Below are 571,327 nucleotides of genomic sequence, written 5' to 3'. Positions count from 1 at the left end.
CGATGGCTAGAAAGGATACTGGTAAACTTTCCAGGAGACAAAAGATCTAATTAGGAAACGGCAAACCATGACAATATCCACCCCAGCTGGCAGATTAGAACTAGCGGAGCTTTCGAAGTTAATCAATAAGCGTAAGACAGCTGATATATGGAAGTATAATTTGGAGAGAATCGAATACGCTGTAAAAAACGGATGTAGCCTGAAAACAGTGAAGAGGCGTCTTGGCGTGGGGAAAAATCAGATGTATGCACTCAGAGACAAGCAAGGCAATGTCATCACAAATAGGGATAAAATAGTCACAGTAGCCGAGGAGTTCTATAGGGATCTGAACAGTAGCCGGGACATCCAGGATGTAGCCGAACGCGAAAGTTGTTCAGAAGAGATAGACATCCCACCCGTAACGACAGAAGAAGTAAGGAAGGCTTTGAGAGAAATGAAAGGGGGCAAAGCACCTGGTGAGGATAAGATAACAGCAGACCTCTTGAAGGATGGCGGAGAAATTGTGCTTGAAAAACTGACAAACCTGTATACGCAATGCCTAATGACCGCAAGTGTACCGGAATCTTGGAAGCATGCGAACATCATCCTAATCCATAAGAAAGGTGACATGAAGGACTTGAAAAATTACAGGTCGATTAGCTTACTGTCAGTCGCCTACAAGGTACTTACCGAGGTAATCGGTAACAGAATTTCTGCAACCCTAGATTTCAGTCAACCTAGAGAACAAGCAGGGTTGCGTAAAGGCTATTCAACAATGGACCATATTCACACCACCAATCAAGTGATAGAGAAGTGCGCTTAGTATACTGAACCCCTATATATAGCCTTCATAGATTATAAGAAAGCGTTTGACTCGGTCGAAACCTCAGCCGTCATTCAGGCATTACGGAACCAGGGTGTAGATGAGCAGTATGTAGGAATACTAGAGGACATCTACAATGGGTCCACCCGCTACCATCATCCTCCTAAGGAGAGCAGTAAAATTCCTATAAGGAAGGGCGTCAGACAAGGAGACACAATCCCCCAATGTTATTCACAGCATGTTTACAAGAAGTATTCAGAACATTGGATTGGGAACAGGTGGGGGGTAAGGGTTAATGGAGAATACCTGAGTAACATCAGATTTGCTGATGACGTTGCCTTGCTAAGTAACTCGGGGGACGAATTGCAAAGCATGCTTTCCGCACTGGACAAACAGAGTAGAACTGTGGGCCTGAAAATGAATATGCAGAAAACCAAAGTAATGATCAATAACCTCGGTGACAGCACAGCGGTTTGAGATAGGTGGCGAGGCAGTGGAAGTGGTAAGCGAATATATCTACTTAGGCTAAGTTGTGACCCCGGATACTAACCATAAGGCAGAGATAATTAGAAGGATAAGAATGGGGTGGAGTGCGTACGGCAGACATTCTCAGATAATGAATGGCAGCCTACCATTGCACCTAAAGAAGAAAGTGTATGACAGCTGCATCTTACCGGTACTCACCTACAGTGCAGAAACCTGGGGGGCTCACTAAGAGGGTTCAACGTATATTGAGGGACGACTCAGCGGGCAATGGAACGGAAGATGATAGGTGTAACATTGCGCCGTGTGTGTCAGTCCTCACTCCGTCCGTGTCCCTTTTTTAGCGCAATCATTTTATTCAACAATTAAGGGACAAGAAAAGAGCGGAGTGGGTCAGAGAACAAACGCGTGTTAAGGACGTATTTGTAGAAATTAAGAAGAAATGGACGTGGGCAGGGCATGTCATGCGAAGGCAAGATAACCGTTGGTCATTAAGGGTAACAGAGTGGATCCCTACAGAAGGTAAGCGTTGCAGGGGCGGCAGAAAGTTAGATGGGCAGATTAGATCAAGAATTTTGCGGGGATGAATTGGTCGCAGTTAGCACAGGACCGGGGTAATTGGAGATTAATGGGAGAGGCCTTTGCCATGCAGTGGGCGTAGATAAGGTGGTGATGATGATGATGATGTGTGTCCTGACTTTGTGTGTGTCCGTGTATTAATTAATGAATGTCAAGGAGGTGTGCCAACTCTCTCGTTTAGCCTCGCGGCGCACACGTTTTCCGAACGCCTTGGCCCGTTTGAACAATAGGAGGTTACCCGACGTGGGTTACCGAGAAGGATACACCACGCCTTGTTCTGGGCCTCTCGCGCCTGCCTACAGTCGTCATTCCACCATGGCCTCCTCTGGTTGCGTGGGGCACCAGAGGCGTGTGGAATGGACTTTTCGGCGGCGTCAAGGATGTTCACCATGAGTAGTTGGGAAGTTTCTTCAACGTGTAGGTGTCGTATGGTTGTGTAGTGTAGTTTGGATGTCTCTGTAAATGCATTCCAGTTAGCTCTTGCTTCATTGAACCTGTTCAGGGAAGATGAACTGCATGGACGTTTACCTATGTATGTTAGTAAGGTGGAGAAGTGGTGACTACGATATGGGTCCATGGCCACATCCCACTCAAGACATGGAAAGAATTGCAGAACCAATAGCCAAGTCAAAATTTGAGTATGTATTGTATCCTAAGTTATGGTATGTAGGCTGTTTCTTGTTGAAAAGACATGCTCCCGAGGATGTTAAAAACGTCTCTATCGGGTGACCTCGGGCATCCGTGCGAGAAGAGCCCCAAAGAGAATTGTGTGCATTAAGGTCGCCTGGGATGATGTATGGTTCGGGCAGCTGGTCAACAAGCGCCTCAAAATCGGAGCTTGAAAGGTCAAAATCGGGAGGAATGCATATAGACCATACCGTTATCAACCTATTAAATATTATTGTGTGGATTACTACAGCCTCAACGAAAGCGTTCAAAGTGACGGGGTGGCATGTTAACGATTTCCTGGTGATTATTGCCACACCGCCGGAAGAGTGTGTGCAGGCATCCCTGTCCTTTCTGAATACCATGTAACTATTAAAGAAATTTGTGTGCTTGGAATTCAAATGTATTTCCTGAACACTCATTACACTTCGCTGATTAGCATGCAGTATTTTGTATACATCGTCAAGATTTTTAAGAAGGCCTCTGCAGTTTTATTGGATTATTTTTTCTCTTCCCATTATGAAGTGTTCGGAGCTACTGGAGTGTGTTGTTTATGTGTCGTCTTTCGGGGCTTGGACTCTCGGAGGGGGCTTTTTCGGCCTCTCTACAGGTTTGGATGCAGGGACCCGTTCCTTCCACTGCGACGCAAACAGGAACGGTCGCACGTCCATCTCATCCTCGGATGTCCTAGGGGTGCCTGGTGGACCAGGCCCTTTGGACTTGGCACCCATTCGGGTGCCTTTCGTTTTCTGAGCCGCTACCGCCGAAGGTGTCGGGACCACAGGTGGCACGGGCGGTGCGGCAGAGGTGGGAGCCGATGCGGTACCCCCGGTGTCCATCTCCTTCGCATGCTCCAGTAGAAGCAGGGGCCGGAGGGGCATCGGTCTCGATGGTGACTGTTGGCACCACAGCCGGTGCTGGCTCAGCGAGGGGTGCGGAGGTGGTCTGGACTGCCAGAGGCAACCCAGGGGGTGGTGGGGACGGGACAGAGCCAGAGTCTCTGTACTGCGTCCCCGCCGAAACCAGACGCCGCTCCGCCCCCCGGCGAGCTGCGTCGGCGTACCTCCCCAGGGGGAAAGAGGCGAACCTCTTTCGCGCCTCCGGGGAGGTGATGTTCTCTGTGACCTTAACAGTGATTATTTTCTGTTCCTGCTGGAAATTCTCACAGCGGCGGGACCATGCCTCGTGCGGTCCCTGGCAGTTTGCACCGGTGAAGATGATAGAGTCGCAGTTTTCAGTCGGATGGTTTTGTGCGGCACATTTCGCACAGGTCGTTTTGCCGCGGCAAGAGGCTGTACCGTGCCCGAACCGCTGGCACTTGCAGTAGCAGCGCGGGTTCGGTATAAAGGTCGGACTGGGCATCTGATAAAACCTGCTCCCGACTCAGGGAGCTCCCGACGCTCCCGACTCAGGGAGCGTCGAGTTGTCAAATATTAAGATCAAGTGTTTGGTACGTATTTCAAAGTCATTTCGCCGCATAGTTATCCTTCGCACTGCCGTCACGCCTAGGTCTCGAAGACCATCGAGGAGATCTGTTTCTGTTTTATTGATTAGGTCAGGATCCGAGATCACGCCCTGAGAGCTGTTCAGCGTGCGTTGGGGCGTGATCTTTATGTCTGTATATACCATACGGGTTTGTGAAAGGAGGTTAGTAGATTGCTGCGTGTTGTTAACCTCGTCCAGGATTTCTCCTGTTTTGAGTTTTTTGGCTTTGTAGGACTTTCCGACAATATCCTCAAGGACCTTTAATTGAGAAAAACAGACTGTGCAGTGACGGGATTTGATTGGTCGAGAGATTCTAATATTAGAAAGCGGGAGAAATTGTCGGGTTTTGGGAATGTCAGTTCAGGCAAGGGAAGAAAGGAGACTTCGGTGCGGCCCCTTTTCAGGGACCGATCACGTTTTTTTAGGGGGGGGGGTTGAATTATTCATATGGCATAGGAAAAAGCAGGGAACGGGGGTACTTTCTTCGTCAGCCTTACCCTGATAGCTGAAAAGGTCCTGGAGCTCCCTGCTGGTAAACAGACAGTGAGCCCATCCGCCGGAGCTTGACCTGGGCTCCCACGGCCACCGTTTGAGGTTTCTATCCGTCACCTTAAAACACATCGCCACGGTTGGATCCAGCTTATGTTTTGTGGCTCGGGGTCCGCGGTGTCGCCAATACCGTCACCAAGATTACTCAAGGGGCGCCGTGCGGGGCCATCCATCCATCCATCCATCCATCCATCCATCCATCCATCCATCCATCCATCCATCCATCCATCCATCCATCCATCCATCCATTCATCCATCCATCCATCCATCCATCCATCCATCCATCCATACATCCGTACGCCCATCCACCCATCTATCCATCCGTACGTCCATCCATCCATCCATCCATCCATTCATCCATCCATCTATCCGTACGTCCGTCCATCCATCCATCCGTCCATCCATCCATCCATCCATCCATCCATCCATCCATCCATCCATCCATCCATCCATCCATCCATCCATCCATCCATCCATCCATCCATCCATCCATCCAGGGGGGTAAAGCGAGCTCCGAGACCGTACGAATCGTGGGCGCTGACATGATACAATTCCCATTGTTGCCAGATCAATTGTATTCAGCCTTCTAAAAAGTTCTGCTGTAATATTTTAACTAAAACAAAAAAACTGAAGCAAAATAGTTACAAATAATTGCCTCAGTAATTAAAACTAGCTTCATAAAAAACTTTTAGTGTAATTAAGCTCTAATTAGCGGATAAAGAGTAAGTGCGTAGTTCAGTTTTGGTTTCGATTTTTTTAAGTGTGCTAGGAAGTGGCGAGGCCCTTGCGCCTGACTTGCGCAGTGTGTGTGTGCAGTCTCCGGCTCAGATCTGCGTGCGTGCAGAACGTATACAAGTTATACAACTCGGATGCACGCGCTGAGCACGTGCCTCCCCGGGCGCTTGCGAGGCTGTCATTCTTTCTTCACGTTAAGCACCTTATCTATTGCCCCTGAACTGACGCCGGAACAGCGATTCCGATCTGACCTTGACTACCGCAAGTTCACTACAGGCTACGGAGTGGCAGCCAGCGATCGTTCCCGTTGGAAGAGAAATAAAAGGAGCTTTTATAATCGTTCGGTTCCAGTTGTTTTATTCATGGAACTTCTTACAGCTCTTCGTGCTTCGAACTTTCGCGCAATCGTTCGTGAAGGTAGAACGAAAAAATAGGTAACAAAATGCGGTTTCTTTTTTAATCAGTCACAATAAATCAATAAGTCAGTGTTCACTCCTCGCGCGCTCTGTGCGGTAAATTACTGCCCATTCAATACTGCGCATTCAGTCCCGCACGCTTTCCCTTTGAAGTGGTGGAAAGCAGCTAGAACTTGACGAATACAGACAGAAAGGAAAACGGGACACGCCGCGGACTGTATTTCGCATACTCCCTTGGCATGCATTCTTCCACTCTGTTGGCCGGCGATCGACCGCGCTCTTTCGTTCCTGGACTTCAAAGCGCCGCGACTCACAGGCAATATCAGCGTTGGCCCATGCGATGTTTTTTTGTGTGTGTCAATAAAGGCTTTACATTGAGCTAAAGCCACAGTTCACTTCACTTTGTTTGAAAAGCATTGAGCGACTCGCAATATGTCACAGAATGGGAAATAAAGCGGCACAGCGCAAAAATGCACGGAGATCATACGGAGATTCATTTTTCTGTGCGCCCAGTACGGATCAGCTGACTCCTTGGCGTCCTCGCGCATGCGATCAGTCGCATTCGAGCTTGCGCGCAAGTGTTGTTTGAGCGTTGCCACATCTTGCTCAAATAGTATTAGTACATATAAGTCACACGTACGCTAAACCTAAAACACGTCGGTTACCTACCTACAGGAGATAAACTACGCCATGCTGTCGACGCCGCCTACACAAAATCATGCACAAAATCCGCCTGGCCAGCGGTCCGCCATGTTACAATTCATCCCGGCATACTTTGCTAGCCGGACGCGGAAACGCCACAGTACCACGTTGCCAGATTACAACCCATCGCTTTCGCCGTTTTTAGTAAGCAAAAGCTCAGCTGGCAACCTTCAAATCGTTGTATCATATCTGCCCCTGTGTGTCGTACGGTTCCAATGCATTGGCTCAGCGGCGCGCTTTCCCTCTAGAGTCAGTATATTATCTCTATGCACCCAGCCACCCTCCCGCCTGTCATCCATCCACCCACCCGTCCGTCGGTCCATCCTTCAATTCGTCCGTATTTCCATCCATCCATCCATCCATCCACCCATCCACCCACCCACCCACCCATCCATCCACCCACCCACCCATCCATCCATCCATCCATCCATCCATCCATCCATCCATCCATCCATCCATCCATCCACCCATCCATCCATCCATCCATCCATCCACCCACCCATCCATCCATCCATCCACCCATCCATCCATCCATCCACCCACCCACCCATCCATCCATCCATCCATCCATCCATCCATCCATCCATCCACCCATCCATCCATCCACCCACCCACCCATCCATCCATCCATCCATCCATCCATCCATCCATCCATCCATCCATCCATCCACCCACCCACCCACCCATCCATCCATCCATCCATCCATCCATCTCCATCCATCCATCCATCCACCCATCCATCCATCCATCCATCCATCCATCCACCCATCCACCCATCCACCCACCCATCCGTCCGTCCGTCCGTCCGTCCGTCCGTCCGTCCGTCCGTCCGTCCATCCATCCATCCATCCACCCATCCACCCACCCATTCATCCATCCATCCATCCATCCATCCATCCATCCATCCGTCCGTCCGTCCGTCCGTCCGTCCGTCCGTCCGTCCATCCATCCATCCATCCATCCATCCATCCATCCGTCCGTCCGTCCGTCCGTCCGTCCGTCCGTCCGTCCATCCTTCCATCCTTCTGTCCATCCATCCATCCATCCATCCATCCATCCATCCATCCATCCATCCATCCATCCATCCATCCATCCTCCCGCCTGTCATCCATCCACCCACCCGTCCGCCGGTCCATCCATCCATCCGTCCGCCTTTCCGTCTATCCATCCATCCACCCATCCATATACCCACCCACCCGTGCCTCCGTTCATCCGGCTGTCCATCCATCCATACATCCTTACGACCAAACTTACGCTGCTTATTACATGAAGAGTAGAGAAAAGGGACGATACAGTTGCTCACTAGCGGGCTGCAACATGACAACTAAAAGGGGCGTCCTCAAGTCTTGCCCTATAGACCGTAAACGCAGTGCCTGATTGGCCAAACACGAGGGCTTTTGGGATCACAACACCAACAGCCAAACACACCTCGACAGGAAGTTTAATAGAACAGTCACGTACACACAAGCAAAAGCACCCTGTGAGAAAGCGGCAGCGCAACAGACGGAACGGGACGAAAAGGAGACAAATACTTACGTTTACTTTCACTGAGTACGCACTTCCACCGAGTCAGGCGCAGGGAGGGGGGGACGCATAAGCAACGAGGAACGGCTGTGGAGCGATAACCGGTCACCATTGTAAAGCTTCTGTAGACACGCATTTGGCTATACCCCGTTCATCCCTCCTGATCTAACGGTGATTCATAGAACGCAAGCGGCCGTAACTCGATTTTCTCGTCGGTGGCGCCGACATGGGCACATGTTGATTACTTTTAGGCCGGCTTCACTGCAACACTTAGAACTTTCCGCAAGGCTGATAACTTGGCGCTAGCCATCGTGGCTCGCGCACGCAGGGGAATGGCGAAGCACTTATCGGTGATTTGTAACACTGCGTGAAAAGCGGATCTGCCGCAGTGTTGTACACTTTCGTCTAAAACACGAACGAAAGCTCGTTCCTCGTTCCTTCCCAATTTTGAAACGAGTTCCCATTACAAGTTCCTTTATTGCGAAAGGAACGCGTTCCAGTTCCACTTCGAACATTCGAACGTGTCGTTACGCTAACGTTACATTTCATTAAAAAATTAAAATACGGTGTCGGATAATCCTGAGGCGAATTAAAGTCAGAAAAACAAAACTCACATCGAACTTCGTATATTATACGAATATGAACACCGCCGGCAGCTGATTATCTGGAGATGAAAAGAATGAAACAAAAAACCGCACCAAGACGAAGTTTTCCAGTAAGCACCGAACAAACTCCATACATGTCTAACTGCGCCCCTGATAAACAAAGTTCACATAAAAAACAGAGAAATGCTTAAATTGCTTAAACCAACGAGGGGCTCCTCGTTCACTCTCTTTCGCTCTATGTGTAATAAAACACTTCTGTTTTATTACACAAAAACCACGCCTCGAGGACCTAGGAACTAACACACACTGGGCCGCTGATTTAAAAAAACCCAAAGATTGGTACACAAACAATCACGTGATTCACTCTCTTACCCTCACTGCCAGGTATTCATCAAAGCACAAGTATAACACAGGTTGAAACCGACCAACTAAAGTAACTCTGAACGCTGACCTTCGCGCGGCCTCTCTCAGGTATTTTTCATACGGCGCGCGACGAAATTAGGCCAACAAGGAAGAAATTCCTGTCCTTTGTCGACACGACGAGTGCAATACAAAAGGACCTGGCACTCGTGTCGACCCAATCCCGCCAGATCGGCGATAGACCGCGCTGTGACGAACTGCGCGTGTACTCTACACCTTGGAATAGTACAACATCCCCAGATACTGCGGCGCGCCCATAGCCGGTGATCCTTCGAATGACCTCACAGCGAGCGTATCTGCCCCGACAACAACGCACCCGCGCCTTGCGCGCACTAATGCGCTAATTACCCCCGACAATACACAGATACAATGGTTTTGCAAGGGACCTGCGGCGCTTCTCGGACTTGGACAACCTTTCCTTGACAGGAAACAATTCTAACAGCCAGACGCGCATCCTGGCCTCCCCAGACAAACTATGAAAGGGGAAAAGAATTCTCGTGGCTGCGCTATTCACTCGTCGAACGCCACCGCGTAAGCTAAACCGGTTTGAAAGCTAGCACGAGCTGCGGCCCACTGCGTGGTTATTCTTCTGCCCTTGACATTTGAGGAAGCCCGTTCCGCTGTAGGGGGGACTAATTGTCCAGCTTCTAGAAAGACAAACACAGTAGCGACTTGTGGCTTCTTGTACTCGAGTATTGACATCATTGATTGATTGTAGGGTTTAACGCGCCGACGCAACGCAGGCGATGAGGCGCGCCGTAGTGGAGGGCTCCGGATTAATTTTGACCACCTGGGGATCTTTATCGTGCGCCGAAATTTCGTACACACGGGCGTTTTTGCTTTTCGCCTCCATCAGAAAAGCGGCCGCCACGGCCGGGAATCGAACCCGCGACCTTGTGCTCAGCAGCGCAACGCCTTAGCCACTGAGCCACCGCGGCGGGTTAGCATTGACATCAAAAACAGCCAAATCCTAGCGATGTAACGTTTGCAGAAGGAACGCCGTTCCTGCCGTTCCTTCATAAACCTAACGAGTTACCGTTACAGTTCCACCGACCCTTAATAGAACGGTGGCGTTCCTCCGTTTCTCCAAAAAGGAACTAGTTCCAGGAACGCCGTTCCGTACAACACTGATCTGTCAGAACTCTGCGAGGGGCGCCTTGCGTCGCGCCCTTGCGTGTCGGCGCAGTTCACCCCGAAGGGCGGCTGTCGCTACAGCGTTACCTCTGGAGCTGTTGCTACAGGATCTCTTCCCCCTCACCTACACGATGAAATAAGTCGCAGTGATGGGTGAATTAGGCGGTCAATGTGCCACTGCTGCCGTGCCCACGTTTTTTTTAAATGCAGAGCATTTCAGTAACTCACGATGTCACCCGCGTTGACGTCCGTAGGCCGCACCGCACCCCTCCATACTATATAAAAAAAATACTATCCGGCGCCAGGTTTCGATCCCTCGACCCTGCGGGCGGAACGCAATGTACATGGTGCTCTACCCACTGCGCCACAAAGCCGACACAGAATGGGACGCTACGAACGCGCCTTATATCGTTGACTCATTCAAATAACTGCTGACGAGCGCTCTCTCGTCAGCAGTTGCCACAAGTGCAACAACATTAACGTAACGCAAACTACTTAACGTCGTGCGCCCCCGGAAATGCTCTGCATTTGATTGTGCCCCTCGCGAGGGGGATGTTTCACTGCGTCTTCTCTCGGTCGCGGGACCCGTGGCGCCATCTGGCGGAGGCGCGGCACAACTCGTAGCACTTTCTTTGAAAAAGCGCCTCGAAAGCGCGGCAAATATGAAATAGGGATGACGCGCTTTAGCGTGCAACCGCAGTTTCTTTCCAACTGGCTGCTAACCCGTACCCCTCGGGCCTTTGGGGTTTTTTTCAATAGCAGCGGGTGCGCATTAATGACTCAGGTACTAAATGTCGTAATTGTGTCCGATTCATTAGCTGTTGGATCCGCTTTGATATCCCCCCAAAATTCAGCTCTTCGCACATTTGGTTTTTTAGTTCCTTCTCACTTAAGAGAAATCCACCTGATATGGATGCCTGGGTATAAAGGTTTATGGCTGAATGAAGAAGCAGACTATTTAGCGAGGTCATCACTAGATGGCCCTCCGATCGATGTCTATCCATTTCCCTCCATACTGGCCGGAGCACGGATACGTCGGCATCAAGATCTGGCGAGGTGGCAGGAGGGTGTCATCACCTCCTTCGATGAATACGCCCATTTGGCAAATGCGTGGGACTCCCGGTGTTGAGAATCTCGCCAATGCGAGGTGCACCTCAACTTATATATGCACCGCGCTGGGCTCACCTCCTCTCGTCATTGTGCTCTTTGTGATGAACCATAGAGCATTTTTTCTTACGTTGCCGCGGTTTCTCTTTAACGATGTGGCTGTGCCATCGTACGGTCCACTAACACGCTCGTCTTCGCAATGCACGCGCTCGCGCCTGTCATCGCCCAGTTGCTGGTTCCTGCTCTGCTGGCCGCCTCATCGGATGTTCCAGCGTACCACGAGCGACTCAGCACCGGGAATGGCACCGCCTTTCTCATGCGTGCTGCAAACGCTTCCGGCTGCCCTGCTGCGCCACCGGCACATCATGGGATCACCGCCGTCATCGACCAGTTCAGCGACAACAGCTATATATTGTCAGCAACCACCCGTCAAGCTTTGTGGGGTCTGTGGCTGTGCCATCGCACGGTCCACTAACCCGTTCGTCTTCGCAATGAAGGTTAGTGTACCACATGACCTCTTCACTAAAAAAAATAGCGATTATTTTTTGGTACAGCTACCGAGCCCACATTGCTTTTGTGCCCTTGCCATTCAATGTGTGAATGTCGCTCGTGCTTTCTTACTTTTGTGGGAGGACGTGGAGTCCAACCCCGGCCCCAACGCTCTCCCTGACGATTCCCCGCCTAAAGACCCTTTCCCCGCAAACCTTCTTCTTTCCGAATTGCAAAAGTTATCTGCAGGTCAGTCTACACTGGTCGCGGAAGTGCAGGGACTTAAAGCTGAGCTACTAACAACAAAGTCATGGCTGATCTAACTAAACGTATTACGGATCTTGAAGTTCACTACCAAGGTCTTGTAACTGTTAGGAAGGATGTCGGAACAATTAATGGTAACACCGCAGAAATGGCCCGTAAAATCTGCGACATGGAGGCGCGGGTTGACGACGCCGAAAATCGTTCCAGAAGAAATAACCTCATCTTTTACGGCCTCCCTGACCCGAACCCGTCCGAGAAATTTGCTGATTCCGAATAAATAATTATTAACCACTGTCGCGACCATCAAAACTTAACTCTTGACCCTAAACTAATCGAACGTGCTCACCGCCCTGGTCGGCACCGGCATGATCATCAGCGGCCTATAATAGCTAAATCACTTTCTTTAAAAACAAAGAGGAAATTCTCTCCAATTGACGTAAACTGAAACGTACAATCGACATTATTAGGGAAGATTTTTCCGAATCCGTTCGAAAAGCCCGAAAAGAACTTGTCGAATTTGCCCGTACCAAATCTGAACCCTTCCCTCTGCGGTACAAGAGTTTGTTTCTTGGTTAAAAAAAAAAAAGATATGTTTTCAACGAAACATCCCAAACTGTAAACGAAATTTCATAGCAATCGCCCCGTCGTTCAAAAAAAAAAAAAAAAACGTGTTAATGCCACAATACCTCAAACTAGCCTTTCCTTCTCTGTAATCTTCACTAATATACGTAGCTTCCTTTCAAAACGCGACGCAGTATGAAATCTCGTATCGATATCGGACAGCAACATACTGATTCAGACAGAAACGTGGTTGAGGAATGAAGTCACAGATAGTGAGGTTCTAGCCGAATTTCCAGATTTTGTTGTTTTCCGGAAATACAGGAAAGACAGGAACGTGGCGGGGGCGTACTTATTGCTGTCCATGAGCAGTTATCCTGTTCACTGATAAATTTTCACTGCAAGCTCGAAATTCTGTGGTTAGTCTGCCGCGCTGTACCGGAGACAGTTCTGCTAGGTGTGTGCTATCGGCCACAGGACAATAACCGAGATTTCGCACAAGATCTAAACCATATACTCAACCAGCTAACTACTAAATATTCTACCGCGCATATCCTACTTTTTGGAGGCTTTAATATTCCCAATATCGATTGGAAAGACGCCAACCAATTAATAACAAGCCACTCCAGAACAAAAAAATTCATTAACGTCTGCCTAAATTTTAACTTGACACAGATAATAACAGAACCTACACGTATTTCTGGTGAAACTTCTAATATTCGGGACCTGATACTGACAACTAAACCTGAAAGCTTATCACATATTACACACCTTCCTGAGATTAGCGACCACAAAGTTATTTATGGTGTTTTTGAATTCGTCCCGGAACTGCGCAAATCATGCAGTAAAACTATACGTCTATACGACAAGGAGGATTACAATGCAATAGTCACTGAACCTCATTTTGAAACAACCTTGAGTGAACGATCAGTGAACGATAACTGCTTAAGTTTCGAAGATAGAATCAAGGAGGTAACAAACAAATTTATTCCCAGTGCTGCCTTCCGTGCTAATCTCCAAAAACCATGGTTTTCCAAACTTTTAAAGCGGCTTGAAAATAAGAAAAAACGACTTTTTCATGCAGCTAAACGCGCAGCAACCGCCAGCGCATGGGGTAGGTATAAAGAATCCGAAACCTTTTATTATAACGCCATTCGAACCGCAAAAAGAACCTTTTTTTATACTGATATTCCGAAAATTTTAGTAAATAACCCTAGAAAGTTTTGGGAGGTGATTAATCCTAAGAAAATTCAAGGTATTATTTTGAATAATCTTTCGGGCGGGGAAGTTAGCGATTCTGAATGCGCCAAATTCTTCAACGCAGCATTCGCTGCCATGTTCACAAACTAAACTAACAGTCCCCTTCCGATTTTTCCGTCGATCATCGCCTCTCTAATTCCCAGTATTGATTTCATTGCTACCGGAATAATATCGTTAATCAACAAACTAAAACTCTCTTCTTCATCGGGATCAGACGATGTTAAATCAAAATTTCTGAAAACTACCAAACACATATCTGCCATATATTTGTCACTGTTGTTCTGTCAGTCATTATCCACAGGTAACCCACCAATCAACTGGAAAATAGGAAAGGTCATTCCAGTCTTCAAATCAGGTGATAGATCATGTCCGCTCAATTATCGCCCCATTTCCTTAACAAGCATGCCTTGCAAGCTCATGGAACACGTCATTTACTTCGAAATCATGCATTTCTTGGACTCTAGTAACCTTTCTCATTCCGGACAGCACGTATTTAGAAAAAAATTTCGTGTGAAACCCAACTTGCCCTTTTCGTTCATGACCTGCACACTAATTCGTGGACAATAACATACTGATTGACGCCATCTTTCTTGACTTTGAAAAAAACATTCGACAAAGTACCCCACAACCGCCTGATGTTAAAACTTTCGAAATTAAACTTAGACCCTAAAGTTTTAACTTAGATTCGAGAATTTTTGACTAATCGTTCTCAATTTGTTACTGTTAATGGACATAACTCTTACCCTCTGGCAATAACATCAGGCGTCCCGCAAGGATCTGTTCTCGGCCCCTTATTATCCCTAATAATAATAAATACATACTACTAATAATAATAAATTATAAATATTAATTGTTCCTAACCTTTCCATGTATCCAGCAATATTCGTATGTTTGCAGACGATTGCGTAATATACCGTACCGTTAATAACACATCAGCTCAAGTTGCATTGCAAGATGATATTAACCATGTGCTTAACTGGTGCAATCGTTGGCTCATGACACTAAACCCTAATAAATGCAAGTCCCTCTCTTTTCATCGTCGCCGCAGCCCCCTCACCTATTCTTATGAAATCGGTAACGTTCCTATCGAAAATGTCATAACTTATAAGTACTTGGGAGTCACTTTGAGCAACGATTTATCATGGCGCGCACATATTACCTATATCATATCATCAGCTAACTGATCGTTTCGTCTCTTAAAACGACACCTGCGTCATGCACCCTTTCATGTAAAACTGCTAGCCTACAAATCTTTAATTCGCACCCAACTTAAATACGCGTCGCCTATCTGGAGCTCTCATCAAGCATACTTAAGCGACGCACTAGAATCAGTCTAGAATCGAGCAGCTAGATTAATTCATTCCTCATATTCGTACAACGTGAGTGTTTCATCGCTTAAACAAGAATCTGATCTTTTAAACCTTAACATTCGTCGCCGAGTTGCCAGCCTCTTTTTGTTCCACACGCTCGATCACAGTCCACTCGGTCACCCGCCCTATATCTTGCCTCCTACCCGCATACCTCACCGTACCACCCATTCTTTTCATGTCGCCCGGCCATGTGCCCGTACCACGACATTTGCCGCCTCCTTTGTTCGCGCAGCCTCCGACTAGAATGGCCTTCCCGCTGATCTTGCCCCCATAATGTGCCACTATAAACATTCACACAAAATGCCACTCACTTCTTTTCCATTTGAACACTCAAGAATGTTCCTTTTTGTACCCCTGGTTCTCGCTTTGTCTTTTTTTATGTTTTTTCTTTCGGCAAGGTGTTACGCCTGTTAATATTTATACCGATCCTGCATATGTATTGTTTTCTTTTCTGTAGTGGTTACCCCTGTTTGTACTTGTACCCATCCTGCATATGTATTGCATTTGTTGTATCGGTTTACCACCTCTTATGTAATAGCCCCTATAGAGGGTCTTTAAGGTATTGATTGATTGTAGGGTTTAACGCGCCGACGCAACGCAGGCGATAAGGCGCGCCGTAGTGGAGGGCTCCGGTTTAATTTTGACCACCTGGGGATCTTTATCGTGCGCCGAAATCTCGTACACACGGGCGTTTTTGCTTTTCGCCTCCATCATAAAAGCGACCGCCGCGGCCGGGAATCGAACCCGCGACCTCGTGCTCAGCAGCGCAGGGTCTTTAAAGGGACCCTGCAACACTATTTGAGCAGTGCAAGTAAACCTGCGCGATGTTTAGATTACACTGACAGGAATACCTGAGCCAAATATTACACGTGCACGTGAAGCGGTGAGCGCGCAAATCGATGTGAAAGACGCGAAAAAACCAACCGCTCTCTCTTCAGTTGTCCTCATTATGCAACCCCTGGCATGGCCTAAGGGACGTCACATAGGCCATGGCTGCCCGACCGGCTGTCACTGGTCAACTTCGCGGCTAGATTTTCCCATTTCCGTCGTCGTCATCGCTGTGTACGAACCTCTTTTATGTCTGAACCTGTAGGCACAGTTTTAAAGCAAAGCTTTCTACCTCTACCCCCCAAGGGTTCTTTCGCGACCGTTGGTGTCACCAGAAAACTCCCGCGAACAAATAAAAGAATTTCCTGGCACCGTCAGGAATCGAACCTGGAACTAACAGATTAACCAAGCGAGAGCCCGTTGTCTTACCGATTTAGCTACGAGCCAACGCGGATACGGACAAGAAAGGTGGTGCACTCACCAAGCACATCTACGGGTTTACCCCTTGCATTCTCGCTGAATGCCACGTGATATCGTCACGCGACCTCTCGCGCCGCTGTGAGGTCTGCCCACGGCACGTCTAGCGGCCCTGTGCATGCTTGCACATGTGCTAAGAGTTCCAAAAACTAAAGGGAGCTCACACCAACGCATGGCATCTCACTTGTAGTACACCAATGTGCTAAATTCTGTGGCCTCCAGTGTTCACGTAAAAATCACAGCTCCTTGTCATCCGCCCTCACGCCAAACGACAGATCAAGGAACACATTCAAATACTCCTTGATATCCAGGCCATCCCTGCAAGCCCCAGGATCAAAATCCTTGGCCTAAATCTCCAGGCCAACACCAAGAGTGATGTATCCTTGCAGCGCCTCAAACAGAGCACCAATCAAATCATACACATGATCAGGCGAATTGCCACCAAGAAGCGAGGCCTCAAGGAATCCGATACCTTTCGATTAATTCAAGCTTTTGTCCTCTCTAGAATCACACGGCAAGAGGACATAAAGATGCTTTATATAATGATTAGAAAGGCGGCTGACCAGGCCATTGGTCTTCCCATGAGTGCGTCCACAGAAAGGCTGCTTAGCACGGGGCTCCACAACGCGTTGGAAGATCTGATAGAGGGCCATCGTACTAACCAGAAGGTCCGATTGAGCAGAACTGTGGCGGATCGCCGCATCCTTCAACGGATTGGCTGGGCGGCACAGAATGTCACTCCGCTTGATGTACTCCCGCACACTTGGCGACAAGAACTAAAGATGGTCCCTTTGCTTAGAAATGTGAACCCCTCACGCGACGAGGGTCGCCGACAAGCACGGGCTCAAGCAATCGACATCACCCTCGGTGGGGATTCGGCAGTTATCTACACGGACGCCTCCCAACATCGAGGGCAGCAATACGCCATCCCCGTTGCTACCTCCGGAACCAGCGTCTTTGCGTGTACCTCAATCAAGACCCAAGACATGACGGCAGCAGAAGAGGCAGCCATCGCCTTGGCTCTCACTCAACCAGGGGTTCGGAAGGTAGTCACCGATTCCCAACAAGCCTACCGGAATTACCAGTTGGGTTGGGTGTCCTGAACTGCACTGCGTGTGCTAAAAAACCACTCCCCAAATGGTTCCATTCAGTTCATCTGGACACCCGATCGCGAATACATGGAGGGAAACGAATACGCCCACCAGCAGGCCTGTGCTTTTACCCCCCGTGCCATTGAGCTGCACGAGAGCAGTCACCCGCTTGTCGCGTTCAGGGAGATAACCCAGCATTATCGACTTCAGAGACAGACCCTACCTTCGCGTTACCCTGACCTTTCCACAGTACAACAAACTATCTTACGGCCCATACAATCGGCCTCCTTCCCGCTCCCGACGCGTCTTCACCTAATGCACCGAATCGCTACGATGCTGAATATAAATTTTGCTCAGATGTAGCAGCACTCCGCCACATAATCGGGGTGTGCGACTTTTGCACTGAGTACCCTCCTCTCTTTCCGTCGACTACCGAATAAGAGCAATGGGAGGTGCTGCTGTCCAGCCCTTCTCTGCCTACCCAGCTTCAGCTGGTGGACAGAGCACAGGCGGTGCGGACTGCATATGGGCTCCAGTGAAGAAGGTACCACTCCCCTGGGCCGCACTCTGGGTCGTTCAGAAATCTGAATAGAAGTATTTCCTCCTCCCCCTTCTCCTTCGTCTCTGCCGCCGATCTCGTCGCCTCAGTCGGCGGCGGCAGAGACGGAAAAGTGAGATCGTCTAACAGCGGGTTTGAGATTCCTTTAATTTCATCAAAAATTGTTTCCACTCATGTACTACACCAATACAACTCAACCAACCACCGTTCATGCATCATCCATTAATTTAACTTTACCAAGAATATAACTTTGAAGTAATAAATGGTGTGGTTAAGTGCATTTCACTCGTTTCTGGTTTCACTATTTGTAGAGTGACGTGAGGCAATTTAAGTGACGTCGCATGGGTAATCGTTGTGGGTGCCGTTTTCAGCTAGCTTTGCTTTCCAACCAAATTCACACGGTGGATTGGCGCGATTTTTTTTTTCGTTTCTTTTGTGTTTTGAGTGCGCGCGGAGTTTAAGTTATGAGCTCAATACTTCCCTTTCAACGGGACCACTCGACTACAAACGTTTATTGCTTCAAAAATGCCCTACCAGCCCGAGCGCGCACTTGCGAGCAGGCACCCATGCCTGCTTTTTTGTGGCACCAGACGGGAAATAGGCCCCTCCGCGTTGCGGAGCAAAGGAGAAAACTACTAGGCATGTGATATATCGAAGGCCGCCGAAGAGAACGCCTCGAACCGCCCCCCTCTCCGGGAGAGAGCGCGCAGCTTTCGTCACGTTGTGCGCGGTCGAGTTGAGAGGGAACGATTATGCGCGATTTCTCATCGCGCGTAATTCCGTTAATTGTGAACGGATTTTCATAATTCTTGCGGGAGGAGATTTCTTGGACAATAGACTGTATCCCAAAATACATTACTAGTAGTCAATGGCAAGTGTTGCAGGGTCCCTTTAAGGTAATGAAGTGACGTGATGTGATGTGATGTGGTGTGATGAGAAGCCTCGTGGAGCCAATTCACCGCCTTGGAGTTACCCTTTCAATGCCGGTCTTACTTTCGTCTGGTGCCATTTCGCTTGGGTTTACTCACGGGAATTTAGTTACAGCCGTCCACACCTACGTCTCAGAGGCTAGGGCCTACCCTGTTAGCCGCTCTTCTTGTACACAGACGAAAGAAGCACCTTTTCTTGCAAATTCCCGCATAGCCTTTTCTTGCAAATTCCTGCATAGTGCGCACTTTTCTTCTACAAATTCCTGTATTTCGTGTGCGATTATTCTGATCAACATTTTTTTCTCTCCAAAACTTAGGTCCCTAAATCGGGCACATTAGCCCCAATAGTGCTCCCGATCCTGGCCAATCCCCCAAGTGGGTATGCGCCACAAACAAAGGAACAACAACAACAACAGGTAGACCAGCAGCACGCTGCTGGTTTTCAGTGATGGCAATGAAGTTGAGGACACCACTGATGATGACGGCCGTATAAACAAAGTGGGTTCAAGAATGGTGACTAGCCGTGCACCAAGCGAAAATTGTCCCTTCGGACGTGCGTAGCGATGAATCGTCGCTGTGACCGTCTAGCAGCGGGTGGATCTCATTTTGACGAGCTTAACGATGACAGGAATCAACGTATCTCTACTCGTATATTTAATACGACAAAATGTAGCCTATTTTGTAACAGGGGGAAGTTTTCAAGAGGCCATTACGAAAACTGAAGCCGCTCCAGCCAGAAACGAATTAAAGTAGGGATTTTGAACGGGTATTGTCAATGCCGTGGTACTGCGAAAATACGTAATTTATAAATGCTTACGTAAAATTTCTGCGTGGCGTACGTGCTATGTGACTTCTATCTCAAGCGGACGAAGAGAAAGACGTGCTCCCCTCGCACTCGTGTTTCGAGCACCGAGGTATACCACCACCCCGACAAGAGTACTACTTGGTTCCCGATGTCAGATACCACCCGCACTTCTTCGTAAGAGTGTGAGAACGTTCCTGGCCCTCGGTGTGCACCAAGCCACGGATAATTTTTCATCAGGCTGCCATTCCTGTGTCCCGAAGGTGAAAAAGGTCCCTGCTAGGCCTAGCCACGACTTCCGCGGGGCTCCGGCTGCAAGCGCGAGGCGAGGCGAGGCCGCCTCAGCCACTCGTTGTCACGCATAGCAGAGCACCATGGGCACCTCTGGACCACAAGAATGCCTTCGCTCACCGCCTTCACGCCGACAGTCAGCGCCGACAACCGTTGTAATGAAATTCACGGACTATTCCAATATCGCTAATTTTCCTGTCGGAACCCTCGGCTTTGCCATTCACCGAGCCGCCGGCCTCGCCACCCAAGAACGTGCGGACACGTTCATCAAAGTGCGGAAAAGGCAAAACCTTGTCGTCCTCTCCACGTACTGGGTGTCCGCGGTGCAGAAGCTCCTTTCCTTGACAGAAATTACCCTGCTCGGGATTGTCCACACTGTGACCTGTTACAAAGCCCTCGACCCTGCCAACACCCGCGGAGTTCTCCACGGGGTACCTTTAGGCTTCAGCCGGGAACAGATCCGCGCGTCTCTTGTAATACCAGGTCACAGAATCCTGGACTTTCGGCGTATGGGGGACTCTCACTCCATCATAATCACCATAGAAGGTACCAGGCTACCACGTGAAGCCATCTTCTGCTCCGCCATCAGCCGCCTCTACCCTCCCCACATACACTGCCGGCCGTGCCTTCATTGCCTCAGTCTTCACCATCGCACGGACGTTTGTCCAACTCGAACAGAATTCGTGCGCTGCAGAGACTGCGGGACCAAATTTCCCCCCTACCAGGACCCCACGGATACGCCCCACGACTGCCAACTACGTTGTTTCAATTGTCAAGGAGATCACTGCGCAACCGACCACTCATGCCATGCTTGGAAGGCTGCCACTCGAGCCCTGCGAAACCGAGCTCGAACCATCCGTAACCGTTACCGCTACGGCCTAGCCAGAACACCAATATGCGGAGACGCCAGCGCTTTGCCCGGGGAGTCACCGTCGGACCACCACACGCCTTCCGGCGGCTCTCGCACCAGCAGCCGGGTCCCGCAAGGAACTCCTAACGGCAGTCACGGCGAAGATCTGTTAAGAGGGCAGAGCTGCAACCAGAGCCAGCATAGACGGGACCAATCCCGCTGCGACCGCTCGCAGGTGACCGCGGATCCCTCCGATTTACGGCTGCAGTCGCCTCATAGCCCCCGCGGAGCTTCGACGGCATCGCGACAGGTGGTGAGTGGCGCTACACGCAGTCCAATCGTCAAGTGGCCACCTCGTGCCGTTAAAAAATCACCCACCCGTACACTTTTCGACACATCACACGTCCAAATACAAAACAATGACCATCCATGTCATCTCCTAAACTGTAGTGTAGGCCCCTCGTCCATGGGGTACCCTCCTGCAAGCGTGTGATAATTTTACCGTCCATTTCGCAAAATTCACCGCCCTCGTTCTTGCGCCCTAAATACAGGAGTCGCTTGCCTGAACGCTTCTCAAATCAATACCGGCGAGCCGCACGCCACGACGAACTAGTAACCATCGTTAAGCGCGTATAGTCTACTATTTCTTGTGTAATTCTGTAGTGGCAATGAAATTTCAGAGTACTCGAGAGGAACCGCCAACTCGCCAACTAGTCAGAAAGACCAGGAGTCATTCCAATTTGTCAAGGTAGATGACCAACGAAGCTTTTTAAATGCCACACAGAGGGGACTCAAAATTTAGTTAAAAGATACGAGCAAAGTTTATTGTTCTTGATTATTAATTTTGAACTCCAGTGATCTTGAAAACAGTGCCTATTGATAAGTGATCTGCTCAAATTGCATATCCAAGTAATGAAACGTATAGCTGGAGGTCTTTAAGTCATGCTTGCTCTTGAAAACGGCGCCTTCGATCAATTATGAACTCAAAATGCACATCCATGTAGTGAGACGTATAAGCTTGAGCTCCGAATCTTGTTTTGAACGTCGTGCGACTATTGTGGTGTCCACGTGCTAATAGCACACACATCGGGATATGCATTTTCCAACGCCTCCCACAATAGAAGACCTCGTGTTTCAAAGACACGTGGAGCCTCGGGAGTTTTTGTTTTCAGACGTGAAAAATACATGAAACCCCAGCCATACCAAATTTCAAATTTACCTTCTCCGTTTCAAATTTACCTTCACTAAGCATTACGGACCTATACACCTCGGTAGATTTCCCGGCGTATACGCCAATTTCGATGACATATATATACCTAAAAATCAGACATGCAGACCTGAAGCAAATCTTCGGGCTACGGCGGCGACGAGGGGAGGGGACGGGGGTTCAAGTTGAAAGACGCACCAGCAGTCTTTCCTCCTCTCGATGTGTGTGAGGGTTCCACAGCGCTGGAGAGCACTTGCCTAAACTCTGCTTTGGATATATCGCGCCGTCGAACGTGCCACCACTTTGCATCTACGATGAGTATTTTAAGGTTGCTAAGAAACGCGCCAGTTGGGAAGCTTGCACTTCGAACACAAAAGTTGTTCTGCTGATCTGCTCCGCAGGGACTTTCGATCCCCGCTCACGGCTTTCGGTGAAGTAGCAGAAAGTGTATCAATAAGATCGAAACATTTGAGGGCTTTATGGATGGGAGAGCAGGCACCCTTTATCCGTTTTTCCCGTTGGTCTCTGCCTGCGGGCGGTCGGGGAATTGCGTACTAAGGTTGACCTGCGATGTAATGACCGCATTTTCCATAACCATGCTTCCACGTCGGTCGGCCTCTCGCAGGTAGCATGTTTCATAATTGAGAGGGAAATACCTGGTATATAATTATTAGACTTTTTACTATCTATTGAAGGTATATATACCTAGTACTTGAAAATAGTTTTCGACAGCTTGTAGCAGCTGGCGTCGGCCGACGGTTTTTTTAAGGGGAGGATTAAGGGCGGAGAGAAGGGCCGGCACTTTGAATTGAAATGGCTCATTTTAACTGTGGCCCGTTAATAATAGCTGCATGACAACCGTAGCTCGCTACACTAAAGCGGTCGCACTGCGATAGCCCCGCTCCAAGCAGTGCGCGTTCTAGCCACAGAGATTTTCAGTGACCACTTCAGCAGACGCAAACTCGAATACTCTTTCGAGAAGATCGCTGTTTATCGGGTGTCCGACGCAATAGCTGAATACACTCGTGTACCTCATTCCTTGTCGGACACATCCTTATCCTCCGCTTCACGTGGCGACGCGAGGGGAATAGCACATATTGTGGAAGTCAAAATTCCCTAAGGCGGACAATTCGACCACGTGCTCCTACGCCTATCTAATCGAAGCCACATAAAAAAAAAAACATGACTCAATGAAGCTGCCTTATATTCCTGGATATTGCAAGGAAACACCAGTCTCCGCATCATGAAATCTCGGCTCTGTAAAATTGAAGCCCGCCCTCGAGAAATGCCTCTGCACAGAGCTTAGAATATCGAAATACGGCCTCGCTCTCCCGTCAAAAGGATCGGGCTGCGCAACGCCCCGAGGAAAAGGCCACAGCTACCACAGGAAGAAGCAGCACCACTTCCTAACCAACTCCCGCTAGGGCTGGGCTACCGACACTAGTTCGTACTCCCCTTACACTGACGCAATCCATCACGTATTAAAATCCCCCTGCTAAGGAACGACATGAAGATTAGTAAAATAATGCTACAATATGGGGTCTAAACTCACGACATCATCAGTCCAACCTTTCTCCCAAGCGACGTGCAATTATTGGCCTTCGGAAGCAAGCAACTGCATGAGCTACCATTCAGCGCCGCAACTCATTGTCTCCGTTGAACAGGTCCCCCGACGTATGGGGAAGGAAGGAAAGAAACGTTATCTTTGCGAGCACCTTAAGTCCTGGGTGCCAACCCGCCGCGGTGGCTCAGTGGCTAAAGCGTTGCGCTGCTGAGCACGAGGTCGCGGGTTCGATTCCCGGCCGCGGCGGCCGCTTTTCTGATGGAGGCGAAAAGCAAAAACGCCCGTGTGTACGAGATTTCGGCGCACGATAAAGATCCCCAGGTGGTCAAAATTAATCCGAAGCCCTCCACTACGGCGCGCCTCATCGCCTGCGTTGCATCGGCGCGTTAAACCCTACAATCAATCAATGTACACGTGACGCCTCTACTTACAGTGTGTGTGCCGCGAAAGGCGAAAGGCTTGGCAATGAAGCCGCGACTTCAGACGACAAAAATCAATTGCCCTTCTGGCTTTCTTCGTCCAACCTCTCCGCAACTCACACGCCAGGCAGCTCCCCACCTAGTGTGCGTAACCTGAGGTTCAGGCAGAGTAGTGCCCACGCTGTCGGCTTCGTGGCACTTACGTCGCCATTATTCGCACTGGCCTTGTCCGCGAGTCATGCATCACCGCACCTACCTCTACCCTAACTTTCTCCATACGTCCATGTTCCATTCTCTTTAGAGTGTTTTGTCTTTCAAGTTTGGGCCACTTCCACAGCATAACTGCGGGCCCGTGCTTTCCGTGAAAACCGCTAAACACGAAAAAATTAACCCTCAAAGTTGGTAGTCATTAGGAACTTCGGAATCGGTAAAAGTTCAGAAACCCCATATTCGATCTCGCCCAGAAAGAAAAGTAGCTTTATTAAAGTGTAACCGTTCTTCTTATAAATCGTAAGGCGAAATTTAGGGGCTTAATAAAAGTTTAAACTTCTTTCTGCATAAAGTTCTTGCTATTAGTTAGACAACATGTCGACCGTTCTTCACGGGCGTTAGCACGTAAAATAAGCAAAAAAATAGAATTCGGCGGCGTGACGAAATGCTTTTCTGATGACATACACGAATCACCGTCATTGGTTTCTAATGCATCCAGAAATGAATGTCATTCTGCTGATGCAGCGTGCACTCATTTGCGGTGATCGCGAATGATTCCGAATCACCATTTCCAAGCGCGCGAGAGGTCTTACTTGTTCCTTTGGGTGTAGCACTCGTTGAAAGTTTTATATCAAAGTTTAACATTGTTGCATTTTGTTCCAGACTGCGAAGCCGCAAATGGCGGATACTGGCCCATCTGCTCGATTCCAAGGTGAACTTCAAAGTCGCCTCAACAAGGTTCATGAAGGGCGCGACATTATCGGGAATCTTTTGAAGAAATGGATGGAAAAAGTAAGTTGAACAGTTTTCTCTCGCTCGACTGCACAATTACGTGATCGGTGTGTCTGAATTTGGTGTCCTTAGACGTCCCGTGTCCCGAGCTTTCTCGTGATCATGAACATTCTCGCCAAAATTTTCTCGTCGTAATTGAAGAGCAAGTATAGGCGGTCTTGCTCGTCGGCATAATTCTAGTTGCAATGTCAAGCAAAAAAGGCTTTGCCATTAAACTGTTTCAGATTTGCATGCGTATTTGCATATTTGAAGTTTCGACGAGTGGGCCGGCCAATGTTTGCCCCATTTTTAGGGGTTGATTGGTTCCCAGTTTTCGTGGATAGTAGCGTGGAGACCATTATGTGACGAATGTCGAATACGAACCAGATGAATGGAATGAAACGTAAAACGCTTCCAGACAACTTTAAATTTCAGGTTAAAAGCTGGATTTTCAAGCAGTGATCGCACGTTTACTCGACTCGTGCACTATAGTCGATCAATTATATGGTCACCAACTCTGACACGTGTATTTGGGCTCGTGATTATGTACACGTGAAACCCGCCGCGGTGGCTCAGTGGCTAAGGCATTGCGCTGCTGAGCACGAGGTCGCGGGTTCGATTCCCGGCCGCGGCGAACGCTTTTCTGATGGAGGCGAAAAGCAAAAACGCCCGTGTGTACGAGATTTCGGCGCACGTTAAATGTCCCCAGGTGGTCAAAATTAATCCGGGGCCCTCCTCTACCGCGCGCCTCATCGTCTGCGTTGCGTCGGTGCGTTAAACCCTACAATCAATCAATGTACACGTGACGCCTCTACTTACAGTGTGTGTACCGCGAAAGGCTTGGTCGTCCAAAGACCAGTCGCGTGCTCTCTCTCGCAACCGGCGTGTATTTCCCCACACGCCAGGAATGTATACGTTGAGTGAGTCTTTCCACAGTTCTTCCACCGCGTGGAGGTCTCCTAGTCACGTGATCGCTTTCTTTTCTCACTGATTCCCATTCGGAAAGCAGATATCGCAACGGCGTTCGGTGCCTGAAGTACAGCTAAAGGTGCGTGAGAACTGAGGGCTTAGCGCCCTATTTCGGAACTAATATGCGAGTCTCATGAATGCGCTCACGGCGCTATCGACGCGTGGTAGTTCTCTCGCTTCTGTGCGAGCGGATTGGCGTAAAGTGAGCAAATGCTTTCTGGCGTCGTTGGAAGGCGACTGAAGTGCTTGTTATGGCCAAGCTGCGTCCGGAGAACGTGCATGCGCTCTGGCTGCCGTAAGTATAAACGCAACCCGCTTGCTTCAACAGCTCATCGCCCGCAGTGCAGGTCCTGCGGCGTTGCATGTCGGTGAACGATAGCGCGTGCCTGTACTCCATATTCATGTGCATTCATGTAAGTGCGCACCTTGGTGAGAGCAAACAGTGTCATGGTCAAGGCCTTGGTCGTAGGGTTAAAGATAATTAGGAACAAATGGAACGTGATTCTAAGCAGACGTGCTGGAAGCACCCTTTTCAGCCTAGATACTAGAACAAGTAAATTCAACTGCCTCCTACAGTTTGTCAATGGTGATCCTAACCACGAGAAGGGAATCCGGTGCAGAATAGGTATGGGGGGTGGCGTTCCTCTTGAAAACATTCTCAAACAATGAAAAGTACGCTACCCCTAGCATTGATAGCAATTGTGCACAACCAATTCCTATTACCGGTGATAACATATGGACATAAACTTGGACGGCAAATCGGGTGGGCGGTGGGCGGAGGGGGCTTTGCAGGCAAAGAGAAAAACAATTTCTGGTGTGTAGTTGGTGCAAACGTTTGTGATGCCTCAGAATCTGCTAGCATTGCTCCCAGCTTCCCTTCGTTGCGCAAGTGCGCGTATAATTCAAGCAAAAACAGCGCTCAAGACGGGACGGGAAGAAGGAGGCTACACACACAGCGCTGACTACCAACAAAGTGTTTATTTGCGCCAGCTGTAACCTTCAGGCGTGGGCGCTAACATAAAAAACCCATGCACAGGATCTACGAGAGCAATTTATTGCATCGTCCGCAAGTGCCCATTGTAGAGAGGGGAGGTTCTGCCATCCTGACGATGGGCATGGGAGGAGGAGAGGGCATTGCGGAGTGAAAAATGCGGCAATTTTTCTCATGTAGGCGGATTTCAGACTCGTGCTGCAACCCACAGGGTTTTCGTGTCAGGTCGGACACATTCAAACGCCCTTGGGGGGCTGTGTTGGTGTTGTTGTGCCGGAGCGCCTGGCCCACAAGGCGACGCGCCGACAACGAGGCTGAGTCACGCCTCTCCCTTTCGTCGCTGCGGTTCGGCCGAATGCCGCATCTGAGAACGACCAAATAAGGGCATGTCGCTACGCCTGGAGGCGAGGTCACGGAGACGGCGGGGGCATCGCCCTCCCTTTCCCCATTGGCGGCGCAGCTGACTCACCGCTTCGATACCATTCGTCGGAGTTCAAACTTCAGGCAGCGAGAACCCTGATTGGAGCTATTCGAACTTCTCAGGGCCACAACGAACTTCCCGGGGTATAAAAGAAGCCCGGAGGCTCTCATCGCCGGCATTCCTCGGCGGCTTCTCTGCAGCGGCACTCCTCGGAGGCACCGAGGGAAAGGGTGCTGTCGCCTTCGTGCGAGTCATGTAACGTTTGCTTACACTGTACATACTGTATATAAATGTTACTTCAACTTTTCGTCGGCTCGAGAACTTCATCGCCCTGCTCTGCGCCGCGTCGATAGCGGCAGAGCAAGGCAACGTCGCTACCCCGGTGACGGCATGCGTTCGGATGGCCAGTCGAAACAGCGGAGGCGGCGGTGAGAGGGCCCAGTCCCTACAGCGGAGACAGCGTCGGTTGATTGATTGATTGTAGGGTTTAACGCGCCGACGCAACGCAGGCGATGAGGCGCGCCGTAGTGGAGGGCTCCGGATTAATTTTGACCGCCTGGGGATCTTTAACGTGCGGCGAAATCTCGCACACACGGGCGTTTTTGCTTTTCGCCTCCTTCAGAAAAGCGGGGAGACAGCGTCGGGATGACTGATTCCCAACATCGGTGACGAGCTGGATGCGAGTCACCACCTGGGAGCAGCGCTGGGAAGGTCATTCCCAACAGTGTGCCATACTAAAAAGCCTATGGGAATGTTTGAATGGAAGAAATGGAGTGTTTTTTCGCGTGAAGTGCATTTCGCGTGAAGTACATTATTAGAGCACAAAAACTCACTAAAAAACAAGACAGATTCACATGTCACCAGACACTGTTCCGAGCATGGGTGCTTTCCGCTTTTTCATGACACCACCATCCTTTCGGTTCACACTAATCAGATCACTAGGGAAGTTATCGAAGCATTTCACATTAGAAAAAGAGGCGATATCTGCATAAGTGAGCCGTCGATAGCATTACATGAAAAAGAATTCTTATTTCTAGATAAGTCCGTGACTTAGAGTTTGGTGTTACTTTGTAGTGATAATCTCGATGTGCGTCATGTTGTGAGGGCACGTGGGTTTTGGGGACATAGTATATATATGCGTGTTGTAGTTTAATAAAAAATAGCTGTGAGTACAGCGTCGTCCTGTCGTCTTTCTCTCCTAGTGTCCCCGTTTTTTACGCTGTTTCGTCAAGATGATACATAACCAGTACCAACTCGCCCAAATGTTGATCCTTCTGAAGTGCATTTAGTACTAAATAATCTTGATGTTAATATTGTCAGGATTTAGACGCGCAGAATTAATATTCCCACCTAGTGGGGTGCGTGGCGAGGCAGATACGTGAGAACCATTGCGCAGGTGCGCCTGCTAGTTCACCACTGAGTGGGTAGAGGAGCAATTATAACGCGTTAAATAAGTACCGCACTGTCTAGAGGGCACCGTCTGAGGACATTCGTGTTTTTAACGCTGAACTGTAGCAGCCTGCAGAGCAGTAGCTCAATAAAAAAAAAAAGACTAGCGGTTACGTTTTAGCTTCGTGTTTAAAGGACCGGTGTTCGAGACCTGCGCTTGTTTCTGTTTTTTCTCATTTCTTTGTTGGGCCAATTAAACGCGAAAATTTTGGTCTGTCTGTCTGTCCCTCGTTTCGGCCGGTCGGTCGAGATTTAAAATGAATTCCTGAACGGAAAGTTTATATCGGCAAAACTTTTCTAAGCCACTAAATCTGGAAGCATACTTCATACTTTATTGTTCAAATTGTTGAACAAAATAAAACATTAGCAATACATTAAAAGGACACGGCTGCTTGTTTTTCGCTACAGCAAATAAAAAAATACGCGTTGAAAATTATATTCTGACCGAAAAATACAAAAATGGTTCGCGCGATACCCTACACTCGTGGCTGCATTCCAAGAAGTCCAACAGGGACGAAGGTTCCAGTAGATGGCGAGAAAGAAGTGAAACGCGGTAAAATTGAATTGACTGGAGCGAGCCTCCATTTTTTTTCGTGGGAGGTGCGAGGCCGGGAGACGTGGGCGGTAAAGGGGAGGAAGATACGTGGCAGGGGCGGCAGACGACTGCGGTCTTTCGACGACATTTTCACCGAAGTGAGCGGATACGCGACCAATTTTTGTTGTTTCGGTAATAATACTGTTGATTTAGGTTGGTATTTCGTCTGGGATCGGCTGCAATCGTGGACTTAAACCTTTGCGATGGTCGTGAACGTTGCGTACAGCTTCGCTACCTTTACGTCTTACGCGCTAGTTTGAGCTTCCTTCATTTTTTAAGACTAGACAATCTGAACGCGTTGAAAGTGCGAAGTGGTACCAGACGTGGTGTTGCGCATGATAACTTGTCCGGTCGTTGCTTTTGTGGAGTGCTAAAAGTGGCTTGGGAAGGCACCGCAGACGCAGCGAATAAATACGTGAAATGTAAAGAGAACAGAGAGACCCTCAAGGGCATCGACGAAGTGCAAGAAACAGAGCGATGTACGCGCTGGACCGTTGGGGAAGAAACTGGGAGGTGTTTTGAGACAGAAAGCACGCATACTGTCGACACCGCTTGTGCGATTATTCTCTGCCTCGGGGTGGTGGCTACCACATTGCAAAAGAGAGATTAACTACAATTAGCATCTACCCTGCCCACTTAAAGCTGTTGCGTGGGAACCTATAGCCCATATGTAAAAAATAGAATTCTCTTGACATTTTACACGTTTTGGTGATGAAATCTCTGTTCCACTAGTGATTTCGAAGCGGAGATCGCAACCTCTTGGCTATGATTTTGTGCTGATAAAGAAGGTAAGTAGACCGCCATAGTCGGAAATAATTGTTCGCGCCTTTGAACATGGCCAAAAAAGCGCACCGTTGCTTTCCCAGGAGGCACAGGCGTCCTCAAGGGTAATCTGGTGTACCCGAGCTCCATACCAGCAGGTCCACGCGGCACCTGTCGGGGGATTGTCTTTAATTGGTGGTATCTGCCAGCCGCTCACTGCGGATGTTGACTTGTTTCTTGGCGGACACGTTTTAACGATCTATCTATCTTTATATGTTTCTCTCCTGGCCTCCAAAGGGAAAGATTAACTGCCATCTATATCTTTCCTTGGCCGAAACACGACCACACATATTCTCCTTCCGCTCTTTTTCACGCAGGCGGACGCAGTTGCGAGCCATGCGGCGAGCGTCGGCGGAGATGGCCGTTTCGTTGGGGCCTTCATGGACGGCTGCGCCACCCTCGACGGGATGTTCACCCGACTGTTCCACGTGTACGCGCTGCTGAGCGAGGAGGAGAACTTCGCTGATCCCGAGCTGCCCGGGGTTGCCCACGGGGCTATCCCGCGTCGGTCCGCGCACAGCGTTCTAGAGGCCCCTCAAGACGATAGCGGATCCCGCCTGGTCCTCCCGACTCCACGGGTAAGCGACGTCGTGCGCGTGTTAAATGGGAGTAGGGTGAGCCTGGTGTTTGCACACTGCGGAGAGGTGTTTGATTCTGAGCAGTGCGCTTTTCTTGTGTCTAATTAAGGCAGGAGTTGCGACAATTCATTGCTGGAAGCATTAGTCAGCTGCGCCAGTTTCTGCGCTTACGGCTTCCTTTCTCGCAAGAGACAGAGAGATGAACAAAACTTTATTTTGAGCACAACGAGGGGGAAAGGACGTTATGGGAGAACCTCCGCCTAGGCTCCCCCCGATTGCCTTCTGGATTAAGTACCCCAGGCCACATTGCTCTTCACTGGGAGTGAAGATGGTATGTGGTTCGTTTCCCCGAAGTCCGGTGTCGATCAGGAACCCAATCGCCCGGGCTCCGGTTGATTTGGCAGGAGGCTGGCAGGGCGATGGTGTTGAAGGCTTGGAGATGGCGGTCGAATTGACGAACTCGAGGCATTGAGGTTGATTAAGTGAAACTGAAGTTTATATACAGCTATTTACAGTAGGATAACTGGGTACCTGAGTGGTAAAAGTGAAAACTTCAAACTTCAGCTAGACGCTAGCTCCGAGTGCGCACAAATCACTCGAGCTCCTCAACTTCGTCTAACTCTCCTATTCTCGGAGCGTACACAAACCGCTCGAGAAACGACGGCCGAGACTCTGTCTCGCCGCAAGATCCGTCTAGTTGCCCGGTACGGCGCTGTACCCTAAACCTCCGACGCGATCTTAACCTCTAGCCTAGGGGGCTCACAAATCCCAACCTAGCTTTAACGGTCGAGACTCCTTGTCCCGCCGGGAACTGCCTAGCTCAGCGCTCAGACAAGAACAATTTCTAACGGCCAAGTTCGGCCTTATAACACCTCTCTCGGGAACGCCCCTGTAGCGTTCGTACACGCGTAAGGGAGTGCCCAAATTCACGTACACAGCTATCACTCAGCGTGCTACGGAATATTCAATAAGGCACCTCCATCTTTGGGTCAGCGGCACGCTCGCGGACGAGCAGGTGCGCGCGACCCCGAGGGGTGAGGGCGAAAGGCGCGACTGTGCGTCGTGCTGACCAGGGCGCGTTAACAATGGAGGCTCGCGCGGCGCTCGTCCCGACGTCGGTAACCACACCTCCCCGGCGCTTCTCGCAATCCGGCGGCACCGTCTGCGTTTTCAAAGGGGTATTGACCCCATAGTATTCGGTCGGCCAGACAATCCGTCTCCTGTGCGCGCCGTGACGAATTGGCGACGGCTGCAGCGTAGCGTCCACAGAGCTGAGCCACCAGATAGAGTGGCGGGTTCTCACGCGCCGCCCGGGCGCTTGGCCCCTGACCTCATTAGTGGACCTTACACTGGGCTTCGGGGTGTCCAGCCACTCCATAGTTAGTGTTAATTCGTGCGTGAAGGGGACATGTCCATAAAGTTTGTTATTGATATGCGATGCCATTGCAAAACCGGCATTTGGGGGTGTATTCGTTTTTGTATCTTGCGGGAGGTGTAATCTAGCTGGTGCGTGCAACGTACCAGCTTGTGCTTGTGTGAATGGTCAAGTGTAAGGACGAAAAAAGGGTGAGCCTGTGAACACCCTAGAATTAGGGTGAGAAGATGCTTAGCACCTTAAAATAACGGTGTGGGAAGCGCAGCTACGTACGCGTGGCAGCGGGTATCGGCTGAGCGCGCTTCACCATATACAGACGCAATAAACACGCCCAACAAGTCACACTTTGTCCACAAATGAATTAAGCAAGAAGACCAAGGAGATTCACGGCGAGAGCGTGTATATACGTACGTTACCTTACAGATATGTCTGCTCTCCTTGCTCTTATAGCCAGCAAAGAAAAGTCACTTGGTAAAGTAGGTGGGCTAGACGCAGACATCAAATTTTAGCGATAATTTTAATATTACGCATTTTAATGCCAGCATGTACATACAAGTCAGCATGCATATTTGCAAAAAAATCTTAATCACGATACTCAACGGAAGAAGCGCTGTAGTTAAGTGCAGTAAGTCGAAATTTCATTGCCTACTAAACACCTATTCCACACCATTTCAACACCATCTAAGGAGGGTGTTTATTATTTCGCCACCCTTCTGTACGTTTAAAGGTGTTGGCGCAACAGAAATGGGTGTAACACTTTTCACAGCTTTTGGAGTGGTCTAGAATGCAGTTCAGAATGTCTAGAACTGGTCGCCATTCCGCCCTGCGAAAGTGGATGCCCAGCGAGCGGCCGCGGCCCAGCAAAGCTATTGTAAACCACAACAAATGGTGATGGAGGATGGTATGAAATGTTTCTCGTCGTCCTGGCGGGCTTGTCGCCTGCGCTCGGCTAGTGTCACCATGAGGGTACAGAGCATCGGCACTCTTTCCTCCCATTGTTTTGTGCCGCCGCCATGATCATTGGTCAGTTCACATTCCATGGCATTTGTTTACCCTGCGACGGTTCATGGGCGCTGCCATTTTCTTGTTTATGCGTTTTAGTCGGTCAACACTGGTGTGCTTAGCTTGTACTCCCTGCTCTGCGGCTGCGCGCGACTGACGTCGTTGCGAGTGCGAACCAAAGATATAGTTTCGCTGCATGCATCTTCGGTACAAACGACCCGGTCGAAGTTAACGGCTAGGCCGTAGATGCGCAATCTCGCAACACTGGTAAACGCCAAAATGGCCGCCATTGCTGACTTGCATGTCTCAGTGGCGGTACTCCAACACATTACCTACTGACACTACGCTCGGCTGTTCGGGCGGCAAATGCTGGGTCCTGCCTAGCCTGACGCATGCGCTCGGCGTCTTGGGCAAGAACTGCTCTGTTTGGTGACGCTAGTGCTGAGTAGCCTGCAAAGATAATCTGCAAACATAATCTTTACCAGGAACACACGGTGGGGTGTTGTGGTTTCCTTAAACGAATTCTGAGCTCCATACTGAATGCCTGATTAGCCTGACGCGTGTGCTCGGTGTCTTAGGCCTTGGTGCGTTGGCGTTTTTTGCCTACGGAGATGAAACCGTTGGGGCCGAGGTAGAGGTATGCAGCTTTCCTGTAAAATCCTGCACCCCTCCGTCTAACGACGACGATGGCTGAACGCGAAGCCTTCTCGTGACGGATTCTTTGGTTGTCGTCTGAGTTAGGACTGAGTTTCGACCATGTCAGATGGAGTAATCGGATAGACGCCGGCTTCATAGCGCGAGGGACCCAGATTTGACTCCGGCCACTGAATCGCTTTTGTAGCGAAGGCTACGCTACCCCGGGCGATTCACGCGTGGTGACCAGTTTCCACCTGGAGAGCTAGAGGTCCAACCCCACCTCCTTCCGCAAGCACCCGGCACGGAGCAACGGCCCGATGGCGCAGAGAGATATTCGGCAGGGAGAGCTATGCGAGGAGGGAAGGGAGACGTGCGCGGGACCCGAGGCATACGTATTGGCATGCTGCGGCTTGTGACACGACGACAACTTACGGCCACTCTGTCTCTCATTTAATTGCTTAAATCTGGTTCCCCGCAAGAGACGGCGCCACCGCCTCAGAAAGCGCGCGATTGCTCGTCCCACCGGCGCTTTTCCCGCTCCCAATCATCCTGCGCAACAGAGAGACGTACAATCTTTTAATATACTTATACACTGCATGCTTCGCTCTTCCTCAGCTCCTCAGGTTCCACGTTGGTGGAAATGACCCAAGATTTTTGCCTTTGTCACCCGAATAACGCTGCCTGCGCTGCTTAATCACATTGCCGAGAGATGTGAGAACTTGACACTTCTTTCCGCCTCTTTCCCCCCCCCCCCCCCCATGTGACATCAGTTGCTATCATCGACCGTCAGCTACGAAGTACCCGAACGTCATCCGCCGGATTCGGCTGCGCGGCCTCTTCTGCAGCTGAGCAAGTTTCCCGCAACAGTGTCGTCTTCCGCACCCCCGCCGGTCAAAGGGCCTGGGAACCAGCCGAGCGTGCAACAACGCTCACTGTGACAATGTGCACTAGCATTGAAGGGCTGCCGCCACCCCCCCTCACAGCCGCAGTCTGCCAGACGGCGCGCTCTTCGCCCGCAGGCAGTCCCTCTCCGCTTCGAACGCCAAATCACAAAACCTGGGCGACAGTGTTGCCACCTTTTTTCCCCAGAAACCGACAGTGGGGGAGGGGCAATGTGGAAATAAAAGAAGGGGTGTCGTTCAGATGAAGCGTCTTGAACTTTCGCTTCAGGGCCTCTGTCTTGTCTCTTGACCTGGCGGGAGGGGAGGGTAGCTGTGCACAGCTGTAAACTAGTGCACCACTTATTGAGTCGCAGATACGAACACAGAAAATAAACGTAAAAAATCGAGAAAATCACACAAAAAGCGCAAATATGAAAGCCACTCTGTACGGTTCACAAAAACCGTTACTTGTAATTGTGTTGTAACCACACCTATGCACATCGTTTTTTAATGTTGGGTTGGGTACTGAGAAAAGGTTATTTTTCCGCCAGCTATTTCTGTTACACATGTCACACGGATTCAACAAATGCCAATCGCAATATCACATATACCCGTGATGCCATACAACCTTCTTTTTTTAAAGCGAAAGCTTTCTTAGTGGTACCGATGGCGTCCTGTCAGAAAAAATTCCCCGCATTTCCCCGAGGGGAAGAATGTGAAAGCGCGAATGCACGAGTTGAATTTGCGCGGTTCGGTAATGTTCGCGAAAGAGAGATCACACACACACACACAACTACAAAGAAAGAAAGATGCATTTATTCACAGACACCTATTTGTGTTGTCGTTGTACTTGATTGCTAGAGCGGATCTCAGCTTTGAAATTTCGTGTCAGTACTCCTTTAAGCAGGTGCATTAGCCCTTCTCACGCCCGATTCTTGGCCAATCCCCCACGTGGGTATGTGCCATGTCAGCGGCCAGGCTGCGCGCGCCCATCTCCACGTGCGCGGACATCGCCGGTGGACGCAGGTTCAGGGTCGCTTAAGAAGTGCATTGCACTTAAAACTAATACATTTCTCCATAGACCGGTTGGTGGACCGAAAAGCTCTGATTAGATCTCATGGACAGACGACGCGTGCGTGAAACCGGGCTTCGACTGTGTCAAAACGGTGACTTGAAAATCGCGAAAAAGGAAAGGTTCTAGATAAGACAAAGACGCATCGCTCATTAAGAAGGAGTACAATAGTATTCCTTTATTTCAGAAAGCACGTGTCGGTATACATTTTGATCGTTCACATATGCGCCAACTTAGCGATGATGATGATGATTGCTACCGGTTTCCTCTTTGTAGCGGGGTGATGACATATATATGTTTTATACTCTTGGTTTAGTACTAGCGCCGCTTAGGGCTGGCACAAGAAGCTCATTAGGCACAAAATACTTTTTTTTTCTGTTACAGGTAGTAACTGTCCTAGGCAAATTCCCCTCTCTGCTTTTCGTCCACCAGCATTCTAATCTTCTTTTCGTCGCCTCGACAGCCTGGAAGTTAACTTCCTCTGTGCTACCCTTATATCCTAGGGCTTCCGGAAGCCGAATATTTCCCTCATGTAGATTTGGGTGGATACCCTCACATTCTAACACTATATGCGGCATAGTTTCTGTTTCTTTTCCGCAGACCACGTACACCCCAACATTTTCTGAATACTTCCCCACAAAGCTCTTAGTTCGCAAGCAACCTGCTCTAGCCTCAAAAAGCAAAGCCCTGCCCTGGGAATTATCGTAGAAATTTTCCTTTCTGATATTCAATTTTTCGGCCCTGTACATCGCGAGAATTCGTCTTATGAGTTCGTTCTTCGTTTGCGATTTGGGTCTTTGAATGTTTCACGATAGATTGGACGCAATTTCCTTGGATTGGACGAAGCTATTCTGCTTCTCTAACTTCCTTTAGGAAGCGATGGTAGTTTTTTTTTTTCAATTCAGTTCTATCGAAGCAAATCGTACTGTAGTCGTCCGACATGCAGTGCGTCCTACCTACTGCGTGGTCTACAGTAATACGGCAGATTCCAAAGTGCTGATGGAAGTCTCACAATGACGCTAATAATTTGGAATGTCCCTGAAGAAAAATCAAATCAAATCGAATCTTTCCAAATAGAAAACGAAAAGTCTGAAGGTCGTGAAGAATACAGCCACGGTCGGTTACAAACGTATACGATCCCCGCTGCATCAAAAAGCTATTTCACAAACGCCCATTGGGGCCTTTTTGGGGCCCACGGACTTGCCTGAACTCAAAAGTTGTCTTCAAGCTCTCCCTAACAGCAAGTATAGTGACATAGATAATTTAAAAATTCAACCTTGATATTGTGTCACCATCATGCATCATCATGCATGCCGACCTCATCATGCATGCCGAATTCAAAACAAAAAAACTCCCACCTCCCCTCGCGGGAACCCCTGTGTAGATGCGACGCATAGGCGGAGCGGCGAAGGGACCGCGTTTTATAGCGCGCATAACGTTGAGGGGACTGCGTAAGCCGGTCCCAGTCGATGACGACGTTGGCGTACTTGTAAAGCGGCGTGGACTCTAGGTGTTTGAGCCAAGCGTTCATGTTGCTTCGCCGGAGAACGGCACACCGGTTATATGCGCAGCACGCCCGAAGGAGAGGAAACCGCGGAAGAGAGAGTACTGCACATGCGCCGGCCCCAGTGCGTCTGCCGCGGCTATGACGCAACGTGACGCGGCTATGACGCAACACAATCCAACACAATCCACTTTAATCAAATCCAATCCAAATCCAATCCAAGCCAAGCCAAGCCAATCCAATCCAATCCAATCCAAGCCAAGCCAATCCAATCGAATCCTATCCAATGCCCCTCGCGAGAGAGTGTTCGCTATCGGAGAGGAGAGGGGATGAGCGGCGGAGAGCGCAGCTGGCGCGGCGAGGAGAATGGGGGAGGGGTGGACAACGCCGCCGCCGCCGCCGACGACGACGACGACGCCGGAGGGACAAGGCGAGTGAATCAGATGCTCTGCATCTAATATTTTACAGTTCCCTCGAGATGCCAGATTTGAGATGCCAGAGATGCCAGAGAAAATTCGAGATGCCAGAGTAAGCAATCTTTTCAAAGGGGGAAATAAACAAAACTGACAAAACTGCCGTTCGATATCCATTTTGGCTTATTTTTAAGTGCCTTAAAAATGTACTCCACAAAATGATGTGATTTGTGAGGAACACTCTATGATTACACCAACCCATCGCGCTTTCCAAAAAAAAAACCGCCCTACCAAATTTTCCTGGCTTTAAAAAAGTTATTTCTGGAATCATCTGAGCTAAGAAAGTTCCACCAGAAGTTTTGGTAGACTATTTTAAACCATTTGATTGAGTGCATCCCAAAACTTCGATACAAAATTTACTTCCTTGTGGATTTCGGGTGATATTAGACTGATGGCCAATAATGGTCACGCTTCCCGCAATATACGCATGCCACGCTTTCCGCATGTGTGGTGGTATGCAAGTGGAAAGCGTGGCATGTATACATTGTTTTTTTTTTTTTTTTTCAAATACATTTTGTTGGTAGTTAGCGCTCGTCCTGGTGTCCCCTTTCTTTGTGCGTGTCTAATTTGCGCTTTTCAGCCCCCATTAGGGACAGTCAGGAGGGGAAGGCGACACCCTGAGCCAGGTGGTAGCATGCTGACTTGGAATCGGTGTAGATGTTGGTCGTGCGGACGGGGGTTGTGTTGTCAGCAGCGGCAAAAGCGATGGCAAGAAGTTCGGCTTCTTCTGGGGAAGTGCAGCGTCGAGTGATGGAGTAGTGAGTACCCCCTGAAGTAATGACGGCGACCGCACCGAGGTTACCTTCAAATGCCGCATCCGTGACTACGTGGCGGCTGTCGGTATCACGGTTTATTTCCTTGGTCAAGTACGCGGCACGAATAAGACGGCGTTTAGGATTGCGTTCCTTGTACATGTGGCGGGGAATGGGTACTACGGTAATATGGCGGAGTATTTTGCTGTCTGCACGAGCCGTTTGAGATCGGGGGGGATGGGACGGGTATCTTAACGTGCGTATGATATGACGACCTGTTGCAGTTTCGGAGAGGCGTTGACGTTGGTGGCTGCGATGGATGTCAATTATATCAGAAACCGTCGGGAGAACACCAAGTTGCGCAAGTCGGGTGGTGCTAGTGGTGATCGGAAGACCAAGGATAAGAGCGTCAAGCTTCCCTTCCATCCAAGGTGCGCGTTAGGACGACGCACGGCGCTTGATAACGAATTCGGAAGATAATGAGAGCACCGCGGAGCTGAAGAAGGTCCTGTTCTTTGAGTCCCCTGGAGCGTCGGTAGTGACACCGCGCATCATGTTAACGATGGGTTCGGCCTGACGGAGAATGTATTGCACGGCCGAACCTCCTCCCCCATCATCATGTGAAGGCCGAAAACTTTAGAAGTTTTTTGTGGGTGAATGGTGTTGTCGTGATGACGGACAACTTGAGGTGGGTTCCAATGGCGGGAGGGAACAAGGAGCAATGAAGTTTTCTCAGCCGAGCAAGCTAGTCCGACAGTGTGAACTGCTTGAACAGTAGCTCTGAGCGCGGCTTGAAAGGTGTCTTGAATGAATCCCGGACTGCCGCGATTGAACCAGATAGTAACATCGTCGGCATACAAAGAGTACTGAATTTCGGGGAAAGATTCTAGAGCGCGGTGGATACGGCGCATGGCGAGGTTAAATAATGTGGGAGAGAGGCCCGCTCCCCGAGGAATGCCCCTCTGTGGGTGAGGTACCGGGTCAAGCTTGTGTTCGAGGATTTAGATGGCTAGGGTACGAGATTGAAGAAAGTCTCGGACGTAACTGTACATGTTCGAGCCGCAATTTGTATCTGCTAGTTGTGAAAGCATAGTGTCGTGATCCACATAGTCAAATGCCTTCATGAGGTCTAAAGCGAGGATGGCTTTAAGGTGGGCTGAGCTGGGAGACTGAAGGATATCCTCGTATATGCGAAGCAGTGTGTCTTGGGTAGACAGCTGTGAGGTATATCCAATCATAGAGTGAGGGATTGCTTGGGAATATATCCTCTAACGTTACTGGAGGCGATGGAGGGCCATGGCCGGGTTGGCACAACCACGAGTCCAATGACGTGCGTGCAAAACTTATGCTTTTTGTCTTTATTAATGCGTGGTCGATTTTAAGGCATTTGTTGTGTGCTTTCGGCGTTTTAAGGCCGCGATATGGATGTGCATAGACCTCAGTAGTGTCAGAGCTGTCTGAAAAACTAGCCTGACCTGCCTGGACAATAGTCGTGTCTGTGTGCTGGAGATCAAGCTCTAGCGCGAGAAACGCGCAACGTGCCGCGTTGTATGTTATACCTGGGCGTCAAATTTTGTGGAAAGCACAAAGCTACATAATAGGCTGCCTGGCGACGCCCGCGCAACTGCACAAAGGCAATCGTAGGTAATAACTGTCGGTAGACAATTTTAATATACGCACGTACGTACCGCGGTTTGCTAGTGCTTATGCCCTGTGTTTAGATAGCCTTTTTTATCATCGCTAGGTAGCTACTCCCGGATACGGATTATTAAAACCAAACAAGCAGCGGATCTTACTAGGGGCGAACCACAAAACTATATGGGGCGAACGGATCCGATAGTACAGTGAAGCTAGAAGCGTGTGGTTCGTAGCGTAGCATTCCCCCCCCCTCCCCCCCCACCTCCTCCCCTGGCCTCCTGCCACTGATATTGCTATCTGCAGCTGTGGAAAACCGCGAGACACTGCGGCTGCCCGTCCTTTAATAGTGTTCCGTAGGAATTCCGATAAATAATTTTAAACACCCAATTAAACTACCCAAAAACGCTTGCACGACTTCATTCAGCTTAAATTTGTAGCGACCCCAGTTTGCGAAGCGTTCAGTTTATTTATTTATTTATTTATTTATTTATTTATTTATTTATTTATTTATTTATTTATTTATTTATTTATTTATTTATTTATTTTACCCTCAAGGCCAAGGGCGTTACAGAGGGTAGTGGGGTCTGATGTAGGGGGAGCAATACAACGAAGAAATAAAACAAAATGCAGCAGCAACAGAAACTATGCATGTTAACTTAACGCCTGTTACATCGTTAATAATGGAGAGCGGAAGCGTTCGTTATCATGTACGAGGAATGAATGACTGAAAACAAGTGTTAGTTAAGCATGTCATAATGCCTACTTTGTGAGGATGGTCAGTGCGGGACGAAACATACGAAGTCGGGGAAATGAAAGCTGTGCATAAAAGGGAGTTGTGGTAATAAATTTTATGAAACAAGCAAAGTCTATTGTATTTGCGACGAGTGGCTAGATGAGGTAACTGCAAGGATTTTTTCATGGATGTAACACGCTGTTCTGCTGTAATTGTGAAGAATGAAACGAGCGGCGTTGTTCTGGACTAGTTCTAATGATTTAATGAGAGTTTCAGAGCTAGGGTCCCAAATAGAAGCAGCGTATTCAAGTTTTTACCTAACTAAAGTTTTGTATAACAGTGTTTCTAATGAGACCGGTGCGGAACCAATATTGCGGCGTAAGTAGAGCCTAACATGCGATTAGCGCTGTTAATTCTCAACATGCAAAAACCAGGTTAGATTATCAGAAATATGAGCACCTAAGTACCGATATTATGTAAAGAACGCGTCGACCATGAAACATGCAACACTTTGCGTTTAGTATGGTTAAGTTCCATTTGCCACTTCAACCACCAATCTGATATGGCAGCGATATCATTTTGCAATAGGTTAGTATCGTTAACATCCTTTATCTCGGGAAAAATAACACAGTCATCAGCAAATAAGTGGATGTTAGATGAAACACGGTCTAGCAAATCAAGAGGACCGAGAACGGAACCTTGAGGTACACCTGATAAAACGGGACTAAGTGAAGTTTCATGCTCATTGCACGTTACAAATTGTGAACGGTTAACAAGGAACTGGTCTAACCAGGCGAAAAGATTGCGATCAAGGTTTAGTTTGCTAAGCTTGAAAAGAAGTGCGTTTATGGCTTACCTTATCGAAAGCTTTTACGAAGTCTAGGAATATACAATCGGCCCGTGAACGACGGTCCAAAATGACGTGAAGTGATGGGTGAGCGATAGCAACTGTGTCTCACACGAAAATGTTTTGCGAAAACCGTGTTGTGCGCACGAAGAAAACGAGTTAGAATGAAGAAACCTTGCAAGATGAGAAAACAAAACAAGCTCTAGAATTTCGCATGGGACACTTGTCAATGAGATGGGGCGATAATTGTAAGACTCTTTACTTCCACATTTATGCCGAGCGACAACCTTCCCGACCTTCCAGTCAGCCGGCAATTCGCGAGTATCTGTGACTGTTCATAAAGTTAATATTAATGATGAGTACATAAAGTGCTTCTCAAAAACTTTGTGGGTATTAGATTGCTTCAGGGACTACATGACGGTTTTAATGATTCAATTATTTTACCAATGCCGCCTGAATCAATCATAATAGGATCCATTGGTAAATAGTTATAGGATGCTTCTCTGGGCAATAAAAAATCAAAAGGCGCAAGAAAGTTCCAGTTGAAAACAGCGTTCAACACACTAGGGCACTCTGCATCAGGTAAAGCACAACCATTCCAATCAACTGGGCGAATAGAACTATCTTTGTTAGGTCTGAAGACACGCCAAAATTTCTTTGGGTCAGTTATAAGCATGAAAGGTAAGCTGTGCTGAAGGAAGTCAAATTTAGCGCTTTTTAGTGCATTTACGTAGCGGGAGTAAGCAAGTTTGCATGAAATCAATCGGTTTTCGGACGGAAACCGCTTCATCGCCTGGTAGAGTCGTTTTTTGCGATTGGACAATCTCTTAAGGTTAATGTTATACCATGGCGCCTTAAGGTTCGAAGAAAGCTTGCGTAGAGAGATATATTTGTTTATCAGTTCATGAATTTTCGATTTGAACAAATTCCAATTTACATATCGACCGTGCGATTATCAAATTTATTCAAGAAAAGGCTAAGAAATCTAGATAGCTCGTGATTAATGGCGTGAAAATTGGCTTTATTGTAATCACGAATTAGCTTAGAGGTATTAGCCGATTTTGATACTGTAATGTTACTATCGAACGAAAGTAGCAAATGGACGCTTATGCCAGGTAGGTAAAAAACCTCTGACACAAGTTACGGCTGAGTAGTTAGAAAAAGGTCAAGAGTATTAGCACTATCATTAGTAATTCTTGTGGGTTCCGTTACCATCTGCGACAAAAAAAAAATGAACAAAGATCAAGAACTTCCTTGCCCTCAGAAGAATAAGCGAGAGATAAATGAGGGTCATGAGAACAGCATATACTCGGAAAATTAAAATCGGCTCTCAGAGCAAAATAGGTGCGCAAGGGTGTCGCGTAGGAACATGGTGATGTGCATCATGTAACTCTTGTAGAAAGCTAGAAGGACTTCTTAATGGCAAGCCAGACACCACCCCCTTTGCGATGTGTGCGATCACATCGGTAAATTTTGAAGCAAGAACAGTTATCGAAAATTTCGCTGTTGTGAATGTCGGAATGTAACCAGGTTTCGGTGAGGGCAACATCAGCACTACAGGCGTCGATGGAAGAATTGAATACATATCGACCCGCTACGGTGGCTCAGTGGCTAAGGCGTTGTGCTGCTGAGCACGAGGTCGCGGGTTCGATTCCCGGCCGCGGCAGCCGCCTTTCTGATGGAGGCGAAAAGCAAAAACGCCCGTGTGTACGAGATTTCGAGAAACATCCCCAGGGGGTCAAAATTAATCCGGAACCCTCCACTACGGCGCGCCTCATCGCCTGCGTTGCGTCGACGTGTTAAACCCTACAATAAATGAATGAATGAATCAATGAATCAATCAATCAATCAATCAATCAATCAATCAATCAATCAATCAATCAATCAATCAATCAATCAATCAATCAATCAATCAATCAATCAAGAATTAAGTACTTCATGTTTATTAAGAACACTTCTGGTTTGGCTAGCAAAAAAGATACATTCGACGTTGATAGCAATGGTTGCGCTAAAGAAGATACACCACTACCCCTCGTCGGTTCTTATGTGGTCTCAATTTGATTTGACGTCGGGGTCAGATGCGCTGAAGCCGTGCTCCTAATTTCATTGATCTTATCGTTCACAGCATCATACATGTAACACCTGCCACCAATATCTAGTCTATTGTATTTCAGCTGCTAGCGAGGGGACTGTGGCCGGGTTTTGGCAAATTCTAACACTTAACTAGTGCGGTTGGATCGCCATTCCCTCACACCCCCTTACTTCCAACAAGTTCTTACATCTCCCAGCCTCTCCCCCACACGAGCCTCTAACATTGCCCCAATTCTGGAAACATTTCGAAATGACTCCAAACAGAACAGCGTCATCAAAAGAGCACACGAGCAAGCCCTAGGAATACCCATGTGCACTCCAAACGAGAAATACGACGCGTTAGGTGTGCGCAGCACCTTCGAAGAACTAATTAAGGTGCAACGCGCTGCGCACCTATAGAGCGCCTCACCAAGACGGCCGCGGAGGCAAGATTTCCTTCCACGTGGAACTGAGGAAAGGCATGTGTGTTCCACCTCTTCCCGCGAACATGCACCCACAATGCAGCGGGAAGCGGAGGGAGCTGTGAGACCAGGAACTTGAGAAACAACCTCGAGGAAATCCGCAAGCTGTTTATACCGACATGGCCACAGGAAGCTATGGCCGCGACCGACCTCGGCCGCCACTGTAGTTGGTGGCGGCCGACCCCGACCCCTTGCTCTACCCCACCCAAACCATCGGAAGAGGGCGAAGAACTGGCCATTGCGCAGGCCCTAGCAGCAACGCAAACGTGGAAAGTGATTAGCGATTCCCAGTTAGCGATCCGCAACATTGCATGAGGAAAAAGTTTCAGCGCAAGGCTCAGGGTCTATACACGCCCTGAAACGAACCAAAACACCACAACCACCTTGATATGGACCCCCGCACACGTGACACAACAAGGCAACGAATGGGCCAACATGGCTGCTCGTGATCTCACCCACCGAGAACCCCCGGCGCACGTTCCACAGGCACCTCCACAGGCACGTTCCACAGGCACCTGTACTTACCGCGCGGCGCGTAGAAGAAAAACGCAGGTTAATGCAAATATTGATGTCTTTAAGAGAAGGTGAAGGAAAAGGGCCCGATGTACGAGAAAAAATTGCAGGAGGGCTTGTAGTCTTCACTTTGTTCCGTCTTAGCGCTGTTCAATCCACGCAACGAACCAACTAGCCCGGCCAGAAACCCTCCTTTATTGGGAAAGCGAAGGCTAGTTGGAAGGAGGGAGAATGGGAATGGCAGGGAGGAAGGAAGAAACATTTCTTTAATCCTCAAACGGCATGGAGGCAGCTTCCAGTGGAGGAAATAATAGTCCAGTTTGAGGTACCGAGCTGGTTGTAGACCTCAGCTCACACTGCTCGTGTCAGACCGCTCTCAAGGGGAAAAGTGCCCTGTGCGGCGAGGAATTCGGATCATGATATGGGATTTAGAAGAAGCCAGCTGAATATTGAAAACAAAGGAATAAGTGTTAGCAAGGACGTCACTTCCATGATATGGCGGATTGCCTGGTGAAGAACCGTGGGGATTGCACTTTTAAAAATATAGCGATGTCCTTCCAATGCAGAGCAGGGCCGAATTAAATGGTATAGGTCCGCGATAGAGGTCGCTGAAAAGTGCGGGCAACGTCGGGTGGTAACTTCCCAGAGTGAATCCATTTCGATAAGATGTTAGGGGTGAGAGCAGTATTGGCATGTCCTGGTAATGAAATATACCTCTGGGCGAGATTGAGAAGGAACGCCGTTGAAATAGCCAAGCGGAGTGACTGATGCTGTGCGGCATCGGCGCGCGTGGCAAGCCTGGTCTAGTCTGCAGGCGTAAGGAGGTGGTCGAGACAGGAACAGGGGTCGTCTAGCGGGGTAGTTACGAGAAAGCTCTCTCTAGCCGCGTACTGCGCGTTATGGTTACCCATACCCAGCTTTCTCGCTCAAAATTACGACTTCTCAGGAACCTAGCAAAACGACTTCAGGAAAGCGATATTTGGCATAAAGCCAGAAGTCAACGTGAAGATCAAAACTCTGACAGAAGTTTGGAGTATTCTAAATATTTTCTGTAGAATTCACTGTCAAATATTACTCCCCATGCATTTCTATGGGATACTTTCCATGGCTCAGGAACCTAGCCGCGCAACGTGCGCGACTTGAAACTGTGCACAAAGCACGTTTTCACCCCAAATATTAGCTTCGCAAAAGAACTTTGCATTTAGCTAAAAACTTGCAGAGTAACCACTGTTCAAAGGACTGCCATGAGCGGGAAAGCTGCACATGCGTGTCCCGTCTTCATGTGTCCTGGTATTCATCCCAGGCGAGTGTCTGTATGAAAATATCTGCATGAAAATACCGAATATACGTAGGTGTGCTAATGAATTGGCTTTATTGCATCAAATATGCAGTAAAAAGATTGTCCACCATTCAAAATTATCGACAAGTATTTGTTGCGTGTTCCAATTGAAAAAGGTAGGCCCCATTTATTCGTCTCGTGTTTGGTGCAACGCCATCGCAGTTCAAGCACTACACTACAGGCTTGTGCTTCCCGAGCCTCCCATCTCTTTCTTACGCCAAAACTTTCCGGTCCAATCGCTTGTTCGCTTAGAAGTCTTAGTTCCCCTAAGACGCCTTGTTCGCTTAGAAATCTTGGTTCCCCTAAGATGCCTTAGCTGGGCCCGGTTCTGGCGTTGGGGTTCATCTCCCTTTGTCCGTAACATCCCGGGGTGGGAATCCTTTCCTTCCTCCATGCTGAACCCATTCACCGCAGATGACGAACCCATCGGCTCAGGTGCGGTGGCTGACAGGTTTTTCTCGGCTGTAGTTCTCTGAGGGCTCTTACGGAGATGAGGTGACACGAGCCGGGTGGGCGTAGATGGCCTCCCTGGTTCGTTGACGAGGGAGGCGGGAGCAGCCACGATGCCGGTAGCCACCATAGGCTGTTTCTCGGCACTTAATTTTGCGACCTCATGCGCATGTTCTGCGATAGTCGATATGGCCTTGAGTTTGTGCACGCTGCGAATGGCGGCTTCTGCGATGGGGTCGGTGCTGTTGTCGCCCTCCATGTCCAGTTGCAGACCAGCGCTGCCGTCCTCTTGCCTGGGCCCCTCCGTCTCGAGTAGGGCGCAGACCAGGGCGACGGACACCGCGACCGCCAGCATCCCCATGATGAGCGAGATTTGCACGAGCCACATCACTGGCCTGCGGAACAGAACAAAAGCTGCGTTAACTTTTCCCCCGATGAACTCTGAGCGAGAGCTTTAGACCCCCCACGAAGTAAAATCTCGCCTGTCGGTGTGTCCGCGTGTGAAGTATCTGTACCAAGATAACAGGTCCAAATATGCCGCGCGAGCAAAGGACGGCATTGTTAGGCAAGGCAGAGTCGCCGGACAAGCTTAGTCACATGGGCGCTTTAATCAAGGTCACTGAGTAAGATGCTACCACGCGAATGGCAGACAGCTTTGTTACTTAAAGGTCAACTAAAATTTCGACCTCTTGAAAACATATTTCCGTATAGTCTGCTGAAAAAGAAAGCAACAGGCAAAATACAACAGCTGAAATACGCGCGTGAACGCCGCAACCGGTCAGCAAACATCGGCTATTTTGAAACCGAAATCGAGGAGAGCACGGCCATTAAACTGACGTTGCAGCCGTCCAGCGAGCGGCCGGACGGTCAGCAGCTCGGGAGCAAGCCTGCGCGGAAGCTCTACGTCCGCAGCAGAGCTCAACCGGTTCTCCAACTGCATGGCTGGCCAGAGAAAGAAGCCCCGGACGGCCGGAACGTCACAGGCGTGTCTTGCCTGTTTGCGCGATCCCCCGGCAGGCGCGGCGTTGTCTGCGGCGGAGCTTTTTAAGCGCTTCTGACTGATTAACGAGGCCACGGGGCTACTACTCGTGTTCCAGCTGATTTGGGGGTATTTACTACGCATTAAAAATAATTTTGTTCGAGGTGAAATTTGAGTGCAACCGGCCTTTAAATTACACGGCAAGCTTTGCACAGCGCGGTGAGGCACAACTTTTTCCTGGACCTGGTTACTTCCGCGGCTACGTGCTTTTCCTGCAATACTGGGAGCTAGCAATTACCGGGCTACTTCAAAGGTCGCTTGTGGCTTTCGTAGTGCTTCTTGCATTGCATTTACAGTGAAGCCATGCTTGTTAGAGTTTTTAAAGCAACGCTTTCTACCTCTACCAGCCAGCGGTTCTTTCGCGGCGTGCGGGACAAGGAACTCCCAACGCGGCTGGGGAGCCGGAGGGCGCTTTTCACTCAGGGAGCACAGTGCAGATGGCGTGGCGATAAGGCGCTATTACCCAGCGTTCCCCGTGCTCACCCCGACGGGCGCGTCGGCGGGACCGTTCCGTCAGCTTTGTCGTCTGCTTTTGCGACGGTGTTGGGCCTGTTTTGGCGCAGCTTCGCCTACATTGCGCGCTTACTTCTCACGGCTTGATTAACTTGTTCGACAGCACTTTCTGGGAAACCCAGACCAGACGGAAGTAAGTGGTCATACGGCAAAAATACGAGAAGGATTGGTTTGCAGGGCGAGAAAACAAAATGTAGACACCACTTACCGCTTACCTCTGGCCGCTAGAGAAACGCCACCTTTCGCGCACTGCTTGTCACGAATGGGGCTGTTGTGTTTTAACAGGTATTACAAAAGACGAATGGAGCGACTGGTTCGGATAAATAGCGATTATAAAAGTTCCGTCCGCTTTCTCGCAATTCTCAAACTTACGAAACTAACCAGTTTAAATCGGTATAAGTGGGAATCACTAAGCTCACATGCCGAATAGTCTCGGTGTCTGCGCTTGTGTCGCGCGGTGGTGTAGCACGAAGCTAGCACATCAGGATGGCTAGGCTCCGCTGTCTCACCCTTCGAAGCATGTTCCTCTCCGTTGTCTTTCTCCCACATACAGCCGGGCTACAGCGGCGGCGTCCGCCGCTCGAGCCCGGCCGTGGCCGACGCTGCTGCGTTCGGGACGGCGCCCCCGTGAATCTCAGGTAACGGCTGGCAGAATCTGGTTTCTCTCTTGGTAGAGCCACGTGTGTGAATTCAAGTGACATCGCATGTGGAATTGTTATGGGGGTCGTTCACAGCTTTGCTTTCAAACCATCTTCACAGCGTGGATTGGAGCCAATTTTTTTATCACCAATGTCCCCGACATTAAGATCGACAATCATCGCAAAGGACAGCTTCAGCGATGTTCTGATTCCTATCCCTAACGCATAACCTTCGCGTTACGTACAACAGCCGCCTGAAGATTTATGTTCACCCGTATGAACATGCCGAACATAAAAGCCCTTAAATACGCGTAGCCATAATTATAATACCTTACACTAACTTTCAAACAACAGAACCACTCAAATGCGCGCAGTCATGTGCTGGGAAGAGTTCACGCTTCCTGAAATATGCGTTTATTCAAATTACGTTCAATACATCTTACAGAGTACCGAAACCAATGTTGGTAAAGCGACTTAAATTACCTACCTGGGAGCATAGTACGCGACATGACTAGAATAAAACAGCGCAATGGATGCTTCCGCAAACATGGCGAGACTTGCAGGTCTGCTGTCGCAGTAACATCCAGGCAGCGTGAAATAGTTTCAGGATAGCTACAAAAAAATTACTGACGTGAAAGCCCGCGCAACGATATTGTCAATCGCACGCTTTGCAAAACTTTTGTGAAGGTTCATCGCAAGATACGCATACGTAGCTTTAATACGCAGCTTTACTCAGCTGCGTCTCCCCCATGAGTGGGCATAGGAGAGACGCAGAAATGCAGCCTCTCCAAAATCCGTTTTCTTTCATCCTACTTTTTGCCGGCGCTTGGATCACGCGCGGACAACGTTACCGGAGGATGGCCTATCTCGGACAAGGCGTGTTCGGCTGCAGTGGATTTCCACGAATGCGCTGATGGCTCAATGACCAAGCCTGCCCCTTCCTTCCACGCAGCAAGCATCGACGCACCTAGCGATGCACTGGCACGGTGTCTTCATGACCGCGTGCAGTGCCCTACGTCGCTTCCAACATCTGTGCCCCGCCTGGTTCCTGTTATCGGTAACATGCTCTCGGCTACAGTGCCTCAATTTCCCGACGACCACATAAGAACGTGGCGGACGTGTCGCCCCTTCAGTGGGCATGGGAGAGACGCAGAAATGCAGCCTCTCCAAAATGCGTGTCGTTTCTTCCTAGAGGTTGGTACAGCTCCATCCTGCCATTGTGAACAGCCAAGCCGTCTGTGTCTGCTTCTCTTCCCATATGCGCCAGTGTCGTGCATTAGCATTTGCGATTGTGCTTTTACTGCGAAGCCTGTGTGGGGCCGTAGAGCTCCATCCTGGGCCTAACAAATAAATCAGCTGCAATGTACTCTTAGAAGAGCTGGCGACGGTAGCAAAGGCCATCAATGAGCACGCCGACGCCCTTCATGGCCAGTTAAAACGCATGCTGGAGGGTTTAAAGTCCAGCCAAGCAAAGCTCGTGAAAAGTGTTCAAGACATCCACACGAGGCTAGCTGACGTTGAATCCAGTGTTTTCCTGCTTGAAGAGTCCAACGGTACTGAGCTTGAACAAGCGGTTGTGCAGGCGGTGCAGAGCGAGAGCTCTCCCGATTAGACGACCCAGGGGATCGGTCTCGCAGAGAAAATCTGATATTTTATGGCCTGGCTGACACTTCGGTAGAGTCATGGGCAGAATCTGAAGAAGCAATTAGAAATTTCCTATCCTCTACAGGTCGAAATACCTTCGGACAACATTGCAAGGGCGTATAAACTGGGCAATTATAGTGAAACCAAATACCGGTCCATAATTGTCAAATTTTTGTCTTCAAACGCCTAGAAACGAAGTTTTTTTCTAGCAAAAACAAACTTAAAGGTACAGCTATATCAGTTGCGGAGGATTTTTGCAAATCTACGCGCAATTCACGGAAAAAGCTTCTGGACTACGGTAAAGCGAGTGGTCAGCAATGCACGATTCGGTATAACAAGCTTTGAATTAACAAAAATGTTTCGGCTAGTGTTAAAAAACTGAAAAAGTGTACATTAGACAGGTCAGTGAATGCTGGTAGTACTGCAAGCACAGTGTCATTTCTATTTACCAGCATCCCTAAGCGTTTTGAAAAAAAAATCGCGCCAATCCACCCCGTGAATGTGGTTGGAAAGCAAAGCTGTAAACGGCACCCATAACGATTACCAATGCGAGGTCATTAAAATCACTCACATCGCTCTATAAATAGCAAAACCAGAGAGAAGGGAAATGCACTTAACCACACCATTTATTACTTCAAAGAGATATTCTTGGTGAGGTTAAATCAATGCATGATGCATGAACGGTGTTTGGTTGAGTTGTATTGGTGTAGCACAAGAGTGGAGCGTTTTTTTATAAAATTAAAGTAGTCTCCAACCTGGTGTTAGACGATCTGTCTTCTCCGTCTGCGCCGCGGACGGAGGCGACTGGATTTGCGGCAGAGAAGGAGGAGGAGGAAGAAATACTTCTGTTCAGATTTCTGAACGGCCCAGAGTTCAGCCCTGGGGAGTAATTCCTTCTTGTGTGGGGCCCATATGCAGTCCGCGCGGCCTGTGTTCTGTCCACCCGCTCAAGCGGGGTAGGTAGAGAGGGCCTGGACAGCAGCATCTACCATTGCTCTTGTTGGGTAGTTTACGGAAAGAGAGAAGGGTAATCAGGGCTAAAGTTGCACACCCCGATTACGAGGCGAAGTGTTCCTACTTCTGAGCAAAATTTGCATTCAGCGTCAAAGCGATTCGGATACATTAAGTGAAGACGCGTAGGCTGTGGGAAGGAGCCCGGTTTGTGTGAGCCGTACAGTAGTTTGTTGTTCTCTGGAAAGGTCAGGGTAAGGCGAAGGTACGGTCTGTCTCAGAAGGCGATAATGGTGGGTTATCTCCCTGAACGTGACAAGCTCCCTCGTGCAGCTCCATAGCACGAGAGGTAAAAGCGCAGGCTTGTTGGGTGGGCGTAATCGTTGCCCTCCATTGAAGCGTGAGGGGGTGTCTAGATGAGCTGAATGGAACCGTTTGGGGAGTGGTTTTTTAGCACCCGCAGTGCAAGTCAGGACACCAAACCCTACTGGTAATTCCAGTAGGCTTGCTGGGAATCGATGACTACCGTCCGAACCCCTGGTTGAGCGAGAGCCAAGGTGATTGCTGCCTCTTCTGCTGCCGCCATTTCTTGGGTCCTAAGCGAGGTACACGCAAGGAGGTTGGTCCTGGAGGTAGCCACGATCATGGCTTATTACTGCCCTCGATGTTTGGAGGCGTCTGTGTAGATAACTGCGTGATCCCCACGGGGGGGGGGGGGGTGTTTAGCGCTTGAGCCCGTGCGTTTCGGTGACCCTCGTCATGTGAAGGGCTCATATTTCTAAGCAATGGGAGCATCTTTAGTTTTAGTCGCCAAGAGTCGGGGAGTACGTCAAGCGGAGTGACATTCTGGGCTGCCCAGCCAATCTGGTGAAGCATGCGGTTACCCATCGCAGTTCTGAGTCAGACCTTCTGGTTACAAAGATGGCCTTCTATCAGCTCTTCCACCGTGTTGTGGAGCCCCGTACTAAGCAGCCTCTGTGTGTACGCACTCATGAGAAAACCAATGACCTGCTCGACCCCTTTTCTAATCATTATATAAAGCATCTCTATGTCTTCCTTGTCGAGAAGAAGACAGGGGGTTCACGTAAGTAACTCTCGAGAGGACACTTTAGGACTCGCTTCTTGGTTGCAACTCGCCTGATCATGTGTATGATTTGATTAATGCTGTTTTTGAGGCGCTGCAAGGAGACGTCACTCTTGGTTTTAGCCTCGAGATGTAGGCCCAGGATCTTGATGCTGAGGCTTGGAGTGATGGTCTGGCCATCAAGGAGTATTTGAATGTATGCCTTGGTTTGGCATGAGGGCGGACGAGAAGGAGCTGTGATTGTTTTTACGTGAACACTGGAGGCCACAGGCTTTAGCACATTGGCGTACTAGAAGTGCGATGTCACGCATTGGTGTCATCATCATCATCATCACCAGCCTATCTACGCCCACTGCAGGGCAAAGGCCTCTCCCATTATTCTCCAATTACCTCGGTCCTGTGCCAACTGTGACCAATTTATCCCCGCAAACTTCTTGATCTCATCTGCCCATCTAACTTTCTGCCGCCCCCTGCAACGCTTGCCCTCTCTGGGGATCCACTCTGTTACCCTTAATGACCAGCGGTTATCTTGCCTTCGCATTACATGCCCTGCCCACGTCCATTTCTTCTTCTTAATTTCTACTAATATGTCTTTAACACCAGTTTGCTCCCTGACCCACTCCGCTCTCTTCTTGTCCCTTAATGTTACACCTATCATTTTCCGCTCCATTGCCCGCTGAGTCGTTCTCAATTTAAGTTGAACCCTCTTAGTGAGCCTCCAAGTTTCTGCCCCGTAGGTGAGTACCGGTAAGATGCAGCTATCATACACTTTCTTCTTCAGGGACAATGGTAGGCTGCTATTCATTATCTGAGAATGTCTGCCATATGCACCCCACCCCATTCTTATCCTTCTAATTATCTGTGCCTCATGGTTGGGATCTGGGGTCACAACTTGGGCTAAGTAGACATATTCGCTTACCACTTCCACTGCCTCGCCACCTATCTCAAACCGCATTGGTGTGAGCTTCCTTTAATTTTTGTAACTCTTAGCACATGAGCAAGGTGCGCACAGGGCCGCTGGACGGGCGTGAGCGGTCACGTGACGCTTTCACGTGGCATTCAACGAGAAGGCAGGGGGTAAACCCGTAGATGTGCTTGGTGAGTACACCATTTGTCTTCCCGTGTTCGCGTGGGCTCGTAGCTGAATCGGTAAGACAACGGGCTCTCGCTTTGTTAGTCTATTAGTTCCAGGTTCGATTCCCGGCGGTTCCAGTAAATCCTTTTATTTGTTCGCTGCAGTTTTCTGGTGACACCAACGGTCGCCAAAGAACCCTTGGGGGGTAGAGGTAAAAAGCTTTGCTTTAAAAGCGTGACGATCTTCTTCCGTAATCGATTAATGCGGAGCAGAAATTGTAGTTCTCACGGCAACATGGTTCTCAGGCGTAATAAAAGATAGCAAAATGTTTGAGTCCGCACAAGAGTATAGGTTTTACAGAACCGGACGCGGGACAAGAGTCGCCGAAGGCGCTTTAATCACTGTATCTGCACAATTGCCTTCTGGTGTCTTTCCCATAAGCTTCCCCCTCGAGCTTGTCGCGCATGCGTTCCTTTGGGTCACAAAGAAGTGATTTTATGTGTCTGCTATCGCCCGTCAAACTCCTCATACACGGTTTGCGACACACTGTATGACGCGTAACACAGTTTAATCGTCCGATATCCCGCCTCACCAATCTTCGTCCTGGGTGATTTTAACTTTGCGGGTTAGCAACAACCCAATTAGCAACCAAAGCTACACGCGTTACGTCCAATTCTTCCGACGTGCTTGACCTGATATTCACCGCTACCCCCACATCATTTCACCCGTGAGCTATCTAAGATGTCTTAACGAGTATTAAATTCCACTGTTTAGATGTAGTGTCAAATTTCCTCGGAAAGCGCAAACTACAAAGATAATCAGAGATCATGCAGCTGGTGATTTTGCTGCCATCGATGTTGAACTTGAAGGTTTTACAGATTCTTTCGCCTGCATTTTCGTAAATCGCGCAGTCACCCGCCGCGGTGGCTGAGTGGCTAAGGCGTTGCGCTGCTGAGCACGAGGTCGCGGGTTCGATTCCCGGCCGCGGCGGCCGCTTTTCTGATGGAGGCGAAAAGCAAAAACGCCCGTGTGTACGAGATTTCGGCGCACGATAAAGATCCCCAGGTGGTCAAAATTAATCCGAAGCCCTCCACTACGGCGCGCCTCATCGCCAGCGTTGCGTCGGCGCGTTAAACCCCACAATCAATCAAATCGTAAATCGCGCAGTCAAGGATAACGGCAGGATGCATTCAAAACCAACACATTATCACTGATCAACAAATTCATGCCCGCCTGTACCACACGCTGTGATTTCAGGTCTCCGTGGTTCACGTCTAACCCAAACAGGCTCCACAAGAAGAAAAAAGCGCCTGTACCTACGCGCTGTGTTGAGAGATGAGGCATACGGGTGGTCCGCCTATATTATCGCTGTTTTTTATGATAAACCTGAACTTAAAGAAACCAAATCGAAGTTTTTCGCAATCACTTTACCTTCTTTGCTTCAGAATAACTCACACCAATTCTGGAATTCAATTAATGTCCCTAAACAAAAAACTTGGCTCCAATCCACGCTGTGTAGGTGGTTGGGCTGCGAAGCTGTAAACGACACTCACAAAGAGTGCCCATGCGACGACAGTTGAATTCACACACGTGGCTCTACAAAAAGTGAAACCAGAGAGGACGAAAAGCAGCAACGACGGCAGAAAGAAAATAGAAAACCGTCTGGGGAAGGGTGAGGAGGAGCGCGGAGAGCGCAGCTCTCTCACTGCCTCCCCTTCACTCTTGTTTCTGGCGTCGCACGGTAACATATTCATGTACGGTACGGTAACATACTCATCTATAATGTTGTCTTATATCTCCGCACAGCCTTTCGCAATGCTCTACCCTCCCGAGCGATTCTTTGGCGGGGAAGGTTATGCCAAGGTAACACGTCTGATTCCTTGAACTACAGAGCCATTACATTAATTAGTACCTCCTGCAAATTTCTAGAACACATAACTTATTCTCATCTCAGCATGTTCGTGGAATTAAACAACTTAAAAAAAATTCCAACACGGGTTCGGAAAGCACATACTGATACGAAATGCAGCTACTAATTTCGACTAACAATCTGCACTCTACCTTTGATTAGGCTTGAGTCACTATCTTTCTCGACTGCCGGAAAGCATTTGATTCCACGTCACACCCCCGTCTTCTTCACAAACTGAGCGAGCTTAACTTAGACTACGGCCCACTTAAATGGATCGAAGCTTTTCTAACCGGTCGAACGCGGCATGATACCGCCAGTGACTGCAATTCACAGTCGCGCCATGCAACATCTGGAGTGCGAGGTTTTGGCTCGGGACCCTTCTTTTTTTTTATTTATATAAATGACCTTGCTGACCACGTTTCCTCTTCAGAGGATGACTGCGCAATATGACTGTGTACTTGAATAGCCAACCTCCTCTTCACTGCAGTCGTAGCCTAATAACGCATCCTGCTGGTGTGACCACCGGCTCATAAACCTTAACGCAAATAAGTGCAAATATATGAGGGTTTCTAACGCTATAAATCGCCATAACCTGCCCCAAAACTTTTTTAACGCAACAGAATCAGACTCCGTTCTCTCCTTCAAGTACCTCGGTGTTGACATTTGTAAGGACCTATGATGGCATAATCATACTGATTATATCCGTAACACCGCATGCTTGGCTTCCTCCGTCGAAAATTTTCGCTACCTCCAGTCTCCTTAAAACTGCTTCTATATACAACCCTTGTCTTGAGTATGCTTGCGTATGCTGCAGCGATTTGGGACACTCCCCAGTTATCTCTTTCTTCCTTAATTGAATCGATCCAGAACCTCTAAGCTCGTTTTGTTGTTTCTAACTGCTGCCGCACTGCGAGGGCGTCCACTAATTAATCTAACCTTGGGCTTCCTAACTTATTGATCAGAAGAAAAGTACCTCGCATCTGGCTTTCCCACAAAATCTACTTAACCAATCCTGATATAAAACGCGACCTTCTTTCATCACCTGCTTATAATTGCGCTCGTATTGACCGCAGATTTACAGTTAGCGTGCCGAGGTCTGGAACCAACGTGCGCTTCCACCGACTGGAACCACCTTCCCCCGCCTCCATCGCAAGCAACCCTGACCCACCATCGTTCAAGACCAGCGAGGGCACGTCGCTGGGGCTCCGCTTCAGCGCCAGAAAGTCCGCCACCGTGTCGTGTCACCCAACCGAGGGCGCCGAGGGACCGCCACTGCGTTTACAGGGTGACCCAATCCAGTGGACCACCCGGTATAAATACCTCGGTGTGACACTCTCGAATACACCCCCTTACAGCGCGCCCTACGAGGAGGACCTTCGGGCAAAGGCAGCTGCTCGGCGGGCCTTCCTCGGGTCACGCGCCCTATGGGCCTTCAACCGCTTCGAGGTGTACAGGGACCCGTGGAAGGCGGTGGCGGTCCCCCCGCTCACATGTGGGAACGCCGTCCTCTGCTTGTCGTCGTCCACCCGCCAGGCACTGGAAACAAGGCAGCGAGAGGCTGGGCGGAAAGCGCTGGGTGTGCACGGCTTTGTGCCCAACGAGGCCGTGCAGGGTGACATGGGGTGGTCCTCCTTCGAGGCACGCGAGGCGGTAGCCAAGCTGGCTTTCGAGAAGCGGCTCAGCCAGATGCCCGAGGGGCGATGGGCGCGCGAGGTGTTCAAGTGCATCACCTACCGATGTCTGCGAACCAAGTGGGTGGCGCGCACCAAACGCCTCGGAGAGCGGTGCGTCATTGCGACGGCTCGCCTCACCGAGCCCCCACGACACGACCGGCGACAAAAGGTGCGGCGACCGTCGAACTCGAGAGATGGAGGAAAGCGGCGCAGGAGAAGTCGGCGCTGAGCATCTACAGCGGCAACAAGACGGGCATCGAGAAGGAGCCCATTTACGACAACGCCCGAGGGAGCGGGCTTCTCTGCGAGGCCCGCAGTGGGGTGCTTCGCACTCGCGTACTACGCGCCAAGTTCACGGAGGGCCTCGACACCACCTGCAGCAGCTGCAACCAAGCCGAGGAGACGGTTCGCCACGTCGTTTTGGAGTGCACAGAACTGAAACCTCCAGCCGCGGTGGCAGTGACACAAGGCCCGGATGTGTCCGCCGTTTCCGCACAGAACAGGGAGGATTTTAGAGAAGCAAAGGTCATAGAGAAAGAAATTTTATTTCTCTATGCAAAGGTCTAGCTTAGTCTAGCTTTGCCTGTAGTGCCAGAAAAAGCGTAGTGGCGGTGTCGTGAACTACCGAGAAAGCCCGCTTGATGGCGCTGTAAACAAGGCTTTGTAAACATGGCGGATGCTTTTTGCACAGGCCGATTGAGCTCCTTAATAACATGGCTGCCCTCGCACGGCGGCCGCCGGCTCGCTGCTCCTGCTGGTTCCTGGCATTCCTGGCTGGCACGCTGGCCGCGTGTTTACTTGCGCCGCGCTAAGGAAGTGATGTTACGCCAGGTGACCAGATGGCCTCGACTGGCACAGACCACAGTGAGCAGCAAGTGAGAACAAATCGTTTATTGACATCCGCAAGTTTACAGAGGCCAGGACATCATTTCATTTCGATCGCTGCAATTGTACGTCGCTTTCGTGACAACATTTTTTTTTGCCATAACAACTCGTTTACTTGCGCTAAGATTTCGAAAGAAGGGCACACATTGCGTCCAATATTCTGCTGCCCGTATCTTTTTTTCTTTTTGGACGTCGCCACAAGTTACGAAGGACACAGACGCTTGGAAATTCTCTCGGATTAAAGCGATAGTTATTGCGAACTCCATCGCTTACTGCGAACATATCTACATTTGAACGTAGCAATGGAACTAAAATCCGTGAGCGAGTGTTTGAGGCACGGCGTTTTTTTCTCTATCTATTTCGGGGGGTGCGACAGGCCCCAAGCACGCGCTAAGCAGCATCACAAGTTTAAAGAAAAAGAAAAAAACACCTACGGCGTTAAAAATATTTATCTGACTTTTTTTGCCAACACTGAAAATTTTAAAAGTGCTCCGAGATGCTCTGTTGCGGGAAAATTGCTAAGTAGTTGATTGCTAACTAGTTTAATTAGAGTAATGCTTTTTGCATGCCCCATTATTATACTTGATGCTGGCATAAATAGTAGCTTTACCGTTCAACAATAGGATGTACATAACGGTGGTAACAGCTGTTTATTACGCTCTAGGGTGGTTACGAATCATGTGCGGTAATTAATACTCGTGAATGAGATATTTCACTTGCTGATGACATATAGAATGTAATTAAACATGTTCGGTCTAAATAATTTTATGTTCATATTTACACAGTAAAAATGCGACATGAAATTTAATTTCCATAAGCAAGAGAGGATAAATATGATTTCAGAACCCAGCTGCACAATAACGTATTACGCACCCTGTGTTGACTCGCACTTGCACGTCGAAGAGCCACATTGTTGGTTCCATTACCCTGATTAACACCGTTTGCTGCAAGTTGAATTTCACCTTGTTAATCTTGTATTCTTTTTGTTCTCATCGTCTTATTTTTTAGTATGCGTTGCAACGCTGACCATACTTCGGCCAAGAGCCCCCCCCCCCCTCTCCTTATGTAATGCCCTTTCAGGTGTAAATAAATGAACTGAAATGTTGAATTTTGCCAGTAGTAATGTGGATGGCCTGATACTATATTGACAGTAAAATTTTAAAAGCACTTTTTATGCTTCAGTGATTGATAAATGTGAAAAAACCATGCACATCAGTAAGCAAGACTTACAAATACGATTTGACGCTGCAATGCATGGACTGCACTGCACAGTTCGGTACACGACTTAAAGTTCTTAGTCTCCTTGTAGGTTCAACCAATAGTATCTACTATCTTCCATTCCTTACAATTTAGAACAAGACCTGCCTGCGTGCACTATTTTTAGGAGTTGAATTGTCGGCTTTGTGGTTGCGAATTCAGAAGTGAGGTGGTGAACAAGTCGGCTGTTCGTAAAAACTTGCGTACATTTTTGCTCAACGGATGTTTGATGCGGAACTTGTTAATAATATTTTTAACAAAACATTGTAAGCGAACTTTGTTGTCTTTCTGAGTCACGGAATGAATGTTTTGTATTCTATACCAAAAGTAACCTTTCGGTTGCGCCGTCTGGTGGACTTGATGGTCGAAAACTTCGCTGTAGGTTGGTCATGCGGGGCGTCGATTTTTACGCCGCCTATAGGGAAGGCAGGGAACCATAGAGATAATATACTGACTCTAGAGGGAAAGCGCGCCGCTGAGCCAATGCATTGGAACCGTACGACACACGGTGGCAGATATGATACAACGATTTGAAGGTTGCCAGCTGAGCTTTTGCTTACTAAAAACGGCGAAAGCGATGGGTTGTAATCTGGCAACGTGCTACTGTGGCGTTTCTGCGTCCGGCTAGCGAAGCATGCCGGGAAAAATTGTAACATGGCGGACCGCTGGCCAGGCGGATTTTGTGTAGGCGGCGTCGACAGCATTGCGTAGTTTATCTCCTGTGGGTAGGCAACCGACGTCTTTTCGGTTTAGCGTACGTGCGACTTGTATGTACTGAGACTATTTGAGCAAGATGTGGCAACGCTCACAACACTTGCGCGCAAGCTCGAATGCGACTGATCGCATGCGCGAGGACGCCAAGGAGTCAGCTGATTCGTACTGGGTGCCCAGAATAATGAATCTCCATATGATCTCCGTGCATTTTTGCGCTGTGCCACTTTATTTGCCATTATGTGACATTTTGCGAGTCGCTCAATGCTTTTCAAACCAAGTGTAGTAAGCGGTGGCTTTAGCTCAATGTAAAGCCTTTATTGACACACACAAAAAAAAACATCGCATGGGCCAATGCTGATATTGCCGGTGAGTGGCGGCGCTTTGAGAGAGCGCGGTCGATGGCAGGCCAACGGAGTGGAAGAATGCATGCCAAGGGAGTATGCGAAATACAGTCCGCGGCGTGTCCCGTTTTCCTTTCTGTCTGTATTCGTCAAGTTCTAGCTGCTTTCCACCACTTCAAAGGGAAAGCTTGCGGGACTGAATGGGCAGTATTGAATGGGCAGTAATTTGCCGCACAGAGCGCGCGAGGAGAGAACATTGACCTATTGTGACTGATTAAAAAAGAAACCGCATTTCGTTACCTATTTTTTCGTTCTACCTTCACGAACGTTTGCGCGAAAGTTCGAAGCACAGAGTTCCATGAATAAAACAACTGAAACGGAATGATTATAAAAGCTGCTTTTATTTCTTTTCCAACGGGAACGATCACTGGCTGCCACTCCGTAGCCTGTAGTGAACTAGAGGCAGTCAAGGTCAGATCGGAATCGCTGTTCCGGCGTCAGTTCAGGGGCAATAGATAAGGTGCTTAACGTGAAGAAACGAATGACAGCTTCGCAAGCGCCCGGGGAGGCACTTGCTCAGCGCGTGCATCCCAGTTGTACCAGTTGTACACGTTTTTCCCGCACGCAGATCTGAGCTGGAGACTGCACACACACACTGCGCAAGTCAGGCGCAAGGGCCTCGCCACTTCCTAGCACACTTAAAGAAAATCGAAACCAAAACTGAACTACACACTTGCTCTTTGTTCGCTAATTAGAGCTTAATTACACTAAATTTTTTTATAGAGCTAGTTTTAATTACTGAGGCAATTATTTGTAACTATTTTTTTTCAGTTCTTTGTTTTAGTTAAATAATTACAGAACAACCTTTTAGAGGGCTGAATACAACTGCTCTGGCAACCATGGGAATTGTATCATGTCAGCGCGCACGATTTGTACGGTCTCGGTAGAGTGTACTGTAGTTTTAGAGTGGCCCGACCCGGCCGGAGAGGTGCTCGTTTCGCGCAGAAAATAGCGGCGGCGCTGTAGTCAACGACCATTGAAAGCGAAAGCGGCGGCTGGCCGCGCGCACAGCCGCGTGGCCGGCCGGGCCAGGAAACGCTTTACGCGCGGAGCGCTGGAAATTTGTTCTGCGGGTCGTCCAATTGCTGAAATGTACTGTAGGTACAGTGGACTGTGGGTAAAGAAATGAAAAATAAACGCTGCAGCTCATTTTGCGTTAGTTTTGCCTTTCCCGCTCGACAAAGAAAATTACCTATTTTGCTTCGGTGCAGCATTCGTAACGGATTGTAAATAAAGTAATTGCGGCGACATTTTCGCTATTCCAATTTCCAATAAAAAAGTATTTTGCGTTAAATTGCGTAATATGAACCAGTTCATGATTGCTTTATGATTGTGTCGTTATTGTGCTGCTTGATGGACATGACACGAAAAAATATGAGGACTGGGATGATAGCTTCTCAGAAGAATTTCTAAGTTATTGTCTTGCAATTTACGCTCGGACTGCAGTTATGTGGGTTAATATAATAAGTTGCATTTGTTTTTTATTGCGTGAGTTGTTCTTATAGCAGTATTTAAGCAGTGGCCCGCTTAGGATTTTTACGGGTCACCGTGGTGGCCGAACAGAAAATGACACGCGCAAGCGAGATATCTTTTTAACTAAAAAAGGGTTAGCCCAGCGGTTAGCTCAGTTGTCCCAATGACCGTCTTTCATAGAACTATTCCCGCAAAGTTCTATTAATCGCACCACCTTTCACCTGATTCGATCAAGAAAGCAGTTGAATCAAATTAACACAAATTTAATTCACAAGTATGCTGAGGGTACAATTACACGCACATAAAACAAATGCAAAACATAGATCAGAAAATATATTGCCCGCGACAAAAATGAAATATAACACGTCTACTATAGAGGTAAAGGTTCAAGAACGCGAACATGGAGGTTCAAATAAACGGAACTGGAACAAATACACATTTTGTTTTCATTTTCAATAGCCCAGCAAATGAAATGTAACGCGGGAAATCATGCACAAAGTCTACACATGTAAAGGTTTATGAATAACGCTAACATGGAGATTTAAATTGACATTTTTGGCCATCGCATTTTCATAACTCGCCCTCGATCATTAGCTACGGCTAAGTTTAAGGTGTTGCTCCCACCTTAGCATGTAATCATGGAACTTTTAAACATTTGATGTAGAAATGAATCCGTGTCACAATGTATACAGAACCAAACCAAATTTGCTGTCAAGGTGTCACGTGCTGGTCGCAACCAACGGTTAAGGTGTTTGTTGTTAATAAGGGCTGCAGCACATCCATATAACGCTGTCATGGTGGAGCTAATTGTCGCTGAAGCAACTGGTAAAAACGTCCTAGAGATCGCTAATAAACTTTAAAAAATGCGCGGAAGGATTCAGAAGTACCCCCAAATTAGAAGAGGTAGTAAACGCAGCGGCATCGTCCCCTGGCGTGTAGGATTGGTCCTGCAGTCTTGGCACTTCGTTTTAAGTGCACACTTCCTTACCAAGTGCCTGCAGGCGACATAGCAGGTTAATAAAATAAGAAAGCCCACTAACAACAGTACAAGCATCAACGGTAGGGCTATCCCAGAAGAAGGCTTTTGGTATTTTCGTTCCAAATAGGAACGTAAAAAAACAGTAAACTTTTTGCAGCATAGAATGTGCGCCCCGCCGCTTTTGCTTCATGTGCAGAGTCAAGACGGGGAAGGGAAGAACCTTCCTGGTGCCTTTCCGTCAAATTAATCCCTCTTTAACTCGAACTCTGCTATATCTCAAAACATCTTCTCGTTAACGTTAACCTTCTCGTTAACGTTAACGTTAACTGTTAACGTTAACGCCCTGTTAATGTTAATCTTCTCGAAACTTTTTCTCGCCGAGTGTTTACCTCCCATAGGCGCTACGCATTTGCCCGCTTTATCTCCAAACGTTTTTTCGGAGGACCACGGATGTCTCGAAATACTGGCAGAGAGGACACAAGGCAAAGTCCACTGCTGGCAGCTGATAAGGTCCCCGTTCGAATGATTACTACCACTACTCACCGAACGCGATCGTGAAGTGCAAGTTTACGCGGACTACGCGTCCCCGTTACCGGAATTAATGCTGTCTGGCGCGTACATCATTAAGATAGCTGTGGACGACGCAGCTAATCATGCGGACGAGGTTGAGCCTCCAGAAGTGCCTACAACGGCAGAAACAACATACATGCTGCGTCTGCTTTGTAACAAGGTAGAATGTAGCGGTGGCGACCACCAATTCATGCGATGCGTTGATAATTCTCGGGTACGCTTTTCTGGGATGCAGATGCGAACGCGAAACAGCCGAGCGCAACGCAGTTCTTTCTTCTGCAATAAAATTGCTTTTTCCTGCGAATTATTTTGCCTTTATTACGAAATCTCCCGTGTGCAATAGTGATTTTGCTAGCAGCACTAGCTGTTGTTTCAGGGACCTGCACTACAAATTTTCTGCATTTGACTTAACTCGAAACTTCGCGCTTATCTGGAAATTTTCAACTAATTTTACGACTTTGAGTTAACGAGATATTACTATATATCAACAATTAACGTTTTCAGAAAACGCATAAAAATGAGAAATTATCGTTGGAGGGGGGGAGGGGGGAGGTCGGTAATTTTATGGCGGGTCGTACTCGTTTAAAGTTTGCTCAAGCGGAGCCATAACGTTTCTGCGTCTACTTTCTAAATCAGCTGACCAAAAGTGCAGGTTCGATTCCCGGCCACGGCAGCTGCTTTTGTGATGGAGGATAAAAGCGAAAAACGCCCGTGTCTTCGTTATTTCGGCGCGCGTTAAAAATCCCCAGGTGGTCAAAATTAATCCGGACCTCTCCAGCACCGCTTGCCTCATCGCCTGTGTACCGCCGGTGCGTTAAACCTCATAATCCAAAATAAATCAGCTTCGCAAGCGCAAAACACCGCAGCGAGCAACGCAAATATTTCCGCGCGCAGGCTGGGAGCTAGTGCCGGGAGCGCCGGCTGTTCAGTTGTTGATGACAGCAGCGCCGCCGCTATACCGGTTTTATTTTCTGCGCGAAAGTCGACCCGGCGGAGCAATGAGAGAGGCCGCCGCTCGGGCCACTCTAAGACTTCTAGTACACTCTAGTCTCGGAGCTCGCTTTACCCCCCTGCAGGGAACATCCGAGCTTGAGAGGCCTGGTTTCCGCCTCCCTTAGTGCCTGTGCGGATGTACAGGTGGCGCTACCGGACCCGCTCGTGATGGCGCTGGGCTTCCACGGACCGAAACAACAGCCTCACTGGGAAGCCGTCGAAGTCACAAAAAGAAGACTGGAGCACTGGTGGCGAAAGAACATAACGGAGGGCTTCAGAGGAAGTGGAGGACAGTAATAGATGTGTTTTAAGAAAGCTAACGCCAGATGGATTTCCCGTCGATCGCCCGTTTAAAAGGGAACGGCACCGGTATATCTATCTATCTAGACGGCGATATTGACCAATGTTTGAACTGTATAACGCCTGTCGAGACATGAAGAGTATGGTAATAAATAAATAAATAAATAAATAAATAAATAAATAAATAAATAAATAAAAATTCTTAAATAAATAAATAAAATATACTGTCTATGCTCAGAAAGGGGTTGCCCTAAGTGAAAGTTCCCCTCAATGGGGAGTTTCGGGTTAACGAAGACGGACAAAGCACGATGTGCGTGCAATCCAGTGCCTCCAGTGTTGTGCCAGCAAACAAGAAATGCAGGCTCTCTGAGATGTGTCATAGAAGCTTGGTGCATAAATACGGAGGAAAAATCATGGCGGCGACGGACTACCGGATACGGACGGTCTCGCCGGTTACCGTGGGCCGTTAACATCGCCCCGTGCTTTTTTTTGGACCGGACCTGCTTTAGACGGAGGCGAACAACGCAGAAAAGACGGCAGGCGCCTTCGATTAACGCAGTGTGGGCAGCTACCTGGCTGCCAGGCAAAAGAAGGCCAGTAAATGACCCCCCCCCCTCCCCCCCCCAAGAACATAAAAGGCTGACATCGCTGCGGAAGTGACGTTAAGCGACCCTAGAAAAACTAACAACTGGCCCTTGGTTCTGGCAGCCGTCAGGGAGCGAGAAGTTACAAACTGAAGAAACCCGTGTTCTATGTGCAATGGCGCTTGCTTCCACGCTGCTGCGTTTCGCACATAAGCACGTTCAGTATACATGCACTCACAACCTCAAGGTAGTAACGTTGGTCTGGGAGGGAAATTTAGGGGTCGCAAATACATGTAGCCATTTTTCCAACTGCCAGGATTAACAACAACTTCGCTTGTCGATCACTTCCCTTTTTCATCCAAGTTCACATGACGTGTGTCCCTTCAGTAAGGTAAAAAATCGGGCCAGTTGGTTTTGCATGTTCGTAAACGGCGCTTGAGGTTACTAGGGACACACTTTTTTTAAGGAAAGCAAACGAACAATATGGACAGCACGAGTGCAAACTAACAGCTGATTTATAGAAGGGAAAGACATTTCTGCTTGTACAGCAAAACATTTGCAGTTTACAAAATTTACATTTACAAAACAAAACAGTTACAAAGTACAACTGGAAAGGTAGGGGGGGGGGGAATGAAAGCACATTTTTTCGTAAAAACGTCGCTATACATGGTAATCTGTTCGATGGCTCAATTCTTATTCTTATTATACATCAATGACATTGTGAATATACAAAGGAATGCTAAATTATTCCTATACTCAGACGACACCAACGTATTTTTTTCAGGTGTGGACACTGATGAACTTTTCACATGTACTAACAATTGGTTGTCCGGCTTGAATACGTGGCTTACGGCTAACAAATTGCAGCTTAACACCGCGAAGACAAAATACCTACTTTTCAGATCTAGAGGACAGACTGCACCCGGCAACTTGACCCTAAAATTCAAGAATACCTATGTCGGCCAATCACAAACAATTCGATTTTTAGGTGTTCCGTTTAACGAAACCTTGTCCTGGACGCAACATGTAGACGCCTTGCGGAAAGACCTCTCTCGAGCAGTAGGGGCACTCAATAGACTGCGACATTATCTTCCGAATAAAATTAAACGGCAGATTTATTATGCAGTTGTTCATTCGCGACTAAGTTACTGTAGCCTTGTGTGGTCCACCACAACACCGACAAACTTAAACTACCTTTTTTCGTTACAAAAACGGGCGGTGCGGGCTATAGATAACATATTGCTCCCGGAGAGTTGTATGCCCTACTTCGAGGTAAATGGGATACTAAATATCAGGAAACTATATAAGTATCGGCTGTCTTTAGAAATATATCGTAAGTACCAATGTGACAAACATATATTTAACACGAAGTTTCATAGAACCCAAAGCCCGTATGAATTAAGAACAAACTTAATCGCAAAACCGTATTCAAGGACAGGTTATGGGGAGCAGCGATTGGCTTCCCAAATACCCGGGTTACTGAATCAGTACCCTGAGATCTTAGATCTCTTACATACCGATGTTTCAAAACACAGTTTTAAAAAAACTATGAAAGCTCTCTTCGTTGCGGAAAACTGATTTAGCAGTGTACTGTTTTGTCTGGCTTTATATAGAATGAAAACCTCCGAACTGTGTGGTCAACTTATGGTCTTGCGTGATTTCTGTTCTGGTTTGAATTTTGACTTCTTGGTGTAAGCTACTTTGCTTTTGCTGTAAAACAATCACTATTATGGTATATTATCTCCACTGTCCGAAAAATGAACTCTTTATTGCGTGTATCTTTTTAAAGGGATTTCTCGGTGTGTTACTGTTGTAGTGTATCGACATGTTTTGTGCGTAGTTGAGCAATTTGCTTTCGTTTGCCTATATTTTTTATGCTCACAGTTAGTGCACGGCATGATGGGTTGTCTCCAGTTGTTGAATGGGCGTCGTGGCCCCGTCAGGCGTTAATTCTGCCTATAGCCACGCCACCCAAGACAAACTTGTAATGATGATTGTCTTGAATAAATGAAATGAAATGAAATGAATTATCTTTGCTTATATGACTGAGCTAGAGCGTAACCTGCGCTTGACGCTTTTGTTCATCTAGCCCTGTTGTTACGAACTGCTCTTCCTTCTTTCGTCACTTCAGCGTAATTTTGCACGCGGAAAGAACAAGCATCGTTGACGGGCTTTGGTGGATTTTTGGACCGGCAACAGCGTGTTCTCCGCCTTACCTATTGGCCGTGGGAAGTGAACGCCTGCCGCGAGGCCGCATTGCGTCTCCCTTGGGCCGCTCTGGATGCCGTCGTTCTCCGAGAACGAAGGTGACGCGGGAAGTCAACGGCGAGAAACGATGCGTGGGTGATCCGGCATGTCCTGTGGCGCCCCCCTCCTTGTCCTTGCTTTTCGGGATCAGCTTGGCCCCCGAGGACAGGCAAAGCTCGTTCAGCTCCACGTTGCTCTGCATCACGGTGAGCGAACCGCCGACCGAGCTTTCTGCTTCGCCCTTTCACTGCAACTTCTGACACAAATTCGGCCTTTCGGTGAAAATTGACTGCTGCGTACAAAACATCACAAGTTTTCTGGCAGGGCTCCATTTTTTTTACTAATCACCTCACCGTTATCTATGCTCGCCAACGGATAAACTGTGGAGCGCAAACTATACTCACGTTATGCCTCTGCTGTTGGCAACGTTGAAGACAGCTGCTTTTCGCACGCCAACGCCCCGCAGTTCCAAAAAATTTGAGCAAAAAGAAAATAACTGATACAAATAGATGAAATCGGAAACCGGGCATAAAAACAAAGCAAAAGGCACGAAGGATGGGAATTTAAAAGGGAGGAAGGTCAAGGTACCATCAAGCTCGTACATATTTTTTTTCCTGAAGCTACTTTCCACGAGCAAATTTAGCCGTTCAGAAATTCGGTGCCCAATCTCTAAACAAACAGCGTTTGGGGCACAGCAGTCGCCGATATAGTTCTGGGGCCTTCGTCGATAAGGCACACCTTAGAAGCTGTCCCACCTCTTTGAGGGGGAGTCAAACAAGTCCTCAATGCAACCCATGAATTTATTCAGCGTCCCTATATTCGTTTAAGGAGCCAGCGGTTGCTCCGTGCAACCGGAGGAGCGCTTGCTGGGTAGGCTTTTTTCCGGACAGGTTGGAGGCCTCGTTACCCAGGCCTCGTTACCCCAGTGCTTTTAGCGCTGCCTAACCAACGTTCGCGCAAAATGGTTCTGACTGAATTGTCTGTATCTCCCATTATCTGACTTTCGTTGGGCGATCGTGCAAATGAAGATGAGCTACTCCGCCCTATTCAATTTCTCTACCTCGGCCAATTAAGTTTTTTTTTGTTCACCTCGATTCAGGCGAATACAGTTTATTCATCATCACCGTCATCCGCGGGTGTTGATGACAATATAACCAGAGGAGAATTCTTTTGCGCTGACTCTGAGGTTTATCAGTTACTTTGGCAGAACGAAGGGGATTTTAAAGCAGCCAAGGTTTTTGCATCCCAGGAACCCACATGTCGAAATTGTAATCTACGGAGCGCTTTTGTTCAACCCCCTCAAGCTAAGCACGAGCCGAAGGCTGCACCTGATAAGGGCTGCTGGTCACGTGGCATGCCTGCAGAGAAGCACTGTACAACTGCGCAACGAGACTCAAAACACTCTTGTAACGCAATTCGTAGATACTACGAGCACAAAAAGAAATGAGTGCCCACAGCATTGTCAGTAAAAGAAACAGAGCTGTTCCTCGCCCCCCCCCCCCAGTTGCTGCCCATCATTTAAATACATTTACAAACAATAGGTCATGGAAAACTTGACACAGATCACTTTTCCCTTTCTTTCCGGAAATATCAGAAGTAATCAGAATTTAGGGAGCAAAATAAGCGAACCCGGCTCTTTCTTACGCTGGACAGTTATTGGCGACCAATTTCTTTATATGTTAAGCCCAAGGGCACGTGTTTGATCTCGGCTGGAGCGCCAGTTTTAAGGCAAAGCTTTATTACTTTCGTCCAGCGTTTTCGCCACGGATGCGCAAATTGACCTTTCGACCTTAGACAAACCTCCAGCGACACACCCCTTGAAGCGCATCACGTGATTCGCGGGGCCCGCTTTCGCGCTTTCGGCGCTGCGCACAAGGCCCCGTTTTCAGGCGTTCTGCTCAACTGATTGGCTGAGCGGCACGATCTTGCGTGCGCTCAGCTGATCGGCAGCCGACCCACGCATGCACCGCTGAGTCGTCTCGGGCGATGTCACGCATCTTGCGACCGGCGAAGAGGCGTTCGCCGCGAATGAGAGCGAGGCGGGCCTCCTCCTGTGAGCGTTGCACGGGACCGAACGGCGTTGAGCCGTGGTCGGCAACACAGCTATACGAAAGGTTAACCAGGCGAAACCAAGACTCAGACACAGACAAAGCCAAGCTTTTTCTTTGCGGAGCTAAGCCATAGCCATTTTATGATGGAGGCGAAATGAAACTTCCTGTGTATCGTGATTTCAGCGCACTTTAAAGCTGCCCGGGTGATAGAAACGTAGACTGGGGACCTTCACTACGGCGCCCTTCGGAGATAAGGTCTAGTTTCGGCACCGAAAAGCCCTCGAAGTAGAATTCTACTTGCTACATAACAACGCCTCCTCGGATATACGCTGCCATTGCACCCTAATGATTAGGCGATCGTCTTACCATTCCGGCAGTTCCTTTACTTGCGGTAGTCGGAGCTTGAACAAGGGGCTTGAACAAGGAACAACGCGACACTCACTCCACAGCGTCTTTCTCTTCCGTCTGACCCGTAACGCTGTTCTCAGGCGGTTATCGGCAATGCAGTGTTCCTCGACTCCAGTGCTTGTTATTTCTGTTCAATAAGTAATAACATCTAAGCGATTTCTACGAACTAGGTCTCATGATCGGCCGCTTTTCAAGCACTGGCCCATTCCGAAGATGATGGCTACGATTTATGCATATGAGGGTACGTGGCAAACTCATCGAGGGCCACATCATCGTCATCGTTACCACCACGACCCCAATCACCATCACCGCCAGGAAGTAACCACGACTCGCCGAGTGGGGAATAATTGTGCGACGGAAAACTGACGTTCAGCACCAAGGACCGCAGTAGACACCGCAAGACCAACAATTAGTCAACTGGAATCACGGAAACTAGGCAGGCTATAGCAGGCTATAGCAGCCAGACCGATTCCCCACTCTATACGTACGTTATTGACCTCAAAATACCTGTCTCAGCTCACCGGACTAGATCTGAACGATTCGCAGGGGGTACTTCCTGATGTAGAACCTTTGCACGAAAGTCAGCAATGCTTCGAAGAAGGATTTCACCTTTAAGGTGTGGCTGCAGTCAAACGAATGCCAATCATGCTAAAGCAGAGAAAAAACAATACGAAGCAGTGCCAACTTTTGACAAAGGCACTCTTCCTCGGTCCATCAACAACCTACTTAAACGCTTCAAGTTTCGGCACTACTCACAAGGATCTAATTAAGGCAAAGGGGAAATAAAGGTACACGTGAAAAGTAGTATAAACCTGATCTACCTATAGAAAAACCGTCAGAACATATATTCAAATGCTCAAACTGCGAAAGCAGCCATACAGCCTAATTATGGTCCTGTGACGTTTAAGAAAAACGAAAGGGCAATATTTTAATTCAAAGCAGCCGAAGTCATCTTTCCTTGAAAGCACGTAAAGGCGGGTTGGGCTATCTTCATGGAGATGTGCCACCCAGGTCAGAGGGACCCCTGAAATACCTTGCCATCTGATTTTGTAGAGTACTGTGACGTAAGTCCCTTTGAACCCTTGTTATCAACATCTCTCCAGCAACCGTTCCGGCATGGGCAGCAACGCTGTCCGCAGTATCAATAAATAAATAAGTAAATAAATAAATAAAAATAAATTTCCTCACACCACTACCTGATCATACTACTGTAATACCTTTGCTGTACTAGAACTACTGCTATTTGCTCTAAAGTAATGTCGAATTTCAGCCTTTCACCTTCTGTCGTGGTGGTAAAGGGTCCATGCATCACAGGAAATGCTTCTCTGTGAATATTCGCTGAATTATTCGTGGGTAGCAATTTGAGCTAGAAGGGACCCGAACAGTCTGGGGGTAATTTTTTTTTTCTGAGATGGCAGCCAAAAAATACCTATCATTTGCTCGAAATCTCGCTTTACTGGCGAAGGAGTTTCAGACGTGTGTGCTTTTATACGCCCGTGGAGGGGGGTCGGGGTGGAGGTCAGAGCTGTGGTCGACCCCATACCCCTCGTAAGTCGTCACCTACTGCTTTGTACCAACCCCCCTTTTAAGAGTTGTCGTTTACGCCGCCAGCCTAAGCTCATTTTCCCTATGTGAAATACATTTATAAGTATAAAATATGTAATATTCCTATTGTGCTGAGACAAAACGCCGGCTGGGCCAGTAGGTGGAGAGTTAGATCTCACGCCTCCCCAAGTTTGTCAGTGACGGAAGAGAGACACAGAACGTCCAAGATGAACTAAATCAGGGACCTAGAATTTCCCGTGCCACTGCGTGCCTGATTCTACATAGATTCTTGTAGGATCTCGAGTATTTTTATGTTCTTGCGTCTTGGTTAAGCAGGTAATACAAAACGAATGACAGTTTCTATGGCCTGAGATCGTAACCGAAGTTGTGGGCTAACAACGAATGCAACGTTGTGCTCTGAACTGCCACACAGTTTTTCTCCTCCGACAGTGTCGTTAGCCTGCACGGCTTGAAAGTTGGCTGCTGACCGCTTGGCATTTGAACTTGGCGCGTTTTACAATTTACAAGACATTGTTACAAATTTATTGTATTTTATGGTGGAGAATTTTCAGAACTAAAGGAAGTGTGCGAAATAATGAAATCTTTATAAAGTGTTGTCAACTGGAAGACAAGTTACATGTTTAAAAGAAATCACGCCATATCCACGGAATGAATGATGATAAGTGGGGCGAAGCTCGAGAGGGGGAGATCATCGGTAACCGTAACTCTCCCGTGAAAGTTCGCCCATTACATCATTAAGAAAGACGTAAGACTGTGTTCGTACATTGTACAAATCAACTTTTATTTTCGGAGTCAATGCTTCCAGGCCCAGACCTGGTGAAAGAACCCGCGCCATCGAGGACTACCCCGCACCTCACCACAATTTGTCACGTAGGATGGGACACAACGGTAAAGAAAGAACTTTTATTTAGGGCGAACTTGTGCCCGAACAAGACGAGAGGAAACGAGCAAAGGTCCTTGCGTCTCGTTCGATCTCCGAGAACGACTGCCTGCATTCGTGGCGTGATCTCTTGCGTGATCTCCCCCTCGCAGTGCACGTGCGCTCGCGCCTCCGTTGGCGAACACAGACAAGCTCGCGCTCCCGGTTCTTGCGCGTGCAACTCGGCCCACTTTGCGACATATCCGAAAGCATGCGGTGGTCACGTACCACGAGACACAAGGGATGGACAGACCCATGGCTTTAGGAGCTTCGCCCCTAAAAATATCGTTTGGTACTGGTTCGCTGGGCTGCGCTACGTGCAAAGAACCGGTGGCTCGAAGAGAAGGATCGGATTGGATTACAAGAAACTCTATTTGTGCCTGCAGTTGGGCGCTCGAGCGCCCTGACGAATGGCTACGTTATCTTCGTGGTTGCCGTTACTCGGCACGGGACGTTGCCGGCTCGCCTTTCGAGCGCCCCGAGGACGTGCTGGACGGCCCAAAGCTGTTGATCTTGGTCGCGGCTCTTCGCAGCGGCCTGGAGCCGCGGCGGGATCGTCCTTGGTCTTGCTTCCTCTGGGAATTTGATGCAGCTTCACAAGATGTGCGTGTGGTCCGCCGTCTCCCTCTAGCAGTCCTTGCACCGGTCGGTCGGGTATGTCTCGGGGTACATGCGATGCATGAGTCCCGGGCTCGGTAGCGGTCTGTTCTGGAGCTTTCTCAGTCGCACCGCCTCCGCTCGAGTTAGCCTTGGGTGCGCTGGCGGGAGAGTCCTGTGAGCCAGGCGGTACGCCTTCGTGACGTCATTGTAGTCCGTCATGTGGTCCTTGTCTCCGAACCACGTCGGACGGTCGGTCACCCGGTCGCAACTCGTTAGCGTTCGGGCCGCTGCATGTGCCTACTCGTTGTTGTTGTCGTTGCGTTCAAACGCGTCGCCCGCCTGCTCCCGTCACCACTTTATTCACACTTTTCTTCCGTGCAGTTTGGGGGCTCGCAATACGCGCTCGGTCTCCCTGCAGATTTGGCCTTTGACGAAGTTTCGCCCCACTCAGCAGTCTGCGTCGGTGATGGCCGCCTGCTCCGCTTGTTCCGCTCCGGCGCTTCTCACGCTCACCGTTCGCATTCGGCCGCGTCCAGGTGCCTATCGTTGGCGTGCAAGTAGACCAGAGCCCTGGCTGCTCTCCGCGCCTTTCGCGTTCTGGTGTCAGACCTTTTCGGGGAGCTTCGTCTCTGCCTCTTCGTCCGGGCGTCCTATTCCCAGATCGTCCACTATTTTCCTCCCGGCTTTTGTCGTGGACAGACGCTACAGTTGAGTCCCCCGTTGCACTTCGTGTTGTGTATCGCGAGTTGTAAAAAGCCAACTGTGCTCGTGGACTCGAACAGGCCCAGCGCCGTCTTGTAGGTTCTTCGAATGATGGCGTTGATTTTGTTGCGTTCATGTTGCAGCCATCTGTGGTAGGCTGCAACGTACGTGATGTGGCTAATGATGGAGGATTGTACGAGCCTGACTAGGCTTTCCTCTCGCATGCCTGCCTTCCGGGACCTGACTCGTTTGAGGAGTCGCGTCACGTTGGTCGATTTTGCCGTAAGACGGCAATGGCTTCAACGTGTCTTCCGTGCTTTTCGATTACCATGCCTAAGATACTGATTTTGTTCAACTCTGGGATCACGCTGCCGGATTTGGTGACGGTACGGATCTTTTCCAATTGCGTTGTCTGGTCTTGCCTGTGCCGTTGGTGGGTGGGAGTATAAGGAGCTCTTATTTGCTCGGCGAAGATCTCAGTCCGGTGCCTTCCAGCTGGTGTTCTATAGCGTCGACGGAGGCTTGCGGCGCGCCCTCGATGTGGGCGTCTCTGCCACCGGTCACCCACAGCGTGATATCGTTCGCGTAGATGGTGTGCCTCACGTCATTGATGTCTGCGAGCTTCTCGGCCACTCCGATCATTACAAGGTTGAACAGCATCGGCGAGATGACCGACCCCAGCGGTGCGCCGGTGCTCCCGAGCTTCTTCTCTTGCGTCTGTAGGTCGCCTGCATGTAGTTCGGCGGTTCTGTCCGTGAGGAAGTCCTTGATGTAGTTTCATGATCTTTCGCCTATGTTGAGCCAAATTGGGACAGGATCGCCGAGTGTTTCACCTTGTCGAATGCGCTCTGCTGGTCGAGCCCCAGAATTGCCTTGTCGTCACGGGCACTGCCACCGTCGTCGATGATTTGATGTTTGAGCTGCAGCATCGCATCCTGCTTGCTCAGGTGCTGTCTGAAGCCGATCACCGTGGCCGCGCACAGCCCTTCTCGTTCCAGGTAGTCTTGCTACCTGTTGAGCTGGACGTGCTTTAGAAGGTTGCCCACGGAGGATGTGAACGAGATGGGCCGGAGGTTGTCGATGTCCGGTGGCTTCCCCGCCTTAGGGATCAGGATGGTCTTGGCTGTCTTCCACTGCTTCGGCAGTGCGCCCACTCTCCAGCACTTGTTGAAGTATTTTGCAAGGTTCTCAATCGAGCCGTCGTCAAGGTTCTTAGGCGTTCTGTTCGTGACGAGGTGTGGGCTGTCCGCCGACCGGCCTTTGAGGTCGTGCAGGGCCGCGCGGACCTCCTCGACGTCGATGTCCCGATCGAACTTCGCGTTGGGTAGGCCGCCGTACGGTGCGTATTGTTCGGTGGGTGTAGTTGGCAGGTATTTGTCGTTGATTCGCCTGTTGACTTCGTCGGCGCCGTGTTCCGAGACCACCCGATATATGAGCTTGGCGAGTCTGTCCGTTTTATGCTACTTGGTGTTGGCTTCGTCGAGCAGGTGCCACAGGAGGTCCCAGTCTTCCCGCTGTGCATCTTCCCGCCGGCTGTGTTCCAAGTCTCGTGCCAGTGTTTCGCGTATAGCGCGCGGCAGTGATCCTCGATCGCTCGGTTGAGCTCTGCCACCTTCTTTCTTAGTCTACGGGTGAGCCGTTGGTTTTTCCATCTATTGAGTATCGACTGTTTGCATTCGATGAGTTGCGCTAGACGGTGTGTCTACTTTGTAGGTCTCCACGCCCGTTTCGATTTCCTTTGTGGCATTGCGTACGCTGTTGGTGATTCCGACCGTCCACGAGTCGATGTCTTCGATTTCGTCATCGCCGTCTTTCTGGTTTCTGGCGTGTCGGAAGCCAGAGTTCCGGAATTATATGTTCTGTTGCTGGTGTCGTTGTGTTCCGGTATGCCGATTTCCACGACGGTGTGGTCGCTGCAGAGGGCAGCCCCCGTATTTCTTCAGGTGATCGCGCCCCGGACGTCAATCTTGACGAACGCGAGGTCTGGAGTGGTGTCCCGGGACACGGAGTTGCCGAATCTCGTCAAATGCATCGGGTCCGTGATGAGGGTGAAGTCAAGTTCAATGGCGTCTTGGTACAGGTCGCGGTCCTTCCCTGCGTACTTGTTGTAGCCCCACGCTGGGTTCATCGCGACCCACTGCAGTGCTGGCTCCGTGCAGTAATATTCTGAACATCTGTTTTCTATGCGATGGGTTGCTGTCAACGTTGAGAAGAAATATTCTCCCTTTTTTCTTCCTTCCCGTGATGATTTCGGTGATTGCGTGCTCGAACGTGATGTTGTGCAGCTCGTGTTCGACGAATGTGAGTCCCACCCTGACCAGGGTGCGCAGACCTCTGCCATCGGGCGGGTCCTTGTGCACTCTAACCGGGGAGTGTCTCTTGGAGTACTATCACGTGGGGCTTGCGCACGGCGTGTGCGATATGCTGTTGAATGACTGCCTTCTTCCTTCCGAGGCCGCGACAGTTCCACTGCCGCGCTGTTACGCTTGCTGCTGCTGTTGTTGCGTAGGCGGCCGTGACTGCTTAAGCGGGATGGTGTTCCTTGGTTGAGTGGGAATTTTGCTTCAAGGTTGTCAATGCGATCGCGTGGCCTCGACGGCTCGCTTCTTCGGTACGGCTGTCTCCTGGTTGTTCGTGGTTGTTTACTTCGCGTGGGTCTCTGCGGAGGCTGGTTGTTGTATAGCAGCAGCTTACGGCTCTCGTGAGGTTGTTGATGGTCGTTCGCAACGCTTCGTTATCCTGCCTTAGGATTTAGCTGGCCTCTAGCCCCTTGTTCGTGTCATCGTTCTTCGCTTCGGTGACTTTCTGCATGCTTTTTATATTTCTCCCTTTCGCTGCGTCAGCCCAGCTCAGCTCGCTCACGTGACGGTGACCTTCTGCTGAGGCTTCTCATGCAGTAGCTGCTGTCTCTGTAGTTTTGCACACGGTTCTTGGATGGGGTCCTTGACTTTCGCCCAGCTGTCGGCTTGTCGAGTGGCGAGAAATCGCTCTCCCGTGGCAGCTGGCGTTAGGCGTGTCGGCGCTCCCAGTGTCGCTTCCGCACTACGTATGGTATCTTGTATTTCGCCTTGTACGTTCGCTCTCCACTCAGGTGTCCGCCCCCGCACGGCTTACATTTTGACGTACAGGAATGGTCTTCCTTGGGTTCGCGAACCCGCAGGCCAAGCATGTTTTGATTGTGGGGGTCGGTCACACGTCCTTACGGCGTCCCACTCGGCCGCACTGCTGGCAAAGTTGACCTATTTCCTGTAGAGGTGGCATGGTATCATGGTGTCTCCGTATCGCACGGCGCTCGGTACCTTGGGTCTCTGGAACGCCATGGTCATGGTGGTCGTGCTGCCGATCCTCTTTGCGTCCCCCGCTAGCAGGTTCCTTTCGTCGACGATGTTCCTATCTAGCTCCTCGGCGCTCGCGTCGACGGGATGCCTCTGATGACGCCCTTACGGTGTCGTGAGGTGCCGTGCGATATGCGCTGACTTCGTAGGGTTTGCCCTGAATTGAGATTTCCTGGATTTCAGCGTACCTTGCGGCGTTGTCTTAATTAAGTGTACTGACGACCATGATGTTCTGCCGCGTCTTCTGGCAGATGGTGATCCGCGGCGCAATTCCCTCGCTGGTGATCCTGGCCGCGGCGACGGTGGTGGTTCCGATGTTGACGATGTCCAGTCCCCCTCGGGGTCTGACGACTATCCTGCTCTCTTCCAGCGGCATGGCTGGCATGCGGGCTCCCTTGATGACCGAGGCTCCGGCGTTTAAATTTCCATTTTTGCTTGACCCCCGCCGGGTCCGCCGAACTTGCCGCTGTCGGGAGTCCGCCGGCGCAGCCTCGACATGCGTTCCTCCGCGAGCGTCCATCCGGCTTCGTTGTGGTCTGCCCTTATCTCTTCTCCTTGAACTTGAACGCCCACTTGGTTGTCCACGATCGCTTTTGTCAAAGCGGAGCGGCGAGTGCCTCTTTTGCACCGACGCCAATGTCGTTCCTTCTTTGTCATTTTCAAATAACCACGTTTTGACAGAATGGAAGCCCGGTTTCCCGCACGCGCAGTAGTGTGCCCACAAATCTGGTCAGTGCTTTTGGGTCGATGAACCGGACTACGGGGAAATGCATTAGTTTTCTGACAGGAAATCATCGTTCCCAATAAAAAGGTTTTTCTTTAAAAAAGCAAGTGGAGAAGAGAATGAATGCGACACAGCCGGTCACGGGCCGCTCAAAGTAAAACAGGACTGGCCTGCCCGGAAGAAGGTCACGTAAACACCTGAAACACGAAAGCTTCAAGGCCACGCCACGAACACGTGCACAACATGCAAGTGATGTCAGCTGTGACACCTTATCTGCCCACTAACGGCCTACCTGCCCACTGAAAAGGGCTGTAAATGGCGGCCGTTGCTCGAAAAAGAGGAAGTTATCTGCGCAGCAACAGACACCTGGGAGATGATTGAACTCTATGAAAAGTTGGGCGAAAGCTTGTCGTCTTGTGCATTTTCTACTCTGTATCGCCATCTTTTCCCGTGCCTTTTGTATGTATCAAAACCAACTAAAAGCGCTTCGTCCTGTGTATTTTCTACACTAAAGTAGCTCTTGTAGTGTCTCGCTTCGCGAAGCATTGTACCCGGATGTTTTGAAAGGAGATTGCGCTTATTGCGTGACCCCGTCTGTCTTTTCTCACGTAGTTATTTTCCCGTCGCTGCAGTAGTTTATTAGCAGATTCAGTTCGATAAATACCGGAAATGACTCATGTGACCGTCAAAATACTCGCAGCACAGCACTCTTTGTGCCGCGAGGTGGAACCTCCTTGGGGGAACAGCCGGCTGCGGTGATGAGGCGCAGGGGCAACTTCCATTGTTGTTCGTAAGTTTTAACCCAGTATACTCCATGTCCCCGTCTTTCTCTGCGTCTTTTTTCCTAAAGATTGTTGAAGACGCGGAGATTCAATGGGAGCATGGCAGTTGTGCATTTGTACTTATTGACGAATGGGACTGAGTATCTTGGCTGTCCTGGCGCACGTTCAACAGTGGTTACGTCTGAGTGCACAATTTCGCGCTCCCGGGTGCTTTTAAAGCGGAAGCCTTTTAAAGCGAAAGTTCTCTTATTGGGAACGATGGCGTCCTGTCAAAAAATTAACGTATTTCCCCATAGACTGGTTGGTCGACCGAAAAGCTCCGATAACATCAACGGCGCGTGCGTGAAACCGGGCTTCCGTTGTGTCAAAACGGTTGCAGTTAAACCTGGATGTAACGAACCTGTATGTAATGAATTCCTGGATTTAACGAAGTTTTCAAATTCCCCATTGCCAGCACCATTGAAACCTACGTGTTTGCGACCTCTATGCAACGAAGGCGTTGCGATGGTTAACCTTGATGTAACGAATTCGCTACCGTATTTTTTGCACTTTTCCAAAAAATGGGCCACCCGCCGCGGTGGCTCAGTGGCTGAGCCGTTCTGCTGCTGAGCACGAGGTCGCGGGTTGGATTCCGGGCCGCGACGGCCGCTTTTATGGTGGAGGCGAAATGCAAAATGCCCGTGGGTACGAGATTTCGGCGCACGTTAAAGATCCCCAGGTGGTCAAAACTAATCTGGAGCCCTCCACTACGGCGCAAATCATCACCTGCGTTGCGTCGGCGCGCTAAACACTACAATCAATGAATGAAAAAATCGGCTAGAGCAATGAAGTAATTCAGCGAACTTTGCCCGCACCGCAAACTACCGCACGTTTCCGCTATGAGTGCGATGTCGATTAGGTGCTAGGCCTGTTTTGTCGGCGCGCAGCCAGGCGTCTCCACAGCTATCTGTGATTTACGCTTGTCGGTGATGAGTTCAACAGATACAGCTATCACCTAGCTATCACCCTCAACAATTTTGAGTGCTGCTGCAAACAGCATCAAGTTCGTGAAAAGGCGCCCTTTCAACATAAATTTGGTCCTTTAAACGGGTTAAGGCACCAAAATGTCAAGAAGCAAAAGTGATGCTTAGGTGATGCTTAGGACACGGGGTAAGCGACCGTGCTTCTTTTGAGTTCCGTGTAGTGACTACGTTCGTGGGCAAGCAGCGGGCGAAACTCATGCAGTATTTCGCTGTGAAATAAATTCCTGAAGGGTGAGTTTATCATCACTGATGTTTAGCATTTCGGTTTATTTTCTGCTCTATTCACGCGAGCCTTAACTAGACACCTGCATGTAACGAAAAATTTCGAATTTTTGTCAACTTTGTTATATCCGGGTTTAACTGTACTTGAAAATCTAGAAAAAAGAACGGTTCTAGATAAGACAATGTACGCATCAATCACTGAGAAGGAGTACAAAAGTATACATTCATCTCATAATCACGTGTGGGTATACATTTAGGTCGCTCGTAGGTGCATTTACTTTGTGCGGGAAAAATCGTGGCACGGGTTCGTTCTTCATTGGCGATTTGGGTCTTTGAAGGTATGAAGATTGATTGGACGCACTGGCAGCACAGGTTGGACGCGCTTTTGGCGAAGGTGTTGAAGCACTTTTGACGCTGTTTCGATGTTTTCGCGCTTCTCTCGACTTGCTTTACGGAGGGATGGTAAAGTTGTTGTTTTTCTGCCTCACGTACGTACTATTTCTACGTACGTAGTTCTAAAGCTAGGCGCAGTGATAGATTCATCTACAACTGACTTTCGGCCAAGGTTTACGCGATAAAAGAACAGTAGAAGCATGCGTATCTATATATTAGCGCAAGTGTCGCCAAACCCACGCCAGCCCTCACTATGGTACCAGTCAAAGCTGCAGCGCTGCTCGGAATTGCCCTGTTAGCATCGGCTGCGGTTCCTCTAGATGTGCAACTGAAGCACTTAAGAGCCGCCAACGCCTTTGGAGTTTCATTACTAAAAGAGCTGAGGTCTACAAACGAAGACGCCAACATCTTCTCCCCGGTGAGCATCAGCCTTGCTTTGGGCCTTTTTTATGCTGGAGCAAGGGGAACTTCGCAGTCGGAACTCTCTTCTGTCCTAGGATTCACCGACGCAAAACTTGTCGACAGAGATGCCGTTTTGTCAGCCTACAAGTCCCTGGCCGAGACGAAGACACCGAACGTAACTTTTGACATTGCCAACACTATCCTGATAACGAAGGGTTCTCGAATCTTGGATCACTACAAGCAGGACCTAGCCGACTACTTTTATGCGGTTGCGCGATCGATGGATTTTGCGCGCGATGGCGCCAGAGTGGCGGAAGAAGTCAACGAATGGTTGCGGGACAAGACGAAAGGGAAGATTTCTAGCCTACTAGGCGGAATCTTGCCTGTGGACACTGTGGCATCTCTCCTAAACGCGGTCTACTTCAAAGGAACATGGCTGACGAAGTTTGAAGCCGGAAAAACAAAGATGCTTCCCTTTTAGAATTATGGCCGCGAGGAGATCAAAGTTCGAACAATGTCACTGAATTCTGTTCTTAGGTGCGCTATTTTGGATGAACTGAGAGCGAAGGTTCAGGTTCAGCATGGTCGTCGTGCTTCCACACATCAAGACACAGCTGCCAGCCCTGGAGTCCGCTCGAGGGGTAAGGCGCGGTCGTTAGCACTGCCTTTGATCTTGACCTTTCGTGTGGAGCACCCATTTGCCATCATCATATGGGACAACGTAAACAAGCACGCAGTGTTCATTGGAGCAGTGAAAAAGCTATGAGGATTCGTGAGGCAAAGCACTGCATTCTGAGAGATTCTAGTTTGAAACCCAAGGCCGGGCACAATTTTTAAGTAACACTAAGTTTTACTAAATGTCTTCACGCTGTCATTATAACCGTAAACCTGCATGTTAGTTGAGTGTACTGTATCTGTTATTCGCGCTAATCAAGCTTAGAGTTTGAATAAAAGTATATTTATAGATTGTGCGGGTGTTGCGTGTTACAAGTTGATTTGCAACATTCTTTGTCGCGCGGTTATTTTACTCTGCCGCTGTTACGTCATGAGTCCAAAGACTCAGTATTAACTCAGCCACAGAGGTGGAATTGACCAACCTTTGTTACCTATACACCAGTGGCGTAGCCAGGATTTTATTTAGAAGGGGGGTTCGCCTTAGCCTGAGCCGTTAAGGCATTTCACCGGAGGGACATAACTTTCGTATTGAATTCCCCACCTGACCCATGTTTTTGCCAGCTACCCAGTTAGACCAGGGCTCGACAAGCAGAGGACACAACAGGGGCGACGTTGCTTGGACGGCGACGCCTGCATGCGAGAGGTCCACGTGTTCTTGCTCAGAATCGACACGTTTGCGCATTAGCCTTCCTTCTTGTTCCTTGCGAAATCCTCCACTCTTCATTTTGTTTATAACTCGGTGCTGCACTTGTTCAAAAAAAGGTTTTCCCATTATGTTACACCACAATACCCACGACGCGACCGAAAAAGGGGCGAGGTGCCAGAGTTGACGGGACCGCCGCGTCAACAAGGCAAGCGAAGTCAAATTTAGCGTGGCAAATTGCTTTCTACGCTCGACGGTGGCACGTTACCTATCATGAACAACCTGCCGGAGAGAATGTGCATCAACAATGGCGCGAACGTGTCTTTTTTTTTGTTGCGGAAGTTTGCAAATCAGCATAAAAACTATACACATATTAACTCGCGATTCCCGAAGAAACCGGAGGAGTGGGCCGTGATGCGGGCCCTGTGTCCATGAGCCGAAGTCCGGGGGACGACCGGGGTGCGGGCCGCAGGAGGAGAGGTGCACCCCGGAGGAGAGAGGTCTTTGTAGGGCAGGGCAACTCCGCACCGAATGCTTTGCTGTAGCCTGCTTAACAGGAGCGGCACAGAAGGGGCACGTCGAATCAAACGGGGCATGATACTGGGGAGGCCAGATCCTCGTCACAGCTGGCGTGAGGGCCACCCCCAAGCGAACTCGTCGGAGCAGGACCTCACCTAAGTGGGACAACCCGCTTGGAAGACCCGTATCGCACGGAGGTATGAGTGCGCGCGAGGGGCGCCGAATACATTTTTTTCCACCGGCGAGGCGAATCGCCGCTCAAGAAGGTGCCAGCGGAGCGGGATATTGCACACGTTCGGGATACGTACCAGCATCAGCCTGCATTCTAGGCTGGCTGTTACGTCGACGCCATGACACACGAATACGCTAAGTGCAAATGTCTGCTATGTCCTGGATTTGTAGCACAAGTTTGTTTGACGTAAATGTTTTCCCGAGCTCTCGGACAGCAGCGGATTAATCAGTGTAGACGGAAAATTCTGTTGAAGCCGGGGTGGGAAGTAAAGTTGTGTGCAGCAGAGCATCCCGCACTGCGAGGAGCTCGGTTTGGGTGGATGGCCACTTTCCCGTCATGATGTGGGTGCACGTAATAGAGTCGGAGCCATGTTCGGGCAAACTGCAGCAGTATGGATCAGAGCATCTGATGCGCTGGCGTCGACAAACATCACCGCAGAGGAAGTGGCAGCACTGTCCATAAAAACCGGAACCGTAGCACCAACAGTTCTGGGATGGAGGCGGAAAACAGGTCGCGTATCTGTTAATTGGTGAAACTACTTTCCCAGTGGTCTTATGCTGCGGTTAGAAAACTGTGGGGCTGGTGAGTTCGTCATGTATGCTGCAAGAGCAGTGGCATCTGGGATGAGGGAGGAACGCTTTGGAGGAACGCTTGCCGATGCTGATGAACTAATTCATCAAATGTGTTCAGCTGTGCTTCCTGTTAGAGAATTGGGATGGGGCTGAGGGCTGATAAGCCAGTTATTACGTGTCGGTCATGAACAAGAGCACGTTGAGCGCTCGCGTGCAGACGTCGACGTGACGAAGTAAACAACCCTGTTCCTGTTGTCTCGTTTGCTTTTCCAACGGTCATTAACCCTGGTCTATGTGGGCTGCTGGGTGAACGACGCGGACGAACATGCGTAACACAACTTAAAATGGAAGTTTGGGGCATGGCAGGACGCAAGAACAACGCCATGCTCAAGTCTCGCGCCGCCGACCTCAGTTTTGGCTGTGGCAATTTTTAAAGCAAAGCTTTTTACCTCTACCCCCCAAGGGTTCTTTCGCGACCGTTGGTGTCACAAGAAAACTCCAGCGAGCAAATAAAAGAATTTACCGTCACCGGCGGGCATCGAACCCGGAACGAATAGACTAACAAAGCACAGCCTGTTGTCCTACCGATTTAGCTACGGGCCCACGCGAAGACGGAGACGACAGGTGGTGTACTCAAAAAGCACATGTACGGTTTTACCCCTTACGTTCTCGCTGAATACCACGTGAAAGCGTCACGCGACCACTCACGCCCGTCTAGCGGCCCTGTGCGCCCCTTGCTTATATGCTAAGAGTTACAAAAATTAAAGGCAGCTCACACCAATGCATGGCATCTCACTTCTAGTCCGCCAATGTGCTATCAAGCCTGTGGCCTCCAGTGTTCACGTAAAAAATCACAGCTCCTTGTCGTCCGCCCTCACGCCAAATCAAGGAATACATTCAAATACTCCTTGATTGTCAGGCCATCTCTCCAAGCTCCAGCATCAAGATCCTGGGCCTACGTCTCCAGACTAACACCAAGAGTGACGTCTCCTTGCAGCGCCTCAAAAACAGCATTAATCAAATCATACACATGATCAGGCGAGTTGCCACCAAGAAGAGAGGCCCTAAGGAATCCGGTCCCTTTCGATTAATTGAAGCTTTTGTCCTTTCGAGAGTCACTCACGTCAACCCCCTCTCTCATTCTCGACAAGGAGGACACAGAGATGCTTTATATAATGATTATAAAGGCGGTCGAGCAGTCCATTGGTCTTCTCATGAGTGCGTCCACACAGAGGCTGCTTAGCACGGGGCTCCACAACACGGAGGAAGAGCTGATAGAAGGCCATCTTTCTAACCAGAGGGTCCGACTCAGAAGTGCGGTGGGTAATCGCATGCTTCACCAGATTGGCTGGGCAGCGCAGAATGTCACTCCGCTTGACGTACTCCCAGACTCTTGGCGACTAAAACTAAAGATGCTCCCTTTGCTCAGAAATATGAACCCCTCACATGACGAGGGTCACCGAAAAGCACGGGCTCAAACGCTAAACACCACCTTCGGTGGGGATCATGCAGTTATCTACACAGACGCCTCCAACCATCGAGGGCAGCAATACGCAATCATCTTGGCTACCTCCAAAACAAACCTCCTTGCGTGTACATCGCTTAGGACCCAAGAAATGACGGCAGCAGAAGAGGCAGCCATCACTTTAGTTCTCACTCAACCAGGGGTTCGGAGGGCAGTCACCGATTCCCAGCAAGCCTACTGGAATTACCAGTCGCGTTGGGTCTCCTGACCTGCACAGCGCGTGCGAAAAAACCACTCCCCAAACGGTTCCATTCAGTGTTGTACACGTTCCTCCAAAATAGGAACGAAAGCTCGTTCCACGTTCCTTGCCAATTTTGAAACGAGTTCCCGTTACAAGTTCCTTTATTGCGAAAGGAACGCGTTCCAGTTCCACTTCGAAAATTGGAACGTGTCGTTACATTAACGTTACAATTAGGTTTTTAAATTAAAATATAGTGTCGGATAATCCTGGGTCGAAATTAAGTGAGACATTTAAAACTCACATCGAACTACGTATATTATACGAATATTAACACCACTGGCAGCAGATTATCTGGAGATAAAGATAATCAAAAGAAACGCTCCTAGGCGAATTTTTTCAGGGAGCACGCGGACAAACTCCAGACGGCTCGAGGACATTTCGGTGCAGGATATTTCGGTGCGGAAATTTCGGTGTACAGACATATCGGTGTACGGGCGTTTCGGTGCACGCACATTTCGGTGTACGGAGATTTCGGTGTACGGACATTTCGGCGACCAAATTATCCGGTGCTTGCCTGTTTGCGACAGCCGTTATATTTTTATTTCCGCCTAACGTGGGTTATGGACAACAATCTGGAGCAGTGAATTTAATTTCTTGATTGATGCCGTGTTCGATCTTTGCCAGGTATTTTTAGAAATTCTACATCTATATATTTTTGTTTAATACCTCTTCCTGGGGACACCGGTTATATGCAGCCGACTGAATTCTTTAGCGCACGTTTTTTTTTCATTTATGACAGGTTGTTAATTTATATTCGCTCTTTTTTAGCTAAGACAATTACCCGTGTTTACGATGGTCTACCGCCTCTTTTATAATTTTTTTAAATTACACACCCTCAAATTACATAAATTACATGCCCACTCTCAATATCCAAAAAGTAACAAACATTAGCTAGCCCCCCAGAATGTAGAGAACCTTGTGAAGAGTATTACGTAGGCTGGGCTGCCTTGCTAAAATGAATTCGCGAACACTGGTCTAGGATATTGCCGCGGAGGAAAAACGGGCCTTTTGGAAAACAGCCGCAGGTTCTAATGTCCTAAATGCTGATTAAGCGCGTACTGGTTGTGCATACAAATTCCACCCATTGTGTTCGGGACAACCAACCTTCGTTTAATGTTTACAGCCACCATTTACCACATTTTAATTGTTTGTTCTGCGCCCCCCCCCCTCCCACCTCCCGTCTCACTCTTAATCTGGTTCCACGTAAGATCCACTTAGTAACTGGAACTTTTTTGCAAAAAATTTCCAGTTATATAATTGGAACCGTGTTCCACATATCCTGAAAATTAAGTGGAACAGTGCACCACATAATTTTGCAACTAAATTATGTGGATCGGTGTTCCAAATAAAAGTATGCGGATCACTGTTCCAAATAAAAGGGTAGTTTAAGTTACTGGAACATTGATCCATGTAAAATGATTATGGAATTTATCCGGTGCGCCGTTCCAGGTACCTTCAGACCAGCTGTTTATATAAAACGGTGTTCCTATAGACATTGGGAAGCTGTCTATGGGACTCCACTTTTCCAATATTTCTGCTTTCCTGTCGGTATACACCGAGGTCATATGCCAGGCTGGCGGATGCATTCGTATCAGCAGGAAACCGCAAGCACCATTTTAACACAGCCTTGATATATGACCCGCAGTGATACCAACAATTGGAAAGCAGAAACCACCGCAGCAGTGTGGTCCCTGACAGTTCCCAACAGTTGCCTATCGGAGCACAGTTCTATATAAAAGTTGGTCTGAGGCACCTAGAGCGGCACACAGTCTTTGGCTTCACCCGCAGAATCCTGTTCTGGGTTTCAGCTGCATGTAAAAGAAACAATATACTTGCATTAAAATACGCACGAAACAAACTATTATGACTCATACACTGCTTTTCAACATACTATACAACTTTATTGGGTGTTAGTATTCATACATTTCAGATTTGAATAGCTGTCTATTTTAAATTGCACAGAAAAAGACCAACGTACAAGGAATAAATAGCATAACGATAACACTAGGCTCCAAGTGGCATTTTCACATATTCACTTTTACTCAAAAACATGGTTAATAACGACGGTATTAGACGTGTGCGTCTACCGCGGCACTGACACAGACATTATACAACAGTGAGCATCAAATATGCTGTCTTATCAGATAAACCAAAGGTAATTCAAAGGCGGAATTACTCATTGCGCTTGCCATACTATGTTTACGCATAACTGTTTGGGAAAATGCAGTTTGCTATTAAATTGTAGGGAAAGGCCTAAAAACAAGCCATACACGGTTGTATTATCCCAAACCTACAACAGTGCAGTGCAAGAGTTTAGGAAAACAACGCTCGAGCCAAGATTAACGATAAAACATTTTGACACGAGAGGTCACATGCGGCAGTATGCCACAATTAAAACATGATTATTAAAGATAGTAGTTTCCTGACACCAGACGTAAGTGTAACATCAAGCTATTTGTAGGCAAAATAGACTTTATGAGCGTCCTGAAAAGGCCTTTGACTTAAGGCACGCTACTTGACCAAACAATTTGTAGTTGTTTAAAATAATTCATCCCAGGAAATCTCGCAAAAGCCAGCGTGAAGCTTATATAATTTTGCAAATCAGGTAGCTGGAAGCATATTACACATATTAAAATTTAAGAAGCAGACTAATTATATACGTCGTCAATTCAAGCGGGAACAAGTCAGACATCCTTAAGAAGCAAACAAGCCAGCGTTGAATCGCACAGGGGACCAGTTTTACAAAGCAGACTTGAAAGCATTTTTTCCAGCCTCAACGCTTTACCTTAGGTAAAATTCACAGTTGCGTGCTATAAAAACCTTCCCGTCTTGCTGTCAGTGTAATTGTGACCAAAGCCTTGCTTCTGCCAAGCAAGATATGCAACTTTGTTCAAAGGAGAAGACTTGTTCAAGCCAAATACGCACATTTTAAATTCTTCTACGGCATGGGTGTCAGCTCACTTACAGTACTAAAATTTATCAATGAAGGCGGAAGCCATCTGCGTAAATAAGCACTGTCACTTTTGCATCAGCAGCAGCACTGCCACGAAAAAAAAAATCTATGAGCTACACTTGAATAATAGGACGTTACAATGCGGTGCCATGAACTACATTAACACCCACTATAGATTCAAAGACAGCCTGCGCATTGTGCCAATGATGAAAAAAAGGCACGACTTCAGTGTTCAGTTGACATGAAACTTGCATGTGCCAGTAACTTAAACCTCTTCATCTGATTTCACCCCCTTCATGCCTTTTATCTGACCTCCTTCATGCCTTTCAAGAGATACTTTAACCTCTACCAATAATTTAAAATCCCAAGTAGAGCTGAACACTTCAAGTATTTCAAAAGAGACTCCAACTTAAATGACACCAGGCCACTGTCAAATTTCTCATGCTTTCCAAGAACTCCCTGCAAAAGTCCCAAGAACTCTTCAAAGGCACACAACCATAAGAACATGATGACACGATGAAAAAGATGACATATGCGGCGAAGAGGATGACCATATCCTGAAGTGACAATGCAGGCGGCGAATCCGTGACGTGTTTCTTGCGGGCAATATTGATGCCGCCAGTCCCGTCTCTGAGAATAACCGGGCCTCGAGAAGACTTACTGCTCACCTCATGTACCTTCAAGGAAACAAGAAAATTGTGTTACATGGTTGCTTTAAATGAGTGAGTTGCTTAGGCCCTTTCATAACACAGTGATCGATTTAAAATCAGTGATTTCTTGGGTTTTTTCTGGGAGTGCTGCTAAAGGTGAAAGTGCGCTAAACAATATCACCACAGACAATCAATGAAATTGCCCTGATTCTGGAAAGTATCCCACCTTGCTGCCTCGGTATCCTGAATATAAGTTTTTTTTATCATTGAGAGGTTTTGTTTATTAATCAAATAATAATTACTATAATCACCTTTCGGCATTATATTTCACACACCTTCTCTCTGCAAAAAATGTTCTCTGTACTGTATAATGTGCTCCCTAGAATGCTGTAGTGAGGCTGGCCTAATATATTTTACAGCTAAACGATGTTTCTACCGCAAAGAAATAAATGGCCAGTCATAGGAAATCATAAATATCGCACTGTGGCAGAACTTTTGGGGGGAATTAGTTCCACCTAAAATATTTCCCTCTCGATATGTATTACCTGCATGGTTCGTAGTGGTATGAGGCAGAAGTTGGGCTGACTAATGCTGAACTAGGCTGTTGGACAATTTTCTTATAAATCACAACTAGCACATTTTCTTGCAGACGTCACTTTCTGTGCTCTAAACAATTCCCTTAAAAAAAGTACCCCTTATTTAACCACCTGTCAAAATACAATGCAAGCATTACTCATGCTACGGCTGTATTTGGGAGTATTATTGGTGCTACGGGCATAGTAAAAGCGGGAAATTTAAATCGTCAGTTGCCCCCGTATTGTTGTAGCAGCAACCACGTTGGGCGTGTCCGTGGTGCTGGCAAATCACAGAAACAACTCTCAAGGTGTAAAAGCTAAATATTTACAAAACTTAAATACAAAATAGTGGTTTTTTTTGGCCACTGTTGGAGCATCCGTAATAGGCGGAATGTAAACACAATTGCCAATATTGGCGTTCACGATAACTTCTTAACAGTGAGATTTTATTAGGATGAACAGCCCCAGAAATTGAGACCCGCAAAAACAAAATGCCAGCTTACCCAACCAAAATTAAGACCCGGGTGTTTCTGCCAGGGACGTCTCAAAGTGCACTTCCAGGAAAGTTTCGCTAACGTGTTCCAAAAAGCTCCTAGTGTCACCTTGAGCCACAGGCCAAGCTGTCACTGAAAAGAAGTGAGTTTCAAACCATTAGTTACAAAGAAACTACCTAAAAACGCGCCATGAAAGACCTAAAAATGGCAGTGAGTACTTACTTCTAGAATGCAATCATTTCATCCCGTGCAAGAGCTTTAATGTGCTTCCTTCTGATGATACACTTCCAAGAAGGCGTCCAAATACAATTAAAATGGCCATATGCATTCCTTGTACAGCTGGTTTAGGTCTATCTTCGCCCTATTGCCTAGAAAATAAACAGTACAAAAATATCAGAGAATAAATTTATGCCTTGCTTTACCCAGGGAGCACGAGAAAATATTGAACAATGTCTGATTCGTTCCACGAAAGTCGAATGTCTTTTTTACAGCGGAAGCCCTGGTAATCTTTTCTTGCTAAACAATTTGAAATATAAAAATATTTGAACATACTTTAAGCTCACCTGTCCTTGGTCTATGCGAACTGGTGAATATCTGCACAATATGCACGACTCAAAAGGTACTCTTTTGTGGCTTATGAGCTCCACAGGGCATTCATAATCCGCCACACTCTCCCCGACGACCTTTCAGCATGCCGAAGATGTCTTCAGTCAGTAAATGCCACAGCCATGACTTCGCAGGAGCATGTAAAGAATGGAAATAGTTTGTTTTCATTTTTTTGCAGAGGAACAAAAACGTTTGTCACAACCTATCAGTGGAGGGCCAAATGTCTCCACAGTCAGTCACAGACTCTTTCTGAACAGGTCATAGAGTATAAATACAGAATGTAGGAATCTGCTTTTGCAGTATAATTTCTACGTTCAAAGGAGAACAGAAATGGATTAATGTTTGGTGCACATCATGATGCAACAACTTTGCACCTGAGCGTTTTGAAAATTATTCCAACTCTCTAGCTGCCACTGACACTGATAGCATAAAATGGCAGGAATGAATTATTTTTAAACTTACTTTGTGACGTTAAAACTTCTAATAGTCCACACGTGAGCTTTATGGGTAATTATTCTGAGGTCTCAGGTTACCACTGACATTGACAGCATAGAAACGGCTCCACACTTTCTGCGTGTTTCCACCTGACTTCTTCTCCACAAAAGCAACGTTTTGTTACTACGCTGCTGCTCAGACAACCACTTTCCCTTGCATTTCACTACAGGTCAGGGAGCCAACTAAGTAAATAGACCATCTGAATTCATCGAAGGCATTGGAAGAAACAGGGAACAACTACACACACAGCACAGGTAAACGTAAGCAGTGCTGCCGCCAACGTCTTGAACGTACATCAACATTAGGCGGAATAGCGTGATTAGCACAGTAAATTTATGGCTCTCAGAAGACCAACACAACGCAATTAACACGGAAGTTTGAAAATACCGATAAGTCTAAAGACAGACGCTCCGACAAACAAGCTGTGCAGTGTGTGCGGGCGAGACAATAGCGTGCGACTAACCCGAGAAGATTCAGTACCGCTGACAGGTTACAGCAACCGTCAATATACAACTAAGCAACACCACACCATAAGGGGATATGCAGACTCGAGAAATGCGCCCACCAGCGACTTTCTAAATAGCACTAGCTAACGTATGCAGTCAGAAATTTCAAGCCGACTCCAACCCACAAACACACAAGCTTAAGTGAATAACGGCCGCAAACGTTTCTCGCATCGAACAGGCAGCGGAGCGGCACGTTTATCGGACGCAGTGATGAACAAGTCAATGAAAAACAACCGCTACCAGAACATAAATAAGCAGCACTAACCTTTTTTTCGCCTCCCGCCGAAACTTCACTTCGTCGAACAGTAAATACAGTAGAGATGCGTCGCTCAGGAGCGAGCCGGATCTTTTGAGCCGCTCTTTTTGAAGAGCGGGTGAACCGTGGCTAAGTAAAAGTGAGCGGCGGTTCTTTTGGAGAGAGGGAGCCCCTTCTCGCCCGCTCAGTGATCCGTGTCGAACGGGGTGAGCCACAGCACAGCAAACCATGGAGGAAGAGCCAACGGAGCCGAAGAGCCGGGTCAAATGAGCCGGCTCTTTGCGTCAGCTATTGCCGGCGCGAGAAAGCAACTGCACTGCCGGGAAAGCTGGGGATAATTTGATCGCTATTGGTTTCCTCGTTGTAGCGGGGTGATGGCATGTCATATTACCAAAAAGGACTAATATACCTGTTTTATACTCTTGGTTGAATACTTCCAAATTCCTCCAGACCCCCCTGTCGTAGGAGCAGACAATTGGAATCAGGAGAACCGGATGTACTTTTGAGCCACTCTTCGGTTCTTCCGGCTCTTCCGCTCAGTTACCGAGCCGAAGAGCCGTGTCAAATAAGCCGTCTCTCTGCGCCATCTATTATCGGCGCGAGAAAGCAACTGCACTGCCGGGCCATCTGGGGCTAATTTTCCAAATTCCTCTAGCGCCCCCTGTCGTGGGACCAGACAATTCGAGTCAGGAGAACCAGATGTACTTTTGAGCCGCTCTTCGGCTCTTCCGGCTCTTCCGCTCAGTTACTGAGCCGAAGAGCCGAAGAACGGCTCCCAGATCCGGCTCTTCGGGTCGAGTTTCGCGCCATCTATTATCGGAGCAAGAAAGCAACTGCCCTGCCTGGTCAGGTGGGGCTAATTTTCCGAATTCCTCCAGCGCCTCCTGTCGTGTGAGCAGACAGTCCGAGTCAGGAGAGCCGGTTCTTTTGAGCCGTTCGTCGGCTCTTCTGACCTGCTCTTTTCGAGAGCCGCTCTTGGCGAAGCGGATCTTCGGAGACGTCATTTGGGAACAGCGGTTGAGAGACCGTGGCGGCGGTGACGGTGAATGACAGATCTGGAGGCCGCAATAGCAGCAGGGAATGAAGTGCGTCTATATTTTCAAAGTAATAGGAAAATAAACTCCTGTGACCGTGTGATTCACTACAGTTACATCTGTGCGTTCAGCTGTTGTCCGAATCAGGAACGAGCCGGATCTTCTGAGCCGCTCAGTTCAGCGGCGATTCTCGGCTCCCGGTGGTTATTTGGCAGAGCGGCTCTCCTAAGAACCGCCGCTCAGCGGCTGCTCGCTAGATCAGAGAATCGTGCTGAGCATGGCTCTGGACGAGTCGTGTCGGCACGTTCCGGTAGATTTTAGAGCGGAGAGCAAGTGGGCTGGTTGGTGCGTGTTAAAAATGTGAGAGACAGTGCGAAAGGACAGGACATAGAGTAGAAGGAAAAAAATGTGAGAAACAGCGCGAAAGGACAGAAGGTAGAGTGAAAAAAAAATATGATTCTTGATCTTCACAAAGACGTAAAAGGCCTTGTAATGACGATGAAGTCAACTCGTTTCTGTACGCATGGTAGCTGTCTGTTATGGTATCATGTTAGGTTTGTGGAGTGTTCATCGTGACCACAATATGAAGAGCGCCAAATGCGGCTGCTTCGCGAGGAGCCGAAAGAAACGACTAGTAGAGCGTGTTTGTGGGCTAATAAAGTTGACAGAAAATTTACATTTCGGCCATGGCTGATCTTGAAATACCGCAGACACATTTTTTTTTATAATGGCGGTGGAGCCAATTCTTTTCTGAACAAATACACCGGATGTTGTTACAAAATAAATGCCTCAATAATAATTAAGTAATAATTTAGATTATGCATGCTTAACACAGGTTACAGACCTAAATGAACCGCTGAACCGTTCAAATGAACCGGTTCACTTCAGTAAACTGAGCCGTTCTGAGCCTCTCACTGAGGTGAGCCGTTTTGCCCATCTCTAAAATACAGCCCGAGGACATGAAGAAATCCGCAGTTTCACGCCACAACCAAACTCGTAACCGTTCCCGCCAGTCTGACCGACAGTTCATTTAGTACATCAGGCGCATAACGCGAGCAATCAAGAAAACCGCTACAGAAGGCCACTGGTGGCGCTGCATGCGGACAAACAAAAACTAGCTTGCGTAAGGGTTGAGACGTAGGGGCGCTGCTGTCATTAAAAGTGTTCACGCAGTCCCATTTTTCCCTCATCGTCGTTGTACCCGTTGCCGTCCCACTATACCATGCATCAACGCAAGCGGCGCTGCCTTGCGGCTGTCAACGCATGCGCACGGCATGCCGCACTGAAGTGGCGGTCGTTTCGTAATGGTTTCGGCCAACTTTTTCTTCCTCCGTGCCTTTGGCGATGCACGCCGTGGCCAGTGACCAGTCCGCGGAAGAGATCAGAAGTTCGGCACCCTTGATCGCTTATATTTGCTTCGGAAAATGGGAGTAGGCCTCTAAGCGGACGTCTACGTGGCTCTGAGGCTGGAACAAAGAGCTCAGATATTAGCCAATTTAGCACGTTAGTTGGGCTAAAGTTGTTTCTCTCCGCGGGCCCTGAGCGCGTGCGGTATGTGTGCATAAACTTTGATGACAGCTTTATTTCGTTCTTTGCAGTGAAAACAAAACGACGCTTCTTTATTGACTGCGTTCTCTTGACAACAAGTCTTTCCAATACCAATAATATATACTGCGACGCTCTGATATCCACGTTATAGAAAACTACTTTGGTATAGTGAATCCAGTGTTATTACTCGCTAATTAGCGAGTAATAATACATCTGCCCGTTTTCCAGCAGTTTTTCTTCATGAACACCAATAGTGCAGGAAAAGAGCAACGGGGGGACCAGCAGGAGAAGGCACGTCATTCGGTGAACTTAAATTACTATGGCAAGTAACAACATTAGGGTAACACTGCGAATTTTCGCGATACTGCAATGCATAATTTGAAATAAGAATGACTTTTCAGTATAAATATATAGAATGTAAGACAGATGCCGCGGGGTAGATTTAGTTCTCCGGGTTCTGTGTCGTTCTCCTCCTGCACAGAGGCTTTCGTTTTTGCTTGTGAAAATTAATAGCCGGGACGAGACAAAATACAAAAACGAACTTCTAAGCATATAACTGCATGCGTAGCATGATGTGTGCGGTGTAAAATGTGACGCAGTCGGTTACCATTATGTATGCACCCCATCACAACATAAGTAACGTGGACTAAGTACCATTGAGCGCGTACTACACCACAGCGAGATGATGACGGAGTGTTGAACAAAAACTGCCGTTTCTGCGAAACTTTGTAAACCAAATGCATAAAATGTAATGGCCTCAACATGTATTTCGTAATGAAGATGTTCACAAAAGCACCACGAATTCTTCAGGCTTTGCCCGAACGGCAGACGGGGAAAGGGAAGACGTTTAGTCCTTCTCAAATTGAAGTCACTGGTGATTTTGTACTTGACGCCTCAAATTAGAAAAATACGATGTTCACGAAAGCGGTTTGGGTGCCGCAGAACACCTGGAAATGGGTTCCTGCAATTTCTTCTTTTGCTTAAGATATCCTCCTCGCCATTTTTAATGCTTTGTACGGCGTTGACAAAAAAGTGGGATTTCATTTTCTGTCAAAGGACATCACTAAAACTACAGCTTAGCCGTATTATGAAAGTTAACTGCTACAAGGCAGTTTCATAGATGTCGGCGAAGTTCAATAAATTTTATGTGCGGTGTGCGCGTGTATATTAAACGCGCACGTGCATCTTGGGTCAAGAAGCACCTAATATATATGCGGTTCATTGTTCCAGTTGATGCATGAAAGAGTGCATACTTCACTGCCGTGCACGAGTTATGTGGAACAAGACACGAGCAAAAAATATACAAACGCACTCTCCCCAACCGTTTACTGGGACATAAGTGGAACAGTAACCGGAACCGCCGACATCGCATGACCCAATTTCTTCGGTTCCAGATAAAAACCACGAACATAAAGAAAACAAGCTGACGGTTCCAGATAAGATCCACCTATATGCTTCGTTCCAGTTATTCTTTCGTTCGGATCCACATAAAATATATGGATCACCCTTTTTAACTGGAACTTATATGGAACCAGATTAAGAGTGTACGCTCGAATCTCGACCAGATTTTTTTCAGCCATATTATTTTCGGTTTCCCCTGAAAATCCTACTGGCGTGGTGGAGTTCACGGTCTCCGAAGCGTCACCGCAGTGATTTTTTTATTTTTTATTTAGAACATACTGCTAGCCTCTTAGTGGAGGCTTTTGCAGGAATTGGGTGATACATTCAGAACAATGACATAGCACACTTCGCGTTTAAAACAGAGAAAAAGCTTTGCATTCACCATGGGCGCACGAAACGTCTATAATGTGACACAAAAAAGCCACCCAAAAAGCAGCTGAGAACACAGAATGGCCACTATGGTTTGCTGGCTACGCCCTTCCGCGCGTCGCGGTCATCTCGACGGTGCCCCCACTCCAGGATTCGCTCTTTCTGCGCCTTCAGTCGCTCCCTTGGGAATTAACTCATCAAGTCGCGCATATCATGGACACCCCAGGTATGTATCGCTTCCTCCCATTATAAAGAGCAAAAAAAATGAATAGGCTAGTGTGACGAGAGCAGCAACAGTCGTCTTCAAGTTTTCGAAGTCCAGTCGACGCAATGGTGAAGCACAAGTGACACCCCTCTCTCTCTACTTAGGGGGATATGATTGCCGACGGGGCTCAAGTTTCCCCTGCCTTAAGTAACTCCACCGTAAGTGCGATCGTTGGTTTGTTAGTTTTAAGTAGAACTGACACTGAATGCAACGAAGGCGAGATTGATTGAGAGAATAATTAAAACGAAATGCACAGGCGCCTAATCGGCCTCGTTTTTCTGTTCTTGTTTTTTCGCGGAAGTTTTGCTGGGGGGGGGGGAGGAATAGACTAAAAAAAGCAGCGTCTTGCACCGTTGGGTGAAGTGAAAGGAAAGCGCTTTGGTAACACTTAAAGTATTAGGGTTGTTCACATCAATGTTAAAAGAACAAAAAATGGTTGAATGGATCAAAATTAACAACGTTAATTTTTACCATCTGCTACAGAAATTGGGTTTCACGTGGCAATGCTCCGCCAGGGTTTAGCATGCGTTTCTACGAACGGCGGCGCAAGCACAAGTCTCGAACGTAAAATCATATCAAGTCACGAAATTACAATATTAAAACTAAAATGTTCAAAGAATGCCTCGGACATCCCCTCACTCAAAATGCCTGGTCCAAGACGTCGTAAACCAAAATATCCGTGCACAGAAATGTCCACACCGAAACGTCCTGCACCCAAATGTCCGACACCGAAATGTCCGGATCTGGTTTAGCAGTCTGTCCGTTTCGTTGGCTACGTTGTTACCGGGTTGCCGGGACCGGTCTGCTCCTGAGCGCGAGGAAGGGCGAGTAGGAAGGGTGTGGAGGCACGGACATGGCGAAGGCAGGCCCGTGGTACTAATCCCGCTACCGCGACGAATGCCCAATCGCCCAGCCGAGTCCCGGTCAACCCAGTAACAACGCATACGACAGAACGGACGGACTGCGGAAACTCTCTATTCTTTCCTCGCCAGGGAACAATTCTATCAGCCAAACGCGCATTCTGGCCTCCCCAGACAAACGATGAAGGATAAAAGCATTCTCGTGGCTACGCTATTCACCCGTCGAACGCCGCGTAAGCAACCAGCATGAAAGCAAGCACAAGCTGCTGCCTGCTGCGTGGTTATTCTTCTGCCTTTGACCTTCGAGGAAGCACGTACGGCGGAAGGGCGGGTAAACTGACCACCTTATAGGAAGAGAAACGCAGTAGCGCTTTGTGGATTTTTGTACTCAAGCCTTGACAGCAAAAACAGCCAAATCCTAGCGATGTAACGGCAGGAACGCCGTTCCTGCCGTTCCTTCGAAAACGTAACGAGTTACCGTTACAGTTCCCCCGACCCTTATTGGAACGGTGGCGTTCCTCCGTTCCTCCAAAAAGGAACTAGTTCCAGGAACGCCGTTCCTTGTAACGCCGTTCCGTACAACACTGCATTCAGCTCATCTGGACACCCCCTCACGCTTCAATGGAGGGCAACGAATACGACCACCCAACAAGCCTGAGCTTTTACCTCCCGTGCTATGGGGCTGCACGAGGACAGTCACACTCTTGTCACGTTCAGGCAGATAACCCAGCATTATCGCCTTCTGAGACAGACCGTACCTTCACCTTACCCTGACTTTTCCAGAGAACAACAAACTACCCTACGGCTCATTCAATCCAGGCTCCTTCCCAAAGGCTACGCGTCTTCCCCTAATACATCCGAATCGCTGCGACGCTGAATGTAAATTTTGCTCAGAAGTAGGAACACTCCGCTCTGTAATCTGGGTGTGCGACTTTAGCCCTGAGCACCCTCCTCTCTTTCCGTCAACTACGCGACAAGAGCAATGGGAGATGCTGCTGTCCAGGCCCTCTCTACCTGCCCAGCTTCTGAGGGTGGACAGAACACAGGCCGCGCGGACTGCATATGGGCCCCACAAAAGAAGGAATCACTCCCTTGGGCTGCACTCAGGGCCGTTCAGAAATATGATCAGAAGTATTTCTTCTTCTTCCCCCTCCTCCTTCTCCTTCTCCTCCTCCTCCGCCTCTGCCGCAAATCTCGTCGCCTCCGTCCGCGGCGCAGAGACGGTGAAGTCAGATCGTCTAACACCGGGCTGGAGCTTACTTTATTTTATAAAAAAAAGTTTCCACTCTTGTGCTACACCAATACAACTCAACCAAGCACCGTTCATGCATCATGCATTGATTTAACGGCAGGGTCCAATCACCTCACCAAGAATATCTCTTTGAAGTAATAAATGGTGTGGTTAAGTGCATTTCACTTCTCTCTGGTTTTACTATTTGTAGAGCGATGTGAGTGAATTTAAGTGACGTCGCATGGGTAATCGTTGTGGGTGCCGGTTAGAGCTTTGCTTTCCAACCACATTTACGGGGTGGATTGGCGTGATTTTTTTTCGGCCCCATAATTCGTCCAGCTCCCTCCGTTGATAGCATGGGTTATCTGTCCTGAGTGCTGGCCGGGGAACTAGGTGAGATAAGAAATTGGGGATTTTTTTTTGAAAACCACCCTTCATAAGCGGAATTCCACCTTGTGAACAACTGATTGATTGATTGTATAAGGTTTAACGTGCCGACGCAACGCAGGCGATGAGGCACGCCGTAGTGGAGGGCTCCGGATTAATTTTGGCGCCTGGTTGTGAACAGCTGCCAGCACACCTGACACCTGAAGCACGACCCACACATAACGCTTCAGACAGACCTATAGAATGACTCCCGGCCCACGACAACAGCTTAATGAATATCAGCGTCAGGGACCCAATTAATCATGACCAGCATTTTCGGTCCGAGTACAGGACGTTGTAGCGGGAAGGACTGGAGACGAAAGTTGTAATTAACGGACTAACGAAACTAACTGTATTCCGTCTTACTCCGTCATCAACCATTTGCCTCCATTAAAAAAACACAACACTCACGGAAATACATACTTGGTTGTAATCGACCAGATTTAGGGGAAATCACCAAGGTGGAACTTACAGAAACTTTGCAGAAACTTACTCCACCTTGGTGATTTCCCCTACATCTGGTCGATTAACACCTGTCCTTCACTTCGAGTTGTTGATCAATTCGCTCTCGCGCTATAAACGACTAACCTCTTGGTTAGCTCAGTTGGTAGAGCGACTGCTCCGGTTAAGCGGTGGTCTCGGGTTCGAATCCTGGACCAGGACGAATTTTTCTTCAACTGCGGTGTTTCTGAGAAAGCTGTATTCCTTTGTAGCCGTACGGCTGCATTCAGGTGGATGCCAAACTTTCTTTGCATACTTGGTTGTACTGCGTCATGGATAGGAGCGGCACATCTCAAAAGAGATATCGTAAATTTTAATTTTTATTCATGCGAGCGACCGGAATATACGGCCGTTTTGAATATTCTACAGCCCGCTGCGAAGGTGGGTGCGCGATCAAGTAGAGAGGAGACGGCCTTACCCTTGAGCCGGTGGTATCGCCTCTCCACTTCTCGCGATCGCGCCCCTTGGTAGCGCATGGTACAATCAGAAATACAATACGAAACAAAATTATAAATAGCCGCGAATATCGGTTTTGAGCTTAACGCTCAAAATGTGTTTTTCGGCTCAAATACTGTTATTTTCAATTATATATCACTTTGAGACCTACCTGTCTCATCCAAGCTCTCTGCGTGTCCAAACACACACGCACAAACGCACGCACGCGCACACATGGGGGCGTACGTCTAGCTTCCTTTGCGGTCAACGCAGTTCAATTTCCGCAATGAGGGAAGCAGGGCCAACGGAAGCAGGAGCCTTGGGCTCGTCGCCGTTGCCCGAAAAATGCCAAGTTGCGCTATGCTTGTAAAAATTCTGTTATGGCTTGCTACTGGCAGGTAAACCTTAACATTTTCACTATAAATGCGCTGGCTATAGGGAACACATCCGTAGACAAACTTCGTTTTTTTTCGTAAAAACGTGGGAGAATTGTAAGAAGCTTTATGTTATTTAGACAGTTTTCGCCTTACGTCTCCCCAATTAACCGATAACTTGAAGTTTCTTTCTTTCATTGTCTATAACGCACCTGTTCCCGGTTTTCCGGCAAGTACCATAAGGCCAGATACCAAGGCAAGTACCATAAGGCCATAAGGCCAGATAAGACTGAACCTGGCACTCGTTGTGTTGCGTTCACGTATAAAAACAAGTCTCGAGGATTATACAGTATCCGCACTGATGTGATCTGCCTCAGCTTTTATTTGCGAAGCATGTTTGATGAACCACGGCACGTTTCTACGCCATTTTTTTGGCGTCATCTTTATGGTGTCGCCTTTCTCTGAAGGAGTCAAGGTTTGGGCCAGTTGATGCATAAATGGGAATAAAAGCGCTCAACGAAAGACAAGTACCAAGACCACACAAGACACCACGAGGGCTAAGAAAGGGGGCAAGGGAGTGGGAAGAAAGTGTACGGGTAGTAGGGGGGGGGGAGAGAATGGCGAGGTGGTGATGGATGAGTGGGAGTGCGTAAACGGAAAATAAGACAGGAGGGGATGGAATAGGAAGCAGAGTGGTTGAGGGTGAATAGAATTGAAGGATGCAGTGATTAAAGGGCGGGAGAAATAGGAGAGAGGAGGTTGAAAATTGGCGGGATGGTGTGGAAAGGGGGAAAGAGAAATGAGAACCAGAACGAAAAGGGGGATAGCAGGGAAGGTGGAAATAGTAGTTTAGTACATGGGGGAGCGAAGAGAAGGAGAAAGGAGTGGAGGAAAGGCCGGAGATATAAATGATATAAATACAAATATAAATGGAGATATAATTGAAAAAAAAAAAAAACAGAAGTCCTGTTCAGGCACCCTCAGAAACGTACACGCAAGGTGGAGGAGGCTTAATTTATCTTTTTGTACAATAGGAATGGAACTTGTGTCAGCGCGCCATCCGTGTCCCTCCTTAATGAGGCATTCGCCTATCTGGAAGATAGCCTTCAGTAAAAAGGCGGTAAATCTCTTGGCTTCACAAGGTTAGGTCATGATGTTATCGATCTGCCAATATTCGCGCGGAACGTCGGCCAATTGTTGCGGCGCATGTGTGATTGCTGATTCCTTCCCGATTGTTGTTGAATTACGTGAGTTTTTTGTGTGTATTATGCGCGACAAGGGTGCGCTGTGTCGAGATTTTCCACTTTTGATTTCATTAAACTTACTTCTTAGCAAGCGCTTGTCCTGTGTAGTTCTTCTCTTTGTCCTGCGTTTTTCTGCGCTTTTAGTTAGCGTGTCTCCATACCAACTTGGCCACTTGTCGGTGCTTCTAATATAAATGATGAGAGGGGAGTTGAAATGGAGGATATAGCTGATCGGAGTTTCCCGCTGTTATCACCGTGGATGCACACGAACTAGTTCAGATCGCCACAGTTCTGCAATGAAAGAGGGGACACACGTCTACGTGTAGGGAGAAAGAGAGAGAGACGAGTAAAGCGGGAAGGGGAGGGGGATTGGAGAGGACAGGGAAAGTGGAGGAAGAGGGGGAAGAGCAGAGGACCGGGAGGTAGGACTGATTAAGGGAGCAAAGGCGGGAGGGAGAGAAAAGGGACCGAGGATGGATAGATTGGAGGAGGAAGAGCGGTGGGGAGGCCTTACGAGTGACGTGTAGGAGTGTCAGAGAGGGAGATGCATTAAGTTGAAGCCGTGGCTGAACCACGTCTTTTGACGCCATTGTCAGGGGAAAAGTAGGTACGCAACCAATTTTTGTCCATGTATATCGCAGGCAACAAAGTTCGACTGAAGGGTCCTCAGACGGCTTCTCTATAACGGGTTATAGAATTGGCGTACGCTCTCCACTCCCAAACTGATGGGCCGCTGTGATAAGCTAATACATGTCTACGAACGGTATGCAACGCGCAACTTGATACGTGCAACTTTAACCAAATTAAACCGCCGTGGTTCGGGCTCTACAACCGCACCGAGTTTAAGTTGTAATGGTAACTGCAGTTTGATAATGAATTACATGTCACCGTGGCTTCCACACCCGTTCCCGATACTGCAGAGTATTCGCTAAAACGACCTTAAACCGAGTTCAAACTCCGAATTCTTAAAGCAGCGTAACATGTTTTGCAGCTAGAATAAAACTACAACTTTAGAAATGTTCATTCCATACACGCGAAAGGCACCATGGGCACACCGCTACCGCATCGTTGTGAGGATCCTGCAAGAAAACAGCCACAAATTAGTCGGTGCCTAAAGAGTGGAGAGCAAACGACGAAGCGCACACAATAATGAGTGCACGCGCGCCGAATCTGCAAGCAACGGGGAAGTGGCCCGGCTTGCCCGCGCGACCCGCGCGCGTGTGTAGTTTACTCTCGCGACTTCCTTCAAAACACAGGTGTCGCAACAGTGATAATGGGACAATGGGAGCCGCGCCAGTTATATACAGAACCTGCCTCCTGAGGCACCACAACTTCTGCCCAGACATGGCCGTGCGGGTGCTCGCTTTCCTGCTGTGTGCGCTCCTAGCCCCCGCCTGGGCCCTGAATAAGGACATCAGGCTTTCAAAAGCCGTCAACGGGTTTGGCATTGCCTTGCTCAAGGAGCTTCGCTCTACGCAGGAAAATGTCATTTTTTCACCTGCAAGCATCAGCATCGTTCTGGGCATGCTCTACGCTGGAGCCAATGGTACGTCACTGTCGCAGCTCTCCTCTGTTCTTGGATTCACGAATGCTGAACTTGTCGAACGGCAAGACGTACTGGCGGCGTACAAGTTGCTGCTCGACAATTTCGACAACGGCTTCGACACCGTCAACACAATTTTGATAAGAAAAGGTGCGGAAATCCTGGATCAGTACAAGGAGGACCTCAAGGAATGCTTCGCGGCTGAGGCACGATCAGTGGACTTCGCTCGTGACGGCACTAAAGTCGCGGAGGAAGTCAACGAATGGGCGCATGCGAAGACGAGAGGAACCATTTCTCAGCTTCTTGACGGCGAGCTCCAAGCGAATACAGCGGTGCTTCTCCTTAGCGCAGCGTACTTCAAAGGAGTGTGGCTGACAAAGTTTAAAGCTGACCAAACTAAAGAGCTTCCTTTTTACAACTACGGCCGAGACGAGGTGCATGTGCCGACCATGTGGCTGCAGCGAGGACTCAGGTACGCGGCACTGGAAGGGCTCAAGGCAGCGGCCGTCGAAGTCCCGTACGCAGAACGCCAGTTCAGCATGATCATCCTGCTGCCGGACGACAAGGAGGGACTGCCAGCTCTCGAAGCTGAGTTGAGCGTCGACGTCATCGATAAGATATTCGACGGATTCGCGTATCTCAACGTCGAGCTGTGGTTCCCGAAGTTTAGCTTTAGTAGCAACCATGATCTTCTGCCTGCTCTGCGCGAAATGGGCCTGCAAAATGTGTTCACCGATGATGCGGACCTTTCAGGAATAACCAGTGGAAACGACCTTCGGGTGTCTGACGTCAAGCACAAGGCAGTAATTGAGGTTAATGAAGACGGCACCGTGGCGGCCGCCGTTACGTGGCTTTCCCTGATTCTTAGGTCTTCATTCCGAGCACGGCCTGTAACGCCGGTGACCATTCGTGTGGACCACCCTTTTTGTTTCGTTATCTGGGACAAGTTCAACCAGCGCGCAGTGTTCATGGGAACAGTACAAAAGTTGTAGAAGTTGATCCCGCGCAAAAAAAGAACTGTTCTAAACATAACAAAATATTTCACAAAAAGGGTAAAACATAGTGGCTTCGTGGCCCCTTGGTGCATCTAATCTCGTCCACTTGAAAATATTTATCGACAACAGAATAACACCAAATGTTTTTTTCTGATATCGCCAAGCCCTCTACTTTGTATTCCATCTTGCCCAACTGTTGGTTCTACGCAGTAGGCAAACTTTGTTTTATTGTCTTCTGTTAGGTGAGTATAACAGATGTCGAACTTTTGCTCATTGCGGCTACTGCTTTCACTTGCTTGTTGCTTGTGTACAGGTTCCTGTACATACATTCAATATAAGAGTGCCGACGTATTTGCTAAGACGAAATTTCCATTCATAACTACGCGTTTAAACCTTTCGGTGCCTTTATTTGCTATTGCGAGAATCGACGGGGCACTGACTCCCTAACCAAATTAAATTTTAGTTTTGACTGAAAGATGTGGCCTTTCTTGTCTCTTTAAGTGTTTTTGCAAAAAAATATTGTAAGCGATCACCTTGCTTGTGTTGCTCCCTCTATTACTCACATTTGTGCTCTATATTTTACCACAAATCAACCGAGCGCATACGAATATGTGCTGAACATTATCTTCTTGAAAGCTTGGGATGTTGTTCTGATGTTCTCTACCCTAAACGTTTTCACAAGCTCATGGAATCGATTTGTACAATTTGTGGTTCCCCTAATCATTGTGTTGTTTTGGCGGTTCTTGTATTTACGCAGTGGTGATTTTCTAGTTCACCGAACAGGTGTGGCTGCAGAGTAGGTGTGTGGTTCATCTGTCACCAAAGCGTGTAAACCGTAGAGTATATTTTTGCCTAAAGGCCCAGTGACAATGTTTCATTGAGTCCCGTTGTGTATTACAGCATCGCCTGTTGGGAACATTGACGGTCCCTTCTTTTTTGTTGTCTTCTTGATGTCTAGCTATAATCAAATTCCTCGTTTGCATGTCGCTCCCAACATTGCCACATCGATGGCACGGAAAGTGATGTTCATATTTAGGTCATGATTACGGCATGTATTTTGTGATGGCTTTCACAGAACTAAAAACCATTTTACTTGGGCGTACTCTCATTCAGGCCTCCACACTAGCTTTTTCCCTCTAGCTCTCCTGTTTTTTTTTGTGTGTGTGTGTGTGTGTGTGTCTCTTAAAATCTTGGTGTCAAATGCATGGTATTAAGCCTAAAGTGCATTGAAGCGAAGTACTGTTTTGGCGTTGTTGTTTAGAGTGCGAACTGGGCAAGTTGATTTTAGCATAGGTTACGGAAGTTCTCTCGAGAACTAGGCAACTTTGTTTCTGTTTATTGTTTAACGGATCGAACCAATGGAAAAGAAGCAGCGACAAGACAAATTACCTTACTCAATGAAAACGAAAAAAAAAATGCACCGCGGCATGTACCGAAACAGGGAAAAGCACCGAACTGCGCATTCAAGTACAAAAAATTGTATACCTATGTAGAAATTAAGCAAGTGTTTACCACGTACAGAGACCGATGGCCTTTTCAAATCAGCGCAAGGATGATTTATATTTGCCTTCGCTTAAAAAAAAGTTTACTGTAAGTCATAGGTACCCGAAATAAAGAGTGCATAGCCAATTTTGACACAAATAGAAGCTACCGCAGCTATGTACCCTTTTTGTGTTCACCTGCGGCTCCACATCGCTCGAGGCGCGCCAGGATCGCCTCAGCATTCCACAATATTCACCCGAATGGTTTTTACATCGCATAGGCTGATTTTATTATTGTTTCTCTTCCCTTTTTTATGTGTGTTCGAGATTTCGGTGCACGCTAAAGACCGGCCCCCAGGTGGCCAGAATTAATCCGGAGCCCTCCACTACGGCGCGCCTCATCGCCCGTGTAGCGTCGGCGCGTTCAGCCTAATAATCACTAATTTCCTTTTTTTATTTTTCAACAGGGTGTGGTGTCGTGTTTTTTGCTTGTGCTCTCTGCTAGTCGCTGCCCCCACCCCCCGTAACCAGCACTCATTCGTGGGTTGGTCGTGACGACTCGTGCCAACGATTGTAAGCACTCTTAAGAAATCACTGTAGGTGAGCTTTACCGCAGTGATTGAAAACGACAAAAAAAAAAAGAATTTGAGCAGGGCAACAGTGCAAGGCGTGCAATCGCGCTCTCTTTCCAACGAAGATCCCATTTTTTTACTCAAATCGCAAGCTGAGCCTCGTCAGAAGCCAAATTCGCACGTTTGGTGACGCTGACTTTTTATCGGCAAGCGTTGTGGCGCAGCCCACCTGCAGCGATCTCTTGGAGAGAACGTTGTTGGCGAAAGGTGGCATCGCCTCCCAGCTCCTTAGCACAACCGCCGCCATGGACTTCATTGTCGTGGCGATGAGGACGTAGCTGAAGGAATAAACGGTGCGAGTGGTTAGAGTGCACCATGAGTAAATGTGTGTTTGACATGTCGCAAGCAATGCAGAATTTATAAGCTTCCATTGTGTTGAGCTGTGGAACATGAAATACGTTATAGTTTGCTAAATCGCTGTTATAACGCATTCGTCCTCTTCTCGCTTGTTTTATGATTCGTAAAAAAAGACTAAACTTTACTTGCTGAACCTTTGTGCTTATATTTGTACAAGCTGCACATATTGTTATTGTTTTCATGGTTAATGTATTACGGCGGTTGTTATGACTTCACTGTAAAACATTTCTTGCCGCAGGCACTACTTATAATAATTTGCTAATATTGGTCTGATGTTCTGCGAGCTGTGTTGCGGCCGAAGGTGGGGTCCATGGCTTTGTCAAGACTCAACATGACAGTTTCTGCTCCAAGCATCATGTCTTTTTTATGGAAGTAAACAAAATTCCATTGATCGAAATCGAAGTCTAACTACACCTGTAAGAGCAGCGTAATGTTGTGTCCTTCAAAGTAAGAAAAGGGGGGGGGGGGGTAGTTGAAGATCCGATGGAGATACATTCGAGAGCTGCCACTTACGAGTGGGTGAGTACGACTACGTCTTCCAAAAAACGGCCCCTGGCACCTTAATGGCCAACTGCACTCAAATTTCCCCTCAGCCAAATTCACTTTGAACGTACAGTACGTACAGTTAAACCTGGATGTAACGAACCTCTATGTAACGAAGTCCTGGATTGAGCGAAGTTTTTGAATTCCCCATTTTCCGCCCCATTGAAACCCATGTGTTTGCGACCTCTATATAACGAAGGCGTTCCGACGGTTAACCTTGACGTAACGAATTCACTACCCTGCTGAGCCATTGTTTTTTGAACTTTTTCTGAAAAGCCGCCGAGAGAAATGCACTAATTTGGCGAACTTCGCCCGCAGCGCAAACTGCCGTGCGTTTCCAGTGCGAGTGCGGTGTCGGTTAAGTGCTAGGCCTGCCTGTCGGCGTGTAGTCGTGCGTCTCTACAGCTGTCTGTGGTGTCGGTTTCGTCGGTGATGAGTTCTGCTGCCAGGAAGCGATAGTTTAGTCGTTTAAAGACAAGCTCGCAATTTGAAATGCCGTCTCCACCGGCGAGATACAACAATGTAGCCACCCGGTAGGACATCCTATCTAGGATATCCTAGAATTCTGAGTGTGGCAAAGTGCATCAAGTTGGCGAAAATGCGCCCTTTCAGCATAAGTTTGGTTCTTGAAACGGGTCAAGGCGTCGAAAAGTGTTAACACGCAAAAGTGATAACCCGCCCAAGCAGAGAATATCATAGACCCTGTGCTCGTGTAAGCAGCAAACAAATCTCAAATATGCTGGTGAAAGACGCCCAGACGGAGCTTTACGAGAGCCATAAACAACTGGTTCTGTATGCTGACTTTTTGTGGTCGGCTCCTACAACCTTCGTTCTGTGTGGTGCTGGTGTTGTGGTGCCGTACTATGATTTCGCCGTGGTCGCCAGGGTCCAGGAACGGCAGCAAGTCTACAAAAGTCTCGTAGTCAGGCAACCAGTGCAAAATTGGATGATCGCCATCACTCTTCTGGAATTTTTGAATTCCCTATGGGTCAAATTCCTCTACCAAATTTTGCAAGCACTGCTGGGCAGTGCAGGGGTTTCCCCAGGCATCGAATCAAGGGGGTGTGTCTCAATGGCTCTAGGGGGGGGGGGGGGGGGGTTCATAAACTAGAAAAGCTGTTTTTTTATCCCGCTAGTTAAATAATAGCCGTTTGTTAACCAACCGCTCATCCCCGTGACTTACGTTTTTCATTTTCTATATACGTATATATATACACCTGAGAGGCTGTGCTTTCTATTCAATCTAAGAAAAAAAAAACAAATTTACAGAAATTCATTTTTTACCATCAAAGGTCCGTATTCAGTTTTTTTTTATTTCTCGCCATTTTTCAACGCATAAGGACATTCGAACTTGTTACCAGGGCCAGTGACAAAATTTGAGTTCTTGAAACAATGTTTAGGTAGTACACGAATTATGCAGCACTTATAAATCAGGCACCGATTGTACGCTCCCGATTTATTAAAACGCCAGGATTAGCTTCCGTAGGGCTTTTCGCTACTCCCTGGCTGGTAGCAATGTGCTCGCAGCGTGGTCAGCCTCAAACCACTTTGCCCCTTTCCTTTGAAAGCCTTTTTTGTGTGCACATACGAACTTGCCACGAGCTGTCGAAAAAAAGGAAATAAATACGTGCAACGCTAACAGCAAGCTCGGGGGGCGCACTTTTGTTTATTTTGCCCGAGGCTACTGCCAAGAATAGCAGACGGGCAGCCCGCGCATGCGCAGATCGATACTAAAAAAGGTCCATACAAGGACTGACAAGAGTGAAATTTGGGGATTCAAGGGGGGGCGTCCAGAAAAACTAGGGGGGGTCTACACACCCCCTAGGGGGGGTGTAGGGAAATTACTGGGGCAGTGACTAGCTCATCTTGAAGCATCTTGAGCTGTAGGCTCTTTGTTTGAGCTTCTCTCTTAGGTCTGCCAGCTCTGACTGGGTACTAGTGAGTTCAGCCTAGCTTAGCTGGTAGGGCTGCGTTGCCAGTGCCTGTTTAGTGCTCACTACGTCCGCCCTAAGCTTTGCCTCCCTGTCTTTGGTTGCGGCGAGCTGAGCCTCAAGCGCAGCAATTATTTTTTTGCACTCGCAGTGGCTGGCAGAAGTGTGCGGCTGAGACAGGTTCTCTTTGTCTTCTAAAACAACTTTCTGTAGTGGAAGCTGGTTCTCATCAGGAGTGCCTGTTTCGCGGATTTCAAAGTCGATGGGACGCTGGCCGTCAGACTGTGCACGAACTTGTTTCTTCAACTTGGGGGCAGGAATAGTTCGCTGACGGGGCATTCTTATAGGAGGCTCGGTCGTGCGTAATGGGAAAATGGACGGCACGGCTGACTCCAGAAGCAGGCGATGGCCACTTGCCACATTTGTGTAGAATTCTGTCGCAAAGAAATGCAAGGAACCCGCTTTGGTTGCCTTGGAGACACGAAATAGTGGCCCCTAATCCCCCTTGATGGCTGCAATGCATTTTTTCTTGAGGCCCACATCACTCGAAACCTGTGGTATGGCACCTGAAAAAAGTTGCAGGGACATCTACGTTTGGATCCCAAGATGTAAGGCGCGACAGCGATACTTCGACTGCCACGGAGCCTTTTCGTGCGCATTTGCTGCTTCAGCAGCACTAAAGGTCATCGAAAAGAGATAGACTAGCAATGACGGTTTTTAATCGCCGTGGCCCAGGAGAGACAAAGGCTTACGATGTGAGCCTGAAAGATTGCGGATGCGAGGTGATAGTAAGTTTTAGCGAGGGGTAGTCAGTGTAAGTGTATAAAAATGTTTATTCTGTGTTGCCTAGGCTGGGCTGAACAATTTTACTTTTTCGAAGAGAGAGAGAAAAGAGAGATCTTTGTTCAGGAAGAAATAGTTGTGGTGGGAAAATGGGGTAAAGAGATGGCAGGGAACTCAAAGGCTAAAACCTGATTCTACGGCACCGGATGCAGCAGCTCCTTCACTTGGCCTTTCAATCAGCTCGTGCTGACCTAGAGGTAACGAGCTGGTCAAAGCTGCCTCCCATGTCTAGAAGTGGAATAGGTTATTTTGAGTTGTTGTCCCCTCACCGTACCCTTGGAAATGGCTAGGTTTCGTGCAAGAGGGTGGATGTTTCCCCTGTTTTAGCACAATTTTAAGTTAATGTCTAATGTTCCCACAGAACACCTTAACGCACATATATTTTTTCAGATCCGTCTGTGGATTTTTCATCCACAGAATTCGTAGCTCTTCGGCATAGGGACCTCGTTGTAGGAGATCATGTTCCTAGGAATAGCATGAGAATTCGCTCTTAACGTTTTTCGAGGGCAGTGTGGTAGTCGGGGTGACAAAAAGCCCGGTATGTGAGTTCATGTGCCTTTTAATCGGTGCGTCGTCCTCTCGAAGACCATTGTGTCTAGGTGTACAGGTTACGTTGACATTTTCTATTGTGGATGGGAATATGTTACCGAAGCGCTTAGATATTCTGCCTGCAGAAAACAGTATAACGTCCTTTGAGAGTTTGTAATGATGCTACGCTTCTGTTTGATACTTCTGCTATGCGGATTTCTAAGAGGATGGTTCCAACTTGCACTTGTTTGTTCCTGTATGTTGGAGGGTCATGCAGTCACAAAGGTTGCCATAGTAGTCAACTATGGCAGTTGGGACCTCGTGCTTTTGTACATCCCGGAGTCAGTGTATACTGTGGTCTCATGATATTGGAACTTCCTTCGAATGAACTTGAGCCTGGCATATCACCTCTTCTTGTGCAGGAATCGATCCATATTATCGGTAGAGGAGAGTTTTTATGCGGGTTGCTGGATCAGTGCCATGTCTATCATGCCGTGCAGTGGTTTCTTTTCAAAAGTGCCGGTCGGGGAGTAGCAAGGCCCCTCCCGATTTTGTTTTTCCATCCGCTTTCCTGGTGCTAGAACAGTGGTTTTTTTCGCTTTCTTGAAATGCGTTAGGAAGACGCAAATTGAGCACATAATCATCGTCATTATAACCAACACTCTATTTAGGACGACTGCAGGTGAAGGACTCCTAAACTGACCTTTACCTGCTCTTGTCCTGTGCTTCCCGAGTGTATACTTTGCTCCGGACATTGTTATTTTATCTCTGCACCGAGAGCGTGGCCCTCCCCTTCTTCTAGACCCATCTACGCATGTCCATTCTGTTACCCTGGTGGTCCACCCTTTGCTAGTTCGTCTCATGGTCGAAATTGCGAGGTTGAGGGCTGCCTTATACTGCCCCGATGATGGTGTTCCTTGCACTTTTTCATGAATCGTTCGCCGCTGCTGTGGCGAAATCAGACGGAACGCCTTCAACGCCGGAGCAGCTGACCCCAGCACCGGCAACCTCTGCTGTGTCCCCCGAGGAACATTTGGACGACTCGGCCCTGACAAACAAAGAAACGGGCGTGCGGCGTGTGTGGGTGCGTCTGATTCGTGTCGTATCTCTGTGGTTCAGCGTTCGAAACGCCCTCGGCACATCTTTGTGTCAAAACTGTCCCCTTGTACCACCTCAGCACAACTGACCTGTCGACAGTGGACGTCGTACCCCTGGCTTGCCAGCGGCTGAAAAGTAATAGCTGAAAACTAATTTTTGGTTGCCCCATCGCGCACCGTGAGAGACGACGGTGCGCCGGGGTGCAATCCCGAGATGCATCGCGGACGACGCCGGCGAAGCGGCGTCCTCCGCCGTCTGCTGCAGCGACGGAGCATCGGTACGGTGAACTCCAGCATGGCGCACTCGTGTGAAGGCGGAACTGGCTGTAGATTGTTGCTGACAAGGGTGGATTGCTTTCGAATTCATCGGGCAACGATGCGACTGGCTCATAACAGGCGCTAATAAACGGGTAGAGATTGGAAATGAGTGCTCGAACTTATAGCAAGAAGGCTGATTGCATGGCTAGCCGTTTGGAGCTTTGCATTCGTTTATTTCGAATAAATTACACGAACAGTTACTGGAGTGCCTAGGCCACGAAGACTTGCATGCTTTGCTGTAGCGGAAGGGCAGAACATAACAGGCACTCGCGTTATTGCTCTTAGAACGAAGATGTGAAGCAGCGTGTAGGTAGTAGAAGCAGTGGAATGAATGAATTTGGATTTTATTGGCGCAGCAGCCAAATTTGGCTATAATGCGCCAGACACAAGGTAAATATTTTGAACTTACTACGGTAAAAGGCTCATGTAAAAATCATGTAAAGTGGTAAAATCAAAGTTTCTGTAAAAGCTTGAGTGCACTCAAAAATTTAAAAACCGCTCAAGAAAAAATGATGTAACATGGTAATATCAAAGTTTGTCTAAAAGCTTGACGGCACTCAAAAATTTAAAAACCTTTTCCAAGGGAACCAGGGGTTCATCGCCAAGCAGTAAAGCAGGGTGCAATGGAAAGCAGTGGAAGCGTTGTCGCGCATGGTCGCGCTAGGATTCGTACTTGGTTTTCAGTCGTTTGCACGCTAACGGTGCGATCGCCACGCTGGAAACATACGCCGACACCTGGGAAGACGATGTTTCAGGAGCCAGCTTTGTCACGAACAGCGCCTTCGATCGCCGATGTTGACTGGCGACCGACAACGTTGTACTTGTTGCCAGTCCAAAGCACGCAGGTGATCGTTCCTTCGTTGGACGGCGACAGCCTGTTGCCTGTAGAAGTGGTGGGCTCTCACCAGTGGTGGACGATTGCGAAGGCGTGTCCGAGGCAGCCGTTCCTGGCGCTTTCGGCTGCACTGGCCCCATGGGCCCGCATACAGACGGCGAGAGCGCCGGAAGCGGCGACGATTTGTTGCCGGGCGGGAAGCACAGGCGGACGACTTCGGCGACGCTACCGCAGTCGCACCAGCAGAGCCCGGCTGCGCAGGCCACACAGGCCTACTGGTAGTGGCCGCCAGAGTAGGAAACGACGTCGATTCAGAGCGTTGACGTCTCAGCTCGTTGCGAAGCGTATGCACTTCCTGCCGCAGCGATTTAACAGCAGCTGCGTGTGCATCTGCCTTCGTCGCCGCCTCCCTGCGCATCCGTTCATTCTCCTCCTTCAGTTGGGAAACCTGATCTGTCAGAAAGGAGATTCCCTCGAACAAGCAGGCTGCGCAGGGAAACCTGCTCAAGGTCGGCCGGTTCCTGAGGAGGGGCGGCCGCTGCCGTCGTCGCCGCCGGCAGGGTAGGGGAATGCGACGAGGCTGCTTCGGCTCCGTCGGTCAAGCCGATGTCTCGGGTAGGCCTAGGCGAAGCGGCGGCACACTCACACTTATTGCAGGTAGTTTCCGACAGTCAGCACAGCGAAGAAACTTTTGTTTGCCGTAGAAATACTGCGAGCAGAGGGAACACGCTTCCGTATTCGGCGCCATCTTAATAATAATAATAATAATAATGATAATAATAATCAATCAATCAATCAATCAATAAATGTCTTTTCAGTGCCCAGGAACGACGGTAATGTCTTAGTGCTGGTACACTAACAAACATAAAAATAAACAAAACTACATAATACATGCAACACGTGTGACTAAAAGTAGGCTACACTAAAGAAGCACAAAGAACGGTAATAACAATGATATCACACCTTATGGACGGAAGAGTTAGCCACAAATAATGTGCTAGTTAAGTGAACATACAGCTAATTAGAAGATAGTGAGGTAAGGATAAAAGCTATACAAACGAGAAGTGGAATAAAATGCAGTAACGAGCAAACAAAGGAAGGTGGCATAGCAAGATTATGTGAACGGAGTAAGACATATCCTGTTAGCTACAAACAGCACTACTCAGCCCTGCACGAAACTGGGCCAGGGAGCCATTAAAAACATCCAATTTGTCCCCAAGAAAGTTGTACAGGCTTTGCAGTCGGTGGATAGGCGAGTGACGACTACTTGTTGCACCAACTTGGAATGTATAGCGCGATCGCGCACACTTCTGGGGAACACGGAGCATAAGCTGGGGCAGAAGTTCTGGGCAGGAAATTACTCCGTGTAGTAGCTTGTGCAGAAAAAGAAGATCAGCTAGATCACGCCTAGAACTCAAGGGAATAAGCTTAGGTAGCTGATGCTGACTAGAGGACGAAACAGAACTGCGTTCTAGCAGGTGTTTATATATTGACAGGAATTTTTTCTTCACTCGTTCAAGATACTGGTTCAAGAGATTGGAGGCTCTATTCCAAACGACAGATGAGTATTCTAATTGGGGGAGGCAAACTGAGGAGTAAAGCTTTAAAAAAGGAACAGGAAAAGTGAAATCTCTTGTAAACCTGCACACCGCACCCAGAGAGTGGAGGGCCCGCCCAGGCCTCTCAAGCTTGGACGTTCCCTGGTTTCTCTATAGGCGGCGTAAAAATCGACGCCCCACGTGACCAACCTACACCGGAGTTTTCGACCATCAAGTCCACCAGACGGCGCAAGCGAAAGGTTACTTTTGATATAGAATACAAAACATTCATTCCGTGACTCAAAGAGCCCACACAGTTCGCGTACAATGTGTTATTTAAAAATATTATTAACAAGTTCCGCATCAAACATCCGTTGAGAAAAAATGTACGCAACTTTTTCCGAACAGCTGACTGATGCACCACCTCGTTTCTGAATTCGCAACCACAAAGCCGCCAATTCAAATTGAAACCGGTGCAACGGCCCACCGTTTCTATGTGCGCGGAGCACTGGTTTCGTGACTGTTATTGCTGTTATGTGCTTTTGCGTCCATTAGTTGTTGAGAGGACTGGCAAAACACGGGAATTGAGTGCTTGTGGAGTGACAAATGTGTGAAATTCCGCATCGGAAGACAGCTGTCGAGGCCAGAATATTTGATTCTTCCAACAGAAGGTGAGTGTTATGCACTCCACTAGAAAGACGGTGCAAACGAAACCGTTGTCGCCGTCAATACCTCATTTGTGCCCTTCGTTCGAAATCTTAGCGCGAGTGAACGAGTTGTTATGGCAAAAAAATGTTTTCACGAAAGCGACGTACAATTGCAGCGATCGAAATGAAATGATGTCCTGGCCTCTGTAAACTTGCGGATGTCAATAAACGATTTGTTCTCACTTGCTGCTCACTGTGGTCTGTGCCAGTCGAGGCCATCTGGTCACCTGGCGTAACATCACTTCACTAGCGCGGCGCAAGTAAACACGCGGCCAGCGTGCCAGCCAGGAACCAGCAGGAGCAGCCGCGGCCGGACTCGACGCTCCTTTCGCGCGCGGGAGGAGAGTCGAGCCGGCCGTGGAGCAGCGAGCCGGCAGCCGCCGTGCGAGGGCAGCCATGTTATTAAGGAGCTCGAACGGCCTGTGCAAAAAGCATCCGCCATGTTTACAAAGCCGTGTTTACAGTGCCATCAAGCGGGCGTTCTCGGTAGTTCGCTACGCCGCCACTACGCTTTTTCTGGCACTACAGTCAAAGCTAGACCTTTGCTTCTCTAAAATCCTCCCTGTTCAGTGGCCCGCCCGACCATCTGACGTATATGGGGAGTGAAATTGAGGGAACTGTCGAACAGCACTCCAAGGTCTCTAACCTCGGAAACTTTTGACAGACGTGCATTATTAAGCGTGTAAGAGAATTGGAAGGGATGTGTTTTCCGACTGTATGTGATAAGTTTGGTTTTATTAGAGTTAAGAATTAATCAATGCTCAGCACAACAGCGCGCGGAAGATGAGATGTCACGTTGAAGGGCGAAGCAGTCCTCTGGGCAATTAATTATTTTGTAAACCTTTATATCGTCAGCATACAAAAGGAAAAACGAGCTCCTAATAGAGGTAAATACGTCGTTAATGAAAAGAGAGAACAAAAGAGAGCCCAAAACGGACCCCTGAGGTACGCCGCTGGTAGGAATGTAGTCGACAGATCTTTGGCCATTTACACTGACATAACAGCGTCTGTTAAGAAGATAGCTGCCTAGTAAGGCAGCTAGTGGAGCATCAACAGTTTTTTGAGCAACAGTGGATGAGTAACAAGATCAAAAGCCTTACTTAGATCACAGTAGACTGCGCCAATCTGGCCTCGGTCTGTGACTGCTTTGGATGCATGCGTCATAAAGCAGGTAAGGTTAGTTGTCGTTGACCGCCCAGTTATAAAGCCATGCTGATCGGGTAACAACGCATTTTTTACGCACGAAGACAAAACTGTGTGTAACGAGGAATGAAAAAAGTTTTGACGCGGCACAGAGAATTGAAACCGGGCGGTGGTTCGTTGGATCTGTGCGGTTGCCGGACTAAAAGATAGGATATATTCTACAAATTTTCCATGCAGCTGGAAATGTGTTAGTAGTTAAGCAGTTATTAAATATAGATGTTAGAACAGGAGCTAGAATATCTTTAAAAGCTTTAAGTATGCCCGCAGGAATGCCATCTGGGCCAGACGACAAAGAAGGTTTCATGTGCTTGAGGCTTCCAAATACAAGCTTCTCATCAAGAACTGAACTTGCCCCACGCACGCTTCTGATAAATCGAGATGTCTCATTGTCTCTGGGAGGTGCGAAAGTGCTACCAAAGTGACGCGCGAAGGAATTGGCTACATCAGTTACCTCAGCCCTGGAAGAATCAACTAAACGAATGCGATCATCTGCGTTATTTGAGCGGGAACGAATAAGCTGCCAGAATTTTGAAGGATCACGCGTTGCACTAAACTCCACGGACTCAAGGTAGGAACTATAGTCTTTTTTATAGAGCTTTTTACACGTTGAACGGTGAATTCGAAACTCTTCCTTCCATTTATCGAGGCCGGAGTCACGTACCTTTCTATGTGCGCGATCTTTCAGCTTAAGGGCAGCTCGGAGTTCATTGGAGAACCAAAAGGGAAATTTCTGCGAGTTTTTGCTCTTTGGGATAAACCGGTCCATACCATTCTTTACCATTTCAGTGCAGCAGTCGACTTGCGCGTCAACATCAGAGTGGATCAAGACAGTGGACCAATCGGCAGAGGAGAGATATTGGTATAAACCTACATAGTCACCCCGCCAAAAGCAATAACGGCGAGCGGTAGAGTATGAGGATGGAGCTATGTCACGCTGTACGGATAAAGATGCGGAAATGAGAAGTGGAGAGTGAAATTTATCAGGACGGACAACACTAATGTCTTTGACTGGTACAAAAAAGTAAATGCTGAGAAATTAAGAATAATGCTGCACTTTTGTTCATTGTTATAATTGTAGTGAGAAAAGGTATGGTTATCCCATTCAACGCCTGGTGTGTTGAAGTGAAGTCGCCCAACACAAGCAGCTTGTGATTGCTGTTAAGTGTAGATGCTTGCTTGATAGAAGAAAGGACACTATTGAACACCGAAGGGGTGGTATCAGGGGAAACATAGCACGCCCCAATAAGGAGCTTCTTGCCTTAGAGGAGGCGCACATCAAGCCAGACACATTCCCCTTGCGTTTCAAGCTCCGGACGTCGAACGCATTGCAGCGACCTCTCTACCGCTACAGGAACACTTCCGCCTTTTTTCTTAGAACCTGCCGAATTTCTGTCAGCACGATAAACTTGATAATTAGGAGGAAAATACTGAGCGGAGGAAATGTCGCTTGAAAGCCAAGTTTCTGTGATAACAATGATTGGGTATGTAGAGGACAGAACATTCGCGAAAAACTCAGAAGATTTAGTACGAAGCCCGCGGGCATTTTGATACAATATTTCAAAGCTAGCGTTACTTTTTGTCATGGAGTGGAACGGAGTTGGTGTTGGGGGAAAGAATCATGTCCGAATGAAGTCTACCTCGAAAGGGCTTGAACAAACAGACCGAGGGCCAGGTCACATAAACGCTGAAAGTACATGTCGTCGACACCGACACAGAGCGATGCATACGTTTCATACTTGGTCTTAAGTCGGTGTCAGAATAGCGGTTCAACGTTCACTGAAGACAGGTGGGTTTGGAGCTGCCCCGTCGTCGTACTTGGACTTAGTTTCGACACGAAAACAAGCCTGGCGCGCTTCAGTGGATTCACAACAACTCAGCCCGTCGAGTCAGATGATCCAAGTAAGGCTGGTTCCTTGCTCCGTCGTCCGGAGCCCGCTACTGTGTTTACTGAAGCGGTGGGCAGCAAGGCAGGCAGTGGAGGCATCGCAGATGTCATCGCCTCTGGCGCGCTTGGCGGCAGGTGTGTGGGAGGTTGGAGAGTTGTTGTTGCAGCGACTGAGTGTGTCGTCTTCGATGCACCGACATCTGAACACAAGCCGCCGCAGCCAAGTTGGGGTTGGGAGGTGTCGTACCGGGAGGCCGTATGGATGCGCGCGCGCGCTCAGCGGCAGCTCGTCGCGCAGGCGTCTAACCTCCGATCGGAGAGAGACGATGGTGTCCGTCTGTTGGGATAGCTATACCCGGATACAACTCAAGAAAAATGCGGCTTTTCCTCATCAAAGGACCCCCCTCCAGCCAATGGCGTCACCTTATCAACGTGACGTTATGGTAGACCGCCTCTACGCCGCGTTCACGGAAGAAATCACAGAGCATGTTCTTCCGCGCTTACGGCCTTCTACCAAAATGGCCACCTCCGCTGTTCGCGTCAATCCACCGGCGGCGTCCGGCTCTGAGAATGATTTTTAGTGCCGTTCAGTCGTATTCCTTGTTTGCGTGTTGTGTGCAGTGTTCTTAACATGCTCGGTAACGACAATCGCTATGGTGTTTTTTCTTCTGTTTTGTGAGCGACCGGCGTTTCCGGGAAATAGCCGCCGCTGCAGGTACTGACTTCTGTGTACGCTGTGTGATACAAAGCGGTCGTCGTCATCCTGTGCGGGCGTTTCGTCTTGAGCGTGAAGTGCTTCTCGTTCTACCGTTTAGTCCCTCCTGTGTCTGTGCTACCCACGTTATCGCACCAGTGACTGCGACAGGGGGCGATAGCTCCTTGTTAATTTCTCGTAGATTACGCCAGTCGTAAATATTACTGTTGTGCATAGCGCACGACGTTAACGCCATGGAGAGCTATGCACGGGGCGAAACGCAAACAGTGCGACGTCGGCGCTGCATTTTGTTAGAGCATATGTCGAGCCGTGTGTCCCAAGTCCATGCCAGGCGCAAGCGTATTCGCCCAAATTGTGATCTAGTCGTGAAATACAACAAGCTGAATTATCGCGTTTTTTGAACGTGAATGCGTACGAGCTGTAGCTTAGCTGCGTGATGTGATTTAATCTGCCACCTTTTCTATTTTGATTCTCGTTTACGCTGAGATTCCATTGTTAAATATGTTATTTCAAGCTGGTATGTTTTCTTGGCCTGTGTTATGTTGGAGCGCTTTCAATTGTTGTTTTGGACAAAAACCTTTGTGAATGAAATACGAATAGGGATCTGCGTTGAGTTTGCATTGTCTCTGATAATAAATATTATACATGAGTATTACCACTGTAAGTTCAATTTCATTGTCTTGCTTAGGCTTCGCAAATGAGCTGTGCTTCGCGATAGTGAAATTTCATGAGCTAGATTTCACCGGTATGATTAGCTGCAACAATGCATGTGCAGACGTGAAACACAGCACTGAAATCAAATAACCCACCTTTCAGCTTTTCCTACACAAGCGCATGCATATTCTTCACCAACTCAAATTCTTGCATCAGAGATGTGCATTATTGAAGCTATATAGGCACTCCTCGCCTTGTGTTTATGTCACTTAAGTAAGAAGCTGCTGCTGTAATGGTCATCTGCATGCATGTGCTGTAAATTTGAGATAGAGCATTCAGGGTGGAAAAAGTGAGCATTTCACCCATTCTCTCTGTTGCATCACAAGTGGCTGCTCGAGCGAGAAGCTCGCTGCTCCAGCAGTGCTCAACATCGTGGATGCCAAGTCGGACAGTAAGCTGCTGCTTGCTGCAGCACTGTTCACAACAATATGTGCAATGTCTACGCATATATTAGGAGCATAAATCACAATGACAGCACATCAATTGATGCCAAATTCATAACACGGGCAATGAAGTATGCTTGAAGGGTTACTTAGTGATCTGTACCATAAAAAGCTATCTGCACTGGTTGATGTATGACATGTCGGTTGAGTGGACGCATGGAAACACACATATGGTACATACCGCTCCGCTGAAACTCATCAATGGATATCATACTTTTCTTGTTACGCAAGAGCCAGAATCGGATCATATGCTCAGGATGAAATTTATTATCTTGCCAAAAATGCACTACATGAAATTATTCCCACACATGGGAGGATCGATTGTAGCCAACGTAGATTCCTCTTCCCAAAGCTTTGGGAATTGTCTTCATTAACATTGTGCTTCTGCATTTTATCCAGTGGCTTAGACCCCAGATAAAGCCCATTTATCCTAATTCCTGCGCAAGACAGCAGATAGCAGCTCAACAGAATCAAAGTAAAAATAAAACACCGAAGCAACTTTTCTGGTCCTCACTGCTGTTATCATGTCAGATTTGGCTCAGACAGCTAAACAGACACTGCTGAATTATGCAGAGCAAATGAAATGAGCAATAAGAGACCGAAGCAGATTTATTAGTTCTTAACGCTCAATCAAAAGACAACTTGGCTCAGCCAGCTACACAAGCAGACAATGTTCAGTTACATGCTTTCATGTAGGCATTTTATTTGCAAATGTTTCTGCATCCCATACGTGCGTAAGTGTCCAAACAATGTAAAAAACTTGCAGTGAAAACTCAAACTAGTGTCTTGTCCCGTAGGTGAAACTTGCCTTTATCACCATTTACAGTGTCGCACAAGGAGCCCCAACGCCACACACCGCAAAAGTGATTCTGCTTGAAGTGAATTTGCGAACTAGCTGGACTCGGCTTGCACACACCTCATGCTATAAATGCGAATAGTCACCCTCGTCGTGCAGCGAAAACTATCACGCAGTGTAAGCGTGGCTTTACTTCCAGAAAATAGTTTGGAACAGTGCAGGTTTTCTCTAGCTCGAGATGTACGGTTTCCTTTTATGAATACATCTACCACGCAGAATCCTGTCATGACTGAACTTATTCGGCTTAATTCCTTCACCACACTTATAACAAATGAGATCAGAAAACAAACACTGCAACAGCCTTTTCTTATTCTCATAGCTACATATCAAGGCAATCAACCATGAGCCAGCACCACACAAAACACCGCTCCATTCACTACAGCAAATGAGATCATAACCCGATTGTTGAAATAGCTTCTGCCGCCCTCACTGTTATACTGGAAGATCACTGTTGAGTCTACGACACAGCAGACAACACTGAGTAATGGCAAATGAGATTACAAACCAAACATTGCAATGGTATCTTCTGATTCTCATAGCTACATGCCAAGCAATTAACCCTGAGCAAGTTACGCACCACACACAGGCTGCTCAGTCAACTCCAGAAATAAATAAAGCACACAAACAGCATATCTGGTCTTCTCTGCTGTCTGAAGGAGTTTCTTGCTTCTGCAGCTATGGAAACACACCTACTTAAGCTAAACGCCGCACTCCACACTAACTGAACGAGGCAAAGGCGGCACTGGCGAATAGGTCGCAGCCTTACACATCTTGAAAGGACTCGATAGCAGACAGGTCACTGCCGGAGTCCATGTCTTCACCCAGATGTATTATAATAGGTTGAACATGCGCACTTGCTCCACCGTCTCCTCTGAACTTTGTTTCAATGCTGATCACATGCTGAACAGTGTTTGCCCAGTGCTGAGCTGTTATCTTGGCAACATCTTCCCTCAGGAGCACCTCTACATGTGGCAGCTTAAATGTGGCGTTTCTTGCTGCGACGCCTCGCTTCATTTGTGCCCATATGCGCTCAGTAGGACTGAGCTCGCAATGGCAGTGCTCCCGAATACATCCTGTCCTTTCAGCTGCACCGTCAATACGTTACCTGATTTACCGTGTCTTAACAGAGGCCACAAGACTGAGGAGTTCCTTTTTAAGCGTTTTTTCATCCCAAGCAAATCCTTCGGACGTCACCCAGTCCTGAACAACATTTTTGCGCGAAGTCGTCGTAGGCACTGCTTCTTCCAGCCACGAGTGGTACGGGGAATTGTCCATGGCAATTACACTACCGAGTGGCAGTTGTAGCAAAACGGCCCCAAACCACCTTTCAAAGCGGATGTCGTCCGTCTCCTCGTGGTAGTCCCCTGCCTTCGTACTCCGAAAGATGTCCAGGCACCCACCGACGAAGCCGCCCTCGCTGTGCGTTACAATCAGGCGCTATCCTTTCCGTAACAGCTGCTTCAAATCTGTCGTCAGACCACGCATGGAGGCGTCGTGGTGGGACGCAACCATCGTGTCCGTCAAACAGTCGATATCGTGTGTCCCGCGTTCACTCAGGTTTCATCAAAGTAGAATATTTTTTATCTTCAATCCTGTACCTGGCGATGTCGTACAGGTACTTCTGCTGCCACGCGACAGTGTCGTGCCTCTCGATCAGCAGCGAGTTCCGGCCCCTCTTCTCATACCTGAACCCGATGTCATTGTCATTCAGCAGCCGGCGCACAGTCCATGGCTTGAGAGGAGTAACATCGCCGCTAGCGTTGACATCCGCAGCAGTTGCCTTCACTGTCGGGATCCTATTGCGGCGAAAAAGGCGATGCACAGACGACCGCAATGCGCACTTCGTGAAGTCGTCGTACACTTGAGCATCGTCTCTTTCCACCGCTTCGCGGGCACTTTTGGGAGGGCGTCGCAAGATTGCCATCGTTATTTTTCATCTCCTTCTTCACGTCCATCACCAAACTCACGCTGATTCCAAGAAGATCGCTCAGTGTCGCGACAGTTTCTTCAACGCTGCGCTCCGGGTGTAGATACGCCGCAAGCGAACGTACGCGTTCCGGATCATCTCCCGCCCGCAGCTGCAGATGACACGGAGCTTTTGTTTTTCTTGTACCATCGGCGTGGCGTGGATGGGAACGCACCACAATCCTACCGTTGTCAGACGGTGGAGGGTTTGACACCAAAGTGCCGCAACCCAGAGCAGCAAAACTCAACCAACCATCATCATTCAACTCCGAATTCTCAGTCGAAAATGATAACGCAGACTCACACGCGGCTTCTTCGGGCTCCAAACCGGAAAAGGGAACGCGCAATGCATAAAACCAGAAGCAAGTGGTTGAGGGAAAACCCGGAAGAGCAGAAATTTACCATCAGCAATAAAATTGAAACTCACTACTCCGGCGGACGAATAAGTTTTTTAACGTGTTGCATTATATTGGCCAATAAAGAATTTTTAGCTAAGGTTCTTATCTCGGCTCAAGATATAGGCGTCCTGAAGAACTACGTTTCGGTGCGGACTCACTCAGAAAAGCTTGGCTCCGAGCGCTGCCTGCAGGTGCAAGGCGGTCGGCCGCGACGTCACGTTGATAGAGCGGCACCATTGGCTGGAAGGGGGGTACTGGAAGTGGGGGATTCGGCTACGCCCCTTTTTTCTTGACTTGTATTCGAGTATAGCGCGCGTGCGTTCACCCTGCGGAGCCAGTCATTGCACTCCCGAAGCTTTGAGTAGGAGCTCGCGCAAACCTGTTTCTCCTTCCCCGGGAACAACCAGGGGAGAGACTGCGGGAGCGGCGAGACGCTCCGAGGCAGGAATGCGGGGGCTGACCATCGAGTCGTCCGGTGCGTCGCTAGGCCTACCTTCGCCATCCACAGTCGCACATCGGTTGCATAAGAACGGCTGAGCACCAGACTGTAGAAGCTGCAGTTCTGAGTCCGGCAGCACCACACACTTGTCATGACTCATGAGCACGTCGCTTGCACGAAACATAGCGTTGATATTTCTGTCTACCATAGAAGACCGCGGAGCATACACATGTGTCTGTACTCGGTGCCACCACGCGGCGAGTAATAATAATAATAATAATAATAATAATAATAATAATAATAATAATAATAATAATAATAATAATAATATTCTTTATTACAGGAAAAGTACACACTATACATTCCAGCCCACTTAAGCAATGATGCTTGTGAGCGGGCTGGGCAGCCCAACTTCGTGCACGGGGCACATGCCTATGCCCTTTACAAAATATACAAAGATAAATAAGAGGAGGGAATTTCTTCTGGCCAGACAACAATTACTGTTCAAAACCACAGACGAAACAAAAGAACTTTCAACTAACGCAATGTAACGGAAGAACATATACAATGGAAAATTAAATACACAACTTTTCTGAAACCTATACGATCCGAGCATGAGCATGCCAAGCGTGCGGGTGTATAGCTAAATGATCAAGAAGTTTCCTTTACCCATAAGCGCAAGAACAATTTGAGTTTTTTAATACCATGAAGGGCAGCATCTACTTCAAGTTTATTAAAAAGAGAAGGTACAGCCGTGAGCCGAAGTAACGGGACCACGGGAGCGGTGGCCAAAACTAATCGCTGCGCCGTCTGGTTGCGCGGCGCCTGCTGTCGAGACCGCGCACAGCGCAGGCGCGGCCTAGCAGTACAGCACACATGCCGCTATCGCTCGCTTCTTCGCGATTGTCTCACGCTCCGATAAATTGATGCCAGGGGTACCGCGCTGCCCTTTTTCTGTCTTCTGGTCAACACGCCTTTGTGGAAACGGCGCACTGGCGCAATCGGCGTCAACGCGGCTCCGCTGGCAGAGTTGGCGCGCTGGTGATTATTTTGTGCTTGAAGCTTTTTTTCACCCCCCCCCCCTACAACCCACGCGTCATATATTGAAGCAGAACATGAAGCAGAAAAAAATCACTGCGCAGTCGAAGAAAATAAAACACCATCTTTTCGGTTTTGAGGATAGATGCGAAATTATAGCCTCCCGAGAATATCAGCGAACTCGAAAAATTATTGATGCTAACCTTACGTGCTAAGGTTTTGACGAATACTGCTCTGTTTAGGTATGCACTGCATTGCTTTATAAAACTTCGTTTGCCGTATGCGGCATATGTGCCATTTCGCAATTGCTCGGCAAAATCGAGCTTCGCAATTTTTCAAGTTTAAGGCCCCGACACATACATTTAAGGTTCGAAAACTATATTCCGATATGAGATACCATTAAACCCCGCCTTGAATGTCCAGGGTCTATCGAAACGCATGGAAACTACATTTATCGATTAGATTTGTTTCCACTTGAAAATATTATTGACAGTTCTTGCGCACTTCTGTGACACGAGTTGAAATTGAAGGATTGAAGATAAAAAGATTAATAGCTTACGGCCGACGGCATGCAGCAAACAAACAACGGTATACTTCAAAATAGCCAAGTTTATTTACACGTATTATTTTGCAAGGCATTGCACAGGGCCGTCGTTCTCAGATGGAAGTCCGCAGACAAAAAGAGAAGCGTGAAGACACTTCGGACTTCGTGGGTCCCTCCGCGATACTCCCAAATTCCCTTTTTTTCCAAACCCTGCCGCGTACTAAATAAGTGAATTTACAGCATGACTTGTTAGAATAATGCCTCCGCGCAGCACAAATTTTAAAGCTGGCTTTTCGCACAACGTTGCAATTATGCAGAAAAGCCACACTCAAAAGACGGGCATAGACATGAGCGACTATTGCTGCACGGGTTAATTCTGCGACAATAGGACACGTATCACCATATTTCATCGTGGGGTCCCCACCACTTTTGCAAGCCCAGAAGGAGTCTTCGGCACGCTACCAGCCGAGTATCACTGGCATAAAAAATCAGAGGTCATGCAAATCCCAAGTCCAGCTGGCAGCCCTATTTCCTTCACAACGCAATACACTTAGTTTAATTACAAAAGTCCCGCCTCCCAAAGAGACGTCACAACAGAGAGTGAGGAGGACCTACAATTAACCAATACTAGCCTGCGGAGTGGCCACAAAGACAGTCAATTGTTGTGTACACAAATAGCCATGGGACCCAACTCTGTCACTCTCATGCGGAAACTCGAAGGTGTTTATCAAAAACGCGCTACCGAACAAACAACAAGACCACAGATCTTAACTGAAAAACTTCATCACTTAACAAAAAAACCTCGGGTGCTCCGTATAAATCCCCAGCCATGCAATGCACGCCTAAAATAAAGCTCCGCGCAGAAGATTCCCTTCCTTGATTACCGGCGCCGGTATTGTAAGAAGACGGGCTTCGCACGCATTAAGAAAGAGCCATCACTCACTCCTTCGTCAAAATATCTCTCAGGTAGTGGCTGCAGCCGTAGACCCGCGAGGAATCGGAACGCGGCTGCGTAGTTTTAACAACATGATTCCCATGGACAACATTTTCGCGTTCATCCCGTTTAAACCTCCTAACCCATCGTCTGAACTTACAGTTCTCATATCTTTACTGGGAGATTCTATCTACCAACACCCTTATAACACCCTCAAAAACAATTACCGTCGCCTCCCTAACACCGGACAGAAATGGTGCCGCTCAGGCGACAACAAAAACACTGGTAAAAACTTTATACACTTTGCCAGCTCACCTCCGCGCGTTTAGGGCATATACGCGACATCCAGACTTTCCTAGAAGCGGCGGAAGGCAGAAAACGTTCCCACAACTGTGTTCCGCACCCCCCAACGCACATCAGCCCAGCCGGCACGAAAGAAATTAAACAAAAACCCAAGCAGCTAAACGACACAAATAAATGAGCTACTGGCAGTTTTCATGATTTAAGCGAGGCACTCGCACATAACAGAAGGTTCGTAAAACATTTCATTTGTTTCTGCAAAAATAAAAACGTAGAGGTAATGATTTTCCTTACAGCATGAAGATGGAAAAATACTGCAGGTAACTTCCGCATTTAACAAAAAGTAATAGACATAGCTTCCTACTTAGAAGAAATGAAAGATTAATGGCCGGTGTAGTTCCCGTCAACGGCAATTACATCGTGAATGCGACCTGGCATGGACTCGTAGAGGGCAGCCACCACATCGGTGCGTCCGTGGAGGCGCTCCCACTCCTCCTTAACGGCATCCCACAAAGCGTCTGCCGTTGCGTTGGCAATGTTGTTGCGGGCTAGGTGGGATTTCATGAGACCCCAAATATTTTCTATGGGGTTCAGGTCAGCGCTGTTCGGTGGCCATTCCAGCTTAGGCACTTGTCTATCATCCAAAAGCTGGATCACACAGCGCGCCTTGTGGATGGGGCTGCGGTCGTGCTGCAGCAGGAAGCAGCCATTCTTGAATGGGCCGTCGTACACATACGGTAGGACTAAGGTCCCGGTAGGAGCACGTCGTCTATAATGCCGCAGTAGCCGGACGCATTGAAGCGCCTGTCTATCCGGACAAGGGGACCCAGACCATCTTTGCTTATGGCTCCCCAGATGCTCACTTCACTGTACAGAGACCACTGGAGAGCACCTTTTTGGTGTATTCGGGCAAGTATCTGCGCAGAAAAAAAAAACACAACGCATCTAATAGGTAAAAAAAGACATTAAATGGCACGTGTTAATCACAGCCCCAGAGTAATTACTATTTAATGCGACTTCTAGAGTATTAAAAAAGGTGCCATTGTGTGGCGCGTAGCAATATGTTCACACCCAAACAACGAAATATAGCGCTGTGACACAAGAAGTCACAATAAATCATTCCCATTATATTATTGCAAGAAACGGCTATGATAACAATAAGTTACTCAACCCAATGGTTAGTTAACAAGCGCAATTGTATCTCTATATGGCGTGTTGTAAAATGTTTCAAGCAAAGTAAAATTTTTAGACGCTAATGTATTGGAGTGAATTGCTAGGTGTGTTCCTACCTCGAATCAGGAGGACGCCAGACGCGCTGCTTCTGCTCCATTCGTGTAGAAAACGTGGATTGGTCGGTGAAAATGACTTCTTTCCAGTAAAGTTAGGTTCGTTGGTGAAAGGTGGTTGGTGTCGTCGTGGAGGGTGGTGAAGGACCCGAGGACGATACGAGGCCAGTAAGTGATGAAGAAAAAGAAGTCTATTTACACGTATTTACAAGAGACGACAAAGCATAACATAAGACAAGGAAAACTGGATTAAAATTAAAAGGCGCCGCAGCGCGCAAGGGGGTATCGCGGCACGATCCCTCGTGGGGGCCCGGAGGCCAAAAAGGTGCCAAACCGCCGCACGGTTGGCTGGAAAGTGGCGTGGGGTTCCGGCGCCCAGAAACCGCCACGGGAGCGAGTCTTCGTGCGACCGCTTGCAGTCGCAGCTCTCGACAAACTCGTCGAAGCGTGTGCGAGCAGGGCGCGAGCAATGCCGCCTCCCCCACAGCAGCGCATATGCCAAAAAGGGTTTTGACCTCCGCTCCCCCCCCCCCCGGCCGTCCCCGAAGGTCAAGATGAAAGGAAAGCCTCCCCCGCGCCGCACAAAAGCCGCCGGCGAGGCCCAACAAAGGGTTGCGACTCGCCGGCGTCGGCGGAGGCCGCCCCAACATTCCGCCACGGGATGGGGAGACCCAGCAAGGGCACGAGAAGGGAGGGGGGTCATCGTCAAGACGGGGGTCATCGGCGCTGTCATCATTACAGCTCCCCCATCAGAAGCCTGTGTCAGGACTGCTTGGACTACTACAGGCTCCAAAACAAAGTGATTACAGCGCGGATAACCCAAACAAAAACAAACAAAACGCGAAGAATATCCCTTGAGGGCTCCATGCATGCAAGCGCGATTTCCGCATGCCAGCAAAGCACAAAGTGAAAGGCTACACGAAGAGAAAAACAAATGCTGCATAACACGCCCGGGGCACATCAAGCAAACCAGAAGAATACCCGCGTACGGGATACAACGACAAAGACAAAATTAAGACTGACTCGCGACAACAAGGGAAAGAACAAGAGAAAACGGCAGCAAAATGAGCAGCGCAATCGTAAACCGAAGCAACAAAACATAGGGTGGACCGATATTTTCCGCCCCAAGCACAGAGAAAAAGAAAAAAAAGAAACAGCAGCGTAATGAACCGCACACGAGCGTTCAATCAGTTCACCACAGTTCCTCCTCCCTTTCGCCCGTAACACTCATTTAATCGGGCGCTGCTTCGAGGTGAGAGTCCACACCTTGGTTGTTGCGCCAACAGCGATATTTAGCGTTTGACGAGGCGCCAGGTGATCCGCCTCTGCAACCCGTGCGGGAAGTCCACAGTGCCAGAGCCACGTACATGACCAGTATCCGAGGCTTTAAGCCGGTTCCCTTTTCCTGTCCGCGGTTGACCATGTTCCCTCCAGCGCAAGCCAAAGTGTTCTCCGCCGCATTTGCACCAGCCCCTCTTCTTCCCTGTGACCCCTGCTGATTCGCGGCGCCCGCAAGCAGCGGGTTCTCCCCGTTCGGCGCTTCAGAGCTGCACTCAAACTTGGAAGGCCCCAACAGCCCGTCGAGCGCAACGTTCGAGCCGTTGTCCGAGCCCTTTGGCGAATTGTCAACGCAAGTGAGCCCTGGCGGACACTGCTGTGGGCGCGTATCGGCCTGTGCGGACAGCGGCTCAGTTCTGTACGAGTCCATGTCGCCCGTCAAGGCAACACCCCTTTGCGTCAGACCTCTGCCTCCCACCACTGTGCCTGCCGTATTTCCGCCCCCGCAAATGTCCGCGGGAGCGTCTTCCACCAGCAAAAGGTTTTGGCCGGCCTGGTCACGGTACGGCAGATCTTTTGTTGAAACCAAGTAAACATTGGCAATCTGACCGCCCGCCTCAGCGCTCAGCGGAGACGCCTTCCATTTGCCCGGCTCATCTGCTTTTCCTAGAAAGTAGACCACCCCTTCCACGGTGCGTGCCGTCGGGACGAGTGTACCTGTCGTACCTCTCACCTGAAGGGCAGACTCCGCTGCCCCTAGCTGTATAGCCTCGGTGCCAACGGCCATAGGCTTTGGCGCCGGAAGAATAGCGGGGACCGCAGTCACCCCTTCATGGGAAGCTTCTGCCAGCGAGTCAGGTTTAGCTGACCTGTTCAGCTGATCCGGGGTGATGATCTTTCTTAACACCGCAAATGCCTTGACGGTGTCGAGACTCAGTTTGAACGGCATAGCGGTGACTCTCGGCCCCACTAGCCCGCCGCCCACCTTGCGTGGTCGTTTTTTGGAGATGCCGGACACCGCCGCAGTGACCACACGAGGTCTTTCTCCCGGCTCCGGAACCACCACCTCAACCCACTGTTCCCTCTGCGGGGATGGATCACGTTCACGATCGAGGTAACGATAACGGCGGCAGTCGGCGGACGAATGCGTGATTTGCCCGCAACTACAGCACGGCAGTACTACGTCATTATTTCCCAAACGCGCCCGGTATTTGGTTTCGGCCAACCTTACCAGCCGCTCGAGCTCTCGCGTTTTTGCGCGTTCCGCTTCGAGCACTCTGTCCCTAGCCATGCTGGGCTCTGGCAATGAGGATATCCCACCAAAAAAGAAAAGGTGCAGAGACGGACCCCTCACCGTCGATGATTCGGCCGTCCCGTTGCACCACGCATGTCAGTCCCACACATCTCCCGCGGGGATCGGAAGGTCCTGAAGTGTAGTCTTCCCGGCAGGAAAACTAATCCATCCGTACGTTGTCTTCTAGGCGGCTCGCAGCCGCCCTGCTTCGTCTTTGTCTTTGCGTGTTGTCGACTTCCCTTCTCTCCTACTCTCGAAGACGCCTCTCGGCCCGCACCAAGTCACCACTTCGTTAACTGAACCACAGGTAACGTCCACGACGCTGTCGGGCTGCGCCAGTAAAGTTAGGTTCGTTGGTGAAAGGTGGTTGGTGTCGTCGTGGAGGGTGGTGAAGGACCCGAGGACGATACGAGGCCAGTAAGTGATGAAGAAAAAGAAGTCTATTTACACGTATTTACAAGAGACGACAAAGCATAACATAAGACAAGGAAAACTGGATTAAAATTAAAAGGCGCCGCAGCGCGCAAGGGGGTATCGCGGCACGATCCCTCGTGGGGGCCCGGAGGCCAAAAAGGTGCCAAACCGCCGCACGGTTGGCTGGAAAGATGCGTGGGGTTCCGGCGCCCAGAAACCGCCACGGGAGCGAGTCTTCGTGCGACCGCTTGCAGTCGCAGCTCTCGACAAACTCGTCGAAGCGTGTGCGAGCAGGGCGCGAGCAATGCCGCCTCCCCCACAGCAGCGCACATGCCAAAAAGGGTTTTGACCTCCGCTCCCCCCCCCCCCCCCCCCCGGCCGTCCCCGAAGGTCAAGATGAAAGGAAAGCCTCCCCCGCGCCGCACAAAAGCCGCCGGCGAGGCCCAACAAAGGGTTGCGACTCGCCGGCGTCGGCGGAGGCCGCCCCAACATTCCGCCACGGGATGGGGAGACCCAGCAAGGGCACGAGAAGGGAGGGGGGTCATCGTCAAGACGGGGGTCATCGGCGCTGTCATCATTACATTTCCACTCCGCGACAGTCCAGTTTTCGACACTTTTGGCAAACTCAAGTCTCTGTTGCCTCTGGGACTCTGTGAGGTGGGGCTTTTGTGCGGCCACGCAGCCTTTTAGTCCAGCCTCCCGCAATCTCCTTCTAACGGTGGTTCTTGGAATATTTAAGTCTAGCTCGGCCCTTAATACCGGCGCGGTCATGAACGGTTCGTCAACGGAAGCAGCAACGATTAACCTGTCTTCCTCTTCTCCCGTAGCCCTTGGCCGTCCACTACGATGCGCATCCTCCACCCGTCCGCCTTCTGCGCGGAAAGCCTGAATTATTCGGCTCACCGCAATTCTCGAGCTCCGGGTGCGGTGGCAGATTTCGCGTTGCATCCACGCATTGCATCCAAGCCACATTTAACTCTTTCGTTACCGCGGGAAATTGACCAATTTTGAAGGGTCTAACAAAACATTTTTTTGTGCTATACATATTGGTTAGGCACACATTGCAGTGACATACAATGCAGATTATTCCACGCGCTTTCCAACGACACCAGTTTTATTAATGTTTTCCTAAATAATGATTCCGAAAAAAATTATCGAATTCGAAATTTTTGTCCGCGCGTCGAAGAAAAAAGAAAAAAGTAAGTTGTGTATAATAAACCACGTGTAGTAGAAAAAATTTAGAATATACATTTTGTAGGTACACATTTCAAAAACCCGTCCTAAAAAAAAAATTTAGTTGCGCAGTACAATTTGTCAGATATAAAAGAAAATGTTAGCCCACGTGGTGCCCATGACATGTGGTGAAGCCCAACCTCTATTTCAAGTTTTGCTATTTTGGATAGTTCTCTAGAAGAAATCTGGTGGTTTGACATTATTAAAGGCCCGAATTAGCCTCCACGTGATGTAAAAACACCTTGTCAATAATTATGACCGGCAGAATATTGAAGGCAAGCAAGCGATGTGAAAAACTCCGCTTGGAGTTGTGAACCAAACTCTTTGGTGGATGCTTGTTGACGTTCTGATGATCGCTCATCAGTCAGAACTTTCATTTGCGTTTTATTATCATGTTCTGACTCACTATGGTAGCCCTGTTTGCAGGAATAAGGTACGATGCGCTAGAATCATGCCCAGCAAGCTTTCACCAAGCCGCCGTCGGGCTGTGAAGCGAGTTCAGCACTACGAGCCTACTACATTGCAGCGCCACGTAACAATTTTAAAAAGAAAGAAATACAAGGCTGTTGGAGACTTTGTCAGAATAAACAGTACTACTAAGAAGCGACACTAGACTTCCGGAAATACCCTCGTATGAAACCGAAACTGGCCGGTGAACAGCTGGCGGTGTTCAAGGCCAATTGGAAGTGTTCCCCTCGTCTGAACTGATACCCGACGACTTGGTGTTATCGTTTGACTTTCAGCGGAAGCTCTTATCGCAGAAGCAAGGCATGGATAAAGTGGAAGCGCGAGCGGCATGCTTGTTTTGAGGAGCAGTAGCGGGCAACGGAGGCGCCATGGCAAATGAGCTTGTAGTAGGGTAACTGCGTAGTAGCGCCAAATATGAATTTCGCAATGCGAAAACGAAACCGAAACTGCTGGAAACTGGTTGAAAATGTCAGGCACACTTGCTAGACATGCGGGGGACCATCAGAAATAAGCTTTGGGAGAATAAAGCTGCCCTTTGTCTGAACCAAAGATCATTAGTGAATAGCTGGGGCCATTTTCAAGTAATTATCACCTCTCAACGCTGTCGGATTACAAAGGTGACCCCATTATTTGGTATTTGACTTGCCAGGAGCCTTTTGACAAAAAAAATATTATGGTAATGCAGCCTAACTACGACCTGCATCCTTTTTTCTCAAGTGCAGCAGCCACGCCCCCTTCGTCAAAAACACGCGCACCTCAGCTCGCAAAAAACGCCGCCAAAAATCTCAATGTCGCCGGAGCGGGAAAATTTAAACTGATTCTAAAAGGGCAATGCCTAGACTATTCACTGGCTGCATTAGATGTACGAGAAACGACTACAACATGTCGAAATAGGCAATATAAATCATCGATCACCGGTGATCGATTTGAATAGGCGTGGTAACGTTAAAGGGGCCCGATAACTAGCGTTTTAATGCGGATATCTGGGAAAAGAATGCCCTATATTTGACCTCAAAGACCACTGCGAGGAGTGTCACCTACTCCTTCTAGTTAGTTCACGCTGGACTTACAAACGTTTAGAAATGTCTGAGGCTGTCAATACATCGTTCCAGTGAACAGTTCTAGCTCGTGAAGTGCATTATTCAAAAACTATTACAAAGAAAATGATACTATGCTTGACTGCTTGAACGGCTACTCAATCGCGAGGAGATTTACCTCAGTCGGCCTCATAGATAATTAGCAGTCGCAGTTTGAATACGATAAAATGAAGGTACTGCTTCCGAACCCTTTCGAACATCCTCACCAGGTTCTTCGAAACCACTGTGAAAATCGCCTTACAGCCTCCACATTTCTGCCTGCTAGGATAATTCTAAGTTCCATCAATCACACAAAAGTAGGTTAATGGCCGACTAGAAATGATTCTGTTTAGTTTCTTGAGCTACTTTAGTTAGTACCTTCGTAAAAATTGGAAAAAATAGTAAGCCGTTTTTGTATATATCCTACACCTTATTAACTTCAGTTTATTAAACTGGGAAACAAAGCAACGTGGAAACCTCAGCTTCGCTGGATGCATGCATGTTATCAATGAATCAGTGGGTTGCTATTTTTGCCTTTTGGTTTTGGTAATTTCGAAGCAGTTAATAAATTCTCCGAAGGAAGATATACTGTGTTTCACGTAACCAATCACCCGTGTGGTATTCCTTTTTGAGCCGCTGAATTACTGGGGAACAGACGAACTACCCCAAGCACGCTAACACGCCGACGCAAAAAAGCTGCTATGATTGATTCGGTGGGTGTTCTTGGCGAAAACCTAAGTGCTATAACGAGGTGTGATGTGAACAATTGCGGGATTTGGTGACGGGGCGTAAGGGGTTGTGGCAGCTAAATAGGATAGGATTTACTGTAATGTGATCGGAAGCCTGTTTCAGTAGGGGACATGTTTTCCCTGCATCAGGCGCAAATATATCAAAACAAGCAAAATAGCCCGTACACCATCTTGAGCTAAGAGAAAGCACCGACGTTGGTTTGCCATTTTTTATGATGTATTTACTGCAATGCTTTCCGCTGGACCTTGTCATACCGAAGAATAAAAAAAGGCTACGAAACCAACGCAGCCACAGCACGCTATGTGTGGCAGCGTAGCACCATTGCCGCATATCAGGAAAGGGAGGAGGCAGGAAGTGGTTGTTGGGGGTGGGGGGAAGGGGAATGTCACCCGTTTCCTTAAATTTAGGGTGCACTGTCAGAAGATATAGGGAGTCGACTCAAGAGAGCCAACAAACCCCACCGAATCTACAGGGCACAGGTGACAAAGGGGGTGGCCGTCTGATGTGCGGCTTTCGCCGACTAGAGCGGCAAGAATGAGCAAGAGCCTTGAACGAAAAACAGCACAAAGACTTATATTTAAACAGGCAAGTTACAAACACAAGCACGAGGTAACGGATCGATAATTACAGGCAACTTAGATGGAATTCAAATACAAGAAACAGTCCAATTCGACAAAAATGATACAAACAGGAGCGTTAACAAATGAAGATTACGAATCGGAACAGTTAACTAAAAGAAAATGAACAGTTCGATGCATATGAGAGACAGAGTCCCAGCATATTCACCGACCGGGCCGGACGATGCACCGCTGTCGGAGGCGAGTCGGCTACCTGGGAAGCGTGGCTTCGCTGTAGGCCAGACCGTCCGAGACGATCACGGTGATTCGAGGCCCGGGAGTACGTTGGAGTCCTCCAGGGCGCGGGTCGCCGATGGTGTGATGTACAAACTGGCAGGTGCCGTTGTCAATCACGACGTCCAAACGTAGCTGGCTTGCTTAGGCGCGGCTCCTCCTTTTATAACCGTGCCGGCGCGGAGGGGGAGAGCACAACACACAACGCGCCTGCCGCCGTCAGCGAATAACTTCACTCTTCTCCCTTCTAGAATCATCGCCGCTCTTTAGCACTGGCAAGGCCACGCGCACCTCCTCGAAAGTTTCGACGAAACCGGAGCGGCGGGGGTTTTATTTTTGTTGTTTTCTTGCCGGCGAGCCGGCGGGTGATCGCGTTACCGTCTCTTCGTTCGAGAAAGTTCCAGCCCTTTCTCGGGCCGAATAGAACCGAACTGAATGAATCGGACGACTGAAGAAGAGTTAGGCGCTGTACAAAAAAAATGAAAAATCTATACGATACTTTTAGACGTCGTACGCTCGAGTTTGTGACAGGGAAATAGGGGCCGATAACTGTCTGGCGTTACGCCGACACCTCAACCGGCCGAACGGAAGCGAGAAGGGGGACAGTACAAAAGTAGAGAAGGCGGAATGGTAGGAGAAGAGGAGAGTATTTCTGGTGAATTACAGAAGAGCGGGGTGAAGGATTAGAGATTGAGGGGGAGTTGGAGCACGCGACAAACTGCTCACCATGCAGATCGAGAACGAAACAGGCCACCAACCCCACCAAAAAACACGCCCTCCCGCGCAAGACCGACGCACCCGGCGCGAACCACAGCCGGGCCCCAAGGCAGGCCGGTGGCGGCAGGAGATCGTCTGCGCTGGGAGTGCACTGAACTTGGTTACTAAGCATGAGGCTGACGGAGGAGAGTTAAGAGAGGTAGTAATGGTTATAAAGTAATATTAATAATAATGATAATAATAACAATTGTGATGGTAGGAATCTGTTAGCAGGAAGCCTTCAGCCACGAACCCCAACGCCACGCGCCACCCGCCCCCGCCCGCCCGCAAACGCCAAGGTATTAAAGTAATAATAAAAAAGGAATAAAATAACACTAGTAAAAAAAGGTTAAAAATAAGAAAAAGAGAATCACCCCCCCCCCAAAAAAAGTAATAATAAAGATTGCAGTTTAACAAGGAATGCACTGGAATCTAAACAGTAACAATAATCAACACCGCCAACATAGCAGTCGGCTAACGGACTGGCATACAGAGTAGCCGTTAAGGTGGCAGCTAAATGGGGGAACACTGGACACTAAATAGTAACAGTAATACGCACCACCAACAGAGGAGCCAGCTTACCGACAGGTGTACAGAGTAACGATAGTAAGCACAAACAGAACGACAACAAGAAAAAAAAGGAAAAAGTAATGATAATAATCAATCAATCAATCAATCAATCAATCAATCAATCAATCAATCAATCAATCATTTATTTAACGTGCCCAGGAACAACCCAGCGGTCTTGATGCTGGCGCACAAAAAAAGAAAAAAAAAACGAAGAATAACACAATAGAACAAGATGACTGTTCAGAAGAAAAATATCAGAGACACAATGCGCACAGAAATATTAGGACGACAGGACAAAAGTAGATTAATACAGTATGAGAAATAGCCAATGATAATGACGAAAAGTCAGATAATATACATACATACATACATACATACATACATACATACATACATACATACATACATACATACATACATACATACATACATACATACATACATACATACAATGCGCCAGATAAAGTAAAAGAGAAGCATAGAAACAAATTGCACATGTGATGTTATCTTATAACGGTAGAAACCTTGGAGGAAAACCATAACTGTGACCCATCAAAAACATCGAGGTCAAGAAAATAAAAATTATAAAGACTGTATCCTGTTGAGGGTTGAGTGCTGAGAGAGGCGGGTAGTTACAAGAAACGGCCTGCTCTCTCTTGTTTGCTTCCGCGGAATCCGAAAATTAATACTATTGAGCAGTATAGGACAGGATATAGTACCGTGAACGAGCTTGAAAAGAAAGAAGAGATCGGCGCGATTTCGCCGGCAGCGAAGTGAAGGCAGTGACAATAGTTCAACGGTGTTAGAAATCGAGCCAGAGGCATTTTTAGCGAAGCGATGGTTGTAAACGCTTCGAAATTTTTTTTGGACACGCTCAACTACGTTACTAAAGGAATTAGAGATGCCATTCCAGATCACAGATGCATACTCAAGTTGAGGAAGGCATATTGCGGTGTACAATTTGCGGAGTGGCATAGGAGAATTGAATTCTCTCGATATTCTACAAACACAGCCGAGAGAACGAAGACCCCGCGTAGCAACACGCTTAGTATGAGCTGAAAAATGCAGGGTGCTATCAAAGAGAACGCCGAGATCATTGACCTCACAAACCCTGCATAAAGACACAGAATTGACAGAGTATAAAAAAGATACGCTAGATGATTTGCGAGTGAAACTCATGACTTTTGTCCTTGAAATATTGAGATAAAGGTTATTGTTTTTACACCATTCTGAAAAAGAACACAAATCAGACTGCAACAAGCGACAGTCGTTAAATGAATGAATTTCCCTAAATATCTTTATATCATCTGCATACAAAAGGAAAGAAGAATTGCGAATGGCAGAAGAAACGTCGTTAACATACATTAAAAAGAGGAGTGGGCCTAATACCGAACCCTGAGGTTTACCACTGGTCACTTTGTAAAAGGAGGACGTTTGGCCATTGACGGCAACATAACATGATCTGTCACGAAGGTAGCTATGCAATAGATTCACAACAGCGGTGTCAACATCAAAATGAGCAAGTTTAACCATAAGCATTGAGTGATTGACTACATCGAACGCTTTGCTGAGGTCATAGTAAATGGTGTCGACCTGTCCTCTCTGGAATACAGGTGTAGATATTTTCGTCATGAAACTGGCAAGATTAGTGACGGTTGAGCGGCCAGGGACAAATCCATGTTGATTATTATTCAATGAGTTTTTCACATTAAAAGACAGTATGTGGTGAAGGGCCAGCTCAAAAATCTTTGACATGGCACAGAGAAGAGAAATCGGTCGATAATTCGAGACATCAGTTTTAGAGCCAGACTTAAATACTGGAAAAACACGAGCAATTTTCCACATGCTAGGAAATGTGGAAGTAATCAGACAGTTACTAAATATTCTAGTCGGTACTGGGACCAATATACTGCTATAAGCTTTTAGTATGGCTGAGGGGATACCATCTGGACCACATGATAAGGATGGTTTCAAGCGCTTAATGCATTCGCTGATGAGATTTTCATCTGAGACAGAGCATTGGGTGTGTTGATTTCCAAATGTTGTTCGATAGTAGTGCTAGAGTCAGAGGCTTTATAAACGGAAGAGAACTGCGTGGCAAAACAGTCAGCGACGGCTTGTAATTCTGTTCCATCGGAGTCCAGTAGTATTAAAGGCTCCTCACTTTTGTTAGACCGCTTGCGTACATACTTCCAGAACTCAGCCGGCCTGTCAGAGGCGTTTTTTTCTAAGTGTGCAATATATGAACTGTGATCCCGTTTATATAGGCGTTTACAGAGAGTTCGAAAGCATCGGAAATCTTCCTTGCGCTCGAGAGATGGAGTGCTTTTAAGCTTTCTGTGTGCGCGATCTTTATGCTTTAGAGCACTTATAAGTTCAGACGAGAACCAGGGGGGATATTTATGGAGTTTAGGAGTAAATTGTGGAATATACTTGCGCATACTGCTTAAGTTCCGTAAGCTGATCTACTTGGTCATCAACAGTGGTTTTTTCAGTTACCATAGACCAGTCAATGGAGGATAAGTCTCGGTGTAAGCCAACATAATCACCATTTTTGAAAGCAAATCTGGGCGATTTGTCGATGTTATTTTGAAAGCTCTGTTTTTCCCCTGACAGAGAGAGTGTTAGTTTAAGTGGTGGGTGAAAGTTATCGGGACGAACAAGAAAAAACGTCAGAGAGTGACACTTCACTAGGCTGATTGTTCGAAATACACAGATCTAATATGTTACCGCAAGGATTGGCAATGGAATTATGTTGTTGAAGGGAATAAAAAGCAAGAAAATCTAATAGCAGGCCGCACCTATTCTCTATGTATTGATGGTAATGAGAGTATTTAAGTGTTCTCCAGTCGATACCAGGGGTATTAAAATCACCAATAACAACAATCCTGTGCTTCCTATGTGAAGCTATGACATTTTCAATGGAAGAGATGATGTCATTAAAACAGATTGGGGTAATGCTAGGCGGCACATAGAAGGACCCAATCAACAATTTTTCGCAGCGATCAAGGCTAATTTCGACCCATATTGATTCAGGAACAGTTTCAATGTCACTTCGGCGAACAGATCTCAGAGAATTATCTACAGCCATAAGTACGCCACCACCTTTTTGTTTGGTTGCACTGAAGTCACGATCACTGCGGAAGGTGTTGTAACTTGATGGAAAATAGTCTGATGAGGGAATCTCATTGCACAGCCAAGTTTCGGTAATCACAATGACAGGAAACGAAGACGAAATAACATTAGCGAAGAATTCAGTTGGCTTAGTTCGTAGACCGCGAGCGTTTTGGTAAAAGATGTCTAAATTACACACCTTCACTGTCAATTACAGACTCTGAAGGATGGAGCATATCATCATGTAGAATCCCACGGAATGGCATGAAAATGCAGCCACGCGGCCACATTGAGGGGTCGTTCAGACGCTTCATGTTTTCTTCGTCAACCATGACGTAGAAGGAGGAGTACGACAAAAATTTTGTTTTCAGCCGCCGGCAGGAAATGGGACAAATATTTTGAGATTCGATGTGCTTTTTGAGGTCAGCAGTGGCAGTGTCAGGGCTCAACTTTGAAACAAATAGTGCCCTTTGACGCTGCGGCCGCTCAACCACCGACAATGCACACGACTCCATGGCTCCAACGAATGCAGGCCTGTTTCCCTTCTTTGTATTCTTTTCACCCTTTGTGGCAATTGTTGTCAAAGGGGGTCGGGCAGGATCGTCAACGCGTTGCTCCGAAGGGGATTGACGAGCTGTCGGCGTGGGGCAAACAGGACTGGTCTCGGTGTCTCGAGGCGTGTCGGAGGGCGAGCGGTTGTCGGAGGTTGAGGGGATCACGGAAGCTTCAAATGGAACAACCGTCGGGGACTTCGCAGGCGCGGGGGTCACACGGCGGGCCGCTCCTCACGTAAAAAACGAACCTCGGAGCAGAGGGAGGCGACGATTCGAGCCTGCTGTTCGGCTACGCGGGAATGGTCCTTTCGGAGGCGCTCATTTTCTTCTCGCATTAGCGACACTTCGTCGCTCAAAAAAGAAATTCCCTCCAGCGCGTCGAGGAGACGACGGCGGAGACCGGCAATCTCACCACAAACGTCACCCGGACGGGAGAGAGAGGAACTGGTCGGGGGAGCGCTGGGCTGCGGAGAACACGTTTCCTTCGGGGATGCCTCCATCTCGTCTCTAGGCTTAGCGCCCGACTTGGTAGAATTGCACAAGTTGCAGCAAAATGGGCGTGATCCAGCCCTCAAAAGTTCCAGTTGGTCGTCCGGCCAGGTCACACACTTTGCGTGCACACGTTTTACACAGCTTTCGCAGCGATAGAACTGTTGTTTTCCGAAAAAAGGGCAGGAGCAGAGCAAGCATGCATCCCGGCTGGGCGCCATGCCGCGGGACCATGCTAATAATAATAAAGTAATGATAACAATATTAATATAATAATAATAATAATAATAATAATAATAATAATAATAAAAGGGGGGGGGGGGGCTTGCCATCTGACATGCGTGGAGTGAGCCTCTAAGATGGCAGCCCAACGGGGAGTGCACTGGACACTAAATAGTAACAGTAATAAGCGCCACCAACAGAGAAGTCGGCTAACAAACATGATTACAGAGTAAACACAAACAAAAAGACAACAACAAGAAAAAAAGAAAATAAGTAGTAATAGTAATAATAATAATAAAAACAAGAAAAAAAAAGCAGGGTGACCAACAGCTGTCGTGGGTACCCATGTGAATAACAGATATAGTGCAGGTAAAAGGATAAATGAGGGTGCACAGGGCAGCTGGACTGAGTACACGGTTAATTGTTGTGGAGGCTGTGCCTGTGGGCAGAGATGTAAAAGGCAGTACTGTATGTACGAGCAGCTAGATGCACAGGCGTTCGGCTGAGAGCACACAGTCACACACACATACACACCGCTGGCTGGTTCATAGCCGTGGCGGGATGGGGGCACAGGGTGAGGTTAGGTCACATGGTCACAAACACGCACACCCGCACTCACACACGCGACGCGCTGCAATAGTTTCCCTGGCTGGGCCAGCAGGGAGGGCCGCCGACACGCCGAGTGTAGTTCAGGAGTCGCATCGTCTTCGATGATGGAGCGGTGCCCGGCAGTGTTCCTCTAACTGCGCGGCGTGATTCCCCTGGCGCTGATTTATCGAAGCAAGAAGCAATCGCGAAGAAGCGAGCGAAAGCGGCATGTGTGCTATACTGCTAGGGCGCGCCTGCGCTGTGCGCGGTCTCGACAGCAGGCGCCGCGCAACCAGACGGCGCACGGATTTAGTTTTGTCCACCGCTCCCGTGGTCCGTTTACTTCAGCTCACGGCTGTACATAGTAGGATCGTGTTCTTTTCCCGTAATTGGCATAAACGCGAGGAATTACATACGTTTCAAAACGGCGCAAAGTTTTTGTGTTTTGTTGTCCACTTTAAAGGTATTTGAAAAATAATGTTTGCAAAGTGCATCAAAGGCAAACTGTTTGTCAAAAGACAGCGTTTCTAGTTGATGCATTATTAAATATTTGTCCTCTCCTTGACGGAGTGTTCCATATGAAATCCTGCGAGATATTCGTTTTATTATACGGTTTAGTATGTTTAGCCGGTATTGTGAGGCATGACCATAGATAGTTAACCCGTATGGTACTATTGATTCTCCAATGATTTGTACACCATTTTTCTGATTGAGCTATCTGATGTAAATTGTAGGGAATAAAGGTAACTGCACACTACCCGCAAGCGCTTCGCCACTTCTTGAATGTGCGTGTCCCAAGCTAGTGTCTCATCGAATGTTAAACCTAAGTACTTAACATACTTGATCGTGGCACAGTTGGGCAGAAGCACTGACGGCAGCCGCTATCGTGTAGATAAATAGGCCTAGATAGTGTGAGCCGCTTACGTGGGCTATGAAAGCAAAGTAGGGTCGTTTTTGATTTATTAATGAAAATACGATTAGAAACAAACCAATCGAGCAAATGGCGTATATCAGTCTGAAAAATTCTTCCAGCTTCATCATACGAGTTACTCGGAAAGGCTAAGACCGTGTCGTCAGCGTACATATAAAGTTTGGATTTTAGTGGTACATTCGCAAGGTCATTAACATAAATATTAAACAAAAGAGGCCTTAGCACAGAACCCTGTGGAATACCAAAACTCACGGCCCTGTTTTTACTTAAAGAAACATCTGCTTTTACACATTGGGCCTCGTCGATTATCAGCCCCGGACCGTCCGCGGATTGCCGGGAACACCGATCCAGCGTTCGATTTTTTGTGACGCTCCGCCCACTAGTCCGGAAGTTGCCCAAACGCGCTCCTTTTTCTCGGACTGACGGCTTTGGACGATCCCCGGACGCCCCGGCCAGCCCGGAGGATTTCGGTCCGGCAACTAGCAGACGACACTGTCGCGAGCGGTGAATTTGAAAAAGGAGGTGCGCAACGAAAATCGTCTGCTCTTGCTTTGCTGAACCGGCAAGCCCTCCGCTCGCCAGCACTGCATTCGCAATGGAGCAGAGCGAAGTTTTGACCATTTTTCAAGTTGTAGACAGCAACCAGAGGCCGGTGCTAGACGGTGGCGAGCCTGTATACGTTAATTCAGGTACGTGCTAGACTCAAATTTCGCACGTAGCGGGCGCTGTGCGAGCTTATACGCAGCACATCTGTGTGTTTTAATGGTGTGCAGACGGCGTTCGAGTTTTCCTGACTCCGCGTGCTGCGGGCTCCTCGGTCAGCCAGCCAGCCCGTGACACTCTGAACGGCGAAGATACCCCGGTCGAAGTGCCTAGCCGCGACGAGTCGGCCGCGGCCGAGCTTTGGCCTCGACATAATTCGTTGTTTTTAATTGAAAAATTCAAAGAGTTCAAAGAAGATCCGCGAAAAAAGACTAAAACGAAGCGCCAGATGTGGGCGGAGCTGGCCGACAGCCTAAACAATGAATTCCCTGGCACTACACTTTCGTGGAGTCAAGTGGAAAACCGTTGGAGGACGCTGGAACCACAGTACAAAAAACATTCGAGGCATCAGAACACCTCAGGCAACAATCGCGCGAAGCCCTGTCCATTTCGCAGGTAAGCATTAACTACATGTGCACAGACCAAAAAATGACCCAGCACTGCGCTTGATTTTCTTCAAAGTGACTTGAATAAAATTCATTATTTTTTAAACTGACGAAGTGTGGGAGCAGGAACTCCAAAATGGATAACTACATAAATGTTTGGCCCAGCGTTTTTTTTTTTTTTTTTTGCAGCAAATCGTAAGAATATATAAGAACTGTTCCCTCCTCGCCAATACTGCTGTGCTTGTTTTCAAGCTTCCATGATGGTGTGTGCGTCATTCATAATGTAAATGCACTCACAGTGTGAGCAATTGCGTGTGCAGGGAACTTGAGGATGTATTTGAAGAAAACCACGCGATGAACCCCACGTATCTGCGCGGTCCAGGGATCCTGCGGACCAGCACGGAGTAAGTGCATGTTTCTTGCTACTTATCGAAAGTAAAGGGAGTGCACTGGTAGGTATATATATTCGCTCGCAGAAAGCATGGAAGAGAGGACAGCCCCCCAAACGGAGTGAATTACAGTTTTAGCTCCAAACAGTCAAGAGAGCTAGAGTCCAAGCATATATGCTCTAGCCACGTATGGAACTGACGGAAAAGAGCTAACCAAATAAGCGCCCTGACAACGTAATTCACAAGTCGACATGCCACTTCCTATTGCGGTACGTTTTCCCGCTTCAGCAAAAAAGAAAAAGAAAGGAAAGGGGTCGCTGTACTGCTTCGGTTGCTAGGTGCCAAACAGTGCTTTTAAAGTGGCTATCTCGTTGGTTTTTTTTCGCCTTGTTTTTGAATTCGCAACTTTTCATATATTCTAATATGTGAATAATTCTCGGGCCACTCACGCGACTTACAAATTAATATTTTGCAAGTGACAATGTCATGTTGAGCGAAATGCATTAATTTACGATGTGTGCACGTCAAAAGCATTTTGCGCGAATAATTTTTTCGCGTACTTTGAAGCGAAATACGCTCATCTAGGAGCATTTCTCCAAATTTTTGACGGTATCCTGAGTGATTCTCTGATCGCAGCACCCGCACGTGCGCAAGCCCCAGCTTGGAAGAGCCACTGAACGAGGAGGAGGAAGAGGTGCCTGATGGTGTCCACATCGAGGAAGCCGGGCCGTTGCCCCAGCCCCTGGCAGGACCCGCCGCCAAAAAACCCCGCCAAGAGACCACCCGCGCGCTGATTGCGGGCTGTGTCCGCGCATTCCAGCAGGCCGCTGAGGAGCGACACAGACAAGCGCCTTGCAGCCCGGGCAGAGGCTGAGGCTTCCCGTGAGAGGCGTCACCGGGAACGCATTGCCGTGCTTGAGAAGATAGGCGACAAGATTGCGGCCGCTTCAGGCCGCCAAAATGTGCAAAATTGCTAGAGTGTTACTGCTTCTTTCATTCAACAAAGTGTTTTCGCACTGCTAACTGATGCTCAACTTTTTGTTGGTTAACACAACTTATGTTTTTAATATTTTAGATTATATCTGTTTTGTGTTGATGTTTTGGTGTTCTGTTATTTTTTCTGCACCTGTAAAGTAAAACACCTGAAGCTGATGATAATGATTAGTGGCTTGGATCCCTTTGAATCGGGGCGTCGGTTGTCAGCAACCGACTTGCCTGTTTTATTACGTTTACATGCCCTACTCCAAGCTAACCTAATAGATTTGCATCCTCCCTCCCATCTCCCTCTCTTCCTTGCTTAAAAACTCATCGCCCCCACCCCCCTTTTTTCTCCCCTCGCTGGTCTAAATTCTCATCCGTATGATTACTCCGCCTGCGTACTCATCCCTTCCCTACTTTTCCTCCACCACCACTCCAGTCGCCTCTTCGTCACCTCTATGGCCTTGAAGTTGAGGTTCACCCTCGCCCCAAATCCCAAAGCCTCCACCAGCGTCGTTTCCCCCTCACCCCGCGGTGGTCGTGCCCCTTTTGCAGCCCCCTGACGACGCCCATGCTCACTGGTTTAATGCCCCAGAAACCCGTCAACTTACCTTGCTAAGCAGTTCTGTATCGCTGTTGTCAAATGAACAACGCAGTCACGAATTGCCAGTCAAAAAGACGTACAGTGCACACAGTCAAATGAACATTTACCAAAACAAAGTAAAATAAAACGCTTCTGTCATAAAAAGTTGCCAGGTAATATATTACTGTTGTCAGACATACAGATAATGCACTCAAACAAACACGTGCATTTGCAGAAACACAGTAAAATAAAACTATTGTGTCATGAAAAGTTGCTACTTAATATATTACTGTTGTCAGACATACAGATAATGCACTCAAACAAACCTTCACGCAGACACAGTAAAATAAAATAATTATAAAAGTTTCTAGTGCGAAAAAGCGCCATCCATATTCCTTGCTACATGCACAACGCACACACACAGAAAGAACTCGTTGATAGAACTAATGGGACTCTAAAGAGCGAGCAATGTTGTCTCGCAGCGCAGCTGCTTGACCAGTCGTGTCCTGTTCTTGTGGTGAATCTGGAGACAAGGTATCAGCCGCACTGTCCAGGTCCACATCTTCCTCATCCATCGCGTCAGCAGCCCTTCCTGCAATGTTGTGAAGCACGCAGGCTGCCAGCACAATGTCCACAGTGAACCAAATACTGGCCACGTCCACGTAGAGGAGGCGTTGAAAGCGGGCCTTCAGTAAGCCGAAGGCGCGCTCAATGGCGACCCGCTGCCGGCTGTGTGCGGTGTTGAAGGTAGACATGTGTGGTTGCCAGTTCCCCGTTGTTTGCTTGTATGGGGGCAGCAGCCATGGCAACAGCGGGTATGCTGCACCACCGATGAGGTATCCGCCTGCAAAAGTTGAAAGCAGTCAGGCTTAGGATAAGAATGTGCTGAATGTTCCGCCTACGAGTTCGCATTAAAATAATCTAGGTTGTCTTCTGCGCATCTAAACAGCTTTTCCATCACCAACATACGTACAACAACGGCGGCACGAAACGGTTTGCCGAGAATCTGAAACAAAGCAAGCGATGGCCTTCCCCAAAATCTCCAAGAATCCTTAATTTGGCAAACAATCTGGATGCACGGGGCCGTAGGGAAATTAAAACATTAGCTTCATCGTGCCCAAGCTTTTGGACATACCTAAGCGGACAAACCAAACGTAACAATGGTGTTTTTTTATTTATTTCCATAATAGCAACGGCACGCTAAAACCTCACCTTCACACTTGGACGCCGCATCTTGAAAAAAGAAACTCTCCCGGAGCACTCTGGCGTCATGTGCGCTTCCAGGGAACCCAACGAACACGTCTGTGAACATTAAGTCTCCATCACACACACCCTGGATGACGATCGAGTAGAACTTCTTGCGGTTGAAGTAGCTGTCCGCAGACTCCGGGGGACGGGAAATGTGAATGTGGCAACCGTCGATTGCCCCGACCACGTCTGGCAGTCCTCCTCCGGGTCCGCGACGCAGAGAAAGAAACGAGCTCTTGATCCTTTCACGCTCGTCGACGTTGGGCCACCGGATTTCTCGAGCGCTGATTTCTAGCAGGAATCCCACAACACGGGTGATGGCAACGTGTACAGTCGACTCGCTGACGTCGAACTTGTCGGCGATTCTGTAGAGAGTCGACTGCGTACCAATGTACGTAAGTGCCAGCAGCACAGTCTTCTCGGCGGTTATCTTGGGCCTGCCTCAATTACCTTGCGGGTAAAACGATGACGTTGAAAATTCTCCAACGAGGGCTTCTGTTGTAGCTCTCGACAGTCGAAACAGCTTCTTGAACTCGAAGTCCGTGTAGCGAGGCACAACGCTTTCCACGTAGAGTGGGACTCGGTGCCGCTCGTCCCTCGCTAACTTGCTTAAAAGCGACACCGTCGACACAAACTCTCCCACCTCATCATCTTCGTCGCTGTCAGTGAAGTCTCCCGACTCCGAACTGTTGAAATCTGCGACATCCATGAGCGCGCGCAAGTCCGCCGCCGACATTTCGCGTAGCAGACGATTTTCGAAACGACGGAAGTAGTCCGGTCCTCGATTTTGTGACGCAAAGCACGTCGGGACTGCCCGGGACTACCCGGCTACGTAAGCATGACGCAATATCCGGTCCGAAGACAATCCTCGGACTGTCCGTGGACGATCCGGGACTAGAAAATCGAGGAGGCCCATTGCACCCGATTGAAAAAATAATTTTTAAAGAACGACAAATATGGGCCTCTGAATCCAATACCATAAAATTTGTGCAATGATGATTGATGGTGAACGGTATCGAACGCCTTTTGTAAATCAACGAACAACGAAAAAACAACATTAATTATCCAGTTCATGGCAGATAATGTCGTTAAGGTCCTCTAATAGTGTGATCGTGCTTATTCCACTGCGGAAACCGAACTGGCCAGGATTTAGTAAGTTATATTTTGTACAGAAAGAATTGATGTTTTTATACACAATTTTTTTCATTATGCATGTTATACATGAAAATATTGCAATTGGCCGGTAGTTACAGTAATCCTTCTTGGTTTCTTTTTTGTGGAGCTGTGCACCACGCGGCAACACGCGAGGCCAGAGCCAGAGTCATTTCGAGGCTATACGGAAGCGAATCTGACACTGCCTACACGGATTGTGCCACACATTCCGAGATTCAGGCCACGAACGCTGTTGTAGTCAAAAAGAAACACTACCACACCACAACCCACTGCAAGTGGAGGAAGCGGCCATCGCCCTCGCCGTGAGTCAAACCACAGCCACTGTCATCATCACCAACTCGCAGCAGGCGTGCTGAAATTTAACCAATGGTAGAATTCACAGCACAACCCTCAAGATTCTTGCACAACGCCCCCCAAACCGTTCCATCAAGATCATCTGGGCACCCGGTCATCTCGACGTTCCGGGCAACGAGCCCGCCCACCTCCTGGCTCGAGAGCTATCCCGCCGAGCCGCTGTTGACGGAAGTGAGCCTGAGCGGTTGCACCTGTTGGTCACGTACCAAGAAATCACGCAACACTACCGACTAGAGCGACAGCCTTACCCCCCAGCGCAAAAACAACTCACCAGAGAGCTGGAGCGGCACCTCCGTGCCCTTCAAACGAATACTTTACCCCAACCCACCAGAAGTCGCATTGTGGCTCCTACCTGTTTCCCCTCGCAGGGCCGCTTCTGCGAGGCCCCCGGGACACTCTATCACATTGTAGGAGGGTGCAACCAAGGCCCGCTTCTCCGCCCCAATCCCTATCCCCCCAGGAGCTTTGGGAGAGAGCCTTGGCCAATTCCACCCTCGAGGATCCGCGTCAGCTGGTCGAGAGGGCTGTGGACGCGGCCCGAGCTCAAGGCGTCCTGGACTAGGGAAGCCACCTGAAGACTCCAAAAGGGTACCATGTTGCGCTAGTTGGTGTTTTAAATGCAGAGCATTTCTTTAACTCACGATGTCACCCGTTCTAGTTGTCCATCGTCGTCCGCACCCCTCCCCCTACACTATATAAAAAAAAATAATACTTACTGGCGCCTGGTTTCGATCCCACGACCCTGCGGGCGAAACGCGAGGTACATGGTGCTCTACCCACGGCGCCACAAAGCCGACACAGAATGGAGGGCTACGAACGCGCCTTATATCCTTGACTCATTCAAACTACGTCAAGAAGCTGCTGATACAACGCATTCACTACCTGTGGGCGGAACGCGAGGTACATGGTGCTCTTCCCACTGCGCCACAAAATCATACCCACCTGCTAATAAATGATGTCATACCCACCTGCTAATAAATGATGTCACGTGACCACGTAATTACGTCTCCTCATTTAATTACAATACAACAACCAACAGCAACAAGTGCAACAACATTAACGTAACGCAAACTACTTAACGCCGTGCGCCCCCGGAAATGCTCTGCATTTGATCGTGCCCCTCGCGAGGGGGATGTTTAGTTTCCTGCCGCAGCAAGAACCAGGCGGCCTCCTGCGCAGTTTGTGGCGCATACCCACTTGGGGGATCGGCCAGGATCGTTTCACTTACTACGTGCCGGTTACGGCAGGGTTTGACTCGAATTTAGCTGGCCACATCTCGAACGAAAGACACTCTAAGAGCATTCGGTTGAAGGACTGGAGCTTGATTTTTTCAGATACAAAGGAAGGAACAGCGCACATTCTAACCAAGGACGGACAGAGTTACACACCACAAGCACTGACTATCAACTGATGGCTTCATTGCAAGCTGCGGAAAATAAATATCCCACATACAGGGGAAAAAAATGCAACAAGCGCGCTCAAAGAGAGAAGACGAGAAGGATGCCCAGCCTGTCAAACTATTATTGCGTCACCGAATTTATCGCCACATCCATATTTCTCTGGCCTCCAAGAATGCAATTTCCTTTTGCGTGATAGCTAACGAGGGCACACTAACACAGTTATCACCAGCTCTTTCAATCATTGCAGCTTCAATAAGTTCCCTCGTGGTCTGGTTCCTGCTCTTAAAGATTACTGTTTATTTATTTATGATACCTTACAAGCTCAATGAGAGCATTGAGTAAGGGGGTTACAAACTTCAAAGAGTACTATAGGGCGGTCATCAATAACATGGAATACACAGAAAGTAACACAACATCGTGACAAAGCATGTATAGTCACTGACACTCAAACAAATGTAATAACGCGAAGGTTTGCCGATATGCAGAAAGCTTGGATAACAAGAAATTCAGGGTACAAGAAAGAAACACAGTAAAAACATTCGGAAGGCCAAGGTATAGAATTCAAGTGAGCAGCAACGGCAGTGCGACTGAGCGACAAAAACTGGAAGAACAATAACTTAGATACATCAGAGATAAGCACAGTAAAAAAAAAAGTAAGGCCCAGGTGTACAACATACACACGCATTTTCCAAACACACATACCGCCAGCCGTACGAAGGCCTTTACCAACATAAATTGCTAGACAACGGTGAGTACAGCAAAGGCTAAAGAGAACCAAAGAGAAGTGTGAAACTAGGCAAGTGGCACAGCTACAGCTGCAAACATCAGTGAAGTTGAAGCGATATTAGTGCGATGAAAAATGGTTACACACATGTTCGCGAAATGAATCTGGATCGGTGATAGAGGCGATGCAGTCGGGAAGATCGTTCCACAATGATATGGCCTTAGCAAGCGCTGATAAGTTGAATGCCTTAGTTTTGCCGTAGATGCGAGTGAAGCTAAAGTGATTGTGCAGGCGTCTCGACATGCGCAATGGTGTAGTTAGGGGTAGCGTAGAACGTCTTGTGCTGTGAATATATTTGTGCAGCAAACATAACAGTGCAACAGAGCGACGAACGTGCAATGGCGAAATAGAATGTTCTTGTTTTAATGTTGTTACGCTGCAATGAGTGCTATAATTGCGAGATATAAACCGGGCTGCTCTGTTTTGTATGGACTCTATCATTGTGATTAGGTAATCCTGGAAAGGGGACCAGACTGAAGATGCAAATTCAAGCTGGGGGCGTACATAAGTGAAATAGGTCAGTTTACGGATGCTTGTTGGAGAATTTCGCAGATTACGACGGAGATAACCTAATATTTTTGAGGCTTTCGCGCAAATAACACTAATGTGTGCCGACCATGAAAGATTGGGTGTTAGATTGACGCCTAAGTATGATGATGATGGTTGCATTTTAATGGCGCAAGGCCAACTGGGGCAAAGAGCGCCAAAAAAAAGATGGTTAGCTACCACATATTAAAGTCAATACTAGAAGTGAACAGCACCAGGAGTAAAAACAAATAAAGACAATGAGGATGGCTGGTGTAGAGGGCCAGGTTGCGATTATGCATGATACGATATGAGATTCAGAAATTTAACTTGTGATAGATAATTAAAAACACGTTTGATAGTAAACATTGGTTCATCGCCTAAGAAGTGCGATGAGTGGAGTGGGATTTGTTGTCTGTAGATTTCTGGAAAGTGTTTGCGTCGTGTGGTGTGAAGTGCCTTGCATGTTATTAGTATGTGCACTACGGATAGAGCCTCTCCGCACCTGCCGCACTGGGGTCTAGGAGATCCCGTCAGCAGATACGAGTGAGTTGCATGCGTGTGCCCCATCCGTAGCCTAGCCAAAGCGACTTCTGTGTTTCTGTTGTGTGCGTCAGCTGTGTACCGTCCCAAGTGTGGCTTTATTACATGTAGTTTGTTGTCTGTCTGTTCGTTCCAGTGTGTTTGCCATGTTCTGCGCAGGTGTTGTCTTATGTGTGGCTTGAGGTCTGTATACGGTACGCTTGTTATATCTACAGTGTTCCTGAGTGCAGCAGCACCGGCCCTCTCGTCTGCCAACTCGTTCCCAGCGATCCCAGCGTGTCCTGGGACCCAGCAGAGGAGCAGCCGATGCTTCTCCGCATACACCGACATGATAGTGTTGAATACAAGATTAACTATATGGTTTTTGGGGGGTGTATGCGATGACAATGCGCGAACAACACTCAAAGAATCTGTGTAGATGATAGAATTGGGAATTTGATTTTCAAGGATATGTCGTACAATCAGTAAAATTCCGTACGCTTCTGCTGAAAAAATTGTTGTGTGCACGCTCATGGTTCTGGCTGCATTGAAATTCGGACCATGAGCAGCGCACGACACCATAGTGGAGGTTTTAGAAGCGTCACTGTAGAATTCAGCACGTGGGTATTTGAACTGCAAAGAAAGAAAGTGCTGCCGTATTGCAGCTCGCGGTACCCGATTTTTCTCAAGCTTTATAAAAGAAAGGTCACAGGACACAGGGCGAACTTGCCAAGGCGGTAAAAATTTTAAAGAGGATGACCTGTACACGTCTAAAAACGAAGCACTCAGATCCGAGGCTCGCTCTCTCGCTCGAAGTGAAAAAGGCGGAGTAACGGACGGGCGATTTACAAACAGCACAGATGTGGATGTATCGTTAAGGACAGCATAAAAAGGGTGGTTATTCTGAGATGAAATTTTAAAAGCATAAAGAAAGTCCATGTACGTTCGCTGGTTCTCAAGGCTCCACTTATTACATTCAACATATAGACTCTCGACAGGGCTAGTGCGAAAAGCACCCGACGCAAGCCGTAGCCCCAAGTGTAGTACTGGGTCAAGCATTCGCAATGCTGTTTTACTCGCCGACCAATATACCACACTGCCATAGTCCAAACGAGACCCAACCAAAGCAGTATAGAGCCGTAGTAGGAGTTCTTTGTCGGAACCATACGAATTGTGGGAGGGAACCTTCAGGATATTCATTGTTTTAAGACATTTATGTTTAAGTTTCTTGATGCGTGGAATGAATGTAAGTTTCTGGTCAAACACAACACCTAAAAACTTGTGCTCCTTGTTCACAGGAAGCGACACGCCATTAAGTGTAATGTCTGGGTCTGCAAGGATCCCGCGCTTCCTAGAGAACACAACGCAGGAGCTTTTTGCAGGATTCAATTTAAAACCATTCTTGTCTGCCCAGCTGGCAAGTTTCTTGACGCCGAGCTGGACTTGACGTTCGCATATTGACATATTACAAGATTTAAACGATATATGCACGTCATCTACATACATACACGCTAAACTTTTTTTCCTCCCATATACTCCATAGAGGTTCTTTTTCGCCTGTCCTCTAGTGGTCCTCCTTGTAGGAGTTTTTTTACTACATGGAACAGGGAGGTTTTGTTTACCTCCTCAAAACAGGGAGTTTTTAGGTTATAGAAAGGAGGTATTTAGGGAGTGTTAAGAAATGTTCGGGAGAATTTAAGGAGGTCAAAATGGAGTATTCTTTACTTCCTGAAGGGCATTTTTAAGTGATGTTTATGGAATTTTTAGGCGGTTGAATAGGAGCCTATTATGGCTCCCTTTGGAAGTACTTATGTTAGTTTAGGGGCGTTTTTAGGAGGTTCAAGGGAAGCATTTACTTCTTTTGAATGGAGTTTGACGAAAGCTTGGGGAGTTTTGTAGGCGTTCCGAAAGGAGGTTTTCAAGGCCACAAGGGAGAATTTCTAGTTCCCTGCGGGAGTAGTGATTTCACACAGTTTTTCTCGATTTCAGGTTTATTTCAAACGAACTATCGCAGACATGTTTACATGGTACATGGTGTACACAAGGAGGTTCCGAAATAAATACTTATGGCGACCTCATATTAAAAATCACAAATGGTACATTGCTAAATAACACGCCAGTTAGGAATTGAAGACAGCAATACGATGCTAGTTGAACAAAACGTAGAAACAATATTACTACAAGAACTGGAAATACGCGAAAAACAAAGATAGGCACAAACACAACCGCATGGTAAGTGAAATCATTATAGAATACTAGAGGATCGAGAACGCGTCAGTACTTATCAGAACTTATCAGTACGCATCAGCGCTCAGTACACAGTGGAAAAAAAATGGCTGCAGTAGTTTACAACAACAACAAAAAAATTCAGTAGGTGGTGAAATGAGCGAGAGCTGTCTGCTAGTTGAACAAATTGTAGAAACAATAATAATACAAGAACTGGAAATACTTGAAAAACAGATAGGCACAAACACAACCGCATGGTAAATGAAACCATTATATAATACTAGAGGATCGAGAACCCGTCAGTATTTATCAGAACTTATCAGTACACATCAGTACTAAGTACACAAAGTGAAGAAAAAATGGTTGCAGTGGTTTACAACAACAAAACAATTTTTCAATTTGTCGTGAAATAAGCGAGAGCTGTGCAACGATTTGATATTGAAAGGTAACAAGCATTTTGTAGGTGGTAAAGGCACAAGAGATAAATGATGTAGGAGAGAGACTGTAGTGAGATGGCTATGGATAAATGAGTAATATAAAGAACGAAAAATATGCTGCGGAAAATACCAGTGTGTTTTGGATAAAGACACAAATGCGCCAAGAAAATTGACCGAGTCTGGCGGGTTAATTACAATGATATAGAACAGAATGGGTGGTATCGCGACAGCTTCTTTAGAGTGAGAACAAAAAGCCATGAAATTCGCGTTTTTCGGATAATTTTTAGTTGATTCATTTCGCACCAGTTGCCAATATTATTTAGATAATTGTTTCACGTTAAATTAGTTTGTTAATATTATTGCTTCACTGAAAGATAGCTGTATTATGAGCATACAGAACGGCCCATCAAATATCCCCTTTTCAGTAAGAAAAGAAAAAAGAAAAAGTCAGAAATGTAATACGGAATTCTTTTTGACTACTATGCAATGATTACAGGATTGAAAACAAATATTAGTGAGCGATATTGATGCGATAAAAGTTAATTATTTCTAAATCCTTCACACGTGGTTTGGTGCAGGCAAGGTCCAAAAAGCCATGTTCCACAAACGTTAGAGCTCTGTGTGCCTTCTTGGGATATTGAATGTTGAAAACCTAGAACGATGCAAACAGACTACACAGTCCTCCCAGTAAAGATGATGTAGTCAAGACACGCTGGCCATCGATGTGGAGGCTAACTTCCCCGTTCACGGAATGCAGGCAGGGAGTCAGAGGAACATCTGCCTGAAAAAGCAAAAAAGAAAAAAATGCCCCACACGTAAAATTCAAAGCAGACACTATGGTTAAATGAACTTAGCGAAGATAAAATGCAAGTCTCTGTAGGTTGATAGATTAGTTTTTGTTTTTGACTGAAAAACACTTTGGTATTGCATGATTTTGTTAACTGCTGTTTCTTGCTTTAAACGGACACTGAAGTGAATTTGTCAAGCTCCCGTTTTTGCTTGAACTGCGCAGACTGGCTCAAATTAGCACACTCTTCATCGTTTATCCGGTTGACAAATCGGTAATTATTTTACAAAGCGCGAAAGAAGAAAAACTACCATGCGCAGTTTGCGGCGGCCGCACCAACTAAGGCTGTGACGTTGGGAGGAGGGGCGCCGTGATTGGACGATGCCCAAGGTTAGCAATCACACAAGTTTCGGTTTCGGTTTCGGTTCTGTAAAACATAACCAATGACGTTGTTGGATGGGCATTCTCAATATCTCAGTAATCATCGTACCGCGCTTCTGCCATGTTGTCGGCTGTAAAATGCACAAGATAAGCCTCCCAGGACGGCTTGTAGTCGTAGCATTCACTAGCCGAGACCTACGCAGTGCATGAACGCCCTCCGCGTACCCGCAGACGCCCAAATGTCATGCGCTTTTCCCCCATATTTGGAGCTTGCCTCCCTCATGCCTGTATCGTAAAAAGCGTGTTCGCACCAGGCCAAGGGTCTGTTCATTCTGGCCTGTGCCCACAGCCTGCAAGCAGTCGGTGCTTATGGCAACAGCACGCCAACGAGAACTCGCTAGCGCGCCAGTGCCAGCCTGCGCGCGTTTTGGGAACTAGTTCGTGTAGCCATGAACGTTGCGGCCCAAAAAAAGGTGAACTCAATATAGAAAACATCGGCGGAAAACAAAAGAGTTAACTTACAAAAAAAAAAAAAGCACGTAACCGCGGGGATTCGAACTCGTGACTTGCAAAACATTTGCGGTGACATACCTAGCGCCCCAGACCACTGAGCCACGGAGCGGGACGCGGAGGCCTTGCTAATATAAGGTATATATTGTACAACCGGTTTACACTTTTATTTAGTTTTGGCATTTCAAGCAGCTTAGGTGACTATTTGTTGTACTGCGATCGTGCAGTAAGCGTCGCCCGAGTTTCCACAGTAGCTCACGTCTAGCAATTGCATTTCGTAGACGGAAAAGCGTTCGCAGATGCGTAGTCGTGCTGCTGACCGCTGTGCTTTTTCGCCCAGCGCAAAAAAGTGCTTCCCGCGCCCTAGTTTTACGCTGTACGGTAAAAATATCAGTTGATTTTATTTCCTTAGTGCCTATATTGACTTCGCTGACTCTTCTCCCGCCTTCAAGAGGCCTTATATTTTCCTACTGGCGTACCAGTCAGCGAAGCGTCGCATGTGCGCTTGTGCAGCGCTTGTGTGAAGCGACCTTGACTTGGAGCTAGATACAGTGTACAAACAAACCAAGTAAAGAAAGGCACATTCTTCCATTCACAAACGTGTCCTGGCTTCGTTTCAACTAAGCGAACGAATTGCGACCAAGCAATTTTTTTTAACCTCCTTGATTGCGACGACCCGCCGGCGGCCGGCGGACGAAACGCTGGGCCGACTGACTGTGTCGGCCGGGGAGCCGTGCAGTAGCGCAGCCGTGGCGCAGCCAATTGCCAGCTCATCCCCTCCTGACGTCACACGAAAACGCCACAGAAAATGGGCGAGCGTAAAGAGAGGAGGACAGCATTTTCGAATTAGTTTTTCTACTAAATAAAATCGCGTAAACGCGCCTAGAGTGGTCGAAACATGGCCTGGGGACTGCGGACTACAATTTGCGCTAGTAATCCCGCAATGTTTACATATCACTTCAGTGTCCCTTTAAGATGCCAGCTTGCATCTATTCAAGTGAGTGGGCACACAGTTAAAGATGCAAACCCTTACACTGCCTCTCCCCTACCATGGTGGCTCACTTTCATAGAAAAAGTGCAGCTTTTGCGAGCTGGACGGCTGTTGCAAGCCGTGGCAATACTCACTTTTGCTGGAGGGGCCAACTTGGTTTCCGAATGCAGCCTTGCTTTGTACAGCACAGCCTATCCTGCCTTAAGATCTATGAAGTTATTCAACTCGATCATGTATCAGGATCTGCAGGAGAAAATCGTGTCAGCAAATAATGAATTCATGCCGGACAGGCATCCACTGTTTCAGTTATACTTGCAGATACCTCCACCTATTTCCCTCTGGTGTTACATCCAAAGCTAATTTGTTACGTCTTGTCTCATCAAGTATGGTCATCTGTCATAATACAGCTAGTCATACAGGAAAGTCCTTCACTGGGTCAGAAAACACTTTCTTTTTTTACGGTAGTAATAAACTAGGCGACTCAGTCATCCGTCTTCTGACACCTTAATATTCTGTGTCACCGAGCTGACAAGCGTGATTGGTGCATGAGGTCATTTGTAGCCGCAACCGTTACTACAGCCTTGTTAGCTAACGTAAACCTCGTTCATGGCACCAAATTACTTGTGATTGCATGGCAGGAAAAAAAAAAAAACAGCTGAAATGGAAACGCTATTCTCGCAAACTTACCAACGCTGCATGCCACACACACCTGCCTTAGTTAATTTACCGTGATTGTAGAAGTTTCCGTCACGCAAAACCACAGTGCACTTTTTGGAGCTGCAAGCTCCGTGTCAAAATCGAGTGTCAGATGAATCGAGTAATTTTTGTGTATGGTCTTACTATTGATTATGACAAATTTATTACCAACAAAAGAAGAGTGTGTGCATTGTTCTTGTAAAAAAATGATATCCTTTTTTATGCCCGGCAGACTTGTGTCATGCTACGGCAAACTCTGTTCTCTTCCATAAGGGCATGAATTTGTGTTTTTAATTACGCGGCCTTAGCTGGGGACTGACGGGCCCCGATTGTATACAGACCCCTCATTATCATCCGAAAGGGAATAAAAACATTTCGGTTTCGAACCACGTCGCCGTCGTGGTCCACACTATATGCATTTAATCGTTCGATAGGCTCATAGCATCTTTTACGCATGTCACCGTTTCCTTAACAGGGTACGCTGTTAGATGTGAAGAGTCGACTCAAGCGAGCAAACAACCCCACGGAAACTACAGGGCACAGTTTTCGAAGGGGGTGGCCGTCTGATCGGCGGCTTTCGCCGACCAGAGCGCTAAGAATGAGTCAGAGCCTTGAACGAAAACAACACAAAGACTTATATTTGGACAGGCAAGCCATCAGGAGCGTTAACAAATAGATATTACAAAGTAGAGCAGTTAACTAAAAAGAACACGAGCAGTTCGATGCATATGAGAGACAGAGTCCCACAATATTCACCGACCGGGCCCGACGATGCACCGCTGTCGGAGGCGATTCGGCTACCTGAGTAACCGTCACGTTGCTTTGAAACAACGCCGCGCGCGACAAACGATTTCATCTCGAATGCCCTGTTACAAACCGGCCTACAAAAGAATGCGAATGCATACCCCAAAAGCCCCAAACAAGTACAATAAAACGAGTGTGCGCTTTTTTCTTTGCAAGTCCCACAATATTCACCGACCGGGCCCGACAATGCACCGCTGTCGGAGGCGATTCGGCTACCTGAGTAACCGTCACGTTGCTTCGAAACGACGCCGCGCGCGACAAACGATTTCATATCGAATGCCCTGTTACAAACCGGCCTACAAAATAATGCGAATGCATACCCCAAAAGCCACAAACAAGTACAATAAAACGAGTGTGCGCTTTTTTCTTTGCCCGTGCGTGTACGTGCTGTGTGCGGCACGGGTACTTCGCAGTTAACCCTATCCAAACGTTTGACAAACGCATCGACTGATGAAAGAGCAATTACCAGCGAGCGGTCCACAGCTGTCGCAGTATCCAAATGTTGTTAGCGGCCGTTCGTCGTGCGACAGGGGCACATAAAAATCTTTCCACCAAATGGCACTACTAGTCCTTCTCAAATAAGAAAAAATGATCTCCCAAGGCGAGGCGCTTGAAGCTCCGGCCGCACCAAGTCACCCGCCGCGCTGCATTGATAGCACGGAGGTTGTTTACATCCGGGCAGCAAGTCGTGCCGCCAGGCAATGAGTCGCTGCAGTCGGGTGCGTTGGCGCGCTGGCACGAGAATTTAAATTGTCTATAGATGCGCAAGCAAGCGAAGCAGATGAACATTGCAATTGTTTGCAACGGCGAGAACTGTCTCTTTGTTAGCAGCAGAGTTTGACAACACCTACCGCCAAAATAAACAGATCGAAACAACATGGCCGCGCTGTCTGCTTGTGATCGCGCTGGCTGAAGCATCTATACGGGTATACGTACGGTATCGGTTTTGTAGCTGCATGCAACCGTCGCATCCTGCTTTCTCGTTCTAATTAGCATTAGTCCACGGTTGAAGTGCTGACACACGGAAACAACACAAGACTAACATGGCGACCGCCCGCTTGAGATGATTACCCCAGATGGGGAGTTTATTGTGGACGTGGTTGTTTACAAGGGACCGAACGCCATCTCACAAATGGTGTTATGTCGTTCTAAATCCTCCCTTTTGCTACACGGATGGGCAACGGTACTACCATGGAGGTTCGTCCACTTGTTTAGACCATGCCTAGGGAGTACATTTTTTGCTATAAGTACTTTTCAGGGCACATTACTTGATTAAAACTCCATTTCCGGCTAGTTTGCGTTTACAGTGTAGAGTAAGAAATTGTAGGCGGCAGTGCCTTCCCAAGGGAGTTCATCTTTAATATGAAGAGAGTGCAGCTTAGGACTCCACCTTGCGGCACGCCATTTTCCTGCACGTGTACCTTTGACAGTGCAGAACCAACTCTGACGCGAAAGGTTCTCTCTGACAAATAACTAATAACGGTATTTAACATGTTACCAGAGACACCGAACGACTTAAGGTCAGTAAGTATGCCATAACGCCATGCGGTGTCATAGGCCTTCTCTATGTCAAAAAACACCGTAAGACAGAATTGTTTGTGAATGAAGGCATCCTTAATGTATGACTCTAGTGCCACAAGTTGATCGTTTGTGGATCTCCCTGCCCTGAAGCCTGCCTGGCAGCTCTCAAGAAGACCGTTGTACTCCAAAAAGTACACAAGCCCCCGGTTTATCATCTTCTCGAGAAGGTTGCACAGGCAGCTGGTCAGGGCAATGGGTCGATAGCTAGCGGGAGAAGAAGGGTCCTTCCCTTCTTTCAAAAATGCTACAACTATGGCATCCCTCCAAGACTTTGGAATGTGCCCCGAAAGCCATATCTTGTTGAAAAGGTGAAGAAGTGTTACAAGAGTGTCTGTGTGTAAGTTCTGTATCATTGTATATGTAATGTTGTCTGGGCCTGGAGCTGAGGGTTTACACGTGCTCAGAGCACCCCTCAGCTCATGAAGTGTGAACTCAGAGTTATAAGAAGCGGCTGACCTGTCATTGTCATGTAAAGGCTTCTTTTCGGCCATTTGTTTGTGTTTCATGAAAGTGTTTGTATAGTGTGTTGAACTGGAAACGCGTTGGAAGTGTTGTGCGAGTGTGTCAGCCTGGTCTTCGAGTGTGTCCCCTGTTGTGCTGACTAGAGGCAGGCTGTGTGTTTGTTGTCCTTTGAGTTTGCGTATTCTTGTCCATACTTTCCGTGTGTCTGTGTAGGAGTTTATTGATGTTATGAAGGAACGCCAACTCTCTCGTTTTGCCTCACGACGCACACGTTTTCCTAACGCCTTGGCCCGTTTGAAAAAAATGAGGTTACCCGACATGGGGTACCGACGAAGGACACCCCACGCCTTGTTCTGGGCCTCTCGCGCCCGCCTGCAGTCCTCATTCCACCACGGCCTCCGCTGGTTGCGCGGGGAACCAGAGGCGTGGGGAATGGACTTTTCGGCGGCGTCGAGGATGTGCGCCGTGAGCAGTTGGGTAGCTTCTTCAACGTGTAGGTGTCCTATGAATGTGTGGTGCAGTTTGGATGTCTCTGTAAATGTATTCCAGTTAGCTCTTGCTTCATTAAACCTTTTATGGGAAGATGGACTGCTCGGGCCTGTACCTATATACGTTAATGAAGTGGGGAAATGGTCACTACCATATGGGTCCGTGCCCACACCCCACTCAAGACGTGGAAAGAGAATTGCAGAGCCAATAGCCAGGTCAAAATGTGAGTATGTGGTGTGACCTATGTTATGGTAGGTAGGCTGTTTATTGTTGAAAAGGCATGCTCCAGAGGATGTAAGAAACCTCTATATCAGGCGACCTCGGGCATCCGTACGAGAAGAGCCCCAAAGAGGATTGTGAGCATTAAGGTCGCGTGTTAGAATGTATGGTTCGGGCAGCTGGCCAACCAGCGCCTCGAAGTCAGAGCTCAAAAGTGTAACATCAGGAGGAATGTATATGGAGCATACCGTTATCAACCTATTAAATATTATTAAGCGTATTGCTACAGCCTCAAGGATAGTGTTTAAAGTGACAGGGTGGCATGCTAAGGATTTCCGGACGATTATGGCCACACCGCCAGAAGAGTGTGTGCAGCCATCCCTGTCTCTCCTGTATACCAGGTAACTATTCAGGAAATTTGTGTGTTTAGAATTCAAATGTGTTTCCTGAACACACATTACACTTGGCTGATCAATTGCTATGCAGAATCTCATACACGTCGCCAAGATTATTCAGAAGGCCTCTGCAGTTCCATTGTACTATGTTCTCTCTTCCCATTATGAAGTGTTCGGAGCTACTGGACTGTGTTGTTTACGTGTCGTCTTTCGGGGCTGTGACTCTCGTCTTTTTTGGCTTGTCCGGAGGCTTTGGCGTCGGGACGCGTTCCTTGCGGTGCACCGCAGACAAGAACGGACCGACGTCCATTTCATCCTCGGATATCCTCGGAGCGCCTGAGGGATCAGGCTCCTTGGACCGCGAACCCTTTGGGGCGCGCTTTTCCTTGCCCGCAACCACCGAGGGATTCAGGAACGCCTCGGATGGCGCAGGCGGTGCGGTGGGGGTGGGAGCTGCCGCTGGCTCCCCCATGTCCATCTCCTCTGCGCCCTCGCCTGTGGTTTGGGACGCTGGAGTGGAAGTGGAGGATGCAGCATCGCTTCCACCAGACGTGGTTGCCCCCACAGCCGCTGCTGGCTCAGCGAGCGGTGCGGAGGCGGGTTGGGCTGCCTGAGGCAACCCAGGGGGGGGGGGGGGCGGGACCAAGTCCGAATCGCGGTACTGGGTCCCCGCAGAAACCAGACGCCGCTCCGCCCCCCGGCGAGCTGCGTCGGCGTACCTCCCCAGATGGAAAGAGGCGAACCTCTTCCGCGCCTCTGGGAAGGTGATGTTTTCGTTGACTTTCAAGGCAATTATCTGTTTTTCCTGTTTAAACTTTTCACAGCTCCTAGAATAGGCAGCGTGTGGTCCCTGACAGTTTGCACAGGTGAAGTTCTCGGATTTACAATTGTCGGTTAGATGATCATGTGCTGCACATTTTGCGCACGTCAATTTACCACGACAAGAGGTTGTGCCGTGCCCAAACCGCTGACACTTGAAACAGCGGCGTGGGTTTGGCACGTAGGGTCGGACCGGACATCTAATGAAGCCTGCGTTGGCCGACTCAGGAAGTGTTGAGCGGTCAAATGTCAAGATTATGTGTTTAGTAGCTATTATTTGGTCGTTTCGGCGTATCGTGATTCGGCGCACTGCTGTCCCGCCCTGATCGCGAAGGCCGTCGAGCAGATCTGCTTCAGTCTCATTTATTAGATCTCTATCAGAGATGACGCCCTGGCAGCTATTCAGACTGCGATGGGGCGTGATCTTGATGTCAACATCGACCATGCGCGTTTGCTTCAGGAGGTTACAGGATTGTTGTTTGTTTTGGACTTCAATTAGGACTTCTCCGGTTGTGAGCTTTTTAGCCTTGTACGATTTGCCTACAAGGCTTTCAAGAAACTTGGAAATGAGAAAGACAGACTGGGAAGTGATGGGTTTTGATTTATCTAGGGATTCCATTACCAGGAAGCGCGAGAAATTATCCGGCTTTGAAATGGAGATCGAAGACAAAGGAGGAAAAGATATTTCGGTGCGGCCCCTTTTCAGGGACCGATCACGTTTGGAGGGGGGGTTTGAAAATGCCATATGATACATTGGAAAGCAGGGAGACGGAGACTGGGGTACTTTCTCCTTTGACCTTACCCTGGTAGTCAAAGAGGTCCCGGAGCTCCCTGCCTGGTAGACAGGCAGGGCGCCCATCGGCCGGAGCTTGACCAAGGCTCCGACGGCCACCGTTCGTGGTTTCTAACCCTCCACCTATAAACACATTGCCACGGTTGGATCCAGCGTATGTTTGGGGGCTCGAGGTCCGCGGTATCGCCAGTACCGTCACCAAGATTTGCTCAAGGTGCCCCGTGCGGGGTGACGCCTAAGTATTTGTAAGAAGAGCACTGCACTATTGTATCATTTTTAATAGAGTAGGAATAATTGGAGTTATTGTGTTTACGACTGAAGGTCATAGCACGGCACTTGGAAGAGTTAAGAGACATCTGCCACACGTCACACCAGTCACTAATTAGGTTAAGGTCTGTTTGAAGGATAAGATTGTCGCCATCATTGTTAATAGCTCGATATATCATGCAATCGTCAGCGAATAGTCTTATAATAGAAGATATATTATTTGGCAAATCATTTATGTAGATGAGAAATAATAGAGGTCCGAGAACGCTACCCTGTGGAACACCTGAGATCACATCAGAGGGAGTATAGGCGTAGTTATTAACCGTAGTGAATTGTTTTCGAAAGGAAAGAAAATTGCGGATCCACGAAAGGGTTAAGGAATCGAGTCTAAGTGCAGATAATTTGGATATTAAGCGGCTATGGGCAACGCGGTCAAAGGCCTTTGAAAAATCGATGAATACGCAATCAGTTTGTTTATTTTCATTCATATTGAAATGGAGATCGGTTGTTAATTCAAACAATTGGGTGTCACACGAGAAGCCCTTCCGAAAACCATGCTGGTGAGGAAAAAAGAAATTATTTGACTCGAGGTGACGGCGAACATGGGAAGCGACAAAATGCTCCAGCAATTTGCAGCAGATTGACGTGAGCGAGATGGGTCTATAATTATCAGGTGAGTGTTTACCTCCACTTTTATAAACGGGAACCACTTTACCCACGTGCCAATCATCTGGAAGTTGACCAGACATCAAGGACTGTTGAAAGATATGAAGTAAGAATTTGCTCGATATGGTTTTTGTGTTCTTTAGTATTTTTGTGTTAATGTTGTCGGTCCCCGATGAAGTAGATAGTTTAAGTTGGTCAATCAGGGAAGCAATACCTTCGACTGTAAGAGCTATTGGTTCCATAAACGCCCAATCGTAATCTGCGATGAATGGTATGTTGGAATGGTCTTCTCTTGTGTATACTGAAGAAAAGAACCTGTTAAAGGCGAATGGACATTCACTATCTGAGAGGGGTTTGTCGTCATCACCATGTAACGAAATATGCTGGCGGTCAGTTCCTGGGGCTAACGACTGCCAAAACGTCCGGGGGTTAGATTTCAAAAGAGAAAGGAGATCATGGGAAAAATATTCGTCTTTCGCATCCTTAATTGCAGAGCAGTAGCTCGCCGCGCACTCGTCGTACTTTTTCCATGCAACTTCAGTTTGCCCATTTTTGGCGTTTTTGTACAACCGCTTTTTTTTGTTTCTGAGCCGACGGAGTGACTTTGTGAACCACGGGTTCGACCTGTCATTCGTTATTGTAACTATGGGAACAAACTTATCGACTAGCCCGCAAACCCTGTCCCGGAAGAGACACCAGTTTTCGTTGACGGTGCGAGTATTGAACAAAGGCATCATCCCTTCAACAAGGAATACTTCAAGGTCTGTGTTTATTGCTGCGTAATCGGCCTTGTTATAATCTCGTATAATTTTGCTATCTTTACCTGTGTGGCTAAATGGCACTTGTATAGGAAAATGGAGTAACTTGTGGTCACTTCGACCGTCCCGATAAGTGATTGGCCCGATAGTTTCAGGCGCATTACTTAAAATTAGATCCACGTGTTGGTGCGTCAAATGTTTGAAAGAGGTTAAAATCCAGAGTTAAGTTTATAAATTCTACAGAAGCGCGACTAGGTGAAGGAAAGAGACGGCCAATCAACATCGGGAAAGTTAAAGTCGCCGAGGAGGTAAACGTTTTCACACTGATAGCTTTGCACAGCGGCCGCTATACTATTTCTAAGTTCATCGCTAAAGGAAGGACCTGCATCGGGTGGCCGGTAGCAAGCGCCTATCAGTATTTTTGAGGAAGCGGAAAAGCAGGCAGCCCAAACTCTTTCGAGTGGTGAGTGAGTATCAATCAGAAACGATGACAGTGTATTCTTTATCGCGATCAAAACACCGCCCCCCTTTCGTTCAGAACGGTCACACCGATAAATACTGAAACTATTCACGCCCGAAAAGAGTTCTGCATCGTGAATATTTGGGTGAAGCCACGTCTCAGTTAAGACAGCAATGTCCGTATTGCTATCGTCCAAGATCGAAGAGATATTTTCACGTTTCGGCAGCAGGCTACGGATGTTAGTCAACGTCATTGTTAGTGGTCGTACCAAGGGCGAGGAACGTGGCCATTGTTGCTTAGGAAGTTTATTTTTGCCTGCTTTCTTATTTAGCTACCTCTGAGCAAGAACAACCGATTTTGTAGAACTGTCATAAACGAATGTCTTGCCATTCATTTCTAACCGGTCAACTCGCAGTTTAAATGCCTGCTTGCTTGGTTTCGCAAACTCGATCAACTTTTTCCGGGCTTCGCGGGTTGCAACAGAAAAATCCTGACTAATAGAATAGTCTGTATCTTTAAGTTTTTTTGTTGATGCTTGTAAGATTTTTTTGTCTTTAAACAGAGTGAATTTAGCAATTATTGGCCGGCACTTATCTGAAGAAAACCGGCCAAGGCGGTGGAGGCGTTGAAACTGCTGGCTTGTGAGGGTGATTTGAAGATTTTCTTTGCAAAATTCAATTAGTTTTTTCTCTGAAGCTTCCCAATTTTCATTAACGTCATCTTCAATACCGAAAAACAGAAGATTCGAGCGGCGCATCCTATTTTCTGCACTATCACATCGGGATGTAATGTGCTGCAGTTGTTCATTTATACCCTGTAAGCTATTCTCGGGCAGGCTGATTTCACCCGGACTGCGGGATGCAATAGACGCTTCTAAGGATGCAACTCTGCCATTCAGTTGTTTGATTTGAGCGTCAGTTTCGGCCTGCTTTTCTTTAACTCCTTTGAGCTCAGTCAATATTGTCGCCTTTCCCGCCTCCAGCCCCCGCATGCTTTCCAGAATGTCCGCTAGAATCTTGTCATTGGGTCCCGGGTTTAGCTCAACGTCCCCCGAACAGAGTAGCAGCATGTTAATGACAGTGTCACAAATTCGCGACGGCACAGACAGGTATCGCTTCACTGTTTCACATAAATCTGGTGGGCACGACACCGCTAGCAGACAGTAATTACTGGTTTTAACACCAGCGCTACTATTCAGGTAACTGACCTGTAACAAGAGCATCAGTGAACGCCCCATTTTTGATGCGATGTCGTGCCCAAGTGAAGAGCGGTCCGGTGGGCGTTTATATGGGCTTGCCGGTGCGCAGATGGCAGTTGAAGACGTTGCTTGTTGCCAGATTATGTGCTCTTTTCCTTCCAAACCTGGCGGGCCGAAGCATGTCTGATGAAGGCAAAGCTGGCGTTCCGTGGAAACGGCCGGCCAGGAAACGAAAGGACAGGAACTGAAGGCAAGCTGTAGCGTCACCTGTAACAAGAGCATCGGTGAACGCCCCATTCTTGATGCGATGTCGTGCCCAAGTGAAGAGCGGTCCGGTGGGCGTTTATACGGGCTCGCCGGTGCGCAGATGGCAGTTGAAGACGTCGCTTGTTGCCAGATTATGTGCTCTTTTCCTTCCAAACCTGGCGGGCCGAAGCATGTCTGATGAAGGCAAAGCTGGCGTTCCGTGGAAACGGCCGGCCAGGAAACGAAAGGACAGGAACTGAAGGCAATCTGTAGCGTCACCTGTAACAAGAGCATCGGTGAACGCCCCATTCTTGATGCGATGCCGTGCCCTTCGAACGCAGGGATTCTACCAGCCCACAGCAGGCAGTCACGTACGTGCTGCCACACGTGGCCTTGTGAAGCCCGACGGACATTGTAGACATGTTCTTTCAGCCGTTCATTCAAGCATCGGCCTGTCTGGCCTATATATTCCTTACCACAGGCCATAGGAATCCAGTACACAACGCCGCTTGTGCATTCAGTGAATTTTTTCTTATGATTAGTACTACACTTGGTTTTTTCTTTGCGGACAGGGTTGCTTCTTTTACTTAGCTGAGATAATTTGTTTGGTGCCGAAAGTACAACGTTGACGCCAACGCGTTGACCAATCTTCGTAAGATTGCGGGAGAGCTTATGGTTGTAAGGGATGACCGCTATCTTTTTCCTTTGTTTCGTTGTGCCTTCAAGGTCATCGTGGCAGTTCTGCAGCGTTTCTTAATTTTACTAATCAGGCCTTCAGACACTGACGCAACTAATGCCTGGTGGCATCCAGCATTGCTGAGCCGGTCAATTTGCGAACGGAAACTTTCCTGGGTCATGTGATCACATGATTTCGTAAGTGCATTTGTGAGGCATGAGTGTGCTATGCTTCTTTTTACAAGTTTTGAATGGGCTGAGTTAAATGGTAGCAATGGTTTTTGTGCACGAGGCTCATACAGCCAGCACACATGATCATTGTGGAAATGGAGGCGCAAGTCTAAAAAACGAATCTGGTTCTCTGGTTCTCCATGGGTTAAAATCAAAGGCTTAAAACATTCATTAAAACTCGCTAAAATAGGTTCAATGCATGCATCCTTTTCTCCAGTACCTTCAAAAATAATTAAAAAGTCATCGACAAATATGAAAATCTTAAGAACACTTGAGCATTCTAAAAGATCTACCAGCACTTTGTCACGAGCTCCAAGAAATAAATCACTTATAATAGGAGCAATGCACGAACCAATGGATACTCCTTGCTTTTGCATTTAGGTACCGCGTCCATCGTAACATACGTCGACTTAAGGTAAACTTCTAGCAGTTCCAGAAACGCTGCTACGTTAACGCCCACTTCATTTTGGAATGGAATGACACCGCGCCTGTCAATGGCATCCTCAACTGCAGACAAAATCCCACTGTGTGGCAATGAATAAAACAAGTCTTTGATGTCGACAGAGTAGGCTTTTAGACACTTGTTCTCTTTACTGCGCAAAAATTCAATTACTTCGTCAGAGCTTCGAATATGACAGGGATCCCCATTTCATAGCAGGTTCAGTTTTCCTTGCAGGAACAACGCTAGAGACTTCTGCCAAGTACCTTTTTCCGAAACTATAACCCGAAGCGGCTGCTGTACTTTGGGAGTCTTAACAGAAAAGAACATGTCCAGGCTCAATTTCTTGTTATTTTCAATGGATTTCACTAAACTATTTAGTCCTAATTCTCTGCAGCGATTCCTAGCTTCAACTATGACCTTCTTCAACGACACACTGTCCCGGCAGTGTTATGCCGGCAAGACAGAATGGCATAAGAGGCTTTCTCCCTAAGCACGTCGTGAGGTAGCACTGCAAATCTACCCCCCTTATCTGCCGGTAGAACGCAGAACTTTTCCTCTGCCAGAAAATTGACAATGCGCTTGATAGGCACCGCTTTCCCGGACGCTGTCGAACGCTCGAGTATGTCCACTCCATGGGACACGCAACTGGCACACTCATCTTCAGGAGCTAATCTCGCCACCTTTCTAACGAGTCACAGAAGCTCAAGCGCCTTCCTGGCAGGCTCCACTGCACACTTGGGCCCGAGCTCCAGAACACGTTGCACGTCCACCGGAAGGACGAAGTCTCCAATGGTATGCACCCGGTTGGTGGCTCTTACTTGCTTAGGAGGTAGACTGGCTCGAAGGTTGGCCAGGGTCAGCTGCCAGATGCCCTCCGTCGTCCGGCCGAGGAGTCGGCACAATTTACGCCACTTTTTCCAAGCAGTAGACGGTCGGTCACTAAGGTGCACATGGACGAACAGGCAGTCCTTGTAGCGACGGGCAAGTTTTTGCCAATGGCCTCTCAACATCTTGAGCCGTCTTGCAATGAACCCAGCTGGAGGCAGGCTCACACCATGCAGAACCTTCAGTTCTTGGGGTAGGAACCTCTCACGATTACAAAAGGTGAGCAGGCGTGATTGACAGAACGCGTTGACGGCTAAGGCAACCAGCTGAGAAGAGTTGGGGGAGAAACACGTAAAAGGGCCCATTTTACTAGAAACATAATCCAAAAGGGTACCATGTTGAGCTAGTTGGTGATTGTCAGATACAAAGGAAGGTACTGTTACAAAGGAAGGTACTATTATTTTTGAAGGTACTGGACAAAAGGATGCATGCATTGAACCTATTTTAGCGAGTTTTAATGAATGTTTTAGGCCTTTGATTTTAACCCATGAAGAACCAGAGAACAATAGCATTCGTTTTTTAGACTTGCACCTCCATTTCCACAATGATCATGTGTGCTGGCTGTATGAGCCTCGTGCACAAAAACCATTGCTACCATTTAACTCAGCCCATTCAAAACTTGTAAAAAGAAGCATAGCACACTCATGCCTTACAAATGCACTTACGAAATCATGTGATCACATGACCCAGGAAAGTTTCCGTTCGCAAATTGACCGGCTCAGCCATGCTGGATGCCAACAGCCATTACTTTTGTCGGTGTCTGAAGGCCTGATTAGTAAAATTAAGAAACGCTGCAGAACTGCCACGATGACCTTGAAGGGACAACGGAACAAAGGAAAAAGATAGCGGTCATCCCTTACTACCATAAGCTCTCCCGCAATCTTACGAAGATTGGTCAACGCGTTGGCGTCAACGTTGTACTTTCGGCACCAAACAAATTATCTCAGCTAAGTAAAAGAAGCAACCCTGTCTGCAAAGAAAAAAACAAGAGTAGTACTAATCATAAGAAAAAATCACTGAATGCGTAAGCGGCGTTCTGTACCGGATTCCTATGGCCTGTGGCAAGGAATATATAGGCTAGACAGGCCGATGCTTGAATGAACGGCTGACTTGAAGAACGGATGCTTGAAGAACATGACTACAATGTCCGTCGGGCTTCACAAGGCCACGTGTGGCAGCACGTACGTGACTGCCTGCTGTGTGCTGGTCGAATCCCTGCGTTCGATAACACAACAGTAATCTTTAAGAGCAGGAACTAGACCATGAGGGAACTTGTTGAAGCTGCAATGATTGAAAGAGCTGGTGATAACTGTGTTAGTGTGCCCTCGTTAGCTATCAGGCAAAAGGAAATCGCATTCTTGAAGGCCAGAGAAAAGTGGATGTGGCGATAAATAATCCGGTGCAGCGTCACCAATCGCCCCAGAGCTAAGCTGGTTCCGCAGGAACACGCCGGTGCTGCTGCGACGCACGAGCCATCGGTTCCCCACCCGGCCACCCCTCGCATGATCAAGTGGACCGGGCCGCCACGTGCGGAACAGAGATTGGCGAAGATGCTCGGCGCGTGGGGTGTGTGAGAGACGCCGGAAAGTGAGCAACGTTCTGTGCGCCGTGTGACGTCACTGCTCCTCCCCCATGCGCCGCACGCCTCTCCAGGAGCCACGTGAAACTGCTAATCCTTGGCTAGTGTAGCTCACGCGACAAAAAATTACGCGTTCGAAGTTGCGGGAGACAGTTCCAGCATACGAAATTAAAGCAAGCACAAAAAGAACAGCACTCCCACAGGCGCAGTTTGAGGCAGGGGGTGCGCGAGCACTGCGAAAGTGGGAAATTTGAATTGCGTTTCATCAAGAGAGGAGTGAGATAGGGTGGATAAGAGCGTAATGGGTGGTTGCAGTGAGCGGATAACGGTGCCACCACACATTATGGCGAATCACTCTCTGCACTTCCGACAGCTAGCTTTTAATTTTTTTAATGTAGCCGCTTCTCAGAGAGAAAGGTAAGAAAATTACCAAACTGTCCCTTCGAATATTCAGATTGGAATATTCAAGGCGTTCGAATACTCAGATTCGAACTCCCTGGCCTTGAATTAAAAACTTCCGTACTGCCTTCATTTGTCACTAGCAGGCTTGGCAAAGCAAGTAAAGAAATTTACTCCCTCCTCCATGAATTTTTCATGGCCACCAGAAGACTCATGTCCTGCTCCGTACTATTATTTTTTCTGCCTCCGCCCCGACGGAGTTTATGTGTCTTGTTTCTACTAATCCTCTTTTTAAAAATAAAAAGCACGCACTTGATCTAACTATACAAATCTCAACACCTGGCCAATCCCCCTCAATAGGCATGCGCCATTACCATAAGGGAGACGAAAAAAAAGAACGTGCTATCACGAGCACCAGGCCCGTTTGAATGCCTTAGGCTGCGTCACCATAAGCTTGAAGCTACGTGGCCCAGAAAGCACCGACCACCACTCACCGAGAGCGGTCTGAACCAGCGCGGACGTCCTCGGAGGAGCAAGGATTACGGAGCGGCCATCCACTGTGTTCCAGCTCCGGTTACTGCCAGTCCTAGCGACGCGCCATCACGTTCTGAGATCCGAACACTAGCTTCTCCCGTGGTCAAGGTCAGTAAGAATTGCTTACCTCATTCTTCCTGTAGGGGTTTGTTCCCATCATGTCTCTGTATTACATACGCCTAATATTTTCACGGTCGTTCGTCTTGAAGCGTTGTGTCTCTTCCCGATATTTTATTGGAAAGTGTTTCATAGTGGAAGCGTTTATTAAAGGCAGTGTCTATTCTCGCGGCAGCCGTGAGGACAACCACAGGGATTTTTCCATAATTAACCCAACCAGACATAAACTTATACAGCACAACGTAATCCAGCCCAGCTACACCTAAAACAATCTTTTTCAAACTCAACGCAGCCCAGCATAATTGCTGTGCGTCGATCGCGGGTTAAGCGTAGCAAGTAACTCAGCGCAAAAAATTCGCTAACAAAAACCCAATGAAGGAAAACTTGCTAAATTTTGAAAACCGCAAAATTGTTACCCTCTTCCGGATTCGAACAGAAGTCGCTCCCTCTCAAAGCAGGCACTATGGTAAAATGCCACGGAAGCAGCGCGCACAACAGGTGTTCGCGGAATATTTGACCCAACGATGCTCCAGGTGGGGTGCGTAGCCAGCAAGAGGCGACTGCCGGGAGAATAATACTACTTTTTGTTAAACTTGTTTTGAGTGTCAGTACAAGCCTGACAACTTGCAGTTCAGGCAGGTTTTCAGTGCAGGTTTGTATTTTGTCAAACTCGGTGCTGTCATTTGCAAGCATTGTAAAAAAGGAAGCAATCACGTGTGCTACCAGACCCGCCGCAGTGGCTCAGTGCCTAAGGCGTTGTGCTGCTGGGCGCGAGGACGCGTGTTGGATTCCCGGCCACGGCGCTTTTCTGGTGGAGGCAAAAAGAAAAAAAAAACGCGCGTGTGTACGAGATTTCGGCGCACGTTAAAAATGCTCAGGGAGAGAAAGAGAGAGAATAAAATTTTTATTGAATCCCAGTCCGACTCCGTGTGTGGAGGCAGACCAGTGGGGAGACTCCTTAGTCCAGGAGTCCCTGGCTCTGGCTGGCAGTACGGGCCCGTCTCACCAGCTTAAAGGGGCACTGACACAAAATTTTGAAGGCGAGATAACTTCGGAGATAGATTGGTGGGAACACATATACATCATCTGCAAAATAACAGCGGCGAATACAGCCTAGAACATATTTAAAATCAATTTTAAAGTGTGCGAAACGCAACCGAGCAGCCAGCAGAGGACCACGCGCAATCGACATCCCGAGGATATTGTGTAAATAAACAACATCAAAACACGTCACGAGTTTGTGTTTGCCGCTTCCGCACTGCCGGCGTTTTTCGCCGGCTCGCCGCTCCAATCGGAGGGCCGGAGGGCGGAGCTTCTGCTCTCGAGAACGAACGACCCGATCGTTGGCGGCGGAGGCGCCGTGATTTCGTCAGCTCATCGGGTAGCTGACCGCGACCAAAGTTCTACAGCGATTCCAGGCACTGTGTTTCTATTACTGTTTGTTACCATTGGATGCGAAAACGCGCCGGAGGCACGAAAAGCCCACTGAGCTAGCCGCACGGTCGCTGTGCAGGCGGCGGCCACGGCCGCGAAGTGGCCCAGGCCGGCGCAGGTAGCTCGAGTGATAGCTTGTTACCGCTGCACAAAATTGTCCCCAAGTCCCGACCATGGTGGCTTACATGACAAAGGAGTTAATGATGCGATGGCGGGTTGCATTAAAAATTGTCATCTGCACCGCTTACGAGAGCGGCACCCGAATATCCGCCGCAGTGCTAAGCCGAACACATCTGTAGGCGGACCTGTAGGCAGACCGGCCGGCTGCTCCCAGCGCGCGTCTTACCACCCACCATCTCGAGCGTCGCGCGTCGTTCTTAGCCGCGGTAGCATTTGCACTCGCAGCGCCTGCGTCACATCCACGGTCGCTTTTTAATTAAGCGCCTCACGAGATCAGTACGTGGGGGCATTCGCAGAAACTGCCGTCGATGCGGATTCGACAGTGCTACGGCGGCTCTGCTCTGTGATATCCCTCCGACGGTCACGTGGTCAGCTTTGCTCACACAAAATCCAGAAAATTCGTCGTTTCGCGGCACTCGCTGAAACCGAAACTGTGACTGGCCGCATTGAAAATTCCTCTAATTAAACAACCGTCGCACGCTGAAGCAAATGAGGTGTCTACAGGTTATAAGTAGGTCACTAGCTACTTATCGCAACAAAAAAAAAAAAAAAAACAAGATGCAAAATTTTTGTGTCAGTGCCCCTTTAAGCTGGGAGCCGGGTTCAGAGCTGTAAAGCTGCGGCACCCACTGTGAAGGGGAGGGGTAGGGATTGGGAGAGAGGTCGGGTGCGTGGGAGCATTCCCAGATTATGTGATAAAGAGTACCCCTTTCGGGGCAAAACTTGCACTGTGGTGAGTGAGAGGTGGGGAAGATCAAATGCCAAAGTGTATTGTGAGAGAAGGTCCGGGTTTGAAGTTGACGGAGAGTGATTTCATCAGCTTTTGTTAGAGTCGGGTGAGGTGGAGGGAAGGTGCGACGATAGAGCTTGTAGTGTGTGAGAATGTCATTGTAGGTGAGTAGGGGGTGGGCATCCAGGATGGGAGGAGGTGGTTCGGGGGCAATGGCCCGGTGTACCACTTCTCGGGCCGCGTCGTGCTCCGCTTCATTGCCGGCCAACCCACAATGGCCAGGGGTCCATAAAATGTGGCACCCCTCAGGGAGGTAAGTGGAGTGTTCAATGATGCGTAGGGCAGTGCGAGGAAGTAGACCTTTTTGAAGATGTCGACAGGTTTCCTGCGAGTCTGTGATTACTGTCACGTATTCGCGACGAGTGGAGGTAAGGCAAGGGGCAATGGCTATCTCTTCAGCTTCAGTTTGTGTTGAGGCTCGCGTGGAGGCAGTGGCGACGGTACGTTTTTGGCTATCTACAGTCGCGACGGCGTAAGTCCATCGGTTAGGGTATGGGGATGCATCGACGTAAAGCGTGTCCCGACAATGCTGGTAGTGGGTGCGGATGTAGTTAGTTCGCGCGGTGCGACGACCGTCATGGAGACCTGGGTGCATGTTTCGGGGTAGCGGGGCGACTTTAATGCGAGCGCGCAGTAGCGGAAGGAGGCGTGCCAGGTGGTGAGGCTGAGTCGGGGTCGGATAGCCCAGGCGAGCTAAAGTACTACAGCCAGTGGTCGTAAGCTTCAGGCGTTGAAATTGCGAAGTTCGTTGAGCATCACACAGCTCTGTCCAAATGTTGTGCATTCCCAAGCGCAAGAACAACTCAGTAGAGGTGTGAGTGGGGAGGCCGAGTGCAGTTTTGTACGCTTGTTTAATTAAAGTGTCCAGTTTCTTATGTTCTGCTGGTTTGAGGGACAGGTAAGGAGCTCCGTGTGTGAGGCGACTGATGAGGAAAGCTTGAACCAGACAGGCAGTTTCAGCTTCTTTGAGACCAGTACGTTGGTGGGTAATGCGCTTAACTAGTTGTGCCAATTGAGTAACTGTGCGTTTAAGTGCCAGGATGGTGTGCGAGCCTGAGCCGTCTCGAGGGATTGTTAGTCCAAGTACCCTGAGATGGGTTACTACAGAAACTGGGCGAGTCTGTATAGTAAGAACCGGGTCCGGCGTCAGCGCCGTGTGCCGTCCCCGAGTTCTCTGCTGAAGGGTTAGCAGTGCGGATTTTTCCGGGGAGCAGGTCAGACCACATTAGAGAGATATATGCTAGTTATGTCGATGGCTTGTTGGAGTGATTCTTGCCGTTCGCCCATAGAACCTGAGTTTGTCCATATGGTGAGATCGTCTGCATATAGGGCATGGTGGAGGGATGGGACGGTGTCCAATAGCGGAGGCAGATCTTTGAGAGCTATGTTAAATAGTAAAGGAGAAAAGACGGAACCTTGAGGTGTTCCTCGGGGGAGCGCTGGGAAGGAGGGTGTGCGTAAGTGGGCGATCCCCGCTGTAGCGGTACGGTCGCTAAGGAAGGCTCTCACATAGTTGTATAGTCGTGTCCCAACATGGAGAGTGGCCAGGCTGTTTAGTAAAGCGTCGTGGGAAACGTTATCGCGCTCTTGATGTCGACAGCGAGGATACATTGCTTGTGATGCTTCGGAAGGTTAGCGAGAAGGTCTTCTTTGAGCTGCAGAAGGATGTCTTGGGTCGACAGTTGAGGTCGGAAGCCGTACATCGTCGTTGGGAAGAGGTTGTTATCTTCTATGTATGCCGTAAGGCGATTGTGAACCATGTGTTCAAGCAGCTTCCCGAGGCACGAAGTCAATGAGATGGGACGCAGGTTGGGTATCTCGACTGGTTTGCAAGGTTTGGGGATCAGTGAGATGTCGGCGTGTTTCCACGCGGGCGGAAGCGTCCCTTGTGTCCAATTATCATTGATGAGATTAAGTAGTTTGTCGAGGCTGGCAGGAGAAAGGTTGCGGATTAGACGATTCGTGATTTTGTCATGTCCTGGTTCTGTGTTGCGCGTGAGGTTGCGAATCGCTGCCTCGAGTTCTCCGTAGGTAAAAGGCGTGCACAGCGTCGCGTTTGGGTTACAAGTATAGTTTGAATAAGAAGGCAGAGCAGTCTGGGGAGAAAGTTCGTACTTTTGTCGTAAGGTGTTGAGGAGATTTAGTTCATCTCCTGCGAAGGCATGCATGACTCTGCGTAAGTGATGTTGAGTGGGGGTCTTCTCTCAGGTACCCATTAGTGATCGAAGTAGGTGCCAGGTTTTGCGCGTACTAAGCGTTCCTTGTAACTGGGTGCAAAATTGCTGCCAATTCTGCTCAATGTGTTGTTGGGCGTAATCTTCCACTTGCTTTGTGAGGCGAGCTATGCGTAATTTGAGGCGCCGGTTCGTTGTTACGTTTCCAACGTGTTACCAGGCTGTGCCTGGCTATCCAGAGGTGGTCGAGGTGGGGATCTACAGCGGGGTACTCGGTCGTGAGCGGGATTCGTTTGGTGTGTTTTTGAAGAGCACGTTCAATTGTGGCCACCCATTCATTGAGGTCCAAATTTGTGGGTGCAGTAGCTTCTAGAGTATCCCGGAAGGCTTTCCAGTCTATGAGGCGGGCGGCGCCTAGTTGGGTCTTGCTAATGCCTCAAATGGTGTGGTGAACGATGCTGTGATCACTTCCAAGAGTATGGGGAGGCATTGCCATTTGTATTGGGAGACGTTGCGAACAAATGTGAGGTCCGGAGTTGTATCCTCGGTGGCACTGGAGCCGAGGCGGGTCGGGATGAGGGGAATGTTGCAAAGAGTAAAGCCGTGCCGGTGTGCAGCATCCCAGAGGGTAGTTCCTAATTTCGCATTGCGCGCGTAAGCCCATGCAGTGTGTGGCGCATTGAAATCGCCGAGGACTACTAATCGGTGGTGCTTAGCTATTTTAATTACATTCCGGAGGAGTAAAGGAAGTTCCTTGAGGCTGTCAGAGGGAGGGGACTAGGCGTTGAGGATAAAAAAAAGTTCCCCCGTCGCATGCCCCCGCGCGAGGGACACGAGTAAATGCAGAGCATTGGGGGTGGTCACGTGGCGTAGGTTGTGGTATTTGGTGGTGGTAGTTGTAGTTGTTGTTGTCGTACGGGTGCGTCGACGGCGCTTGAAGGCCAAGTACGACGAAATGCACGAGGCGTTGGAGCACGGGGAGTTTGCGAGCTTGGACGAGTTCCTGCGCGCCTTCGACGTGCGGTCCGGGGAGGAGTACTCGGAGATTCTGTGGGCTGGCGCGTCGCGTCCGTGCGTGCTTCACGCGAGGACCCCCGCCGAGAAGCGTGTGAACGCGTTCAACCCGTGGATCGGAAGGGTTCTCGACTCCAACATGGACCTGCAGATCATCCTCGACCACTACGCGTGCGCGGCGTACGTCGTGGACTACGTCAACAAGGCCGACTGCGGCATCTCGTTCTCGTAACGCGGGGTCCGCTGCTCGCCGCTGACGTTTCGAAGCCGTGTCTCGCTCTCGATTCGATGGATCCGCAGCTCGACGCTGACGACTGGCGGCGGCCTCTCGTTCTCGACGCTCGGGATCGGCCGCTCGACGCTGACGCTTCGCCGCTGCCTTAGCGCGCGCAGTAGAGGGAGAGGAGGTAGCACCTGCTGCTGCAACGCCTCTTTCAGCGCCGGAGCACGCGCATGCGCGCCCGCACCTGTTGTTGAGAGCGGACAACGCCGAGGGACGACGGGTGACAGTACGAGTTAAAGAAATGCTCTGCATTTAAAACACTTGGTTCCTTCTTGCTTGTGGGCAAGAGTTCTACTAGTGTGCAGTCAATTGCCGTGGTCAGCGGATGATGTTGCGCTGGGTAAGTTTGGTGCGCGAAGGTGGCGGTCGGCGGTGAGTTCGGATTTTGAAATGTGATGTAGTCTCGGAGGGAGGGATTGTTAAATTCTGCTTATTGTAGGGCGAGTACTGCTGGGGGATTACGGGCGATAAGCTGGTGGAGGGACGACTTTTTGCGTTTTACTTTTTCGGCGTTGCGGTCTTCTATAACCTTGACGCGGCCCGAGAGCGAGGTAACTTCCACGTGTAAAGCCGTGAATTTGGTTTGAAAAAGTTGTTTCACGTCCTCCAGGGCAGAGAAAATGGGTGCCAGTGCGCAATTGTCGGGTAGTGGTTGATTTTCTGGTGGCCGGGGTGATGGAGTGGGTGATTGTGAGAGAACTGCCTTGAGTTCCGAGAGCTGTTGCTGGAGCATAGCGATTTGGTCGGCGTTTTCAGCTAATTGTGTCTTTAGTTGTGCATTGTCTTGGGTAAGAGCCGCTAAGGTGGACGATTGAGGAGGTAACTGCGGGTTTTATTGGGTCATTGTGAGGGATGTGGGTGGCTACAGCTGACCAGCTCACCTGGGAGGGCGTTGAGGGTAACCGGATGACTTTCGGAGTGTGGAGAGGGCTGGTTGCCGGGTCTCTTGAACTTGTCGTTGGAGGCGGGTGCGCGCGGGAAGTGTGGGGCTTGAGCTTGCGGCGACATTGTCGACTTGCCGTCAGGTGGGGGAGTCCGCACAGCTGGCATTGGGGTTGGCAGGGGTGATCAGGAGCTGCGTTGGGGTCCTCGACCACTCGGCTGGGGTCCTCGGCACCGGGAGCACACACACTAAACTTTTTTGCACCCTTTTAGCCAAAAAGGGTGTAGCATAAGTGGAAAAAGGGTGCTGGCAGGCCTTTACACCCTTTTTCTTGAATCTCAACACCCTTTTCCTCGCTCTACACCCTTTTTGTGTAAAAAAAGGGGTGTTGATGAACTTCAACACCCTTGGTTTTTCTTAGGGTGTTGAAAGGGTGTGGAAAAGGTGTTCAGCTGTTGATTGAATGAGGCCATGTTTGGATGCATAATAGCACTATAAAGAAGGAGACATCGCCTCATATACTCCTCCACTCACAAGAAATTTTCGAACGCGACAAAAATAATTGCTGGTATGAAATGATCGCTCGTTTACATATGCGGTGCACCTCATGCCCCAAGTTTAGCTTTGGAACGTGAAACACCAATTTGAACCTTCAAAATTAAAAAGACTATAGTCGTGTGGCGAAAAGGGTGTTTAGCGACTGCCACACGCTTGGATATCTGTAGGTTGTTGAAACGGTGTGAAATAGGTGCACAGTTGCAAGAAAAGAACAGCGGAGCTGGGGGTCGACCTAGTTTTTTCCGGTGTTGCTAAGTTTTGTTATGTTTGCTAAGCTTTGCAATGTTCTGGCTAAGCAAGGATGACCGCTGAGGGGTGAGGCCAAGTTTAACCAGATTTTGCAAGGCTTTTCCAGTGTCCCCCCCCCCCATTGCCAGGCGATCCAAGCGGGAAACAAAGTAGGTCGACACACGGCTATGCTGTTTCTCCAGCCTTGCACCACTACTGCAAGCTGCGCCAATTTTTTTGCCTTTTAGAATCCAAAAAAAGACTAGTACCTTTGAAATGGTACAGTAAGAGGTGCGCATACGCATACGCCCCTTGTGTTCACACTCTAACAAGCTCGAAAGCCGACTTCACTGTTATAATACCCTGTCTGCGGTGGTGCATCCTTTACAGGTGCCGCAGTTCTTTTTCTTTGTATTTTTTGCTAACGTCACCGAAACTATCTCAAGGTTAAAGAGCTTCACTGGTAATAAATTTTACCCATTCCTATTGCTTTAAACATCGTGAGGTACAAAACACCCCCCGCTTTTAGAAAATGTTCAGTCCACCCGTGCAAACAGGTACAAAATGCCTCCGAAGTTGAAGGTCTCTTCACCTTTTTTCTTAGTTGGCGGTCTTGTCTTACACCCTTTTTCATACACCCTTTTTCTTTACGCCCTTTTTCTTTGTTTCCAACACCCTAATTTGTAGCTTTACACCCTTCTGGAAAAAAGGGTGTTGAAGGGTGTTGAGGTGGCGGGGAAGATTTGTTTGGCATTTAATAAAATTCTATGAGTTATAGAACACAAAAATTGCCTCTCGATTAAAAATATTTTGCAAATCCGCGTGTTGATTTGTACATTCTGATAGTAAAATCCACACTTCCAAAATTAGCGCTAAAATATCTGTTTTTTGCGACAAGCCCACCGCCTCGATCGGGGGGCTTTCCTCTGCTGGGTATAAAAGCAAGAACAGCCCATGTATTACCAAGTAAGTATGCACTTCATGTACCGCTTGAATCCCGTTGGTTTTCTTCGTCAATTCATTTCTGTTGCAACTGTAATTTGTGCGTATCGAGTGTTTCTGTTGAATGCTGCGCGCTCCGCCTGTTCACATTTCCACTGCGCATGCCATCACCTTTAAAAGAGGGTGTGAGGCTCAAGCATCCTCAACACCTTTTTTTATCTGTACACCCTTTTTTGCCAAAACACCTTTTAAGGGTCTTAGCCATGGGACAAGATTTTTACACCCTTTTGGCCAAAAAGGGTGTAAAAAAGTTTAGTGTGCATGTTAGGCTGAGGGTTGGAACAGACATCAGGTCGGTGTCCGAGGCCGCCGCACTTTGCACAATATTGGTAGGTGTTGCGTAGGGGCTACAGCGTACCAGTGTGCCGTACGCTTTTAGGTAAAATGGCACGTGAGGGCGTCAAACGTGAGTGCTGCTGTGTCCGAGGTGCCGAGCATGCGGGCTTCGATGATTGGTGTTCCGATGGATGGAATAATGGCGAGGAGTTGCCCAGGAGGTGTGCCGGGGTCGATGCCTTGGATGACTCCGCGAGAAGTTCCCGGGGGACTTTTGAGGTACGCTGTGACGTCATATGTCGTGTCGCCAAGGTGGAGGGTGGTGATCTTGCGCAGAGCGTCGGGTCATACTTCACTAGGGGTGCTTGTCGTGACAAGATTCACGGTGATAACTTGCCCGTAGAACGTACTCAGAGGGAGGGCAATGGCTTGTTGCAGGCTGTGTGAAAGTGGTCGCGCGGGCCAGGCTCCGATGCGTAGGCCGGATCTTGGGCGGATGATCACCTTGTAGTCGTTCATTGAGAGTTTCGGCTGGATTTCCCTGCGAGGAGCAGAGACGGAAGCAGGGCACGTGGGTAGTGGAAGGGGTAATGCGCTGGTTGTGGCGTGATCGTAAGATCTGACGCCAGGGTTCATAGGTTGGGAGCGCACGGCCGCTGTCCGGGTCGTTTGTCGGTGGAGCTTGGGACGAATCTTGCATGTTGACGTTCGCACTCAGCGCAGGTGGTGAGGCAGGCCGTGCGCCCGCAGGCGTGCACGATTGCTGCTGAGCCGTGTTGTTTGAAACGTTGTGTGGAACGTTAGGGTTAGCAGAGACGCTCACCGCTTGAAACTTCAGGTGGGTCCGGCGAGTTGAGAAATGGTCCAAGGCTTTTACGGCGGGTATCAGGGTGAAGCTGATGACTTAGCGAACACGATGATACTAATTACGGAGCGGTGCTGCAGGTAGGTCCAATGCCAGGGCGGTGCGAAACAGGAGCCCATGTGAAGCGGGTGAGGGCTGAGCAGCCCCCTGTTGGCGTTTTTCAAGATGCCCAGGTGGTCAAAATTATTCCGGAGCCCTCCACTACGGCGCGCCTCATCGCCTGCGTTGCGCCGGCGCGTTAAACCCTATACAATCAATCAAGTGGGCTACCAGTAGTTCACAAAGAAAAGCTTCGTTTGAACGGCCGGTATCCCACATGGCACTTACACCGTCAACGCCGCGCCGCCCATCCTCGCTTGCCCTTAAGAAAAAGCGACATAAAATGACGTCGCCATGACGTACATTTAGTGACGTCACCAGAAGTAGCGTAATTTTTTAAACCTAACGTCACTTCTGCGGGACAGGAGTCACTGCGGGGCATCGGTCTCGTGCCCCGCTCGGTGCACGAGGCGCTTTCTTTGTTTTACTGTTAGTCACAATTTTTCGCAATCGTAGTGGCCAATCTCCTTCAGCCGATCCAATATGAGCCATGGCGTTGCAAATGGCCGAGCTTGTTGTGGTTGCGACGTGGTGAAGCTTCCAAGTTCACGATCCATCGGTTGTACTAACTGTAGCAAAGTAGCACCAGTGTCGCAAGTTAACAAATTCTTCAGCGACCGTGTCGACATGAAGCGTTTTTGCGGCAGCGCGCTCGCCTGCAGGGCGTAAACGTTGTGGCTGGGGGCAGCCACCTTGCCTCTCCGCCGACAGAACGGACGGAAATCGCGGCGGAACACAGACTGGCGACCTCCGTTGGCGCTGACCGCCATTGCGTTTCCAACGGTGCTCGGGCTGCTGTGAAAGTCCGCCTAATGGTCATTAAGGCCAACTGCCGTTGTACGTAACGGCCGTTGAAGTGCCTGTGCAACAGAGGTATCAGGTGGCTTCTAAGGTTGCAGGCTGCAAGTGTGTGCCGGCTGTTCCGCTCGTTTTTTTTTTAATTTGTTACTTCATTTGTATGCTATGAAGCCTTTACCTTTCGTCGAGGTGTACCCGGCGTGATCAAAATGCCAAAAGTTGCAATTTGAATGGCGTACATTCATTCGTGTGCGCAGCGAGTCGTCGGGGGCTTGTGAAGTGACATATGAATACCGGTCGAGCCAGTGGTGAAGGCAGCGCGGCCACGGGCGATGGAGCCAGGGGCTCCGGCGGGAGCTTAGACATACCTCCGCTGCCCGGCCTGCCACCGCTCGGCGAGGGCCACGTAGTTGTGGAGACGGCCGTGCGCCTGCTGCAGATGCGCATCGAATCGACGGCCCGTAGCATGGCCGACGTCCGCAGGGACACTGAGGTGGGTCACTCGTCTGAAAACGCCTCGCGACACAGAAAGCACTTAGCCGGGATCCGAAGTTGGAAAACAACCAGACTCGGTTCCATACACCGGAAGTCATTGCTTTTCTGAGCACGAGGCCCACTAGCTAAGTACGTGTTTTTCACCTCCGTGAAAACGAAAAAGTAAAAAAAAAATATAACAGAAGATTTCGCTTTTCCTAGCAATTAAAATGCAGAAAGTAGGAAATGAAACTGGGTTTTTCCAGCTCCACTCACTTCAACAACGGGGGTACTTAAGTAAGAATACAAGGAAGGGGTCTTGTTTGTTTAACTGGTTTAATTGGATAATTTATTTGTTGAATTGGTTTAATTGTTTTCAATTTGAGACGTCATTTAATCAGTCTTTGCTACGCGGGGTTCTGCAGTGACCTTGTTGGTTATTCAAGACAATGCCAACCAACATGACATTGTCGACCTTTAAAACCGGGTCACCACGAACCCCACCAACAATTATCATCACGGCGAGTTCCCGGCGGCCTCCGTGGCGGTGGCGGCTCATTGTCGACCTGTCTGCAGGGAAGTAACAATCGTACCGATGATTTAGCAAGACTAGTGTTGTGCTGTAATCAGACGTGTGTAGTTCTTGGTTCGAGAATTCGAATTTAAAATATAGTCCTAGCTTTCAAGGAATAAAGATGTCCTAAGAAAGCTCCTAGAGAATTGCATCGATGCTCCCCAAATATGACAACGTCATCTGTGGAGCGGTAGGAAACTTATGGCATAATAGCGAGCCAGGTCAGATTTGGACAGTAACAATTTTCTCCTATGTCTGAGCTCTTTCGGGGCACTTTCTCTCGTCCTGGATGAGCACATATGAGCGAACTAACAAATATGAATCAGTGTGTGTAGTTAAGATGCTGATGCTGCATGTTGGTGTGGATTCAGGGCTAATTATATTTGTTAGGGGTTTCCTCTGTATTGCGCTTAGATAAACTACTTGCTACATCAAATAGTACGCCTTACTTCAACCATTAACTACAAGCTGAGCTATAGACCTCCGCTACGTATGTGTACACCTTGTCGAGAGTTTCTTTGAACAAATTCGGAAAAGAACGGGATACCTGAGAGCTAATTGTTGAGAATTTCCGACGAGCGTAAGTATGCGCATTATTATTCCATCACCAATGACAAAGTTCTAATGACAAAGTTCTCACAGATAATTGCAATAACAGGGGCATTGAAAAATTGCATTGAATTTATTTATGTTATTTCAACAATACTGCGTGACAAAACTATATTCTGCAAAAAGACTGCCCGAGTTCGCTTAGAATAATCGCCTTGAAAAGACTTGCGGGGGCGTACCAATTGTGATCGAGAGGAAAAAACGTGGCCGCGTTTCTGCACTTTTCGTTGCCAAGTGAATGCCTCCCTTCGCTTTCCCGCCCACCTCTCATGTTGCTCTTGCGTTGCGCTCCTCCCAAGGTAAATAAAGGTTTGCTAAAGTCAGTTTAAATTTACCGCGTTCCACTGCTCCAGGCCGGGTGCCTCGATGCCAGCGCTGCCGCACGGCGGAGACGCGCATGAATCGAGGCACCGTACTTCAACGTTTATAAAACCGCGTTCCCTAGTCCACTTGCATTCCAAGGAGAGTGTGGAACCTAGCTAGTGCAACCTTTGGTAACTGTTTCCGTTTGAATTCTTAAAATGCCGCCAGAAGCTATAGGAGTGCGGGCGACAGCAGGCGACAAGGTTAATTATTTGTTTTGCAGCGGATGTCCTATGTCATTTCGCGAAAATCAAGCATCCATGAATTTTTTTATAAAGAAGCGCTGTAGATATCTCTTGTGTATTAATTTTCTGTGTTATATTTGTGTAATGTCTTGCGCGTGTTCAACAATGTTGACAAGTACGAACATGTAAACCGGACTTAGACGTTTAGATTTGGCTATGGGTATATAAGACTATCGCGCAGACTTTGTTTAACTTTGGCCGGATGGCTGAATCGAGTCACAGACAGACAGACAGACAGACATACAGACAGACCAAATCTTCTGGGTTTAAGTAGCCCAAGAAAGACTATAGTCATTAAAAGGGAATACAAAAGAAATCACTGTGCATGCTGGTCTTTCTCGCCGAGAAGCCGGTCACAACTTCTTGGCGATCACGATGCATGACCGAAAAGCACATGCAGTCAGACTGCATGATGGCCAGCATGGGGACCATTAGACCAACCCACGTTGCTCATGCGCTCTATGAAACACCGTAGGTGCGTTATAATGCTGATTGGGACAAAAACTCTGGGTTCGGGCAATACCACTCAGCATACATGTGACCAAGCACCTAGCGGTACCCTTTATCACGTGTCATGACAGCCGCGGACGTTTCAACAAACCAAGCCCAAATTTTGACCAACTTCAACTATATTATAGCAATTGTGTTTAGATCAGAATGAATTCACAGGGTATGGTTAGCTCCAAATAAATTGACATTAAAGTATGCAACAGCCATTGACCCTGTAGATTTGGAGATACGACCCCTTCGTCATACGGCCCTTTGTCAGAAACTGGTTGGTACATGTTAGGTTCCGATGTGCCAATACTTCTAAGAAGCTTTAGACCGCGATTTCTTCATCAGCCGACGCCTTGACCTTTGCTTTAGTCTGTGGAAGGAAAGTAAAGAAAGGCTGAACCTAGCGCTACAGTGATAAAATAAACGCGGGAATTTACGCCAGCGTAACCCTACTCGCGGATTACTCGCACATAACTCCGTGCGCCTTCCGACTGGTTTGTTTGCCTTTGGTGCATTTTCCCGGTTAGGCAAGGGCTCACAGGCTGCTGAGGTTATGAGACTGTCGAAGAACAACTGGAGCAAATATGGAGTGCCAGCAGTGGCTATGTGTTCCTGAATTTTTTCTGAATGTGTTCCTGAAAACTGTTCCACAGTTTTTGTCCAAGCTTTGTGTCCTTTATCTTTCCTTACTGACAACGGGTCAGAGATTGCCAACGTTTCTTTCCAAGAAGCATCGAGAGACGCCTACAAAATTCGAGTAAAATATTGCATTATACTTTCGAGATATTCACAAAAATTGGCTGACACTTGTTAGCTCGTAAACATGCTGCCGTCGTATCTATCAAAAGACTAAGAACCTTTTACATCCATAAATTTATATCTACTTTTACGCACGCGTAAAGTTGACACTGTTCAAATTGGACTCGGCGCTCTCGGCATCGACGCCTTCGCGTCATTAACACGTCATTAACGCGTCATTAACTACGAGCCAACAGAGTGGACAACTTGGAGAGTTGGTATTACTTCATGGCTATTCAACAGCGCGCAGAGACGAACGACGAAGAAAGAAATAAACTATAGGACGAGCGCTGACTCAGAACTAAAGTTTGGTTGAAGAATACTTTTAATATATACTAACACCAACCGAGCTGCGCGTAGCATGGGATTGTTCACCGATTGCCTCTTTTCGTTTCTCGAATCGCGATCTACCGACATAAATAGCTCGCTCCTATCCTGCGCGGCTACGGCTTCAGCCCACTGCGTCTACTGCCTGTTGTATGAGCGGGTGTTTTAATCGCGCGGACTTCGTCTGCTGGGAGAGTAAATACTTCTTAGAGCTTCGCCTGAAAAAGACTGGCCTCTTCCTCTGAGAAGTTCATCGGGTTTATATAAAAGTGGAACAAAAGCTGCTCCTGGCACGCTGTAATGCAAATGCTTAGTCGCATTACTCGCAGTTTTCTTGCTGTTAAAAACCTCGTCGCTGGATAAAGCACACGCGGTCTTCATTTCGACCTTCTCTTTAAGCTGACAGGTTTCTGCATCCGAACGAATTATTCGCATTAGAGTTCTGGGCGCTTTTGTTCGAGAATTTGCAGCTCTTCGAAGGCCCAGCTCCTCACAAATTTCGCGGAGGTCCTGCTCTGTGAACTTGTCCAGCGTGAAACTGCACCCTAAATCATTTGCCCTCTTCTACTCGCTACAAAGACGTAAAAGGTAAGGTAAGAAACGAACGAACGAACGAACGAACGAACGGACGAACGAACGAGCGAACGAACGAGCGAACGAACGAGCGAACGAACGAACGAACGAACGAACGAACGAACGTGCGCTCACTTGTAGTCCAAGGGCACCGATACGAATAAGTCAAAGGAAATAAATAATATTATAATTCTTTATTCGAAAGGGAGCATTCGAAGTCTAGTTAGTGATTGGCAAGGCGGTAAAAGAGGTGAGGACGTCTACACCCCCCCCCCCCCCCCCCCCGTGGAACTTGCGAATATCCACATGAACATAAGGCTCTTTTGGGTGAGTCCGGTCCAGAGGAGGCGATGCCGACTCCTGGAGGGTCTTGATATTCGGCGGAAGATGGGCTCTTCTTTCCGCCGCGAGCACCGAGCACTCCCACAGCATGTGCTGCATTGTGGGCATCGTTGGCGCGTGACACGAGGAGCAGGTCACGATGGTCGTCTCAATGGAGTTCGCGGGGGGTTCTCTCAAGTGTCGCGGTGGTTAAGGAAAGTATTCCCGCCACTTTGCGGGCACTTCCTCCGTAAGAGCAGTCCCGGCTCTTATTTTGTGTACCAGGACTTCAGCACCCCTGGTAACTCCTCTTGTCAGTTGTCGTGGGTCATGGGGTGTAGCGGCACATAGCTTCGCCCTGCTCTCTTGCTTGCTTGGCAGCGGCTCTGTCGTCCGGGGGATCTGATTCATGCGGTGCTGGGGGACAGGGCGTGACAGATGGCAGCGGATACTTGCTTCATCGCTCGCCCACGCGAGGGCGGCCTCGCTTCTGACGCCACCCGCGTGTCCCTGCACTCAGTAAACCCGCGCGGTAATGCATTTCGTTGTGCGGTCTCTTCGCAACCGTCTTGATGAGGTGGCTTGTGGATCCGATGACTGGGGTGCCACCGAGTCTTGCCACCGCCTAGTTGCTGTCAGTATCTATGGTAAACGTCCGGGCCCGGTGCTCCTCCGCCTAATAGTGCTCTTAGATGCGTTTCGACGCGAGCAGTATCGCCTCCAGCTCGCATCGCACTACGCAGGGCGTGGTGTCAAACTGAAACGTCCGCCTCGCCCGCGCTGGCCCATGTGCACAAGCAACGGTAACCCCTTTAGTGTTCGCATCGACGGCGGCGTCCATGAATATTGCACCTTCTTGCAGGTCGGCTCGGGCCGTGGCTGCGGCACGCTCCTCTCTGTGATGGTCGTTCCTGCAGACCCTCGACATGGGTTTGGGGGTGCGGATAAGCTCGTCCTCCCAAGGAGGGATTGTATTTGGTAGGGGTAAAATCGGTGGCTCGTCGCTCGTCGTATCGTTGATGAGACCCTGGATGTGCGCCCCTGTATTTTTGGTAGCTCATCTCGTTGCGTGCCATTTATGACGATCCTCTATGATGTGTCGTAGCGGAGGTAGCCTCGCAAATCGATAGAGCTCCTCGATTCTGGTGTGCCTGAGCAGACCCGTGATTGATCGCAGGCACTCGCGGTGCAGCGTTTCTAGTTGCGCGTGTTGGGCTTGGGTGAGCCCAAGCAGACCGCCCCGTAGCATGCCTTCGATGTAAGCACTACCTGGGTAAGCGTATGAATCGCCTGTCACCGTACCGCAATGTATCGCCCGGAATGCGATGATAGCTCAATCGGATAGACGCCGTTTTCAGAACGCTAGGGATCAGGTTTCATTCACACGAAGGCACGCGTTTTTTTTTTCCAATTGGGGGTTTTCTGTTTTTGTTTGACAACTTACGGCCGGGTTAAACAACTCCCCTGTTGAAAAACACTTAAACTGATGAAATGGTATGTTGTCCACTTTACGTAGTAACAGCTACATCTGCTAACCATCGCGCATGGCTGAAACTAGAATATACGGGGAATGAATACAACGAATCTGTAGACGACAGCTTACTTAGACCTTCTGTTGATCTGCCATTGAAGTTTCTGTTGAACGTTTCCGCGGAGCCCGTCACCACTCATCAAGCCCCCTGGACAGCCCCTTCTCTTTTACTCGCTATCGCCAGGAGCCTCTTATTAATCTGCTGTTGAACTTTCTTTTAAATATTGTGATTGCACCTCTGACAACTCAAGGAGTCTTCTGTACAGCACCAACAAAAGCTGGTTCCGTTTACTCGCCATCGCCAGGAGGAATCCTCCTTTGGTGTTGCTGTTTTCTTTTCCCGGCTCGCGCTGCATCACTTTCTAACAAAGCCTGGTGTCTACGCTCCCCCGCGCTGCTGATTCGTGCCTCGCACTCGCACCGACTCCGATTTCGACTATATTAGATGCGACTGCATCTCATTCACTCGCCTTGCCCCTGCATCCGGCGTCGGCGTTGTTGTCGGCGACCGCCCCTCCACCATTCTCCTCGCCGCGTGAGCTGCGCTCTGCGCCGCTCACCCCCTCTCCTCTCCGATAGCGAACACTCTCTCGCGAGGGGCATTGGATTGGATTCGAATGGATTGGCTTGGCTTGGCTTGGCTTGGCTTGGATTGGATTCGATGGGATTTGGATTGGATTGGATTAAAGTGGATTGTGTTGAATTGTGTTGCGTCATAGCCGCGGCAGACGCACTGGCGCCGGCGCGTCCCCTCACCGTTATGCGCGCTATAAAACGCGGTGCCTGCGCCGCTCCGCTCCATCGTTCCAGCGCCGTTCCTCCGCTGTCCAACGCTGCAACGTGAACCCCCTATGCGTCGCATCTACACAGGGGTTCCCGCGATGGGAGGTGGGATTTTAAAGACGATAGTCTTTCGTGGGCTACTTAAACGCAGAAATTTTGGTCTGTCTATATGTCTGTCTGTCCGTCTGTCTATCTGTGACTCGATTCATCCACCCGGCCAAAGTAAAACAATGCCTGCGTAATAGTCTTATGTAGTCACAGCTCAATGTGCCCGTCTAAGTCCGGTGTAATGTTCATACTTGTCAATATTGTTGAAGAACAACAAGGCATTACGCATATATGAGACAACAAATTAATAAAGAAGTGATATTTGCAGCGTTCCTTTATAAACAATCGTAAATGTTTGATTTTGGCGAGAATAAATACTTCATCAACAGAAGAAAAAAATATCACTCCGCCGTCGCCTGCCGTCGCCCGCGCCATATAGCTTCTGGCGGCATTTGAAGAAATCAAGTGGCAAGAGTTACGAAAGGTTCCACTAGGTAGGTTCCACGTTCTGCTTGGAACGCACGTGGACTAGGGAAACGCGGTTCTATAAACGTTGAAGTAGGTCGCCTCGATTCACACGCGTCTGCGCCGTACGGCAGCGTTGGCATCGACACACCCGGTTTAGAGCAGTGGAACGCGGGAAATTTAAAATGATTTAAGCAAACCTTTGGCGTCTTTACCTTGGGAGGAGTGCGACGCAAAAGGAACAACATGAGAGGTGAGCGGGAAAGCGAAGGGACTCATTTACTTGGCAAATGTCGATAAAGACTATCGTCTTTTGACGACATTTGCAACAAAAGCAGCAGATACGCGGCCAATTTTTTCTTTAAAAAGCACGATAGTCCTTCATGGGCTTCTTAAACGCCAAAATATTTGTCTGTCTGTCTGTCTGTCTGTCTGTCTGTCTGTCTGTCTGTCTGTCTGTCTGTCCCTCGATTGGGCCACCCAACCAAAAGTTCATAAAATTCTTAAACAAGACGTTTATAAAGTCCTAGCAGTTCTAAACTACAAAGTCTGGTGGCAATGCTCATAATTCTGAATATTGGGAAGGAAAAAGAAAACAGACATATTTGAGACAAAACATCACTACGCGGGCAATAATTTCAGGGTTATTTTAATTAAAAATGCATGGCTGCTTGATTTCTGCAAAATCAAATAAAAGTACGCCTTGAAAAAAAAATTCCCCCGCATTTCCCCGAGGGGGAGAATGTGAAAGTGCGAATGCACGGTTGTCGGCCCGCATGCGGCGCTTGCGCTCGGCCCCCGCAGCCCACCGCCTCGCCGCCTTCTCTTCCATCTCTTCCATCGGGTTTGTAGTATCACGTGTACACCACGCAGTTATCAAGCCGCTATAACGCCGCTGAGTCGCCAACGCACGCCGCTGACGACGTAGTTTGAGTGCGTTAAAGATATAAGGCGCGTTCTGACACCGATATCAGCGTCGCGTCCGTAGCTTATTCGGTAGAGCGTCGGGCTGCGGCCCGCAAAGTCCTCGGATCGAAACCTGGCGCTGGATGCTGTTTCTTTCTTAAATATAGAGGAGCACTGCGGACGCCGCCGACGCCGCGGCCGCCGGCGGTGGATGGTTTGGGGTCGCTTATAAAGAGCATTCGCTCTTAAGAATGTTTTGCCCCAAAAATACGAAAAGCAGTCGCGGCGCTTCTCGGGGCGGCATCTCAAGAAGCGTGGCCTCCGCGATTTGCTGCCGGCGGCGCGCCGTTGCTCCGGCCGTCCCATTCGGCGCGGAATCAAGGGGAGCGGTGTAATTGTGCTAACTCCGACACGCGCCGCGAGGCGGCGCCGTTAGCCTAAGGTTGAAGCGAGGCTCGCCTGGCCGACGCTGCCTGCGCTAAGAGTTGTAAATCAGGCTTCGTTGTCGCGTCTTCGGGATAGAAAACTTGAATATATGGTCAATGTATTTTGACTCGATCCTACCAGTACAAGGTTGTTTAACGTACGTTAATTGTTTAACACCCACGATTGCCTTTGCCCGCAGCTTTAGTGGTCATTTGCTTGAAAGGCGAATGCCGAGAAGGGTTCTGTCATCTCGGGCAGAGTGAATGCCAGCGTGCTGAATTCTTTTTTCGCTGTTACATCATTTTCGCGCGATACCGCTGCGCGAAAATATGCTTTTTTTGCCTTTTAATTTGTTTCCAACGCTCTGGGTATCCGTTGTGTGTGTGTGTGTGTGTGGGTGTGTGTGTGTGTGTGTGTGTGTGTGTGTGTGTGTGCGTGCGTGCGTGCGTGCGTGCGGCGTGCGTGCGTGCGTGCCTGCGCGAAAACAGCGTAATACGGATAAGCTCTCGTATATTGTTTATAGGCAGGCGGCTACGATAGTCAAATAATCTGTTAGGCTTCCACGGGTACGAATCAATCATATTTTTGCGTTTTATTTTATATGCTTAGGGGTTTCAAGTACCTACTGCAATCACGCTACCAAATTATTTGCATTGAGTGAAAAAGTCACGATATTCCGCGATGCCCTTCATATCGCTATCGACTCTACATATGTATTTTTTCGAAAGAGTGTTTCTGAATTTCTAGATTTGCTAATTTGTTGTCATGACATATTAAGGGATTATTTTCTTCGGTGAGCAGTTCAGCTGATCACTAATATCTGTATGCACAACATCGGCTGTAAGCAAGTCGTTCGGGATATTAGTGAATAAACACATCAAGTGGAGAACTATACCAATCGTAACTCGGGTAAAGATTTTTATTACATTACTTAGACCACGTCCATTTATGGTAGACTGGAAGTCTCTCTGTACGTTTCTATATGCAAGCATGCATGCCAATAAACGGCACCAGCACGTTTACCCTGCCTATTGCGCAAGAAATACCGATAGCTATTTGGACAGTATATACTTCAGATGCTGAAGTATACGACGTCTCTGTTAATAGTATCGCGGTAAAAGTTCCGCCAAATGTTTCAAGTAGTGTTGCCATGTCATCTACCTTATCTGTCAAAGACAGCACGTTTAAAGGAGAAAAAAGGAAACGACATAGTGGGTATTTTCGTGTTTACTAATGGTTGGACTTCGGTCGGTTGAATTCCCATAATTTGGTTCTTGCTTGGAACGCACGGAATATGCGTTCCGTGTGTTCCAAACAACATGTACGAGATTTTAGAAACAAAACCGGAAAACGTGTTGTGTTTTGGAAGCATGCGTGACTACAAAAAAGAATACTGCTGTGCAATGAATTCACTTATGCATCACCCCGGGCATATAGTCTACGTCAAAAATTCAAAGCACCAGTAACTACCCTAATGGCACCAGTAACTACTTCTACCTTTCACCTGCATTGGTGTACGGTAACTTTTTTATTAAACGTCACACACAGGCTGCAAAGGCCGAGTTTTCGTCCTCTGCACCCGCCCGCGCCAGGGAAAACGACCTTAGGCTACGGTGGAAAACGGCGAAACAGCCTCTTCGGAATTACGCTCTCTCCGGGCGATTAGAACGGCCGGAGCAACGGCGCGCCGCCGGTAGCCGATCGCGGAGGCCACGCAAGAAGTCCAACAGTTACAAAAGTTTCGAGCAGGTGGCGCGCGAGCAGTGGAAGGTGGCAGAATCGAGTCCACTGCGTTCATTGTGGGAGGAGCCAGACGGGAGTGAAGAGCGCGAGCGCTGGTTGGATACGAGAGAAGAGAGGCATTCACTTGGCAGGGCTGGTAGGAGAATCTAGTCTTACGACGACGTTTACAATGAGGTTTGCAGATGCGGGGCCAGTACCACCGATGATTTTGTACCACCGATGATATGCAGCTGCAACGCGCGGGCTTGAAACACATGTCCAAGGCTTTTACGTTGAAAACTCCGACAAAAAGATGTGAGAATGGGGTAGCCTAATCAAAAGGTCTATTGAGGCACGCGCATACAGTACAAAACAGAAACGTAATGAAGTAACAAATTTACGAAGGTATATCTAATGTTACTTGCCGATGAACTAAAGACACAACAAACAAAAATGTATACAAAATGATGACAAACTGTAAATGAGGGGGCGATATCACCGATGCATATATCCAATCCGAGGGCATCATCTGATTAACTAATAAAAGAAGAAACAAAGGAAAATATGCCGTTTTAGTTGGAGGGAGGAAACGTAATCAAGATTTACGGAAGCGAGGAGTGCAGTGATCGCGCATACGCATTAGTTGAAGTCTTTCAGAATTTCTCCATCGTTTTATAACTTATAAGTTACAACCGCCGTTGAAAAAACTGGCCCCTTATCTGCTTGCGGCTGCAGATGTCGTCGAAATCTTCTGCCGCCCCTGCCACCTAAGTGGGTCTCCTGTATCATCCGTCCGCCTTTCACGCTGTTCCTCTCCTGTCTTGGTCCACCCGTTGGCGGTGGGCTGAATTGTAATTGTCATTTTGCTGGGTTCGCACTGCCTGCGCCTCATCTGTTGGGAATGTTGGAAATCAATCAATCAATCAATCAATCAATCAATCAATCAATCAATCAATCAATCAATCAATCAATCAATCAATCAATCAATCAATCAATCAATCAATCAATCAATCAATCAATCAATTTTGGAAATTTGTATGGGCAGCATTTCTCCACGAAAACCAATCGGATATATCAAAGGGTGGAAAAGTTATTGATCAGCGTATAAAAGCCCTAACGTGCCCCAAAACCTTAATTCACCCCGCTAGGAGGCTGTCAGATTAAACGTCGTAAAATTGGTTTATACATAAGTATGAGTTACCTATGTCAACAAAAACCCTTTCGATATCTCTATGTGCTTGCAATAAATGGAGGAATTCCTGAAAATAAACTTTTTAACACTATTTTAACAGTAGATGCAGGCCCGTGCATTTCGGGTAGGCACTAAAAAAGTGAGCAATGTTCATCTCACAAGGCATAATAGGGGTGTACTTCCTATATTTCAAGCCTCTAGATCCATACGCTTGGCTGTGCGTTGACATCGCCTGCCGGGCTGCTTTCACTCTGTTAGGTCTGTAATTTCGAAAATTCCTCTAATCTTTTATGGCGTTTCAGGTGATGTGTGTTTTGTTTTTATGCATTTGTGTAGTGCGCATTTGTCAGCAAAACCGATTCCATATGTCAATCGGTGGAACACGGATCTGTAACAATATGCAACGTATGTATTCCGAAATCCAGACTCGCCCCGTAAGGGTTCGTTAGTGAGGAACCCTGAAACTACTTTGTAAACATTTTTACCGGCTATTCACATATCCGCAAGAACACCCACCCACACAGACTTGGATATCTCGACAGGCGAGCGAGATAATCATGAATGTGTGAAAAGACAATTTCCCGCTTTGCTTTATTCGGTGTGGAATTTCCCAAAACCCAGTCTTCATTCCATTCTTCGCCATGATATAAATGATCATGATATAAATCATCATAGCGCCACCTGTTTCGCCTGGGCTATGATGATACGGTCGGTCGGCCGGTAACTGCGATTAATTACGATTGTCTCCCCAACTCGCCACAAAAAAACAACGTTACCCTCTCTCGTGTCTCGCAACACCAGGAGATGCGGGCGCGCACTTCCTTCCTGAGGAGGGAGAACGCCCGCCTGCATGACGCCATCGCCGAGGAGCGGGCCAGTTTCCGGCAGGCCGAGAACGCTCTCCGGGCGCGGGATGCCCCAGATTGGGCCGCCGCTGGCGGTACCGGTGGGCGTCCTGGAGCCGCCTCCACCAGTGGCCACGGTGCTGGTGGGGCCTCGGCCTCGCCTTCTGCCGCTGGGCCGCCTGTGGAAAGGGCTTGCCCTGCTGGAGCCTCCGCTCCCCCGCCAGCTGAAGAGGTTAGCCGTAGAAGTGCTCCTGGGAGAACCGACTCCGAAGGAGCCACTCGCAATTGCAACAATTTCGATAAAACATTGCCGGGAATTTTTGTCAATCCAAAGTATGTTTCGTCTTTTGTGCCCTTGACGTCGACCTCATCAAGTTCAGTGGTGGCCCGTCCACCTGGTTTTCCTTTCAAGAACAGTTTGAGCACCTCGGACGTAACGAGGGCCTCGCGTACCCCGACAAATTCAGTTGCCTTAAAACAACTACCGCGATCAATTTTCGTGACTCTACGATACTAATAGGCTGGAGAAGGTGTGCACAAGCTTTCCGTAGATACGTGGCTTTTGTACCGACTAGAAAAGAACGTCCTCTGCCGCTTTGTGATGGAGCTTTCTAAACTATCTGATTCATTTTTATTCAACGAGTACTCAAGTATAGAGGAAAGAAGGGGTCATATCGCCTCACCTCACCGTAATGGCACAATGACGTAGCCGTCTCCTTCTGCAGGGTTCCTCATTGTGGAGGCTGTGTTACCACTAGAGCATTATAACATCGCCCGGAAAATATGTCGTTATGTTTGCTTCAAACATATCCAGGTTCCCAAAACACATCAATGGGGCAAGGGGTGCATAAGCTAGGTCGTAAGCTATCGTAAATAAATTTTCGAGCGGCACAGCTAATACGAACTTGAGCTATAGTCGTTATGCAGCAACATTTTCGGGGGAATAAAATTAAACGTTTATTGGAATCGATTAAATTGAAATCTATTGCTGCTGTCGGGCTGATGCGGTGTTTTTTTTTCTGACCAGCGCACATAAAGTTTCCCTGAACCTACTAGAGTGCAACCCCGCTGGTGAGCGCCCCGGACGTACGACGGATCACCGCGGTCTCGGCAAACTCCCCGTAGAAACAATGCATTAGAAACCCCGATGATATTGCCGCGAACCATACATTGGGTTTGTTTATTTGTGTTTTGCTTTTACCGCCCGGCTGCGCCGGTCTGTGTTATCTCTGCGCCAAGGGAAGCGCGTGTTCCATTCTTTCTTTGTGTGCCGCATGTGTTATCTGTTGTGATAGGGAGAGCATTCCGATCTAACGTGAACAGCCCAGAATAATCTTCTTGGATCTACTATGTTCTCGATGCGAATCGACGTTTCGAGAACCACGCGCGCCAAAAGATAAAAAGCCTGCAGTGCGGACGCCGGGGCATTCGATTCGACGACACTCGCCTGTGCAAGTCACTTTGTTGACCGCTGCTTCGCCGCCTCTGTATTCTTTTAAGTTGTTAGGGGAGCACAAGTTCGCTCCAATAAACGTGTTTCTCATTCAACACCACTGCATCGTCCTTGTCTTCGTGACATCTGGTGGAGGTGCGGGGTACGCACCCTTCATGCCCACTACAACCTCGAAAAGCCGCCAAGCCAGTCCAACAAGAGCCAGCCCCCGCCTGCAAGATTTACCGCCCGAGTTCGGTTTGATGCCAGAAGGGCCCAAGAAAAGGAACGCTGCAACCAACACCATGGTGCAAGAAACAACGTCGCCAATCGTCCTGCAGCAGCCCCGGGAACCGCCATCGTTCCGAGGAGCCCCCGCAGAAGACCCAGAAGAATGGTTGGAGAAACTGGAGCGCGTCCGGAAATTCAACAGGTGGGACGACGCAGAAACGTTCCGGCACGTTTTCTTTTACTTGGAAGATTCGGCTCGCACGTGGTTCGAGAACCACGAGAGCTCCTTGACAAACTGGGCTCAGTTCAAAAGCGAGTTTACTAAGACCTTCACTACCGTCGTGCGGAAAGAAAGAGCCGCCCTTTTGTTGGAAACGCGCACGAAACACCCCAACGAAGGTGTCGTGATCTTCGTTGAGGAGATGAAGCAGCTATTTCGCAGCGCGGACCCCGAAATGACGGAAGAAAAGAAGTTGCGCTTCTTAATGCGCGGAGTGAAGGAGGAACTGTTTGCTGGACTTGTCCGAAATCCGCCCAAAACCGTCACCGAATTCGTGACCGAAGCCAGCACCATTGAGAAAGCCCTCGAAATGCGTGCTAAGCAGTATGACCGCAACTTTGTTGGCGCGGCCAATGCGAACGACTTTGGCAGCACGCGGATCCCGGCCGACAGCCTACGCGAGACTATCCGCGCAATAGTGAGAGAGGAGCTGCGGAAACTTCTCCAAACGCCGCCGCAGCTCCTAGTCGCTTCCCTCACCGACGTGATTAGAGAAGAAGTGCAACAAGCGTTGGGAACTTCTACGCCATCCGAGGTAACCCGAGAGCCACAAGCTATGACATACTCCGCGGCTGTTCGTCGACCCCGCCCTGCTCCAACACGCCGTCAAGAGGCCCCGCCGTACCGCCGCCCACTGTCACCCGCCCGACCCCCGGTAGCCCGAAACCAGACGCCGAGGAAGACGGACGTATGGCGAACTCCCGATAACCGTCCTCTGTGCTACCACTGCGGAGACGCCGACCACATTTGCCGTCGCTGCCCATACAAAAGACTCGGACTGCGTGCTTTCTCCGTCGACGCACCTCGCCCTCTCCCTGGCCAACGACCACGTGAGATCGACGAGTATCTATCTGAAACCAGCCGTGGCCCAGCGCGTTTCAACCGTTCGCCGTCGCCCTACCCCTACCAATCGCCGAACCGCCGTAGCAACGCTGACTTCGCCCGTGGAAGGTCCCCCAGCCCACGCGGGGGAAACTAAAGGCGGCAACTTCTGGAGGGGAAGTTGCTCTACGGCGAAAAACTAGAAACCGTCCAACGACGCAAGGACGCGCTGAAGACAGTGATTCACGACAGGCCCTCATCCCGCCGACCCGACCTAACCCTGACGAGACTCCCGAACACGACGACAGCTACACGGCGCGACGCGTACCCGACCTGACCGGGACGTCCGTTGAGAAGACGACGACAACGACGATGCACAGTGCCCGACCATCAACACGTACAAGCAGAGATACGACGCCCCGACGAACCCGGAACTCGAGGACGACTGCATCTGACGTCAAGGTGTCCATCGACGGCTTTGACGTAGTCGCCCTCGTAGACACGGGAGCTGACTATTCGGTAATGAGCGGACCATTTGCGTCTAAACTGAAGAAAGTTATGACCAGATGGGACGGTCCGCACATACGCACAGCAGGAGGCCACCTCGTGACGCCAAGTGGAACGTGCACATCGCGCGTCACCATAGACGGCACAACGTACCCTGCGGCGTTCGTCGTTCTGCCTAACTGCTCCCGCGACGTGATTCTCGGAATGGACTTTTTGACCGACAACGGCGCAATAATTGATCTGCAGACCAAGTCGATAACATTTTCCTCCAATCACTCCACGACGCCGCAGCCGAACCCCGATCACCGTGCTGCTGTCAGGATCGCCGACGATCACATCACCCTGCCACCCCGCGCAAGCTTGATGATCGCCGTCTACACTCTAATCCGGGTAACCCATAATGTAACTTCTAAACGGAAGTAACCTATAAAATAAAGGTTACAATGGATTCATTTTGATGTTTTCTTTATCCCAGTCCGTTCTAACGGTTACAAGCGTGAGGTTAAAAGCGATTTATAGGTTACAATAATGATTTATAGGTTACATCAACAAAATCTGACATGTAACCTCTACGTTGTAACCTATAAAACGCCCTGTAACCTCTAAGAGATGCTCGTCGCGCCTTCTCTCCCGGCGGCCGTTGATTTCTCCGTTGCATGACGGGATATAGAGAAATGGCGGCGCCGGCAGGCCCGGTGGCCGCGTTTTCGCGCCACTCGAGCCTTTTAACCGCTGTGATACCCCTACGATGAAGCGAGGATTGCTGTAACAAGACTTATTTGTCGGCGTGAGTCGCGGAGGCTGCGGCGAGCCCATTTGTGACTGGCAGCGCTTCACGGACCGTTCTTCTACGACCAGCATCAAGTTCGCATGTTGGACCAATGCCCCGGCGCCAGTGAAAGCGAACTCGGTGAGTATATTCCCGTGACGGTTTCGGTGTTTTCATTGGATGTATCTTTTCGCTGGGGGCTTTTCAATTTGAAATTGCAGCATTCGAGAGGGATCTTCGTTACCTGACTGGTTGCTTCGCTGGACGTTTTCTGTTGTCCGCGACGGCAATTGAATGAAATCACGGGCTTGGGTTCGTTGCGTCAGACTAGAGCGGACGATCGGGAAAGCACAGATAACGGCGCCCGTGACCTGCTTTCTGCTCTGTTTGCGCGCCTTCGTCATGTGTTGAGCGTTTTGTTTACGCTGTTCGCTGCATCGGGCGCACTTGACGAGTTATTGGACCATGTAATAGCCAGGTAGCTCTGTTTGAATAATTGAATTTTTTCCCATTAAAGTCTTATATTATCGCGCTATTCTCTGGGTATTATCATTTTGTTTCAGTCGTCGGAAAATGTTCATTTTTCTCGCTGCATATATTCGGAATGGTGTTCATTTTATTGGTCTTGTAGTAATATATGCGGATAAACACAAGGTGTGTGCTGCAGAAAAGTAGTCCACTAAATGCTGCCCGAAATTTCTAAACTCACTTTTGTCCAGCACGAAAGTTTGCCTTACGGCAGAACAAAAAGTTTTCGCATGTACAACACTCATTTTTTTCATTCTTTTCCTTGAGTGGGTAAATTTGGTGTTAGTCATTTTGAGACAGCGGGCCATTTCCATCATGTTAAGTGGTTTATTATTCTCATTCGCGCAAATCAGTCATTTATTTATTCGCGTGGTATTGCAGGGCAAATGATTGTCTCGCGTGATCCTAGTGTAGTGCAGTAAAGCGACTTTACAGAATGGAGGTATGTATGAGCCAGCATGCAGGCTGCTTGATTGTTTTTTGATGATACAGAAATTGTGACGAATTACACAGAGACAGGTGCAGGTGTAAAAATGAGTTCTGCACCCTCATCGGATCCTGGCTGTTCAAAAAGTGTGGTTGCATCTGGCTACCTATGCTATGACTTATCAGCACTACTGTTTTTTCTTAAAGGCAGTGTTCCTTGAGCTGACAACCAGGACTCCCCTGCGTATGACACAAGTTGAAATGAAGTCTGATTTCAGCGGAAACAACGGTATGAAAATGCAATAACTAAAACACATTCATTCAAATATTCTTTGTAAAGATGGCACCCAGGCCTGCACAGACAAAAGTATGATTCACTTGTAAAAATGCGAGGCCTTTTTTCAAGTGTTATGATGTTATATTTCGTATTTTATTTTGCCTCATGTTTAGTGACTCTGTCTTTCAGTTCGTTACTACATGAATGTTATGAATTCACATAACGATTTCCTCAGTATGGAGCTTTGTAGTTTTTCAGCAACTCTAGCTATTCTATAGGATGCGTGGTTTTGCAGAGCCAACAAGAAGAACTCTTTTTCTAAAATAGCTCTGTAAGAAATCTCCAGTTGTTAGTGTGTGCTTGTGCTGTGTTCTTTTCTTCGTCTTGTCGAGTTTGAGGTGTTCTTTCGTTATGAATGTATACCAACTGCCCAGCTCTAAAGCCTATTACATTTTAACCCAAATAACCCTTCGAGTCATTACAGGTACAGACCTCCTGGGAATGCCACTTGAAGATTGGTGCAAGTTCTAGATGTATCCTCTCCCACAACACATCTGGACGAAGAAAAAATGTAAGTTGGCGATTCCTTTTTACTGATAGCCGAGGAAGAAACCACCGATAAGAACACTTTACTTAAATGAAAAACGTTTCGGCTTCCACGTGGTATCCTTGTTCAAAATGAAACTGCCAGTACAAGGGGGGGGGGGGGGGAGGCGGAGGAGGATGTTTAAGTACAGCCAAAAATGTGACGCAGGTGGCGTCAGCATCGTGAAAGCACGTTTCCTGGGTTTAGTGCGACGTTCGCTCTGTTGCGTGTACGAGTGATTCCACATGAAGGGCGCGGAAACGTTTTTGTTTTCTCTTTTGCAAATGTATGTCAGTTTATCTCGTAGCCCAAAGTTTCTGCCTGTTCTGGGTGAGCATGCAGAACCATTTCGCGAGATAAACTGGAACACGGCACGATTAAAATTCGGGGAGGTTGGCCGGTATGACTATAGTGGCTTCGCGTTGTTCTGAACAATGCGGCCAAATTACTCTGTGTAACGATTATATTAGGAAAGGCCGTAAATCACTCCTCTGGTGTTGCCTTTTATTTCATTCTCTGGTCTCCGTCTTCATTTCCGTGCAATATATTTTTCGTACTTCACATGCCTGTGGTTTGGTGTGAGGGGCTTATGGTTGCACTGGATTTTGTTCTTTTTCTGAAATTTTCTGTAGATGGCTCTTCAAGGTGGGGAAATCCAAGTGACGGCCCCTCACACCCTCACATATATACCTCCATCTGCGGCAGCAGGGAACAAGCAGGGAAATCTTCAACGTGCCCTGATTTTGTGCCTGCTTGTGTGCTACGTAAATTGTGAAGCTTATCTCTGAATTTTTCCAAGCGCCTTTTTTCATGCAGGAAACTATAGATACCATTTAAAGTTTGTCCAAAAGACAGATTGCAATCGGCCTAGAAACTTGTTAGTGCTGCATAAAAAACGATAACTTGGCGTGGGAATCACAACTCAGGTGGAACTGCAAACAGGAACCTAAGAGGGAAGTGTAAAGGTGGATTCGTAAAGACGAGTGAATTCCAAGTGTAATATTAGACTGAGTGAAACGGAGAATGTAGGGAACATAGCCATAAACACTGCTTTGTATGAAAAAGTGAATTTGTAATAAATGTTCTTTCTACTTTCCCACATTCTGCGTTTTTTCTGTGGGGAACCACGACAACAACGCTGTACTGGAAAAGTGCACCCCTGAGAACCATCTTATCAATGTACCTCAAACTCGAATTCGTCTGAAATTGTTCAATGGCAGTATCCAAACAATTCGGAATGCTTTGCATACATCCGTGCAAATATTGAGGTAAAGAATTTGTATATTTGGCCATGTTTGTGAACCTGTTCACGCAACATTTATTAAATAGGTTTAATAAGGATATATGAACAAACCGATTTTTACCTGGAAGTCTAAAGCAATATAGGAAACACCAATTCGCCCAGGAATCCGCACTCGTCTAATACTCATTAAGGAACGATAATAACGTTGGGGTGGTTCGCAGCGTTGCTTTTAATTAAATAGCCCACAGGTGTTTCATAATAATAAATGTGAATGTTCAAAACTACCGATGCCAAACTTCCGGAAATGTGCTCCTGTTAAATGCGCAAATATGTGTGCATGTACTGCAATTCTCTTTTGATAATCATGGCCTTGGTTGTCAGACAATAAATTTTGGCTTAAGGCTATGTTATCATAACTTTGGCGTCCTTTTGAAGTATGCTATCAAGTGCATGTTTCCACTCAAGCTTGGTTTCACTAAAGCCTAATGTTGTTTAACTAAAGCTCAATTTAGCAAAAGACCTATCATGCATGTTTGATACTGGTTTCTTAAACGCCACAAAGCTGATGCAAACATCAAATTTAGTTATGCCTGTTTATAAGACTTAAGCGTCGCCAATACTCACGAAGATTTTTGGGTGACAACCTGGGTAACAATTATCGAACAGGTACTGCAATGCATATATATTAAGAGAACATTTTCAAGCTTTTTGGCACTGCTGTTTTAGGAATTATAAAAGTAACTTCTCTTTTAGCCCCAGCCGTGTGGCCGGCAGTTTATTCAAGGGACGAAGAATAGACACCCGACGCAAAAGTTTAGACGGCGCAATGGACAGCATGGTCGCACATATCTTCCACTAACGCAATGTTTGTTCACCACGCGGGAAAGGCGCCTTCGGAGTGTCGCCACAGCGGCGCCGGCGAAAGCGCCCCTGGCGCGCAACATCACACCTTCCAATTTGTGTGGCCTTGGACGGCGGTAGATGTAACTTATATAAAGGTATACATGCTGAAAGCTGCAAAGTAACCCATAACTGCGTAACCCTTACGTGTATACGTATATAAAGGTTACGAAGATATAGGTTACATTTGTACCTTATAAATTATAGGTTACAAAAATTCGAAAATGTATACCTCTATTAAGGGTTACCCAGCTTAGAGTGTACTGTGAGGATGCTGCTTCTGACATCGACGCTATCTTAGAGAGTGATCGAAGGTTGCTTCTCGACCGCGGTGTCTCCGTCGCAAGAGGCATTGCGCACTTTAAGCAACGCCAATCTCACGTTTTGGTCACTAATTTCACCGAAGAGTACCAGCATTTAAACAAGGGAGCTGCAATTGCGTTCCTCGAAGAAACGCAAGAAGCAAGTGATGTGATCGCAGTCGCCGACTTTGAACGCACACCCGTAGAAACATTCAAGCTCCCGCAGCCATTCGACGTGAATCCGGCGCTACCGCAAGAACAACGGAAAAAATTATTGGCTTTGCTGCGTCGCTATAGCGAATGTTTTTCGTCGAGCGCAAAACTACGTCAGACCCCTCTAGCGAAGCACCGAATAATAACCGAAGATGGAGCCCGACCTACCCGACAGTCACCGTACCGCGTCTCTTCACACGAACGGGAAGCCATCCGGACTCAAGTCGACGACATGCTGAGCGATGACATTATACAGCCATCGAAAAGCCCCTGGGCTGCGCCCGTCGTACTCGTAAAGAAAAAAGACGGCACATTAAGGTTTTGCGTTGACTACCGGCGACTGAACAAAATCACGAAAAAGGACGTGTACCCCCTCCCCCGAATCGACGACGCCCTCGACCACCTCTGCCACGCGAAGTACTTCTCATCGATGGACCTGAAGACCGGCTACTGGCAAATTGAAGTGGACGAGAGAGACCGAGAGAAGACTGCATTTATAACCCCAGACGGCCTATACGAGTTCAAGGTGATGCCGTTTGGGCTGTGCACAGCACCAGCGACGTTTCAAAGAGTCATGGACACTGTGCTAGCTGGCCTTAAGTGGCACACCTGCCTCGTATACCTCGACGACGTAGTGGTATTCGCCCGGACTTTCGACGAACACCTTGCAAGGTTGGAGTCTGTACTCGAGGCCATTCGTACGTCGGGGTTGACGCTGAAGCCTGAAAAGTGCCGTTTCGCATACGGGGAACTCAAGTTCTTGGGCCACGTCGTCAACGCCGCGGGAGTCCTACCTGACCCGGCAAAAACTTCAGCCATTGCGAACTTCCCAAGGCCGAAAGACAAGAAGGGCGTGCGGAGATTTCTCGGGCTGTGCGCATACTACCGGCGCTTCGTCGCAAACTTCGCACGCATTGCAGAGCCACTCACGCGCTTGACGAAAGATAGCACCCCTTTCAGCTGGGAAAACGACCAAGAAAAAGCATTCGGCGAGCTGCAAAAACGCCTGCAAAGCCCGCCCGTGCTCGCTCATTTCGACGGAAATGCCGAAACGGAAATGCATACGGACGCCAGTGATATAGGCTTGGGTGCCGTCCTTGTCCAAAAGCAAAGCGGCTGCGAAAGGGTAATCGCCTATGCTAGCCGTGGTCTGTCGAAGGAGGAGAAAAACTATTCTGCCTCTGAGAAAGAGTGCCTGGCTATTATATGGGCGATTTCAAAATTTCGCCCATACGTGTATGGAAGGCCATTCAAGGTTGTAACAGACCACCATGCGCTGTGTTGGCTCGCCAATTTGAAGGACCCCTCTGGCCGTCTTGGGCGGTGGAGCAATTGCGCCTGCAGGAGTTCGACGTTACAGTCGTTTATAAATCCGGCAGGAAACACTCCGACGCCGACTGCCTGTCCCGCGCCCCCGTCGACCCACCACCACAAGACTCTGATGAAGACAGCGCGTTCTTCGGGATCTTGACGGAAAGCGACCTAGCCGCCCAGCAGCGTGCCGACCCCGACTTACGCGTCATAATCGAGTACCTCGAGGGATGCAACGTTGCCGTTCCTAGGACCTTCAAACGCAGCTTACCAGCATTCAGCCTGAGAAACTCCGTCCTCGTGAAGAAGAATTTCAGCCCCGGAACAAGAGCGAATTACCTTCTCGTCATCCCCGCGGACCTTCGTGACGAAATTTTGGAAGCGTGCCACGACGACCCGTCTTCCGGACATCTCGGCACAGCCCGCACTATTGGAAAAATCAAGGCGAGGTACTACTGGCCCGGCCTTACCTCTGACGTCACACACTACGTCCGGAGCTGCCGTGACTGCCAGCGACGAAAAATGCCGCCGACAAGACCCGCCGGACTTCTGCAACCGATCGCCGTCCCATCGAGACCATTTCAACAGATTGGAATGGACCTTTTAGGCCCGTTCCCTACGTCACGATCACAGAACAAGTGGATTGTCGTAGCGACAGACTACATGACACGCTACGCAGAGACCGCCGCTCTTCCGAGGGGGACTGCACAAGAAGTGGCGAAGTTCTTTATAAGCCAAGTTGTGCTGCGACATGGAGCCCCGGAAGTCCTAATCACAGACCGCGGAACGGCATTTACTGCGGAGCTGATGCAAGGAGTATTACGCTACAGCAACACGGATCACCGAAGAACGACGGCGTACCACCCCCAAACGAACGGACTAACAGAACGTCTGAACAAGACAATCGCAGATATGCTGTCAATGTACGTTGACGTTGAACATAAGACTTGGGACGAAGTGCTCCCGTATGTCACGTTTGCGTACAACACGGCTATCCAGGAGACGACACAGCTGACGCCGTTCGAGCTTGTCTACGGTAGAAGGCCGACTACGATGCTCGACGCCATGCTTCCGCACGTAGAAGACGACGACCTCAACGCCGACGTCCACGGATATCTTCAACGTGCGGAGGAGGCCCGCCAGCTCGCTCGAGTTCGTATAACGGACCAGCAGCTGGTGGATGCGGGCCGCTACAACCTCCGACGCCGAGACGCCGAGTACCAACCAGGGGATCGTGTGTGGGTTAGGACTCCCATCCGACGACGAGGACTGAGTGAGAAGCTCCTGCGACGGTATTTCGGACCCTACCAGATTTTACGACGTGTTGGCCATGTTGGCCAACTTACCTACGAAGTGATCCCCGATGGTGACTCCGGCACATCACGACGACGCACGCGGCCTGAAGTCGTCCACGTGGTTCGCTTAAAACCTTTCTACGGACGATGACGAACTTTTATTTCCATTTGTTCGGACTGTCGCTTATATTAGCATCGGGTCGATGCACTCTTAGAGGGGGGGGTAATGCCGCGAACCATACATTGGGTTTGTTTATTTGTGTTTTGCTTTTACCGCCCGGCTGCGCCGGTCTGTGTTATCTCTGCGCCAAGGGAAGCGCGTGTTTCATTCTTTCTTTGTGTGCCGCATGTGTTATCTGTTGTGATAGGGAGAGCATTCCGATCTAACGTGAACAGCCCAGAATAATCTTCTTGGATCTACTATGTTCTCGATGCGAATCGACGTTTCGAGAACCACGCGCGCCAAAAGATAAAAAGCCTGCAGTGCGGACGCCGGGGCATTCGATTCGACGACACTCGCCTGTGCAAGTCACTTTGTTGACTGCTGCTTCGCCGCCTCTGTATTCTTTTGAGTTGTTAGGGGAGCACAAGTTCGCTCCAATAAACGTGTTTCTCATTCAACACCACTGCATCGTCCTTGTCTTCGTGACAATATGATGGTGGGGTGCAGGCGGTCCGCTTCATACGACGGACTTTGGCCTGGATAAACGGCGTTTCCCCCATATTTTACGCTGCTTCACCGCCTTCTCCCGACGTTTATTCTTAACCCCCATTTGACGCTGCTTGATCTGAAAAGGTCCGCATGTAGGCGGCACGACTTGCTGAACAGACGGAAGAGCAGGCGGTGTTGGATAGGGGAAGGCCGACCCGAGCGGAGCTTCGTCGCCTCCGACATACGTTTGGTAGCGTGGTGAAGCGAACGGACAGCCACTGTTGCAACCGTGAAGAAGTCCAGAAGGCGCAGGCAAAACGTAACTGTTTACTCCATAGCGAGAGATTGCCGAAGACAGACAAGAACAATGCCCCGACGGGCGAGGTTACGGTAGGAGTACTCGAGCAGAGTGACAGCATTGATTCACGGCTCAAACAGGAATGAACTACAGCTCTTGGGGGGCCTTATTTATACCCACAGCGCCAACGGTCGAAACAAGCGTTCCCTCTAGATTGTGCACCCGACACTAACGGCACAGACATACACAACACTCTTTCCAGAGTTCGTGAGCAGTCGGTAGCAGCGGCGCACGCTGAGTCCGAGAGAGGGGAGAGAGGAGGTCTCCGCAGCAGGCGCGGGGCTTCCGTGTCCTTGGGCTAGTCTCAGCGTGTTGCGTCGGCACGCTACCGAAGTTTGATCACGCCGATAACGAGGCGCACCGATCTAGGCATGTAGAGACGCTTTCGAATTGTAGGCTGCAAGCGTGAGTCACCCACGGGGGGGGGGGGGCTGCTTGTAAGGCGCACCTAGTGCAGGCTTCGCCGCACAGCCGAGGAGTGTTGAAACAAAGCCCAGCGGCGGGCTCATACGTAACAGTGGGTACTCGTGAGCAGAGTTAACCTTTCGAAGGCCCCACGTGGCAGCAGTACGCCAACGCGCCAACCGCGAGGAGTCTTATGGCGTATTCGGTTGGCCGCTCCGCTCCTCTGGCTCGGAGTCGCCGGATGCCAAGGCGGCTAGCAATCAGAGCGCCAGAGGCAGCGTACCAACCGAATGCATCGGCGATCTCGGAGCAGCGCGCCTGTAGCGCCGCCGTGCAGCCAGCGCGGGAAGCCGCCGGGCAAACCCACGGCCGGGCTGGAGGAGCGGCAGGTGCGCATGCGCGCTCGCCGCTCCTCCAGTCCGGCCGTGGCAAACCGTGGCATTTTCTGTCACGTGACCCGTCCTCCCGGCCAGATCGCGCCAAGCTCTCACTTCGAAGTCAGAGCGGTCGGGAGCGCTCCGAGTCGGAGGCTGACGCTCCGAAATAACCAACCGAAGGCAGTTCGAGCGCTCGAATTCTACCAACCGAAGGCGCGGCCGCTTTTCAGAGCACTCCAGAGCGCTCGTAAACGCCCAACCGAATACGCCATTAGTTAAGGGTTCAGGTGGCTGGAAGACCGTGAATTTGAAGCTTCCATCGAGCCGCCGACGAATACGAAAACACTACGACGCAACCCAAAGGCGATGACTGAACGCCCCTTTCCGCGCCCGCTAGATCTAAGTTTCTTCCTTTCACGACGCTCTCTTCCCTCTCTCTGCTCTCTGCTTATCAGTGTCTTTCAAAGCGGCGTTGTCACTCCGCTTCTTTCTTTGCATGGGTGCCCACAATCATGCATATCCGCCGCAATGGTGGAGACACGTATAGCACTTTGACCCAGTAGCGATGGCACGGGCCCGTTCAAAAGGTGTCCCCACCCATGTACGCGAATTCAGTTTTTTTTCCATCTGTGCCTCGTACTATCGTCCGTTTCGCTTAGCCTTGGGAGTTTTACACTCGCCTTTCCTCTCTCAGTTTGTCCGACCACGTCGGCCTTATGTCGCTCGCACAAGGCATAGGGCTGGTGGGCCGCAATGCACGGGTGTCGCGTTTCGCACTGCGCTTGGCTGGCGGACGAGCTCGGACGCCGTGGAGGAGAGGAGAGGGAAACATAGGTGTTTCTTTTTCTAACTAGGGATTTCAAATAAGGTTCGCCAATCACATGACAACGCCCTAAACGTAGTTTTTTAAAAAGGTTCTTAGCCAACCTATCGCGTCAGACCGACTACTGGGCCGGCATTTACCGGCACCCCGGTAGTACGACACCCTGGTCATACGACGCTTTCTCGCGGTCCCTTGAAAGTCGTATTATCGGGGTTCCACTGTATTCCTAAATTGCCTACCGCTAATTTTCCCACACAACTTATAGGAAGTCAATTAATAAAAGCGCAGCTTGACATGACTAAGTGAAAGAAAAATCCGGCAGTCCAGTGTACGCAGAAAGCTCCTTAGGCTCAGCCACATGCGCATGCTCGGAAAAACCAATTCGGAGAGCAGCTAGAAGTACGAGTAGAGAGATTGTCTCGGTTTATAGATGACGTAGCGACATTCTCGCATATACGGTCACCGGTAAGAGAAAACTGCGCGTCGGACGAAGCAAGAAATTATGGCTGTGGCTTAGCTCAGATAAGCTTGGATATGCAAAGCAAAGCTTGGCTTAGTCTGGTTTCGCTTGGTTAATGTTCGATATAGCGGTGTTGCCGAGAGAGAGAGAGAGAGAGAGACAAACCGTTTTTATTGAGCTAAGTTTAGGTGGGGTGGTTCCTCATTTGAGGTAACCATGTGTCGTCCCTGCTCGACTGGCCCTCTCGACCAGCAGTAGTTCATCTTGAGGCACGGAGCTCCCACTGCTCTGGGGTAGGGGAAGGAAAATGGGCTGGCAGGTCTGGGTTCTTGACATATTCCCATATTATGTGCCGTAGAGTGCCTGGTCTAGTACAGAATTGACGTTGTGCGTCGAATTGTGTAGGAAATAATAGATGCATCCTTGCTGGATGTGGAAACGTATTTGTCTGTATTAGTCTGAGTGTGGTTTCTCGGTTCCTTTGGAGCTCTGGGTGTGGTGCCGGGAATGTTGTTCTACTGAGCCTGTAGTGTTGGGTAATTTCGGGGAAGGTTCTGAGTGGCGCGGGTTCCGGTGTCTCCTCCGCGGCCTGGTGGGCGAGATCTCGGGCCATGAGATAGGCGTGTTCAAGGCCTCTCATGAAGGAGTGGGCCGGTGTTTACACAATTGCGACCTTCCTGTCCGGCGTCTCGCTTTTCAGGATGCGTAGCATCACGGGTGACACCCATCCCGTCATGAAGCTGCGGCATGCCTCTTGTGAGTCTGTGACAACGTTCGTGGTGTTGGTTTGCGTGATCCAACCATGCTTCAGAGCTGTTCGGTGCCGTGAAACGCTCACAGAAGGAGGGCCGGCCTCGCTTTCATCCACAGCGAACACGGCGTTCCTCTTTGCCTGGTGCAAGACGAGTCACTTAGCTCGAGGCGACCCAGCGCCGCAAGCGTTAGAGGCGGCGGGGTTGGTCGGCTGCCGATCAACTGAGCGCCCGCAACCGCGGCGACCGCCGCGTGTACTTGAGCAGAACAACTGAAAACGAGGCCTTGTGCGCAGAACCGAAAGAGGGCCCGGCGAATCACAGGATGCGCTTCGATAGGTGTGTCGCCGGGGGTGCGTCTGCGGTGAAAAGGTGAACTTCAGCATTCGCGGCGAAAGCGCTGAACGAAAGTAGTGAAACTTTGGTTTAAAAGAGTCTCTCAAAGCAGAGCGCACGCAGAGCGAGCTACTGCGTGAAGCGCGGCTCAAGCGACAAGGCGGGCGGCGCGGTGTGGTGCGGGCGTAGCAGCGTCAACGTGGACGCGTTAATCACTGCCGCCCATTAAAGCTTCACTAGTTAAGCGCTTGTACGGAGTTCATGGACGCATTTGTTGAATTGGATTTCATGAGTGCTTGCTGGATAATGATCACAGCCGGCAAGAGAAGTCGCGCGCGGTCTTGTTCAGGACATTTCATCCAAGCTGCGCGCGTGTGTGATTTTGCGAGAGATGGAACAGGCACGCACACTCGCATTTTTGCTTTCTTCTCCTTTTTAAACAGTTCGCACACCGGTTCATAGGTCCAAAGTGAGCTCCGTGTTCGCCTAGCGTCCCTACTTTGCGCAAAAAGGAATTGTGAATGTTTCGCGAATGACGCGCTATATGCAGCGGTGGCAGTTTTTTTTTCCCACGTAATGCATTACGCCCAGCACGGTGCCGTAGTTCTGCCTACAATTGGTTCGAAACCGGAAACTAAATCACAACGGTAGTAAGCATAAAGCAAACCTAGCATCCCACAATGAGCACAGAATTTGAAGGAATTGTGCCAGCGGATTAGACGCTGGATTTATGTGCACTCTGACGCCCCTCTTCGTGTCTGAAACATTCACCAACTTGTAAGCGATACGGAATGTCGGCCAGGTATCATTGCACATTGGTGGAAGATGTCTGGTCGGACGGATAAATTGAACGCGAAAAACAATACGTGTTATTCTCTTGTGCGGACGATGTCAATGTTCATAACTGAGGTAAATATGACTCCCCAAGGAAGACAAAAACACTACGGCACACATGTAGTCCCTTGATCTTCCTGAATTTTGTAGCGGCTGAACATCTCCGTCGCGTGACGCGTGTCCATGCACGACCTACGTTTCTGTCGCCGCTTTTCTGACTCTCCTGGTAATAAAAGAGCGCATGCTCCCGTTCTGCAGCAGTAGCGGGGAACGTGAAACATTTTACGGCCATTTAAACAGGAAAGTCCCCTTTTAAATTCCAATGACCATATTCTGAGCCTGTCCTTCACTCGATGTCTTTCATTGACACGGATGAACGGAGGATACCGTAGAGCCTTTACATGGGAAAACCGCTTTAAAGGATCGGCTCCACTGGAGGCTCGAGTGGAGCAGGAATTCGGAACACGGGTCTTCGTGTTTTCATGCTGACTAAACGAGAGAGCGCGCCTGTCCGTGTGTAAAGCTAAATCTGTTGTACTTTCCCCGCACAAAAAAAAATGTTGTACTAATAAAGAGAACCCTTAAATAGAGAAAGAAATAGGTTGCTTAGGAGTACTGAGAGGGGAATACGGGACTGCCCGATTGAATCAGGCTTGTGATCTACCGTTTGGTTCTCTCGGGCGGGATAAAAGAGGCTTGTTTCTGTCGCGTTGGCGGGCATCATATGTGGCTCCCTGTGGCTGTGGCTCCCGGCGGCCGCCGCCCCCAGGCGCGAGTCCAACGTTGTACTATACTGAACCACATGCTCAACGTACGCACTCATACCAGACGAGCCTGGACCATGCCACGTGGGCTGTTCCGAAACGTTAGCTTGATTGCGCGTTGAGGAGGGAATTCTTAGTCCTGCTATGCGGCCCCTTACTGGCCGACTGCAACCGCCCCACCCTACACCATCTGCAGAGAAGTTGCACAGGCTCGGAAAGCGACGTGGTCACACTGACCCACCTTTGCGGCGGCACGGATAATGTAAGAGTTAGGCCAATCTCGGGTAGGGTCTTAAACAGAAGAAGTTCACCAAATTTCTGAACCCCTCGGCGATGCCATGCGCTTGCTCTGCGAGTACACGTCGCCTCACAGTGAATGCGTGTCATTTGGAGAAGCGCGTTGGAGGAAAGTCTTCAAATATCTCGCGTTGCGTCTAGCACTGGCAAATCCCACAACCTAGTAGTTATGCAATGCAGTTGAAGGTTCACCGAGTCAAATACGAGAATTTCTTGATAACGATGGCGATATATTTCCGTAACTGCCTTCATCTCTGTCAATATTAAATATTGACTGGATTAGCCCTTCCTCACTGTTTGCCATGTGGCCATCATCAAAAGTGGACCCACTACCACTACCGCTTGCTTATGTCCACAAACCTTGTTAGTCGGCGCAAGTTTTCCAAGATTTCTGCCCTGTCATCTGTTCAAGTGTATCCCCGATTTGAAGCACGCGGCATCTCACGCCTCTCTGACTTCGCATACTGCGGTGGCAGGTCCGGAAATGAACTTATGCACGTCTCATTTTCACAGGCTGAACACGAGGGGCCCCTAAACATCATGGACTTCCTGGAGGCGGGCCCTTCGGACTGAGCAGCGTCGGAACAAGCAAAAACAACGCGGTCGTGTGTGAACCTCTGTGTTTGTCTCTACTTGATTTGTCCAAGAAAAAAAAAACATGGCCATGTGCAAACCTCTGTGTTTGTGTCTTTACTTGTTCTGAGTTTCCGTTTTTTCCCTTAATATGCGGAAGCCGCTTATCTGCCTAGTATTACATACCGATATTTCTCAGCAGCATTCAAAACGAGCCCTTTTTCAAACTACAACGTAACCTGGTTCGCTTTAGGAAGAAGTGACATCGGGGCTACGTAAATACATGTGGTTGTGGTTTCAAAGCACGGTAAGCCTGCAGCGTTAGCTTCAAAAATGACATATCGATAAATGAATGTCGTATCTCATTGCTATCACCTCCTCTTTGGGTAAAATTTGCTTGAAGCGATGTCGCCGCAGAGTAGGGCGACGGCCCGATTCTTTTTTCTTTGGCCTGTTCTAGAGGTGCCTTGAAACTGTGACGCACTCGGCGGCATGTCGCAGCCAATGAGTGGGGCACTTTGATGCAGTGGAGTGGGTGCTCAGTGGACACTTGCAGTTTCGCATATTCGCAGCGACATGCGCGTGTTTTCCTCCCCCTAAGGCGTGGCACGGGTTTCACACGCTCCCCGCATGTTAAAAAATGACAGCAGCTTTTTCCATCGGAAGCACGGAAAATTTACGATGGATTGGCGTTGTGTTGGGAGGGAGAGGATACCAGTGGGTAATCGTACGTCTGTTTTAGCCCTGCCCGTCACAAACGGCAGCACCGGCTAGATTGCATGGAAGTAATCGCGCTTCCTGCGGCACATGGGCCGTGCTCTAACGAAACTAAACGTCAAACACAGAGAAGGCGCCGTGTCTGAGTTTGCCCTTTCTATGTATTCGTCTTCTTTTGCGCTATTTTCGTCATGAACGTACACCAACTTGGCCAGTTTGCCGCACTCGTAGAGTATATTGAGGCCGTAGAGAAGTGAGAAGAGAAATTTGAATCTGGAAGCGCCGATGAAAGCGTGAGCGCCCTTCACAACCCTCGATCTCAGTGCTCGCGTTATTGTCCACGCCATATATTGCAGTAAATTGAAATACTTGTTCCAGGTAACTGTACTCCATTATCTTGCGCTATGAGAGAGCCCTAAAAGCCCGATTGTGCGAAAAAGCACCATTCTTGAAATTGTTTTTGTCGTCCGGTAGAGAAAATGGCCGAAGCAGTAAGTAGTAAACACAAAATCATGTGAGAACCGATGGAATTTGAACCTAGGTCTGTACAAAAGCAGCCAAGTGCTCCACCAACTGCCCTATTTCAAGTTTTCTTTCAGGCGGGACTTCGACAGTTACAACAGCAGCATCACAACGCAGGATAACATAAAATAAGTGCATTGCCACCATCCAGACTACCGGCGTGTTTCGGTGCGTTCTCTGGCTCCACTGCTGCACTGGTGGCTACTGGGGGCACGCAAATCGAACTGCTTTATTTTATCGCGCTTTTATTTTATTAATCAGTGTTTCACTACAAAGACATTTCTTTTATATTTCAGGCGTTCATATGAGCTTTTTGTTTGACATGTTTCGTCCTAAGAAGCAGTTTCTGCCCATTTTTGCCGTCGGTGCAATCACGTGACTGAGACCGACTGGTAAAAAATGAAAGCGGGTGATTGAAACGCGCCACATTCCAAATAATTGCTGCTCGGGGTTACGTTATCGAAACCGTACGTCTGCTTTTCGCTAAAAAAATTCGTTCGGACACTAAAGGCTGCTTACGTGCTTTGAAGGCGAAAGCATGGCGATACTAATTAAATCAAATCAAATTAAAAGTTTATTTCAACATCAACATCAGGCGATACAGATGCTGAGGGCAATGAACAAAAAGCCACTAGAATGGGCTTGAAGGCGTCCACTGGCCTGCCCACTTGGCAGGAGGCAAGACAACAATATTTGAAAAGCAATAAAGCAGTATGCAATTTGAAAGTAAACTTAGCATGCAGAACACATCTTTGAAAAATTGCACGTGTCACAAATATACACGTAAAAGCACGGAAAAGGAAAACCGTAATTAAAAACATCTTGAACAAGTGCGCTCGTCACAATACACGTCAAAACACGAAGGAAAAACAGTAATTTGGAGCATAGGCATAAATAAACAAAAAATACGCGCACTAAAGTTTCCGGTAGGCGTGTCAAAAATACAGGTAAAACACAAAGAAATTATGTATAACATGTGCAGGAGGCACTAGAAAATATGAAAACAAGAAAACATCGAACGGAAACGTCCGAAATAGCCTATGGGGTGATTTGCCGAGCGAAAAAACACAATCCTTGGAAAAAAAATACGCGCACTGCAAACGTCCAGATAAAAGGTGCAAAGAATAGAATGGTTATTCATTTAGTACGTGTGGCAGTTGAAAGCGTAACATCTGGTCCCCGTAGTTTGTTCGGCTGCGTGGTACGTTCCAGTTTTCACGAAAGCGTGTGTCACGTATACTATTCTTTAGGGTCAACTTGGATGTAGTTGTAAGAAAATCGTTTTTTCTTTTAACTCCGATTTCAAAACGTTTCGTTAGTGTGTTTTTGTAAATGTCAGGGAGCGGATATAAATTCAGTTTTTTAAAAAGTGGTTCAGTATGACTGTCATTGGGCGCGTTCATGATAGCTCGGACAGCCTTTTTTTGTATTTTGTGTAGTTGACTTATATTGGAACCAGTAGTCGTCCCCCACACCAGATAGCAGTAGTTCAAGACCGACATAAATAGGGAATTGTAAATCAGAAGTTTCACACTCCTTGGCAAATAAAATTGTACTTTGAAAAGTATACCCGAGACCCTAGAAATTTTAGCAGCTGTAGGTTACACCCAGACACTTAACCACAGGAGCATTTCACAATCTGAATTTTCAAGTTGTAAGGCAGGCAGCGAGTCTATTTTCCGATTTTTAGGCTTGAAAAGAACTGCCTTTGTTTTAGTACCATTTATCACAAGTGAATTTTCCCCGCTCCAGGATGCTAACTTGATTAGCACCTGGTTTGCCTTAATAACCAAATCACTGGGGTTTCGTCCGGTTAGCAGTATAGTCGAATCGTCAGCGCAGATAACAAAATTAACTGAAGCTTCAATGTTCACGAGATCATTAATATATATACAAAACAATAGAGGTCCGAGAATACTTCCTTGCGGCACTCCTACAATTATCTCTTTTAGATCAGACGCATGGTTGTTAATAATTACTTTCTGCTGGCGACAATTTAGATACGACTCAAGTAATTCTAGAAATAAACCACGAAAACCATAATGACAGAGCTTTTTTAACAACGTGACGTGGTTGATCCGGTCAAATGCCTTGGAATAATCGATAAAAATACCCAATGTACATAGCTCGCGCTCAAATGAATCCAAAATCATTTCTTTTTGTGCCAAAAGAGCACGTTCAGTTGAGAGACCTTTCGTGAAACCAAACTGAGAATTTGTAATTATGTTATGTTTCTTGAGAAAAGATGTCATACGGACGTGGATTAGTTTTTCTAAGCCCTTTGAAAATACAGGTAATATTGATATAGGTCTGTAATTTGAGAAAATGTTTTTGCCCCGCCCTTGTGCAGGACTATAACCTTAGCAACCTGTAGCTTCTTTGGGAACTTTCCCTAATAAAATACGCAGTTAAATAGGTGCTCCAACACAGGGGCGAGTATATCTACGACGTGCTTAATTGGCCGTATTTGAAATCCATCCACGTCACAGCAGCTACTGTTTTTAATGGATGTAAAAATGTTAACTATTTCATATGCGGTTGTAAAAGCCAAAAACGCGCTTTCTTTCTGCTGAAGACCTAAATACTGCATGCAGTCAGAATTATGTGCACTGTTTGTTAAAGAAACAAAATATTCGTTATAGAAATTTGCTAGGCCCCTGTTTGAAATTAATTTGCCGTCTACATTGATTTCCGTTAGCCTGTAGGCTTCACTGCCGCCGCGACCGAGAAATTCATTTAGTCGCCTCCAGACTATGTCAGTTTTTTTCATTACATCCTTGCTAAACCGACAATACATGTAGCGTCTCCTTTCACTCCGCAAAAGGCTATTTACCCGGTTTCTTTGAGCCTTAAAATGTTTTAATGCCTCTTGGTTTTTGCTGCGTATAAAGAGCTTGTATATATTTGTTTCTAGTGCGTATTTCTTTTAGACACCTTTCCGTTACCCAAGGCTTTTAGCTTTTACTATAAATTTTCAGAGTTTTGTACACAAAACATTTATCATAAATTGCTTTAAATATTTCATGAAAGCGTTCATAAGTGGTATCCGGCTCACTATCACAATAAACATCGGACCAATCCACTAACAATAATTCATTGCGAAAGGCGGCTGAGGTGATCTCACATATATCTCGAATTTTAATGGGGCTGTTTTCTATGGCTCGTCTTTCCCACATGCTATAGCTGGTGATAAGAAATATAGGGAGGTGATCACTTATATGGGCACTGACAACACCAGACAAGAGATCTGCGTCGTTAATATTAGCAATGAATAGATCAATTAATGTCGACGTACAATTTTGAATACGTGTTTGTACAGTTATTACGTTATAAAAACCATTAACTTCTAGGGTTCGACACAGCTCGGCTTTAGGTGAAGAAGATTTCAGAAGGTCTATATTCAGGTCTCCTGCTAGGAATAACTTAAAACCATTTTCATTGTTCCACGCTAAATATCTGTCAAAAAAAGAAACAAAATTTGGGACATTTCCTCCTGGGGGCCGATATAAGACATAAAAAACAATATCATTACATTGGACAGTCAATATTTCATAATCGTACGTAAGACACGTGTACGCTTCTACGAGACAGCAAGTTATACTTTTTTTCACCATCAGCATTACGCCTCCTCCTAATCATGAAAGACGATTCATAAAATACGTTGTGTAGCCTGGCGGCCTAAGAACATCAGAGTCATTTCGGTACCACGTTTCAGTCATAAAAAAGACATCAGGTTCGAAACCAAGCGTAGCGACCAGTGCAAATATTTGCTCCTGTTTATTTCTTGCAGATTGAGCGTTAAGGTGAATAAAATACATGTTTTTTTCATGTATAGCGTGTAGAAGGCCTACTTCACCTGGTGTGAGATAAGAGTTATTCATTCTGCTGTCAAAAGGGGACGTCTTTTCTACAAGTTCTAGATATTTAGTTTATCTTCTGTAGATCACTGACGCACCCCACGCGCAGCGTTCGTGTAGATTTTGACTTCCTTGCAAAAATTTTTCCACCCTTGGTCCACACAAAGCACCAGTTTTTTTCTTTCTTTTTTGCCACAGTCATGCCCAACAGTCGTTTTAGTTCCGGGCACAAGTGTTCGTTGATGTACACTGCGGACAACTGCGCATAGCCGATGTCTTTCGTCGAAAAGCGCGTTTCTTTCGGTTTCTCGAGAACTGCATCTCGCTTTGATCGGCTCAGGAATTGAACCACAACGTTCGTCTGCGATGCATTTTTTGTCGGAGCTCGGTGACAGACGTCAATATCGCTATCTGAGATTGGCTCCCCTATGGCTTCGCCAATCTTGACGAGAACATGGGACAAGTTTTCATCGTCAGAGGCCGGAATACCCTTAGTTTCCAAATTCCTATTTCGCGAGTACTGCTCTAGATCTAAAATCCTGTACTCATGTTCTAGCACTTGTTTCCTCAGTTCGGAACATTCCGAAACGAGAGAGGCGTTTTCAGCTCGAATCTTGGCGTTTTCTTTTTGAACTTCTTTCAGTTCACTGGCCATGTTGACAAGGTTCTTGCTTAAAGTGTCTAAACTACTTTTCACATCTCTATTGTCCTTTCTAAATTCCCTCTCGAGCGAAGCCCGCATTTCTTTGAAATCATCGCGTATTTCTTTGAGCGCCTTCGCTAAGTCAGGACTCATAGCAACAATTCCAGCAACAACAAAAAGACACTCATTGGCAGCAGCGGCAGCAGCAATGATCCATGCAAGAGAGAAGAACGCCAATGTTCAAAAAACAATACCCAACCTGCAAGACGAGTGAAGGCAGGGGTTGAGATGCAATGCTCAGTTGCTGAAGCGGGTGTAGCCCGAAAGAACCCATTCCCGTTTGACCCCTTCCCGTTTGAACCCATTCCCGAAACGCCCTTCCCGCTTGACCCGTCCCGTGTGCGCCCGTTCCCGAAACCGCCTTCCCGTTTAGGCGCTTCCTGTTTCAGCCCGTTCCCAAAACGCCCTTCCCGTTACAACCCGCTCCCAAAGCGCCCGTCTCATTTGAACCCGCATCGTTGCAACCCATTTGAATTTCTGAAAATATGCGTTACCGTCTTCGAAACTGTTCCCCAAAATGTGCTTACAAGCAACGGGTCATGCATTAAAACCTTGTATGCACCAAATTTTCCGGTGTCGACCGATATTTCCGGCCGATAAAAGTTTACGAATGCCTTAGGACGGTCCTGCCCTCTTGACACAAAATTTGTAGCGGCGAAAGTGTACTATAAAAATACCCAATATCTTGAGGAATGCACGCATTGGATTTTTCTGCAGTTGGTGTTCGTACGTGCAGCTGAAATTTATCAGCCGCTCCTGTGCTCATTGTTTGGAGCGTAGCTTTGTCTGCGGGTTCGAGAGATGTATAGATGAAAGAGGAGAGACTTTAAAAAAGGCAAAAACATGTGCAGAAATCTGAGAATTGGCTACAAATGCCTTTCCTACGTGAGTAATGGGCAGATATTTTTATTTATTTATTGATACCGTACGGCCTGGTCGGGCTCATGCAGGAGTGAACATAAAAACACATCAGTATTCGTTGGCGTAGTTTAAAAACGCCCCACACAAATAAGTAAAACACATAAATACGTAATAGACGCAAAGGGGTCCGAGCAAGGATATGCATTCGTAATGTATTCCAATTTTAAAATACGACGATTCAACCAGAACACATATTTACAATACGTGGGGAAAATTCTAACGATACCGAGTTCACTGTTCGTTCAGTTAACTTATTCCAGTAAGAAATTGCGCGAGGAAACAAAGAGAACTTTGGAATAGTAATTCAGCTGATTGGCTGCCTAATAGTCTTACTATGATGTCTTCTCGCTGAAAGTCTGAAAGGCCCTTGAAGGTAGTATTCCCGCGACAATTTTAAGTTTCTGTAGTAAATAAAATTTAGGCTAGAGACGACCCTGCGCTGCTTCAATTTTTGAAGGTTTGCCCCATTATGCAAATTGAGTACGCTAGAGTGACGGGAATAAACAGAATCAATAAAACGCAAAGCTAAGTTTATAATTTTCGCCGCTTCTCATGACTGCGATTTTTATAGCCAGATGTGGCATATGTATCCAGATACATAGGGTTACTTTATTTTTATACATCTTTTTATCTGTTATAGTTTTCATCTGTTTCTTTTCGGCATTGATGTACACTCGCGCTATTATAACGATTAAATGTGTTAGTCCACCAAATACGATTTCTTTCAAAGTGAGGGTGTTTTTGCGATTTTTTATTTTTGCTTCCGCGGCGCTTTTCTGGGCTTTTTGATTTTATCATTTTTTGGTTTGTTAATTTAAAAGACTTGTTCTTTAATATAAAAGATTTGTTTATTAATTTGTTAATTGTTAATTTGTTTGTTAGGCTTTGTTCATTTAAAAGATTTGTTAATTGGTATGGCGAATTGTAACCAAATGTCGTCGTCTCTAGATTCAAAAAGTGAAGCCCAGGTTTGAAAAGCAGTCAAGGACTCTGGATGTACTGAGCATGCTATCCTAGCGGCTGTGAACCAACGGAAATAAATGAAAAACAATATGAAAATGTTTTTTATAACGTTTCATAACCTGGGTATGTTATTCCGGCACTCCGGGCTAAATAGGAAAATACGAAACGGGAAGGTTCTTTCGCCCCGGGTTGAAATGGGAAGGAACAAACGGGAAGGTTGAAATGGGAACGCGTTTATACGGGAACGGGCCAAGTGGGAAAGGGCGAAACGGGAAGGTCGTTTTGTGCCGGGTTGAAACGGGACGGAACAAGCGGGAAGGGTGAAATGGGAATGGGTTCAAACGGGAACCTCCCGCTGAAGCCGCTGCCAAATGAGGCCTCCCAGGCCCCGCTGGCTTCTCATGTCGAGCCACCCCTGGTGGCCATCGGTTGTCGAACAGTGACTTAGGCTGTGTCGTCCGTGGCCAGCACAGCAGTAGATAGTCCGTCGGTGATAGTCGGTGATTTGGGGCCCTATTCTCGACTGCACAAATTGCCGGCAATTCTGGCAATTTTCTGGAAGTCTTTTCTGATTGGCTTTCAATTTTGGTCACGTGCTTCCGGTTGATAAGGCGGTTGTGTGTGCTGTCGTCATTTTGACGTTTCATGTCGTTTACGGAAACCAGTTCTAAAGTTTGCCTTATTTCTCGTTACTAAAGGGACATAATTCTTGGCCGGCAATGAAAAACCAGACTAAATGCAGCGGACATGACAACGTAAGCCTGTCTTTGCTATTCAACAACAATACAGCTTGTAATACACACCCCTTCTGTGATTGGCTGAGAAGGCGTGACGTAATTTAAAGGGACACTGAAGTGAATTTGTCAAGCTCCCGTTTTTGCTTGCACTGCGTAGACTGGCTCAAATTAGCACACTTTTCATCGTTTATCCGGTTGACAAATCGGTAATTATTTTACAAAGCGCGAAAGAAGAAAAACTACCATGCGCGGTTTGCGGCGGCCGCACCAACTAAGGCTGTGACGTTGGGAGGAGGGGCGCCGTGATTGGACGATGCCAAAGGTTAGCAATCACACACGTTTCGGTTTCGGTTTCGGTTCTGTAAAACATAACCAATGGCTTTGTTGGATGGGCATTCTCAATATCTCAGTAATCATCGTACCGCGCTTCTGCCATGTTGTCGGCTGTAAAATGCACAAGATAAGCCTCCCAGGACGGCTTGTAGTCGTAGCATTCACTAGCCGAGACCTACGCAGTGCATGAACGCCCTCCGCGTACCCGCAGACGCCCAAATGTCATGCGCTTTTCCCCCATATTTGGAGCTTGCCTCCCTCATGCCTGTATCGTAAAAAGCGTGTTCGCACCAGGCCAAGGGTCTGTTCATTCTGGCCTGTGCCCACTGCCTGCAAGCAGTCGGTGCTTATGGCAACAGCACGCCAACGAGAACTCGCTAGCGCGCCAGTGCCAGCCTGCGCGCGTTTTGTGAACTAGTTCGTGTAGCCATGAACGTTGCGGCCCAAAAAAAGGTGAACTCAGTATAGAAAACATCGGCGGAAAACAAAAAAGTAACTTACAAAAAGAAAAGTACGTACCAGCGGGGATTCGAACTCGTGACTAGCAAAGCATTCGCGGAGAACTCCTAGCGCCCCAGACCGCTAGGCCACGGAGCGTGACGCGAATGCTATGCTAATATAGGGTATATATTGTACAACCGGTTTACACTTTTATTTAGTTTTGGCATTTCAAGCCGCTTAGGTGACTATTTGTTGTACTGCGATCGTGCAGTAAGCGTCGCCCGAGTTTCCACAGTAGCTCACGTCTAGCAATTGCATTTCGTAGACGGAAAAGCGTTCGCAGATGCGTAGTCGTGCTGCTGACCGCTGTGCTTGTTCGCCCAGCGCAAAAAAGTGCTTCCCGCGCCCTAGTTTTACGCTGTACGGTAAAAATATCAGTTGATTTTATTTGCTTAGTACCTATATTGACTTCGCTGACTTTTCTCCCGCCTTCAAGAGGCCTTATATTTTCCTACTGGTCAGCGAAGCGTCGCATGTGCAGCGCTTGTGTGAAGCGACGTTGACTTGGAGCTAGATACAGTGTACAAACAAACCAAGTAAAGAAAGGCACATTCTTCCATTCACAAACGTGTCCTGGCTTCGTTTCAACTAAGCGAACGAATTGCGACCAAGCAATTTTTTTTTTAACCTCCTTGATTGCGACGACCCGCCGGCGGCCGGCGGACGAAACGCTGAGCCGACTGACTCTGTCGGCCGGGGAGCCGTGCAGTAGCGCAGCCGTGGCGCAGCCAATTGCCAGCTCATCCCCTCCTGACGTCACACGAAAACGCCACAGAAAATGGGCGAGCGTAAAGAGAGGAGGACAGCGTTTTCGAATTAGTTTTTCTACTACATAAAATCGCGTAAACGCGCCTAGAGTGGTCGAAACATGGCCTGGGGACTCCGGACTACAATTTGCGCTAGTAATCCCGCAATGTTTACATATCACTTCAGTGTCCCTTTAAACAGTTGGCGGGAACAATTACGTCATGCATTGGCAAGTTCAGCCTGCGTAAAAGTGACGTAATGCCACGTAACAGCATGAAAATGGAGGTTGTTTTTGTCGCAAAATACAAGCAAAATAGGGCAAAAAATTGCCCCGGCTTACGGCGCCGCGAAATGCGCGGCAATTTGCAGCAGGCGCAGTTTCGCATGCGCGCTGTGTTAAAGCATGTTTCCTACCGAAACAAATTATAGTTTCAACTGCTTCCAAGTCAGCGATCATGGAGCATACAAATAACGTGCATTATTTTGCTTTTATGTTTGGCAATAAAATAAAAATTATTTGTTTGGCGAAACCGCAGTATAAGAGGGCAGTACAAGCCTCTCCATGACAAAGAGAACCCAATGCATGGCATTTGTCTATACTCGTCCTTGTAAGCTGTTGGGTGACATGTTCGAACTGAAGAGAAAAATAACAAAGAAAAGTGACTATTTGGTTCATTACAGCGCTGATTGAAGTCTAGCTTGACGAATGAGTGAATCGGCGACATCGATGCGCTCCGCGGTTATCAGGCGTAGCGCTTCGCTGCTCCTATGTGTCACAGAAGCGATAGTTGCGGCCGTCTTTTTCTATGATCACGCCATAAACTTGTAACATAGCAGCAGACGATGGCGTGGCGGCGGTGGCGGCAGGGAAGGTGATAACGCAACAAAGCTTGCATTGAAGCAGAGAGCCCAGCTATGTTACTAAAAGCGATTGAAAGAAATAAATAGATGCGGTAAAAAAAATCGCGCCAATCCACCCCGTGAATGTGGTTGGAAAGCAAAGCTGTAAACGGCACCCATAAGGATTACTCATGCGACGTTACTTAAAATCACTCACATCGCTCTACAAATAGTAAAACCAGAGAGAAGTGAAATGCACTTAAGCACACCATTTATTACTTCAAAGAGATATTCTTGGTAAGGTTACATCAATGCATGATGCATGAACGGTATTTGGTTGAGTTGTATTGGTGTAGAAAGAGTGGAAACTTTTTTTATAAAATAAAAGTAAGCGCCAACCCGGTGTTAGACGATCTGACTTCTCCGTCTCTGCGCCGCGGACGGAGGCGACGAGACTTGCGGCTGAGAAGGAGGAGGAAGAAATACTTCTGTTTAGATTTTGAACGGCCCAGAGTGCAGCCTTGGGGAGTGATTCCTTCTTCTGTGGGGCCCATATGCAGTCCGCGCGGCCTGTGTTCTGTCCACCCGCTGAAGCTGGGTAGGTAGAGAGGGCCTGGACAGCAGCATCTCCCATTGGTCTTGTTGGGTAGTTGACGGAAAGAGAGGAGGGTGCTCAGGGCGGATTACGGGGCGGAGTATTCCTACTTCTGAGAAAAGTTTACATTCAGCGTCGTAGCGATTCGGATGCATTACGTGTAGACGCGTAGGCTGTGGGAAGGAGCCCGGATTGTATTGATTGATTGTAGGGTTTAACGCGCCGACGCAACGCAGGCGATGAGGCGCGCCGTAGTGGAGGGCTCCGGTTTAATTTTGACCACCTGGGGATCTTTAACGTGCGCCGAAATCTCGTACAGACGGGCGTTTTTGCTTTTCGCCTCCATCAAAAATGCCGCCGCCGCGGCCGGGAATCGAACCCGCGACCTCGTGCTCAGCAGCGCAACGCCCTAGCCACTGAGCCACCGCGGCGGGTAGCCCGTATTGTATGAGCCGTAGGGTTCTCTCTGGAAAGGTCAGGGTAAGGCGAAGGTACGGTCTGTCTCAGAAGGCGATAATGCTGGATTATCTCCCTGGACGTGACAAGCGGGTGACTGTCCTCGTGCAGCTCCATAGCACGGGAGGTAAAAGCGCAGGCTTGTTGGGTGGGCTTATTTGTTGCCCTCCATTGAAGCGTGAGGCGGTGTCCAGATGAGCTGAATGGAACCGTTTGGGGAGTGGTTTTTTAGCACGCACAGTACAGGCCAGGACACCCAACCCGACTGGTAATTCCAGTAGGCTTGCTGGGAATCGGTGACTACCCTCCGAACCCCTGGTTGAGTGAGAGCCAAGGTGATGGCTGCCTCTTCTGCTGCCGTCATTTGTTGGATCCTAAGCGAGGTAAACGCAAGGAGGTTGGTTCTGGAGGTATCCACGATGATGGCGTGTTGCTTTGATTGATTGATTGATTGATTGATTGATTGTAGGGTTTAACGCGCCGACGCAACGCAGGCGATGAGGCGCACCGTAGTGGAGGGCTCCGGATTAATTTTGACCACTTGGGGATCTTTAACGTGCGCCGAAATCTCGTACACATGGCGTTTTTGCCTTTCGCCTCCATCAGAAAAGCGGCCGCCGCGGCCGGGAATCGAACCCGCGACCTCGTGCTCAGCAGCGCAACGCCTTAGCCACTGAGCCACCGCGGCGGGTGATGGCGTGTTGCTGCCCTCGATGTTAGGAGAAGTCTGTGTAGATAACTGCATGAGCCCCACCGAGGGTGGTGTTTAGCGCTTGAGACCGTGCTTTTCGTTGACGCTCGTCATGTGAGGGGTTCATATTTCTAAGCAAAGGGAGCATCTTTAGTTTTAGTCGCCAAGAGTCTGGCAGTACGTCAAGCAGAGTGACATTCTGGGCTGCCCAGCCAATCTGGCGAAGCATGCGGTTACTCACCGCAGTTCAAAGTCGGACCTTCTGGTTAGAAAGATAGCCTTCTATCAGCTCTTCCACGGTGTTGTGGAGCCCGTGCTAAGCAGCCTCAGTGTGGACGCACTCATGAGAAGACCAATGGCCTACTCAACCGCCTTTCTAATCATTATATAAAGCATCTCTATGTCTTCCTCGTCGAGAAGAAGATAGGGGTTTGTCGTAAGGAACTCTCGAGAGGACAAAAGCTTCAATTAACCGAAAGGTACGGGATTCTTTTAGGCCTCGCTTCTCGGTGGCAACTCGCCTGATCATGTGTATGATTACATTAATGCTGTTTTTGAGGCGCTGCAAGGAGACGTCACTCTTGGTGTTGGCCTGGAAATGTAGGCCCAGGATCTTGATGCTGGGGTTTGGAGTGATGGCCTGGTCATGAAGGAGTATTTGAATGTATTCCTTGATTTGGCGTGAGGGCGGACGACAAGGAGCTGCGATTTTTTACGTGAACACTGGAGGCCACAGGCTTTAGCACATTGGCGTACTAAAAGTGAGATTCCTTGGATTGGTGTGAGCTTCCTTTAATTTTTTTAACTCTTAGCACATGAGCAAGGTGCGCACAGGGCCGCTAGACGGGCGTGAGTGGTCGTGTGACGCTTTCACGTGGCATTCAGCGAGAAGGCAGGGGGTAAACCCGTAGATGTGCTTGGTGAGTACACCATTTGTCTTCCCGTGTTCGCGTGGGCTCGTAGCTGAATCGGTAAGTCAACAGGCTCTCGCTTTGTTCGGCTATTAGTTCCAGGTTCGATTCCCGGCGGTGCCAGTAAATTCTTTTATTTGTTCGCTGGAGTTTTCTGGTGACACCAACGGTCGCGAAAGAACCCTTGGGGGGTAGAGGTAGAAAGCTTTGCTTTAAAAATTGTGTGATGTTCTGTAGCTCGACATTTGCCTTTCGCTCGCTTTTGGATGAACGTTACTCGATCGCCTCGTGATGTTGACGCCAAATTTGACCTCCAGAAATGTGTTTTTCTTGTCAGCCTCAGCTACCGTCTTATTTTTTATAGTACATGCCAAATGTTTTTATATCTTTCTTGCACAATATTTGACACCTTCGTAGCGATCTTTATGAGTGACTCGTCAAATTACACTGCATGTCGTCATAGCTATAGGTGCAGCACGTCACCGATTGCTTACGTCGTTCTTACGCAAAAAAAATTGGCGAATTGCCGGCTATTTGTGAAGTGGAGAATAGGGCCCTTGGACGATGTCGCCTGCGAGCGGCGAGTAATCTGCAAGACGAGTGAAGGCAGGGGTTGAGATGCAATGCTCAGTTGCTGCAGCCGCTGCCAAGGTTTTTACTGATACATTGCACTTGTGCGTTTTTCCTCGCTTTCGTTTCTTTGTATTTTGGCACGAATTACTTCGACTGGCTTCTTTTCTGCTGTACAGTGTTTGCGTCAGTTTCTTCTGTTTTATTCTTAATGAACTATGTCAGCAAACAGACTGACATACGCCACATCCTCTTCAGAATCAAGGTCCTGCGAGGGTGTTATCAGCTGTCCTACTCCCGTGACATGACGTTAAGGTGTGTCGGAGCACGCACTAATCTGTTACTTTTACTTTTCAGATTCACAGTGTGGTGAATTTTGCAAACCAGGCACATTAGCTCCTCAAAGCTCCAAATTCCGGGATAATCCCCCAAGTGGGAATGCGTTACGAAGCAAGGGGTAGCCACAACGACAACAACTTTCCATATTTCATCAGAGTGGTTTCTTGGGCGAGTTGGTCATTCATCGTGTAAGTAAGCGCAAAATGGACAAGGACGAACGAAGTGAACGGGACACGACGCCATATTTGTCGGCTTTATTTCCTTTTGCTCTTCACTGCTCTTCGACAAAACTTTCTACAATGGACTTTTTTTCATTGAGTCCAATACCTTCACTACTCTCTGTATATTCGCCCCCGACCTAATGCTGCTTGCCCTCTCTCTGGCGTTACGCGGTTGCATTAATTCTCAACTCTTTCCTGTAGTTGCTTTCCGAGCTCTGCTTCCTGCCATACGACGGTAACGCTAAAGAAAACACGTTGAAATCTGTAGAGATCACCTCTGATTATAGATAGGCGTCGTTGATTGTAAAAGTATAACCTATCCTGCCAGTTACGTTTTCACAAAAAATGCGCGACACTCAATGCCTCTGTCGCGGTGACGATAAATGAAACGAGTGGTCGTGCAACTCCTCGTTCAAAACTGTTTTGCGAGCTGACGTAGAGATCAAAACTGAAGCGCACACTCCGGCTGCCGACAGATAGACGCGCGGTAGACCCTGCGGATGTAATGGCCGGCGAACCACCTAAAAGAAAGATGAGGTAGGGGAAACACGTCTTCAGCGATTATATTGTGTTGTATTGAACAGTTGTGTTTATGTAATCTAGGTGGCACTAGGCAAGCGCCTTATGACGTCAGCTGACACAAGCATTGTATATACTCATCACGGACTAATAAAAAATCAGTGTTGTTAGGGGCACGGCGGATGAGGGTTACTTCGAGGTGCCTCCGGCGTAGTCGGGCACCCTTTTTATGTGTCACCCTTGAATATGTGCCGATTCTGTCAACCGCCACATATTCAAGGGTGAAATTCCCTCCTATGCAGCCGACATCATCGTCTCTTTACGATTTTCCTCGCCACAGAATAAGCACCGAGGGGTGTTTCACGGCGCCAGTCACCTTCGAGGGTCGGCATGCCGGGATACTATTCTACGTCGTCAAGGGAGGTACCGACATCCTCGGCATCGAAGCTATCGAAGTACTGCGGCTGAGCATCGACGGTATGTCATTGCAATGCACTCACATTGCGCAAGCGCCACAAGGCCTTGATCGTGAACTGTTTTCCCAATTATCGCATTTGTTCGATGGAAAGTTGGGACTGGCAACAAATTTTGTTCACAACGTCAAGATAAGAGAAGGGATCACGCCTGTCGCTGCTAAGTCACGACGATAGCCATTTTCGGTGCGAGATCCGGTGCGCGAAGAGCTACAGCGCCTTGAGCAAGATGATGTCATAGAAAAGGTTGATGCGTCTGAATGGGTGTCGCCAATCGTAGCAGTTGAAACGAAAAACGTCAAGATAAGGATTTGTGTCGATCTGCGCGAACCGAACAAAGCGGTTGTTGTTGACAAATTTCCACTGACGCACACGGAAGAACTAGTGCACAAACTTCACGGCAGTTCTGCAAATGCGTCGGGTTGGCGAAAGTTTCTCACCACTGCTGATATTCGGCAGACTCTGCTCTTCTTTTGTAGGCATGTAGGATAGCTAACGCGTAGTTTTAAAGTCTTCTGTGAAAATATTGGATCATGTGCTCCCTTATGATTATGCTCGTGTTCATGAAAAGGTATGTATAGATGCTTGTTTGGTTTTATTGTTTATTTCCGAGTATCAACATGGCAGGAGAGTCTGAACTGCGCTTAGAGGCTTTGCCAGGCACCAACCTTTCTTGTATTACACGTGCGACTGTCAAGTTTGTAGCTTTTATATTTAGATGGGTGGCAGTCTTTGGTAACTCGTTTTCTTAACAGTTTCTTCGTGTTGTATAGAGTGTTTGAACGACCATGTGGATTTATCTTGGGTGCATTTTGTCATAGTTGACGAGTTGGGCTGTTGTAGCACGAGTAGGGTTGAATTTTGAAATGTTGTTTCGAATGAAGTGCCCAACAATGACGGATGTACGCAGATTTACACTTGTGCGTGAGATGAAACTTAAATAGAGTGAGCGTTGCGTATATATTTTTTCTGCCTTAGCGTGCCTCCTTATAAACCGTTTGTAATCTTAGTACGTATGCGTAGGGCAGTGCGTACTTACTTGCGTGAAGATTGCCGAGACGGCGCTTCTGTTGTTTCTTATTTGACAATTACTTTTTAGTTACCTTGCCAGAATTGTTTCAGTGTTATGTTTTATGCGATCTGTTTCGAAGGATAGACTATTTCTTTCGCGTCTTGCTCCTCAGAACTTTCTGTATGTCCTCTAAAAAGGAGCTGTTTTACGATTTCTAGAAGATGTGTTTTAGAGTGTGCATTATTTTTATGATTATTCACGGTGGATGGGTTGTTATTTTCTTAGTGTTGTACGGAAATGGAATGTTTTCGCCTGTGCTGGACAAGAGACTGTGCTCGCGTGGAGTGAAAACGGAACTCCACTGGGTGACCGCGTGTGCGTTGACTGATTTAGCGCAGCAGTTTGTCGACTCCTGTGTTGGAGCCTGTGCTTGTCTTCTCGAGTCCGTATGCCATGTCATTTCAGTATCGCGGTCAGTTGGCGAAAATGTGTTATTATGTTTTAGACTTTGTGCAAGAGTGGGGGCACTCTTTTTTCCGTCGGGGAAGGTGTCGCGAAGCGGAGGTCTGTTGATGTTTTCTGGTTGTTTTGAGCTCTGTTCCCGCCGCCAGGGCTCTTCCTCCCAAGTGTTTTGTGTGAAAACGCTTCGGACGCGGCTAGGCCCTGGCCCCCTTTTTTCTGAGAAACGGCTCCGGCGCGTGTGTTTGCACTCGGACCGACCGAAGTACGCGACTGTTGAGGGGAGCGAGCCATCTGCCCGTCTCAGGTTATCGCGGCGCCGCAGTGGCGTCTCCGACCCCCGTTGCGTCTACGCGGCCCGCTCTGTGCTCCGAACCCCCGGTGTCGTTCAAACGACCGCTGTCTTTTTCCCTTTCGAGTTTGTATACCTTTACTTTATTCTCAACAGTAATTCTTTTGCCAGAAACGGGCGCCTTCGAGTTTGAACTTTGTGTCTTCTGTGTTTGATTTCCCCTTCTCACTTTGGCGGGAACATGGCTGATTGGAGCTAAGAAGCGTCTCGCCGATTGGCTGCAAAAAGCCTTGTTCCATTAGGGCCGCTCGCTCCAGGACGCACTTTTTCCCCCAATACGTCCCCACCGGACCACTTGAAGCGAATATAACGCGGCTCCGCTGGCTATTGAGGGGCGGGCGACCTGCACCAAGACTCACTTCAGAAACTCTGCCGCCCGTCGTCGTGCCCTCCCGCCGGGAGACCGAGATCCAGTCAGCCATGTCCCGCTAAGTACAGCCTGTAAAAGGCTTGTCTATAACACAGCTTTCGTACTCTCAGCATTATCCTGCCCCGCCGGTGCGGGATTTGAATAAAGCTACTGCGGAATTCTGAAGTCTTAGCCCTTCGCTTTTGCCTCCGACATGTTTGGAACCAGTATGTTTCGGCAGTTTTCGGATGTGGCTGGTTGAAGTTGAAATCGCTGTTATAGACAAGCGTTTTACCGACTGTACTCTTGATCTATTGACTGTCTTTCTCATTTATGTAACAAGTGTATTCGTTCTGATTCTTATGTGCTAAATGTCATCAATGTTACCGATAAATTAAATCAGTTAACTTTAAAACTTCTTCAACGCCTTGACTGCTTCACTCCGATCGGCATGCTACCGTAGCGGCAGATATGTGACCAAATTACGCCGTTACACTGCAGCGGCCTGTAGATTGGTTCTTTCGCTTTGCCGCCTGCCGCCACTGAACGCTGCGAGCAATCGCTATACGAATTCATATTCTTGCACGTTTAGAATGCGCGGCAGAAGTAACCGGGCGCTTTTTACACAAATGTTTTATTTTATATATTCGTATGCAAATAAAACATCGCTAATGAGTTGGTGTGCGAAGATGGTAGGGGTGCATCTCCATGCTTACTCCAGCACTGGACAAGAATGAAATTGCAATTTTACTCTTCGTACTGGAAATGGAAGAAGATGCGCAGGTTTACTCTTCACTGGTGTGGGAGCAGAACTGGGGCTGCACTCCGCCGCGCACGAGGAGAGTACGAGTTCAGTTTTGCTCTCCTCCTCATGTAGAGCGAACATTGCATCCAACTCCCCGCTGCTTTCGAGGGGTTCCGCCAACGCTTACAAGAGTACAATGACTGCTGGACTCTTCAACTACTCGCCCGATTTCTTAGAGTGTGCAGTTACCTACAACTACGCCTCCCAACATCGTGGGAGGCGTACGCCATCATCGTGGCTACCACCAGAAGCAACCTCCTTGCGTGTGCCTCACTCAAGACCCAAGAGATGACGGCAATAGAAGAGGCAGCCATCGCCTTGGCTCTTACTCGAACATGGGTCCGCAAGGTAGTAACTGATTCCTAACAAGCCTAGCAGAAATACCAATCAGAGTGGGTGTCCCGAGCTGCACTGTGTGTGCTAAACAAACACTACCCAACCGGTTCCATTCAGCTAATCTAGACGCCTGCTCACGCTTCCATGGACGGCAACAAATACGTCCACCAACAGCCTGTGATTTTACTCCTCCCCCCGTGATATGGAGCTGTACAAGGGCAGTCACCCGCTTGTCACGTTCAGGGACATAACCCAGCATTATCGCCTTCAGAGCAGACCCTACTCTCACCGCACCCTGAACTTTCCACAGAACAACTACCCTACGGCTCATACGATCCAACGCGTCTTCACTCAATGCACCCGAATCGCAAGGACGCTGAATGTAAGTTTTACTCGGAAGTAGAAACACTCTACCACATAATCGAAGTGTGCAACTTCATCCCTGAGCGCCCACCTCTTTTCCCGTCAACTACGCAAAAACAGCAATGGGAGATGCTGCTGTCTAGCCCCTCTCTGCCTACCTAGCTTCAGTTGGTGGAGAGAGCACAGGCGGCGCGGACTGCATATGGGCTCCACTGAAGAAGGAACCACTCCCCTGGCCTGCCCTCTGCGCCGTTCAAAAATTTAAATAAAATTATTTCCTCCTCCTCTTTTTCCATCTCTCGCCGGTTTCGTCGCCTTTGTGGGCGGCGGCAGAGACGGAGACGCGAGATCGTCTAACATTGGGTCTGAGCTTACTTTAGTTTTATAAAAAAAAGAGTTTACACTCATGTGCGACACCAATAGAACTCAACCAACCACCGTTCATGCATCATGCATTGATTTAACCTTAGCAAAGAATATCTATCTGGAGTAATAGAGGGTGTGGTTAAGTGCATTTCACTTGCCTCTGGTTTCACTATTTGTAGAGCCACGTGAGAAAATTTAAGTGATGTCGCATGGGTAACGTTGTGGGTGCCGCTTACAGCTTTGCTTTTAAAGCACATTCACAGGGTGGATCGGCGCTCATTTTTAAAGAAAAGCTTTATACCTCTACCCCCCAAGGGTTCTTTCACGACCGTTAGTGTCAATAGAAAACTCCCGCGAACAAACAAAAAAATTTACTACCACCGCCAGGAATCGAACCTCAAACTAATATTGCAACAAAGCGAGAGCCCGTTGTCTTACCGATTTAGCTACGAGCCCACGCGGAGGCGAGGAAGACCGGTGGTGCACTCACCCACCACATCTACGTGTTTACCCCCTACGTTCTCGCTGAAAGCCACGTGATGGCGTCCCGCGACCTCACGCGCCGCTGTGCGCTTCTTCCATGGAATCCGATACCGTTCAATTAGTTCAAGCTTTTGTCCTCTCGAGAACCACTTACGTCCACCCCCTGTCTTCTTCTCGGCAAGGAGGACATAAAGATGCTTTATATAATAATTAGAAAGGCGGTTGAGGAAGCCATTGGTCTTCCCACAGAGAGGCTGCTTAGCACGGGGCTACGAAACACGGTGGAATATCGGATAGAGGACCATCTTTCTAACCAGAAGCTCCGAATGAGCATAACTCGGTGGGTCGCCGCATCCTTCACCAGATTTGCTGGGCAGCACAGAATGTCACTCCGCTTGATGTACTCCCGCGCTCTTGTTGACGAGAACTAAATATACTCCCTTTGCTTAGAAATATGAACCCCTCACAGGACGAGTGTCGCCGACAAGCACGGGCTCAAGTGCTCAACACCACCCTCTGTGGGGATGATGCAGTTATCTACACTGACGCCTCCCAACATCGAGGGCAGTAGTACGCCATCATGGTGGCTACCTCCAGAACCAACCTCCTTGCGTGTGCTTACTCAAGACCCAAGACATGAGAGCAGCAAAAGAGGCAGCCATCACCTAGACTCTCACTCAACCAGGAGTTCGGTGGTAGTAACCGATAGCCAACAAGCCTACCGAAATTACCAGTCGGTCTGGGTGTCCCGACGTGCACTGCGTGTGCTAAATACCAACTCCCCAAACGGTTCCATTCAGCTCATCTGGACACCCGCTCACGCTTCCCTGGAGAGCAACGAGTACGCCCACCAACAAGCCTGCGCTTTTACCCCCCGTTCTATAGAGAAAAGAAAATTCATGCACAAGAAAATTCACCCGCTTGTCTCATTCTGGGACATAACCCAGCATTATCGCCTACAGAGACAGACCCTACCTTTGCCTTACCCTGACCTTTCCATCGAAAAACAAACTACCCTACGGCATATACAATCTGGCTCCTTCTCTCACCTGACGCGTTTTCACCTAATGCACCCGAATCGCTACACGCTGAATGTAAATTTTGCTAGGAAGTAGGAACACTCCGCCACATAATCGGGGTGTGCGGCTTTAGCCCTGAGCACTCTCCGCTCTTTCCGTCAACTACCCCACAAGAGAAATGGGAGATGCTGCTGTCCAGCCCCTGTCTGCATACCCAGATTCAGTTGGTGGACAGAGCACAGGCGGCGCGGAATGCATTTGGGCTCCAGTAGAGAAAGAACCACTCCCCTGGGCGGCATTCTGGGCCGTTCAGAAATCTGAATAGAAGTCCTTCCTCCTGCTGCTCCTTTTCCTGATTCTCCTCTTTCCTCTTCTTCTTCGTCTCGTCCTCCTCCACCGTCTTGGCCGCTGATGTCGTCGCCTCCATCCGCGGCGGCAGAGATGGAGTAGTGGGAAAGTCCAGCACCGGGTTTGAGCTTCGTTTAATTTTATAAAACAGTTTCCACTCATGTGCTACACCTATAGAACTCAACCAACCGCCGTTCATGCATCATCCATGATTTAACCTCACCAAGAATATCTCTATGAAGTAATAAAGGGTGTGGTTAAGTACATTTCACTGCTCTCTGGTTCCACGATTTGTAGAGCCACGTGTCTCAATTTAAGGAACGTCGCATGGGTAATCGTTATAGGTGCCGTTTACAGCTTTGCTTTCCACCCACATTAATAGGGTGGATTGGCGCGCATTTTTTTGCTTTTCGTCTCCATCAGAAAAGCGACCACCGCGGCCGGGAATCGAACCCGCGGCCTCGTGCTCAGCAGCGCAACGCCTTAGCCACTGAGCCACCGCGGCGGGTGCCACGAAGGAATCGTTGGCTGGCAGAGATAGAAAGCTTGGCTTTAAAGGAGCCATGAAGAGAAAACACAAGTTTGGTTCATTCGAAAGATTGGCTCGTTAGAACCATAACGACACCACTTATAACGCAAACTTCGCTCAAACAAGCTACATAATTAGGAAAAAAGGAAATGACCATGCAACCCACCAGCTCATTTTCCGCAACAGAACCTATGATGTCACTTGGGAATGCTCTGTGATTGGCGGAGGCCGGCAAAAGCAAACGCATGTTAGGCAGGGCTTACAGTTTGCATAGCGAGCTAAATGCCCGTGAAACATACTGCACATTCTTTTTATGACAAAGAACGGTGGAGTAAACGGTTGAAGTTCTGAACGAACACGCAAGCGTGTATGCCAATGCGTACGAAACTACCGTTGGCCGAGCTCGACATCTCGCCGTTGCCACCGTCGCGCAGACGAATTTTCGGGTTCAAGGCTCTTCGGGGCCAACGAACCGTCCCAGCACGCACAGCCGCGACCTTGCTTGGTATCGTAATCCCTTCACAGGAGGTTGGCCGTCATATCGCCAACCAGCAAAGGTAAAAATAGAAACAAGGGGAGTAAGGAACACAGAGCAGCAACGAGATAGTGCCACTCGTCGCACAGGTTTCGGTATGGAGGTCGTGTTGGCTTGCTGCTATCGTTACGAGCTCGTTTACAGTTTACAACCACTGAAAACTTCAGTTTGTTCGAGTACTTTACAATGAAATTTCGTTGCTGTGTTTTGAAATACCCATGTAGTACGGGCCAATCGCCGAGGGAGTGCGACATCCCCGCCGGTGAGATCTCCTTTCATGTGCTGCCCAACGACGAACCTCGGCGAAGCAAGTGGCTACGTTTTGTGAACTTTGCAAACGGAGGAGAAAGAGAGCTAAAGGAAGTACGAGTGTGCTCGCTTCATTTCCGAGGAAGTGATTACGGCAGGGACCCGGACATGCTGGCGCTCGTCGCCGACTTCGTCAAAGCGCTCTGACCTTGGGGAAAAAAAATTGCCGTACACACCGCGCATTGATGCTCGAATCTTTCTGGTCGGAGCAGAGAGCTCGAGCGAACGGCTTTCCATACACGACACCGGCCAACTGGCATAAGCGATGCTGCTACTGAAATTGAAAATACGGCACATACGTACCAATCTGGGTTCGTCCGTCGCGACGGGGCTGACGAGGCAGCGGTGCCGACGGCTGGGCGTTCGTCTGTTGTGGCTATCGCGGAATGGTCGCTTTCCCGTCCACCGCGTATCCCACAACTCTTGCCGCTCGTGCACTTGGAAGCATTGAGCGTTCAAGTGGTGTGAGGTTGTTAAATGCAAGCCCGAGCTCCTCGGCGAGAGTTTTGTTCTCCGGATCAGGCGATTCCATGACTAGGGATGCGGGTGCACTAGGTTTTACTAGTATTTTTAAAATGGCCGCCGTCTCGGTCGACTCCCGCGTGTGGGTGCTATATGGAGTCGACATACTAAGTATCTGTTTCATGGACCGGCTCATGTGACGCCATTGTTCACGTGACAAAATGTGCAATTTTAGCGGGAGATTTAAAATTTTGGCTTAGATTGCCTCATTTCTCAGTGAATAAAGCATCATTTGCTTCCGGGAAAGCGCTTAAGGTACTATGAAACACCTAATCTTTCGAATAAAACAAACTTTTGTTTTCTCTTCATGGCTCCTTTAAAACTGCCAGCACAGGGAGTTCCAAGCATAACAAAAGAGAAAACAAAACGACACGCAATGTTTCAAGAGGTAGTGCGAATGCAGGAAATTTGAGTTGAACAAACCGCCATGGCATTCACTATGGAAGGTGTAGAGGGGTCGGAGGTTGGAGGGGAGAGGCAATTTCACGTCAGGAGCATCAGAAAACCATCTTTCTACGGCATTGATATTTGCTTAATGCTGATATGTGCTGATGCGCTGATTTATATATGCATATTTGGCCATATATGCTGATATTTGATATATGCTGCCCTCCCCCTGTTTTTCACCAAAGGAGTCTTCCTATGTACTTGTAGGTTGTCTATAATCACTGCCTTCTGTGTGTGAAAGCCCGTGAAGGACAGGCATGCCTGCGGGAGAACTGCTGGTGCATTGTAATGGTGTCGAATGCAGCCCTTCGAAATCCATTAAAAACCTTCGAAAGTGAGTCTCATTACAAGTGCCAGTGCGTCACTTTGTTTCGTCCAAACTATGGCAGCTGCGTTACACAGACAGTCACACAAAATGTACTCTACCTTGGTTCTTCAAATGAATTTATTTGCAAGTTCCACAGTTCTTGAGGTTGCAGTATCACTTGAAAAGCAGTCTCCACAACCTTTCTTGGGCAGGATCTCATTTTCGCATAGCTTGCGACTACCCAAGTGATCTGCGTACCTCAGATACTATATATGTGATGTTACCAACACCAGTAAACGGTTTCAGCAAACTGCAGAAACAAGCAAAGCACGGTAGTGGAAATTGAAACTGAGTACAGGGTGGATGCAGATGTTTCAGCGCAGTAATGTATACAGTCGGCAAAAGGCTTGTCTATAACGCGCGAGCGGCGTGCTCCAGACTGCGCGGAAGACATCTAGTGATAACGCCTGGTTTGAGACCGGTAGAATATGAGCATGCGCGACCAGCATCAGCGCGATGGCTGTTTCCCTTGTTTCTGTGCCCGTCGCCTTGGCTTCCGTACCTTCTTTAGCCGTGAGAACCGCTGCCTGCGGTGCGGGCCGGGAAACAATAAAGGAGATTAGCGATTGTTAGTACTGCGTTGGGTGCGTTTAACTACGTGCAGCGCTTAATTTTTGCGACGCCCTACGCAATTTAGACAGGAGGTTTCTTTCTGTTTGCGAAAAAACGAACAAAAATCGCCGAAAACGCATCGGGGCTGGTGTTCAGGGTGACTAGATATCGGTCCGTGTTCGCTTGCACAGTGCATTAAGTATTGTGGCATTAGCCGGTCAGCAGTGACGTGCAAAGCCGACCGCAAAAACCGGATAGTGGAGCACGCGGCACTGATGCGGCGTACTGACAGCACGATGACGCAATGAAAAGCTGTGCGCCAAAGCCAATGCAGACGAAAAACTCGCACAGCGCGCTCTAAGGCGAGTAATCTCCGCTTTTTTTCCAGGCCCGGCAGCGCAGGCATGCAGCGCTTAGTACGGTCAAAGAAGGTACAGAAGCCAAAGCGACAAGCACAGCCAGGAGGGACACAGCCACAGCGCTGATACGGGCCGCGCATGCTCACATTCTACCGGTCTCAAACCAGGCGTTATCACTAGGTGTCTCCCGCGCATTCTGGAGCACGCCGCTCGGGCGTTATAGACAAGCCTTTTTAGATGCAAAGCATCTCTTAGTCGACCCTCCGTCGTCCGGCGTCCGCACCTCTCCCCCTAAATTATAAAAAAAAGAAATAGTTAGCGGCGCCCGGTTTCGATCTCACGACTCTCTGGCAGCAACGGGAGGTACGTAGCGCTCTTCCCACTACGCTACAAAACCGGGACAGGAGCAAGTGCTACAAACGCGCCTTATATCCTTGACTCATTCAAACTACGTGAAGAAGCTACTGATACAACGAAGGCACGCGAAGCTGAACATAAACGGAAACGATGAACTGAAAACTTTCGAGGATCCCGTGGGAAAGCTGGGGAGGGAAGCGCCACGCGCCTTGCAGCTCAACCAGAGAAGAGGACGGAGAGGGCGGGCAGCGGGGTAGGTGCGTGAGCACGCAATAAAGAAAGACGAGAACTAGGAGGTGTTTGATCAGGTAACGCCGGTGTCGGTCTCTTCGCTGTCTCTACATTTCTCTGACTCTACATGGGGGTTAACACTACGTTCCCATTCGTGCTTCGATAAATGAAACAACATAACGGCAGCACAATAGAACCTACAGGGAACCCCTGTGATGCTTCGCATCCTCCTCATGGTTCCCCACGGGGAGATGGTGTAATTTTTTTCGACTGCACGTGTGTTGACAACTTTTGTTGAGTCAATACGGAAGCTGTTGTAGGGCAATGCAGTCTACACATACGTAAGCAGGGCAGTTATTTTAACAATGTGTCACCCTATCAGGGTGTTTCTGCTGAAATGCTTAGGGAAATGGAAACGGGCGACCACTGCGCATGCATTTCAGACAGCTCTTTCAAATGTGCTACATATGTGAAGCACAGGGCTGGGGCTGACAGGCAGAAGCAGTGTTATTCTCAAACACTGAACTGTATCACTCTGCTTAGGCCTGTGAACATATTACCATAGGGGTTAAATTGCTAAATTATGGTAAAGAAAATGTTGAATCGGAGTGCGTGGTAGGCCATGCCCTGTTTGGGCACACAGGGTGTTAAGCTTGAAGCTGGTAAGTGGAGGGTTGTGTACTGGTTGTGACAGGACACTGCCACAGCCTCCGGGCGGCTATTACTATGCCGGTCTTGTAGTCTCTCCCGTTAGCCTGACCTTTTCCTGGTGGCGATGACGACAGTCTGGGCACCTCAATATGTAGCAGTTTCAAAACTCCGCTTCCGAATCCGGCCGGCATTTATTTATTTATTTATTTATTTATTTTTTTATTTATTTATTTATTTATTTATTTATTTATTTATTTATTTATTTATTTATTTATTTATTTATTTATTTATTTATTTGTTTATTTATTTATTTATTTATTTCTTTATTTATTACACGTTCCTACAGCGCCCGTAGGGCATTATTGTATGGGGGTTATTTTGAACAGTATACAGCACATAAATTTGTCTGTGTGAAACAAATGACAATGAAACACCTATTTGAACAACAATATATGAGGAAAATACCATTCTGGAAATAACATTATTCAGCATGCTCTGTAGCCTCAGCAAAATTCGCTGCAAGAAACACTTCGTTCGGGAATTTTTTTAGATTTTTCCAGTCACTAATAGTGTTAGGAAAAAAATTAATGTTTGAATACATTAATGCGGCATTGGAATTCTCTAATCTTTCGTGCATTATCTCTGCGTGCGGATACATAGTGTGGCTGTTTTAAATATAAATCTTTATCTATTCTGGTTTGCTTATTGTAAATGTTGTGCAGAAATTTCCACCTTAGCTGTTTTCTTTTCTGATGCAACGATTTCAATCCAAGACTGTTTATAATTTCTGAGCTCCTGACGTTAAAATTATAATTACTGGTTACAAACCGAGAAGCTCGTTTTTGAACTCTCTCTAGTTTTTCTTGTAATATTGCAGTCGAGGGGTGCGATGTTGTGCATGCATATCCAAGTACTGGTCTTATATTTGGGACATAAAGAGTTTCTTTTAGTGCTTGGGGGGCACCCTTAAAATTTCTCTGGAAGAAATAAAGAAGACGATATGCCTTGCTGATTATTGTATCGATGTGGGTGCTCCAGTCTAATGTTTCTGTGGGGGTCACACCAAGATATTTTACCGTGTCTACAGTCTGTATTTTACTATTATGCAACGATAATGAAGAGTGTACTTTGTTTTAAAGCAAAGCTTTCTACCTCTACCCCCCAAGGGTTCTTTCGCGACCGTTGGTGTCACCAGAAAACTCCAGCGAACAAATAAAAGAATTTACTGGCACCGCCGGGAATCGAACCTGGAACTAATAGCCGAACAAAGCGAGAGCCTGTTGACTTACCGATTCAGCTACGAGCCCACGCGAACACGGGAAGACAAATGGTGTACTCACCAAGCACATCTACGGGTTTACCCCCTGCCTTCTCGCTGAATGCCACGTGAAAGCGTCACACGACCACTCACGCCCGTCTAGCGGCCCTGTGCGCACCTTGCTCATGTGCTAAGAGTTAAAAAAATTAAAGGAAGCTCACACCAATCCAAGGAATCTCACTTTTAGTACGCCAATGTGCTAAAGCCTGTGGCCTCCAGTGTTCACGTAAAAAATCGCAGCTCCTTGTCGTCCGCCCTCACGCCAAATCAAGGAATACATTCAAATACTCCTTCATGACCAGGCCATCACTCCAAACCCCAGCATCAAGATCCTGGGCCTACATTTCCAGGCCAACACCAAGAGTGACGTCTCCTTGCAGCGCCTCAAAAACAGCATTAATGTAATCATACACATGATCAGGCGAGTTGCCACCGAGAAGCGAGGCCTAAAAGAATCCCGTACCTTTCGGTTAATTGAAGCTTTTGTCCTCTCGAGAGTTCCTTACGACAAACCCCTATCTTCTTCTCGACGAGGAAGACATAGAGATGCTTTATATAATGATTAGAAAGGCGGTTGAGTAGGCCATTGGTCTTCTCATGAGTGCGTCCACACTGAGGCTGCTTAGCACGGGCTCCACAACACCGTGGAAGAGCTGATAGAAGGCTATCTTTCTAACCAGAAGGTCCGACTTTGAACTGCGGTGAGTAACCGCATGCTTCGCCAGATTGGCTGGGCAGCCCAGAATGTCACTCTGCTTGACGTACTGCCAGACTCTTGGCGACTAAAACTAAAGATGCTCCCTTTGCTTAGAAATATGAACCCCTCACATGACGAGCGTCAACGAAAAGCACGGTCTCAAGCGCTAAACACCACCCTCGGTGGGGCTCATGCAGTTATCTACACAGACTTCTCCTAACATCGAGGGCAGCAACACGCCATCACCCGCCGCGGTGGCTCAGTGGCTAAGGCGTTGCGCTGCTGAGCACGAGGTCGCGGGTTCGATTCCCGGCCGCGGCGGCCGCTTTTCTGATGGAGGCGAAAGGCAAAAACGCCATGTGTACGAGATTTCGGCGCACGTTAAAGATCCCCAAGTGGTCAAAATTAATCCGGAGCCCTCCACTACGGTGCGCCTCATCGCCTGCGTTGCGTCGGCGCGTTAAACCCTACAATCAATCAATCAATCAATCAATCAATCAAAGCAACACGCCATCATCGTGGATACCTCCAGAACCAACCTCCTTGCGTTTACCTCGCTTAGGATCCAACAAATGACGGCAGCAGAAGAGGCAGCCATCACCTTGGCTCTCACTCAACCAGGGGTTCGGAGGGTAGTCACCGATTCCCAGCAAGCCTACTGGAATTACCAGTCGGGTTGGGTGTCCTGGCCTGTACTGTGCGTGCTAAAAAACCACTCCCCAAACGGTTCCATTCAGCTCATCTGGACACCGCCTCACGCTTCAATGGAGGGCAACAAATAAGCCCACCCAACAAGCCTGCGCTTTTACCTCCCGTGCTATGGAGCTGCACGAGGACAGTCACCCGCTTGTCACGTCCAGGGAGATAATCCAGCATTATCGCCTTCTGAGACAGACCGTACCTTCGCCTTACCCTGACCTTTCCAGAGAGAACCCTACGGCTCATACAATACGGGCTACCCGCCGCGGTGGCTCAGTGGCTAGGGCGTTGCGCTGCTGAGCACGAGGTCGCGGGTTCGATTCCCGGCCGCGGCGGCGGCATTTTTGATGGAGGCGAAAAGCAAAAACGCCCGTCTGTACGAGATTTCGGCGCACGTTAAAGATCCCCAGGTGGTCAAAATTAAACCGGAGCCCTCCACTACGGCGCGCCTCATCGCCTGCGTTGCGTCGGCGCGTTAAACCCTACAATCAATCAATACAATCCGGGCTCCTTCCCACAGCCTACGCGTCTACACGTAATGCATCCGAATCGCTACGACGCTGAATGTAAACTTTTCTCAGAAGTAGGAATACTCCGCCCCGTAATCCGCCCTGAGCACCCTCCTCTCTTTCCGTCAACTACCCAACAAGACCAATGGGAGATGCTGCTGTCCAGGCCCTCTCTACCTACCCAGCTTCAGCGGGTGGACAGAACACAGGCCGCGCGGACTGCATATGGGCCCCACAGAAGAAGGAATCACTCCCCAAGGCTGCACTCTGGGCCGTTCAAAATCTAAACAGAAGTATTTCTTCCTCCTCCTTCTCAGCCGCAAGTCTCGTCGCCTCCGTCCGCGGCGCAGAGACGGAGAAGTCAGATCGTCTAACACCGGGTTGGCGCTTACTTTTATTTTATAAAAAAAGTTTCCACTCTTTCTACACCAATACAACTCAACCAAATACCGTTCATGCATCATGCATTGATGTAACCTTACCAAGAATATCTCTTTGAAGTAATAAATGGTGTGCTTAAGTGCATTTCACTTCTCTCTGGTTTTACTATTTGTAGAGCGATGTGAGTGATTTTAAGTAACGTCGCATGAGTAATCCTTATGGGTGCCGTTTACAGCTTTGCTTTCCAACCACATTCACGGGGTGGATTGGCGCGATTTTTTTTCTTGTTCGTAAATTGGACGGGATAGCATCTGGAGATGTTTAACTTCATCTGCCATTCTGTACACCAAGTGATCGTTCTGTCAAGGTCCGTTTGCATCACATCTACGTCTTCGGCACATTTCACAGGATGATATATGATGCAATCGTCCGCATATAACCGTACAGTGCATTTAAGTCCGATGGGAAGATCATTGATGAAAATAAGAAAAAGTAGTGGTGCAAGGATGGCGCCCTGTGGGACTCGATAAAACACTAACAGGAGATGATGAAACACCATTAACAAGCACCTGCTGCTGGGGATCACTCAAGTAGTCTTTCACCCAGCTTAGGAGATATTTGGGACGGCCTAAAAACGACATCTTGTAAAGCAGAAGATTGTGCGGAACAACATCGAAAGCTTTTTGTAAATCTAAGAAAATAGCATCTACCTGCACACCTTTGTCGAAACCTACAGCGAAATCGTGAATAAGCTCAGTAAGTTGCGTTACACAAGATAAACCTGACCGAAACCCATGTTGCCACGGCGTGAAAAATTTATTATCTTGAAGGTGCTTGATTAGACATGAGTATATAATATGTTAGAGGGTTTTACAGCAAACGCAGGTTAGTGAAACTGGTCTGTAGTTGCGAGGTTTATCTTTATCACCGGTTTTATGTAGGAGTGTGACGTTCGCTATTTTCCAATCTGTGGGCAACATCGCGCAGTTTAAAGATAGCGTGAACAGTACGACCAGAAAAGGAGCAATATGGCCTGCACAGCGTTTAAGAGCTTGATTTGATATGCCATCAGGGCCATGCGCAGAGTGTGCATTCAGATTAGCGAGCAATGATTTGACCCCTGCCTCAGTTATCTTAATATCATTCATATTTGTAAGTTGCGGAAAGGGAGTGGAAATCGTGAGTGGGTTTTCTTCTGAAAAGACCGAATGAAAGTATGAATTAAAGCATTCAGCTCTAACTTTATCGTCTGTTATTATTACACCGCTGGGGGAAAGAGGTGGAATGCTAACAGAGTATTTTTATTGCTTTTTATGTAGTGCCATACTTCTTTTGGGTTTGTTTTGATTCTATCAGCGAGAGACGTTAAGTACTTGTGTTTTACCCGTTTCATTTCTTGCTTAAGTTGGGCTCCTAGAACCTTTACTTTGGCCAGCAATGATGCCTGGTTTGTTCTGCGGAAGTTTTTATGCAACCGAGCTTTCCTATTTATCGATGTACGTAGTTCTCGTGTAACCCATGGTTTTCCACTCCGTTCCTTTTATTTAATCATTTTTGAGGGGATAAATCGGTTTACTAACGTTAAAACGTTCTCTTTGAACAACGTACATAACTGTTCTATGTTTAAATCGTTGCTGCGGTCTAAGGAATATGGCAAAAACGAGCTTAACTCGTTGTTAATGAAGTCATAGTTACCTTTATCGTACGAGAACACCTTTCTTTCTCGTGCTTTGCTTAATACTATGCTCTGACATACTACCGCACCTACCACCACATCGTAGTCGCTAATACCTAGTGTTGCTATAACCGACGTCAATAAGTCCTTGTGGTTGCTGAATAACAAATCTAGTATACTACCGCCTGAGCGGCTAGACCGCGTAGGAAAATCTACAAATTGAAAAAGTTCGAATGTTCTAACTATTTCACAAAGAACACCATTAATCCCGTAACGGTAATTTTCAACCGGTCGGTGGTCTCGTCATGTGATTTCGGGTAGGTTAAAATCACCGCCCAGCAGAAACGTCTCTGCTGATACAGCAGTCAGTGATCGTGACAACGCCAGCAAGGACTCAATACTATTTGATCCTGGCGGTCGATAAAAAGCACCCACAACCAGGCTGTTGCCATTGGATAATAATATTCTGCACCAAATTCCGATGCTTTGTCAGCACAATGAAGGGGCATGCTCTGGAGGGTATCACGAACTAAAATAAATACACCGCCACCACGCGTGTTGCGGTCTTTCCGATAAGAAACAACTTGGAAAAACGTCAGTGTCTGAAACCTCGGCATCCAACCAAGACTCGGTTCCAACTATTATGTCTGGGTGAACAATGCTGACCAAAGTATCAAACTCGACGATGTTGTTCTTTAGGCTTTTGCAGTTTACATTTATGACGGTCAATTGATGAAGAGAGCGGTTACTAGATTTTGTTTCGCTACTGGTTAACTGCTATCGGGTGACTTCGCTAACGACACCAGTGGTAGCATCATATGCATAGGTTTTTTCGCCAATCGTCAACTTGTTGTAGCTAAGCGTGTATTTTCTGTTGGTTTCTTTCGCATATGCTAAAAGTTTTGCTCTTTCTTGCCGAACATTCTTCGAGTAGTCTTCACTAATTGAGATTTTTGTGCCCTTAAGTTTCAGCGCAGCAGAAATGACCCTTTGTTTGTCTTTAAAAAGGCCGAATTTGCCTATTAATGGGCGTGGTTTCTCGGCCGTGTGTTTACCTATTCTATGTGCTCTTTCCATTGATGAAGAATTTACAGTGACGCTGAGTTTTTCAGCGCATTACTGATTAACTTTTGCTTCCGATTCATCCCAAGTTTCTTTTCCGCTATCAGGTATCCTAAAGAACAAGAGGTTATTTCTACGAGAGCGATTTTCTATGTCATCCTGTTTTTCCATAACATTTCGCACGGCGTCTACAAATTGGTTGTTTTGGGCACGAAGCTCCGAGGTTACATCATTGGTTGCTATTGGTCCTTCCTTCAGTTCCTCAAGTTTTGTCTTGATGCTACTAATTGTTTGGTTTATCTGATCCTGTCCTGTTTTTAACGCCTCGATTTCGGCTAGAATTTTTCGTTGTCCCTCCAGTATTTCAGGTAAGCAGCGGATTGTGTTCATTAGTTCCTGTTCCCCTTCCCTGGACAGAGGTCCCGGGTTTTCTTCTACATCACCCGCTAACAGTATCTTTTCTCCAAAAACAGCCAGAGCTGTATATGCCCACAAAGTGGTTATTCTGAAACAAATAACTCTCCAAAGACACAATGAGCAGCCTCGCTCTGTTGGAGCGCATGGCAAGTGTGTTGGCACAGGGCATCCTGGGGACATAAAGTGATCTTTGCTAAGCACTTAGTTGTCAAAACAACTTTATAAAATGAAGCTTGTTTTTCAAACGAGGAAACACTGAATTTGACAATGATGTTCACTCGTATTTTGCTGGTTTTTCTTTAATGAGTTACAGCAGCAGCCGCAAGCACTTGAACTTTCTGTCGACACGTGGCGGGCACGCCAACTTACAAAGGGGATGCCACTAGCAATCAATCAATCAATTAATTAATCAATCAATCAATCAATCAATCAATTAATCAATTAATCAAAACCCGTGTTAACCCCTGTTTGCCTCCATAGCAGGGGTGCCAGCTGCAAACTGGTTTCGGACACATGTGGGGGCTGATGGCGGGCTTTGAAAGGGGTGTACAGGTGCCGTCATAAGTAACTGGATCAAGGACTTGTGAATATCACACAATAATCGCCTCATTCGTTTATGACAGCTATTGCAAGTTACCAGGAAGCTTTTTCTATTAGGGAGGACTCATTTAAACGCACACCAATGCAGCCAGGCAGCTCACGGAAGAAGAAATTCCTGCAGATTTACAAGACCATGTTCTAAATACGTTTTAACGGCGTTTTTACATTGAGTCACTTTGGATGCAGTGTCGAAATACTATGGTCGGAGGATGGGGTTCCCCCGTTGTGTTACGGTGTCATGCCCTCCACTCCCTTGATGTGCAGACTTGCACCAGATCAGCGTGGTGGAGAACGTGGTCGACGCGGGAGGTGGCAGGGGTGGCACGGGGGGAAGGAGGGCGAGGGTGAGAAAAGGGAAGACCCGAACCAGTCCTGGTACTTAGAGGAGGCCCAGAAGCAGTAACAGGCCACTCTGCTTGAGGTGGCTGCAGCGGGAGCCGCAGTACTGGACTTCCCCCTGGACGACCCCGAGACGGACACCGAGGATTATGACGAGACGTATACCCGCAAGAAGAAGAAGAATCCCAAGGTAGAAAAAAAAACCCGTCAATCCACCCTGTGAATGTGCTTGGAAAGCAAAGCTGTAAGCGGACCCCGGAACCATTACCCATGCGACATAGCTTAAATTCACTTACGTAGCTCTACAAATAGTGAAAGTAGAGACAAGTGAAATGCACTTAACCACACCTTTGATTACTTCAAAGAGATATTCTTTGCTCAGGTTAAACCAATGCATAATTCATGAACGGTGTGTGGTTGAGTTGTATTGGGGAAGCACGTAAGTGGAAACTTGTTTTTTTTTAAATAAAATTAAAGGAAGCTCAAACCCTCTGTTAGACGATCTCTCTTCTCTGTCTCCGACGCCGCCGACAGAGACGAAAAAATCGGCGAGAGATGGAGGAGGACTCGAAGGAGGAAATACTGTTATTCACACTTCTGAAAGGCCCAGAGCGCGTGCGATGGGAGTGGTTCCTTCTTCACTTGAGCCCATATGCATTCCGCGCCGCCTGTACTCTGTCCACCAGCTGAGAGAGCTGGACAGCTGCATCTCCAATTGCGGTTGTTGAGTAGTTGACGGAAAAAGGGGAGGGTGCTCAGGGGTAACGTCGCACACCCCGATTATGTGGAGGAGTGTTTCTACTTCTGAGAAAAATTTACATTCAGCATCCTACCGATTAGGATGCTTTGAGTGAAGACGCGATTGATGGTATGGGCCGTAGGGTAGTTCCGTGGAAAGTTAAGGGTGCGGCGGCGGTAGGGTTTGTCTCTGAAGTCGATAATGCTGGGTTATGTCCCTGAACGTGACAGGCCGGTAACTGTCCTCGCGGAGCTCCATAGCATTGGGGGGGGGGGGAGGGGGGTAAAAGTGCAGGCCTGTTTGTGGGTGCATTCTTTGCCCTCCATGGAAGCGTGAGCAGGCGTCCAGATGAGGTGAATGCAGTCGGTAGGGCAGTGTTTTTTTAGAACACGCAGTGCAGCTCGGGACACCCACGCCGGCTAGTAATTCTGCTGGGCTTGTTTCGAATCGTTGACTACATTTCGGACCAAGGCGATGGCTGCCTCTTCTGCTGCCAACATGTCTTGGGTCTTTAGTGAGGCACACGCAAGGAGGTTGGTTGTAATGGTAGCCGTCATGATGGCGCACGGCTGCCCTCGATATTGGGAGACGCAAGTGTAGATATCTGCATGATCCCCGCCCAGGGTGGTGCTGATCGCTTGAGTCGGTGCTTGTCGGCGATCCTCGTGGTGTGAGGGGTTCATATTTCTAGGTAAAGGGGGAAGCATCTTAGTTGTCGCCAAGAGTCCGGGAGCACATCACGCGGAGTGACATTCCGTGCTGCCCAGCCAATCTGGTGAAAGATTGGGGGACCCAGTGCAGTTCTGCTCAATAGGAGCTTCTAGCTCTTCCAGCGTGTTGTGGAGCTCCATCCTAAGCATCCTCTCCGTGAACGCACTCTAGCGAGGACCAATGGCCCGCTTAACCGCATTTATAATTATTATATCAAGCATCTTTACGTTATCCTTGCCGAGAAGAATATAGGGGGTGACGTAAGTGATTCTCTAGAGGACAAAAGCTTGAATTATACGAAGGGTATTGGCTTCAGTAAGGCCTCGCCTCTTGGTGGCAATTCGCCTGATCATGTGTATGATTTGATTGATGCAGTGTTTGAGGCGCCCCAAGGATCGTCATTCTTGGTTTTGTACAGGAGATTTGGGCACAGGATCTTTGTGATGAGGCTTGGAGTGATGGCCTGGCCATGAAGGAGTATTTGACTGTCTCCCTTGATGTCGTTTGGCGTAAGGGCGGACGACAAGAAGGTCTGATTTTCGATGTTAACACTGGAGGCCACAGGATTTAGCATATTCGCGTACTATAAGTGAGATTGCGTGCGTTTGTGTGAGCTTCCTTTAATTTTTCTAAGTGTTAGCGCATTCTAAGTGTTAGCGCATGCCGCTACACGTGCCGTGGGCGGAGCGCACAGCGGCGCGAGAGGTCGCGTGACGCTATCACATGGAATTCGGCGAGAACGCAGGGGGTAAACTCGCAGATTTGCTTGGTCCGTGCACCGTCTGCCTTGCCCGTTCCCACGTGGGCTCATAGCTCAATCGGTAAGACAACGGGATTGCGTTCTGTTACTATATTAGTTCCAGGTTCGATTCCTGGCGGTGCCAGCAGCTTCTTTTATTTGTTCGCAGGAGTTTTCTGGTGACACCAACGGTCGCGAAAGAACCCTTGGGGGGTAGAGGTAAAAAGCTTTGGTTTAAAATTTACATTCAGCGTCGTAGCGATTCGGATGCATTACGTGAAGACGCGTAGGCTGTGGGAAGGAGCCCAGATTGTATGAGCCGTAGGGTAGTTTGTTGTTCTCTAGAAAGGTCAGGGTAAAGCGAAGGTACGGTCTGTCTCAGAAGGCGATAATGCTGGATTGTCTCCCTGCACGTGACAAGCGGGTGACTGTCCTCGTGCAGCTCCATAGCACGGGAGGTAAAAGCGCAGGCTTGTTGGGTGGGCGTATTTGTAGCCTTCCATTGAAGCGTGAGGCGGTGTCCAGATTAGCTGAATGGAACCGGTTTGGGGAGTGGTTTTTTACCACGCGCAGTGCAGGTCAGGACACCCAACCCGACTGGTAATTCCAGTAGGCTTGCTGGAAATCGGTGACTACCCTCCGAACCCCTGGTTGAGTGAGAGCCATGGTGATGGCTGCCTCTTCTGCTGCCGTCATTTGTTGGGTCCTAAGCGAGGTACACGCAAGGAGGTTGGTTCTGGAGGTAGCCACGATGATGGCGTGTTGCTGCCCTCGATGTTAGGATAAGTCTGTGTAGATAACTGCATGAGCCCCACCGAGGGTGGTGTTTAGCGCTTGAGCCCGTGCTTTTCGTTGACCCTCGTCATGTGAGGGGTTCATATTTCTAAGCAAATGGAGCATCTTTAGTTTTAGTCGCCAAGAGTGTGGGAGTACGTCAAGCGGATTGACATTCTGGGCTGCCCAGCCAATCTGGTGAAGCATGCGGTTACCCACCGCAGTTCTGAGTCGGACCTTCTGGTTAGAAAGATGTCCTTCTATCAGCTCTTCCACCGTGTTGTGGAGCCCGTGCTAAGCAGCCTCACTGTGGACGCACTCATGAGAAGACCAATGGCCTGCTCAACCGCCTTTCTAATCATTGTATAAAGCATCTCTATGTCTTCCTCGTCGAGAAGAAGATAGGGGTTTGTCGTAAGTAACTCTCGAGAGGATAAAAGCTTCAATTAATCGAAAGGTACCGGATTCTTTTAGGCCTCGCTTCTTGGTGGCAACTCGCCTGATCATGTGTATGATTAGATTAATGCTGTTTTTGGGGCGCTGCAAGGAGACGTCACTCTTGGTGTTGGCCTGGAAATGTAGGCCCAGGATCTTGATGCTGGGGTTTGGAGTGATGGCCTGGTCATCAAGGAGTATTTGAATGTATTCCTTGATTTGCCGTGAGGGCGGACGACAAGGAGCTGGGATTTTTTACGTAAACACTGGAGGCCACAGGCTTTAGCACATTGGCGTACTAAAAGTGAGAATTCCATGGATTGGTGAGAGCTTCCTTTAATTTTTGTAACTCTTAGCACATGAGCAAGGTGCGCACAGGGCTGCTAGACGGGCGTGATTGGTCATGTGACGCTTTCACGTGGCATTCAGCGAGAAGGCAGGGGGTAAACCCGTAGATGTGCTTGGTGAGTACACCATTTGTCTTCCCGTGTTAGCGTGGGCTCGTAGCTGAATCGGTAAGGCAACGGGCTCTCGCTTTGTTCGTCTATTAGTTCCGGGTTCGATTCCCGGAGGTGCCGGTAAATTTTTTATTTGCTCGCTGGAGTTTTCTGGTGACACCAACGGTCGCGAAAGTACCCTTGGGGGGTAGAGGTAGAAAGCTTTTCTTTAAAAGGGGAAAGGAAGCAAAGCGGGGAGGTGTCCTTCCTTCCTTTGCTGTGTATGGGGTGTAGACTCCTTAGGCTCAAGCAATACCGCAAGTTGGGCTAGTTGATGCATGATATCGAAAAAACTTTAAAGCGCACAAATAGACGGGGACAAAGAGGAGGGACACACACACGCGCTTCTCGCAACTGCTGGTTTTATTGAAAAACACAAATTTATACATGAACACAAAACAGATTAAACAAACATTGTGCCGATTAGAGCGTGCTCCTTCCCGTGAAGAATAATGGATGATTTGCTTATACACTTGTCATTAGGTTCCTTGATAAAGTATGCCTCTACCAATTCTCTGACAGTTTGATCATTATGCCGGTAGAGCACCTCTGTGTCACCAAACAACGGGTGACACTTACACTTTTTGCAATGAGCAGGCAAATTAGCGCTTGTTGAATTTCTCACAGTTGACGCATTCAAACGAATGTTTAAACAGCGTCCAGTTTGGCCCACATACACAGACTTGCATGATAACGGGATTCTTCGCTCCCTTAGGCTCCCCAAAACAGTGATGTACCCAGTGTCCATTCATGGTTTGGTTGGCTACTGCCATGAATTAGTTGCTGCAGTACTACACTCTGGTGGAGACTCCAGGTGCTGCACGTGTACTTTTTGGGTTTCCGTGCCTTTTATTGCAAACCTTTGATTCTGAGTTGTCCCGTGACTTGTATTTTATTTTTTTTACCATCTGCTTAGAATTGAGGAACCAACCGACGAACCGCCGGCGATGGTCGGTTGACCAACTGGCGGCGATGGTCGAGGGGTGAAACACTCGTATCGTAAGCGGGAGGTACCAGGTTCGAATCCTGCGCTTCCGGACACCCACGGTTTCTTTTAAGGGTATACAAGCGTCCCCGGAGCCTCTGGACGCCTTGCACGTGGGAATGAACGCTTGGAGCTTCACCACTAGCAGCCATGGGCGACCATGTGGGAGATCCGTCGAACCCCTTCGGGCGGGGAGAGGGACCGCTGGGCACCCACCAGTCGAAAGGATACAAGCGCTCCCTGTACTGCTTTGGCATGGGCTTGGACATGCTCAACCACTGCGGCATACGGCTCCTGCTTCCCGACTTGAGCTGCTGTCCACCCACCAGAATAAAAATAGGTGCAGGCGCTTACCATGCTGGGGATCCTGGAAACCGTAACACCACGCCGGACCATATCATTGGTTACAAGAAAGTGGTAGGTACTTTGGTACCGCTGGGCACCAACCAGTAAAAAAAATTGGTACAAGAACCCCCTACATAGGGGATCTCATGCTTGCAAAGTTACCCGACCCCTTCGGGAAATGCCCCAGTGGAACGGGTCGTAACGTTTGATCGCAGCGATGGCTCAGAAGCACAGCACTCGCCTCGTAAGCGGGAGGTACCGGGTTCGAATCCGCGTACCTATGGGCACCCACCGGTTTCTTTAATGGGTACAGGCGCCGCTGGTCGAGTGCGGACCCTTGAAAGAGGAACTCATGTCTGGAAAGCTGCCTTTGCCCTTGCGAGGGGCCCCTGACCCTTGTCCTTCTGGCCGCACCCCCGGGCATCATGCCGCGTGGCGCCCTTTCCGGGGGCGGCACGTCCTGCCACAGGCGTTTGAGCGATGGCCGTCCGCCGTGGCTGTGGAAGGCACCGTGTGCATTCGCGTGCATTGGTGGCGCCGGGCACCTACCGGTAAAATAGGCACAAGCTACTCCCCGGCCTGGCGCTCGGCCCTTGTGTGGGTCTAGAACGCCGGCGAAGTTCGCCCGGCTTGCACGGGAAATCGCCCCTATGGAAAGGGGGGCTGCAAAAACGTAAGAACTTGTATCTTTATTAATTTATTTATTTGTTTATTAAGTAATGAAATATAAATTATAATCACTCCTTTATTTATTTTTTATTTAATATACTTTATTTCACAACATTTATTTTTTTAGCGATCGCTTTTGCACCAAAGACACTTAACAACTAACGTGCGTCCCCCTTTTTGCACAACATCTTGACATACAGTAAGCAAGTAATTACTTTCAGGTGGCAATTCAGTGTTCGGACAAAGCGCGCAGAGCACATTTCTAATCGCTGGCTCGGCTCCCCGGCTCCCCGGGTGACCCTAGCATCTCATCGTTTGTTTTCGACCGAGAATCGTAGGCCCCCACTTCGGAAACATTCGTACCAGCCGGAAGGCTGAATCCAGGCACTATGCAGTACGGTTCTGGAGCTTGGGCCCGCGGTGGCTGTGGACGACCGCCACAGAAAAAGATTTTAGCCAAAAAAGCTGAGGCACGGCCACCTCAACCAAGCGTAAACACAGATAAACACCATAGACCAGACGTTTGCTGGCATGTCTTCGGGGGGCTGAAGCCTGTGGCGCCACCGGCAGGCATTTTTACTTAGAAGGGTTTATATTGGAAGCACCACGGCTGCAGTAGTAGTAGTACGTAGTAGTAGAAACTTTTATTGTGCCCGTGATGGGGTCAAGAAGGTAAGGGACGAAGAAGAAGGCGGTGTCTTCTACTCGACTTTATTCCCTCTTCCTCATCGTCGGCCAGAAGCCCTTGGATTCTCACGGCGGCCTCAGCCATCCGGACGACCCGAAGTTGCACTTCCGGGTCGGAAGGCTGTTTTTTAAATTAAATTTCTTTATAAAATTTGCTTTAGATTGCATCACTTGTTTCCAATATTAATTAGCGCTGCTTGTATTAAAAATATTCTCCATTTATAGTTTCGTGCCTAGAACCACGTCCGTTCTTTTTTCTTTTCACCTGGCGCCTCCTGCAGCTAAAGCTTCCTACTAGGCGTCATATGTTGATGGAAATTTGGTCCCTGTTTGGAAGTAAAGCCCCTTAGATTAAAGTATATATTCTCTTTCTGTCTCTCTTTAGATGGTAAAGTGGTATTTTACTCTTTTTATTGCGGCTTGACCGAACTGCCCAGACGTTTAGTACAAGAATTGATACGAATAAAATATCATGATTCAAGATGGGGTATCCAAAAAAGCTAGGAGGATCTACACACCCTCTAGGGGATATGTAGGGAAATCACTAGAGTAAATAACCCCTACGAGGAGTACCTTGCCTCTCATTTTGGCGGCCACGCGCCACTCTTGGGAAGAGTAGCCCAATGGTTCAAAAAGGAGTGAAATACGGGACAAACGTTTTAACTCCTAGACAGAGTGCTCAGCACTCCCCGACTTCTTAGTGTCTACAGTAAAGTGAAATGCGGGCTTACAAAACAGTCTAGTCAAGGGAACGAGTGCCATGTAGTGACTTACAAACTGCAACGGGTAACCGAATATACAGAAGGTATTTCTGTTTCACTCACTAACACACCCACACCTATCGGAAGAAGTAGGGAACATGTCTTCTATCATTTCTTCTCCTTGTTCGGTGGTAAGTCCATTTTAGAGAAGTCAATCTGTTATGCGGGAATACATTGTGTGCTTGCATTGGTTGTTATCTTGATTGGGTATTTGGGTGTCGTCCACACGTGTTATTTGGTGTTCTCTACGTATTCTGCACTTCCTTTTAGGGAAAGAACTATGTAGTATCGCGGTTTTTGGATCTCAGCCCTTCGATGGTCTACCAGCAGGGGGCTGTGGCGAGGTTATGAAATGCGACGCAATCTTGAATAAACTCTCTTCGGTATTACCCCTCTCAACGAGTGCACGTCTCACTGCATCGCCCTTCATGGCCGTTGCCGACGCGACACTACAGTTACTTTCCTGCTTATGGATCATTACTTTATAGTACCCACTTCGTAAAAAAAATCATATTTGGATTTTCCAACGGGAATATTTGTCGTGCCCTGTACTTTTTTATTTCCGAAACAGGCAATGTACCCTGTTGGTAAAAAGCATGTGCGTGAACATTTATTTCAAAAACGTTTATTAACAATTTATGTTTAACAAATGCACGTTATCTATTTCCACATAAGTATTTTTTTTCTTTATTAGTTTCGTAAAAATTCGCATTCTTTTCGCCAAAAATTTCTCACTTGGATTTCCGCCTAGTCCTATCCCTTAACTACCTTCCAGCACGAGATGCTAGTCCGTCTAGGACAAAACCCCCCGGGTGGCTACGCGCCTCTCATATCTTGACTCTCGTCTACCCAACCGACAACCAACCAACCGGGTCTCGTGAGGGCGCGAGCGGCGACATTGATACCTTGCGTGCACACGACGTACACTTGAGGGCAGCAGTGGGGGACCAGTTCCAACGAATTCCGAACTGTGCCGGCTGAGGGCCCGCTGGGAGATCGAGAAAACCGGTGGTTGCCGCCACGGAGGGAAGAAGACGAGGAGCGATGCATGCGCCTGCTGGGAAACGTGCGTCCACACTCGTCGTCCCCATCCTTTCCCAGGCTCGTGGAGCGGCCGGTCTGGCTTGCGCTTCTTCCTCCTGACGCTGTTCGTGCTGTTCGCGGCCGCAGGCTGCCGTGCGCATCTATGGCGCCCGGCATGATGTTCGTTGGCTGGAGCGCCACGACTCCTCGTTCCTTGCCGCCACGCTGGCCATCCGCGTCAAGTCAGCACATCGGGCACCCTGGAGGCTGCCTCATCATTACCTCCAATCGTGGTTCGTCTCAGAAGGCCGACCCGCAGCGCATCGCATACACGACGTCTCCCAGGTAAACTCGTCTTACTCCCGGGCATTTACCTGGTGATTTAGTAGCTCTTACAACTCCCGTGGCTTGTTTATTTTTAACGCAGTCTGCTTTTTTTTGGCCTAAGTGAATTTAATTCTTACGCGGAACGGAAGCCTGATATTTTTGAAAATAGGGCAGCTAGAGTTGGAACACGGGAAGTTGTAGATTATTTCATTTCATTTCATTTCATTTGAAGTTTTCATTAATTTCACGTTTTTTTCTACACGAGGAGGCGGGAGAAAAATCCACCCTACGGCAGCTTGACGAGGCCCCTGCCTCCTGTAACATGGACAACATTACGCACAGTATATACAAGAGCATTTTGTTGTCAAGCATAGGCAAAATAATATGTTGTCAATTTTCCAACATTGTATAAATACATAGTTACGCGCAAATATATCAACTACACACGTATGCAAATGTAAAATCAACTTGGCATGCATGCTAAAATTCCTACGTATCCCTACACTCTTAGGCAAAAAGGACTAAAAGTTCGTCCTTTCGGGGACTAACAGCCTCTGCCACAATCATTAGTCCCTTTGGGGACTAACTGCGAGGGGACGAACGGTTAGTCCCCCACCCGGATGGTCCGTTCCGATACTCCCCAAGGACGAACCGCGTAGAGTGCACAAAAAAGAAAAAAACTCCGCCACCGGCAGGGGTCGAACCCCTGACGCCCAGAAATACACACAAGGAAGTCGACGCGCTATCAGCTAGACCACGCCGCCGGGTGGTAGCTGTGTTAGATAATATTCCAGTGTATAGCGTGTAGTTCTGTGCATAATGCAACAGATCCATTGCAACTGGTGCCCGAATTTCTATCTGTGCAAGCGAACGTGACCGCGTTTTGCGCCTTGCACTTAGCGCTTTGCTACGTTTAGGGACTATTGCTCAGTTCGATTCGAAGTAGAGCCTCACAACCATAGTTTTTCTCGTAAATAACAATCAACTTGTCCTCGCCTCGTTGAGATAGGTAGCTGGGTGATCGGACGACTCATTTGTTTCCGCACAAATTAGCGCAGGCGAAGTGCTTTCTTAGTGTTCGATACATATGTTAAGTGCACTATGTAACGTATGTGAAAGGTGTCGTCTGTGTGAGTGTCATAATAAGGAAACATGCCATATTTCCTGCATCGGCGAAAGCGAATTCGGTGTTGCTTAGCCTGAATTCTTCAAATTCGCGTCGCTAGACGATTGCGACTGGGAAATGCAAGCGGGTTTTACAGCAGTTGTAGCATTGTCATAGCTTTGGTGCCCAAGGCAATTATGTACCGAGTGTAAAAGATAACTTCGAGACGCTTACCTGTAGCGGGCATTTTTGTTTTGCAGTTGTCATCAGCAACATGCGTTTTTTCTTGTCTGTTAAACATATACATATTCATTACGCTCAGGAATCCACTTTTGCTATTGTCACTAATTTTTGCGTTACTGTTAAGGCGCTTGAAAGCCGTTATTACCTCGCACGAATCGTATGCAACACAGCGTATCAACATAACCTCGCCGAGAAGCGTGTGGCAATCGCGCTTCGCCGCTCCTTGCCGTTACCCGCCGCTCTACTAACCCTAGGCGATTTTCTTATAACTAACATCAATATTTTCTCCCGTGGCACCATCTAAAGCACCCAGTGACTGCAATGTCTTGTGTTTTGGAAATATAAAACTGTTCGCAGACATATGCGCGAAAGGGCAACGACGACGCCATTAGGGGATTAACGACGCAGCAAAGAGACTAACTGCATGCGTTTCGTCTTCCCGTTACTCCTTATAGATCGGCGGGGACGAACAGTTAGTCCGCATTTATGCACACGGCACGTACTCTGCCGCAGATACTCCCCTTGAAGATGAACGGTCGCCCGCGAAGACTAACGGTTGTATTTAGTCCCTATTTTAGTCCTTTTTGCCTAAGAGGAGTCACCTACATACAAACACAAGACAGACCAATACAATTCTTCGTGCTTTTACATCGGCATCAACCTTCCAGTAAACACAAAATTTGTTTAATCAAATCAAGTATGACACAAGAAAATAAAAGAAAGTTCAAAATAATTGAGCATTAAGGAATAGCTGAAACGCGTGTTTAACTGATAAGGTGTGTATTGAAGGTTGAAGGCTGTTTGAAGGCTGTTTAGCAATAGCGGTATTTTGCTACGTAGCATATTATCCCCGTAAATGGTTCTGTTAAGAGAGACCGACCAGAACTCCGAATGTCTCGGAACACGTGCATGGACATTTTTACTTTAGACGTAATAACCAGGCTATTCGTACCTTTATTTCTTTCTGTAATCACCTTCTTGCAGAAACGGTAATCATAGAAGTTTGGGATGCTAATCAGGTTACTTTTTTCCATCAGAGGACGCACGGGGAGGTAAGAGACGAAGTTTGAGATATTTCGTATTATTCTATTCTGTAATCTAGTAAGTTTATGTATATTTGTAGAAGTAATGGTACCCCACACAAGAAAAAAGTATTCAATGTATGGTAAGAACAGTGATTTATACAGTAAGAGTCTAGTTTTCATTGCAAGCAAGTCTCGGGGACGGTAAAGTGCACCTGTGACACGTGATTGTAGCTACTTGATCTGTATGTAAATCCCAAAGCATATTTTCAGAAAATGTTGCTCCTAGCGTCTTAAAACTACTGACTGGTTGAATGGGAGAGCCGTTTAAGAAAAGAGCTTGGTTTTGGTGCAGCTGTTTGTTTTTTGCTCGGAATACAGCAACTTTGGTCTTGTCAGTACTTATAGCTAGTCCATTACACGATGCCCATTCACCAAGTTTAAGCAAAATTTCACTTCCTCGTTTAAACAAAACTTCACAGTTAGTATCTGAAATGAATTGACTTGTATCATCTGCTTAAATTACAAATATAACTAAAGGATCAATTTGAAGTCGTAATATACTCCCCTGGTGGGCTGCGAACATAGTCTCTTTTTGGAGGAACGGTGAATATTTAATGAAACATATTGGGTACGATTACCTAGATATGACTCGACGATATTGTGCGCTGGCCACATATACCGTAGGATTCCAATTGTCGCAACACTTTCCTATCAAGGGAATCAAATGCCTTGGAGAAATCTACAAAAATTTCAAGAACTAATTTTTTGTCTTTAATAGCTTCAACAGTGAATTCTTTTTGGTCCAGAAGTGCAAGTTCGGTAGAACAGCTTTTTCGAAATCCATACTGGAATTTTGTTAGTGAATGCTGTCTATCCGTAAAAGAGGTAAGTCTAGAATGCGGAAGTTTTTCTAACACCATAGAAAAATGGTCAAAACAGAAATACGTCTGTAATTTACAAGATTGTTCTTGTCACCTTTTTCATAAATAACGACAACCTTCGCTATCTGCGAGAAGAGGGGAAAGTTCCGATAGAAAAACAAATATTAAATATAGGCATTAATGGAGTAGTAGGCAGGTCCGCAACAAGTTTTGATGGGATGTGTTTGCATATCGAATGGATCCGAAGTATTACTATTATTGAGTGTCATAATTGTTAAGAAAACTTCTTGCTCTGTTACAGGAGTAATATATATTGTATCTAAGCAAGGAAGATTCACGTTCTTAGAACTGTCGCATGTAATTGTTGTAAAAATCATATTCACAAGATGGTCATTGAAAGCATTCGCAAAAGCGCTTCCTTTACCCCGATTGCCATCCACTGTAACTTCGGTTACTACTGCGGGTGATTTTGAAACGTTGAAGATTGAATTTAGGTTGCTCCAAGTAGCAGCAGAATCACCGCTGGATTTCTCAAAAAGGTTATTGTAGTAATTGTTCCTAGCCTTGGCTATTTCTTTCATAAGTTTGTTGCGATATTTTTTAAACTTCTTTTGTAGATCAGTGTCACGATCGGTGCGAAATTTATTATACATATAGCATGTTACTTTATTTTATCTAAGAGATTAGGCGTCATCCAAGGTTTGAGAATTTTGCGAGGCGTCTTTAACCGCTTATATGGGAAGTTTTCGTGATAAAGAGATTTTAATTTGCTTAAGAAGGAATCAAAAGCTAACAATGCATCTTCTTTTGAAAGAACGTCTGTCCAGTCGGCTGTGGCCAATTGCTCTCGAAATCTATTCAAATTTTCAGAAGAAATGTTTCTTACGAAAGACGCCGATTTATGAAACTTTCTAGATTGTTTGACAGCCTTAAAAATAGGAAGGTGATCACTCAAATCACAGGCTATGACTCCAGCTTCAATATTTGTAATACGAGAACCCACAAGAAAAAAAAATCAAGTAGAGTAGAAGAATTAGTGCTTACTCTGGTTGGGTGGTCAATGAAACTAGTTAAACCGAAGGTTTGGTACAACCAGGTTGCCTCATTTTTCATAGGACTATTACATATCAAGTATATGTTAAAGTCACTGCCACAGATTGTCCCAAGCTTATTCCGAGCGGAAAACCGGAATAGATTTTCTAAATACGAAAGAAAAGCTGTGTGTGATCCAGACGGAGGGCAATATACAAAAGAAACGACGTACTTGTTCATGTTCAGTGACGAACTTCATAGTCGTTATGTCTGCAAGTAAAGGTTTTGACAAGTTCACATCGGTATTCGTTTTTCATTAATTTTGCTACGCCACCGCCGTGCCGAGTTGGGCGGTTTAGAAAAAATGCGTTATATCCTGGCATTGTGAAAAAACCCTCACTATCAGCGAACCATGTTTCTGACAGCATAACTATGTCAATTTCAAAAGCGATTTGATTGAAAAGGACTAGTGTTTATTTATAGCAGATTGAGCATTTAAGTGAAAAATTTTTAAACCTGATAAGTAATCATTACCAAGGTGCGCGCATAGCTCGTTGGGAGTGACGTACATCGGTTGCATATAAACACCTTATGTTATTCATGTCGTGGTCGGGGACTTATACTATTGGTTCAAGAGACCTTTGGGAATTGACAACAATCGATTTGTCGCCCTTCATTCATCTCACAAGAACCTTTCCATAGCTGTGCCACTCAAAATTCATTCAGAATGTCATTCACGACATCCAGAATTCAAAAAATTATATTTGTGAAGAACCTACTATCCGGTGAAATATGATCGTGCAGTGCCTCAATAAATGCAAATGCTAAAGTTGACTCATTTGTGTTGAGGCAGCTGCTCCTGAACGCGAAGAGGCGTGGAGGCAGCTTGTGAGTTCTGTAGGCTGTAATAAAGCGGCAGCTGATACTTGGAAAGCCTCTAAAAATTGCAAAGGCAGGTTAGTAGAAAAGCGCTGTGTTTGCACTCAAACAAGAAATAAATAAAAATAAACCACGGTAGCCATCACCAGTAACAAAAAGGAACGGGGTTTTCTGAACACTACCTTCGTGAGGTGAACCTGCCGCCAGCTTCTTCAATCATGCGAGCTGCCGTCACGGGCTTGTACGAAAGCCCTAGCACACGCACCTTAGTTGTACACTGCCATGGTATCCCTCATGTGCTGCAGGGGTCACATGTGTATCGGCGTTATAGGAACAACGAGCGAGCTGTGAAGAGCTCCAAAACGAACTGCTTGACCGATTTGATTTAATTGCACGGTGTAACGCGCCCACGCAACGCAGGTATTCAGCCGCAGTGGAGGGCTACGGATTAATGTTGATCCCCTAGATATCTTTAACATGCGCCGAAATCTCGAACACAGGTGCGTTTTGATTTTTCGTCTTCATCAGAAAAGCGGCGGCCGCGGCTGGGAATCGAACCCGCGACCTCGTGTTCAGCAGCGCAACACCTTAGGCGCTGAGCCGCGGCGGCGGGTGAACTACTTGGCTAGGCAAACGGGAGATTCACCGTCTGCGTACGCGTGCGTTGCGTTGCCACAACGCGAGTGAATGTGCGATTGGCATTGGCCACATCCTTTCATGGACGGAAGCATCTACGCCGAGTGATTTAGACATCGATAGAGCGGACCTTTCCACAATAGTGCACAAAACATTAAACAATTTGTTTTTTTTTACAGCGGAGCTGCCTATGGCTAAATCGCGGAACGTTATGGGCAAGAAAAACGAATACTGGGAAAGCCACCTGACAAAGATAAAGCTTAGACATATAAAGTTCAACTGCATGATTAGTTTAACATGAGACGGCTTATATTGCGCTTGATAAAATGCTTTCCTAGCATTGCATTAGTGTTTAGAAGCTGAGCCGAGTTTGACAAATTTGGTGTAAGCTTGGGTTTTGCAAGCTGGCTTTCCCCCAGTGAGTGCTGCACAGTGAAGCGTACGCGCAAAAAATAATCGATGCGAATGGGCAGGGATGAGAGTGACGCGAGTGTAATCACCGCCGGGTGCCGACACTAATCCGGCGTCGACCGTTCTCGGGATATTGCAAATAAGCGACGAGCGAGAACCAGCGATTCATATCGTGAGTCAGAGAATGCCGCCAAGGGCCGTCGGCGCGAAGCTGCCGACATGAAAGGGTTCAGGGACAGCCGGATGCAAAGAGTCTTTCTGGATTGCCACTTCTGCGCCACGGTGCAGTGTGTACGGCTGGCTGGGGTTGGATAACGACTTGACTGAGGACACGAAAGTGTGACGAACGCCGGCTGCGGTAGCACCCTGCGCACACCTTCTGCATCGCGCAGCTTTGCCGGACCACCTTCACCGATGTAAATGGCCGGCGATCTTTTTCAACGTACCCTCGCGAAGCTGTATATTCTTTTTCTCGTTTCATTTGTATGCAGACGTGCCGCAACAACGTGTCGAGAGTCTTCGTCCCCGTATTCCGGCACTGCTACACGGACCAGTCGCCGGCAATGCGTACCTTCCTGGACATCGTGCTGGTGTTGACTCATGCAGCTGGACTTCTGCCCTCTGCTTTTGAACAACACCAGAACCAAGTCAACGGTGGCCACGGAGCTGTACACGTTCCTCCAGATCTCCGAAAGGAATGTCTCTGCAAGCATTTCCAGCAGCCGGAGCCACCGCAACGCCATTGGCTCGCACTTGACAGCACTCAACGAGCTGCTGGCGAGCCACTTGGGGTAAGGAACTGCAAGGGATGAGGCATTTGCCTGGCAATTGCAATTCTTCCGGCCTCCACCCTTTCCGGAATTGTAATTGTAATCGGGAAATTTCATAAGTACTTCAGTATTTTTCCAGAGCGTCCGACATCTTTGTGTATAGCCTGAGGGTGCCGTTTTTATCAACGGATGGTGTAATTCTACTGCGTGCTTTATTAATAAATGTGATATTTCGGGGTGAAATTGGGGCACTTCTATTTTGATTGCCTACCATCCTTAATAATTTCGGATGGATGTTGTATGCTAACGGGGTTACTGTTGTATCGTAGTAGCAGATTTTTCATATTCTGATCCACAATTTGCAAACTGGGGTACCATAGGGCCCGATCAAGGTAGTATGTTATGTGATTTTGTATTAAAGGCACCGATTTTTGTTGAGTATATTTTCTCTAACCCAACTGAAAGGGCCTAACGTAAAACACCTGAACCAGGAACGTTTTTGCTGACAGTGCCCTAGACCTTTTAAAATCGGTATTTTTAGATCGACCAGCTATACCCGGCCCCCTTAAAAGGAACGCCGGCGACCATGACAGTGAGCGTAGTATCACTATTAGACGCTACATGGCGCCACCTTTCAAACTCCAGGAAATGTAGTCCAAAATAAAAACATTTCCGCCTCTTGATTTCGAAATTCCTTGGGTTACCTAGTAAACAACGCTGCCTTTCATATGATATAGAGGACATGCACCTCACAAAAATCGGTTGTCGTGCCCCTTAAAAGGGCCACGCAGACAAAATACAAGTTTCTTTTATTCAAGAGTTTTGGTGTTTTACGGTACCCGCAGCCATTGTCCGGCAGACCGCGATGCTTTATTTACTCAGAACTTGTCAGTTTCAGTGGAAATTTTAATTATCCCGCTAAAACGTGTTTCATGACGTCGACAATGACGTAAGTAGAGTAGGTCCTTAAAACTAAAAATAGCCCGCTGACCAGGGCTGCTACCATCTCTCAGACGGCCATTTGGTTATCTTGTTTATCGGACGCTTGATAGATCGCGCTGCAATACCGCGGAATGCCAGCGTTCGCACTTCTCTTCTGGCCGGACTCATATACCTGCCATATTTCTATTAGGGTTGATACTACTCGTTTCCTAAACCTTAGACAATATGACTCGAACAACATGGTCACGTAAGTGGCCGTGCTAAAATATGGTAGTTAGTCCGGTAGTTAGTCCAGGGTAACAGAGTGGATCCCTAGAGAAGGCAAGCGTTGCAGGGGGCGGCAGAAAGTTAGATGGGCAGATGAGATCAAGAAGTTTGCGGGGATAAATTGGTCACAGTTGGCACAGGACCGAGGTAATTGGAGATTAATGGGAGAGGCCTTTGCCCTGCAGTGGGCGTAGATAGGCTGGTGATGGTGATGATGAGTCCGTGGTGTGCCAGACAGGTCCGACACGTTCATCGGCTGTGTTAGGAAATGTCACAGTAACAATGAGTGGACTGTAAACCCCAAAAAACAATGAGTGCACTGTGAAACCCATATGAACAGCGAGCCTTTGCATGAACACGTGAATAACTTTCTGTGAACAGCAAAAACACCTGCCGAACTTCTCTTTCCCCTACCTGGGAAAGAGAGTGACGCCCCTTCGGTAAATGAGCGATGCACATTTATTACGACGAGAAATTCCCTACGGCCGTAATTGACATCCCGAACAAGAACGACGGCATAGAAATAGAAATGACATTTATACTTACGGGAGGTCGTCGGTCACAGACGTCCATATTACGTCACGCTTGGAAGAGGGACTTGAAAATTTTAAAAGAATAAACAGTGTAAAACAACGCACCACAATACAGAGAGTACGAAAAGACACACAGCTACCAGTTCGTTGCCTCGTTGTTTCGTTGTTTTCAACTCTGTTTATTCTTTTTAAAAATGTACCAACTCGCCATTTCAACCTGAAAATTGCTGGCCCTGAGCCCGTGAAGGCCAAGACTTCCGGGTAAAATTTGTCATTCAATAACGTGTATTGAGCTTACTCACAACAGCACGCACATATTGTAGTTTGCCAGCCTACACAGGCTACATTGTGTCGAAAGCGTCTGTATAGTCCTTGCACAAAATCAGCGGTAGCAGTCTGTGCGCTTGCTTGCTGACGCGACGTTCATTTACACTCAACAACACAGACACCGACGTGCCTGTGCACGTTGGACACACATTACACAAGAAGTCACTCCGAGAGGCGCGGTTGCTTTCTCTTCGTCGTCTGTCCACACTTTACATACATGCGGCTGTTCGTTCGGCTACGGCCGTCCGAGGACAGTGGCCGATGATCGCGCTCATGGAATGTCTAAAGTGAGATCCTAGTTCCAGAGTGCGATGACTGTCAAGCGTCGTACCAAGTCCTCTCCGAGTGATCACATCCGCAGTCGCAGGTCGGTTTGCGTTTTCAGCCGCACTGCGATTCCCTCCTGCAACGACGCTGTGATTGTGCCGGCGGTGCTGCGCGGGCATGTCCGGGGGGGGGGCAAGCAACAGAGGAGTACGAGCAGCCCGAATGTGTACACTTTGTGACGGATGTAGCTGCAACGTATGCTTCAAACCGCTCACTAGTTGAAACTGACGTAGCTTCCCTAACACTGTCTTCAGCAAATCTAACGGCGCCATCCTTTCCTTCGTAAACACCACGAAGCCGCGGAGGCCAGTACTGAGGTAAAAAAAGTTTGGACAAGAGTGACTTCTGAGTTTAACGGGTGTACTAAAAATGTCGGCTCCTCTCAGGCAAGAAATTTAGGCGGCCGCGAGTGGGGCCACTTGATTCAATCCAGGCGACTTTGGTTCACGCCCATGGTAAAAGCCCTGGATTGATTATGGTCGTCTGCGGTTAGAACTGAGGAATATTTTCGCAAACACGTGATGAATATTTTCGCAAATTTCCATGGTGTAACATTCGTTACACCATGGAAATTTCGCCAATCTTGATTAGAAACTATCTTATTAAATACATGAAAGCAACGGAAGAATAGAACGTTCCTGTGTTTGTCTTTGTAATTCCCAACTACGTTCGTAGAGGATAGGCAAGTCGCGTGGCACGCTGTACTGCGGTCCCCTCAAACCACGTGGAGGTCACAAGGCGCAGCTTGAGTCTAGTGCGAGGGGCCTCGACTTGCGCTGCAAATTTACAGGTGCACGGACGCGACGCCGAGCTTCTCCAGGATCAAGTCACCATTCCGGACGGGCATGTCTAGCCCACTGTTCACCGTCGGACTTCGACATTTCTTTTTGACGCTGCTACCACTGCTGCTGTTAGAAGACGTCGTCGTGTCAGCGGGCTGCCCGGATCTCAGGCTGCAGCCCAGCAGCTTCTCGATGAAATCTTTGCACAGCTTTCGGAACGGGGCCTCAAAGCCCAGGTAGAAGATAACAGCCACACCCATGCTGACAGCAAGGTTGCCAGAGAACACGTACAGCTGCACAAAAAAGGAATGATGTCGACGGTTAAAGAGATCGAACGGTGCAAACATGTAGGCGGCACCAACTGTGTGGTGACGCTACATGTAGAGAAACCTGCCCTATAGCCGCGGCTTTTCTCTTCTCTATGCCTCACTTCCAAATCTACTGCGTCCGTTGCCTGCATGCCACGCATGCCGGAATACAACACGACATGAACGCCAGCACGTATTATAGTCGTTAAACAGCACTTGAAGACAAGGACGATAGAAGAGCGGACACAAGACGGGGCTTTCTGCTTTATCCATAGACCTCGGTCAGAAGCGCTTAACGACCGTAGAAGAACTGACTAGCCTAACTGCTAATACTGCGGATTAAAGCAAAATGCCGTCGGAAAGACGCCTTCGCTATAATGTATGCTATCATCCGTAAATGTTTACGCTGTGCAGAAACGAGCCACCGATTGCACCTGCCGCGCCTCTTGGTGGCAGGAACGTGCTACATACACACACATAGAAAGAAGCAGCATTAATTTAAAATTGGTTTCGAATTCAAACTGTCACAGATATAAGCGTACCTAGCCATACGAAAAAGGCATCGTATGAGCGACGAACAAAACTATCTTTTACCGTGTTTGTAACTTCTGACTTCGTCCAAGACCTTTATTTCTGACTTTTTTTTCTGTGGTTTTTTCTTCCAGATTGCCTGATACGCGCGGTTTGATAAATTGCCAATCTCACCATGGACATGTGACTCCCGAAAATCCTTTCGCGAATGGTCCACATCTGAAAGTCGAGGACCACCGGGTGGGCAAGGTACACGCCGTATGTCAACCGACTCAACGGAAGCCAAGCCTTCCATGCCAGCACCTGGTTCACCAGCGCTGCGTACAAGAGTACAAACAAAAATGATGTCACTTTTTAGGCATAACACGTACTACACAGTGAAAAACCGTAGTGAACCTTGCCACATGTTCGAGAAAGCTTGACTTGATAAAACCTTCTAGTCATATTCGCAATCATTACCTCTGGCCTGGTTTGACCACTATTGGGACCGGGTACGTGAGTTCCTTTCGTTAAGGACAGCATGGCTGACTTTCAATATCGCCTCCTTCCGAATCGCTCAAAACTGGTCTTTCTCTTACGCCATTTTGGTGCGTATGCGGGCGTATTTACTGACAGTTACATGCACGACGCTTACCCACCGCAGTTTTTTTTAAACATTTGTACGATATGTGGTGTGACGTCCCCGAAATATCACTGCCTGCTCTTCTGATGTGGTTGTTCACCTGACGGGTTGCCGCTCCACGCGCACTTGGAATAAATCATAATGTTCGCGGCTTCGGCTCAAACAAATGTCAAGCCGTTACAGTGGGAACATCTCCAGCGCACTTCAGCGCCGCTGCCGAAGCTGTTGCTTTTATGGTATCATTGCGCGTTGGATTACCTGGCACCACCAACAACTGCCGCACCTCCTTTCCAGGATCCTTGAAGAACTGCTGCGGGTTTTGAGTATGTAGTTCGAACAACACGTTACGAAATGAAGATAGCTGGGAGGTGAAACCATATCGCATTAACGAAACCCCAAAGTAGCATGTGCGCTGCAAAACCATGTCGCATTAACGAAACCCCAAAGTACCATGTGCGCTGCAGTGCACTGTATTTTTTTTTGTCATCTGTGAGCTATTAAGATGAATTTGAAGTGTTGAAAAGGCTGGGAATTACATATATATTTAAAGTCAGGGTTACTCTCCAAGACCGCTCCGAGTAATCACATCTGCAGTCACATGTTTTTCCTGTTTCAAGCCGCACTACGATTCCCTCCTCCAACAAAACTGTGATTGTGCCAGTGATGCTGCGCGGGCATTTCCGGAGCGGCCTCTTGCAAGCAACAGAGGAGTACGAGCAGCCCGAATGTGAACACTTTGTGAGGGATGTAGCTGCAACGTGTGCTCTAAAAACGATCGTCTGCTTCAAACCGCTCATTAGTTGAATCTGTCGTAGCTTCCATAACACTGCCTTCAGCAAATCTAACGGCGTCATCCTTTCCTTCATAAACACCACGAAGACGCGGAGGACTGTACTGAGGTAAAAAAAAGTTTGGACAAGAGTCACTTCTGAGTTTAACGCGTGCACTAAAAATTTCGGCCCCTCCTTTCTAGGATCCTTGAAAAACTGCTGCGGGTTTTGAGTATCTGGTTAGAACTACACGTTACGAAATGAACATAGCTGGGAGGTGAAACCCTATCGCATTAACGAAACCCCAAAGTAGCATGTGCGCTGCAGTGCAGTGTTTTTTTTTTCTTTCTGGTCATCTGGGAGCTATTAGGAGGAATTTGAAGTATTCAAAAGGCTGGGGATTACATGAAGATATAAAGTCAGGGTTACTCAAGTAATCGCTTCTCCTAGGGTCACACTTCCTTACGGCAATCTCAGGCTACCTAAAATTCTATCAGACGCTGTTCTGAAAGCCAATATTTTGCCAGAGATATGTCCTGATATTACGAAAGAGCCAGTATTATGTTGCTTATTCATATTTTCTAATTTAAGTAGATGAGGAAGGCGGATTAATAATGGGCGACCTATGCTCACCGCATCGGTTGGTGAGGCAGGCGTACACGGTCCAGCCGAGACCCAGCGCCCAGGCGGTGCGGTGCAGGGACGAGTAGAGCAACGTCTCGAGGTCGGAAGCCTCCACGTTCCGGTTCCATTTCCACGTTCCGAACAGCGACAGCGACATGCACAGAGCTGACGCCAGCCAGAGGGCTGCTTGGGACACCTGCACGGTTGGGAGAACAAAACAGGGTAGGCCTAGTGCAGCACTGCCAGATGAATGGCAAGATCACAGTAACAGTGAAAAATAATTTTCCAGTCTCTATATGGGTGATACATTTAGACGTTTTGCAGTAGAAGCCACCGCTGGGGTTCAGTGGCTATGGCGTTGTGCTGCTGAGTCCAAGGATCCCGAACGCGGCGGCCGTTTTGCTTATGGAGGCAAGGACGCAAGGGAGGAACTTTGAAAGTAAGCGTCAGATGCATGCAAACGCGCTACACGGACTCAGTAGACTAGGGCATGAACATATATAGGTTCTTTAGATAATAATGTTTGTGTCCTCTTACCCACCACCTCGGCGAGCAGGGACTCGCCGAGGTGGGGGGTGGTGGGCGGGATTTTCCGCTGGAGAAAGCGCTTTCACGTGGTGGTTTTCATATTTCGCGGGGTTGCTTTATCAGGCAGAATAAATGAGTACGTAATTCGTTCGTCGCTGACAATACCGCATTTGAATGCCTCTCGTGGGTACCTACAAGTGCTTCTTTGACACTTTAATAATTAGGAGAGTACTTCTCGAGTTACATAATTACAATAATTTCTCACTAACAAAAAATACTGTCAGCCTCTCCACAGTACTGCAAACAATATACACCAGGTTTTCTTCGAGTAACGCCGTTGTTTTTTTTTAATCTTGGTGGATGATAGCTGCGACACCCTGTAAAAACAAAGTTTAACGCATATCGTTATTGCGCGAGCGAATCCAGTCATCCCAGGCATGAGCACACCAACCGAAGGACAACGCGTGTCAGGGAATGTCCTGATCGGGCCGTGCAGACCATTGCAGAGCTGACCTTTGTGAGTCTTGTCAACGGGTACTTGAGGACCAGGAAGGCTGTGCACATGCCGACAGTGAAGGGGCCTGCGTGGGTGTAGGGCCGCATCACCACGTCTTGGACCATGGCCATGACCCGGCTGCAGGACGGAGCAAAGTCGTACCTCGTATGAGGGGCATCGCACAAAGGCCTTCTATTAACACTAATTCGTGGTTTGCCTGCCTTACATGTTGACGTCAAAGATCAACACGTCAACACATTTGAGATGGCCCCAGCCAGGCAAAAAAGACAATATAAATAAGCTCTTGCACTGAATCGCAAATTAACGTGCAACGTCGAAATAGAGGTGCAAATATATCTCACTTCCAGATTTGAAATATCAAATTTGACGCGCTTGAGGCACACCTGCATTGGAAGTATACATCCTAATTATCGACTGAAGGGCGATGTTACCCAATATTTCACTACAACCACCTGAACGACGTTGATAAAGTAGGGTTATATCCGATTTCGCCCACAAATGTTAGCCATTTAAGAAATTCCCTGTGGCCAGAAAAATGGCTCCAGTTCTAACAAAAGTCCTTTGGTGAAGGAAAAATGTGCTCAAAACGGGAACATTCGTTGCCACTCCTAATCAAGAGCCGATAAGTCACGGCAACTACAGCGAATAAATTGAACACATAAAATTGAGTTTCCTTTCTGCGCTCACCTGCAAAAAACTCGATAGGCAGCGGGTTTCTCCTCCATCCACATACTTGAAGACAATTGCCGAAGCATGACTACGTACGTCGAAATAAATGTGCCCTCGTTCTCGCCATAGTCTGCAGCAAATGCTACGCTGACGCTATTCCTATTTACAGGTTGAAGAGGCCCTCGTTAAACAAAATGGCCCGTCCAAAAAAACCCAAATTATGCATGTTCACCAGCCCGTTTCTACAACGTTTTCAATTGTTTCGAGTACATTGCCCATGTAAAAATAATTTCGTGAGAGAAGATACCCAGACAGCCGAATGCTTTTAAAGAGGATAGTCTTTCTTGTGCAGCCTAAATGCAAAAAGTTTAGTCCATCTCTCGGTGGCTCGATTTAACATCCTGGAAAAAAAGTTAAAAGAACGACTGAGCACGTATGTATACATAGGCAAGGCCACTCCAAACTGCTGAAACTGGAGCCATGCCGCATACATGTGCACGTCATTCGAAAAAAAGAAGAATATTTGATTGATTGATTGTGGGGGTTTAACGCGCCGACGCAACGCAGGCGATGAGGCGCGCCGTAGTGGAGGGCTCCGGATTAATTTTGACCACCTGGGGATCTTTAACGTGCGCCGAAATCTCGTACACACGGGCGTTTTTGCTTTTCGCCTCCATCAGAAAAGCGGCCGCCGCGGCCGGGAATCGAACCCGCGACCTCGTGAAGAATATTTGAGACACAACATAAGTACATAACGGGCAGAAGATAGCGTTCTTTAACGTACAAAAAGCATGCGATTGGTTTTAGCGCTAGAAAATTGAAAAAAAAAAACGCGATAAAAACGGTTGCAACTGAGGTAAAATAAAACCAAAACCCTAGAAGAAAAATCGCCGGCCCTTTTTTAAGATGAAGACGGTGTAAACGCGAAGCTTTCTCCCCTGCAACCCGAGTCAAAGTCAAAGCCAAAAATCCAAACCGCTTTGACCGGAATAGTGCAGCAGTCGGATCGACGTCCGCTTCATAATGCGAAGGATCCAGGTTCTGTTCTGACAGCAGGAAGCGTTTTCTTCTTGAGGCGCTTAATATGCCTTCGATTATCATCATCATCGTTTTGCGAAACATCAGTGAGGTACGGAGAGCTTCGCTTTAAATAGGGCTCGTGCTCCCGATGCTCCAATCCCAACAGCAACAAAAGGTCCTAGCCGTGCGAACCCGGGAGAAATTAATTAAATTGGGTTAACCTCAATTGCATTTATCACAGGGTGCGTTCCCATGTGCCGTTTATACGCCTCGAGCTTCGCGATCACTGCGCCGCCTGCCGCCGCCTCTCCGCGACGTTGACGGGATGTGCGCTGCGTGGCTGATAGGGGCTCGTGCAGAGTTTTGGTTCTGTTTCGCTTATTTTCGCCTTTCCGTGCCATAAAAAAACTCGTTATGGTGACGTCTATCAGCAAAGATTACGTTTAGGTCACTTAAAAAGCAGCTGCGTCTTCGTAGAGCACGCGATCGCCACCAAGAGCTACCCGGGGACGCGGTTCTGCGCGCATCCTCGCCGCTCTTCCGGGCGTCGGCGACGGTAGCAGCGTATCACCCCTGTCTAGAGATGCAAGTTTTCATGAAAATTTGAGGTGCTTGAAAAAAAACAGGTTTTTTTCTAGTTTTTTTCAGAAAATTACGAAAACTTGGAAAAAAAGACTTGTGCGCACACTGTTTTAAAAACCCGACACATTTATTTAGTAGCACTTTCCAGAATATAATTGTTTCATTACTGCACACAAAAATTCCAGCAGAGCTTTCAGTTTCAAAATCAATGGAGTGATTTCACGTCAATTCCTAAAGTTCCGATCAAAAAGTGCGAACAGTCGTCAATCCGTGTCTGATTCGGTTCCGCTTGCCACGTCGATTCTTTGCTATGAAGCCGACGAAGCCTTCCGGACATTCAGGTTCGAGTGCACGTACGCGAGCTTCTGCACGCGATCGCCTGAAAGCCGGTTGCGTAGCTTGGTGTGCACGTTTCCGAATTCCGACCAGTTCCTTTCGCAAGCCGCAGAAGAAGGGGGAATTTGCAGTATTTGACCGGCGGTGGGATTTAAGGGTTCATTAAAGCAAAGTCCTTCCCACCACGTGGATGGGTCTAGATGTTTCGCAGACTCCCAAACTCTTTCACTGGACCAAATTCCTTTGCAAGTCCGGTATTGTGCGACGTTAGATAAAATTTTCCCGACGTCTAGCGAGAGCTTCTTTGCATGTTGGGTAATCCAGTCAAACGTGACCACAATTTGCGCGTCAGCTAGGTTCTTGCCGCGATACCTTGGATCCAGGAAATTAGCAGCAATGTGAATGGGTCGCAAACAAAACTCTTCATGCCCCCTGAGCACACGCAATATGTGAGACTTTTCGTCTTCAGTGAAGGAGCTATTTTCTAGCCTCGCTGTGATGTCACTTTTGATGGAGTGAAAAACTTCGACGACGTCTGATAACAAGGCCTGGTCAGACTCAAGCTTTGTAATGGCCGAGGAGACTGGTGTCACCAAGTCTAGGCAGCTGCGAAGGTCTTTCCAAAACACTTCCTCAAAAAAGGTGCTCAAACGCCCATCCGTTCACTTCACTAGCGCAGCACTACTGTGCTGTATTTAATTTGGCGCAGGCGCGATATTGGGCGTTGCCGCCGCGCTAAGCACGCGCGCGCGCTATCTGGTACGGCTGCCGTTGTATCGGCGCTAGCCGCTGACGCCGTGGTGCCCTAGCAGAGACTACGCAACTGAAGCCGCAGTGGTGTAATGTTCGGTTGTTCGGGAACAGCAAGGCTTGCACCCCCGTTTCCTGGCGATCACTCACGCGAAATAAATGGAGCGGTAAGAAAGAAGCACAAAAATAGTACAATTACTAAAAGTTAAACAAGAAACTTTCAAGCACGTCAAAAGGAGCTGCATAACAACACAATTCCGCGGAGGAGGGGGGGGGGGGGGGTACTGTGTTTTTTTTCAATTTTACCTTAGTTGAAAAAAAAACGAAAAAAATGTTTTTTTCCTAATTCGTTTTTGTTTTTTTCAACTGCTCACATCTCTACCCCTGTCACCTCCAAATACGTCAGGCACAAATGAATTCTACTTCGCCTCGTTTAGACTTGATACTGGCACAGTGAGAGGTTGGCTTCATTTTGCAGCCCGAAAAACGAATGCGGCTTCGTTTCGAATATATACCTCACAGAAAAATATGTTTCGGGGATGTGATTAGCCAATCCCGGACAACAACTTATGCCTTTTATAAGAATATAAACCATGCCAAAATGTTAAGTATATTTCAAGCCTGTACGTCGTTGAATATGTGCCCACACACGCCTTATAGCAAGAACCAAGGCAATCTAATATGGAACCACGGAAAAATACATGCTGTGCAAGTGCGGAAGAAACAATAGCTGTAACGGAAATTAAAAAAATACAGTGCAGCTTCTGACATGCTAAAGACGTTTGTCGAAGCTCGCCAGACCAACTATACGCGAAATGCACTGCTATTTCGCGAGATATAGGTGGGGGGTAGGGGTGGGGGACGCTGTGTACAAATGCGGAGTGGAATCAAGCAATGAGCGTTTTAGTAATCACACACACAAATATCGCGGTCACTGTCGTTTTGTTTTTCGACTTCAACGAACAGCTGATCGCTCGGAGGACGCATTTTTGGAAGTATGCAGGGTAGGCAGTTCACAACCGATGAAGGGTGTCGTTGGAAGAGTGTGGTATGTGATTAAGGCCCTATGATTTCAGTTTCTCCTTTATTCTGCAGGCTCCCTGTGCCATGTGACGATATTTCGAAGAAGCGTTTAATCGCGGACGCCGATTATATATTAAGCCCGTGGGCGCGCTCCTCGCAGAGGATATACGTAGCAGACGAATGTTTGCGGGCGCTCCCCTCACGACAAGACGACTCTTTGTCGTGTGCTGATCCCTGAGTATAATTCTGGATTATCCATCGTACTTACGTTGAATATTCCCGAAATTAACACACACTGGCTTGTAAATGGTGGTGATCAATATCTGAGGTATATTATTGGCAAAAGTAACTGGCGTGGTGTCAGGTATGAGTGTTCCACTGAATATGTAAGCGCACAAAACTGATTTACATCGTAGTGTATACCCGTAGCATGAGCATCTGAGGAACCGGTGGTTACAGAGACACTGCTAGTAAATTCAGCGCAGTGTAACAACAATCAGGTCCATGACGCCGGTTCCGCGACCCTGGCCTGTGACACACACCTGGGGCTTATACAGACCGAATATACCACACTAAGATCCCGTAAGAAGCATTTACACTCTCGTAAACCCACCCCATTTGCGAACAGAGTGACTGCTCCACATAAACATGGATTTCCAACGCCCGCAAACGCTAAATCTCACTCGTGAACGTGCAGCAAAAGCTACGGTGACAGTGGGGAGCGTTAAGGAGACTCCCGCGCCTGTTTTCGAAACGGGCCGCTAGGGGGATTTCAGTGGCGCCCCTACAGGCCGCGCTCGAGGCGTATACAGCTTCTTTCCCGTCTTCGCGGACAGTCCGCCATGTAAGCCCCGTTCCAATTTGAACGAAGCAGTCAACAAAGACTGCTTCCACGAGACAGCATCGAAGTCAGCAACGATGCAGGCTACCTGCCTGTCTAAACTAATAAGTGACGCCAGCGCCACCTTTTTGCGTAATAATGTTGAAATAAAAGCACTGGTTCTTTTATTGAAACATTAAGTGGAATTTACTAGTGATGAAGATGACTGTGTTTAATTTTAAATCGCGTAACGTTTGTAATAACAACGGTAATATTGGTTTGCTTAGCACGAGGTCGCGGGTTCGATTCCCGGCAGCGGCGGCCGCTTTTCTGATGGAGGAAAAGCAAAAACGCCCGTGTGTACGAGATTTCGGCGCATGTTAAAGATCCCCAGGTGGTCAAAATTAATCCGGAGCCCTCCACTACTGCGCACCTCATCGCCTGAGCAGCGTCGGCGCGTTAAACCCTACAATCAATCAAATCAATCAATATTGGTTACGAAACTTGCGGCTTGCGCAACTCAACGTGTCTGCTACGAAGCTATAGTGAAAGTATTCTAGTTCACTATAACGAAGCTGTCGTCTGCGCCACAGTGTACTAGAAGGGAAAGGTGTGTCGTTCGGGGCCGAGTAGGGGGGTCCGTTTTGCGATGAAAATTCCTGCTGAGGAACTCCTGTTGTAAGCAGCGCCCCTGGCGGCAGCGGCGGCCGCAGCGGTTGCTGCTTCCCGGGTGTTGCTCGCTGCTCGCTGTACGAGCTCTCATCGAGCGTTCTGGTGGGTGCCGTTAAAACGCAGTGCCGTGCTTTCTGAACCATTTTCTTTGCTTTTCACGAACTATGCACTTATCTTGAGCGACTTGCCCGGAAGACTGCTTTGACCGAGTTTCAATGTAGGAATAAGCGATTCCCGGCCCGAGTACGAGCGTTGTGAGTACGCGAGCCCGGCAACGAAGTGAGGCGCCGTGAAATTGCCGTACTCGATCGCCAACGCGCGCCGATAGCGTACGCGTCGACCGGGTGCTGGCGGAGTGCTTGATTAGCGCGGGTTGTGCTGTAAGAAAAGTAGGCAAGAGATGAGGACGCAGGAGGAGTAGTTAAAAGGGAAACGGGGAGAGAAAATAATATGCAAAGGCAGGAAGCGGTGGCAGGATGAAACTTAGAACCGCGAGGGAGGGAGTGAGAGTTCGGGCTGCGAGACGGGGCGGGCACCGGAGAGCGAGTACGGCAATTTCTGCATGCCTTATTTTTGTTGTCGCGTTTCAAGAGTATGACAAGGATATCACGACGGCGGCAGTCGGATTCACATGTGCGGTAGCTGTGGCGCATTGCACGGTTGGTTGCTAGTTTTGGGTAGGGGTGAAGGGGGGGGGGGGGGGGGGATTTCACGACACCTGAGAGGCGCCAGCCAAGGCTCGAAAAATCACATATTTCTGGGCCACAATTCACGGCGAGCGGGCTCCACGGGCACCCGAAAAAGCGACCTTTTCTCGTTGCATGATCGCAGTCCGCTATTGCAGAGCGGCACAAAGCAAAAGTTGTACCTTTTATCCCGACGCCTCTCCATCATTGCATGCACAAATCACATTCCTGAGACTTTTTTCACTCGCTATGTGGAATGTCCAACGATAAAACGATGCGCGAAACGGCTGTAAGTTTCTTGCATCAGAACGACGACGGAGGTACGCAGCCGCAGACGACAATATGCAGAGGTGACAGGTCAGCTCGACAAGTATCGTCTGTTATATCGCCTGTGACCATTTTTATTATTTTATAACAGTAAATAGTCTTATTTCTCCATTTTACTGCATCACGTTTCGTAAAACATGTCAAACAACGGGAAAGAGCGGAACAATCAAAGTGAAAAGGAGTCCGCGTGTCGTCTGCTCCCAACCCGCGGAGCAAGCAGGCACACCAAGCGCCACCTGCGCCGGCGGGCCATCGCCTGGGAACTCCTGTTGCAGCCAGCGCCACCTACAATGTTTCATCGCAAAAAGGACCCTCGCGTTCCATTGGTTTTTCTCCCCGGACGACACACCTCTACATTCTAGTATTTGCGCTGGTGTTGCGTTTACGACCGCGGCGCCGTTCCAATTTTATTCCTTTAGACGTCTAGTTAGACTGCTTCATAGGCTGTCTACCAAGCTGTCCGCGAAGCTGTCAGCCACAGAGATGAGAGGGTGTTACTTCGCACGGGTGGCAGAAGACTATCGTCTTTCTAAGGCATTTTCCGATAGGCGAACAGATTTGGCGCGATAGTTTTTCCTGGTAAAAATATAACCCCGAACTTTTGAAATACATTTCAAGCCCCCCGTTCACAACATGGCCAGTGGCACACAAGTTTTCCGCTAGCATAAGAAATGATGAAACCTGGAAACAAAATACTGATGACAAGTAATGCCATAGTGGCATGCACCGGAAGGTTCTCTCAGTTTGTTATTCGGCATAAAGGCGCAAAACCACACGATCGGGCGCTTAAGAGCTACGCTCTAAAACAACGTCGTAGAGACGTGTAGCGGGGCGCAGAAGCGGTCTCGGCACGGCGCCCGGTAAGCAGTGGGCGCACCTGCGCGTCTGTGCATCTGCTCAACCGCCTCCATCCCATCTACGCACGCGCGGGCGCACGCACCGGTTGACTACAGGGCACCGTAGCGGAGCCTGGTGTCCGCCCTGCTGTAACTCTCTAACAGCTTAAAAAGGACTTCGCGGCGTCTCATACAAAGCATACTCATAATGTAAGAAACAAAAAAAAGAATAGACATTGAAATTTCAGTTTGCGTAGCATAAGTTGAAGACCGGTAAAATGTCCATACACACCTGCGTTCCGCGTACAAAGGAAGCATTGTCGGAGGGTAGCCGGATAACGTCGTCTGCACTCCGATGATGACACCAAATATCACCACCGAGGCAAATGCGGCCATACCTCCAAACGCTGGTCTTCTGCAAAAAGACAGTTCAACACGCACGGCGTGAAAGAATGATAATGAAAGAGGAAAAATGACACGAATGAAATTTGACCGGAGAGCCAGCTGTCCAAAGGAAATTATTCTTCCTAGAAAATTATGCAAGAGTAACATATGGATGCAATGATGAAATATAAAATTATGGCGATAAAAATGATGGAATGAAGCAGCATTGCTTCAACTGCACCTCGTGCTATTACCCGCACCGGCAGCGGAACAAACAGGATTTCAATTTGCGAACGAAGTTTGAAACACCGTCCGTGGGCAGCACGATTTTTGAATAAGAGTAGAGCGTGACGGGACACCTCTTTCAGCAACCAGTGTAGACCATTTGTCGTGTTCTGCATGTCAACCTGGTTAGGACTATTTAGAAATGCTCAAACATAACGGCAAAACTTTGATTCGACTAGATGATGATGATAGGTTTCTTGGCGCGAGGGCATCAAGGCCAAAGAGCGCCAGTACTATGGTGAGGATTTTTCAAGTGGGAATATAAAGTACAGAATATAGAATAAAAGGTATCTAAAATTTCTGTTACAAAAAAGAATTGGTGTAGAGGGCCAAGTAAAAACATTTGTCACTATGACAGGAACGGGAATGGTCATGCGACCCACCAGCTCATTTCCCGCAACAGAACCTATGATGTCACATGAGCTAAGCTCTGCGATTGGCGGAGGCTGGCAGAAGCAGACGCCAATTAGGTAGAGCTTAGAAACTAGACGAACGAGCGATTTGCGCTTAAATTAAGGGCACATTCTTTACAAAGCAATAAGAATGATGGGACAAACAGTGGAAGTTACGAAAGCACATGTAAACATAAAAGTACTGATGCGTTCTACTGTTCGTACTGCGCACAGCATGCTTGGTTTAGCTGCACAGCACTACGGTGCTTGGGGTTGTCTCATACGACACTGGCCGATTGACGCAAGCAACGGTGTCTTACGTGACCCCATTTGTCGAGCGAGCACTGTTTCAGGGAACGAATATTTTCTCCCAGAACAAAAACAAGCCAGGTTTAAATGCGGGCAAAAACAAACCAAATGCTTTCCACGGTATGGTGGCGCCATCTAGGTTACGGAACGTAAAGAAACGCGGGAACAAACCAACACTGCTGTACAGGGTGGAGACAACCTTTGAACGGTCCCGTGCCGCCGCAATTGGGCCAACGGGCTCAACGCGTTATTCTTTTCGTTTCCCACGAGACCTAGCAACGCGAAACAGACAATATGATTCAAACTTCTTCAGTAAACCGCGTTGCGGCGATAATTTTAGCGCGGTTTTGACACAATGACTTGCTTCGGCGGCGAGCGAGCAACCGAAAATGGCGGTGCCAGCGTATACGTGTCTCTACCCTGTACGGCGGATGCGTGAATGAAGGTATTCTAGGCTGCAGAGCGGTCGGTTCCTGTGATGTCATTTGGGACCACGAAAACACACGATTGAGCGGGAAAATCAAAATTTTAACCTAAAGTGTTTAATTTCTCAGTGAATAAAGCACCATTTGTATCCGGACAAGCGCTGGGGGCACTATAAAACACGAAATCTTTCAAATAAAACCAACTTGCATTTTCTCTTCATGGCTCCTTTAAAAATCTACGTCTGAGAGGTACTTAAGAACACGGTTAACAGAGAAAAGTGGCTCGTCTGATAAAAACAGCAATGGGTGTTGAGGGATCATGCGTGTGTACAATTCGGAAAATGAAGCTTTCTTTGCGGTTCAAGTAGTTTGCATTCTACCAGTACGTGAATGACTGATAGCGACCCTCCACACCTCAAGCAGCGTGGCTGTTCTGTTCTTTTCAATAGGTACGCATGTGTAGCATGGGTATGGCCTATGCGCAGTCTACAGAGAGTAACCTCTGTGATCCTGTCCCGTTTCTCACGGATCGATCTACCTAACTTGGGTTTTACCATGTGCAATTTGTTTGCTGTTTGCCCATTCCAATCTTCCTGCCATTGGTCGCGCAGCCTCTTACGTACGTACGCTTTAAGATCCTCGTACGGGACGCTTTGAATATCTAGGTCACTCCGAAGAGCTGCAGTTACAGCATTCCTGTCTGCTTGCTCATTTCCGGCTATGCCGCAGTGACCTGGGACCCAACAGACTGTGATTTCAAGTTTTTGTTTGTGGGCTGAGCACAGTAGTTTTAGCAATTGATTAAAGACTGGATTTTTTTGTAACTTTCGTGACGCTAAAGCCTGCACAGCACTTTTAGAATCAGTGAATATCAATGACTTTTGGACATTGTTCTCAATAATATATTCTACAGCCAATACAAGGCCGTGTGCTTCAGCAGTGAATATAGATGTGGCTTCAGGCATAGTCTTTGACGTGGAAAAGTTTGGACCATGTGCAGCACATGATACTGCACCAGCTGACTAGGAAGCATCTGTGTAGAACTCAGATGCTCTGTACTTGTTCTGCAAAAACAAAAAAATGCTGCAAAATTAATTCGTTTGGAGCGGTTCTTTTGTCAATCTTCATAAAAGAGAGATCATAAGAGATAGGGCAGAGTTCCCATGGAGGGAAAAAGTCAGCAAAGCTGGTTTTCTGAGCGTCAGTGGAGGATATTCCCAGGCCTGTGGCCAGTGCCCTCACTTACAGAAGAAATGGCTCAGCCATGGCAGGTCGCTTTTCAAAAAGCTTGATTGCCTGGTTACCTAGAGTGCTGTTCGGGTGTCCGGTCAAGGATGTCACTTTTAGAGCATAATTCAACCCAGTGTACTTCCGCTGTGTTTCAAGAGACCACTGATTGGCTTCCACATACAGGCTTAAAACAGGGCTTGTTCGGAAGCGCCTGTAGCCAGACAAAGGTCAAGATGGTACACAGGGTCTAACATCTTTAGTGCTGTTCTCGCGGCAGATTGATAAACAAGACACCCGTAGTCGATGCGGGACCTCACAAGGCTATTGAATAAGGCCAATAGGAACTTTGTGTCAGTACCCCAAGACTGGTGTGAGAGGAGTTTCAGGATCCTGACTGTATCCAAACATTTAACTTTAAGGCGTTTGAGTTGTGCAATGAATGAAAGTTTGTCATCAAGCACAACCCCAAGGAACTTGTGCTCATTTTTTACTGCTATGGGTGTTTCATTGAGTTTAATAACAGGATCTGGGCGGATACCACGCTGCCTCGAGAAGACCACACACGTGCTTTTTTCTGGGTTAAAACAGAAGCCATTCTCATATGCCCATTTTGTACGTTTGCAGCTAGTTGGATTTGCTTCTCACAAATGGACGTATTACATGATTTAAAGGCAATGTGCACATCATGAACATATAGCGAGTAGGATATGGAGCGAGACAGTGCAGTTCCTAACGAATTCATTTTAACAATAAAAAGGGTGCAGCTGAGCACACCACCCTGCGGCACTCCATTTTCTTGGACGAACATCTTCGAGAGGACATTTCCAACCCTAACCTGAAAGGTGCGCTCCGAAAGGTAATCTTTCAAACTGTTCAGCATGTTTCCACAAACTCCAAGGGGGCGCAGATCACAAAGAATACCGTAATGCCAGGCTGTGTCGTAAGCTCTCTGGAACTTTGATTCGACTAGACCAGCGCTACATACCACGACTGTGTGGAGGGGATGAACCAGGCAGAATTATTGCACAGACTGACGTAGCAAACATTGAGCAGCGCCGACGAAACGCAAAGGCCATAAAAATTCATTCATTCAGTCATTCATTCATTCATTTTTATTTCCTTAAGGACCGCACTAGGGGGTATTACATAAGGGGTGGATATACAGAAAAATACACATTTGAACGCATTAGTTCTATGAACACAGGTGACTACTGACATTTGCTATGAAGTTTAATGGGCAGGTGGTTGAAACAATGGAGCAGGGAAGGTCGTTCCAATCTTTGGCTGCACGGGGAAAAAAAGAAGCGGAAAAGGTGACAGTTCTGGTACGATAACGGGACACTTGAAGTGGATGGCCGGTGCGGTGTGAAATGTATGTCGGGGGAAGGATGTAGGGGGCTACATTTAGTGAAGAGTGAAAAATTTTGTGAAAGAGGGAAAGGGTGGCGATACGGCGGCGGACAGAAAGTGGTGATAAGCCAGATTGTGCTTTCAAGGATGAAACGCTAATGTTGTACGAGTACAGGGAATGAATAAATCGGGCGGCACGATTTTGGACAGATTCAAGATCATTTATGAGATATGTTTGGGGCGGGTTCCATATGGCGGAGGCATATTCAAGTTTTGATCTGATGAGGGACTGGTAAGCGAGCAACTTTACGTGAGGGGGCGCATGGCGTAGGTGACGTTTTAGGAAGCGAAGTGTTTTGTTTGGGGATGAAATGACGTTAGTAATATGCGCATTCCACGTAAGATCGCAAGACAATGTGACACCTAGATATTTGTAGGATGATTGTGACTGTACAGTGACGTTCGCGATGTGATATGAAAAAAGAAAGGGATTTTTACGGCGGGAAAAGGAAACAAGTTTACATTTGTTCGGGTTAAGAGATAGAAGCCATTTATCGCACCATTCTTGAATGTGGTTAAGGTCTTGCTGGAGGACCACTTGGTCGTCAGCGTTAGTTACTGTTTGATAGATTACGCAGTCATCCGCAAACATGCGGATTTTGCAAGATACGCTGAGGGGTAAGTCGTTAATGTATATTAGGAATAAAAGGGGGGCAAGAACCGAACCTTGAGGTGCACCTGATGTTACTTTGAGACACTCTGAAGATTTGTTATTGACATGCACGAATTGAGAACGGTTAGTTAGAAACGCTTCGATCCACTTTAGTACATCTGTGTTTAAGTTTAACTGGGATAATTTTAGCATAAGTCTTTGGTGGGGAACTGTGTCGAATGCCTTTGCGTAATCTAGAAAGATAGCGTCAGTTTGTAAGTTGTTGTCAAGATTAGCATGCAGGTCGTGAAGAAATATTGCTAGTTGTGTTTCGCAAGAGAATCCTTTCCGAAAACCATGTTGGCTAGGATGAAAGAAGTTGTTAGAGTCTAGAAAGTTTACAATCTGAGAGTAGATGACATGTTCTATGATTTTTCAGGGGACGCTTGTTAGAGAAATTCACTGTCCGTTTCCCTCTCGGAAGGTGTGTTCGTTGGGTGTGTTAACGCGGTGGCTTCCCTGCGAGAGTGTCGGACTTTCGTGCTGAGGTCAGGTCGTCGTCAAAGCAGTCTGTCCCACACGTTGCAGCTTTCGCCGAAGTGGCCACCGAGAAAGTGGCTTTGGAACGAGGCCTACGCGCTCCTCAACCCTTCCAAGTTGGCATCTTGGCGCCGACGTCTTTTTGCGGCATTCCTTGACTCCCGGTATGCCTCGTCCGTTCTCGCTCGTCGCTTACGGTCGCTCGCCTTACGGTGTAACGCCGTCGACAATTACACTCGCGTCGTTGTTATCGGTCTCCATTCACATCGAATTTTTTTATTAAAGGGGTACTGACACCAATTTTGGGCGTTTTGTGAGCGGCCTGCGACGCATGCACCATACTTTAATTCGATCCATTTATCGCGTCGAGGGAACAGAACGTGGAGCGGCGCCCAGCAAACGGACATCAGCATGGCATCACTCCGTCATATAGATGGTTAGGTAGCCGTGTGCCTCCAACGTTCGGCAGAAGCTCGTGACATCACTTCACGCACGCCGCCCAGCAAGCGGCGACTAAGCGTTGGCGTGTTCAAACTGATGCACGTAGCCAGAGCTACAGGCATAAACGCTCCCTAGGGAGGCTCTCTTGCCAAAAAACAGTTCCACACGCGGGAAAGGAGCCGAAAATATAGACTAGAATCGCAACAAAAGTCGCCATGAGGACTTTTATTGAAGGCGGTCATCAAACAACCACCGTGATGGTAGGCCTAAACGCCTACAGGCAGCTCAGCCGCTGAGCTACGGTAGCGGGGTGGTCAAAACAACGCCCTCACCGGCCTCCACAATGTTTTGACGTCCGCACAGAACGGTGAGGTCACAGTGTGGTTCTGTCATACGCGCCCTGGAAGCGCGGGAAGCCGAAACGGGCGTTTTTTAGCCCGTTGTATGTAGTTCATTACTTATCGTGCGCTCTAGTATTACAAGTGCTGTTTCGGGTTTGCCAGGCCGTTAGGCATCAATGAAAGCAATAAAAAAGAAGCATAAAAATTTGACGTCAGAACTGAATGCTGCACGGGCAGCACACAGTGCGCGGAAAAATAAGCTTACAAACTCCCAGCTCGAACCAATCACTTAAGGTCGGCCTCACTTCCGAACACAAATGCACTGCCGGGAAGACATTTTTTTCGCGATCAATATAAGCCATTTGATATCAAAATATCAAGGCCCTAAGGCGTTATCAGTGTAAGTTTGGCCTTTGTAAGCTCCCTTTCCGACATTGAGTTTTTCCGCGCGGATGCTATACAATTCCGCCTCCAAGCCATAGAGAGTTTCGCTGGAAAATAGGGCGGAATGGGATCCAGCACACGGTGCTTCCAATTGCGGTGGCGCATCCGGACCTGCAGACACTATGACGGCCTACCATTCCGTCTCCGTCCGGTTTTGTACAAAACATGCAGTATAAAATAAAGGGTTGTTAGTTTTCGGGTTCTATATTTTTTGAAAATCGGGGGATGGAAATCAGGTTCTATTTTTCGAACTGATATACGGGGAGAAATAGGGTGTTTTTTTGAAACCCAACTATATTCAGGTTTTTCGGGTGAAGTCGATAGATGAACTTAGTTCATTTTAATGCACTCGGTTTGTTTTAGAAAGTATCACGAGCTTTTTAACTCTAACGCGTTAAAATTGTTGTTTATTTCAAGCTGGCAATCGGGGGGACTTCAGGGTGCTCTTTAAAATGCTCTCCGAAATTTGGGATTTGTTTGGAAATGAATAAATAATGACAGTAAAGAGCATTGATAACCTCCTGAAACATTTCATTCACAAAAAGCTGGTCATCGATTGTTCCCTTATCCTTATTTACATACATTACTGTGATTTGCTTGCGCAACTTGCCGGTCTTCATTCGAGGCATGTCTGATCGCTCAACGTACCTCAGCTGGCAGAAGGTTCTATCGACAACCCAGCTTCAATTAGCTAGGCACAACAATGCCAAGGTAGCATTTGCCAGCCTGGGCTAGCGAGTGGTAGGGTCGAGCCAACACTCAATGAATTCGGAGGCTGTGTTTGTGGGGCTTGCTTCCCGCAAAAACTGGTTGAGAACGGGGGAACGTCACACCACAATTGTGCACATCGCTCCTTTGAAGAGGTGCGTTCGCGGAGAAATCGGGTTTAACCCGAATCTACTGAAACATGATCGGGGTGTAAGAATCACTTGAAATCGGGTTTTACCTGAAAACGAACAACCCAACGTATAAATGACGTCATCGCTCACCTAATGAGGAGGAAGACGATGAGAAAGAGGGAGCAGTGGAGCTGCCAATCTGCGCTGATGTACCACAGGCTTGGGAGGCACTGCCAATGAGAAGGACAACAAAAGCCAATAATTAAAATCACAATTAAAAAAGACCCACCACGAGTGCGTTGCGAAGGAACTACGAGGACGTTTGCGTGCCACAGGCGCATTGAGCGCGACCGGTGCCGTTTTTACGGCGACCATGCAGGTATACCAGGTAGCACACCAAACACTTCGCTGAACTAGCTGGGCTACTTTTACTACATCATGATGATTCGGGTGCGCAAAATAAGAGACGTAAGCGAGGCTTACTTTTGACTTGTATTTGTCGGCCAACCTGAACGGCCAACAACAGCGGTGAAGTTTGCGTAAAGCGCTGGACACATGTACGACTAGTGCACGCGATTCGCATGCGACTGATCGTTACGATTGATTGTTAGGACCCGTTTTGGTGTCGATCGCTGGTCGGAGGAGGCTCGCGACGTGCGACTGACAAGCCAGATGCAGTCGTGCCATCGTTGAGATCGTCGTGAGGCCACAGCCAATGAGAGCCCGCTGAGCCCGCAACCGGTTTGCGTTGCTCGGGTCGGCTCGGGCAGCTCGGGTGATGGGAACTTTAGGCTTAGCTTCCTGGCGGATATCTGATCGCCGCTATCTGTGCAGCAGCGAATGACATCCGTAACACAACATTTCACCACACCATCATCCCCTTTCTCGCATGTGGAACTTTATTTAACCTATAACTGCCGTTTGAGCGATCGGTGACCAAGACATCTGCGTAGCATGTTTCGATGCTTCCGCGCAGGTATTGCCATCTCGACCCGTCGGCGCACCACGCGCCGCGCGCCGCTGCGACCGGTCAGCGTAGGCTTGCATTGCGGCAGATATCTGATCGCCGCTTTTAAAATAAGCCCTGGTAACAATCCCTCGCACAATTTTTCACCACACTAACACCTACTTTCTCGCATGTGGAACTTCATTTTAACGATAAGTTTGATTCAGAAGAGCAGCGACAAGCGGTTGCTACCGTGGTCTGCGCCGGTTCGAGCCGCTGAGTGTGCCGAGCTGGCAGGCACGGCCGGCGTGTGCGCGGACTGTTTCCGAAGGCAGAAAACGTTTCACGATTGTCTGCTTTATCCATTTCTTGTGAACAAACGCGCGGAATCTACAAATTCAGCTCAGCGATCGTCGTAGTTGACCATAGAGCAAAACAGTGGGCGGAGCGACGCCGACGACGCATCGTACACGCGCATCGGGTCATGTGTCTCAAATTCACGCGTACAACAAGTTGTGGCGGCAGTCGTAACGATCAGTCGCATGCGAATCGCGTGCACCAGTCGTACATGTGTCCAGCGCTTAATACATCGCCTAGCTGTGCCCCTACTCGGTACAGGGTACAGCAAAACGCGCGTGCCTTACATCTTAGAGGAAGTTATTGTGTAGCACAGGTGTTCAGAAACTATCGCCTGTAGAGGTCCTCTTTGTTGCGCATAGTGATAAATCAATTTAAACAGCCCCCGTTATTCTTTCTCAGACATACTCGTCTACTTGCAGGTATACAAGGAACCATGTGCACCCTTTAACCATGCCAAATTTCTTCTGGCTTGCTTATGCTTGAATATTTTGAGAACTTTGTTTTCAAGTACGAAACATCAATCAGCTGAATTTGTGGCTAGAAAAAAAAAACTGCTTACAAGCTGCTTAAATTACACAACACTAGAACAAAAAATATCTACTTTAGTTGTGGTGTGCAAAGCGCACGCTGATAACTTCTAATAATGTACTTGAAGGACTAGGCGCAAATGCGAAAGTGTACAGCTCTCGTCATCGGCCCATAACGACTGTGACCGCAGTGGAATACCTACAAGATATGAGAAAGCGCAGTACGCTCTATCATAGTAGCTCAGTGCGCTCCATGCAGTAAAACGAATTTAAGTATAGTTTTTCGTACGCTGTAGTATTTTTGCCGTATAACACGGTGCCCTTCTGCCCTATTTCCGAATCACATTCCCCTTTTACTTTCATTTCCACTAGAATGTTGAAATTTAAATATACCTTACAGAAGTTCCGACAAACGCTTTCACTCTTTCCGTCGAGACTGGAAGCATTTCGAAAACCATAGTTATTGCCAGTTCCGAACGGCATTACATGATTCCCAAGCTTGCACCACCCACATCGTAGTGAAAGCGCTATATGGCCCATTCCAAGAAAATGTGTAGGCGGAGTGACTGTGACCCATGGTAACAGAAAGTACATTGTCTGCGAATGGGGTTATGTACCGGCTGACTACACCATTGGCTGCGACGCCTCATGTGGCTGTGAATGCATGCAGGAATGCGGCGGCTTCACGTCCCAACTTGGTATGGCCGGGTCTACGTTAGGGCTATCGTTAAAGGGGCACTGACACAAAACATTTTGCCTCTTGCTTTTTTTTTGGTTGCGACAAGTAGCTAGTGACCTACTTATAACCTGTAGAAACCTCATTTGCTTCAGCGTGCCACAGTTGTTTAATTAAAGGAATTTTCAATGCGGGCAGTCGCAGTTTCGGTTTCAGCGGGTGCCGCGAAACGATGTATTTTTTGTGAACAAAGCTGACCACGTGACCGTCGGAGGGATATCACAGAGCAGAGCTGCCGTAGCACTGTCGAATCCGCGTCGCCGGCCGTTTCTGCGAATGCTCCCACGAACTGATCTCCTGAACCGCTTAATTAAAAAGCGACCGAGTGCAGTAAAGGCGCTGCGAGTGCAAATGCTGCCGCGGCTAGAGAACGACGCGCGGCGGTCGAGACAGTGGGTGGCACGACGCGCGCTGGGAGCAGCCGGCCGGTCTGCCTACAGGTCCGCCTACAGATGTGTTCGGCTTAGCACTGCGGCGGATATTCGATTGCCGCTCTCGTAAGCGGTGCAGATGACAATTTTTAATGCAACCCGCCATCGCATCATTAACTCCTTTCTGATATAAACGGCCATGGTTGGGACCTGAGGCTAATTTCGTGCAGCGGTCACAAGCTATCACTCGAGCTACCTGTGCCGGCTTGCGGCACTTCGCGGCCGTGGCCGCCGTCCGCACAACGACCGTGCGGCTCGCTCAGTGGGCTTTCCGTGTCTCCGGCGCGTTTTCCCGTCAAATGTAAATAAAAAAGTAAAAAAAAATGGAGTGCCTGGAATCGCTGTACAAGTTTGGTCGCGGCCAGCTGCCCGATGAGCCGACGAAATCACGGCGCCTACGCCGCCAACGATCGGGTCGTTCGTTCCCGAGAGCAGAAGCTCCGCCCTCACAGCCCTCAGATTGGAACGGCGAGCCGGCGGAAAACGCCGGCAGTGCGGAAGCGGCAAACACAAACTCATGACGGGTTTGGATGTTGTTTATTTACAAAATATCCACGGGACGTCGATTGCGCGAGGTCCTCTGCTGGCTGCTCGGTTACGTTTCGCACACTTTAAAATTGATTTTAAATATGTTCTAGGCTATATTGGCCGCTAATATTTCGCAGATCATGTGTGTTTGTTCACACCGAAATTATCTCGCCTTAAAAATTTTGTATCAGTACCCCTATAAGACTTCAGTCAGCAAACGGGGCGCACAGCTCGACGTAAAATGTGTGTGACGTTGCTTTGCTTGTCGTTCGACCGCGCGTTAAGCTTGCGTAACGTCAAGAGTAAATCAAAGCTACTCAGGTGGATTGGCCTGTGGAAATGAAAGCTGCCGTCGGAAGTTCATGCCGCGTCATTCCGCTTTCAAATAAGGCACTGCAGGGCGAGCACTTTCAGTTCGATGCAGAACTTTAACGTGGTGAGAGGCTTTTTTCCGTCCTTAAACCGGCCTGGAAGATACTAAACAATTATTATTCGCGCAAAGAATGCGTAAAATTGATCCAAGGGAGCATTTTAACAGCGGTGCTGTTTAAGCCGGTGGTTGGGCCACCAAACATGCTCAGAAAAACGTCGCCTATACTAGGTGACAACTTAAGAACGGCACCGATGATGATGATGATGATGATTTCTATTGGTTTCCCCTTTGTATCGGGGTGATGACATGTCATCTTACCAAAAAGGACTAATATACATATGTTTTACACTTTTGGTTTAATACTAGCGCTGCTTAGGGCAGGCACAAAAAGCTTATTAGGCACAAAATACTTTTTTTTTCCTGTTACAGGTGGTAACTGTCCTAGGCAATATTCCCCTCTCTGCTTTTCGTCCACCAGCATTCTAATCTTCTTTTCGTCCTCTCGACAGCCTTGAAGGTAACTTCCTCTGTGATACCCTTAAATCCTAGGGCTTCTGAAAGCCCAATATTCCCTTCATGTAGATTTGGATGGATACCCTCACATTCTAACACGATGTGCCGCATAGTTTCTGTTTCTTTTCCGCAGACCACGCATACCCCATCATTTTGTGAATACTTCCCCACAAAACTCTTAGTTCGCAGGCAACCTGCTCTAGCCTCAAAGTTGCCGCTGCGCTACCGGAAGTTGCCGCTGCGCCTTATCACTGTGGCCGGATGTTTCTCCGCGCGGCGCAAGTAGGGCGTTATTGGGAATATTTTGAACATGGCGTGAGCCGTTTCCATGATTTTTTGGACTTAATGTGCTTATAAACGACTCCAGTGACGACAAATAAACTGCGTGAGACAAGGCACACGATATCACGCATTCATAGCAAACCTCTTTCAAAACGCGCGCGCACTGACGTCACGGGTCCGGCGCTTTGGCGGAGTGGTACACTACATGAGGTGGTGCCGTTCTTGAGTTGTAACCGAGTATAGCGATCACGTCATCACACACGTGGCACCACCGCACCTTTGCCTCCCCGGGAACGGGTGGGATTCGTGCGGCCACTTGTTGGAGGCTTCATGCAACTCGTACAAGCACGGCTTTGAAAACGCGTCGCGGGGCGACTCATGTCACGATTCAGCACGCCGCTACCCGGTGCGGGCATGGTGCAAGTTTGGGGTAGTGCTGTAAATCTTTGGGTGCTGCGGCAAAGCCGCCTTCCTCCAACAGGTTTCGCCAAGCCGGAGTGCGTCCGCTGCGCGGGCCAACGCTGATGGTGAATTACGACCGCGGCAATTGCAAAACACACTGTTCTACCGAGGGATCGGGTTGAGACTTGAATGTGCGAGTGGACACCGCATCAGAGATCTCTCCTTTCCCACTCTCTGAGACTCGACGCGCGCCGGCTCTCAAGAGACCGGGAAAGAGTGTTCTCGTGTGTCTGTACCTTGTTCTTGCCGCGTGGAAAGGCATGGGAAGCGGCGGAACCGTTACTGCTTCTTTGTATAAATCCCACCCTCTCGGTTGTTCGTATCAGTCGACATTTGGGGTTAACTAAGAGCGCCACTCTGCCCGTCGTCTCTTGCTGTATCGTCGCTATCTCTCACCATGCAGTAAAAGCAGTTTAGTTTTGCTCTCGGCTTTTTGTCGCCAACACCAAGGCAGCTCATCTGGTCGCCGCTTTTGAACCGCACTACCAGTACATTGCGGAGGCGACGGAGCTCGGTAAGGGGACGCGTTCGCCAATGTAACACTCGCTTTATCGCTTGTTGCATCTGGTGGTGCAGTTTTGCTTGATTATGAGGTTTAACGCGCCTACGCTACACAGGTGATGAGGCACGCCTAGTGGAGGGGTCCAGTAAAGATGGTAGTGGTTCGTTTCCCCGAAGTCCGGTGTCGATCAGGAACCCAATCGCCCGGGCTCCGGTTGATTTGGCAGGAGGCTGGCAGGGCGATGGAGTTGAAGTTCTCGGAGACGGCGGTCGAATTGACGAACTCGAGGCATTGGGGTTGATTAAATGAAACGAAGGGTTTATATACAGCTATTTACAGTAGGAAAACTGAGTACCTGAGTAATAAAAGAAAAACTTCAAACTTCAGCTAGACGCTAGCTCTGAGTGCGCACAAATCACTCGAGCTCCTCAACTTCGTCTAACTCTACTATTCTCGGAGCGTACACAAACCGCTCGAGAAACGACGGCCGAGACTCTGCCCCGCCGCAAAATCCGTCTAGTTGCCCGGTACGGCGCTGTACGCTAAACCTGCGACGCGATCTTAACCTCTTGCCTAGGGGGCTCACAAATCCCAACCTAGCTTTAACGGTCGAGACTCCTTGTCCAGCCGGGAACTGCCCAGCTCGGCGCTCAGACGAGAACGATTTCCAACGGCCAAGTTCGGCCTCATAACACCTCGAGATCACCCTCTCTCGGGAACGCCCCTGTAGCGTTCGTACACGCGTACGGGAGTGCCCAAATTCACGTAGACAGCTGTCACTGCAGCGCGCTACGGAATATTCAATGAGGCGCCGCCATCTTTGGGTCAACGGCACGCTCGCGGACGAGCAAGGGCGCGCGACCCCGCGGGGTGAGAGCGAAAGGCGGCGACAGTGCACTGTGCCGCCCGGGGCGCGTTAACAATGGTGTCTCGCGCGGCGCGCGCTTCGATTCAGGTGATTCCACCTCCTCCGCGCGTCACGTCGACGATTCTCGGAACCCGGCGGCGCCGTCTCCTTTCTCAATGGGGGATTATCCCCGTGGTATTCGGTGGGCCAGACAATCCGCCTCCCGTGCGCGCCGTGACGAATTGGCGACGGCTGCGGCGTAGAGTCCACAGTGCTGAGCCCCCAGACAGAGTGGCGGGTTCTCACGCGCAGCCCGGGTGCCTGGCCGCTGATCTCATAAGTGGACCTTACATCCGGAATAATTTTGACCGCCTGGATTCTTTAATGTGCGTCGAAATATCGAACACACGGGAGTATTCGCTTTTCGCCTCCATGAGAAAAGAGGCTGCCGCAGTCGGGAATCTAACTCGCGCCCTTGGGCTTAGCAGCACAACGTCTTAGCCACTGAGCCACCGCGGCGGTAGAATTGTGAAGTTTTGACGGTGCAAAAAGAAGAATTAATGTCAACATGAAAGAAGCTAAAATGCCGAGAAGCGATAATGTTAATCAACTTCTTAATTCGCATCGCACACCCCAGACCACCCAGGCCGAACGGTTGCCACCGAACGAGTTCAAAATTTTTGAGCAAACGCTCGTCCCGCGGCGCTGCGCCCTCCGCTACTATTGGAGCTTCACCGCCAAGCCGGTGGGCACGCGCACATTCTACGCACTTCAATAGCCGAGTGTTCATTGTTCTTTCGAGGCCTAACGACGACACCCCGATGAAAACTTGGCCTAGTCTCTAAGCATGAACACGCATACGCTTAGCCTAACGAAGAATAAGCTAGGTGGGGCAGCCAGCTTCGCTGTTGATGAACATGCGGCAGTGTTCAAAGCTAGCCAGTGGACAGTAAGTTAAGTGCCTGTCCTGCACTGATTTCGACATGGAATGCCGTGTTGACACCGAGAATTCCCATTTGGCTGCGACGTCAACGTACCCACCCACAATACTCTCTCATGCTCACTGGACTGGCCTGTGACAATGATAGCGGCCGTCGAAAGTTAACGTCACCAATAGTCATGGGTGGTGGTGATTTATTAACAAAGGAGGGAAGAGAAAAGGCCTGGGGATATTGTTGAACTCAACGGGGAGTTCACCCTCATACAACCCAGTCCAGGGAGTCATTTGACTGCGACGTCACCACACTCACCCACACTTCTCCCATACACACTCAAGGGTTTGGTTAGTGGCAACTAGAGCTGTAGTTGGCGGCGCACAGCTGATTCACCAATTCCCATGTGGCTGCGACGTCAGCATAATCACACGCAGTTCTCTCATACCCACTCAGGGGAAGTCGAAAGCGACGATGACAGCGGCCGTCAGAGGATAACAGCTGCTTCACCGTTTGCTGCGACGCCAACGTAATATGCTTTCGCATATAAACACATACGGCGTCTGAAATGTCTCTGCTTTGCCTTGGTTATGACATTGCTATCAAAAGTTTTAGTTCTTGCAACCGAAACGTACCCGGCTAATTGTGGTAAAAATAATGCTCCTGTGACGTCACACTGGTACGCAAGGTATGTGTGGGCTCTAAAGAGGCCATGCAGACAAAATACAGGTATGTTTTATTCTAAAGATTTCGTGTTTTATAGCGCTTGTCCGGAAGCAAATGACGCCGCGTTCACTCAGACATTTATCAATTCAGGTTACAATTTTGATTCTCCCGCCAAATCATGTGTTTTCGTGACGTCTGCCATAAAGTCACAAGGGCGGGCATTCAAACTAACTTCCAGTGCGTTATCAGGTTCTGCAGCCTTGCTTACCGTCAGTGCTCCCATATGGCGCTGCCATACTGAGCTGCGGACCATTGTCCGTCCGCCGTTGCGTTGTTTTTCACCAAATTCGCACCTGGCTTATTTTTGTTACGGTAGAAAGAAATCGTTTCGTGAATCATGTGGTATGCTCGACATAGAGGGTCACGTAAGTCAACATGGCTTACGCCAATCGGCCAGTCTCGTGTAAGACAACTCAAGAGCGGCTGACTGCTGTGCAGCTAAAACAAGCATAGTGCCCCAGTCCCAATAGCACTGCTCATCGGTACTTCTGTGTTTACGTAAATTTTCGTAACTTTTATTGCTTACCCTTCCATTCCTGCTGCTGTAAAATGAATATGCAATAGATTTAAGCGCAAATAGCTCGTTCCGCAAGCTTATAAGCCATGCCTAATTAGCGTTTGTTTTTGCCGGCCTCAGGCAATCGCACAGCTGGCCATATGGCATCATAGGTTCTGTTGCGGTAAATGAGCTAGTGGTTCGGATGGCCATCCTCTTTTTTCCTATTGATATCGTTTATTTTAGCGAAATGTGCGTTAAAAGTGGTTGTCAGTATTATTCTAGCGAGGCAATCTTTCGAATGAACCAAACTTGTGTTTTGTCTGCATGGCCGCTTTAAGGAACGCCGGCAAAGTAAGAGAAATATTTTGTGAGCATTGCTAAGTTATCTGATTGGGTTAAGGTCGGTAATATTTGGCACGTGGTCGCTTAATCTGATTGCTGTAGAAGCTTGCTGACCATGTTCTAACGGTATTTCATGAAGAGTAAAAGAAGTTTCAGGGGCCCTTTAAGAGCTCGCTTTGCGGTGGAATGAAATGCGTCCCTGTATCATCAAGTGATTTTGAAAATTTCGTTCCAGTCCGTGCGCCTATTTGATACAAAAAGATATCTTACTAAATTGCGTCTGGAGTGGGCCCAGCTGGTTCATTCTGAACATATTAAACAGCGCAAAAATGCGAGGAATAAGAGTAACGGAGGACAAGACAAGCGCTCAGAGACGATCAGCGCTTGTCGGTGCTTTCTTTGTTTCGTATGTTCAGATCTCTTACGCAGCTCACCACAAATCCCGGGACGTTTATTCATGAAGACAACGTAACCTAATAGCACAATCGCACCAATGAAAAAACGAGCTGAGAGTCCTTGAAACACTTTCGCTGTTTCTTGTTTGACTGTAAATAAAATATGACTAATTGTCCTTTTTGTGTGGCTGCCACCGTGGTTCCGTTAATCGGAATTTGTCTGCTCAGGATAGAGGAAGCTCGGGTGGCATACTATGCGCGCCACAATTTTTGTAGACATGATTCCAGTTAAATTTGTTTAAACGCAACGAAGTAATTGTAAAAGACGGCCAATAATTTTGGCGCGCGCACACCGTACTCAACGCAGTCCTTTCGCTCATGCGGGCAGACGCCTCAAGTCATGTGCGAGCGTCCACTGGCGCCGATCCGTGGACTTGTATGGCTAGGATGTCGAGCACAATTAACGTACCTAAAGTGTCTGATAGTAGAAACGTTTTGCTCTTACACTTTGCTCAAGTCACTCGCGACAACGGAGGGTGTGTAAACACTGTAGTCTTCATCAATTAAATTCCATAGACCTCTTTGAACAATGTGTCCGAGAGAGAATGTCGCGCGTCCATCCTTCATCTTAATTTTCCCAGCAATTCAACCATTTTGGACTGAAGGGTAAAATCTAACCTCGAACAGAGCGCGGGGCGAGCCGTAATCTTCTGATTTTTTTGCTCATAGACAATAAATTTGGAGAAAGCTGTCCAAAAACGCGCACTTCTCTCATGCACATTCTCGTACTAATGAGGAAGAATGAGTTGACTCGGCAGGTCGAGAATCCGGCGTCCTGCGTCAGCAAAATTTGCCCACAAAATGGCACACATTGCCAATAGAATAAAAGCAAAGTAATAGAGTTGAAATAAAAATGGTGTACAATGGTGCACGGGAATCAACCGAGGGAGTCCGGAATGCGAGACTAGCCCGCATCCAAAACAACACCACAGCTGCATGACACTACTAGCCAATGAAGTGTGTGGTCTAATCAATGCGTTGCGGGCGTTGGAGATGTGCCTGCATGAGTCATTTAAACACGCTAATTACAGAAGTATCATTGTCGCGGGTAGCGCTCCCGCTAAATGTCATCTTTGCTTGGCGACACGAAAGCGGTTATGTCTCCAGACGTATAGTAACGGAGAGAAAAAGAAAAAGATGCACAGGAGAAATCGTGGTGATGTCATGAGACGACGCGTTCAGCAGTTGTACACAGTCATGCTTTCGTGTTCACCAGATAAGTGGGCTCTTTAGGGGTCTTGAGTTTTTGTTTTCACAGTCTGCTGCATTTTTTCTTTCTGTGATGCCAAATGAGTGCTTTAATGCAGAGCATAAAAACACAGAGATTCTTTATCCGCATGACATTAGCAGGTAGGAACTCGCCCTATTTACGCGCAGTCTTCACGATCGCAAGTAAACTCACAGAGTGCTAGCGCGGCCGCGGCCGCGGCGGCCGCTTTTCTTATGGAGGCGAAAAGCAAAAACGCCCGTGTGTACGAGATTTCGGCGCACATTAAAGATCCCCAGGTAGTCAAAATTAATCCGGAGCCCTCCACTACGGCGCGCCTCATCGCCTACGTTGCGTCGGCGCGTTAAACCCTACAATCAAGTATACTAACAAACCCCAGTGACAGTGAAATGTCAAAACGTGGGCACAGAGTATAAAAGTGGCAATGACGACAAAATGCAACTTCGCTCCATTTGAAAGAGTTCGGCTTTGGCCACTCACTCAGCTCCGCCCCCCACCCCACAAACTGCGTTTTTAAACGGGAAATGGGAAGAGATATTAAAAAAAAATCCAATTTGGCGCTAGAGTGACGTAATATGGGCCAGCTCCAGAAAACGTAGTCATCGGTGTGTTACTGGCACGTTTGTGTTCAAGTGATACAACCAAACCGAACTTGTTGGCCCACAACAATCACCCAGCCATGTTTCTTCGAGGTGGCCTAGGCCAGCGGCCGTCAATCGCACGAACAAGATTCGGCGACATCAAAGAGAAATATCCGGAAAGTGTCTGTTGAGTGCCCATTGCTTCATACGTTTTCTTTAATACGTAGTTTATTTTTTTAACTTGGTATAAAATTGGTCTAATGGAGCCAAAGCAATCTTTTGAATGAAGCGAACTTGCATTTTGTCTTCACCGAGGGCGTGCGAGATGCCTACCATGCGCTCGGAGTGAACGAAGTTGTTGACGTTGAGCATGACGGCCCACCAGTTCCGGCGGCAGGCGGCCACCTCGGGCAGGATCTTCTCCTTCCAAATGGGGCCCGAACCCAGCAGGGGCACCAGGGTGAAGAAGCACAGCAGCACCAGGCAGCCCGGGGTCAGCCTGTGGGCGCACGCAGGGCACCGGGAAACAGAGACAGGCCTTGCGAATTGCTGCAGTGTTCATTGAGCCATCGAGACGCCTCTTTCGGCCGTCCAGGCAGTGCATATAGTCACGTCAAACCCCGATCCCCAACGAAGCGCTGCCTAGAACAGCTGGGGGTAAGGAGGAGGATGAAACCACACGCAGCAAGCAGCCCGAACCGGTCCCTTCTCTAACGGAAAAAGGACACTTGGCGGCGACAGCAAAACGTCAGCGACGTTACCTATTATTGTGGCAATACATTGCCAGCTGCCGTGGCATGGCCAGGAAATTTTTTCGCGGCGGGTAAAGGGATTTGGGAAAGAAAGAGCGTGCGCAAACAAATCCCCAATAATTATTATATCTTATAATACAATTCTTCGTCATTTCCATGCGCTGCAAACATTGACGGGCATCGAACGCGAAAAATAAGAAAATCTTGGCCACGAAACTTTCACACACTGGAAATTCCATACCACTTCCGTCCGTTACATCGGGGGTAACGGACATTCCTGCGCATTAATCCACGCATTTCCTTCTGGTAACGTAACGTATTATGCGTTTGGTACGGTTTCAAGGTGAATAACAGCGCGAAGGGCTAATGCGTTATAATGCCAGACGGGACGGGACGGGACTGTAAGTTTGTGGAGGCTGAAACACATGAATCCTTCATGCGTGTATCTACACCGGCCCTGTGCGGTGTTACTCACCACAAATATATGCCACGAAATGGGTGATTAACATTCAGGCTTCCATCGTATTGCGTGATTACTTTTTACACGTGGAAGCCGACCGCCTCATCAGTGGAAAGCACTAGGAGGGTGCTCTGGAAGTAGCCTTCGGGCGAATAATTTCGTAAGCTTTCCCATCGATTCATTTTATACGTTAATTGCTAATTGCGTACCGGCTCGCACTTAACGGCTGTCTTGAATAACAATGGCGAAACCATAATTTATAACACAAGCACGGAATACAAACAAGAATCCGGCTGCTTTGCAAGCGATGTGAGCACCCGTGACAGCTTGTGTACAGTTAAGGCATGATGACGCAGTACCACAATCACGCATCCCTCGTGCTTTCATACTTTGTTGCTCTAATTTTGTTTTTGCTTACGAAACATCTGAATACTACTTGATTACAGGCTCGACACCACTTACAGGCTCGACACCACTTGCAGAGTTGGACGTCAAGCTGTAGGTCCCCGTACAAACTCCGGGAGTGCGAGGAAATGACATCACTTTACGAGTGATTTTTTATGTGGTTTTAAAGCTGCGCGCAAGTGAACAAAACGTTTTACGTTTTCGTGAACCACATCGTTAAACACATCACAAACAGCCTCCAGTCGCTGCGAAGCCTAGCTTACCTTAGGTACCTGTAGAGAAAGATGCCGAACGTCTGTTTCTTCATGTTTTTCTTGTCGATATTTTTCAGCACGTTCATTGACAAAAGAAGGCCGCTGAAAATTGCAATAAGAAAACAGAAATGTCAGTAGCGACCAATGGGAAGACGTTATAGCCTAGTGGGTGAACCACGAGTTGGTTACCTGAGAAAGAAAAATGTGTCCACAGCGAGCAAGCCATTCACGATGAATTGGAATGAAAAAGATTCCACAGCAGGTATCAGGAACTTGAGCCCACCTGTTTGAAAGGTATTTGAAAATGAGTGTAGTTGAGCAAACATTTTCCCACGCGAACAGTAAAAGCGTGCTTAAGCTATTGTTTGAAGTAGCATTGACTTATATACAGGTTTTTTGTTCGTGTTACTATACAGGTTACAAATACAAAAAACTAGCAAAGCGGCTCGAATGCTTTTTTGGCAAGTCAGTTGCATGGCTAGGTGAACACCATTGATGGCTATTTAATTACGAGCTCATTAATTTAATTAATCCATTCTTCCACCCCTTTTACTAAACGTTTAGTAGACAAGCTTATCTGAACGATTTTTGCCAGTCCGTAATTGAATACCCCACCAATTTTTTAAAATTTGTGCCACGGAAGTGAACTTTGAACTAGCCACTCCAAAATTTTCCCACATTCCCATGAATCCAGAGAAGAAACTGCCACCCTCGCAACGTTTCATAGAAGCTCATGTTTCCATCGCAAACTTCTCCCTGATATATTCCCCACCAAAAAAATACCTGACCAGCTGTAATTTCGACTTCTTGCCCGGAACCCTGCACCGTAAGGTAATGGAGTGCTAAAAATGCCGATACCTACTAACCCCTTCCCCTCTTACTAGCAGTGAGCGGCCTGCCTGACGAGCGAGCCCGTATCCGGGGGCCCAGTGCACGCTAGTGAAGAGGGCCTGAAACGCCATTCAAGGCCTAGGACATCCCAGACAAGGCAAGACCCGAACCGGGCGTTTGACGAAACAACGGCATTACAGCGCTTTAAACGAAAATTTATTGCTCTTTCTCCTGGCCGCTGAATTTATGTGACAACAAAATCAAGGATGTGCGAAGCGCTGCACTGACCACCGCATTTCGCGCCGGAAGATGATGTACACTATGACGGAACTGACATTGGCATTAGGGTTTGATACCAGACATGACGTAGGTGAACGGACGGTAGACGCTGAGCTGGTGGCCAGAATTGCCACCCCAAGGTAACAGGAATGCATTATCTTGATACCAGTGTTGTGTTACGTAAAGATGAACGTCGCTTTAGTTGGGCAATACTTCAATAAAGTTGCTCGACTGCGTGCTCTCGCTGACCCGGGGCCGCCTTCTGCCGAGGCTAAAAATATTGATGCTAATTTTGTTACCGTAACACCTGCTCCGACGAAAATTGGGGCGTGTTCTTCCAGCACTGAACGCACGCTTGGATTTCGTATCGAGGCAGTTTTAATCCAAAATTCGGTGGCAGATACACGAAATCCCTGTAGACAACTTTGCGCAAACAATAGACACGCACAATGACAAAGGTCTGTACTTGTACCGGAGAAAGGTTTGTCTGCGCTTCCTCGCCGGCACCTAGTTTATGCTTTCGCCTCAAAACCCTGTAAGCAGAGTCGAAGTGCCCCCGAGGAAGTTTTTTGCGCGTCATTATAACTGCGAGTATACTAAGCAAATTTCAACTGGCCGGAATACGATCCTCTTGTGTACATACGGTTTACGTGTCTCTAAAGAAAAAAAAAAAAGGATAGCTTTAAACGGTGCGGGTTGCGATTTGAAAATGCAAGCCTGGCCCTTAAAGCTTATCATTAAAAAATTTGTCCATAAATTTTAGGTACCTCATTATGTGTGGTAGTCTCACGATGTTTTTAGCAATAATGTCCGTCTGGTCATATAACCTGCTTCCAGAAAAAAACCTCGACATTGATATTGATCTGATAGTTCTGATAAAAAAGTATCGAACAAAATAAAACATTCTGTTAATAGCAAAATACGATTTTACCGCGCAAAGAGTCTCTTCCGTTCATTTGGTCAGTCTCCAAGTGACCAGACAATAGTAAGCTGAATGCACGCTGACATGTACAGTGAGTGAGCTGCGTAGATATAGAAGTTACCGCGCCATTTTGTATTGTTACTTCGGGGGCAGCGTGCACTAACCTTCCTAGCTGTGGCTAAGCTAGCGTGTGACCTAAGGTGGCGACTGCTTGCCACTACTTTTCTTGTGCCTCGACTACCCACTGCAGATAGTACGCACCCATATTTTTAAGCAGGATTACGGCATCCCTGTGCATTTGTGACCCAGCATTAATTGCTACTGCTTCCAGGCATAGGTTTCTATTTAAACTATGGCTCCTAGAGACAGCGGGGCGCACATTGACATGAGGTTCTGCAGTGGCACGTATACTGGACAGAAAGCTGCACGAATGCATGATCCGGAAGTTTCACTACCGAGTTAATTATAAGATTACTATAGAAGACAGAGAGCTGTCGGATACGACTACCGATAATTATCTAGAAGAACTGGAGCGTTCATTCGCCTATTTTCGCACAATGAGCCGCAGTCACCGTACGGGAAGCGCAATCAGCACAGCTTCTGGAAAAAGAAATCATTCGAAGTTGCCAGACACTGAAGCTAATGGAAAGAAATAAGACAACAGGGGCTCAGTGATCGTTTTTCTTAGTGCATTAAAACTTGGACATTGAAGACTAACGTTTCCCATCATTAGCACTGGCAGATGATTAGAACTGACGGATGAAAAGCAAGCGTCAGTAAGTCAGTAAGTCAGCGAGGGGCGTCGGCAGAAACAGAGACAATGGCACGAATGACAGTTCATAGACGTTCCGGGTCTAGGCGCAAGTAAGGTGCGCATTTTTGTTAGGTGGACGGTGAAAGTTGCGATTCTTTATATTCTAATATTTATTTCACTATAAATTGCAGATGTAAGGTTGCAGACTCCACCCCAAACCTACGAAGAAAATCCCGCGGATGCCCACGCACTCGGGCACACCGTATGCCGCCTTCGAGCGAAGTCAGCACAGAGCCGCCCAGTGAACTGCATCTAAGGTTAGGTTGTACCTACGCACTGCTTGGAATTCCACGTTGAGGTACGTCTGCGACAGCACCACCCAAAACATGGTGATGACCCGGATGCCATGCAGACAGTTCATCGCCGACGGCACGTCGTCGGTCGTCAGCAACTGCCTCAGGTTCCGAAAGATGCCGAACGTGGCCAGCACGCTCTTGTTCGCTTCTGAAGGGAGGAAAAATGTGCGTTACATCGGATGCCGACAGAACTGCGAGATACAGTCGAACCTCGTTGTAACGAACACTGATATAGCGAAATATCGGCTATAACGAACTAATTAGAAGCTTCGGTAGGCCACGCTTTATTTCAGTGACACTCATTCTTTTTATAACGAAACCGAAACCCCCAGAACCGCGCGTGATATCGGCTACAACAGAGAATTATTTGGCTTGTGAGAGGCTCGGAACTCAAAAGCTAGATTTAGAACTCCAAAAAATAATTTGAAGATGAGAGTTTGTAAAACTGGAAAAGTATAAAAGGCTGTTTTGTGTGGGGACACTGGAAATTTTCAACCTGCAGTGCTGTGAAAAGTCGCCAGTCGAAGATCACATCATTCTTCAAATAGGAATGCAGGCCTGTTTTTTTCAAAGGAACTTTGTTCTGGTTATTTCACGTTGTTATGTTCCGGTCCATTTAGTTTGAAATTACACGAGGAGACAGGTAAGGATGACCTCGTTTACAGGGAGTGCGAAGCCTAGAATAATGTTGTTTTGTATATAGGATTCTTGCGCGACCCAGATTGGCGATTTGTAAGAGCCCGTTTATATCTGTACTGTTACAACGAATACCGGATGTAACAAACTAATTTACTGCCCCGATATTACTTCGCTATAACGAGGTTCGACTGTATTGGCGCTTTGTACAAGTGTGATCATTCGGATGTCATACTGGAGGACGATGTTTAATTTATGCCAGAAAAGAACGAGGCAACCTTCTTATAGGCAGGGTGGATCCAGTGAAGCTTCTCCGGACACTCAGGGAAGGCACACAAAAAGAAAAGGGAGAGGGGCGAGGAAAGGCCCTCCCTTTCGATTCAAAATACGCGGGCAAAGAGAACACGTATGGAGTGCATACAGATTGCGTACTTCTCCTGAACGCTTCAGAGATGGTGGGCCTCTTGACTACGCTGAGGACGATCTCGAGCAGCGTCCCGAGAAGTAAGACAGTCCCCAGGAGGCCGAACATGCATCTGCGGAGAGAATGCCACGATGAAGGTGCAGGATGTAGTAGCAGCGTTCCAATTCAAAGTCGAGGTTGGAAATGTTCTTTTGATGTTTACTGCGGTCAAAATATCTCACTCTCGTGGCAGAGTTCAGCAAGTATTTAACGGAAATAGTGTCTCTACAAAACTTTCACGGGACCAGTGTGGCAGACATGGAACGATACCTTTTTCAGAGACAGTTATATTTTATCACACGCGTATGTCTTGATATCTTCGCCTTGGTCACCTCACTAGCCGTTTTTTTCTGCTCTGAGATACCAGAAGTGATCACTACTCCCAATGAAAACTGCCCCTTTCTGGAACTAGTGGTACAGGCATTTCTTCTTACTACATCCAATCGGAACCTGGTTAAGCAACCTTCACAAAAAACGAATTTTGAAGGTTGCGAAGTGTGTCAGGTGGGGAGGGGGCAATGATAAGTCTCACGGGGCCACATATGGTCTTATCATCTATGTATCCCATGACAAAAGTCATCATTATCATCAACCACAACTCATCCGTGTTCCGTTCAGGACGGGGGCCTTCCCCAGAGATTCACAAGCACTCCTGTCACGGACTTTCTCCAGATCATTATATGCCCCAAATTTTCTGTCCCCCCAAGATGAAGTGACCTTATGAAGGATGCCGCGAAAGCAATTCTGTCATGGGGCACTGGCGATCTGATGCCTGTATAAAGGCTAAGGAATGGTCCTTCTCAAATATTCTGAAGGGATGCGAAGCCGCGATGAGGGATCAGCTATACGACTTGTTTGAAATATAGCGAGACTCCATGGCTTGAAAAAACCTAGATTAAAATCGCGCGCTTCCACTGCTCTACTGCATTTTCTATGTGAGCATATTCCGGCGGAGAATATTTTCGTGAAGCAAGAAACGAGCATCATTTCAAACTTCAATTAAAGGCATGTCTTCCGTACGAGGACTAATGACATTTTTAACGCTTATAGATTGCTCTTAGGGGCCAACAAGACCGCATTCGTTTTAAAGCCGTGGCGTTAAAATTGGAGTTATGGATCATTTCCTCAACCAAGGAGAAACCACTCCGTTCAGTAACAAAAACTGAAAAAAATGCCGCTTTGAAACTGTGAATAAAGGTAACCAGCGTTCAAAAAAACATTGCTACTTTTGTTATCCCAATTGGCCCACATGAGCTAAAGCTTCCCTATAAACTAAATTTGACTTGAAAAAATCCCGCAGATATATCAGATATATAGGAATTATTACGTGACAAAAACATAAAACAAAAGAAAACACGACTTTACGCTACCAGTCTGCCCAATATACTTATGCTTAGCCTCAAATGTACCTAAGTGGACTGCTTTAAAGCAGTCCACATGTATGAAGTATCCCCTGGCGCTTTTGAATTGGAAAATTCAGCAGGGCTGTTTCACTTATCCTGCACATTACGGACTGGGGTTTCGGTGGTGTTTAACAATCATACGAAATCATGGGATGAAAGCGGCTTCAAATATCGACGCCAGAAAAGCGAAGGCAACCGAAACCTACTCTATACTGGTACACGCTCAGACAACTTGCCCATGCCAAAAGTGCTGCACAGCCCATACGGGCTTAGCAAAGAAATAAGAAAGGAAACGAAGACAAGGGCAATGAGATTTTCTTTCAAATAAAGAACATGGGCAGTTTGCTTACATGGCGACTAGTTGCTCTTCTGTGAGAGTGACGATGCTTTTAGTCTCGCATTCAGCGACGCTGACGCCGAGCTTCAGGTTTGCGACCGCTGCACGTTTTTAACAGGGAGAAACAAACAAACAAACAATATGGCATTTGTTATCATAATGAACTCATGGCCAGCTATCAATTTTAACACTGCAAAATATTAGTAATCTTCATCCCCAAAATAATCGTGTTCAGTACTGGGATCCTTGATTTCAGGCTTGCCGTGGTAAACAACTACGGGCTAAAGTTTCAACCATCTGGGGTTGAAACTACGTTTTTTGTCTTCTTCAGCGGAAGTTAACTCAGGTGGTCTAAATTAAGCGCGTGCACTTCGGCACGGCTCACCTCGCAGCCAAGCTATGCGCGTCGCTTGGGCGTGCGGAGACAAACTTCGAAATATTTGGAAAATTTTAGTTTTCCCCTGCACCCAGTAAGAGGCATAAAATGTTGGCGGATTCTGCCACAGAATACATTTATGTCGAGCCCATGTATGGGATGATAGTGGTCCCTGTTGTGGAGTCGGCCGCGACCGCCGGAACGACCAGTGAAGCTTGAACCTCCTGGTCTGCCATGGGCAGCGTAACGCTTTGCCACAGTGCTCGGACGGGGTTTGTTTTGCGTAGGTATATCTCAGGCATCCCCATATCTGAAGGGTGCAGAAGGGTTCCGAGATACTGGCAGGCAGTACAGTTAGGTGAAGGGTGTACGGCTGGGTGAATAGGGTGTTATTTAGCGCGATTGGGAGATGTGTTCGTTCGCTAAAGGTGCCATGCCTGTTCGTGTTTGGTGGTGAGCGGTGTGTGTGCCAAGGGGGGGGGGGGGGGTGGTAGGCACGGCGAGAGAGGCGATAATGCGTGGTAATGTCATTGTACGTTGTCATACCGTCTCCAGCGGATCTGGCGCCATGGTACGGGAACGAACTGGTCAGGGCTCGGATGGTGAGTTCTCGAGCCATACTGTGGGCAACTTCATTCCCCTCCAGGCCAGCGTGCGCCGGAGCCCAGATGATTTCTACGGGGGACGTTGGGGGTGCTTACTGGAGAATTGTGAGTGCCTGAGGCTAAAATCTCGTGCACACGGACACGTCTCATAATTTACGGGAAAAATTTTACGTCTCTCATAAAACTGCGTGACGATCTGAAATCGAACTTAGAGCCGAGGAATACATCACCTTGGCCACTCAGACACCTACACCAGCAGTTTTAAAAAACGCCTATTAAAATCTTCAAGATATTACCACATGCATAGTTATTTTGCTTGGAAAATGTAAAATCTAAGTGATTATTTTTTACACAAAGTTAATGTCATGCTATAACCGATCTGTGGTCAGGAAAATACAGAAGTGTCTGTGCGGTACATCACTAATCGGCTGAGAAAATAGAACTGCTAAAACTTTTTAGAAGTTCTGACGAACAATATTTCTAGGCAGGGGCCTGTTTTTTCACATTAAATTAATGGCACCGCTCAATAAATGATTGGCAAGGCAAGAACGTATACAGGAAAGGCATGATAGCGTATATCAACGTTTACTATTAACAAAGATGTGGTCGTAAAGGCATACTAGCCATGCTGAAGAAAAAGGTGTTTTAGAGAGAAAGCTATGTTATTCCAGGTGCAAGCCCAGAAAAGACTTTGTTCCGTGATTTCTTCGTAGCGTCAATTTGACCTTCAAGCTCAGCCAAGGTAAATCCAGCGCCTCGTGTGGTAGCGAAGCGAAAGCGTCTAATCGCTTGTTCGTTCCAAGGCTGTTTGCGTGCGCAGAGGGAGACAGGGAGAAAGAGTAAGGGTGAGTGCTGTCAGAAAATAATACAAGGAGGCGCTGACTGCATTCAAGTTCACTGCGCGTTCGCGCCTACAATGCCGAGTGCGCCGGCAGCATTTAGGTTTGTCCTGGCCTGCCAGCATCTCTGCATTCACTACACGCTCTCGGCGTGGAAACCAAGTTATGGCTTGACAAACTTGGTTTAATGGCGTTCAACCGCGGCAAATTTATGTTGGCCTTACTTTCGTTCGACAGTTATTTTACTTTGTAGCAACGGCGCCAATGGATTGCTTATGCAAGCAGGTCACAAGAAGCTTCTGGTTTTTGTTACAACTTAGTGAAGACGCGGTCACATCAAGCTTCAGATTTTTTGCCTGGAACAGCGCTCCTGTTACCTGGACGGTCGCCCATGCTTGTCATCCTGTACAAGAAGTCGCCAGGTGCGGCTTTCCCCCCGCCTCAAGCCTTTACGCAACTCGGAACCGATCTTATGCCTCTAGCTCCACCGCTGTGGAGCTAGGCCTAACGGCGGCTACCGCGTCGGCCGCCGTGTTCGGAACCACCTGGACGCTTCAGCAGAAACTGGTGGCCCTCATAACGTGCCATGATGAGTGCACCTCCTGAACACGACGGTGAACAACCATGGATAGAGATCCACCGCTCCCGACGGCCACGCCTGAACCTAAAGACGATAACCTTCCGCCCCACGGGAATAAATCTATCCAAATGTGACACTTAAGCCATCGCCGAACTCATTACCTCTTCCGCACAACTGACCGCAAGTGAGATATCGCGCACCGTGGTAGAGCTGCTCCCTGCCAAAAACCTCATCAGTGTACGAACCCTTCGGGAATCTGCAGCCCCAAGGCTACCGAAGCTCACCAGCCTGGCCCTCAATGATACCGTTGTCCACCTTCGGTCTTACGAGGCTTCTCCAGAAAATTTATGCCGGGGTGTCATTAAAGGTGTGGCACAAAATACCGCCGCGGTATCGTTGATGCGAGACCTTGTCCAAACCACGCCTACCCGCATCCTGGCCGCTCGCATGATGGGTGCTACGAAGTCTCCTCTCATCACGTTTGAAGGTATTTCTGTGCCCCGTTACATGATTTACCGCTGCGGCCGATACCGACGTTACCCGCACCGGCCAAAGGCACAGTTTTGTACCCGCTGCCACACACTCAGCCACCGGGAGGACGTTTGCCCCTTGCCACACACCACCCGGCTACGTCCTATGTGCGCCTTGGACATAACCTGCTTGACCCAAATGTCGAGCCATGACTGCGTAGCGAAGTGTCGCCTTTGTAAGGGGTTGCACGTCAGCACCTCCACCGACTGCCCCATCCGCCAGCAAGCAGACGCTTTCCTGGCCCAACAAGCCAAGAAACGCATCCAGGCCCTCCGAACAAAGCACACTTCAGGCCACCGATCCCGTTCGCGTTCCAAAGTACGTCAACGCTCCTCATCCAAAGGAAGGAAGAACCTGGCGCCGGCGCCACCACCCCCTTCCAAACACAATGGTCATGTCCAATGGCCGAAGCTCCCGCCGCCAGGTCAGCCAGGGACACAAGCGACGTCCCAACACACCTATGTGAGCAAGTCGACTCCTCCCGGTTGCCATCAAGGTGCACCGACCAAACTTTCGTCATCCCCGATCACTGAATCACCCGTCTACCGCGCAGCTCTGGCAGCACCACAGTCCACCGCCACTTGCCGCATCACTGTCCCTGCGAAAGCCCCTGAAACGGTGGCCGATTTATTTCCATTGCTCATCCAGGCTGTTAACGCCCTAGGAGAGCGCCTGCAACGAGTGGAAGACGCCCAGTGTCGCAAGTCTGGAAAACGACTCGCACCTCATCATAGCTCCAGCCTTGACCTACAGCCCCCTAACTTGGACGCCGACTCCGGCAGCGCTGGAAAACACCCCGCTCATCTGCAAAGCCCCACCGCCGAAACTGAGGATGTCGACATCAGCTCCGACGAATTCGACTAATAGGCAAGCATCCATCTCTCCCCCCTCATCCTTTGTTATATCAGTGCGTCAATGGAACTGTCGGGGTCTCAAACGGAAACTCTCTTCTCTTTGAACATTTATTCAAACTCGCCCTACCCCCCCCCCCCCCCCCCCGCTCCCCGGACGTAATTCTCTTACAAGAAGCTTTCTGCCTGCCGCGAATCCCTGGCTATGCGGTCTACCACACAGGGAACTCCACGGATTTTAGCTCACTCTACCTTATCACTCTTATAGCCTCTCACCTTCCATTTACTCCACTTGTCGACTCCCTCCGATCCTCCCCAGATTTTATGGCCCACGGGGAGTCGTCTCATTTACTACACTGATCGCACCCATACAACTCGTTAATGTGTACCACCGCCCAGGCAAGAGGGTTCCGCCCCTAGATTCACTGTTCCCCACAAGCGCTCGTCAGACCCCACCTCGTCTAGTCCTGGGAGACTTCAATTGCCCCCACCCTATTTGGGGTTACCCTCGAATCGGGATTGGTGGCCGTGCTCTAGCGGAAATAGTACAGCGCAAATCATACTCCCGCCTCACAGATCCTGATGTTCCTACACGCACTGGCCACAGTGATGCCCGAGACACAAACTCCGGACTTAGCTTTCTACATAGCCCCAGGCTGCCCAACATGGTCACACACGCATGAGTTCCTTGGCAGTGACCGTGCCATCTCGGAAATCACGTTATCATCCACTCGTCTGCGCCGGCGAGCGCATAAGCATACAAAATTGACAGATTGGCATGCAGTCAGACAGGCCTCTTTTCCCCTTTTAGACCCCGCGGACCCAAATTCCTGGCCTCAATAGATACAGGATCTTTGTCAGCGGCACACTAAACGCGTCTACCCGAACACGGAGGCGCCCTACATCGACACCCACCTCCTGCACCTATGGGATGCCCGTCGTTCTCTTCTTAGGCGTTGGAGCCGCCAGAAACGAAATCGGAAACTGCGCCTCCGTATAAATATCTTGACCCAAGAGGCCCAAACGTATGCTGGTGAACTTGTTCGCTCCAACTGGTGGAATCTCTGTGATGAACTTAACCGACGAATGCACACTAAACGTACTTGGTGCCTCCTCCGTGTCCTTATTAACCCCTCCTGCCCTTCTCAACCCATCTCTCGTATCCTGCTCCACACTGGGGCTTCTCCTACAGAACTCGCTAATGATCGGCAAATCCTCCACTTCCCTGCCAGTTCAGATAACCCACCGCCCGCTCTTCCAATTCACACATTTTCACCATCTCCTCCGGATATTCCCTTTACGTTGACCGAACTACTCAACGCTCTCGACTGTCTACGACGACACACCGCACCGGGTGAGGATGGTATGCAATATAAGCTCATCCGAAACTTCCCAGATGAGGGTATTCGAAATCTTCTCCGCCTTTTCAATAGCATATAGGGAACTGGCAAAGTTCCACAAACTTGGAAACATTCAAAAATTGTTCTTCCTAAAACTGGTAAGCCCCATACGCCCACCAACTTACGGCACATTTCGCTTACCTCGTGTGTCGGGAAGCTGCTCGAGCGTATGGCTCTCACTCGTCTTGAGTGGCATCTCACACATCACGCTCCCTTGCCTGCCACCCAGACTGGCTTCCGAGCCCACCTCTCTACCCAAGACACCCTAATCCGCCTGATGATATGTAGAAACTACTCGGGAAATCATTGAAGCGCACGAAATTTTAAGGCATGGCAGCAAATGTGTAAGCCGAGCGTCTATTCCGTTGTCAAAAACAAAGATAGACTTCCTTTCGAACACGTGCTGCACTTTGCGCATGACGTGAATTGTTGTTTGTATAGATTGTGCCAAGTGCATTGAACGCGTGCTGATATGGTGGTGTAATACTAGAGATAAGAATATTTTTGTAGGTATGTTAACATGAAGAATGTGTATAAAAGGTGCAAGGTTCATCGTATTAAATTTAGTTGGAAGTCAGCGCTCGCCCCGTCGTCTTTCTGCGTCCGTGTTTTATTTCGCGCTGTAGCATCTTTTACTATGAACTAGCAACTCGCCCAAGAGTACACATCATAAAACAGGGGTACGCAATCTTTTGAGGTTGAGGGCCGAGTGGTATAAAGCCGACACAGCGGAGGGCCGGACGGCACATCCACTAAGGGAGAAGAGGGGCAGGGGGGGGGGGGGGGGCGGGCTTTGCAGGCCAACAAAAACATCAACGAAGTGACAATAATTGGCTAAGGGTGCACATGGGCAACAATTCCAACTAGAAGCGATCAATACTCTGTTCTTGTCTTCCATCTTACCCCATTTGAGGCCAAAACTGGCGTGTCGGCCTTCAGATAGGAAGTGGCATGGGGAGGGGTGGGGGTTATGACGACGTGCTGGGGGCCGCATAATACTGCCCCGCGGCCTGCAGGTTGATGACCCCTGGCGCACAGTATTGATAAATAATAATGGTGACAATTGGAGTATGGGTGTGCGAACACTGAAATTAAAATAAAGTTCGGCCTCGAGCAGTGAATGACCTGCTGAATTTTTTTCGGGAATCGCAAAAACAGGCATCGCCGCATAAAACTGTTGCTCCAGAGCTACAAGAAATGCGAATGGCAAAGAATGAACTAAAGCGCGCATTTGTGTTTCCAGGTTGACCAGTCGCCAATCTGCGGCGCTTGGAGTGTGACATTTGATCTCAGCTGCTGAACAAAGGGGCTGCAGCACGTTTAAGAGTAAACTCAGGCATAACTATTTATAACAAGCCAGAATATTTGGCCAAAACTTTATATTTTAAGACAGCGAAAACCAACGGAACAATACGAACTAGGCGACTCATATTGAAAATGCAGATTATTCGGATGCCCCTAATTAAATGACGAAACAAAATCAATTTACTGAAAAAAGAAACGTGCAGGTTAACGCTCGCCTTGATTGATTGTGGGGTTTGAATCACCGACGCTACACAGGCGACGAGGCGCGCCGCAGTGGCGGGCTCCAGATTAATTTCGGCCACCTGGGGATCTTTAACGTGCGCCGAAATAACCAACGCAAGGGCGTTTTCGCTTGTCGCCTCCATCAGAAAAGCGGCCGCCGCGGCCGGGAATCGAACCAGGGTCCTTGGGAGCAGAGGCACAATGCCTTAGCCACTGAGCCACCGCGACGGTTAACGCTCCCCTAGTTGAGAAAAAATAGGTGCAGCCATGAAACGGTTTTTAATACAACATATAAAAGCCCATTTAAACATTCTTATAGAAACGCGAAGAAGCGAAATTAAAATGTAAAATTGTAACTCTATATAGCACATTTCTTGGCTGGTGCATTCATGCATCAGTCTCGGACAGACGCCATTATTGCGATGACGTCCCATATGTAAATACAACTGTAATATTCGCTTTGCCGCTCTTCATTTAACGACGAAATATACTCGAAGTAATTTTAATTCAAGTGGAAATATAGTTTCACTGTCCTCTTACTGGAGCTCGGAGCCAACGCGATCTTTCCACGTCTGCGAGTTTTCCTGGATACAGAGAAAATAACTCGGCTGCACATGTGGTTTCAAAAAGGTGCCCCTATTTTACGAGAATTGATCAGTGTACGGAGCAAGACAATCCATTTTTGAATGCACAACGTTTTTCATATATCTCGGTTGATTTCTTCATTTTTGGGGCATGTTGCCCTACAGCTTTTTGGAGAAAGCACAAGTTTTAAAAAGGGAAGAACCAGCCAATGTAAAAAAAAATCGCGCCAATCCACCCTGTGAATGTGGTTGGAAAGCAAAGCTGTAAACGGCACCCATAACGATTACCCATGCGACGTCACTTAAATTCACTCACGTCGCTCTACTTATAGCAAAACCAGAGAGAAGTCAAATGCACTTAACCACACAATTTATTACTTCAAAGAAATATTCTTGTTAAGGTTAAATCAATGCTTGAAGCATGAACGGTGTTTGGTTGAGTTGTACTGGTGTAGCGCGAGAGTGGAAACTTTTTTTTATAAAATTAAAGTAAGCTACAAACCGGTGTTAGACGATCTGTCTTCTCCGTCTCTGCGCCGCGGACGGAGGCGACGAGATTTGCGGAAGAGAAGCAGGAGGAGGAAGAAGAAGAAATACTTCTGTTATTTCTGAGCGGCCCAGAGTGCAGCCCTGGGGAGTGATTCCTCCTTCTGTGGGGCCCATATGCAGTCCGCGCAGCCTGTGTTCTGTCCACCCGCTGAAGCTGGGTAGGTAGACAGGGCCTGGACAGCAGCATCTCCCATTGCTCTTGTTGGGTAGTTGATGGAAAGAGAGGAGGGCGGTCAGGGCTCAAGTCGCACACGCCGATTACGGGGCGGAGTGTTCCTACTTCTGAGCAAAATTTACATTCAGCGTCGTAGCGATTCGGATACATTAAGTGAAGACGCGTAGGCTGTGGGAAGGAGCCCGGATTGTATGAGCCGTGGGGTAGTTTGTTGTTCTCTCGAAAGGTCAGGGTAAGGCGAAGGTACGGTCTGTCTCAGAAGGTGATAATGCTGGGTTATCTCCCTGAACGTGACACGCGGGTGACTGTCCTCGTGCAGCTCCATAGAACGGGAGGTAAAAGCGCAGGCTTGTTGGGTGGGCGTATTTGTTGCCCTCCATTGAAGCGTGAGGGGGTGTCCAGATGAGCTGAATGGAACCGTTTGGGGAGTGTTTTTTTAGCACGCGCAGTGCAGGTCAGCACACCCAACCCTACTGGTAATTCCAGTAGGCTTTCTCGGAATCGTTGACTATCCTCCGAACCCCTGGTTGAGCGAGAGCCAAGGTGATGGCTGCCTTTTCTGCTGCCGTCATTTCTTGGGTCCTAAGCGAGGTACACGCAAGGAGGTTGATTCTGGAAGAAGCCACGATGATGGCGTATTGGTGCCCCCGATGTTTGGAGGCATGTGTGTAGATAACTGCATGATCCCCACCGAGGGTGGTGTTTAGCACTTGAGCCCGTGCTTTTCGGTGACGCTCGTCATGTGAGGGGTTCATATTTGTAAGCAAAGGGAGCATCTTTAGTTTCAGTCGCCAAAAGTCTGGGAGTACGTCAAGCTGAGTGACATTTTGGGCTGCAGAGCCAATCTGGTGAAGCATGCGGTTAACCATCGCTGTTCTGAGTCGGACCTTCTGGTTAGAAAGATGGCCTTCGATCAGCTCTTCCACCGTGTTGTGGAGCCCTGTGCTAAGCAGCCTCTGTGTGGACGCACTAATGATAAGACCAATGGCCTGCTCGACCGCCTTTCTAATCATTATATAAAGCATCTCTATGTCTTCCTTGTCGAGAAGAAGATAGGGGTTTGTCGTAAGTAACTCTCGAGAGGACAAAAGCTTCAATTAATCGAAAGGTACCGGATTCTTTTAGGCCTCGCTTCTTGGTGGCAACTCGCCTGATCATGTGTATGATTAGATTAATGTTGTTTTTGAGGCGCTGCAAGGAGACGTCACTCTTGGTGTTGGCCTGGAAATGTAGGCCCAGGATCTTGACGCTGGGGTTTGGAGTGATGGCCTGACCATCAAGGAGTATTTGAATGTATTCCTTGGTTTGGCGTGAGGGCGGACGACAAGGAGCTGTGATTGTTTACGTGAACACTGGAGGCCACAGGCTTGATAGCACATTGGCGGACTAGAAGTGAGATGCCATGCATTGGTGTGAGCTCCCTTTAATTTTTGTAACTCTTAGCACATGAGCAAGGTGCGCACAGGGCCGCTAGATGGGCGTGAGTGGTCGCGTGACGCTTTCACGTGGCATTCAGCGAGAACAATGGGGGTAAACCGTAGATGTGCTTGGTGAGTACACCACCTGTCTTCCCTGTCTTCGCGTGGGCTCGTAGCTAAATCGGTAAGACAACGGGCTTCCGCTTTGTTAGTCTATTAGTTCCAGGTTCGACTACCGGCGGTGCCAGTGAATTCTTTTATTTGTTCGCTGGAGTTTTCTGGTGACACCAACGGTCGCGAAAGAACTCTTGGGGGGTAGAGGTAAAAAGCTTTGCTTTAAAATTGGAGAAGGGTGTCAAGCGGTCCGTATATGCGTGCCGCCCACTCGGCTATGGCGCACTCGTTCCTGTTCCATTCACTTGAAAAGGTGCAGTGGAATATAAGGTATTGAAACTAAACGAGTATAACAGATAGGAACCGGAATTGGACATGAGACTCCTGACGGCGATCGTATATGTTTTAAAGACTTGGCCACATACTAACCAAGAACAACCGATCATTTCTGAAAAAGCAGGCATTAGAGTAACAACAGTATCAAACTGGGAGGGATGGTCACCACAAAAGACCAATTATAGCCACCACTGATCTGGGGTTGGAACCGGACAGAGTTGCTTTCGACGGTGTTTTGCGTTTCTTTACTAGTTACAGCTTTCATGCAGAGACTGATGACTGGGAAGAAATTCTCAGTTGTGTCCATTTCATCTCCGTGTCAAAGTGTCCATTTCGAGCGAGCCCTAATTGGCTGAAAGCAGACGACGAGATGCGACGCAGCACATCCATTGGTCAAACGCCTCACAATGGCAACTACGTCACGAATGAAACTGACGCGAAATGGACATTTTTGAAACGAACCCAACTCAGAATGCAGCTCCTGGGGCATAATAGACCATGCCTGGCGTTCTAGGACACCGCACTACAGTCGTGACGTCCGACGTTTTTTAATCTTCTACGAACCTGTAGGGAATGAAAACTGGAGGTGACGGCTTGTTTCGTTTGCAGTGCGGTTCCCTATGCTTCCGCAACCCTTGGAGGTGGAGGACACAAGTAATAGCTTTAAATTTGACAGCAAACTGCTTATACGGAAAAAATGCTCCGTATTTAAGTTAGTATTCAAGGTAAAAAGTTGCCGTGTTGCAAATATTTTTATAAAATTATGCCAACATTTTTTAAGGGACCATCCTTAATCGAGAAGTTTTGATTACCTGTGAGCTTTGTCTACGTAGCGCGGAAGCGTCACTGCAGTATAGTGCCATTTTTAAAGCGTTAGAGCTGTAGAAAGAACGCAAGGAATTTACAACAAAGTAGAATCCAAATACTGCCCATTTTAGTATGGTAATAAACGTTCAGGAGAGTATTGGTTTGGGCGAGTTGGTACATAGCAGCGTATTGATGCGCAGCAAAGACGAGGACAGGAACACAGACGACGACACACAGGGCGCTAACTTCCAACTTTAATGACACAAATAACCCAACCGCCACGTATATAGTGCTCATTATCAGCCAACATCCCTCATTTGAACGAACCAGGATGTAGTCAATATCACAACATCACAAATAAAACTGCGGAGAAGTTTAACATGGTCAAAAGACGATAAAAGTATACAAAGCAAGTACACCGATAAAAACCGATAAAAAAGAACGAAAGAACTTTACAAATGGGAAGTTGCGAAATTCACGCAAGGGCAACCAAAAGACGCATGCGCGAAAGAGAAACGCTCTGCACAAGAATTCACGGGTTTGACCTTAAAAAAATCTAACTCTTTTGCCCCAGAGCTACCGACGGCTTTCAAATGCAATGATCCCCCAAATCAGCAATGATTTCCGCCTCCAAAATTTCGCGTGTAAGGGGGTGTCGGTGCTTGGCCAAAACAACACACTTCTCAAAGAGGGGAGGGGAACAGCCACACGTTTTGCAGTGCATATCGAGAAAGCCTCCGTTCTTAGTACGAACATTGTAGCTGTGCTCCTTTAAACGTTCGTTCAGGCACCTGCCCGATCGGCCCACGTACGCCTTGCCGGGCCCGTTCTTCAGTGTTCTTCGTGATCCCTCCGCCACTGTCGCTCTTATCGCCACGGCAGTCTGCAGAGCCCGGTCACTCTCGTACTGCATGCGAAAGAACCGCCTGCCGGGAGTTGTTCGCGTCCTCTTCGGCGGTTGCACTCCTTCCAAGGGACATGGGACTAGGATCTGCCAGATTCTCAGAGCCGGGGTACTGAGACAAGCACGGCTGTACCGGCAAGTTTTGGTGGCCTAACTCAGGAACAGCAGCGGTTCATCCAGAGGAGGCCACCTTCGGGAATTCCTGACCTTAACAGATCAGACCACTGAATTCTTGTGGCAGCTGCAACTGAAGGTGCTCCGCTCCCAATCACCGGACAGACAGCGTACTCAGCGGAACACTGTCCACTTTCCTGAACAGGTATACATACCAGGTTATGTTCATGATGTGCTTAGCTTGGGGCCAAAGTTTGCGTTGGAGCCAAGGATTTCCGTTTCTGAATTATTGTCCATGGTTCGCCAGGTGTCTCGTAAAGCTCCTGATGAGGAGGCGGCTCGATACGTCTCTGAAGGCGTGGATGTTTTGAAGCATTATAAGCCACACCCTCCTAAGATACCCGTTAAACGGGTTCTGTCCTTCCTTAGGAATAACTCGCTGTGCGTCTTTCCAGCAGACAAAGAGGGTGGGTTTGCCGTACTTTCGCATGGGCTCTTCAACGCGAAAGCTGCTGATGCTGTCTCCAAAGTGTTCGAGTGTAAATCAGGTGTGCCCCTGTCTCGCCTAAAGTCTGAGGCGAAAAAGCTTTGTTCAAAACTTGACTTAAGCCAGGTTTTAAAAAGTGTGAACACAGCCAAGAGCGAGTGCTTGAATGTATTTTTCAGTGCAAGGCCCCACAAGATAGACATGCCGTTGAAGGTTATTGTCTCCGAGAATGGCACGCGGGAAAATGCACTTGCTTTGTACCTACAATCAAAGCTCAACCTATTGGCCATAGATGACCCCTTTCTTGTAAGAAGTTCGGAGGAAGTTCTGGACTATGTCAGCTCCCAGTCTGACCAGTGCCTGAAGGCTTTCACTGTAGACATTACTGACTTGTTTTATTCGCTACCTCACGCTGGACTGCTGACCTGTGTCGAGGAAGCCGGTATCTCATGTGGTGGCTTCTTGGAACTTTTGAGTTTTTACCTTAGGTCCACCTTCATTGCTTGGGAAGGCAGGCCCCACTTACAAAGAAACGGGATCTGCATTGGCTCGTGCATAGAACTTATCCTCAGTGATTTGTACTTAGCTAAAATGGATACCAGCATAGCAAACTCTCTCGCAGTCCCAAAAATCAGAAAAGTATTCGGTTACGTCGATGATTACCTGTTCCTCCTAGAGTCCTCCGCTGGTGACTTCCAACCTGATGCCAACGAAATTCTAGCTATGATGAAGACAATACTAGCACCCTTCGAAATAACGTTTGAGCTACCTGTCCAGAATCGAATCCGCTTCCTTCACCTATGTTTTTCCTTTGACGACAATCACATTTGCTGGAGGTGCGAGCCTAGAACCAATAAGCCGTTGCTCTCCTATCACTCTGCCAACTCGAAACTTGTTAAAAGAGGTATCGTCAACCTATGCTTTACCAATGCCTTGAAGAAGTCTTGCGAGCACGAAATGGGCCTAAGCTTCACAAAGCAGTCGGTCCGCCTGGCAGAGGCAGGGTACCCAACTCATGTTATGGTATCGGTGGCTGAGTGCATACTCAGGAAGTCTCGCATGAACGAACGTGATGATGCGCAAACGCCAACGGAGAGAAGCAAGGTGGCGGTGATCCCGTACCTGCATCGCTTGTCCCGTAATCTCAAGAAGATAGTCGCTCGCTCCAACATAAAAGTAGTTTTTTTCTGTTCCCGAGAAGCTAGGTAAGCTCAGCCGGTTGACAAAGCCTAATAGCTCGGCAAAGCCCTCATGCAAGGCAAAGCACAGGAATAAATTCTTTAAGTGCACTGAGCGTGTCGTGATTCCGCTACGTTGCGGCAAGGTGTACGTGGGCCAATCGGGCAGGTGCCTGAACGAACGTTTAAAGGAGCACAGCTACAATGTTCGTACTAAGAACGGAGGCTTTCTCGATATGCACTGCAAAACGTGTGGCTGTTCCCCTCCCCTCCCCTGTTTGAGAAGTGTGTTGTTTTGGCCAAGCACCGACACCCTCTTACACGCGAAATTTTGGAGGCGAAAACCATCGCTGATTTGGGGGATCATTGCATTTCGAAGCCGTCGGTAACTCTCGGGGCAAAAGAGTTAGATTTTTTAAGGTCAAACCCGTGAATTCTTGTGCAGAGCGTTTCTCTCTCGCGCATGCGTCTTCTGGCTGCCCTTGCGTGAATTTCGCAACTTCCCATTTGTAAAGTTCTTTCGTCCTTTTTTATTGGTTTTTATCGGTGTACTTGCTTTGCATACTTTTATCGTCTTTTGACAATGTTAAACGTCTCCGCAGTTTTATTTGTGTTGTTGTGATATTGACTACATCCTGGTTGGTTCAAATGAGGCATGTTGGCTGTTGGCATAATGTGGTGGTTGGGTTATTTGTGTCATTAAAGTTGGAAGTTAGCGCCCTGTGTGTCGTCGTCTGTGTTCCTGTCCTCGTCTTTGCTGCGCTTCAATACGCCGGTAATAAACGATCACAGCAACGTAAAATTACTAACTATATCAAGAAATTGCCGTGAAAAGTAACTTTCATAGCGAAGTAGCTCCGTACCATCGTGGTCATAACATGACTGATTATTCTATGTATGTCCGAAACACTCCACAAGACTACCACCCGTAACTCATCGGTAAAAATTCGTCACTGCAGCAAGAAATTGTGTTCATTGATCGCCTTTGTGCATTGTGGGTTGTTCGAGTAACACACCTTAAAACAGCGGAATACATCGCCCCGTTGGTTCGCAAGATTATCAAAGAAGAACTCCAGCACTTCAGGAATGGGAGCTACGGGCAAGTACACCAAGCAAGGCTGTGGATGCCGCACGGCGGAGACCGTGAGCTACCAGTGCGCACTGCAAAAGTTCTTCCACGATACCCCCCGTCGGTACGGCAGGGCTATGCCAACAATTCCTGCGAGGATCGCTTTTGCGTTGTACCTTCCGGTCTACGAGTAGCGCCGCGTCCATCTATCTCGAAGAAATGCAGCGCCCTATAGGCATCCCACGCACAGCGGAAACAATCTCGCCAGCCATTCTTCTTCGACGAGACATGGCTTCAACAGCCCAGCTGTTACTTCCGACAGCAGAGCCGTGCCACCGCCGACTCCGACAGATTTTCATGATTTGTTTCAATTGTGGTCTCCGCGGCCACATATGTCGATTTTGTCACAGGCACAGCAGTGGTTTCCACGGTTTCGCCCGCGTGCTGCAATTGGGTGGCAAAGCAACACGGTTCGTACTGATAATGATCTACTGCAGCCATAATCAGCCACTACTGCACCACGCAACCACTCGCCCATGCCTGACCAAAGCCCCATCCCCTCCGCTGGCCGTGAAGAATGTTCTCCCATGGAATTTTCTGGCCCCCGATCGCAGACCGATGGAATAGACACGCCATTTTCCCTCACACTTCTCTCTCTCTTACTGTATCGGTAGTGTGTAACAGTGTGTAGCCAAACGCATTCTACTACGGTGAAAGCAAGTGCGATTGCGGAAACGTAAGTTGTAAACTTCGCTGTTATTGTTCTTCACGTGTGTGCGACTTCTCACTCACCATGTATGTATGCATATATTGAGAGGTCAAGGTTCACTCGAGAGACCGATGTACGAAGCTACTTTTAGTTTGACGCTCGAGCGAAGAACGAACAAGCAGACACCATGATGATGAGTATTTACACAGATGAAGACGAAGTGCTGGCACGTCACCTAATGACGATGATAATGTACAGCTGAAGCGGAAGCAGTGCAGGCAGTCCAGAATTCCTACACCGAGAGTGGAACGCCAGCCGGCAGCGGTAGAGACCAAGGATGCTCACAATTTAGTAAGGCCGATGGCTGGAGACGGCAGACGGTTGCGCTCAAACCGCTTTATTCGAAGGAGGAGTCGGCAGGCGGACAGACGGCGACCGAGCCAGTCACTGATAATCCTTCGAAGATGAAATACAGTCGGTGACGATGACCATTTACAGAGATGAAGAATCCGCGGCCGCAAACCAGTGGTGACGACGGTTGCACTGCACGCTGACAAACACTTTGAACTACCAAACGAGGCTCCCACTCAGCTCACAGTATATATACACTATAGGGGTGGGCATTTGATAGATTAACCTTCCGATTAATTGATTAATGCTTTAGTGGCGATTAATTTTTTACTCGGTTAATCGCTCGAAGTCACGTGAGCGAAATCAAACAAGGGTGCCATGTTTAAATTGTGCACACGTGTGTTGTGGATCATATTCATGCTCAAATAACCCGCCTGACTTTACAACAACAGCAACAAAAAGCAATACGGGCATGCTCGGAGATGATGGTCATTAAAACCGTAATCTTATAGCCAAGGCAGACGGGAAAATGGCTGCTCTAAATACAAATATACATGGTACAAAAAAAGGCGAGTGGGCACTCCAACGTTTTATCGTTATCTAAACCGACTACAATGTAAGTAAACCACGATTAATCGACGCCCCCTGCAATAGCGGCACGGGCCAATGTTTCTAAATCTAGAAATAGTGCGAGTGATGAATGTGGTGATAAGCGTCCCGCCAGAATGGGCGCTATTATGATGATCTGCTCAGCTCATGTGGGATGCGTATAATGTGCCAGCCTGAATTAGCCCTATATTTTATTCTTTCTTCTCTCTATCTCTATCTCTTTAACACTCTGCTCTATCATTTCAATCCCATTCTACTCTCCCTCCCCGCACTGGGTCGTACGCAGGTGAGTTCCCTGCCGAGCTCAATTATATCCCAGGGCACTTATTTTCCTTTGCCTGTAACCACTGCAAAAAGCTGTGACCAGGCTGAAGAACAGAGCATATTGGTATTGCTTGTATGCAGTGTTAAAGCGAATATTTTGTGTTCTCAGTGATGGCATTGTACCCCGATACGCCGTGCAATAGAGCCAAGTTTCTCTGACGATGATGATGGATGATTATGGGTGAAGTGAAAGGAAAATTGCTTCCCGTGGCCGGAATCAAACCTGGGTGACTCGTGTTATGAATCCCGCGTCTATCCGATTGCTCCATTTTGACATGGTCGAAGAGGTTTGGAAAATTCGGACGACAATCAAGGAACTAGTCACGAGAAGAACGGCGATACTCTGCGTGCCGTAAGGCTGTTGGCCACAGGACCGTAGGCCTAACTTCCCATATTGAGTTTTAGGACGTTAGGCCTAACATCACATCTTGGGGCTTAACACCTCAGACCGGCGCCCTTTCAAAACGTGCTCACTGAACGCCAAGCAGCAGGTACCGATTTGCGTAGTACACCCCAAACCTAAATGTTAGGCATACGGAGGGCACACCTGAGAGTGACTGTAGGTGCTCTAGAAAGGCGGTGCCTACCTCCAGAGCAGCGCATGTTCCCAGTGTGGGATTGGCCAACCAAAGAATCCATCACGAGAAAGCTTCGCGTGCAACCATCGTTGTCGTTCAACGGAGGGGTGCACGACTTTATTATTATTACTATTGTTAAAATATTATTTTGATAATTTCTCTTAAACCAACGCAACCGAATAATCGATGAATTAACTTATTAGAGCCTTCCGATAAATCAAATTATAATTTTTCAACCGGCGCCCCGCCCTAATATGCACGAAAAAAATCAGGGAAGCTTGCACTCACGCGCAAGACTTGAATGGCGAAGCTGTTGCAGTTGATCATTTGTGGACGTGAAGTTGAGTTTTAGTACCGTTGTGGTGCTGTGGATGACATCGGCGGTATGGAATTTCAATGACGTTACGTTGAGCAAGGCCAGAGTGAGCTCGTCGTTTCGGTCGACGTTTTCGTACGCCACTATGCAACCGCGCGCGACTTATCGTCTCTACCGGATGCTTTGCAGGCCGAGCCTCTCGAAGCGCAGCCTTTTCCTCGACCGGGCCGTGTGGAGTCAGTGATCGCCTACAGCAGCCTCGACATACAAGTCGCGGCTCTTCTACGGTGCAGAGCGCATGCACACGACGACACGAGGATGAACGAACGAGGGGCGTAGGCTATGACGTGTCTTTCTCGTTCCGAGCAAGTGTCGCCACGATACGGCGAACGCTAGAGTGTTTTTGTGGCCAGTCCTGGCCAGTCACTCTAAATGGATATGCTTAGCTTGACGAAGGTGCGCTCAAGGCACGCGTGGACGACCACTCGGCATTTTCTTGGTATTTTTAACGGCGAACACCGTAAACAGAAGGTTTGCTATACAGCTTCGCTGTCAATGATATATTGTTACGTGGCGGCAGGACGAATGACAGGAACAATGGCTGAATGCGAAGCCATTATTTCCACAATGACGTCCATCACAGCACTAACTAAGCATAGCCACGCACCACGCACACAACTTCGTCCTCTTCGACATCTCTTCGTGACATGGCCCCCTCGTCGACGCGGGAGTCTTCGCTTATCTGCTCCATTCCTGGAGACGACCGGCCTTACGCAGCGGCTGTAGCCCGGAGTGCAGTGATTGACTGACGTGCCCGGACTGACAGCCTTCTAGGACTGACAGCTCTCTTTATACCTTTCTCTCTCTCTCTCTTCTCTCTCTCTCTCTCTCTACACTTTATCCTATCACTCCCCCTCTCCTTCCCTTCCCCTGCACTGGGTTGTATGCAGGTGAGCTCCCTGCCGAGCTCAAAATATCCCCACTGAATTTCCTTTCCTTTTCCCGTCGCAACACCCCCCCTCCCCGCCCCCCGTCGACTGTCCCGGTCTAGGGCGCAGTGGATGAGCGAGCACGTGGAATGAAAAATGAGATGATTATAAACAGTGATGAAGTCCATGCCGCCACGGATGAAAGGGATGAGCTCGACGAACCACGACCCACAAACAGTGATGCCCGTCAATGCAGCTGAAACGCCGAAGGACCTTGGAGGTGCGCCGGTGTACTTGGGGGGGGGGGGGGGTGGGGGGGCAGGGGGAGCGGCATCGTCGTCAGTTTCGCGGCTGGTTACTTCTCGGCTGGTCGCGGCGGATCGCCGGCTGGGGACACGGGGCTGGGGACGTGGACGTGTCCATGAAGCTCCGGGGCTGGGGCAAGCCGACGCAATCCAGGAACCCTCAGGAAAACGCATCAGGAGCAGAGGCGGGCAATGCTTCAGTGCCGGTATGGGGATGTACCCCGCACCTTCACCAAAATGTTACGTGGCGGCAGGACGAATGACAGGAACAATGGCTGAATGCGAAGCGATGTATTTACATGATGACGTCCATCACAGCACTAACTAAGCAAAGCCACGCACCGAGCACACAACTTCGTCCTCTTCGACTTATCTTCGTCACAAGATATATATATATATATATATATATATATATATATATATATATATATATATATATATATATATATATATATATATATATATATATACGGCGGATTTTTTCTTGACTTATATTTTCGCTTATTTATCAATGAATCAAAGAAACGTGACAAGCACACGTCATATGAATCCCGAAAGGAATAAGGACAGAAGACGGCAAAGAGTTAAATTCTTTAAATAAACTGGTGAAACGTTCTCCAGCAAGCCAAGCAATATACTATGCTAATATTAGTTCCAGCAGGAGGCCAGCACCGCATCGTAGTGCTGAACAGAGACCTTCATCCGTCAGTATCTAGTATTCGCAAAAGTAGCGCCAACATCAGCACAGCCGGCATTGAACTCCACGCCATAGCCAGAGGCATTAGATACCACGACACCTTCACACCGCATAGCCCCATGCGACAGAACTCTCGGTGATCATTTTCGCAGATTCGCAAGAAGCATGCAGGCAAATTATACTGAACGACATGAATAAAGATACAGCAGATTTATTTAATAGTGTAGCATAGTGGTGAGCTGGGCCAGTTGGTATGGCGTCATTCTGAGCAACAGCGCGAAAAGGACGTGGACGAAGGGAACGGACAGGACGAGCGCTGACCTCGTCACTATCATCATCACGGCGATATTATTTGGGCACCTGGCCACGCGGCAACGTTCGGGCAGACACGCTCGCCCGTGAGTTAAGAATCCGGGCACCGAGCATCTCCCTGGCGAGGTCCAATTGTCGTGACATCACAAACAATACATAAAGAGACCTTAAGCTGAACAGAAGGGAATTACCTCCGTCCTCCGCATAACCTCGACAGGCAGCAATCAGTATTACTGAGACAAGCGCAGACTAACACAACATGAACCCCAGCCGGACGACATCTTTTCTCTAAAGGAAGGGCAGAACCCCAGCGTGCAAACACTGTGGTGGATATCCCAGTCAGTAACATGTCCCATGGGAAGGTCCTGACAGTAGTCCCAGTATTCCTGACTTACGCACACCGACGCAGCTGCCATACCCCATTGACCCAACCTGGCTGACTCGCACCTCCTGTCTCGAGGAACAGCTAGCTCTAGTGCGGTACAACAAAAACGCACTACACCATAGTTTAGCATTCAATGAAGACGACCTGTGGTCGGGTAGCCTGAACCGCCGTTGGTTCTAAATGAAGGTTCTCTCTCTTAATCTCTCTTGGAAAAAAAAAAAAAACCTGTAATCTAAAGGGTTACAGCTTTTCAAAAATGTGTCACTGTGCAAGGGGGTGAACCAATAAGTGGTCAATTTTCGGAATTTCTGCTGTTTCGTTTTTTCGGGGGAAGGTTGCGAGAGAAGCGGGAAGAAGGGTGGGGAGCGAGGTCAGAGGGTGCTCCTCATCAAACGCAGACTTACGTGTACAAATAATAAGTTTGAAAGCGTAACACCGAAATGTAAAAGAGGAACTTGGAAACAACATCAGGTATGATAAAATGTAAAAATGGATAAAAGAATCCAAAATCGGGGAGAAGCAAAGGAAGCAAAAAGAAAAAAAGGAAGCGATGCAACTCAAAAAATGGGCAAGGTACACGGCGATTTGGATCACCCGGCTCCCGCTATAAATACAGTGCCACGGACATGATTAGGTAGATTGCACTGTTTTAATCGTTGAAAGCAGGCCTGAGTGCTAATTTGTACATTTTTTATTGGTGCTTATTTAGTATATGAGGTACGATTCACGCTGTTCCCGCTCTCGGTTAGACCAAAACCTAAGAGTGTGACGCTTAGTTCATCAAAAGAATGGTTAGGTAGGCTGATATGTGTGGAATACCAGTACACCGTGTTCAGCCACGAGCACACCAGGTGTACTAGAATGAGCACCGATGAAACACTGAATGCAGAATAAAAATAAACTAACCTGGATTCAGCATTTTAAAGACGTCTTCTTTGCTGCACGTGGACGGAACGCAGATGCCGACGCGGACTGCAATGGATGTCTGCAGCCTTGTGTATGTGAGGAGGACATCCTTGTAGACCTGCGTGATTATGTGTGAGCGTGCGGTTGGGGGTCGGGAGGGTGGGATTCAGCTTGTTATTGATCACGAAAGGGACGAGCACTGGCGCGGAGAACAAAAGCATGCGTACATATCTCATGCTCAGTCGCATTCCCACGCCTCGCAAGCAGAGTTTCACGGAACTGCAAACGGAGTAAAATGCGTTTCCTCATGCTTCTGGCACGCCCCTTTTTCGTGCATGCTTTTTTACTCGTGCTATATGGTCCATTCTGAGTTCACGGTTAAACCACCCTATACTAAAGCACACTTATGACTCAGCGGAAGCTTCATCTCCCGTTCAAGTAGGGGAAAGCTATAGCTCTCAATAACCACTGGACCGATTGAAATATATTTCTGTACATTAGGAGCAAAAACAAATTTTCCATAAACGTATGTAGACGACTTTTACTTGTGGCTTATTGCTTTTATCAAGTAGAAAAAAATCGAAGAGTACTAAAACTTGCAACACATTGCAAACAACGTTACGACTTATAAAGCAAAACAGGTTAGGTTGCCTTCAGGGTGCCGTGAAAAAGTTCTCACCGAAGTCATATATGATCATCGTTCCTGAAATTGTAATGCGTTCAGCATCCACGGAGTTACCAATGACACAAAACTGCATCGTGTGCTTCTCTGTCAACGTATTATAAAATCAGTACCATACACGCTCCCTTCGAAAGGTGGAGGGCTTTGGGCCGCGTATCGAAGCCCCACACACGAACATTTCCCCCCCGCCAAGTTAGTTTGGTTTCTATTATCGTTAGGAGGGCCGTCTACGTTTCGCGTTAAGCAGGTTTTCAGCTGCACTCAATTCGCAACTCCGAGTTCGCGCTCGCCACCCGGCGGCTAGAGCTAGAAACTCAACTAAAACTCAGCCAGTGCCGTAAGCGCTGGCGCAGGGCTTTCGGCGCTTGTTTCGGATCGCGGCCTTCCAACTACAAAGTTATAATGCGTCCAAACACGGGCTACAGGACGCAATATTCGTAGCGGCTGAGCTTAGCGCTCTGTGGAGCGAAGGCCTGCGTCATTATCGTAACATCGCTGCATGCCGCACCACTAGCAATTTGCGTACCTTTAAATGTGAGCGGCGAGCACCGTTCTGCACTATATGCAGTGTGCTGACTACTTCGGCTTCGCCGAGCATTAAATAAAGTGCGACATATGATTTATTCCGTCGTTCTCGTGTTTTGTACAAGGATTTTACGTCATCTGCCAGCTTGTTGGAGCCAAGTAGTAATAGCCCCAAGCCATGCTAATGCTGCAGGGTTGCAGCAAGTAGCACACAGTAACAAATTGTGTTATGCAATATAGGCTCCTCAACTGAACAAGTCATTTAATGACGTATTACAACAACGCAAAAAACAGTCCGCGTAATCGTTCTCGTAGTCTTCTTCGAACAGGCGATATGTCTAGGAGTTAAATGTAAACCCCCAAATTTGCCTTTTCCGCCGAGTTAAACAGTCAGGGTTATTGTGCAGCATTGCGTCGCCGAGACATGTGACGTTTTCTTCTCTTTTTGTGCGAAAATGACATAAAATCCTTGTCAATAATTTATTTTTTTCATATTACCGCTAAACGCAAGAAAATAAACTGCATGGCGTATTAATGATTTATTAATGCATCAGTGTTTCCGGGTTCTATTGCAAGAGCGAGGCGTCCGAACGTGTGACTTGAAAACCCGCATGACATCCCCAGACCCAATTTGGTCACCATATACCGCCTCCATTGTAGACAATCAAAATTACAGCTGACGACATTATCACCTTTTTAAACAGACACACCTTATCGGAGTGTCAACATGGTGTCAGGAAAGGATCCTCCACGATCAGGCAACTCACTTCTATTGTGCATGACTTGCTAGCGTTCTTGAAAAAACTGGTCAAGTTGACGTTATTTCTCTAGACTTCCAGAAAGCTTTTGATTTAGTTTCTCATGTTCAGTTATTGGACCAGTTAAAAGTGATTGGTCTTCCTGCATTTGTCTACCTGCGACTAATTGGATCTCTTGGTACGTGTCGAACCACTTTCAATATGTTTGTATCGATGAACATTCTTCGGCTGAGCTTCCGGTTCTTCCGGGTGTTGCTCAAGGCAGCGTATTAGGCCCTTTATTGTTTTTAATTTGTGTTAACATCCTTGTAACCGCTAACAGTGAAAGTGTAAAAGTTATTTTTGGTGGCTGTATATTATACAATAAGATAACATGCCCTGAAGATCAGCAAATACTGAATACAAAGCTTGATTATGTTCAGGCGTAATGTCACAAATGGGAAAGGAAGCTAGATGCCAAGAAGTCCGTTTTAATGAAAATAACTAACAAAAAGAATAACCTGTCCTTCCATACAATCTACCGTCACAACCTTTAGCTGAGGTTCCAGAGTATAAATACCTTGGCGTCACTCTAAGAAATAATTTCAGCTGGAAAAAACACGTATCAAACACATGTGCAACTTATTTTAGAAAACTTCGCTTACTCAGGCACAAGCCTAAAAAGGCCACAGCAAACGTTAAGCTACTCGCTTACACCTCCAGCTGTAGGCGTATTCCAGTCGGGGTCTAATTAGACCGCGACCGCAATACGCCTACAGCTGTCTGGGATCCTCACACAAAAAGTAATATTGATGCTATGGAATGATCCAGCGTACATCCGTCCGATTAATTTTTCCTGTATATCGTCCCACTGACTCGCCGACAAGAATAATGGATCAGCATGGCATTGCAACACTCCAAGCACGCCGCCAAAGGCAAAGGTTAAAGTTTCTATTCCTGCTTAAAAATAACAAACGTACGCTTAAACTGATGAATTCCTTGAGTCACTAAATCCTCGACAAACACGGCATAGATAACCTGAATCGCGGACTCCATACAGCGTTCGAAGTGCAATTTTAAAGTAATTCTTTTTTTCCCGCGTGCAATTAAGTACTGGAGTAAACTAACTGAACCGACTGTAACCAATCTTCACTCTCTTGAATAATTAGAATTCTCAACAGTGTTTTTTTTTTTTTGCGATTTCGATGCACTCCTGCGTAGGTGTTCAATCTCTTTCCAGCTGAGGCTGAAACAACGCCATAAGGCGAAAGAGAGGAAAAATTACGCCCACCTCCCCTCGCGGGAACCCTGGTGTGATGCGACGCTTAAGGGGGTTCCATTGGCGTCGAATCACGCAATCGTCGGGTACGGCAAGAGAGAAAGCGCAACCGCAAGCTCGGACGACCGTCGACTGAGAGACCGGCCGGAGCGCGGCACTCCGCTTCTATGCGCAGCGCGCCCGAAGGAGAGGAGACCGCGGAGAGAGAGAGTACTGCACACGCGCACAGTGCGCAGCCGCGCGCGGCGCCGCGCGCAGCGCGACCGCAGATGTTGGGAGAGAGTGTTCGCTATCGGAGAGAGGAGAGGAGGCGAGCGGAGGAGAGACGCAGCTGTGCGGATGCGGACAACGACGACGCAGGAAGGACAGGGCCGCCGGCGAGAGATGCTCCTCTCAGCGTCGCATCTAAAATGCTACTGTTGCGTACAGCTTCGCGACCTTCAAGTTTTAGCATTAGTGAGAGCTTCCTTCATTTTTTGTGTGTGCGACGGCCCTCCTGCTTGGACCCTTCAATGGACTTGCAGTATTTGTAAATAAAAAATAAAGATAAAACTACATCGTCGCCACTGTCTCTACGTTAGCTTCAACACAAACTGAAGCAGGAGGAATAGTCATCACATTTCCCTTGCTTCCACTCGTAACGACTACCTCGCAGGAAGCCAGTCGGGGCAGGAAGCATGTCGACATCTCCAACAAGCTATACTTCCTCTCACTGCCCTATGCATCATCGAACGTCCGACTCATCTACCGGAGGAGTGCTAGAACCTACGAACCTATGAGTCATTGTCAGGTACCCGTCAATGAAGCGGCGCGCGACGCGGCCCGAAAGGAGACATACTACCTTTTCCCCTGACCCCCCTCCTACCACCTTAAATGCCCATCCGCTACTCAGTAACACCAACAGTCTCACACATTACAAGCTCTCTCGCAGCAATCCTCCTCGCATTTTGAAAAAGGCCCGGTGAAACCAACCTCCGTCAACTTCAAGCCCGCACCTTACCTTACAACACACCCTGGCATTTGATTTTTCCGGCATTTCACTCGCCACAAGGCAAGTTTTACCCATTTTTTACCACATAGTGCGAGAAGGCTGCCATAAACCTTCCAATTCCCACCCCTCTGCTTCAGGGTTGGCCACCTAGCTGTACAGCTCTGAACCCCGCTCCCACAGTTTGACCTGGTGAGACGGGTCCGGACGGCCAGCCAAGCCCGGGACTCCTGCACTACGGACTCGCCCCACTAGTTTTCCAACGAATACAGAGTAGGATGGGGCATCAATGAAAGATTCTTTCAATCAAGGCCAAAATTCATCATTTATGTTCAACGTTTACCATATTAGAGATGTATATTTTTCCGCCTAGTAACGTCCATTAACAGCGACACTTTGCGTCGCGATTTGATTAGGAAAAAAGTCAATCTGCCCAACCGAAACGCAGTTGCCGGCCATGCCAACGCCAGACTACGCGCTACAAATGGCACTTATGAAGGAACAGAGCTCATTCGCAGAATCGCGTCGACACTAAGGACAGATTCCACACTATGTAAGATTTTTAGAAAGTACAGTCGACTATCGATTATTCGAAGTGGCCTAATTGGAATTTTCGGTTAATTGGCAGTGATGTTCAGGTCGCGCCAATTTTACAATCAATTTAATAGAAGAAATCGCCCGATAATTCGAATCTAAAACACATTATGTCGGTTAATTAGAAGTTATTTTTTTTAAAAAAGCATCGAGGTGACAGTCATGTATCGATGAAATTCAAAATTTTTAAGCTCAAAACGCCGCAGTGCTCTCTACTATGTCGGTGCTATTGCAACTGAGTCAGCCGGCGCACAGTCGATAATGCGGCTGTCAAGTGGAGACTCGCGCCAGCGTACGCATCTCTCCTTTCAGATCCTCAACCTTCTTTGTTGCGCACAGCTCCGTGCGCGAAGTTTGCGTAATGGGTGTTTGAGGCTTCAAAGTTAGCGATAAGTCTTAACTACCACGGCAACCCGTGTCGTACGGTCGACTTCGCGAGGAAAGTCGATATTCTGCACAATACCAAGAAGGGAGACGTATTGCGTACTAATGACAATGCTGCTGTTGTGCTCTCCGTTTTTTTGGAATTTCGGTTAATTCCGAGTTTTTTTCCAATCCTCGTGGACTTCGTATTAGCAGGAGTCGACTGTATATGATTGACCAGAGAACCTAGAGGTTGCGGATTCGCATTGATCATTTTCGAATCTTGTGTCACACACCATGTAAATAAAGTTCACCCATTGCGCCATTTACAGCGGAGAAATTTGGTATCGTGCGTGATCTTCCAAAAACGTCCTTGTATACATACAGTAATTATTCAAGACAGCCAAATGCGATAGCCCAGTTAAATTCTGCATTTAAAATGCCGCAGTTGGAAAGATGCAATGTTGTGAAGTCAAGGGTATAAGGGAAGCCCATCTGGTCGGGGTGCATTTTTGAAAAATTAAGGACGTCTACCAAAATGTTGGTAGGTTTAATATATTGAAGTTTTGGCTGCCACGCGGTAACTTTGGTCACAATAAAGGCGGGAGCGCAAATGTTCGCCTTATATGCGATTCACGACCATGGCCAGGCATCTGGAGTAGACTGGAGGCAGAGATTTCAGACTTTCCAGTTAAGCGTGTGTTGCGTCGTTTGTATGCGCATCAACTCTATAGATACGGGCGTTTCCTTTCCTTGGCGATCTGATGGCCCTTTGGCTGACAAGCTACGATATTGCAAAATTCGAACTTTTGGTCATTACTCTAATCAGGGTGGTGCAGTAGAGTTGGAATCATGGCGTCCACCTAGAACAAGCAGCTTCCGGATCCTTCGAGAAGCTGCCTGGAACTTTCAAATTTAACTGTTATGATGCTTTTCGTATCGGATGATGGTGTTGAAGCGGAAGCTCTAGCGGTTGTCTCTTAAAGCGTGGCCATAAGAGGACAATTTGCGGCATATTTTGGAACGCTTTCATAACTCGGCGGTGGACATTTCTGCAAAATAGGAGGTGATGCCACGCCGTGATTACGTGCGCGGCCTCAATGCCTTCGATGCGCCCTCAACGCACCCCCAATGCTTGCGTTTCGTGAAATTTTTGGATCCTCCCGAGAGGGCTACGTGGTGCATAGGGGTCTTAAGATTTAAAGCTTTGCGCGTGGAAAAGAATGCGACAGCTTCCACTCAGAGCGATATAGGCTCTACGCAGCAGGTGTTGCTGCAGTGTAATCTGCTCCTAGCAGGTTTTTTTCTCCTGTGGTTATAAAACGCTTTCACTGCAACAGCTGAAAACAAGCCGGCTAAAGCCCATAGCCCTGCGTGTTTTCTCTGCGCGAATTTGGGGAAGGTAATATGAGCAGTTGCGAAATTCGCAAGGCACTTCACATTACCTGCAAACTTTCCAGTTTTGGCATAAGAAGGACGCGTTAAACCTAATTATATCTGTCTCAAGCGAAGCTTTCTGTTCTCTTAAAAACGCAAAATGATGCCTTTCACACAAGAGGCCTGAATGTCACGGTGAAATCCTGACGTTGACTTATCTACAGTATACACTCCTATCTGCCGCTGGTATGGTGTATCATTGTTCCGCTAACGTTATCAATTAAAAGGGAGTAGTGATACGTGCAAGGGTTTCACCAAATTATAACATCGAAAGCAGCGAAAACAATTTTTGGCATTCTAAATTCCCTTCGACCAGTCTGCAACAATGATGCAGGGAAAGAATTCCCCTTACCTCAACTAATAAACTCTTTCACAGCTTTCTAGTTCCCTTTTCGATTACGTGCACCTTCGCCAGGTTGAGAACCTAATAGACGCCCAAAATCGCTACCTTAATTGCTGCGGTATCCTGAAAATGTGCGTGAGAGAAACGTCGTTGAGTTCGCAGAATTCTGTCACAACCGGCAATAAAAAATGGAAGCAAGACCACGCTAACTACACGTGAGGGAATGTTTCGTACTTTTCCCTCGTGTAGGGCGTCGTGACGCACGCCTGTTTCTGCGAAACAAAACGGAGTCAATTACGCATCTTTTTTTCCTGGTGAGGTCATCAAGAGAGCGTCTGTTCTGGATACTTCGAAGGGGCCCTTTAAAGGAAGAGGCTCGTTTGCGTCGCAACTACCGACGCTACAGGTTTGGGCAGCGATTAAAGGGCAACGCGTTGCATTTCACACGAAGGCTTGATAACTTCGTGGGAAACACGTCTGACAGCAATTCACTGCGAACACGAGTTGCGCTCCACTCGTGTTACGGCTCGATCTGAAAGCTGCGTGCAAGGCACCAGCGGCCCTGCGAAGAAATAAGGCTTTCAACACAGTGTGTGTTTTCTCTAAGCAAGGGGTGATTTGGAATCGTGGACGCAAAGGAAGTGGGTGCAATCTTAATCTTAGATGGGGTGAAACATGGCACCTGCCACGGTGGCTCAGTGGCTACGGCGGTGTTGATTGATTGTGGGGTTTAACGCGCCGACGCAGCGCAGGCGATGAGGCGCGCCGTAGTGGAGGCCCCGGAATAATTTTGACCATCTGGGGATCTCTAACGTGCGCCGAAATCTCGAACGCACGGGCGTTTTTGCTTTTCGCCTCCACCAGAATCGAACCCGCGACCTCGTGCTCAGCAGCGCGACGTGAGCCACCGCGGCGGGTCTAAGGCGCTGTGCTGCTCAGCCCAACCACGGGGTTTCGATCCCGCCCGCGGTGGCTGAAACAAAGAAGGACCGTGTGTCGAGATTTCTGTGCACGGTAAATATCGCCCGGTCGTCAAAATTAAACCAGGGCCATGCGGCGCGCCTCGTAGCCAAGGGATAGCTTCGGCGAGTTAGACCCCGTAATCAACCGAAAAGAAACCTGGCAGTTTTGTGAAGCTATTAATCTAGCCAATTACTTAAAGCTGAGCAAGTAAATCATGCGGGTGCAAATAGCGGAGGAATATTTCAGAAAGAAATTTACCCTAAAGAAAGTTGTCGAGAGAAGCGCGAGAGCTAAAAGTGCGTCCAACCTCCGCTGAAAAGTGGATCGTCAAACATTCGAAGACCCCAATCGCAAACGAAGAACGAACCCGCGAGATGACTCTTCGCGCATTAAGTGAATGCACGGTTGGGCGATCAAAATGTGTAGCGATATAAAGGTATACAATTGAACTCCTTTTCATGATCGATGCGTGTAATGCGTAACCTAAAACCGTTGGCAATTTTCGAGTAACCGTTATGACACAATAGAAGCGGCCGGTTTCACGCACCCGCAGTAGTGTGCCCAGAGATCTTATCAGAGCTTTTCGGTTGACCAGCCGATCTATGGCTATGACAAGACGCCGTCGGTCTCACTAAGAAAGCAGTCGCTTTAAAAAAAGGAAAAGTGCATAACTTCCCGACTTTTCTTTCGACCCGCCTAGAAGCTGTCGCGCGGTTTGTAGTTTCCGTAGAAGTAAACTGGGCTATCTACCCTCAATCATTCAATAATTGTTGACTGCGTTGTCTATTTATTGAAGTGAAAAACAATAATTGAAGAGTATGCAGGGGCGCTGAAAATAGGGACACTCGGCACGCTGCATAGACGAAAGCATTGAAAAACCACGCATGGGAAGCTGAACAACGCTGATGTTGTCCGGGTTATATTGTTGCGATTTTTCGCAGCTTCTGCCTTTGCTTTGAATTTTAGGAGCATGGGCTTCCTACAAGACACTGAGGTGTCATCACGGTTGCTGATGTCGTAACTTGAGGATGCTTACCATGATATGTTGTAAACAAAATTAGGTGTTCTTGGGCCGCTGGACACACGGATTGCAGCGGAGTAGCGGCTATCTGCCGGCTTTCCTTCAGTTGGAGCAATGAACGTATCCGATAGCTACTTTAAAAGGAAAGTCACGAAAGCAAGCAGAATCGGAAGGCGTATCTGCTGCGACGAGCAAATCACGCAGTGCCGCTCCGTGCTGGCGGTAGCTATATCTTTCGCAGTGGTCCCAGACGTGAAGGAAAGAGTGAAAGCGTTCATCCGAAGTGTTGCACAGTACCTTGGATATGGCAAACATATCCAGGTAGCGCATCTCATGCGATAATGCTTCCTTAAAGCATACTTTAAAGCAGTCGAATGTTATTAATCGATACGGACCAAGACAAAAAAAAAGTTGTTTATTGACAGATTAGCTCACTTTGAAAACGCTACGCAACTCTTGAATGCGGCATTTCTAAACGAAGATAGAAAAAGGCCACAACGCAAAACCAAGTATCGGCGCTACATGCCATTTGGCACAATCTGGCTCCGCATGTGGCAAACATCCCGACGCCATTACCGCATCCATATCACCCATTAAGGTGATAAAAATGCACGTGGAAGCTTTCGGAGTGGTGATATTTCAGCGTTGACAAACAAAAGAAGGCCTGGGGTCATTATAATGTGAGCCAAACCAATGGGCTATGCAGCATCACAGAATGTCAGCATGGTGGTTTCGGTTTCGGGGCGATGCTTGGTTTTTAGGACAGATAGTCGTGTCATCGCTGTACGGCACCGTGTATACGGCCATCTTTGCGGGCTACCCGTACTGGGGGTACTGTTGCAATGAAAACATTTTGCACGCTACTTTCTGCTATTAAGTCACTTCAAGTTGACCAATTGAAGCTGATGATGATGATGTTTGGAGTTTAATGGCGCAAGGCCGACTAAGGGCAAAGAGCGCCAAACAATAGTGATTACATGAAAGTGGCATGGAAGTAAAAGTAGAACATTTCAGTAAAAATAAACAAAGTAAAACACAACGTAATGAAGATGACTGGTGTAAAGGGCCAGGTTGTCAACATGCATGATAAGAAATGAGATGTAAAAATTTTACGTCGGTAAGAAACTCGAAAACGCGTTTGATTGAAAACATGGCTTCATCACCTAAGAAGTATGACGGGTATGGTGGAATATGTCGCGTGTGTAGTTGTGGGAAGTATTTGTGTCGTGTTGTGTCAAGTGCCTTACATTGTATAAGGATGTGGATCACGGATAGGGCCTCTCCGCACCTGCTGCACAGAGGTCTTGGAGACCCCGTGAGAAGGTGCGAGTGCGTTGCATGAGTGTTCCCTATCCGTAATCTGGCCAAGGCGACTTCAGTGTATCTATTACGTGTGTCGGTGGTGTATGGTCCCAAGTGTGGTTTTATTACGTGTAACTTGTTGTCTGTTTGTTCACTCCAGTGTGTTTGCCATGTTTTGCGAAGTTGTCTGATGTGTGGTTTCACGTCGGTGTAGGGTAATGTGGTTATGTCTACTGTTCTCGAGAGTGTAGCAGCAGCAGCCATTCGGTCCGCTGCTTCGTTCCCGGCTATACCACAGTGGCCAGAGACCCAGCAAAGAACCAGTTCAAATTTGCGTACATACACAGACATAATACCCTCGACGATCAGATTGACAAGGTGGTTTTTCGAAGGCATTGTTGACGACAGTGCCCGCACAACACTAAGGGAATCTGTATAGATAATGGATTGTGGAATGTGGCTTTGAAGTATATGATTGACAACAAGAAGTACACCGTAAGCCTCTGCCGTAAAGATACTAGTATGACTATTCAGAGTTTTGGTGACACTAAGGCCGGGCCCATGCGCCGCGCAGGACACAGAGGTTGAAGTCTTAAAGGCATCCGTATAAAATTCAGAGCGCTCATACTTCTGCTGCAAATACAAGAAATGCTCCAGAATTGCACATGTGGGAGCTCGGTTTTTATCTAATTGTGTGAAAGATGTGTCGCATGATACAGGGCGGAGATGCCATGGTGCTATAAAATCCGTTAGAGAACTTTGGATTGTATCTAAAAAGGAGACAGCAAGCTCTGACGCTTCCTCTCTAACTCTGTAAGAGAAAGGCGCAGAGAACGATGGTCGATTTAAAAGGAGTTCAGTCATGGACATATCATGAAAAACTGATTTAAAAGGATGGTGAGGCATGGATGAAATTTTAAAAGCATAAAGGAGATCTGTGTATGCTCGCTAACGTTGTAGGTTCCATTTGTTGCACTCCACATATAGACTTTCGACCGGGCTAGTGCGGAAGGCGCCACACGCCCGAGATGGAGCACTGGGTCCAGCATTTTGAGGGATGTTTTACTTGCTGACCCATAAACAATGCTACCATAGTCCAATCCTGAACCTATCAAGCTGGTAAAAACACGTAAGAGAAGTTGTTTGTCAGCACCAAAAGAGATGTGCGACAGAACCTTCAGGATATTCATTGTTTTTAAGCATTTATGTTTTAGTTGTTTTATATGTGGAATGAACGAGAGCTTTTCGTCAAGGACTACACCTAAAAACTTGTGTTCATTTCTGACTGGAATTGAGACACCATTGAGTTTGATGTCTGGATCCGGCCGAATGCCACGCCTTTTCGAAAACAAAACACAAGTACACTTCACTGGATTAAATTTAAAACCGTTGCTATCTGCCCAGCCAGCTAGCTTGTTAACACCAAGCTGGACTTGGCGCTCGCAGATAGACAGGTTACAAGACTTAAAGGATAATTGCACGTCGTCTACATAGATTGAGCAGGAAATGGTTGGTGGCAGAGCCTTCCGAAGAGAGTTCATTTTTACAATAAACAAAGTGCAACTCAAAACTCCACCTTGCGGAACACCGTTTTCCTGCACATGAACTCTAGAGAGTGCAGTTCCAACTCGCACGCGAAACGTTCTTTCAGAGAGGTAACTGGCAAGCGTGTTCCACATGTTACCCGACATACCAAAGGACTTCAAATCGCTGAGGATGCCGTACCGCCAAGCAGTGTCGTACGCCTTTTCAAGATCAAAGAATACTGTCATACAGTACTGCTTATGGAGGAAAGCATCTTTAATATATGACTCTAACGCAACCAGTTGATCGTTCGTAGATCGCCCCGCCCTAAAGCCCGCCTGGCAGCTCTCGAGAAGACCGTTGTGCTCTAAGAAGTACACGAGTCTCCTGTTTATCATCTTCTCGAAGAGCTTACACAGGCAGCTTGTCAGGGCAATGGGGCGATAACTGGCGGGAGAGGAAGGGTCCTTCCCTTCCTTTAGGAAAGCCACTACTATGGCCTCCCTCCAAGAGCGTGGGAAGTGCCCCGAAAGAAATATTTTATTGTAGAGGTGAAGAAGTGTTTCAAGCGTGTCTGCATGTAAGTGTTGTATCATTGTGTATGAAATCCTGTCTGCACCTGGAGCTGAAGGTTTACAAGTACCGAGTGCGACCTTCAGCTCATGAAGTGAAAAGGGGGTGTTATAGGATGAGTTCGACTTATTAGTGTCTCGCAAGGACTTCTTCTCCCATGATGCTTTGTGTTTAATGAAAGTGTTGGTGTAGTGTGCTGAGCTGGACACGTGTTCGAAGTGTTGTGTTGGCCTGGTCTTCGAGTGTGTCCCCTGTTGTGCTAACCAGGGGCAGGCTGTGTGTCTGTTGTCCTTTTAGCCTGCGTATTCGTGTCCAGACTTTGTGAGTGTCGGTGTATGAGTTGATGGAAGTGAGGAAGGCGCGCCAACTCTCCCTTTTCGCCTCACGACGCACACGCTTCCCAAGAGCCTTTGCCCGTTTAAAGGAAATGAGATTATCTGGCGTGGGGTACCGGCGAAGGATACCCCACGCCTTGTTCTGGGCCTCCCGCGCCCGCCTACAGTCCTCGTTCCACCAGGGCCTCCTTGGGGTGCGGGAAGCACTGGAGGCCTGGGGCATGGACGTTTCGGCGGCGTCGAGTATGTGTGCCGCGACAAGTTGGGCTGCTTCCTCCACGTGTAGGTGTTTTATGGTTGTGTGGTGTAGTTTAGATGTTTCTGTGAATGTACTCCAGTTTGCTTTTGATTCATTAAACCTGTTATGGGAAGATGGACTGCTCGGGCCTATACCTATATACGTTAGGGAAGTGGGGAAATGGTCACTACCATATAGGTCTGTGCCCACACCCCACTCAAGACATGGAAAGAGAACTGCGGAACCAATCGCCAAGTCAAGATGAGAGTATGTATTGTGTCCTAAGTTATGGTATGTAGGCTGTTTTTTGTTGAAGAGGCATGCTCCGGAGGATGTAAGAAACTTCTCTATCAGGCGACCTCGGGCATCCGTTCTGGAGGAGCCCCAAAGAGAGTTGTGCGCATTAAGGTCGCCTGTTAGTATGTATGGTTAGTATGTATGTATGTATGTATGTTAGTATGTATGTACCAGCGCCTGGAAATCAGAGCTCGAAAGTGCATGATCAGGATGAATGTAGATGGAGCATACCGTTATCAACCTATTAAATATTATCGTACGGATCGCTACAGCCTCGAGGACAGTGTTTAAAGAGAGAGGGTGACATGCTAATGATTTCCGGGCGATAATGGCAACACCTCCTGAAGAGTGGGTGCAGCCAACCCTGTACTTTCTGAATACCATGTACCTATTTAAGAAATTGGTTTGTTTAGAATTGAGGTGGGTTTCCTGCAGACACATGATACTTGGTTGACTGGCATGCAGAATCTCATACACATCGTCAAGATTTTTAAGGAGGCCTCTGCAGTTCCATTGAATGATGTTTTCTGTTCCCATTATTTAAATTTAAGAATGACTGGAGTGTGTGTGTTCGTGTGTGTTCATGTGTTGTCTTTCGGGGCTGTTACTCTTGGATTAGGCTTTTTAGGCCTTTCTACTGGCTTGGCCGTCGGAGGCCGCTCCTTGCGCTGCGTTGCAGGCAGGAACGGCCCGACATCCATCTCGTCGTCGGATGTCCGAGAAGTGCCCGACGGACCGGGCCCCCCGGACTTGGCCCCCCTTCGGGAGCCCTTTGTTTGAGCCGCCACCGCCGCGGGCGTCGCGGACGCCAAAAGTGGCACGGGCGGTGCGGTGGCGGTGGGAGCCGATGCGGGGCCCGTGGTGTCCATCTCCTCGGTAACCTCCAACGCACTGGAGGACGGGGAGGCGGAGGCGGGAGCGGCACCGGTCCCGACAGAAGTGGTTTGCGCCACAACCGCTGCTGCCTCAGCAAGCGGCGTGGTGCCGGGTTGGGCTGCGTAAGGCAACCCAGCGGGGGGCGGGGGTGGGACCAGGTCAGACTCACTGAACTGGGTCCCTGTGGACACCACACGCCGCTCCGCCCCCCGGCGAGCCGCGTCGGCGTACCTCCCTAGGGGGAAACAGGCGAACCTCTTTCGCGCCTCTGGGAAGGTGATGTTCTCAGTTACCTTCACATTAATGATCGCCTTCTCCTGCTTAAACTTCTCGCACGTTCGAGAGTAGGCGGCATGGGGTCCCTGGCAGTTGGCGCAGGTGAGGGTTGACGATGGACAATTATCAGATGGATGATCATGCTGAGCGCATTTTGCGCAGGTCAGACGACCACGGCAGGAGTTGGTTCCGTGCCCGAACCTCTGGCACTTAAAGCAGCGGCGCGGGTTCGGAATGTAAGGACGAATGGAGCATCGGATGAACCCTGCGTTGATATGGTCAGGAAGCGAGGAGCAGTTGAAGGTCAGGATAATATGTTTCGTGGGGATTACCTTATCATCTCTACGCATCGTGATGCGGCGCACGGCTGTGACACCCTGATCCTTTAGACCTTCAAGAATATCGGCATCTGTCTCGTTAAGAAGATCTGCCTCAGAGATCACACCCTGCGAGCTATTCAGGCTGCGGTGAGGTGTGACCCTGATGTCCAGATCGACCAGTTTCGTCTGACCAAGAAGTGTGGTTGCCTGCTGCTGGTTTTTTACTTCAACAAGGATTTCACCTGTGCGTTGTTTTTTGGCATTATAGGTTTTCCCAAATATTCCATCAAGGTATTTTGTAATCAAAAATACTGATTGTGAAGCAAGAGGGCGGGCTGTGTCAAGAGATTCGATAACAAGGAAATGAGAGTATTTGTCTGGCTTTGGGAAGCTCATGCTTGGAAGTGGAGGGAAAGATACTTCGGTGCGGCACCTTTTCAGGGACCGATCACGTTTGGAGGGGGGTTTTGAATTTTCCATACAGCATAGAAAAAAAGCAGGGGACAGGGGTACTTTCTTACACCTTACCCTGATAGCCTGAGAGGTCCCGGAGCTCCCTGCCTGGTAAACAGACAGGGAGCCCATCCGCCGGAGCTTGACCTGGGCTCCGACGGCCACCGTTTGAGGCTTCTACCTTTCACCTTTAAACACATCACCACGGTAGGTTACAGTTTATGTTGGGGGCTCGGGGTCCGCGGTGTCGCCAACACCGTCACCATGAATACTCAAGGTGCCCCGTGCGGGGACCAATTGAAGCGCTTTTTTGTAACAAAGTGCATGAGGGGCAGGCCGGCGTCAGTCCCGTACAGAACTTTGGGACGACCATAGGGTTTCTTACGGAAGTATATTCTTTGTTGCAAATTTTGAGTGAAGAACGTACGTTGGCGATATTCGTTGGATCTATGGCTCGGTTTTAGCTAGGGGCATCCGGTAGAGGGAGTAACCGGAGCTACCGTCATGGAGTGAGGTGATGAATGAACAAGAGGACCACCACGGAAACACTTCAACACGATGTGTACGTTGCGAGCCCCCATTAAACTTGCGCAATAATAAACTCCTTCCTTAAGCGAGCGCTTCTTTCCCTCAGCCGTAGGAAGCACGTGCTGTGTGCGATCTCGTCGGATGTGATACCGGCGCGTGGAGAAGTATGGGAGAGTGCAGTTTCTCCAAAGACCAACCCCCAACATACACCCATAAGTAATCCCCCTACTATCCTCACCCTTGACGAGCGATGGGAGATCTTGCTACGTAGCCCCCCCCCCCCCCCCCCCCCCCCCCCCCCCCCCCCAGGAAGACCAGCTCCGACTGATACACAGGCGCCAGGCGGCCCTGGAAGCATATGGAACCCGTGAATAGGGAGCCACCCCGTCGGGCGCGTAACGCACTCCATGTGACAATAAAAGTTGTTTCCTCTACCTGCTTCTGTGCTCGACCGGTCGGATCTTCAAGCGCGGCAGCTGTAATATAGGGGCAAACATTATAACAAGCCCCAATAAAAACGCTGTTTCTTTATGGTTAGGAGCACCCAAAAACGTTGGAGTTCGACAGTGCGTGTCTGACTCGACCGAAAACACAGAGTAAGAGGCCTAAGAGTAGGGAAAGCTTTGCTTCTTGGAAGGGCTAAATAACATCCCAAGCACTTGGAGCAGGTTGCGCTGGCGTCATCTCATGGCCGCAGAAAAAAAAACTGCGCGGACGTCGCTATCGGCACTCCACCGGGCCGCCGGCACGCGGCGTGGACACGGGTGGATGTGGCTGCTATCATCTCATCCACCAGGTGCCGCTATCGTCTCACTCGCCGCCGAAACTGCGGAGTTTTCTCCTCCTAACTAATGTCCTTGCTTTTTGGCCCAAATAGACGAAACCGCTTGTCACGTGGTAGTTTTGTATTCGATTGGTACTCTACCGCATATCACACCGGTGCCTCGCTCGCTTATGATTTGTGGTAGAGGGAAACGAAATCAATTGTTTGCGTCACCAAATCACTGCGACGGAAATAAGGAATTCGAATGGCTTGTTTAATATGCGATTCCTGAGCAGTGCGGGCCCCTCTCGCATAGGAATAAGCGCATAGTGTCGACCTATACTAGAGGGTGGGCATTTCGTGCGATACAAGCTTCTCAGTTGCAATCACCATCCCCTCAAGCTAAAGCAGATATCACTGAGAAATATAATTTTCCGAGAAATATAATTTTCAGGAGATTTTTTGGAAGCCCGAGCTGATCTGTGAGGAAACAGGCGAGTAATTGGCGCTTCGCTGCTAATGAACTAAGCAACATGCTTTGCGAGGTGCACTAATTTCTTGCTGAGGATTTCCTGGTGAGCTCCAGGATCGTTGGATGTGTGGCGTGATTGCATTGGGCGGGTGACTGGGGATCTACTAACACCCAATGTTAGTAACTGTACACTGACTGTGGCTTGGCGATGTACGCGCTAACTTCAGGGCTCCCTTGCACGCAGGTGGCGAATATTTTACACTTATAGCAACGCGACCTAAGAATGCGCACCTTTGAGTACATTCCACAACTGTTAAATATGACAATTTTTTGTCTTTTCATTATAGTGAATTTTCTCAAGAATCGGCATAAACCCTACCATTACGATGCGCCTCGTTTGAAGATACTGCGCCGCCATTGAAATTTTTCACTGTTGAGCTGCTTCCACTACATCGCTACAGCTCCATTACAATGATAGATCGCCATGTTGTCGCAGAACGCCCGCCCCGTAAAGGTTGCGCAGCCAGAGAACAATGTAGCGAGGCCCTCGACCGAACCAATTTAATGGCGAACGATGACCCATAACCTTGTGTAGCGCAAAAACGGGAAAGCACAGGAAAACGTGACGGACACAAGCTCTTGTGCCCTTCACGTGTTCCTCTGATTGTCTGTTTTTGTTTGCGTTGCACGAAGTCATGCGTCACCGATAGCAACTAGCCCAAACCCAAACTCTTCGGAGCGATGAGATGAATGTGCAGTGATTATGATAATGGCCAGGAGCTACTTCTTCCTCTTCTCCAATTCCCAACACATGTTACCTATGGTATCATGTTACCGCCTTTAGAACTCCTGTTTGGGCTTTTCAAGGTACTAATGAGTGAATATGCCTCAAATCTTCAAATAACTATATGCTGGGTACCAGGGCACGGTGAAATCCCTGGCAATGAAGCCGCCGATCAAATGGCTGGTGCTGCTGCTCTCATGAGTACAGTTGACATTACAACAGTACCTTACACCGACCTAAAGACACACATCAGAATACAGCTTCGGAACACATGGCAATTACACTGGAGTCAACAAACAGACAACAAACTACATGTAATAAAACTACAATTGGGACTCTACACAACTGACTCGCACAACAGATACACTGAAGTCGCCCTGGATAGGCTGCGGATAGGCCACACACATGTAACGCACTCCCACCTGCTCAATGGAAGTTCGGGACCCATGTGTAGCAGGTGTGAAAAGGGCCTATCCGTGGTCCACATACTAATCCCATGCAAGGCACTTGACACAACACGACGCAAACATTTCTCTGAATTATACAGACGACACATTACACTGCACCCATCACACTTTTTAGCCGACGAACCAATGTTTTCTAGTCAACGTGTTTTTAAGTTTTATTCTGCAGCTCTTGCCATATCACGTGTAATAATCCTGGCCCAATAAATACACCAGCCATCTCCATTGTCTTTTGTTTTTCGTCACTTTTACTTCTAGTCACATGTTTCAGTATTTACGGTCTCATCAAATATTCAGTAACTTCTTCTCTGGCGCTGTTTGCCCTTGTTGGCCTTGCGCCATCAAGCACCAACCATCATCAACTCCTGTTTGGGCAAATGGCTGGTTTGAGTCCAACACTGGCTCTTACTTTCAGGAATCCTTGAGTTTTAATGCGTCGCTGCTCCGTCACCATCACAAATGTAAGGCTTGTATGACTACGTTTCTGATCGTGCTCCCCGTGGAGGCACCGAAGGACGGGGAACAAGTGGCCTTTCAGCTCAGCACATGAACATTTAAGTTTCGCTGCAATGTTCTATTGCAAAGTACGGCAAATGTCTGGCGTCACCAAAAATGTGTACCTACTTACTTTCATCACGAAGTGCCTCCTTTCCTGCTCGATAACGAGCAAAGCTAAAGATATCTCTGAAAACAAGTTTGTTATTAATTTCGCCTGCGGCATTGGCGCGTGCGCGTGCATTCTTGATGAGGAGGTAATTTACGTTCGAGCATGGGGTATTCGTGGCTAAAAATATCTCTGTGACTGCATACGTGACGCCGCATGTCAGGGCCATCATCATGACATCTCCATGACCAGCTCGTGTTGACCCTCTCCCCACTAACGTGGAGGTGTGGAATGACGAGCAGGGTTTCGATCACTTTCATGAAATAACTGTGATCATGGGCTGTCTCTTGTTCGTCGTTTTAAAAGTGTTTAGCAGTTTCTTTGTATCGGTGTCTCCGTTTTATTGACTCGTCCTACTGCGTGCTAAAGTGGTGGAACCAGCGAGTGGTCGAAGCGCTATCCCGCTGCTCGTGGGAGACAGCTAGAAACGAGTAACTAACGGAGCGCCATCATCAGTATTGATCGGGTGAATGACCAGCCTTATCACGAGAGGGGGGAACCACACGTCTAGTAATACGGCGACCATTCCTTTATTCAACGAGGACCACAGTACGTGTGGCTTTGCAGTTTATCAGCGCATCTGTAACCACACTATGTTTTAGAACACAGTGCAACTCCATAGCCCCGACGATGGTGTTAGCGTTCCCAACCGGGACGAGCGAACCCTGGGCACAGCGGTGAGTGAAAGAACGGCGACAGACGAAGAAAAGCTTAAGAGACCGGCGATAGCTGTAGGAGAGCGGGCGAGAAGCAAGGCGAAAGAAGAGGATATTGTGGAAGGAGTTAGGGTAAGGGGCGAGGGTTATGATTACACTCCTTCCCGATCATGCGGTCGCGGAGCCGATCGCTTCACAAACGCTGTGATTATATAAGGCTTTGAGCGTAGCGCGTGCTGCTAGAGCCAGGCTATGAGAGCTTCGCTGTTATGATACCGCGAAGTGACTGATCCATGAAAGCTACCTACCTGCAGGTGCGCGCACCGCCAAGGAAGCGCAGATCTTATGTCAGCGCGTGAACTCCGTTGAATGGCGGATTACACGTCGATTCAGCAAAGCGTTACAGAAGCGGTCACTTGACAAGTTTCAATTTTCATGGCGCTTGCCGATTTCCGTGTCTGCGTCGTCGTGTATCAATCGCCGGCACCACAGTCCAACCGCTGCCTTGCACAGATATGAACACAAAAAAACTCTTGGCGCATACACAGGGCCAAATCGCAGAAAACTAACGAAGTCCACAATCGCACCCCTTCACGCGTAAGACCAGATTATGAAAGCACGTAAGACATTGGGAAAAGTTGAAAAATGTTTGCAGTGGACGTTTACAGGAATGAACGCTCCACAATTTTTTTCTGACGCTTTTTATGATATTAATCGACCAGCTTTAGGGGAAATCTCCAGGGTGGAGTAAGTTTCTGCCGGCCAAATGAATAGCAATATAGATGGCAGATATCACGGTCAAGAATTATCACCAGAATAATTCTCAACACCTCGTTTTTGTTGTCGTGAATTTACTGGTCTGACGGGCAACCACTGCTTTTAGCTGTGCCATAAACTTTCCTTAAAAGCCAACTACTCAGCTCGTAATTTTGCACCAGCAGGGAAGTTCTTACGTTTCGCACTGCTATTTGAAAGTATACTGTGCTGGGTTTCCCAGTTTTAAGTTCTTGCGCTGAAGGTCAGAATTAAAATCCCCGTTTTTGCGGTAAAGTGAGTGCGTTTGTTTCGTGCGTGGGTTCTCATCACGGTGAATTCAACAGCCAGCAGATGGTTCCGATCTTCAGTGGATGGTCATTCAATAGTACTTTGGTTAGGGCATTGCTACATGTCCAAGACGAAGTTCACGACAGATTGCACCTTGAGTTATCCAACGCCCGAGATAAACTTGCATGAAGATGCGGCGGCGTTCATAAGTGAGCCAGCAGATGGAGATACAGTGTTCAGTGCTTCTGGAACCATCCGTACGCGCACGCACGCAAGCATGCACACAAGCCGTCTCACACGCACAGACACACACACGCACGCACGTACACGCATACACGCGTACATGCACACGCACTAACACACAAGTACGAACACATGCATGCTGTTCCGACGTTGTCATCCCACCGCTGAGAACCCGTTGCTGCATACGGGTAGGCGTACCCGAGCCGAGCTCCGTCGCCTCCGACATGCGTGTGGTAGCGTGGTGAAGCGAGCGGCCAGCCGATGTTGCTGCCTCAAAGAAGACCAGAAGCTGAAGGCGAACTTAACTTGTTTACTTCATGGCTAGAGGTGGGCCGAAGAGAGACCAAAACAATGCCCGATGGGCGAGGTTGCAGTACAGGACTCGAGCAGAGTGACAGCATTGATTCACTGCTCAAACAGGAATAAACTACAGAGCTTGGGGAGGGTCTTATTTATACCCAAAGCGCTAACGGTCAAACAAGCGTTCCCTCTAGATTGTGCAGACGACACGAACGACAAAGACACCCACAACAATCTTTCCAGAGTTCCTGAGTGGTCGGTAGTAGCGGCGCACGCTGAGTCCGAGAGAGGGGAGAGAGGAGGTCTCCGCAACAGCTTCCGCATCCTTCGGAGAAGTCTCCGTGTTGATCACGCCAATAGCGAACCGCCAGTGATCCACACATGTAGCAGCTTGTTTCAATCTGTCGGCTGCAAGCGTGAGTCACCGACAGGGAGGCCTGCTTGAAAGGTGCACGTAGCGTAGGCTTCGCCACACTTTCGAGGAGTGTTGCACAAAGCCCAAAGCATTGCGACCCGCCGATTCGTAACAGCTTCTCCGGCGGGGGTCCGAGATCCCGATGGATAAGGGTCTTCAACCGTTGTCCGGAAGGATGCTTTCGAAGAGGAGTGCTCAGCAGACGCTCGATTCCAGGCTTAGGCCTTGCTGGAGCTTCTCCGGGCCGGCCACAGGACAAATAGTGGCTCGCCGAGAACGTCTCTGGCTTGCCCATGCAAGCAACAGAACAACACAAGACACAACCGCATCGCCGGCGAGTGCGAAGACAAATCCCACTGAACCTCTACCAGGCTTTTAGTTGCGATAAAATACGCTAATAACTGACTGCACTAGTTTTTTTAGCCCAGCAGTACTTTAGCCAGGTACACAAACTTGAAAGGTGACATTTCGCGTGATTGAAAATGTCCCACACAAAAAGAAACGCAATCGTAAAGGGCGAAACCTGCTTCGGGAGAAACAATGAAATTGAGAAATTCAGGCGTCTACAAGCCATTTCTCACGCTGAGAGCTGCAGTTTGAGCTCTCGTCATTGCCCTGAGCTTTCCCCCTTTTGAATCGCACCTTAGGTGCCCCCGTTCTCTGAAAGCTGCAGCGACCGGTCGAGAGGGCATCGGCTTTCTTCCAAAACGTATCTCGAGCGCGCGGAGAAAACTGCTTAAATTTTGATCCCTCGAGCAAGGCGTGCGCTTTCATTTTCGGCCGCTCCTAGGTCCGCTGAGACGCGGCGCAAAGTGTGCGTACGCCGCTGCCACACGGCAGGCGCGCACTGGAACTTTTGCGGCACATTTTTGTGACACCATCGGTAAGTACTAAGTGAACACTGAAGGGTGTTCTTGTTCTCTTTGCCGGCTGCCAAGGCCAACCAGGTACGGGCGGCCCGGTCTCAGAAGACGGCTCAACCCCAGGCAACGCCGGAATCTCTACTAGCTCGGCTGGCCGTTTCTCGACATTGAGTATCTGAGTTGGACGTGGAACGCTCAGTTGGGGCGCCGTCGTTAACCTTAGCTGCACCGTGAAAACCGTTCAGTGTCTCGACTGCCGGCTCTGCAACAGCGTTGCTAGGTTATGAACTCTTGCCCGGAGAAACACCTTTCGACTCCTGTTGCGTCTCTTCGCTAACGTCACGGTTTAGGCTTTCCCGCAGAACGTCTTTATCCTGCAAACTGTGCGCGTTCGTGTCGGTAGCCGTTTTCAAGGCCTCCCGTGAACTTGAGCACTCCGAATACAACGCTCACACATCTCCGCTCACAGTAGGGGCCTTACACAAAGTTGACTTACGCTGCCCTCTGTCGTGAGCCTCCGGAAATGTCCCATCTTTGATATCTGTCTGAGTATCACCATCCTTCTCAGAGGCGGCGACACTATGCTTACTTGAGCCCTTCGCAGCGAGCTCAGCTGATTCTTTCCTCGGCAGTTTCTCGCAATTGTACCCTCTGTCGCGTAACAGCTGATCCGACCTGTTCGAGAATAGGTACCTGTATTCCGGAAGAAGTTGTGGGGATACTGCCGCCTGCGTGACAACTTCACTAAACGGACCTCCGATGCTGAATTTAGCAATCGGCAGGCGCACGTTTCGTGATGCTATGGCGTGCTTCACCCAAACACACTGTCCCGTCAGCTGATCTGGTTCAACGTACGAAGGGTGGACCATGTCTACCGTCACCGCGGAGTCGCGAAGAACTCCGCACGGTTTACCGTTGACCCCGAGCTCACGTACGTACGGCTCCAGAAACTGCCTACTGTCCTCAGTCTGATCTAGAACGTGAAAGACGAGCTTGCCCTTTTTGCAACTCGCAGCAAAATGCCCCGTCTCGCCGCAGTTGTAACACGCAGCCTGTTTGCGCTCTTCAAAACCTCTTTTCGGCGCTGCGCTCTTTTCGTTTTCGCGGTCAGTTTCACTATCCGAGAAAACGACTTTGTTAGCTCCACCGTCTTACTGGGGAGCTCTGCCTTTTGCCCCTGACTTATCAGGCCTTGGCATGTAGTCTTTTTGGCCGTCTTTCGGCTCCTGCGCACCTCGACGTCCGACGAACTCGTACGCCATCTGAACTGCATGAACCGCAGTATTTACCCCTGGCCTGTCTTGCACCCAATATCTCAGATTTTGTGGTAGACGGCGGTAAAACTGGTCGAGACCGTAGCACTCAACTACCTTGTCGTGCTCTCCGAAAGCCTTTACCTCTTTGAGCCACTCTTCCATGTTAGACCTCAGCTTATAGGCGAACTCCGAGTACGACTCGCCCTTAGGTTTCTCGCATTCACGGAATTTCTGGCGCAACGCTTTTGCCGACAGCCTGCACTTACGCAGCAGGCTTGATTTGACTTTCTCGTAGTCCTCCGCCTCCTCCTTTGGCAAGCGGGCCATCACGTCGGATGCCTCACCTGGCAAAAGCGTAAGCTGCTTTTGCGGCCATGAGTCTCGGCTAAACTGGGCCCTCTCGCGCGTACGCTCGAAATTCACCAAAAAAAGACCGATGTCTTCTCCTACCTTGTAGGGTCGCATTAGGTCACTCATTCGCAACGTAGGTCGCTCAGTCGCCGCAGACTGCACGCTTGGCGGGCTTCTGTCGCTCTCACGCCTACATCCAGATGCCTCGATCTCTACACGCTTCATTTCCAGCACATGCTGTCGCTCGAGTTGACGTTCCTGTTTCTGCCTCTCGAGCTCCTGTTCTCGCTTTCTTCCCTCGCGTTCTTGTTTCTGCCTCTCGAACTCCTGTTCTCGCTTTCTTTCCTCGCGTTCCTGTCTCTGCTTCTCTAGCTCCTGTTCTCGCTTTCTTACCTCGCGTTCTGCCTCTGCAGCCTGACGTTTAGCGGTCTTCCTGCCATTGATCAGCTCAATGCACTCAGACAGCTCGTCATCGTCAGCCCCAACAGCGAGTATAGCCTGTATCAGCTCTGGCTTTCTCAGCGCGTCCGAATCATCCAAGCGCAACTATTTTGCAAGCTCCAACAACTGCGGTTCTTTCAACGCTTTCAAATTCACGGCCGGTCTAGAGTACTGCTTTCCCACCGCTCCAAAAATGTTTTGCGCGAATAACCCACGCGACAAAAACACACGCCCTACAAGCTATCCTCAGAAGCCTGGTAAAACTCAGTAACGAAAAGTCCCGCAATCACCACTGATCGCCGTGAATTCTGCGAAGTCCGAAGCCGCCTTGACGCCCGTGGTGTTGGATCTCGCACCGCTGGCTCCAGGTGTTACGAAGTTGCCATCCGACCGCTGCCAACCAGTCGTTCCAACGTTGTCATCCCACCGCTGACAACCCGTTGCTGCATACGGGAAGGCGTACCCGAGCCGAGCTCCGTCACCTCCGACATGCGTGTGGTAGTGTGGTGAAGCGAGCAGCCAGCCGATGTTGCTGCCTCGAATAAGACCAGAAGCTGAAGGCAAACTTAACTTTACTTGATGGTGAGAGATGGGCCGAAGCCAGACAAAAGCAATGTCGGACGGGCGAGGTTACAGTACAGGACTCGAGGAGAGTGACAGAATTTATTCACTGCTTAAACAGTTATGAACTACAGCGCTTCAGGGGGTCTTATTTTTACCCAAAGCGCTAACGGTCAAACAAGCGTTCCAGCTAGATTGTGCACACGACACGAACGGCGCAGACACACACAACACTCTTTCCAGAGTTCCTGAGCGGTCGGTATAGCGACGCACGCTGAGTCCGAGAGAGGTGAGAGAGGAGGTCTCTGTAACAGCTTCCGCGTCCTTCGGACAAGTCTCTGCGTGTTGCGTCGGCCGCCACCGAAGTTTGATCACGCCGATAGCGAGGCGCCAGTGATCCAGACATGGAGCAACTTGTTTGAATCTGTCGTCTGCAAACGTAAGTCACCGAGAGGGAGGCCTGCTCGAAAGGCGCACGTAGTGGATGCTTCGCCACGCAGCCGAGGAGTGTTGCACAAAGCCCACATCACTGCGGCCCGCTGATTTGTAACAACGCGCACGCAACTTACGCACACAGGCATCGACTCACCCGCTCGTGCACACAACGCATGCACACACGGACATAGCCGGATTGCATATTCCGAAACAACTGCTCTTGCCCGTTCTTCATAAAACAAGGAACCTTGAAGCCATCCCAGGGACAGCAGTGAGTTATGAATATCTTGAACGTACTTAAATCGCTCACCTGGGCATCACCTCGAGTGCGAGCTGACCAATCCTGTCCTATTGTCTTACTTTTTTACGAGTGGCACCATTTACCGGGCGGCCAAGGCCGAACAAATTATAGCCAGAACGCCATTGGAGCTACCCACGAACTTGCTGTCGGACGTTGTTGATAGATTGATTATGAGGTTTAACGCGCGACGCACAGGCAATAAGGCGCGTTGCAGCTCCAAGTTAATTTGGACCACCTGGGGATCTTTAACGTGCGAACAAATCTTGAACAGGCAGCTGTCGTACGTTGTTTTGTTTCTCAGTAGGACAAGATATCGTGGAGGATGGCCGTGTAATGACATAGAACACGAATACGCTGCGTGATTCGCGGTAGTGTGTCAATGTAGTCTATAAGCAAAACCGGAGCTCCGGCGGAAACGTGCAGTCGCGGTTATTGTTCATTGCTTGAGATGTTTCTGCAGTTTCCTATCATATACCGACCATAAAAATCCGCTCCTATCCTTTCTCGGTAAGCAGCGCAGCCGTAACAGTTCCAGCTACCCCGTTGACACACGCAAAGGAAATACGTTGTTTGCAATAACAACGCTTTATTTGGTCTCTTATTTCGCGCGAAGTGAGGTAACAAGTAAAACCGAGCTTCACCCTTCCCTCCTCCTGCGGTGAACTGGCAGATCCCCGACCTCTCATGAGACTTGGCCGCTGCCAACGTATTGCTCTGCACTGAATGGACGAGAAGTTTGAATTTGTTGGCCTATTTGTTACTACGGAGAGCGAATTCATGCAGAAAAAAAGGCATTGTAGCCACGTACGTACAAACACGGCAGTGCTAACGATGCCAGTGACTGATAGGCGGCACTTTATTGCTCGCAATAATAACGTTGAAAAATAAAAATGGGGCTTCAGGACGACACGCAAAGAACAGAAGGCCGTCTACAGGTCAACACTCTACATAAACAGACCCTGCCGCAATGCGCCCGAACACTTCCTTGCGGCGGGTCCTTATCTATAATCATACCGTAAAATGACTTAAAAGGACACTGAAGTGAATTTCTCAGCCTTTCTCAGCCTCTCTCTTTTTGCTTGCACTGTGTAGACTGGCTTAAATTAACACACTTTTGATCGTTTATCCGGGCGATAAGGAGGTATTTATTTTATAAAGCCTGAAAGAAGAAAACTACCATCCGCGGTCTGCAGCGGCCGCACCAACTAAAGGCTGTGATGTCGGAGGAGGTGCACAGTGATTGGGCGATGTCCAAGATTAGAATTCAAACACGTTTCGGTTCTGTTTCTGTAAAACAACATGCTCGGCAAGCGACGTTATCGTTGGATGGGCATTCTCGATATCTCAATAATCGCCATACCGCGCTTCTGCCATGTTGTCGGCTGTAAAATGCCTAAGATAAGCCTCCCAGGACGGCTCGGAATCGTAGCAATCACTAGTCCAGGCGTACGCAGTGGATGAACGCCCTCCACGTCACCGAAAATGCTCAAATGCCATGCGCTTTTCCCCCATATTTGGAGCTTGCCTCACTCATGCCTCTATCGTAAAATGCGTGTTCGCAGCAGGCCAAGGTACTGCTGGTTCTGGCCAGTGCCCACTGCCCGCAAGCAGTCGGTGCTTATGGCAACAGCACGTCAACGAGAACTCGCTAACGTTTCAGTGTGTCTGCTCGCGTTCTGCGAACTCCTTCGTGGAGCAGTGAACGTTACGGTCCAAAAATGGTGAACTTCGTATAGAACACATCGGCCGAAACCGATACAATCAACTTACAAAATAAATAGTGCGTACCGTCAGGGAATTCGAGCTTGCCAAATAACATACTCAACGCCCCAGACCACTCGGCGACGGGCCAGCGGTGCCTGCGTTGGCAATATGAGGTATATAATGTATAACCAGTTTACACTTTGATTTAGCTTGAGAATTTCAAGCAGTTTAGGTGACTATTTGTTGTATAGGGCTCGTGCAGTAACCGTCCCGCAAATTTCCACAATATCTCACGTCTAGCAATTGCATTTCTTAGATGGAAAAGCGTTCTCAGATGTGTGGTTGTTCTGCTGACCGCTGTTCTCTTTCACCCAGCGCAAAAAGTGCTTCCTGCTGTCTAGTTTTACGCTGCACGGTAAAAGTTTCAGTTGATTTTATTTCCGTAGTACCTATGTTGACTTGGCTCACTCTTCTCCCGCCTTCAAGTGGCCTTAAAGTTTCCTGCTAGCGTACCAGTCAACGAAGCGTCGCTTGTGTGGAGCCACCTGAACTTGGAGCTTGATACAGTGTACAAATTAAAAAAAAAACTAAAGAAAGGCACATTCTTTCATTCACAAACGTGTCGTGCTTAGTTTCAGCGGAGCGAACGAATTGCGACGACCCGTCGGCGGCCGGCGGCCGAAACGCTGGGGCGACTGACTCTGTCGGAAGGTCGGCTAACTGTACAGTAGCGCAGTCAAGCCAAGTCATTTCCTCTCCTGACGTCTCACGAAAACGCCACAGAAAATGGGCGAGGGTGCAGAGAGGAGGACATAATTTTCGAATTGATTTTTATACAAAATAAATTCGCGTAAACGTACTCAGAGTGGTCGAAACGTGGCATATGGACTTCGGACTACAATTTCCGGTAGTAATTCCGCAATCTTTAAAAATCACTTCAGTGTCGCTTTAAGCGATGAAGTGAGGTATGAAAGTGAGGAAACACTGTGTGTGCGGCGTTTGCATGTGGCGTCCGCGATAGGAAGAGCAGGCGGACCGAATTTATAATATAACATACGTCAATAATATACATGCCTTAAAATGTGCGAAAGACTGTAATTTTAGGTGAGCCGATGCTTGATGACTGCAACAGGGCAGCGCTGCTTGCTCGCAAGGCACGTCTTGTCAAACTACAAAAACTTGCAGAAAAGATCCAGATAAATAACGTCCAGGCTAACTTCCGCTATTGTTTTTTAATGCGCTGAAGCTCCACCGATGAGCGCACCTGATGAGGTACCTCCGAATAGTTAGGGCCACGTGAGGCTGTTCAGCATGCAATCTTTGCTGTATACACAACTATGTTTTTGTGCTTTAGCAGCCCCACTAAAACAGGCGTCAACTTCCGGTTTCGAACCTGTCTCTTCGTGACGACCCACAAAAACATTTCAGCCAATTGCCAACTATACCTATAAAATTATCTCGCTATTTTTGCTGTGACACCGTAGTCTGCTATAAAAAAAAACTGCTCAGCCTTAACCGCCTCGCCACCGCAGAGGCAATACGTCCACCGTACAAAGCTGGTATGGAGGGGTTGCAGGCGCACGCAGGGGCAGATCTTTCGCTGCAGTCAGGCATACATCACGCTCCGTTATTGAAGCCGCATATCGGGGAGCTGTCAGATAATAACGGTCATATCATTAAAAGTGTTATTTTCTTTGACTACCGTACCCATTGCATGTTTAAACCTATGAACTTAACAAGCTTGTTTAAGCCCCTTCTAACTTGATGCGTTCAAAATAGATTTTGAATAACCCGCTGCCTCGCTTTCATGACCTCGTATAATATAAAAAACGAGTTAGTGTAATGGGAAGTGACAACTACAGTTTGTAAGCATATCAGGATACACGGTCTGAATTTTACTCTCTGTGGTGGCTCAGGGGCCACAGCGTCCTCGGGGTACGACCAGAGCCACGGCGGATGTTTTTATCACGGAGGCCGAAAACGACCACGCCGGTGGTTTGAGATTTCGGCGGATGTTAAAAGATCCCGAGGTGGTTTTGATCCAGAATGATAGTGATTGCATTTTGTAGCGCAAGGCCAGCTAGGGCAAAGAGCCTCAAAAAAACAATTTCTAACAAAGAGATGAGGAGATGGATAATAAGATAAAAATTGAAATAGCTGAACACAAAGATGGTTTACGTCATTGGGTAGCTCTCCACCACTGCGCGATTCACACATAGCCTACGTGTAGCGTCGTTTAGTAAAACCAAAAAATTCAATTTTTTTTTCTACTTGTTACGAAAAACTACCTTTATATGTTAATGAATAGTATAAGCAACTCCGTTGAATAAAAGGAACTGCAAGAGAAGGCGGAGAGAACGTATGACCTGGTACGCGACTGCGCGACTAAGTTAAGCCGTTTCACTGATCGCTCGGCAGGAGCGAAAAAAAAGCCCCCAGAAATGGCCACAAGTTCACTCCTCGCCGAAAACCACCAAGACACATGGGAAATGTTTTAGTGGTTTTTTTTGCTGAGGATTTTTATTTAATTTTATTTTATTTACTAAGTGCAATGGATTAAGTGCTTGCGCACGTGTCATTATTTCCTGGCCGCGTACAGAATGCTTCAATGATCTCCCTTGTTCGCGTATTGATAGATGTCATCAGAAGTTATTCTTCCGACTCCAAGTTCGCAGGGGCGTCTTGATACACTGATGATTAGTTGCATCCAACACGCGCTGATGAGCTTACGTAGTTTCCCAATAACACACCCACCCGATTGCCGAATTTCTGCAATTGAAAAAGAAAGGGGTCTTTTGTACAGGACATCGCTGGCGGAGGCAGCACATTTTTTTCTGTGGTTAATTCGCATATTTGCTTAATGAATCCTAAAACAGTTTTTCTGTTAAATTCATTGAGATTCAAAATCACTGAATGTTTTGTTTTTTTGGCCCATTACAAGCGATCCGAACAGCAGCTGTTAGTTCCGCAAGTGGTGTCATGATATTTTTTAGTGTTCTTCTTGTCTTGACGCTTTCGACTATTTCCGCAGTTATCTACACTGAAATAACAACTCGCCTGCATTCAAACTTCCTTAGTTGTTATCACCCATACTTAAATGATTGCATGATGAATATAATTGGAGAAAAATACTTTTTATCATTTGGTTCTCTTTTTGTCAAATCTATAATTGGCTAACTTATTTTTGGAGCCCTACTTAACCCGTCTAAATTGCTGCGTGACACCATTTCTCGACGACCTGAAAGAGGTGTTACTCTTGTTCCACTGTAATATTAATTTTGGGGAAGCTTCGAGTCTCTCGTACTTATCAGAGTTTCGGTTTATTTAGAGTTCTGTTGGGTGACGGCCCATATGTACAGAGCCAAGGAATTCCGAGTTCGATCGGGTAACAGCCAATTTAATGAGAAACTGCAATAGAATGCATTTTCCTGAAATGACATTTCAATTTCGCTTCAAAGAGCATGGAATGGTTCCAAGGACGCTAATTCGATCCCGACTGCGGTGGCCGCTTTTCTTATGGAAGCGAAAAGTGACAACGCCCGTGTGTCGACATTTCGGCGCCAGTTAAAGATCCCCAGCTGGCGGAAATTAGAGAGTTTTAACATAGCGGGTCGCTAACGCTACGGCGCAGGTACCCGGACTCGACTTGGCGCTTGCGGATTTGTTCTGGTCGGGTGGATTAATTCCGTGGGTCGGCCCCCACTATGCCCACGCATTCGCTCCGCTGAGGGGCAACGTCTTCGCACTCCCCGCGCGCGCATGCGCAGTCGGGTCCCAGTACCCGCCACAGTAGCGTGAGCCTCCGCCAGCCGCTTATCTAAGACTCTCTAATAATACGGAGGCGCCTTCTACAACTGCGCGCCTCATAGCCCAGGCGTAGCTTGGGCGCGTTAAAGCCCACAATCAAATCAAATAAAAAATATGAAAAATTCTATGGTTTCGTGACAATTTCACAGCGTTGTTTGTAATTGACGAAAAACGTGTTGGCGCTCAGGAAACTGCCGGCGCAGAGGACCATGTCATCTACAGCGCACAGTTATTACAGTCGCCACATGAAAGGCAAATGGAGTTACCAACGACTCCCAGCGGCGCTGTTATATTCCTGATGCTTTTGCGCTAGTTTTCCTGCATATTTTGTGGCTTCAAATGTTTGGGTGGAAAACGTTTGCACGTATAGTGTGGTTCTGAGGGCGAAAGCGAACAGTTTACAAATCCCGCTCACGTCCCTTTGAGAGCTCCTCATAGCCTGTTTTTCTCCGTTCACTGTCATTGTTAAAGGAGAAATCGCCGGCATGTAAATGAAAGTTTCCCTCTGTCAATGAACTCAACAACGTTCACATAAGCTGCGAGCCCTTCTTGTGGGTAATTACGCGTCCATGACTGCTATATGATTACACTTACAGTTTCTAGAGGCCAGCCTTATATTAGCGTCAATAAAACGTTCAAGCATACTCTGCACGTGGTTCGCGACTGGTTAGTGTGAATGTATGTTGGTTAGTGTACACTGTATGTTGAAGACATTCGTTGATGTGCGTTTCCCCGTGGTAGACAGTCGTTCTTGCATACAGTGCAATGCCTCATACTCCGAGTCAGCCGAGCGCATTCGAACGCAAACTCCAACTTTGGGATTTGTTGCTTCGCGCAGCGATGGTTCTGTCCGCCCCCGAACGTTCTGCTACGTTTGCGAGTGGTCCTGTTTCTGGTGGGGAAGCAGAACACCTAGGCTGAATGCAACCGCCCATAGCTGCACGTTTCTTACGATTCTTCGTAAGCTTTGTGCTCTTCTTCCGCGTAGCCCGCGCGAGAAGCCTGGCGAGAAGGACGCGCGAAAACCTTTCCGTGACGAGGAATGAAAAGTGCATCCGGGTCTGCCGCGCGTTACGCAAGCTTATTGTCCTGGAGAAGAAACAAGATGCAAGCACAAAAAGAACAGGGCAGTTACCAACGCGGAGAAATGAGGAGGAGTCCGCATAATTGCATCGCGCCGCCGCGGCCAGAGAGGACATACACAAAACCCGAGGGTGATATTGGACGTTCATTTACATAATCGTTTATAGCCTCTTCTAACAGCGCACGATTTGTTTGCGACCTCGAATTGCGCATGGCACAACGAGTCACCACGAGCCATTTAGCCCACGCCCCCAATCTAAGGATTAAACCTGCAGAATGCTCCTGCAAACCGTAGAAACTTGGAACGCCCCATTGTGTTCTGCTGCTCTTTTTATGTGCGCGCTGTCTCTGGCTGCCAGAACATGGATTATTTCATGTTATGCAACGCTCAGATCCAATTGCCAGGGCTGCGCGCCGCTTTCTAGGTGTGCGCGCACAACAGCGGCCTAAAAAACAAAAATACCATTTACGTAACACGCCTCAACGCGGTCTTTGTCGCGTATTTTCGCGGAATGTTTCTGTTCTATGATGGCGGCGGGTAATTAATGAAAAGCAGCAGAACAGGTAATAAGGAGGCACTGTTTTCCTTTGTGATTTCCGCGCTCCCACGTCATGCCGATAATATCGGCTTCATTTTTTACAAAAAAAAAACTGCTCTTAAGTGCTAACGCGTCCGTCGAAACAATACTCATTTTCCACGAACTGGAGGAATACATTTGGATAAACGTCAAGCAAGCGTCGGACGTCATTGTTTCTGAAAAAAAGCAACCATAGCAAAAAGTTACGGGGCACTTAAGTTTCCTCCTATGATGTCGGAATGACCGGGCATCACTATTAGTCGAGTTTTGAACGCAGATCTGCGAATGGGTATCTTTACGGCGCTGCCAGCGGAAACTGATCTATGGGCCATTGTCACTGGCAAATCACCTTGAGTGATAAGCGAGAATCGCGGGTGGCTACGTTGCCGCACAGACAAATAGGAATTGGAGGGGGTGGGTGGGGGTAAAAGGCGTTTATTTTAGGGTGAGAGACTGTGTCGCGCACTTTCACCCTTTGGTGAAGCGGCCATGTCCGTTTGACGACTGCTGTCGTCGGCATTGGCGCATCATTAGGGTGAATATGTTTTGAGGCACATATTCATCCCTAAAGTTAGGTGTCCCTAACTTTGAGCCTAACGACAAGTAAAGGACGTCGAACAACGTCGCGGGTTTCGGTTGACGGTGCTAATCTTGGAAACGTAGCATTTGGAATAACGTTACTGAATTGGCGATAGGTTTCTCAAGGCTGGTGTCATCGTCACGGGGTAGTCCACCAGAGTATGTTGCTAGGCGTAAATACAGCCCTAATTTTAGGTCACCTTAACGCAGCGCCGAACGACGTGCCAAGCAACATAAGACTCGTCGTACGTCAAGCTGCGGTTCCGGTTGACGACGTTATACCTCAAAACGGAAAGTTGCGGCTAGCGTTATTGAATCGGGCGCGAGCTGCTGACGGCTTCGGTCATCGTGACTGGGCAGTTCACCACCTTGCTAAGCTGTCGCAGTTAATAGTATTTTCGATTAGGGGTTTCGTGCCACATGAACCCAATGGTAATTTCGTTCATTGTACCCGTTCATTGTACGCCCATCTGGGGACGGCGCTGTTTTTTTTTTTTTTTTTATTACCGAACGAGCCAAGCGATGCTCACGTATCACTAATTCCCAGGACTCACGAAATCATCCGGAAGGTGGGGAAGCCTTATGTGGGTATCGCTCGGTGATGACAGTCGCTTGAACAGGTAAGGGGAGGGGGGAGTAATTTTCATGTTTAACGCACAGGATTGCACAAGTACGCTGCGTTTTTTTTTGTTGGTCTTCTGTGGCTACACTGCTCAAAAGGCTGCTGAGTATAGCTGCTACTTAATAGTGTCGGTGTTACACAATGTACCCCATCATGCGAAAGTGAAGCTGTGTTGCCCTACCAAAACGGTACTTCTGGAGCCAATAAAACCATTGAGCTTTCCGTTGAAAACTTCGTCACGTCCTGTACTTATTCAGTTACTCAGAACACGCACATTAAAACCCGTTCATTGTACGCTTTTATACCTAACTGACGTTATCTACCTTCTTTAAGATCTGTTGTTCAATACCTTCGTTAGATTGTTCGGGTAGGGTTTTGTTTGCTCTCGCATTACACGATTTCATTACGAATTGTTTGCTATGCACGTAACTCAGATAAGTTCATGTTCCGCGCTCTTTAGTTGCAAACTCTAATTGTGCACTTGCGTTAACTGTCGGTTAAGCACGTTCATTGTGAAGTTGGACTGCTGTCTCCTGTACCGCAGGATAAACTTAAGAGCATATATACGGCATCTGAGGAACACATCAGGTTTTAAGAAGCTAGAAAGATAGGACCCAAGAAAAACAATGATGCTGCCGTAACTGACAGGCACCATCCTCCAATATGCGCAATTTCCGGCTGCGCCAGTGCAGGTACTTCCACTATCAAAGTGACCAAAAAAACACTAAATATCTGCCCCGTCGGAAAAGAATGCTGCAGGCACTTCGCACTTTTCTTGCTCCTGCTTCATCTGCAGTGGCCAAAGGTATTTAGATTATCATCGTCTTTCACACGACGGCACCGGGAGGGTTACCTCGCTAGCGCTGGTGGTTACCCTAGCAACCACGGCGCTCTTTCTGACCTAGATGAAAGCTATGCAGTATAAACGTAGCTCAAATATCAAGCGACGTGAGTTCATTGGCCCGCAACGGCTGACTCAATTAATTGTTTAAATAATCAGCATTTTGTCACTGTGTAAATATCCCCGCACGGGGCACCTTGAGTAATCTTGGTGGCGGTATTGGCGACACCGCGGACCCCGAGCCCCCATACTCATGCTGTAACTGACCGTCGTAGTGAGGTTTAAGATGAAGGGTAGAAACCTCAAATCGTGGCCGTCGCAGCCCAGGTCCAGCTGTGGTGGATGGGCTCCCTACCAGGTAGGGAGCTCCGGGACCTCTTTCGGTATCACGGTAACCCGGCCGAGCGAAGAAAGTACCCCCGTCCCCTGCTTTTATACATGCTGTATGGTTTTTTTTTCTAAATTTCCCAAACCCAATGATCGGCCCCCTAAAAGGGGCCACACCGAAGTATCGTTCCCACCCCTTCCGACCATGACAATTCCAAAACCTGATAACTACCCGCCTTCTTGGTAATTGAATCTCTTGAACAAGCCCGGCCTATTGCTTCACAGTCCGTGTTCTTGATTTCAAAGTTTTTAGAAACCCTTATAGGGGAATCCTATAAAGCTAAGAAGCAAAGAACCGGTGAGACCTCAGTCGAGGTACACAGTCAACTGCAGGCCACAAAAACACCTGAAGCAGACTCGAATTGCCGATCTTGACATCAAGGTCACACCCCACCGTAGCCTGAACAGCTCTCAGGGCGTGATCTCGGAGCCAGATCTAGCAAACGAGACAGAGGCCGATCTTCTTGAAGGCCTGAAAAGTCAAGGTGTGACGGCTGTCAGGCGTATAACCATAAGAAGAGACGATACGATAGTACCCGCTAGACATATATATCATCCTGACATTTCACTGTTCTGTCCTTCCAGACCACATCAATGCTGGTTTCATCCCGTGCTCCCTCCGAGCGTACATCCCGAACCCGCGGCGCTGTTTCAAGTGCCAGCGGTTCGGGAATGGTACAAACTCCTGTCGGGGCCATCTAAGCTGTGCCAAGTGCGCCCAACATGACCATCCCACAGATAATTGTAGTTCACAACACCTCCTTTGCATTAATTGTCAGGGCCCACACGCGGCCTACTCCAGGAAATGTGAAAAGTTCCAGCTTGGAAAGAAAATAACAAACATCAAAGTCACAGAAAACATCACCTTCCCGGAGGCGCGAAAGAGGTTCGCCTCTTTCCCCCTGGGGAGGTACGCTGGCACGGCTCGCCGGGGGGCAGAGCGGCGTCTAGTTTTTGCGGGGACCCAGTAGCGGGAGGCGGACCTGGTCCCGCCCGCCCCCCCCCCCTCCATCGGGTTGCATCCGGCGGCCCGTCCCGCCCCCACACCACTCGCTGAGCCAGCAGAAGCTGTGGTGGCAACCACGTCGGTTGGGGATGCCGCTGCATCCATTCCTTCCTCTCCACCGGCCCAAAGCAGACGCAAGGGCACGTGGGAGATGGAGACGGAGGCAGCCGCAGCGACCCCCTCTCCCGCCTCACTGCCTGTGCCACCTGTGGTGCTCCTCACACCCTAGGCACTGGCAGCGCAGGCAAAGAACACCCGAAAGGGGACCAAGGCAAGGGGGCCCAGTCCGCTGGGCACCCCCTTGCCTTCAGATGACGACATGGACTTCGAGTATCTATTGCATCCATTCCTTCCTCTCCACCGGCCCAAAGCAGACGCAAGGGCACGTGGGAGATGGAGACGGAGGCAGCCGCAGCGACCCCCTCTCCCGCCTCACTGCCTGTGCCACCTGTGGTGCTCCTCACACCCTAGGCACTGGCAGCGCAGGCAAAGAACACCCGAAAGGGGACCAAGGCAAGGGGGCCCAGTCCGCTGGGCACCCCCTTGCCTTCAGATGACGACATGGACTTCGAGCCCTTCCGGCTTTCATCGCAACGAAAGGAACGGTTGGTTGGTTGGGTTTTTTATGGCGCAAGGCCGCCTAAGGGCAAAGAGCGCCTGAGGGAAGTTTATTTAATGAAGTGGTTACAAAAAAAAAAAAATGTCAACCGAACATAATAAAATCAGTTACAGATAATGGTGATGGCTGGTGTATAGGGCCAGATTTCATTATGCGTGATAGGAAATGAGGTTTAAAAACTTAACGTCTGACAAATACTCAAACACAAGTTTAACAGAAACAATGGCTTCGTCACCTAGAAACTGCGATGGATGTAGTGGGATATGTTGTCTGTAGAGTTCTCTGAAGTGTTTGTATCGTGTTGTGTGAAGTGCCTTGCATGTGAGTAGTATGTGCACTACGGATAGGGCCTCTCCGCACCTGCTGCACTGGGGTCTAGAAGATCCTGTCAGCAGATAGGAGTGCGTTGCATGGGTGTGCCCTATCTGTAATCTGGCCAAGGCGACTTCAGAGTATCTATTGCGTGTGTCGGTGGTGTATGGTCCCAATTGAGGTTTTATTACGTGTAACTTGTTGTCTGTTTGTTCACTCCAGTGTGTTTGCCATGTTTTGCGAAGTTGTTGTCTGATGTGTGGTTTCACGTCGGTGTAGGGTACTGTGGTTATGTCTACTGTATTCGAGAGTGTAGCAGCAGCAGCCATTCGGTCCGCTGCTTCGTTCCCGGCAATACCACAGTGGCCAGGGACCCAGCAAAGAACCAGCTCAAATTTGCGTACATACACAGACATAATACCCTTGACAATCAGATTGACAACGTGGTTTTTCGAAGGCACTGTTGACGACAGTGCCCGCACAACACTGAGGGAATCTGTATAGATAATGGATTGTGGGATGTGGTTTTGAAGTATATGATTGACAACAAGAAGTACACCGTAAGCCTCTGCCGTAAAGATACTAGTATGACCATTCAGAGTTCGAGTGACACTAAGGCCGGGCCCATGCGCCGCGCAGGACACAGAGGTGGCAGTTCTAGAAGCGTCCGTATAAAATTCAGAGCACTCATACTTCTGCTGCAAATACAAGAAATGCTGCAGAATTGCACATGTGGGAGCTCGCTTTTTATCTAGATGTGTAAAAGATGTGTCGCATGATACAGGGCGGAGATGCCATGGTGCTATAAAATCCGTCAGAGAACTTTGGATTGTATCTAAAAAGGAGACAGCAAGCTCTGACGCCTCCTCTCTAACTCTGTAAGAGAAGGGCGCAGAGATCGATGGTCGATTTAAAAGGAGTTCAGTCATGGACGTATCATGAAAAACTGATTTAAAAGGATGGTGAGGCATGGATGAAATTTTAAAAGCATAAAGGAGATCTGTGTAAGCTCGCTGACGCTGTAGGTTCCATTTGTTGCACTCCACATAGAGGCTTTCGACCGGGCTAGTGCGGAAGGCGCCACACGCCAGGCGGAGCCCGAGATGGAGCACTGGGTCCAGCATTTTGAGAGATGTTTTACTTGCTGACCCATAAACAACGCTACCATAGTCCAATCGTGAACCTATCAAGCTGGTAAAAACACGTAAGAGAAGTTGTTTGTCAGCACCAAAAGAGATGTGCGACAGAACCTTCAGGATATTCATTGTTTTTAAGCATTTATGTTTTAGTTGTTTTATGTGTGGGATGAATGTCAGCTTTTCGTCAAAGATAATACCCAAGAACTTGTGTTCCTTTTTTACAGGAATAGAGACACCGTGGAGTTGAATGTCGGGATCCGGCCGGATACCACGTCTCTTGGAAAACAAAATACAAGTGCACTTCCCGGGATTAAATTTAAAACCATTGCCATCTGCCCAGCCAGCTAGCTTGTTAACACCAAGCTGGACCTGGCGCTCACAGACAGACAGGTTACAGGATTTAAAGGAGAGTTGAATGTCGTCTACATAGACTGAACAGGAAATCGACGGTGGCAGCGCCTTCCTAAGGGAATTCATTTTCACAATAAAAAGGGTGCAACTTAAAACTCCACCTTGTGGCACTCCATTTTCCTGCACATGAACCCTAGACAGTGCAGTTCCAACTCGCACACGAAAGGTTCTTTGAGACAAGTAGCTGGCAAGTGTGTTTATCATGTTACCTGACATGCCGAAGGACTTGAGGTCGCTTAGGATGCCATACCGCCACGCGGTATCGTACGCTTTTTCCAGATCAAAGAATACCGTCATACAATATTGTTTGTGGAGGAAAGCATCCTTTATATAGGACTCGAGCGCGGCGAGTTGGTCGTTCGTGGACCGCCCCGCCCTGAAGCCTGCCTGGCAGCCCTCTAGAAGACCATTGTACTCAAGAAAGTACACGAGTCTCCTATTTATCATCTTCTCGAGGAGCTTGCACAGGCAGCTTGTGAGGGCGATGGCCCGATAGCTAGCAGGAGAGGAAGGGTCCTTTCCTTCCTTCAGGAAAGCCACTACTATGGCCTCCCTCCAAAAGCGAGGAATGTGCCCCGAAAGCCATATGTTGTTGTATAGATGTAGGAGTGTTTCAAGAGTGTCTGGGTGTAGGTGTTGTATCATGGTGTATGTGATTTTGTCTGCACCTGGAGCTGAAGGCTTACATGTGCTCAGAGCAACCTTCAGCTCATGAATAGAAAAAGGAGAATTGTAAGAAGTGTGCGACTTGTTGTTATCACGCAGGGACTTCTTTTCTACAGATGTCTTGTGTTTCATGAAAGTGTTTGTGTATTGTGCTGAACTGGACACGTGTTCGAAGTGTTGTGCAAGTGTGTTAGCCTGGTCTTCCAGTGTGTCCCCTGTTGTACTAAGCAGGGGCAGGCTGTGTGTCTGTTGTCCTTTTAGTTTTCGTATTCGTGTCCAGACTTTGTGTGTGTCAGTGTATGAGTTGATGGAAGTGAGGAAGTTGCGCCAACTCTCCCTTTTTGCCTCACGACGCACTCGCTTCCCCAAAGCCTTTGCCCGTTTAAAAGAAATTAGGTTATCTGACGTGGGGTACCGGTGAAGGACACCCCACGCCTTGTTCTGGGCCTCTCGCGCCCGCCTGCAGTCCTCGTTCCACCAGGGCCTCCTTGGGTTGCGGGACGCACTGGAGGCCTGGGGCATGGACTTTTCGGCGGCGTCGACTATGTGCGCCGTGACGAGTTGGGCTGCTTCCTCCACGTGTAGGTGTTTTATGGTTGTGTGGTGTAGTTTAGATGTTTCTGTGAATGTACTCCAGTTTGCTTTTGATTCATTAAACCTGTTATGGGCAGATGGACTGCATGGGCCTTTACCTCTGTATGTTAGGGATGTGGGGAAGTGGTCACTACCATATGGGTCCGTGCCCACGCCCCACTCAAGACATGGAAAGAGAATTGCAGAACCAATAGCCAAGTCGAGATGTGAGTACGTATTATGTCCTAAGTTATGGTAGGTAGGCTGTTTTTTGTTGAAAAGGCATGCTCCTGAAGATGTAAGAAATTTCTCTATCAGGCGACCTCGGGCATCCGTTCTGGAGGAGCCCCAAAGAGAGTTGTGCGCATTAAGGTCGCCTGTTAGTATGTATGGTTCGGGCAGCTGGTCGACCAGCGCCTCGAAATCAGAGCTCAGAAGTGCATGATCAGGAGGAATGTAAATGGAGCACACCGTTACCAACCTATTAAATATTATTGTTCGAATTGCTACAGCCTCGAGGACAGTGTTCAGAGTGACAGGGTGGCAGGCTAAGGATTTCCGGGCGACAATTGCCACACCTCCTGAAGAGTGTGTGCAGCCAACCCTATCCTTTCTGAATACCATGTACCTATTTAAGAAATTTGTCTGTTTGGAATTGAGGTGAGTCTCTTGGAGACACATGAGACTTGGCTGATTGGCATGCAGGATATCATACACATCATCAAGATTTTTAAGGAGGCCTCTGCAGTTCCATTGAATGATGTTTTCTGTTCCCATTATTTAGGTTTAAGAATGAATGGAGTGTGTGTATGTGTTCATGTGTCGTCTTTCGGGGCTGTTACTCTGGGGTTAGGCTTTTTAGGCCTGTCTGTAGGCTTGGAAGTCGGTGGCCGCTCCTTGCGCTGCGTTGCAGGCAGGAACGGCCCGACATCCATCTCGTCGTCGGATGTCCGAGGGGTGCCCGACGGACCGGGCCCCCCGGACTTGGCCCCCCCTCGGGAGCCCTTCGTTTGAGCCGCCACCGCCGAGGGCGTCCGGGGCACCAGAGGTGGCACGGGCGGTGCGGTGACGGTGGGAGCCGGTGCGGGGCCCGTGGTGTCCATCACCTCGGTACCCTCCAACGGACTGGACGACGGGGAGACAGAGGCGGGAGCGGCACCGGTCCCGACAGAAGTGGTTTGCACCACAACCGCTGCTGCCTCAGCAAGCGGCGTGGTGCCGGGTTGGGCTGCGTGAGGCAACCCAGCGGGGGGCGGGGGCGGGACCAGGTCAGACTCGCTGAACTGGGTCCCTGTGGAAACCAGACGCCGCTCCGCCCCCCGGCGAGCCGCGTCTGCGTACCTCCCCAGAGGGAAAGAGGCGAACCTCTTTCGCGCCTCTGGGAAGGTGATGTTCTCCGTGACCTTGATGTTAATTATCTTTTTTCCATTTGGAATTTTTCACACTTGCGGGAGTACGCTGCATGCGGACCGCCGCAGTTCACACAAGTGAGGGTTTCGGATGGACAGTTGTCAGTCGGATGATCGTGCGCCGCGCATTTCGCACACGTCGTTCGGCCACGGCAAGAGGTTGTACCGTGCCCGAACCGCTGGCACTTAAAACAGCGCCGCGGATTCGGGATGTACGGACGGATGGAGCAACGGATGAAACCTGCATTGAAGTGTTGTGGAAGAACTGCGCGGTCGAAAGTCAAGATAATGTGCTTGGTGGGAATCTCCTTGTCGTCTCTGCGGATAGTGATGCGTCTCACGGCAGTGACGCCCTGATCCTTCAAGCCGGCAAGGAGATCCGCTTCCGTTTCGTTCAAAAGATCCGTCTCGGATATCACACCCTGGGAGCTGTTGAGGCTCCGATGGGGTGTGACCCTGATGTCTAGATCAGCCAGTCTAGTCTGAGCTAGAAGCTTCGTGGACTGCTGCTTGTCATTTGTTTCGATGAGGAGTTCACCAGACCTTTGTTTTTTGCACTTATATGATTTTCCTACTATGGCTTCAAGATACTTGGCGATCAAGAAGACTGACTGAGATGCTAGAGGGTGGGTTGGATTGAGCGATTCCATCACAAGAAATCGAGAGAAATTATCCGGTTCAGGAAATGTTAAAGATGGCAATTGGGGAAAAGATACTTCGGTGCGGCCCCTTTTCAGGGACCGATCACGTTTGGGGGGGGGTTTGAAAATGCCATAGAGCATAGTATAAAAGCAGGGAGACTGGGGTACTTTCTTCTTTGACCTTACCCTGGTAGCCAAAGAGGTCCCGGAGCTCCCTGCCTGGTAGACAGACAGGGAGCCCATCCGCCGGAGCTTGACCTGGGCTCCGACGGCCACCGTTAGAGGTTTCTACCCTTCACCTTAAAAACACATCACCACGGTTGGATCCAGCTTATGTTTGGGGGCTCGGGGTCCGCGGTATCGCCAGTACCGTCACCAAGATTGCTCAAGGTGCCCCGTGCGGGGAACGAAAGGAACGGGTTGAGGCGTCCAGGTCAGTAGAGAAGTTGAAACACCCCTTCGAAGAGTTCAAGCCCCTAAAGTCGACACGTACCGTAATTACCCGATTCTAACGCGCCCCCGATTCTAACGCGCACCCGATTTTCCTGGCAAAAAAAAACGAAAAAATTTGCACCTCCTATTGTAACGCGCACGGAACTTTGTGAGCAAGAAAAACGAATGCGAGAGAAACGGGCGATTTATTTCTCGAAATAATCTCACTAATCTCACTCCTCGTCGCTCTTCGCTGACCACAACATCTCGTTCTTGGTGCCATCAAGCGCGTTCGCGATGCCACACTTCATAACGAACGTTCAACCATGATCGATGGGATCGTGGCCCATGCTTCGCACGCCCATCCTGCGAGCTCCTCCAGAGGCGCGCGCTTCAGCCGACCGCTCGTTTTGAACGCGTGACAGCCGCACCGCCATTGCTGTTATCAAGCGCGCAAGTGGAACGATTTGACGATTTGTGTGAACGCCGATAGAAAAGCCTAGGCGCCTATGCTATAGTGCCTAGAATATTCTAGGCACTATACCTATGCTTCCTGCGTCTGAAAAATCGTTGCTAAAAGCTTTGGCGCCTGCTTGAGATGGCGATGGTGATGGGCGGGAAGAAATTTCGGTTGTTTCGGCAGTTTCGGTTTCGTATCCGATTCTAACGCGCATGCGATTTTTCGACCTATTTTTCCGGAAAAAAAGTGCGCGTTAGAATCGGGTAATTACGGTAACCACGCACATTTCCTAGTCGCTCTAAACTTAAATAATGGGAAGGGAAAACATCATCCAGTGGAACTGAAGAGGCCTCCTTAAACATCTTGATGATATCTATTAAATTTTTCCTTCTAAACAGCCAAGTGTGCCTCCAAGAAACGCATTTAAACTCCAGACACACAAATTTCCTAAACAATTGCATAGTATTTAGGAAGGACAGAGGTGGTGGTGGTACATCCGCAGGTGGTGTGGCCATAACTGCCTGAAAATGCTTGGCGAGCCAAACTGTCCAAGTACAGACCATTCTTGAAGCTGTTGCCAATAGGCTTATAACACTATCTTATCTGTACATCCCTCCTGACTTCCAGCTCTCCAGCTCAGTTTTCGAGGGCCTGGTAGATCAGCTACCCGAACCTTTCATTCTGATAGGTGACCTGAATCCACATAACTCTCTTTGGGGCTCTGCTCGCACGGATGCGAGAGGTCGCCTCATTGAGAAATTCTGAACATCGTCGGGAGCATGTCTTTTCAACCAGAAACAGCCTACATACTATAATAAAGGACACATCACGTATTCACACCTTGACTTGGCTATTGGATCTGCAGTTCTCTTTCCATGTCTTGAGTGGGGTGTCGGCACTGACCCATATATTCCCCACCTCACTAACATATATAGGTAAGGGCCCGAGCAATCCAACTTCCAAGAACAGGATTAATGAAGCAAGAGCAAACTGGAATACATTTACAGATTCGTCTAAACTTCACTACACGTCCATAACACACCTACACGTTGAGCAGGCAACCCAACTACACATGGCGCACATCCTCGACACCGACGATGAGTCCATTCCCCACGCCTCTGGTGCCCTGCGCAACCAGGGACCCCTTTTCCGAGCGTAGCGATGGCCAGGGCAAAAGCTTGTTCATAACAGTGGCTCAACTGGATATTTGCGGGAGCTTCTACGCAATAAATGATAGCGATACGTTGCCGCAGAGATTCACATATTGGCAGCATATGTGGTTTGCCCACTGGTTGGGGTCCATCTACTGCTGAACCGTGCCTGTGACTGCATAATTCATCGGGCCACAAATTCAGGCACTCGCTGCCCGTGTTTACTCACTTCCGTAAAACCAAATATAAGTTTTTGGCAAAGCCCAAGCTAGAAGCAAGCGGCAGCAATTAAGGCTGTCGTTTGCAGCAATAGCGTTAATGGTAATACAAGTATTTTATAATGGTCGTACAATCACTAAAACAAAATTCAACAGTCCACGGCCGTTATAAAAGTAATTATACCCGTGTCGGCCCACTGAAACTTTGTGGGTGCTGAAAACAAGGGGTGCCCGCTTGCATCCTTCCAAACACGCGGTTTCTTCGTCCCTTAAGCAGCTTAACTAAACAGTTATCTGCGCAGCGAGAAATAAGCGACGCGATCTTACGTTTCACTTTTGAATGACGCAAAAGTGTACAGGTAAGCCGCAAAGTCGCTTCCGGCGGTGCCAATGCCATCTCCACACGGGGACCTCCTTCTCGGCACAGAGCTGCCTTGCAGGCCACTATCTAAAAAACCAGATTCCCCTCTAGGCCAAATAATAAAACTCAGTTCCGCAGCGCCTTATCACGACACAGCGCTCGCGAGGCGGCCCTACGAGGAAAGCACCGGAAAGCTGCAATGGCTCATTGCCACTTGCGGAGGAAAAGAGGGGGATTGAGAGAGCGACGTTGTAGGAAACGGCGCACACGGAAATGCGCGCTCGCGCACGCTCACGGCGGAAAGCGGGATTAGGCCACTGCCGAGCAGCTCTTACGCGCGGCACTGTCGGCCCTACTTGCACACAAAGCCTTTTCTCGTACATAGCCTTTTTATTATGCGAACACAAAGGGCTATTCGGACGCTGACAGAATTCCGACACTGCAGTTTTGCAACGTGGTACAAGACGAGACGCATTTTTAGCTTTCACAATACTAGTTCATTCAATTGTAATTTGTACCCCAGTATTCTGATAGTAGGATGGATAGATGAGTAATCAAACTGAAAACTGAGCGAACTATTTCACTCTCTCGCTCTCCCTCTCTCTCTCCGGGAACGCCGCTCACGGCAACAAGCAGACCAGTATCATTTCTCGCCCCCTTCAGCTGGCCAACTGCAACGAGGACAAGCTGCTCTATGGCGTCACCATTGCTCAGGGAGGCGTCCTGCCCAACAGCCAGGCCGTCCTGCTGCCCAAGAAGACGGAGAAAGAGGCCTAAGCCGCCCCCTTCTCTTCTCGGCGGCCAACCAAGACGAGTATCCTCAAAAAACGACCATCCTCGAAAAAGAGCCACTTCTCTCTCACACACACACACTTCGTCACGCCCTTATGACGGAGGCAAGGTCTGACAGAACAGTTCACACGGCCGCCCAAAACAAAAACGGAAAACAGGACCCGAAAATGATGCCGTAGATTTTAGGTCAATTTATGATTTGTTGAAGATCTAGCTCGACTTAATATATTGAATAATGGAAACTGTTGATTTGATTTGGTCCCCGCACGGGGCACCTTGAGTAATCTTGGTGACGGTACTGGCGATACCGCGGACCCCGAGCCCCCCAACATAAGCTGTACCCTACCGTGGTGATGTGTTTTTAAGGTGAAGGGTAGAAACCTTTAACGGTGGCCGTCGGAGCCTTGGTCAAGCTCCGGCCGATGGGCTCCCTGCCTGTCTACCAGGCAGGGAGCTCCGGGACCTCTTTGACTACCAGGGTAAGGTCAAAGGGGAAAGTACCCCCGTCTCCCTGCTTTTATACTATGCTTTATGGTATTGTCTAAAACCCCCCCCAACCGTGATCGGCCCCCTAAAAGGGGCCGCACCGAAGTATCGTTTCCCCCATTGCCATCTTTGACATTTCCAGAACCAGATAATTTTTCTCGATTTCTTGTGATGGAAGCGCTCAATCCAACCCACCCTCTTGCATCTCAGTCAGTCTTCTTGATCGCCAAGTATCTTGAAGCCATAATAGGAAAATCGTATGAGTGCAAAAAACAAAGGTCAGGTGAACTCTTAATTGAAATAAATGACAAGCAGCAGTCTGCAAAGCTTCTAGCTCAGACTAGACTGGCTGATCTTGACATCCGGGTCACACCCCATCGGAGCCTCAACAGCTCGCAGGGTGTGATATCCGAGACAGACCTCCTGAACGAAACCGATGCGGATCTCCTTGCCGGCTTGAAGGATCAGGGCGTCACTGCCGTGAGACGCATCACCATCCGCAGAGACGACAAGGAGATTCCCACCAAACACATTATCTTGACTTTCGACCGCGCAATTCTTCCACAATACATAAATGCAGGTTTTATCCGTTGCTCCATCCGTCCGTACATCCCGAACCCGCGGCGCTGTTTTAAGTGCCAGCGGTTCGGGCATGGTACGAACTCTTGCCGTGGCCGAACGACGTGTGCAAAGTGCGCGGCGCACGATCATCCGAGCGAGAACTGCTCAGCCGAAACTCTCACTTGTGTAAACTGCGGGGGGCCGCATGCGGCATACTCCGGCAAGTGCGAAAAATTTCAACTAGAAAAGAAAATCATCAACATCAAAGTCACTGAAAACATCACCTTCCCAGAGGCGCGAAAGAGGTTCGCCTCTTTCCCCCTGGGGAGGTACGCCGACGCGGCTCGCCGGGGGGCGGAGCGGCGTCTCGTTTCCACAGGGACCCAGTTCAGCGAGTCTGACCTGGTCCCTCGCCCGCCCCCCCCTGGGTTGCCTCTGGCAGCCCAACCCGCCACCACGCCGCTTGCTGAGGCAGAAGCGGTTGTGGTGGCAACCTCTTCCGTCGGGACCGGTGCCGCTCCCGCCTCTGTCTCCCCGCCCTCCAGTGCGTTGGAGGGTACAGAGGTGATGGACACCACGGGCCCCACACCGGTTCCCACCGCCACCGCACCGCCTGTGCCACATCTGGCGCCCCGGACGCCCTCGGCGGTGGCGGCTCAAACGAAGGGCTCCCGAGGGGGGGCCAAGTCCAGGGGGCCCGGTCCGTCGGGCACCCCTCGGACATCCGACGACGAGATGGATGTCGGGCCGTTCCTGCCTGCAACGCAGCGCAAGGAACGCGTCCCGACGCCAAAGCCTCCCGACAAGCCAAAAAAGGCGAGAGTCACAGCCCCGAAAGACGACACATAAACAAACACACACACTCCAGTAGCTCTCACACTAAATAATGGGAAGAGAAAACATAATTCAATGGAACTGTAGAGGCCTTCTTAAAAATCTTGACGATGTATACGAAATACTGCATGCTAATCAGCCAAGTGTGATGTGTCTTCAGGAGACGCATTTGAATTCCAAGCACACAAATTTCTTAAATAGGTACATGGTCTTCAGAAAGGACAGGGATGGCTGCACACACTCTTCGGGCGGTGTAGCCATAATAGCCCGGAAATCCCTAGCATGCCACCCTGTCGCTCTCAACACCGTCCTTGAGGCTGTAGCAATACGCACAATAATTTTTAATAGGTTGATAACGGTATGCTCCATATACATTCCTCCTGATGTCACACTTTTGAGCTCTGACTTCGAGGCGCTGGTCGACCAGCTGCCCGAACCGTACATCCTAACAGGCGACCTTAATGCACACAACTCTCTTTGGGGCTCCTCCAGAACGGATGCCCGAGGTCGCCTGATAGAGAAATTTCTTACATCTTCAGGAGCATGCCTTTTCAACCAAAAACAGCCTACATACCATAACTTAGGACATAATACGTACTCACATCTCGACTTGGCTATTGGTTCTGCAATTCTCTTTCCATGTCTTGAGTGGGGCGTGGGCACGGACCCATATGGTAGTGACCACTTCCCCACATCCCTAACATACATAGGTAAAGGCCCATGCAGTCCATCTTCCCATAACAGGTTTAATGAATCAAAAGCAAACTGGAGTACATTCACAGAAACATCTAAACTACACCACACAACCATAAAACACCTACACGTTGAGGAAGCAGCCCAACTCGTCACGGCGCACATAGTCGACGCCGCCGAAAAGTCCATGCCCCAGGCCTCCAGTGCGTCCCGCAACCCAAGGAGGCCCTGGTGGAACGAGGACTGCAGGCGGGCGCGAGAGGCCCAGAACAAGGCGTGGGGTGTCCTTCGCCGGTACCCCACGTCAGATAACCTCATTTCGTTTAAACGGGCAAAGGCTCTTGGGAAGCGAGTGCGTCGTGAGGCGAAAAGGGAGAGTTGGCGCACCTTCCTCACTTCCATCAACTCATACACCGACACACACAAAGTCTGGACACGAATACGAAAACTAAAAGGACAACAGACACACAGCCTGCCCCTTGTTAGTACAACAGGGGACACACTGGAAGACCAGGCTAACACACTTGCACAACACTTCGAACACGTGTCCAGTTCAGCACACTACACAAAAACGTTCATGAAACACAAGACATCTGTAGAAAAGAAGTCCCTGCGTGATAACAACAAGTCGCACACTTCTTACAATTCTCCTTTTTCAATTCATGAGCTGAAGGTTGCTCTGAACGCATGTAAGCCTTCAGCTCCAGGTGCAGACAAAATCACATACACCATGATACAACACCTACACCCAGACACTCTTGAAACACTCCTACATCTATACAACAACATATGGCTTTCGGGGCACATTCCTCGCTCTTGGAGAGAGGCCATAGTAGTGGCTTTCCTGAAGGAAGGAAAGGACCCTTCCTCTCCCGCTAGCTATCGGCCCATCGCCCTCACAAGCTGCCTGTGCAAGCTCCTCGAGAAGATGATAAACAGGAGACTCATGTACTTTCTTGAGTACAATGGTCTTCTCGAGAGCTGCCAGGCAGGCTTCAGGGCGGGGCGGTCCACCAACGACCAACTCGTCGCGCTCGAGTCCTATATAAAGGACGCCTTCATTCACAAGCAGTTTTGCACAACGGTATTTTTAGACCTTGAGAAGGCCTATGACACCGCTTGGCGTTACGGGATCCTCTGTGACCTAAAGTCTTTCGGTGTTTCGGGCCATATGCTCAACACCCTTGCTAGTTATTTGTCCGAAAGAACGTTTCGCGTGAGAGTAGGTAGCGCACTCTCAAGAGTTCATGTGCAAGAAAACGGCGTTCCGCAAGGTGGAGTGCTAAGCTGCACTCTGTTCATAGTTAAGATGAACTCCCTTGGGAAGGCACTGCCACCTACAATTTCTTATTCAATGTATGTAGACGACATCCAGGTATCTTTTAAATCATGTAATATGTCCATCTGTGAGCGTCAAGTCCAGCTCGGTGTCAAAAAACTTGCCAGCTGGGCAGACAAGAACGGTTTTAAACTTAACCCAGAAAAAAGCACCTGTGTTGTCTTCTCCAGGAGGCGTGGGATCCATCCGGACCCAGACATTATCCTTAATGGCGTATCGATTCCTGTGAGGAAGGAACACAAGTTTTTAGGTGTGGTGTTGGATGAAAGGCTTACGTTCATCCCTCACATTAAACAATTGAAACATAAATGTCTAAAGGTTCTCAACATTCTTAAAATCTTGTCCCACCAGTCGTATGGAACGGATAAGCAACTCCTGTTACGTATTTTCAGAAGCCTAGTGGGGTCTAGATTGGACTATGGGAGTGTTGTGTATGGGTCAGCCACTAAAACAGCACTTAAAATGCTCGACCCAGTGCTTCACTTGGGGCTTCGCCTCTCTTGTGGCGCATTCCGTACGAGCCCTGTACAGAGTCTTTACGCAGAGTGTGACAAATGGTGCTTATCACACCAGCGAACCTATGTTGACTTGTTATATGCCTCTAAAATTTCATCAATGGACAACCATCCTTTTAAACCGGTTTTTAATGATACATCCACATCAAAGCTCTTTTTAAATCGCCCATCCATTCCTGTTCCCTTCTCGCTCAGAGTAAGGGACGAGGTCACTATTCATGAGGTCTCCTTTGTAGACACATTCAAGTCATCTATCACCGATCTTGTAGCACCATGGCATCTTCGTCCTGTTGCATGTGACTTGTCTTTCTTAAAATACAATAAGAACAGGACACCAAAAAGTGGGATTTTGCAGCATTTTATGTATATACAGGATAAATACAAGGCTGCAGAGTTTTTTAGCGATGCATCTAAAACGTCCACTGCGGTGTCTTGTGCTGCGCATGGGCCCAATTTTGAAGCATGTAGAACAATGAATGTTAATACAAGTATTTTTACGGCAGAAGGATATGGCATATTTCTGGCTGTAAGTCACATAGTTGAACATCGTATTCCTACATCCGTCATTTATACAGATTCGTTGAGCGTCGTCCGTGCATTATCATCCGGAAAGTCATCAAAAAACCATGTCATTAATCTTGTCTTCAAAACAATTATGGTAGCTTATTCCTCAAACCTTGGGGTGACGGTGTGTTGGGTGCCAGGCCATTCTGGCATTGGCGGTAATGAAGTGGCGGATGAAATGGCCGCCAATGCTGCACTCCGAAACACAGTAGACATGGCAACACTACCGTACACAGACCTCAAGCCACACATTAGACAACAACTCCGTAAAACTTGGCAAGCAGACTGGAGCGAACAGACAGACAACAAACTACACGTAATAAAACCACACTTGGGACAATACACAACTGACTCACACAACAGGCACATTGAAGTTACCTTAGCTAGATTACGGATAGGCCATACACATGTGACGCACTCGCACCTGCTCACGGGATCTCCAAGACCCCTGTGTAGCAGGTGTGGGGAGGGCCTATCCGTAGTCCACATACTCATACAATGCAAGGCACTTGACACAACACGACACAAACACTTCAGACAACTGTACAGACAACATATTCCCCTACACCCATCCCTGTTTCTAGGTGACGATGCCATGGTTTCTGTGAAACGCGTTTTTAAATATTTGTCAGACGTCAAGTTTTTAAACCTCATTTCCTATCACGCATCATGAAATCTGGCCCTATACACCAGCCATCACCATCATCTTTATTGATCTTACTATGTCCAGTTTACACGTTTTATACCTACCTTTTGTGGTAATCACTTCTTTTCATTAAATAACTTCTCTGGCGCTCTTTGCCCTCGTCGGCCTTGCGCCATTAAACAAAAAACCATCATCATCATGATTTGATTTGGTACTTCAGGCTTTCGCCATAGTTTATGACGATGCGGATATGTGGCAACTTATACATACTGGTACGTATACTGAGTGATACACAACAACGCAATACATCCGCTTAATGGACGTGAGTAACGCACGATCTCGGTCACTAGAGCGAGTGAACCTCAGAGCTAACGCTTGGACACGCGGCGCACACGGTGACATGTGCACACACCAACGCGTGCACGGGAAGGAGCCCCAACAGTTTATCGAGAGGAAACCGGAACTTTCTATTATTCGTCGCACAAAACTGCTAAATAATTTGGTTCACTCAACATCATTACGTCGAGTCAGTGCAAAAAATATTTGGGTGCAAACAAAAATAGGTGTTCTAGGGGTTGGCGATCAGTTTTCTGTGTCTTTTTTTGTTGTTGGTTTTTCATTTTTATTATCATTTCAGGAAGCTAAGTGCGCAGGTTTCATGAGCGAACGTAAGCTCTCCAGTGGTGTGGACAGGTTTTTAACTTCTACCCTAGGGCTGTGGAACGGCAGCCGAGTGCCCATGACTTGATCCTAGGCAAGTGTTGTGCTTCTTTACTACCTGAAAATTTCAAGTAAGACTTTGAAAGAAGACAGCCCAGGATTGGAGGTGAACGGTCAATTAACATAGCAGCCACGGCAAGCATTCATCTTCACGAAAGAAGACAATAAAGCGTAAAAACAATACAAATATGTGTTTTGCAGGACCATCTCTACGCGTTCACAACAGAAGTGTGGCGTTCTTTCTGTACGGCTTTTCACGCAGGCCAGAACTGTGAGGCAATCCCGTGGTTCAACTTCACCGCAATGCACTGGATTGCAAAGCCAATTCGGTGAATGCTAGCAATGCGCACACCGACCGGTTTTTGTGACTCCGAAAATTCGGAGTCGCTGGATGTCCCGGACTTTCCCGAGGAACCGCCAATTGTCCCATAGGAGTAATGTATATGAACAACGGATATTTCGGACAAAATAAAACCAAACGTTTCATTTCCCGGACAAACATTTCTGCAACAAAGACATGGTGCGACTCCAGGACGGCGCCGGTTTGAATCTTAAGCCACTTGGCTACCTTCGAATTGGGTGTGGATTGGCTTGACCCCCTCGGGGGTAACCGTGACTTTCATCTTGCAGGCCATAATGTTGCATGTAGTCAGCGGCGGAAGCAGTCTCGAAAGCTGGAAACCGGTCATACATGGCCAGTTTCTTTTTTTCACCACTCTTGTGAGGCACCAGTTGACGCTGACTTATAAGCAACTACGTGAGCACGTTTTTCCTGAACCATTTGCGACTTCTTCAGTCCTATTTAAATTAAATATAGTTCTTTTTCGCGACTCGCGGATTTTTTAGACTGCTGTTTTATTCGGACTATTTTTCGCTTCCCTCTATGTCCGTACAAGTGGCCGGCTACTGTATTTGACTGAAAAATTCGATCTGCGCTGCGGAAGGAAGTGCTCGGCGAAGGACGTCGTGACTGCAGCGCCCACTGGCGTCGAACTTGCCGTGCCGCCCCGCCGTCGGCCGCGCTGCGGGTGAAGCGCGTCACACTTGACGATAGTGGGCACGCAGACCGACCGTTTGACTGAAATCGATGCACGACATCGTCGTTCGCAAAATGTAATTCTTTGCCGCATCGATTGATGAATGGGGCGTGTTGCGATGAAGCTGAGAGACAGGATCGTCTTAGAGTGAGTGAGCTGTGTGTGACTTATACAAGCTGCAACAAAATTTTACGGATTCGCTTATATAGGGCCGGCTCTTGTCTACGCTCAGGCGTCGTGAAATTCACAATTACATTGGCGGCGGAAAGTGTTTAGATTCAGGCATAGCGCTGCGGTTCCCACAACAATGGTGGACTACTGCGGGCTCCACGGGGAGGTTTCATCCTTTCGCGATGCCATGATACATTGCTCGACCATGAGATCCAATCTCTGGATCGGTTTGCTTGGGCTGTTAATTTCACATAAACGTATTTTCCTTATTCCGTTTGCGAAGCCGGCGGAACTTAACGATCACAAAATATCGTTGCCTAGACAAAGTTTTAAGCGAATAATGAGCTAACTGGATGATTTCGGTATTTTTATTATGACATTTAGGCAGCCGACGACATTCATTGAGAAGAATATTCACATCTGGCTCTAAACCGTTCTAAGCGAATAATCATGAGCCTCTGTTGTTTTAATTCCCGCCTTACAGATACAGCCAAATGATTTTTTCGGGTACATGTTCTCGGTCCACAATCAAAGTGAAGCACATAGAACACCTTGAATCGAAGCGGCTTTGCTGATGACGACAAAGAATGCTCGAAAGCGGAATTTCCGGATCCACAAGCCTCGCCAGAGTTAAGTAGGCTACCCAAAAAGATTCCGGCAAACATGACACTCCATCGCTATGCGACTTGGGTTAATTTATTGTCAAAAATAAAAAATGCTGTCTTAAACACGAAACAAACTAACTGAGAGGTTACCTATTTCTGAATTATTTGTATGCAACCTAACCCATCTCCAACCCAAACTTCACTCGGTTCTCCTCTCGCAACAACGTTCTACTTCCCAAAGTAAAAACTAACTTCGGCAAACAAACTATCCAGTTCTCGTGCTTGCCCTTGTGGAATACCTTAAGGCCGTGTCTAGAGTGCCCTCCGACGGTATTATAAGCACTCCACTTTATCGACGTCCACCGCCTTTTTGTGATAAAATTACCGCATCTGACACTGCATCGCTCTAGATAGCGTAAAGCCAGGCAACCTAAACCTAAACATAACATAAGATAACCTAACACACACAAAGAAATTATTTAAAACACCAAAACTAACCTAGGGCATAAAAAATACAGTTAAATTAAAAATTAAAAAAAAATGTCCCGCGCCTTCCCGCGAGGGGAACACCAGTAAATGCAGAGCATTGGGGGTCGTTAACGCCGCGTAAAGTCGCGTTAGGGTGGGTAGTTGGGTCGTAGTTGTGTTGGTGTGGGTTTGGGGTAGAGAGAGGAGAGTAAAGTCGCGTTAGGGTGGAGCGAGCGTCAACCAAGGAAGGAAGGAGCAACGCAGGGACTGAAGCACGAGCGACCGCTAGCCGCTTTATATTTGCAGCGCGCGCAGTAGAGGGAGAGCAGTACGGGGGGAGAGCGCGCATGCGCAAGCAGCGCGCGCCCTTCCACGCCCCACCACGCTGCTATCACGCACCTGTTACGCCGAGACCGCGACGGAGCGAACGGGCTGACTACGACGCATGCGCGCGCCAGCTGCTGTTGAGAGAGAGGAGAGAAGGAGGAGAGGCGCACCTGCTGCGGACGCGGAGCTGTGGACGCCGTCCGACGCAGGAAGAGGCGAGGCTAAGAAATGCTCTGCATTTAAAAAACCGAGGCAAGACCACCGTCCCTGGGATCAAGAAGCTAAGGCGGATCCTCTACACTACAACGACAGAGTGCTGGCGGGCGCTAGCCTAGTATTAAATATTCGAATGTCGTCGGGCGGCACTTCACACACTGCGATATCTTAAACAAGGACATTAAAACTTCTAATTCTGTCATACCCTTAAAAAATAATGAAAATCTACCTATTGTCTTTATTACAGTGATGTGACGCGTCTAATTGTAGTTTTCTTCCTATTCTTACAGATTATTTTTTTAATGTTCGTACAATACAGTTTTCTATTCTGTTTACCAGTGTTCTCATTGTAATTGTATTCTATAGCCATTTTGTTAATTTGTATAGAAGGTCCCGATTGCGGTTTTCGTGACCTTGGGACCTCCTCCTGTATATACTATGTACCCATGTCATGTTGGTTGTAATAAAACTTATTTTCGATTACTTTCAATTCAACCTTTTAGAATTGAGCCTGTCCACGTAACGTGTTTCGACATTATTTCGATGGAGGGTACTGCCGGTGACTGGAGAAAACCAGGGCAAAATCCTACCGGGTGCCGGGAAACTTCCTGCGTGATTGATTTCTCGTGGGGTCCCGCGTAATTGGCTGCCCTGCCCGCTTTTCATGACGTCTTCCCGCGCGCAGCCAATCACATGAGACCCCACGAGGAATCAGCCTCACCGGAAGTTTTCCTGCACCCGGTAGGATTTTTGCCCCCGGACCGGTCGAAGTTTTCTTATGCCTCACTGATGGCGTTCGATATCGCGCCACCACTACGCGCTGCAAAAAAGCCAATTTTACGCAATGGGCTTTACCAAAGGATGACGATGTTAAGCGAAGGCACATCATGCCGTGGTGGGAATCGAACCCTCCCGTCAAGAGGCAGTCGCGTGCACGATTGCGCCATTCAGGCGCGGTCCGAGCGATTAGGATTTTGGACTGGCTTTGACTCAGGTTGCATGAGAGAAAGTTTCGCGTTTTAACCATCTTTTTCTTAAAAAAAAAGAGGCTTCTTTATGGCTAGACAACCTCGTTAATCCAGTCGCTTATAGCAGTGTTAAATTTATAAACCTTGCAATTTGATATTCGAGAAATATTGGGCGTGGGAGAAAACGTGGTTATGTAAATAATTGGGACACATTTAGGGTGCTAAATTGTAGCTCTTGTGATTAAATGCCAAGCCAGGGGCGCTTAATGTTCTTCAGCTTAACACACTTCAAGTGACAAAATTACCCACACCAATCCCCCCGAATATTCATGCATACATGTCTTGGCGCGCTTTATTCGAATCGGAGCTGGCAAAGACGTTTTAGCTGACGTAGTGCCCTTAAGATTGATGGAAAGTCTACCGAGTGACCGTCGCCATCTTTAAAGTAAAGCGAAGCCTTCTATGCCTGCCTGATGGCGTCCGGCACACGACAAAACGTCCTACAGGAAGGCCAACTTTACACAAGCGCCTCAGGAAAAAAACGCTGTCCGTGGTCGGAATCTAACCTGGGCGACTCGCGCCGTTCCGACACGGTTGACACGGCAGGAGTAGTCTTCTTCTCAGAAACGTGAACTGCTGCCCGCAGAGTTGAACTGGAGGGTTGCAAGGCGATGACCGCAACGATTGATACCGATCGCCTTTGAGGCCGTGACCATGAGGAGGGACACTGCCAAATCCTGGTCGACCGCACGCGTGTGCGAATCACCAAAGGGTGCGGGAGACGCTTGTGCGGTCGCAGCGCCTCATGGTTTCGTGATCGTCAGAGTGCACATGACACCGAACACGTCTCTATGCGACGTGGAATACTTCCTAAGAGAAACGATGAGGACCGTTAACCCGGACAAGACGCCTATCCTCAACTGTGATGACTTTAATATCGACATTTCGAATCCGAGCGAAAGTGGATCGAGATCTTGGCGCAAGAGAACTACACGCTCAAGATAAAGACGCTACCGACACCAACGGCGCAGAACCATTCGTTCATAGATCTGACGTTTGCAAATAAGCTGCGTCGTGACTCGTGTCACGATGGCACAACCTCTAACCGTTTACCACAGTGATCCCAAGGTGAAACTGGGCAAGTGTAAAGCCGTCGGTGAAAGTGGGAGCCTGTCAATGACGAAAACGTATCCATTAAACAAACGTAGTCTATTTCATACATGACTTGATTCAAGTTAACGATTAAGCACTACCCTCAGCGATCGTTCCACTACATTCAATCTTGTTTTGACTTTGCAACTTCGCCATTTGAACCGCACGCAAGAAGGCTTCGCGTTTCAACCATCCTCGTCGTGTGACGGAGGCGTGTTCGAATTTCTTTCGCCACTATCGGCGCCAGATCCAAATGATCTCCTGCAGTTCAATTGAACATCCCTTCCGCTAGATTTTTCCCCCTCCTCCTTTACGGGCTCTTGGCTATATAAAATGCAGACTCTCACACGGACTGTAGCGAACGTATGCTTGAGAAACATCGATTGGCGGTCACTTTAAAGCAACTTTATGGAAAGATGTAGAGCAAAGAAAAGAAAACTGTCTCCTTTTAAAAGCACGTGTTATCGAGATGTTTGCCATTGCCCGGTGTGAGTGATATGCTCGCCGCACAAAACATGTGAAAACTTTTCCATACCTTATAAGCTGCTCTCCAAACGCCATTCCTTTTTATTGTTTTTTTAATAATCACGTAGCAGCTGCTAAAATTCGTCACTGTAGCCTTATTTGCAAATGTAATTTTTGTTGTTATTTCCATGTTGTTCCCATCAAGAAATCGCTGAGGATTAGGCTACAGATCGTGCTTGTAAGCACCCTGGTTGCTTAAAACCTTGTAGGTTTTCAGTAAACTCTGAACGCAGCCACGATTACCTTAATCTGTATTAGTAACGTCAGCGCATGACATCATCATGAAACGTATTGAAAGTGTATCGCTGGGGAAACGTAAACGCCTTTGTGGAGGAAACAAGTCTTAGGTCGTAGAGTTACTGGTCACCGTGGGCGAGGCAAAATCGTGGCTCCGTGCAATTTAAATTCATCCTATTCATCGTAAATATTGGGGATGTACAAACGTAGGGGTGCATCAAAATTTCGGCATCGCATCCCAAGGTTAGCGATTCACGTGCGACTGACAAGCATTCAAAACAGGTGTTCATGCGATAAACTAGCATCCAGCGTTTTAAATGGCTGTTAATAGTGTCTAGCATTCTAAATGAGTTTCATACTTCACTCGGCATGGCCGCAGATCTTTCTTCCTGTAAAGAAAATAGATGAATATATAAGAGTTTTCTAGCTTTGTTTACAGACAGACTGTCGGTGACCGGCTGGAACAGGAATAAAGCTGACCACCAATGTAGTACAAAAAGTTTGAACTTGAATAAATCATTTGTCACAAAAGAAAGTATAAAAAAAACGGGATTCAGAGCAACGGTCTCCATATCCCTTATTTCTGCCTACATGCGCGGCTACATATGAAATAGCGAAATAAACAAATTGAAAAATATCCCAACTATAAGATGTCCATGTTTATGAGGCGCCTTTACAATAATGTCTGATAACAAATATAACGTTATGTTTATTTTTACACATTCTTAGTCTGAAACCTAATTCGTCTGCCCCGATCTACAACAAAAGACTGACAATGGTCTTTACTTGCAAGTGTAATAAACGTCATTTTGGTGGGTAAGTTCATCTATACACAGTCCACTGTCATGGCTTCTTTCCCCGTTAAGGCTTGTGGGTAAGGTTAATAGCCGCGTTTGAGTGTAATGGTGAAATGCCGTGCCGGTGATACCTCAACAGGCACTCATAAAACGCATTTCTCGCATATATTCCCCCTCGCCCCCCTCCCCCCCAAAACAAAAAACTTCAGTCGTGCAAAGCTCATCGTGATGCGAATATAAATAATGAAAAGCGTAGAATTTGCGAACATAACCTACACAATCGTCCGAGGAACATTTTCAGTTCAGTCTAAGTTCCCGATATACAGGGTTGCCCAGGGCAACCAGTTTTAACCGCGAGAGATTTTAATGCGGGAGTATCTTCTGAGTCACTACTACTACCATTAGTGATCCCGGATCCCAACCATGAGGCAGAGATAATTAGAAGGATAAGAATGGGGTCGAGTGCATTCGGCAGGCATTCTCAGATAATGAATGACAGCCAACCATTGTCCCTGAATAAGAACGTGTATGACACCTGCATCTTACCGGTGCTCACCTACGGGGTAGAAAGTTGGAATCTCAGTAAAAGCATTCAACTTAAATTGAGGACGAGTCAGCGAGAAATGGGACGGAAGATGATAGGTGTAACGTTAACAGACAAGAAGAGAGCTGAGTGGGTCAGGGAACAAACGCGTGTTAAGAACATATTAGTAGAAATTAAGAAGAAGAAATGGACGTGGACAGGGCATGTAATGCGAAGGCAAGATAACCGTTGGTCATTAAGGGTAACAGAGTGGATTTCTAGAGAAGGCAAGCGGGGCAGGGGGCGGCAGAAAGTTAGACGGGCAGATGAGATTAAGAAGTTTGCGGGCATAGCTTGGCCGCAGTTAGCACAAGACCGGGATAACTGGGGATCTATGGGAAAGGCCTTTGCTCAGCAGTGGGCGTAGACAGGCTGATGATGTTGCTGATTATGATGTTCTTATAAGTATGCGTTTCTGCCACATGAATTGTAAGTGCGATCTGTGCAGCGTGGCGTGAACATCGAAATAGCGAGTGGCGGACAGGTTGTTCATTCCAACTATGAGGCTAGGGAAGAGAGGATGAGGGCGCGTGGAGCCACGTAGCCTTGGTTGCCGTGCTATGGGCGGCAGCATCACGCCACGTATAAGCTATGAAAGCAGGCACGCATTTTTGAAAAGCTTGTTGCTCGGTTGGTTGTTAATAGCTTACTGACATGACGGGAGGCCCGGAAAGGCGGGCGCAATGTGGATGGGCGGGTTTGAAGTTGGACGAATTCAACGGACCAGCCATCAAGAGTGTAGAAAAAAGCGCTGGATCTTCACGGGGACGTGGGACAGCTGAGCTGGCGACTTCAGCCGCGGGCAACAGCACTTTGAGCACTTTGAGCTTAAACGCCAAGACTTCACATGCTGGGTGTCTTTTCCGGGCAACTGAGTCTGAGCGGGAGAGCCTGGTAGCGTTGCCTAGGCCGCTTTCTCCATAGTACAGTATCCGTGTTGGCCGTAGGCGACTGCAACATCTGTCAAACGTCTTGAGGAATCAAACCACAAACGACGTTGGCGTTTATTCAGTATATATCAGCTACTTATACCATTAACGGCCCTAAAAAACCATTTTTCTGGTAATTCGACGCGACGTCTATTTGTATAATGGGACCAGGTTCCCAAAATTATGCGGTGTGAGCATCGGGGGATTTTTAGAAACACTGGCGTTTCAGACACCTTCGGTCCATCTTCGTGCGTTTCAGAGAAGCAGTGTACGTTCAGAAAGTAAGGTTTGAACTCCTCGCTTCGGCCCTCGGAGACTTCCCGCTTGCCGGAAAGCTGTTCGAAGCACTCCAGGTGTCTGCCGTCTAAGGGTGTTCTGTTTCTTTGCCGATTTCAGCGCCCGCCAGCAACCTTTGCAAGCAAGTTAAAATATATCTGCCGCATTTTTCAGAAGTGTTTTGAGACTCAGGCCTCCTGACCAAGCAGAGGACAAAAATCACGAGCTATAATCTGTTGACCTGTTTAAGCCATCTTAAGCCACTCAAGCCATCAATAGTTCGCTGGACGTCCCCCTCCCCCGCCCGCCCTTTGGGAAGAACCTGCTTTCGTAGCCGTCCACTCATTGGAAGTTGGGAAAGCAGTTGTGTCTTTTCAAAGAAGTATGTGCTTAAGAAACCGTCCGATATTGCCTAATATTTCGGTTCTACGTCCTTGTGTCGCGGTTTCACCCAGACAAAAAGAGGCTTAAACAAGCCCTGCCACTCGCATTTACCCGTTCCCATGCTACGACGTGAACAATCGTAGTGTGTTCACATTAAGCAATTACTGCTAAAGCAATTGGAATATTATTATCGGCATTGTAACCTGCCTGTCAGGCCAACCTGTTTTCACATTCCAATGTCCGGTGAAGGACCTCCGAGTATTCTCGATAAATTCTTATCCTGGCTTCGTCACAATAGACTGGCGAAATACCTCGTAGTTGCGATTGAAATGAACGCTTAGCAAGCAGACGAAACTTATCAGGAAGGCTCTAGTGAAAACCTTTATGCTAGTTTGGGGTGACTGATATACCTTCACGGTCAGGAAATGGCGTAAGTCAGACCTTTCCCGGATTCCACTTCTGCCAGAAATACAGCACCCGACTTTCCGAACGCCTCTTGCAGAAGTGCCTCCACCCTTGCCCCCTATACCACTTAGCACGGGAGAGTCAACAAGCCCCATCGCTTACTCCTAATCCGCAAACCACACACCAGCAGTGGGCAGCACTGCTGACCAGCCAGCACGCTTTCTTCCAGCGTAGCCTGCAGGTAGAGGGGGACCGGGTGTTCAGCGCAGGCCAGGCTATCCAGGACCAGAGATCCCATCCTCAAGCGGGACATAGCAGTATTACATGCGGCTCACTATGACTACTTTCTGCTTAACAAAATATATTCCTCCTCATCTCTATTCATTAATGACAACTTTCTCATTTCAAATTCTGACTGAACCCTCAGTAAAGAGTCTCTGAGCATTGCCGGCGGACAAATTTCTTACAGGTCGCGACGGAAGGCACCGTGGCTTGTAGACGTTATACGAGGAATACGCTCATTTTTTGACGCTCGCTCTACAGACACACGAAGCTAAAATAACGTATGACCGCAGAATTGAAAGATGGTATTTATTGCCTATTTCTCTCTCACACACACACACCAAACTGGTTAGTTGTATGCGGGTTACAAGTAAAAAGATCAGAAAAAAAAAAGGCAGAACCGAATGCGGAGGAAAACGCGACCTAATATCAGAACCGAGTTTTTTTCAAGTGAATTAAGTTGAGTCAGCGGTTTTGTCCTGCCTTGTTTACAATATTGCCTTTGAATATTACCGCAGCCCGGTCCTAAAATGTGCCCGCGTTGCGCAAGTGCGGGTTTCCGCATTTATGAAGAACTTGCCATTCACCGTCTGCGCCATTATAGACGGATGAAAATGACGCTTTAAGAAAAATCTGAGCCAGAACTTCCTACAATCCTCGACATGTTGACGCACACGTTGCATTGCGCCTTGACATGTGGACGGCCTCTTCCATTTTTAAGCATTACGCGCAATTGTTCTGGGGAGAAAGAGGGGGTGGGTCAAAAACCGGCGGCCTGTTTCTAGCGAATTACGCCACTGTATGCAACTTTAACGGGTCAAGTTTACATCGGAGTTTCCTGGTTACGGAATTGGGGAAGCGCATGCAGCGCGATGTATGAAAGCGATCCACATACGCATGGGTAACAGTGGAAGGGGTCACAGAAAAAGAAGGCAATCAGGAATGGATCTAGATTTTCAGAGGGGATGGGACTGCGTATAAATTGTTTTTTAAACTTTCAGCCAGTACTGGCTTCGAACGAAAACACCAGGTCAACTTAAACAGGCTAACACCAGGCATATAGCGCAGGACAAACTGTGAGTTAATGTATCACTACCCTTCGATTATTTTGCGCAGTAACGTTCGGCCAATGGATGCAATTAACGATTTGCAGCTAATTTCATTTTTCTGTTTTTTTCTGTAGGGGGGGTGCATTCTCGTTAAGAAAAATACACCCCGGCGGCGAGCGTCGTGTTGTTGCTTGCTGGTCTTGATTCCGTAAATGTTTTCTCCCTAAAACTTCGTAGCGTATAAGCGTGCTGTGGCTGTGACAGACATGGCAAGTTAGTTGAACATGTCAGGAGAGGCACCCACCGTAAGTTGGCGGGGCCGGTGTGGCGATAAAATGACTCTGCAGAATAAGGAAATAGTGGATAAGGCGTATAAGGAAATAGTGGATAAGGACACGGATGTCACTGGAAAAGTCACACTACAAGAAAGAGGGGGGGGGGGGGGTGGAGAGTCGACAATGGGACAACGATTACCTGGTCTGGTTGTAATGTCACTTCGATTCTCAGATTTGCAGGGTACTCGGTGCGAGCAGTTTGTTGGAGTAAAAGACAGTTGGGACAAAAAAGTCGCGTTAGCCCTAAAGCTTGACGTTGGCCTAGTTGGGCTCACTCATTTTGCTTGAATAACATTGCAAAAAATTTGGACGAAATAGAGGACAACGACAACGCTTGTGATTATCCTCTACTTCGAGTTTCCCGCACTTTTTTTAAAGCAATCGCGTTAGCCAGCGTGAAAAGACGCCCGTGCACGTTGCGATGACTTCTCACAAAAAAAGCAATGAAAGACGACGTGGCAAAGCAATTGACAACCACTCGCACACCCGGCTTCTTTTGTCCCTGCTTGTATATGTTATCAGCTGCTACTGTTGCTCCAGTTTCCGGTCATCTTAGATTGTCACCCATGCATGACGGCTGACATTCCTACATCTCTCGCCGCATACCCTACTGAAACGAGCAACAAGCCAGCAATTGCAAATCTCACGGTTGCACACCCAGACTATGTGGCTCGCAGCCAAGAGTGCAAAGTTCGCATATATGCATGCAATGAGCACAGGAGTAATAAATGATATTCAATTTTTTTATAGTGCTAAAAATTGGCGCTAATATTAACGGGTTTAGGCACGATGTGCATCAAGGCACAGGCCGACAATGCAAGAAATAAGCAAAAGCGCACACAGAAAAAATGCTCACAGCTCCTGCCAACTCACCGAGTCTTCCTTGAGAAGCTGGGGCAGGCGCGCTATAGCCTGCTTGGTGAGCGCCGGAATGTGCGGGTGCTCGACCTGGATGTTACAGTGCTGGCCGCGGAAGTCCTCGTCCCCAGAACGTGTCAACGACACCACCTCCAGGCACTGGTCGTAGTCGCCGTAGTCCGACATGGTCACGTCCAGGATGCCCGATGGAGGGCGCCCGATCGAGTCCAGCACTGCGTCGAGCACGCGGCGAACGTGAATTCAGAAGGGAAGCACGCTGCAGCTATAAACAAGGCAAAAATGGAAGAAGAATGATGTGGACGGACAAGCACCGAAAGTGCAAGAATATTTTATTTTTCGTACTCGGAATGCCGGGACTGCCCGGATGACATTCGAGTCATTCAGCACTATCGTCAGCTTTGTGCCAAGCCAAACTGGCACTTTTATTTCGCTAGCAGGCTACAACCGTTGTGTGCTGTTCTAAACGATATGCGTGGCCATGTGCACATCTCCGGCAGTGGAACGGTCCTGAGAAGACGTCTTGCAGCGCTGGAACAAGTGGCGAGGCGAGGTACTGCAGAGTTCAGCTGTGGTGCATCTCGGGCGAAACCCTTGGCGGCGTGCTCCAGCTCCAGCAACACTGCCCAAAAACCAACCATAGCACCCGCACTCCCTCTCTTCGGGCAGTGGAGGTGGAGAGAACAGTGTTGCGGAAAGGGCCTCCCCGTTCCATTCCAGCAGCATGCCGAGGAAATAGAATTCCATTCCTTTCAATTGCGCGGAATTCCTACTCCTGGAATGGATGGAGTGAAGATCGTTTCCCCGAAGTCCGGTGTCGATCAGGAACCCAATCGCCCGGGCTCCGGTTGATTTGGCAGGAGGCTGGCTGGGTGATGGTGTTGAAGTTCTTGGAGATGGCGGTCGAATTGACGAACTCGAGGCGTTGAAGTTGATTAAGTGAAACGGGAGTTTATGTACAGCTATTTACAGTATGAAAACTGGGTACATGAGTAATAAAAAGAAAAACTGCAAACTTCAGCTAGACGCTAGCTCCGAGTGCGCACAAATCACTCGAGCTCCTCAGCTTCGTCTAACTCTCCTACTCTCGGAGCGTACACAAACCGCTCGAGAAACAACGGCCGAGACCCTGTCTCGCCGCAAGATCCGTCTAGTTGCCCGGTGCGGCGCTGCACCCTTAACCTCCGACGCGATCTTAACCTCGACTAGGGGGCTCACAAATCCCAACCTAGCGCTAACGGTCGAGACTCCTTGTCTCGCCGGGAACTGCCAGCTCAGCGCTCAGACAAGAACGATTTCCAACGGCCAAGTTGGGTCTTATATAACCTCGAGATCACACTCTCTCGGGAACGCCCCTGTAGCGTTCGTACACGCGTATGGGCGTGCCCAAATACACGTAGACAGCTGTCACTCAGCACGCGTATGGGCGTGCCCAAATACACGTAGACAGCTGTCACTCAGCACGCCACGGAATATTCATTGAGGCTCCGCCACCTTCGGGTCAACGGCACGCTCGTAGACGAGCAAGTTCGAGCGACCCCGCGGGGCGAAAACGAAAGACGGCGACAGTGCGTCATGCTGACCAGGACGCGACAACAATAGAGACACGCCGGTAATCCCAGCGGGTCCGGCAGGCGTTCCTGGAATCCGGCGCCGCCGTCTGCCCTCTCAATGGGGGATTATCCTTGAGGAATGCGAAGGGCCAGACAATCCGTCTCCCGCGCACGCCGCGACGAATTAGCGGTGGCTGCAGCGCAGTGTCGGCAGTGCTACGTCGCCAGACAGAGCGGCGCGTTCTCACGCGCAGCCCGGGCACCTGGCCGCTAACTCATAAGTGGACCTTACAACTCCCCCCTTTAAGAGGGTTACTGGGCCTCTTGGTTCAGTCAATCCGAAAAGAATTTAAAAGGGCCACTCGTTTCAACTCTCCTTCCGCAATAACAGCGGGATAAACAAACAAACAAAAAACACGTGGAAGGAGCTAGGTATAACCACAAATGAGCCCCCTTCTATTTCTCCAGCTGATCCAACTCCCTCTAGCCTAAACTACAGACACAACCTATTCACTAGCCGTTCAACAGGGACGGAATACTCTAGCAAACCGGAAACACACACGAAAAAAAAAAAGCTAAAAACACTAAGTGCGAGTAAACGGAAATTGGGTCGTGTCTCCGGGGCGCGTAAACGGCCCGAACAACGAGACAACTCAACCTAAAACACTGATGCGCGCTATAACCGCAAACACGCACAATCATTCCGGCACTCGACAACAAGAACAGAAGGAATCAGAACTGGTAAAAAAACACGGGCAACTTTGCAGTCAACAACAATAAAACGTTAAGAAAGTTTGCATTGCCACTATGCGCACGCGCGCAAATGTTCTCCGTGACGGCGTAGCATGATAACGTTCCTTCAAGCATGTCCAGCTGTGCTTCCGCTCACTTGCGGTGCACAGAAAGTTCAGTTCGGTGCGCGGATCGATCAATTCGGTGCACGGATCGAGCACTCAAGGCATCTCGTCGCGCACAACCGCGGCACACACACACACACACACCACCAACGAAAAAGGACGGGTGAACGGGAACGTTCACGTCCGTCGTGGCGGTGTTAAGGCTCGGAGGCAATTCAATACTAGCCTCCCCAAGCAACAATCTGAAAGCAGGGCAGTGCATTCGCGTACTTCCCGCCCCCTCTGCAGATGATCCAGACCGCGTAGCGTTGCAATGTCAACGCAAGTCTCGACAATTTAGCCCCATGAGGCGAACACAACTTCGGGGAAGACGGAGTGGTATCACAAAATGCGGCTTCGCTTCCTGTCCCATAGGCCAAGTGGCCATGCCTCTCCAATGCCCCAACGTAAGGCAACGCTACGCGCTGGCCGCGTGAGCGGAGGGTTGATGCTGGAGCGTAATGGCGGCCCGCGAACGCGGCGACCTTCTCGGGATCATTCTTTCCCTTACGCACAGACTGCCCCACAACAACCACCTCACCAGCACCTGTCGCTACCAAAAACCGCTCGTGCACGCTAGGTGCATTCTGAGCAGCGGCCTGACAAAGACAGTTTTTCGGCTGTCCCAGCACGCACTCATCCTGGCACAACTCAGAACTAGGGCCTGCGACACACTGCCAGGTCGCAGAACCTAGTGCGTCGACCCATCGAGCGCGGCTCCCGACTAAATCTCGGTAATGGCCGCAACCAACACTAAAGCTACGAAGCTCCATCTCAGCCACCGGTTTCGCGAGATCGCCGATTGCGTCTCGTTCCTCGCTTTCAACTGTAGCTGTCTCCTCACACGGCTTTTCCCTCTCCTTCATAACCTCCTCGGGAGCTCTCATTCTTGGTTTCGCAGTCTCCACGCCTGCGTTTTCGTGTTCTCCATCGGCCTCCTTGGTTACACTCTCCCCATCAAGACTACCAAACCCACGCGACATCTCCGTATCGTTCCTACCCTCTTCAAACGTTCTGGGCTCCTCATCCTCCGTCTTCTCGCGTTCTCTCTCCCTTCCTCTTCCATTTGCTACATGTTCGACCCAGTCTACCTTCTCAGCTCCCTTATCCGCCTGTAGCTCCTGCTTTTCCTCAGCCCGATCGTCAGCTCCGTCTCTTTTTCGCTCCGTCTCATCACATGCTTTCTCGTCTTCTCTCTCCCTTCTCCTCTGGGCGAGCGCCTGAACGCCCGACACGGCGTTCACTTTCTCGTGCAACTTTCGAGCGGAACTTAGAGCGCGGCGGGCCCCGAGACTTTCCTGCGCGACTCCGGTCTCCTCCGGTCCACCGATTAGAGTTTGGGTACTGGCCGTGCCAGCAAATTCCGCATGCATTAGCGCAGTGTCCGGCGCAAAAGCAGCAGGCGGCTCTACTCTCGCAACAACGGGGCTGCCCCTTGACTCTTCTCCTATACCGGACGCGCTCGCTTGAACACTCCGCGTGCTCGCCTCCTTTTCCATGCAGCTGTTCACGGCGAAGCCGCTCGCTTCCCGTGCGCAGCCACGGCCGCTTATCTCGTCGTCGCGCGGCTTCAAATTGAAAAACGGGCTGCCCCCATTCAACTTTGCTGTCAGCGCGTAACTGGGCCCGCTCGACGGGTTCTGCCCTATGCGCTGCAGCTCCATCCCCAAACTTTGCCTGCGAGGCTGCTCGTCATGTTCGAGCATCGCTTCATTACACCGCTCTGCGGTATCACCGGCCGCGCCTACTTCGTCGCTCCTCATCCGAATGTCCGTCTCCACGCGTTCGACACCGGCGGAAATGCTAGCTTCGTGTAGGGAGTCACGGCTGTTTACTTTCTCATCGCAACGTTCAACTTCCGAACCCTGGCCGGAACCATTCAACTTCGCGGTCGCAATACGACTTGCTGGGTCTGTGCCCCATTGTTTCTGCTCGCGGGTGTCTGAGCGCAAGGGCGTCTGCCTTCTCCGCTCCAGCTCCAACTCGTACCTTCGCAACCGCTCTTCAGATTCGAGCTTCAGCTTTTGCATGCGCTCTTTAAATTCTCGCGCTCTTTCCTCCCTTCGCTCTTGAAACTCCAACTCCATTCGTCTGAGAATTAGTGCCTCGGATTCCACTTGGAGAGATCCTCCTGCTGCCGAGCCTCCTTGAGGTGGCACTTCGTCTGCCTGATCATTTCCGTCTCCTTCCGCCATGTTCGTCTGCATGCTCCGCGTGACTACCATGCAACCCCAGACTCAGCCTATACCGCCACAACGAAGCGCAAGAAATCCCACTCACCCGCACCTCCGGTGGTCGGCTGCCGCGTCGTTGGCCCCGTGCGCTGGCTTGGCTCTGCCGCTCCACACCGCGCGGAGCTCGGCTGGTGCCGATGAAGACGGGCTCGCGTCCGCTTGCTGCCCTTGGCTGTGGCCTGGTGTTCTCTTCTGCCAAATCCTGTCGACTGCGCCAGTGAAGATCGTTTCCCCGAAGTCCGGTGTCGATCAGGAACCCAATCGCCCGGGCTCCGGTTGATTTGGCAGGAGGCTGGCTGGGTGATGGTGTTGAAGTTCTTGGAGATGGCGGTCGAATTGACGAACTCGAGGCGTTGAAGTTGATTAAGTGAAACGGGAGTTTATGTACAGCTATTTACAGTATGAAAACTGGGTACATGAGTAATAAAAAGAAAAACTGCAAACTTCAGCTAGACGCTAGCTCCGAGTGCGCACAAATCACTCGAGCTCCTCAGCTTCGTCTAACTCTCCTACTCTCGGAGCGTACACAAACCGCTCGAGAAACAACGGCCGAGACCCTGTCTCGCCGCAAGATCCGTCTAGTTGCCCGGTGCGGCGCTGCACCCTTAACCTCCGACGCGATCTTAACCTCGACTAGGGGGCTCACAAATCCCAACCTAGCGCTAACGGTCGAGACTCCTTGTCTCGCCGGGAACTGCCAGCTCAGCGCTCAGACAAGAACGATTTCCAACGGCCAAGTTGGGTCTTATATAACCTCGAGATCACACTCTCTCGGGAACGCCCCTGTAGCGTTCGTACACGCGTATGGGCGTGCCCAAATACACGTAGACAGCTGTCACTCAGCACGCGTATGGGCGTGCCCAAATACACGTAGACAGCTGTCACTCAGCACGCCACGGAATATTCATTGAGGCTCCGCCACCTTCGGGTCAACGGCACGCTCGTAGACGAGCAAGTTCGAGCGACCCCGCGGGGCGAAAACGAAAGACGGCGACAGTGCGTCATGCTGACCAGGACGCGACAACAATAGAGACACGCCGGTAATCCCAGCGGGTCCGGCAGGCGTTCCTGGAATCCGGCGCCGCCGTCTGCCCTCTCAATGGGGGATTATCCTTGAGGAATGCGAAGGGCCAGACAATCCGTCTCCCGCGCACGCCGCGACGAATTAGCGGTGGCTGCAGCGCAGTGTCGGCAGTGCTACGTCGCCAGACAGAGCGGCGCGTTCTCACGCGCAGCCCGGGCACCTGGCCGCTAACTCATAAGTGGACCTTACAGATGGGTAATTCAATTCTATTCCTTTAACTCCTCAGCGTAAGAACTGCCTCAGGTGATTCATCGAGTTACCTAGGAAAGCCACATGAACCTGACGTTATCATACGCGTTCAAAACTGCAAAAGTGTGCAAAATGTGTCACTAGTCACTGAAGTCTGCAGGTGGTAGCACCTAGGTTACAGCACGACCGCCCTTGTAACGCACAAATTTACCATCCCTTCCCAACAAAACTAGAGAGAACTGTGAAATGTCAAAGCGCGCCCAACTTTCCCTGAAAGTGCATCCAGCTGTTCATCAAAGCTGCAAACACCCAAATCGCAAGCGAAGAATGAGCCTATGTGACGATTTTTCACGCACGAAGTAACCACGTCTGCGAGCGATCTAAATTAGGCAACACACCCATCGATCATGAACCGCTACACGGTTGATGATCGATGGGTGTGTTGCCTAATTAAAACCATTTATTTTTTGCGATTTGCCAGTAACCGTTTGACAAAACAGAAGCCGGATTTCAGAGAGAGAGAGAGAGAGAGAGAGAGAGAGAGAGAGAGAGTTTATTTGCGGTCCCCGGTTTCACGCACGCGCAGTGTGTCCAAAGATCTTATCAGAGCTTTTCGGTCGAGGAACTGGTGTATGGGGAAATGTATTAGTTGTTTGACAAAACGCCACCGGTCCCATTGAGAAGGCTTTCTCTTCAAAAGGGGGCAGTGTCACGCTGCCCCCTTTTGCATAATAAGTAGCGGGATAGCACTACTTATAGTAGTATGTGTATGTTAGCATAGTTTAATGGTTTATTTTTGCGCCACGGAAGATGAAGAACCTATTACGTTGATGCCTGTTTTTTTTTCGTTTCGTTGGAGAGTCTCTCGCGTGCTATCTTGCTAACTGCTTTGCGTAGCTTGATACCAGCGCCATTATTTTGCTGTGTATAGCCCACAGGCATGTCACGCGGAGCACTTTAAATGCTTACTTGAATGATTATAAGTGACTTTACAGCATTGACAACTAATGCTACTGTTTCAACGCGCGAGTCAGGAGGGCAGCCTCACGGAACAGCGTAAGCAGTTATGCATTCGCCGTAGGAAAGTCGTCACCGCTTCCACAATGCCCTCCATTTTGCTTGTTTATTGCCCTGGAACTACCTCAGCACAGTCCGTTCAATACAGGGCACTATTTGTGACCCCTTCACTTAAGGTGGCAGAACCATATCGTGACGGGAACCGTAGTAAAATGAAGAAGTACGGTCAGGCAGTTTATTTCCATGAACGAGCAACCTATATGCATGAGGTCTTGATCAAAATTTGGAAATGAGGCCTTCCTACTTCAATAGTGGCGATGCTCTAACTTTCAAGCAGTAATTATGTACGTTTGTACCCACGCGCATATAGCCCGTGCACAAAACCACTGCAACCAAACCACGAACAAGTTTGGCACGACTGGAGCAGGGGGCCGCACATTCGGATTCTGTAATCGGTAGCACCGCACTGCTCAGAGCTGTCAAACCACTTGAAAACAAGGGCACTGCTGTTAGCAACAAACGCCCTTTGGCAGCTGTGTCTTCTGCATTGTCGTGTATAATATGTAATGTAATTGGTAGCAGAGCTGGAGGTAGTAAGCTCAGTACCACATCGGAAGCTCGCTTTTTGCTTCCTTGGTTTTGATTTGATAGAGCCCCGGGGCCCCGGTGCAACAGATGGAGAGATGGTCGACAGGTTGGCACCGTATTCCATGGAGATACCTACCAGGTTGGCTTGCGAGATGCATTGCGCGTTGGGTACGGAGGGTGGAAGGGTGTGCACCGCTCATCTTCCCCACCACATGCTTCTCGATGCTATTCCCCGTCTTCTGGCCTGGGCATAAGCCGCCTGCCACTGAGACATCCGTCCACCATCGGCGGGAAGGACAGTTGTACAGAGAAAGCTGTTCCTCAAAAAGCCTGCCAAAGCACCAAGAGCCGACGTGATGATTCCTGCCGAAGCGACAAAATCCCATGTTCATTTGTCGAGGCATTTCGTCGTGGGCAGCCAGCGATACACGGCATGGACGGACTTCGCACCAGCGACTCAGAACTCCATGTTGCATCAGCAATCGCTACTGCAACCTAAAAAGCTAGAATAAATCGCTTTGAAACCACATGTGGAGCAAACGTCTCTCAGAAGGTGTTAAAATATTTTTTAAGGGCCAATTAGTGAAAGTTCAGTAACTTCACGCTGTTTTTTTCCGTTACCGAAACGGAATAATAAAAAGGGGCTGTTGCACAATGTCGGCAGACAGAAAATGGGGGTGATTGAGAATTCAGTGCATCTGACGCAACTAATCAGTTTCCTGCAGTATGTGTAGGGATCAAGGCTCTGAGATGGTTGTACTAAAATTCCGTGGGCAGCCAGAAACAACAATATGAAAGAACTGGTTCCCCAGAAACCACTAAATTCGAAAATCGTTTTCTCGTTTAGCTTTAACGCGTCTTTCAAAACACCTGTTTATTTTTGCGCCCACTCAACTGCATGTATGGGAGCCACTGTGAGCAATAAAACCCATTTTTGTACAATACCATGCTATCAAAGATGGAAAAAAGGGTGTAGTGGGGACAAAGGAAAACCCTGATAATACTGCTTAAAATATAAAGTTTCTAAAATGCACCTTTAGAATTCTGGATGAGCATGGGCTTAGTGCTCCAGTCGAAGCGACTTAGAGCAACTACCCCTTGCGGGGTCGGTAGTAGAGCACTGCACGGGCCTGATTTTAAAGCCCGAGCCCGGCCCGAGCCCGCTTCGCAAAGCCCGAGCCCGACCCGGGCCCGTAACACCTAGCCCGAGCCCGGTCCGGGCCCGGGCCTTCATAAGTGAGCCTGGCCCGAGCCCGGCCCGGGCCCGCCATCTCAAGCCCAGGCCCGGCCCGGCCCGGTGATTTATTTTTTGGCCTAGGGAGGGCCCACGCGTGTGTGACAAGGCCCGGTCTTTGACGCTAAAGAAAGTTTGTTTATTATATTCCGGGCGATCAGACGGAGCATCTAGTCTGTACAAGCACGTCATGAACTTTCACCGTCTGCAGTTCACGCCACATCGGCGTAATAATAGCTCGTATTCTTAGACGAGAGACACCATCACCTTTGATTACCAGACTCTTGGCAACTTCACGTGGTTGTCTCGGCCAGAAGTTGGTATTCCTGAAATTTTTTTTATCCGCATTTGAATCAACGAGTATGTAAGCGCGTTGAAATACTTCATCTGCAGTGGTCGTTAAAGGAGCCATAAAGAGAAAATACAACTTCGTTTAACTTGAAAGAACGAGGATTCAGTATCTCACTCAGCTCCATTAGAGCCACAAAAGATGTTTTTTTTAACGAAAAAAAGCAAGAAGTATATAAAAACTTTCAGATTTTGCGCCACAGTGACGTGTTATGAGCCAGAATGACGTCATACGGGCCAACAATAAAACATAATTTTCAGTGCGTTAACTGCACGTTAGCATTCAAGTGATGCGGTCAAATGAAACTAGAGGCCCCATTACAGACGTCCAGTCATGTGTCGTCACGACAGGTCTCTTAGGCGGCCGCCAATCGCACAAACAAGGTTCCGTGACGTCATAGAAAAGTTGCGGGAAATTTGCTAGGGGGTCGCGACTGCTTAAAACGTTTTCTTTAATATCTGCGTTATTTGTTCGAAGATTGCGATGATATTGGTATCATTGTTATCGGGACTGAGCAGTCTTTCTAAAAAAACCCAACTTGTATTTTGTCTTCATGGCTCCTTTAAGCGTTGGCGTTTCTCTGGAACGAGTGTTTCATTCCCGGCCACGGCAGCCGCATTTTGATTGGTGCGACATATAAAACACACGTGTACCTACATAGACGTAGGTGCACAGCTCCAGGATATCTGCATTAATTCCTTCCCCTCTTGGGCATTCCTTGTAATCGTATCTTTGATATGTTATACACCAAAATATAAAATCTTGATGCAGTACAAGAAATGTCATTAAAATTGCAGTATAGTGGCCATCAGTCCTAGCAAAACATGTTTTTTAAAACAATGCGTACAACTAACAGCAAGAAGCGCGCAAAAATAAACCAAGAATACTCATTTTTAAGCTCTTTTCTACACTTCACGTTGTACCTATTAACGGCCGTGCCTATGAATTAAAGCCCGAGCCCGGCCCGGGCCCACGGCGTCGAACCCGAGCCTGGCCCGGGCCCGCCGAAAATCGACTTCGGGCGGGCCGGGTCGGGCCCGGACTTTTGGGCCGGCTCGGGCCCGTGTAGTGCTCTATTCTGTACACAGTCGTATCGGGTAGAGGAATGCGCGCATGGCGCGCTTGCGCCGCTCGGCGTGCACTGTACACGCGCTGCCGCAGGCTGCACGGATTCGGTCACCCGAGATGCCAAGTATGCGTTCTCATTTTCGCCACCCTTTGAAATATACAGACGCAGTCGTCGCCGCACAGTAAACTAGCATCTGGAAGGCAACAGCGATGGCCGCCGTCATCTAAAAACCTCTCTTCCATTTCCATTTCATTTCGGGCAAAAGGCGCTTGATTCAATTCCCATTCCATTCCGTCATCTCGGAAAAGTGGAATGAATGAGGAGTCATTCCGATTCCGGAGTGGTAACTCCGCAACACTGGCAGAGAATGGACCTGCAAACCGACGTTTTTATATGGTTTAACGCCCATTTGTTTGAAGCGGATGCGGTAGTCCTTATTTATTTGATAAAGGATGTGATCTTCTGGTGGCTACTCACAGCACTAAGCAGGATGAAGCTTTATACAGTGTCCACGAAAAAAAGGGCCTATATAGTTCTGCAGTTTCCGATGACTGGTCAGATATTTCTTCGTTATACCCGATATCACGCGTGGTTAACACGGTTTCAGTTTCGTTATAAAAGAAAAGTGTAATTGAAATAAAGCGTGACCAACCAAACATTGTATTTAGTTCGCTATAGCCGATAATTCGATACATTAGTGTTCCTTATAACGAGGTTCAGCTGTACTTATTTACTGCCTCAGCGCGTGTGCGCCTGTAGCCCGTTCTACATGGTGCGAATTTCGCGTGCGAGTTCGCAGTTGCGGCACCGCTCGTTCGGCAAAGCGACCTATTCTCGTTGCTGTGGCAAACTTGGAAATGTTTTGAACAGTCGAACACCTGTGAACGCCGCTTGGCATTTGGCAATTTGTCGCAGCAGGGAAAATAGGAAAATAAATCGTTTTACCGCACAAGCGGCGTCGCAGCTGCGAATTCGTAGGCGAAATTCGCCACATATATACAACGGGCTTGTCTCTCTGTCTTCTTCGTCTTCATATTACCAGACCGTAGAGACACTCGTAATTTCGTACGGAGGGGCTACAAATCTGTATTATGGTAGCTTCATGGAACCGCTGTGACACACACTAGGAAGCCAAAAGCGCACAAACCGCGGGGGAGAGAGAGAAATGACACAAAGAAGCGCTACAGTCCGTCTCCCTTTCAGCGTTGCTGACTTCATAGTGCCGCGAACCATGTATGGGTTTGTTTATTTATTGTTTGTTTACTGGCCAGCCACACCCGGGTCTATTATCTGTGTCCAAAGCGAGCGCGTCTTCAATTCTTTATTTTTTATGCCGCACGAGCTATCTCATTCAGATAAGCAGACTGTTTCGCCCTAACGTCACTATGCCAGAATAATCTTATTTGATCTACAATCTTCTGGATGTAAATCGAAGGTTCCAGACACTCGCGCCGAAAGATAAAAGCCTGCAGAGCAGACGCCGCGCCATTCGAATCGCCGACGCTCGCTTGAGCACGTTACCTTGTTGACGGCTGTTTCGTCGCATGTGTATTCTTTGAGTTGTTAGGGGAGCACAAGTTCGATCCAATGAACGTGTTTTAAGTGCGAATGCACTTTATAAGCGACCCCAAACCATCCACCGCCGGCGGCGGCGGCGGCGTCCGCAGTGCTCCTCTATATTTAAAAAAGAAACAGCATCCGGCGCCAGGTTTCGATCCGAGGACTTTGCGGCCGCAGCGCGACGCTCTACCGACCAAGCCACGGACGCGACGCTGATATCAGTGTTAGTGACGCGCCTTATATCTTTAACGCATTCAAACTACGTCGTCAGCGGCGTGCGTTGGCGACTCAGCGGCGTTATAGCGGCTTGATAACTGCGTGGTGTACACGTGATACTACAAACCCGATGGAAGAGATGGAAGCGAAGGCGGCGAGGCGGTGGGCTGCGGGGGCCGAGCGCAAGCGCCGCAAGCGGGCCGACAACCGTGCATTCGCACTTTCACATTCTCCCCCTCGGGGAAATGCGGGAGAATTTTTTCCTTCAAGGCACCTGCGTCGTCTTTGGCTACGTGATATCTGGTTGAGGTGCGGGGTACATAAACCCTAAACCCTATTCAAGCCGACAAGCAAGCCCAAGTCGTGTTAGCCGCCGATACGAAGGTCTTCAGCCAGAGTTTGGACTGCTTCCGGATAAAGTAAAGAAAGAAGACGTCGTGAAAAAAATTCCCCGCATTTCCCCGAGGGGAAGAATGTGAAAGTGCGAATGCACGAGTTGAATTTGCGCGGTTCGGTAATGTTCGCGAAAGAGAGATCACACACACACACACACAACTACAAAGAAAGAAAGATGCATTTATTCACAGACACCTATTTGTGTTGTCGTTGTACTTGATTGCTAGAGCGGATCTCAGCTTTGAAATTTCGTGTCAGTACTCCTTTAAGCAGGTGCATTAGCCCTTCTCACGCCCGATTCTTGGCCAATCCCCCACGTGGGTATGTGCCATGTCAGCGGCCAGGCAGCGCGCGCCCATCTCCCCCCGTTGCCAAGGAAGACGAGGAGATTCCTGACCAATCCCCCACGTGGGTATGTGCCATGTCAGCGGCCAGGCTGCGCGCGCCCATCTCCACGTGCGCGGACATCGCCGGTGGACGCAGGTTCAGGGTCGCTTAAGAAGTGCATTGCACTTAAAACCAACATGATCAACGCGGGCACCATGAACAGCGCTTGCAATCCTGCCCTCGTTCTTCAGCAACCCAGGGAGCCCCCATCATTCCACGGGTCGCCTGTGGAGGACCCCGAAGACTGGTCTTAGCAGGTCGAACGGGTCAGGTTGTTTAACCGATGGGACGACGCGGAGACACTGACTCAAGTGTTCTTCTACCTTGAGGACTCAGCATGAATCTAGTTCGAAAACCATGACCGCTCCCTAGAGTCTTGGATCGATTTCAGAACACACTTTTTAACGACGTTCACCACAGTTGTGCGGAAAGAGCGGGCCGAATTATTGCTGCAGGCGCGGACAGAACAACCTAATGAAAGCATTGTTGTGTTCGTCGAGGAGATGAAGAGGGCTTTCAGGCGTGCTGACCCTTGCATGGCGGGAGAAAAGAAGTTGCGCTTCTTGATGCGCGGTGTGAAGGAGGAACTGTTTGCTGGACTTGTACGCAATCCACCCAAAACCGTCACCGAATTTGTGACCGAAGCCAGCACAATTGAGAAGGCCGTCGAAATGCGTGTTAAGCAGTATGATCGCAACTTTGTTAGCGCGGCCAATGCAAACTATTTCGGCAGCACGCGTATTCCGGCCGACAGCCTACGCGAGAATATCGGCGCAATAGTGAGAGAGGAGCTGCGGAAACTTCTCCCAACACAACCGCAAATCCAAATCGCTTCCCTTACCGACGTGATTAGGGAAGAAGTGCAGCTAGCGCTGTGAACTTAACGACGCCAGAAGCACCCCGCGAGCCGCAAACCATGGCCTACGCGGCTGCTGTCCGTCGACCTCACCCGCCTGCCCCCTATCGTTCCCAGGCTCCATACCGTCGTACCCTATCGCCGGCCCGATCACCTGCGGTGCAAACCCCCGCCCGAAGGAAGACCGACGTGTGGCGAACGCCAGATAATCGTCCGCTGTGCTACCACTGCGGAGAGGCCGACCCCATCTACCGTCCCTGCCACTACAAGAGGCTCGGTTTGCGAGGGTTCTCCATCGACGCACCACGTCCCCGGCCCGGCCTGCGCCCTACTGAAATCGAAGATTACCTGTCCAACGCCAACCGAGCTCCAGCGAGCTTCAGCCGTTCGTTGTCACCCTACCCATACCGATCGCCAAACCATCGAAGCAATGCAGACTTCACGCGTGGGAGTTCCCCAAGCCCACGTAGGGGAAACTAAAAGCTGCAACTTCTGGAGGTGAAGTTCTACAACGGCGGAAAAATGGAAACCCTCGAACGACGCAAGGATGCACCGAACAACGCGATCCGAGCCCCAGCCCGACGAGCCGATCGAACCCTGACATCACTCCCGAACACGACTACAGCCACACGGCGCGACGCGTACCCGACATGACCAAGCCTGTCGCTGAGAAGACGACGATAACGACGACGCATAGTGCTCAACCGCCAAGACGCACAAGCCTAGATACGACACCCCGACGCACCCGGAACTCAAGGAAAGCGGCGTCCGACGTCAAGGTGTCCATCTATGGCTTTGATGTAGTCGCCCTCATTGACACGGGAGCCGACTACTCAGTAATGAGCGTACCATTTGGGTCTAAGCCGAATAAAGTTATGACCAGAAGGGACGGTCCGCACATACGTATACAGCAGGAGGCCCTGCGGCGCACCCTGCGGCGTTCGTCGTTTTGCCTAACTGCTCCCGCGACGTAATTCTCGAAATGGACTTTTTGACGGATAATGGTGCAATAATTGATCTACAGGCCACGTCTATAACATTTTCCTCCGGTCACTGCATGACGCCGGAACCGAACCCCGAATAGCGTGCTGCTGTAAAGATCGCCGACGATCATGTCACCCTGCCATCCCGCGCAAACTTGATGATCAGCGTCTACTGTGAAGACGCGGTTCCTGACGTCGACGCTGTTGTAGAGAGGGACCAAAGGCTGCTTTTCGGCCACGGTGTCTCTGTCCAAGAGGCATTGCGCGCTTTAAGCAACGCCAATCCACCGTTTTGGTCCCTAATTTCACCGACGAGTACCAGCATTTAAATAAGGGCGCTGCAATTGCATTTCACGAAGAAACGCAAGAAGCAAGTGACGTGATCACGGTTGCCGAATTTGAACGCGCACCCGACGATACATTCAAGCTTCTGAATCCTTTCGACGTGAATCCATCGTTACCGCAAGCAGAACGGAACAAATTGTTGGCTTCGCTGCGTCGCTACAGGGAGTGTTTTTCGTCGAACTCAAAACTACGTCAGACACCTCTAACGAAGCACCGAATAATAGCCGAAGATGGAGCCCTACCTACCAGACAGTCACCATACCGCGTCTCTTCACACGAGCGGGAAGCCATCCGGACTCAAGTCGACGACATGCTCAGCGACGACATTATACAGCCATCGAAAAGCCCGTGGGCTACGCCGTACTCGTGAAGAAAAAAGACGGCACATTAAGGTTTTGCGTTGACTACCGGCTACTGAACAAAACCACCAAAAAGGACGTGTACCCCCTCCCCCGAATCGACGACGCCCTCGACCACCTCTGCCACGCGAAGAACTTCTCATCGATAGATCTGAAGACCGGCTACTGGAAAATTGAAGTGGACGAGAGATACCGAGAGAAGACTGCATTTATAACCCCGGACGGCCTACACGAGTTCTAGATGATGCCGTTTGGGCTGTGCACGGCGCCAGCAACGTTTAAGAGTCATAGACACTGTGCTAGCTGGTATGAAGTGGCACACTTGCCTGGAATACCTCGACGACGTTGTGGTATTTGCCCGAACTTCCGACGAACACCTCGCAAAGTGGGAGCCTGTACTCGAGGGCATTCGTTTGTCGGGGTTAATGCTGAAGCCTGAAAAGTGCCGTTTCGCATACGACGAGCTCAAATTTTTGGGCAGAGTCGTCAACGCCGCGGGAGTACTCCCTGACCCGGGAAAAACATCAGCCATTGCGAACTCCCCAAGACCGAAAGACAAGAAGGGCGTGCGAAGATTTCTCGGACTGTGCGCATACTACAGGCGCGTCGTCGCAAACTTCGCCCGCATTGAAGGGCCACTCACAGGGAGGTTCCCGTTTGAAGCCATTCCCATTTCACCCTTCCCGCTTGTTCCGTCCCGTTTCAACCCGGCGCAAAACGACCTTCCCGTTTCGCCCTTTCCCACTTGGCCCGTTCCCGTTTGAACCCATTCCCATTTCAACCTTCCAGTTTGTTCCTTCCCATTTCAACCGGGGGCGAAAGAACCTTCCCGTTTCGTATTTTTCTTTTTAGTCCGTTCCCGGAATAACGTACCCAGTTTATGAAACGTTATAAAAACATTTTCATATTGTTTTACAGTTGGTTACAATTCAAGTCATACCAATTGACAAATATTTTAATCTTTTAATTTAACAAAGCCTAACAAACAAATTAACAATAACAAATTAACAAACAAATCTTTTAAATAATAACCCCATTAACAAATTAACAACAAATTAACAAACACGTCGCTTATGAAAACGAAAACAGCAAAATACCTACGTGCACTTAACTAAATGCATTTAGGTCGCGAGGGTCGCCCTGCGTCTGCCCTCGTTTGCACTTGTTCGGTCAACTGACTCTCGTCTCTTGCTTCTTTAGATCCACCCTCAAAACACCAGGCCCTTAAGTTTTATTACAATAAAACGACGCCACCATGGCCGTGTCCCGAAAGAGTGTGAGGAGGAACTACTAACACACACGATCAACCAAATGTTTATACACAAACATATATTTTATGCACACTCTAGAGCTAACTTTAACTCAAGCTTCAAGATATTCCTCAAAGGACGAGTAAATAACCAATAAGAACCTATATTTGAAATCCCCCCCCCCAGAAAAGACAGCAAATGTTAAAAGTGAACTAAATAAATCAAAACTATCCGATACTCCGTTACCAAAAATGATAAAATCAAAAAGCCCAGAAAAGCGCCGTGGAAGCACAAATAAAAAATCGCCAAAACACCCTCACTTTGAAAGAAATCGTATTTGGCGGACTAACACATTTAATCGTTATAATAGCGCAAGTGCACATCAATGTCGAAAATAAACAGATGAAAACTATAAAATATTAAAAAAAACATGCATAAAAATAAAGTAACGCTATGTATTTGGATAATATGTCATATCTGGCTATAAAAAAATCGCAGTCATAAGAAGCGGCGAAAATTATAAACTTAGCTTTGCGTTTTATTGATTTTGTTTATTCCCGTCACTCTAGCGTACTCAATTTGCATAATAGAGCAAACCTTCAGAAACTTAAGCAGCGTAGGGTCATCGCTAGCCTCAATTTTTTATACTACAGAAACTTAAAATTGCCGCGGGAATACTACCTCCAAGGGCCTTTCCCACATTTAGCGAGAAGACATCATAGTAAGAATATTAGGCAGCCAATCAGCTGAATTACTATTCGAAAGTTCTCTTTGTTTCCTCGTGCAATTTCTTACTTGAATAAGTTAACTGAATGAAGAGTGAACTCGGTATCGTTAGAAGAATTTTCCCCACGTATTGGAAATGTGGGTTCTGGTTGAATCGTGGTGTTTTAAAATTGGAATACATTACGAATGCATATCTTTGTTCGGACCACTTTGCGTTCGGACCTCTTTGCGTTTATTACATATTTTTTTTTTACTTATTTGTGTTGGGCGTTTTTAAACTACGCCAACCAATACTGATGTGTTTTTATGTTCACTCGTGCATGAGCCGGACCAGGTCGTAAAGTATCGGTAAATAAATAAAAAATCTGCCCATTACTCCCGTAGTAAAGGCATTAGTAGCCAATTCTCAGATTTCTGCACATGTTTTTTGCATTTTATAAAGTCTCTCCTACAGACATCTTTGATCTATAGATCTCTCGAACCAGAAGACAAAGCTACGCTTCAAACAATCAGCATACGAGTGGCTGATATAAATTTCTGCCGCACCTACGAACACCAACTGCAGAAAAATCCAATGCGTGCATTACTCAAGATATGGGGTATCCTTCTAGTACACTTTCGCCGCTACATATTTTGTGTCAAAAGGGCAGTATTGGCCTAAGGCATTCATAAACTTTTATCGGCCGGAAATATCGGTCGGTTCCGGAAAATTTGCTGCATACAAGTTTTCAGTGCATGACCCGTTGCTTTTGTAAGCACATTTTGGAGAACAGTTTCGAAGACGGTAACGCATATTTTCAGAAATACAAATGGGTTGGAACGATGCGGGTTCAAATGAGAAGGGCGCTTTGGGAGCGGGTTGTAACGGCGAGGGCGTTTTGGGAACGGGATGAAACAGGAAGCGCCCAAGCGGGAAGGTCGTTTCGGGAACGGGCGCACACGGTACGGGTCAAGCGGGAAGGCCGTTTCGGGAATGGGTTCAAACGGGAAGGGATCAAACGGGAATAGGTTCTTTCGGGCTACACCCCACTCACACGCTTGACGAAAGATAGTACCCCTTTTAGCTGGGAAAACGAGCAGGAAGCAGCATTCTGCGAGCTTCAAAAACGCCTGCAAAGCCAGCCCGTGCTCGCTCATATCGACGAAGACGCCGAAACAGAAATGCACACGGACGCCAGTGATATACGCTTGGGGGTAGCATTTCGGCTGGCGTACCCGCAAATTTTCCCGCCATTTTTTTCGGGGGTCTACCATGGTTGCCAGATCAGGACTGTCCTCCCCTTTACGGACTGCCTTACGGGCCCCATACGTTTGGAGTACCTCTCCGAGGGGTGAAGCGAAAAAAAAAAAAAAGAACGAACCTGGGCCCGAGCCCGAGCCGCGAGCGCGCAGGGGTTTGAAACCAGAGTGGGATGACAGATCCCTCATTGTGGGATCTGGGGAAGCGCATGACCGAACTAGAACGCCATTACCAGAATATTGTGCCCATATGAGCTGACATCGCCGCAATTCAAGTCGACACTACCGCAACCGCACACTTAGTTTCCGATATTGAAAAACGGCTGGATGACGCAGAAAACCGGTCACTCCGCAATAACTTAATCTTCTATAACCTTCCAGATACTAACGCCAAAGGAACAAATATTGAAACACAAGAACTTATTATTAACCACTGTCTTGAACACTTGGAAATAAAAATTGACCCGAAAGAAATAGACCGAGCGCATCGCCTCGGCCGCCACACCAATGATCGTTACCGCCCGATAATTGTCCTGTGTTCCCTTTCGTATTGCTCATAATAGTACTATGTTGAACCTATGTTGAACCTATGTTCCCTATCCCTAATGTAGTTACATCGTGAGGAATCAACTGCCTAGTCGGTACACATGAAAACAGGAAACACGGAGGCTGCGCCACCGTTAATTTTTTGCTGCAGCTTCGCGTTCCCCACATGCCCTTCCGTCGTCGGCATTGCAACCGTTTCTAAGCAATCCGCACGAAATTCAAGATGATCGAGGTGAGTGGCGTAAAAGTCATCCCATGAGTGATGATGGCTCTTTGAGGCAAAATTTTAAATTTAAATTCAATGAATGCGGAATCCCATCAGTCAGTAAAATCAATGCGACCATCTGTTGCGCTCACCAGCCAGAAGGTCTGGTGGTGACGCGAGTTCATTCAAGCGACGTCAGAACGCGCTTTGCGTGCGATGCGTGCTAAGCCACATTGAAATGAACCGATGCAGGAAACGCGCCGAATATATCTCGAGCGTGCGCTGCCATCATTTGGCAACAAAGCAGTTGCGGGGAGCCTCTGCCTGCTCATTCCGTATTCGTTTTTCTGGAATTTTGCAGCAGTTTTTGTGTCTCCTTCTTTTCCCGCTTCGCCCTCTCGCGCACAGTCCCTTCCTCGTATACGCCGCGACCGCCCAAGGTCCCCCGCTTGTTCGCTTATTTCCACCAAAACTAGAGATTAGGCAGCTTCGCGGCCATCCCTGATTCACACGCGCTGCGACGAGTACTAAATTGGCGGTGCATTGTTACCACGTGGGCAGATATCTCGCGCCCATTTCATTTTAAATAACTTTTAAATATAGAAATTCTAAACGAGAATCAAATTTGGGGATTTGTTACGCGCCAAAGCTTCACCTGGGCGATGAGGCGCGCCGTAGCGGAGGTCCCCATATTAATTTCGGCCCTCTAGAAACCTTTAACGCACGCCGAAATCTCGACACACGGCTGTTTTTGCTTTTCGCCTCCATCTCAAAAGCGGCCGCCGCGGCTAGGAATCGAAACCGCGTCCTCGGGCTCAGCAGCAGAACGCTTTAGGCACTGAGCCACCGCGGCGGAAAATACAGAAACTCTGGGTTTTCTAATAGTTGCGGTCGTACCGGCTACCTCGCACACATGACTGTGTATGAGAGTTGACTTGCGATGGTAACGACGCTGCATGCGACGGATGGCGCAGGCACTGAAGGCGACGTAGACATATCACACTAGCCATCGTAACCAGCCAGGGCAGCAATACGTAACATACATACTGACTCGCCCTGAAAAAAAAAATCAACCAGAAAATGCTTGCATTGTGAATGAGAATCGCTGTCACGGGTTGTGTGTGTGTGTGTGCGGGGGGGGGGGGGGGGGGGTTTGGTGGAGGGAATTTTGCTCTTGGAGTCACTAGCTGTACCGTCCATTTCGCGGCAGGATAACTTGGCATGTGTCATTGATGGAGTGTGTGATGTGAAAAAAGGCTTTCCGATGCGGACATACGTACTTGAAGAATAATATTGGCTGTTGAGCTACGGAGATCTCCAGTGGCCAGTTATGCCCATGAGTGGTAGAAGGAATTACAATTATTTGTCTCCATTAGGCTGCGGAGTGCCAATAAAATCCAAGGAACGAAACATGACAGAGCAAACAAACAACAAAATTGTTTGGATCGTCGCCATATTTCGCTGAGGAATCAGCGCGCAACTTATCAATTGCCCTCATGCGCAAAAGAAAAAAGAGTACTACAAAAACCTTGTCCTTAAAGCAAATGGCAATTCCAAAGAAATCTGGCGCATAATCAACTCTGTAACAAAATCGCCCCAAAAATGCCACACTCTGCCAGGTTTCAGGATATTAAACTGCAGTCAGGATGGGGTCGCGGAAATTTCTAGCGATTTCTTTATTAACCTAGTAAAGTACCCCCCCCCCCCCTACCAGTAGGTGTGACGAAACCGAGCCTATCTTACCTCTCCCGCAACCCAACTCATTCGTCTTTAGTGAGATAACAATAATGGAAGTTATAAGCACGGCAAGACAGATGAAATCAAGTAAGGCTATGGTACCTGACGCAATTCCTGTTAAAATTATCAAAGACAACATTGAAATCCTTGCGCCAACGTTAGCAGCAATGTTTAATGGTCCAGCAATTCCAGCAAGGTCCAGCAATTAACTTTTTCCGCAGTTATCTCTCCGACCGGAAACAATTTGTCCAAATAGCATTTAGTAAATCGTCACTCAAAGATGTCAAAATGGGCGTGCCTCAAGGCTCTGTTAATGAGCTTGCGCGCACGCTAAACCACTCCAATGCTGTTTTGTACGCGGACGATACGGCCCTTATGATATCTAGTCAATCCTATCAAGAAGCACAGTAGCTCGCTAATCAGGAACTCCGAACCACCTTAAGCTGGTTTAAAGCTAATAAGCTCGAATTAAACACTAAAAAACCAAGTTCATAGTACTATTAGCATCGACCCGAAAACTACAGCCCGGCGTATGCAGCTTAAACCTCGGAGAAACAACAATAGAACAGGTTACCACCCATAAATACTTAGGTATAACTGTAGACTCGTCTTTGCACTGGGCGCCTCATATAGAACAACTAACAAAGAAATTAGCATTTGGCTGCTTCACACTGGTTAAGGCACGCAAACATTTTTCCCCGCACGTTTCACGCCTCATTTAATTTGCCGCGTTTCACAGCCATATGACGTATTGCAGAGTCATGGGGGTTCACGTGCGCGTCGTACTGCAAATCACTGTTTGTAATTCAAAAAAGAGCCATTAGAATATTGGCCGGAGCACCGAGGAATCAGCGATCAGCTATGTTCTTCGCCGAATTTAACATATTACCGTTTGATAGAGTCTGGGACTATAATACTGCTTTTATTATCCACAAAATACTTACCACAAACAATCCGTACCACTCGTCAACGCTAATTACACCCAAGCGAGATACAAGGCACGCTGATCACAAAAATCTTAACCTACCAATAGTACATAATGTATATGGCCAGCGCCTCTTGTCCTTCATGGGAGCAAAAATATGGAATAGCATACCAAACTCCATCATAACAATACAAAATATGTTGCCGTCCCTAAAACATTACTTCAGAATTCAAGTACAATAACCGAGAATCATTAACTTGAATGTAAGGAACACTACTGTAAAAACACTAAGCAATGTAACTTGCTGCCAATTATTTTTACTTGTGTGCGACAATCAACCATTTTTGCCTAGGATTGTATTTTTGAAAATATTTCTGTAATGGATCCAAAACAAGCCGCACAGGCTATGGATCCAGGTGCCTCATCAACATGTTTTTGTGATGTTTTTCGATGAAATTTTTCTTTTGTTGTTGTTCTTGTTCTAAAAGAGTTGAATAACTCAATACGCCATGTAAAATGAAAATAAAGCCTGAAGTTATGCGACTTCATGTACTACGTCACGAAGTCGTATACTTGGGCGGCCAATCCTTACATATTGTGGAAAGCATATATACTTAACTCATAGCTGGAAATCACACGCAAGTCGATATATTGAGTCAACAGTTTACTCGGAGCACAGTTGCAATGATAGTTCCCGCAGCATCATCCCCGGCGTTCACATCGCATGTTCCGGAACAAGTGGTTGACGGATAAGTCCAATAAGAGCCGCCACCACGTCTGGCCTGGGTAGACAGTGAATATGCGAGAAAAGCAGCCGCGGCAAACGAAACCGAATGAATGATTTCTGTGGCACCCTTTTTCAGGGTGTCCGTATCTTCGATCACTGGCTGTCGTATCTGGCATCCATTTCAAGTGCAGCCGTTCAGTCGGTTCGCAGGCTGTAAGGCTAACCTGGAATGGAACCGCCAGCTTGATTCGTAGAGTGGCGCGACTTCAGTGTCTGGCTTGGGCCACGGTATTGAGGCAAAATCGGAGAAACGACGTCCTGTACTCTATGTCCTTCCTCGCCGAATAATTCGTTACGTTTCCTCCCCTTTCCCATAGCATCCAATTGCCCCTTTATTAAATTTATTGCCCCTTTGTCGCACCTCTGCTCACGATGCCCTGTTTTGAGGGCATCGCAAGCAGAGGTGGGCAAGTGACCTCGCAGCTTAAACGTCATTTTATCAACCGTCGACCTCACCATTCAGGCTGAGTACCCCATAGGAAAGCTTACCTTAGGGTCGGTTAAAAGACTCCACAACAGCCCCATCCCACAATGGACCACAGCACAATCAGCACAATGGACCACACCTCAAAGCCACCTAATTCCTAACGTCCCTCTACGCCAAACTCCCCCGAATCTTATTAATCAATTGTATATCACAATTCAGATTAAAGCCTTTTTTCAAAAACCTACTGAATAGGCACTTGAGACTGACCTAATAGTTGTTCGCTATTGGGCAACCGTGGCCTTCGTGTTAATTTTCATATTATAGTTTGCAAGCGAGCATTTTATGCGGTTTGTCTGGCAGTAATTAATTCGGCCAACATGGGCCGTAGTTCAAAACAATCGTGTTGTTTTGCACCATCCGATACAAAGCTGTGCGCTCCGTACTTCTTTAGTTTTGTTCCTTTTGTTCAATGTTCTATACGTCCAGATAGGCTACTTGATTGCGCCGGCTTGCGGCGGGCTGAGTAGGAAAAACACAATATGTTGTGGCGCAGTATTTTGAGGTACACTGTTTCGGACTTTGCCGTAACTCTGCTTCTCAAAACAGCCTACCCTCTCCCTTTCTATGCTCATTCGAAGTACCGTAGCGACAGCGGCCAGAACACCACTGTGAAAGCTTGAAGTAAAAGGGCAACGACCTTTCGGGAGCCCCCACGTGTAATTCATGCGTGTAAGCGGGCGCCGACTCGATCGAAGGCCATCTTTAGAGAACGAAGCCGAGAGGTTAGAACAGCCAGCGCACCACTACTTCCCTACGTAACAATACTGAAGGGGTTGCATAAAGTCCGAAAGCTAATGACACATTCGTGTTGCCACGCGCATTCATACCACGCAGCGGTTACCGACACAAAAGACGGCACTATTACCCCAAGATTCCGCGAGGCATGATCAACGCATCGTGAAAAGGAAAAGAAGTGCAAAGGCTCCGGACGTGGCCTGATGCATGTGCAAATCCTTTACAACGAAGTTGCCAGCCGGAGACAAATTTCGATGGTTTTTCAAGTTCGACAAATTAAAGTGCAAATGCTCCCAGTCTGCGTGAAGGTACAGAAAAGGACCGTAACGTTAGTTATCAGGAAATGCGCCCGTATCCAGGTAAATATATCGTAGGTCGAGCCCCTTTAGGCAAACAACCACACTGTTCAAGTTACCTCAGAGATGAACAGCATTTTAACACTTCCTCTGAACCACGATAGATATACAGTCGCGCTAAGCATAAACGTTTTGGCGAATTAGACCAGGCGCTGCGAGCACCCTTAAAGGGACACTGAAGTGATTTGCAAACATTGCGGGATTACTGTAGTCTCTAGGCCCTGTCTCTAGACCCCTCTCGCTGCGTTTATCCGGCTTTATTCAGTGGAAACCTCCTCTCTGCATCCTGCTAGCCGATTTTCCATGACGTTCCGTATGACGCCCAAACAAGATGGCTTGGGTTGCCTGATCCGCTGCACATCTGGCCAATCCCCCTCTCCCCGACAGCAGCGGTCGGCCGGCCGGAGTCAGGTCGTCGAAATTCATTCGCTGAGTTAAAACTAAGCCACGGCACGTTTGTGCGTGGGAGAATGTGCCTTTAGTTTGTTATTTTGTAGAGTGTATCAATCTCTAAGTTCAAGTCGCTCCACACAAGCGCACATGCGACGCTTCACTGACTGGTACGTATTGTAAAAACATCGAAAGCCATTTGAAGGCGGGAGAAGAGTCAGCGAAGTTAATATCGGCACGAAGGAGTTATAATCAACCTGAACTTTTATCGTGCAGCGTGAAACCAGGGTGCGGGAAGCATCTTTTGCACTGGGTAAACTAGCACATCGGTCAGCAGCACGACTACACATCTGTGAACGCTTTTTCGCCTAAGGAATGCAGTCACTGGACACGATATTTTTATTTATTTATTTGTTTCTTTTCAAGGGATGAAAGCCCATTCACACATCAGGAGGAGGGCAAGAGGCTACAGCCTGACAAGGCCCTTCCTCCCAAAGTAGCTTGCACGGAAGTCGGGACCAGCACACATCACAAATTCGAATGAAAAAAAAATAGATACAATATTTCCTTATATTATGCAGAAAAGGAACAACATAGCTAGCACAATTTTTTTCGAAGCCCGAAAAGAAAGAAAACGTTATCGTGAGAGAAATAAAAACTTACACACACACATACCATCCACTAACAATTTAACCGCATTAATTTACAAATCAGCATAAAAAATGAAAAAAGCGTGACATGCACACGGTTACGAGTCCCAAACAGCTCAATTAAAAGTGAAAACACGACAACAAAGACAAGTTTAATACAGAACGTTACTAAACTTAAACATAAAAAAACAAGCATTATTAAAGTAAGAAATACAAACGTAACACTCTTTCCACGAAAATTATGCTGCCTGCTAACGCGTTGTAAACTGGACATAGCATTGTAACAATACCCGAAGCAAAGGTTTTATGAACAGTTTTATGGATTTAAACTATTTAATGAGCTCTTCAATCTTCTCGTTATTATTTAAAAAGTCTATCACCTGATATTGCTTCAACTGAATGCCATAATTCCTTCTAATTCTCGGTTTTCTATAATGTTTATTTCTTATGGGGTACGCTGTCTGAGGTGAATATTCTAGATTCGGAAATAGGTAGCGGTGTTCATAAAATATGTGGTGGATATCCTGCGCCCGGCTTAAATATTGTGGGAATTTGGGAGACGCTTGCTGCATGAGGGCTATTGAAGAAATAGTCATGAAAGCTGCTTGAAGTACTAAAATTAAATAAAAAGGTAAACTGGGTATACATTATACACTGTATATTTCCGCCCCTGGCAGTATTTGCTTATGGCCGAGTTGTGTGGAGCACTAGGCATATTGTTTTGCGATTCCCAAGTTCGAATCACCGATTGTGTATGTTTCTTTAAGTTGAATTATTTGTTTTGGGGCAATGTTTTCTATTCTGAATTCCCCATGTTTGCGCTGTACCGTTCGTGGCCCTGCAAGCGAGTTCCCAGAACGCGTGCAGCCTGAAACTGACCCCATTCTGATATATGGGTCTATGCAATGTAAAAAACCGTGATGATACCGCGGCAACGACCATAAACGGGTCCTTTCCGCATAAGATAGTGCCTTTGTCATTGTAGCGGCATCATGATTCGTGGAGAAAATCTTCTTTCTGTCTCCTATTTGTAAGCCCCTGCGGGCAACGTCGTCCGTTTCCTCGTTCGTCCTTCATTTCAAGAAAATTTTAACTTAATTCCCTGAAGAAGGACCGTATTTAATTTTTTTTATTTTTTCTTCTACTACTATTCTCCTCTCCTTCACTACACCTACTACCTTTTTCCCTCTCCTTCCTTCCACGCAGAGTAGCATGCCGGCGAACTGATGTCGGCAACCCTCTCGGCATTTTCCTCTTTAAGGAAGAGTTTCTCACTCCCTCTGACAGTGAAGCGCTGGCGAGTTCTCGTTTGCGTGGTGTTGCCAGAAGGACGGACTACGTGTGGGCACAGCCCCGAATCGGCCAACCCTTGGCCTGGGGCGATGCAGGGATGAGCCAGGCAACCTCCAAAGGTGGGGGAGAAGCGCATCGCATATGAGCGTCTCCAGAAACGCCGAGGGCGTTCATTCACTGCGTGCGCCTCGGCTAGTGACTGTTCCGATTCCAAGCCGTGATGGTAGAGTTACTCGACGCATTTCACAGCTGACACCACGGCCGAAGCCAGGTATGCCGATTAGTGAGAAATCGACAATGCCCAGTCAACGATAACGTCGGATGACAAGCATGTTGTTTCAAAGAACCGAAACCGAAACTTGTTTGAATTCTAATCTCGGACATCGTCCAATCACGTAGCACCTTGTGTTGCCGTCACTGCTTTAGTTGGTGCGGCCGCCGCAAACCACGCATTGTAGTTTTTCTTCTTTAGGGCTTCATAAAGCAAATACCGTCCTATCGACCGGATAAACGACAAAAAGTGTGGTTACTTGAGCCAGTCTCCGCAGTGCAAGCAAAAACAGGAGCTTGAAAAAATCACTTCAGTGTCCCTTTGAGGACCATGCTGACGCTAAATCCGCGAGATGAAGTGGTTATTTAAGCTGCTTGATTCCGTTCCTATCCACTTCACCATGTGTGATATCCCAAACGTAGCTTCGGAGCGTAACCAAAAATTTTGACTTCCTTTCGATGTTCTGCCTCTGAGTGGGCATTGATTTTGTTAAGGTTAACCGCAGGGATACCAACATTTGCATTTTATTGAAGGTAATAGAACAAGGATACAATTACGACGCGTGCTTACGGTGTTCACAGGCTTAGAAAAGCTTCTGTTGAATCGAAAATAAATATTTTACCCTTAAAAATAGCGACAAAATACAATTGCTAACGTGCCTATCGTATTGCAGTGTCCCAGAAACTAGCATAAAGCAAGATCACTTACTAAACCCTTCATTACTCGCAGCGCTCAATTTTTGCTTGTAAAGTCTGCCCCAACGACAGCTGCTGCCCCATTTCCCCTCCCTCAGAACATCTCAAAACCTTTAACGGCCTACTAAAAATTGTTTCGCTGTAAGTGAGAACATTTGTTTGCCTTAATTCTTCTACAACCCCTAAATGAACAAAAGTGAAAGACTGGCTCTTCCCTTCACAAACTGCAAATGTTGAGGAAACTCCTCCTCTTATAACCTAACAACGACTTTTTTGTCCCAATTTGTACAACGTTTAAATTAGTTCGCACGTAAGAAAAATGTTATAAGAAAACAAGCGCATATGGAATATGTGCCAAGTGTTGACAGCACTCAGCGAACAGCCGTAGAGAGGTGAATTTATTTTCTTTTCCTTACGCGTCATGTTAGCCTTGTGCGCTGACGTACGGTTTCGACTCGATGTAAAAATTCGAGCCTCAATGCGCAGCGAAGGTTAAGCAGTTGGGACGAGATTTACAAAGCTGTTCTCCCGTAAACCACAGCATTAACAGTGTGTGATTGTCCGGCGCCCGAGCGCGATTATGGTTCCCCGCCAACTGTGAGATCACAGACAGGGCGCCGGCTAATCAAAGCGGCTCTTACGATATCTCACTAGCAAGCATATTTGTAAGTGGGGGCACTTAAAATGGATTACCCGGCAGGTACTGTGGTACAAATACACGGCTCCTCGCCGCATCTCCTGTATTGCGCTTCGGTTGTATACAGTGCACGGAAATTCATCAGCCGCTGCAAAATGTTGTGGCAGGTCTTGTGTGGAAACCACAAACCGAAACGCGCCACTCACGGCGCACGTTTGAATGATGAGGGGGGGAGGGGGGGGGGGGGGGGTGGCCGCCGGTGCCGGCACACCCGCTGTTGGTTTGAAGGAGGAGGGAGCGCGGTTTCATTAAACATTTACAGTTCGCGTAGACGACGGCCGGACCTCGCTCACGTGTCTTTATGATCGTCAGCAAGCGTTTGTTTTGTTCATTGAGAGAAGATGAATTCGCACAAATGTTAATGTCTGCACGTGAATGGGTTTAAATTTAGTAGGCCACGCCCGCCCCCGCAACGGCCGCCTTTATTTCAGTGTCGGTTCCGAAAACGCCAATTTTCGGGAGCGATTTGCTTCTCGCGGGCAACGTTTTTGCAGTTACAGCCCTTTACACGTGTACTAGTATACGAGGGCATTCTTACGTAGTCGGAAACTTGAGCGTAGTTGGCCTTGAGGATTTATTGTCTACAAAAATAAAGTGCCAGCAAGACCCCAAATACCTGCGTTATTACGCAGGCATTACGATTTGTTTGCATACCGTTCGTTTTAGTAAGGGAGGTAACCTACTGTCCATTATTTCAGATAGCCCTAAGTTCCATCAAATGAAATTCCTCCACCCTCTCCAGTATGCCCTTACTTATGCTGAAGGGCTGACACGCCACCTCGCTTTTGAACACACCTGCTGAAGAACTATGCGTTCACTACTGCAATAAGCGATATTCGGCCCCCACGTATGTACAAGCCCAGGGGTGCTATTCCAGAAGGCCCGAGTTTGAGCGAAACTCGGGCAAGGTGGAGCGGTGGTGATAATAACAAGCTCATGATAATATTTCGGGGCAGGGTTAAAGCGCTTTAAAAATGCGATTCGTGCTATTTGCTGATTATTGAGGTAATGTCATCGGTTCAGTGCAGCCCTATCCAAGGATGCGCGACTAGGGCGTCGTATATCTTTCAGTGCGTTCTCTCGTTCTACTGCTGCACTTCTACTTTTACTTTATTAATCTGTATTTCACTACACCGTTCATTTTATTTCTTATTCCAGGCGTTTTGAGCTTTTTGTTTGAAATTTTTCGTCCTAAGAAGTAGTTTCTGCCGTCGCTGGCAGAGAGGGCAATCACGTGACTATGGCCGACTGGCAAATAAAGAAAGCGGCCGGTGATAGAAGCGCGCCACATTCAAAACAGATGCTGCCCGTATTACGCTATCGAAACACTCCGATTTTCGACACAAAATTTCTTCTGCGTGGTCCAGTCTGCCTACGTGATTTTAAGGCGAAAACCTGGCGATAAGCATTAGCAACTTCTTTTCTAATACATTGTACCTGCGCCTTCCTAGCTTTTGTTTCTTTGTCTTTTGGCACGGATTAATTTAAACGGCTTCTGTTCTGCTATTACGTGTGTGCGTCAGTTTGTTCTATTTCATTTCTTTCATCTTGGTGTGCAAGCAGACTCGAACACGCCAGTCTCCCTAAAATCGGGGTTCTCCGAGGGTGGCGTGCACGTGTCCTACTCCAGTGACATCACGTGCAGGCTTCACTCTGGCCGCACTATTCTACAACTGTTGCTTTTCAAATTCACAGCGTCATGAATTTTGCGAACCGGGCACGTTAGTTCCTCAAAGCTCTCAATCGAGGGCCAATCCCCCAAGTGGCCATGTGTTACGAAGGAAGGAATATCAACAAGGACAACAACTTTTCAGATTTGTTTGCATTATTTTATTTTGCTATCCATACCTTTTGTTCGAAGAAGCTCTCCTCAGTCGTTTTTTTTAATAGAGTTCAATCCTCTCACAACCCTCTCTTCCTTTGTGCCCTTCCCACTCCCGCTTACCCTCCCTCTGGCGTCAGGCGGTTACTTTTATTTTTAGCTCTCCCCTTTACTCGCTTTGCACTCTGTGATTCCTGCGATACGACGATGACGCTGAACGAAACCAATCGAAATGTATAAACATCGCCTATAACAATAGCCACGCGCCGTTGATTTTTTTGTAGCGAGGATAATGAACTTATGCAACAGGTCACCAAGCTATCGTGGTATGCGCCGTACCAGCATCTGCCATGTGGAAGAGGAAGGTAGGAATATGTCTTATCCAGACAAAGAGATCCAGACGTGTCAGGGGAAGAAAACTAACCCCATAGGGTGCATGCGTTAGAAACGAGCTCAGTTATCTCAACGCTCGGACCTGCGTTCCTATGGGCTTCACCAATGCGAGTAAACCGCCTCAATCGGCTCTTGGTGTGTCGACTGTCTTCTTGACAGTATATGTAATACGTATAGGCTGTCCTGCAGTAACCTTTTTCACAAGAAATACGCGTCACGCAACCCCTCGAGGGAGTCCGTCTGCCGCGCTAATGATAAGCAAAGTGCAGTCACGCAACGCTTCGTTCGAAACTGTTTTTCCAGCAGACGATAACTGAAGCGCACGCTCCGGCTGCAGACGGACAGACGCGCGGTAGGAACCTACGGAAGCCAGGTCTACCAAATCACCTAAAAGAAAGGCGAGGTCTTGGAAAGACGTCTCCACTTCGTATTGGGCACACACCGGTTGACGGTCGGCTAATGGCGGTCGATGGTGCGGTGGCCACCAACGCTTATGTAGAATCTGCCCGTCGCGTAAAACCGCAGCGCACACAACACTTGCCCCTCGATGGTCATGGAGCGAAAGCCACCTCCAAGTCGCCGCAAAAGGGGGTCTGTCGCCAGACGACTGCACAACCAATGCACAGCACTTTTCGAGAGACAAGAACGAGCTGAAAATTTCTCCTTTGTTTAAAAGACTTGTCGGGGTAGAAATATGCCTGCTACGTCGACCATCAAAATACGCCACGCCGCAGCAGCGGCCACCAAAGGCGTCCGGAGTTCAACTCATTCATGCAAAAGCATGCCCGTGTTTCCTCCGAGTTCTAATGTCAGCCAAACACACCCGGCCCATTCGTTGGCGCGGCGTAATAACCGAAGCCACACTCACCCACTGCGTCCACTTTGTGTGCGCGTAGCGTCGTAGCCCCGAAGTCGTCATTTGATGCCCGACAGGAGTGACAAGAACTTTCCACAAAGCAAAAACGAAGTACCCAGGCCACCGTCAGCCAATGGTGCCACAGTCGCGGGGGTGTTCGGTCCGAACTGGAGTTCACCATTGTACGATCCGATAGTAGAGGCCAAGACGACACGATTCTACCGCGGGAGCCTTCTTCATACAGCGTGAAAACACGCTCTATGGCAAACGACACAACTTCAACGTCAAAAACGCACTCGCCAATGCTCAAACACGCTCTTGTCAAGGGAATATTTCTGATAAGCTTCCGCCGTGCACACTCAAGCAAGCCGTAAACTAAAAAGCTATATGTGATGGTCGGGAGCAGGGCGCGTTCCGTTCGCTACGGTGGACCCCTTTGAGTACTTGGTTTGTACTTGCGCCGAGCTGCACTGGGACTACCCTCAAGCCAAGTAGCAAACTTAATTCAGTGGAAGAACAGAACAGCGAGAAAAACGGACCGCCCCGTGCCGGGCGTGGCCAACAGCCTGCTGGGGATTTCAAAGTAGCAGTGGGGTTATCTAGTTTATGCTAGGGCATGAGTATTGCAGATAGATTTCAAGTGGTGCTGCATGAGGAAGATAGCCCAAGCCGTACTTCATCAACGTAAGCGGCCCCAATACAGCGCGCTGAATATGCCACGCGTGCTGCGCGCGATTACGGCGGTTGCGGTCGAGGTGTATCGAACGCTCCACTATCTCTACTTTCGTAACACAAGCAGCTGGAAACTCGGGAGTAGGCGGAACTCGAGCCTTCTGGAATGGCACCCCAGAACTTGCGGCCCTGATGCAGAATGGTAAATGGGGTCATAAGCTGCGTCCTGCATCTAAACCGACCTAAAGCATACAAAATCACATTTGTTATCGAAAACAACGTGTAGAATTCATCTTGGAAAAAATTCTGCAATAAAAATTGCAAAGAAACATTTCAATGCCCCGTGGATCGAACGCAGACCACAGCGTAAAAACTCACTCTACTTCGAGGCCACATAGGACGAACGGCGGGCTCGTTTTACGGGTTCCTCAAAAGAATGGTGATAGTACTCAAGGTAAACCAGTAGGCGGATCCAGGTTGCACAGGATATTTCTGGATTGTGCCCACAGGGCAACAAACAGCGCCTGAAAATGTTACCGTAAGCAGGTTTTGCTGCGGTGTCCTGCTTGCCCAGAAGCAATGTCGCAGAGATTGGACGGCTTGCAGGAAGGAATTCTTGCTGCGGATGATTATTGCGAACCTTATTGCGAACCTTACTTGTATCCGACAATCTGATCCCTTGAACATTGTGCCATTCGGGTGGAATCTTGATTGTTTTAAATTTTCCTTTTTTCCATCTTCTGTTGATTTATGGAATGAACTTTATGGATGTCTGCGCAGACTCGGTGCTGAGTTCTTTTTGAGAAGGAATCACGTAATAATGTGTTTTGTTAAATTGTGCCGTTTTTTTTAGCTGAACATCTGTACTCAGTCCTGCTGCGTCTCAGAAACTGAGACAGCAGTATCTGTAAATAAATAATAAAAATATTGTTACGTGGTGGCAGATGTGATGGGGCGATCCATGGTTGATGGGGAGGGGTCATTTACAAAGAGATGCGATGGACGTACTTGCAGAATATACATGACGGCCATTAGATAGCGCGCGCACGGATACAGCCGCTTTTTCTTCGTTCTAGTCGTCTTGTTTCTAGAGACACGGCAGTATGGCACGCCTGTGTGCCCCTGACATCACCCCCCGGTCGAAGCCGCGGTGAGGTGAAGATTGTGATGCGGGTGGGCAATGCGACGGAAATGTACAGTGAGGAATCGCTGGCCGCCACGGACGTGTCCGGTGATGCCTGTCCCCGCATCATCGATGTCTTCAGCGGCGACGAAGCGTCGAAGGTTTTCGGAACCACGTCGGACGACAGGGCCAGGGACACATGTGTGGTTCGTCTCGTCCAGGCTGGACTCGGCAGGTCTTGATCGGCGTCTCACAGACTTGGGGACCGGGGCGGGGGACGTGGTCGAGCTGTGGTCACGGCTGGGCTGGGACTGCCCGATATGGCCCAGTTACCATCGACGATGGCGTCCAGGTCGAGACGTTGCGAAGCTGTGGACAGGATGGGGATGATCGACCCGCACCTTCACCAAAATGTTACATGGCGGCAGAAGTGATGAGGCGATCCATGGCTGATGGAGAGTGGTCTATTTACAAAGAGATGCGATTAACGTATTTACAGAATTATACATGGCGGCGATAATATAGCGCCCGCAAGGACACAACCACTTTTTCGTCGTGCTTGTCGCCTTGTGTCTTGAGCCATGACAGTATGGTATTTTTGCCCGCGTATGTGTCCAGTGACAATGTTTAACGACATTTACTTGAAAATGTACTTTGGTTTCGAAATTCCTTATACAAATCCCGAGAGGATAGAACATTCAAGAGGGTGGCTTGGTGGGCTAGTTGGTGTAGCATCATAAAGGGGTTAACAGCGCACAAAGACGACAACACACAAAGAAGAGATGACAGGACAAGCGCTGAACTACAACTTATTTTTTATTTCGCCATGAAAGACATATAAACCATTAGAATGAGAGACAGCTCGGCGAGTTGGAAGGGGTTCATATTCAAAATTTAACTGCGCGAAAGACGGATACAAGAAAGATACGGATACACGGATACAACGGATACACGAATACAACGGATACACGGACTGCGCTCGTCCGTGTCCTTTCACGCAGTTAAATTTTGAATATGAACATATAAACCAGGACACATCCTATGACAAGGCTCAACAAATATGACGTAAACACTTATCTCGCGCCCCGCCTTCAACGCTCGTTGCTCGAGATTCTGTTGGTCTTTTTCTGAGAGTGCAGCAGATGGCCTGCTGACGCTATTTTCATCAAGACGGACAATCTCGAGTGCCTCGATAACCTCTCGCGTATGGCTGTCCTTTCTTCTAGCAATCACTGAGCACTCCCAGAACAGCGGAATGCAGCCACAGTCTTTACAGTGCGGATGTGTCTTGATTTACATGTCTTTCATAGCGAAAATCAGTTGCAGTCCAGCGCTTGTCCTGTCATCACTTCCTTGTGTGTCGTCTTTGTGCGCTGTTAAACCCTTTAGGGTAGCAAAGTTTATGAAGTTTATAAAGTTTATAAAGTTTAAAACAAGCATGTAGATCTTGGAGCTGAATTGAACCGTCGCTCCAACCTGATCGTCTAAATCGTCGGCTGAGTTTCAGACCAAAATCTCGAACTTCACTCAATAAGTCGCAGCCTCTGCCTCTACCTCATATCATACGGCGACATTAAGGTCCATTTGAGTTTGACTTCTAGGACCTTGCGCCCAAACTTCATAGAATTCTTAACCTGCGACCTTGACAATGACATAAAGGCGTGTCTTATGGTTTATGTGCGTGACACTCTGCAACAAGTTCATTTCAGTCTATAAAAAGCATACAGTCTCTGTCGTAACGGTAATGATAGTTTCCACAATGGGTGAGACCAGTTTTCGTAGCTGTCAAAAGGCTGCCACTTGAATAGGACAAGTGTTTGCGTGTCTTCCGCCGGGACAACGCCCATTCTTATACGTGGAGATACGACAGGTGCATGAACAGTCGCGACAAAGCATCCGTCATGATGGATAGGATAAACGAAGGAGGTAATTTTTGTTTAGAAAGTTGAGTTAAGGCTGCTATTCTCTTTGTCATTCCCTGCGTTCGGGTTCTAGTTCCAAACACTGACGCAGTCATACTCTTGGAGATACTGCATGCGCACCCGCGCGGTAGCTAGTGCACAAGCGTGCGCTATTAGGTGAAAACCACGCTATAGAAGTGTAATGCAAGAGCTACATCTGTTTCGTGCCTCTATTTTTTCAGTGTGGTATACGTTCCTACATTGTGTTGTTGCTCCGGCTACCTTTGCACCGGTCACTTGCGATACGTGTGAGGATCCTAGTTTGCTGCCGGTGCGTGCCAGTCAACGCAGAGGCAACTTATTCCCGCCGCTTTCACCTATGGAGATTGACCTGCGGCTAGAAGTCCCTTCTTGCTTCGTAGATCAACTCTCCGCGACTGGAAGTGCCAGGTTATTTTCATTTCACCTCTATTGGCAGGAAGCAACGAAGGCCGGACGCGAATCTGCGAGCCAGTAACCCACAACAGCCGGCTACTGCCTTGAAAGCCATGCACTTTTCGAGCCTGAGTTTGCTATCGCGGTCTTCCTCAATCGAAGCAGTCAAGAATTCTCCTTTATTAAAACGAGATATTAGGGTACCATCAACCACGGTTTCTGTGATCCACAAGAAAATATTTGCTTTAATTCACAAAAATTTCTTTCCTTTGTCTTCTTACACTGAGAGCACAGCAATTTTACTTCCTTTTGCCTTTTGCGCTCCCCGTTCTCACATAACCGCGGCTGCTACTCGATTCTTATTCTTGTAGCATTGCATGTACATCAATTTTAGAGAGCTTGTTTCCCGGCTTAGTATATGCAGTTCATGTTTTTTAAACTCAAGAATATTTAAGCGGGTACTTCTTGCACGTTCGCTCATATTTTCGTGTTATTTAAGGTGTGTATTAGTCAATCAAGTACCCGTATTGTGCGTAGGAAACATTACAGAATACATCGAGATATACATTACTCGCGATGCCTTGGACACACTACTAGGACTTCTTAATAATCGCAGTAACGAGAAAGGCTCGACTACCAAATGTTGCCCCAATACCCTGAAGCAAACGTTTATGAAAAATTTGAAGAGTGTTCAACTTACATTTCTTCGCCATCGTAGAAGCGGACCGGTCACTCTTCTCTATAAACAAGAAAAAATAAATGACAGACGATATATCAGACTGGCGTTTCGAAATTATTTTTAGGTTAGTGGTGATATTTGAAGACTTTCGACGCGGGTGGCCAACGATGAAATACGTTGCCGGATGCAAGAAAGTCAGTGGTGCTCCTTGGGAAGATCGGTCGAGAGTGGGTATTAATGCGTTAGTGTACCTGGCCAGCTTAGATTAAAGTCGGGCATATGTGGGCAACGTTCAATGCAGCGATCGCCATGCACGAGTCATGCTGAATTACACCAAGTTTTAATACGGAAGGATATGTCTAGTGGGGAGCCTGATTACCTGTGGGTAAGTGCTTGTAGGGTTGTTGTAACGTGCGAAAGCTTGCAATCTTTCAAATGTATACATAGCCGGCACGTGACGTCATCTCTACTGTATCTTGTGACCCACTCCCACGTTTTTCCAGCGCTCGGAAAGATAAGAGCATCAGATAACGGTGCAGCTTTTCCCCGTGGTCATGGGTCCCAAACATGGCAGCTATGCTGACGTCAGTGCAAGCCATCTATTGCGTAGTCGCTGTTTGCGGGAGTGCACGGTGGTGTAATAAAACTGCGAAGTGATAATTGGGTTGCCTCCAATATTCCCCGCAGTAATGTCAGTCCCGTGAGACCTGGTGCTACCAGAAACGAAAATCTTTTGAACACGGAATAAAAGTACTTTACATTACTTGTTTCATTTTTGTACCTTGTTAAAAGAACTCCTAGGGGTTCAAGATCCAAGGCAAAATTGCCGTTAGTTATATATGCAAGCAGCCACCACCAGGCGATTCGCAGCGCATTTAATAACAATAAATGAATAGATAAACGCATTTATTCCAGCTGCCCACCTCCCCACACGCGAAAGAGAACTGAAGAAGCATGTTAGACTCTGGAACACTTCCGAAAAACGCTTCCACTTTTTCCTTCGCGTCTGGAATCATCGCAAAAGCTATAGTTATCGCCAGCACGGAAGCGGCGCTGCGTGATTTGCTCGTTGCAGCAGACCCGCCTTTATTTCTGCTTTGCTTTTGTGACTTTTTCATAAAGTGGCTATCCAATGCGGTTATTGCTGCATCTTGAAGAAAGCCGGTAAAAAGCCGGTAAAAAGCCGCTATACCGCTGTAATGGCGTAATCGAGCGGTCCAAGAACGCTAAGTCAGGGAAAGAGAAAATTTTATTGACCAAGTTTATAAGTTATCTGGTGGGCATAGAGCAGTAATTTTGGCTGAGCTAGTCTGTCACTAGCTATTCCAAGTACTGGATGTGTCTGTTGGCTACGTTCTGAAAGCATTTAGGATTTACGAAAAAAGTTAAAAAAGTGTTTGTTGCCGGGTCCCTTTAACGCGGTCTTGTTGATACATTATGAACTCCATAAACACCGCTGGGCGACACGAACGGTGAAAGGAAACGGCGTGCTGACTGGCACCAGGCAGCGCTTTGTTTCGCCTTACCTTTCGTCCCGTCGTAACGCTTGTTTTTGAAGTGCGTGATAGAGGACAATATAATAACGGAACTGTTTACAAAAAAAGTAAATCTGCAAAAAAAACGCCCTTCGTGAAAAGAAAGCGGCCTTAGCAGCGCCCAAATCAGGTTGTAAGGCCAAATCCTGGGAGGTTTTTTTTACTTTCTTAATCCAAAACTGCCATACTGGAACACTTATTGGTGATTTTACGCCTGCTTGTACGTTTTTGAGAGACAGCTCTATTACTCCAGGCACAAACCCAAAAACGCCTCGTACTGTCGATTCCACGCAGCGTAAATCTGACCTCCAAGCTCAGGCAAGGTTAAGCCAGCGCCTCGTGCGGTTGCGGGGCGGGAAAGCGTAATCCTTCGTTCCTTCGTTCCGAGAAAAGGGGTGCGGAGATGGTGATAGAGGAAAAAGTAAAGGCTTGTGCCGCCAGATAAGGGTACAAGGAGACGCTGGCTCGACGGGCCACAGCGCTGAGCAGCGTTTGTGTTATGTCTTGCGGAGCAAATGGCGTGCGCGGTCACTGCCAAGTCTTTGCGTGAAAACCTGCAGTTATCGCTCGGGAAACTTAGTTTAACCGCGTTCAGCCAAGGCAAAGGGTTTGGTAAGGCTCCCATCTGATTCTTTTTCCATCGAAGCGTTGCACGCAGTATATATACTCGCATCAATTGCTGCATGTCTTGGCTGTTGAGCATGAAAAGGGCCGCCCATTTCCATTTTGTGCGTGTCGAATATTCCCATGTAGTCCATACAAGCGCTCAAAACAGAGTCCGAGCTCACTTTTAATGTTCTAGTAGTAGTAGGGTCGTTCCGCAAGAACATGGCACCGTTGTCCGTTGTCCGTTGTTGGCGGTTCCAAGCCTCGAGGAAGGTGCACAGGAGGACAGTGGCGAGGAGGGTGGATGAAGTGGCGGAGTGGTGAGTTGGAGAGAGGAGGAAGAGGGCTGAGAGAGAAGTTGAGGGTGAAGCGACTTCAGTACATCTTATATTTGTCACACCACCCGAATCGCGTGCACGGCATGAATTTGGATGGTCACACGTATTTTTTTATTACCTGGAAATTGTTTGTACCACGGTGATCACTTTACTTGTAATGTAGATTTTTTCTACCCAACTTACCTTTTTTTCTGAAAATTAGTCCTTAACTACAGAGGTGTTTATGATTACGTGTAAGAGTAACATTCCAAAAAAAAACCAAGCTCCTTTTAGTGGGAACCCCATCTGCCCGCCCGACAATGTTACGCATTTAGGGCGAAACTTTGCGTCGGTTGGAAACATCTTGTAGCTATACACCCCTATACACCAAGAGACTGTGCACATTAGCTACCGCCCATGACGCCGCGACGATCTATAGCTTGTTCTAAGGGCAAACAATAAAATAACGGCGATAAACTGACAGCATCCAGCTCACTGCTGCCAGGAAACACCGTTATGACGTAACAGCATGGGGAAACAGCGAAAAAACTCGGTGGGCAGCAGACATCACCTCGCCGACCGCGTAGTGCATGCAGCTTAATGAGCACTCAACTTCAAAATCCGCTGTGTTCCTCATGCTATTGCTAGAGAGAGTGGACCAATATGCCATACATTAGGAGCTGCTGACTGGTATCGTTTTTCAGTCATATCGACATATGAATGAACAGCTTGGGAACTATTTTGTGTATGCGGTATGAAGATGCTTTTAGAGAAACCGTTACGAGTAACGCCAATCCACGCGGCGAGTGCAGTTGCAACGCCCAACCATGCGCGCAACCAGCGGCACGGACAGCCTCGCCTCGCGTTCTTCTATGCTAATTTAAATGCGACGACACATTGCTACGCGAACACCTTTCAAGGAGGGCACGTGGGGCTGGTGAATCAACAGCATGACGCCTCTGTGTGTCGTGGCAGCCACTCATCGTGAAAGTTGCACGGCTGAGGCGCCGTTGTGGTACGTGTCTCTTATCCGCAGCAGCCATTTTAATGGATTTCCCATCGCGGCGGCGCCGACGGGTTTCAACTGTCAAAGCCACCTATGATATACCAAGGATGCGCGCAAACTAAGGAGCACGATTATTCTCCTCCTCTACTGTCATGCGAGCGAAGTTGTAGCTCCGTTTTGGGAATCCGCAGCCTAGTGCCCTCCTCCTTTAGCGCGACAAATACACGAATATCGGCTGTCACGGTCGCGATCCGCCCCCAAGAATGCCGTTCGCCGTCGAAAAAATTCCCACCAGCATCATTTTGGTGAGCTGGGCAATGTCACAATGAAACACTTATTCAGTTTTCCTCCGTAATAACTGAAGCTGCCCTTTAAGAATAGCCTGTATTCAGTAGCGAGGCATGCATGCAGGCAACCATGTGAGTGCGCCGTCACTGGTTACGTCGGGCTCCGCGGGATGGCGGTACTTGTCCGTGCTAAGCGCATGATACGGGTTGGACATTCCAAGCTCTAGCCCGACGAACGCAAAGTAATGCCTGGACCCCAATGTGAGTGCGATTAACAACAACTGTGTTGACACCACCGCTGAGAATCGGGTTGAAACAGAGCAGACGACGCACGCCGGTGTTATTTTTTACTTCAGCGTGCGGCCGCAGTGGCACAAGCCGCGCCATGTCCGTGGCGCTTCGGCCATGCCCGTGGCCATTTCAGTGTTGCCAAGCGGAGAAATTGACAGCTAAACTTTTCAATGAATACCACCTATAGAATGGATATATTTGAACAAATGTTTGACTGGAGACAACAAATGTTTTCGCGGAAAAAATCACACGACGGTTACGATACTCCGTAATTCGAAATTGCAGTCTTCTCGGTCACGGCGCATATCTGCTGCGTCTCAGGAAGTGATCACGTGATCAGCGAATGCTCGGCGGCGCGCGCTTCTGTGCCGTCACCTCTCAGCACTTCGCTGACGCCGAGCATGTTGTTGAAAATGGTGTTTGAACCTCCCGCGCAAATTTCACGTGGTTCGCTACTGAACTGCGACGCGAAGCGAAACTGTGAGGGGGAGGCAGCAGGAGGGTAAAGCGAGCTCCGAGACTGACATGATACAATTCCCATGGTTGCCAGAGCAGTTGTATTCAGCCCTCTAAAAGGTTGTTCTGTAATTATTTAACTAAAACAAAGAACTAAAAAAATAGTTACAAATAATTGCCTCAGTAATTAAAACTAGCTCTATAAAAAATTTAGTGTAATTAAGCTCTAATTAGCGAACAAAGAACAAGTGTGTAGTTCAGTTTTGGTTTCGATTTTCTTTAAGTGTGCTAGGAAGTGGCGAGGCCCTTGCGCCTGACTTGCGCAGTGTGTGTGTGTGCAGTCTCCAGCTCAGATCTGCGTGCGGGCAAAACGTGTACAACTGGTACAACTCGGATGCACGCGCTGAGCAAGTGCCTCCCCGGGCGCTTGCGAAGCTGTCATTCGTTTCTTCACGTTAAGCAGCTTATCTATTGCCCCTGAACTGACGCCGGAACAGCGATTCCGATCTGACCTTGACTACCTCAAGTTCACTACAGGCTACGGAGTGGCAGCCAGTGATCGTTCCCGTTGGAAAAGAAATAAAAGCAGCTTTTATAATCATTCCGTTTCAGTTGTTTTATTCATGGAACTCTGTGCTTCGAACTTTCGCGCAAACGTTCGTGAAGGTAGAACGAAAAAATAGGTAACGAAATGCGGTTTCTTTTTTAATCAGTCACAATAGGTCAATGTTCTCTCCTCGCGCGCTCTGTGCGGCAAATTACTGCCCATTCAATACTGCCCATTCAGTCCCGCAAGCTTTCCCTTTGAAGTGGTGGAAAGCAGCTAGAACTTGACGAATACAGACAGAAAGGAAAACGGGACACGCCACGGACTGTATTTCGCATACTCCCTTGGCATGCATTCTTCCACTCCGTTGGCCTGCGATCGACCGCGCTCTCTCAAAGCGCCGCGACTCACCGGCAATATCAGCATTGGCCCATGCGATGTTTTTTTTTTGTGTGTGTCAATAAAGGCTTTACATTGAGCTAAAGCCACCGCTTTCTACTTCGTTTGAAAAGCATTGAGCGACTCGCAAAATGTCACAGAATGGCAAATAAAGTGGCACAGTGCAAAAATGCACGGAGATCATATGGAGATTCATTATTCTGGGCACCCAGTACGAATCAGCTGACTCCTTGGCGTCCTCGCGCATGCGATCAGTCGCATTCGAGCTTGCGCGCAAGTGTTGTGAGCGTTGCCACATCTTGCTCAAATAGTCTCAGTACATACAAGTCGCACGTACGCTAAACCGAAAACACGTCGGTTGCCTACCCACAGGAGATAAACTACGCAATGCTGTCGACGCCGCCTACACAAAATCCGCCTGGCCAGCGGTCCGCCATGTTACAATTTCTCCCGGCATGCTTCGCTTGCCGGACGCGGAAACGCCACAGTAGCACGTTGCCAGATTACAACCCATCGCTTTCGCCGTTTTTAGTAAGCAAAAGCTCAGCTGGCAACCTTCAAATCGTTGTATCATGTCTGCCACCGTGTGTCGTACGGTTCCAATGCATTGGCTCAGCGGCGCGCTTTCCCTCTAGAGTCAGTATATTATCTCTATGGGAGGCAGTGAGACATACTGAGCCGTGGCGATGAGCTGGGAGATGAAGCCATAGCACCACGTTCCGCTCTCCCCCTCATTAGACGCTGCTCCTCCGTTTTTTTGTTTTTCTGCCTGGGGTGTCCCGTTCGCTCGCTCGGTTACGCCGACACCGCGGCCGCTGCCGTCCCCTTCGCCTCAGCGAAACCCCTGTACCGGGCGACGAGGCGTTGCGCGCTAAAATGCGGATAAGAGACCCCGATATCGATCGACAGTTTCCGGTGCCCGATTCAGCTTCTGCATTATACAGTTTTAGGGAGAAACGTAACGTCATGGTTTAAGCAACAAAAGAAATTTGAATCCATTCCTTTCAACGCCACCCCCCCTTCCTAAATCCGTGGTTTCTAACCATTCCACCAAACCTTGCTCTCCTGTAATGGTGCGTGCAGCAGCTTAACTAATTCACAGCAGTTGACACTTATCCGGCATTCAAAGTTTGTGTTCAAAAACCGGAGAGTATCGTGAGCATCTTAATAGGACATTAAAGCTAAAAAATAGGCTGGCCTATATTGCTAGAGTATAGTGTGGTCTCAAATATAACACTCGCAGCACGAGCCGTTGCTTATTAAAGGACACTAAAGGTTGAGTGAAATTTTGTTTTAACTGAGAGGTCGTACGTTTCGTAGCTCTCTCGGCTTTTGTTCGACGAGCAACGATGCGTTGTTTGCTGGAAAATAAGCAAACAAAGCCGCAATTTCTCTCACCCGCTTCCCTTTCATTTTTTCGTGACGTAGCCGTTGCGTCACAAACTACGAGGGAAGCACCGGCAGCACCGGTGTGGTCTATCGCATAAACGCTGGCAACGGTAGCTTTTTGCCTGCAAGCCATGGCCGTCTACAACATTTCTCTGGCCGAGGAAACGGGCTTTCACTTTTATTGTTTGTAACCGAGCGAACGAGAAATGGTTTTCAACGCTCCAACGCGCGCCCGCTTACACCGGACACCCAGGCTGCATCACACCGGCCGTAAACAACGAAGTGACAAGCGCCGTTTGAAATATCGCGCAAGAGCGGCTGCCCGGCTAGGCGTCGCTCAAGCAGAATCCTTCGTCTCAGGTCGTACGGCGATCACCGAAATTCTCTGCTCTCACGCGACGCGCCAACGTGGCGTGAAGTGCACACTCGCTTCCCGCAGGCGTCCCCACAGTCCTCGTGGCCGACGCTACTCCCAGCCAAAACACAACAAGGGTACAGCTAGGCGCGCACGACTTACGGGTCATGGCGACAGTGGCTCGCAGCGAACGGTACAGCACAAGTTCGGATCGTTGGGATACCCCCTGCAGTAAGTACCCCAACGGTCCACCCTTTCACGGGCGATAAGGTTCGAACCGGGCGCGGGCATGCTTTATACCGATACCAACATCGGTGCGCGGAGAACGGATTAGAAGCTCAAGCGGGTCGCTTAAAACACCTGCAGTGCACCTTGTTGTCCCTTTTGCCGCTTCCTCCTGGAGGTGTTGCTTGCAGAAGCTCGGCCGTTCACCGTGGTAGGTTACAATATACTTCGCTAATTGGGCACCAATGCGTTTCAAAAGCGAAACGGAAGGCACGATGGCTGACGAGCGTCAGAGCCTGTATCGCAGTATATAAAATCTGTAGCCTGCGTTTTCTCAGTTACGTCGTCTCACGGAAACCTTTAGTTTACAATTAATAAGTGCAGATCACTGTAGGGGATCGCCTTCTCCTCCTAGCTCATTCGCTGTCACGAACTACGACCCAAGAAGAGCCCGTGACAGAGGCTTCGAAAAACAGGCGGTTTATATAGTCATGACCGTTCGAAGCTCCTGAACCACTGGCGCTTGTCATACATCTCCACGTTGCTTAGCGCAAAGAAAACTGCAGGTGCAGGTGCCTTGAAAAGTAAACGGAGCACGGGTTGAAGATTTTGAGGGAATTTCTTCGCCATATACCTAGCCAGAGACCTCTAAATGACTTTTCGAAAAAGTCATTCTAGAATGAAATCGGACCGCATATATTCTATTTATACTGACACGAGCATAAAAGAGAAGATATTATTTCACGAAGCCGTGCTCCGTTTACTTTTTGGGGCACCTTTGGATTTCAGGAAAAATCTGTGTATACAACCGGGAGCCCCCGCATGCATTTAGTTAGGAACCCCCGTTGGGTTCGTTTTTGAGATAGTAAGCGAAAAAAGTAGCAGCCAAAAACAACGGGTTCCAAAGTGCGCAGTAAGGCGCCGGCACGTGCAACATGAGAGCAAGCAAAAAAAGAACAGAACTGAGCACTGCGTAGGCGGGAAATTTGAATTGCATTGGACAAACCTCCGTTCAGTGAATCAAGAGAGGATTGAGACGTAGAGGTGAAGTGCGTGATGGGTGGTAGCGGTGAACAGATATTGGTGAACAGAAAATTTATACATGCATCTCCTATGAGCTCTCGCCGTGCACAAATATTGTGACGTTACAAACCGCAGTACCCGAAAGCGTGCGGGGAGTCGGCACCTGTTTTCACGTTTCTGGTGTTTCCTGCCTTACTGAACAACAGCGAGTTGCGAGAATGGTGGATTTGAATTCTCAGCCCCCTAATCTACCTATGCAGGCCAACTTGTTACCATCCTTTTGCGTCCCTTTAATAAAAATTTCCAAATCGTGAGAACAGGTACTGTCACCAGATATACATTTCCACCCTACGATTTGCAACATCACGAATGGCGAATGCGTGGTTAAATCATAATGGTGGAGCTTTTCGAAGCGCTTTTCTGTAACCAGCACCGAGGCCTAGACACGTAAACGCAAAAGAAATGTATGCACGAAATCTCAGCTAGAAAACATAAAGATGCCTCCCGACAGGAAGAAGGCATTGTTTTAGCCTCGATTTCGTTGAGATCCTTGCAGTACAAGTGCAGGCAAAAGGTGCACGAGGATGAAAGCGGAGGGCAACCGTAGCGCCGTACTCACAACCGCCGCATAAACATGCAACAACCACCGGCAAAAGCCAGGGATTCTTTGTGCTATTGCCTATGCTGCCCGTGCGGATGGCCGTTAACTTCTTTTTTTTTTTTTTTGCGTCCCCTTTGCACAGTTGTCAAAATGGAAATCCAGGAGTATGAATATGCGTCCTCACACGCATCGGCGAATACAAAACTGCAGGTCTCGGTAAGGAATATGTATTAGACACTTAAGGATAGGAAATAAGTGCCGGTGTGCTAGGTAGTTTGCTGTAACATTTCACTCTTGATGGCGAACACATTGAAATATGCGCGATTTTCCTGACAATTAAAGGATGTTCTTGTCAAGCATGCGGGGCGCAAATTTGTTGAGCTAGCGTTATCAGTTCTGTAGTGTATATAGAATATGCGCCTCACAGCATGCCTGGAGTTTATCTCTTCTCCCCGCATAAAACAAACGAAGCTGCATGTATGATACAAAGCGCGGATTGATAATAATTGATTTGTACCACGAGCTGAAATCTGGTGCACAAAGGTGTTTTTTATGTTACGCATTCACCAGAAGAAAAAAAGAACAGCGTTTGTTTAAAAAGATGGGAAATGTTAGCTATGAAGTAATCTTGCGCAATCAATCGCGAGCTGCTTGAAGGAGCCATGAAGACAAAATACAAGTTTGGTTCATTCAAAAGGTGGCCTCGTTAGAATCATACTGACACCAGTCTTAACGTAAACTTCGCTCAAATAAGCTATATAATTAGGAAAAAAGGGAATGGCCATGCGACCCACTCGCTCATTTCCCCCAACAGAACCTATGATGTATTACCAGCCTGCTCTGAGATTGGCGGAGGCCGGCAAAAGCAAACGCAAATTAAGCTGAGCTTATAAGCTTGCAGAACGAGCTATGTGTGCTAAATTTAGGGCCCATTCTTTTTCAAGCATTCAGAATGGTGGGACAAACGGACGAACAGTGGATGTTACGAATGCACATTTAAACCTAGAAGTATTGATGCGAACTGCTGTTCGTACAGCGCGCACTATGCTTGATTTAGCTGCACAGCACTGCGGGCTTTTGGTGTTGTCTCAAACGACACTGGCCGATTGACGCAAGCAACAGTGTCTTACGTGACAGTATTTGTCGAGCGAGCACTATGTTTCAGGAAACATGCCAGGTTTAAATACGGTCAAAAAAAACTAAACACAGAAAATAGCTTGCCACGGTATGGTGGCGCAATCTAGGTTCAGTAACGTAAACACACGCGCGAGTACCGTGATGCCAGAGCCCCCGTACAGGGTCGAGACACCCTTTGAACGGCCCCGTGCCGCTGCGATTGGGTCAACGTGCTCAACGCGTTGTTGTTTTCGTTTCCCACAAGACCTAGCAACGCAAAACAGATAAGATGATTTAAACTTCGCCAGTACACCGCGTTGCGGCGATAATTTTAGAGCGGTTTTGATACAATGGCTTGCTTCGGCAGCGACCGAGCGAACCAAAATGGCGGTGCCAGCGTATGCGTGCCTCCACCCTGTACGGCGTTCGCGTGAATCAAGGGACCCTAGGATGCAGAGCGGTCGCTTCCTGTGATGTCATTGCAACACGATTTATCGGGAAAAATCAAAATTTTAACTTAAATTGATTAATTTCTCAGTGAATAAAGCATCGTTTCTATCCGGAGAAGTGCTGGGGGCACTATAAAACATGAAATCTTGCGAATAAAACAAACTTGTGTTTTGGCTTCATGGCTCCTTTAACGGATCACCGCCTCATGCGTGCATTTCAGTCCCCAAATATATGTCTCTCGAACGCAATCAGCTCAATTTCCTCTTGCTGCATCGTATTGCACCTCTGGCGTCGTGGCTCAACTTGATTTGATTGATTGATTGTAGTGTTTAACGCGCCGACGCAACGCAGGCGATGAGGCGCGCCGTAGTGGAAGGCTCCGGATTAATTTTGGCCAGCTGGGGATCTTTAACGTGCGCCGAAATGTCGTAAACACGGGCGTTTTCGCTTTTCGCCTCCATCAGAATCGTGACTCAAATTGATCCACGTGTAGACAAAGAGATAAAGCGAGGGAGAAAGCGAAGCAGCCGGCGCAGCGGCGACCTTGTCCGCACGTGCCTTTGGAGAAACGTCGCCTGAGGAACAAACCCTCCTCACGGTGACGCGCTCCCCGTTTAAACGGAACTGGAAAGGAAAGACGGAAGAAGGAAGTTCGCGAAGCTTGCCGCTGCAATTATGTTTCCAAGTTCTAAGTTGCAATGCGAGCGCTCAGCCTCAAATGAGCTTTCACCCGACTGAAGGATTTCTTATCACGTTTCGAGGCAACTTGTTATTACATACAAACAAACGTAAGATCCCGTGTCACTACGACGCATCAGCACCCTGCGCATCGGTTTCCCGACGCTCGATCATTGTCAACTGCAGATGGCCATGACTAACCTATGAACCCAGGATCATCTAATCTAAAAGTCCGAACAGGTAGTAGTAGTGAAAAGCTGTATCGTCGTTGCCTCACAGACGCATGTTGACGGGAATCGCATAGAGCGTCTCATGATTGTAAATGACTGAAGAGGATAACCTTTGTGTACCCTGTTAACCTATTAATTTGCTGTACTGATGATGATGATTTCAGTTTTAATTGCGCAAGGCCGACAAAGGCAAAGAGCGCCATGACAATCGTGAATGGGATGAGAAAGATTTGTAATAAAGGCACTGGATTAAAAATTTTCTAAGAGAATTGGTGTATAGGGATCATTAAAACATAATGAGTATACTAAGAAAAAGGGTGCCTATATAGGGTCATATTAAAACATAGTGAGTGCAGGCACCTAAGGTGTAAAGCCTCAGGTTCCGCCATTGTTTTGCAACACGTCATGAGCGCAGGTGAGGTTATGGATAGTAAGATATGTGTTTTAAAAAATCTACATCTGCAAGGTAGCTAAAAGCATTTTTGTAAGAGAACATGGGATGGTCTGCAAGAAATAATGAAGGCTGCATGAGGATATAATATGTGCAAACTTCATTAAAGTGACGTTTCCTTTCAATGTTGCACATCTTGCATTCAATAAGCACATGAAGGACAGACAGCTGCCCCACCCCCCCTCGATGACACCGTGGCTTGTTTGTGTCAGTCAACAGGTATGAATGTGTGATGTGTGTGGGGTCGATTCTAAGTCTCTCAGGCCACTTCTATTGATCTAGCACGTTTCTCAGAAGGAGGCTTTTCAATTTTAGGTTTAATAACATGTAAGTTATTGCTTATTTCTTCATCACACTGTTGTTGCCAGTGCTCTCGCAGCTTCCCCCTCACATAAGGTGTGAGGTCTTGATATGGAACCAGCTTAATATCTCTGCTGTAACGTAGGGCAGCAGCTGCAGCACTTTGGTCAGCGGCTTCATTTCCAGCAATGCCACAGTGGCCCGAAACTCAGCACACTGTGACAGCAAGCTTGAGACTATAAGCCGAGTACGGAGCTCTTACAACAGCATTAACAGTTGGGTTTTTACTAGCCTTCAGACATGAAAGCGTTGTAACAACACTCCGCGAGTCTGTGTATATAACTGAGCTTTTAATTTTGTTTTGGAGAATGTGGTTCACAGCTAGTAGGATACCTTATGCCTCTGCAGTAAATATACTAGTGTTCCTGTTCATTGTTTTGGACAGAGTGAATAGTGGGCCATTTGCACCACACGACACCGCTGCAGATGTCTTCAAGGCATCTCTATATAATTCAGCTGCCTTGTATCTATCCCTGAGTGACCGAAAGTGCTGAGTAATAACAAAGTTTGGCACATTTTTCTTTTGCATTTCTCTGAAAGACATGGGACACTGAATTGGGCAAATGTCCCACGGAGCAACCAACTCATAAATGGAGGTGCAGTAAAGTTCAGCAAGAGGAACTTGTAGGTCCTTTGAGAGGCGTGACACTGCCAAAGGGAAGGGCGGTGCTAAGTATGGACGATTTTCAACAAGTTTATTATTAGTGTTATTTTTCATAATGGCATTCAAAGGGTGTTCCGTGATAGAAGTAACCTTTGCAGCATACATCAGAGCGGTGTAAGTGCGCTGGTACTCCAAGGACCCCTGATTGGATTCAACGTGAAGGGATGGAATGGGGCTTACCTGTGGCAAAGCGAAGCCCCAAGTTGTATACTGGGTCCAACATTTTGAGTGCTGTTTTGGTTGCAGACTGGTGTAAAATACATCCATAGTCAATCCTTGACCTTACTAGGCTATTTAGAAGCTAAATCAGACATTTTGTATCCGTTCCCCATGAATGATGGGATAGTACCTTTAAAATGTTCATCGTTTTCAGGCATTTTGTTTTTAGTAACTTTATATGCGGTATAAATGTGTTAGTGGTCAAGTAAAATGCCCAGAAATTTGCGTTAATTTTTCACGGGTATGGGCTGACCTTGTAATGTAATACAAGGAAGAAGATGGACACCACGGCGCCTGGAAAATACAACAGCACTTTTATCAGCATTAAACATAAACCCGTTCTTGTCCGCCCATGTAACCAGTCTGTTGACACTTAATTGGATTTGTCGTTGACATATCGATAAATCGTAGGAATTAAAACTAACCTGGATGTCATCAACGTAACTGGAGTATGAGACAGTTCGTGGGAGAACATGTTTAGTGAACTCATTTTAACAAGAAAAGTGCGCAGCGCAGCGCTCCCCCCTGGGGTATGCCATTTTCTTGAACAAAACTTCTGACAGCACGTTACCCACACGAACACGAAATGTGCGATCAGAGAGATAGTCCTCAATACGTTGAGCATATTTCCAGTAAGGCCAAAGGACCGCAAATCTAGCAATATACCGTATCGCCATGTTCCATAATACGCCTTCTCCATGTCAAAGAACACTGAGAAGCAGTTGCGCTTATGGATGAAAGCGTCTTTCACATATGATTCAAATGCAACCAGGCTATCTGTAGTTGACCTTCCAGACCGGAAGCCTGTGTGATTTTTTGTCTAACAGACAATGAAACTCGCGAAAGTACAAAAGTCGCCGATATATCACTTTTTCGAACACCTTACATAAACAGCTAGTGAAGGCGATGGGTTTGTAACTCGCAGCAAGACAGGATTCTTCTCGTTCGTTTAGAAGCCGTACAACGATAGCCTCTTTCCATGCTCTTGGAAAGTGACCTGTTTGCTATATTTTGTTAACGAGAGACAGTATTGCATGCAGGGTTTCACTGTGTAGTTGTCTGATCATGTAATAGCTGATTCGGTTAGCTCCAGGGGCTGACTTACCACATGTCGAGAGTGCACTCATCAATTCAGGAATGGTAAATGGAGCATTGTATTCATCATTGGAGCGTTGGTTTACACGAAGGGGCTGACGCTCTGCTGTTTTCTTGTGCTGTAAAAATGTATGTGTATAATGTAAAGAACTGAATACTTCATGGTGGGAAAAACGCTACAGTAACAAGGACAAGTGAGTACGCGGGACAAAGCGCTACTAGCAACTGAAGATTTCATTACTGGAAAAACATACGTATATACAAGGGAAAATGCCACAGTCATCACTTCAAATTTTACAATCTACCATCTGAAAAGATCAAGGCGCACCAACAACCAAACATTTTATGCATATTCACACCGCACGTGTGCTGACAAGAAAGGCGCCACACACTTTATCAACCCTGATTTAAAAAGGCATACTCATACGTGCATACGTGCGGTGAGAATATGTATAAAATGTTTGGTTGTTGGTGCGCCTTGATCTTTTCAGATGGTAGATTGTAAAATTTGAAGTGATGACTGTGGCGTTTTCCCTTGTATATATGTATGTTTTTCCAGTAATAAAATCTTCAGTTGCTAGTAGCGCTTTGTCCCGGGTACTCACTTGTCCTTGTTACTGTAGCGCTTTTCCCACCATGAACATATACCAACACGCCCAGCTCGCAGTTCTTCTGAACTGAATACTTGTTCAAAGTGTTTCCAAAGAACATCTGCTTGATATTTTACAGAGTTACCCACACTACTTACTAGGGGAATAGGATGACACTTGTATTCTTTTAGTTTCTTTATTCTAGTCCAGACTTTCCTAGAATCTGTATAAGAGTTTATACATGATGTAAACGTGGTCTAACTTTAGTTTTTTTCATACGCCGCGTACGCTTTCATTTGAATTCTGCCTGCTTAAACTTGAGCAGGTTGTCGGCCACGGGATAGCGGCGTAAAAGGGCCCACGCCTTGTTCTGTTCAGACCGTGCACGTGCGCAGTCCTCATTCCACCATGGTCTGGGTTGTGGGAGAGTTTTAATAGTAGTCTCTGGAATGCTTTTCTGAGCACAGTCAAGAATGTGGGCTGTATTCAGGCAACTTGCTGCTTCAACATCTAAATGGCTTATTGTTGTAGGGGGTAGCCTGGAAAGTTCTTTGTATGTTTTCCAGTCGGCTGCTTGTAATTTAAATGTTCGAAGCGGTTCTGTGCCTTGAGAGTCATTGTTTACAGCTATTAGTTTTGCAGGAAAATGATCACTGCCATACGGGTTGTTAAATACATTCCATTCGAGCATAGGCAGTAAGACTGCAGAGCCAATTGCAAGATCTATTGCTGAATAAGTGTGGTGTGTGGAGTTGTAAGGTGTGGGGTGTTTCTTATTAAGGAAGCAACATCCGGAAGTCGTGAAAAACCTTTCAATCAGTCGCCCTCGAGCATCGGCTCGCACAGATCCCCAGATGGGGTTGTGAGCATTAAAATAACCGATTATGATGTACGGTTCAGGTAGTTCACTTATGAGGTTTTCAAATTCGTCGTTGGACAGGCGATAGTCGGGCGGAATGTAGAGAGAACAAACTGTCACTACTTTGCTAAAAACTATGACTCTGACAGCTACAGCTTCGAGTGACGTCTGTAGATGAAGGTACTGACAAGCCACAGATTTTTGGAGTACTACTGTCACACCACCAGACGGCTGGATGCAATTCTGTCGGTCCTTACGGTAAACAATGTACGGTGTTAGGAAGTTTGTCTGTGATGGGCGCAGGTGTTTTTCTTGGAGGCACAATATTTGTGGTTTTTGATTGGTGAGGATGTCATAAATATCGCCAAGATTTTTTAACAACCCCCTACAATTCCAGTGCATAAAAGCTTCAGCAGCCATGAAAATCAGCAAAAGAAAAAAAAAGGATCATGTTTTCTTCCCTCTTTTTAGTAGGCTGTGTTTAGGGGCCCTTCTGAAAAGGTTCACTTAGGTTGCGGGGTCAGTTCCAGGGGCAACGACTTTACGGGCCTTTGGTTTGGTTGGTTTGCCACGACCTGTGGCACCGGGACGCTCCTGTGATGACTCAGGAGCATAAGAACTTGGAGAGACATCCATGGCCTCAACCGCGGTTTCTGAGCATGAAAAAGTGTCAGGACCAGAGTTTGTGCTAGAGGCCGTAGCCACAGCACTGGGAACAGCAGGAACAGCAGTAGCCACAGGAGCAGCCTTCTGCTGTTCCACAGGTGCCTGAGAGGAAGCCAGGTCAACATCGCTGACCTGGACAGAAGTCGTGCTGGCGGCCTTTGGCCCAGCACTAGGTCGGAGTGCAGCAGCAGAAACGGTAGCGACTTTCTGCTGCTGAGTGGGGGGCTTCGATTGGACCAGGTCAGCCTTGCTGTACTGGGTACCCGCATCTACCAGACGACGCCCCACCCGTTGGCGAGCTGCGTTTGCGTAACGTTTGCCCGATAGCAAAGCACGCTTCAGGCGTGCTTGTGACAACGTTAGGTTCTCAGTGACTTTCAGTTGGATGATTTCTTTTTCTTTTTTGAATGATGGACATGCACGTGAGAAGGCAGAGTGTGGTCCACTGCAGTTTGGGCATTTCACTTATTGCTTGGTACAATCGTCACTGGTGTAGTCAGTGCTTGCGCAGTGAGCACAGATGGAACGGCCGCGGCACGACAGAGTTCCATGGCCATACTTCTGCCACTTCAAACACCTTCGCGAATTAGGTGAGTATGGACGCACTGGACAGGAAATAAATGTAGCATGGACCGATTCGGGAAGTGTTGGACGGTTGAAAGTCAAAACAATGTGCTTAGTTCCGATTTCCTCGCATGCGCGACGCATGGTTACCCTCGGCACAGCTGTTACGCCTTGGTTTTTCAGCCCTTCGAGGGGATCATCTTCACTCTCAAGAAGTAGTTCTCGTTCAGAGATGACGCCTTGGGGTGTGTTTACTCTACGATGTGGCGTGACCGTCACTTTTATTTGAGCCAGGGTTTCCTGTTTCAGGAGGCTTTCACTGTGTTTTTTTCTTTGTACTTCTACCAGCACGTCGCGTGAGGATAGTTGTTTTGCATGGTAGTCTTCAATGTTCTCGAGGCATTTTGCAATGAGGAACACAGATTATTTGCTAGAGGTGCACTTTCTTCTTCGGTGTGTACCACAAGGTATTTGTGAAAGGGTCGGACAGGTGTAGGTGCTCTGATGCTAATTACTTCGGTGCGGCCTCTTTTCAGGGACCGATCTTCTTGCGGTGGAAAAAAAGCCATAAATGCATGGCGTAAATTCAGTAGCAAGGCCGGCCGCCCACCGAGCCCAACAAGGGAACGTGACTTGTCACGTTTGTTTGTTTGTTTAGGCAGAGTACAAGTACACCGCGCAAAGTAGAATAATTTTCAATCTTCTGCCGAGGCAAACGGTGCAAAATGCGTTTAAGCCCCATCGGGCCGCCTGACGAGGCCCCGTCCCTGATGTAGCACAACGGCAGCCGCACCAGCGAAATACATTCAACATCCAGTCAATCGAATTATAAACATGCAACAAACCAAATGACATCTGAGGCAAACTATATCAACGCGGTTGTTGGTTATATAAAACGATGACAAAGCACAAAAAAACGTATAATGAAAACAGATATATACTACGCAAAAAGTGAAGACCGTGACACGAGTAGAAAAATTTTAGCAAGAGGAAGTTTTACCCGAACAATACCAAAGCAAACAGTTTTCTTTTTCTTTTGTCTTTTTTTCTTTTTTTTTTTTTTTTGCAGGCACAGCGGGTACGCAACAGAATTTTAACAATACTCAAGGAAACCTTCTCATGACGGCACCGAACACGGCATATGAACCGCTCAAGCGCGACATTCATTTTTGTCTAATTTTTTTTTCTTTTTTTCTAAGTAAATGTACCGAAAGAGAACTTTTTCACAATTGTCTTGGGGGACACGGCGAAAGGCAAAACCATGCCTGACTGGGCCATGGCCCCCTATAGCTGTAACGGCTTCGAATGGTACGTTTTTTACAATTTTCACACAAACTAAGAACAAAAAAGGTGTACATAACTGCGGACCAGAAATAACTATCACATCAGGTAAATAAAGATTTTTTTTTACATATGACATTGCATAAATAATGAAATTAGGATAATGAATTTTGTTACATAAACTGATGTAAACACAACCTAATAAAACAGTCGTGTGAGGTATATAAAATACAAAACTGCGAGTAGGTTGTCACACATCTCAACTCTAAATTAACTATCAAATGCCATTTTTCCAAAGAGTATTTGTTTTAAAAGTATTTTGAAAGTTATCACTCGTATGGAACTATTTAAATGATGCAATAAAATTGGGCTTTCATTTAGGAGATCAGGTATTTGAGGTGCTAATCATGAGTACCAAATGTGTTCGGGAGCGCGGTTTTTCAATTGCATTTTTTCGTAGTTCATAACAGGTGTTTTTCGGGCAGTAGTTAGTTTCAAATAATGCTTTATCAGTCCTATGCTGGCGAAAAATTTCTAGGCTTAGTTTGTATTTGGATACAGTTCGGATATCGAACACTTTATAAGTTTCAAAGTACGGCGCTACACTTTCAGTTGTGTGCAGGTTGGCAATAGCCCGCATTCCTCTCTTTTGTAGGCTTACAAGGTTTCTTAGGTTAGTCTGAGTTGTGGTCGCCCAAACTAAACAGAAGTATCTTGAACGTGACTGGACGAGCGCATAATATATATCGCGTTTAACAACTGCCGGTAGGTAATGTCATAGCTTATTTAAAATTCCAATTGCACGACAGAGATCTGATCTAAGTGATTCTACGTGTGGTGTCAACGAGAGATTTTCTTGGAACAGGACTCCCAAAAACCGGGTTGAGGTTGATTCCTGAATTGGGGAAGCGCGAAATTGCATGTTTAAATTTAAAGGTGCGGATATCCCTCTCGCTCTAAACAATACGTATGTGGTTTTCTTTACATTTAATTCCTGTTTGTTGGATGCAAGCCACAAACTTAGATCTGACATCCAGCTATTTGCCTGTGCAAATAAATCTTGCTCGTTGATTCCAGAAAAAAATACATTCGTATCATCCGCATACAATATTAACTTAGCGTGACCTTTTATGTTTACTGAGCACGAGGTCACGGGTTCGATTCCCGGCCGCTGCGGCCGCTTTTCTGATGGAGGCGAAAAGCAAAAACGCCCGTGTGTCGGCGCACGTTAAAGATCCCCAGGTGGTAAAAATTAATCCGGAGCCCTCCACTACGGCGCGCCTCATTGCCTGCGTTGCGTCGGCGCGTTAAACCCTACAATCATCATCATCCTTTTATGTTTACCATATCATTTATATACAAAAAGAACAGTGTAGGCCGTAAAACTGATCCCTGGGGTACACCATACTTTAAACACTTGGCTACTTTTCGAGGTTCATGGCGATTGAAATTTTAGTATGGGGACTTGGCTACGTTCTGGATCCTTTCAGCGCTGATGATTATTTATATATTTCTGGGTTCTTCGGACACCTTACATTTGAGAAAAAAAGGCTTTAATTTTGTCTTTCAATGTTTTTCAGTAGTCAAGATGAAATAACAAGCCAGTCAGAACAAGAAAACGGGATCGATACGGCATAGTGGACAATAGGACTAAGCAGTTAGTGTCACCCGACAAACACCAACGTACACTGCTATAAACGGGTTGAGAGTTGGGCGAGTTGGTAATGATGCATCTCGAAAAACAAACTGCGCGCAAATTAACGGGGACAAGAACACATGAAGACGGCACAAGCGCAGACTCGCAACTAGTTTATTATTGCACAATTCAAATCTTCAAAAGCCCAAGCGCCCAATCGCCACGCCCCCAATGCGTCACAGTTCTCGGCGCACTCAGCCGAAAATACAAAAAAAACCGTAACTACAAAACCACAAAACGAACTTTGAGGCGCACGAATGGCGAAAAATCAGCAAAGATAACCGCATCATACATAGATTAAGACCCCCCTCCCACCCCCAACATGCATGCCCAGAAGAGGCACCGAAATAGCGCTCAATGTGCATCTAAATATGCGACTTCTCGGTTAAGTAGGGCGATAGTGGGATGACTGATGCAATCGGAACCAGCTTTTATGATGTGGCTGGCTTCTACAATTTCTCGCGTTTGCTGGTTCTTATGCCGGAAATGGATGGCTGTGCGCTCAAACACATGGAGGTCACGTTTCAAACTCAAACAAGCTCAGGTTCAAAACCTGGTTCAAAACGTGACCTGAGCTCAAACAAGCTAAGGTCACGTTTCTCTTTTGAATAGTGATGTTCTTTTAGCCTGACAACGGCCAAATTGGCCATACGGGACGGTGTTTAAATGTCATGCTGAAAGAACATAACTATTCAAAAGAAAAACGTGACCTGAGCCACTTATCTTCTCATTGCCGCGCATGCAGACCTGATTGTGTCCCTGTGTTTGAGCGCACAGCCATCCTTTTCCGACATAAGAACCAGCAAACGCGAGAAATTGTAGAAGCCAGCCACATCATAAAAGCTGGTTCCGATTGCATCAGTCATCCCACTATCGCCCTACTTAACCGAGAAGTCGCATATTTAGATGCACATTGAGCGCTATTTCGGTGCCTCTTCTGGGCATGCGTGTTGGGGGTGGGAGGGTGGTCTTAATCTATGTATGATGCGGTTATCTTTGCTGATTTTTCGCCATTCGTGCGCCTCAAAGTTCGTTTTGTGGTTTTGTTACGGTTTTTTTTTTGTATTTTCGGCTGAGTGCGCCGAGAACTGTGACGCATTAGGGACGTGGCGATTGGGCGCTTGGGCTTTTAAAGCTTTGAATTGTGCAATAATAAACTAGTTGCGAGTCTTCGCTTGTGCCGTCTTCATGTGTTCTTGTACACCGCTACTTACATGAGCAATGCAAAGCGCGTTGTGTCGCTTCTTTTTTTACTATCCATCACCTGTCTTAAAAACTGGTTCGAAGGCTTCAAGCAACGACGTCAGTCTGAAGTATGATGTTTAGGCAATCCACGGACGCTTGAGAATCTGTTGGGGGTTAGCCTGTTTGACGCTTTTAAGAGGCACCGGAATGTAAGGAGGCAGTGAAAGGGTCCAAAACAGTGCGCAGCGAACACAAGCTCTATGATAATTCGCACCCTTTGAATACTTTACGTAAGGTAACATATTTTAGCTTTCTTAGAAGATAACTGAGAACAACTGCTATTTTTCCGATCCGTAGCAAATGAATAATTATAGTTATCCAGTTGCGCTACTCCTCGAAACTTTCAGCATTTGTTTTCTACGCAGGCCATAGAAAGAGGGTTGCAACAGTTCCCCCACAACTGGCCCTTGGGGGGGGGGGCATATATATATATATATATATATATATATATATATATATATATATATATATATATATATATATATATATATAGGGTTTGGAAATGAGGGGCTCGTTAGGAAATACAGAAAGAAATGCCAGCAGTCTACAACGCCAAAGAAGGCATAGGGGAGTGGTTAGACTTTTTTTACCGTAATTGACGTTACATTTTTTTTATTAATTACGTGAGAAAGAAAGAAAAACACGCGCCCAGAGTGGGGACCGAACCCACGCGGTCCCCACTCTGGGCGCGTGTTTTTCTTTCTTTCTCACGTAATTAATAAAAAAAAATGTAACGTCAATTACGGTAAAAAAAGTCTAACCACTCCCCTATGCCTTCTTTGGCGTTGTAGACTGCTGGCATTTCTTTCTGTATATATATATATATATATATATATATATATATATATATATATATATATATATATATATATATATATATATATATATATATCTATATATATTTGAATGCAATTTCTTGTAGCAGTTTCCTAGACAGACATCAACTGAGCGTTTCTACAGAAAGTGACTGAGCTTTTGGTTATTGCTGTGACTGTGCCCTACTGCAAAATAACTGCACATAGTTCGCCCCTTAAAACCTGTTTTCATCTGAATCCAACAAACGAACGTTAAAAAGTATGCAATGTATATAAGACGATGTATTTGATAGTTATATTACGTACGCGCGAAATACTATGGAACCTGCCCATGGCGGTGGCTTTTCGTTGTGTTGTTCCTCCGCTTGGCCCCCCTCCACTCAGGGAGCACGCTTGCCCGCGTATTTTCTGTGACCGTTGTCTTTGCGCAGCTTGTCGACATATATTTACCGTCGTAGTTGCGGGATTGAGGCTTTTAAAACGTAAAATAGTAATCCCGGCACGCTGGCCAAAGTACCGGGCATTGAAGGTCGTCGGTTATAAGGACGGACCGGTAACCGGTCCGGTGTAAAAAAAACCGATCGGGCAGGTCGAAAACCGGGCATGTGGCAGCCCTAAAAGCAATTGCTAAAACCGTTTTTCTTAAAATGGAGATTGGCCGGGCTGCTTGTCGAGCGTTGAGTTCAAGGTGCCGACTTTCCTGGCTCTTTCTGGTAATTTTTCGGCGACTTTTTGTTCCGAGGACCGGGCAACCGTGGCGGAGACGCGCCGCGCCTGCGCAGTGGCGGAGCTCCCCGGAGGTGGCGGGCGTGGCTCGGCACGCGGGTGTTTGTGCGCATGCGCGAAGCTTCCGTGAACGGAAGGAAAAGAATTGAAGCGCGCTTGCCCCCAAAAGATTAATCTTGATCAGATCGTACGGCTATCTTCAAATCTCGAACGCCATTCTTAGGAACGGTTCGCGATCATGAAGGCCGATGATGCTATATTGGTCACTTTTGAGGAGGAGGAGGTCAGAAGGACGGGCGCTCGCAGACGGAAGCCACGCCATGGGGGGTAGAGGCAGAGGGAAATCATGATTCGTCGCTGCGCCCGCATACCGGGCGGCCCGGGTGGCCTTGAAAGTTTAACCCTTAGGGCGCGCCACGATGGCAGATACTCTAAAACGGCTGCGGCTCACAAGAGGTGCCGCCATAACAGAATGCCGCGAGCCTCTCTTGAAACGTGCACGGTAAACGCTTACCCCGACACTAGTGTACCCATGACGTCTCCAGGTGCAAATGACACGGAGGAGTCGTGCTGTTGAGTCACCCGCTCAACACGCTGCTCGCTTGGGGAGTGTTGGCGTAGCGACTCCGTCGTCTACAGCGCCGTGCCAATGGGAGAGGCACGGCACAGGCACGGCACATGCGCGCACGGCACGGCACGGCACATGCGCGCACGGCACGGCACGGCACATGCGCACACGGCACACGGCACGGCACGACACTCAGATCTTTACTACTCTCTACCACACGAACCAATTTTCGAAGTGGTGCAAGAAGCAATAGATTTATTCGGTCCAACCAGGTTTCAAAATTCCTGCGGGGTGAGCGTTGATGGCTTCCTTCACTTGCTCGCCTTTTATCTGCGGTCTACGTATGTTCTTTTTGAAGGCGACCTGTACATACAGAAGAAGGGAGTATGCATAGGCTCCTGTCTAGCTCCGGTCCTTAGTGACCTGCTTCTAGCACACCTGGATAGAAAACTGCTTGAAGCTCTGCAGGACACCGCAGTTGTGAGGGTGTTCCGGTTCGTTGATGATTTCTTATTAATCTTCCAGGTACCCCAAAGGCACAATCCACAAGAAGTTGAAAAACTGTTCGACATTTTTTCAACAGTGTACTGCGACTTCGACCTCACTAAGGAAGAGCCCGAGGGTGAGAAGCTACAATTCCTCGACCTTTGTTTTCAACTGAGCCCTGAACACCTGTGTTGGACATATTCCCCGCGTTCCAAGAAGAACCTACTCCCGTACTCGTCAGCTCATTCTAAGGTTGTGAAGCGGGGGGTCGCCACGTCCGTTATTAAGAATGCACTGGTTCGGTCCTGCGGATGCACCGTTCAGACGAGTTTCACCGTGCAAGTCCAGCGTCTTTCTGCCGCCGGATTCCCAGATCACCTTCTTAGCAGCATAGCCAGCAAACTTTCGAGCGACACGAGGAAGATTGCCGCACCGGAAACGCCGCAAGAAAGCCGCAAGAAAATAGCAGTAATTCCATACATTCATGGTGTCAGCCACAAACTCAAAAAGATAGTAGGACGGTCGGGTGTACAGCTGCTGTTTTCTGCCCCCAACAAACTGGGCGGGCTCTGCAGGAGAGTGAATGTAGATCAAGCAGCGGAGAAAGGATGCCAGGTAAATCACACCAAGCCCTTTGTCGAATGCCAGGAAGCGGTGGTCTACGAGATCCCCTTGGTGCCTTGTGGCAAGTCGTACGTGGGACAAACCGGGCGGTGCATCAAAGACAGGTTAAGGGAGCATGCCAACACACTGAAGACCGGCCCGGGCAGCATGCTTGCCCAACACGTCAAGGCCTGCCGATGTACACCACAGTTCGACAAATGTAGTATCTTACGACGATAAAAGGGTCAGCGCGCGCGCGAAATTTGTGAAGCGTTTGCGATACACAAAAGAGGAACCTCGTGTGTAAGCACCCCTTCAGTAGGTTTCCTGGAAAAAGAAAAATCATACTTGTCAAGATAGCGTCTTCCATTGATTGTGACTTTCCCTCTGTTAGCAAATAGCCTAATTCATTCACTGATCATGCGCGCGGCTACTCTTTGATAACATTTCGCCTATATATTTCGTTCTTTGCTTTCAAATAAACAGTTGATAGTCAGCGCTTGTGTTGTCTTCATCTTCCCTTTGTCCCGTGCTTCGCGCTGTTTTGTTAAAGCTATGTACCAACTTGCCCAACTACAAACCCTGCTGTAGATAGGACACAGCGCAGACGTGCTGTCACCAGATGCTGTCAGCTGACGTGCTGTCACCAGGTGACGGCACGTGAGCTCGGCTTGATATTTCTATGTGTTTCTGTCATCTTCCCTCTTTCTCTCATTTGTTGCATAAAGATTCTGTATTTAAGCAATTTTGCTCAATAAACATCTGTTTTCAGTCTGCGCTGTGTGCCGTCTACACCTCCTCCGAGTCCCTCTACGCGGTTCCAAAAATGCTATATGCAACACGCCCAAGCTTAGTTACATGGCAGGTTTCCTGATGAAAATGTGAAAATTCACGCAGCTCCGTCCGAACGCATTCGCCGTGAATTGGACGTTCTCGAAGTTACTTGATCCATTTGGGGTTTGCGGACGACATAGTCTTGCTGAGTGAGACTGCAGAATACATCCAAACAATGCTTGAGGAACTACAACCGGAAGCACAGTCGTGGGGCTAAAAATAAAAAAATGAATAAATCTAAGGTAATGAGGAATAAACATGCCGAGAACGTACTCTTCAGCTTAGGAAACGAAACGCTAGAAGAAGTAACAGAATATAACTACCTCGGACACATGGTTAGTGCTGACCCAACCATGAGAGAGAAATTCGCCACAGTACAGGTATTGGTTAGGGAGCGCTCGGCAAGCACTTCCAAATAATGAAAACTAAGCTACCTCTGTCACACAAAAGAAAAATCTACCAACAGTGCATACTGCCGGTGATGACAGTGCATACGGAGCTGAAACGTGGTGCCTTAATAAACATCTAAAAGCAAACTTAGGTTGGCTCAAGGAGCGAAGGAACGAATAATGTTAGGAATAACACCAGGGACAAGAAACGAGCTACCTGGACAAGAGAACAAATTAGAGTTGACGACATCACAGTTCAAATAAAAAAAAAGAAATGGACTGGGGCTGGCCATGTAATGAGACGAACCGACAACCGGTGGACAATTAGGGTAACAGAGTGGATATCTAGAGATGAGTGTAGAAGAAAGGGAAGACCAATAACACGGAGGGATGAAATACGAAACTTCAGGGGTAAACTGTGGACTCGAGTAGCGCGGGCCAGGGGCGGTTGAAGGCCAATGGGAGAGGCCTTCGTCTTGCAATGACCTAAGCTGAGTGATGATGATGATGATGATGATTATGGTTTATGGTAATGATGATGGTGAGGATGACAATTGCGATGATGGCGATGATGATGATTGTGGTGATGATGATGATGGCGACGACGACGACGACGACGATGATGATGATGATGATGATGATGATGATGATGAATGTCGTCATATTTTCGCCTTGCGATACAAAGCCCGCCGCCTATATTATGACTGCATAAATATTTTCACAAAACGCCACCTTGATAAAAATATATTAAAATATATTAAAATATATTTCAATATTCCGATTTTGTGTCTGCTTTGCCGGATACATTTAAACGAGTACTGACACGAAATTTTTGTGTTGCGTTTTTTTCTTCGTTATGGGTGCCTATGAGGCCACTAATAGCAATTTAAGCCCAACAATAGCAGATACCAGCCCACGAATAGCAGATTGCACGGTCGGTAACAGCGTAAATAGTTATTTACAGCCTTGTTTATTTGTGACAGTTTCGGCTTCCGCAAACGAACACCGAGGTGGCGGCCAAGACAGGAGGGCGCTCGTGACGTTTCTGTTCTTGATGCCCCACATCCGGTCTAAGCGCGCGTGCGGGCTCATTCAGACCGGTCGTGGTATCCATCATCTCCACGCACCCGGGCAGCGTGACGTCAGTCCCAAACCGTGACGTGGTATACACGTGAGAGCAGCACGCGCCAACCCCATCTAGAGCATTGGGCACGTCACGAAGGCCCTCACGTCGGGTGTTTGGGGTCAGGAATGGCAGATAGTGTCATGCTGATGCCCATTGCAAAAGTGTATCGATGGTAAGCTTTCTCGCGCGCGAAAAGATTAAAAAAAGCTGTGGTTGATTCCTCTGTGATAGGAATCAGTAAAACACGAAACTGAAATGTGCAGCGAAATCTGCACCTGAGTATGATTGGCGGATCGGCGGCTGTCGTGTGAGTGTGCTTGCGGAGCGACGTCCTGCTGGCGGGTCGCTTCGGCCACGGTGTAAGATATACTTTTAGGTGAGGACACAGCAGCCGAAAAATCTGTCAAATAGAGTTGGTGGTGCCGTGGCGGCGCGCGTGGACCTTTGATTGAAAGGACATCTGGTGGCACAACGCTTAACTAAGCTTCGAAGCGACCGAGGCTTCAAGCGACTTGAACAACGACTGTCCGAAGCCAGGTGGTTCGCAGGCACCTGCGGCATGCGTGTAAAAAACATTGTTTGAGCTCACCGTGTGAGCTAACACAACGCCATCTTAACGCGTAATTTATTGCATTGTTTAAACAGCTGCGAGATTTCGGGCGTCCTAAGTTCATTAAGACGCGCGCGCAGCTCCTCAGAACATTGGACGCCGGCAGTGAGTTTGACAACATCGATTCGTCTCCGCTGGAGCCCCAGTTGTGCAATGTCATTTACGATGAAGAAACATCAGCGTACTCGCCGCCAGTTTAATCCATTTCACAAACTGCCTACTTTCCATGTATGTCGGAGCGTTATTCCGGCAGCGGACGCTTTCTTTTGCCGCTGCTTGTGCGGAGTAGCTTGGGGGGCTGTAGCCAACGGTAAAGTCGACGGCACTGCATAGTTTGCGAGCGCGCACCTCTTCGACATTCAGTAGTACATCCCCTCAAAGCACCAAAAAGAACCCTTTCGCGCAACCGCACTCTCAGAAAAATGCTGACCGCAAGTAGCATCATTTTCTGCTGGGGATGGTTGCAGAGCACGCATTCATTCATTTAGTATCTCAGGTAACGTTGATTACAGTCACGTTTTCTTGCCATCCCTTGCAGTACGTACTCAATATAAAACATTTGCACCCCAATTTTTCTTTGCGCAAGCATAAAAAGCGCAGCATAAAATCTCATTTGTGTGAGCGCTCAACGGCTACCAAGGCACACATTCCCTTCAGTTTAGTGTTTTATACCTTCTTTTGATTGTTACCGACTCAAAACACATGATCAGAACACGTTGAAACACTGGGCCGAGCGCAAAGGCGTTCGCACGGCTTTCTTCCAATTATCGTCTGCACCCACGGTCGGGGGAACCAGCCAAGCTGCGGCAAGCAGAAATCGAGCAGACGACCGGTTACGGAAGCTGCCGAGAAGGCCCGAGAAGGAGCCGAAGAGATCCGAACACCTCCGAGTGGGTGGCGCTCGGGCAGCCTCTTTTCTCTGCCGCTGGAGGGCGCTGCAATCAACGGTCTCAGAGGCGCCAGTTTGGCGACTTTATCAAAACAAAGAGCACACGTTCGTTTTGTAAGCTGTGTCCTCACCTAATAATATATCTTACACCGTGGCTTCGGCAAAGGTGTACTGGCGTAATTTGCGCGACCGATATGACGTCAGTGAAATCTTGGGGTATCGCGGCATAAAACACTTTCGTGTTAAAATATAAAACCCGGAAACGAACAACCCAAGTATAACGTACTGATTGATTGATTGATTGATTAATTGATTGATATTGGTTTCCCCTTTGAAGCGGGGTGACGACATGTCATCTTACCAAAAAGAACTAATATAATCATGTTTTACACTCTTGGTTTAATACTAGAGCTGCTTAGGGCTGGCACTAAAGCTTATTAGGCACGAAATACTTTTTTTTCCCTGTTACAGGTGGTAACTGTCCTAGGCAATATTCCCCTCTCTGCTTTTCGTCCACCAGCATTCTAATCTTCTAATCTACTCGTTAGTACTAAAGGTTGCTTCCCCGCAAGAAGACACTGTGTGCAGGGGTGCACCCTTTACAGGCCGCCTGCTTCATTGTACTGGCGTCACTTCCGTGACAGATATGACGTCAGCAAAATCTTCATGTATCCGCGAATAAAACACTTCCGTGTTTATAAATTTACACTATGTTATACTGAACGATTAGGGCTGAAAGTTTCTGAGAGATGTCTCCACATACAAAGGAAGCCTTTTACTTAGTTATCTCGGTTTTGGAGTTTCGTTTCAGTACTTGTAGAAGAGAAGTGTGTCCCAGCATTCGCATATGGCGCCAGCCGAACATGTATCCCGATATTTATACAATAGAATACCTTTTGGGAATCTCTTCCCAGTAATAGTATATATGCAGCAAACAAGTACACGTCCGCACATTCATAGAAACATTCGAGCTCTTTTATGGCCTCAGGACGTCTATTGTAAGAAACATTTCATGCACACATCGCTTATATAAAGATGTATAGCTGCACATATGGCTGCCAAACACGTGGTCAGGGTACACCTAATCGTTTGGGTATTGATGTATGTATGTACTTTATTTTTTTATTTTTCATTCCTTGTCAAACCTCGGGACCTCTTTCCGTAATATTAATGATCATGAGCTGTACATATATAATCGCTGATAATGAACTAAAACTTAAACTGAATTTAGTCATCTTCAGGGCACAAAGGCTTTTAGTGAGTGGAGTGGGTTATCAAAGCGAAACAAAACAATCACCGTTTAAATTCAATAGTGGACACATTACACAAACACGGAAGAAAATTTACAATTGTGTCGTTAAGTTTAGACGGATCACGTTCATTGAGTATATTTCGTAGACGGTAATTCAAAAGTGCACAAGGGCTGGGTAGGAAACAATGATGCAATGGCTTTATACCAGTAGACGGGATACCGCTTCATGATGATTGGCACGTGGTGATATGTAGGATCATTGCTGCAGTATTACCGACAAAGACGATCGATGTTTGAACTACTGATGTAGTTTCGCTTATGAACATACCAGGATGTCCTCCGGAGAGTATGGCCGTCAAATGTCGCTGGGAACCAATTTCGAGCAATATCATTTCTTTGACGGAAATCAACGCGAACACGGGACACACGAATGCTGACAAACAGCAGATGCGGTAGTGGGTTTCCTTTATTATCATTCTGGGACCATCCGCGGACTTCCCGGGGCGCAATCCACCTCTCGATCTTTATATGTATACCTGTGGGACCGCCTTCCGAAGGCAGTCCTTGGACTGCACTAGTACTTTAAAGAACTGGTGCAATGAGGGCACTCATTATTGCCGCAGTTTTGAGAGGCTAAGAAGCAGCATTTCCGCCGCTCTGTGGCGTCAGATAGGGTGAGAACGGCATAGAGTTTGTTATAAAATATACTAGAGATAAAATTGTCGGTAAAACCGCGTGCGGCCTTCAGAGGAGGTGAAGGAGGAGGAGGAGGAGGAATGAAATTTCATTTCGAGCACAACGGGAAATGGTGCCGCAGTTCACTCGCGCAGGGCAGCCCAGGATGTCCTCAGCACGGGCGGCCAGCTGCGCCCGGGTGATGCGCCAAAGCTGATCCTCCAGGGCGCAGCTGGCCTTCCCAAAGCCTTGAGACTGATACAAATAGTTCATATTTCCATTTGCGGTGTAATTGGTTTGGCTTGAAATGTTTGACAATTGCGAGAGCACATAAAGAGCAGCAACATCGAACATGGAAAAGTTTATTTACATTGACAGGAAATAAAAAAGTTACAGAGTGGCATTTGCGTTTAGATCTTAAGATGTACGACGGGATCTCGTTATTCACCGCGGTGGCTCAGTGGCTAATGCGTTGCGCTACTGAGCCCAGCGCATTCCCAATTCCCGGCCATGGTGATCGCTTTTCTGATGGAGGCGAAACGCGATGATGCCCGTGTGGTCGAGATTTCGGCGGACGTTAAGGACCCGTGTTGGTCAAAATTAATCCGGAGTCCCCCATTACGGTGCGCCTCATCGCCCGTGCAGCATCGGCGCGTTAACCTTCATATACAATCAATCAATTGCGTTACTGCGACGTCGAGGGAGCGTTTGGGAACAGAGTTGCTGCATTAACCATTTATGGTTCCCAGGCACTGAAGTTCAGCGGAGAGAGCAAGACTAACGGCAAAGGTTTTAATCGCAGCGACACTAGAAAGACAGGCCTCTGGCTTTCGATGTGGAAGTGAAAGTTTGTGGATTAAGGGTGTTGGTTAAGTTCGGCGAGAATGTGACATTGCCAGTGTTAAAAAGGGTTTACGTTGAACACGCTGAGGTCTTACGTGCATGACATTTCGCAGCAACAACTTGAAGTGTCGAAGGTGTATCCACGCAATTCTACTACGATTTGGACGTTCGGGATGCCCAAATGGTTAAACGTGCATCCACTCTCCTTGATCGCAGGCGATATGCGCCGTCTTGCCAAGAAGTTGGACGCACATCTGCATGCGTTCGGATTCTTCGGCGACAAGCTCATGTATCTCGCTTCCTTATAATAAGTATAGCTTTATTTACGTCTACCCCGTCTGCTGGTATACTTTTTTGTTCGTCTTAACAGTAGCATAGAAATTTATTTTATCTGATCGCGCTTCGGCGATTAAATACGATGCGGAACTAAGAAGGCGGAAAGGCAACAGTTGCTCGTGCCTTTATTTAGCCTGTAAAACTGGCCTGTGCTTATCTCGAAGGCTCACAATCAGCTTTTAAACCAGGGAGAGTATGGAAAAGTCCCCAAGAGCTTTGGGAGTGAAAGTTTCTGAAGTCGCCTCTAACAATAAATGAATAGCGATAGTCAGGAAGCAGAAGGGTGGGATTTTTACCTGCGCCGGACACGCCTGTTTACGTTCCACAGACCTCGATCAGGTGCAAGGATTTTGCAGCAGTCGTGACAACTGCGACATGACTAAGGGTACAGCCATCGCGGGAAAATGAGCACAGGGCCTCAGAGCCACCGCAACAAACTGCGACCAAAATGGCGTCATGAGGCCTCGAAGCGAACGTGCTCCAGGTCAAGACCGGTCAGGGAAGGCGTCATCACACCCACATTTTCAGTGCGAAAGCATCTTATGGTCTCGGCATGTCCCGCGTCAGCGTCCGCACTCACACTGCGCATGCGCAACTCTCCTCCGTACACCCACAGCTGCGCGATACTAAACTATATAAAAAAAAGAAATAGTTAGCGGCGCGCGGTTTCGATCCCACGACTCTCTGGCCGCAACGGGAGGTACGCGGTGCTCTTCCCACTACGCTACAATTTTTTTTCTTTAATGCATGCCGGGACAGGAGCAAGTGCTACGGACGCGCCTTATGTCCTTGACGCATTCAAACTACGTCAAGAAGCTACTGATACAACGAAGTCACGCGAAGCTGAACGTCAACGGAAACGACGAACTGAAAACTTTAGAGGAGGATGTTGAATTTCCAGTGGGAAAGCTGTGGCGGGAAGCGCCACGCGCCTTGCAGGTCAACCAGCCCCGTCCGCAGCGCCTCCGATACTGATTGTGGCAGGATGCCCGTAGGGATTGGCCAACCAAAGAATCCATCACGAGATAGGTTCGCGTTCAACCACCGTCGTCATCTTCCCGTAGGGGAACCGCCGAAGAAGAAGAAGAAAGAGAAGACAAAGCTACGAAGAGGAGGGCGTGTACATTGCTCTCAGCCGGTGAACCAAGGTCAACAACCTTTACCTCATCAACGCCGAGGAAGACTACCGATTCTACCACAGAGCCAAGCCTGTCTGCTCCACCGAGTAAGAACAGACTCAGCCCGTACACCAGCTTGGCTACATAAAATCAACATTGTTTCATCCCCTTTGTGCCCCTCGTGCAGTGTGACTGGTGACATTGATCACTTCATTATGAACTGCTCCAAAAGCAACCCTGAGCGGACGAACTTTTTTCGTGATCTCCAGAAGTTAGGAGTGCCCCATGCTACATCGGAGGACATTATTTTTTCTAGGGGCCACTGGATTGTGCGAAGAGATGTGTCTCATCTCCTACTCGGATTCTTGCGGGAAGCGTTTTTTTCTATTGCTTGATGTGCCTTCGCTTCTCATCATCATCGCTTTGTGAAACCCCCTGAGTGAAGTTGGCGCTCCTGCAGTGCGTTTGGCGCGACTGACGGTGAGGAATAAGAAGCTTCGCTTTAAAAGTACAGTTATGCACTGCACAGGGACTGCCCTCTATGCACGAGGCAGTGGTAGGACGCACGATCCTATCGCTTTTTTTATTTATGAATGAAAAAGAGCAGTGCTCATAAAAATACATCGAAAATAAAAATTAGCAAAAGCAATACACACTTCCTGCACATCTATATACATGCCTCCTAGCCGTGAACATGCTATCGCACATGCCCGTTGATGCTACCAAATGAAGCCTTCCACAAGGAATATTGACAAAGGAAAAGTGTTTATATACACAGATCAGTTGAAAAAAGAACTTATGCTATGCGTTAAAATATACTAGCGAGGTCGGTGTAATGAATTTGTAATGTTCCGGTTTAATATTTGGGGAATGCGATGTTGAAGCATGTGTGTTATATTACTAAAGCACGTGTATGCACAACGGATCATTTGCTTTGATTTTGCACCGATTGCCTCTGCTTTTCGTCGTGCGCCCGTATAATAGGAAAACTTCAGTGGTATGATACGGACGCATTCATATATCGTAAGTGATAGCCGCACTGCTAGGGAATTTGTTCGAGCGTGAGTAATTATGCGATTCGGGCAAGCCGCTTAGGACAAGTAGGTTTCCTAGGAAAGCTGAGCTGGTTGACGTAAAGAGATGTTGGTCACACTTCACTAAAGCTGGCTAGTATATCAGGATAGTATGAGCCTGATACAAAGGGTGAAGCCACTATGATTGATAGCGCAGGCATCGAATTTTTAAGACAGAAGATTAGCTTGTCAAATGCTTCATACTAAGGCCTTTATCTGCTCAAGAAGGGGAACGTCGAAATCACTATATTTTGAAGAAGTGGGGCGAAAGTCGAGTGGCTGGCTGCAGAAATTGGGTGCCCTTTGCAGTATAGCGGGCATGACAGAACGTTCTGGTCTGGTACGACGCCGCCTCCATGTAGCGCGCCCGTCCAGTGGTTTCGCGCCTTCTTCTTATTGAATACCTACATCCCGCTTTCGCGTGAACATTGCTGCACAGGACATCAGTATCAAGGGGTGCCAACAACACCAAGACTACTTCAAGATGTTATCGATGCAACTATATAGTATACTGGTATAATGCGAGTGCATCAGGCAAGCGTTACATCGCTAGAAATACGTATGTGTAAAGCTAGAGCTGCCTATAAGAGTCATGAACGCTTGCTTTCCGCATTCGTTTTAGCGACAATGATGGCAGACGGATTCGACAGCTTATAGTACAAAATGCGATAACGGCTTTTTTCGTAAATCCTGCTCAAATTTTCCACCTTTTGGCTGAGTACTGAGAAGAGCCATGCACAAAGAGCAGAGCATCTTAGTTATTTTCCTCCAACCCTATCAAAGAGAATTTACTCGAGGCCGAAGATTAGCCTTAGCTCTATACGCTCTTCGACCTCCACGGCAGGAACGTCAACATGAGGGCTCGGTTACAATAACCAACTCGTTCCATTTTAGAGATGCTTTTGATGTCCTGTGGCCTCCGAGTTTGCTTTTTTTGATATCATAACTGCCCTTGAAGCCTTTACCATCAACCGTTATATTTTTAAAAAGGGCGTGAAGTAGACCGGAGGCAAGTACACTGGAGGTACACTGGAAGTACACAGTTCTGTAGAACTGAATGCAATAACAACAAATGCAGCCTTCAAGCTCGCCCACTGAGTAATAGGCTTTTAAAGACATGTTCATACGATTTACTCTGTCCAGAAATGAATGCTTCAGGATGCATGCGTACAGGTGGATGCTGATAAAATTTTCATCGCTGTAAAGCGACTGACACGAAATTTCTGGCTTTCAGTTTTTATGCTGTAAAGAATACCTATTGGCCCAGTAATTACGAAAATCGAACGGAAAGTCGTTAGTAGCCAACACAGAATTAATTATAGCACGTTTATTGCAACCAATTTCAAATTTGGTCGCCGCGCGGGAAAATGGCCGTTCGAAGGCCAGCCTGCAAGCGGGCCAGCCTTACGTCACGGTCTCACCCGTGCCGTCAGGGACGTTTTTCTTTCCTCCATGCGTTCGCCGCATCGTCTGCTACGATTGCACATGGTCCGCCCTCGCCCGCGCAGTCGACATGCCGTCTGAATCGTCAGACTCGGATGAGTCGCTGCCACCCAACAGACAGAACAACTTTATTTGGCCAGGCGATTAGGCTGGCGATGTCTTCGCCGTCGTCCGTTTTTTAATATCACTGCGGCTCGAACCGGCGCAGACCGTGATAGCAACATCTTGTCGCCACTCTTCTAATCAATCTGATCGCGAAAAAGAAGTTCCACATGCGAGAAAGTAGATGTTAGTGTGTTGAAAAATTGTGCTAGGGGCTGTTATCAGCGCTGAATTTAAAAGTGGCGGTCAGATGTTTGCCGCGATGGTAAGCCTACGCTGACCGGCTGCGGAGGTTCGGTGCTCCGACCCAGCACTGCCGGCACAGCGGTGCGGCGAGCGGCCGAAAGATGGCGCCACCGGCGCGTTAGAATCAAAACAGGCCCCGGCAGATGTCTTGGTCACCGATCGCCGAAACGCAGATTATTGCCAAAATAAAGCTCCATATGCGAAAAAGAGGATGATAGTGTGGTGAAAAGTTGTGTAAGGGATTGTCATTCGCAGTTGTACAGATACCAGCGATCAAATAGTCGCCACGATACCAACGATACCAGGCCTAAAGTTCCCAACACCCAAGGTGACCCGTGCGACCCCGAGCCCGCTGGCTTGGGCGACAGTTCTAGCGGCCGCCGCGGCGCATGAACTCAGTCCACGTTTAGCGCTGCATGTCGTCGCGTGGAAAATAATGCATCTTGGCGTCGTCGTCGATTTGCTCTGACAGGCTTCCACGAGCAGTACTTCGCATACCGCGAGCTTGCCATACCACAACCAGGGCGAGCTGGGCGACGCGCGCTGCCGCGTCGCCGCGGTGCCCGTCGACATCGCGCAGTTTTCGGCACCAGTGCAAGGGAATACCATGCGCCGGCCACGAACTGAAGAGCAAAGACGTTGAACACGCAACGTTTACAAGCATTGCTCACACAGCTACGCCCACGTCTCCTGCCCAAACGAATACCACCGACAACAGCAGCGCAGGTTATCGTTTCCGGTTCCGAAAACGACTATATGACGTCACCCTGAACCGGCCGGACACGCAGGCCGATGTTTCGTCACACCGAAAGCGATTTCGCTAGTGCTGCCGATTTGTGAAAGCTCGCGGCCTCGGCAATCAAAATCGATTTTAGATGTGATTCCTGCCTCGGATCGCTGCAAAAATTTCTGTGAGGCATCTGTACAAACTACTGAAACCAGTGATATCATTTCTTAGGCGTAAAAATTTGGTGTCAGTACTCCTTTAAAGGCGGTGGGATGATATTGCCAATGTAGAATTTATAAGAGTGCACCGATGGCGTTCGGGTGCCAAGTCGGACCTCTATTAGTCGAAATAGTTAAGTCCCATTAAGTCCCATCCAGAGTGCCTGCCGTGAAACTTGGCTTAGTTAAGAGAGACATCTCAGGAATCTCAGCGGCACTCGTGCAGATTGTTTTCGGATGTTTGTATCAGAACGATGCGTTCATATAAAGGGAGTTTCGCCAGCATACCCTGCATATAACCATAGGGTATAGGAATGGCGTGAAGTAATCGGTTGTAGGGAATTACCAATCCAAGCGAACGCAGTAAAACTTTCTTTCAAATTAAATAAAGTAATTTCAACACAACAAATTCTCTTGGACGTATTACCCATAGAAGACATCCTTAAAGGAGCCATGATGAGAAAATGCAAGTTGGTTTTATTCGAAAGATTTCGTGTTTTATAGTGCCCCCAGCGCTTGTCCGGATACAAACGGTGCTTTATTCACTGAGAAATTAAACAATTTAGGTTAAAATTTGGATTTTCCCGCTCAATCGTGCGTTTTCGTGGTCCCAAGTGACATCACTGGAACCGACCGCTCTGCAGCCTAGAACCCCTTCATTCACGCATCCGCCGTACAGGGTAGAGACACGTATACGCTGGCGCCGCCATTTTCAGTTGCTCGCTCGTCGCCGAAGCAAGTCATTGTGTCAAAACCGCGCTAAAATTATCGCCGCAACGCGGTTTACTGAAGAAGTTTGAATCATATTGTCTGTTTCGCGTTGCTAGGTCTCGTGGGAAACGAAAAGAATAATGCGTTGAGCCCGTTGGCCCAATTGCGGCGGCACGGGACCGTTCAAAGGTTGTCTCCACCCTGTACAGCGGTGTTGGTGTGTTCCCGCGTTTCTTTACGTTCCGTAACCTAGATGGCGCCACCATACCGTGGCAAGCGTTTGGTTTGTTTTTGCGCGCATTTAAACCTGGCTTGTTTTTGTTCTGGGAGAAAATATTTGTTCCCTGAAACAGTGCTCGCTCGACAAATCGGGTCACGTAAGACACCGTTACTTGCGTCAATCGGCCAGTGTCGTCTGAGACAACCTCAAGCCCCGTAGTGCTGTGCAGCTAAATCAAGCATGCTGTGCGCAGTACGAACAGCAGAACGCATCAGTACTTCTATGTTTACATGTGCTTTCGTAACTTCCACTGTTTGTCCCATCATTCTTATTGCTTTGTAAAGAATGTGCCCTAAATTTAAGCGCAAATCGCTCGTTCGTCTAGTTTGTAAGTTCTACCTAATTTGCGTCTGCTTCTGCCAGCCTCCGCTAATCGCAGAGCTTAGCTCATGTGACGACATAGGTTCTGTTGCGGGAAATGAGCTGGTGGGTCGCATGACCATTCCCGTTTTTCCTAATTATGTAGCTTATTTGAGCGAAGTTTACGTTAAAAGTGGTGTCAGTATGATTCTAACGAGACAATTTTTTGAATGAACAAAACTTGTGTTTTCTCTTCATGGCTCCTTTAACACCACCAAGGTGATTTTGGACCGCCGAGCTGGGATTTTGAATCACTTAAACTTCGCGTGCAAAAATATGCTCCTCTAGAAGTATCGGAGGGCGGAACACTCCGGCATTCTTGGAACACCATCGCCGAAAGTTCTGGTGCAGAAATATAGGACGTGAGGGCTTACGTTCTCCTAAAAGGTTCGCACGTTTTCTGGGAAATTACCATCAAGCATCGCACGCGTCGGGGAAGTTCGGATAAAAGTCAGCAAAGAACAACGTCAGCAACCTGCACCATGCGAGCATGTTGTTTGCTCCATTTCGCAATGCTGCACAAACAAGCTGATGGGGTGAACTGCGGCAGACCTGTTTCAGCTGCGGAAGCAGCGCTCCTGTGTGGTCACTTTTCGTCATTTTGGGTCACCTTCCTCGCTCACCTTGCCCAGATACTGCTCACCACTGCACGTTTTGCGCCCATCTCCCTTTCACTGTTTCCTTCTCCCCCTGCCGTTCGCTCTTGTTCCCTATGTTTCCAACTGAAAATTTCCAACTGATCGTACCGCAATTTTAATGCGTCAGGATTCGTTGTGGAATGCCTGAACCCGAACTGTGGTGTGCCTTTTACATGCACAAAGATCTGTAATTGGCGATGGTTGAGACATTTAATGGTTGTAATAATGTAAATCTAGATCGCTGAAAGAAAAAAATATAACCAATAGAAACGGAAAGTCGACCAATTTGGCTATGGATAGCGCAAACTGGCAATTCGTTTCTGTTAGTAAAATGTCGCAGGCATAGTTCGTCACCGGAAACTAAACAAATATTAGAATCCGGCACCCTTCACAATTGAGACGCGAAGACTAAGGAAACAGCGGAGCTTGCAGTCTTCGCTAGCTTTACTTGGCTTTTCTTAGGTCTTCCCCTTTCTTGATCCAGAGAAAAATGGTTAACAGGCCAACCTTTCCCCATGCAAACTCAGTTAAATCAAAGTCCACAATCCACACTTCTAAAGTCCGAAATCCAAACTGCCAAAGTTAGAAGCCAAAGCCCACTTCAGCTCAGTGAGAGCCCAAAGCCACGAACCCAAAGGAAATGCTATGCGACCCGAACGCGATCGCATGACGCTGGTTTGCTAACGGGAGGGACCCACGGGAAGCGTGTTTTTCTGGAGGCGCTCACTCCCAACACCTGCTCGTGGGCTCCTTGCATGCACGCCGCTTTCCCTCGCACGTCTTGGCCTAGGCTTTCCATATCTCCACTTCGCCAAGAAGAATTTCCTGCTACAGAAGAAAGGTTAAATAGCTCCGCTGTAAAACGAATAAGTAAAACTGAAAATAAACTAACAAATTAATAAAACGCATGTATAGTCCAGCACAAACAGCTACAAAAAGAAAACAACGCTGTCTCGGTTGACGTGCGCGTTGCTTCGATATTATGCGAGCAAGGAAACGTAGCGTTGGTGAAAAAGAGAAGCGACATAAGGATGCCCACGCATTATTAGAGGATTTTCAGTACTTTTGCAGCGATGCTAACTCCGAGGACGGCTGCGGCAGCCCTAGTGATTAACCAGAGGCCCGTCGCGCTCCCCACTGGGCAACCCGCACGCCGCATACACCATGTGTCTTCTTTCTCTGCTGTACGCGCTATGATTATACTACGTACAGCTACGTAAGGATAGTAACATAGAGAGACATCATAGATCACTACAGGCTAGTAAGATGTAGGCATCCAATAATTTATTAAATCATGTTTAATAAATTTGAAACATGTGGCATAACCGGACCGGCATTATCATTTTTGAAAAGTTACTTACTAATCAGAAAATACACTGTATATGTTGCTGATACTTTCTCTGAAACGAGAACATTTAATCAAGGTGTTCCCCAGGGATCAATCTTAGGTCCTTTACTTTTTATTTTATATATTAACGACCTTCCCGATTGCATTAATCCCTCTCATTGCGTTTTGTATGCGGACGATACTACAATATCATTATCTAATTAATCAATAATTTGCCTTACCTCTAACTTGAATGCCGTGCTTAACAACGTTATAAACTGGTGCCGTGACAATTACCTAATTATTAACCCGGAAAAAACTAAATTTATGGTATTCAGGTCCCATCAGAAAACTATCACTATTTTTCCTGAACTAAAACTTGGGCCTCATTTAATTGCACCATGCGACCGCGTTACATTCCTTGGCATTCTTCTCGACCCTAACCTTACACATAAATCGCACTTTTCCAATCTTAAGCAAAAAACCGCTTTTGGCATACGAGCTTTGATCAAAGCTCGGCGCTTTTTTCCTCATCATGCTTTGTTGTCTTTATATTTAGCTTTTGTTCACAGTCATTTCCATTATGGCATTGTTTCATGGGGCAACGCGTACTCTTCTCACGTTTCATCGGTTCAACATATTCAAAATCAGTGTATTCGGATTATAACGTTCAGTTCATGTCGTTCTTCTGCTTCAGGCCTTCTACGTCAGAATAACCTACTATCAATTAATGCAGTATTTCAGTATAACCTGGGAGTATTTTTTTACAAATTATTGGACTCTTACCATTCTTATGATTTCATTGATCTTGTTAGTTTACGAAGCAAAACCTTCACCAGATTTTCAAGTAATAACAATTTCTTATTACCACCTGTTCGTACTAATTACGGTAAGAAAACATTTGTTTCGCAGCTATCACATTGTGGAATAATTTGCCTGTTACGGTTAAATCGTCGTCTTCTATTACATGCTTTAAAAACAATCTTAGAGAGTTTCTTCTGGTTTAATTACAATCCTGCTTTTGTTCGTATTTATGAGTGACATTCCTGTTTGCTTGTGCCGTTATTTCTTTTGCGTTACTTCACATTGTATAACTTTTTGTATATATATATATATATATATATATTAGGCTTACTGTTGAGTGCATGTAGATTATAGATTAACTTCACTTGTCTTTTTACTTTTATCATGAGATGATACGCCCATTTGCTGCTTTCACACATTTGTTTGTGTATTCATAATCAAGGGTCCCCTTACAGTCTGTCGACTATGGGACCCTTGTCTGTATAATATTATGTATGTATTCTTTCTATAAAATAAACTTTCACGTTCATTTCACTTCACTTCATCACACCGTCACGAGAGAAGAGGCAGGTATGTCGTGAAATTGCTGACAAGCGCATTGCCCTTATGGTTTCTGTGAATCATTGCTATCGAGATCTTTATTCAGATATCTGAACTAGCTGTGAACTGCAAAGCTAACCTATAGCACATGATGTGGTCGTTTCATGAGCTGCAAAAGAATATAACCAGGCATAAAGCACTTCAGGCATACTCATTATAAAGGTGCAACATTATTTAGGAAAAAAAAACAATGGTAGACCTCTCTGCTCAGATCCACCCCGAAGCCACAAATCACAGCAGTCCGGACAGCGAAGCCCGCGCACGGTTCCAACGAAGCCTGACTCACGGCAAAAGGAGGAAGGTCGCTCAATAAGTCTGCCTATCAAAAAACATCTCTGGCGTTAAATAAAGTTCTATCTCTCTTTCTATGCTTTGCCACAATGCCCCCTAGTGGTCAATCATAGTGATCGCGAGAGAAAACTACACGCTTTCACCCGGGAACTCTTTCAGCGACATCAGGCAGGAACCAGGCATGACCGAGCAGCTTTCGCCCAACACGCTGAGCGCATGCGCTAGCCTACGCAGGACCGAGCATTTGCCGCCAGGAAAGCCGAGCGCAAAGTTGTTGGAGCAAAACCTCATTTTGACGGGACGTTAACCCTCCTGGGAGGTCCGCAGCACGCGGGCGTATGGGAGAATTTTTTGAATAACACTTCCCCAGTAGGCGTTGCTATAGTCCTCTCGGCTAGCCTATCAGCATGTAATGCATTAGTTAGGGCAGGCCAACACAACTCGCCATACATGTTGCAAGCTGCGTAAAATGTTTATTGCGTGGCTGTCAATTAAGCTTTTCCACGTCTAGGGACAATTACCTAAATAAAATTACGTGTTTTCTGTTTCATTTCTCTCCTCAATAGAAATTTTCCCGGGTGCTTTGAAAGAGGAATCTTCCTCCGCAATAACATTAAAAGAATATTAGAAATCTACTGCTCTGCAAAGCCCCAGTGGTCACACAGCCACTCAAATGTAACATATATCTACCACGGTGTCTAATCGAAGCTAAACCCAACCGAACCGAAAACCGGAACCTAAACAAGGTTTTTCACGCAACTGAACCCAAACCGGAACCGTTATTTTTAGCATGCTGCAACCGAACGGGAACTGAACCGAAAAAATTAATAGTGGTTACCGGCTCACGATGAAGCAGTTCGACCACCCGTTGTTGATATAGCGTGGTCAGTGTCATTCAGGGAGTTTTTTATTTACGTACCAGCAGCTTCGTGATCGTTCCCGGACGTTTTTTCCTTAGTTCAATCGCGACACTATCAATGCCCATCCCATTGATGGTCGGAACTCGAGGAAAAACTTCCGCACCAGTATTGAAATTGTATGTTTCTGCTGGTCACCCGCAGGCGAAATGTCCCAACATCGGCTTTGTGCAGGCGATATGAAACACGCTTTACGCTTCCAAGTACAGGCCTCGCTGCGACTACACAAGAATTTTGCATCAACGCAGAATGAACGTTACATTGACGAAGAATACATTTGTTATCAATACCTTGCGTAATACTTTACTTTTATATATAGCACAGAAAACGACATTATAAGATTCAATTTTTCAATCCGTGATAATTTGTTGGCAGGGCAGTAGTGTCTTGTGTATTCAGCCTCTTAATATATGTATGCATAAAACAGTAATTTCCTCAAAAAAGGGGCAATGTATGGTGAGTTATTTGTCACAGGAGGTGGCGACAAGACAATGCCTTCCAGAAACATCCAGCGCTTTTGTCAGGTCCCAAACGTGCATCAACGGGCCTCTCTTGAGCCTCGCGACCTTCCACTGCTTTGAGTTACGTAATTGCAGACCGCTAGGAGGGGGGTTCTCGGGGCAGCCATAGAGTGTATAAGCTAAATTTTCTCGTTCGGCTTTACACAGGTCGCATTAGGGTCGGTAAGCTTTTAGATAAATCAATAATAATTCACAGGGGGTATGGATTGTATTATTTTAAAGCTGCCTCCAGGTAGCTTGCAGAATATTGTTGGGAGGATTTATCAGGTGGAGAGGATTTCTGTCTCTCTAGGCGGTAGTGCATAACTATCTCACGGTACGTTTTTATCCGCTCCCTGTCCGATCTTCGGGAGTAGTCACCCATTGCCCGTTTGACAAAAAAGTTTGTGTAATAAAAAAAATGTGCAGGCGTAGGCAGGCCAACATGTTGTTGCACCGAGAAACAGGGACCCGCACCCCAAAAAGTGCCTACTTGTTGCATTTTATAATTTCTGGGGATGCAGAGGGATACATGGAGGGTTCAAACTAAGATATAAAACTGCTTACATGACTCTTGGTAAAATTTCGCCCCACCAATTCACTTCTGTATACAGGTGAAACCGACTCGATGGAGGCTCGTTACATAAGAGAGCGGCTGGAAAGAATGTTTGCGCATTATTAGACAACTGCCAGAATTTTTGAACACAAATTTTTGTAGGATCTTAGTGGTATAAGAATGCAGGTGTAATGTATTAAAAATGAAAATTTCTCCTTTGCGGGCGAGAAAGGCACCTCCATACTGAAGTTGCCTAAGCCCGTCGTCGGCGCCATTCCCCCGCTGCGTCTATTCAGGCACTTTGCATAGGACGTCAAAGCAACCATGAAAGGAAAATAAACCGTGGCTTCTTTTTAAAACGAAATACCTTTTGGTAACTCGCTCCACAAACCGGGCCCGAAGGTCGTTGTTTTCCTCAAACCCGGCCGCGGCGGCCGCGTTTCTGATGGAGGCGAAAAGCGATATCGCCCGTGTATTCGAGATTTCAGCGCACGTTAAAGGCCTCCAGGTGCTCAAAATTAATCCGGAGCCCTCCACTACGGCGCGCTGCATCGTCTGTGTAGCGTCGGCGCGTTAAAGCCCTCAATCAATCAAATCAATCAATGTTTTTCCTTAAAAAGACTAGTTATTGACAGACTTGCAAGTTTGATCCGTCAGCAGTGACGTAATGTGAGAAAACAGATTTATCAATGCGTTAACTTCATGTTAGCAATAAAAAAGTACAGTGAAACAATACTGGAGGTGCCACAAAACCTCACAGACCTGATGTTTAGCGGTATCTTTGGTCGGCGGTTGCCAGTCACAACAATATCTGTTCCTGTGGCACCATAAGAACTGGGCAAGAAAGTTTCTGGTGAGCGGCAAACTCTTCATTTATTTTCCTGATCACCTAGCCAAGTTACAAGTTGTTATTAAGACCGACATCTGCGCTATCGGGCCAAACCCATCTTTTGAATGAACCAAACTTGCATTTTTTGGTCATGGTCCCTTTGAACTAGAAACTGAAATTTTTAGCACTTTGTTATAATTTATCTTTCTGAACCGGTTCGCGAACCAGTTCAGGCTCGCGAACCGGTTCAGTGTGTAAGTGAATGGAACTGAAACTGAACAGGAACGAAATTATTTCTCCCAACCCGAACCGTAACTAAACCGGTATTTTTGTTTTGATTCGGCACGCTGCTAATAACATAAACAATTTCCTTTGCAGCCGCGATTTAACACCTCGATTTCCAAACAAAACCAGCACTTGCCACACGGCGTGTGGCAAGTGTGCACCGTAATTGTGCCTATCACAAACCCTGTCGCCAATTTACGACCCGGCATTAAAAATAGCTTGCCAGGATACCAAGGCACGTCGAGACGTTTCTGTGCGGGAAGACCGTCCGGACTAAGGTCACAGGACGATGGAAATCCCTTCGCTAGCACGCCAATCCAGCGAAAGCTGCGGCTGCGGCGAATCTAGAACTCCGCATTGAAAGGTCATTAATGTTGAGGTCGTTACTGGCCCAGCAGGAGTTGCCAGCGTGTTCCTTTGGAGAACTAAATCGGGCCTCAAAATAGCAGCTTGCGGGTACACCAGCCCAAAGGCGCCAAACACGCAGGGAAGCGATGCAGCGGTCAGTTACGCTCGATTGGGATGCAGCGCCAACCGCATATTTATTTATTGGTCGTGCAAGCTATGCGCCAGAAACGGCGGCTACGCGCAGATTTCTCCGCGACCTTCCGTAATTATGCACCCCTCGGGCGACGGGTACGACAGTCTCTTAGGCGAGCCGCCAAATCGGAGGCCATTGCAGTTTTGCATCTAGGTGCAGCTTTACCCCGCCGAACGAGAGCACCGCTGTTTGCTCGCTGGCTCCACATCATTGGCGGTCTAGATACGAAGCTTACGGCCCTTCTTTTTAACTTCGTCAAAAGCTAGCAGACACTCAGTGCGCACAGCTCAAGGGCGTGGACTATAAGCGGGGAAAGAGGAGTACCACTGGTGTAAGCATGCCTGCGGATTGCGCTGCTTGCTGCTCAAGATGCACTGCCATCTTTAGAGAGCTATCAGTAGCCATTTCGGAGGCTGTAATATTTGCTCCATAGCGGTATACTAGTGAAAACGTTCCCTTAATTCCTCCAAGATACATGCGCCAAGTTACTAGCTCCCACCGGCGCGCTCCTAACATTTCTAAAGCGTGTCCCACGTTGCAGTCGAAATTGCGGTTTCGCGCTGAGAGGCACGCCGTAAACGCATCACTTTAGACCACATGTAGGTCTGAAGCGTACGCCTAAATATCGTGCGCGGTCGGTTCTTTTTCCTGCCCCGAGGGCCAGAATCCAGCCCGTGTCTTCGTATTCAGGGCTCAACAACACCTCACCTGCACAGCCATGGCGGTGGGTCACGTGACGGGGCTTTGCGGTGTAGCCTGTGACAGGCTCCCCAGTGAAATTTTTCGTCGTTGTTGAGATTGTAGTGGCGGCAGCTTGTCCCGCTAACAGCGCCACTATCATCATCACCCCTGCATCCCACAATCATCATCAGCGGCGGTGCTTGCCGGGCTGCGTCAGCAGTGCCACGCGCCGCGAGAGGAGATCGAATTCGACCGAGCGCCTGGACGGTCACTTGCCATCGCCGCTCCCACTCCAGTTCTGGCCGGGCCTTGCGCACACCAATAAATGTAGGAGAGCCACATCGCCTCACCGACTCCACGGCTCCGCTTCCCTACAAGATCAAAGCATTCTTAATAGAAGATTTATGCAATCGCCAGGTTTCGTAATCATTGCGTCTACTTTGTCGGACTGTGACTGGAGGAGGCTTGAAGAATTGGGATTTGAGCTCAACGCTAGCTAGCAAGGAGCCAATTCGTGACTCCACCCCCCGTGGGGATGGACAGGTGGTGGCGTTATGGGGCTGAGCCCGAACACGTGAGTTCGATCCCAGACGCATCAGCCGTGTTTCTGATGAGAAACAAAAACACTCCTTGGTCGAGATTTCGACGCACGTTATGGTCCCATAGGCTCTGTGTCGCTTTGCCCGCCACTGCGGCGATCCTTATAGCCACATTCGTCCGCTGTCTGTACGTAAACTCCATCCGTCCCGGATTTTGCGGAACTGTCCCGACTTTTCATACAGCGTTCCGAGTCCCTCGCCGTCCCTGTCTGGACAGCTAGATGTCCCAGATTTGTTCCGGACTGCCCAGTTAGAATTTTTTTTTTCGATCGAAAGCACGCTCAACAAGGCGCGGCACGCTCCGGAACACAAAGTTAGCACAAATTTGTCCAGGCAGAGGAGCAGGTAAAGCTGAACTTCCACGTGAAGTGCGACGACAACTGTTACGAGTGCTTTCTCCAGACAGAGCAATTGTTGCGAGCAGCTTGTAGCCAGCTGAAGTAACCCTTCAAGAGGTCACAACAATGAAGAAACAATAGAATTGTCTGGAAGATACCGCCATAAGTAAAACTGATTTCGTTGCCTCCCAATGTTACGGTACGCACCACCCCCTCCCTCCTCCATCCTGACTTCAATGAAGAGTTGGCAACCCTAACTGTGAGAGAAATGCATGGGCCCTGAAAGTTGTTTTGCTGACACTTCGGTTCCCACTAGTAGGATCCGAATGGTCAGCAAAACAACTTTCAGGGCCAATGCATTTATCTCACAGTTATGGGAACTTTATGGAACTCACAGTTATGAGAACACACAGCTATGGGAACAATTATGGGAAGTTATGAGGGCTGTATCTAGCCTGTAGAGCCGTTCATGACGATCATGTGGGTCAGACTAATGAAGGGGGACAGCCTGTACACGTGCTGGGCAGAGTATTGCGTATGTGTTTTTGTCAACTGAATGTCAAGGTGTACCCCCTAATGATCTCGCCGCGACAACTTTCGATGTATTCCACATTTCCAGTCGCCAACATCTCAGACATGCCTCTGTGGGTTGTGCCTGATCTAAAGGTGCAATTATCGATTCGTGGAATCAGTACATCAATCCAACATACCACATTTATGTTTAAGACAACTTGCACTATTTTACATCAATGAAATGCATGTATGGATGCGTGGAATGTCTTCCTTGGCCGATCGGTCTCAGCGGCTTCACCTGCTGCAGCACTTGGGAAGGAATTAATTGACATTTTCAAGGTAGGTTACACGACATCGTCTAGCGGAGCAGAACTGGTCGGTTTACGAGAAGCTTTTCGCACCATTTCTCGTGAAATGCCGCAGCAGCAGACTATTTTTTGTAAAGGCAAATCCGCCATGCAGCTATTAAGGTACCACATGAAGTGAGGCGATATGACCAGCTGACCAATGAGGTGGCTGCCCTATTCAGAGTAGATACTAAATCACTGTGACATCGCTGGAAACGAGTTGGCAGATGCAGAAGCACATCAGGCACACCTCAATGGAACCCTCTTTGCTATTCCAGTCTGAAGTAAATGAAGTAAGACACACTGTTGTGCGAGTTTTTGGATGCTCATTCTCAAACGTAGAGTGCGGTAAACAGAAAGGCACTGAAGTGCTTTCACCATCCTACTTCTCCTGTGTCGTTGTGTGTATTGCGCTCTAAGTTTTAGAACAAGAGGATGTAATTTTTTTTCGTCCCAATAGACTTTTTCCACTGTCTGCAAAAGTTACAAAAATTACTAACTGGAAACATTTACATGGCTCAACGCCGGGGAATAACATCTAGAGCTCTCGTTGGCAGTACACACATCATCCTAGCATCAAAATGTGCCTGCGTTACATTAGGACAGTTTAACTGTTGAGGTCTAAGCATAAGAGTATAGACGCATACATGGTCCCACCCATTGAAATCTAACTCGATCCTATGCGTGTGTGTAAACTGTTATATCAAGGCCTAAGTAACTAAAAACATTCTTAGCAAAATGCAGCCAAGTTTTGATGGCAGAAAAATAACATCCTGCCCACGCAGAAATAGCAAATGTACTCTGCTCTATTGAGTCATGTAACTGAAATAATCCAGTAAATTTTTTTCTTTTAGCTTTGTTTAGGCTTTTGTTTAGGCTTTTTTGGCAGACAGATGAGCAACTCTATTAGGGTGAAACCGATATAGTTCTGACATGCAATCAATTGGAATTCATCGTAAGCCTGAAGCAAACCTAAAGTTAGGACCATAGAAAACTGCACTGAAACTGTAGGAAACAGACAGACAGGGCGCAAATCTTGTCCTACTTCTGTCTTACGTCCTTGGGCGCAGTTTACCATTGTCCTAATATACCAGGTTGCACAAGATCGTATTTAAGCATAATTTGTTTTTTTTTCGAAATACTTTTCAGTGCTCATTCAAAAATATATGCGTAAAGTGAACCAACGTACGCCATTTTTTTTCTAACTTTGGATCCCTTCTTTTCAGAAAGCGATAGAAGATGACCAATATTGTTCTATGGTACCTGAAAATAGACAAGATGGCGTTTATGATGATAATTTAGGCATGTATGATGTGCAAAGTGGCGCGTAACAGCGGCCATAACAGCATTGCTCAAGACTATAGCCGCGAGCGCTGAAGGGGTGAGAACGCCACCTTAACCCCGAGTTACGTCAAGGATTACGCATGGCAAAGCTTCTGGGAAGAACTAATCACTCAGCAAGCGGGGATTCTTTGCAAATATGCATAATAAGTGAGCCTCAGTGTTCCCGATGCATGTATGCCTTCGCGAGAATTTTCCTTGCGCTGATGGCTCAGACAAGACGTGCCTTTGACGGTGTTTCCTCGACAGGTGCAGGTGCACTCACGAGCAAAGACAAGCGAGCTGTGTCAATAAAACTAGCGCCGGTTTCTGACGGAAGGGTTCCGTGCAGCCATGCTGACAGCAGCACTGCACACGGAGCAGTAGGACGGGAGGGCAAGGGTGATTTGAGCACTACGCAGACAGACGGGTAGGCACAGAAATGGCCAAAAACCGAGAAGCGCAACTAGCGCAAAAAATGGCGGACGAAGACAAAGTCACGAAGGGAAGCAGCCAAGAAGTGCACTACCCTTCAAGTGTTTTTTTTTTTATTTTACTACCATGCATACCCCCCCCCCCCCCCAACACACACACACACACGCACCGTGCCGTATCTACTCGGCACAGCCATGAACGATCAAGCAACAAAACTCAATGAACTGCCCAAACACGTAGAAAAACATTTCTCAAATGTGTAATCGATTACTTTTATTTTCATATTTTTTTCCCTTTTCCCACTCTCCCCCTTCCCCTTCAGGGTCCTATGACCTCCTCCAATAAACTGCCAATCAATAAATTGCGCTGGCGGATTGTATGTCCGTTCACATTCTCAAATCTTTATCAAATCTTGTGGCTAGTGTGCGTAGCATGCACGACAAGCACACGTGCCACGTTGAAATGCCCGACATGAGCGCACCTGTGGGTCCCGTGAAGGACCCACAGGAGCGGTCTTCTCGCGCAGGTGGATCTCGCTGTTTGCGCTGAGAGTTCGAAGCATATGACGGTTGCTAACAAAGCTGGTCGGAGGAAGCTGGCTGTCGAAGTCGTCTCTGCGCCTAGGCACACATCAGCTCGTAGAAGCAACGGAGCTCCGTAACCTTGGGCTGAATCCTTGGCCTCCGTATATCCTTGGCTCTAGCAAGCCATGGCATTAACGGCAAATACCATTCTCCTAATCCGCCGCATTGCACCGAAAGCGGGTGAGGCAAGAACTTAAGGGCTCGAGGACTAGTGCATGGTGGGCTCCAAACTCATTAGGTTTTGAGGACTCTCAGTGAATCACCGTAACGCAGCAAGAAAAACTGGAAGGCAAGAATCTGAAAGCCATTGGGTCGATTACGCCGATATTAGTGCTCTAAGAACACGCCCAACTCAACACAATTCAGGAGTTCATCACGCACGCAGCGGAAAAATCCTCACGCCTCCAATACAGTCGCCCCAGGTGCAATCACTGAGCATGCAGACCTTGGCTCTTCCGGCCCCTGAGGGTGCCCTTTCGCCATGGGGCTACACGATAATTACCTCCAATACGACACGGCATCTCGGCAAGATGAGGGCAGAAGAGGCGGACTTGCACTCCTCTATACCAATACTCCGACTCCTCGTGTTCAGAAAGCTGTGGAGAAACAGCGTGGGCCAGGCATACCCACCGAAACTTAGAAGGTCGTCTTTCATAAACTACGGCGACAATTGGGATTCCGACGAAATTACAGGCTATTTACGACGCCCTAGAGTGCGCCGCTGCTTCCCGCCCAGCTGTACACCATTGAAGCCGGTCTTTCGGTTCTCGTATCCTCCATCAATACTGTAGCAGTATTATTTCCGCTGAAATATTTCTTCTTTATGAAAGTGTATAATGGCGGCGCACGAAGTGGAGGCAGGTAGCTCTGCTCAGCCCAGCTTCCATTGTTTAGTACGCCAATGCAGCGTTTTGTTTTCTTGTTTGATACCATGACGAGCAGGACGACGAGTGCTCGCCCCGTATAGGTTTCGCTATCTTCATCCTTGTTGATTTGGCGCTGCCAGCATGTTTCGAAACAGTGATTGCGGTACCTCGGCCGATATCTCCGTGCCATGAGACTGGACGTCTGAGGCCCAACACAGAGCAAAGAAGACAAATGTACTTGTCCTCACCTTGACGTTGCCGTTAGCGCGGAGAGGGTGGCAGGTTGTTGTTAGTGAACGGAAGAACCTAGCCCGGCAAAGAGGGGCGGTAATTTCTCCACCCGATACCCATCTTTTAAAAGCCTTTGGCAGCACATAACCTGGATCCACATAGGCTTGTATAGTTCAAAAAGTGGAGGACTACACTGTGAAATGATTTTCACAGTGGATACTGCTCCAGTGATCCAGTGATTTACCCTTAAGGGAGTAAATAACTGCATACAGTGATTTTATACAGTGATATTTATTGCGTACAGTGATTTTATCCTGTATTTTATGCAGTGATTAAATTATCCTGTATTTTATGCAGTGATTAAATTAAATATGCAGTGATTAATTAATATGCAGTGATTAAATGTGTAAATCACTGTATAAAACTAACACCCTTCCACTCTAGCAAAACCAGAAGAAAACACCATTTTAAAGGCTATTTATCGTTAATTGCAACCTTAAAAATGGTGTTTTCTTTTTTTTTATAGGGTGTAGGGATATTAGTTATAGACAAAAAGGGTGTAAATTATTTCACAGTGTTGTTGCAAAATGCCTCTCCTAGTAATACAGTGTCCGTGAAGGAAAATTATGTCGTCCAATATTTGTCCTCACGGCTCTTTTTTAAAGGAGCCGTGAGGACAAAACACAAGTTCGGTTCATTCGAAAGATTGCCTCGATAGAATCATACTGACACCCCTGTTTACGCATACTTCGCTCAAATAAGCTACACAACTAGGAAAAAACGGAATGCCAATGTGACCCACTAGCTCATTTCCCGCAACAGAACCTATTATGTCATATGAGCTTAGCTGTGCGATTGGCTGAGGACGGAAACAGCAAACGGAATTTAGGCACGGCTTATAGGCTTTCCGAACGAACTATTTGCGCGAAAGTGTAATGCATATTCATTTTACAGCACTATGAATGGTGCGGTAAACAATGGAAGTTACGAAAACGTACGTAAGCATAGTATAGAAGTACCGATGCGCACTGCTGTTGGTACTGGGTGCACTATGCTGGTTTTAGCTGCACAGCTTTTTGAAGTTATTTTACAGCACACTGGCCGATTGGCGTAAGCGGCGTTGTCTTACGTGAACCTGTTTGTCGACGATACCCCAAATTTCACGAGACGATCACTTTTTCCATTCACAAAAACAAGCCAGGTGCAAATACGCTCAAAAACAAAGCAACGCCGGACAACGGTTCGTGGATGACTACAGCAGCGCCATCTGGGAGGGCTGGCAAACAGCAAGACCGTAAACCCGAATGACGCAGTGAAATTTCGCTTGCATACACGCGCTTCTGACGTCAATTGCTGACATTACGAAAACCCACAATTTGGCGGGAGAATCAAAATTTTAAGCTAAATTGATCAATTTCTCAGTGAATACGGCGCCATTTGGTGCCGTACAAGCGCTAGGGGCACTATAAAACGCGAAATCTTTCGAATAAAACAAACCTGCATTCTGTCTTCATGGTTCCTTTAAAGTTCTCTATGACTACTCCATCGCATGTCGTCCTTCGTCTCGAAGGCAGAATATGCAGTGAGGATCAGTGCCGTAGAAAAAAAATGCTCACAAACGATTTTTTTGTCCTGCTAAACCGATACAAACAGCAGCTCCAAGGGGGCTGGAGTTTGTGATGTCAAGCGTGGCATCGCAACTGATTGTTCACCGTTTCTACAGGGCGAGCAGCATCTGCAACGAGATCAGAAATTCAAAATCGTTCAGTCCCACTGAACCCCCTCCTCATTGACGTAAGGAGAGCGGGTGACACGGTGTTTGACTACGCACTAGGAATTAAAACTATTTAAGAGCAGGATGATCATAACTGCCTCTGAAGATTCGCCCGCCCGTCAAATTGTTGCTCTTGCTGCGATCAAACGAACACCAGCGTGGCTGGATCGTGATTTCATCAAAAATAAACGTGCGCCATTGCGGTACGGTGAAATGCGGAAAACCCAGATGGTGTTGGCTCAAAAACTGGCCTGTTGTACAGCGGACCTCAAGGTGGCGGCCGCGTTCAATAACGCCTCCGAGCTGCCATGTTCAGATATCAAGGCAATCAGTTGCAGACTGACAATTCCTTTTTATCACACATGCGTGCAATTCAACATCCAATCAGGCGTCCCAAAAGCTGTAATTGCAAGTTTACATGACTGCGTTTTGTTTATTTGTCACACACTTTTAAATGCGCGTGTGTGGGTGGCCGCAAAATCCAGTTTTATAGTTTAATAATTATGTTTATTACGCATCTCTAGCACTCACGTTAAACTCAGCTTCTTTTGTTTACTGGAATACAAAACGAAAACCATTCGGCATGAATGTTTTTTTTAATGTGTACATTTGATGTGGGGAAAATACCAGCTACGTGTTTTAAAGCAGAGTGATAAAGAAGGCGAACCCATTTCTTTATTTGCGCTGCGGTAACGCCTGATTTTTTTACCGTTCTCACTTCATGCTTGCTTAAAAATAAAGGTATTCGAATGTTTCAGTTGGCCGTCAGGAATTGCTGTTGTCTTTGTTTTTTTACACGGAAACCTGATGTTTTGGGGGTCGAAAGCTGAGTGGTGTGTTTCTCGGCATTATAAGAGTTGATTTGCGTTTAACACATAGTTTTAGCAATTTAAACGTAATACTCGGAGCTCCTCTAGTTTAATGTTTCGTGCAGCGTTGAAAGGTCGCCAAAAGACAACTAAACCAAGAATACACTTTACTGTCGAAACTACATTTTAAGCCCCGCCGCTTCCAGCTGATTTTCCGAGCAATATATCATATATCTCTGAGAGACGGGTGAAGAGTTATGGTGCTTTGCCAACCCTGCAGTGCCTGAGGTAGCCGTACGTCGACACCGGCTTCGCGACGGAGTGTTACGGCGGGTGCGTGCGTGCGGCAGATGACCCCAAATGGCCGTTTGGGGCTGGCCGGCCACATACACGGCTCCGGGGCGGGCCTAACGACGTGTCCGCGCGCACGCAAAACGGCCGTCACTTCGCGGAAACACTCGGACAAGGCAGCACCGATGGCCTGCGTCATTCGCGCGTTCAACGACAGACACTACTCGGTGGCGAAAAGTGGATGAACCCGCCGCGCTCTGTCTGACTTTCTTTTCTCCTTCGCCCCCTACCTTTCCTTTCTTCTAGATTCACCTTTACCTGAGGGATACAGTAAGGGGCGTTGTTCTTTGAAATAACAGGTCATTTCTTTTTTCAACTTATCTCTTGGCCTCTGCATTCCGTAAACAAGGTGCTACGGCTAAAAGATCTCCTGTGATAAAAAAAGCCCACGCATGGTAGGAGTAAAGGGATGTTCTCTAGGAGCCGAAAAACGCCCGCGTTTCGAGATTTTGGCGCACGTTGAAGCCAGTTATGGCAACTGAGTGCCAAACGGTCATCTCCAATGCGCTCGCACCCGCCTTAATACACCATCACAAAATGGCTGCGGCGGCTCAAAGAATGAACAACTGCTGAAAGAATGCTATGAGTTACGCCAAATGTTTCGTAAAAGCTCCTGTACACAACATAATTAATTGAGATAACGAGAAAATTTAGTATATTTGGCATTGGGTGGTATACCGACCAGGGCCCTGCGGAATACGGGACAAACACACAGCACACCAAAAAAAAAAAACCACAGCTGGGTGCCTATAGTTGATGACAGGGTAAGAGTGCAGCTCCGCCCACAAGCGTTGTTTGGCCGCTAGCTGACTTTCCGCGGTTAGAAAAAATAGTTCGTTTTATTGCAGCTGTTTATACCCATGATTACTAATATGAGCGGCTGACAGTATAACCATCTGATTATGATGTCGTTTATATATGTTTCATTCCGAAGAATGGATGATTTTCACAGGAAAAAGAAAAAGTCGTCCTCATTGAAAACTGGCTCAGGAGAAAAAAAATTACTCACTAAAACAAAGGTTATTCTTGATAGAAACTATTCCCGGTGTATTTTATACTTAAATCAAAGCTATATGTGATTGTCTTACTGTTATACAACAGAAATAAACATATTCACAACGCGCACACGATTTTCTGGATCTGAATAGTTCGAATTTCGACCGCTGCACGTCGCTTAGCCGTCGTCTGCTTGGAACAACATAGTCAACATAATGGTCGTCGTTATATTTTGTCGGGCTCGTCGCAGTTCGGCTATTTCTTCACTTCGCGTGTGCAATCATTGCCAAGAAATGTAGTCGGTACAATATCTTCCACATCCATCATCACCGCTAAATCAAGCGTCGTAAACGCAGGGTGGAAGAAAGGGGCGGTTCGTCGCCGCAATGGCTGGATGCAGTGCACGGACTGTGTAAGCCCAGGGTGAAAAGGAAACCAGCGGTGAAAATTCATCGGTGTCTTTCAGAAATCGGCCGCGATATCAACGGGCCACGCATTGTTCTATGCGACTGTTTCGAACGTAGTGACGCACTGCAAACACCTATCGCGGCGACGCACGCAACCGTGGAGGTCGCGATGCCGCATAAGGTGTCCTGCCTTGCAAAATCAGCTGTAGGTGCGAAGAAACAAGCGTTATTTTATTCCGTTTAAACGAGACGACAACACCGTTTGGCGCGAGCAGAGAACTGCGGGATGTGAAACGTTACAAAACTAATCATTTCTACTTCACGAGACACGCGAGCGGCAAGACGCTCTACGTCAGTTGGTTAGATTGACAGTATACAGTGTCATGCTTTCAATCCAGGCGACCATTTCCGAGTTGTTTCCCGGCGGTGTAATAAAAGAGCTGCCGGCGCTTCTTTAGTGTCATATAACCACCGCGCAGTTTACAGTGGAATGATAACGCAGAGAACCCCAACTGACGGTGAAGCTTGACAGAAAAACACCCTTAAGCACTAGCAGCCGCCTAAAAAAATTACTGTTGCGAGCTTTTATGAAAAAAAACGAATAGTGACCTACAAATGCATCCATCCGAAGTTCGTTTCCAAGTTGTGCTACATTCAACTTTCATTGACTTTACACTGATGTGCAGCAGCCTACTGTGAAGATATTTTTATTGTTGATGAGGCTTTTGAAATAGCATACGTAAAGAAACTATTCGGTTCAACATGTAGTTGCTTTGCAGCCATGTCATGTCAAGCTTTTGTGGAAGCAATATTAATTTCTGATAATCTTCCCGAAGCCAATCATCTTCCCCTATGTACACCAAACAGTGACGTCGAACACTGACTGCCCCATACGAAACTTGAACGAACAGCTACACAAGTGCACTCAATTCTTACTGCACCTATTTAGACAACCACACTCAACAGGCCCAATAATATGAGTATGAACGTGAGATCTAAGTGAATTATTTAAAAATGTGCCGACATCTCCATGCAAGCATTTCCATTTTATCCATTTCTGCAACCAATCAGAGCACCAAACTGGAACAGGGAGAAGGAATATTTAATTCTCACTGCCCCTTGTCAAGGTGTCATGGGCTACTGCACAAGCATTTTCTATTCTTACCGCACTTTCCAGCCAGCAGCAGCAAAGTGGCACCCTGAAAGCCTGACATTGGATCCATTTTGATTTGCTGCACCAGTGTTTTCAATGCCTAATGCAGCTTTAAAGCCAAAAGCAACAGTGTGTACGTGAAAAGCAGTGACTTCACAGCGTGAAGGTGTGGCATGAATTCATTCTAACGTACTACATAAGCATCTTCAACTCTCACCACAATTTCATGGCCAGAAACTACAATGTGTGTGCGAGAGAAGCAGCGATTTCATAGCCTGGAAGTGTGGCATGAATTTATTCTAGCGTACTATGTTAGTGTCTTCAACCCTCACCACAACTTCATGGCTAGAAGCTACAATGTGTGCATAAAAAGCAGCGACATCACAGCTTGAAGGCCTGGCATAAACACATTCCAACGTATTTTATTAGAGCTTTCACTTCTTAGCATAGCTTTCTAGTCAGAAGGAACAGTTCAACCTTGCAAATGAGTTACATAGCATCTTGAAGAAGTGACGTAAAATCGTTGCGACCTACTGAGTATGTTTTTCCAATTTTTACTGTGTCTGAACCAGCCGGAAGCAACAGTGCGTACAGAAAGCAGCGACATGACACTCTGGAGGCCTGAAGTTGAACCATTTTGATATGCCGCATCACTGCTTTCTATCATTCTTGCAGCTGTATAACCAGAATCAACAGTGCATTCTTGAAAAGTATGAACATAGCATTCTGAAGGGGTGACATACCTCATTTCTACCTGATACACAAGTGTTAGCAATTATTACTGCAGCTCTTCAACCTGAACCGCCTTCAGTCACTGTTTGAAGGCTCTCCACAGTTGCTGGAACAATAAAAACATCTAAAAGTGGGAAGCGGTGTTGAATCTAAAAGTATGCTCCATGATAAGACGCTCAAACATGTCCTCCACTCTGTATAATACAGTCTATCATGACAGACACACTGGAAATCTGAATGTCTGCCAATACACGTAACCCCTTTGTTGAAACTTAAACTGCACAGGCACCAAAATGCAATCGTTAAACTACAGCGTTTCAAAAATTCTACTGATGATTACGACCAACCAATGACAGACAAGAAACGAAACGCAACCACATTTGATTACCTCAACAATACTCGCACTCGTTCATACTTTTGTATGTTCGATAATGTGCCCATTGGCACAAACAGAACGCCATAGGCACCCGTCTCTTGCAGGAAGGCAGGTTCATACCGATTTTCTTAAAGCTACCCATCCCAGTCTCGGATAATTGTGCACGAACGTTTACTTCTTCGCGAGTCTTTGCAATAATGGTTTAATTATACCACGCCAGGGGGAAAAAAACGCCACACCGCTGCTCCGTTCGTACCCCGGCAGGCTAAAGCAATGCGCGAATCGGCAAGGAAAGATACCTTACATTGTAAGATTTGGCTATCGTCTTAATAACGTGTTCGGCTGTACGAGCGGCCGTATCCGGCCAAAAAACACGCCGCACACGTTTGCACGATCCGCGTCGGGCCGCACGGACACCACGTAAGCCTGCGCTCAACATCGGGCGCAGCCTACGCTCACAGCAACAAACGAAAACGCTTGCAACTTGTCACCGCTACTGCCGTAGACGAAAGCAAATCGCATTATTTCTTCACAAAGGTTGCGTTACACCGACACAATTTCCACAATCGCACCAGCAACAGATGCAGCTTCGACGCTTTGCCGTTCTCAGATCGAGTTCGTTGACGACGCTCCGAGTACGTAAAACAGCCCACCAGTGCCACCACGATTTTCTCACGTACGTACAAACCACGACGCGGCAAGACAAACACGGGACAGGTAACGATAAGCGGCTTCTTGATGCACTACAGCACATTCGTAACACAAATCGCCTACAGAGCTGTTGGTTTTCGGCAACCTCGTTGTCGCTCGACAGCGCAGCAGCGGTGGGGAAGCGAGCGCGGCCATATTGGAAGTAGTTCTCCTTTCAAACGTACGTCGCAGGCGTCACACAAACGGCGAGACGCCATTGTCGCTCGACAGCGCAGCAGCGGTGGGGAAGCGAGCGCGGCCATATTGGAAGTAGTTATCCTTTCAAACGTACGTCGCAGGCGTCACACAAACAGCGAGACGCCATTGGTTGCGGATGAACACAAAATCCCTTTGATCTTGAAAAGCCGCTGCAGAGTTAAGCTGTCACCAACTATAGAACCGAGTAAAGGTGGACCCAGTGAATGCGCTGTGGTCTTCGATTTCTAAACATGGGTTAGAAGCATATACTGCGGTCTACTTGAGTAATTTGTCTATGCAAATTACGGAAGTAGCAACTTGGAGACCAGCGAGGTGTGTTTCCGCAAAAAATGTCATCTTCGCTTCGTGATGCGAACGAGGACATGTGATGAGTCTTAGTAACCGAGAGAAGAAAAAGATGAAAATAGAAAAAAAGGTGACACATAAACGCTGACTTCAAGTGCGTTCCAACTATATTGAACATCTGCACCTCCTTTGGCCCAATTGTTCAACCTCTTTTGCAAGCACGCGCCTGGACTCCGCCGTTCTGAATAGCACACTCATTGTCTACCCAACATACATGTCTGGCATTTACTGCACGTTAAAACTCTAATGCCGAGGAAAGCGCGGGCATTGAGCTTGAAAATATACTTTGAGTCAGTGCAGAAACACGGAGACAAAGCAGTTTGCGATAGTCCAGTTTCGTACGTGTGGCACTCGCTCCAGTTGCGGGAAACGGTTAGAGAATATCCTCATGCAGTGCTCGTTAACGTGACTTGCCGAGACTTCCTCTCCCATTTTTTTTCTTTTCTTTGACGTGGTATCTATTCAAAGGCTGGGCTTGGAGTAATGCAGTACCGCGTCACGTCCCAAAGCGCCTTATTTCGTGAAATGCCTCTACCACGTGGTGGGGGAGTATGCGGACACCAACGTACCACCCATCACCCAACTGAGCAAGGATCAGTGGGAGGCCCAGCTCACCAGCCCCGACCTTCATGACCACCTATGACTTGTGGGAAAGGCAAGACGGAAGACCAGGACCCATAGCATCCCTGACTAGGGATGTCACCTGCTGTCACAATAAAGTTTACTACTACTACTACTACTACTACTACTACTACTACTACTACTACTACTACTACTACTACGACTATTACTACTACTACTACTAGTACTACTACTACTACTAGTACTACTACTACTACTAGTACTAGTACTACTACTACTGATGATGATGATGATAATTTGAGTTTAATGGTGCAAGGCCAAGAAGGGCAAAGAGCGCCAGAGACAAAGTTATTTGATGATGACAGATGTGCAATTAAATACTAAATTGTCGAGTAAAAACAAAAAGTAAAGCGAATGCATGAAGATGGCTGGTGTATAGGGCCAGTGTGATTATGCATGATATGAAAGAAGCTGTAAAAACTTGACGTCTATTAAAAACTGAAAAACACGCTGCTTAGAAAACATTGCGTTGTCGGCCAAGAAGTGTGATGGGTGTAGCGGGATGTGTTGTCTGTACAGTTCAGGAAAATGTTTGCGTCGTGTGGTGTCGAGTGCCTTGCATTGAATGAGTACGTGGACTACGGATAGGGCCTCTTCGCACCTGCTGCACTGGGGTCTAGAAGATCTCGTGAGCCGATAGGAGTGCGTGGCATGGGTGTGCCCTAACCACAGCCTAGCCCAGGCACCTACCCTGTATCTGTTGTGTGAGTCAGCTGTGTACCGTCCCAAGTGTGGCCTTATTCATCATTATCATCATCATCACCACCACCAGCCTGTCTACGCCCACTGCAGGGCAAAGGCCTCTCCCATTATTCTCCAATTACCTCGGTCCTGTGCAAACTGTGACCAATTTATCCCCGCAAACTTCTTGATCTCATCTGCCCATCTAACTTTCTGCCGCCCCCTGCAACGCTTGCCTTCTCTAGGGATCCACTCTGTTACCCTTAATGACCAGCGGTTATCTTGCCTTCGCGTTACATGCTCAGCCCACGTCCATTTCTTCTTAATTTCTACTAATATGTCTTTAACACCAGTTTGCTCCCTGACCCACTCCGCTCTCTTCTTGTCCCTTAATGTTACACCTATCATTTTCCGCTCCATTGCCCGCTGAGTCGTTCTCAATTTAAGTTGAACCCTCTTAGTGAGCCTCCAAGTTTCTGCCCCGTAGGTGAGTACCGGTAAGATGCAGCTGTCATACACTTTCTTCTTCAGCGACAATGGTAGGCTGCTATTCATTATCTGAGAATGTCTGCCATATGCACCCCACCCCATTCTGATCCTTCTAATTATCTCTGCCTCATGGTTGGGATCTGGGGTCACCACTTGGCCTAAGTAGATATATTCGCTTACCACTTCCACTGCCTCGCCACCTATCTCAAACTGCTGTGCTGTCCCGAGGTTATTGATCATTACTTAAGTTTTCTGCATATTAATTTTCAGGCCCACGGTTCTACTCTGTTCGCCCAGTGCAGAAAGCATGCTTTGCAATTCGTCCCCCGAGTTACTCAGCAAAGCAACGTCATCAGCAAATCTGAGGTTACTGAGGTATTCTCCATTAACCCTTACTCCCACCTGTTCCCAATCCAACGTTCTAAATACTTGTTGTAAGCATGCTGTGAATAACATTGGAGAGATTGTGTCTCCTTGTCTGACCCCCTTCCTTATAGGTATTTTACTGCTCTCCCTATGGAGGATGATGGTAGCTGTAGACCCATTGTAGATATCCTCTAGTATTCTTACATAATGCTCATCTACCCGCTGGTTTCGCAATGCCTGAATGACTGCTGGTGGCCTTATTACACGTAGTTTGTTGTCTGTCTGTTCATTACAGTGTGTTTGCCATGTTCTGCGCAAGTGTTGTCTTATATGTGGCTTGAGGTCTGTATATGGTACTGTTGTTATATCTACAGTGTTCCCGAGTGCAGCAGCAGTATCCCTCTCGTCTGCCAACTCGTTGCCAGCGATCCCAGAGTGTCCTGGGACCCAGCACAGTAGCAGCTCATGCTTTTACGCGTGGATGGACATAATGGTGTTGAACACAAGATTAACTATGTGATTTTTTGGGGGCTTGTGCGATGATAGTGCGCGACCAACACTGAAGGAATCTGTATAGATGACGGAATTGGGAATTTGTTTTTCATGAGTGTGCTGTACGATGAGTAAAATTTTATATGCTTCTGCTGAAAAAAATGTTGTGTGTACGCTCATGGTTCTGGCTGAATTGAAATTCGGACCATGAGCAGCGCTGGACACCATAGTGGAGGTTTTAGAAGCGTCACTGTAAAATTCTGCACATGGGTATTTAAACTGTGGAGGCAGAAAGTGCTGCAGTATTGCAGCTCGTGGTACCCGATTTTTGTCAAGTTTCATCAACAAAAGGCCGCAGGACACAGGGCGAACGTTCCAAGGCGGTAAAATGTCTGAAAAGGATGATCTGTGCACATCTAAAACGAAGCGCTGAGATCCGAGGCTCGCTCTCTAAGTGAAAAGGACAGAGGAACAGATAGGCGATTTGCGAACAGCAGAGATTTGTATGTATTGTTAGACTGGATAAAAAGGATGGTTATTCAGCGATGAAATTTTAAAAGTATAAAGCAAGTCCATGTACGTCCGTTGGTTCTCAGGGCTGCACTTGTTACACTCGACATACAGACTTTGGACCGGACTAGTGCGAAAAGCACCCAACGCAAGACGAAGTACCAAGTGTAGCACCGGGTCAAGCATTCGCAACGCTGTTTTAGTCGCCGACCCATACACCACACTGCTATTGTACGAACGAGACCCAACCAAAGCAGTATACAAGCGCAGCAGGAGTTCTTTGTCAGCCCCATACGACTGGTGGGAGAGAACCTTAGGGATATTCATTGTTTTGAGACATTTATGCTTAAGTTCCTTGATGTGTGGAATGAATATGAGTTTGTGATCAAACACAACACCTAGAAACTTGTGCTCCGTGTTCACAGGAAGCGACACGCCATTAATAGTAAAGCCTGGGTCCGGATGGACCCCGCGATTCCTGCAAAACACAACGCAAGAGCTTTTTGCAGGATTGAGTTTAAAGCCATTCTTGTCTGCCCAGCCGCCAAGCTGGACTTGACGTTCGCAGATTGACATTATACAAGACTTAAAGGGTATCTGGACGTCATCTACATACATTGAATAAGATTGTAGGTGGCAGTGCCTTTCTAAGAGAGCTCATCTTAATTATGAAAAATGTGAAGCTCAACACGCCACCTTGCGGCACACCATTTTCTAGCACACGAACCTTTGACAGTGCAGAGCCAACTCTGACGCGAAAGGTTCTCTCCGACATATAACTACAAAGGATGTTCAACATGTTGCTCGAAACACCGATTGACTTCAGGTCACTAAGGATGCCTTACCGCCAAGTGATGTCATAGGCTTTCTCGATGTCGAAAAACACTGTAAGGCAAAACTGTTTATGCACGAACGCCTCCTTTATATATGATTCAAAAGCGACAAGTTGGTCGTTTGTAGACCGCCCCACCCTGAAGCCTACCTGGCAGCTCTAGAGAAGACCGTTCTCTGTTTATCATCTTCTCGAGAAGCTTGCACAGGCAGCTGGTCAGGGCAATGGGTCGATAGCTAGCGGGAGAAGAAGTGTCCTTCCCTTCTTTCAAGAATGCTACAACTATGGCATCCCTGCAAGACTTTGGAATGTGCCCCGAAAGCCATATCTTGTTGAAAAGGTGAAGGAGTGTTACAAGAGTGTCTGTGTGTAAGTTCTGTATCATTGTATATGTAATGTTGTCTGGGCCTGGAGCTGAGGGTTGACACGTGCTCAGAGCACCCTAGGCTCATGAAGTGTGAACTCAGAGTTATAAGTGGCTGATCTGTCATTGTCATGTAAAAGCTTCTTTTCGGCCACGAGTTTGTGTTCCATGAAACAGTTTGTGTAGTATGCTGAACTAGACACGTGTTGTAAATGTTGTGCAAGTGTATCAGCCCGGTCTTCAAGTGTGTCCGCTGTTGTGCTGACCAGAGGCAGGCTGTGTGTTTGTTGTCCTTTGAGTTTGCGTATTCGTGTCCATACTTTTCGTGTGTCTGTGTAGGAGTTAATTGATGCTATGAATGAATTCCAACTATCGCGTTTTGCCTGCCGGCGCACACGTTTTACAAACGCCTTGGCCCGTTTTAACAAAAGAAGGTTACTCGACGTGGGGTACCGACGAAGGATACCCCAAGCCTTGTTCTGGGTCTCTCGAGCCCGCCTACAGTCCTCGTTCCACCACGGCCTCCGCTGATTGCGCGGGGCACCAGAGGCGTGGGGAATGGACTCATCGTCGGTGTCGAGGATGTGCGCCATGTGTAGTTGGGTTGCCTGCTCAACGTGTAGGTGTGTTATGGACGTGTAGTGAAGTTTAGACGAATCTGTAAATGTATTCCAGTTTGCTCTTGCTTCATTAATCCTGTTCTTGGAAGTTGGACTGCTCGGGCCCTTACCTATATATGTTAGTGAGGTGGGGAATATATGGGTCAGTGCCGACACCCCACTCAAGACATGGAAAGAGAACTGCAGATCCAATAGCCAAGTCAAGGTGTGAATAAGTGTTGTGTCCTATATTATAATATGTTGGCTGTTTCTGGTTGAAAATACATGCTCCCAAAGATGTTAAGAAATTCTCAATAAGGCGACGTCGGGCATCCGTGCGAGCAGAGCCCCAAAAAGAGTTATGTGCATTCAGGTCGCCTATCAGAATGAAAGGTCCGGGTAACTAATCTACCAGACCCTCGAAATCTGAGCTCGAGAGCTGGAAGTCAGGAGGGATGTAACGAGAACATAGTGTTATAAGCCTATTGAAAATTATCGTTCGAATGGCAACAGCCTCTAGGATGGTCTGTAGTTGGACAGTGTGGCACGCCAAGGATTTCCGGGCAATGATGGCCACATCGCCTGCCACCACCATTTCTGTCCCTCATAAATACCATGTAACTATTCAAGAAATTTGTGTGCGTGGAGTTTAAATGGGTTTCTTCGAGACGCATCACACTTGGCTGATTGGAATGCAGTAACTCATAGGCATCACCAAGATTTTTAAGATTGCCTCTGCAGTTCCATTGCATGATATTTTCTCTTCCCATAATTAAAGTTTAGAGCTACTGGATTATGTGCGTGTTTATGTGTCGGCTTTCGGGGCTTGAACTCTTGGAAGGGGTTTTTTTATTTTCTCTACTGACCTGGACGCCGAAGCCCGTTCCTTCCGCTGTGGTGCATGCCGGAACGGCTCGACGCCCATGTCGTCATCTCAAGGCAAGGGGGTGCCCAGCGGACTGGGCCCCCTAAACTTCTACTTGGCACCCTTCCCGGTGCCTTTCGTTGGAGCCGCGACCACCGAGGGCGTCACGAGTGCCTGAGGTGGCAGAGGCGGTGCGGCGGGGGTGGGAACTGCCGAGGGTGCCTCCGTCTCCATCTTCTCGGCGGCCTCGCGTGTGGTTTGGTCCGGTGGAGAGGAAGCGGTGGATGCCGCCGCATCCACAACTGACGTGGCTGCCACCACAGCCACTGCTGACTGAGCAGGTGGTGTGGTGGCTTGTTGGGCCGCCGGAGGCATCCCGATGGGGGGCGGGGGCGGCACCAGGTCTAACTCGCGGTACTGGCTCCCCGCCGAAACCCGACGCCGCTCCGCCCCCCGGCGAGCCGAGTCGGCGTACCTCCCCAGGGGGAAAGAGGCGAACCTCTTTCGCGCCTCTGGGAAGGTGATGTTCTCATTTACGTTAAAGAAAATAATCTATTTCTCTTGCTTAAACATTTCATAGCTTCTGAAATAGGCAGCGTGCGGTCCCGGGCAGTACGGACAGGTGCTCGGATTCACAATTATCGGTTGGATGATCTTACGCTGCACATTTTGCGCACGTCAGTTTACCACGACAAGAGGTTGTGCGTGGCCAAACCACTGACAATTCTAGCAGCGGCGTGGGTTAGGCACGTAGGGTCAGACCGAACATCTCACGAAGCCTGCGTCGACCGACTCAGGGAGTGTTGAGCGGTCAAACGTCAAGATGTTGTGTTTGGTAGGTATGATTTGGTCATTTCGGCGTATGGTTATTCGCCTCACTGCCGTCACGCCCGGATCACGAAGGCCCTCGAGCAGATCGGCTTCGGTTTCACTTATAAGATTCGGATCAGAGGTAACGCTTTGGCACCTATTGAGGATGCGATGAGGCGTGATCTTGATGTCAACATTGGCCATGCGTATTTGTGCAAGGTTTGCGGACTGCTATTTGTCTACCTCAAGCAGGAGTTCTCCCGTTTTCAGTTTCTTAGCCTTGTACGACTTGCCGAGAAGGCTTTTAAGATACTTGGAGATTAGAAACACTGACTGGAAAGTGATTGGATCTGTCTTATCAAGAGATTGCAGGATCAGAAAGCGCGAGAAATTATTGGGCTTTGGGAGCGAGATTGATTAAAACGGAGGAAAAGATACTTCGGTGCGGCCCCTTTTCAGGGACCGATCACGTTTGGAGGGGGGGGGGTTTGACAATACCATAAGCTATAGCAAAAAGCAGGGGACGGGGTACTTTCTTCCGCAGCCTACCCTGATAGCCGAGGAGGTCCCGGAGCTCCCTGCCTGGTAGACAGAGAGGGAGCCCATCCGCAGGAGCTTGACCTGGGCTCTCACGGCCACCGTTTGTGGTTTCTACCCTTCACCTTGCAACATAGTGAACAACTAGCCCAGTCTACAGCTTCACCTTGCAACTCGTACCCACGGTAGATTACAGCAAGAGTCCGCGGCTCGGGGTCCGCGGTGTCGCCAACACCGTCACCAAGATTACTCAGGTGCCCCGTGCGGGGTACTACTACTACTACTACTACTACCACTACTACTACTACTACTACTACTACTACTACTACTACTTTTAGTATTACTACTGTCACCACTACTGCTACTACTACTACTAATATAAGACTGGGAATCAAAGGAGCTTCCACGCTCCTAAATGGGGCTACAGCAGCTTTCCCGGCGAATTTACTGCGATCACGCCCTCTTCACGGGCAAGGCTCCTAATCGTCACTACTCATTACGGAAGTGAATTTCTGGCAGCCCGGATTCAACCCCTTCATTAGTGTGGATGCCACGTTGACGTCGACTGCTAATTCACGATGTTTACGGTGGAAATGAACTGCTGATCCCATGAAAAACAATTGGCAGGTGGTTTGCCTGGACCAGCCACGGAAAATCGTACGAAAGTAGCATAGTTCTTGCGTATAATGCGTTAATTGTCAATACCTCACTGTGGGTGCGCCCGCTCTTGGTTTGGAACAATTTCGCAGGCTTCACAGTATGCAAGCAGGATTCAGAGTACGGGTACATGCAAAGGGTGGACCGGGGCGAGGACCTAGATGCTTGAGTTGAAAGTAATTGATTGGTTGATTCACTAATTGCTAGGTGCGTTCTCCACCATGCCTCAAGCTTATAAAGCACTCTCCAATACATCACTGCGGTACGTGCCTTTCTGTTGGTAAGATAACTTGGCTAGAGAGAGAGAGAGAGAGAGAGAGAGAGAGAGAGAGAGAGTCTTTAATGAGACTGGTGAAGTTCGGCTGGCAAAAGCGGCTAGCTTGCTACGCAGATGTATAAAAAAAGGTGAATGCTGTTAATGTCATGATGATGACTGTGATGACCACATAGGGCAAAAAGAAACGGGGAACTATAAATGAATGCACCAGAAGCCCGCAGAAATAAGAAGCGAAGGAAGTAAAAGTGAGAGGAAAATGAAGCGAAAGAGAGGGCAAGCCGAGTCTGGGCTTCGTCTGGGTCTCCTCGCCGAGCTGAGGGCGGGAGCGGAACGCCGTAATCGCCGGCGGATTATTAGTCCGTCCCTAGCCAAGGCCGCGGACAGCGGACGAGAGCTGCCGGAGCGTGGCCTCCGCGCTCTCGCGAACGCTTTTGTTTTCCCGGAGCGACACCACTGAACTCAGCAGCGCGGGCGCCAGGACTGACCAATTGTTGCACGGCGTGCTCTTGCTCTGGGTGCAATAAAAATACGATCCGATAGCCTTATATGTTTATTCGCCCGCCGCACGCCCGACTTAGGTTCCTACGACGTTACATTATCCCGGTTGCGGAAGCCGACTCGACCTTAGGTATGGTTACTTGATGGAAGAGTGCAGGATTGAACGACAACAAAAAAGGCTCGGTCCGTATCACTGGGACGTTCTTGTTATAGAAATTGTGTAGTGAAAGTTTCTAGCAATAACGCATTGTGGAGGCCGGACGAAACGCACCAAGAGGAACGAAGAATGGACGAGTGTCTTCGAGACTTTTCTGTGGGCAGGAGATGAAGCGCTTCCCTCACCTTGTTGCTTCCTGTATCTATAATTATACAGAAGATGCAATGGCCAATGTTTCTTCTCATTTGTAGGGGTTGACAAATTTAAGTAAAACACTTCTTTTGTGCCTCACCCAACTGTGTACAGTGGTACATTAGGGTACGAGGCTTAACCCAAGCAGCAGCTAAGTTACAAGAGCTGCGAAAATAGTGAAAGCACAAGGACGCAGTTTTCAGAAATTTGAAATGAACAGAACGGCTAACACCAATTTTAAAATTGACATTCCTCTGAGTGCCCAAACAACTGTACAACGAGATGTGCAGCATCGTAGAGCTGGGCTGCCGTATTAGGGTGGTTAACCTTGTTAAGTGACATGAAACCAACTTTCTTTAGGGGAATGCTCTTAGTCCTATCTCCCATACGCCTTTCAGAACACATACGGCTGTTTCGTCCACAATTTAAACTTTTAACCCTTTGCCAAACAAAGAATCCTTTAGCTACTCCATCAGAAACGATATTTACTGCAAAATGCTGGGAGCCCTTTCGGAAAAGCCACTAGTCGTACCTTTCGGAGAAACATACCGTATTTATATTACCAGCCTTTACCAAGGCGAGAAGGCCAGCTTTCAATCTTATGCCTTGGAATTGTGAGGCATGGTTGCAAAAAATGGCCCTCAGTCCTGCTTCAACGCAGCAAGTCCTGAAAAGCGCCCGCCGCGGTCGCTCGCACGGCACAGGCGTTGTGCTGCTGATCCGGGGTACCCGGGTTCGATTTCCAGCCCGCTTTTCTGATTGATGGATGCGAAAGGCGAAAACGCCCGTGCGTTCAAGATTTCGGCGCCACTTAGAGATCCTCAGGTGATCAAATTTAATCAGGATACCTCCACTGCGGCGCGGTGGCGCTGGCGCGTTAAACTCATCAATCAATCAATCAATCAATCAATCAATCAATCAATCAATCAATCAATCAATCAATCAATCAATCAATCAATCAATCAATCAATCAATCAATCAATCAATCAATCAAGTCCTGAGAAGCAGTGGTTTATGCTTCTAGGGTAGAGAGAACGTATCGCTACATAAAGCGTCATAAAGTTTGTATACAGCATTTCATTTGTGTTGTTCGCCATGCTAATACAAAGAGCGGCAGCGCCGGGGAGGCGCGGTGTAGTAATAACTAAAAATAGGTGTTATTTGTTAACTTGTTCCAATTTGCTGAAATGAAAAGAAGCGAACAAAGCACATTGACGAATATTCGCTCAGTACTGGAGTAGTAGTTACCCAACTTCTTGCATCACTTAATGTCCACCTGGTCGTACAAATAACCAACAAAAACATCTCTCAACGTTCTTGTAGCGTGCTTAATATAACCGCAAACTACGCCTCACTAAGCGGGGCCTGACGCCCTCGCACCAACGTAAGGAGAGCAACGAGGTGCGCCTCCTCGAAACAGACAGCGACAGGACTTCCCTCTCCTCTGGTTTGCGATTAGTGAGCATTGGCCACGGGTGCCGGAGAGGGGTCCCGCCATTCGTGAGCGACAGTGGCCGATCAGCTGGAGGCACAGCAGAATGCCTCTCTCCTCCTGATAGACGTGGGTGTTACATCACAGGTACACCTTTAAAGACGATAGACTTTCTTGAACTACTTAAAGAGAAAAGTTTGGTCTGTATATCTGTCTCTCTGTCTGTGACTCGATTCAGCCATCCGGCCACAGTGAAATAAAATATACGCAATAGTCTTTTATACACAGAGCCAAATGTAAACATCGAAGTCCGCTGGTAATGTTCATGCTAGTCAATATTGTTGAACAAAAAGAAGACATTACGCAAATATATGGCAGAAAATAAATGCATGAGTGAAATGTACAGTGTTCCTTAGTAAAAAATTCATGGATGCTTGATTTTTGCGAAATGAAATAATACATCCACTGCAGAAAAACAATTCACACTGTCGCCTGCTGTCGCCCGTGCCACTATTGGCGGTGAGCGCGACCACGGGCGGCGCTGCGAAGCGCGCCTCCGTGACGTCGGCTTAGGGATACTCGCATTTGTCGTCTCCTTCCCTCGGGTTCACTTTCCCTGCTGTTTCTTTGCGCGCGGTTGACTTTTGATGCTTGGCCGCAGCACATTTTGCGTACGCGTAACTTTTTATCATAAGAGACTTAAATAACATACACTAGCTGAAAGCGTGATTTAAAGTATAGTTTTTGACACCGTTCCGGAAGAAACATTGCCGGCGTCGACCCATTACTGCTAATACGGTCATATGCCGAGCGCGCAGAGTCGAAGCTAGGCGTGAGCTTCTGTATCGAGAAATCTTTCGAGCAAAGCGTAGATCCATAGTCTAATAACCGACAACAGCGAAAATATATGACCAAAACAAATTCCCGGCATTCCGGGCTGTCGGCTTTGGCAGAAAGCATTACGACTCCCAGTAATTATATGTAAGGTAAACCAGTTTTTGCAACCTTTCCAAACGCTCGAAAGTATTGCACCACATCTCTTAACGTTGTGGGCGGCAAAAACTGTACGTTGAGTTCCAAATAAATAGCTGCGTGTACAGGCGCGGTTTCATTATTTTTATACCAGGCTTCTAAACAGTATGGAGGTTTATTGAGCAAAACGAGTCACGTCTACGGTAAAGATACAGTAACATTATGTTTGTTCAGACCTGGAGGGATATTTAGGTACATTTACCACAGCCATATCTTGCCAATATTCAGATATGCTTATAGGAAAACTGCACTCAAAAGGAGGGGTGCAGGAGGAGGAGAAAACTTTATTTAACCGTAAAATCAAGCTTATTAGTGGGCCGGGTCCTCATTCCAGGACCATAGAGTAAAAGTAATTTTCTTCAATTCATAGAACGCCATCTTGAGTAACCAATTCGTTCTTTTACGCCTGGAAGGGTTGGAAAAGAATGACGAGCTGCTTGGAAATAGTCATCGGTTTCGATTCTTGTAATATATGCACGTATACTATCTATTGCGTTCGTTAGCGAGTATATCAAGCATTCAACACCGCAATCATCGCCTAATTGTTCGGGTCAGTTCGTTATGATAACGATGGTTAGGTAAGAAATTCGGAGCACAAAAGCCGCCTTCGGGTCCTCTGCCTGGGGCGCGATCGCGGTGGCGTAGCACAAACGATCTCATTGTATTTGCATGTGAATAAACAACGCACGCTGCGGATATGCACCTTCTTGTACGCTGCCATAACGAAAGCCAATTTTTTAAGAAGTGAATGTATGCCATCCAGCCTCCCCCTCCCCCCCCCCCCCCCACGATCCCTACGATCTCTGTAAGCCTCCCAAACATCCTCAAACCTACTAATAAGCCGTTTGTGGCGGTGCAGAAATATTAATGTGTTAGGTTCAGAAAAAAAAAAACATTCATCTTTTACAATTTAACGAAAACGAAAGAAATAGAAGACAGCCGCTTTAATTTCTGCTGTGCCATGCGCATGGAGGGGCCCGCTGCTTGGAACGTAGCATTAGACTGTTCAGTCTTCATATGAGCATCTCAAGAATACTATAGGGAAGCCCACGCATTTTCACTACTTATTGAGGAACTCTGAGCGCTGAACCTCGCCCATAAGCCAGAAAGGACGAGTTACACACGATCTTCTGATCGATTCTCTTACGAAAGTTGTTCTCTCCCTCCTCGTTTGTTGCAAACTTGTGGAGGATACAGCTTGAAATTATTCAGAGGTGTTGAAGCTGGCAAAAATAACTCAATTATTAGAAATACGCTTCTTAATGCGTTAAAGCATCAAAGCGGGCGATCTCTAGCACAGGCACTGCTGCCCCTCACAAGCGGAGCGTAGCAGACGACAGCGGCGCGAGTCCCTAAGCCGACGTCAGAGCCAGGGGCGCCACTCAAACATCTCATCGCCAATAGTTTCTGTAGGAATTATAAGAAATCAAGCGGCAACAGTTACGAAAGGTTTCACTAGATAGGTACCACATTCTGCTGTGGACGCACATGGAGTAGGGCAACGTGGTTGTATAAACGATGAAGTGGGGGCCTCGATTCACGCGCGTCTCCGCCGTACGGCAGCGCTGGCATCGAGGCACCCGACCTGGAGAAATGGAACGAAGTAAATTTAAATTGACTTGGGAAAACCACTAGTGTGTTTCCCTTGGGAGAAGCGCGACGGTAGAGGAACAGCATGAGAGCTGAGCAGGAAAGCGAAGGGAAGCATTTACTTGGCAAATGTCGACGAAAGACTATCGTCTTTTGTCGACATTTGCAATGAAACGGGCAGATACGCGGCCATTTTTTCGTGAAATCATTTTGTACTTCTTAACAATTCTATTGAAAGACTAATTTACTATAATTTTTTTGTCAGATGGAGCCAAGAAAGATCACACCGTGTGATAAAACTGGTTTGTAATGGCGATTGCCCGTTCAAGCATAGGATTACCTTTAAGAAAATTCACAAGCATGGAAGTAAAATAAACGGAGGAGATCATCAGTGTTGCTCTAGCCGTTTTCTCTCAATGCCATTTTTGAATGGCTCATTCGATTAGACTTTGCAATGGCCTTATATTTACTTTGCACGTTGTCTCGCGCTCGTATTGTCGGTAAGCTATATTGGGTACCTGCAAATTCATCGTGTTCTGCTCATGACACCGCGCCCAGTAGCACCCGAAGTTTCGATGTTGACAAACCTGCTTAGTTGAATAGTAGAAATAGCAAAGTAGTAAATATGTTAATTGAATTGTAAACATAGTACCTGGATATGCCCGAAAACATCGCAAAGGATGTTTTGGCGCTGCTTTCGCATTGCATATTGCGAACGCATTCCTGCCACGCATTTTTGTTCCAAGAACTTAAACAATTACGTATGATGAAAGCGAAATACGCGAATCAATTATCGCATCTTGCCGCAGCAGCCATTTTTTGTCACTGGAATCAAAAACTAACATGCCGTGAGGGGAGCTTCTGCGCACGTTGAAGACCCCCAGACGGTATAAGTTATTCCGTCACCATCAACTACTGAGCGCGTGAGAGCCAAGGTGGGGCTTCGCCACCTAGAACATCAAAATATGAGATATATATATTTTTAAATTTGCTGCTTCTGATTTGAATGATAAAAATTATGCATGTATCATGGGTTAGCCAAGAAGTGTTTAAAGTTTTCAAGGAATCAACAGACCGAAGAATAGCATGATACACGTTCGTGCGACGTCCAAATAGAGCGTTACTGCAAGGCTAAGGGCACATGCCAGCGGTAAGGCCAACAATGTTCCACGCAACCAAAACGCACCTCTCGAAGACTGAACAGCCAACGTATGAAAACAGCCGAAATGAGGATGCTGAGAGGAAAATGCGGAACCGCAAGGAACGATAGGGTTCGCACCTATGAGGTCAGAGAGGCTGTGAAGGACAAGGACATTAAAGACATGATTCAGGAAGGAAGACCCCTAGAGTGGCAACAAAATGAGCTGGAACGATGGAAACCAGAAAAACATCTACGGGAATTGGAAGTCTGAGGGTGAAGGATGACAGGAAGGCTGAAAAAGCGGCAGCATAAGAGGGGGACCTCGAGGCCAAGGGTCTTGGGAGAGTGCGGTGCATTGCACAGAAAAAGCGGTCGGTAGAAATAGAGAAATAACGATCCGATACAACACATTCCGCAACGTGGTGTACCACATACGAAATATATACATATATATATTTATAGTTAAGAGAAAAGGTTCCCGGCTATAGGTTTAACTGCACAATAGAGCAGTCACATTGAAAAACATAACAATATTTATTCTAACGTTTCGACCGGGGGCCGGTCTTTTAAAAAGACCGGCCCCCGGTCGAAACGTTAGAATAAATATTGTTATGTTCTGCAATGTTACTTCTCTATCGTATATATATATATATATATATATATATATATATATATAGTTTGAAAATGAGGGGCTCGTTAGGAAATACAAAAAGAAATTCCGGCAGTCTACAACGCCAAAGAAGGCATAGGGGAATGGTTAGACTATTTTCACCGTTAGTGACGTTACATTACTATTTTTGTTAATAATTACGTGAGAAAAAAAGAAAGAAAAACACGCGCCCAGAGTGGGGACCAAACCCACGCCTTTCGATTAGATCTCGAATGCCTTACCAATCTTGCCTTACCTTACACAGTCGCCCAGATAGCCGAATTGGTAAGGCATTCGAGATCTAATCGAAAGGCGTAGGTTCGGTATATATATATATATATATATATATATATATATATATATATATATATATATATATATATATATATATATATATATATATAGTCACGAAGCCACGGAAAGCCACGGACGACGCAGTTGTCTTGAAGGAGAAACAAGTTTATTTGAGCGAGCTTGTGTTCCCCTAACAACTCAAAAGAATACAGAGGCGGCGAAGCAGCGGTCAACAAAGTGAGTTGCGCAGGCGAGTGTCGTCGAATCTAATGCCGCGGCGTCTGCTCTGCAGGCTTTTATCTTTCGGCACACGTGTTTCTGGAACCGTCGATTCACATCCAGAACATTGTAGATCACAGAAGATTATTCTGGGCTAGTGACGTTAGGGCGAAACAGTCTGCTTATCTGAATGTGATAGCCCGTGCGGCATAAAAGTAAAGAATGTAAGACGCGCTTCGTTTGGAACGCAGATAATACAGCCGGGCGTGGCCCGAGAGTAAAAAAAAAACAATAAATAAACAAACCCATACATGATTCGCGGCATTACCCCCCCTCCTACAGTGCATCGACTCGATGCTAAAGTAAAAGACAGTCCGAACGAACAACAAAAAAAGTCCGTCATCTTGAATAGTAAGGTTTCAAGCGAACCACGTGGACGACTTCGGGCAGCGTGCGTCGTCGTGATGTTCCGGAATCCCCATCGGGGATCACCTCGTAGGTAAGTTGGCCGACACGTCGTAGAATCTGGTAGGGTCCGAAATACCGTACCAGAAGCTTCTCACTTAGTCCGCGTCGACGGATGGGAGTCCAAACCCACACACGATCCCCAGGGTGGTACTCGGTGTCTCGGCGTCGGAGGTTGTAGCGCCCGGCATCCACCAGCTGCTGGTCCGTTGTACGAAATCGAGCCAACTAGCGGGCCTCCTCCGCACGCTGAAGGTGTTCTTGGACGTCGGCGTTGAGGTCGTCGTCTTCTACGTGCAGAAGCATGGCGTCGAGCATCATAGTCGGCCGTCTTCCGTAGACAAGCTCGAACGGCGTCATCTGCGTAGTTTCCTGTATAGCCGTGTTTACGCAAAGGTGACATACGGTAACACTTCGTCCCAATTCTTATGTTCAACGTCGACGTACATTGACAGCATATCCGCGATTGTCTTGTTCAGGCGTTCCGTTAGTCCGTTCGTTTGGGGGTGTTACGTCGTCGTTCTTCGGTGATCCGTGTTGCTGTAGCGTAATATTCCTTGCATCAGCTCCGCAGTTAAGGCCGTTCCGCGGTCCGCGATTAGGACTTCCGAGGCTCCACGTCGCAGCACAACTTGGCTAATGAAGAACTTTGCGTCTTCTTGTGCAGTCCCCCTCGGAAGAGCAGCGGTCTCTGCGTAGCGCGTCGTGTAGTCTGTCGCTACAACAATCCACTAGTTCTCGGAGCGGGATTTTTTTTTATTTCAGTTTGAACTTACAAACTGGGGGTGAAGAGAAAAAAGCAGTGACTGCGCACTGCTTGACGGTGCCTCTCCACCCTTACAAGTCAGCAGTGGGTGCAAGCTAAAAGCACTAAGAAGGTGCGTACCGATACGTGCGCGCATTGCGCAGCACAGGTGAACATGACCGTACAACGCATTATGGGTGTGTAAGTTCCTGAATAAAGAGCTGGCGGATGGCAGATATAGACAGAGTACTTAGTTGATCATGGAGTTTAGTATTCAAAAACTTCGGAACAGTATAATTTAACATAGAAAAGCCGTAATTAATTCGGAACTTCGGTAGCACAAAATTGTAAGGTTTTCTAACATCATATGACGACTGGCGGCAGGTAGGCGATACAACTGAAGAAAGAAAAGGGTCATTCCTTGCGGTTAATTTTTTATACAAACAAGCAAACCTGTAGTCAAATAGTGTGTTGACCGGTACAATATTGTATTGCAAATACACATGCCTAGTTTGAAAATCATAGGATTCATTGACAATTGCGCGCAGCATTTTCTTCTGTAAGGTTAGTAACTTCGAAACATTGGTCACAGTGGTGTTGCCCCAGACGAGAAAACAATAGCTTAAATGGGAGAAAAATAAAGCGTGATACAATGCCGGGGGACGAATTGCAAAGCATGCTTTCCGCACTGGGCGAACAGAGTAGAACCGTGGGCCTGAAAATTAATATGCAGAAAACTAAAGTAATGATCAATAACCTCGGGACAGCACAGCAGTTTGAGATAGGTGGCGAGGCAGTGGAAGTGGTAAGCGAATATATCTACTTAGGCCAAGTTGTGACCCCAGATCCCAACCATGAGGCAGAGATAATTAGAAGGATCAGAATTGGGTGGGGTGCATATGGCAGACATTCTCAGATAATGAATAGCAGCCTACCATTGTCGCTGAAGAAGAAAGTGTATGACAGCTGCATCTTACCGGTACTCACCTACGGGGCAGAAACTTGGAGGCTTACTAAGAGGGTTCAACTTAAATTGAGAACGACTCAGCGGGCAATGGAGCGGAAAATGATAGGTGTAACATTAAGGGACAAGAAGAGAGCGGAGTGGGTCAGAGAGCAAACTGGTGTTAAAGACATATTAGTAGAAATTAAGAAGAAGAAATGGACGTGGGCAGGGCATGTAATGCGAAGGCAAGATAACCGCTGGTCATTAAGGGTAACAGAGTGGATCCCTAGAGAAGGCAAGCGTTGCAGGGGGCGGCAGAAAGTCAGATGGGCAGATGAGATCAAGAAGTTTGCGGGGATAAATTGGTCACAGTTGGCACAGGACCGAGGTAATTGGAGAATAATGGGAGAGGCATTTGCCCTGCAGTGGGCGTAGATAGGCTGGTGATGAATGCAACTTCAGTTTTTGTAGGTAGAATGTGCCGGTTACGTGAAGTAATTCCGACAATCCTAGCAAGCGTTGAAGAAATGTTGCTAACATGAGCATCCCATGACATAGTATTGCTGAATGTGACACCCAGTGATTTGAAGGACTCTACGTAGTCGATAACACTGCCGCTTAGGTATACAGAGGGAGGGTTAAATACACGTTTTCTTTTGGGCAGAAAAAGTGGATGTAGGTAACGGGCCCAGAAGGTCCATTCCAATCTGTTTGAAGGGCCTAGATGGGACGCCGATCGGCTGCAGAAGTCCGGTGGGTCTCGTCGGTGGCGTTTTTCGTCGCTGGCAGTCATGGCAGCTCCGGACGTAGTGGGTGACGTCGGATGCAAGGCGGGGCCAGTAGTACTTCATCTTTATTTTCCCAATAGAGCGAGCTGTGCCTAGATTTCCGGAAGACGGGTCGTCGTGGCACGCTTCCAAAATTTCGTCACGAAGATCTCCCGGGAACACAGGAAGATAATTCGCTCTCGTTCCGGGGCTGAAATTCTTCTTCACGAGGAGGGAGGTTTTCAGGCTAAATGCAGGGAAGTTGCGTTTGAAGGCCTTGGGCACGGCGACGTTGCATCCTTGGAGGTAGTCGATCATGACGCGTAACTCGGGGTCGGCACGCTGCTGGGCGGTCAGGTCGCTCTCAGTCATGACTCCGAAGAACGCGCTGTCTTCATCGGAGTCTTGTGGTGGTGGGTCGATGACAGGCAGTCGGTGTCGGAGTATTTCCTGCCGGATTTATAGACTACTGTAACGTCGAATTCTCGCAGGCGCAAGCTCCACCTACCAAGACGGCCAGAAGGGTCCTTCAAATTGGCGAGCCACCAGAGTGCATGGTGGTCTGTCACAACTTTGAATGGTCTTCCATACACGTTTGGGCGAAATTTTGAAATGGCCCATATAATCGCGAGGCACTCTTTCTCAGAGGCTGAGTAGTTTCTTTCTTCTTTGGACAGACCACGGCTGGCATAGGGGATTAATTTCTCTCACCCGCTTTTCTTTTGTACGAGGACGGCACCCAAGCCTATATCACTGGCGTCCGTGTGCATTTGCGTTTCGGCGTTTTCGTCGAAATGCGCGAGCACAGGCGGGCTTTGCAGGCATTGTTGCAGATCACAGAAATCTGTTTCTTGGGCATTTTACTAGATGAAATGGGTGCTATCTTTCGTCAAGCGCGTGCGTGGTTCTGCAATGCGGGCGAAGTTTGCGACGAAGCGCCTTTAGTATGCGCATAGTCCGAGAAATCTCCGCACGCCCTTCTTATGTTTCGGTCTTGGGAAGTTCGCTATGGCGGCAGGTTTCGCCGGATCAGGCCGGACTCCCACGGTGTTGACAACATGGCCCAAAAACTTGAGTTCCTCGTACATTAAGCGGCACTTTTCAGGCTTCACCGTTAACCCCGACGTACGGATCGCCTCGAGTACAGACTGCAACCTTGCAAGGTGTTCGTCGAAAGTCCGGGAGAATACCACAACATCGTCGAGGTATACGAGGCAGGTGGGCCAGTTCAGGCCAGCTAGCACCGTGTCCATCACTCGTTGAAACGCTGCTGGCGCCGTGCACAAACCGAACGGCATCACCTTGAACTTGTATAGGCCGTCCGGAGTTATAAATGCAGTCTTCTCTCGGTCTCTCTCGTCCACTATAATTTGCCAGTAGTCGGTCTTCAGATCCATCGATGAGAAGTACCTCCCGTGGCAGAGGTGGTCGAGGGCATCGTCGATTCGGGGGAGCGGGTACAAGTCCTTTTTGGTGATTTTGTTCAGTCACCGGTAGTCAACGCAAAACATTAATGTGCCATCTTTTTTCTTCACGAGTACGGCGTAGCCCAGGGGCTTTTCGATGGCTGTATAATGTCGTCGTTAAGCATGTCGTCGACTTGAGTCCGGATGCCTCCCGATCGTGTGCAGAGACGCGGTACGGTGACTGTCGGGTAGGTCGGGCTCCATCTTCGGTTATTATTCGGTGCTTCGCGAGAGGTGTCTGACGTAGTTTTGAGTTCGACGAAAAACACTCTCTGTAGCGATGCAGCAAATCCAATAATTTCTTCCGTTCTTCTTGCGGTAACGCCGGATTCACGTCGAAGGGTTTCGGAAGCTTGAAGGTATCTTCGGGTGCACGTTCAAAGTCGTCAACCGCGATCACGTCACTTGCTTCTTGCGTTTCTTCGAGGAACGCAATTGCAGCGCCCCTGTTTAAATGCTGGTATTCCTCGCTAAAGTTAGTGACCAAAACTTTGGACTGGCGTTTCGTAAAGCGCGCAATGCCTCTTGCAACGGAGTCACCGCGGTAGAGGAGCAACCTTTTGTCACTCTCTACTAAAGCGTCGACGTCAGGAACAGCATCTTCACAGTAGACAGTGATCATCAAGCTTGCGCGGGGTGGCAGTGTGACATGATCATCGGCGATCCCTAAATAGGCACGGTGTACGGGGTTCGGTTCCGGCGTCATGGAGTGATCGGGGGAAAAAGTTATGGGCTTGGTCTGCAGATCAATTATTGCACCGTTGTCCATCAAAAAGTCCATTCCAAGAATTACGTCGCGGGAGCAGCTAGGCAAAATGACCAACGCCGCAGGGTACGTTGTGCCGCCTATGGTGATGCGCGATGTGCACGTTCCACTTGGCGTCACGAGGTGGCCTCCTGCGGTGCGAATGTGCGGACCGTCCCATCTGGTGATAGCTTTCTTCAGCTTAGACGCAAAAGGTCCGCTCATGACTGAGTAGTCGGCTCCCGTGTCTATGAGACACGGCTTCTGGCTTCTCGGCTTCTGCGTGTTGACGGTCGGGCACTGTGCGTCGTGGTCATCGTTGTATTGTCATCGGCAGGTTCGGTCATGTCGGGTACACGTCGCGCCGTTTTGCTGTCGTCGTGGTCGGGAGTCACGTCGAGGTTAGATTGGGTCGTCGGGGTCGGGGCATGTCGTGAATCATGGTCTTCAGCGAGTCGCTGCGTCGTTGGAGGGTTTTCATTTTTCCGCCGTTGTGCAACTTTATCTCCCGAAGTTGATGCATTTACTTTCCCCCGCGTGGGCTGGGGGACCTTCCACGTGAGAAGTGAGGAGTGCTGCGACGGTTCGGTGACTGATACGGGTAGGGCGACGGTGAACGGTTGAAGCGGGCTGGTCCTTCGTTGGTGTTGGAGAGGTATTCTCCGATCTCAGCAGGGCGCTGGCCGTATCGGGGCGTGGGCGTCGACGGACAACCCTCGCAAACCGAGCTTCTTGTAGGGACAGCAACGGTATATGTGTTCCTCCTCTCCGCAGTGGTAGCACAGCGAGCGATTATCGGGCGTTCTCCACACGTTGGTCTTCCTTTGCGTCTGGTATTGGTCTACATGGCGTCGGGCGGGCGGCATTGGACGGCGGTATGGCTCGGCCTTTTGACGACGGGTTGGAGCAGCGCGGGGTTGACGAAGAACTGAGGAGTAGGTCATCGCTTAGGGCTGACGGTGTGCTTCTGAAGGCGTAGAAGGCCCCAGCGCCTGTTGAACCTCTTCTCGGATGACGTCAGTCAGGGAAGCCACTTGAGGTTGCGGATGGTCTCGCGGATGGTCTCGCGCAATGTATCGGAGCTTACAGTTGGGGTACCGATGGTCTCCGAGGACAGTGCGTTGACCGGGCGGTCGTACTGCCTCGTTCGAATTTCCAGCGTCTTCTCCATCGCGGTCGCCTCAGACGCGAATTCCGCCGCCGTCTTCGGAGGGTTACGGACTAGACAAGCAAAAAGCTCTTGCTTCACTCCTCGCATTAGAAACCTGAGTTTCTTTTCTTCGGTCATTTCGGAGTCCGCACGGCGAAAAAGTGGCTTCATGTCCTCAACAAAGATCACGACACCTTCGTTGCGACGCTGCGTTCGAGTTTCAAGCAAAAGCGCAGCTCGCTCTTTTCTCACCACGGTAGTGAAGGTCTTAAGGAACTCCCTTTTGAATTGAGTCCAGTCGGTCAAAGAGCTCTCATGGTTCTCGAACCAAGTTCGAGCAGCATCTTCTAAGGAAAACAAGACATGCCGGAAAGTTTCCTCGTCGTCCCACCTGTTGAAGATGCGGACGCGCTCCAGCTTCTCCAACCATTCTTCGGGGTCTTCAGCGGGGGCTCCCCGGAACGAGGGCGGTTCTCGGGGCTGCTGCAGGACGATTGGGGACGTTGTTTCTTGCACCATGCTGTTGATTTCAGCGTTCCTTCTCTTGGGCCCTTCTGGCAGAAGACCGGACTCGCGAAGCAATCCTTGCAGTCGGCGGCTTTCTCTGGTTGGACTGGCTTCGCGGCTTCCAGATGTCGTAGAGAGCATAAAGGCTTAGTACCCAGCACCTTCACCAATTGTCACGAAGCCAAGGACGACGCAGTTGTCTTGAAGGAGAAACAAGTTTATTGGAGCGAACTTTTGCTCCCCTAACAACTAAAAAAATTACAGAGGCGGCTTAGCAGTGGTCAACAAAGTGACTTGCACAGGCGAGTGTCGTCGAATCGAATGCCGCGGCGTCTGCCCTGCAGGCTTTTATCTTTCGGCACAAGTCTTTCTGGAACCGTCGATTCACATCCAGAACATTGTAGCTTACAGAAGATTATTATTACAGAAGAATATAGAAGCATATAATTACAGAAGATTATAGGGGTTCCGTATAGGTTACATTGTGATGCCGTTATGTTGTTTCATTTATCGGAGCACAAATGGGAACGTAGTGTGAACCCCGATGTAGAGAAATGTAGAGACAGCGAAGAGACCGACACCGGCGTTACCTGATCGTGCACCTCCTGGTTCTCGTCTTTCTTTATTGCGTGCTCACGCTCCTACCCCGCTGCCCGCCCTCTTCGTCCTCTTATCTGGTTGAGCTGCAAGGAACGTGGCGCTTCCCGCCACAGCTTTCCAACGGGAAATTCAATATCCTCCTCTAAAGTTTACAGTTCGTCGTTTCCGGTGACGTTCAGCTTCGCGTGCCTTCGTTTTATCAATAGCTTCTTGACCTAGTTTGAATGTGTCAAGGACATAAGGCGCCCTCGTAGCACTTGCCCGTGTCGCGGTTTTGTAGCGCAGTGGGAAGAGCGCCACGTACCTCCCGTTGCGGCCAGAGAGTCGCGGGATCGAAACCGGGCGCCGCTAACTATTTCTTTTTTATAGTGTAGGGGGAGACGTGCGGACGGATGGACGACGGAGCCGAGAGCAAGAGATGCTTCCCATCTAACATAATTCTGGGTGTACAGTCATGGACAATTCAAATACGAACCGCGGAGCGCACGGCCGAAAATCCCGGTGCCGTCACCTGGCAGTGGCCGAGAAAAACGCACGGACATGCGCAGTTGAGATGTCGGGAGATAGGATGTGTGTCGCACTGCGATATGTTGCTGTCTGCTCGCTCGCATGCTTGCTTTGTCGCCATGCCGCAAGAGCGCTGAAAACAATTGTTACCGATCCGGCGCGAGATAGTACGGCCACTGTGTGCTCGGCTCACACGAGCGCCTGCTCCCCGTGTGTCTGGCGTCACATTGCCGACATAGCTTTGCATGTGGGGGGCAGTAACTTGAGCAAGTAACGATGAACACCTGGGCCACGCCCAAACCATGCTCAGTCTTGCCCGCTCCGCAGATTTCTACTAGCACTAATGGGCCTGGTCCCCTGCCCCTCCTTCAGCCATCACTCTCACTATAGTGTTTGCGAAGCTAAACGTGTGTGAAATAAGTTCCCTTCGATAACGGTTGAAAGTGTATCAACTGTTTTATTGCAGTGGCCATGAACCAAAGAAAAGGCCCGGTACCTCGAGGAAGCTTGATTGATTGAAGGGTTTAACGCGCCGACGCAACGCAGGCAATGAGGAACGCCGTAGTGGTGGGCTCCGGATTAATTTTGACTACCTGGCCATCTTTAACGTGCGCCGAAATCCCGTTCACACGGACCTCGAGGAGGCTGGCGTTGTTTTGTGGTTAAATGGTACGACGAGGCATAGTGAAATGCGGTTTTTATTTTTCAGCTTTTCAGGTTATCATGTCTGAATACAGCGTCGGTAAGCTTAGGGTGGCTGGTGCTAGAGGTATATAGGCGGTGCGCAGAACGCTTTTAATGCTAGTCCTGTGGCTGATTCTTCGGTAGAAACTGTGCTCGTTATGGGACCGTTTCTGTGTTTTGCTCGCAAGTGTGGCCTCGCCTCCCCCAGCAGCATGTAGATGTTTCGTTTTGTATAAACATGAAATTTCGCTCGATCCTGCTGCAGCTTGCGCACCGTAAGCGTTTTGTTCATAGGCCGCCGGTCTAACGAAAGGTATATTTGCATTGTGTGAGCTTTGGAGTAAACTATTATTATGCTTTAGGGTGGCGCAGGAGCGTTTGCAAGGCCACATTCGTGAGCAAAACGCGGGGAATATCTTCCTTAACGAGCCCACGTTGTGCGTGGAAATCCGGCACAAGGAAGCAGGCAAGGAAATTTGTGTGCCAGCCATGTCCTGCTATACCTAAGTATACTCAGCGTTATCTTGCACTAGATCACAATTGCTTTGTAGTACTATAGCGCCACACCGCGGTTGACTCGATTTATGATTGCCAGTTTCACGGCGAAATGCAAATTCTGTCGCTTCACGCTAGCTGATCCGTCAAATAAACGTTTCTAGCGCTAGCTACCACAGCTACACTTCGAAAAAAAAGCCTATAAAGCGCGAACAGTACCAACACAAAGAACGAAAAAAAATTGGTGGACGGGCCACGCTCATTTTTTGCAATGGGGGCGCGACAGCTCGCCTTAGACTGCGCAGGTGCGTCACGATATGGAGAGAGAGCGGGAAGGAGGGACGGAGCCGACTGCCCATGAGCGGCCGGGATAAATCACTTAAGGGGTGTGCCGGCGGAATTTCTCCTTCACCTTGACGAAAAGCCAACTTGGAATGGGGGGGGGGGGGGGGCATTCCTGCGTCATTTGCCGCTCGATAGAGCTGGTTTTGCTTGTATTTTTATTCGATATCGACGTAATTTTTGCTATATTTTCACTGTTACCGGAAAGAGTTCGACATACTGGAGAATTCGATGTATATGGTTTCCATCAGTTGGGTTCGGCTGTACAGCTTTAGTTTGTTCTCTTTACAGATGCAAAAGGTGTCAGCGCTCCAGTTTTGCTGCCCTATTTGGTGAAGGAAAGAGAGAAAGACATCTTCACGGCACTGGTGAGAACAGTGAGCTTCATTTGCGAATTAGATGGCAGCATTGGCAAAGGGCTTCAGTTGCCGAGGGCTTCAGTTGCCCTCGGCCTTAAAAATAATTGGGTGTACCTAATCTCAAACTAAAACAAATTATCTACATGCAAGAGAGAGCTGGGGAAAAAATTTTGTTGCTCTTGAGAAAGGCTGGCTGACGTGTTTAGGCTTAACGTTTATGGTTGTTTTGACCACAGGTAGAGAAATAGCAGGGACCATGTACTTTTTTGCTTTCGTAAAGGTCAGTCGCACTCAAAATTTCGGTTTCTGGAAATCCTTAATTTTTTAACTTAGCATAAACAGAAGCCTTAAGTGGAGCTCCAGACCCTAGGAAGGGACCAGTGTGTCTACGATACCTGCCAGCAAAGTCAAGCTTTGGAAAGATCCAAAGTGGTATAGCTGCTAGTGGTTCTTTAACATCTTGAAGTAGCCCAGACTAGATAGACACGAGAAGTCGAAAATGGACATAGGACAGCGCTTTTTAAATGGTCCGGCGCAACATGGTATTTGCTGTGTAACTTGTCCTAATGTAATTTGTGAGTGCGTGACCTAAGTACCTATTTCCTGCAAAAAAATTTACTTCCACAATATGTGCGCTCCAAAAACGTTTTGCTGTGTTAGCTGTGTGCCATGGGATAAAGCTGAGCATAGCGAAAGTGCGAGAAGCCTCATCGCCTGCGTTGCGTCGGCGCGTTAAACCCCACAATCAATCAATCAATCAATCAATCAATCGAAAGTGCGAGAAGACTGCGAATGCAACGGGTGAAGCAGGGCATTTTCTGAAGCAGGACATTTGCTGAAGGGAACTGCACTGCTCTTGTTAGTGAACAAAGAAGCAACGAATGTAGATGGAAAGGTCGGCGGCAGCTCAGCGTCTTTTCGGTCTCTTCGGTTATTTTGATCTTATCACCAAGCGTGAGTGGCATTTGCCGCATTTGTTTGTTGAGCTCAGCGAGAAAAAAATAAAAATGGACCTTGTGGCTCTGAGCACCCTTCACCGATTGTTAACAGAAAAACAGGCACGAGCGGCTGCAGTCGCGATTGCTTGAGATAATTGCATGAGCAGACTGGGGTAGGAAAGAAACGAGTAGAAAAAGAGTGGTGCCACAGACAGACAAGCGGGGAGATAGCGTAATGTTACGGGAGAATGGGGCAAGAAAAGCGACCTGAAAGGTAGCAAGTATGCAGGTTTTTTAACCGCAATGGGGGTGTCAGGTTGCAAGTCATGCACCTCATGAAGCTAGCTGCGTGTACTTGCGCGTTATACATCCGGTGTATTTAATGCGTAAGTTCTAAGGGCAGGTTGCTGCGACCCCAATGATTAATCATAGGAAGCGGGTCTTGGCATAACCGGGGGATGTACTATAACCGAGCTTTCCCTGTAACTTATTATCGCAGGTATTTTCTTTCTCAGTCCACGTGGCATAGTAAAGACGGAGTAATAATTTATACATATTGATGTCTGTTCACATCAACTACTTTTTTACAGCAACTAAATTTCAGCATTTTTTGTCTTTTTTTACACGACCCAGATACTGCATACTCGCACCCGACTCTGCTGTACACGGGGAGCAGCCCACTCGGGTCCAACTCAATGAAGGTGGTGTGCGAATATGTATCCGTTGACGTCTTTGACTTCACGTCAGGAATCGCTCTTGTATGTGCCATGTACTGGGCATACAACCTGCAGTACGTGAAGTCTGCAAAGCAGACCTTTACAGTTTTGGAGGAACTGATGGGGGAGCGAAAGAGCGCATTTTTGAGCACCTTAATGACGGCGCCAAAGGTAGTCACTACCTTGAGAGCTCGAGCAAGGGTAGCCAGGGAATAAATACATTGTCCAGTGCCGGCAAATCAGGGGGTGGGTGTTGCAACATATAGCCTCTGAGTAAATTTCTGTGTTCTAAAATGAACAAACTATTCTCAGGAAAATTATAACAATAATCAATTAAGAATTTCTTAACACCCTTTGTTTTAAATGTTCATGTGCATTGAGTATGAGTGGTCAAAGTGGCCGTTTCATTAATCCGAACTAAGCTGTAAGCATTATATATGAATGTGTTCAAGATTACAATATAATTAAGCAATAACACTCTCCCGAACTCTGTTTTGTGTATTTTATTGCCCTGTTTTCAATTTTTGAGTTGTATTGTTCTAGAGTTTTTCGCAACGGTTGTCTAAAGTGACGTTTTCAAATATTTGTTACAATGTGGTTTTAAGAAAATTGGGCTCTTTCATAATCTCTTATGACTTTGTTAAGTTGTTAAGCCAGCAGCTAATGGCTGATCACTGTTGTAGGGCTGTGTTTTGTGTATGTGAGCTCAAGTGTTGCTTGTCCCGTTGAATGGTTTAGGTTTTTGTTATTTGAGAAACAAATGTTGTCTAAGGTGATAATTTTGAATCTTGTATTTCTGACGTTTCTTCTAGTCGTGTATATGTTGTCTAAGACAAAAACTCGTGATGTTTATTTCTGATAAAAATTTTTGTAGTCATTGAGCCAATGCATAATTTATAATGGTTGTAGCTTTATTTCAATGAAATAGTTGTTTTGGCATTTGCATTGATGTTTCTCGCATGTATACATAGCTGACCTTATAGGGTCATAGTAGTATATGAATGGTATTTTTTATACCCTTTCCACTCTGAAAGGCTTCTGTTTGCTCGAGTTGCAAAATAGTCGACTGGACTTTTTCTCTGCAGATTTTGGGTCTCGGTGACTGTGTTGCAGAGTCCTGCAGAGTCCAGGGGTCACGGGACTCCCTTTCAGCAAGTCAGGGCGACTTCGCTGGGGTCATGTAGTAGCCAAAGTAGCCAAGCGGGCTTTCTCTAGCCAAACGGAGAGTCTGTGTGATTACTTTTACTAGTCGCAAAGTAGTCATGAAGACTCTCTTCGTTTGAAAATTAGGAGTCGTGGTGACTTGTCTTACAGGGTCCTGCATACCCTTTTTTGAATCAGTCTAACAGAGTCACAAGACTCGTCCAAACAGAGTCAGGACGACTCTTATTGCTGGTGCCAGAACGTAGTCAAGCGAACACTTTTCGTTTACTATTTCGGAGTCACCGTGACTAATCTTCAGGAGTCCTGCAGACTCACTTTTGACTCTTCGTCACGGCTCCTTCCCTAAGAGTCCCAGGACTCTGTTTGAAAGAGAGTCTGGTGACCCTCCCCATAAGAGTCCAAAGGTAGTCAATTCTGTAGCAAGCCAATGACTCTGTAAAATGAGTCAGTACTGACTCCCTTTTTTCTTAGAGTGTATTCTGAATCTTTCCTGCACTCGAGACTCTAGTGGAGGAAGTCCTTGAAATCGATTTGTCCATGCATAACCATGCATAAACTCAGCTTAGTGGAAGGAGCAAATGGAGTGGCGGAGGGACTCAGAATACGGCCGTTGACGTCACCTTATATTGCCACCTGTGCCTAAAAGATGCCTTCTCCGGCCACTATTCTCGCACCATCGACATGGCTTACATCTCCGAGTGCGGCGTATGCGCCATTGGTGACACAAATGAAAAGCGGTCGTGCTACTTATACCGATTCACAATCAGGATGCTCCCTTTATCAATCAGTCAACTCGGTAACGAGCCATTCGCGGTTCCGACCAACTTGTGACAAAGACGTTGCCTGAGGCTGTTTTTAAAGGCTACTAGGTCGTCAGGTTTGTTTGAAATATTATAGGGAGATCTGTACAGTTCTACTTTCGCTCAGTAGGACAGGTTTTAAAGCGAAAGCTCTACTACCCACATCTATCAAGGTCATTCATCATGCCGCAATGACCTTCAGAAGCCGGCACGCAGGCTAAGTGTTTATTTTTTGTCGCGTCGTGTGCTCGGACCTTCAGAACTGCGGTCTCGCCTTCGCGGCTAGGCTGCTACGCCTGCGCCTTATCGCCTAGCGGCGACTGGACCGTCTCTGCGTGCAATTCGGCGCGAGCGAACCACGTGACTAGGCGAGGTTTCAACGACTGGCATATGAAAACACAGCGCTGATTAAGTTTGCAGGAACGAAAACTTGAGAAACACACGACACGCACGCACACGAACGCGATGCTTTGCCAGCAATTTTTCTAGCGCTTGGTTCATCTGAAAAAAAAACCGACAGCGAGCCGGCTGGGCTGTTTGAGCGTACCCTTCAGCGCAAGCGAAAGGATGAATCTAGTGTCACTGCATAAGGTTACAGAGTATCGGCACTATTTTCTCGTATTGTTCCATGCTTCCGCCGTGATCATTGCTCAGTTCGCCGCACGTGATATTTGCTTACACTGTGGTTCATGGGCACCGACATTTTGTTGTTTGTGGGTTTTCTCTCAGTCAACTGTTTTTATCCATCGCCTCCTGTATTTGGCAGTCACAGCTTGGACTCGTTGCTTGCTCTGCGGCTGCGCGCGACTGTCGTCGTTCCAAACGCGAATCAAAGATAACGCACTTCGCACAATTTCAGCTGCAGAAGTGTATCCGAAGATGCCGTGTTGCTGCGTCTTCGGAGTGCTGTCAACAACTGTCCTCGTAAACGTTAGAGACCATTCGAAGCGCAAAACATAAACGAGGGACGACGAGAGAGCACAGGGACACGCGCTGTCCCTGTGTCCCTGTCCCGTGTCCCTGTGCTCTCTCGGCGTCCCTCGTTTATGTTTTGCGCTTCGAACGGTTTTGTCCCGTGTCCCTGTGCTCTCTCTGCGTCCCTCGTTTATGTTTTGCGCTTCGAACGGCTTTGAAATGGAATACCAACTTGCCCAGACGTCCGCCTTAAACGTTAGAGGTGAGGCTGCAGAAGCGGCAACCTGGCAAGACTTATAAACAGCTAAATGGCCGCCGTTGCTTACCTGCGTGCACGTGCCTGCGTGCATCAGGGACGCTACTGTGTATCTTATCTAGGGCCCTATTGTCGACTGCACAATTTCCCGGAAGTTTTTCCTGATTGGCTTTCAATTTTGATCACGTGCTTCCGGGTGACAAACCGGTTGTGTGTACTTTCGTCATTTGGACGTTTCATGACATTTATGGGCACCAGTTCTAAATTTTGCCTTATTTCTCTTTACTGAAGACGCATAATTCTTGGCCGGCCATGAAAAACTAAACTAAATGCACCCGACATGGCAACGTAAACCTGTCTTTACTATCCAACAATACTGCTTGTAATACACGCTGTCTCTGTGATATGCTGAGAAGGCATGGCGTAGTATAAACAGTTGGCGGGAACGATCACGTCACACATTGGCAACTTCAGCCTGCGGAAAAGTGACGGAATGTTACGTAACAGTTGGAAAATGGCGGCTGTTTTTGTCGCGAAACAGGGTCAAAAATTTCGCTGACATTTGGCGCCACGAAATGTCCGTTAATTTGCAGCAGCCGGAGTTTCACATGACGAGCGGTTTAAAGCATGTTTTCTACCGAAACAAACAAGTTTCGTCTGCTTCCAAGTCAGAGATCACGGAGCATACAAATAACGTGCAGTATTGTGCTTTTATGTTTGGCAATAAAATAAAAATTATTTGTTTGGCGTAACCGCAACATAAGAGGGCAGTACAAGCCTCTGTATGACAAAGAGAACCAAATGCATGGCATTTGTTCACACTCGTCCTAGTAAGCTTCTGGGTCACATGATCGATCTCAAGAGAAAAATAACAAAGAAAAGTGATCCTTTTGTTCATTATAGCGCTGATTGAAGGAGGGCTTGGCGAATGAGGGAATCGGAGACATCGGTTATCAGGCGTAGCGCTTCGCTGCTCTTATGTGTCATACCAGCGATGGTAGCGGCCGTCTTTTTCTGTGATCACGCCACCAAATTGCAACATAGCAGCAGACGATAGCGTGGCGGCTGAGGCGGCCGGGAAGGTGATAACGCAACCAGGCTTGCATTGAAGGAGAGAGCCCAACTATGTTACTAAAAGCGATTGAAATAAATAAGCACATACGGTAAAAAAATTGTGTTGTCTCCTTTATCTCGACTTACGCCTTTCGCTTGCTTTTGGATGAACGTTACTCGATCGCCTTGTGTTGTTTACGCCAATTTTGACCTTCAGAAATGTGTTTTCTTGCCAGCCTCCGCTACCGTGCTAATTTATATAATACATTCCAAGTGTTTTTCTATCGTTTATGCGCAATATTTGATACCTCGGTTGTGATCTTTATGTGTGAAGCGTTAAATTACACTGCGTGTCGTCGTAGCTATAGGTGTATCACGTCACTGATTGGTTACGTCGTGCTTACGCAAAAAACGTGGCGAATCCCCCGGGAATTTGTGCAGTCGAGAATAGGGCCCCTAGTGACACTAGATGAATCCAATAATCTAGTTACAGACAGCTGGACGGCAGGCTGCGACCTTTCAAGTACAGGTAAACTTTCACGAAACACCATGTGCATAGTCTGTGATTTCGCTCGTGTTAACCCTTTGATGCCCAATGTTGCTCAGGTGCAGGAACCCAGACAATAGTATTTTATCTTGTTTATGCTTGTTTATGCGGCTCAACTCGCATCGAGCCAGGGTGCTCAATGGGCTAGTGACAAGTAAGCGACATTGTGCAATTACGTTGTTAATACAAATTCATAGCAATACAATATTTTCGTTATTGCGCTCACTTGGACGATAAATCCTACTGATCAAGGAAGCTTTCTTGTTGTTCGACTGATATATGGGCAGCCAGTGCCCAGTGGGTCCCAGTGTCCGTACTAGTGAACCAAAGTTTTTCCAACTGCATATATGTGATGTCGAAAGTTCTTTTAGATAATAAAAATGCTTTCACGATCCTAAGTAAAAAATAAAAGTATCTGGCATCAAAGGGATAGCTAAGTGTAGAGGTGCAAAACCTACACCATATTTTCCTCTTTTCCATTTTGCATTTTCCGGACGGAACGGTTAGAATATTCTGCAAAGTTCGGGCTCCTCATTTAATTAATGAAAGCCGCCGGTGGCTCATATCTCAGGGTCGCCTCCGCTTGTAGCGGTCATGCAGCGTTCCTTTCATGCAACCGCAGGGATGCGAAGAGCATGCTTTGTGTTCCTTCCTTTTGTATGGCAAAAGACGGGGGTGCTTAGCCCGAGTACCTCTGTTGCGTTGGTATGCGGTCAGCTCAACCGGGCGGTCTCAGTGAAGGGCGGATGGGTGCGCGGCAGTGAAACCTGTTCAGGCGCGGGGTTCCCTTTCGGACAGCGCGCATGCCGCTTTTATGGGTTGCCGACACTGGGAAATGGCTCGGTCATTCGGCAACGTTGACGAGCTGACGGGAAGGGAAAGGATGCGGTCTCTTAGTGTCGAAAAGGCGCGCGGCGAAGCCTTTGAGGATTTGCGAAGCCGGCGTAGTTGCTGCTCGTTTATGGGTGATTCGCCTCGAGAATGCTAGCCTGGGTTTGGAGCAGCTCTTCACGCCAATGGCACGGTGGGCAGCGGCGTTATTTAGTGTGGGCAAGGGATTAGCCACGACTCCTTCATTGAACCGGCGCGCGTGCGAACAAATGTGAGGCGGCAATGCGAGGACACTAAGATGTTAGCCGCGTGAAGACCGCTCTAAGCGTTCGGCTTTGGCTTCGAGCAGGCGCCGCCCGCTTAACGTAATGGTTCGACCATTCCGCGCGGTCAGTGACTTTAGGTGGCAGATCTCTTGTATTTGCTTGTCGGTTGCAATAACGTGCGCGGGAAACGTACTATGAGTGCATAAGAGAGAGCGTTGGGTCATGTGACCGCAGGTGGGCGCATGTTTAGGATTGGTTGGTTCTTGTGGCCAATCCGTGCTCCATATAAATCATGTTGAAAAGGGTATTCGCTCTCTCTTGAACGCACCCTTTGAAGGCGTGATTTTTGTATCGAAACCGGAGTGCTGGGTTTTGTCCGGGGTCGGTCAGTCGGTCGAGAGGATCTAGTTGAGTATAGATCTTGGCCGAACAGGATGCTGCGGGCAGAGCGACAAAGTAACTGCCATTTTGTCCTGATGTAAATATTTGGAGCAATGTAAATAGTGTAAATAAACCTAATAACCAGCAAGAAAAGCAGTCCTCATCCCTCACCTGCTTCAAGCATCGGACGTCGTCATCGTAGCGAGTCGAGATCGTCCCCTCGGCTCGAGCTCGTTCGAGAACCAAATTATTTCGTCTTCGTCATTCACCGAGAAGATGGAGAGGCAGAATCTAAATTATACTGCTCCCTCCGTCCGTATTCCGCCATTGACACAACCTTTTCTACATTACAATTCTTTACATTACTTTACCTACCTTAGATTATTAACTTTTTAATTTTATTTCCCGTCTGTGGGGTAGCCCAGAACGGTCACCTATCTTGCTAACCTTCCCACATTTCTGCGATCTTTTCACGCCTTCTTTCTCGAAGAGAATTTTGTCGTTTCCAGGAAGAAGAAATGAGCATGCAGAATTTTACAAACACAAAGCAACGCTAGGCACAAAACAAGCAGCTGTTAGCGCCAACTTTGTACAACCGGCTGTGTTAAATTTTTTAACGAGTGATAAGATGATTCCCGCCCAGTAAAAATTGTTGCGAACGGCTGAATAGATTTCAGGCAAAACTCGCGGAATCGTTGCGATTGAGGATATGCCCTGGCCAAGCCAAGCGGCAATAACATAAAAGGGCTCCCACCATTTACGATCTACTCCTCCTACATGGCACTTACTGTATTTGCTAACAAAAACCTAGACTTTATTAGCGATCTGTGGTTGTACATTTTTGTGCTTGATGTGATTTCAATTTATCTATCTTGCATACAATATACGCTGACACATATAAGCTAACTCCCACAAACCAGCCGGGACATCTTAACTTCGTTCCAATTGACTACAGCGAATAAAGAGCATTCCAATCGACTACGCGAATAAAGCGCATTTTAACCCGGGAAAGCCACCCCACTTCCTTATAAGATTGTCGCGCGTAAAGGGTGATCTGACATCACTACCTTTCATGCCGTCCTTAAAGTGCCCGGGCGTGTGCATATCCACAGCGCACCTCGACGATCAACCTTAGCAGTCAAAGGGCAGTGACAGAGAACCAGAAAAAAAATCGCGCCAATCCACCCCGTGAATGTGGTTGGAAAGCAAAGCTGTAAACGGCACCCATAACGATTACCCGTGCGAGGTCACTTAAATTCACTCACATCGCTCTACAAATAGTAAAACCAGAGAAAAGTGAAATGCACTTAACCACACTATTTATTACTTCAAAGGGATATTCTTGGTAAGGTTAAATCAATGCATGATGCATGAACGGTGTTTGGTTGAGTTGTATTGGTGTAGCACAAGAGTGAAAACTATTAAAGTTCCACCCCGGTGTTAGACGATCTGACTTCTCCGTCTCTGGGCCGCGGACAGAGGCGACGAGATTTGCGGCAGAGAAGGAGGAGAAGTAGGAAGAAATACTTCTGTTCAGATTTCTGAACGGCCCAGAGTGCAGTCCTGGGGAGTGATTCCTTCTTCTGTGGGGCCCATATGCAGTCCCCGCGGCCTGTGTTCTGTCCACCCGCTGAAGTTGCGTAGGTAGAGAGGGCCTGGACAGCAGCATCTCCAATTGCTTTTGTTGGGTAGTTGACGGAAAGAGAGGAGGGTGCTCAGGGCTAAAGTCGCACACCCCGATTACGGGCGGAGTGTTCCTACTTCTGAGCAAAATTTACATTCAGTGTCGTAGCGATTCGGAAGCGTTAAGTGAAGACGCGTTGGCTGTGGGAAGGAGCCCGGATTGTATGAGCCGACGGGTGGTTTGTTGTTCTCTGGCAAGGTCAGTTAAGGCGAAGGTACGGTCTGTCTCAGAAGGCGATAATGCTGGGTTACCTCTCTGAACGTGACAAGCGGGTGATTGTCCTCGTGCAGCTCCATAGCACGGGAGGTAAAAGCGCAGGCTTGGTGGGTGGGCGTATTTGTTGCCCTCCATTGAAGCGTGAGGGGGTGTCCAGAAGAGCTGAATGGAACCGTTTGGGGAGTGGTTTTTTAGCACGCGCAGTGCAGGTCAGGACACCCAACCAGACTGGTAATTCCAGTAGGCTTGCTGAGAATCGGTGACTACCCTCCGAACCCCCTTGTTGAGTGAAAGCCAGGGTGATGGCTGCCTCTTCTGCTACCGCCATTTCTTGGGTCCTAAGTGAGGTACACGCAAGGAGGTTAGTTCTGGAGGTAGCCACAATGATGGCGTATTGCTGCCCTCGATGTTTGGAGGCGTCTGTGTAGATAACTGCATGATCCCCACCGAGGGTGGTGTTTAGCGCTTGAGCCCGTACCTTTCGGTGACCCTCTTTATGTGAGGGGTTCATATTTCTAAGGAAAGGGAGCATCTTTAGTTTTAGTCGCCAAAAGTCTGGGAGTACGTCAAGCGCAGTGACATTTTGGGCTGCCCAGCCAATCTGGTGAAGCATGTGGTTACCCACCGCAGTTCTGAGTCGGACCTTCTGGTTAGAAAGATGGCCTTCTATCAGCTCTTCCACCCTGTTGTGGAGCCCCGTGCTAAGCAGCATCTGTGTGGACGCACTCATGAGAAGACCAATGGCCTGCTCAACCGCCTTTCTGATCATTGTATAAAGCCTCTCTATGTCTTCCTTGTTGAGAAGAAGACAGGGGGTTGACGTAAGTGACTCTCGAGAGGACAAAATCTTCAATTAATCGAAGGTACCGGATTCCGTTAAGCCTCGCTTCTTGGTGGAAACTCGCCTGATCATGTGTATGATTTGATTAATGCTGTTTTTGAGGCGCTGCAAGGAGACGTCACTCTTGGTGTTAGCCTCGAGATGTAGACCCAGGATATTGATGCTTGAGCTTGGGGTGATGGCCTGGCCATCAAGGAGTATTTGAATGTATTCCTTGATTTGGCGTGAGGGCGGACGACAATGAGCTGTGATTTTTTACGTGAACACTGGAGGCCACCGGCTTTAGCACATTGGCGTACTAGAAGTGAGATGCCATGCATTGGTGTGAGCTTCCTTTAATTTTTGTAACTCTTAGCACATGAGCAAAGTGCGCACATGGCCGCTAGACGGGCGTGAGTGGTCGCGTGACGCTTTCACGTGGCATTCAGCGAGAACGCAGGGGGTAAACCCGTAGATGTGCTTGGTGGGTGCACCACCTGTCTTCCCGTCTTCGCGTGGGCTCGTAGCTAAATCGGTAAGACAACGGGCTCTCGCTTTGTTGGTTCATTAGTTCCAGGTTCGATTCCCGGCGGTGCCAGTAAATTCTTTTATTTGTTCTCTGGAGTTTTCTGGTGACACCAACGGTCGCGAAAGAACCCTTGGGGGGTAGAGGTAAAAAGCTTTGCTTTAAAACGTGTCCGCACAGCGAAATTGTGCATTTCACGAAGGCGTTTTGCATTATGTGATGTCACAACGCAGGCCCCTTTGTGAACAAAACCACGACCATTGGTTACTAAACACACATACGAACACAGCACTATCGGATAGATACTCCATCCACCTCATTCTAGCCTCTCTAAGGAGCAGCAGACAGTCTTTCGCCTCATTCGATCTGGTTCCTTCCCCCACCCAACAAGGGTACAACTCATGTTCCCGGAGCAATACTCGGCGGAATGAAATTTTGTAACATATATATACATAAATGAAAGTTATGGGAAATTAACCTGTCTTTCCTCCGATTAAAATTTCGGCTGCATTTCTCAGGCTAGTGTTATGCCTGTTCATTTCTTTCCCTCAATAATATTCTCCCATTAGTTGGCGAGCTCTCGTAATTGGGTATAGTTTCGTGCTAGCACGACGTTTTTTAGCACAATGGCTTCACTGAAGCAAATTTGATGAACAAGTCTGGACATTGTGTTCTGGGTAGAAGGCTGCAGTACCATTTTTAGCTTTGATATTCTCACCTTGCAATTAATTTGTGAACGCGAGCGTGTGTGATTGTTTTCGTGTCCTCTTTCTTTTTTGTATTGTTGTTTTCTAATATTCGTTGCTGACCGCCTCGGCATTCCCTGAACTGGCACCATGCGCCGGGCAGATGAATACCACTTGCTGCCGCGCCATACGCGTGCACCTGCCTGTTTTCTTCTTTTTTTTTTAATACCTTTTTTTCATGACTTGTTTGACCTTGTCTTTTTTCCCCTATCAATGTACACTCATTTCGAGACAAAACTACCTATCCTACTGCTTTTGGGCGCGACCCCCGCCTCCCACCAACAGAAGCCACGTATCTCACGTTTCAATTACCTTACCAGGATTCTTAGAACGGGTGTGTATGGGCAGATGTTCATCCTTTGTGTGCATACAAAGGTTTTTGTGCATACAAAAAGATTGTGTGCATACATCCTTTGTGTGTATATAGCGTGGACTGCCTGTATATATATATATATATATATATATATATATATATATATATATATATATATATATATATATATATATATATATATATATATATATATATATATAGATAAGGTTTAAGGTTTGGAAATGAGGGGCTCGTTAGGAAATACAGAAAGAAATGCCGGCAGTCTACAACGCCAAAGAAGGCATAGGGGAATGGTTAGACTATTTTTTAGCATTACTGACGTTACATTATTTTTTTATTTATTAAATGAGAAAGAACGAAAAACACGCGCCCAGAGTGGGGACCGAACCCACACCTTTCGATTAGATCTCGAATGCCTTACCAATTCGGCATTCGAGATCTAATCGAAAGGCGTGGGTTCGGTCGCCACTCTGGGCGCGTGTTTTTCTTTCTTTCTCATTTAATAAATAAAAAAATATTGTAACGTCAGTAATGCTAAAAAATAGTCTAACCATTCCCCTATGCCTTTTTTGGCGTTGTAGACTGCCGGCATTTCTTTCTGTATATATATATATATATATATATATATATATATATATATATATATATATATATATATATATATATAAGGTAAGTAGAGGCAGAGAAAAACGCGACATATATTAAAAATACAAAAAAAAGTGTACTGACATTTGTCTTTGTCTCTACGTACCCTATTTTTTCGCGCTCTGTGTGAGTTTTTATGTTTCCACTATATATATATATATATATATATATATATATATATATATATATATATATATATATATATATATATATATATATATATATATATATATATTTAAATATATATATATATATATATATATATATATATATATTATATATATATACTCATATATATATATATATATATGACTCATATATATATATTATATATATATATAAGGCCTTCAAATTGTGTTAAGACCAGCCACGTCCGGAATGTTTGCCCGCCATATTGACAAATGGGATAATGTTTTGAACTTGCCGGAAGCCTCCTTTGAGGCCGCCGGGCCCCACCGCAGCCCTGCTTAAACCATTCCACCCTGTTTCCTCCAACCCTCTCATAGTCTTCCCTTTTTCTCTACTGCGGGGTCCTGTCACAATAACCACACCTCCCTCTCTCTCTCTCTCTCTCTCTCACTATTTCGCTCCTTTCAACCGACCTTTGACCCACTCGGCTTTCCTTCTTCCGGCCCCGCACTTAAAAACCTCCCCCTTCTTTCTCCAACTCAATCTGTATCTATAAACAGTGTGCCAGAGAGGAACCCTGATGCCTTGAAAAAGACAAGTCTCCTTGTCGAAACGTTGGCAGAGGTGGGAGGCCGCCAGCTTCTCCAAAGTAATATCTATATAAATCTAGAGAAAGATAAAACTCACAAAGCGCGCAGAAATAGTATAAGTAAAGAGTCGGGTACACAGCAAGAATATCAAACAAGTTTTACTTGCGCAGCGGCAACTGGACTTGCCTTCATCACAGTACAGGTAAATGATTTTGCTGTAACACACTTTTGGAACACATTTCTTATATAGCTTTGCAGAAAACTGTGAGAAGGAGCGGAAGATGTTTCGGAAACGGATAGTATGCATGCAGTCGGGCTACGCCTATGTTGCAACAACAACAACAAAAAAAGGGGGGGGGGGACCGAGAGAGAGAGAAAAGGGGTCGTGTTAAAAAAGCAGCGTTCAAGTTTGCACCATGACGGGGCAATTTATGCGGCGTGGGCTGCAAGTTCAGACAATGCGGGAAGCTTGACAATCGCGGTTTCAAAAGAAAGGGAATAGTATACAGTAAGGTATTCAGTGGCTGGGGAGACTGGTTGGGGCGGAAGCGAAGATAGGTGCGCCCCACGCGGATGAAGAGAATAGATACGGGGCATAAAAGAGCATTTCACAAAAGCTAGCAACTGAAGAGGAAATAGGTAGGGTCACAAAGGGTTAAACATGAATAGATCACAAAGGGTTAAACATTCTTAAGTGGTGGTGGGAACGAGGCCTCCTTCCCCAGGACAAATGGCATTGTTGAGCCGCATTAGACTAATAAAGCTGCTGTATTTGGAGAGTTTCTGCGAATTCTGATGGGGAACTCAATGGTAGGATTAATGAACATAGTTATAAAAACATTGAGGCCGCCAATTTTAATCGAGGGATAAGCACGTTAGTTTTCCGTAACTTTCATTAGTCCCAAGTGTGGCTGACCCAAACTTATAAATGAAATAAGATTCCCGAACCTCGCGGTCGTGGTGCGTTTTGAAGGCGGATTCTAAAATCGTTGCTTTAAGATGTTCAAATGCATGCCCGGGACTGTTCACGTCTTGACAGGGGCAAATAAGGGCAGCTTTTTGCATGAGAGCGGAGATTATTGAACCGTATTCGTAAGAGCGTTTCAGTTTGGCCGATATATTGTTGCCTACAAACAGTGCACTCTAGAAGGCATACGACATTAGCGGAGTCACAGTTAAAGTTACCTTTTATATTTACATAGTAGTCTGAAGCCGTGCTGGTGGTGCGCTGTGTTGTGGACATGTGTGGGCACACTTTACAACGGGGTTTATTACAGGGCATGCAGCCAGTAGTTTCCGGTCGGTTGATACGAGAGTTAGTAAGAAAGTCGCCTAAATTCTTATTACGCCCGTAGACAACGCGTGGTGGTTGGGGGAATATGCTTTCCAAGCGGTCACTTTGCATTAGGATATTGTGATGTTTTTTTAGTACGGTTGACACTCTTGCAGCGGAGGATGAGTGGGTTAAAACTAAGTTAGTTGGCGGGTTACCGTTCGGGGCTTTTTTCTTACAGATTTCCTTACGGTCTAATTGGTTGTCTCGCACAATAGCGTCGTCGATAACTTTTTCCGGGTAATTTTTATTCAGGAGGGCGGTCTTGAGTTCTCGACAGTTTGAGTCAAAGTCGGCTTGGTTTGAGCAAATTCTCCTAAATCGGTGGGCTTGGCTGTAAGGTATTGCTGTCTTGCAGTGTCTGACATGGCTACTTCGGAAGCGCAAATACTGCCGCGTGTCTGTCGGTTTTCTATACAGTTTAGTTTGAAGCCGACCTTGGGAGGCAGTGACGGTGGCGTCCAGAAAGTTTGCAGTGTGTTCGGAATAGGACTGAGCAATGGAAATACTAGGATGGGCTAGGTTAAATGCCTCAATGAAGGTGAGGAGCTCCGCCTCACCGTGTTGCCAGATCATGAATATGTCATCAATATACCTTTTATAGTACATTGGCTTTAAATTTTGGGTGTCCAGAAAGTTTGATTCGAGGTGAGCCATAAAGATATTGGCATAGTTAGGTCTGATTCAAGTTCCCATTGACGTTCCGCTGGCTTGCATGTAATGAACTCCGTCGAACTCAAAATCGTTAAGTTCAAGAATAACCCTAAGGAAGGTTTGGAGAGCAGAAGAATCGATAGGTTTGTGGCACGATGACTGCTCATACGCAAGGGATACAGCGGCGATGCCATCTTCATGGGGGCTGTTAGTATACAGTGACGCAACATCGAGGGTGACTAGAAGGCAGTTATCAGGAATTTCAATTTTTGAGATGTCTGAGAGAAAGTCATTGGTATCCTTAACATGGTAACATGCTTTCTCTGACTACCGTTCACCGACTACCACATTCTAGAATCTCGGCCGGACGTTTCCACTATATACGCCAGTCTCATTCTTCCCCGCTCCGCTATCCGTCGCCGCGACTATCGCATCTCTCGCTTCGCTCGCTGCTGCAACGAAAATGCACACCGTTTCAACTCACTTCTCCGAGAATTTTGCCGCCACTCACGCTTTGTCCGCTTCGTCGATCATGGCTTTGAGAACCTTCCAGCCTGCCGAGTACTCGCTGCGAATGGCTTACACCCGAGCTTCGAGGGTGTGGCCTTGCTGGCCGGCCACATTCGTGCACTCTGCTTTATGCAACAGCGCTGCAATTCTCTGGGTTGGCGCGACTACGCATGCACGGCCGACCCATTTGCAACCCCGGCTATCTTGCCTAATGACAGCGACTTTCCACCCCTGCCTCCAATTCTATCCAGTCTAAGGACCCCGGAGCAGTGTCGTGCCAGCAGGCCACCGCCACCGCCCCCCAGATCCAACACAACCACGGCGCCCCGGGCGAGCGCCAGCACCCCAACCCCGAAGTCCACGGACGAGCGTCGCGCCAGCGGTATGCCAACCCCAACTGGCAAACCTGCAGCGGCCACAACGCCCCGAGGGAATGCTCGCGGCGACACTACGCAGCGCCCTGACCAGCGCCGCACCAACAGTATGCCACGCCCAACCTCCGCATCTTCAGCGACCGCCGAGCCCACGAAAACTAACAGCAGCGCGTCCACGGAACCTTCCGGGGTCCAAAATCCAGCCCTCCATGCCACATGCCCTTACAACCTTCGAAAGAATCAGCATAGCAGCAACTGACTACAACACAAAAAAAAAAAACAGGTAACGCGGCCTCCTTCCTCGCTTCAAGACAATTTTTAAAGCTAAGAAAAATCACCGAAAAGCGCATACGTTCCGAATTGCACGTTTCCGTTCTTGCACAGCATTTGACTGCCGCGGTAGCTCCCAGGGGTCTTAGAATTAGAATAAAACCTGCTACTACCGAACTCTCCCCGTCCAACATGAATAAGTGGAAACAGGTACTCGATAAATCATCTTTACAATTAACTGAAATAATCCTCAAACACTACGAAACTACGGCCCATTCTCTCGGAAAGAAAGAGGAACTACTTAGTCAGGAACTAAGCAATAGAGAGTTGTACCTTTTAAGCAACTACGAATCCAAGACGGCCTCCGCCATATCCCGAACAAAAGACCGAAAATTTAACTGAGATAAGATTTCTAACACTGGCCACACGCGTAAGAACCTAACAAGCTCCGGCACTAGTAACTGCCCCAACTCTGACAATACGAACGATAATGTCACTACGACTGTAATAAATGCTTCGACTACTGCACCCCAAACAGTTCAGTTAAAGCACTGTACTAATAATTTTCCCTCGTCTGCCGTCACAAAAGAAAATCTTACCGGGAATGTAATGAACCATTCAAGTATAACCCTCTCCCCAGCTCAGATGAACCTGTTGTCAAAGGGCCTAAACTTTTGCCCGGCTACTGGTGGTTTTGATGAATTTCAACTTTTTAAGGACTTAGATAACTTCGCCAGAAACATGAGGCGACGAGAATACTTCTACGATCACCCCGCGACGGAAGAAGCCCGCAGAACCCTACCTAGCTATAAGCACTGGGCCCCTCCCACACAGCGTGATAGTTGCTTCGACATGTACATCAAAGCTGTCCAACGCGATGTGCGAAAAGCATACCAACCACAAATTTCTTTCCACCACAACATGCCTACCAACGAAAAGAAAGCCCCAGAGGAACTCGCAAGCTGTCCCGACATAATTATTAAACCTGCCGACAAGGGAGGCGCAGTCGTAATCCTTGACAAAACCGACTATGTTAACGAGGCCCATACGCAACTATCGGTATCGACGTTCTATAAAGCACTACCCAATGATCCCACTCAATACTATAAGCAAATTGTCAAAGATAAACTTGCTGAGCTTGTTAAAAATAACACAATAAATGAACCCACGGCTCGTTCCCTGATCCCCTTAAGCCCAGTAGCCGGTAAATTCCATCTTCTCCCAAAGATCCACAAGGTGAACAGCCCAGGTCGCCCCATTGTTAACTGGCATTAACACTGTTACCGAAAACCTCCCGCGCTATGTGGATAATCTCATTTGCGACATTCCGCCCAGCTTCCCCTCCTTCATTAAGGATACCAATGACTGTCTCTCAGACATCTCAAAAATTGAAATTCCTGATAACTGCCTTCTAGTCACCCTCGATGTTGCGTCACTGTATACTAACATCCCCCATGAAGATGGCATCGCCGCTGTATCCCTTGCGTATGAGCAGTCATCGTGCGACAAACCTATTGATTCTTCTGCTCTCCAAACCTTCCTTAGGGTTATTCTTGAACTTAACGACTTTGAGTTCGACGGAGTTCATTACGTGCAAGTCAGCGGAACGTCAATGGAAACTCGAATTGGACCTAACTTAGCCAATATCTTTATGGCTCACCTCGAATCAAACTTTCTTGACACCCATAATTTCAAGCCAATGGTATATTGGTATATAAGAGTATATACCATTGGCATATAATGGTATATAAGAGGTATATTGATGACGCATTCATGATCTGGCAACACGGTGACGCGGAGTTCCTCCCCTTCATTGAGGCATTTAACCTAGCCCATCCTAGTATTTCCCTTGCTCATTCCTATTCGGAACACAGTGTAAACTTTCTGGACGTCACCGTTACTACCTCCCAAGGTCGGCTTCAAACTAAACTGTATAGAAAACCGACAGACACGCGACAGTATTTGCGCTTCCGAAGTAGCCATGTCAGACACTGCAAGACAGCAATACCTTACAGCCAAGCCCACCAATTTGGGAGAATTTGCTCAAACCAAGCCGACTTTGACTCAAACTGTCGAGAACTCAAGACAGCCATCCTGAATAAAAAATACCCGGAAAAAGTTATCGACGACGCTATTGTGCGAGCCAACCAATTAGACCGTAACGAAATCTGTAAGAAAAAAGCCCCGAACGGTAACCCGCAAACTAACTTAGTTTTAACCCACTCATCCTCCGCTGCAAGAGTGTCAACCGTACTAAAAAAACATCACAATATCCTAATGCAAAGTGACCGCTTGAAAAGCATATTCCCCGAACCACCACGCGTTGTCTACCGGCGTAATAAGAATTCAGGCGACTTTCTTACTAACTCTCGTATCAACCGACCGGAAACTACTGGCTGCATGCCCTGTAATAAACCCCGTTGTAAAGTGTGCCCACACATGTCTACAACACAGCGCACCACCAGCACTGCTTCAGACTACTACGTAAATATAAAAGGCAACTTTAACTGTGACCCCGCTAATGTCGTATACCTTCTAGAGTGCACTGTTTGTAGGCAACAATATATCGGCCAAACTGAAACGCCCTTCCGAATACGGTTCAATAATCTCCGCTCTCATGCAAAAAGCTGCCCTTATTTGCCCCTGTCAAGACGTGAACAGTCCCGGGCATGCATTTGAACATCTTAAAGCAACGATTTTAGAATCCGCCTTCAAAACGCACCACGACCGCGAGGTTCGGGAATCTTATTTCATTTATAAGTTTGGGTCAGCCACACTTGGGACTAATGAAAGTTACGGAAAACTAACGTGCTTATCCCTCGATTAAAATTGGCGGCCTCAATGTTTTTATAACTATGTTCATTAATCCTACCCTTGAGTTTCCCATCAGAATTCGCAGAAACTCTCCAAATACAGCAGCTTTATTAGTCTAATGCGGCTCAACAATGCCATTTGTCCTGGGGAAGGAGGCCTCGTTCCCACCACCACTTAAGAATGTTTAACCCTTTGTGATCTATTCATGTTTAACCCTTTGTGACCCTACCTATTTCCTCTTCAGTTGCTAGCTTTTGTGAAATGCTCTTTTATGCCCCGTATCTATTCTCTTCATCCGCGTGGGGCGCACCTATCTTCGCTTCCGCCCCAACCAGTCTCCCCAGCCACTGAATACCTTACTGTATACTATTCCCTTTCTTTTGAAACCGCGATTGTCAAGCTTCCCGCATTGTCTGAACTTGCAGCCCACGCCGCATAAATTGCCCCGTCATGGTGCAACCATGAACGCTGCTTTTTTAACACGACCCCTTTTCTCTCTCTCTCGGTCCCCCCCCCCCTTTTTTTTTTGTTGTTGTTGCAACATAGGCGTAGCCCGACTGCATGCATACTATCCGTTTCCGAAACATCTTCCGCTCCTTTTCACAGTTTTCTGCAAAGCTATATAAGAAATGTGTTCCAAAAGTGTGTTACAGCAAAATCATTTAACTGTACTGTGATGAAGGCAAGTCCAGTTGCCGCTGCGCAAGTAAAACTTGTTTGATATTCTTGCTGTGTACCCGACTCTTTACTTATACAATATATATATAAAGTAGAAGAAACTAAAGGTAATTAAAGACACAGGCACACAAGAAAAACAAAAATAAAGTTTACTGACGTTTCAGGAACGTTACTTTCTTTCTTCAAAGGAAGTCCGCTTCCTGAAACGTCAGTAACCTTTTTTTGTTTTTGTCGTGTGTCTCTGCCTTGTCTTGTGTTATTTACTCGCGCTCTTCGCGAGTTTTTGACTCTTCCAGACTGTATATATATAGTCTGGAAGAGTCTGGCAGTTTGGAACTTGGATTCCTTGGGAGAGTCTGGAAGAGTCTGGCAACTTGGAATCCTTGCGATATTCACCGGGAATACAGAAATAGGCAATGTCTTGCATATACCTTATCCAAAGACTATTACCGCTCCCTCTGGTCCTTACCTGGTAACCTAATTCCTTTTTTTTTCATTCCTTAGCTTCTAGCTTAATACTCACCCCCATCCCTCCAACCTTTGCTTTTGGAATTCCATTTTATTGATTTTTTTCTCTGTTTTTTTTTTACTCTGCGTGGTCTTGTGCCCCGTACGTCACTCTAACTTTATCTTTTCGTTTTTGAGTTTCAGGACAGGGGCGGTATTCTCGTAACTGTCCCTTATGAAAACGTCCCTTTTGCGTCCCTTTCATCGTGACGTACTTCCGGTTAAGCAGTGAGCATTGCCAGTAGGTTTGCCGCGCTTGCGTTACGTCACTTCCGGTTGTTTGCTTTTAGCCAATCTGGGCTCGCCAAAAGGGACACTTTTGAAAGGGACGCAAAAGGGACAAAACTCGAGAATACCGCCCCAGGCCTGTTCCAGGAATGTTGCCGTGGGTGACACGTGCCATTTTAGTTGCCCGGTCATTGCTTTTTCTTTTGTGTGTGGGTTTGTGTGGTTTCCCTCTCTGTTTTTTTTTTCTCTTTTTTTTTCCTTGACCTAGTTATTTCCCCCCTTCTCCATCCTTTCTTTTGACCTGAGGCTTGCAGATAGTTTCTGATAAGGACCCCACTCTCACCGCCTGGTCTGCTTCCGGTGGTTCTGAGAACCTTTCCGTATGCCCCGCGATGGGTCAACAAACACCCTCTCATCCTTTCTCTCGAAAAATTCCCCGAACACCAACCACCGGCTGACTTCCCTGTGACCTACTTCGCGGATTAAACTATACAACCTTCTTTGCCCCTCAATATCTCCCCCGACATAATCCCAAACCAATCCGCTTTCTCCATTTCACTTCCTTCTTTCCTTCTCCCCTCTCACCTGGGGACATACCCCTATATAAAGCGTGCCAGCCAGGCGAGAGATTGCCCTGACGAAAGCAAGTCTCTTTGCTGCAACGTTGGCAACAATCGTGCTTTTACCTTGTTCAAAGTTTTCTTTTCTTATATACAGGGTGTTTCAGCCGACACTTTCAAAAATATTAAAAAATGGGCTCTTCGAGAAAAAAAAAGAAACCCTCTTCAGAAGCAGACTGCCAGCTGCGGCGGACGCCAGGTAGTATGAAGGGTGTGGCACATTAGTTAGGTGGGTAATTAAACTCTACTAATGAACTTCTTAATCAGCGGAGTATGGTGGCTATTGTAAATGGTGATTTTGTAGCCCCGGAGAAGACGTTTTCACATCATATTTTAAAACAACGAAAAAGTCGGTGTTTAAAGACCTGTAGCACGAGGAATTCTGCCGTTGTTTTTCGCTCAAAAACGAAACTCGGCATTTGAGGCGCGCTGGGAGCCTTGCGCGAACGCAACGTCCGCGGGTGACGTGTTTCAATGAATGTGGCGGCATATTCGAAATGTAAGTGCAATTTTCCCTAGCTAGGAAGCCTCAGCAAGCGGGAAGAGCCGCGAAAGCCTTCCTCACCCAGCAAACAAACCTTTCCTTTGTCTGATGCGCTTTTTATCACGCAGCGATTATGAACGAACAGCAGATAAACCTGACGAAAAAAAAAAAATGAACGGATGGTGACGTTTCACATTTTGCACGACTGATAGCCACTTCAGATGTGGACAAGGCAATAAAAAAAGAAAAACAAAACTGTCGCCAACGCCCACTAGGGCTCCTGAAACGGCCGACCGGGCAGTGGGCGATATGGCTAGCTTTTTTCTTGGGCCTACCAACGAAAGAAAAGATAACGCTAGCCGTGGTATATGGTGATCGTTGATCATTGAAAAAATACAGGAGGCGATGACGTTGATATAAGCTGATTCCCTAGCGTGGGGAATCACCAGAGCCTTCTTGAATTTGGCGACACATTCACTGCAACACGTCATCAGCGGATGTTGCGTTTTCACTACACTTCTGGCGCACCATGTGCGCTGCGTTTCGGTTTCATGCGGGAAAAATACTTGGTTTTTGCGGGCTGCAGGGCTCTACAGAGTGTTTTTTCGTTGCTTTAAAAACTGATCGGTTATCGTCTTCTCCGTAGCTACAAACTCGCCATTGGCAATAACCGCCAAACTCCGCTAATTAAAAAGTTCATTCGACAATTTTAGTTAATTAACTGTGTAATTCGCATGTTTCTCATAACTGCTGACGTCCGCCGAACCAGACAGCTTGTGTCTTAAGGGAATTCCTATTTTTCTTGAAACCTTCAGGAATTTTGGAAAGTGTTCACTGAAACACCCTGTGTATATATATATATATATATATATATATATATATATATATATATATATGGCTAATCAAGATGGGAAATGGGGGCTCGTTGAATTAAGAAAGAAATAAGGGTTGCCAGTCAAGAAAACGCCCGCCGGGTGGGATCCTAACCCACGACCTCCAGAATACGCGTCTGGTGCGATGACCACTACGGTACCGGCGGGGCTATTTTCCCCTCCACTTTATGGGGTATTTATGTTAAGATATTTTTGTTACCTGCGCTTGGGGGTGGTAGCCAGTGCCACTTTGGCTACACCGGGTGAAGGGGACCTTCTTTTTAACCCCCGGGCCGTGACTCGAGTGTCCACGACATGTCGAGAGTGGTCGACCAGCGTTGAACCCTCTTAAGCTCCCTACGGCACCAAGACTGCCAGAACAGAGACCCTCGCTATGCAAAAAGCGAATAAGAATGGGAAATGAGGGGCTCTTTGAATTAAGACAGAAATAAGGATTGGCAGTCAAGAAAACATCAGAAAGCAAGGGGGAGGATGTGGTAGGTCATTGATGACCTACCTTGCTTTCCAAGACGGGAAACGAAAATACTTTAACATAAATACCCCAGAAAGTGGAGGGGAAAATAGCCCCGCTGGTACTGCAGTGGTCATCGCCCCAGACACGTATTCTGGAGGTCGTGGGTTCGGATCCCACCCGGCGGACATTTTTTCTCCGCTTTCTGTCTTTCCAAACACGTTATCTGTTTCAATAACCTACCACATCCTCCCCCTTCCTTTCGAAGGTTTTCTTGACTGCCAACCCTTATATATATATATATATATATATATATAGGGTTTGTAAATGAGGGGCTCGTTAGAAATACAGGAAGAAATGCCGGCAGTCTACAACGCCAAAAAGGGCATAGGGGAATGGTTAGAATATTTTTTACCGTTAGTGACGTTACATTATTATTTAATATTATTAATTACGTGAGAAAGAAAGAAAGAAAAACACGCGCCCTTTGGCGTTGTAGACTGCCGGCATTTCTTCCTGTATTTCTAACGAGCCCCTCATTTACAAACCCTATTATTCTGCGAAAGCTTAGCGAGGGCCTCGGTTCTGGCAGCCTTGATGCCAAGGTAGCATAAGAGGGTTCCCGCCAGTTACCCGCTTATGACAGGCTGTAGACGTTCGCGTCACGCCCCGGCGGTTGAAAAGAAGGTCCCTTTCTCCCCGTGTAGTCTGAGTGGCGCTGGCTACCACCCTCAAGCGTCAGATATAGTTGTAGTAAATATAAATACCCCAGAAAGTGACGGAGAACACAGTCGCCCAGATAGCCGAATTGGTAAGGCATTCGAGATCTAATCGAAAGGCGTGGGTTCGGTCCCCACTCTGTGCGCGTGTTTTTCTTTCATTCTTTCTCACGTAATTAATAATATTAAATAATAATGTAACGTCACTAACGGTAAAAAATATTCTAACCATTCCCCTATGCCCTCTTTGGCGTTGTAGACTGCCGGCATTTCTTCCTATATATATATATATATATATATATATATATATATATATATATATATATATATATATCAAGGTTGCAGTCGTCATTGCCAGTGCTATTCGGCTTTTTTCGAAATATTTAATAGGGCCGAATGACGTGTGCTTGTCACGTTTCTTTGATACATTGATAAATAAGCGAAAATATAAGTCGAGAAAAAATCCGCAGTTTTTTTCCGGGAGCGGGACTCGAACCCACATCTCCGCATAACCGGTGCGGTGCGTTAGCCATTACGCTATCCCGCAGCGGCTTCTCTCTCGACTTTAAAGCGGGGGTTTATATTTACAAGAGCTCTGAGGCCGGTCAACTAGCGCCGCCCCTCGACTACCGCGGGAGACGTAGAACGTCTTCTTTCCCAGCGGCCGCCACGTAGACCGTGGTCGGAGGTCGGGGTTAGCAATTGGCATATCCGAACTGCTGGAGCCAGTGCCTCGTAATGCATGTAGCAGAACAGAAAGATACGGGACGAGGGACTCGGTAAAGATACATACATATATATATGTATATATATATATATATATATATATATATATATATATATATATATATATATATATATATATATATATATATATATATATATATATATATATATATTTATATATATATATATATATATATATCTACATATATATATGTATATATCTACATATATATATATATATATATATATATATATATATATATATATATATATATAGTCTGAAAAGATAAAACTCACACAGAGCGCGAAAAACATAAGGTTAGTAGATAGAGACAAACGAGAAATACGTAGAAAATAAAAATAAGTTTACTGACGTTTCAGGGAGAGGACTTGGTACTCTGAAGAAAGGGAGTCCTCTCCCTGAAACGTCAGTAAACTTATTTTTATTTTCTACGTATTTCTCATTTGTCTCTGTATCTACTAACCTTATATATATATATATATATATATATATATATATATATATATATCAAAGTTGCAGTGCTTATTGCCAGTGCTGCTTGGCGTTTTTTTAACAGTGTTTTTATAGTGCCGAATGAAGTATGATTGCCTTTTTTTTATGCAGGAATAAATAATTGAAAATTCAAGTCGAGAAAAAATGCGCCGTTTTTTCCGGAAGCGGGAATCGAACCCACAACCTCCGCATAACGCGTGCGGTGCTCTACCATTGAGCTAGTTCCGCGGCGACTCCCCTCTCGACTATACCGCGGGGTTTTGTATTTACGACTACTCAGAGCCCGGTCAACTAGCGCCGCCCCTTGACTACCGCGGGAAGACGTAGAACGTCTTTTCCCAGCGGCCGCACGTTACACGTGGTCGGAAGTCGGGGATAGTCAAAGGCATTTCAGACTGCTGAAGCCAGAACCCTCGTAATGCATTTTGTAGAACAGAGACGTACGGGACGAGGGATTCCGTAAGGACACATATCAAAGTTGCAGTCCTTATTGCCAGTGCTGCTTGGCGTTTTTTAACAGTGTTTTTATAGTGCCGAATGAAGTATGATTGCCTTTTTTTATGCAGGAATAAATAATTGAAAATTCAAGTCGAGAAAAAATGCGCCGTTTTTTCCGGAAGCGGGAATCGAACCCAAAACCTCCGCATAACGCGTGCGGTGCTCTACCATTGAGCTAGTTCCGCGGCGACTCCCCTCTCGACTATACCGCGGGGTTTTGTATTTACGACTACTCAGAGCCCGGTCAACTAGCGCCGCCCCTCGACCACCGCGGGAAGACGTAGAACGTCTTTTCCCAGCGGCCGCACGTTACACGTGGTCGGAAGTCGGGGATAGTCAAAGGCATTTCAGACTGCTGAAGCCAGAACCCTCGTAATGCATTTTGTAGAACAGAGACGTACGGGACGAGGGATTCCGTAAGGACACATATCAAAGTTGCAGTCCTTATTGCCAGTGCTGCTTGGCGTTTTTTTAACAGTGTTTTTATAGTGCCGAATGAAGTATGATTGCCTTTTTTTTTATGCAGAAATAAATAATTGAAAATTGAAGTCGAGAAAAAATGCGCCGTTTTTTCCGGAAGCGGGAATCGAACCCACAACCTCCGCATAACGCGTGCGGTGCTCTACCATTGAGCTAGTTCCGCGGCGACTCCCCTCTCGACTATACCGCGGGGTTTTGTATTTACGACTACTCAGAGCCCGGTCAACTAGCGCCGCCCCTCGACCACCGCGGGAAGACGTAGAACGTCTTTTCCCAGCGGCCGCACGTTACACGTGGTCGGAAGTCGGGGATAGCCAAAGGCATTTCAGACTGCTGAAGCCAGAACCCTCGTAATGCATTTTGTAGAACAGAGACGTACGGGACGAGGGATTATACCGCGGGTCGCCGCGGTATATAGAGGGGAGTCGCCGCGGAACTAGCTCAATGGTAGAGCACCGCACGCGTTATGCAGAGGTTGTGGGTTCGATTCCCGCTTCCGGAAAAAACAGCGCATTTTTTCTCGACTTGAATTTTCAATTATTTATTCCTGCATAAAAAAAAGGCAATCATACTTCATTCGGCACTATAAAAACACTGTTAAAAAACGCCAAGCAGCTCTGGCAATAAGGACTGCAACTTTGATATGTGGCCTTACGGAATCCCTCGTCCCGTACGTCTCTGTTCTACAATATATATATATATATATATATATATATATATATATATATATATATATATATATATATATATATATATAAGACAGCAATAAGAATTGGCAGTCAAGAAAACCTCGGAAAGCAAAGGAGAGGATGTAGTTGGTCAAGATAAAGAATTTGGAAAATAAGAAAGTGGAGATAAAATGCCCGCCAGGTGGGATCCGAACCCACGACCTCCAGAATACCGGTCTGGTGCGATAACCACTACGCTACTGGCGGGGCTACTTTGGCCTCCACTTTCTGGGGTATTTATGTTCAGGTGTTTTTGTTTCCTGCGCTTGGGGGTGGTAGCCAGCGCCACTTGGATTACTCGGGGTGAAGGGGACCTTCTTTTTAACCCCCGGGCCGTGACTCGAGCGTCTACGACATGTCGAGAGTGGTCGACCAGCGTTGAACCCTCTTAAGCTCCCTATGGCACCAAGACTGCCAGAACAGAGGCCCTCGCTATGCATGTAGCGAATCAGAATAGGAAATGAGGGGCTCGTTGAAATAAGACAGAAATAAGAATTGGCAGTCAACAAAACCTCGGAAAGCAAAGGGGAGGATGTAGTTGGTCAAGACAAAGAATTTGGAAAATAAGAAAGTGGAGAAAAAATGCCCGCTAGGTGGGATCCGATCCCACGACCTCCAGAATACCGGTCTGGTGCGATAACCAGTACGCTACCACCCGCAAGCGCAGGAAACCAAAACACCTGAAAATAAATGCTCCAGAAAGTGGAGGCTAAAGTAGCCCCGCCGGTAGCGTAGTGGTTATCGCACCACACCGGTATTCTGGAGGTCGTGGGTTCGGATCCCACCTGGCGGGCATTTTTCCTCCACTTTCTTATTTTCCAAATTCTTTATCTTGACCAACTACATCCTCCCCTTTGCTTTCCGAGGTTTTCTTGACTGCCAATTCTTATTCCTGTCTCATTTCAACGAGCCCCCCATCTACTATTCTGATTCGCTATACACACATATATATATATATATATATATATATATATATATATATATATATATATATATATATATATATATATATATATATATATATATATATATATATATATATATATATATATATATATATATATATATATATATATATATATATATATATATATATATATATATATATATATATATATATATATATATATATATATATATATATATATATATATATATATATATATATATATATACAAGAAAAGAAAACTTCTAACAAGGTAGAAACCACGACTGTTGCCAACGTTTCAGCAAAGAGGCTTGCCTTCTTCAGGGCAAACTCTCGCCTGGCTGGCACGCTTTATATAAGGGTAGGTCCCCAGGTCAGGGGAGAGAAGGAAAGAAGAAAATGGCATTGAGAAAGCGAATTGGTTTGGGAGTATGTCGGGGGAGATATTGAGGGAGAAGGAAGGTTGTATAGTTTGAAGCGCGAAGTAGGTCAGACGGAAGGTTGATATTCCGGGAAATTCTTGCAGAGAAAGGATGAGAGGGTGGTTGTTGACCCGCCGTGTGGCATACCGAAAGGATCACCGAACCGCCGGAAGCAGAACAGGCAGTGAGAGGGGTCGTTATCAGAAACTATCTGCAAGCCTAAGGTCAAAAGAAAAGGTAGAGAAAGTGGGGAATAACTAGGTCCAGGAAAAAGAAAAACCGGGAGGAAAACCACACAAAGACACACACAAAAGAAAAAGCAATGACCCCACAACTGAAATGGCACGTCTCGCCAAGAGTAACATTCCTGGAACAGGCCTGTCCTGAAACTCAAAGACGAAAAGATAAAGTTAGAGTGACGTACGGGGCACAAGACAAAGCGGAGCAAAAAATAGAAAGAAAATGGAATTCCACAGAAAAGGTTGGAGGGATGCGGTGGCGTACTAAATTGGAAGCTAAAGAATGAAAACAAAATGAATTAGGTGACCACGTAAGGACCAGAGGTAGGGGTCATAGTATTTGGATAAAGTATCCGCAAGACAATGCGTAATGCTGTATTCCCTGTGCATATCGCAATGATTCTAAGTTGCCCCTACACGTATTAATTCCAGCAGGTTTCATGGAGTTGAATTTGTGAATTAAATCGGATTTTCGGTATTTCCTGTCCCTAGGAGACTTAAAGTTTGACTGAAGTATATACAATTTAAGGCCATCAATATTGGGGCCTGGTTGGTTGAAATGCTGCGCGACAGCTATGGAGGATTTGCTAAGAGTACCTGCCCGGTGACCGTTAAGACGTAGGCTCATAGGTTGACTCGTTTCGCCTATATACTGTTTGTAGCACATTGAGCATCCCAACATATACACAATGTTGGATGAAGTGCACGTAAAACTTGAAATAATCTTGTGGACATAATTAGTGGCTGTGCTTTCTACAATGCAGTCTGTCTGCACGTGCCTGCAAGTCTTGCATCTGGGACAGGAGCAGCTTGTTATGACTGGTTGCTTTGAAGGCCCTGTTTTAGCATGCACTAAAATATCTCTTAGATTCCTGTTTCTCCGGTAGGTAACCCTTGGTGCTTCCGGGAAAGTCTTTGAAATGCAGAGCATTTCTTTAACTCACATGTAGCGTCCGCCGTCCGTCCGCAACAGCTCAGCGCGCAGGCGCTCCCTCTCCCCCACTCGTGCTCTCCCGCATCACGCTACCCTCCTCGCTCTCAACAACAGGTCCGCACCCCTCCCCCTACACTATATAAAAAGTAATACTTATCGGCGCCTGGTTTCGATCCAACGACCCTGCCGGCGGAACGCAGGGTACATGGTGCTGTACCCACTGCACCACAAAGCCGACACAGAATGAAAGGCTACGAACGTGCCTTATATCCTTGACTTATTCAAACTACGTCAAGAAGCTGCTGATACAACGCATTGACTACCTGTGGGCGGAACACGAGGTACATGGTGCTCTTCCCACTGAGCCACAAAACCGACACAGAATGAAAGGCTACGAACGCGCCTTATATCCTGGACTCATTCAAACTACGTCAAGAAGCTGCTGATACAACGCATTCACTACCACCAACTCCCCAAACACTAAACGTTAACGCAATACACCCACCCCCTATGCGACGCATTTACTCGAGTCCCCCTCGCGGGGAGATGGGCCCAATTTTTTTAAGTCGGTCGTTACTGGCTAAAATGGGGTAGTATTTCCGCATTATATTGTTTACGATTTGGAGGGCGTTCTAAAATTTAGTTATTAGGGCAGGCGGCCTGGCGCTTTCGTTTTGTGGCTGTTTGTTGAGCACGTCATCCCGTTTGAGATTAGATGCACGTTGGTATGCCTGATCGAGCGAGCTTTTGGGGTGGTTCCTGTTCATAAGGGTGGACTTGAGTCCGTCTAGATGCTTTACGTAGTCACTGTCATCACTGCATACTCTTCTAAGCCTGGTGGCTTGTCCTACAAAGTTCCTTTGCTTGCAGTGACTCGGCTGATGGATTTTATAATCTAGGTACTGCAGCCTGTCTGTTGCTTTTCTAAAAAGCTTGGTTTTAAGTTTACCGCTGTCTAGAATGACAGTAGTATCCAGGAAGTTCACTTCTTTTTCAGAATACTGGCAGGAAAATTTATTAGTCGGAAGCGAAGAATTGAGATGAGATATAAACGTTTCTAGAGTCGCGCGACCATGTTCCCAAATCATGAAGATGTCGTCTCTGTAGCGGAGGTAAACCTGAGGTTTATACGGAAAAGAGCCTAAAAGGGTGGCTTCAAGTTGCCCCATGAAAATATTGGCATAGGTCGGCGGGAATGGAGTACCAATGCTGGTTCCAAGAACTTGCAAAAAGTAAGACGAGTCAAATTCAAAATAATTGAGAGTTAAAACTAGTTTTAACACAGTTATGTACACTTCTGGCGCATGTTGGGGCAGGTTGTGTGATAAAGCTTTTGAAATAGCTTCGATTCTATCGACGAAAGGGATGCTTGTACAAAACGCGGAAACGTCAAACGTCAAGAGTAACAAGAAGGATTCCACTGGGTAGGCGCCCACCCTTATTTATCTCTTCTATTATGCGGAGGAAGTGGGGGGTGTCCTGAACGAATGAAGGAAGAAGAGCCGGAATGTCGGATAGGTAATGATTGATAAACAGAGATAATGCTTTTGTTGGGGTATTGTTATTCGAACCTATGGGTCTGCCAGGAATGTCGCAGTGAACAATAATTCTACGGGGACTTTGTGGACTTTTCGGGGGGGGGGGGGGGGTAAAACGTCCGGCATGCTGATTATTTGGTTTCATAAAATTTAGGTCAGTGGTCGTTATTAATTCTCTAGATCGCAGATCTGTGAGGCTTTGAAGGATTTTTAGGCTGTATTCCTGGCTCGGATCGTTGTCTGAGGGCTTGTAGTGGCAAGGGTTATTGAGCTGCCTATAAGCTTCATCTTTGTATTTTCCCATAGGTAAAACAACTACGCTACCACCTTTGTCGGCTGGCTTTATGACTATGTCGGTTCTTGCTGATAGGCTATTCAGAGTAACTTCTTCCGACGGAGTTAGGTTCTTGCGCTTGTTTGATCGCTTAGTTGTTAATATTTCTCTTGATACTGATTTTAAGTACAGATGTAATTCTGGAGATTGATCTGTATTTGGAGTCCAAGTGCTAGGAGGGTGGAGGGTGCGTTCGTTGTCAAGTTGGTCCTGTGTTTCTGAAAAAAAACTCACTTAGTCTCATTCTCCGAGAAAATTCAGTGAGATCTGTATGTAACTCGTATTCATTCACACGGTTATTTGTGAGACAGAAAGTTAGACCTCGTTCTAGGATACCTTTTTCGTCGGCCGTTAGTGTTTTGGAAATGTCAATAACGTTGATGGGGCAGGTACCGAGAGAGCTCGTTTTTTCTATAGGATTATTGGCTGGGGAGGAGGTTCTAGTAAAGCAATTTCTGTATCGAAGGGGAACGTTACATGACCTAATACTCCATAGTCCGGGTTATTTAGAGGCTGATTTCCTACAGTGCAAGCTGTATTTCGAGAGGGAAGCTGGCCACGTTGAAGCTCAACCGCTGGCTTATTGCTAAGATCATTTGCCTTGCGATTTATAAAAATATTGAGATCTAGTTTCTCCTGCTCAGTTAGCGGAAGAGCTTCAATCTGGTAATTTGAAGAGGCTGAGTTGGCTAGTACAGTGGTCTCTGAGAATTTCTAGGAGGGAAAGTGAAGCATTATTCAGAATACCTCCTCTCTTTCCTGCTTCGCTTTCCCTTCTCGCTTCGCTTTCCATTGAGGGGTCCATTGAGAAGCGATGCAGCAAAAACACGCCGCAACCGCACTGCATTTTCTCCAGGCAGTGCCGTGAAGATGCGTGCTGTCGGCGACTTTTTCTCGCTTTCTCTGGTTGTTCGATAATCCGCCAACGCACAGTGCTGTCCAGCGACGTTTGTACCTTGAACGGCATCGCAGCATTGGCCAAAAGAGTTGAAAGTTCCGCGAAAAGTAGCTATGCGGTGCGAAACACTCCTGAACTACGCAGCGGAGCACACCGCGCCGAGCGATGTTCGCAGCCCAGCGCGCACAGGCAAGGCTGGTCCGCCGGAAGTTGAAGGCGCACGGGCCGCCGAGAGAACTGATTTGCGAGTATTTTCCTCCTTTCCCGACTGGTTATAGAAAGTGGTGTAGATATGGCAACATCATGTAACTGTTCTCTGATGAAGGCAAGTCCCATTGCCGCTACGTGAGTAAACCTTCTTTGTTATTGTACTTGAGTATGCTTGTTCCAGACGTCAATCGTTAGAACATCAAGCACTACGACAACTTCAGCCCTGGTTTTCCCTCTGAGCAGTAGCGGCGTCCTTTAGTGCCTCTTTGATTATCTTTCTTTTTCTCTTCATAGGGTAGCGAAATGTACGCGAAAAAGTATATACATTTCGTGTTCAGCCACCCCTTCCCTTCCTTATTCAAACGAATTATTAATCATGTCATGCCGACGCATTGTCCTCTTAGCAGCGTTGCCTCCTTCCGAGAAGAGCATTATCGTGATAGTCCTTACGAGCACGCACGCAAAGCACGCTGGGCAGGAAGCGCCGCCGATGGAGAGAAGGCGCGACAATGGCAAGGTGAGCATTTGAAGCCACGTGGCCGTGAGCGGGACAGTCGCCTGGCGCTGCTCGCGTAACGACGGGGAGGAGAGCGACCAGGAGGAAACTCTCGTTCGCCGTATTTCCGTTTCATCTTGCCAGACGCGCCTGTTTTCAATGAGGGGAGCATTTCCAATTAGGTTCGCAGTACCCGCTTAACGCAGGTTTGGTGCTAAGTACGTAAATGCGTCCATTTTACAGGCATGATATGCGTTGCGTCTTTGAAGAAAAATTCCCAATAATTGGGAGTTAACAACCATTACTTGAGCCTGATGTGAACTGAAGTGAGCGCCTTATTTCGATATTGCCTTGGACTGGCTTCGCATTACCGGTATGGATGCGATCATGGTTATGCGCTGGAGGCTGATGCAAGGGAGAGTTCGGGGTGAGGTTGAGGGCGACGTTAAGGTAAGGCGTACAGCAACGGACCAATGTTGAGGGGAGGTGGCCCATGCGAACGACCTCCTTGATGTGGAATTTGGGCCTTACCGGACCTCATGTGACCCTCCTACTAGGTCACGGAAACTAATTTCAGGGTCACGCTAGGCCAAAACTCGTTAGATCATTTGTCCACCCTTGGTAGGAACGAGCCTCATAAATTCGAGTACAAACTTGTGTGGAATACACACCAGGTTAAAGCAAGCAACGTTTCTTTTGAGAGGACAAGTGACGTAGAGGGAAGACAACTGTTGTAGCAAGAGGGAATAGCAGGCCGGTGAGGGCGAGTATTGCGCTCTAGAATAGCATAACGAAGTTTTTCGGGCAAAGAAGGGATTTGGATGAGCCGGAAGCCAGATGAGCCGGAAGCCAGATTTATTTATTTATTTATTAGAATACCCTCAAGGCCCATAGGGCGTTACAGAGGGGGTGGGTAACAGTAAAAAGTTTCTCGGAGGGGCCTTCGTCCTGAGGCGGGCCGGACTGGTGATTTTTCTCAAAGACAAGTACAACAAATCATGAAAGTTGCGGGGCAGTAAAAAATTGTTAGTTTACAGCCGTGGGGTTACTGAAGGGCAACGAAGATAAGCATACGAGTTGAGTCCAAAAAAATGTGCTTTGCGCTGTGAGCGGGTTAATGTGACGCACAATTTGAGAACCTTGGCGAAAAATTTCTTTTCAGCTTTCATGCTATTTGCCTTACGCATTTATTAGTTTTTATCCTTCATGCTATTTACTTTGCGACTAGGACCTTCATAAGAGATTCGCCCGCATCTGTTTTCAACGCTACATTGTATACAATAACTGCGTCTGCAAGGATGTTTTCAATTCCCTTCTCTTGCGAACAAGGCGCACAAGAAGCGATTTAGTTTCTCTGTTTAAGTGGAAGCATTCAAAATGTGATCGCTCCGGCTTCATCAAATACATTACCCCTCGTTATAACCAAGCCGCTTTACTCGAAATGCCGCTTTATTGGAAATTTCTCCTGGTCCCATCCCAAACGCATGTATTTTAGGCCGCATTGCTCGAAGCGCACGAACGGGTTGACCCGCTTAGAGCGAAGTGGCGACCGGAGGCGTCGCCGAACGGAGGCGACCCAGCGGCGAGTCAGGCGGGACAACGCAAGCTGGTGTTTCCCCGGCGATTTTCTCCAGCCACTCATGCTCGATTCGCTCGACCCAAATCCACGGTATAGAAATTCAATTTTGTTCCTAGACGTGGACGCGACGTCTTGTGAACGCCGACAGTCGAACCGTAGAAGTAGCAGTGCCGTCGACAACGAGCCTCCGAAAAACGCTTGTTTTGAAAGCTTCAAGGCTGCACATCTCGGGAAAAAAATTCCCAGTGACGCGAAGAATCGGCAACTGCTTTTGCTAATTATCAATTGTTCCAGCCGCGGGAAGATCGACAACCTCAAAGAGCTCGCTTTACTGCAACCGATGGATCAGGGCATCATTAAAACCAGCCGGAAGCTGTACCGCAAGGCTCTTTTGCAGCGCATGCTCACAGCGCATGACGCCAGTAAGAGGTACAATATTGATTTGCTCAGTGCGATCCATTCTCTTAACTTTTCATGGAACTAATTCGCATATTCAAAGGTCGCCAACTCCTTTGTGCACGCCGGCTTCTTCCGCCCCATTGTTAGCGGCCATGACGATGACCTGCCTGACGATGACCGGACTGGCAGCGATCTGCACGACGCTGTACATAAAATTGCTGGCCAAGAGGCAAAAGCTGGCTTCGAGACGTTTGCGTTGGCGGTCGCCGCAGCTCCCGCGGTCGCACCAGCGACGGATGCCGAGACAATTGACACTTGTTCGAGGCCCCGACGAGGACGAAGAGCCAGGGAACGAGGTGCATACGCGGGAGTACCTACGCCTGCTGGGAAATATGGGCGGTGACCACAGCCTCATGTAATGCTTGGTAAATTGGTGCAGGCGTTGCTCGCGCCCGGCAAGGACTTGAAATCCAAACCTCACCGCAATTTTTCACCTGAATAAAAATTTTGCTTTACAGTACATTGTTTTGATTCCTCGCAGTTGTGCGCTATTAAAGATCAACTTTTTTAGGTTTTCTCGAGTTATCGTTTGTATCGAAAAACCGTTTATAACGAAATTTTTCGCCATCCCGCTGACTTCGTTATAATGAGGGATTACTGTATGTCCGCATCTAAGCGCCTCATCTGACATGCCATTTGCCGACAGAGAGAGAGGGGCACATTTTATTTTTGATCAAACATTTCAAATACGCATTTATTTATTTTGATAAACGTAGTGCAATACTAGACCGGGAATCTGGCCCCGAGCGGTCTTCCCCCGGATCACAAGGAGGGTCTTGTAATCCAGTGGACATCTGCTTTTTACAGCTCAAGGGTGTACCGGAAGCAATTGACAACTTACCTCGGGCACAACGAAGTTTAAAAACATAGAAAGAAGCTTGCGTGCGTTCTCTGGAAATGTTCGTCGATAACGTTTCAGCATACAGAAAGGATGGAGAATGGGAGTGCCCGACAACCCTCCTCCCCAAAGCGGCAGGCGTGATAAAACAAACACCGCGACTCCCCAAGCCCTTCCCTGTGCACAGCCCCCTTATGCTGGGGCGACCGTCACCAGCGGTCTGCTCTTGAGAAGCTACTGCGGCCGCATCGGAAACAATCGTTTTATGCTTCAGGCCCAATGGTTCCATTTCACTCTATAACTCAGCAGGCCGTATAGATGCGCTTTTGTTTTTGCGTGATATTCTGACCCAATCTCGTACGGGACTCAGGGTTCCGAGTTTGCGCTTCGCTTCGCCACGGGTTCGTGCAGAAATATAATACCCTGGTTGCTGCACTTTCTCTTGTTGAATCCTCGTTCAACAATCGTCACTACTGTAAGCAGAACTTCAGCGACACTGCAATAACACTATAAAACTCCGTCAGTCAGCATTCCAGTGAACTGGAATGCAATGCAGCAGTTGAGCCTCTTAACTGCGTGTGGGACACCGTGGGCTGCCCTGTTAATTGATTGATTGATTGATAATGAGGTTTAACGCGCTTGACGCTACACAGGCGATGAGCTGCGCAGTAGTGGAGGGCTCCCGATTAATTTCGACCACCTGGGGATCTTCAATGTGCGCCGAAATCTCGAACACATGGCCGTTTTCGCTTTTCGCCTCCATCAGAAAAGGGGCCACCGCCGCCGGTAATCGAACCCGCGTCCTTGGGCTCAGCAGCACAACGCCTTAGTCGCTGAGCCCCCGCGGTGCGCGTGGACTGCTTTGTGTATTATATCACTGGCTTTACACGTCGAAAGCTGCTGAAAAGCCCCTCATACGCACGGCGTAGGTACGCCTCTATGAGCCCTCTGACACCAACTCAACGTGGGTCTAGGGAACTGTAAAACTCCTGGATGTCTCCTACAGCCCAAGCGCAGGCTAGCTCGGTCGACAAGAAGAAAACTGTGGGCGCATTTGAAGTTCTGCAGCCTCAGGAAAAACGAACGGAGGCGGAAGAACGACGACGACAGCGCAGCGTGAGCTTGAAGAATGCGATAATGAACGATAGTACAGCGGCAAAGAAAGAGGACGGGTGAGGTCAACACGCGCAGCACCGGTGCAGCGTGCAACACGCTGCAAGTGTGTTGTCGGCGCGCGCTGGTGTGTGTGTGTATGTGCGCAGCTTCCGCGATCAGCCAGGGCGCGAGTGGAGGAAGAGCTACGTACCGGACCGACAGGGGAAAGGGCGCTAATTTGGGGGAAAAGAAAAAATCAGTGCCTTCTACCCTGCTGTTGTAGCGCGTCTTAATATCACTTTAATTACGCCAGACAGACTTTAATTGCCCCTGTGAAGCACGACCACTGGAGCTGGGTGCGGTGGAAGGACTGCGCGACGCCAAAACCCGGAGTTATGGTCCAGGGGCCAAACACAGGACCGTTGTCGTCCTTCCCGTGCCGCATCTTACTGTCTATCAGCAGCGCGACCACGCAGGAGAGCAGTCCGGTCGCATGGGCACGGGAAACGTGCACGACCCCTCTTAGAAATATATATATATATATATATATATATATATATATATATATATATATATATATATATATATATATATATATATATATATATATATATATATATAGTAAGGAAATGAGGGGCTCGTTGAGGAAAATACAGAAAGATAGGTCGGCAGTCTACAACGCCAAAGGGGGCATAGGGGTGTGGTTAGGCTCTTTTTTTTTACTAAGGTTAATGAAGTTAACATTTTTTTTAATATACGGAAGAAAGAAAGAAAGAAAAACACGCGCCCAGAGTGGGGACCGAACCCACGCCTTTCGATTAGATCTCGAATGCCTTGTCTTTCTTTCTTCCGTATAAATAAAAAAATGTTAACTTCCTTAACCGTAGTAAAAAAAGAGCCTAACCACATCCCTATGCCTCCTTCGGCGTTGTAGACTGCCGGCCTATCTTTCTGTATATATATATATATATATATATATATATATATATATATATATATATATATAAGGGTTGGCAGCCAAGCCAACCCTTATTTTCTGTTTATTTCACGGAGCCCCTCATTTCCCATTTTCTGATTCGCTACATATATATATATATATATATATATATATATATATATATATATATATATATATATATATATATATATATATATATATATATATATATATATATATATATATATATATATATATATATATATACAGGGTGTCCCAGCTATCATGCACCAAGATTTAAAAAAAGAGTATTCGTGTATCTCGAAGATAACCTAGTGCGTAATGTTTGCAGTACTGCGGAGAAGCGGGCAGCATTTTTTTGTTAATGAGACTTAACTAAATAATTGTAATTAGTTATCGAACTCGAGAAGTACTGTCCTAATCACTAAAGTGTCAATGAGGCACTTGTAGGTACCCACGAGGGGCATCTAACTGCGGTATTTTCAGCGACGAATTCCTTGTGTACTCATTTAATCTGACTGATAAAGAAAACCCGCGAAATATCAAAAATACCACGTGACGGCGCCTCCGCGCGCATTAGCGCGCACTGTAAAGCAATGCCCTAAAACAGGTTGCCTCGGAGTTAGCAAGAAATAAATGAACAAAAAAAGAAAGAATAAATCACGACCGAGTTCGTGCCTTATCTGCGCACGCGCCTCGCGAATCTTGCTGCTGTTGCTCCTTCCATGCATGGCATTACCAAGGTGATGCGTTGTCTCGTCAGGCGGGTGACAGGCGAAGCAGTTGCTTTCAGTCAGCTTATTTGGGGACGCTACTTGACAGCGCGCGAGGAATCGCCATCACGTGGTAATTTTCATATTTCGAGGGTTTTCTTTATCAGTCAGAATAACTGAGTAGGCAATTAGTTCGTCGCTGAAAATACCGCAGTTAGATGGCCCTCGTGGGTACCTACAAGTGCCTCATTGACACTTCAGTGATAAAGACAGTACTTCTCGAATTAGATAATAATTAAAATAATTAGTTAAGTATCATTACCGAAAAAATTACTATCTGCTTCTTCACAGTACTGCAAACATTACGCACTAACGCACTAGGTTTTCTTCGCGTAACGCCATTGCTCTTTTTTTAAATATTTGTGCAATATAGCGTGGACTGCCTGTATATATATATATATATATATATATATATATATATATATATATATATATATATATATATTGTGATGAGGTAGAGGACAGTGGTGATGCGCGCATCGGAAACGACTTCGCTGAGGACGAATTTCAACTGTCAAACGTGAACAATCAGTTTGTGGGGGTATGTTCCACCTAGGTGTAGCCAATAGGGAACCGGCAGAATAGCCCGAGCAAAAAAAAAAAAAAAGACGGGGGAAGAGGAAGAAGAGAGCGTGTCTGGGTGACAGTGGATGATTCGGAAGAACACGGTTGTGAGTGCTACCCACAAGACGCGGTAGCCGTGCTCCACCGAGGCCGTCGTCAGGACGCCCGGAAAACCAGCAAGGCTGCAGTGCCATCCGTGCCTTACCTGTGTCGACCGCGCATTGAATCGCCGGAATCGACTGTGTGACGTCGTGTTCCCCCCGTGCCGATCTACCGACAGCCTCCGAGAACTGGGACTGGCCAACACCTTATCATTAAGTGCGCCCTAACAAGTGAAACGTTTTATCTATCACGGATGTCCCTTCAAACGTAACGGTGAACTGTTGATTCCTTTACGCGCATACAGAGCTTGGTGTCTTTAGGATTGACTTTATTGTTGCAGCCTATTTGTAGCGGTAGCGTACTGTGATATCGTTAGCTCGTCTCGTCTCGATAAATGTCCGTCTTCGTCTTATGCGTCATAGTTTCTCAAGTGCCTGTGTCGTTTGTGCGATGTTAATCCCGAGTCCTAGCCACCAATACCATCACAACTGGCGTCCGCGACAGGACCTCTTCTTTAACATCTTGAAGAGGAAGGCTAGATTTCGGGATAAATGGAGCTGATTCGAGGTATGGACATTGAGAGGCTGATGACAGTCTGAAGATGAACATGACTGCCTTCTAATATCTTGTAGACTGTCACTTCAACGAGCGAAAGAGACTCGCAAGTTTGAGATTTTCGATATGGGAATTCAAGAATTGGAAAGGCTTGTTTCTGAAGGAATGAAGGCAGGACTGAAAGGAATAGTATTGCGGAGGTGGGTGGACGATGAGCGTGCAAAATTGAAAGCAGAGCGGGAAGCAGAGTATGAAGCGCAAAAGGAAGCGCAGGAAAAGGAGAAGGAAATGCTAATGCAGCAGTTAGCCGCTCTAGAGGAGTTAAAAACGAGAAGGGCCATTGAACCAGCTGTGTTTACAGACGCAGCGGCTCGACATATTAGCGTGGAGGACACTGCCACCTCAGGAAGCCCACCTCAGTTCCCTAATATGCCGGTGCATGCATCTCGTGGAGGCTTCATCAATCGTCTGGAAAAGGAAGTTAAAGTACTTATTAACGACCACGGCCAATCTCGTTCGGAGGAACAAACCTTGATAGCTCAGTCGAGCAGAACACCACCTCAAACAGTTGAAGGTAACCTTCAGCAAAGCAGCTTGCAGCTCATTGACGGCCCATTACCGCCCAAGATCAAGGTGAACGAAGCAGCAGCTACGGGCGCCTACATCAGCCAAAAGAGCGATACATTGCTTTCCACTGTTTCCTAGCAATATGGAGCTTCGGCGATTGGGTTCTCCGATTTGCAATCCAAGCGTCCACAGAGAAAGCCCCGACTTCTGGTGCCGGCGAGCAAAAAGCAACAACCTGAACGCAAGTTCAAGAAGATGCCTTTTTCGACTATGGGTGCGGCAAACCGGAAGGGCCTTCAGACGAACAGGAGCCACAGATTTCTGAGGAGGAAGGTGTCGTTACCTTACTTGTCGAAGCGGAGGCGGCTGCAGTTTAAACCAAGTATCAAGACGCTACGCAAGATTCGCTCTGCACTGCTACAGCCACAGCAGTGGCCAAGACATATCAGCTTCCCAACTGGACAACCGATCTTCCCAATGCACCATACCAGGCATCCCTACTCACGCATTCGTATGGCGAGACTGGGTCAGCAAGACTCCAAGAACTTGTCTGTGCTACACCGATTTCTTGATGCCCAGAAAAATACCAGAGGACACTGCGTGAGCAAGAGCCCTGACTGGTTGTCGATGAAGTCGCGCCGTGTCGTTCTTCACGGCCAGCCCTGCTGGAAATACAGAAAGAAAGCGAAAGGGCAGAGCCGATCGGCTTCTCACGGCTTGAAAGGACCAAGGACTGGAAAACGTCACGCGCACGGGGGCTAAATATCGAGTTTGCGAATTACAACCTTCAAAAGCGTCGCCTCAACACCGACTGATTATGCCAGTCGTCTCCAACTGCATGACCTGACATTTTTGCCCTGTGTGAATGAGTGTGATTTGTCATTTTAGGCTGTTTTGTTTGAAAGTGTGTTGGGTCCCCAACAACTTTCTTAAGTGGGGAGCATTGTGATGAGATAGAGGACAGTGGTGGTGCGCGCATAGGAAACGACTTCGATAAGGAACAATTTCAACTGTTAAACGTGGGCAATCACATTGTGGGGGTATGCTCCACCTAGGTGTCGCCAATAGGGAACCGGCAGAATAGCCGGTAGAAAAAAGTGCCGTCGGAGACGAGGAAGAGGAGATGGGGGCTGGTGACGATGGGGGTATTCGTAAGTGGAATCAGTGGAGGAAGTCTTCCTAGGGCTACTCGCAAGGTGCGGGTGCCGTGTTCTTCCGAGGCCGTCGTCGAGGATGACCCGGAGACACAGCCAGTTTACAGAGCCAGCCACATCTACTTGCTACTCGACGGCCGCGCATTAAATCGCCGGCAGCGCCTGAGTGACGTGCTGTTCCCGTGTCAGGCTGCAGCGCCGCATGTCTACTGGCTTCTCGACGACCGTGCATTCGAATCGCCGGTCTCGACTGGGCAACGTGGCAATCTACCAGCAGCCGCGCCATCGATGATGTTTCATCTACAGCATCAAGTGCGTCAGAACACGTGAGACGCTTGGTTCATTTTTTTTGCAGTCTCGTTTTTGAGCTGAACTTCGCCGTGCTAGTTTTAGGCCCAAGCCGAACTTTTTGTCCATAGCGGCCCTTATATCATTGTTTGTAAGTGTATGTTTTTCTCGTTAACTCGTCTCGTCAAGATAAATGTTACTCTCCGTCTACGTCGTCATAGAGTTCCTCAAGCGCCTGTCTCGTTTGGGCGACGTTACCCCGAGCACTAGCCACCAATACCATCACAATATATATATATATATTGTCACGATGCCAAAGACGACGCAGTGTCTTGAAGGTGTAGTGGCGGCAGCTTCACCCGCTAACAGCGCCACTATCATCATCACCCCTGCATCCCACAAGCATCATCAGCGGCGGTGCTTGCCGGGCTGCGTCAGCAGTGCCACGCGCCGCGAGGGGATGGAACACGACCGAGCGCCTGGGCGGTCGCTTGCCATCGCCGCTCCCACTCCAGTTCCGGCTGGGCCTTGCGCACCCCAATAAATGTAGGCGAGCCACATTGCCTCACCGAGTCCACGGCTCCCCTTTCCTACAAGTGGTGACCCGGAGGTTCCGCGCCTGATACCCGGCCAGCGGCACACCGACATGGTGACGTGGGGGGACCCGCCGATACCAGCGTTCGAGCCACGGCACCTCAGGGGATGGTTCTTCAAGTTCGAGGCTATCCTCTTGCTCAACCACGTCACTGTACAGCCTCTGAAGAACTCCATCCTTTGGGAGACGCTTCCGCTCGAGCTCCGCTGCGTCCTCGTCCTCCCACCGCCCAGCGCCACCGCCTACGATGACCTTCGCGCTGCCGTGCTCGCGCACTACGGCTTCGGGGACGACTGCTTTCGGCCTGGAGCAGATGAGGTACCGGCACGGTCTGCGCACGCTTCGCCGCCGCATGCAGCACACGAGGTACCCGCACGGCTCGCGCATACTACGCCGCCACACACGGTACCCTCCGTGCAACCCAGCACAGCGACGTTCGCTCCCACCGACGCCGACACCTTGGTCTCCATCTGCAGCACGGCGGCCCCACCTGCACCGCCCGGAGTTGAACCCGACGGCATCGCACGCGCTCACCAGTGCCCTCGCGTGGCTTTGCAGAAACGGGCGAGGCGGGAGGTGGTCGGCTGACCTTGATCTTGACCTAACGGCTGATCTTGATCGGCTGCTCACGGGCTGGGGTCTGGGGCGGGGGACGTGGTCGAATGCTTGTCGCAGTGGGCTGGGGCTGCCCGACGCGGCCAAAGTTCCCTCGACGATTTCGCCCATGCCGAGACGATGCGATGTGAAGGCGAGGATGGGGGAAATTGTGGGGGGAATGCCTCACAGCGCTTGAAGGCGCTGTGAGGCATTGCCCACCTTAGTCCTGTAACAATATATATATATATATATATATATATATATATATATATATATATATATATATATATATATATATATATATATATATATATATATATATATATATATAAGGTTAGTAGAGACAGAGACACAAGAGAAAGACGTAGAAAATAGAAATAAGTTTACTGACGTTTCAGGAAGAGGACTTCCTTTCTTCAGAGTACTCTGAAGAAAGGAAGTCCTCTTCCTGAAATGTCAGTAAACTTATTTCAATCAATCAACCGGTTTATTTCCCAGACATACATCTGGAGAGGTCCATGGGTTAAAAGCAGACTTAACCGCTTGACTGGGCCCATGAACCCTTACACAACAGTGTCAGTATAACGCAGGGATCTTTTATACAAACTCTAACAAAATGAAACATATGGATACACACTGATTTTCACACCATGAAATACACAGCAGGCAACAGTTTCAGTACGTAATTTTGAAAAAATGCAATTTCACAAATTCAAACAAAATGCAAATATGCAACGTCATAACGCTCTGAAGTATAAAACATTAAAATGTATAAAATTGTATAAAATATATAAAAACGCGTAAAGAAAATGGGAATGGGAGCGGATGTATAAACAAGAGAAATAACTAAAGAAATGGGCTATCAGCAAAACCATTTGCACTGCAGGGAGTGATGTTTATCAATCAATACATAGCTGTTTCCAGTTTACTCTTTGGTGGCAAAAAAGACTTTTAGCTGTCCTAAAGAAAAATTAGCGGCAAAATCGTATCTATTTAGAATTAATGGCAAGTTGTGCTCTAGTGATTGCAACTTGTAGTTATTGCGGAATTTTTGCTGGTGCCAGGTGTCTGTGTTACGGGTATTTATAGGGTGAGTTTGGGCCTGGAGTGATGCCAAATGTACGAGAAAGTTTTTTATCGGTAGCGAAGAAAAGTAGAAGGAGCGGAGAATTCGGAAGTCGTACATGTAACTTGCCTCGATTATGTTGTAACGTGGAAAGAAAGCACGAGTGGAACACGAATAATCAAGGTTTGTAATATGGCGAACGGCTTTCTTTTGTAAGATGAGTAGTTTATTGATGTTTTGTTTATTTGTAGTAGTCCATACTAAGCTGGAGTAACTTATATATGAGGCAAATAAAGCAGTGTAGATGTTCAGTTTAACTTTTTCTGGGAAGAATCGTCGCGTGCGCGCTATCGCGCCGGCTACAGAAGATAGTTTTTTACAGGTGGTATCTACATGTTTATTCCAACAAAGCTGAGATTGGAAGGTTACACCGAGGATCTTGTGATCATTTACTAATTCTAAATAATGATTGGCATATTCAAGTGTAAATTTCAGTTCAACTCTTCTGTTTTTAGCTCGCCATTAAACTGCTTTTGTTTTCGTCGGATTAACCTTAATTCTTTTCGAACTTGACCAATGAAATAATTTATACAAAACCGCGTTACATTTGAGCATTAGACTATTCTCATCAGGACCAGAAAGAAGTATAGTACTGTCATCGGCATATATTACAAATGTTGCATTTAAGTCAATGTGCTTAATATCATTTATATATAAATTAAAAAGCAGGGGACCTAGCACGCTGCCTTGATGAACACCATTTAAAATTGGTAGAAAAATAGACTGTTCACCATAAATATACACTGACTACACTGTTTTCTAGATACGATTTCATAAGTGTTAGGGGCTTCCCACGAATTCCTGATTGCGATCACTTTTCGGCTAAAATATTATGGTTTAGACAGTCGAAGGCTTTACTGAAATCAATAAAGCATGCTAAAGTTACCTTATTGTTTTCTATTATTGACAATATGTGCTCCTTAATTGTTAGCAAGGCTGCTTCAGTGGACCTTCCTTTGCGAAAACCGGATTGGGCATTCGTAATGATACTTCTTGCTTCAAGATAATTAGACATACGCGAAAAGATTAATTTTTCTATACATTTGGACTGGTATGACAGATATGGGCCTACTTTCTACGTCTTTCTCGTGTGTCTCTGTCTCTACTAACCGTATTTTTTCGCGCTCTGTGTGAGTTTTTATCTTTCCAGACTATATATATATATATATATATATATATATATATATATATATATATATATATATATATATATATATATATATATATATATATATATATATCAGGTGTCGAAACGGAATTGAACCGAAAAAGAAATAGCGGTTACCGGTTCATGCCAAACCGGTTCGACCCTCCGTTGTCGATGTGGCGGATCAAGCCAAGCAAGGAAAGCAGGACACAGACGTCCGGTTCTCGTGGTGGTCACGGAACACGCAAGCTCCAGCACGCGAGCGCGGCCTATCTTCTTCTTCTGATCGTGCCACGCCCCCCGCTTTCGCTTGTCTCACCCACCCATTCCACCTTTATTTTCTACAGTTGATATTGCACAGCCAATGAAATTCAGGCCTTTTTTCTTTCACGTACCATCAACTTCGTAACCGCTCGCGCCCCTTTGGCTCCAGACAATTGAACATTATCACGCTCTATGTAACAACAGGGGAAATGAATGAGCACCAATGTAGCAATGGTCTGTTGCTGCTGGAAGCGCAACCGTAGTGCAAGCTGCCCAAACCAAATGTCATTCTCGGCAGCTTGCAGGGAATATAAAACGAATTTGTCCTTTCCTAGCTGCGACTTTATTGGAGCAATCAGGCTGCACGAGTGCTCCATTGCGCAACAGCGAATCTGTGCAAACATTTTCATTTCATAATTTGTTTAAAAGGTCCGACACCTGCAAATTGTTAATACTTGACACGTGTGACCGCAGGAGCTGCTCAGTGGCGAAGCTGTTTGCTGGAGACTACAAGTGGCGTCGATCTCCCTTCCCCACGACCGTTTTTCTGAAGTGGATGGAAATCGAGAACGTCCGTGTATTGACATTTTGATCCATGTTTAATATCACCAACTGGTTAAAATAACACTGCCGTCCTGCAACATAAGCTGCGCCTCGGAGCAGAGATATAGCACGGGGCATCAAATGCGCCAGTTTTTTTTTTAATGTGTCTACACGGAAAACAACAAAAAAGAAAATGCGAATCACGTTGTTTTAAAACATTACGCAAAAAGTAAGTAAAACTGAATAATTAAAAAAAGCACCAAACGTGGACATTGCTCTATACTTTCCTTTGCCGTGCCTTCCACAACCAAACGTGTCATCAATGCGAAGGAAGTGAGTTCCGTGGTCAGTTTTTGAGGACAGTACAGTGAAAAAGTTCCTTTTTTTAGAGATAAACATAACAACAGATATTTCAGGGAAAACTGTTACGATGGGCACTTAATCCCTTGGCAAGAAACCGCAGCCTTCAACCTTTCTTGGAAGCAGAAACACTAATAAAGCAGATGACATGTGCAGAAAGGCCGGCCGGTACCTCACACTGCCCCATTCGCCCAGCGATGATCTTTTCTGCTTGCTTTGCAGTTTCGTCTCTTTCATATCTGCTTTTTTTCTAACTCGCTACATTACTTCTACTGCTACTCGTTCCGGAGGGGTTACAAGATTCCGCAATGTAGCACACGGAACGATGGCCGGGAGTCAGGCGGTACGACGACACACTGATTGTAATGCACACATCTCGTATAGCTATCGCATAAGGAATTGCAGTGGTAAGAGCAATAATGCAGTGACAGCGTTAACTCAAGCTTACTTTTAACAAAAGTGTGGCTAACACATACGATAAGGTGACAGCTAACAAATTATTCAGGGTGACCAAATAATCTAATTTATTGGTAGTATTTATGTACCTGTTGTAGGATTTGTCTGTTTTCTTACAAATATAAAGAGTATGCGCCATTGGTATTAAGCGCTCGTATTTGGACGCGCCGGTACGCAGGCCTAAATTTAAGGCTTCAGGTTAGCGTGATGGGCGATTCCATAGTGACGATTGCGATTTTGAAAAAAAGGAAAGGGCAGAAAATATACCCCACCGTCATATCTCTTGGCGGTGGCTTTATGAATAGTAGCTAGGACAGCATAAAGTCTGGGTGAGAAAGTAGGTGGTAAATCGTTGCGACTTCATCTGTTTTTCTAATATCTCGTAATGCCAAAAGTTTGCTTTGCAATTGCGCCACTGCCCTTGGGGAACAGCATTATTTGGAATTTTTGTGTGTATTTTGATTTGACTGTCCTTTTAAACTACTAAATGTTTTTTTTCTACTTTCAGTGATAATTTAACTCATGGAACCGGTTCGCGAAGCGGTTCGGTACATGACTGTGTCGAACCGGAACTGAACCGAACCGGCAGTTTTTCGGTTCAACACGCACGCACGCACGCACGCACGCACACAGACACACACACACATCCTACAATGGTGTTTAATTTGATCAGTTGTCCAAGCGAGAGGCGGGGAAGAGCAGTCTCTTCAAACAACGGCCAAACCAGAGATAACCTTTCAAGACCCACCGACAGGCACTGATGATGACTGTTGCAGGTCCGCAGCACATACCCACGCGTAGATTGGCCATGGTTCTGCACATACCGTTCCCTGCTCCAATTGTTCATTACAATATATATATATATATATATATATATATATATATATATATATATATATATATATATATATATATATATATATATATAGTAAGGAAATGAGGGGCTCGTTGAGGAAATACAGAAACATAGGTCGGCAGTCTCCAACGCCAAAGGAGGCATAGGGGTGTGGTTAGGCTCTCTTTTTTGCTACGGTTAATGAAGTTAAGATTTTTTTTTAAATATAAGGAAGAAAGAAAGAAAGGAAAACACGCGCCCAGAGTGGGGACCGAACCCACGCCTTTCGATTAGATCTCGAATGCCTTACCAATTCGGCTATCTGGGCGACTGTGTTCTCCTTCACTTTCTGGGCTATTTATATTTACTAGAAGTGTATCTGACGCTCGAGGGTGGTAGTCAGCGCCACTCTGACTACTCGGGGAGAAGGGGACCGGTTCTCAATTCTGGCATCCTTGATGCCTAGGTAGCATAAGAGGGCTTCCCGCCAGTTACCCAGTCATGACAGGCTGTAGACATTTGATTCACGCCCCAGGGGTTGAAAAGAAGGTCGGATTACATATTGGTATCTTTTTCGTGGTGATTCTAATAATATATATATATATATATATATATATATATATATATTAAATTAGAGTCACCACGAAAAACATAACAATATTTAATACGACGTTTCGGCTGGAAACCAGCCTTTTTCAAGTGAAGAACATAGGTCGAATACAGGGTATATGTAGGCTCGCAAGGAGCGCTGTGAGCACGTGGGCACATTATTTCAAAAGTGTACAAGAAGGAAATACAGCAAGAAACAAGTTGAAAGAAACGTACTGCACGACTGGGCGCGCAGGTAATACATCTCAATATACAACGCGGCGAAAAGCAAAAGCGAGGCACTTAGGAAGCGTGTTTCCCTCAGCCACCGCCCACCCACGCACACAAATATTAAGAAAAGTAAACAAATAAGGAAGGGGTACTGGGCATCTTACTCCAAAGGAGCGGAAACAACCTGCCGCACAAGGCGGAAGCGTAGAATCGACAATTGGTCATCCAGACACTGGGGAACGCAAAATGGCAGAAGACGACGTTGAATTTCAAGAATGCAGGCGGGAGGATTAGCGAGGGGGCCGCGTCCTCAAAGGAAAGTGCCGCCGCTTCGGGAGGAGACCAGATAATAGCCACAAATGGCTTATCCGCGGCCCGCGTCCGGGGCACAAGGCGGACAATGACGACTCCTTGAAGGGCGCCGACACGGACAGAGCTGTGCGTGAGCCACCCAAGAAGAGCGCAGGCTGTGCGAGGATTTTGAGAAATGACACACAAGGCAGGAAATAAACAAAGAAAACAGCACACAGAAAAAAGCAGTTGAACGAGCCCCCGGCTCATGACATGAAGTGGATAGATACAACAAATTGTCAGCTTACATTTGATATTTTTGCAAGTAACAAGGGTTTGCACATTATGAAAAAAGTAAAAGAAAGATGTGGTGCACGTACGAGAACAAATGTCCAATGATCTAGGAAAAAAAAACCCTTCGTAGCTAGTCATCAATGGCAGTATAAATTCGCACACAGCATTCTTTAAACAAACTGACAAACGAAATAATACAAAGGATACACGTGTACAAATCGTAGAATTGTACACGTAAACCAGAATTGTAAACCAGACCGCACCAGACCGGTATTCTGGAGGTCGTGGGTTCGGATCCCACCTGGCGGGCATTGTTTCTCCGCTTTCTTTCTTTCTTTCCAAATTCTTTATCTGTTTCAATGACCTACCATAACCTCCCCTTATGGTAGGTCCCCTTATGGTAACCTCCCCTTATAACCTCCCCTTATAACCTTATAACCTCCCCTTATGGTAGATGTGGGTTCGAGTCCCGCTCCCGGAAAAACGGCGGATTTTTTTCTCGACTTATATTTTCGCTTATTTATCAATGAATCAAAGAAACGTGACAAGCACACGTCATTCGGCCCTATTAAAATATATATATATATATATATATATACACGCGTAAGGCGCACCGGGTGATGTGCACGGGCTTCTACAAGACACTGGGGAAACTGTCGCTCCGGGAGCCCTTCAAGCTGAACGCGAACCGCAACGGCCAAAACGTCACTTCAGGGGCCCTTGAAGAAGTGAACACAAAAGAAGCTGTAGGAAGGATTTGTTTTGCTACCGTGGGGTCTGTCTATAATGAATTTATATATTATCGTCATTGGCTCACGTCGGCGTTCGAAACGGACAAGTTGCTCTTCGTCCAGGAGGGGTTCACATCAACTTCATATGGTGGAACTTGATGCGACAACGGCGGTGGCTTCACATTGTGCGGCGGCGGCTTTAAGCTATTTTTGCGCCCATTCGCGCTAATGGGCACGCCGACGCTCCAATTCCTGCTCTCTTTCCTCCGATCGAAGGAGCCGCGTTCGTCCCATAGCGAGTTAAGCAAGCAACTGCTGATAACGGCGCTAGCATCGTTACCAGCTGATTGCTGAACTTGTGAAAGTTGTATCTGAGGTGGAGAGGGGCGGTAAATTGTGGTGGCAAGAAAGCGTTCACACCACCGCGGAAAGATGGGGAGTAGACAAATACAGCATTGCTGTAAAACAGTGATGCACACCCGTCAATAAGCAATGCCCATGTAGAACCGTTTAGTAGCCATGGTTGCATGGGTGCAACAGAGCTAGGGCAGCGGCAAGGGATCCTGTCCAAGCCTGCGGACGCAGCGACTTTGCTGTGCATTCGGAGGGAATCCTGCCGTTCACGTAATGTCAACGCGCCAGTAACAGGGCTCGCTGCTAATATGTCGCAGCATGTGACCACCGTTAGTGACTCAAGCGCACCGCCAGATGAGGCGTGCTATCGTATCTATAGGGAGTATGCCTCACGTCATCTCATCATTTGTTATTTACTGCAGGCTGCGCATGGACAATTTCAAGAGAACGTCACTTAGAGAAATGTCTACGAAGGAAGTGGAAATAACATTGCCGAAAGTTTCAGTCTTTCGTTGCCCTGAAACTGGCTCGAATAAGACAACAATGTCGCATATTTTGTACGTGGCGATAAGAATGCGCCATTGCTGCCAAGAAAAAGTAACGACACGTTGAAAATACATCCCAAAAGCTCCAGAAGCTTTCGAGCCTTTTTTAAGAACAAATTATTTGCCTTATCCGGTAAGGAGAGACATTTTAGGTGCCAATTTACGACTGATCAGTGGTGCTTGCTTACAATCAGTGACTTTGTATCTCTGTGTAGGGTAATCGCTGTGGGTAATTTTTCGTTTCTCGAACAATACCACTTTATGTTGCGATATTTACCTGCTAAAGTTATGTCAACTTATTTGTGAAAACAATATTTGTAACGTATTCCACAAAATGCCCAATGAGGGCCCCTAGTCATATCTACGAATACTGTAGCACTTTCTAGGGATACATGACACGCTCTCATGGATTCCTGTATTACTGAAGCACTCCCGCTTGAGCGTCTCAAATAAACGTTTATTACTCCTACTACACTACGGCCACATGGTTTCACTAAATCTAGACGTTATATTTGTATTCGAGCAATGGCACACATTCACGCTCCAAGGATCGATCAATTTCAGCTTTGTCACGCTGGGCCGGCTCCCGTTCAGTGGTGCTTGCGGCCTCAGTGTGCCAGGCTACCCCATTTGGTCAACTTGAACGCGTTGCGCAACTGATGTTTTCTGTGTAAGATGTCACGAATTCCATCTGCTGCTTCCTTTGTGGGTATACTTAAAATAGTGAAGCGAAATCTTTGCGACCTTCGGCCGCAGCGTAGCTGGAGTTACTCGACTTAGAGTAGCGCCATCTCATGTCGCTCCGGGCCCGAATGGAGGGGCCCGTATGCGGAGCATAAAAATGAAATACACTTAATGAAAATGAAATACACTTAAATACACTTAAATGAAATACACTTAAATACGATAACCCTGGCGTCGTGCAGGATGTGGAAGCTCTAGGAAGGGTAAGGTGTCGTGACCACCGTATGGTAAGATCTCGAACTAGCCTAGACTCGAATCGGCTTCTCGAAGAAGCCGATTAATGAGCTAACAGTAAGACGTAAAATAGAAGAATTCAGGATCGCGCTGCAGAATCGATATTCAGCTCTTACCGAGGAAGCAGAGTTTACGACACCGGAAGCCAGCGACAACCTTACACGCATTATCACGGAGTGTGCAGTAGAAGTCGGGAGCACGATGGCTAGACAGGATAGTGGTAAACTTTCCCAGGAGACGAAATTTCTACTTAGGAAACCGAAAACCATGGCAATCTCCACCCCAGCTGACAGAATAGAACTAGCGGAGCTTTCGTAAGACAGCTGAGATACGGAAGTAAAATATGGAGAGGATTGAATACGCTGTAAAGAACGGAGGCAGCCTGAAAGCAGTGAAGAGGCGTCTTGGCGTGGGGAAAAATCAGATGCATGCACTTAAAGACAAGCAAGGCAATGTCATCACGAATAGGGATAAAATAGTCACACTAGCCGAGGAGTTCTATGGTGATCTGTACAGTAGTCGGGACCTCCAGGATAATGCCGAACGACAAAGTAGTTCAGAGGAGATAGACATCCCACCACTAACGACCGAAGCAGTATGGAAGGCTTTCCAAGAAATGAAAGGGGTCAGAGTACCTGGTGAGGATCAGATAACAACAGACCTCTTGAAGGATGGCGGAAAAATTGTAGTTGAAAAACTGGCAAACCTGTATACGCAATGCCTAATGACCGCAATGGTACCGGAATCTTGGAAGAACGCGAACATCATCCTAATTCAGAAGAAAACTGACATGAAGGACTTGAAAAATTACAGGCCGATCAGCTGACTGTCAGTCGTCTACAAGGTAGTTCCCAAGGTAATCGGTAACAGAATTTCTGCAACCTTAGATTTCAGCCAACGGAAAGAACAAGCAGGGTTCCGTAAAGCGATGTATCTAAGCTCTGTGTTTCATTTTCTGTGTTCCTGTCCTCGTCTGTCCTGCGCTTCGGTACATCGTTATATACAAACTCACCCAACCCAATACTCGCTTTTAAAGCAAAGCTTTTTACCTCTACCCCCGAAGGGTTCTTTCGCGACCGTTGGTGTCACCAGAAAACTCCAGCGAACAAATAAAAGAATTTACTGGCACCGCTGGGAATCGAACCTGGAACTAATAGACTAACAAAGCGTAAGCCCGTTGTCTTACCGATTTAGCTACGAGCCCACGCAAAGACAGGGAAGACAGGTGGTGTACTCACCAAGCACATCTACGGGTTTACCCCCATTGTTCTCGCTGAATGCCACGTGAAAGCGTCACGCGACCACTCACGCCCGTCTAGCGGCCCTGTGCGCACCTTGCTCATGTGCTAAGAGTTACAAAAATTAAAGGAAGCTCACACCAATGCATGGCATCTCACTTCTAGTCCGCCAATGTGCTATCAAGCCTGTGGCCTCCAGTGTTCACGTAAACAATCACAGCTCCTTGTCGTCCGCCCTCACGCCAAACCAAGGAATACATTGAAATACTCCTTGATGGCCAGGCGTTCACTCCAAACCCCAGCATCAAGATCCTGGGCCTACATTTCCAGGCCAACACCAAGAGTGACGTCTCCTGGCAGCGCCTCAAAAACAGCATTAATCTAATCATACACATGATCAGGCGAGTTGCCACCAAGAAGCGAGGCCTAAAAGAATCCGGTAGCTTTCGATTAAGTGAAGCTTTTGTCCTCTCGAGAGTTACTTACGACAAACCCCTATCTTCTTCTCGACAAGGAAGACATAGATATGCTTTATATAATGATTAGAAAGGCGGTCGAGCAGGCCATTGGTCTTATCATTAGTGCGTCCACACAGAGGCTGCTTAGCGCGGGGCTCCACAACACGGTGGAAGAGCTGATAGAAGGCCATCTTTCTAACCAGAAGGTCCGACTCAGAACAGCGATGGGTAACCGCATGCTTCACCAGATTGGCTGGGCAGCCCAAAATGTCACTCAGCTTGACGTACTCCCAGACTTTTGGCGACTGAAACAAAAGATGCTCCCTTTGCTTACAAATATGAACCCCTCACATGACGAGGGTCACCGAAAAGCACGGGCTCAAGTGCTAAACACCACCCTCGGTGGGGATCATGCAGTTATCTACACAGATGCCTCGAAACATCGGGGGCACCAATACGCCATCATCGTGGCTTCTTCCAGAATCAACCTCCTTGCGTGTACCTCGCTTAGGACCCAAGAAATGACGGCAGCAGAAAAGGCAGCCATCACCTTGGCTCTCGCTCAACCAGGGGTTCGGAGGATAGTCAACGATTCCGAGAAAGCCTACTGGAATTACCACTAGGGTTGGGTGTGCTGACCTGCACTGCGCGTGCTAAAAAAACACTCCCCAAACGGTTCCATTCAGCTCATCTGGACACCCCCTCACGCTTCAATGGAGGGCAACAAATACGCCCACCCAACAAGCCTGCGCTTTTACCTCCCGTTCTATGGAGCTGCACGAGGACAGTCACCCGCATGTCACGTTCAGGGAGATAACCCAGCATTATCACCTTCTGAGACAGACCGTACCTTCGCCTTACCCTGACCTTTCGAGAGAACAACGAACTACCCCACGGCTCATACAATCCGGGCTCCTTCCCACAGCCTACGCGTGTTCACTTAATGTATCCGAATCGCTAGGACGCTGAATGTAAATTTTGCTCAGAAGTAGGAACACTCCGCCCCGTAATCGGCGTGTGCGACTTTAGCCCTGGCCGCCCTCCTCTCTTTCCATCAACTACCCAACAAGAGCAATGGGAGATGCTGCTGTCCAGGCCCTGTCTACCTACCCAGCTTCAGCGGGTGGACAGAACACAGGCTGCGCGGACTGTATATGGGCCCCACAGAAGGAGGAATCACTCCCCAGGGCTGCGCTCTGTTCCGCTCAGAAATAACAGAAGTATTTCTTCTTCCTCCTCCTGCTTCTCTTCCGCAAATCTCGTCGCCTCCGTCCGCGGCGCAGAGACGGAGAAGACAGATCGTCTAACACCGGGTTGTAGCTTACTTTAATTTTATAAAAAAAAAGTTTCCACTCTGGCGCTACACCAGTACAACTCAACCAAACACCGTTCATGCTTCAAGCATTGATTTAACCTTAACAAGAATATTTCTTTGAAGTAATAAATGGTGTGGTTAAGTGCATTTGACTACTGTCTGGTTTTGCTATAAGTAGAGCGATGTGAGTGAATTTAAGTGACGTCGCATGGGTAATCGTTATGGGTGCCGTTTACAGCTTTGCTTTCCAACCACATTCACGGGGTGGATTGGCGCGATTTTTTTTCCGTAAAGGCTATTCAACAATGGACCATATTCACACGATCAACCAAGTGATAGAGAAGTGCGCTGAGTATACCGAACCTTCATAGCCTTCATAGATTATCAGAAAGCATTTGACTCGGTGGAAACCTCAGCAGTCATTCAGGCACAACGGAACCAGGGTGTAGATGAGTATTATGTAAGAATACTAGAGGATATCTACAACGGGTCTACAGCTACCATCATCCTCCATAAGGAGAGCAGTAAAATACCTATAAGGAAGAGCGTCAGACAAGGAGACACAATCTCCCCATTGTTATTCACAGCATGTTTACAAGAAGTATTCAGAACATTGGATTTGGGAACAGGTGGGGGTACGGGTTAATGGAGAATACCTGAGTAACCTCAGATTTGCTGATGACGTCGCCTTGCTAGGTAACTCGGGGTACGAATTGCAAAGCATGCTTTCCGCACTGGACAAACGGAGTAGAACCCTGGGCCTGGAAAATCATATGCAGAAAACCAAAGTAATGATCAATAACGTTGGGACAGTAAGCTGTTTGACATAGGTGGCGAGGCAGTGGAAGTGGTAAGCGAACATATCTACTTAGGCCAAGTTGTGACCCCGGATCCAAAACATGAGGCAGAGATAATTAGACGGATAAGAATGGGGTGGAGTGCATACGGCAGACATTCTCAGGTAATGGATGGCAGCCTACCATTTTCCCTGAAGAAGAAAGTGTATGACAGCTGCATCTTACCGGTGCTCACCTACGGGGCAGAAACCTGGGGGCTCACTAAGAGGGTTCAACTTAAATTGAGAACGATTCAGCGGGCAATGGAACGGAAGATGATAGGTGTAACAATAAGGGACAAGAAGACAGCGGAGTGGGTCAGGGAACAAACGCGTGTTAAGGACATATTAGTAGAAAAAAAGAAGAACAAATGGACGTGGGCGGGGCATGTAATGCGAAGGCAAGATAACCGTTTGTCATTAAGGGTAACAGAGTGGATTTCTAGAGAAGGCAAGCGGTGCACGGGGCGCCAGAAAGTTAGATGGGCAGATGAGATCAAGAAGTTTGCGGGGATTATTTGGTCGCAGTTAGCACAGGACCCGGGTAATTGGAGATTAACGAGAGAGGCCTTTGCCCTGCAGGGGGCGTAGATAGGCTGCTGATGAATGTCGCTCCGATGCAGATGTTGCATTTTGCCGACGGACACACGTTCAATTTCAGTCTGTTGTAACATTGAAATTACATTGTGTAAAATACGTCTACAGAACATTTCATATTTTTCCGCAGGGTATTCAGGCGGTTTGTTATGGATCTGTTATTTTTCTCTTCCACCCGGCGCTTGTCATGTTTTGTAAACTGTAGTAAACGTACACTTCAGAGCACAGTCTTTATACGTGCAATATTCGCGGCCGTATGGATACACCCGACGTATATCCGAACCTCCGACGTGTATACGAACATGCACCGGTTTTACCAGATGAATATACATGTATATACCTTTATACGAACGTAAAAGGTCGCACAATAGCATAGTGCGCCTTTTCATGGCCTTCTTTTCCCTTTGGTACCCCATCGAAACGTACACATGTTTTCCCTAATGTTCACATTATCGCCTGCATCCACCACCAAACTTTAGTTTTCAATGCGTCACTGGAAAAGGCGCGGCTCTGGAGAACGGGCGAATATTTCTATGAATACTCAATCACGCAATTCCTGCATGATATTTTACACCGCGTCATGTCATTGCACGCAATGCATTTCAAAATCAAGTCGTTGGCAAGGTCTTGTTAGCCGCCGAAATGCTCTGTCCACCTCTGCGATCCCTTCATCAGACGCATTGTTGCCAAACATGGGCAATCGAAGTTTTCAGAGTGAAGTTGCTTACACCTCGGTATGACATGTTATTTGGGTTCTGGTTTATCGAAGAAGGAGGGAATGATCGTTGAAGGGATCCGGTTACTATTTCCCCCGTCCTCTTCCTGTCCTAATCCTGGTGATCCTAGTTACTCATTCCCCCATCCTCTTCCTATCCGAATCCTGGTGATCCTGTTACTCATTACCCCATCCTCTTCATGTCCTAATCCTGGTGATCCGATTACTCAATCCTCTTCCTGTCCTAATCCTGGTGATCAGGTGACTCTTTCCCCCATCCTCTTCCTGTCCTTATCCTGGGGATCCGGTTACTCTTTCCCCCATACTCTTCCCATCCTAATCCTATCTTTCGGTTACAATGAGTTTTCGAAAGGTGTGCAACCGGAACCGCGAGGTGCACAACAAAACGCAGGGGGAGGTCACTGCGACGATTATTACTGCAGGCAACAAGTGCAAATGCTGAACTAGTCTTTTTATTTTCTTCACTTCCGATCAAGTGAGTGACTTCAACGCGCGGTGCCTTATCAACCTACGGTTCAAGTAGTGCAGCTTTGCTAAAACTATCCACAGCGCCTTGCGCGCGCTGCTATGAAACCTGAATCCCAGTGTGCTGCAATCATAGCGCTTGTTGCTGGAACATTAGCATAGGAGCCATGAATACAAATGGCCCATGAATACAAAAAACAACCTCAATCAATTCGAAAAAAAAACTAGATTTTTGTATCTAACTTCACTCTATTCTAGCCACAAAAGACGTTTTCCTGCCGAAAAAAAGGCCAGAAATATTGAACAGCCGCCAAATTTTGCGCTACACGACGTCAACACGGACACAATGACGGCAGCCATGACGCAATAGACGGAAACATAAAAATATACTCATCATCTTGAAAAAAGGGCGCGGAAAAGACTTTGACCAAGAAAAGAAATACACAGGACGACGCACCGTCTTGTGTATTTCTTTTCTTGGCCGTCTTTTCCGCGCCTCTTTTCAAGATGAATCAACACCAACTCGCCCAACTTTCCATCCTGTTAAAGACAGTTATCAGTGTGTTAACTGCTCGTTAGAATTCAAGTGGCGCGATCAAACAGGAGTATAAACATCCCACTGCTATCACCTAGTAATGTATCTTGGCTGTGGCTTTGGTCTGCGGCCGCTAATAGCACACAGATGGTTCTGTGACGTCATACATACCTCCTCCGAAAATGGCTGGGGAGTCGCCACTGCTTCACAAGTTTTTTAACATCTCTACTATTTGTTCGAAGTTCGCGATAAAAAGTTTTATCATTTTTATCCAAACAACGCAGTATTTTTAGTCAATCAAACATGTATTTGGTCTTCACGGCCCCTTTAAGATGTTCAGGGCCAGGGTCGAAGACAGATACACGAGCAAGGAAATGGATAGGACGGCGATACCATGTCCATTTCTTTCCTCGTGTATGTCTTCAGCAAACAGAAACTCGTTCAGAATGGTCAGCAAACACCAACTCGCACAAATGTGAGGTCCTCTGGCGGGTAGCTGCAGCAGCTTCCCTCTAACTGGGCCCGAAACTAGCGGCTAGAATTGGCCCTGAACTTCACAGAAACGCACAGGTTCGTCATCAGGTTGGAGAACAACAGCTCCCCGTCCTGGCACAAACTCAATCGTAAATTTCCTTTCGCTAAAGTGAGAAGGGGTCAGACCCGAGAATTGCTGTACGGGGACCCACTGGGCACCGGTAGCGACTCTCGGCTTCTCACCGTAGCAGGTAAAAATATTGAATTCTGAGTTTGATCAAGGATCACGCCTTTTTCTATAGGTTACTTTGCGATGTTTGGGTAATAATACATGAAGAAAAATTCGTTCCAGCTTTCTTATTACTGAGTTGTGAATTTTTTTAATAAAAATGGTTTGGTTAGACAGAACTTTTGTCGACTTCTTGAACCAAACACAAATTACCACCGGTACCCAAAGCGAATAAAATTTTAAAATTTACAACACAACGTCGAGTCCTAAGACGTTTTAGTTTTTAACCTTGTTTAGAAGAACAGCCACGGCCAATCGGATTGAGCGATTGTCCTCCGGCTCGCAGCACAATGCCCTGGCAACTGAGCCCTTTAAACCGAACGCGCCGACTTGTGCTCATCATGGTTTTCTAACTCGGCCTCCTGGCGAAGTTGAACCGCTGTTTTCCCGTTCTTTCTTCTACAACAGTGGAGTAAGCGACGCAAGGGCTTGACGCGGCAAACACAACTTTCCGTTTTGTGCAAGTTACAACCTCCAACGAAAGCAATACGCGAGTACTTGGGATCTTTAAGGTCCTGTGGGTGGCGGCGTTATGTATGAACTCCTGTAGTTCATCAAATTTAGCGATGTTTTAAGGAATACTTCACCTAAGAGCTCGCAGATATTCATACATGACAATTATACTTCAATATCAACCTGTTTTGTTTCCACCGTTGCAGTGGCTGCGGATACGCTTTCCGTCAAGGTTTGCAATTTCTTTTATGCGGCCCAAAGTGAGTTGCGGTAGTGGTTAACTAAACTGCAATAAAATCAAACGTGACCATGGTAGCGGAGAAGCCGGGCCAAATTAACAGCAATGGTAGTACAAGCTGCGTTCCACGACCCATCGCACACCTGCTCAAGGCTTAATTGTGTCTGGCGGACCGTATACTCAACTTCACAGCACATATGAAAGCATTGCAGTGATAGCCTTAGTTATACCGAATTTAAGGACAAAGTGAGAGCACGCCTCCATCGCAAGTTTATTTGCTCATATTTATTGTCTCTACCTTTTAGGTCGATATAATTTTACTATAACAAGGTACCAGGCAATTCTAATAGCCTTGGTTGAACCCCGTATATGGCCAATACCCTCCAATAATTCACCTGTAACAAAACCACTTCATATGTTGCGGTACAAGATCCCGGGATGTAATACAACCACCTCTACGTCACCCCACAATCGGTGTTCATAGATTAGCAGCGTGGTTTGCAGTAGCCAGCTCTAATTTATTTTTGAGGCACTGCGGAATGTCGGTGCTCAAACGAAAGACTGTGGTTGGCGGGCATGGCATCCACGTGCCATGCAATGACGCCCGAAACAGTTATCTCGAAAGTGAAGGATACTAAAAAATTACGCAAACACACGCATCGTCCACATAACATGCCCGTGCAGGCCACTTGCAGGGGTTAGAAGACAGATTACTAACGACGTGCGGTACAGAGGTGAATGTAACTGGAGTGGCAACTCACGTTGGAAGGCCCACTTTTCGAGCTTGCGCAGCCCGAATACGATCTTCAGCAGGGACTGGGCGCAGCGGATGTCGATGCCCACGTCGCCGATCTCCAAGAGGTAAGGCAGGGCCTGGCGAAGCAAGTTATCCACCTGCCCACGCAGGCCTTTGTCGTAAGTCTGCCACAGCTCCAGCACGCTGGCTTCGTCCTGAGAGAGGTTGCCGGGACTGCTGCTGCCGCCACCGCCACCCCCGGCCGCCAGTAAAAACCCCTGGGCAAAGCTGCGGTTGGTCATAAGGGATGCATCTTCCGCCAGCACAGGCCGAATATCGATGGCCCACGCGCAGCGACAAAGGAGTGCGACGATCAACGCCAGCGAAACTGCAGCCAGAAGCACGGCGCGGCATATCTGGTTGAATATCATGACGTCTTCGCGCGGCTGTCGCGAATAACGCTATTCTTTGAAATATTCGTCGTCCACGGCAATAAATCGTCGTCGATGCCGGAAAAATCGTCCCACGGGAACCGTTGGGGCTGAAGTCAGGTACCAGGCACTTCTTCGCACAAGAACTGGCTCAGGTGTGCGCGCACAGTGCGCTAGCGTCGTCTCTGTCCAGGGAAACACGACGTTTGCGCACGAGCCTGTCGTACCTCCCGCGACAGACTGGGAGTGAGAGACCACCAGCAGTGTTCGCGCGATCGCGCACACATGAACGCACATCGGCGACCACACTTCCAGTCAAGGCGCGTACTGCCGTCTCCCTGGCCTGGCTTGTTTTACATCCTCGGATCGGCCAGACGTGCCGCCGAATCCGACGGGTGAGTAAACAGCAGTGACGTAGCGGGATTTGGTTGTCGACGCGGAGTGGAACTTGTTCTTTCCGCGATAGTTGAAGAATAAGCAGCAGCGTACGTTGTAGCTGTGGTAGCCCGCAGGAGGCTTCTATTCACGTCCCGAGTACCATTGCCAGCACTTCGCTCGCTGGGAACGCCGGTCGGCCCGCGTCGTGTGGTGGGCCTACACACGGAGGCCGGTTTGTATCGAGGAGGCGCTTTCCCTCCCCCCTAGCCTCCAGCAGGAGCGCGCGCTTTCTCCGCGCTTTGTGTCTTTGATTTCCTGGATTTGGCGCTTTCCCGCTCTCTTTCTCTCCGGTCGACGAGACGCCGACGACAGCAGCAGCGGCAAGGCGGGCGACCACGACGGCGGCCGCAGAGGCAAGGGCAGCCCGTTGTCAGCAGAAGCCGCGAGGCTGTTTCAAGGGGAATCCTCGGGGGTTTCCTCGTCACGTGGACGGCCCCCTAAGGGCGCGCACCACTTTCACGTATTCCCTGGGTCGACCTGCGCCGCGGTACGGTCGCCGGTTGTTGTCTCGAAGCGCGCCGTGCGGAGCGTTTTTCGGCCTGTCTACAATGCGCAACAGCGCCGCGGCGGACTTTCGAAAAGCCCTGTGGCGTTGCTGGTTCGCTTTTCTGGGCTGTTATTTTTAACCTGCGGCGGCTTTCTGATTAGCCCGTTTGGTTCCGGCGTTGCGCGTGTTTTCCACTTGAGCGTGTCTTGTCCGTGTTACGAGGTTATGTGAGTGGTCTTTATTGCGCGGTTATGGCATATCAGAAAGCCGACGCTGGTACGTCGCCCTGTACACAATCTACGTACCTGTGCACAACCGTTTTCGGCCCCCGGCGCACGCGCCATAGCGCCGCTCAACTGACAGGCTAAATCTCTCCACTGAAAAGTGGCGAACCGTTCCATGCGCTTCTATAGGCCACATTTTAACTTAATCTTCTCCCACACGCTATACATAGGTGCTAAATATATAAGGGCTGTGACATTTTCCGTTATTCAGGCAGCCTGCCATTACATCAATATTAATTACAGTCTGAAGGCGGTGCACCTTGCTTCTGTTTTCCTATGCCGTCAGTCTCAAATTTCTACAGCCGGCCATTTGTAAAGATAATATGATGGGGGCAAAAAAAAAAGAACTTCCATTTATCGCAATCCTCTAAAGTCATCCAGTCAACGTACCATGCCTCGCAGACAGATTATCCAGTGCTACGCTAAAGCAAGCTGGTAAAAAAACGAAATCGAGGACAGGTTCACAAGGGCAAACAAAAAAAAAATAATTTAACCGTAGATGTTGGTCGCTCGGCATAACTGTCAGCTATATAGAGTAGAATCCCGATTGCGCGACTTCATCGGGACAGGGAAAAAGCATCGTAAAATGCGGGCGTAGTAAAACCCGAACAACATTTACGCCTATAAATACAATTTCGCGCGACGGATTTGCAAGAAACTTCAGTGTAAACTACAAGCTAATGCTGTGCTGGGCTCGGAAACCCAAATGACCAAAAATGAATTGCGAAAAGAATAATGCAGTAACGGTGTCAGCATTCTCCAGTAAAAGAAACCTCTCCCGAAGACTTTTGCTGGGATTCCCGCCAGCCAGTGCGGATCGTGCAGAAACGATCAAGACAAACACACATGGGAGCCTAAGCCTGTGAGCGTGACCTTGTTGGCGATTCACTGCGGAGTGGGAGAAATGAACACCTGCACGCTGCCCCTACGGCCGTTGCGCAACAAGAGGAGACGCGAGCGAGGACAGGGGGAGAGCGAACGTGCGAAGGAGCGGCCGGCTGCCGGAGGGGAGAGAAGCGAAAGACGGGACGGAGAAGAAAGCTACGCCGGAGACAGCCGAATTGGCGGGCTTATGGTCAGCGGAACATTTCGTCTCATTTAGTTTCCGCCGGTCGGTCGCGCGCTTCCCGTAGGTAGTAGGTCAGACATAGAATCGCGTCGGACAGCCGAGGTTTTCGGTTCATTATTTCTAGGGGGCTTCGCCGGGACTTGACACTCCGTCGCAAAACCCGGGTTGTCGTAAAACCCAGAAACATATAACCGGGGTTTTACTAAATGACGCATGGATTTTGAGAACACCGTAAATGCTAAGTAAGGAACATCTGAAGGAGAACTTTGAAGACCTGATAGCAGCGCTTGCCTATTCTCAGTGTCCTCAGCAGAGGTCGGCAAACTCACTCATGAGTCCACTCACTCAAACTCATTTGGACTCAAACTCACGCGTGAGTTTGAGTTTGAGTGAGCGCGAGGCTAGTGTGGCATGATGAGTTTGAGCTTGAGTGAGTTTGAGCCGAGTGATCACGACTGAGTTTGAGTCCGATTGAGTTTGAGTCCATTTTGAGTTCTGAGTACATTTTGAG

At 47.9% G+C, this 571,327-nt stretch overlaps 5 protein-coding genes, 1 long non-coding RNA gene and 2 pseudogenes across 8 annotated transcripts; 6 read left to right on the top strand and 2 right to left on the bottom strand.

Annotated features, from left to right (window-relative positions):
- Positions 1 to 11,698: 11,698 nt before the first annotated feature.
- Positions 11,699 to 12,658, top strand: LOC144165087 (uncharacterized; annotated as a pseudogene).
- Positions 12,659 to 21,020: 8,362 nt separating this feature from the next.
- Positions 21,021 to 34,922, top strand: LOC144143371 (uncharacterized). Its single transcript, XM_077675157.1, has 4 exons — positions 21,021 to 21,107; positions 25,039 to 25,167; positions 30,711 to 30,971; positions 34,830 to 34,922. The coding sequence occupies exons 1-4, from the start codon at positions 21,021 to 21,023 to the stop codon at positions 34,920 to 34,922; spliced, it is 570 nt and encodes a 189-aa protein (XP_077531283.1).
- Positions 34,923 to 80,644: 45,722 nt separating this feature from the next.
- On the top strand, positions 80,645 to 81,452 carry LOC144143287 (iripin-2-like; annotated as a pseudogene).
- Positions 81,453 to 102,767: 21,315 nt separating this feature from the next.
- Positions 102,768 to 105,069, top strand: LOC144178341 (iripin-2-like). The gene has a single exon (XM_077706112.1). The coding sequence runs from the start codon at positions 102,768 to 102,770 to the stop codon at positions 103,956 to 103,958; it is 1,191 nt and encodes a 396-aa protein (XP_077562238.1). The 3' UTR covers positions 103,959 to 105,069.
- Positions 105,070 to 145,620: 40,551 nt separating this feature from the next.
- On the bottom strand, positions 145,621 to 147,161 carry LOC144143194 (uncharacterized). The gene is made up of 3 exons (XM_077675014.1): positions 146,876 to 147,161; positions 146,390 to 146,716; positions 145,621 to 146,021 (listed from the first exon to the last, which is right to left on the bottom strand). Exons 1-3 carry the CDS (start codon positions 147,159 to 147,161, stop codon positions 145,621 to 145,623), a joined length of 1,014 nt encoding a protein of 337 aa, XP_077531140.1.
- A 29,571-nt stretch (positions 147,162 to 176,732) lies between these two features.
- On the top strand, positions 176,733 to 212,279 carry LOC144165074 (uncharacterized). The gene is made up of 4 exons (XM_077695217.1): positions 176,733 to 177,445; positions 182,072 to 182,307; positions 194,471 to 194,746; positions 212,208 to 212,279. The coding sequence occupies exons 2-4, from the start codon at positions 182,101 to 182,103 to the stop codon at positions 212,265 to 212,267; spliced, it is 543 nt and encodes a 180-aa protein (XP_077551343.1). The 5' UTR covers positions 176,733 to 177,445; positions 182,072 to 182,100; the 3' UTR covers positions 212,268 to 212,279.
- LOC144165066 (uncharacterized) lies at positions 198,288 to 201,499 on the top strand. Its single transcript, XR_013321333.1, has 4 exons — positions 198,288 to 198,696; positions 199,717 to 199,798; positions 200,271 to 200,357; positions 201,005 to 201,499. It is a non-coding gene; the product is annotated as an uncharacterized LOC144165066 (long non-coding RNA).
- Positions 212,280 to 263,691: 51,412 nt separating the features above from the next.
- Positions 263,692 to 569,314, bottom strand: LOC144178324 (nose resistant to fluoxetine protein 6-like). Of its 3 annotated transcripts, XM_077706081.1 has the most exons (17): positions 568,133 to 569,314; positions 424,068 to 424,106; positions 387,859 to 388,076; positions 324,424 to 324,541; positions 304,481 to 304,609; positions 303,572 to 303,659; positions 301,788 to 301,891; positions 300,697 to 300,867; positions 297,767 to 297,860; positions 297,587 to 297,679; positions 296,040 to 296,205; positions 284,587 to 284,666; positions 277,097 to 277,219; positions 269,080 to 269,200; positions 268,048 to 268,234; positions 266,197 to 266,339; positions 263,692 to 265,476 (listed from the first exon to the last, which is right to left on the bottom strand). In XM_077706081.1, the coding sequence occupies exons 1-17, from the start codon at positions 568,536 to 568,538 to the stop codon at positions 265,186 to 265,188; spliced, it is 2,571 nt and encodes an 856-aa protein (XP_077562207.1). In that variant the 5' UTR covers positions 568,539 to 569,314; the 3' UTR covers positions 263,692 to 265,185. The 3 variants fall into 3 exon arrangements, with proteins under 3 accessions (XP_077562207.1, XP_077562225.1, XP_077562216.1); XM_077706099.1 differs by lacking the exon at positions 304,481 to 304,609 and having other exon boundaries at positions 263,694 to 265,476; XM_077706090.1 differs by lacking the exon at positions 424,068 to 424,106 and having other exon boundaries at positions 263,694 to 265,476.
- Between the last annotated feature and the right edge of the window lie 2,013 nt (positions 569,315 to 571,327).

Source organism: Haemaphysalis longicornis, unplaced genomic scaffold (assembly GCF_048455015.1).
Source record: "Haemaphysalis longicornis isolate Haplotype H1 unplaced genomic scaffold, Haemaphysalis longicornis Haplotype H1 scaffold_1, whole genome shotgun sequence".
Taxonomy (NCBI): Eukaryota; Metazoa; Arthropoda; class Arachnida; order Ixodida; family Ixodidae; genus Haemaphysalis; species Haemaphysalis longicornis.
This window is presented reverse-complemented; position numbering and strand designations above follow the sequence as displayed.

What these genes read in the sequence shown, in the direction of transcription:
- LOC144143371 (XM_077675157.1), top strand. Translation starts at nt 21,021, where the DNA reads ATGCGGAGACGCCAGCGCTTTGCCCGGGGAGTCACCGTCGGACCACCA. An exon ending in CGCACCAGCAGCCGGGTCCC is followed by an intron (nt 21,108 to 25,038) that starts GCAAGGAACTCC and finishes ATTTTGTTCCAG; the next exon opens with ACTGCGAAGCCGCAAATGGC. An exon ending in TGAAGAAATGGATGGAAAAA is followed by an intron (nt 25,168 to 30,710) that starts GTAAGTTGAACA and finishes TTTTTCACGCAG; the next exon opens with GCGGACGCAGTTGCGAGCCA.
- LOC144178341 (XM_077706112.1), top strand. Translation starts at nt 102,768, where the DNA reads ATGGCCGTGCGGGTGCTCGCTTTCCTGCTGTGTGCGCTCCTAGCCCCC.
- LOC144143194 (XM_077675014.1), bottom strand. Translation starts at nt 147,161, where the DNA reads ATGTCGGCGGCGGACTTGCGCGCGCTCATGGATGTCGCAGATTTCAAC. An exon ending in GTCATCGTTTTACCCGCAAG is followed by an intron (nt 146,717 to 146,875) that starts GTAATTGAGGCA and finishes GATTCCTGCTAG; the next exon opens with AAATCAGCGCTCGAGAAATC. An exon ending in TGCGGCGTCCAAGTGTGAAG is followed by an intron (nt 146,022 to 146,389) that starts GTGAGGTTTTAG and finishes CAACTTTTGCAG; the next exon opens with GCGGATACCTCATCGGTGGT.
- LOC144165074 (XM_077695217.1), top strand. Translation starts at nt 182,101, where the DNA reads ATGAATACCGGTCGAGCCAGTGGTGAAGGCAGCGCGGCCACGGGCGAT. An exon ending in ACGTCCGCAGGGACACTGAG is followed by an intron (nt 182,308 to 194,470) that starts GTGGGTCACTCG and finishes TCGCAACACCAG; the next exon opens with GAGATGCGGGCGCGCACTTC. An exon ending in CTCCCCCGCCAGCTGAAGAG is followed by an intron (nt 194,747 to 212,207) that starts GTTAGCCGTAGA and finishes TCATTTTCACAG; the next exon opens with GCTGAACACGAGGGGCCCCT.
- LOC144178324 (XM_077706081.1), bottom strand. Translation starts at nt 568,538, where the DNA reads ATGATATTCAACCAGATATGCCGCGCCGTGCTTCTGGCTGCAGTTTCG. An exon ending in CGCCAGATCCGCTGGAGACG is followed by an intron (nt 303,660 to 304,480) that starts GTATGACAACGT and finishes AAAAACGTGCAG; the next exon opens with CGGTCGCAAACCTGAAGCTC. An exon ending in CGTTGACAAGACTCACAAAG is followed by an intron (nt 268,235 to 269,079) that starts GTCAGCTCTGCA and finishes CCAACCGTGCAG; the next exon opens with GTGTCCCAAGCAGCCCTCTG.